Here is a 576,716-nt window from a genome sequence, read left to right on the forward strand (position 1 = left end):
GATACCTAAGCTTGATTTGTTCTTATATGATTATTCACTCCTTAATGCTGTGCTGTCTATAATAGATCTAATCATTTCAATTTGACCTAGATAACAGATTATTGGAATTCAGAGGAGTTTTGACACTTGTGATTTTGACAAGGTAAGATTTCTCAAAGAAATGTATCAAAATCTCCTGGAAGCCATCTTAAAAACAAATATTCCTGATAAGTTACTTAGTAATAAATTTAACCAAGGAGATGAAAGGCCTATATATTGGTAACTACAAAACATAATGAAAGAAATTGAGGAAGACACAAATGAATGAAAAGATATTCCACATCATGAACTGAAGGCCTTAATATTGTCAAAATGGTCATACCACAGAAAACAATATACACATTCAATGCAACCCTTACCAAAATTCCAATGGCATTTTTCACAGAAATAGAACAAGTTGTTCTAAAATTTGTATGGAAACATAAACAATCCCAAATGGTCAAAGAAATATTGAGAAAGAAGAACAAAGTTGCAGATATCATGTGCCCCAATTTCAAACTATATTACAAAGCTATAATAATTAAAACAGCATGGTATTGGCATAACAGACATACCAATCAAAAGAACAGAATAGAAAGTCTAGAAATAAACTAATGCATATAAAATCCATTTCACAAAAGAAACAAGAATACACAATGTGGAAAAGAAAGTCTCTTCAATAAGTGGTGCTGGGGAAATTGGACAGCCACATGCAAAAGAAGGAAACTGGATGACTATGTTATACCACACCCCAAAATTAACTCAAAATGGATTAAAGACTTGAAAATAAGACTGGAAAGCATAAAACTACTAGAAGAAAATCCAAACAGTAACCTCCTTGATGTGGATCTTGGTGATGATTTTTTTTGAATCTGACACCAAAAGCAAAAATAAGCAAATGGGGTTGCATCAAACTACAAGCTTCTTCTGTAGTTTGCATCAAACTACAGCAAAAGAAACTATTAACAAAATCCGAAGTAGACTAGGAGAAAATATTTGCAAATCATGCATTTGATAAGAGGCTAATATCCAAAATATATAAAGAACTTATACAGCCCAATAGCAAAAAAAGAATCTGATTTTAAAAATGGGCAGAAGATATGAACAGACATTTTCCTGAAGAAGACATACAGATGGATAACATGAACATAAAAAGATGCTATACATTATTAATCATCAAGGGAATACAAATTAAAGCTATAATAAAATGTTATCTCACACCTGTTAGAATGGCTATCATCAAAAAGGCAAGAGATGACAAGTGTTGATGAACATGTGGAGGAAAAGAAACCCTGGTACACTGTTGGTGGGAACATACACTAGTACAGTCACTATGGAAAACAATATGGAAATTCCTCAAAAAATTAAAAGTAGAACTACCATATAATTCAGCAGTTCTACCTCTGGGTATTTATCTGAAGAAAACAAAAACACTAATTTGAAAAGATATATGCATACCCACATTCACTTCAGTATTACTTACCACGACCAAGATATAGAAACAACCTAAGGATCCATTGATGGATGAATGAATAAAGAAAATGTAATTTTTATCTCTATGTATTTATCTATCTATATCTAATTTAGCCATAAAAAAGAATGAAATCTTACCATTTTCAAGAACATGGATGGGCCCCAAGGGTATTATATAAGGGATGTAAATATATATAAATAGGAGGAGGAAATGGCAGCCCACTCCAGTATTCTTGCCTGGAGAATCCCATGAATGGAGGAGCCTGGTAGGCTACAGTCCATAGGGTCGCAAAGAGTCGGACATGACTAAGTGACTTCACATCACTTCACTTCGTATATAAATAACCAAGCTCCTGGGTACAGAGAACCAATTGGTAGGTGCCAGAGGTGGAGGATTGCAGGGATGGGAGAAATGGATGAATTTTTTAGTTTAAATACATTGATTTTTTTTTTTAATGTGTATTCCTGAAAACCTTATTAAACATGCCTATTCCTGAGTCCCGATCAAGACTGACCTAATCAATCAGAAGTTTTGAGGGCAGGTGGCCCATGAATATGCATTTAACAAAAGCACAGTCATTCTTATGTTTAAAATACTTTGAGAATCTCTGAGCTGAACAGTCTCTGAAGGTCCATGATGAGCACAATTTCAAGATTGCTAAAGCTGGAATTTATGTTTCAAATTGAGTGTGAGATGAAGTTGGGGATTGAGTCATTCAAGGTGAGTCTGGTTCAAGATGTAGCCTTTATAACTGAGGTTTTGTCCTCTCTTTATCCTCATGTAACAGTAACTCACAGGTGGTGCTAGTGGTAAAGAATCTGCCTGCCAATGCAGGAGACAGAACAGATGTGGGTTTGATCCCTGGGTTGGGAAGATCCCCTGGAGTAGAGCATGGCGCCCCACTCCAGTATTCTTGCCTTGAAAAATCCCACGGACAGAGGAGCCTGGAAGGCTACAGAGACCTGCAAAGAGTGGGACACAACCAATCACACACACAACAGTAACTCCAATGAAGTAATAGTAGAAATGCAGGACTGAACTATTTCTCAGTGACAGTGGCTCATGGGCCAGACTCGGTAGGGATGGGGTATTAGTACAATGAACATGACTGGGAAGAGAGGAATGTCTAAAGGCCAGGGCACAGAGGTGAAGTTTAGTCTCCTCTCTCCATCTGGAGCCTCTGTCCGGAGATAATTTTGAGAGCTTTTGGTTATTTGTTTTCACAGAACATAGAAAAGATAGCAAAAGTTTCTTCAATCCCTCTCAAACCTCTTCTAGAACCCATAAACCAGTACCAGAAACCAGGATCCAGGAATACTTTTCTTTTCCCTGGTTCTGCTGTGTGTGCTGTGCAGTGACTTGAATGGATTCATTTCTGCCTCCTTTGATTTGACTCTTGAACTAGCCCACATTTTTGTCCCCTGTTGAGGTACCTGAAAAAAATGCTCTGTTTATAGACAACGCCTCTTTTGGGGCCATCATAATCTATTTCTAACTATGTTGTCTGTTTTAGCCCACATATTGACAAAGACTCTCCTTGAACAAAGTTTAGTCAGGCTCCTGGGACCCTTCTTCTCCATTAGGCCTTGTCCTTGGTTCCATCATTGCTAGACTTGCATAGCCAAGATGTGGTAAGGATCCTGCTAAGTCACTTTAGACCCAAGGCCCCGCCCTCCATACCTGAGCAACTTCCTTACTCCTAGGATCTGGTCACCCTTGTCTGCCTTCAGCAAGAAGCCTACTAAGTCTCTTCAACAAGAATCTCCTCTATCCTTGATGTCTTCTCTTGTAATTTTCCTTCTTCTTGTAATTTTCCTTTCCTTTCCATCCCCATCATTCTGCTTGTTGGCTATGAATCCCCAGTTACCTCTGTTATATTTGGAGTGGAACTGAGCTCATGTCTCTCCCTTGTGATAGTTGTGACACCTATTTTAACAGCCCTAGATAAAGTCATCCTTACCATTTTTGCTTCCAGTTTTATACTGAGATATAACTTAGTGAATATCCATCATCTCACATAGATGTCATATTAAAGAAGTAGGAAAAACTATTTTTTCCTTGTGATGAGCACTCTTAGGATTTACTGTATTAACAACTTTTATATGTAACATACAACAGTGTTAATTATATTGATCATATTATGCATTATATCTCTAGTAATTATTTATCTTATAACTGGAAGTTTGTATCTTTTGATTGCCTTTATCCCATTCTATCTTATCCCATCCTCTAACTCTGGTTACTACAAATCTGATCTCGTTTTCTATGATCTTGTTTGTTTTTGAAATACAATTGATCTATAACGCTATGCTAGTTCCTGTTATACAACGTAGTGTTTCATATTTCTATACATTTCAAAATGATCACCATGATAAATCTAGTTACCATTCTCTTACTTACCATTTTTACAAAGTCTCAGAATATTTTTTTTCTTTAATAATAGATACATTCTTATAAAATAAGTTAGGAAACATTTAACCTAATACTGTTGTTTTACAAACAATAAAAATGAGACTCAAAAAAGCTAAGTGAATTATCTAAAGTCCTCTTCTTGCAATGTAAGCCAATTTCTTTTTGTACTATAGTGAATCAAATCAGAAAAGCTGCTAACTTTCACAGATCCATGTCCTGTACTTTAAACCCATGAATGTTCTGGTCATTCTGTCCTCTCTAGCAGGTTAGAGGGGAAAAAAAAAATGGCCATTTTTCAAACTTATGAACCTCAAGCTATATAGTTAGAGAGAATTTCCAAAGAAGGTTTATATACCTTTAATATATAAAATAGTATCCTGAAGCTAGATTTTTTCCATTAAAAAAATTCTTTCAATTTCTTCCATTTGATTGTTTCGTTCTTTAGTATAAGTTACCCAGCAAAAGGCCTGAAGAATAAACACATGGCAAGCAATTGTGATCACTCTTCCTTGCCCTGGACAAAAGCTTATTAGATTATATTGATTTACCAGCTCTTTCCTTGCAGAAATAGCCTAATTAAATGTTTAGTACCACCTTTGAAGGTGAGGTCAACTCAATAGTTACTTTGGATTCTAATTTTAGAAGCTCTCCCTTCTCTGATTATATTTTTGGTAATGAGAACTAAATGTTGATGCCTTAAATTGGCACCCTTTCCATTCTTTTACATATTATTTCTTGGAACAAAAATGTTGTTGGGAGTCTGAGTTTGAATTGGGCCCAATCACAGAGAATTTTTACCTTTAGTGGAAAGATTATTCTCTTCTTTACTGGGAGGGATGGTGATATGGCAACCCTAGTGTTCTTTCTTTTTTCCAAAGTTATTTGGGGAAAATTTCAAATTTCTTTTAAGCTTTGCAGTGGGTATTTCCTGCATTCAGGATGCTATCTCTTTCTGTGGGGAGTGGAGTCATAGGGTTCTTTCTTTAAGGGACATTTTTGCTTTTATAAAAAGAAAAAACAATTTAAAGACTTTGTTTTGTCATAAAGCACCGTGATCTATAACTTTGACAGTGTAGAAAGTGTAGAAAGTAATGACTGGTCATTAGGGAGGAGTGGGATATACCTATTTGGAGTAGCTATGGCTTTTTGTCTTTTTTCCCTTCTTTTCAGGAACAACTGGTCTTGTTCCTGTGGTAAGATAGGGTTAGCAAATCTAAATGGTGCAATCTATCTTCAATCTAAGATGGTCTAAAACTTCATTTTCTTACAGATAGATTATCCCAGAGTACTTAATGTGAATACTGTTTAAAAAACAGACTAAACATCCTAAATATCTAACTTCTTATGGTTGACAAAAGTCTTTATGAGCCTTTGGTTCATTATGGCTGTTTGTTTAGAATTGCCTATTTGAGAATTTTTTTTTTGTGGGGTGGCAGGTATTCTTTCTATACTTACTTCCTTTCCCCATGAACAGCAGATTTGACAAAAATCATCTACTAGGAGAAGATTGTGAGAAACGTAACTATGTTTGTACAACTGGGAAACGAAAAAGAAATCTTATTTGATCCCTGTTTTTGGTCACTGAAATTAAGGGCATCATCAACACTCTGGGGCATTTGAAAACAAATTTCCTTTTTGGAGGCTTTGATGGCTTTCAGACAGGCTGTGGATTTACCATGCTTCATGGAGCCGAAGGACACGGGTGTCTGATGGTCCTGCTAGACATTTACACACAGTGTGATACTCCTCCACTTTCAGTTCAAAGCAAGCATTGTCTCTTGGGTTTTCACTTAGCTTCTTTTGCTGTTTCTCATTTATTTTGAGATAACAGTTCACTTCAAACTAGATAATCTTCTGATCAAAAAAAAAAAAAAAAAAAGCAAGTTGGTTCCTTTCCTTCATAAAACAACCTTTTCTTTGAAGACACAGTTCAGTAAATCCAATAAATTTTGAGGTAGCATGATTTTTCATTGGTTGGGTACTATAATATAATATGAAAACCAGAATCTTTTTAAAGATGCTTTGGTACAAGACTTTCTTTTGCTAAGTTTAGAAAACCTATTCAGCACATACTATAATTTGATACTATTAGCCTCGAAGTATTATGTGCAGTTGTCTCAGTATAATTTCAGCTTTTGAACTTTGTATGTGAACTAGCATGAGAGTGAGCCAAACAGCAAATGAATGCAGTTGATTTGTTATTGAAAGGCTAAAGGGAATTCCAACACGAATTCAAAATGCTATTTAATAAGCAGAAGATACAGAGAAATTCATTTTAGAAGTTTAAAAAATAGGTTGACTTTAAAAGTGCAACTTGAAGCCATGTTTTAGAAGATACTTCAGCTAGTGATCCATCTCTGTGTGGGTGGTTGGGGATCTCATTCAGAGTTAACTGGTGATTTCTTTCTTCTCAGGTTAGCAAATCAAGTCAGTTAAAAACAAGCTTGGGTCTGACTGAGGAAAAACAAAACCAAAATAAAAAACAACTTTTTACTTTTTCCACTGGAAGTCTGAAAATGAAATTAATTTAAAAAGTTGTTTTGAGAGTCACAACTTTGGGATTCTTCTGAAAGTCTCCTGCAAATGTGAATGTCTAAGTGTATATTTGTAATGTGTATGCAAAATTCTGGGCAACATATTTTGAGATCCATTGTAAATGCCCAAACAGGTCTGATCTGTGCTATGCTGTGCTAAGTCACTTCAGTCATGTCCGGCTGTTTGCGATCCTATGGACTGTAGCCTGCCAGGCTCCTCTGTCCATGGAATTCTCTAGGCAAGCATACTGGAGTGGGTTGCCCTGCTCTCCTCCAGGGGATCTTCCCAACCCAGGGATAAACTCACATCTTTTACATCTCCTGCATTGGCAGGTGGGTTCTTTATCACTCGCACTTCCTGGGAAGCTCAACACACAATTAGAAATATAATTAAAATTAAAATTCATACGAATGCTTCATAGACTCCTGGATGATAAAAATAAAAATGTCAGTGACTGCTGAATTGGAGTGTTAATTTGTAGAAGGGTTCTTCATTCATCACATGACATAATACTTAGAAGAATCCTACGAAATAGGGCAGGTTACATAATCTTTATTGTAAAAAGAGGGTAAAAATAACAGACTTATTGAAGATCAGCTATAAGCCACACATTGTTTAAACATTTTGCACATATTAACTCATTTATTCCTCTTTAATGCCTTATGAAATAGATACTCCTGTGTCATTTTGCAGGTAAAGAAATGAATACCTAAGAGAGCAGCATCTTTCCTGAGATTGTATAGCTAGCAGTGGTGGAGCTAGGATTCAAGTTGAGGAATGATAACTACCCTATTTTACAGATGAGAAATTTGAGTTTTAGAAAGGCTAAAAAAAGTTCCCCAAACTAAAACACCTGGTAAATGATGTGCAGAAGTTCAAACAAGGTCTGTTTGGCTTTCGAGTCTTAGCTTTTAACCACTTTTTTACAATATTTACTTTAAACTCTGGTTTCTCACTTTTTAGTTTGATACCAGAACATTTAAGCTAATGAGTTCCTTAGTCCTGGCCACTATTTACAAAAGATGTATTGGCTTCTTTCTCCAAATACATGATTTAAGGTCCATTTTATTTTATTTATTTTTTAAAGTTTGTTTTTAATTGGAAGATAATTGCTTTAAAATGTTGTATTGGCTTCTGCCATAGAAAAATGGAATCAGCCATATGTATACATATATTCCCTCCTTCTCGACCCTCCCTCCATCCCCCAATGTCCTTTTTTATTTTGCAGCCTTAATATGTACAGATAAATGGTTTTTAATTAAGATATCTTGCATGGTTCCAAATTGGGAAAGGAGTATGTCAAGGCTGTATATTGTCACCCTGCTTATTTAACTTATATGCAGAGTACATCATACAAAATGCCAGCTGAATGAAGCACAAGTCAGAATCAAGATTGTTGGGAAAAATATCAATAGCCTCAGATATGACATCACCCTTATGGCAGGAAGTGAAGAGGAACTAAAGAACCTCTTGATGAAAGTGAAAGAAGAGAGTGAAAAAACTGGCTTAAAACTCAAGATTCAAAAAATGAAGATCATGGCATCTGGTCCCATCACTTTATGGCAAATAGATGGGGAAACAATGGAAACAGTGACAGACTTTATTTTCTTGGGCTCCAAAATCACTACAGATGGTGACTGCAGCCATGAAAATAAAAGACGCTTGCTCCTTGGAAGAAAAGCTATGACAAACCTAGACAGCATATTAAAAAGCAGAGACATTACTTTGCCAACAAAGGTCCTATGATTTTTCCAGTAGTCATGTATGGATGTGAGAGTTGAACCATAAAGAAGGCTGAGCACTGAGTAATTGATGCTTTGAACTGTCATGTTGGAGAAGGCTCTTGAGAGTCCCTTGGACTGCAAGGAGATCAAATCAGTCAATCCTAAAGGAAGTCAATCCTAAATATTCATTGGAAAGAATGATGCTGAAGCTGAGGTTCCAATACTTTGGCCACCTGATGTGAAGAACTGACTCATTAGAAAAGACCCTGATGATGGGAAAGATTAAAGGCAGGAGGAGAAAGGAACCACAGAGGATGAGATGGTTGGATGGCTTCACCGACTCAATGGACATGAGTTTGAGCAAGCTCTGGGAGATGGTGAAGGACAGGGAGGCCTGACGAGCTGCAATCCATGGGATTGCAGAGTTGTACATGCCTGAGTGATTGAACCGGAGAAGGCAATGGCAAGCCACTCCAGTACTCTTGCCTGGAAAATCCCATGGATGGAGGAGCCTGGTAGGCTGCAGTCCATGGGGTCGCCAAGAATTGGACACAACTGAGCGACTTCACTTTCACTTTTCACTTTCATGCATTGGAGAAGGAAATGGCAACCCACTCCAGTGTTCTTGCCTGGAGAATCCCAGGGATGGGGGAGCCTGGTGGGCTGCCGTCTCTGGGGTTGCACAGAGTTGGACACGACTGAAGCGACTAAGCAGCAGCAGCAGCAACAGAGTGATTGAACAACATTTTGCATGGATGGAGGAGTATAAGATGCAAGGTGTGTAGAATTGTATTAGAATCACTGGAGAAACATTTTCAAAATGCCATATCAGCTGAAGGCTCTGAATACATCTACTATATCAGAGTGGGATGGGGTGGTGTTTTTCAGTAGGAGGAAGCCTTGGCCCATGTAATTATAGAAAGGTTCCATAACACATCATGATATCATCTCTCATTTGGTTGAATACTTCAAGAGGTTCACTCTCCATGCCTACACAAGCTGTGTCATGTCTTTCTTTAAAAATTTTTCATATTTTAGATATAAGCTGATGATTGCAAGGGACAATGATGGAACTGTTTTCCTCTATCTGGATAAATGACCTTACGTTTAATTTGTGGACAGTATTATCGTGCTATATGTGGTCTGTAGGATTTTTTTTCTTGCTGTGGCTAAGATAAGATAGGTCTTTTCCTTTCTACTTCTCTATTAAATGTATCTCTTTTGAGTTCATTATTTCTGTGTTGAGTGCTTTTTAATACAGACTTGGTAATCAATATACTAACTATTCTTCCATTTGTGTCATATGTAAATTTGAAAGGTAGGTCTTAATAAGCTGGTGATTAAAAAAATTGAACAATGTAGGACAAATGTGAAAATTTGAAAATTTGTGAACAAGAGCCCTCTCTCTGGGAGAATACTGTCTAGTAACATCTAGAATATGGATGTGGTTGTTCAATAAACTACTAAAATTTCTGACATTCTATTACCTAATAATGTTTAAGCACACAGGGTTTGAATCAGACAGACACAGGTTCAAATCCTGGTCCATTGTTTTGGCTATGGACAAGTTATACAATATTTTTAAAACTTTGCCTTCTGCACTGAAAAGTGAGGTTAATAATATTAATATCAGAAGATATTAAAACATACATAAAAATCTCTCCCCTAGAAGAGTACCTGACATATAGTAGTTATTCAACAAAAGATAGTTATTATTATTGATATTATCATGAGAATTTAGAGAATTTGATCAATATATATGTCGTTCTATACCAGACAAAGATCTCATAAAAAAAATAATGAGGTTTATTTGGCTTAGTTTACTTGGTGAATTTTGATGACCTATTAACATTTATATCTCCATGTTTCTCAGTTTGTAAATCGTTTGAGTTTCTAATGTTTCCATATACAATGAAATCAAATGAAAGCTTGCTTTTCTTAATGCTAGTGTTAGGTACACCCAAAAAACTGCTTTCTCTTGCTGAGCACCCAGAACTAAATAAATAGTTGAGGAGATGAATTTTCATTCATGCCTTTATGTATGAAACGTCAACTGTCTTTAGTTATCTTTAGCCACCACTTTCTAAAACTTCTCCAAGTTTGTTTTTCCATTGAGTTAAATAAAATGACCTGGAAAATTTTAATGGCACCCCACTCTAGTACTCTTTGCCTGGAAAATCCCATGGATGGAGGAGCCTGGAAGGCTGCAGTCCACAGGGTCGCTAAGAGTCGGACACGACTGAGCGACTTCACTTTCACTTTTCACTTTCCTGCATTGGAGAAGGAAATGGCAACCCACTCCGGTGTTCTTGCCTGGAGAATCCCAGGGACGGGGGAGCCTGGTGGGCTGCCGTCTATGGGGTCGCACAGAGTCGGACACGACTGAAGCGACTTAGCAGCACAAAGTCAAAAGGAATAAACTGAAAGATTTTGTGGTAGGTAAGAAAGTTACTTATCAGCTATGATTTGATACTTTTATCCAATAACTAATTTTACACAGTTATGTTTCATTGTGGATGACAGGATAGAGTGATTTTAAAGATTTATTTTATATTAAGTAAGATTTTGATGCTTTTGACTAAAAAGTAGATATGTAAAGGATGTTCATGAGATCCCCAGAGGAAGCTGAATGGGTTTCTGAGAGCACCAAGAGAGAACTTTCCAAAGTAAGTTTACTGGTAAGTCAGTCGAGGAATCCTTGACCAACATTTTAATTTCTTTTTTGTAGTTTTGAAATAACCTTATCTCTAAGATATCTAGTAACCTCAAGAAAATATATCCCAGCTTGTTCTGTGTACTCTAGGTCTCATTTTAGACATTTCAGATTTCAGGAATAAGGTTCAGTAATTTTAAAACTTAATGCCCTGACATAGAAAACCACTGGCATTATTAACTTTCAAATCAATGAAGAGAGTAGAAGAATGTTATAACAAAAGAGCTAACGGCTGTTTTCTTTAACCTGTGGTTGGGTTAATTGAACAATATGGCCTTTTCTTGGGACACTATAAGTAAAATGGAGAGTCTGCCTTTTTATATCTGAATTCTGTAAAGTATCTGTTTGGCAAATGGGTAATACATGTCGATCTTACTCTTTTCTTAAATAGTCTTTCTTCATGGCAGGAATGATATGACTCTTATTATTTAACATTTGTGTAGCTCTGGCAATAGACTTGTCTTTGCATTGAATATCACAGAGTAGGAATCATCCCATTCTGGTGGGCATAGTATAAAAAGAAGGTAAACTCAATAATAGGTAATATTGACAAGAGTAAAGGTGGACTACTAAACAAGTGCTCTGCTTTTTCTTAACAAACAGAAATGGGTAGGAGACTGCACACGCCTGGTGCTGTCGTCTAGAATGCTGGTAACCTACTCCCTCTCCCCCAGCAAAGCTTAGTTAAAAAGCACAGCTGAATTAAACACAAAGAGAAACCCGTGGACTTGTGGATGTAACTGTGCTTTCAGTAAAGCTTTATCTCAGTCACATGATGATTTAAAGCAGATGTGATTTTCCTAACATTGCTATGGTTTTGACCACCTAGTGCTTTTACATCCTTTGTGATTTTGAATGAATTATTGATAAGGAATACTTCAAAGGTGCACAAAAAAATCTTTTACACTTAACATTTATAAAACAATGATGTTGATGGAGGGAGAAAGAAAACCCCTGTCAATATTTTTCTGAGACTAAACAATACCAAAGTGCCTTCAGGATTCATTTTAATGAGAAAAACTAGGGTGGCTCCGTGGAAGTCTCAAGACAGGCAGTGCACACTAGGAAATTAATTATTCCTTGGCAGTCAGGCAAATGTATGCAGTTTATGGTGGCATTGCTGAAAATAAATATTCTTTTAATCAGCAATGCTGGCTTATTTCCTCAAAGGTAACATCAAACTTTAAACGCATGAAGTCACATATTTTTAAGATAGGATTCCGAAACAAAGGGTTTGCTTGGCTTTTCAGAATACTGTTTTCAGGTTACTGTTTGCACAGGGTTTCCTCCAAGTAAGTGCAGCTGATCCCTGAGTCTTGTCCACACTCAGAGAACAGGGTTATCATTATGGACAGCATTTTCTCTAAGCCTGACTGTGATCTGTGCTGGAGGAGACATTGACTTTCATGATGGTTTTATGGATCGATGATTCAGGTGGTTCTCCAGATAGCTCTGCTGGGTTCCTGGGCCATGTTTGCAAGTCAAAGCTGCGTCTCCTCCCCTAGGTGGAATTTCTCAGCTCAGGGATTCACTTCTTAGCTGCCTCTTAGCTGCCTCCAGCTCAGGCAGTTGGCAGCTGACAGGGCAGCACTACTAATGCAACCGAGTCTTCAAAGCGGCGGGTGATAAGAGACGTTGGGATTTTAACAGGGTAATGAATTAATTCACAAACTCACTGAGCACAAATGATAACTTCGGTACAATTTCTAGTTACAATTAGGAGGGGATTGCATTGTTTTACGGGATAAAGGTATTAGTTTTGATTCTTGTAATGTAATGTGTAGCATACTGGTATCTTTGAGGAAAAGCCAGGTTCTGGATGTGTGAATTTGCCCGTGACCAACTCCTGAAATGGATGCAAATGAAAATGAGTGATTTCTGTGATAGCAAAGTGTGCTGTAGCGTAGCTTCTATACCCAGATCCCTAAGAGGGACTGGCAGAGGCTCAGAATTTCATTTTGCCTGAACTTTTATCCAAAAGCAGTGTAACCAACCCTTCTCCAAATGTATCCCAAACTTTTATTATATTTTGAGGGAATTCAGGCTGAACATGCAATCTTTATGTTGTACTTCAACCTTGTAATTATTTCAGTGACTCCCTTCAAAATCAACAGATTCAAGACAATATCTAATTCCTGAATTCATTATGACAAGGGAATCATTCATATTTTCCCTATTGTTTCTGATGTTTCCCCCAAAATATTTCTATTAGAAAAAAGACAATTTTAAATTTCAGAGACAATCCTCAGAAAAACAAATTCTCCTTTTTTTCAGGGTTTGATTGGCATTATTAATAGTATTTTCAAAAGGGAATTGTGAGTTTGCATGTTAACACATAAGTATGTATGCTAATGTCTATTTTAGAATTATTTTCTATCATTTTCATCTTTCAGATGGTTAAACTGCTAAAGGTAATCAATAAAATCTATTGTTTGTACCTTAGAATGCTCAGATAAGTACTAGGTATACATGCTAATTAAAAAATATCAGTTAATGATAATAGAGGTGTTAGATATAATGGTAAAATACTCTTTCTTTCAGATGACTGACTTACATGGAAATGATACATTCATTCAATACAATGAATATTCAATGTGATTTAATAAATATTCATTGGACACCTGTGCTGGGCCCTAGAGATATTAAGATGAGAAAGCTTCAGTTTTGGTTACTTACCACGGTAGATTGCATTGTTGTTCTTAAATATTCACTCCCCTTCCTGTAAAAGGATTAGACCTCCCTAGGTGGGGATGTATGTACCTTGCAGTGTGTCCTGTGAGAGGGGGATATACTTCTCTATCTCCCTGGCTGTGTGACTGACTTTAGACAATGGTGTGTGAGTGGACACCATGCACACTACACCTGAGAAGATGATCTAAGCAGCATTATATGATTCTATCGTCACCTTCTTTTTGCTGGAAGAATGGCAAGTCTCAACAAAGAGATTTTCCTAACTTGAAACATAACCCTAACCGTAATCTGAATCCTGGAATAAGAAGATTGATAAAAGCTCACACCAACTGACCTGCAGCTGCCAGCATGTACCATGTTCATTGTTGTAAATCACTGGGATTTCGGAAGTTGTTGACTCACAGTGAAGCTAGCTGAAACACTTTGCCTGGAATTAAACTACAGTACATTAGTTCTAAGACATTAAAATTTCTCACTGTCTGTTTAGTGACCTAGGACCAAAAAAAGGAGACTAATTCTCATCTAAGAATCCTGCAAACTATAGCTGTTTGTAACAGCCTTGGATGGGCTATGAGCAGACTCCATCTGGGTTACTCTGGCCAAGTATGCCTACTGTTAAATATTAGCACATTAGCTGTTCAGCTTCCCTCATTGAGTGTAGGTCACCGAAAGAGCTAACTCAGTCATTGTTTATTTGTCCTAGATGTAGTCACCTGGGCCAAGTCAATCGGTAGTTTAAGGTCAAAGCTTTCATATTTTACTTATCTAGCGTGTGTGTGTTAGTCACTCAGTCATGTCCAACTGTTTGCAACCTCATGGACTGTAGCCCACCAGACCCTTCTGTCCATGGAATTCTCCAGGCAAGAATACTAGAGTGGGTTGCCATATCCTTCTCCAGGGGATCTTCCCAAACCAGGGATTGAACCTGGGTCTCCTGCATTGCAAGTGGATGCTTTACCATCTGAGCTACTAGGGAAGCTACTTATCTAATAGGGTGAGAATAAAGACCTGTTCAGGGCAGTTAACATGTCAAGGTTATCCATCGCTGATATGCTATTGCCTTTCAGTATGTGTTAGAGATCAACAAACACTTGTATTAATAATTATTTTTCTCCTCCTAGGGTCAAGGTTAACGTGAATGGAGAGAATTCTTGTCTAATCTACAGTAAGAGAAGGGTGTGTTTGCATGAGAGCAAGAATGCAAGGATGAGCAAGAGAGAGAGAGAGAAAAAGAGCGAGAGAGAGAAAGAGTGAGAGAAAACTAAAGGTTTAACTAAAGGTTTCACCTATGTACCTGCATGTACCACATATTAAGTGAAAATCCCATTATATTAAGAAGGCAAAGAAAAAAAAATCAAAACCCAAGATCATTGAATGTTTTTTGTGGTAGATTCATTTCAGGATACTCTTTTCTACAAGTCCTTTGCTAACTGCCTTTCTTGGACTTTTGTGCCAGGACACATGAAGTGGAGGACATCAACATGCTGCCCTGTTCTCCTCCCTTCCTGTGGCTCCTGCTCATTCCATTTCCACCCCTTTGCAGTTGGGTGGCTCATGTGATTGGTTCTAGCCCCTGGACCTGAAGAGAAGTGATGTTTGTCACTCAACAGGCTGAGGCTTGGCTCCCCGTCTCTTTTCTCTGCCATGGTCATCCTGGGAGACACATGCTGAGAGGCCAGTGCTACCAGATGGCATCTGAATAGATCCTGACTCACTCACTGCTTGGACCTGAAAGGGAATTTTGTGGGCAAGAAATAAGGTTATGCATTTTATTTGTCATTATAGCTTACTGTGGGCCAACATATGGCTTCTGAACACTTCTCATTTTTTGCCTTGGAGCAATTTTTTTTTTCAATCTTCTGATCTTCCTCCCCTCTTTCCTCTCTACTTTTCTTTCTTTTCTTCATTCTAAAACTATTTATGGACCATGAACTATTTGCCAAGAATTGTGATGATAAACAGTTGAGGCATAGATTCTGCCCTGTGGAATTAGAGGGGAGTGAGAATGACTAACAATTTTTTTATTCCTTTTACCTGTACCAGGCACTCTACCAAACTATCTCATTTAATTCTCACATCCACACCAAAAGCAGGTTCTATTACTACCCCTAATTTATGGATAAAGAAATGGAGCTTCAGAGAGGTCAATGATAGGGGCCAAATCAGACAGTGAAGGCCCGAGCGGGGCTTCAACCTTGAGCTGCTCATTGCCAAAGCCTTGGTGATGAAACACTGGATAACTTTTGCTTCTCTGGAGAGGCTACATATTATTATTATATAATAATATATATCATTTTTATTATTATATTGTATTATTAATATAATATATAATGTTATGTTCTTATATTAATATATTGTTATATTATAATAATATATGTCATTATTGTTATTAATACATAGATCTGTTAGAAGTAGAGATTTCTCCCCTCTTTGGATACGAGTTTGTTCTTTGATGTTTTGATCATAATGAAAAGAGTGTCAAGAGACTGAAGCAGTCAGAATTCCACTCCCCTCACTGGCTGTCTGAAAAATGCCTGGGCAGGTTCTGATGTTGCCCTCCGTGCTCTTATTCCTCTGCTAAAGGCAAGAGTCCTCATCTGAGTGGACAGCCTCAGAACCCTCTGCTGGTGCAGCTGGTGCTGGGACGTGTGTGGATACAAAGGGTGCTGCTCACAGTCCAGCCAGGCCCCTGTGAGGCCAACTGGGCAATACTGCCAACGAAGGAAGGGGGAGTCCAAATCCCCTCTCCTGGGGAACATCTGTGGACTCATGGCGGCAACTAACCACAACTTTAAAAATATATTATTTGGGATGAAAGGGAGAGCTCTCCTCCAATTTATTTATGGTTTTGGCTTCCCAAAGGAGCTAGCAGGATTTTGAAACACACCAAGTTTAAGTATGGATTTGTGAGGTCACTGCTTCTGCCTCACTGCTGACAGAGAGCTTATCTTGTTGGAATAGGCAAGGGAACTTTGGCTTCTTGCTTAAGAACACTTGATCCTGAGACCTGTTTATCTCATTTGGTTCCCCTGAGGAGCAACATCAGGGGTGGTCAGGCCTCCCTCTGGTATCCAGGACACCCGAGAAGCTGAGAACTGATTTCTCAAAGTGTGGGTCATTGATCACATGCATTAGAAACACCTCAAGTCATTATTACTGAGGTGGTTTGTGAATCCCACTGCTGACTCACTGAATTCAAAGCTTGGAGGTGGAATGGAGCTCTGAGCACTTCAACAAGCATCCAATGGATTGTCACATGCCCACCAAGGCTGGACAACAGTGGGCTGGAGGCCACAGCTTCCTCTCAACTGGCCCTGAGTGCAGGTCTTGCTGACATTTAGGCTTTTATTCCTGTCTCATTTCTCCCCCTGACCCAACACACACATCATTTTTAATAGCCTTATGGAACTCCCAGCAATAACTTCTCTATTATAGATGACCCACTCAGGATGAAATTACTGCTTTCTTTATAGGGCAGATTACAAAAATACAACTTTCGAGAAACCACAGCTTCCTCTATTGTTCTGCATTGCTGTTGTTTAGTCGCTGAGTCGTGTTTGACTCTTCTGTGACCTCATGGACTGTAGCCCGCCAGGCTCCTCTGTCCATGGGATTTCCCAGGCAAGAATACTGGAGTGGGTTGCCATTTCCTTCTCCAATTGTTATGTATTATGCATTTTCAAATGAAATTTCACTCCTTGAAAGAAATTTCATGTTCACACTAAAAAAGTTCCCTTTAAAAATTTAAAAGATGAGATTCATTGCCTTATGCCTCCACATTACCTCCTGCAGGCATCTGTGCAGACACCTCAAAAAGCCACCAGAGGAAAGTGAAACTGGGGTCCATTTTACCCTCCCTTCATGCTCTCTCATTACTATGCTTCCCTTTTGAAAATGGAAAACGTTGCCTTTCCCAGCACCATTTTCTTCTTTGGTTCAATCACCTTCTCACACTCTCTTTCTATATTTATTGTAAGCAAATATTTAGGTTTAGGAGCTGAAAATCTCCCCAGACAATTTACAGTGAAGCCCATGACCCAGAAGGATTAGTAAGGGGGAGGAGGAGAGGACAGCAAGGCTCTCCCTGGTGAGTTTGAGAAAGACCGGGTTTGCTAGATGAAATGTAATGATCAGAATTCACGTATCTGTGGGAGGCTTGGCAAAAACAAACAAACAAAAACAAAAAAACAACCAAAACATCATTTCAAGCAAAGTTACAGGAAGAAAAAACGCCTCAAACCCAACTCCCTCTTTCTTAGCAGCAAGCTATGTAGGCTATGAATTATTTTACTGAACAGTGTTAAGTGCTTTCCTGTTGAAAAATGAGGAACTTATTAATTATTTTAAGTTTGAAGTAATTAAGCCAAGCGCTGTCAGGCTGACATGGTTTTCTCAGCAGGCGGTTGGATTCTTGTAGCAGAGTGAAGGATTTTTCTAGTCCCATATGCTGAGCTACAGGTGAGCCAGTTGGTAAATATGTGACACCTTTTAATTATACCTTGTTGTAAGCTGTAGCTTATCTTGTGAATTATTTGATCATTTGTTGCTCTCTCATGAAAGAGAAGCAATAGGTGAGTCTCCCTAGGAAAGGGGTGGGGGTAAGAACAGAGGAGTGACTGGGTGTATGGAATGGAGGAAAAGCAATGCTGTACTAGGGGCTTTAAGAGATTATTTTAGGGCCTGCAGATGACCTTCTAGCATAAACTCTGTAAAGTTTGTTGTCTCGGTTGGCAGAGCACACCATTATGTATAAAATAAATAACCAATAAAGACCCATTGTATGGCACAGGGAACTCTACTCAACACTCTGTAATGGACTATGTGGGAAAAGAATCTGAAAAAGAGTCGGTATGTGTGCACATATAGCTGATTCACTTTACCTGAAACTAACACAACCTGTAAAGTCAATTATATGTGTGGGCTCCGTTGTGTCCAGTTCATTGTGGTCCCATGAGCTATAGCCCACCAGGCTCCTCTGTATTTCCCAGGCAAGAATACTGGAGCAGGTTGCCATTTCCTACTCCAGGAGATCTTCTCACCCCAGGGATTGAACTCGAGTCTCTTGAGTCTCCTGCAAAGGCAAGCACATTCTTTACCACCGAGCCACTGGGGTCAATAAAACAAATATACCCCAATAAAAATTAAAGAAAAGAAAAAGAACGCTGATAGTAGCTGAGGAAACAGGTTTTTTGTAGCTGGTCCAGTCAGGCCTGGGAGGTAGGAAAGACTGAAAAGCCTTTTCTCTTCACCTTCTTTCTGGGCTACTATCTGTCCAGTTATGGGGGTTCAGTGGTAAAGAATTCACTTGCCAGTGCAAATGATGCAGGAGACGTGGGTTTGATCCCTGGGTCAGGAAGATCCCCTGGAGAAGGACATGGCAACTACTGTAGAATCTAGTATTCTTGCCACTCTAGTATTCTTGCCTGGGAAATCCCATGGACAAAGGAGCCTGGCGGGCTATAGTTCATGGTGTTGCAAAAGAATCAGACATGACTCAGTGACTAAATGACAGTAACACAACAAGCTACCCAGCTGGATTACAGGTGCATGATGGAGAGCTAATTTTTCCTCACTTAAAAAAAAAAAAAATTGAAATACAATCGCTTTACAATGTTGTGTTAGTTTCTCTATAACAGCGTGAATCAGCTATATGTATACAAATGCCCCCTGCCTCGCGAACCTCCCTCCCACTGCCCCCCCACACCTCACCTCTGTATCTCATCACAGAGCACCGACCTGAGCTCTCTGTGCTGTACAGCAGCTTCCCACGAGCTCTCTATTTTACACATGGTAATGTAAATATGTTAATGCTACTCTGTCAGTTTGTCCCCCTCTCCCTCCCTCCTGTGTCCGCAAGTCTGTTCTCTACATCTGGGTCCCTACTCCTGCCCTGAAAAAAGGTTCATGAGTACCATTTTAGAGTCCATACACATCTGTTAATATGAGATATTTGTTTTTCTCTTTCTGACTTATTTCACTCTGTATGACAGCCTCTATGTTTGATGGACAGCTTTTGAGCTCGCATTTTTTCAGAAGAAGACCAGGAAAATGGAAGATGGAAAGAAGGGGCTGAGAGAGCACTGTTGGCAGTGGTAGAGTTAGACTGTTGCATATCTGCAAAAGTTTCCAAGTTCTTTTTTTGAAGGCTAAAATTCAAAGGTCTCCTTTTGTAGCACTATGTTTCCAAACTTCCCTTGCATGGCTTTGATAAGAGTCAGAACAAATTTGTCTTTGGCAATCCTACCCAGTGCCTACCACTGCTGCCATCTCTGTATTCAACGCCAAGGGCAAACCCGTGCCTGCCTGCCCATCAGCCCTCTGTGTAATGGAGCACATTTGTAGCCTAGGGTTGTGATATGTTGTCCATTTATTTCCTGTCCTCCAAGGCTCATGAAATTTTCATTTCTGGCCTAAAAGCTTATTTGTTCTTACTCTGAGCCTTCTGCTGGATAACTGGCTAATTTAACAATGACATTTGTGCTAATGTGTTGATCCAGTCACTCATTTATTTAATCACCATTAATTGACTGCCTACTTTATAACATTGTGGAAAACGCATGAGGCAAACATGGTCCTTCCCTCCTGGTACTTATCTACTTAGACGAGAGAAATCCTTCCTGGCTTCCATATACAGTCAGCTTGAAACTCCGTCTTCAAATGGCAAAGGAGTATTATATTAATTGTTTTTGTATTTTAATGCTCCTTTCTTTTTATTATTGAAGTATAGCTAATGCATAATATTATATACATGACAGGTGTACAATGAAGTGATTCACAGAAGTTATATTCCATTTGGAGTTATTATTAAATATTTGCTATGTTCTCTCTGTTGTACAATATATATCATAGCTTATTTTATACATCATAGTTTATACTTCTTAATCCTCCACCCCTATATTTCTCCTCCTTACTTCTCTCTCTCCACTAGTAACTAGTTTGTTCTCTATATCTGTGAGTCTGTTTCTTTTTTATTGTATTCACTAGTTAGTTGTATTTTTTTAGGTTCTACATATAAGTGATCTCACACAGTGTTTGCCTTTCTATTCTGACTTACTTTTCTCAGCATAACGCCCTCCAAGGCCATCCATGTTGCTGCAAATGGCAAAATTTCATTCTTTTTTTTATGGCTGAATAGTAAGTTTTTTAAAAATCCATTTAATTTCAAATTCAAGCCTCTATGTTGCTGGCCTAGTGGAAAATTTAATCTAAGTGAATTTTTTAATGGTCTATACAGTTTATACACAGACAGGAGCCTAGGCTGGGCCCCCACAATCCCTGGGATGCAGAGCTTTCTCTGTAGAACTGAGCCCCCATAGCAGCTAGTGCAGGGGAGGACGGGGAGGGCGCAATCATGGAAGTGCGTGAGTCAAGCTCCTGCCACCATTTGGTTGGCAACAAGTTACCAGGATAAGAAAGAGGGCAAGAAGGCAACCTCAGCAGTGAGTGGTCGAGGGGTACATTGAAAGGCTATAAGGGTGTGACTAGGTTGAGCGTGCAATGTTGGGGGCACCAATATAGGACCTCTGAGGTCAGTATTTGTGAAGATTGGAGTGCACTAGTCCTTGAGTCTTATAAATAGGTGAAGGGCAAAGGAGTGGGGGCAGGGACATCCTGAGAACACTTTCTGAGGAGTCCAGCTCCGAGGCAGGGCAAGAGTAGGGTGCAGGAGGAGGGCATCCAGGAGACAGAAGTGGGCGAGAGCCCCTGGGAGCCCTGTTCTCTCACTGACTGGGTCCTCTGAGACTCAGAGACCACAGGGCAGGCTGAGGGAGGGAAGCAGCTGGCTGGCTGTGGGGCAGAGGGTAGGGGAGGTAACTGCTGGAGAACAGTACTTCACAACCAGTGTTCCAAAACCTCAGACTCAGAAAGGTGCACACTCACACACACACACACACACACAGTCTCTTGGAACTCCCATGCCCATCTTTTTCCTCAGTGGTGACATGTAGCAAACAGCCTTACCTAGTCCCCAGGAAAACAGCCCTAGCTCTGGCCTGGTCATGCATGGGATTTAAGCACATGCTGAGTTTCCTGTCCTCTGCACTGGCCCAGCATAAAGGCCACTGTCCAGGTAGTTCACTGGCTGCCTTGCTTGCCTTCCTTCATCCCAGATTCCTTGAGGCCTGTTCATGGTCCATCTGGGCTGCCCAACTTTTCCCCCCTAGAGAAAGCAGGAGTTGTAGGGAGTGGCAAAACCTCAGAGAAGGGATTGCACATGGTCGGTAGCAGGGCACTTGACTGGGGGTCGGGGAAGCAGGGCTGCAGTGGGAAGAATAGCTGTGCAGCCGCTGGGGAGCTCCCACCCTCCTAGGGCAGCTCGGTCCGACCCTGACCCAGCCTCTTCACTCAGGGCCCAGCAGGGCCTGCTGCCTTTTCATGCCAACAATGAGATAGAGACATGGTGGTACCAGTGCAAAGGAGAGGAAGGGGCACCAGGTAAAGGCAGGGAGCTGAGACAGACGTACAAGTTTGTGACACAGAGCGGGTCAGAATGCCTGAAAGAGCAGCAAGGGGCTGGTGACAAGGAGATGGAGATCATGAAACTGAGCCACAAAAGGATGATAGTTCAATGACAATCTAAGAACTCACATAAATTGCCAAGACTCTGGAGTGTCCAATTTATTTTTATCCGTGACTCCTACATCATTTTCATTTTTGCTTATGTACAGAAAAAAGAACACTCACTACCACTGAAGTAGAAAATCCTGCATTGTTCAGTGCAGCAAGTTTTTGTATATAAAATAAATGTAGCCATCATGTTTATAGTCAAATTTGTGACATCACACCTCTGGTGTCATACCTCTGTGTTAACTGAAGAAAATCACCCTTATAATTTGAAAGGCAATACTAGCCAACAATATTTTTCAAACAGTGGCAAAAGTTAACTACCTTTTCTTGGTTACTTTTTATAAGGTGTTTAATCAAAATGTTTTATTAAGATAATTTATAGAATAATTTGCTTAAGCTAAATGCATATAAAATGTTACGTTCTGTTCAGTCACTCAGTCATGTCTGACTCTTTGAAACCCCATGGACTGCGGTATGCCAGGCCTCCCTGTCCATCACTAACTCCCGGAGCTTGCTCAAACTCACGTCCATTTAGTCAGTGATGCCATCCAACCATCTCATCCTCTATCGTCCCTTTCTCCTCCCACCATCAATCTTTCCCAGCATCAGGGTCTTTTCAAATGAGTCAGCTCTTTGCATCAGTATTGGAGTTTCAGCTTGAGCACCAGTCCTTCCAATGAATATTCAAGACTGATTTCCTTTACGATGGACTGATTGGATCTCCTTGCAGTCCAAGGGACTCTCAGGAGTCTTCTCCAACACCACAGTTCAAAAGCATCAATTCTCCAGCGCTCCGCTCTCTTTATAGTTCAACTCTCACATCCATACATGACCACTGGAAAAAACAAAGCCTTGACTAGATGGACCTTTGTTGGCAAAGTAATGTCTCTGCTTTTGAATATGCTATCTAGGTTGGGCATAACTTTCCTTCCAAGGAGTAAGCATCTTTTAATTTCATGGCTGCAGTCACCATCTGCAGTGATTTTGGAGCCAGGAAAAATAAAGTCTGCTACTGTTTCCCCATCTATTTGCCATGAAGTGATAGGACCAGATGTCATGATCTTAGTTTTCTGAATGTTGAGCTTTAAGCCAACTCTTTCACTCTCCACTTTCACTTTCATCAAGAGGCTCTTTAGTTCTTCTTCACTTTCTGCCATAAGGGTGGTGTCATCTGCATATCTGAGGTGATTGATATTTCTCCTGGCAATCTTGATTCCACTGTGTGCTTCATCCAGCTCAGCATTTCTCATGATGTACTCTGGATATAAGTTAAATAAGCAGGGTGACAATATATAGCCTTGACATGCTCCTTTTAACATGCCTTTTGTTCTACCTAAAATACAGATATAACTGCCTATATATATATATATATATATATATATATATATATATATACACATACATATATATATATGTATGTATGTATGTTACTTGCTCAGTCAAGTCCAACTCTGCACTCCAAGGACTGTAGCCAGCTGGGACACTCTGTCCATGGAATTCTCCAGGCAAGAATACTGAAGTGGGTTGCTATTCCCTTCTCCTGGAGATCTTCCTAACTCAGGGATAGAACTCGTGTCTCTTGCATTGCAGGTAGATGCTTTACCATCTGAGCCATTAGGGAAAACTCTCTCTCTCTCTCTTGAGATATATATATATATATATACATACATACATACATATATATTATTAATAATATTTACATGCTATATTAATAAATCATTTCAGTTCAATTCAGTCACTCAGTCATGTCCGACTCTTTGCGACCCCATGAATTGCAATATGCCAGGCCTCCCTGTCCATCACCAACTCCCGGAGTTCACTCAAATTCATTTCCATTGAGTCAGTGATGCCATCCAGCCATCTCATCCTCTGTCGTCCCCTTTTCTTCCTGCCCCTAATCCCTCCGTACATCAGAGTATTTTCCAATGAGTCAGCTCTTCACATGAGGTGGCCAAAGTACTGGAGTTTCAGCTTTAGCATCATTCCTTCCAAGGAAAACCTAGGGCTTATCTCCTTTAGAATGGACTGGTTGGATTTCCTTGCAGTCCAAGGGACTCTCAAGAGTCTTCTCCAACACCACAGTTCAAAAGCATCAATTCTTCAGTGCTCAGATTTCTTCACAGTCCAACTCTCACATCCATACATGACCACTGGAAAAACCATAGCCTTGCCAAGATGGACCTTTGTTGGCAAAGTAATGTCTCTGCTTTTGAATATGCTATCTAGGTTGGTCATAACTTTCCTTCCAAGGAGTAAGCGTCTTTTAATTTCATGGCTGCAGTCACCATCTGCATATTAATATATACTTTATTATAATATAATATATTATATACATTTATAATATATATTATATATTTAATAATATATATAGCATCACTACGAACAAAGCTAGTGGAGGTGACGGAATTCCAGTTGAGCTATTTCAAATCCTGAAAGATGATGCTGTGAAAGTGATGCACTCAATATGCCAGCAAATTGGGAAAACTCAGCAGTGGCCACAGGACTGGAAAAGGTCAATTTTCATTTCAATTTCAAAGAAAGGCAATGCTAAAGAATGCTCAAACTACCACACAATTGCACTCATCTCACACACTAGTAAAGTAATGCTCAAAATTCTCCAAGCCAGGCTTTAGAAATACGTGGACTTCCAGATGTTCAAGCTGGTTTTAGAAAAAGCAGGGGAACCAGAGATCAAACTGCCAACATCCGCTGGATCATCGAAAAAGCAAGAGAGTTTCAGAAAAACATCTGTTTCTGCTTTATTGACTATGCCAAAGCCTTTCACTGTGTGGATCCCAATAATCTGTGGGAAATTCTGAAAGAGATGGGAATACCAGACCACCTGACCAGCTTCTTGAGAAACTATATGCAGGTCGGGAAGCAACAGTTAGAACTGGACATGGAACAACAGACTGGTTCCAAATAGGAAAAGGAGTATGTCAAGGCTGTATATTGTCACCCTGCTTATTTAACTTATATGCAGAAATGGCAACCCACTCCAGTGTTCTTGCCTGGAGAATCCCAGGGATGACGGAGCCTGATGGGCTGCCGTCTATGGGGCTGCACAGAGTCGGACGACTGAAGCAACTTAGCAGCAGCAGCAGCATCAGCAGAGTACACCATGAGAAACGCTGGGCTGGAAGAAGCCCAAGCTGGAATCAAGATTGCCAGATGAAATATCAATAACCCCAGATATGCAGATGATATCACCCTTATGGCTGAAAGTGAAGAGGAAGTAAAAAAGTCTCTTGATGAGGGTGAAAGAGGAGAGCAAAAAAGTTGGTTTAAAACTCAACATTCAGAAAACTAAGATCATGACATCTGGTCCCATCACTTCATGGCAAATAGATGGGGAAACAGTGGAAACAGTGTCAGACTTTATTTTTTTGAGCTCCAAAATCACTGCAGATGGTGACTGCAGCCCTGAAATTAAAAGACGCTTACTTTTTGAAAGGAAAGTTATGACCAACCTAGATAGCATATTCAAAAGCAGAGACATTACTTTGCCAACAAAGGTCCATCTAGTCAAGGCTATGGTTTTTCCAGTGGTCATGTATGGATGTGAGAGTTGGACTGTGAAGAAAGCTGAGCACCAAAGAATTAATGCTTTTGAACTGTGGTGTTGGAGAAGACTCTTGAGAGTCCCTTGGACTGCAAGGAAATCCAACCAGTCCAACCTGAAGGAGATCAGTCCTGGGAGTTCATTGGAAGGACTGAGGCTGAAGCTGAAACTCCAGTATTTTGGCTACCTCATGCGAAGAGTTGACTCATTGGAAAACACCATGATGTTGGGAGGGTTTGGGGGCAGGAGGAGAAGGGGAAGACAGAAGATGAGATGGCTTGATGGCATCACTGACTGGATGGACATGAGCTTGGGTAAACTTCGGGAGTTGGTGATGGACAGGGAGGCCTGGCGTGCTGGGTTCATGAAGTCGTAAAGAGTCAGACACGACTGAGCAACTGAACTGAACTGGTAATATAAAATTATATATATATATAATTTTATATTACCAGTTCAGTTATATATATATGTGTGTGTATATATATATATATGTAAAATTTCTAAGCTGGAGGAGGGCATGGCAACACACTTCAGTATTCTTGCTTGGAGAATCCCATGAACAAAGGAGACTGTGGGCTACAGTCTGTGAGGTCACAAAGAGTTGGACATGACTGAAGGGACTAGGCATGCAGGCACAATATTTATTTATTTATTTTTGGCTTTGCTGGTTCTTCATTGCTGCCTGGGCTATTCTCTAGTTGTGATGCATAGGCTTGTCACTGTGGGGGCTTCTCTTGTTGCAGAGATCCGGCTCCAGAGCCTGCGGGCTTCAGTAGTTGCAGTGCTTGGGCTGAGTAGTTGTGGCTTCTGAGCTGTAGAGCACAGGCTCAGTAGTTTTGGCACTCAGACTTAGTTGCTCCACGACATGTGGGATCATCCCAGACTAGGGATTGAAACTGTGTCTCCTGCGTTGGCAGGCAGGATCTTTACCACTGAGCCCCCGGGGAAGCCCCCAATATATATTTTTAACGGAACCCTATTTTATAATGTTAGCAAACTGAACGTGTTTTATATATGTGATCACAATATATCATTTAGGTAAAGATGTCATCCCCAAACCACCAAACCTTTTGGTCAAAAATTTAATGCTCATCTTTGTCAGGTTTTGGTATTAGGGTGATGGTGGCCTCATAGAAAGCAGAAAAAGAAATAAAAGGAATCCAAATTGGAAAAGAAGAAGTAAAACTCTCACTATTTGCAGATGACATGATCCTCTACATAGAAAACCCTAAAGATTCCACCAGAAAATTACTAGAAATAATCAATGACTATAGTAAAGTTGCAGGATATAAAATCAACACACAGAAATCCCTTGCATTCCTATACACTAATAATGAGAAAACAGAGAGAGAAATTAAGGAAACAATTCCATTCACCATTGCAAAGGAAAGAATAAAATACTTAGGAATATATCTACCTAAAGAAACTAAAGACCTATATATAAAAAACTATAAAACACTGGTGAAAGAAATCAAAGAGGACACTAATAGATGGAGAAATATACCATGTTCATGGATTGGAAGAATCAATATAGTGAAAATGAGTATACTACCCAAAGCAATTTATAGATTCAACGCAATCCCTATCAAGTTACCAACAGTATTCTTCACAGAGCTGGAACAAATAATTTCACAATTTGTATGGAAAAACAAAAAACCTCGAATAGCCAAAGCGATCTTGAGAAAGAAGAATGGAACTGGAGGAATCAACCTACCTGACTTCAGGCTCTACTACAAAGCCACAGTTATCAAGACAGTATGGTACTGGCATAAAGACAGATATATAGATCAATGGAATAAAATAGAAAGCCCAGAGATAAATCCACGCACATATGGACACCTTATCTTTGACAAAGGAGGCAAGAATATACAATGGATTAAAGACAATCTCTTTAACAAGTGGTGCTGGGAAATCTGGTCAACCACGTGTAAAAGAATGAAACTAGACCACTTTCTAACACCATACACAAAAATAAACTCAAAATGGATTAAAGATCTAAATGTAAGACCAGAAACTATAAAACTCCTAGAGGAGAACATAGGCAAAACACTCTCTGACATACATCACAGCAGGATCCTCTATGACCCACCTCCCAGAATATTGGAAATAAAAGCAAAAATAAACAAATGGGACCTAATTAACCTTAAAAGCTTCTGCACATCAAAGGAAACTATTAGCAAGGTGAAAAGACAGCCTTCAGAATGGGAGAAAATAATAGCAAATGAAGCAACTGACAAACAACTAATCTCAAAAATATACAAGCAACTCCTACAGCTCAACTCCAGAAAAATAAATGACCCAATTAAAAAATGGGCCAAAGAACTAAATAGACATTTCTCCAAAGAAGACATACAGATGGCTAACAAACACATGAAAAGATGCTCAACATCACTCATTATCAGAGAAATGCAAATCAAAACTACTATGAGATACCATTTCACACCAGTCAGAATGGCTGCGATCCAAAAGTCTACAAATAATAAGTGCTGGAGAGGGTGTGGAGAAAAGGGAACCCTCTTACACTGTTGGTGGGAATGCAAACTAGTACAGCCACTATGGAGAACAGTGTGGAGATTCCTTAAAAAACTGGAAATAGAACTGCCTTATGATCCAGCAATCCCACTGCTGGGCATACACACTGAGGAAACCAGAAGGGAAAGAGACACGTGTACCCCAATGTTCATCGCAGCACTGTTTATAATAGCCAGGACATGGAAGCAACCTAGATGTCCATCAGCAGATGAATGGATAAGAAAGCTGTGGTACATATACACAATGGAGTATTACTCAGCCATTAAAAAGAATACATTTGAATTAGTTCTAATGAGGTGGATGAAACTGGAGCCTATTATACAGAGTGAAGTAAGCCAGAAGGAAAAACAGAAATACATTATACTAACGCATATATATGGAATTTAGAAAGATGGTAACAATAACCTGGTGTACGAGACAGCAAAAGAGACACTGATGTATAGAACAGTCTTATGGACTCTGTGGGAGAGGGAGAGGGTGGGAAGATTTGGGAGAGTGACATTGAAACATGTAGAATATCATGCAAGAAACGAGTTGCCAGTCCAGGTTCGATGCGGGATACTGGATGCTTGGGGCTGGAGCACTGGGACGACCCAGAGGGATGGTGTGGGGAGGGAGGAGGGAGGAGGGTTCAGGATGGGGAACACATGTATGCCTGTGGCGGATTCATTTTGATATTTGGCAAAACTAATACAATTATGTAAAGTTTAAAAATAAAATAAAATTAAAAAAAAAAAAAATTTAATGCTCATAACCAAACCAGCAGTGTTTAAAGTTTGGCTATACACATAACATTTTTATGGTTAAGCTTCCTAAGAGACTGTAAAAGTTTTAATAGAAAGCCAAATATTGTGCAGCTTTATGAAGGTTTAAAGCCTACTTGGAAGCACTGTTGCCTGTGGGAAGAATTTGTATGTACAGTTGGTTAGAGACAGTTTATGTCTCATTATAGTAAACCTTTGCTTTACAGAGTTTTATAAGCAAGTTCAAGAAGTCATGATTGGTTACAAACATCAAGTAAAATGAAATTAAATTGTTGTTTTCCATTTGATATATTTTAAGGTAAATCCTCAGTTTGTAGCAGTGCCTATAAAATAAACACCTCTTGCAATGTTAAAATTCTTAAATATTTAGTACAACATGTTCCTTTGGATTTGCTTACTTGAACCTGTGGAGATGCCTACAGCTCTTAGTCATCCTTGGTGGATTTGGTCTTGATTAGGCTCTCCCAAAGATTAGTGAACTAAAAGATGAGACAGCCTCTTTCCCTACATTCTTGCCTTTCCATTAGGGCATTCTCAGTTCAGTTCAGTTGCTCAGTTGTGTCCAACTCTTTAAATTTTTTTGAAGTCTATTTTAAAAACTGCTTATTACCATGAAACAAAGATGCAATGTATGTACAGCATTAAAAGGACTCTACACTAAAAAGACATTTAGAATAATGACTTTTTTTGATATACACATATATTTTGGAAAATGTGAAGATGCCAAACACAGAACTTTATGAAGAATATCAGTCACCAATGACAAGTTTATTTTAATGAAGAATTTTTGGAATTAGTTTGATACACTGTATATGTATAGTAATATGTATAATTGAACAACTGGTATAGGGGATCCTAGTTCTAACTAAGGAAACTTTAAAAGATGAAATATTAACTAGTACCTTCTCAAAGAAAATTAGCTTCTCTCAAAACATTTTTTAGTGTGTGTGTAAATGTTTGTATTCAATAAAGAGCAGAAATGGAGAGAGAATAAGTTGGCAGAGGAGTAGGTGGACATGGAGTACATCTCTCTCCATGGATACAACAAGAATACCTTCAAACACAGAAGTGCATGCAGAACACCAGCTGAGAGCTGTCAGGAGTACCTGACCAGTGGAAAAGAATATATAAAAAAAAAAAACCCATGCAAACTTGGTAGGAAAACCACTTGTGGAATCTTTTTCTTGACCAGGGATCAAGCCTTGAACCTTTGGAGTGGGAGCACTGACTCTAAGACCCTAGACTACCAGAGAACTAACCCTAAGGGGTTTCAAATGGTGAGAACTCACACAAAGGAAACCATTGGAATACAAGACCCAGCATCACCCAACCACCAGTAGCACCCTGTGAAGGATGCCTCATCTAAACAACAAACAAAACAAAAATATAAACCCAATCATCAGCAGACAGGATAGGCACCTCACTCACCCTTGCCCATCAGAGGACAAACAAACAAACAAGCAAAAACTCAGCACAAATCTCACCCTTTATGAAGCTTACACAAACCACCGGACCAACCTTAGGAGGGCAGAAACAAAAAGGAAAAAAGAATTTAACCTTGAAGCCTGGGGAAAGAAGACCTCAAACACAATAAGTAAAAAAAAATATTGAAAAGGCAGAGAAATAATACACAAATGAAGGAACAAACTAGAAACACAGAAGTCCAAATAAATGAAGAGGAAATAGGCAGACTACCTGAAAAAGAATTCAGAATAATGATAGTAAAGATGATAAAAAACCTTGAAAACAAAATGGAGAAAATGCAAGAATCAATTAACAAAGACCTAGAAGAATTAAAGAATAAACATAGACAAAGAACACAATTACTGAAATTAAAACTACTCTAGAAAGAATCAATAACAGAATATTTGAAGCAGAAGAATGAATCAATGAGCTGGAATATAAAATGGTGGAAATAACTTCTGAAGAGCAGAATAAAGTAAAAAGAATGAAAAGAACTGAGGATAGCCTCAGATACCTCTGGGACAATATCAAATGCACCAACATTTGAATTATAGGGGTCCCAGAAGAAGAGAAAAAGAAAAGGAATGAGAAAATTTTTGAAGAGATTATAAAATTTCCCCAACATGGAAAAGGAAATAGTCAATGAAGTCCAAGAGGCACAAAGAGTCCCATACAGTATAAACCTAATGAGAAACCCACCAAGACACATACTAATGAAACTAACAAAGACTAAACACAAAGAAAGAATATTAAAAGCAGCAAGGGAGAAGCAACTAGTAACATACAAGGGAAACCCCATATCCTTAACAGCTGATCTTTCAGCAGAAACTCTGCTGGCCAGAAGGGAATGGGAGGATATATTTAAAGTACTGAAAGGGAAAAATCTACAACCAAGATTACTGTACCTGGCAAAGATCTCATTCAAAATTGATGGAGAAATAAAAAGCTTTTCAGACAAGCCAAAGTTAAGAGAATTCAGTACCACCAAATCAGCTTTACAAAAAATGTTAAATGGACTTATATAGTAAAGAAATACATAGAAGAAAAATATCTACAAAATAAACTCCAAACAATTAAGAAAATGGCAACAGGAACATATATATCAATAATTATTTTAAATATAAATGGATTAAATGCTCCAACCAAAAGACACAGGCTGGCTGAATGGATACAAAAATAAGACCCATATATATGCTGTCTATAAGAAACCCACTTCAGACCTAAAGACACACATAGATTGAAAGCGAGAGTATAGACAAATTTATTCCATGTAAATGGGAAGCAAAATAAAGCTGAAGTAGCAATCCTCATATCAGACAACATAGACCTTAAAATAAAGATTACAAGAGATAAGGAAGGACACTACATAATGACCAAGGGGTCAATCCAAGATGAAGACCTAACAATTGTAAATACATATACATCCAACATAGGAGCATCTCAATACATAAGACAAACACTAACAGACATAAAAGGAGAAACTGACAATAACACAATTGTAGGAGGCTTTAGCACCCCTGGTGGCTCAGAAGGTAAAGCATCTGACTGCAATGTGGGAGACCCAGGTTCTATCTCTGGGTCAGGAAGATCCCCTGGAGAAGGAAATGGCAACCCACTCCTGTAATTTTGACTGGAAAATTCCATGGACTGAGGAGCCTGGTAAGGTACAGTCCATGGGGTCGCAAAGAGTTGGACACGACTGAGTGACTTCACTTTCACTTCCACTTTAACACCCCACTCACACCAATGGACAGATTATCAAAACAGAAAATTAATAAGGAAACACATGTCTTAAATGATACATTAGATGAGATGGATCTCATTGATATCTTCAGGACATTCCATCCAAATGCAGAATAAACCTTCTTCTCAAGTGCACATGGAACATTCTCCAGGATAGATCACATCTTGGGTCACAAATCAAACCTGAGTAAATTTAAGAAAATTGAAATTATATCAAGCATCTTTTCCAACCACAACCTTAAGAGACTAGATATCAATTACAAGAAAAAGAAAACTGAAAGAAACACAAACACATGGAGATTAAACAACACATTTCTAAATAATCAACAGGTTACTGAAGAAATAAAAAGGGAAATCAAAAAATTTCTAGAAACAAATGACAATAAAAACATGACAACTCAAAACCTACAGGATGCAGCAAAAGCAGTTCTAAGAGGGAAATGTATAGCAATATAATCCTAACTCAAGAAACAAGAAAGACATCGAATAGACAACATAACTTTACACCTAAAACAACTGGAAAAAGAACCCCAAAATTAGTAGAAGGAAAGAAATCATAAAGATCTGAGTATAAATAAATGAAAAAGAAATGAAAGAAACAGTAGTAAAGATTAATAAAACTAAAAGCTGGTTCTTTGAGAAGATAAAAAAAATTGACAAACCTTTGGCAAGATTCATCAAAAAAAAAAAAAAAGAGAGAAGAATCAAATCAACAAAATTAGAAATGAAAAAGGAGAGGTTACAGCAGACAATGCAGAAATACAAAGGATTATGAAACTATTATTAACAACTATATGGCAATAAAATGGATAACTTGGAAGAAATAGACAGATTCTTAGGAAAGTTCAATCTTCCAAGACTGAACCAAGAAGAAATAGAAATTATGAACAGTCCAACTACTAGCACTGACATTGAAATTGTGATTTCAAAACCCCTAAAAACAAAAGCCCAAGACCAGATGGCTTCACAGAAGAATTCTATCAAATTTAGAGAAGAGCTAATGCCTAGCCTTCTAAAACTCTTTCAAAAAATTGCAGAGGAAGGAACACTTCCAAACTCATTCTAAGAGGCCACCATCACCCTGATACCAAAACCAGACAAAGACAACACAAAAAAAGAAAACTACAACCAATATCACTGATGAACATAGATGCAAAAGTCCTCAAGAAAATTTTGCAAACAGAATTCAGCAATACATCAAAAAGCTCATACACCATGGTCAAGTTGGGTTTATTTCAAGAATGCAAGGATCCTTCAATAAATGCAAATCAATCGATGTGATACACCACATTAACAAATTGAAAGATAAAAACCATATGATAACCTCAATAGAAGCAGAAAAAGCCTTCGACAAAATTCAGCACCCATTTATGATTAAAGTTCTTCCAAAAAAAAAAAAAAAATAGGCACAGAAGGAATCTACCTCAGCATAGAAAAGACCATATATGATAAGCCTACAGCAAACATTATTCTCAAAGGTGAAAAACTGAAAGCATTCCTCTTAAGATCAGGAACAAGGGTATCCACTTTTGCCACTATTATTCAACATAGTTCTGGAAGTCCTAGCTCCAGCAATCAGAGAAGAAAAAGAAATAAAAGGAATCCAGATCAGAAAAAAAAAGAAGTAAAGCTCTGACTGCAGATAACATGATACCCTAAAGAAGACATAGAAAACCCTAAAGATAGTATCAGAAAATTACTAGAGCTAATCAGTGAATTTAGCAAAGTTGCAGGATACAAAATCAACACACAGAAATCACTTGCATTTCTATATACTAACAATGAAAAATAAGAAAGAGAAATTAAGGAATCAATCCCATTCACCACTGCAACAAAAAGAATTAAATATCTAGAAATAAACTTACCTAAGGAGGCAAAAGCACTGTACACAGAATATTATAAGACACTGATGAAAAAAATCAAAGACAACATAAATAGATGGAGAAATATTCCATGTTCCTGGGTAGGAAGAATCAATACTGTGAAAATGACTATACTACCAAATGCAATCTACCGATTCAGTGCAACCCCTATAAAATTACCAATGGTATTTTTCACAAAACTAGAACAAAAAATTTCACAATTCATATGGAAACACAAAAGACCCTGAAGAGCCAAAGCAGTCTTAACAAAGAAGAATGGAGCTGGAGGAATCAACCTTCCTGACTTCAGATTATACTACAAAGCTCCAGTCATCAAGACAGTATAGTACTGGCATAAAAAACAAAAATATAGATAAATGGAATGATAGTAAGCCCAGATATAAACCCATGCACCTATGGGTACCTTATTTTTGACAAAGGAGGCGAGAATATACAATGGGGCAAAGACAGCCTCTTCAATAAATGGTGCTGGGAAAACTGGACAGCTACATGTAAAAGAATGAAATTAGAACACTTCATAACACCATACACAAAAAGAAACTCAAAATGGATTAAGGACCTAAATGTAAGACCAAAAACTATAAAACTCTTAGAGGAAAACATAGGCAGAACATTCAATGACATAAAGCAAAATCGTTTATGACCCACCTCCTAGAGTAACAGAAATAAAAACAAAAGTAAAAAGTGGGACCTGATTAAACTTAAAAGCTTTTGCACAGCAGAGGAAACTATAAGCAAGGTGAAAAGAAAACCTTCAGAATAGGAGAAAATAATAGCAAATGAAACAACTGACAAAGGATTAATTTCCAAAATATACAAGGAGCTCATACAACTCAAAGCCAGAAAAACAAACAACCCAATTAAAAAGTGGGAAAAGACCTAAACAGACATTTCTCCAAACAAGACATACAGATGGCTAACAAACACTTGGGAAAATGCTTAACATCACTCATCATTAGAGAAATGCAAATCATAACTGCAATGAGATATCACCTCACACCCATCAGAATGGCCATCACCAAAATGTCTACAAACAATAAATGCTGGAGAGGGTGTGGAGAAAAGGGAATGCTCTTAAACTGTTGGTGGGGATTCAAACTCATATGGCCACTCTGGAAGATGGTATGGAGATTCCTAAAAAAATAGGAATAGAACCACCATATGGCCCAGCAATTCCACTCCTAGGCATATACCCTGAGGAAACCAAATTTGAAAAAGACACATGTATCCCATTGTTCATTACAGCACTATTTACAATAGCTAGAACATGGAAGCAACCTAGATGTCCATTGACAGATGAATGGATAAAGAAGTTGTGGTACATATACACAATGGAATATTACCCAGCCATAAAAAGGAATGCATTTGAGTCAGTTCTAATGAGGTGGATGAACCTAGAACCTATTATACAGAGTGAAGTGAGTCAGAAAGAGAAAGATAAATATCATATTCTAATGCACATATATGGAATCTAGAAAACTGGTACTGAAGAATTTATTTACAGGGCAGCAACAGAGAAACAGATATAGAGAATAGACTTACGGACATGGGGAGAGGGGAGGAGAGATTGAGATGTATGGAAAGAGTAACATGGAAACTTACATTATCATATGTAAAATAGATAGCCAAAGGGAATTTGCTATATGGCTCAGGAAACTCAAACAGGGGTTCTGGATCAACCTAAAGGGGTGGGCTGGGGAGGGAGATGGGAGGGAGGTTCAAAAGGGAGGGGATTATATGTATACCTATGGCTGATTCATGTTGAGGTTTGACAGAAAACAACAAAATTCTGTAAAGCAATTATCCTTCAATAAAACAATAAATTAAAAAAAAGAGCAGAAATAGAACTAGATCAAAAAAATGGTCTTAAATGTTGAATTTTACACAATCCAAATGTTGATATTTTGCCTTTTTACTAGGTCAAAAACAGATTCTTTACAGAAACCTCTTTCACAAACATACTGAACATCTGTGAAGTCACCGAGTCGTGTTCAACTCTTTGAGACCTCATGGACCGTAGACTGCCAGGCTCCTCCGTCCATGGGATTTTCCAGACAAGAATAGTGGAGTGGGTTGCCATTTCCTTCTCCAGAGGATCTTCTCAACCCAGGGATCGAACCTGGGTCTCCTGCATTGCAGGCACACTTCACCGTCTGAGCCACCAGGGAAGCCACAAGTCAATGATATTTGAGGATCTATCTGGTAAAAATGGAAGTTTAAACATAGTATATGAAAACATATAAGATGTTGCTTCTTATAAGATGCATCCATTTTTTCCCCTGGAAAGAGGGAATATTTTTTTTTTTTTAAGTTATAAATATCATAGTTGTGAAATAAATGTATTTTGTCAACTTGCTTAGGAAGTGTTCTCAGGAGCCAGAAGGAAAATAATTTTGTAAGGTTCTAATTTCCAGGGAGTTGCTCACTGGGCAGCAGTCTGAAATGTACCACGAAGACAGTTCTCATCTCATCCGCGTAATCTCTTCTTCAATCACATAGTTTATTGTGCATCTACTACATGCCAGCCCGGTGAAGCGCCTAAGTCATAGGGTGGAAGTTTGCTGAGATAAGTGTTGATGAGTGGCTCAGCCACTCAGATTGATATAAGTGGAAGGTGAATATGAAAATGATGCTCTGGGGCTGTAGGAGGAATAAAATTAGGAAGATGTGACGAAGCCTCTTAGGGACATTCTAGAATGCCTAAAATGTTCAGACTTCCTCTGCCCTTTCTTCCAAAATCCATGCAATGAAGGAACCACTGGCAAGCATGAGTAATAGACATGCAGGGTGAGAGCTGTGTTGAGAAAGACAGTTCTTTTGGAAGGAATCGAGATAAGAATCCCCGAGAGAGAATACAATAAGCCCCAAGGAGGAGGAACTCAAGTCTGTTCTTAAAGCCTTAAGGGGGAAGTACTTGTGTTTTTCCCAAATCAGAGTCCATAAGCTGATGTCCATTTTGCTTCTGCCCTAAACTAGTCTGTGCTTAAGGAATGTACACACCTTATAAAATATATCTGCATCCATGGCAGGAAGACGCAGCTTTCTCTTAAAAAACAACAACAAAAAAATCGTTTTGTAGAAGTCCAAGATGCTAAAAATAAGGCATAGTTAAACTCTATGGAAAATCCTATATGCCTTTCAAAAATACTTGTCTACTGTGTTATCTTTGTAAAACATGGTTCTGGTTATTTTTCTTTGTTGTTTACTTGGTGCCTCAGTGGTAAAAGAATCTGCTGCCAATGCAGGAGTCGCAGAAGAAGCCAATTCAATCCCTGGGTTTTTGGGAAGATCCCCTGGAGGCTAAAATGACAACCCAGTCCAGTACTCTTGCCTGGAGAATCCCATGGACAGAGGAGTCTGGTGGGCTACAGTCCATTGGGTCACAAAGAGTCGGACACAACCGAGCATGCACGCATGTGTCATCTTTGTAAAATGTTGTACTGGGTATTTTTCTTTGTTGTTTGTTTGGAGTAAGCATTTCCTTTTTACAAACTAAATTACTTGAACATAAGCAGTGTAGAAGGGGTCAAAAAAGTCAATTTGTAGGAAAAATCATTTTCTCTTAAATCTGAATTTTGTGCACTACAGGACATTGGTAACTATTATCTACATCTCTTTCAACAAGTTAAGTCCCAATATCTCTGGAAACTATTAATAGTGATGGATGTGAGAGTTGGACTGTGAAGAAAGCTGAACGCAGAAGAATTGATGCTTTTGAACTGTTGTGTTGGAGAAGACTCTTGAGAGTCCCTTGGACTGCAAGGAGATCCAACCAGTCCATTCTAAATGAGATCAGTCCTGGGTATTCTTTGGAAGGAAGGATGCTAAAGTTGAAACTCCAATACTTTGGCCACCTCATGCGAAGAGTTGACTTATTGGAAAAGACCCTGATGCTGGGAGGGTTGGGGGCAGGAGGAGAAGGGGACGACAGAGGATGAGATGGCTGGATGGCATCACCGACTCGTTGGACGTGAGTTTGAGTGAACTCCGGGAGTTGGTGATGGACAGGGAGGCCTGGCGTGCTGCAATTCATGGGGTCGCAAAGAGTCGGACACAACTGAGCGACTGAACTGAACTGATTGAACCTTCAAGATAGAACCACCTCAATCTCAAAAATGCCCTTAAATCCAGGCATATATTCATCATCCCACTCAGGCAACACCTAAAACCTTTACACACTTTCCACTAACAAGGTAGTATCTTGGCATATTATATGTTCAAAACCATTAGAAATAAAATTGTTGGTTGGCATTATTTTTTTGAGAACTGACCTAGGCACCAATCAAATTCAGTACATCTTCCTTTGCTCAAAAAGTGGACAGGGTAGCCATGAATATTGTGAGGATAACTTTGGTTTACATTTGAAAGTCTTTTGAAGGAGCTGTTGTCTGAACAGTGACATCTCTTTCCGTGTTTGTCTCGGGGAGGCTGTCACTGAGTATACTACCTGCCTTTCTGTGGGTGGAGGCATTCATGTCTTTCATAAAGACTGCACATTCGTATTGCTGAACTGCATGTTTCTGTCTCAGCTAGAGAGCTCAAGGACAGCTTTGAATTGAATGTATCATGAAATGGACTAAAAATCAAGAACAGCAACAACAAAAAGACTTTTGTAATTTCAACTCAGAAAAAACAGGCATTTGCAACTAAATTAAATGTTTGGTTTAGCTTGGCCCCTAGTGGATAGTAATGCTCATTTTCGCGTTGAATTGGTAGATTTTGCTTAAATGAGGGGCAGAACCAAATGACCCTGGAGACTGAATTACCTCTTAGCTTTGGAAATGGATTTTATCTCAAGCCATAATTGAGATGAATTTGTGGTGAGTTGACAGAAAGCCTGGAAACATTTGCTCACTTGATACCAGAAGTACAGATAATCAGAGGAGCCAAGTTCAGATGAACTACCTCCAATTTCTAGTAAATTCTGAAAAAATATCATTATTTAATTAGCATGAGGTAAATGCAAAGTTTCTTTGTTGCATAAAATTAAAGAATAATTTGCTTTTCTAAGCAAGTATTCTTGGGGTTCCCTGGTGGCTCAGCTGATAAAGAATCTGCCTGCAATGTGGGAGACCTGGGTTCAATTCCTGGGTTGGTAAGATCCCCTGGAGGAGGGCATGACAACCCACTCCAGTATTCTTGCCTGGAGAATCCCCATGGACGGAGGAGCCTGGCGTGCTATAGTCCATGGGGTCGCAAAGAGTCAGACACAACTGAGCCACTAAGCACAATGTTAAACATACAAATGAACAGACAGGTGTGTTCAACTAGGAACATGCAGGCAGGCCAAGGAGAAAGGACATCGTTTGGCCCTGTGTGCAGCAGTGCTGTTTAAACTCTGTGATGCCTGTCTTGCTTAACTCCAATGGAAAAGGTGCCATTTGTTTGCGATTATAGACACCTATTGATTTCCAATTTTCACCAGTCATGTTCAGGCCTCTTGGGCTCTGGGTGCCTGTAGATTTTTATCAGTCTTGCAGGGAGGAAACAACGTGGTAATGTAATTGGCACTGTGTAGCTATATAAGATTCCTATTCTAATTTCAATTTAGTCTTTTATTGCAGTATCTTGACAAATATTGCCACATATACTTAGAATTATATATGTATATAAAATCCTCTTGGTTCTGATTCTCTGCAGAACCCAGTATGCACACACACACATATTTAGTGCCAATAGGTATGGTATGTATGTATGAGGTATGTATGTGCTCAGTCGTATTGGACTTTTTGCAGCCCCATGAACTGTAGGCTGCCAGGCTCCTCTGCCCATGGGATTTCTCAGGCAAGAATACTGGAGTGAGGTGCCGTTTCTTACTCCAGGGGATCTTGCCGACCCAGGGGATCAAACCTGCAGCCCTTGCATCTCATGTATTGGCAGGTGGATGCTTTACCACTAGTGCCCCCTAGGAAGCCCATTTAGTACAAATGGGTGCATTGAATTTTCAAAGAGCAGACCACATTTCGATAGAAGCCTGTGTTTAACTATGGTATCCCCCCCAAATCAACACAATTTTCTCAGTAGATTCGGTTGTGTCCTCTTACTCTTTGGGCTTGCTTTGACTTCCATGTCTAGAGTAATAATGGGTGCACAATTACACCGCAGCTGCTGTCTCAAGAGCTACTTATGGCCGGGAGGGGGATGGGGTCTGGAAATCTGCATTCAGCAAGTGTTTATTTTATGCAGTGGAGTGCCACACAAACTGTTCTGAGCGCTTACCAAAAAGTCATCCAGAAAGTACACTTCACAAACTCTAGTGTGTAACACGCAATTACTTTCTTTTTATCATAAAATATCCAAGCAATACTTTGATTTGATCTAGGAAAAAGACTTTCTACCAATTCTAATTTTTCCTGCAGGATGTGTGTTCGTGTTCTAAATCTTAACTTACCAGTACAGATTGTGAGTCTTGATGTGTGTTAAACTGTAGAGCCATAATAAAAGTCAAAGTGATTTGTCAAAAATTCGGAGGAGCTGTAAATGGCTACATTTCAATTTGTGTCTGCAAAGAGTAGGTAGTAGTAATTGCTTTAGCGAGATGACCAGGATGAAAGACAGTTAAAAAAAAAAATCTTAATTTCTTCTTTATGGGATTGTTACAGAGTCACCGCTTAGAGTGGCGCCTCCCGGAATGCTCCTTGGTGTATTGTGCAGGAAGCTCCATTAGAGAGAGAGCAGTGCTTTCACCCAGTCTCTGCAGGGTACGCGTTCTGTTACGTGAAGAGCATGACAAATCTGCATAGTTTCCAATCTCTCCTTCTATTTTCATTTCCACAATCTTAGAGGAAAAGAAACTCTGATAAAAATAAATGTAGCTGTATTGTAATCTTCCTGTAGTCTTGTGATTAAAGAAAGAAAAATAAATATTTAAAAAAAGCCAGTTACAGTTGGGAACACAAATGAAATGATTTATTTGCTTCTGCATATACCCTTTATTTTTACTTTCTGATCATTCTACTGAGACTGGATTGCACTAGAGTCCCCAAGGTAATGGGGCCTGGTGACTAATCCACTGAGCCATACAAACTCCATCTGCTTACTCACTTTGACATTTTAATAATATTCCACTTGGACCTTTGTTCAATTTTGCTTTGTGTGCTACATCTTTGTTTTAACATTAAATCTGAAATAATTTACTATTATCAAATCTCCCTAATTAAAACACACAGAGTTTTTTTGTGGGGATATGTCAACTATGTATACTTTCCATAGGAAAGTACCCACTAAAATTTGTCAGTGGACCATCAAATTGCCCTAGTTATTGCTTAGTGTTTATTTTACTTGGAATAAAGAAAAAATATGTCATTAAAAAAGCAACTTCCTATTTATATCATCTTACTCTGAAATTTCTATATAAAATGTTTTTATCTGTAACTACCATAATTGATTATTCTAATGATATAGTAAAACAAGATGGCTTCAGATAATATTGCTGATGACAGAAGTAATGTTAAATGCTGACTTATTTTGTTTTATAAATATGTGATTTCTTCAAATGAAGATTGATTGCGATCTAGTATTTACATACATAAATCATACATATTGTGACAGACTTGTAACATGCTGTATGTGTTGCCCTATGGGATTTGATTGTATTTAGCATATGTCACAGTCAAAAGCTTATTAATTATTATTGATTAATTCATACGCTCCCTTTCTGTCATACCAAAATATTGAGGAATATTATAGAAGGAAGAAGGAAGACTTAAACACACATTAGAAGATCCCCAAATATTTATTCAAACCTTCATAGGACACTAAATACACAAAAATCCTATAATGTAACCTAGATTTTATAGAAGCACAGATGGTAAAGCAAGTGATAAATCATCTGCAGGATGTTAAGCTGCAAACAGAAAGTTAAGCAAGATCCAGACTGTAAAGCAACGTAGGAGTCCAAGTGTGAAAAGATTTAAATAATAGAACAGTAGCATGCAACACATTTTCTCTCTTTTCCAAGTAATCTCAGTATCATTAGAATTTACCAGTGACTGCCACTCTTAAAGGACTTCCCTGGTGGCTCATTGGTAAAGAATCCACCTGCCAATGCAGAAGACGTGGATTTTTGATACCTGGGCTGGGAAGATCCCCTGGAGAAGGAAATGGCAACCCACCCCAGTATTCTTGCCTGGAGAACCCCATGGACAGAGGAGCTTGGTGGACTACAGTGCATGGAATCTCAGAAGAGTCAGACACACAACAGATGGCTGGCTGCTCTAATAAAATTATTATCATACTTTAAATTTATAGAGTGCTCGTTAGAAGGTAATAGACTTTTATACACATTGCGTGCATGCTAAATTGCTTCAGTCATGTCTGACTCTGTGTGACGCTATGGACTGTAGCCCATCAGGCTCTTCTGTCCATGTGATTCTCCAGGCATGAATACTGGAGTAGGTTGCCATGACCTCCTCCTGGGGATCTTTGTGATCCAGGGATCAAACTGATGTCTCTTATGTCTCTTGCATTGGCAAGCGGGTTCCTTACCACTAGTGCCACCTGGGAAGCTCCTTTGTACATATATATCTCATTTAACCTACTAGACAACACTATGAGATCAGCATCCCCATTCTGTTTAATAGATGTGAAAAAAACTCAGAGAGGTTGAGTGAATCGTGCAATATTACACATCCAGTAAGTAGTGGAGCAGAGTCTCAATTCAAGCTTGTGACCCCAAACCTTGTGCTCTAACTTTCATCAAGGAATGCTGGGAAACACCATATGTGGTGTCTTCATTCCAGAGCTAATTCATTCTGAAATATTTCAGCCACCTTTTATAGTGTATATTAACAGCCATGGTGTTAATGGCCATCCAGTGATCTATATCAGTCACTTAGAGAGTAAATAAATGGATTTACTGTGCCAGGTTCATTGGTTCTGCCACACATTAATAATCTAGACAGGAAAAATGAGGTAGAGAGTTAAGATAATAATCAGACATCACAGTCACTGAAGAGATGGCTCACGTGTACAATGGAGAGTAATGCTGTAGAGAAAACGACATAGGATTTGGAGTTGTAAAAATCTGGGTTCATATCATGAATTTTCCATATATAAGCACAATTTGAGCAAATTAATTGACTTCTATAAGCTTTAGCTTTCTTATCTGTAAAATAGTTTTGTAAAAGTATTAAAAATATGTAGGGTTACTGTCATATAATGGGCACTCAGTAGGAGTTATTATTACCATGAACATAATTTAGACAGAGTATCTAAACAACACATTGACTTCAACTAGAAATGTCCAGGGGACATCATTTTAAGTATTAAATAATGAATATAACCATTGGTATCAATTTGCTAAATATTTAAAATACTTGAAAACTGAATATAAATCACATTGTTTTCTAACTAGTGTAGGTAAATATTTATGATCCATATCTAAAATTACACTTAAAAGAGAAGGAAAATTAGTAAGAATTTAAAGATCAGGAGTAAAATGTGGTTAGTCTCACAGAATTATAACATTTCATAATGTTTGAGTACAGAAGATATGATGGCTTTTATCTCTGGAAAAGTGGGGAGATCAATTTATATTTGACATTATCAGCATATCAGTGATAAACAAAAATTAAAAAATTAACAAATATCAGTAGGTACCCAAATATCTAAAAGGTGCCAACTCATAATATTGAAAAATCCTAACATAAGAACATGGAACAGGAGAAATCAAATAAGCAAAGAACAAAAAAACTATTAGAACAATAAAAGATGCTTTATTTGTATATATTTAATTCTTAAATTTAAGGATGGCCAATTAATAGCAAAACATCCTACTACAATGAAAGCTTTAGTTCCATCAAGAGAAGACACCAGATGGCAACTAATGATAAATCATTAAATTTTGTGACTCTATTTTCGCCAGATGTTTTAAGCGTGTAACTTCTGAATGAGTTGTACTCTATCTGGGTTAAATTGTGTCCACCAAATTGTAAATCTGTAAGCAGAGAAAAACTGGGATCCAAAGTTTGAATCTAATATGTAAAGATTAACTGGGCCAATAAGAGATCTTCCCTAGCTAGATTCTTCATTAATTTTTTTTCATATAATAGAGGTAACCAATTGATAATTTAAATTACATGAAAAAAAAATCCAAGTTATCAGGGGATATGAGATATTGTTTGCTATCAGATAAGATAAAAAAGAGAAGGGAGTCTATGAAGAAAACCCAAAGGGAAAAGGTCAGAAAGATAAGGAGTCTGTTTGACCTTAATGATAAGAACAAAGACAGTATCCTCTGAGAGCAAATGAAAGAGATGAAAAGACAAGGGACCAGAAATAACTAGAATAAAATAACTAGAATAAAAAAAAAAATAGGAGAAATTATCAGTTTATCTTTTCCAGTGTAGAAAACTCACCAAGCAAGTGGACTGATAGAGATAAAAAAAAAAAACAAACAAACTAAATTCTAGAGACAATTCAAGTTTAACAAAATTTTGAAAAAAGTGTTGTTGAGTACAGCTGAAAGCTTCAATAAAAGTACCAACAGAATGTTTCTCCTTTGCAAAAACAGTTATAAACTAAAAAGAGATTTGAAGAGTATTCAAGTCAACACAAGTCTAGACTGTCAATAATCCCCAGATCCCAAAAGACAATTTCCAGTCTGGCATATAAGAAGACTGGAGGTTTCCATCTCATTCCAACAACAAGTAAAAGCTGAACATATTGAAAAATCAACTCTTCCTAGATCCACAAGAGAAGTGAAGTCACAGGGTAAACTGCTGCCCCCCAAATTGGAGAGACTGACAGGCAAGCGCAGAGAGTCATAACTTACCAAGTTCATACAGAAACTCATGAGCAGTAGCCTCATGGAAACTGGTACCACCAGAGAGGGAAAACCTAAAATGGAATTGATGAATTGCTGAAGGCTCAGTGTGGACAACTTCTGAGAATTAAAAATTCCAGGAGCACCCACTCATAAGGGGGTCCCCACACTTTTGTGAGTTTTATTAGTAGCTTGACCTGGTTCTCACAGTGAATAGTGGAGAAAACTTTCCTTGTGCTTCTGGCAAGGGGAGGGGAAACGGAATCATACTGAGATGTGTCAGAGCATTCTGAGCATTCTGTTTTCAACAAGATCTGTCCTTAAGAAAAATTATCTAGCTAGAGCCTAACTTTACAGGGTTTTATGATTGCCTAACTGACATGGAAGATGGAAAATACCAACTCCAGACTACTTTAGCCATCCTGTTTCACTGAAGAAGTGGAAAGAGAAGGAGAAATGAAAAACATGGAAGCAGAGAGATAGAAAGTTTAAGAAAAAAATAAAAATGAATGCAACAGATAAAAAATAATGTAACAGAAGTGAAGAATGCTTTTGATAGGTTTCTTAGTAGACCAAACATTGCTGAAGAAGCACTCTTTGAGCCTGAAGCTATCTCAGGAAAAACTTCCAAAGCTGAAAAGCAAAAACAACTATGAAAAAAATCAGAAAGAATGTCCCCAAACTCTGGGACAACTACAAAAGGTGTAACATATGCGTAATGGGAATTCCAAAACAAGAAGAAACACTTGGAACAATAATAAGTGGGAATTTCCCTAGATTAATGACAGATACCAAACTACAGATCCAGGAAGCTCATAGCATACCATGCAGGAAAATTACCGGAAATACTACACTTAGGCTTGTCATTTTCAAATGACAGAAAAATCAAAGGTAAAGTCCTTAAAGAAGACAGATGAGGGGTGGAGAATCTTACCTGTAGAGGAGAAAAGATAAGAATTACATTTAACTTACCTACAGAAACCATGCAAGCAAAGAGTGTGGTGTGAAATATTTAAAGTGTTGAGAAGAGAAGCCAGCAACCTAGGATTCTGTACTCTGTAAAATAATCTTACAGAAGTGAAGGAGCAATAAAGTTTTTCTCAATCTTCAGATGCCTAGGTTAAACACAGAAAACGCCAAATAGTTGAAACATGTGTAGGGAAATAATGTCCTAAAAGAATCTGAGAAGATGAAAGGTGGATAATCTTAGCCCAGTTTCTCAAAAAGTTAGATTCATTTGCAATATATCAAAGTACAGTAGAATCTTACAATAGGTTTGATTAACAAGTCACTGATCAACTTTTAAAAGAAGGAAATAACTTTCAAGCAAATGAGCTCCTATAGGAGCTATATATATATTATATAATTATATATAGGTTTTGATTTCAGTATGCATTTGGACCATACATCAGATTGTTCTACTTTATCTTGCCAGATAAAGTAGAGTATCAAGTTCCAATGTTCATCTCTTAGCTGACTGCTTGAAATTCAGAGTACAGTTTTTAAATAGCATCAGTATGAAAAGATGATAGTTTGTATAACAAGCCCACAAAAGACCAGGTTAAACTTGACATGCTATACATTTATAGTAAAAATGAAATTATAGATTTGTAATACCAATAGTTAAAATATATATTAAGTAAAGGCAATATTCATCATCTATGAGTTGCCATATTAACACATTTACCCCCTTTGAGGGTTTCCACCAATGTCCAAAGTCCTTCTAACATCCTAGAAGTCAATGGCTCTTTAAAAGTTTAATCATGTTTACTATGGCAAAATACTAGTTTCAGATCAAATTTATGAGATAGCAGGATTGCATATTTCATAAGATGTGAATTTTCTTTATAGTACAATGGTCTATTCAATAATCAAATATACAGTCTATTTGCACTGTTTTAGTATTTTAAAAATTGGCAGCTTTATAGAAAGATTATTGGTGATATTCATAATTTATTTAATGACAAATGCTTCATTAAGAATATGGCATCCAAATCATAATATTATTCCTAAGCTTCTTTGTGACTCAATTTCCAGAAATGCATTGTGGCAAATAAAATAAAAATAAAAGGAAGTTCCATGCAGTTAATTTGGAGTTTAAAGAGATAGTTGACCAGGAAGCTGTCAATATAGTTAGAGAGATTTTAAAAATTGAAGTCCTGTTTAGAGTTCTTGATATGTCACTGTACATATGGATCTATAAAAGGAGGCTATCAGTTCAGTTCAGTTCAGTTCAGTTGCTCAGTTGTGTCCGACTCTTTGTGACCCCATGAATTGCAGCATGCCAAAGGAGGCTATAATGCTCATCATTTCCAAGACTAACTCCAGAACATGCCCTGACTTTATTTTTCATGAAAACACTTTGGAAAATTATTATTTTTAAACAGAAGGAAAAAATGTAGATATTAAAAAAGACTATGGAAGAAGAAAAGATTAGTAAGGGAGGATTGTGAAAAACTAGTCAGTTTTAGGGAATAGAAAAGGGTCAGTTGAGGCAGGATGGCTTTAGAGTTAGACCTGAGTTGAAACTTTGTTCTATCCCTTTCTGGGCTTCCCTGGTGGCTCAGATAGTTAAGAATCTGTCTGCAAGGTGGGAGACAGAGTTTGTTCCCTGGATTGGGAAGATCCCCTGAAGAAGGGAATGGCAAACCTCTCCAGTATTCTGGCCTGAAGAATCCCAAGGACAGAGGAGTCTGGTGGGCTATAGTCCATGGGGCCACAAAGAGTCAGACACGACTGAGCGACAAACACACTCTAGTTCTTTCTAGGTGTGTAAAACTTGTGTTTATGTAATAAACCTTATGTTTATGTAATAAATAAATTATATAACCTCATGTTATATAATCTTGATTAGTCTCAGTTTCTTCATCTACAAAATAGAGAAATAACACTAATAACAACCTGAGAGGGTATTTTTGAAGACTAAAGGGAAGTTATTGGAAACCAAAAAAGGAGAGTCTTTATCTAGATTTAAATTATTTGGAATATTTATTTTTGAGGAACTAGGAAAAGCAAAAGAAAACTAGCATATATCTTAGGTACACACAGTCAGTTTTAAGTGAAAGCAAGGTCTGTAGTACCAGAGGGGAAGGAGTGAAAACAATTCCATTTGCTAGATAGACCAATCCTCCTGAGAAATGTGAGAAAAATATGGGACTATATAAGCATATTGCTATGTGCTGCTAAATATTCAACAGTAGGCTTTCTAGAAAAAAGCACACCAATTTATTGTATTTGTCAAATTTCGTGGTATGAACACTCCCACCACAGCTGATTTTAAAGTGCCAACATTATATCACAATGCATACTTAGGAAGAGATGTTAAGAGCTCAGTGTTGAGAACCAGTAGAAGTCAGCTCCAGCACACTGCTCTCTCTGTGTGTGTATCATACATGTGTGACCTTAAAGACATGAAAGTACTGATAAAATGGTATAAATGATCAGATTAAAGTCTAAATAAAACTAAGCATTGATGCTGTTTTGAGATCATTTATTGAAGATGGTGACTTTGAGCTTTGGACTATGTGGTCTCCTAAGCTTAAGCAATAGCAGAATAAGTCTCAGGCTCACAAAAGATGGGTGGTCTAATCGAAGAGAGTATCTCTATAAAGGGACTCTAAGAATGAGATCTTCAGGGTTGTTGTTGTTCAGTCGCTCAATTGTGTCCAACTGTTTGCTTACCCCATGGACTGCAGCAGCCAGTCTTCCCTGTCCTTCACCATCTCCCAGAGCTTGCTCAAACTCATATCCGTTGAGTTGGTGATGCCATCTAACCATCTCATCCTTTGTCGTCTCCTTCTCTTCCTGCTTTCAATTTTTCCCAGCATCAGGGTCTTTTCTAATGAGGCAGTTCTTCTCATTAGGTGGCAGAAATTTTGGAATTTCAGTTTCAGCATCAGTCCTTCCAATGAATATTGAGGACTGATTTCCTTTAGGATGGACTGATTGGATCTCCTTGCAGTCTAAAGGACTCTCAAGAGTCTTCTCCAACACCACAGTTTAAAAGCATCAATTCTTTGGCCTTCAGCTTTCTTTATGGTCCAACTCTCACATCCATACATGACCACTGGAAAAACCATAGCTTTGACTATATAGACCTTTGTCAGCAAAGTAATGTTTCTGCTTTTTAATATGCCGTCTAGGTTTGTCATAGCTTTTCTTCCAAGGAGCAAACGTCTTTTAGTTTCATGGCTGCAGTTAACCATCTGCAGTGATTTTGGAGCCCAAGAAAATAAAGTCTGTCACTGTTTCCATTGTTTCCCCATCTGTTTGCCATGAAGTGATGGGAACAGATGTCATGATTTTAGTTTTTTGAAGGTTGAGTTTTAAGCCAACTTTTTCATTCTCCTCTTTCACTTTTATCAAGATGTTCTTTAATTGCTCTTCACTTTCTGCCATATGGGTGGTGTCAATTATGTATCTGAGGTTATTGATATTTCTCCTGGCAATCTTGATTCCAGCTTGTGCTTCATCCAGCCCAGCATTTGGCATGATGTACTCTGCATATGAGAAATGCTGGACTGGATGAAGCACAACCTGCCGAAGTACAAGCTGGAATCAAGATTTCCAGGAGAAATATCAATAACCTCAGATATGCAGATGACACCACCCTTATGGCAGAAAGTGAAGAAGAACTAAAGCGCCTCTTGATGAAAGTGAAAGAGGAGAATGAAAAAGTAGACTTAAAACTCAACATTCAGAAAACTAAGATCATGGCATCTGGTCCCATCACTTCATGGCAAATAGATGGGGAAACAGTGACAAACTTTATTTTTTGGGGGGCTCCAGAATCACTGCAGATGGTGACTGCAGCCATGAAATTAAAAGATGCTTACTTCCTGGAAGAAAAGTTATGACCAACCTAGACAGCATATTAAAAAGCAGAGACATTACTTTGCCAACAAAAGTCCATCTAGTCAAAGTTATGGTTTTTCCAGTAGTCATGTATGGATGTAAGAGTTGGACTATAAAGAAAGCTGAGCACCAAAGAATAGATGCTTTTGAAGTGTGGTTTTGGATAAGACTCTTGAGAGCCCCTTGGACAGCAAGGAGATCCAATCAGTCTATCCTAAATGAAATAAGTTCTGAATATTCATTGGAAGGACTGATGTTGAAGCTGAAACTCCAATATTTTGGCCACCTGATGTGAAGAACTGACTCATTAGAAAAGACCCTGATGCTAGGAAAGATTGAAGGCAGGAGAAGAAAGGGACAACAGAGAATGAGTTGGATAGCATCACCGACTCAATGGACATGAGTTTGAGTAAACTCCGGGACTTGGGGATGGGCAGGGAGGCCTGGCGTGCTGTAGTTCATGGGGTCACAAAGAGTTGGACACAACTGAGCGACTGAACTGAACTCTGCTGCTGCTACTGCTAAGTCGCTTCAGTCGTGTCCGACTCTGTGCAACCTCATAGATGGCAGCCCACCAGGCTCCCCCGTCCCTGGGATTCTCCAGGCAAGAACACTGGAGTGGGTTGCCATTTCCTTCTCCAATGCAGGAAAGTGAAAAGTGAAAGTGAAGTCACTCAGTCGTGTCCTACTCTTAGTGACCCCATGGACTGCAGCCTACCAGGCTCCTCCGTCCATGGGATTTTCCAGGCAAGAGTACTGGAGTGGGGTGCCATTGCCTTCTCTGGAACTGAACTCTGCAAAAAAGTTAAATAAGCAGGGTGACAATATACAGTCTTGATGTACTTCTTTCCCAATTTGGAACCATTCCATTGTTCCATGTCCTGTTCTAACTGTTGCATCTTGACCTGCATACAGGTTTCTCAGGAGGCAGGTAAGGTGGTTTGGTATTCTCATCTCTTAAAAAATCTTCAGTGTAATCCACTGTAGTTCTACCTTCTCCTGTAGCTTCTGGGGACTGAATGGAAATTTGTCATCCAACTAATCAGATCAGGAGAAAAAAAATTACTCTGAGAGGTTTTAACCACTAGCTACTTCTCAAATGTATTGGCAGCCTACATAAGTGGTTCTGTAAATCTAAGCACTCTATAATCTAGAGTACCCTTACAAACATGGCACAAAAATGCAAGTTGTCTCTGGGGACATGCACCTTCATCCCAGGCCTCAAAGTAATTGTGAAAGAAAATGAGCATTTTACAAACAATAAAAAAAACAACAACCCCCAAAACATTAAGTTTAGAAGGAAACATGATACTGTGCATGAGACCAGAGCAAACAACATAAAGCAGAAATAAGTCCCCAAATAATTAGAATATTAAAAGAGAAAACAAATATGGTTATTATGTTTAAGACATAGAAGACAAACTTCAAAAAATGTTCCAGGAAACAGAAAACATGGAATTACCAACCATATTTTAAAAACAATTAAATAGAATTTATAAAATTTAAAAAGTATAATATTGTGAATGACTGCTTATTATAACTTAACATGCGTAAAAATTTGATGGTTAGGCTTTGTCAAAGCAGTTTCTTGGACCCTACTTTCGTAGTTTCTGACTTAGTTGGTCTAAAGTCAGGCCCAAGAAATGTCATTTCTAACAAGCTCCCAGGTGATACCAGTACCATTTCTCTGAAAGATACACTTTGAGTAGCACTGTAATGAACACCCAGGGGATAATTTGATGACAGTTTAAATGAGCTGAAGAGAGAATTAATAAGTTGGAGGGTATATCAGAAGAAATATGCAGACTGCATGCAGGAAATATAAACAGATGGATAATATAAAAGAAAGATAAAGAAATATGGAAAATAGAATAAGATAAATGTAGCAGAGGCTATATTTGAAGAGAATAATGACTGAAGGTTTTTCAGAAGTGATGAAAGCTATAATTGACAACATCAAGGAGTCAAATAAAATAAATTTAAAAATAAGTAAATAAAAAGGAAAGGGAGCAAGGTTTGCTCCTCAGCCAGCAAAGTGACTTGTTGGCCTCTTGTTTGTGAAGGCTGTAACCAAGAAGAGACAAAGTGCAGCAGTAGGGGAACCTTCTTAGGAACTGGTCCAGGATTCCTTTAGTTGCAGCTTTGTGTCAGGAGACAGTTCAGGGATCTCAGAGAGCTGGAGTCTTGCTTTTCCTCTGATGTTGGCCAGAAACAGGGAAAGGAATTGAGTGTTCCTTCAATTTGTTCTTCAAAATCTGGGGTCTTCTTTATGAAAAGTGTTGTGAGAGAATATTCATTTGTCTCTGGAATAGTCCTTGAACCTGGTAGCAGGGGCCGACTCATTTCCCGAAAGCACCCATGTTGCATACAACCAGAATTTGGTGAAGTCATAATTTAGAGGAGTGCCCTGGATATTTTTTTCCTTCTGTGAGTGTGTTCCAGGTCTGGACTGAACAGTGTGGATTGGTATCCAGAGGCATTGAAGGAAGATCTGTCTCAAATTTACTGTATGTTATAAAGGCTCTGTCATCTAAAGGAATGTGATTTGCTTTATTCCATAGACATTCTCAGTAAATAAGAAACAAAACAAGGATATTCTGTTAACCCTCATTGGGTGTAAAAATTATATTAACAGAAAATTACATTCTCTGAAGCACTCCTGTTAACCTAGATTTTCACTTTAATTTGCCTAAGTATTTATCTATCACCATAGGACTAGAAAATTGTATTCATTATAAATAAAGGGAAGCAAATGAAAACTCCCAGAGAAAATTCTCTCCTTTCCCTATTAATTTTAGTAAATTAATTTACATCAGAATAAAATCTTTTTGGTGATATCACAAAATAATAAAAATATTACTTATCTAGATTAGTATAACTCATTGAAAGTATCATTTTGTCAGTCTTTTGTTAAGTAAAGATTTATTGCTTGTTAGTGATTATTTCCTAGTCTCCAGCAGTTGGCCATTGAAAAACAGGAGTTTGATCTATGTGAGTCCACTTACAGGAGGATTATTTTCAAAGTACACAGTACTAACCCCATGTATTTCAAGGATCAAATATAGGGATATTTGATCCTTGGGGATATAGAAATGAAGATCAGTAAGAGAGTAGATTTCTGCATCTGACTATACTGTTACAACTGATACCAGACAGCTTCTTCTGCCATCAGTTCAGTTCAGTTCAGTCACTCAGTTGTATCTGACTCTTTGCGACCCCATGAATCGCAGCACACCAGGCCTCCCTGTCCATCACCAACTCACGGAGTTCACTCAGACTCACGTCCATTGAGTCAGTGATGCCATCCAGCCATCTCATCCTCTGTCGTCCCCTTCTCCTCCTGCCCCCAATCCCTCCCAGCATCAGAGTCTTTTCCAATGAGTCAACTCTTCGCATGAGGTGGCCAAAGTACTGGAGTTTCAGCTTTAGCATCAGTCCTTCCAATGAACACCCGGGACTGATCTCCTTTAGGATGGACCATTGGATCTCCTTGCAGTCCAAGGGATTCTCAAGAGTCTTCTCCAATACCACAGTTCAAAAGCATCAATTCTTTGGAGCTCAGCTTTCTTCATAGTCCAACTCTTGCATCCATACATGACTACTGGAAAAACCATAGCCTTGACTAGACGGACCTTTGTTGGCAAAGTAATGTCTCTGCTTTTGAATATGCTATCTAGGTTGGTCATAACTTTTCTTCCAAGGAGTAAGCTTCTTTTAATTTCATGGCTGCATTCACCATCTGCAGTGATTTTTGAGCCCAAAAATATAAAGTTTGACACTGTTTCCCCTGTTTCCCCATCTATTTGCCATGAAGTGATGGGACCAGATGCCATGATCTTTGTTTTCTGAATGTTGAGCTTTAGGCCAACTTTTTCACTCTCCTCTTTCACTGTCATTTGCCATAATCAACTGTAAAACTGGACAGAACATACAAGGCAACTATTTTCCGGCACTGGACATCAACAGGCATAACACTGTAATTCTGGGGACAAGGTAAGTGAGACATGAGACTCGAGATTGCTCAACAGTGCCTGGGGATGATTTCTGATAATGGTGCAGGAAGCTGGTATCTGAGAATAGCATGGCAGCAGCCAGTGAGCTAAGGAGATTGAGATGCTAATTTCAGACAACTGAAATGACTGGATTTGGTAGGATGAGGTATCGAAGTCAGGGAACTAGGCAGAATGGAGGCTCCAGAAATCTATGTGTGGTGTCCCCTATGAATCTGTGACTGAGGATTAGGCTGTATGCATTCAGGGTGGAGCTAGTCAAAGCTCATTTAGACAGATTTGTACAGACGACAGGGTTTGGATATTGAAACACTTGGAATATGCATTAAACTGTGCATGGATCTTGATAACAAAACAGAAAACCAAGTCATTCCAGTACACAGGGCATGCATGCTGTTAATGTCCGAGTCTATAACCTTATGGACCATAGCTTGCCAGGCTCCTCTGTCCATGGAATTCTCCAGGCAAGAATACTGGAATGGGCAGCCATTCCTTCTCCAGGGGATCTTCCTGACCCAGGGACTGAACCTGCATCTCTTATGTCTCCTGCATTGGCAGGTGGATTCTTTATCACTAGTGCTACTTGGGAAACCCTCCAGTACACAGGGACCAGCCAGCAATTGAACTGTCGATATAAGAATCAGTACTTTTCAGAAGAATATGACAGAATAGAGTCTCTGCAATGTAAAAGCAATGATGCCAATATCCAATAAAAAAAATCACAAGGAAATAGACAATTACAATTCATAGAAAGTAACCCTGAGATGAGCCAGTTATTGCCCAAATAAGACAAGGATTAAAGGTAAACAATCCCAGTTCCTGCTCTCAAAGTCACTATAATTTGATAAGAGAAGACGATATGTAAAAAACAAAACAAAACAAAACAAACATGAAGTGTGAGGTGAGCAATACTAAACTTTTGTGGTTGGTAGTATAGTTCCAGCACAAAACGGTAATGATCAAAGCTTTGGAGTGGATTCAAAAAGTTTACAAAGCATTCAAAATGGATCTTAAAGGTTAAGTAGAAGCTTGGAAGGCTATGGAGGTAGAGGAATAAAGGCAAGACTGATTGAAACACAGAATAAAACTGTGTAAAGGTACATTGGTTTGAGACAGTGACCCTGAAAGCATTGTAGTGGTTAAGAACATGGTTTCTCATCTGTAAAAGAGGAATAATACTCCTTTGGGTTGTTGTGAAGATGAAAGGATAAGCACTTGATAATGTTAGTTATTATCTCAGGAAATTGCTTGCTGAGTTTTGGAAGAAGCTATGTACATCAGTATGGCCGCAGTATACATATAGGAAGAGAAGACTTAAAGCCTGCTGTGAAGCTAAAGCTAAATGGAATAGAAGATGTGAAGGTTCCAGCAATGTTAGTGCTCTATTAGCTCAGGGCAAATCAGCTCTTATGGGTTCTCTCTGGAGAGGCAAAGCCAGAACAAAAAATGAGTCAAGTGTATCGTATGATGCCCACAGGAAAAACAACAGGCAGAGGGCAGTTATGCTTTCCCCAACGCAATAATGTCAATTCTTCTCTATGTGAAAGGCTAATAGACAAAATCAGGGTCACTATCCAAAGAGCTTAGCGTTGAAAGAGGTAGTTGCAAATAACAGCTACAGATGAGAAATAAGGTCAACACAGAGTAAAATTGCCAATTAGCTCGATATAAACCAGATGAAATGTACCCTTGAGGATATAAACTGGATGCTACATTAAGAAATATAAGTATGATCAAGAAAGTAATGACTAATAGAAATTGAAGTGTGTTAACAAATTCCCCTGGTGGGAGAAAGAGTAATGTATCCTCCTTTCTCCTGGAAAAAGTTTTTAGATAATTTCCTAAACTGACACTTTGGTGTTAAGATTTTTATTTTTATTTAGTTTCTTTTATGCCTAAGCCACAGAACTTGACTAACAGTAACACAGCATTCAATTACAAGTGTTCCTATTCCAAACATATACTCACCTCTCCCCATCCATCAAACCTTGATTGAATGCCAGGGCACTGCATCATGTCCTGAAACATTTGAAATTTGTCAAACAGGAGGGAAAATGAATCCCTGAGATATGGGCTTCCCTTAAAAAATGACTTGTTCAAATTTAGAGACCATCTGGAGAAGGACTAGCCTCTTTATCTACGCCCCCACTCGCTCATTCATCAGCAGCTCTTCCTGTGCTGTGAGGGATTAAAATAAGTAAATAAATGAAAGGAGTTCTAGCCTCTGTCCTTAAAGAACTTTTGGTCTTTAGTTAACATCCTGCCAGTACAAGGTAGAAAGGAACCGTTCGACTCATGGTTAATAGTTAGTATACTCCAAAATATGCCAACAGCTCAGATAAAAACAGCTGAATCTATTATGTTAGTCATGAAATAACAACCTCAAAACCAAAACTATTTCTTCATTTTGAACAATGGTCAACTTATTGCTGGTAATAACATATATATGTATGTCTGCTGCTGTTGCTGCTAAGTCGCTTCAGTCGTGTCTGACTCTGTGCGACCCCATGGACTGCAGCCCACCAGGCTCCCCCATCCCTGGGATTCTCCAGGCAAGAACACTGGAGTGGGGTGCCATTTCCTTCTCCAATGCAGGAAAGTGAAAAGTGAAAGTGAAGTCATTCAGTCGTGTCCGACTCTTTGCGACCCCATGGACTGCAGCCTACCAGGCTCCTCCACCCATGGAATTTTCCAGGCAAGAGTACTGGAGTGGGGTGCCATTGCCTTCTCTGATATGTATGTCTATATATATGTAAATATAGGAGGAAGGGCAAGGTTACAGCTTTATCAGCTCAATCCACATATGCTGCTGCTAAGTCACTTCAGTCATGTCCGACTCTGTGTGACCCCACAGATGGCAGCCCACCAGGCTCCCCCGCCCCTGAGATTCTCCAGACAAGAGTACTGGAGTGGAGTGTCATTGCCTTCTCCCCACATATGCTGCTGCTACTGCTGCTAAGTCACTTCAGTCGTGTCCGACTCTGTGCGACCCCATAGACGGCAGCCCACCAGGCTCCTCCATCCCTGGGATTCTCCAGGCAAGAACACTGGAGTGGGTTGCCATTTCCTTCTCCAATGCATGAAAGTGAAAAGTGAAAGTGAAGTCACTCAGTCATTCCAACTCCTAGTGACCCCATGGACTGCAGCCTACCAGGCTCCTCCATCCATAGGATTTTCCAGGCAAGAGTACTGGAGTGGGGTGCCATTGCCTTCTCCCCACATATGCTAGAAACAGTTAAATAGCAAAACCTTAGTCTCTGAAGGCAGGAAGTTCTTTGATATGGCTACACAGGAAGTATCACAGAATCAATGAGTTTGCACAGTGGGAAAACAATTTCAGGTAGAATTCAGCTTGGAAGTTTTTCTCTATCCATCAAAAAGCCAGGACTGGTTATAAAGCCCTTCCTGTTGCCACAATACTCTAAGAGAGACAGTAAGAAGTTTAACACAGAAAAAAAGCAAAAGACTGTAGCTCCAAAGTGCGAGGGTAGAATTCAAAGTCATGTCAGATTCACCCTGTGCTCATCCTCTTCCTCTGCACTTTCCTTTGGTGAAAAGACCATGGGCTGAGAAAGGTATGAGGTTGAATCCTGGGCTTTGAGCAAATTTCCTAATCTTTCTGCCTTTCATTTCCTTCATCTCTAAAATTTTCCTCTTTAGGGAAGTATCCGATACGTAGATGCTCTTAATAAATGTTTGTTGAATGAATGAATAAAATGAATAATAGTTAATTGTGAAGTTGTGATGGTTAAAGATATACTATTTCTGTCTTATCTACATAATGCTTTGCACATAGCAGGTGCCAAATAATTGCTCCTTTTCTTTCTCATTCCTTAAAAAAAGAAGCCACACCTTATACTTCTTTTGATTAATCATAATAGCTAGCATAATAGTAGACCAGAAAGTTCAGTTCAGTTCAGTCGCTCAGTCATGTCTGACTCTTTGAGATCCCATGAACCGCAGCACGCCAGGCCTCCCTGTCCATCACCAATCCCGGATTCCACCCAGACCCATGTCTATCGAGTCGGTGATGCCATCCAATCATCTCATCCTCTGTTGTCCCCTTCTCCTCCTGCCCTCAATCTTTCCCAGCACCAGGGTCTTTTCCAATAAGTCAGCTCTTTGCATGAGGTGGCCAAAGTATTGGAATTTCAGCTTCAACATTAGTCCTACAAATGAACACTCAGGACTTATCTCCTTTAGGATGGACTGGTTGGATCTCCTTGCAGTCCAGGAACTCTCAAGAGTCTTCTCCAACACCAACAGTTCAAAAGCATTAATTCTTTGGCCCTCAGCTTTCTTTATAGTCCAACTCTTACACCCATACATGACCACTGGAAAAACCATAGCCTTGACTAGACAGACCTTTATTAATGTCTCTGCTTTTTAATATCCTGTCTAGGTTAGTCATAACTTTTCCTCCAAGGAGTAAGTGTCTTTTAGTTTCATGGCTGCAATCACCATCTGCAGTGATTTTGGAGCCCAGAAAAACAAAGTCTGATACTGTTTCCACTGTTTCCCCATCTATTTGCCATGAAGTGATGGGACCAGATGCCATGATCTTCGTTTTCTGAATGTTGAGCTTTAAGCCAACTTTTTCACTTTCCTCTTCACTTTCATCAAGAGGCTCTTTAGTTCTTCACTTTCTGCCATAAGGGTGGTATCATCTGCATGTCTGAGGTTATTGATATTTCTCCCGGCAATCTTGATTCCAGCTGTGCTTCTTCCAGCCCAGCGTTTCTCATGATGTACTCTGCATATAAGTTAAATAAACAGGGTGACAATATACAGCCTTGACAGACTCCTTTTCCTATTTGGAACCAGTCTGTTCCATGTCTAGTTCTAATTGTTGCTTCCTGACCTGCATACAGGTTTCTCAAGAGGCAGGTCAGGTGGTCTGGTATTCCCATCTCTTTCAGAATTTTTCACAGTTTATTGTGATCCACACAGTCAAAGGCTTTGGCATAGTCAATAAAACAGAAACCAGTGTTTTTCTGGAACTCTCTTGCCTTTTCAGTGATCCAGAGGATGTTGGCAATTTGGTCTCTGGTTCCTCTGCCTTTTCTAAAACCAGCTTGAACATCTGGAAGTTCACAGTTCACGTATTGTTGAAGCCTGGCTTGGAGAATTTTGAGCATTACTTTACTAGTGTGTGAGATGAATGCAATTGTGTGGTAGTTTGAGCATTCTTTTGCATTGCTTTTCTTTGGGATTGGAATGAAAACTGACCTTTTCCAGTCTTTTTGGCCACTGCTGCGTTTTCCAAATTTGCTGGCATATTAAATGCATCACTTTCACAGCATCATCTTCCAGGATTTGGAATAGCTCAACTGGAATTCCATCACCTCCACTAGCTTTGTTCGTAGTGATGCTTCCTAAGGCCCAGTTGACTTCATATTCCAGGGTGTCTGGCTCTAGCTGAATGATCATACTATTGTGGTTATCTGGGTTGTGAAGGTCTTTTTTGTACAGTCCTTCTGTGTATTCTTGCCACGTCTTCTTACTATTTTCTTCTTCTGTTAGGTCCCTACCATTTCTGTCCTTTATTGAGCCCATCTTTGCATGAAATGTTCCCTTGGTGTGTCTAATTTTCTTGAAGAGATCTCTAGTCTTTTCCATTCTATTGTTTTCTTCTATTTCTTTGCATTGATATCTAAGGAAGGCTTTCTTATCTCTCCTTGCTATTCTTTGGAACTCTGCATTCAAATGGGTATATCTTTCCTTTTCTCCTTTGCTTTTCACTTCCCTTTTTTTCACAGCTATTTGTAAGGCCTCCTCAGACAGCCATTTTGCTTTTTTGCATTTCTTTTTCTTGGGGATGGTCTTGATTCCTGTCTCCTGTACAATGTCATGAACCTCCATCCATAGTTCATCAGGGACTCTGTCTGTCATATCTAGTCCCTTAAATCTATTTCTCACTTCCACTGTATAAGCATAAGGGATTTGACTTAGGTCATACCTGAATGGTCTAGTGATTTTCTCCACTTTCTTCAATTTCAGTCTGAATTTGGCAATAAGGAGTTCATGATCTGAGCCACAGTGAGCTCCCAGTCCTGTTTTTGCTGACTGTATAGATATTCTCCATCTTCGGCTGCAAAGAACATAATCAATCCAATTTTGGTTTTGACCATCTGCAAAATATATCTTTATTAGTTATTTAGTGGTATTTACCATTTTTGCACTTCCCTGGTGGCTCAGATAGTAAGAATCTGCCTGCAATGCAGGAGCCCCGGCTTTAATCCCTGGGTCAGAAAGATCCCCTGGAAAAGGGAATGGCTACCTACTCTAATATTCTTTCCTGGAGAATTCCATGGGCAGAGGAGCCTGGTGGACTACAGTCCATAGGGTCCCAAAAAGTCAGACAGGACAGAGCGACTAACACTTTCACTTCTTTTCCACCTCTTTCATAACAATAATTAGAATCTGAAGATTTGTGCCAAGCTAATGTATGCCAAGAAAATTATAGTAATCTAGGCAAGCAGTCAATAAACTGCAGGCTGTACCTTCAGGTATGTTTGACTTGGTCATGCACAGAAAAATGGTGCATATTTAAATGCCTTTAGAACACATTCTGGTTCTACTGTAGCCCCTCATAAATTCAGCCCCTCATAATTTCTTACTTTCTTATAGACTAAATTCATGAACAGTTTATTTCTCTCACCTTTCTGGCTGCCTTAGGCATTTAGATACTTATCTCTGGCTTAAGCTAAGCTAAGTCGCTTCAGTCGTGTCCGACTCTGTGTGACCCCATAGACGGCAGCCCACCAGGCTCCCCCGTCCCTGGGATTCTCCAGGCAAGAACGCTGGAGTGGGTTGCCATTTCCTTCTCCAATGCATGAAAGTGAAAAGTGAACGTGAAATCGCTCAGTCATGTCTGACTTAAGTCTAAAGTAAATGTATCAAAAATTTCACTAGAGAGATAGAGATATCTCCTTTAAATAAAGCATAGATGGAAAAAATCTTTCTTGATGGCAATTGTAAGGTGAGAACTCAAGGGTTGCTAAATATCTAGATGTATTTTTGACATCTTAACAATAATTTTTAGTCAAGGTATAAGTTGACTCAATATTGCTTGTAAAAATAAAATCAGTATGAAGACAGTCAGATAATATTAATTTAGAGAAGTGACAAAAACAATCCAATTTGACTAAAATATGAAATAATAATAATTATGAAAAAATATATTTTGTTCAGAGGTACCTCAGAAATTGACCTATCCCAATTCAATAGAGATACCAGTAATAACTGAGTCATTAAAACTGCTCAGCTAGAAATATGCATGTTAAATATAAAAGGAGTGAAAACAATCCAGATTTTAATTATAAAAACAAACTTCAATTTTTATGTTCAGTCAATTGAATGTAGTTCAGTATCTTCAGCTTTAAATTTTCGCCTCATTTTGAAATAAAACTTCTTTTCCTTTTTAGTAAATCCTTTGTATTTTACAAACATGGAGCAGGTTTGTTTGCTTCATTGAAGATCTGCATTTATTTTTAGAAGAAAATTTTGTGATTCAATGTGAAAAACAAATTTTGTATTTTAAACTAAATTAATCATCAGTTCCATGAAGTGAGGATGCAAAGAGAAATCTGCGTCCTGGAAGATCTGTATTTGACCATGTGGGTACTCTGATCTCAGACATCCAGCCTCCAGACTGTGAGGAAGTTCTGTTGTTTCTAAGCAACCCAGTCTATGGTATTTTGTTACAGCAGTCCATATGAACTAAGACATAAATTATGTACTTCTAATTAAATTTGGTAATAGACTGTGGGAGGATTTATTTGTCTGTAAGTTTAATGATTTTATTTGGAAAAGAGAATTTGGCCATCATGTAAAATTTGGGAGAGGAATTTCATTGGTGTATTAAATCACAAAGTCTCACTGTGTCAAAGAATGGAACATAAGGTCCTCTGTTATTGCACAGTATCATTTTTGACCTGTTTAATTCTTTGGACCATACTTGCTATTAACCTTTAAAGTTTTTGCTCATCTATAACCCCATGTGGTCTTAGAGTCAACTTTGTTGTTTGAAATGTTCTCTTGGATAAAACATCTTTTATTTCTACTGAAATTTTTTTCTCCCTTAGCCTATATGCTGTGTGGAAAAGAATGACCGCATGTCCGAGAGTTCCTGAGTTCTTCACAGTTTTCCGCATTTTGCAGATGCAGAGTGAATATCTGTTTATTGAATGATTTAAATGAATCAATGGGATGGAGTGAACAAAGTCAGGGATTATTGAGAAGATGGAGATTGCTTTGTTTGGTGTTTTTACAACCAATTTCTTTTTAAAAAACTGTTTTAATGCCCCCCAGCAATCCTACACAATTAGAAACGGCATTATCTCCACATTATGCTTGTTGAAACTGAGGCACTTAAACATAACCCAAGACTATGAATAGCTAAATAAATAATATGCAAATTGATAAACTTAAGACTGGAATCCAAGTTTTATTACTGCCTATCTAGTCAAACCTTGAGGCTTGGTATCCAGCTAACACTGATGGACTTGAAAGGAACTGCAGGGAACTGTGGTAGGGATGTCAGGAAAACATAATCACTGTTGGTTCAGTGAAAAAACAAGAGAACAAATGAATTTAGAGGCAGACGTTTGCAACAACTAAAATAAATACAAAAAGAGGTCTTTGGTTCTGGTGGGAAGGGAGTTCTGAAGAAGAGAAAATTATCATTGTCCAGCTACGAGAAGGACAGAAATGGCCTTAACTGTCTAGACCTATGGCTTGATTTGCAAAATTCTTAAAGAAAGTTTTTTCTGCATTTACCTTTATTTGCTAAAAGTTGCCTTGGTAATTAAAACCAGACCAACAGATGAACCCTGAGGAAAAGTTTTATACCTTAAAAATTATTTGGGAAATAAAATAAAAATTACATGTTTCAGATATTAGAAAAATATACAGAATATCTGAATAATCACATGTGTACTCACTACTCAGGTTCGGCATATGTTAGCATTTTACCACATTTTCTTCACTTCTCTTTTTAAAATAAAGAAGAAAATCCTAGTTTTCGTTAAAACTTCTTGAAATCCTAACCTAACCTCATTTCCCTTTCTCTCCTCAGATAATCAAATGTTTGTTATTTCTCTACCTACAATGAACACAGTGCATCAGTTTAGTGCAGTTTAATCACTTGATTGAGTCTGACTCTTTTCGACCCCATGGACTGCAGCATGCCAGGCCTCCCTGTCCATCATCAACTCCTGGAGTTCACTCAAACTCATGTCCACTGAGTCAATGATGCCATCCAACCATCTCATTCTCTGTTGTCCCCTTCTCCTCCTGCCTTCAATCTTTCCCAGCATCAGGGTCTTTTCAAATGAGTCAGTTTTTCAAATCAGTGGCCAAATATTGGAGTTGCAGCTTCAACATCAGTCCTACAAATGAACAGTCAGTACTGATTTCCTTTAGGATGGACTAGTTGGAACTCCTTGCAGTCCAAGGGACTCTCAAGAGTCTTCTCCAACACCACAGTTCAAAAGCATCAATTCTCTGGCACTCAGCTTTCTTTACAGTCCAACTCTCATATCCATACATGACTACTGGAAAAACCATAGCCTTGACTAGATGGACCTTTGTTGCATCTAGCAACAAAGCAAAAAGCAAAGTAATGTCTCTGCTTTTTAATATGCTGTCCAGGTTGTTCATAACTTTTCTTCCAAGGAGTAAATGTCTTTTAATTTTATGGCTGCAGTCACCATTTGCAGGGATTTTGGAGCCCCCCAAAATAAAGTCTGCCACTGTTTTCAGTTAGGACTTCCCTGGTGGCTCAGATGGTAAAGCGTCTGCCTATAATATGGGAAACCTGGGTTAAATCCCTGGGTTGGGAAGATCTGGAAAAGGATATGGCAACTCACTCCAGTATTCTTGTCTGGAAAATCCCATGGATGGAGGAGCCTGGTAGGCTACAGTCCATGTGGTTGCAAAGAGTCAGAGACAACTGAATGACTTCACTCACTGTTTACACTGTTTCCCCATCTATTTGCCATGAAGTGATGGGACCAGATGCCATGATCTTAGTTTTCTGGATGTTGAGCTTTAAGCCAACTTTTTCACTCTCCTCTTCACTTTCATCAAGAGGCTCTTTAGTTTTTCTTCACTTTCTGCCATAAGGGTAGTATCATCTGCATATCTGAGGCTATTGATATTTCTCCCAGGAATCTTGAATCCAGCTGTGCTTCCTCCAGCCCAGCGTTTCTCATGATGTACTTTGCATATAAGTTAAATAACCAGGGTGACGATATGCAGCTTTGACGTACTCCTTTTCCTATTTGGAGCCAGTCTGTTGTTCCATGTCTAGTTCTAACTGTTGCTTCCTGACCTGCATACAGATTTCTCAAGAGGCAAGCCAGGTGGTCTGGTATTCTTATCTCTTTCAGAATTTTCCTTGGTTTGTGGTGATCCACACAGTCAAAGGCTTTGGTAAAGTCAATAAAGCAGAAATAGATATTTTTCTGAAACTCTCTTGCTTTTTCCATGATCCAATGGATGTTGGCAATTTGATCTCTGGTTCCTTTGCTTTTCTAAAACCATCTTGAACATCTGGAAGTTCATGGTTCACATATTGTTGAAGCCTGGGTTGGTTTTGAGCATTACTTTACTAGCATGTGAGATGAGTGCAATTGTGCAGTAGTTTGAACATTCTTTGGCATTGCCTTTTTTTGGGATTGGAATGAAAACTGACATTTTCCAGTCCTTTTGGCCACTGCTGTGTTTTCCAAATTTGCTGGCATATTGCATGCAACACTTTAACAGCAGCATCTTTTAGGATTTGAAATAGCTTAATTGGAATTCTATCACCTTCACTAACTTTGTTCATAGTGATGCTTCCTAAGGCCCAGTTCACATTCAAGAATGTCTGGCTCTAGTTGAGTGATCACAACTTCATGATTATCTAGGTGATGAAGATCTTTTTTATACAGTTCTTTTGTGTATTCTTGCCACCTCTTCTTACTATCTTCTGTTTCTGTTGGGTCCATACACCATTTCTGTCCTTCATTGTGTCTATCTTTGCATGAAATGTCCCTGGGTATCTCTAATTTTCCTAAAGAGATCTCTATTGTTTTCCTCTATTTCTTTGCACTGATCACTGAGGAAGGCTTTCTTATACCTCCTTGCTATTCTTTGGAACTCTGCATTCAAATGGGTGTATCTTTCCTTTTCTCCTTTGCTTTTTGCTTATACAGTGCATAGAGTTGTGCATATTAAAAATATTTCTTCTGCAAATGCCTTTTAAAATTAAAATATTATTTTTGAGGTTAAAATGTATTGACACATGGATCGAGTCCATTTAATGAGTTGCTGTATAGTATTCCATTTTATGTGTATATCACAATTTATTCTCCTAATCCAGGGAATATTTTGGTTACTACAAAAAATGCTGCTACAAATATTTTAGCATATCTCTAAGTATATGTTTGAGAATTTTTTAGAAGTAGAATTGCTTGACCAGAAGATGGGTACAGCTTCAATCTTGATCAATACAGTTAAGTTGTTCTCTAATTAGGATTTACTCTAAAAGGGAGTCCCTGCTATTCTATATTCTTTCCAAAATTCAATGTTATGAGAATTTTTAAAATTCTGCCAGTATTTTCAATGTGAAATTACAGCTGGTTTTTGTTTTAATTTCCATTTCCCTGAACACTGATAAATTATCTCATGATAAGTTTATCAGCCATTTTCTATAAATTTGTCTTTTTATGTCTTTTACCCATTTTTTATTGTTGAGTTTACTTTCTCTTATTCATTTGGAGGAGATTTTATAATCTAGATCCTATTCTAAAATATTTTTATTTATTAATACTTGAAAGAATAAAGTTTACAAAAAAGTCAGTATACCAAAAATCCATACTGTTTGGAGTTTGTTTTTTTTTTTTAATCACATTTGACAATAAGACCACATGAGATCACTACTTTGATAATAGGATTTTTAAAATGGTATTTACTAAAGGATGTCTTTGGATACACAGAATAGGCTGTAAACTTTCAGATAATGTTAATGTTATATTTGTATGTTTAAATTTTGTACATTCTTTGGTATGGATTGCCCTCACCTAACAGAAAGAAAAACTTTGGTAAATAAAAAATGCCAGAGAGGAGGACTCATTACCAAGTCACCCACCGTGACTATGCAGGTGCTTTACTACTGAGAGAGTTCAGATTTTGCAGGTTACTAGTTGGACATAAACTTAAGTGCCTGTGATGGTTAATTTGAAGTGTCAAATTGACTAAGCCATGGTGCCAGATATTGGGTCAGATATTCTAGATGTAAGGGGTTTTTTTGGACAAGATTAACATTTAAGTCAGTGGGCTTTGAGTAAGGCAGATTCCCCTCCACAACATGGATTGTGCTCATCCAATCAGTTGAAACCCTTGATAGAACAAAGACTGACTTCCTCTGAGCCAGAAGAAATCCTGCCAGCAGGTGGCCTTCAGACTTGAAATGCAACACTGACTTTCCCCTAGGTCTCTAACATGCTAACCCACCCTGCTGACATCAGACTTGTCGGCTTCCATAATTACAGTAGTCAACTCCATAAATGTCTCTCTTTCTGTGTATACACATCCTATTTTCTCCATTTCTCTGAAAAACACGTATACAATGCCTTTTAATACATGGTAGATGGTGATGGCCATTAGGAGGACTGAACTGAGAAAATTTCAGTGAGGAAGAAGAGGCTGTGATCTAGTATTTATTTTAGAAGGCAGAGAAATACACATGCTCTGTATTTGTCATCTCTGGTGTGAGCTTAAATGTAAAAGAAATTCTTCTGGATCACATATTAGATAGCCTTATCTCTTCAGTGCCATAATTTATTACTCAATAATTACATTTACTGAATAATTGCATTACCATTACTATAACCCATCAATATATTTGTTTTAAAATAAAGTACTGGGATTCTTTTGAATTTCTATACTTGCAATCTAACCTATGATACTTAGTAATGCATTGCACTGGTTATTATTTAATAATATATTCATGAATTTATGTCTTTAGAAGGATTGTAGCTATTTGAGGTCTAAACTGAGCCTTTTGCTTCTTTTGTATCCTAAGAGTTCAATAAATAGTGGCTGAATTGAACTGCTTCTAAGGGACCATGGAGTCTCAGGTCTTGAAGACTCTGTATGTAGCTGCAGAGGAAAAAAGGCCAGAGTGTTCTTGGCATTACCAAGAAGTGTATTAGAATGAAAATAGAAAGTATAATATTACCCTTGAGGAAGAACATGTTCTGGTCACTACACTTCCAGAAAGCTATAACTGACTGGGAAAGGGGCCAGAGATTGGCAGCTTTGAGTTGATAAAAATGCTGGAATAGCTTCAATAAAACAAATTAAAATGATCAGTATCATGGCTCTTTAGAAGCCTTTGCTACCAAAGAAACATCTATAATAAGATATAAAGAAAGAAAATTCTGTTAAATGGAACATGAGAACTCCAAAGAGATGACCTCTGTTAAACTGGATTCCTGAGAGATCCTTGGGTCTGGTTGGCAAAGGATCCCTGGGTCTGGTTGTCTCATGTGGTTTTATCCACAGATAAAGTCATCAGTGACCCTGAATTAATGAGGAAATCACTTCGGCCTTTAGAGACTCAGTAGGAAGCTTGCGGTAACAGATTCTGGTTTCTTAAGATGGAAAAGACTTAAGTTGTCTCCAAATAATTGAATCTATTTTGCTTCCCATCTCTGTTAGAGACACAAGATGACTTTAAAGTTTTCCATTAAGATACTTTTATTCTACCCAGTCTGCTAAACCAGACTTAATTCTGAAATATACTTATGTCTAGACTCAATGTCTCCTCATCTGTTATTCCAGTTGAAAGTATTTCCTGGGTCAATCACACCCTTGTCAATGTTGAAGTCATGAAGTCATCCATGTCTTTCCTATGACACAGCCTTGGCCTTGATCTGCTTTGGTCCACTGATGTCTTTGATCACTGAATGTCTTTACATTTAAGACAGAAAAATGAATACTCTCTTCTTTGCAAAGAGAAACGAAAAGTAAATTATTGATTAGCCTATAAAATTGTGATCCATTAACCAAGTTTCTAAAGTTTAAGAACTAGGGTAGTGAAATTATCCCCCTTTCATAGCAGGCAGCAAGTCTAAGACATATTATTATCCCAGAGTTTATAGACCAGGAATATAGAGTCCCCCAAAGAGCTTGACTCAGTTAGGAAAAGATTGATCCATTGTCTCACTAGAAGAGTGTTTATAACACTGGAAAATGATATTGAGGGACAACCAGGCTTGTTCACTAGATGCAACTCTTGACATCAGGTTGAATGAGCAGTTGTTTTAAATGAGACATTTTTCATGTCATTTTTATGTTCATCACACTGTTGAAGTGGTGTGTTTTTTACATCTTTTTAATGTTTTCATCAGCCCATTCCAAAAGAAAAGTGATTAACTATACATCTTCTTGTGCTCGGCTCAGTTGCTCAGTCATATCTAACTTTGCAGGCCCACGGACTGTAGCCTACCAGGCTCCTTTGTCCATGTTATCTTCCCAACAAGAATACTGGAGTGGGTTGCCATTTCTTCCTCCAGGCTGCATCTTCGTAGCTTCACCAACAATAACGATTCATATTCATTGCGTATGTGTTGTGAGCTGAGTGCTTGGTGGAGATTTTCTCATTTCATCCTAATAATTCTATATGGTCAATAATATTGTTAGATGCATTGTGCAGATGTGGAAATTGAGGCATGCAGAGGCTAAGGAACCTGCAAAAGTTCCCAGAGCAAACAACAGCACTCCAGGATGTGAACTCTGCCTGCACATTTAGCCACTTCGTAATACTGTCTCTATGACCTGCAGGCCCACTTCCTGATGAATACTTGCTGTGAATGCTGGTATCTATCTACTCTTTAGGCCTTACTTCAGGCCTAGCAGTATCTAAACCCATGTCCTGATGGGATCATTCATACTGCAACTAGAAGCCCAGAAAGTAAAATTAATAAATCTACTCATGCTCAGGAACTTAGCAGATGAAATGTGAAAGAGACCATAGCAGATTAAAGTGATCGAAATGACAAAAGGTGAAATGTGAATGAAGTGAATGAATTATAAAACCATGTATGAATAGTATTACACAAGTGAAGCAAATTCAATATCAATTCAATTTCTGACCACGTGCAGAGGGAAAACAAGGGCAAAGGAGCAGAAGAGTTAAGGGTAATGAACAGCTTTCTTACTTTGTTTCATTGTGTGACTACATATGGGAATCTACTGCTATTTATTAACATGTAGAGGTTAAAGTTTGCCTAAAATGCCAATCATAACATCATGGAAGGCTAAGTGCCACCCTGCAGTGGAGAATGCAGTTGGATGTCAAATTAAAAAAAAAAAACAAAAAACACCCAGTTTCTTTTCAATATTGTCACATACTGAGTTTATTTTAGAAATTAAAAATAAAACCTTTTTAACAACCAGGCTGAGTCCTGCTGGGTGAGTCATGTACTCATGTCTGTAGACGAGTCTCTTCTGGATCATATAAGGAGAGACGGTGCTCGGATTCATACTAAGTCATCTCTTCCATACAAGTTGTAAAGTATTCATCTTTGAGCAATGTAGAGAGACTTAGTAGTCCAAGCAAATGTACACATTCTCCTGAAAGATAATGACATTTAAACTTGGACCAACTTGGGTTGGGCTTTGGCACCCCATTTTTAATGTGGGCCTGTAGGATGCTTTGTAGCTGCTTTGTAGTTTCCTGACTATGACATGGGGATAATTGCTGCTTTGGAGGATTATAAATAATGCAGTACCTGGGAATGGATTGGTACTGGACACAGTAGGCCCTCTGTGAATGACAGTAAATGTGATTATGTAAAGTTGCAGATTCTGTGCCAAGCACATAGAGGAGCTTACTACACGTTAGTTGAGTAAGTTCGATAGTGCTGATAGTGGGCGTTGCATCTGTGCCTTTGGTGCTAAGGGAATGGGGGTAATGCATCTTCAAGAGATTCTTGCTGAATAAGGCCAACTTTCGCTGGTTCTTAAGCCATAATATATAGGTAGTTATTTATTTGAACTATGTCTATAGCTAGACAGGGTGGCAAGTGCTCTATTAATCTTTCAGGCCAGGGGCTGAATCAAGAAAACTCTAAATGGGTAACACAGACAGTGTATAAAAAATACTAACAATTATGCATTCTACTTATTAAACATGCTAAGACTGTTCTTTTCTTACACATGCACCTATATATACACAGAGCCACAGCGATCTCTCCTGTATATTTCTTCAAATATATGGATTTCCCTTTCTTTTGTTCATTTTCTACTCTTGATAGCAGCAGGGATACAAGAAATTGTTCTTGACTACTGGAAAACCATCAGTGCCAAGGTAATATTGAATCTACCTTGGTGTCACAGGAAACACTGATTACTGTCAGGCACTGTCCTCTGGGGCAGCCCACCATTCCTGTTGATTATTACTATGTGGAAATTTGAGCCAATACTGAGAGCTTCTGATTTCTCAGAAAAACTGGAAATCAGGGTTTTGTGTGAGATTTAGCAAATTTTAAGATTGACACAAATATTACTAAGATGAATGAAAACAAGTCTGTTTTCCAGATGAGTGTGGCCCAGTCAGGGGTCCTCCACTTCTGGGATCTAATGCCTGATGATTTGAGGTAGAGCTGATGTAATGATAATAGAAATCAAGTGCACAGTAAATGTAATGTGGTCGAATCATCCTGAAACCATCCTTCTGGTCCGGTCCATGGAAAAATTGTCTTCCACAAAACTGAGCCCTGGTGCCAAAAAGGTTGGGGGTCACTGGCCCAGTGGTTTGTGTGATCTCTCCTCTAGTTCTGGCTTCTCTGAGGTGCCCCATTGCCTTCATCAGCTGAGATTGATTCTCCAAATCCCTAGGTTGGAATCTGAGTGATTCCATTGTCAGAATCTGTATTCTAAGTTCAGTGGGCAGTGGACATATTAAATATTGGGGTTGAGAACTAGAAAGTAGCAAAGTCTTGAGGGTTGGTGCAATCTGAGTAGTGAGGTTCAGTGCGGGGAGCAAAATTTCCAGACAGAGTCATTCAGGGCATGTTAGGAGTTTCCAACATATGGGAAAGAGTGAAGGAGCAGACAGTGGATGAAGAACCTTGGAGTGGAAGGAGGGAATAGATGTCTGTCCCCAAGGCCTGATCACACTTGCTTACTGTAAGGTTCTGGAGGGAAAAGGGGCTTGAGAGAATGAAGAGCGATGTGGACTAGAACTGCAAGGCGGAGACTTGTTTCAGATGAGGAATAGATGGATGCATGAGGCAGAGCCACTTGGATCACTGATTGAAGACTCTCTATTCACTCATCAATAAGAGCAGTATGAGCTCCAAGGCCTAAAAATGGAATGAACCTCAAAGTTCAGGAAGGCCCTAGAACTAGCTAGAACTCTGCCTAAAGTTCAGCTGTGAACAAGGAATCAGGAAGGCCAATATGTCAAGCATGGTGCAGGATGGTTCAAGAGGCCACTGATTTTTTTTTTTCCCCCAGAGAGAGAAGAGCATATTCACATTGAGAAGATCAGGAACTGTATCCACAGTCCACTATAGTGATTGTGAGAGTCCTAGGGAGATGCCTGAAGTAACCATCTCAGAGCTGACACTGAAGAAGAGTCCTTTCTGAAAATGACTTGAGAGACCTTGTGTCTTTGACAAGCAATAGACATCCCAGCCACTTTGCAGTGGATTCCCACCTAGCATTATTCTGGCACTTAGACCTACCTAGGGAACTGATGGCATGGACCTGCCAGGTATCTTTTTGTAAGAGGGACCAATGAACTTCTTGAGAAAGAATTCATTCTAGATGGACAGGAGCCAGACAAGACTAGGTCGACTCAGTAAGAGAATCTGAATGCCACCAGAAAGAGGAAGACACAATACAGTGATGATGAGTGGGAATTTATCTTAAGGATTATAGTACTGGCCCCGATCTCACTGGAATCAGGTAGGAGTCCCATAGAAAACTGAAATATTTTAGAAAAAAACCCTTAACAATTGTTTCACCAAATATTCTGGCCACATATAACACTGTTGTGTGTGCACCCAGCGATGAAGATGCTAACAAGGAAACTCGTTCTCATCTTGTGATAGACACTGGTGAAACTTTCCTACATCATAACCTTTAGGCAGCAGTGCCTGGTGTCTGCCACCAGGTACTTGCGGTGAAGGCAAGCAGAGCATCAGAAGACACTGTGGCAGTAAAGCTTTATGGAGTTTTCTTGAGTGCATGGTTGAAGCATGTTCTGTAGACACCTAGAAATATTCAGGGAATAAGAAGGACTCAGAGAAGAATCTGAGGTCCTGCTTGAGTAAAGAACATAAACTGTTTATATGAACATGACCCCTTTCCTGTGTGCTTACAATCTGCTAAGGCTTAGTACAAACTTGTGTTCCATTTCTAAGTCAGAACAGGAACTGCCTGTGCTTTTCCATTATCAGTTAAGCATAGTCAGTAAATCCTTTTAACATGTGAAAAGACCTGAGCAGTTCTGACAGCATTAGGTATCATCTCAAAATGTAGTGTCCTGAGGTTCTTTGACCGTAGAATACTATTTCCAAGAAGCCACTTTCACTTTGGTGAAACAAAGACTGGATTGTGACAGTCTTTATTACCTGGAAAATATATCTGCTTTATTGAAAGACACTGATGGATAGAGACATGTGGGTGCATGGACACAAGCCTGTGCACACACACACAGATACAGACAAACAGAGAAGTATGTAGAAAGAGAAGTAAGTATATAGAACTGCTGGTCATGAAATTCATGGTTTGAGACACCAGTTCACATCATCACATCCTGATGGTCTTTATTTGAAAAGGGACTCTGCAGGACCAGAAATGGAAAGGAAAAGATGTAGAAAGTGAGATAACTGTTTCTTGTTCCACTTTTAAGACTATGCCTGAAATTAAGTGGCTTGTTAAAAGGCTCATGTGAGGAAAATGTGCTGGCTTTATAAGAAAACACGAAAACACTGCATACAAACCATATTACTTTTTTCTTTAAATCTTTTATAAAATAGAATTTAGATCATGAAAACAGCCAAAAAAGGAATGATAGTGCATTCTTAGGTAATTATATCGTAAATCATTATGCCATATATAGGGTCTCTTTGGCAGACACTTGCCATCCGGTGTTTTTCATTGCAAGCAGCTTACATCGGTACTGACATCTTCCAGATGTTAGTAGCTTTGATTTTTTTCCCCTGTGTTGCAAATGAGTTGGCATGGAAACAACTCTTTGCTGGCAACATGACATGTGATTCAAGGCAAAATGCATTTTAACACAGATGAATAGTTCAGGAATCTGCCTTTAACAAAAGTCATTTTGAGAGCTGTTTTGAATTTGTTGGTGTTTTGTGGCAACTTTTTCAATGAAGATGGGAGAAATCAAAGCTTTCCATGTTATGCAAGGTAGCTATTGCTAAAATGTGATTTGGCTCTCTTGTTGAGTCAAAGCTTCAGGTTTAGAAATGGACTTTACATGTAAAGAACCTGAACAACAACAACAAAAAACCACCTCACTCATTGGAAATTACTCACTCATTTTAAAGAACAAACCCTCTGAAACAAACCAAACATGGGGCTGGTAACCTGCTTATCCAGACCAAGAATTAGAGCTGTGATTATTTCAGATGGTTTGGATTTTTTCCCTTAAGAAGATATGGAGAAGAAAAACAGATTCCCTTCACTTTCCCTTGCTAGCCAGCACTATGCACCCACCCTGCAATCTCTCCATCAGAAAGGCTAGAAGCACAGAATGTTCTTCCAGATACCGGGATGGAGCTCCTTCTGCTTGCCCAGATATTGCAAACTCTAAGTGCTTGTCCATTTCCTCTTCTTTCCCTGTTTGGAGCACAGGGAAGCACCACACCTCTTGCTCCCTTGCAGGAAAGTGGGCTGTGTTGACTGAGTTGGTGGCAGGGGCTGGGAGAGGAAAGGATGGATGATATCCTTATGCATCCTCTTGCTCTATTTTGGTGATGGGAGGCCACATGTTCCAGATGTTCCAGCTACAAATTACAAAGCTGCTATTAGCCTGGGTCCCAGAAACTTTGTTGAAAAAAGTCTTCAAAGATTACTCATGGAGGACATGTAGCTGAGTGTGAGAAGGAAACTTTTTTTATTTGTTATCACTAAGATTCTGAAGTTGGTCATTACCATAGTATAACTTGGAGACTATTCGAGTCTTGAAATATTTTAGAGATTTACTTTGTTATTTTCAGGCGCAGAAGTCATGTCAAGAGCATTTTTGCAGCCCCAGGGTCTTGATGAGGGCTCATTGGATTGTTGAGGGAAGGAATGACTAAAATGTAAACACAATGGTCACATTTATTTTTTTACTATTGCATAACTTGTGTCACTTTGCTGAGTCTTTTCTAAATGCAAAGTACTACTTTCTAGGCCAACAAAATACCTAAGACATTGCCTTTTCTTCCCCAAATTTACCATTTTATCTCATTTACATATATATTTTAAATAAAGATTTCTGGGGAACTTGTTTCTTTAATAACAATAAATTTCTATTGCATATACTGGGCCTCATTTACAAAGTCAGTTTGACCTAAACAATTAAAATAATGTGGCTACCATTAAGTGTGACATATCAGCATTTAATACTCTAAAATACAGCCATAATCTTAATAGGTCATGTTACATGTGACCATGTAGTTCATATGCTGTTTATAGTCTCTGATCCTTAAAAGAGCTATGTGAGATAAGGAAGCATAATTTAACTACAATCCCAAGATCTGGAGATAGAATACATGAGTTAGAACATCTGTTGTTGCACTTCTTAGCTATTATCTCCCTGGATAAATCATTTCAGCTTTCTGAAATTCACGTTTATCATTTGGAGCTAATAATACAATTGTTCTGAGGATTAAATGAGTTTGTATATTATAAAGGGTTTAGAAAAGCATTTCACTCATAGTAAGTGATCAATCCATTTTGACTACTACTACTATTTCACAAATGAAGAAATGAAGATCAGAAAAGTTAATTATCTTGCCAAAGATCACACAACCAGAGACAACCTCAGGTCCTCGTCCTTGTCACTACAGTGCCCCACTCTCTGTCTCTCGACAGACTGGCTCTAGACAGGTGGTTTATTCAAATGTAGCCTGGTTAGACACAAACTAATGGTGTGCACTTTTCCCTTCTGCTGCTTTATTTTCTCATATGCACAAATAATGTGACCCAAATGTTCATTAGACTATTATCAGCATTTAAACATTTTATGTAGTCAGGAATCAGTAAGCACAGAGGCAGTATATGTAGTAGAAAGACTTTGGTATCTGATGCTGAACCTCAGTTTCCTCGTCTGTAAGACGGTAGCAATACCCCAGGCAGGACTGTTGTGAGGATTAAGAAGCTTGCACACAGTAGGTGCTGTGTAAGCCACAGCCATCACTATCACTATTGCCAGCATTGCCAGTTAGTCTAGAGCAGTTACAGGGAAAAGTAGAGCTTTCCACATGCCCGAGGCCACAGCTCAGTGAGCTACTGCTTAGCCTGTTTATTTATGAAAGTTCTTTATCCCATTTAGTGGCTGAATTGTGGCCTTAGGGCAACTATAGTGCTGCTTCCAAGTGTTAATTTCATAGCAATGCAGCAAGCTGATGGAGCAGGCAGCTCAGGCCACCAGCTGTACAGAATGATTCCCTCTGCCATCTGACTGTGAGCTCAGCACCCAGAATTCACAGAAGGAGAGAGGGTCTGAGGGGGCTGGTCTTCTGCTCTGTGCTTGAGAGATGTGGTTCCTGCCACAGAAAGGGAAACTGTTGTGAGTGATTGGGGTCCACACTGCTAAGGCAAAACAGAAAATGATTTCTTATTAGTAGTAGTTGTCCCATTAATAATAACAATAGCCACACAGTAACAAAACAGTCTCTGTCTTTGAAATATAGGAGAGAAATAATTGGCCCAGAAAGACATTATCAGTTGGAATGTTCCATATATGCTTGATTTACCATCTTCAAGCAGTTCAAACAGCTTTACCCAATAAAATGTCCTGCTCGTGCACTGAAGCATCCTTTATATACTTGTTTCTGTAGCTTGGAACACTCTTGCTGCAGAAATAAGAAATCAGAATAGACCCAATTTATTTTACTGATATTTGAAGGTAATTTTTTCCCTTAATGAATGCATCTATTTGGATGATAAATTGTGCATTAGACAATGCTCAAGTGTTTTTATACTCTCTATTTTGATTATGGAGCTTTTAATGCAGTGTTGCATCCACTCTTTGAATTTTCTCTGCCATTCAGTCACCCACCAGAGAGAATAGGCTGGAGAAAATACCAGACTGACTTTTCTTCCTTAAATATTTAAATTTATTAAATAAATGACCTAATAGGTGGCATCAAGACAGTATTTCTCTGCTTTGTACTGAGAGTTAATCAGTTTCATGATGCTAATTAGGTGTTAGCATTAGTGTTCTATGCATGCATGGAAGTAATGGCTCCAGCACACAGCACACTCCACGTTCAAGACCGGACTCTCTTGTGCCCAAAGCCGTCATAGGAATTTTTGAATTTGTTCTACTCTTCAAAGTGGTGTTGTGTTGTGTGCTTCCTTCTAGACTCATGAAGGAGTATGTTCAGTGGAGTGTGAGCAGAGGACACACAGTGTGGGAAACTAGTTACACAGATGTTGTTTCTGTCATATTGTTAATGGGGATTATGCATCTAGATTTCCCTGTAGTAGGAGTTCATAGTGGGCACTAGGAAGATGTGAAAACGCATGAGAGAATTTAAATAATGAATAGGATGGTATTTTAGTTCAGTGGAATTTTAAACTACCTTTGGAAATGAGCACATCTTTATCTTACATAAACATTCTACATATTTAGGCTTCCTGTCAAAGTTGGTATATGTATATGTTTTATTTCAATGTGGACTTGGTTTCTGGTGCTAGGAAACTATTTGACAGCGATGCCCAGTGTTTTGGGATTTTCTTGGAGAAAACTATGTAAGATATTAAGTTGTTTTGACAAGTAGCTTTGCATTTACAGAATGTTTGTTCCACACTATCACTTAGCACTCTGACCTACTAGAGGAGTCATCTTCGTGACACTAACTTGCATAAATAAAGGCCAAAAGCAAACAAACAAAGAACTTTCCCTTACATCCTGATCTGTGCTGTGCTTACTAAAATTCAATATGCTTCTTGAACAGAAAAAATACAAACCATGTGTATATACTGTAGTTTTTCATTTTTAAATCATTGGTTTATATACCATATAAAGCTACAGGATCCTCTGTCCCTCTTTCCCTCAAGAAATCACTTCCTACTAAATTAAAAAAAAATTTTTTTAAAAGAAATAAAACATGAAATGGAGTTTCTCAAGTAGAAGTGGAAATGGAGAGACATAAGAATCACTTAGATAGGGTCCGTGGGGGGCACATTCATAGAATCTTAGGCTTTCAGGAGCAGAGTTCAAAAACCACAATTTAAAATGATCATATGTTGAAATAATGTTTTAACAATTTTTCCACAATAAAAGAGAGAACAACCAGTAAAACTGACCTTCTGGATACACTAATGATAACAATAAATAATTAATTCAATCCTTCCTTTACTGCCAACAGCACTCATTTCCCAATCAAGTTGTGTCACTGCTGCCATTGCCCATATGCACCCATTAGAAGAGTGTAACCCCAAGAGTAACTCACTAAACTTAGTTCAGAAAGGGCAGAGATCTCATCTTGATCTTCCTTGCAGCCTGGTACCAAACACAGTACCTTGTTGAATGAAGAAGAAAAAAAAAAGCATTTTCTGAGGTCTGATCTCTGGCTTATGAATTTTCCTATCCATGTTACTGAAATGTTTCCATTGGATTATGATTATTCCTCATTTTCTATTTTCTTTTACATGATCTTCATTGGTACTATGACAAGGATAGCTTTTAAATTTTCATTTAATGCTGAAATATGTTGAAATTCCAGGAGTCAGATTCAATAGGATCAGTTGGAAAAAAGTTTCCTTCATCTTTATTTTTAATGGTTCACAAAAAATTATTCGTTCAATTAGGGGGAAATCCTATTGATATATTACTGTTGCAGCAGGTGTTTTCAGACTGGTTCCTAGAAGGAAGTCCAGAATGAAAAATCTGCAAGAGAAGTAGCATTTTGCTTGTGTGGAAGCGCCTCGCTGCCTTTGTAACACAATGAGGTGTTAGTCAAGGTCCCTGTCCTCCAGGAGTTTACAATCTCTTTAGGCAGATAGAACGTGTGTAAGTTACTACTAACAGTACAGGTAACATGTAAGATATTACAAGTTAGTGATACAGAAAGTAAGCTGGAGGAATTCAAACATAATGATGTCATTTAACTTGGTACCTGAAGTCTCATGTTCACCAAGGAACTTGGGCAGCTGGGCCTGCTAAAGATGCTAAGCAAAGAGAAACTGAAGTCTACCTTGGAGTAGAGACCTCAGGGATAAATACACTTTTTTTGCCTTCTTCTGAATCTTTGGCACTTAGGATAGTGCTTGGTACCTAGTTGATGCTCCTTAAATACTGTTCAGTGAAAGAATAAATGAAGAAAATGCTATGGTACTGAAATCTGTTATCTGCCTTTGCAGCCCCCAGGTGGGAATTAGTGAATTTCAAATGATAGCTACTTTGATAGACAGCTAGGAAGTGTTAGGTCATATTCAATAATGATTAGTAACAATATTCAAAACATAAATAAGAAAGTATATTAAAGTCAAGTAATGGAAAGAGTTTATTTAGAAATAAAGTTACTACAAAAATTATAAACTGCACTCAGTATTTTGCTTTTGGATTTCAGATTCTGATGAAATCTGGTTTTGAGGTAGAGGAAAGGTCATGGCAGTTCATAAAGGCTCCTCCAATCTTAATTCAGTCTTTATAAAACTCTCTGGACTTGAAGAAACATTAAGAGGAAAATTATTCTCATGTATGTTTTAAGAGTAAATATATTTCATTTGGAAGGTGGCCTTAATGAGGAATAGAGTCAAGGAAGACAAAAGGAATGAAGGATGAGCGTTTGTGTGGGAACATGAAGCGAGTACCTGGCTAAGCTTTCTGACCTGCTGTTATATGTGGAAAATCCACTAAGGTGTATATTGTGTTAAGAACTGCTGTTTTCAGGCTCACAGTTTATTGACTGTCATTATGAGGAGCACTTACCATTCCAAAAGTAAATTCTAACCACAGTAGTTAGCCTTAAAGGCAAGTGAGTCAACAGATTCATTAGAATAGGCAAACACCTATAATTAGTATATAGCACATCATATATGTATTTAAGCATTTCTAGATAACGAGATCATCTGTGCCTTGAAGTCAGTAAATTTTGCATTTATTTATTCAACAAATATTTACTGAACTTCTACCATGGGACCGCTAAGCACTGGGGCGAAATGATGTGTAAGTCAATCCTGGCCCCCATTCTCATGGTGCATTCAGCCTGGAAGGAAGTCTAGCAAAGGAGCTGTTGCATAAAGTGGCTCACTGTGTTAAGTGGTGTACTATGGGAAGCATGGGTTACTTTAGCAACACACTGAAGGAGCATCTCATCTGTACTTGGAGTTGAGGAACCTACCAAGAAAAAAGCAGTGTATGTAAACTGAGGCTGGAAAGACGAGAAAGAGTTGGCCAGGCTGATAAGTCCTTTACAAATCCTTATAGCATCCAGAATGACATTATACATAGATTGGATGCCAAGTGATTTGACTTTATCTAAGTTTTTTATTTTTGAGAGCTTGCTACAGATCCAGCTTTGCACTAGGCACTGGAAGAGATTCAAGGGAGTGTAAGACTTTATCTCTGTAATCAAAGATTCTACAAATTAGTTGAGGAGGAAAAAAGTACACACATTGTTCTTGAATTGTTTTATACACAAGAGGATATAATTAATTACTGCATGTGTAGTAGAGACAGTGAGTACTAATGCCTTGTCAGGAAAATGAGAGATTGAAATAAGGGTGGAGTGAAAAAAGTGGATATAGGAGAAAACATGGGGGGAAAGAGACTTGAACTGAATTATGGAAGAGATTGAATTTGTGGTGTAGGGCTTGATGTTGGCAATGAATTTGGCCACCGAGAGGAATGGTCAAGGAGGCGACTGAAGGTTCAGTTTAGCAGAAGATATGAGTCGAACTCGTTTTGGACTGAGTTTTATAGACCATGGTGCCTGGTTATAAGTTTCTGAATGGGAGAATGCCAAAGATGTCTTTATCAGTGCCAACAAGGCAAATCATCCTTTCTCTTTAACCAACAATACTTTTTTCCTCTTGATGGGCATTTTGATTGACTGACATTTTGCACAACGGCAGACTTTTAGGGGGTCTCTGATACAAAAGTAAGCTGTTTTAATTACCTTCTAATAGAAAAGAAAGAGAGAGAGACCTTAAAAGATAAAGGCTAGCTGTGCTTCCCATGAAGGGGAGAAAGGGAGCTAGAAGCTCTGCCTTGTCATAATTACTCTAACATTCTCTCCCAGTACCCACATGCCCTGCCTCCACCATCTTTCTAATCCCTCTTGTTTTCCATAGCAGTAAGTTCAAGTCATATGTTCATACCCCAACAGATTGTCCTGTATCATTATCACTGTTACTAAAAAAGATATATCCATTTTTTAAGGAGTGAGGATGAGGCCAGAGGAGGGAACCCAAAGATGCTGGTTAATGAGTCCTGAGAATCCAAAGTCAGTGAGGGGGCAGCTGTTGTTTAGTTGCTCAGTTGTGCCTGATTCTTTCATTGCTGCTGCTACTGCTGCTAAGTCACTTCAGCCGTGTCCGACTCTGTGTGACCCCATAGATGGCAGCCCACCAGGCTCCCCCGTCCCTGGGATTCTCCAGGCAAGAACACTGGAGTGGGTTGCCGTTTCCTTCTCCAATGCATGAAAGTGAAAAGTGAAAGGGAAGTCGCTCAGTCGTGTCCAACTCTTAGCGACCCCACGGACTGCAGCCTACCAGGCTCCTCCGTCCATGGGATTTTCCAGGCAAGAGTACTGGAGTGGGGTGCCATTGCCTTAGGCAACTCTTTTAGTAGCCCACCAGGCTCCTCTGTCCATGGGATTTCCCAGGCAAGAATACTTGAGTGGATTGCCATTTCCTCCTCCAGAGGAGGACAGGATTTATAATAAGTCCCTATAATAAATTTCATTATTTATTTATAAAGATGGTATTCATTGAATTTGAATGATCTCAGTTGTCTAAGGAATACAGGTTACATCAATGTAACCTCTATAACCTGCCACGGGTTCTTACCACATGCAGTGCCCTCTGCCTAGAATGTTTCCACTCACCCACCTGTCTTTTGCCTGGCCTTCTCCTATTCAATTTTCACATCTCAACTAAAATATAACTTCCACAGAGAGATCTTTCATGAGTCCTTTAGATTCTTCTCATTGATCTCTTCTGTGCATCTGGTCTTTCAGATTGAAATGTATATTTTACATTCAGTGCCTCTGACTTCTGCTGGAGTGTAAACTCCTCACAGACAGAGAGCATTTTTTGTTTTGTCGACCAGTCTATAATTGGAGCCAATACCATGCCTGGTATGGAAGATGCCGCAACCCAGTGTTATTGAATGTGTACATCCATACAGCTGCTGCACATAGGGTGGGAAGTTTGTGGAGAGAAATGATAAGGCATTGCCAGAGATAGCCAGCTAGTGGGCTATCAATGGACAATGAATAAAAGAATTCTGTAGTTGTCAGAAAGGATGGGTTTGTAATAAAGCAGCATCCTGAATCCTGAGACCAGGGCTCAGGAAAGCTGGCTGGACCATATCTCAGTGTTGTTTTCTTCCCAGTATGAATCCCAAGATAGGATCCTTATTTCCTAGACTCTAATAGTTTTAGTATTCTACAAGTTCTTGTCCTTTTCTCTAGTAAATTGGAACATACAACCAGTTGGAAAATATACTGAATTACATATTCCAAATTTGGAAAATCCCCAAATTACCAACCAATCAGTAAATCAAAGAGGATTTTATTACCAATTAATGAGTCTTTACCTTTACAGTCTGTTTCAACAGAAGAGGAAAAGTGATCCTGACAAGGGGTTTCTGCCATAGATCAAGTCAGATATCAGAGCTATTAACTTGCTTGCGTGGAGCCCTAGGATTTGTGTTTAGAGGATTCCTCCTCACACTGTTGTCATGGCTTCTCATTTTCAGCAGACATTACACACCACTCATCACTCACTCTCTGTGTCAGAACCTTATCAGCATCCTGAGCTGTGGCTGCCTCTAGTGGATGGAGAGTTTCCCAGCCTACCTCAAAGAACATCAATCATTCTTCATTCTTAGTGTTCAAACTCGTTCATCAGTTAGAAACAACACTTCCTGCAGCCTCAAAAATTATTTCTGAATAAACACAGGACTGAGAACAGATGAAATGATTGACAGCTCATAACTCCTCCAGTGCTTTATGTTTCGAAACCAGTGTGTATGCAGATGTCTCTTCATCACCAAGGTTTGGATGCCACTTAGTGTAGCTGCTGGTGAGAGAAACTGCATGGGTTAGATTGTCAAGCATCCTAATGGGGCTTTTGTGCCTGTAGCAGACATTCTAGAGAGCTCTGAACCAGCCTTGAGATTTGAGTAGGAGAAGAGCTATCACATGCAGATCAGGGAGGGAGCTCACGCAATTGTGATATGGGGAAAATTTGTTTTCAGCAATTCTTTGTTTGCATTTTCTTTAAATATCCCCAGAACCAAAGTAAAACTCCCCGCTGAGATACGTATAAGCACTCTAAAATAAACAGATGTCCTTCTTCCACTAAGGATTAATCATGGCCACCAGACTCCGATCCCCAGTTTTGGGCTTGGAGCTCCTTGAGCAAAATTGAGGTGGGAATGGGTGGGGATGAAGGTAGGAAGTCAGGAGGAGAGAGGGTAGTGGGTTAATTAAATAAGCTAATTCCTGATAATGGGTAAAATCTGATCATGAAATTTCTTTCCAGGCATCTGATGACTTAATATGGACAAAGTGCTTTTCCTGGAGGGGCATCAAGAATTTTGTGGCTGGCAAGGGGGAAGGTAGGTGGGAGAAGGATAAATTGGGAGTTTGGGATTAGCAGATGCAGACTATTACATATAGGATGGATAAACAACGGGATCCTACTGTATAGCATAGGGAACTATATTTAATATCCTATGACAGGACTTCCTTGGTGGCATAGTGGATAAGAATCTGCCTGTCAGTGCCGGGGACATGCGCTTGGTGCCTGGTCTGGGAAGATTCCACATGCTGAGGATCAACTAAGCTAGTGTATTGCAACTACTGAGCCCATGCGCCTAGAGCCTGTGCTCCTCAGCAAGAGAAGCCACCATAATGAGAAGCCCGTGAACCACAGCTAGAGAAAGCATGCAGGCGACAATGAAGACCCAGAGTAACCAAACAAAGAATTGTTATTGTTGTTTAGTCGCTAAGCCACGTCCAGTTCTTTGAGACTCTATATACTGTAGCCTACCAGGCTCTTCTATCCATAGGGTTTTCTGGCAAGAATACTGGAGTGTGTTGCCATTTCCTTCTCCAGTGGCTCTTCCTGACCCAGGGGTCAAACTCGCATCTCCTGCTTGGCAGGCAGATTCTTTACCCCTGAGACACCTGGGGAAGAAAATATCCTGTGACAAACCATACCAGAGAAGAAGATGAAAAACAGTGTGTATATACATATAACTGAATCGCTTTGCTGTACGGCATAAATTAACACAACACTGTAAATCAATTATACCTGAAAAATAAATTTAAAAAGAATTTTGTGGCTGGTTTGAAGGGAATATATATTGAAATATCATTGCTGTACAACATTATGTAAGTGACAGGTGTACAATGGAGTGATTCACAATTTTTGAAAATTATACTCTATAGTTATTATAAAATATTTACGATATTCCCCATGCTGTACAATATAACCTTGTAGCTTATTTTACATCCGATAATTTGAAGTGGATATTTTTAGGAAAGGATGGGCTTTGAAACTCCTTCAGTCATTTGATGGAGGTGTCAGTCTTCTCTGCCAATGAAGGCCAACTGTCATATTTGCATAATTTGGAAAGACAATGATGGCTGCCAACTGCTTTTAACTGGTCCTGTGCTGGATTTCATCAGATTCTGCCACTCCTAAGGAGCATGTTCAGAATTCACTTGGGCAGTAGCAGTAAGCCTATTAGCATGGAATAATAATTTTAGAGCTCAACACTGCATAACAAAGTCAAGCTCATGGCTCAAGTTCTGGGAGATTTCATCTATTACCAGTTATCCTCAACACTAGGAGAAAGTTTGGGGTCTAATAACGACTTGTAGGGTATGATTTGCAGGGTAGTGGAATCAGTAAGGCTACGTGGGTTACATACAATAAAAGAGAAAGCTTTAGTCACTCAGTGGTGTCCAGAGTCTTTGTGACCTCATGGTCTGTAGCCCACCAGGCTCCACTGTCCATGGAATTCTCCAGGAAAGAATACTGGTGTGGGTCGCCACTCCCTTCTCCACAAACAACGGCCCCCACTAGATTTTTAAGTCTCGGAGAACAAGGATTGTGTTCTGTTTACCATTGCATTGCAAGAGAATAGCACAGTTTGGGTCTAGAGTAAATAAATGATAAACAGTGATTGAACGAACAGCAAGGCTTTCCTCGTTGATTCTTATCATCTTACCCTCCTCCTTTCTTTCATTTGCAACTTTTTACTCTACCCTACTCCCAGTGCATGCACTCACATTTAGTGTCAGCAAAAATTGAGTGCCACAAATTTTCAGGTTTAGCAGATACTCATGACTGAATGAAACCCAAAGATTCTCTTTACTGACAGCACAGTGAATTGAATAGTTGCTTTCTTATGGCTACTTGCAACAGAAGAAAGGATAACAACAAAATAGTGACAGCAAAGAATGGAGAACAGAGGGCTTATGAAATATGCAGTCATCACATATAGTGTCTTGCATTTTAAGTAATGAGATGCACCCAGAAGGCCAAAAGGCCGGGGATGTTAAAGTTTTAGTTTTTGCATCTGAGCAAGATGGTTCCACAGCTCTTACATCATAAAGGTGATTTGTTCATTTATTCAAAGTATTAAAATCTTTCTAAATGTTCAGTTCAGTTCTGTTGCTCAGTCATGTCTGACTCTTTGCGACCCCATGGACTGCAGCATGCCAGGCTTCCCTGTCCATCACCAACTCCTGGAGCTTGTTCAAGCTCAGGTCCATTGAGTCAGTGATGCCATCCAACCATCCTCTGTCATCCCCTTATCCTGCCTTTGATCTTTCCCAGCATCAGGGTTTTTTCCAGTGAGTCAGTTCTTTGAATCAGGTAGCCAAAGTACTAGAGTTTCAGCTTCAGCATCAGTCTTTCCAATGAATGCTTAGTACAGATTTCCTTTAGGATTGACTGGTTTGAACTCCTTGCAGTCCAATGGACTCTGAAAAGTCTTCTCCAACACCACAGTTCAAAAGCATCAATTCTTCTGTGCTCAGCTTTATTTACAGTTCAACTCTCACATCCATACATGACTACTGGAAAAACCATAGCTTTGACTAGATGGACCTTTGTTGGCAAAGTAATGTTTCTGCGTTTTAATATGCTGTCTAGGTTGGTCATAGCTTTTCTTCCAAGGAGCAAGTGTCTTTTAATTTCACGGCTGCTGTCACCATCTGCAGTGATTCTGGAGCCCCCCAAAATAAAGTCTCTCACTGTTTCCATTGTTTCCCCATCTATTTGCCATGAAGTGATGGGATCAGATGCCATGATCTTAGCTTCTTGAATGTTGAGTTTTAAGCCAGCTTTTTCACTATTCTCTTTCACTTTCATCAAGAGGCTCTTAAGTTCTTTGCCTTCTGCCATTAGGGTGGTGTCATCTGTGTATCTGAGGTTATTGGTATTTCTCCTCTCAAACTTGATTCCAGCTTATGCTTCATCCAGCTTGGCCCTTCACATGATACACTCTGCATGTAAGTTAAATAAGCAGGGTGACAATATACAGCCTTGATGTACTCCTTTCCCTATTTGGAACCAGTTTGTTGTTCCATGTCTGGTTCTAACTGTTGCTTCTTGACCTGCATACAGATTTCTCAAGAGGCAGGTCAGGTGGTCTGGTATTCCCATCTCTTTAAGAATTTTCTATAGTTTGCTGTGATCCATAGTCAAAGGCTTTGGCGTAGTCAATAAAATAGAAGTAGATGTTTTTCTGGAACTCTTTTGCTTTTTCTATGATCCAATGGATGCTGGCAATTTGATCTCTGGTTCTTAGGCATTAATGATGCATGCATGCATGCTAAGTTGCCTCAGTCATGTCTGACTCTTTGTGAACCTATGGACTGTAGCCTGCCAAGCTCCTCTGTCCATGGGACTTTCCAGGCAAGAGTACTGGAGTGGGTTGCTGTGCAGTCCTCTAGAGAATCTTCCTGACCCAAGGATCGAACGCTTGTCCCTTACATCTTCTGCACTGGCACCACTAACACCACCTGGAAAGCCCCAGGCATTAATGATATGAAATAAATAAAATAAGATTCCTGTGTATGTGTTTCTCATCATCTTGTGGAGCTATGTATGCAATGTATTCCCAAAACAGTGGTGTACAGAGAAAAGTCATTGCTATAGCATCCTTTGTTTTTTCACTTCAGTTCTCATGGGGCAAAAACTGAGCCAACACCAAGCCCACTTACTCAGTCAGACAATCAGTTTGGATGGAGTGGCTGTAGAATCTTCTAGTTTTATTGTCAAGATAATGAATATTCAAATACTGTATGTGAGTTGAGAGCATAGACCTGTCCTGTTAGTGAGTAGACAGCAATTGGAGCAAATCTGCTTTTCTAAAACATCCCCAAACTTATTTTGGGCCAGTTTGGGTGAGTTCATGCTGCTGCTGCTGCTAAGTCACTTCAGTTGTGTCCAAATCTGTGCGACCCCATGGACTGCATCCTACCAGGCTTCTCCATCCATGAGATTCTCCAGGCAAGAACACTGGAGTGGGTTGCCATTTCCTTCTCCAAGGGTGAGTTCATGAGATTAGATAAATCACAGAATGGATGACTCAGCAAGAGATTGTTGGGACAGGTAACAAAAGAAGACATCTACTAGGGACAAACACAACGAACATACAAAGTGAAATGAAAGGAAACCAATCCTTAGACGTAAAAAGTGAGCCTCACCACTGACACTTGACATATCTGACAGGACTGTATCAACAAGCTGTGATGTATTTTCTGTTGGCTGTTCCTGGTCTATTTTTCTCTCTAGACATCTTTCTTTAAAAAGAAAATCCAGATTTCTAGGGTTGGGCAGAGTGTTGGGAAGAAATGACAGGAGGCAGGCCCTGTCAAGGAAAGACATTCTCTCTGGAAGGAAGTGAGGGGCCAGAAGGGAAGGCTGGCTGCTGCAGGCAGGCTTCCTCGTCGCCCTCCATGTGTCTTTTCCCTCCCACTTCTGTGGGCACTTTCTCTCTTGGCTCAGGGAGGATTTAGGAAAGTCACGACAAAAATCCTGTCATGTGCGAGAAAAGGAGAAAAAGTTTTAGATCTCTGCCTTTTCACAAATGGAGAGTTTCTTGGAAACCGATGTGCAGTTTGAGATAGGAGCTTTGCCTTGTTAAAGTCACTCTAACGTTCTCTCCAAGTTCCCACAAGCCCTGCTTCAACTACCTTAACAAACCACTCCCTCCCCGGCCCTCCCCTCCCCCGCCACTGCCGCGGCCACCCACACGGAAATCTAAGTTAGTTGGCAGTCAGCACCATCTGTCCCAGGGCTACTACCTCTAAGGACTGTTGATTTATCATGAACTGATCTGAGACATTTCCCCTTTGATCTTCTACTGGCAATGTTTTTCTCCAATGTTTCCTCACTGCCTCCCTCAGCTCTCATTAATTAACTGCTCTTCACTCTTTGACTAGACATGAGTCCTTGTGTTTGACTGTAGTGAGTATTATGACATTTTGCAAACACACACACACACACACACACACACACACACACACACACACAATCCAGAGAGGCTATCTTAGGGAACACACAGGCGAAGGAGGTTAACTCAGAAAACCCATTTAAAAAAAAAACCTGTTGCAGCAAGTAACCTAAAAAGAAAAGAGAGGAAAACAGGCTGATGATTTGGTGACATTTACTTATTCCTGATATGATATTTGAAAAGGCAAATACAGAAACTGGCACTTGCTATTTAATTGAGGTTCAGGTATTTCAAAGCTCGCTTATCTCCCCAGCCCGTCTGGTGTTTCCATGGTGTTCCTTTTCCGCTTCTATTAGTCTGGAACGTGGGTAGCAAGTTGATGAACATTTTTAATGAGTAAATCCTTTTCTACACCAAATTTTATAGATAATTAAATCTGATTTATAGGGCAGGTTTCAGCGACAGCGGGAAAAAAATGAGAAAAGAAATGCAAAGAGGAGGGAGTCCAATTATTGGAGCTCTGAGTGAGACTCCGAGTAGGCTTGGCTTTGTTTGTATAACCTTCTCATCAGACACTTTGCAGGGCTTGCAGTGAGGTTTCTGGTGCAGAATGAGACTGCATGTTGGCTTTGCCATAGGTTTTTGGTTTAGTTTGTTTGGTTTTGGTTTTTAGGTAAAGAAGTTCTCTAGTCCAAGAAATAGAGCCTGGTCTTGATTCACTGTTCCTCCCTTTTACTCCGAGTTATGCTGAAAGAAAAGTCATTCATAAAAAGCCTTATAGTGCACAACTAAAGAATTTGCCTTTGAAACACGTATTTGTTAAGCATCTTCCATATAGCAAACAACATTTTCAATGCTCAAGATACAGCAATCAGCAAGGTAGGCAGTTCAGACTCATTGTGATGTGAAATAGACTCAGTGGAAGATAATGTAGACAAAAGGCAGTGTAATACTTACAAGGAAACTGAGACCAGAGAGGGAAGGGAAAGTGGATTGGTCATCATCACACAGCTGGCTTATCCCTGGTGGAGTTGGGTCTAGAGTTCAGGTCTCCTGGCTTTCAGGCCAGACTCTTAATGCACTGTTCCTCTTGATCATTTGTGGAATATGTTTAAAGCAATAAAACTGGCAATAGCTTATGAGGTGAAACAGCTTGCACAGTTCTAGGTAACTATATCAATTGATCTGGAAACTCTATGTCAAATAGTTGTTCAAGTTCAACCTCATTTTGAATGGGCGTATATGTTTCTAACATCTCCTCCATCCCTCTGTTTGTATTCATTAATGGATTGAAAAATTGGGGTTTGGTTTGAGTTATAGGTCCTGAAATATTTGGTACTGCTGAAGTTTAATCACCTGTAAGATTTTATCAATCATAGTTCTCTAGCTTAACTCCCCTCTAAGGGAATGTGTTCAAATAGGTTTTTTTTTTTTTTTTTTTTTTTATAGTTTTTAATGCCTTTTTAAAAAATTTTATTTTATTTTTAAACTTTACATAATTGTATTAGTTTTGCCAAATATCAAAATGAATCCACCACAGGTATACATGTGTTCCCCATCCTGAACCCTCCTCCCTCCTCCCTCCCCATACCATCCCTCTGGGTCTTCCCAGTGCACTAGCCCCAAGCATCCAGTATCGTGCATCGAACCTGGACTGGCATCTCGTTTCATACATGATATTTTACATGTTTCAATGCCATTCTCCCAAATCTTCCTACCCTCTCCCTCTCCCACAGAGTCCATAAGACTGTTCTATATGTTAGATACCTTATATAAAAATTTAAAAAATAATCAGTCCTCTGAAATGAGACAAATAGCATGCTGCCAAACTCTTCTCTAGTACTTAACTTAGACTAAGACGTCAAGAAGCATATACCTCTATGAGTAGCCACTATAGTAGTGAAGAGTAGTGTGTTCATGCTCAGTCACGTCTAACTCTTTATGACCCCATGGACTGTAACTCACCAGGTTCCTCTGTCCCTGAAATTTTTCAGGCAAGAATACTGGAATGGGTTGTTGTTTATTTCTCCAAAGGACCTTCCCAACCCATGGGTAGAACCAGCATCTCTGGTGTCTCTTGCCTTGGCAGGTGGCTTCTTTACCACTCTGCCACCTGGGAAGTTCAAGTGTATGGGTAGCCTTTTTGCACCTTTTTTTTCCTTTCAATTTTTTTTTCTGATTAGAATAGTAATATGAAGTTGTAATTAATTTGCATGTAACAGAAAATGTATCATATAGAAAATAAAGCTCCATCCTCATAGAGCTTCCCAGATGGCTCTAGTGGTAAAGAACCCACCTCCTGATGCAGGAGACTTAAGAGGCATGGGTTCAATCCCTGGGTCAGGAAGATTCCCTGGAAGAGGGCATGGCAACCCACTCCAGTATTCTTGCCTGGAGAATTCCATGGACAGAGGAACCTGGAGGGCTACAGTCCATAGGGTCACAAAGAGTTGGACACGACTGAAGCAACTGAACAGGCATCTCCAGAAAGAACTATTAACATGATGATACATACCGTTCTAAATTTCTTATGTATATACCAACATGGGAACACATGCATGTGTTGCAATATTTCAGTCACTTAATCTTGTAGTTTGGTTGTTTGTGCAAGTCCAGACATCCAAATTCATGTCTATATTTTCAACAGCTAAATAGTATTTGCTGTAAGATTGAACAGTGTTTTATTCATTACCAATTTATACTTAATTAATATTTGGGTTATTAACTACTACTCTCTATCAAAATGAGTGCTACAAAGTTCATTTTTGTATATATTTATTTGTGAACTATGCTTATTAACCTAGAATTCCTTGTTTTGCTTTTGGACATAAAAGTCAAAGCACACACACACATACATAATGTATTATATTAACATAATTCATATTATAGTATATAGAATTTAATAATAAATTAGTTATATAGTTATATTTTAAAATATTAAATATATTTATTGTTAATATATATTAATACATATTTTATGTATGTGTGCACAAATTTCTTCTCATAGTCAAAGAACTCTGTCCTGTAACTTTGAAGGTAGTTAGCAAACCCAAAGAAATTCCCAAATTATCTACTCTTCTTCCTCAACAAATCATGCAATTGTAAAATGAATAAATCCACATTCTATACCACTTGGCTGGGCTCTGTTGTTTAAAGCTGGGTAAGTGAGATGGTGGTTCTTAACAAAAGTGATTTAAAATGCAGTGTAGATTAAAAAAAAATTCTTCATAAATCAAGCTGCTACTACTCTAAGTCAGTTAAACCAATCTCCCTCAAGGAAAAACCTAAGGACCCAAATTCCTTTATTAGAAGGATTTATTAAAATGTCTCTGTGGTTTATTGATTTCCTTAGTTCTGTTCCTTTAAGAAAATGGGGATTGCAGAGCTGAGGCTGATACCAAATGCTTGGAAATCACCCTCATAATTGTATTTAGAGACAATAAAAGTAGTGTGTCAATATGAAGGAATTAGAAACGTTTCTTTGAGACCACTTCTCATTCTAACTAGATATGCCTGTTACTTCCACCTGCCATCCTAACATTAGCCCTCATTAAGGATTAATTTTTAAGTTTGTGAGGAAAGAAAGCTTGGGATAAAACTTTAGCAAATTGTTCCTTATATCCTTCTTACTGCTGGTATCCTGTCACTGTAATGCTAGCTTTTGCCTTGGGGCTTCTTTGCTTTGATCTCTTGGCCTGGAACAATGAGACTTTGAAGTTCTGTCTCTGCTGTTTGCTGTGCTGCAAATCTGAACTTCAGCACAGCCTTCTCTGTGCCCCAACTCTGAACTCTTTCCTAGTTCCACTTTGTCAAACACAGACTTCAAAGCATAAAACCATCTGCAGGAAACCTTAAAGATAGTTGATATAAGACCCTTATTTAAGAGATGAGGAAACAAAGCCAAGAGAGGTTAAATGAATTGTCTAGAGTCTTATGGCAAATAAGGATTAGAATTCATACCGCCTGATTGTCAGTGCTGTGTCATTTCCGTACATCTGTCGTCCTCTCAGGGTTTCATGCTCTCCTCAAGGATAGATTGGCCACTGTCAGCCTACATCCCTCATAGACTTGGCCCCCAATTTTGGCATTCACATCAAGAATTATTGCTGCTTGTATTATCTGACCCAGAATTAGTGATTACTCCTTACCGTGGATTGAAGTGGACATAAACAATGGGTTTTCAAGGTATCTATTTAAGTGTCAGCATTGGTCCTGTGAGTAAAACACTTCTGATCTTCTGACTGATGACCTCTATGTCTTTGGGGCTTTAAAGATCTCATGGAAAGATTAGCCCTGAACATTATTTTCTGTTTTAATATCTGTATGAATATCTTACACCCTTAATTCAGCTAACCAGAAAACATTGTACATTTTTATAGGAGTTAGTCTCACATTAACATCTTTAATGACATGCTTTTTTTAAATGCTCAAGCTGTGAATGCACAATACCATGTATGGGATGGCAATAGCGTGGCGTTTACCATTAGAGGAATACCGCTTTGACGCCAACTCTCACCATGTGCTAGCTGCATGACCTCGGGGTACTCAACATGAGTAAATGAAGCTCAGTTTTCTCAATAGTAGAATCAGGATTATGATACCTGTTCTGAAAGGCTGCTATGGGAATTAAGTGATACATGAGTTAATCCAGGGCCTAATATGGAGCATGGTTTCCCTGGTAGCTCAGTGGTAAAGAATCTGTCAGCCAATGCAGGAGATGCAGATTTGATCCTTGGGTCAGGAAGATTCCCCTGGAGAAGGAAATGGTATTCTTGCCATCCAGTATTCTTGCCTGGGACATCCCATCGACAGAAGAGCCTGGCTACAGCCCATGGGGTCACAGAAGAGTCGGGCATGACTTAGTGATTAAACAACAAAAAATATGGAGTATGGCCCCTTTGGCGTCCCCTATAAACTCTACTTTGCTTTCTTTCCCACCCTCCTCTCTCCACTTTTGCCAACCAGAGGCCCCTGCTCCAAGAGAAGGAGTGGGAAAGAGTTGTTAAAGACTAAAGATATCAATTTTAGTTTTTCTTCTTTTTTGAAATAGAGAATTTTTGCTGAAGGTGTTGCATTATAAATGGACTTCTCAAAAACCACTTGTATCAGTAGTCTGATCATTTTTTCCTTGATGAGAAATATTTTAGTCTATTAGCAAGAAGAAAGATTAACTGCACATTAATCAAAAACTTCATGATGAGTAGAGGAGTGCATACATCACAGGAACGGCCAGGGAAGTGTACCATCATGACTGGAAAAGTGAGTTTTGTGTCTTGACTGCAGTTTCAGACAACTGCAGAGGAAACTGAGTAGTCAGTTAACTGGGCAACCTAAAAGTGTTTTTCAAAATTCATATGTGGTTATTTTCTAAAAGAGAAGCTTGATTTTATGATTTTATTTTACTTACGCTCTTTCTTCTCCTAGGCAATTAATTTCTTCCTGGTCCTCTGCCTGGAAACAGTAGGAGAAAATGAATGTCTATTTAAATGTGTGTTTCTAAATTAGCAATCATCTCAGTGACATGCCATGCTTAGTGTAGTTTATGTTGTGGTTATTGTCTGTTTTCTAAAAATAGCTAGAGACAGCTATGTGTATCTAGGTAATTCCCTGGACGCTGAACCAGGACATGACAGAGGCCGTCACTTGGGAGCCATTTGGGGGGTTCCTGCCATTGTTTCTGGCACGAGGCAAGGAGTAGGTCTTATCAAAAGGAAGTGATTCTGACTCCAGTTGGAAATTCTCCTCTGGCTAACATAAGTATCTACTCAAAAACTTTGGTTACAAAGTCTAGTTAGATTTAGGATTATCACTACCAATAAACTCCCATCTTTGAAAGCTGTGAAGGGAAGACCCATTGAAAACTCAGTAGTCACAAAAATAAAGAAGGCTTCACAGGGTGTAAATTTACTGTCAGAGGTGGAGAGCTGTTATTTAGCTATATACTACTATGCCATTATATCAGCATATAAAGGGACAGAATGATTCAGGAAATGGTGACGCTGGGTTGGAGAGTCTGTGTGTGTTTGTATGTGTGTGTGTGGGTGTGTGTGCACGCATATGTGTTTAATAAGGTCCACTAAACTCTCAACCATCCATCAACAACATTCTCCTCCTTTATTTTTGCTTTTTTCCCCAAGGCTCCCTGCTACACTGAATGTATACAGAGTAACTTTAGAGATGCAGCAGTGTATCAGGGAACCAGGAAGCATAAGTTGTGAGTCTCCTAGGAGAGTTGTATTGGGTTTATAACCCATTTGGAAATGTAACCACAATTTCATTTCATCCTGGAGACCCCCGTGGAGCAGTAACAGGAGAGAGGAGGATGATTCACCTAATTTCTTTGATGTAAATTTAAAATTTCTCCTGACAGTTTATGCTGGAAGACTGGGGCTTGAATGTATCATCCTGGAGAATTTTTGCTGTTGCCCAGAAATGTGGGGCTAGAGCGAGCAGATGCTTGGAAATGCCGTTGACATTTCCAAGTTTTTATAGCCCTGGTACATAGCCCGCTAACTCCAGCATGCTTCACACATGGAGAAGGATCATCTGTCATTTTGATGCCAAAGTGATGCTCACAACTCTAAATGAAATGGATTGCTTCTTTCTACCTCCTGCTTGGATAAAGTAGAGGCATTTCAAGCATTTATTGGTCACCTTGGGTATGCCTGAATGGCAGAGAGGCACCAGTATTTGCTCTGTGGCAGTGGAAATGAGGGTCTCCAGGCTGCTCACGACGGCAAAAAGTGCAAGTTTCTGCCATGCTCAATTGGGCATGATTTATTTGGCAGAAATGACTTTACAGAGAAACATACAAATAAGAGTCATTAAAAGTTCATTTAATTCTGAAACAATTAACATTCAAATAGCTGGTGCACAGACACACCGTTCTTTGTATTTAAATAACAGTATTTACCTGGATAACTCAGCAACTTGCCAGCACTGAAAAGCTGGACAACTTCCCAGACAGTAGATATTTTGCATTTTGAGTTGTAGACATTACAGTCAGCAAACCTTTATGGCAGGTCTCCCTGCTTTCAGGGAATTATTCCTTTATATAATAATACTCAATGCTTGAATATTAATAAGGAATAGACTGAGGTCAAGATTACTTTATATTTCTATTGGATAAATGACAGTAGCCAGGGACCTGGTTAGAATCAAGCTTCTTCTTCTCTGGAAACCTAAAGATAATGACAAGATCAATCAATATTTACCAAGCATCCACTCTAACCACAAGGTATATTGGAAGTCTTGTTACTATCTATGAACTGTATGTCTGATGGGTTCCATAACTGTAACTTATCTGTCAAAGGCATGTAAGATGATCCTGCCAGGGCAAATTTTCTTTCCAGTGCCTATGTGTGCATGCGTGATAAGTTGGTTCAGTTGTGTCCGATTCTGTGAGAGCCAAAGGACTGTAGCCTGCCAGGCTCCTCTGTCCATGAGATTCTCTGGGCAAGAATACTGGATTGGGTTGCCATGCCCTCCTCCAGGGGATCTTCCTGACCCAGGGATTGAATCCGTGTCTCTTATATCTCCTGCATTGGGAGGTGGGTTCTTTGTCAAGAGTGCCACCTGGGAAGCTCTTCTAGTGCCAATCAGAAGTAGTTATCTTAAGCCTTGGATGTATGGATTTGTTGAGCAGGTGGCTCTGGGACACATCCTAAAGACAGGTAGGCGATCTCCACTGGAAGGCTGGAGTCTGGGCCAGAAAAACTCTTATAAGAGATTAGGATTTGGGGCAATCCAGCAGTCCCAGAAGCTGCCTGTGCTCCTAATATCACCCTCCTTGTAACCTGCCAGCCACTCGCTTCACTAGGTAACTGTCTGGTGGGCTCATTTGCCTTGAACTGGAGAGCTAAGCTACTTGGCTTCCACCTGGAAGTTGGATTCCATTTTCAATCTTTGGACAGGTGGAATTGAGAGGAAGGCAGTAATTCAGTGGTTTCATCCCTAGGTCAGGCTTGTTGACTTTCCATCCAACCATCACCTTCTTTGTGAAGAAAATTCTATTTTGAATCTCAATTCCAATAACTGGGATAAATCCTTGGTACCCCCATGTTTCTGCCTCTGCTTAGAATCCTATATCCTCCACTGCTATGATCCTGTCCTGCCACCTGAGTCATTTAATGAACTTTTTATGAACCTGAACTTTTAGTGTTTGTGGTTGGCTTCTCTTACCTGTTGCCAGATTTCCCCAATATTGACTGCCTGCTGCCAACCCGGCTCCTGATGCTGCATTTACCTTCCTTGCCAGCACACCTGTTGCTCACTCCTGATGTTCCCCTGATGCACATTCGCCATCTGCCTAGACTTTCTCCTGTCTATTTCCTGCTGCTGGGGTTGTGTCCTGCCCTGTCTGAAACTATGCTTAGAACATAGTTTGCTACCAATGAATATGCAAAACATTCAAAACCAAGATAGATATTTAATTTGTCTTTTTCTCTACCAAGCCCTGGCTATGGAATATATTGCTTATGAAACATTGCAACACTGAGAATATTTGTATAAAAAGCTCAAGCTTGTGAGATGATGGCCCTGAACAAATGAAATAGCATCTGTATCTAAAAAAGTGAGTGTGGATTAAAGTTCTGGAAATGGGGGGTAAACAATATTAAATATAAATAATTTTAATATTTCCAAGGATGTGTGCTGATGGCCTTTATACCAGAGCCAGGTGATAGCTGTCTTTCAACATGCCAAGGGATATTTATTAAGTGACAGGAAACCTTGAAATGGAGATGTGAATGCTCCTGCTCGGGGGAGAGGGGAGAGAATGGAATACCTGGTTGGTCAGGTGTCAGGGGGTTGCTGAAACAGAGGCAGAAGGGCAAGTGCACTTTCAGGGAACCTGTGTGTTGACAGAAGTGAGAAAGAAGCTTAAAAGAGCAGAGATGAATGGAGGTTAAGGGCCTGAAAAACAGCAATTTGAAAAGGATTAGGATGAAGGAAAGGAGAGATAAATAGAAAAGAAGTAAGATTAGGTGATGACAGGGAGGGCAGGAGGGTGGGGTGTAGGATGGGAAGAGAGACAACAATGGCAAGAAGAGCTGATTATATTGGAATTCAGTTTAAGGAGAGTGAGTAACACATGAAACTTCAGAGTTAAAAGAAACATTCAGTGGGCTGAACCAGGAAGGTCTCCAGTTAAGTACACGAAGCAACCATCCTCACCCAGGCTCTCCCAAAATCAAAAGGTCTGGGCCCAGACAGGAAAAGATGTCTCCATTCGTAGATCAAGGAGGGGCCTTGACAAGTGCCTGGCAGAGATACCAGGGAAGAGCTAAAAGAAACCCAAGACTAGGTCTTAGGAGGAGCAGTAAGAACACACACCAGGGACAGACTGTTGAATTCAAACTCATGCCAGAGGAGCCAAGAAAAGGAACCCCTTAAATGTAACTGATCCTTGATATCTACTGATTTGTGTCTCAGAAGTCCCTCCTGCAGGAGGTCCCTTCATCAGATAAATGTGTATTATATCAGATGGCAGCAGAGCTGAGCAGAGGGGTCACCAGTGGGCTTTAGGCTCAAGGCTTTGGTTTAAACTCTGGCTCTACCACTTATGGGCTATGTAAGCTTGAACAAGTTGTTTAATCTCTGCATACCTCAGTTTCTTCATCTGTGTAACAGCAACAATAATAGAATCTACTTCTCTAAGTTCCTATGAAGATTAAATGAGATAATGTTCTTATTGATATTAAAGGTCTCTGTTAACATAAGAAAGGAGAGTGTGTTTCCTTGCTTTCAGTCACCTCTGGATGTTCTGCACATAACTAAAGAGAGAGCAATAATAACCAATGGGGTTAATAACTAGGTATGGTGACAGATGGGAACCAGACTGACTGTGGTGATCATTTTGCAGTGTATACAAATATGATTAGGTAGTATACCTGAAACAAAATAATACTATATGTCAACTAAACATTAAAAAAAAAAAAAAAGCAAACAACAAACCACACTAATGAGGACTGTAACAGGAGGAGCCTTCTGTTTGCATTCTATCCTTAGCTTGGAGGGGGTATATGTGGCAGTCCATTTCATGGCAGGGTGCAAAAAAATCACTCCCTTCCCCATGAGGGAGCCAACAGCCCAGCTAATCCTTTGAGGTTGCATGATTTTGATTTTTTTTTTGGACTCCCAAGCAGCATAGTTGATCAAGGTCTACATATACTATTTTAGCACTTATTCAACTTGTTGAATACAACAAATTGTGAAAGAGTTTAAAGTATGAGTCATATTTAACACTACATCCAGCAAACACATTCCATTTGAAAATAAACTAGAATGTTCATGGGTTGAATTCTGCAAAGGTAATTTCGTGTCAATGAGAAGTGAAATAATAGATGATGCTGAAAGAAATGTGAGGCTGTCATACACTTGAGGTGCTAAGGCAATTGACTAATGGGAGCTAGGCCATTTGAAATATTCAGCCTTGGATATATTTTAGAGTTATGGATCTATTTATAAGATTGTCATATATCATTTAGTTTGTTCCCTTCTCAATGCTAAAGCCTTTTACAGAGAATGAAGCCAAAGAATTGTTGGGCAGCAACAATTCAGCATTTTGACCAGCTGCCGTACCTGTCCAAAATACTTAGGTCAACTTCTCTCAGATGAGAAAATTGCTTCCTTGGTGTGAATTAAGCACAATTGGGAAGGGGTGCTAATCTTTCAAAGTTTTGAATCTGTTAACTCATTTCTTTGCTTAATGTAGTCAAAAGTATCTATGTTCCTTTCAAGAGTCTATTTGTAATTGTTTCAAGAACCTCTTTTTGGACTACATACTTAAATATTAAAAAATATTTCCCTAGGACAAAAAAGAATCTTAGTGAATGATTTTAGGATGGGCCCATGGAGAGTATCTCAGTGTTGACAAATCCTTGCAGCCAGGCTGTTCTAGTGGTGGCAAAGGCTTTAGACGCAGCTTCTCGTGGTAGAGCTTAGCTCCTCAACAGAGAGGGTTCTAAAGCCTCTTTCAGAGTTGATGTAAGATTTCTCTCTCAAGGAGCTATGCAGCATATTCAGCCTGGAGCTTCTGGGAATACCATCTGTGTAATGATTACAATCTTGAGAAATGCATGGTGGCCTCCACATCCTGGCAAAAAGCCTCATGTTGATATCTTTACCTTCTGACACAGACGAGCTGGTATTGACTGCCATCTGGCCCTCTTGGGCCATTTTCTAATTCTGTGAAAAATGCTGCAGTATCCTCAAATATCTTCCCATGAACCCCCTGAAACTTCCCATGAATTCTCAGACTTTGTCATGACAGTGACGTAAATTCTCCAAAACCAAATGATGCGATTGCTATGCCCTTTAGTAAAATTTATTTTGAAGTTTTCTAAATATTCTTTTATGATAGTGCTACCTTTTATACTCTAAACATTAGTGATATTATGAATGTAAGTGTAGGTTCAAAAGCATGCATTCTGGTAATAGTAGGATTCATAGACTTTTGCAATATGGACAGAAATATATTTGCTTCTCTGTATTTTCAGTTTCAATAACAACTTGAGTACATGCATGAAACCTTCTTCTCTAATCGCTCTCACAATTCAACCTAAGAAGTTGAAATGATCAAAAAATAAAATACAATGAACAAAAAGCAGGGAAAATCTGTACCAAAACAGGAAATTCGGGAGCATTACCATTTTCCTGACTGCCATTTTGACTGAATTAACTATAAAACAGATGGAGTAAAATTGAAAGAAATCACTGCAGCTTGGTATACACTCTTTCCCTAACACAGTAGTAAAAACAGCAGGAAAAGAGCAAAGTAGCTGGTAGAACTCAACTGCTACTGCTACTGCTGTTAAGTCGCTTCAGTCGTGTCCGACTCTGTGCGACCCAATAGACGGCAGCCCATCAGGCTGCACCGTCCCTGGGATTTTCCAGACAAGAACCCAACTGACACCTACTAAATGCAATGGCTTAAGACTAAGTATTAAAAAAACCTAAGATCATGGCATCTGGCCCATTATTGCATGGCAACTAGAAGGGGAAAGGTGGAACTAGTGACAGCTTTCCTCTTCTTGGGCTCCAAAATCACTGCAGACAGGGACTGTAGCCATGAAGTCAGAAGATGATTGCTTCTTGGCAGGAAAGCGATGACAAATCTAGACAGTAGGTTGAAAAGCAGAGACATTACTCTGCCGACAAAGGTCTATGTAGTCAAGGCTATAAAGGAAATCAGTCCTGGGTGTTCATTGGAAGGACTGATGCTGAAGCTGAAACTCCAATACTTTGGCCACCTCATGTGAAGAGTTGACTCATTGGAAAAGACTCTGATGCTGGGAGGGATTGGGGGCAGGAGGAGAAGGGGACGACAGAGGATGAGATGGCTGGATGGCATCACTGACTCTATGGACATAAATTTGAGTGAACTCCAGGAATTGGTGATGGACAGGGAGGCCTGGCGTGCTGCGACTCATGGGGTTGCAAAGAGTCGAACATGACTGAGCGACTGAACTGAACTGAACTGAATGGTCTTCCCAGTGGTCATGTATGGCTGTGGGAGTTGTATCAAAGAATTGATTGCCTTCAAACTGTGGTGCTGGAGAAGACTCCTGAAAGTCCCTTGGACACCATGGAGATCGAACCAGTCAATCTTAAGGGAGATCAATCCTGAATATTCACTGGAAGGACTGATGCTGAAGCTGATCATCTGATGAGCACAAACGACTCATTGGAAAAGTCCCTGACGCTGGGAAAGATTGAGGGCAGAAGGAGAAGACAGCGTCAGAGGATGAGATGGCCGGATTGCATCACCGATGCAATGAACATGAACTTGGGCAAACTCCACGAGATGGTGAGGGACAGGGAGGCCTGGCGTGCTGCAGTCCATGGGGTCACAAAGAGTTGGACATGACTGGGTGACTGAGCAACAAATGCAATGGGCCATAGGACAGACAGAAGCATTCTCCTTAGAATTTCTTTTTCTTTGAAGACTGATACACTGAGTTGTGGCTTCACTGGGAGGTTGTGAAGTTTATGCAAACAGGCATACTATAGAAAATGCAGTAGTAAAATATTGTACTAGAATAGTAAATAGAATTCTAGCTGAATACAAGTGGTTATTTTCCCTGATGGGGGGGGGGTGGGGGGGGGCAGCACCAGAAAGGAGGCCTGGACAGGCAAACAAGGTAAATAGTGTGGAGAAGAGGACACTAGAAAGCTGGGGATAACCGTGGCCACTCCCTTCAACATCTGCTTGGAGACCATGACATGGCCTTCCCAGGGCTTGGGCTCTTTTGCCCCATCCCTCAAGTTCGTTGGGTCTTACAAGACCTTACAAGACCACAGTGCATCTATCTGCCCTTCTAAATGAGGTCTGGAAAATGGTTTCTCACCAGGAAGGTAAAATGGAGGTTGGGAGTAATGTACTCTTGTGCTTCTAAGCAAATGTGAGGCCAGGAGATCCAAATTTTCACTCAAAGATAAATAATAACACGGAGTGACAAAAAAGATTTTTCAACCTAAAGGAACAAGGAAAACAGGGTAATTTAGAGTAGAAAGACATCATTTAAAAACAAGCTTTTTGAAATGAAGCAGAAGTAAATTTACACTATCTACTTTGTGCACCCCATCAAATTTTAGAATACATGGACTTTAGGATGAGATGAAAGGTGAAATGAGAGACAAGAGAGAGAGAGATATGAACTGTAGTATATGCACAAACAGAAAGATGAGGAAATAATGTAATAGTTCTGTAATAGAAGAGGCAAAATACGTATTAGAAGCAGGCAAGATCAGAACCAAATAAAATCAGATATGTAAATAAAAACTGAATAAAGTCAGATACAGAAGGAAATTAAAGAGAGTTTACAAAATTAAGAAGAAAGGGAAAAATTTAGGACACTTGTGAAACTCAGTGAGGAAATCCAATACACAGACATTATATGTTTCTGAAAAAGAGAGAAACAAAGCAAAAAGAAGAATCAATCAAGTTATTTCTTGATTGCAGAATAGAAATACCTATTTGAGATCTCAGAAAGAAATTAGTGGATTCAAAGACCTTACCATGTGCCCAGCAAAACTAATAGGAGAGAAAAGCTAGACACATTATAGGGACATTTATGAATTTCACAGATTCACAATAATTTTCATAATCATCTTGACAGATACTTAAAAAAGAATAAAAGTCAAGGGGTCCCTGATAACAGACTTCCTGAGCATTTTAATGCATCAGGTATTATTCTATATGCTTTTACAAGATAGGTAATTAAAACCTCACAATTAGTTTAAGGCTTAAGTGTTTATAATCTCTTCATTTTGTAGAATAATATGTTTAATATGGGCTTCTTAGGTGGTACTAGTGTTAAAGAGCCAACCTGCCAATGTAGGAGATGTAAGTGATGTGGGTTTGATCCCTGGTTGGGAAGATCTCCTGGAGGGAGGGCATGACAACTCACTCTAGTATTCTTGGTTGGAGGATCCAATGGACAGAGGAGCCTGGCAGGCTATGGTCCATAGAATTGCAAAGAGTTAGACAAGACTGAAGTGACTTAGCACACAGCACATTTTTAATATGCCTAAAAAAATAGAAAATTTAAAAATAATAATAGAATACAAAATACAGTACCATGAATCATAAAAGGTACAAAATATAAGATGGTGGCTTAATTAAGACTAGCCAGATTAATTATGATAATAAATACAATTAAGTTAAATTCCCCTATTAAAAAATGACTCACATTGAGTAAACTAAATATAACCAAAAATTAAACACAATTCTATGCTGTCTATAAATTCTATGCTTCTATGCTTTCCTCCTGCCTCAAGTAACTTAGAACATTTGAAAGCAACAGGATATGCAAAGGTATTTAAAACAAATGAAAAGAAAATTTAAATAGAGAAACACTGTTAATAAAATAGATTTTAATGAAAAAGATTTTTAAATGAATAAAGAGGCTAATTTCAAATCAAAAAAGTTATCAGTGTCTTAAAGCTGAGCAATATACAATCACTGTGGGAAATAGAAATATCCCTCTATACTTCAAAGATTAATAGCAAGAAACAAATAAGGATCTAACAGATTTAGATGGTTTTAAAACAGATTTAACACATTTAACTAATATTCTTTTTCTTAAATCAGAGATAATATATTTTATTCAGGCATGTAATAAATATTTTTTAAAACCTCAAAATATATTACATTAAAAAAACTCTTTAAATGTATAAATGCAAAATACCAAAAAGTATGCAGGACTCATTGTTTGAACACAGTACAAAAAAATATATCTTAAAACTCTCTTACTCCAGCTGTTCAGGAATTAAACAATCACCACAATTTCCCTAAATAATTATTGGATTAAGGCAGGATTCAAAGATAAGAAAATAGGGAAACTGAGAACAGCACATACCAAAACATGAAGGATCCAGTCAAAACTGTAATCACAGGCAAAATCAATATACTTTAATGATTTATGTAAGAAATGTATTTTAATGTGTTACAGCATAGCTATAAAACTTAAGGGAAAATTTATGACTCATTCCCATTAAATACAGCAAAGATGTCTGATATTATTGCTATTATTCAACATTCTTGAAGAGTTTCTAGCCAATGCAACATTTAAAGAAAAAGAATTCAGATAAATAAATATTATAAGAGATTTATATGATGTGAATTTTCCATATGGGAAATCCCACAAAATCAACAAAAAATGAATAAAATATAATTCAATAAAAAGGTGAAATGCAAATAAAGTATAGAAAAATTAATAATACATCTGTATATTATCAATAATCAGAATGAAATATAAATGAAGCACTAGTCACTTTAGAAATACAAAATTTAAATAAGTTCTTGAATAAACTTAAAAAGAAAGAAACTCATTAAACTTGTTTTTAATTTTTTATGAAAGAATCATTATAAAGCTATAGTTATAAATTCTGTCACTAAAAAGTTAGACAAACAGAATAGTCTAGAGATCTCAAAAGCAGACTCATGTTTATGTGGAAAATGAACATACAATAGAGGGAGCTTGAGAAACCTATATGCAGGTCAGGAAGCAACAGTTAGAACTGGACATGGGACAACAGACTGGTTCCAAATAGGAAAAGGAGTACATCAAGGCTGTATATCGTCACCTTGCTTATTTAACTTATATGCAGAATACATCATGAGAAATGCTGGGCTGGAAGAAGCACAAGCTGGAATCAAGATTGCCAGGAGAAATATCAATAACTTCAGATACACAGATGATACCACCCTTATGGCAGAAAGTGAAGAGGAACTAAAAAGCCTCTTGATGAAAGTGAAAGAGGAGAGTGAAAAAGTTGGCTTAAAGCTCAACATTCAGAAAACGAAGATCATGGCATCTGGTCCCATCATTTCATGGGAAATAGATGGGGAAACAGTGGAAACAGTGGCTGACTATTTTTCTGGGCTCCCAAATCACTGCAGATGGTGATTGCAGCCATGAAATTAAAAGACGCTTACTCCTTGGAAGGAAAGTTATGACCAACCTAGATAGCATATTCAAAAGCAGAGACATTACTCTGCCAACAAAGGTTCGTCTAGTCAAGGCTATGGTTTTTCCAGTGGTCATGTATGGATGTGAGAGTTGGACTGTGAAGAAAGCTGAGCGCTGAAAAATTGATGCTTTTGAACTGTGGTATTGGAGAAGACTCTTGAGAGTCCCTTGGACTACAAGGAGATCCAACCAGTCCATTCTAAAGGAGATCAGTCCTGGGTGTTCTTTGGAAGGAATGATGTTAAAGCTGAAACTCCAGTACTTTGGCCACCTCATGTGAAGAGTTGACTCATTGGAAAAGACTCTGATGCTGGGAGGGATTGGGGGCAGGAGGAGAAGGGGACGACAGAGGATGAGATGGCTGGATGGCATCACCGACTCGATGGACATGAGTTTGAGTGAACTCTGGGAGTTGGTGATGGACAGGGAGGCCTGGTGTGCTGCAATTCACGGGGTCTCAAAGAGTCGGACACGACTGAGTGACTGAACTGAGCTGAAGGTATTAATAGAAAGGAGACAGATTGTTTAGTAGATGGTGTTGAGAAAAATGTCTTACTATATAAAAAAATAAGATATGAAGCATAGAGAAAGATTCCAGATGGATAAGGTATCTAAATTTGAAGGTAAAACCATAAAGCTAATAAAAAAATAACACAGAAGAATATCTTGGTACCCTAATTGTGGAAAAGTACAACATTTCAGGATCATGAAGTAGAAAATTGCTCAACTTGATTACACCATACTAAAGATTTTTATTCAATGTTGGACACCATTAGGACCAATATCTAGACTATACATGAGCCTTATATGAACAAATATGAACAAATATATGAAGCAGATATGAACCCCAATAGAAAAATGATCCCAGAGTATATGCAGAGGCAGTTCATCAAAGAGAACACCTAAGGGACTGATAACCTTACAAAGTGATACTCAAAATCATTAGTAATTAGATGAATGCAAATTAAAATAACAATGAATATCCCTGAAGATCTGTCAGATAGATAAAATATTAGCTGATACTGTTAAGTATTGGTAGGTGGAGGGAATGTAGGAATATCAGGTACTGCTGGTTGGAATATAGAATAAAATAGACAACCTGTAGCAAACTGGCACGGAGAAGGCAATGGCACCTCACTCCAGTACCCTTGCCTGGAAAATCCCATGGGTGGAGGAGCCTGGTAGGCTGCAGTCCATGGGGTCGCTAAGAGTCAGACACGACTGTGACTTCGCTTTCATTTTTCACTTTCATTCATTGGAGAAGGAAATGGCAACCGACTCCGGTGTTCTTGCCTGGGGAATCCCAGGGACGGGGGAGCCTGAAGGGGTGCCCTCTATGGGGTTGCACAGAGTCGGACACAACTGAAGCAACTTAGCAGCAGCAGCAAACTGGCAATACCTAACCAAATTAAATAAAGGTATGCCATATGACAAGTGATTCCTCTCCTTATAAACCATAAATGGAAGTGAATGAGAATGTTTCTTGAAGCATTGTTTGTGTTGGCAGAAAGTTGGAGGCAATCCAGCTATTCTTTGCTGGTGGAATGAATATATAAATATTGTGAATGCATGCTATGGAAATCCATACTGGTGAAGACTAATGAGGAACATTTAGATGTATACTTAGAGGAACATGGCTAAAATTTAAAAACCTTAGGTGGAAAAAGGCAAGAAACAATAAAATCTACAACACACATTAACATTTGCGTAAATTAGCAATTCATGTACACAAATACACATTTTACAGAAACACACAGAGGACTTGAAAAGATATAAAAACAACTGAAAATTGTTACATTTGAGGTAAGAATGGTTTTTTTTTTAAGGCAAGGTAAGAAATGGGAGTGGGGGGAATAGAGGTCAAAAGGAATAAATAAATAGATTCTTGCACAGCAGTGTAAAAAAATTAAAAAGAGGAAGGAAAGAAAGGAAGAAAAGGAGCTAGTAAGCTTAATATACAATAGGATGTTTTTTGAAGGACTAAAAGAAGGATGTTACTAAAAGAAAATGCATGCCATATTCTCAGATTTGAAAGTTCAGAATTATAGCTATGTCAATTTTCAGAAAATAGCCATAAATGTCATTCAATTCCAATAAGAATTTTTTGGATATTGCTTTTATGACTAAATGTGGCGATTAGGTGCTGGATGCCTTCATTTTTAACTCCCTTACTCTTTTCCTACTGCTCTGTATCCTGCAGGTATGACTTAAAAAGGCTGCAATACAGGCTTCTCTTACCTTCTGGTTTCAAGTTGAGTTCGTCTGGCAATAGATCAAGGGCAGGAGGTGGGTTATTGGTGGAGAGTAGTGTTTATTTTGACCCATGCCTCTTTGCTCCAGATCACTGTGAATCAGATGAGGATATGTCAAGGAGATCTTGACACAGCTCTCTCTGAACCCTCAGACCTAAGGGTGATAATGGTTTTTGACTGTAACTAACTCCAAAATGATGCACTACTTATAGTTGCATAAGAACAACCACAAAATTTTTGCAGAAGATTAACAAGGAGGAACTTGTACTATTAGATAAGCTTTGTTGTTCAGTCCAGTCATGTCTGACTCTTTGCAATCCCAGGAACTGCAGCAGTCTAGGCTTCCCTGTCCTTCACCATCTCTTGGAGTCTGTATCCAAAACCACAGTAATTAAAACAAAGTGACTATAGTACAAGGATATGCTAACTATGGGAAAGCCCTGGTATACAACCCTAGATATCTGTGCTCTTGTTTGTGCATGCATAAGTATGATTAAAGGTAATATATCAATAGTTTGGGGAAATTTAGCTATTTTGCAGCTAAAAAGTTAAATTCTTATGTCACAGCCCATGCTGCGATAAATTCAAGTTGGATAAAACAGAAATCTAAAGAGAAAGATATACTTAAGCATAAAAATAAAGATAGAAACTATAAAGACAGTGACTGATTTGATTATACAAAATGTATAAAAATAAACTGTTAATATGTTAGTTTATAGAAGTAAAGTTAAAAAGAAAATGTCAAATAAAAATACATTACAAGCACATGTACCATGTGATTCATAGTAAATGTGAATATTTCCCTCAGTAAATATGTCACCAATCAAGTTCCTTAAATTTCAGTGATGGGCCAAATGGTATCTTTGCCATAAAAGATGATGCTTTCATAAGGCTGATTATTTTATTGGAGATTTTAAGTATCTGAATGATAATAGTGAGAAAGTTCACATTTGAAACTTTCTAATTAGACTACAAAGGGGTTCAGAATGAGCTCCCCAAGATATGCCACTTTGGCATGTGGACTGTGTTGAGCTGATGACCCAGCAGGCTCAAGAAAAACTTTCACTTCTCCGTTAACTATCTAAAAGAATTTAGATAAGGGGTGTGGCCCAGAGAGAGCTCTATTACTAAGAGAGACTTTCTAGCTAAATGATCTACTGTTTGGCAGGACAAACATCTAATTACCAAACATCAGCTTTTCTTATTGTTCTATGAATCACCCTGCATCCCTTTGAAGCCCAGGGGCCCCACCCCATTCCTTAGCCCATGATGGCATTTAAAGCTCTATCACCCTGCTCTTCGTTAGGTCTCATTGTCTGTGCGGAGCCTCTGTTAGTACCCAATTAAATATTTTCTCCTGTTAATCTATTTTCAGTTTCGGTTCAGTCACTCAGTCATGTCCGAGTGAGACATGACTCAGTTTATAGTGAAGCATATAAAATATTTTAAGAAATTATTGGAGTATGAATTGATTCAGATCTGGTGGTGCTAAACCGGAAGTGCTAAGGAACACACCTGTCCTTGGAAACTAGAAGACCTAAAGAGGAAAAGTGCAGAAACAAATGCATGAAATCATTTATTTAATTATTTAATAGGTTCAGTTCAGTCACTCGGTCGTGTCTGACTCTTTTTCACTCCATGGACTGCAGCACAGCAGGCTTCTCTGTCCATCACCATCTCCTGGAGCTTGCTCAAACTCATATAGCATTGGGTTGGTGATGCCATCCAAACATTTCATCCTCTGTCATCCCCTTCTCCTGCCTTCAATCTTTCCCAGCATCAGGGTCTTTTCAAATGAGTCAGCTCTTCACATCATGGTCAAAGTATTGGAGCTTCAGCTTCAACATCAGTCCTTCGAATGAACACCCAGGACATGGCCGCAGCTCCTGACCTAGGACATGAGCTATCTGCTCTTGGCTGCTCCAGTGCTACACAGCCATTTAATAGGTTAAAGCCTAGTTACCTATCTGTGATCAGTTGTCTTTAGGTTTTGATTTGGTAACCTTGTAACCTGTTACAAATGATTTTGTAACAGGATTAGATTTTGGTCTGCTTAAGTAGGTCATCCTAGCATTACAGCCAACTCAGTCTCATGGTTTCTTTGTTTAATTAAACACCAGTAACCCATATAGACTTCCCTGGTGGCTCAGACAGTAAAGAATCTGCCTGCAATGCAGGAGACCTGTGTTTGATCCCTGGGTCAGGAAGATCTCTTGGAGAAGAAAATGGCAACCCACTCCAGTATTCTTGCCTGGAGAATTTCATGGACAGAGGAGCCTGGTGGGCTTCAGTGCATGGGGTCCCAAATAATGGGACATGACTGAGTGACTAACACTTTCACATTTTCAATGCCCTGGAGAAGGAAATGGCTAACCACCCAAGTATTCTTGTCTGGGAAATCCCAAGGACAGAGGAGCTTAGAGAGCTATAGTCCATAGGATCGCAAGAGTCTGACATGACTTATTGACTAAACAGCAACAATGAGGTTACTATTATTCCTATTGTTTAGGTCACAAAACATTCAGCTTTCCATTTTTTGAGGGGCCAGATCATTAATTGAAGTTGATAACAATATAAGAAGTGGGCATTTGAATCTTACCACTTATTGTGGAAGTTCCTGACATTGTATAGGAGGCAGTGATCAAAACCATCCCCAAGAGAAAGAAATGCAAAAAAGCAAAATGGTTGTCTGAGGAGGCCTTACAAATAGCTGAGAAAAGAAGAGAAGCTAAAGGAAAAGGAGAAAAGGAAATATATACCCATTTGAATGTAGAGTTCCAAAGAACAGCAAGGAGAGATAAGAAGCCTTTTCTCAGTGATTAATGCAAAGAAACAGAGGAAAACAACAGAATGGGAAAGGGTAGAGATCTCTTCAAGAAAATCTGAAATACCAAGGGAACATTAATGTTAGGTAGTTAGAATAGGAAAAAGGAGTCGAAAATGGCAGCGGTTAAAAGACAAAGAAGGGAAAAGTCCTTGAAAATAGAACAAAGGAGGGCTCGAGGACAAGAGTAAGGACCTCAGGTAAAACATACAGCTCTCCTGGCTAGCCCAATTTACATAGGGCAGGCCCATGGGGAGGAGAAATAACATATAAAAAGAGGAGCGAAAATTGGGCCGGGGACCACTCTTCTCTTTGGGTCTTTTGGTTCGGCATGCCGTCATACCTCTAAGATGTATTTTCCTTTACTTTCTAAGTAAAACTTAGCTGTAACGTGGAGCTGTAACACTGGTCCGTCTGAGGGCTGTAACGCTGATCAGTCCCTTGCTTCAAATTTTTGTTGCTACAAGACAGAACTGAGGAAATTACATACTCCCCTTACATCTATCGTGCTGTTTCTTGGATTTAACCTGGCTGAAGCAACCTCAGCTTGGCTCCCTGCAAAGAGGAAGCCAAGCACAGCAGGAGCCCAAGTGGGCGAAAGCTCCTGCATTGGAAGCTGAACGCAAAGAAAACCCAGTGGAGAGGAAGTAACAAGAAGCCCAACGTGCTGGAAATGTGGACAGTGAAAAACGAATTCAGCAGAAAGCTCACGGGGCTCAGTCTCAGATTCCAGAAGACCTCTGATTAAGGTAGGAGATCCTCGCTCCTATGGTTGGAAGGACCTATGCCTAACAAAATCTTCATTCCTTTACAATCTATTGTTTCTTGTTTCCTTAAACCCCCGTGAACAGGCGAGCAGCAGTGGGTGCAATTGAGGGACTTTGGCAAGGGCTTCTCCTCAGTATGCCCCAAAGGCTCCATTATCTCCTGGGCCCCAGTAGCTGTTACCCAAGCCGTGGCAGTTCTTCTGTCCTTAATCTTCTTTGTACCAAGGAACAGGCCACTGAAAACAGTGAGCACAGGTCAGGTATTTAGCAGATTTTCTGGCAGGCTATGAAGGGGATTCCCCAGCATGTTTTTCTCACCACTTTTTCCTCCTGTTCTCAGCTCCTCTCTCCTGGAACTTGAGCCTGGCCAAAACCCATGGTGCCTGGCTTCAGAACCTAATGAAACTTAGTCTCTGATGTCTCACTGCAAAAATTCAGTTAGAGACATTGCCATAGGTAAGAGGTGGATTTTTTCAGATTCAGAGAGAACCACACTCCACAGGGTGTGGGCCGTCACAGAGGGCAAGTGCTTCGGCCATGGAATGTGGTGTGGGTGAATTCATATGCAAATGAGTAGGGGGATCATCCCAACCACTGGGAAACCACCCACTCCTCCTTCTTTAGATGGTGACTTGGAGCTGTCCTGCCTCCTTTGGATGTGTCATTTAGCTTGCAGATTGGGGATCAAGGTTTAGTTGAATTTAACTTGTCACCTTGGATCCATTTGGTTTTAATTGGTTTATGTTATGCCCTTGGGCTAGCTATGTCATTCTTTCAAAAGTTGTGCCCTGCTCTCTTCCTTCCTGTTTCTTTCTCTTCTCCTGAGCCCTGTCCAGGCCCACAATGTTGCCTCTATAATCTTCTGGAAGGACAACCAGAAAATAGCTGACCCTTGGGAGGGAAATACTGTTTAATATCCAATCCATCTAGATATTCAGGCCTTCATCTACCATTCTACCACATGTGCAACAGCAGCATCTCTCAGTGGACCCGCTAGTGCGGGTGACAGGCACACAATGTCTGCTAGAAGTCCATCTGTTGGCATCCCTTCAAAGGCAGTTGGGCTTCCAGGGATAATGTTTGCTACTTTGGGAGTTAGCCCTGCAGGCTGTTTGGGCCCAAACCCTTACCACCCTTCTCCTAAAAGTTACAAACTTACCCCTGGATCAAATTTCCACTCCACTTTTATGGAACATCTGGTCTGTTGCTTCTTATGAATTTGTTCTTAAGCCACTTACTAACTCCTACAACCAGGACCCTGCCCCCTTGTAGGCAACATTGTTCCACCCTGTTTATTATTAAGATACTTTAATGCTAATAGGGCCAGATAACCCACTCCTTTCTCATTACTTCTGTTATTACCTAATGGGGGTCTATGACAATGAAATGTTTACCATTGGAGACACCCTAACCTGCTCTTATGGAGGACTAGGGGAGGAAATCAGTGACTTACATTCTCTCAGAGCAATAAGAGGATAAGGCTTATGGCTGTTTCAACAGGTTCCCAGTCTCAGAGCATGGCTTGGATTGTTTTACATCATGATATCTATTTCCACTTGTGGTGAACAAATTGGCAATAAATTAAAATTACAACCCCTTAATCCTACCCAGCACTTGTCACTTTGGAGACTTTGGGGAAGCCCAACTCCAGCCCCAGGGTCCCAGGAGGTTGACTTGCCTTGACCTGCCTAGGGATCCGATCCCTGGGAGGTTGTCATGCCTCAGCCTGCTCAGGGATCCATCAGTCCAGGATGCCAGAAAGTCAACCTGCCTTGACCTGCCTAGGGTGCTGGTCACAGGGAGGTTTTCACACCTCAAACTGCTCAGGGATCTGCCAGTCCGGGGGATCCCAGGAGGTCGACATGCCTTGACATGCCCAGGGACCCAATTTTGGGGAGGCCAACCTGCCTTGACCTGCCCAGGGATTTGATCTCCAGGAGGCTGTCACACCTCAGCTTACCCGGGGATGCCTGGCTCTCAGGTTGCAACAGTACTGGGTAGGCTAAGCTTCAGAAAGTCTCACCCCTAACGAAGTCCACCTATGGAAATTAAAGGAAGCCTATTACTTGTGGGACTGTGCCCAGTCTCAGCAATAACTCAGGAGCCCAATGAGAACCTCATTGCCCTTCTGGAAAGGCTAAAAAAGGCCCTCTAAAAGTTTACCAATCTGGACTTAGACTATCACCAGAGACAGGTGATTTTAAAGGACAAATTCCTGTCCCAGTGTGCATCAGACATCAGGATAAAGTTACAACAGCTACAGCAGCAGGACCCTGCTGCCTCTTTAGATGAGATGGTCCAGACAGCCACCAATACCTTTTATAACAGAGAACAAGAAAGGGAGACCAAGGCCCAGGAAAAGGAGAATAGGAAAGAGACAAGATATACACAGATGCTGGCATCCTTCCAGAAAGGCAAACCCCGAGTCTTTAAAGGACAAGGCAGGAGCAAATGCCTAATCTGTAGACAGGCGAGGCATTGGGCCAAAGAGTGTCCAAACCATGACAAGTCTCCTAAAACAGCTTGCTACAAGTGTCATCAGTTGGGACATTGGGCCTCAAGGGCCTCGGGACCCAAGAGCCTCAAGGTCAAGTGCCAACCCTTCCCTCACAATGGTTCAACAGGACTGAAGCAGCCCGCTCCAGCCAACCCGCCTGTCACAGATAACCATCACGGGGCTGGAGCCAAGGGTGCAACTGGATGTGGTAGGTAGGTCCGAGAATTTCTTGGTTGACACAGGGGCTACCTACTCTGTCCTGACCTCCTACTCTGGAGCCTTCTCCTCCCAAACCTGTACCATTTTGGGTGCTGCAGGAAAAATAATTACTAAAGATTCACCTGAGCACTTCTTTGTTGCTGAGATGGACAAATATTTTCCCACCAGTTTCTGGTGGTCCCTGAGTGTCCTACTCCCTTATTGGGAAGAGATATACTCACTAAACTGTGGACCACCCTTGTGATGGGAAGCTTTTCAGCCCCTAGAGCCCTACAGTTTCTGGTTACTACTGAGATACCCATTATACCTTCTCCAATAGAGAGGGACCAAAAACCATGGGAGAACAAAATTAACCCCCTTAACTCAAGCAACTGCCTTCAGGTTGCGAGACCCAGAAAAAGTATTCCAACTTTATGTCCATGAAAAAGAAGGAAAAGCCTTGAGAATGTTAACTCAAAGGTTGGGATCTGAGCCCCAACCTGTAGCTTACTTATCCAAGAGGCTCGGCCCAACCACCTGAGGTTGGCCTGCCTGCCTTCGAAATCTTGCAGCTATTGGGATCCTGATAGAAGATGCTTTAAAACTCTCTTCTGGGAGCAAACTAACCATTTTTACCAGCCACCAAGTGAAACAACTCCTAAATGAGAGAAGCCATTTATGGATGTCTGATCAAAGAATCCTCAGATATCAAGTAGTGCTGATGGAAAATCCAGGCCTCAGTATATCCCCTTGTGAGGTTCTTAACCCAGCCACCCTCCTGCCTACCCCCAAGGGCTCTCTCCCCTTTCACTCTTGCCTAGAAACTTTGGACCACTGGACAAAACCCCAAGAGGGATTGTCAGAAGATCCTCTGACCAATCCTGAAGAAATCTGGTACACTGATGGAAGCAGCTTTGTCTTGGATGGAAAAAGAAGAGCTGGATATGCAGTAGTCTCCAATTTTGAGACCATAGAGGCTAAGCCTTTGCTCCCAGGTACTTCAGCCCAATTAGCTGAGCTCACAGCCCTGACTTGAGCTTTAGAGCTGGGAAAAGGAAAAGAGTAGCCATTTACACTGACTCCAAGTATGCCTTTCTGGTGCTACATGCACATATTGCTATTTAGAAAGAAAGAGGTCACTTGACCACCCGAGGGTCCCCAGTCAAATATGGTGATCAAATTCTTAGACTCTTGGAGGCAGTCCATCTGCCTGCCGAGGTTTCAGTCTCCCACCGTAAAGGACACCAAAAAGGGAGCACAGAAGTGGCACGAGGGAAACAAGCAGCCGATCAGGCAGCTAATAGAGCAGCATTATGGAACAATGACTTAATAGGGATTGCCACCTTAGTTCCACAGACTAATTTGCCAGAAACTCCTTCATATACCGGAGGTGAGACTCTTAAACCTAAGCGTGAGGGCTTTCAAGATCATATGGGGTGGTTCCATGGGAGGGACTCCTTTTTCTGCCTGGGAATTTCCAATGGAAGTTGGTTAACTCCTTACGTGCCTCCACTCATTTAGGGGGAAAGGGCCTCCAAAGATTACTAGAAAGATCCTTCAGAGGAACAGGCCTCCAAATGACTATAAGGCAAGTGGTCACCTCTTGCCCCACTTGCCAATTAAACAACCCCCAAGCAGCTCAAAAACCTGAGCTGGCCCAGCCTGTCCAATGATGTGGGACCTACCCAGGAGAGGACTGGAAGATGAACTTCATCCAGATGCCAGTTTCTCAAGGGTATAAATACCTATTAGTCATAATAGATACATTCACAGGATGGATTGAAGGTTTTCCCACCTGGACTAAGAAGGCTGAGGAAGTGGTAAACAAACAAACAAACAAACAAACAAACAACAACAAAACTGTTCCATGAAATCATTCCAAGATTTGGTCTGCCCAGGTCATTACAAAGTGACAATGGAACATCATTTACTTCTAAGGTCACCCAAGGGGTCTCTAAAGCATTGGTCATTACTTATTATCTCCATTGTGCCTGGAGGTCTTAGTCTTCAGGAAAAGTAGAAAGTGCCAACCAATTCTTAAAATCAACAATACAAAAGATAACCCAGGAGATCTCCCTGGGATGGAAGGAGACTTTACCAATATCTCTCTTCTGCACCCATATTGCCCCTAAGGAACAGGTTGGTCTTAGTCCTTATGAGATGCTATGGGAGACCTTTTTTTTTTTTTTTTTTTTAATGCTGATGACCTCTTCCTAGAGCCAGAGGCTCAGACCTTCCAGTCTTATACAATGGCCACTGGGCAATTCCAACAGGATATATGCTTGTGGGGTGTCAACCAGGATCCAAAAGATTCTAAAGTCATCACTATTTGCTCCAGGAACACAAGTCCTAATTAAAGTCTGGAAAGATGGGTCCCCAAAGGCTTAACTCCAGCCCACACAGAAGGGCCCCTACCCTGTAATACTTTCTACTCTCACAGGAGTCAAGATACCAGGACATGACTCCTGGATTCACTACTCATGAGTCAAGCCGTGGAAGAAAACAGAAAAGGACACTCAATACACCTGTGAGCCCCTGGGAGATCTCAGATACCTATTCAAGACTACAAATGGGTGCCATTCTAATGAACACCCCCAAAAATAAGTTTCTGGGGATAAGATTTTTCAGGACAGCTCTAAAGAGCCAACACAGCTTGGCAGGGTTTGTACTCCAAAACAGACAAGAGATAGATCTCCTGATCCCTGAACAAGGAGGGACTTGAGCCATCTTGAGTGAAACCTGTGGTTTCTGGGTAAATACCTCTAGCTAAGTTAAAGAAAGTCTCACAGTCCTCAAGAAAAACATTCAGACCCCACAGGCTCTCAAAGAACAAGCTAGAGAGTTCTTCGGGTGGCTACAATCTCTCTTTGGGAGATCCTCTTGGTGATGGGAAATTTGGAGTTGGCTAATGCCCCTACTAGTCCTTGTCATCACCATATTGATGCTGCTTGTGATTGCTCCATGTAGTATCAATTGTCTAATACATTTTGTCTCTGCCCAGGTCAACAAGCTACAGTTGAACAAGGATATATAAAACTATAGCCGACCACAGAAAAAATATCACTTACCCTTAGATGGACACTGCTACAAGGACTCTGAGGTTTGAGACTAGCAAGAGGAGGAGGCCCAAAGCCCCTTGCCATCCCAGTTCAGCAGGAAGAAGTCAGAGAGACCTCAGTGTCCCTATTCCCAAAGATTGGGCTTCCCATCTTTTGAGGGAGTAGGAAAAAGGAGTCCAAAATGGCAGTAGCTAAAAGAAAAAGAAGGGAAAAGTCCACAGAAATAGAACAAAGTAAGGTCTGAGGACCAGAGTGAGGACCTCAGGTAAAACAAACAGCGCTCCTGACCAACCCAATTTACAGAGGGCAGGCCCAGGGGGAGGAGGAAAAACATATAAAAAGAGGAGCCAAAATTGGGCTAGGGGCCTTTCTTCTCTGCGTCTTTTGAGATGGCATGCCACCATGCCTCGAGGATGTATTTTCCTTTACTTTCTAAATAAAATTGAGTTGAAACACGGAGCTGCGGCACTGGTCCATCCGAGAGCTATAACACTGGTCGTCCAAGGGCTGTAACGTTGGTTTATCCCTCGCTTCAAATTTTTGTTGTGATGAGACAGAACCGAGGAAATTACAAACTCCCCCGACAGTATTTCTAATTTTCTTGAAGAGATCTCTAGTCTTTCTAATTCTATTGTTTTCCTCTACTTCTTTGCATTTATTACTGAGAAAAGGCTTTCTTATCTCTCTTTGCTGTTCTTTGGAACTCTGCATTCAAATGGGTATATCTTTCCTTTTCTCCTTTTCCTTTAGCCTCTCTTCTTTTCTCAGCTATTTGTAAGGCCTCCTCAGACAACCATTTTGCTTCTTTGCATTTCTTTCTCTTGAGGATGGTCTTGATCACTGCCTCCTGTACAATGTCAGGAACTTCCATCCATAGTTCTTCAGGCACTCAGATGAGATCTAATCCCTTGAATCTGTTTGTCACTTCCACTGTATATTTGTAAGGGATTTGATTAGGTCATACCTGAATGGTTTAGTGGTTTTCCCTACTTTCTTCAATTTAAGCCTGAATTTGGCAATAAGGAGTTCATGATCTGAGCCACAGTCAGCTCCCAGTTTTGTTTTTGCTGACTTTCTAGAGCTTCTGAGAGAGTCAATTTCTAGGTAGGTTGATAAGAAGTCTGGGGTCCCCGAGGAGGAGACTGGGGTCTGGGGCTTTTCAAGAGTAGATAGGGGTCTGGAGTTCTCAAGGAGGAGAAAAGGACAAACTTTTTATTCTATATTTCTTAGTCTTAGTCAGATAATACATTTTTTTCTTTAAGCCCAGAGCTGATGATTACACAACAAAACAGCTCAGCTTAAACTCTGTACTAAGGATTCCCTGGCGACTCAGATGGTAAAACATCTACCTATAATGCTGGAGACCTGGGTTCAATCCCTTGGTTGGGAAGATCTCCTGAAGAAGGAAATGGCAACCCACTCTAGTATTCTTGCCTGGAAAATCCTATGGATGGAGGAGCCTGATTACAGTCTACAGATCCCAGTCCATGGGGTTGCAAAGAGTTGGACACGACTGAGCGACTTCACTTTCTTTCAAGGATTATATAACAACAATGTATCCTGCTGAGGACTATTTCTCCTTGAAAACATTCTGACGAATCCTGTTATCTTAAAATGTATATTATGAGAGTGGGTCTGGTAAGATCTTTCTATTGTTAGTTATAATCCTGTCATCTTAAAAAGTAAATTGTGGGAGTGGATCTAGTAAGATCTTTACAACCTTGAGACATTCTTTTGATTTATTGTAATAACCAATTTAAAAAGTATATAGCTCCTTTGCTAAAACTATCGAGGGGGGCACTCTCTGTCCCCCTTCTGATGTCTGTGTCAGAAGCTCTCTCTGTCCCTTTTCATACTTCAATAAAACTCTGATACACATAAGCTCTTGAGTGATCAAGCCTGGCCCCTGGTCCTAAAGCTAAATCTTCTGAGATCACAAATCTGACACTATTCACTGTAAGCTATCACTTCTCCATCTTTGGCTGCAAAGAATATAATCAGTCTGATTTTGGTATTGACCATCTGGTGATGCCCATGTGTAGGGTCTTCTCTTGTGTTGTTGAAAGAGGGTGTTTGCTATGACCAGTGTGCTCTCTTGGCAAAACTCTGTTAGCCTTTGCCCTGCTTCATTTTGCATTCCAAGGCCAAATTTGCCTGTTACTTCAGGTATCTCTTGACTTCCTGCTTTTGCATTCCAGTCCCGTGTGATGTAAAAGACATCTTTTTTGGGTGTTAGCCATCTTTTTTGGGTGAGCCCAATTAGCCAGATGGTGATTGCAGCCATGAAATTAAAAAACGCTTACTCCTTGGAAGGAAAGTTATGACCAACCTAGATAGCATATTCAAAAGCAGAGACATTACTTTGCCAACAAAGGTCCGTCTAGTCAAGTCTATGGTTTTTCCAGTAGTCATGTATGGATGTGAGAGTTGGACTGTGTGAAGAAAGCTGAGCGCCAAAGAATTGATGCTTTTGAACTGTGGTGTTGGAGAAGACTCTTGCGAGTCCCTTGGACTGCAAAGAGATCCGACCAGTCCATTCTAAAGGAGATCAGCCCTGGGTGTTCTTTGGAAGGACTGATGCTAAAGCTGAAAGTCCAGTACTTTGGCCACCTCATGTGAAGAGCTGACTCATTGGAAAAGACTCTGATGCTGGGAGGGATTGGGGGCAGGAGGAGAAGGGGACAACAGAGGATGAGATGGCTGGATGATATCACCAACTTGATGGACGTGAGTTTGAGTGAACTCCAGGAGTTGGTGATGGACAGGGAAGCCTGGCGTGGTGTGATTCATGGGGTCGCAGAGTCAGACACGACTGAGCAACTGAACTGAACTGAACTGAGTTAACCAGCATAGTCCAAAATATTGGCAAACTGACTTTTATGGATAAAGTTTGCTGATGCCAACTGTAGAGGAAAGGATTACCAAAGTAGAAATGAGCAGACTTTCTGAAAGACTTTTTAATTGCTTCAAGTCACCTTGATTTTTATTTTTTGAGGAAATAAAAATTTCAAAGACATTGGATCTCTCTGGCTTACATAACAGAAGTGTTATTTTTTGTTGTTGTTGTTTGATCATATCTTTAATTGGAGGACAATTGCTTTATAATATTGGTTTCTGCCATACATCACCATGAATCAGCCATAGGTATAACTACATCTCCTCTCTTTTGAATCTCCCTTTCCCACTCCAGTATTCTTGCCTTGCCTGGAGAATCCCAGGGATGGGGGAGCCTGGTGGGCTGCCATCTATGGGGTCGCACAGAGTCAGAGACGAGTGAAGTGACTTAGCAGCAGCAGCAGACCTCCCAACACATTCACACCCCTCTAGGTTGTCACAGAGCACTGGGTTTGAACTCCATGTCATATAGCAAATTCCCACTGGCTATCTATTTTATGGATGGTAGTGTATATATTCCAATGCTAAAAGCTATTTTCTTAAAAAGCAAAGACATAATCGTGAGCTATCTTCTATGGGGTGGTGCTGAGTAACCATGAATTGTTCATGTACCAGTGGACCTTAGAAGCTATTTAAGCAGGTAATACATGCCTAAACCCAGTGAAAACCATTGACAAGTCTAGAGCAGACAGATTTGGGACTTGGGTAGGTACGTAGGAATGATGAAAGCAGTGGTCAACAGACAGGAACTTGGTTCTGGAGAATCCGGGAATGAATTGCGAACTTCCAAACACTAAATGAATGGGGAAATAAAGATGTCTGCACCAGAAGCAGCTTAAGAAGCTCCTGAATGGGGCATTACACTTATCAAGTTTTTGTTACTTATAGGCTTATACCCCATCCTTCAACAATGTGAGATATGACTGTTGGAAAAAGTTGTGAAAGCCTTTTTTTTAGAATATCCTTGAGGAGTGCTATGCGCTAAGTTGCTTCAGTTGTGCCCACTCTTTGGGACCCTATGGACTGTAGCCTTCCAGGATCCTCTGTCCAGGGCACTCTCCAAGCAAGAATACTGGAGTGGGTTGCCATCCCCTTCTTCAGGGGATCTCCCTGACTCAGGGACTGAACTCATGTCTCTTAAATCTCCTGCATTGTCAGGTGGGTTCTTTAACATTAGCGCCACCTTGGAAGCCCCACCTGAGGAATGAGCAAATAGCATTTTGTCTCACTATAAGAGAAAACAGTAATATCTAAACAGGGACACAATATTATTCACATCTGTAAATACAATAACAACAGGCCAAAATGATGTCACTTACATTAAGCACAAGATCACCAGACTGAGACGTAACTACAGTTTCAGCTCTCCCCAAAATGGAACCTTAAAACAGTCAATCATCAATCTGGAATCATGTAATAAGCAATAGTTAGGTAATCTACTTGAGATCCTTGTCATCCCCTAAAGGAAAATGACCTTGTAATAACTCACTTTTTTTTTGGTCTAGAATAACTTCCTTGTTCCAGCTCCCTTCTGTCTATAAAAGTCTTTCATTTTGTACAGCTCCTCAGAACTCCTTTCTATTTGTTAAATTGGATGCTGCCCAATTCATGACTCTTTGAATAAAGCCAGAAATGCTTTTAAAATGTACTCAGTTGAATTTTGTTTTTTAACAACCTCAAATGCTCTGGATGGTTTCAAACCAGATATAAAGATTCTTCATGGAACATCTGAAAAACAGGATTAAAAACCATGGATAAGTATGTTCCAACACGAGAGGGGAGAAGAGTGGTGGAAATTTTCTTTAGAGAGGAGGGAACAGGTTCCCAAAAGGGAACTTTGGGGGATCCAGGTAAAGTGGGAGAATTGCTATAATGGCAAATTATACTGATATAAAGAACAAAGACAAAATTACAGTCCAGAGAGAAGAGAGAGTAGGAAAACAAGAAGGACTGGCAAGGCGAGAAAGGGGCAAAAATATGAAAGCTAGAGGATAAAGAGAATGGAATGAGGAGTGAAGAACAGATAAGATGGTGTTATCTCATATGAGAGAGCACTCCCTCCATTTTTAAAGACCTGATTTGCCAGGGTTACAAAGGGACATGATAAATTATAATAGACAGTGCTTTTCTTTCAAGGAACTGGCAATCTGGGATTGGGGGTGGTGGAAGAGAAAACATGTACACATAATATTAACTAATACTCCAAGGCGGTAAAAGGAATATAATCCACAGAATCACAGCAGGTGGTTTAGCCCACGCAGATGTGAACTGTAAAACATATTTCTTTTTCATTCCTGAATTCCTTTTTAAAAACCTGATTTCAGTTAAAAAAACTGATGACTGATTTCAGTTAAAAAAAAAAAAAGGTACCTAGGGCAGTAGTTTCCACTAAGGTTATTCTGAGGTTCAAATCCAAGTGGCATAGATAATAAAAAAGACCATGTATATATTTGCATTTAAAGTTGTATGATTTACATGTTTTTGCTTTTCCACACACATTATGCATATAATTATGTTGACTGTAAGATCTGCCCTTACACATGATATTAAACTTGTAGTAGGCTGGAGGGAATCAGTTCTTACTTTTTATTGCTCTCTTTCTTCTTATGCATCCTCTGTCATTGATCTAGCCATCTCGTGGGAGAAGACAGCTGAGGTGCATAGTGACTGAGTGGCTGAGGGCTAAGTGCTGATAGGGGTTTCAACCAGACCCTAGGTGGGAGAGCACTGGACCCAGGTGATGAGGGCACCATGTTCTCACAAAATCACAGGACACTATGTATTTGGCATCAGAGAAAGGCTCAATCAACACCTGTAAAAAAAATGTGTGAAATAACATTAGTAAAATTAATGATTATTCACATCTATTTTCTTTTTCTGACCTATCTGAAAGACATAATCCCTGAGCCACAAAGATGAATACAAATGGTTACCATTTATTGAAAGCTTGTTAGGTACCCGGTATTGTGTTACTTTAGTTTCATTCTATTTTTAAAAAATAATTATTTACTTTATTAAGTAGCTTCTGCTATTTGCACAGTTGAAAAAAAGGAGACTTAGAGAGGTAAATGACTTGCCCAAAGTCACACAACTAGTAAATGTCAGCACAGGGTTTCATTGATCGATTCAAATAATGCTTACTGAGGGCCTCATGTGTGCCAGACACTGGTGAGGCACTATCGGTTGTATTTCAGAGTCATGCTAAGTACTATGCATAATTAGGATAAATATTTTCTGCCTTAAAACTGCTTATTCTTTGGGTGTCTCTCAGTAGTAGGAAAACAGTAGTAGAACCATTCACCCATTCACTGAAGTCGTAAATCCAAAGATCCATCTTAGAGTATACCTACTGCACCAATTTTCATATTTTCTCATATTATCTTGCAGCTTTGTTCCTGGTCTCCATGCCTTTAGAGAACGAGAAGTAGCCAGACATGGTAAGAATGGCATTCAGTTCAGTTCAGTCACTCAGTCATGTCCAACTCTTTGTGACCCCATGGACTGCAGCACGCCAGGCCTCCCTGTCCATCACCAACTCCCGGAGTTCACTCAAACTCATGTCCATTGAGTTGGTGATGCCATCCAACCATCTCATACTCTGTCAGCCACTTCTCCTCCTGCCTTCAATCTTTCCCAGCATCAGGGTCTTTTCAGATGAATCTGTTTTTTGCATCAGGTGGCCAAAGGATGGCATCAGGCATCTTTGTTTCCCAGTGCTTAACACTGAGCTCAGAACAATAAGGATATAATGTTTGTTGAAGAAATCCTTGAATAAGGTTGTTACAAGTGAAATTTTGAAAACAAATCTGTCCATGAGATAAGAACTTATTTAAATATACATATACTCTGAGAAAGTTTTCCTGGGCATAGACCATACGTATTGACATAGCCACATATGGTATTTGTAGATCTGGACAATTTCAAATGAAGTGCCTTTAGTCAGAAATAGATCTGTACTGTAAAGAGCCAATAGATATAGCTTGCTTTATCATATAAGGTAATAATTCTGTATGGATGTGGGGGAGTAACTGTCTTGTTCAAAGTAATCCTAGAAATCAGGCTGAGAGAGTCTTCAGATTTGCTAAGAAATGCAGATCTTACATAGTCCAATAAACCAAATGTTGATTTTTTTTGCAATGAGTTCTTGTCATTTTTCAACCACTTCCTCCTCCAATTCCCAATGCAAAATGTACCAGCCACAGTGACTTCAATTCATTTTAATAAAGTTATTTTAGACTGTGTGTCATGGGTGCTCAGTTACTCAGTCCTGTCCGACTCTTCGCAAGCCTATGGACTACAGCCTGCCAGACTCCTCTGTCCATGGGATTCTCAAGCCAAGAATTCTGGAGTGGGTTGCCATTTCCTCCTCCAGGGGATCTTCCTGATCCAGGGATCGAACTTGCATCTCCTACGTCTTCTGCACCGGCAGGCGGATTCTTTATCTGAGCCACCGGGGAAGTCCACTAGACTGTGTGTCAGGAGTTTAAAAAAAATTAGTAATACAGAAACAGTGAGGATCAGAAATTACCGAGTAGTGCAGAAGTAGAATTTCTGCCTTCAAGGAAATAAATGAACACATCAGTCCTTTAAAGCTTATAATGTGATTTCGTATAAACTATCTCTTATGACCTCATTTTCATAAATATTGTGTCCATTTTACTGAGGAGAAAACTGAAACTCAATAGTAAATGAATTGCTCAGGATCATACGACTGATGAGGGTTAATACCTAGGACTTCTGATGCCAAATCTTTGCTCCCACATCATGCTGCCAAGTTGCTGTGGAAATTCATTAATTAAGTTTTCAGTAACTCATTAATTAAGAAAATATTTATTGAACACGTAGTCTGTTCTAAACATTTGGGATATGTCACTGAACACAATGAACAAAGATGTCTGCTCTCAAGGCGCTTATGCTCTCAGCTTTCCCTCCATGAGTGGAAAAATCTACCTTTGGATGGGGAGACTGTCTGCTGCACACTAGGCTTTCAGAGTCTTTCCCCTTAAGGACAGTAGCTTACTCCGTGGCTTCTCAGACTGCAAGCATTGGGTTAGCTAGTTTTCATTACATGCTATCAATTTGGCTGCTGCACGTATCAGTCACCACAAAGTTATTTAAGAACACAAGACTGTTTGCCTTTAATTAATTTAAATATAAACACACAATCTTAGGAAAATTAAGTAGACAAAAACATTTTCATGCATCGCTGGCATTTTGCAAACATATACAGTGTAACCTGTTAATTACATTTTCTTGCACAAACCGTTTATCTTTTCAACCTTGCCTAATAACTTGATGCTTCTCACTTACATTTTTAACTGCTTGTGATTCATTTTTCCAGGCTGTTTCTGGAGGGATTGCTATGTCCCAGATGAAAAGGAATATTAGAATAATGTGGTGCAAAAAGCATATAGTGTCTCATTTTAGCCCAAAGACCATGTGGGATTGTTATACTACGTAGGCATAGGACTTAGATAAAACGATGCAATGAATTCTTTCCTAATCGGTGCTCTTTCTTTAGTTTGAAGGACTTAAAAGATCTATAATAGAAATTTCTAAAATTTGATATATACCCTTCATATGTATCAAATGGAATCACCATTCATGCAACTACTGAGATGATAGAAAATACATACATTGCTCTTTGTCTCTAGCACCTAAAACTCTTGTAAATTCTTAAGTGATAAGAGAGCACTAGAAGCACTTTTTGTTCTAATGAAATGATTCTGGGTATACTCCTGGATGGGGGCTGTCACCACAAAGGCCATGCCGTGATTGGAAGCTTGGAATTTACAGCTTCTTCTACCCACCCCATACTCTAGAGAGGGGCTGGAAATGGGGTTAATAATTATGTGCACATGAAGAAATCAGCATAAAATCCCAATAATATAGGGCTTGGGGAGATTCCAGGTAGGTGAATACACACACGAACCAGGAAGGTGACTCATCCCAATTCACCAGGGACAGAAGTTCTTGTGTTCAATCCCCATCCCAGACCTTGCAATATTTGGCTGCTCACCTTTGTCCTTTATCATATCCTTTCAGTTCAGTTCAGTTCAGTTCAGTTGCTCAGTTGTGTCCGACTCTTTGCAACCCCATGAATCGCAGCATGCCAGGCCTCCCTGTCTATCCCCAACTCCCGGAGTTCACTCAAACTCATGTCCATCGAATCGGTGATGCCATCCAGCCATCTCATCCTCTGTTGTCCCCTTCTCCTCCTGCCCCCAATCCCTCCCACCATCAGAGTCTATTCCAATGAGTCAACTCTTCGCATGAGGTGGCCAAAGTACTGGAGTTTCAGCTTTAGCATCATTCCTTCCAAAGAAATCCCAGGGCTGATCTCCTTCAGAATGGACTGGTTGGATCTCCTTGCAGTCCAAGGGACTCTCAAGAGTCTTCTCCAACACCACAGTTCAAAAGCATCAATTCTTCGGCACTCAGCCTTCTTCACAGTCCAACTCTCACCTCCATACATGACCACTGGAAAAACCATAGCCTTGCCAAGACGGACCTTTGTTGGCAAAGTAATGTCTCTGCTTTTGAATATGCTATCTAGGTTGGTCATAACTTTCCTTCCAAGGACTAACCGTCTTTTAATTTCATGGCTGCAATCACTATCTGCAGTGATTTTGGAGCCCCCAAAATAAAGTCTGACCCTGTTTCCATTGTTTCCCCATCTATTTCCCATGAAGTGATGGGACCAGATGCCATGATCTTCATTTTCTGAATGTTGAGCTTTAAGCCAACTTTTTCACTCTCCTCTTTCACCTTCATCAAGAGGCTTTTGAGTTCCTCTTCACTTTCTGCCATAAGAGTGGTGTTGTCTGCATATCTGAGGTTATTGATATTTCTCCCAGCAATCTTGATTCCAGCTTGTGCTTCTTCCAGCCCAGCGTTTCTCATGATGTACTCTGCATAGAAGTTAAATAAGCAGGGTGACAATATACAGCCTTGATGTACTCCTTTTCCTATTTGGAACAAGTCTGTTGTTCCATGTCCAGTTCTAACTGTTGCTTCCTGACCTGTGTATAGGTTTCTCAAGAGGCAGGTCAGGTGGTCTGGTAGTCCCATCTCTTTCAGAATTTTCCACAGTTTATTGTGATCTGCACAGTCAAAGGCTTTGGCATAGTCAATAAAGCAGAAATAGATGTTTTTCTGGAACTCTCTTGCTTTTTCGATGATCCAGTGGGTGTTGGCAATTTGATCTCTGGTTCCTCTGCCTTTTCTAAAACCAGCTTGAACATCTGGAAGTTCATGGTTCACATATTGCTGAAGCCTGGCTTGGAGAATTTTGAGCATTACTTTACTAGCATGTGAGATGAGTGCAATTGTGCAGTAGTTTGAGCATTCTTTGGCATTTCCTTTCTTTGGGATTGGAATGAAAACTGACCTTTTCCAGTCCTGTGGCCACTGCTGAGTTTTCCAAATTTGCTGGCATATTGAGTGCATCACTTTCACAGCATCATCTTTCAAGATTTGAAATAGCTCAACTGGAATTGCATCACCTCCACTAGTATCTGCTGAACATAAGCAAGTGTTTTCTTGAGTTCTGTGAGCCACTCTAGCAAATAATTGAATCTAAGAGGAGGAGGTCATGGGAAACTCCAATTTGTAGCCAAGTTGGACAAAAGTTGTGTGTAACCCATGGGTCTAATACTTGTGATTGGCATCTGAAGTGGGGGACAGCCTTGTGAGACTTCACTTGTGGGATCTGATGCTATCTGCAGGTAGTTAGTGTCATAACTGAGTTAAATTGTAGGATATCCAGCCACATCAGAGAAAGGTTTGGTGGTGGAAAATCTCCCATGCATTTGGTAGAAATGTCAGAAGTGAAGTGTTCAAGAGGAGAAACCTAAGATTTTTCAATACACACCCCAAAACTGGATCCAGGACTCACTGTCACTGTGTCTTTTTCCCTTCCCCCAGTACCATCAGTGATGAACATTGGCTCAGTTCTGGTCATTAGTCATTTAAACGTACTGCCATCTCTCCATTCCATTCAAACTTTCATCTTCTGTTTCAATGATTACATTAGAGTCCACACTCTAAGATCCACCACAGAAAATAGGTGTGTAATAAGGAGTTCACCCAAATCTCCAGCCATATCAAGTTAGTTGCAGTTTACTACGGGTCCCATTTCTTCAGATCTACATGGCTTTGCTTATCCTGCTTTCTCTTTCCATAAAGCTCTTTCCTTTTAATGTTCTTAAAATTCCTTGTTTTTCACACTCTGATCAGACATCCTTTCTCTGCCAAATGAACGTTTGTCCTCCTTCTCACATTCTCCTTTGTGTCTTCACCTGGTTTAGGTAGAAATGGCTTCTCTCCTTTGTCCCCTCTGTACCCAGTGCAGCAACTAACGTCCTACTAGTCATCTTTCCCTGCGGGCCTGTCTCTCTCCTACACTGTTTGTGCTCTGATAGTAGGCCTGAGGCATGTATTTCTCGAGCCCCTAGTAGAGTGACAATCTATGAACTCAGGGAATCCTATTGGATGAATAAATAGACATCTTCAAATTTCATGCTCACCTGTAGTATATCCCTGAAGTAGTGCCCTTAAAAAAGTTTGTAGGGTTCTGTTCCTGGAAAGTGGTTAGATGGGCTAAATTTTTTGCTTATTCTTTTCCATTATATTGCTCTCCTTCCTCCCCAAATAGATATAACATTTCTATCCAAATAACATTTGTCATGCATGCGTGCTAAGTTGCTTCAGTCTTGTCTGACTCTTTGTGACCCCATGGACTGTAGCCCACCAGGATCCTCTGTCTTTGGGATTCTCTAGGCAAGAATACTGGAGTGGGTTGCCATGCCTTCCTCCAGGGGATATTCCCAACCCAGGGATGGAACCCACATCTCTTATATCTCCTGCTTTGGCAGACAGGTTCTTTGCTACTAGTGCCACCTGGGAAGCCCGACATTTGCTATATCTTAGCCAAATAAGTATTGTAGAACTTTCAGCAGTGGAAGTGGTTCTGCTACTCCTGGATGTTTTCTTGCAACTAGTTACACTGGTACCAGCTGGTGGTAAATGTCTTGGTCACAGTGTCAAAACCATAAGCCATATGCTATGCCTGCAAACCACATGGGGTTTCTTAATCATTTCTCTTGTATACTTTCAAGAATAAAGTTTCTTAAATGATTTTGTGTGTGTGCATTATTTATGCTGTCATGCATCCCATAAAAAGTCAGAGGACTTGAACTTGCTAGCATTACTGATATGTGCAATAAGTTCACCTTTGTTGTGTCATGTATGCTGGTCTAAGGCACATAGCAAAGTTTTGAAACACAAAATATAAATCTGATCAGAATGGGTGAATTTGATCATTCTTAACAGGCAAAGTACACTTGTTCACCCAGCAGAGCCCTTGAAAAATATATTTGGTAATAACATGGAAATTGATTTATATTAATTCTTTAATAGAAAAAATCTAGGGATAGTTTTGGGAGAAGGCAATGGCACCCCACTCCAGTACTCTTGCCTGGAAAATCCCATGGACGGAGGAGCCTGTGGGCTGCCGTCTATGGGGTCGCACAGAGTCGGACACGACTGACGTGACTTAGCAGCAGCAGCAGGGATAGTTTTACTATTCAAATTTATGACTCAAACCAGGCACAAACATCCGCTTTTAATGATTTCTTTAATATCTGCTAGATATTTCTAAGTAGCTGACAAAAGCAGTTACCAAAAAGTTGAAGAAAAAAATATAAGAAAAATCAAATTTATAATAGAGAGATTCTTTCATTTTTACCTAAGAGCTGTCTTCTTTGGGAGCATCCTTTGAGAACTATGAAAATTAACCACCCTTTTGGTGCAAACACTTAAATATCAAAAAATTTGATATACCATACTACATCCTGAGAAAAATTAAGATTAGGTTGTGTCTATCTTGGCTCTTCTGGTTTTCTCTGCCAGGCTGCTCTTTAGCACCAATCCCTCCCCATGAATGTTCTGACTGTTGTCTTTTCTTCATCACTTCATCCTATTCCTTTATAACCACAGTGGCTTTTACATTCTATTAGAGTTGTATTTTTATAAATGATTCCCCAGCTAGACTATGAGCTCACGGTGGACAGTACTCACATGAGTACATTTGCACCTAGCACAGGATCTGAGCTAGATCTGGTATTTTAGAAAAAATGGTACTGATGAACCTATTTGCAGGGCAGAAATACAGATGCAGACATAGAGAAAGGATTTTTGGACACAGTGAGGGGAAAAGAGGGTGGGATGAATTGAGATGATAGCATTGTCGTGTATTTATAAAGTATCATGTGTAAAATAGATGGCTAGTGGGAATTTGCTGTATAACACAGGGAGCCCAGCTTGACTGTTCTGTGATGACTTAGAGGGGTAGAATGGTGCGGGTGGTTGGGAGGGAGGCTCGAAAGGAAGGGGATATCTATCTATCTATATATATATATATATACACACACACATATATATATATATATATATTTATACACACACACTTATGGCTGATTTGCACTGCTGTATGGTAGAAACCAACACAACATTCTAAAGCAATTATCCTCCAGTTAAAAATTAAAATTAAAAAAAAGACTTCATCAATCAATAAATGAATCCTAATATCCTCGTTATTAGTTATAGAAAATCTGTGGTCTCTGTTTATGAACCTGATCAACGTTCACTCTTATAACAGTTTTTATCATAGAATTTAGCACATTGAGTTACTTCAATATTAGAGAACTGCCTTTTCTCCACAGTTGCTACCTTACCTGGGAAGGGAGCACGTTCACTCGTTGGCCTCTGAAATTTCTCTGCCCCTCAGTCTCTTGGACCACTGGCTTCGCTGTCTATGAGATGAGCACAAGCAGATGTGTAGCTTCATAGTTAGACATGCATATTGTGATGTCAGGTAGGGTTACATCGCAGCTCTGCCTCTTCCTAATTGAGTGATCTCAGTGATCTACCAGATCTTTGTGGTAGATCCTGCCATTGACCAGGAACTTAAAGATGTTAGTTTTGCCCTCATGTGTGCTTGTGTTTTCTCATCTTCAAAACAGTATGATTGGATTTTCCTTATAGGACTGTTGGAAACACTAAATAATAGGATGTGTAGGTTTCATAGAATAGGATCTGACTTATGGCAAGTGTTTCCTAAATGTTATTGTTGTGATTCCATATTTAAATGGTAGAAAGGGTTTTACAAGCCAGTTCTTGCTGATAGGAAGAACATCTTACAAATTAGGGAGTGAGATGAAAGCAGTTCTCCAATTAAATGAACATAAATTCTCTGGAACTTCCTATAATGCTGTTAAAGATACTTCTAGCTACTGCAGCTTAAGGTTTTTCTGTTTTATCATTTTATCATGTTATATAGACCCTTCCTATTTTAATTATGTTCCCTGGACTAGCAGTACTAATATCACTCAGGGGCTTGTTAGACACGTAGAATTTCAGGATCCACAGAAATCCTACTAAATTAGAATCTGAATTTTAATAAAAACCCTATATGATTTTTATGCATAATAAAGCTTGAGAAGCACTGACATAGACTATACTGCAGTCTCCTCATTTAAAAAAAAAATGAGAATAATCAAAGTACCTATCTCATAGGTTTGTTGTGAGAGTAAATGTGCTAATCTATGTACAGCATGTTGAACAGTGTCTAACACAGAGCAAATGCTAAATACGTCTTCATATATATGGAGTGTTGAGAAAAATGGTATGGCATTTACTTCTGTCTTTTAAATGGTCACAGAAAACACATGCCAAATATTGTGTTCAGTTTTGAAGTGAAATGAAATGAAGTTGCTCAGTTGTGTCTGACTTTGTGGCTCCATGGACTATACCTGCCAAGCTCCTCCGTCCACGGGATTTTCCAGGCAAGAATACTGGAGTGGGTTTCCATTTCCTTCCCCAAGGTATCATAATTTATATAAACATTGGAAAACCATAATATATTAAAAAAGAGTGATCAGAGTGTTGAGGAGAACAGAACTCCATTACTAGAAGAATGGTTAGAGAAACTAGGAATAGTCAGGCTAGAGAAGAACACACCTGTGGGAGATAACTGCCTTTAACTGCCATTAGAAGATTCAGATTTATCTTTGTGACTCCAGATGGTAAAATAAGAACATATGCATAGAAGTGATAGAGATCTGATTCAAAATAAGGAACAGATCTAATTTCCTTAGAGTCAGATCTGCTCAAAGTGGAATGGAATTTCTTGCCAGAGAGTGGGTTCTCCACACTGTGATGACTGATGTTCATTTTTCTGGGACAGCAAAAGAGATTCATACAAGCGATGGTTTCTGAGGTGACTTCCAAATCTAACATACCTGGTTTTATGAACACTATCACTGAAGAGGCAGTTAGTCTTCATCAGAATTTTAGAAACTCCCAACACTTTTGGTGTTTAGGAAAGTTACAGCAATTGACTTTGACAATCTGTTATGTAGCTAAATTCCTGTACATTCTTTCTTTCTTTCTAAATAGTTCCTTGTCCTTCTTTCCCACATTTTGAAAGCAAGAAGAAAAGGACAGTAAATTTAGGTCTTTCTATAACCAGTGTACAAACTGTCTTCCACTAAGTTGAACCTCTTGAACTCTTAAAGGAAAATAAAACTACAGCATCTCCCTTTAGTCTTCTAGGTATTTTCTTCTTGAAATTACGGTACACTGAATAGGACTTCCTTTGCCAAAGGCATAGGAAATTTGTATGCAAGGATTACATATTTCTACAGTAAGAATTTAGAAGGAGTATTCTAAGAAGATCCTGGACCTACTTGAAACAATCTATTTTAAAACCAATGTAAACAAATGTTATAACTGGAAGTTTCCTGATCAACTAAGTAAGAGGTTCAAAACCCATCAAGGCTCATTGCATCACCATATTATTGTATCACTGCTTCCACCAAAAGGGGTAAACACAAGAAAAATTCCAGGCACCAAGGCAAAACCATAGAGATAATACAAGTTGGACTAGCTCAAATGATAAAATCAAATTCCTTAATCTAACCTATACTAGGGTGAAGAACTATAACAGAATGATTGACTAGTCTTTCACAAGCAACAATTCGTCTTGAGAAGCCGGTAGAGGAAAGGGCAAAATGGGATGTTAAATGAAAACTTACTGGCAATCCACCATATGCCAGATATTCATGCACACTTTTTCACAAGTCTCTCACTTACACTAGGAGGAAGGCTGAGGTATTCTCATTTTCTAGATGAGGCTAGGAGAGGTTGAGCTACTTACTCAGTCACACAACTAATTAATGGCTGAACTGATATTTTATATTCTATGTTTTGATTTCCAATGTAGCTTCTTGCTAATTATACCTGTAATGATGGAATTTACTTTATTTCTGAGATTCATCAGCAAACAGAAAGGTAGAATCTCTTCTAAGAAAGTTCTCACTGTCAATTACTTCAATAACTTGACAGACAGTGCTCCAGGTGGATAATGACAAACATGAAATTTTTGAGTGGGAAGAAGGCAGCTTTTTAAATGCATATGTGTCTCAGAGCATTTTCAGTGCTTCCAGTCAGACTTACCCTTACAGATTTACCTTTACTCTTTGAAGACTACATTTTGCTGAGGAAACCAGCTAACCAACATCTGTGTACTCTTTATGCAGGGCAAAGTATGTGGGACGGGGGTTCAAGATTCAGAGATTGCGGTGTTGGAATGATTACCATTTCTTGTCAGCAGAAGGCAAAGAATTGAGGTTGGCTCTGATAGAAGTGTCAATAGTTAAAGCTATAATCACAACCTCAGGAGAGATCAATGCCTACTGTACAAGAGGATTTAAAAATCCAATAAATAAAGCTAAATAGAGCTGCTGTATGGAACGGTGGCATAAAGCCATGGTTTACTGGCAACATGGAACATCATTGCATAATATGCTGTATCAGGCATTGTGAAGCCCAGCCTGTGATAGCCAGAGAGAGGTTGTGAAGTGATTGACCAAGTTATATGATTTGCAGGTGTTTTTGTGTACCCTTTCACTGGTTGGTAATTTATTCAGGAGGTGGCAAAGGCTTAAACCCAGATTGGCAATTATGTTACTGATTTTGAGTTTGGAAAGAAGCAAGGAAGGGTGTCAAAGCATGGTCTGGAATCCATAGGTGGCTTCCAATTTGTCTATAAGAAGGGAATTGAAAGGAAAGCTCAGAAGACATCTTAAATCACATTTGTGTAATCATATTTAATGGACAGGTGGCTCATTGTAGAATTTATTTAAAGCGAGGCTCTATGTGTGCATATGTGTGTGTAATTCCTCAAAAACACACAGGCATTATTGAAAATGATGGCATGTAGTCATTCTGGGCTCTAGCTGGCATGCAAGAAATAACAACGTGTTGCCTTCTTCGTTGCCTCAAAAGAGGAAGAAATGAGTTTCTGTTGTTAAAGCCACTCCTGTTGTCACAATTTGTTTCTTTCTCTTCCTTTCTCTTTCTTTTTTTCTTGCTGCCCTTTATATAAAGCTACGTTTTAATTTTAAAAAAGCAAAATAAAATAGAGAGTTATTTTAGGACAAAATATTAAATATGAGAGTGATTTGGAGCTCTGAGTTTGTTTTTAAAATTAAATAGAGAGTCAGCATGTGGTTATTGTAAATAGGCAAAGCTTTAGCTCTCCCTACAGGCTTTTGTTACAGTAGCTGTCTAAAAGCAAGTGAAGATCAGAGCTGAAAATCATCCCGAAGTATTCATCAAAGAGAGTGATTTCCTTTGTGCAAGACGAAGTCACCAGCTGTTACCTGGGTCGGCAGTGAGATCGTGCAAATTCCTGCTGCCAATGACACTTCATCACATCAGTGAGGCTACTGAATTTTTCTTTCTTTCTATTTTTTTTTTTTTTAGCAGTTCTCAGCTCTTCACTGGAAAAAAGAGTTGGAGATTAATAATAAAAATAACAACCATAACAACAACAGAACAATCACAGAAAAGGCAGGCAGAAAAGCCGATCGGGCCTTTCAGGGTGTCACATTCTCTCTGGAGCATGGCTTTGGAGACCAAGGTTTGCACTAGAGCTGCTGGTTCTGGATTTGCACTCAATATCAACTCCAGATGGGAACAATTATCTATTAGCATAAGCCCTGGTTAAAAAACAAACAGGCAGCAAAATTTCTTAATACCAAAAAATAAAAACCAGTTTATAAATATACTTTAGGTCACACCCCCAAACCCAAAGGGGAAATAATCTAGATGTTCTTCAGTGTTGCACCGAATCAGTTACCACCATCATCATTAATAATCAATAATTATTATTGTAGTAGACTCTCCTTTATTCATTAACTGCTGTTAGCTATACATTCTGCTGAATTATATTATTTAGTCCTCACAATGCTGCAAACACGGAGATACGCTTATTCTTTTTCATGGAGAAACAAACTGATTCAGAAGGTAGACTTGGCCAAGGTCACCCAACTAACCCACTGCAGTTCAGTTCAATTAAGTTGCTCAGTTGTGTCTGACTCTTTGAGACCCCATGGACTGCAACACAACAGGCTTCCCTGTCCATCACGAACTCCCAGTGCTTGCTCAAACTCATGTTCATCGAGCTGGTGATGCCATCCACCCATTTCATCCTCGGCCATCCTCTTCTCCTCTTGCCTTCAAATTTTCTCAGCATCAGGGTCTTTTCCAATGAGTCAATTCTTTGCATCCAAAGACAAAGTCATTGGCCAAAGTATTGGAGCTTCAGCTTCTGCATCAGTCCTTCCAGTGAATATTCAGGAATGGATTCCTTTAGGATTGACTGGTTTGATCTCCTTGCAGTCCAGGCAGGGCTCAAACCCAGGACTGTCTGACTACAGAACCAAGACAACTCTGCTCTACTGGGCTGCCTTTGTTAACCACAATGTTATACTGCACTGGTTTTGTTTTTAAAGGCAATACTCCTAGATATGGCCTAACAGCAACAATCCATTCAAACATTATTACTTTTTAACAAGCACACTTAGCATTTATGACATGCTAGAAATGGGCAGTGGAGAAGGCAATGGCAACCCACTCCAGTGTTCTTGCCTGGAGAATTCCAGGGACGGGGGAGCCTGGTGGGCTGCCGTCCATGGGGTCCCACAGAGTCAGACATGACTGAAGTGACTTAGCAGCAGCAGCAGAAACAGGCAAAGTATTTAACAGATACATAAAAATTGCTAAGAGGAATCTGGCAAGGAGACGTCAGAATATGGGCAAATCAGATAAAGAAAGAAGTCTAAAGAAGGTGAAGTAAAGTAAGTTATTGAATCACACAGACTGTCCTGGCTAACAAACCCACTGAGTAAGCCAAGAAAAATAAAAGATATCATTATACAGGAGTGGATATGGGGTTAGATTGAAATGATGAATAACAGGAAAGAGACAAGGATGGATTTTTTTCAGCATTTTAAGAGTTAGAAATTAGGGAGAGGACCCAACATTCCAGCATTCACTTGTCTCATAAACATTACTTGAGTGCCAGGGATAAAATTAGTAAATGTTTCATGCCTCCTGGTGCTAAAGATTGAGGAAGGAAAACAGACCTATAAGCAATAAAATGTCATGAGCATTCTGATAGAAGTTGTGTAAGACACAGTGTAGCCAAGAGGAAAGAATAGTTAAAATTCTAGAGAAGAGAATGTGAATTGAAGTTTCATAAAAGAGGAAACAATTTAATAGAATCTTGAAAGATAAAGAAAATTTTGCCAAGTAAACTGGGATAGTGAGAGGGGGGAGAGAAAAATATTTAGGTGAAGAAACAAGACATGTGAGATCGTAAAGACATGAGTCCTTGGGGGAATCTGTGGGTAGTTTTTTGAATGGTTGGAAGAAGTTTTAGGATTCAAGGGGCCCGTGCAGAAATGTAAGCCTACAGAAGTAAGCAAGGTCATAGGGGTTTCACATGGGGAGGTAAGAAGTTTGGACTCTATTCTCCTGGTACTGAGTAGTCACAAAGAATACTACAGCAGTGCTAAGTGCTCAGTCATGTCCAACTCTTTGCGACCCCATGGACTGTAGCCCACCAGGATCCTCTGCCCATGGGATTTTCCAGGCAAGAATACTGAAGTGGGTTGCCATTTCCTACTCTAGGGGATCTTCCCGACCCAGGAATCAAAAGAATGAAAGATATTAATTTTTTAGAAATCACTCTTGTAGCTGTATGGTAGGTAAATAGGGGGTTAAAGCTGGAAGCAGGGAGACAAGGCAATGGATGGATAATGAATGGTTGCAACAGGGAGAGAAACAAGTGGATTCATGCAAGAGACAGAGCAAATAGGATCTATGCCTGATGAGATGCTGGAAGTGACTACACTGCATTCTGAAATGAAAAAATGGATTTTGGAATTGTGCATGAAAGAATGACCCTGCTACTGCCCTGCGGAAAAATAACTGCATAATTTCAAACACATGCTATTTTTCAACTTTTGCACTTTCAGTGGTTAATACAGCTCTTGACTTAAAATATTCCTATTTCTTCAAATCTATCATGTCATAAAATCAGAACTTTAATGCTTAAACAGACTTCAGCAGTTCTGTAGTTCTAAGCAGTCCCTTTCTCCTCACTGTCCCATCAGGTAGGTAAATAACTAAAAGACAAAATAGTGAGTTTGAAGCAGGGCTGTGACTAGAACCAGACAACACCTAGGCCATTGCATTCAATGCTCCTTAATCAAGGACAATTTTGGGTTCAATTCCAGGAAAGATTATGTCTGTTCAGATAATTTTTATCTTTCCACTTTACCTATGCTGCCAGAAACTGTACATCCAAACTGAAGTATTCAAGTATTATAATTTGCTCAACTCAAATGATTTAAAGCCCCTCTTCTTCCTTCTTCTCATAGAGCTTTCTCACAGAAGGAGGAAGGAGGAGGAGGAGGGCTGTTTTATCCCTGAATACCTTATCTTGTATTACTTTTAAACTGCCCTCATGTCTGCCTTTATGTCCTTTTGGCTACTGGTGAGAATGTATACATATAAACAGATTTATCAACAATTAGTTTCCTTCTAAGCAGGGATACAACTCTGTAATTCCTATCAATGATCAATGTTGGAATCATTATGAGATTTTTTGTAAACTTGGAATATAAAAATTTCAGGGGCCTTTTCCACGAGCAGCAGAAAATGCCTTTTTAGGATAAAGAATTGGAAACATCCTTGGAACTTTGGACGGAAAAGCTCTCTCAGCGCTGTGTTTGCCTTTGTTTGAAACGCCACCAGGCAAGCCTCTTCATACTAATGGCACTTGCTACATATTTTGTTATCCCAGCTTCTGTAGTCTCCCGCAGAGCCTTTACTTAAAGATTACCTTGATAATTCAGTCATGCTTCCTTCTCTTCACCTCCAGTTCAAATATTTTTACTTGGATTCAATTAAAAAATCAGAGGAAAGTGTGTGAAAGCATATAAATCTAGTCTTTAAATTATACAAACTTTAAAAGATCTAACAATACAAGTATAGGAAAAGCATAGGGATTCTAGCTAGAACGAAGGCAAAAGGAAATCTATCTTACCACGATGGGATAAATGTGTGTCTTATCTGCTGGAGGCACATGGGAACTTTCTTGTAATATATTAGTCATATGGCTGAATTCTGCAGTTAAGATGCGACATGTCTGTGTGCCAAGTCGCTTCAGTCATGTCTCTTTTCCACGCCATGGCCTGTAGCCCTCCAGGCGCCTCTGTCCTTGGGATTCTCCAGGCAAGGATACTGGAGTGGGCTGCCATGTCCTCCTGCAGGGGATCGTCCCAACCCAGGGATAGAACGCGTGTCTCCTACGTCTGCTGCATTGGCTCTGGGTTCTTTATCACTAGTGCTACCTGGGATGCCCTAAGATTGGTAAGTTGTCTCTTTGTTGGTAGATGGGATGGGTGGGTGGGAAGCGAGCTCCATTGCAGGTTTAACAAGGTATACGTTAGAAGGGATGGGCTATTTTCAGTGAATGTCATCAAAAAGGTGTGTGAAGAAACAGGCCTATGACACCCACAGAAAATATATAATGAATGAACAGCTTTATAAATGATATCATAAGGTGAGAGTTTTTAATATACCAACAGTCAGGACCTGGGGTCTAACATGCCTGGGTGTATTTATGGTGGCAATGGAAAGGGATGTTTGAAATTATAACTAATTCTGGGACAGAAGATGATTGTAACCATAGTAAATATTAGTAGATTTTTGAAGTACAATGACTAACTGGAAATTGAATTCACTGTCTGGCATGCTTACTGTTTGAGTGGTAGTATGGGTGAGTCACTCAGTCATGACCGACTCTGCGACCCCATGGACTGTGAACTTTAAATTAAGTGGAAAGTTTAACTTCATACCTTTAGTACATTTTCAACTTTTTCTGATTGTGAACAATAGCACTAAATACTTTTAATTTTAACCACTCACTAAACACACACACACATATACATGTAAAAAGTGAAACAAAATTTCAGGAAAAAACTACTCTTATAAAATGTAATATATTTGGATTCTTTTTTATTCTATGCTTTTTTATCTATCATTCTATCATTTTTGTTAGGATCCTGGTGTGAGTCTCTAAACAGATTCCAAGACCCACTAACAGGCTGCCACTAGCAGTTTGAAAATCACTGCTTAAGATGACTACTGTAAAATCAGTAAACTCGACTTAAATCAGAGAATCCATCGATCTAGAAGGTAGAAAACTAAACAGAAGTAGGATGACTTCACTGGATTGTATGAAAGCAGAAGCAAAGAAGTGTTTGATGTTGAGAAATTTCACAGGATAAATTCTTAGTGGGAGATTTATTAGCTTTATGGTCCAAGAACCATCACTCTTAGAGTCAGTATTCTACTTGGTGGTAGAAAACCCAGAGAGAGGAGAAATACAATGTTATTTTTCTAATAAGATATTGAATGTCTATTAATATGATTTTCTCTTGCAATTATAATCTGTTGTAAGCCAGCACTGCAGGGACAGAGTAAAATTCTCTCTTGTGCAATGCCTGGCATCCTGTTGGCAGCCAGCATATGTTTATTATCGGTAATAACAATAATAACACTAATAATGATAACAATGATTAGAATTTTTTGCAGTCACATCCAAGGCTAGGATTATAAGTACTCTTTTTCTTTAGCTTCTGTTTTTACTCCCCATGGTTTATACTTCTTCCAATCTTGAAAATACACTCCCTACTCCCCTTCTAATTGAGTCTATTTGGCAAACGTTAATGTTTCTGTGTGGTTTTTTTTCCCTCATGGACCCCCAAACTAAATGCCTTGGCATTTATCTGCTTGTTCATCTTATCAGAATCACCGATGAGGTCAACATAGCTGGGGCGGGGAGGTTCAATTGTTAACTATTGCTTCAGAAGCCATGGAGAGAGCACAGACTCATGTAGACTATCACTTTATAGACATATTTGTGTACATATGTATGTTTCCATAACAACAGCACACTTCACCTTAATTTTCCCAAATTCTCAGTGACAAGTTTAATTTTAAAATTAAAAAATAGAAGCAAACTCCAAAAGTTTTTTTTTTTTTAAATCAGTGTGTGCTTTCTTACCAGACTCTATCAAATTTTGTAATTTCAAATTGAGGCTCTAACTCTACAGTGATGTAAATATAAGTGAGGCTGAGAGAAGTAACTACCTACCAGCTGGAGGGCAGGGGTGCCCAAAGATGAATGTGAGAGCAGGAGAGGGAGGAGAAACCATGGTGATAAAGTGAGAGAGAGTCACGGGAAGCAGAAGACAGAAGGAGGCAGATTCCAAAGTAGCCACAGTAATAGGGAGATGATTCAAGTCTAACCCAGGGAGAAGGTAGAGAATAGAAGTGGACAAGAATGGGCTCTGGTAATGTGAAGGGGAATTACATGTAGGGAGGAAAGAAAAGAGAAAGAGGAGCAAGGAGGCTTTCTAGCCTTGCCAGTCTAGAGAGGAATTTTAAGCTGACATCATCTTTCATAACTGGAGCATTGAATTAGCAAATATTTACTTGTTTTAATTCAATTTTTTCCTCTTGCATTAATCATATATATAAAATAATTTCTATTTCCTTACCTAAGTAAATATGTTGTGCTTTAAGAAATTTCTCACAGTCTAGCATTAGGCTCAATGCTGCCATGCGCTGCCAAGTAGTATTGTAAAATAAAACTTATTCTTAATTATTTATATTAGCTATGGCTTCACCTCTTAGTTGGTATCACATTCAATTGAGTCAGTTATTGAGTGGAAGGAACACACTTCTTATTTACACTTGTATAACCTGGGAGTTATGATTCAAGCCACTACATGAGTTACAGGCAGTTAGGACAGCATGGTTCCCACATTGCCTTGATCACTGGTTAGTTATAGTACTTTCAACAGTTCCCTCGTTTGAACAATGAAAGTAATAATACCTGCCTTATAGGGTTACTTTGGGGATTAAAATGCAATAGTGAATGAAAAGCACTTAATACAACTTAGCACCTTTTAAATGGCTAGCAAACTGCTATTGTTATTATATATTCCTTAGAAGACTGTGTTGTTGTTCAGTCACCAAATCCTGTCTGACTCTTCAAGACCCCAGTGGATTGCAGCATTCCAGGCTTCTCTGTCCCTCACCATCTCCCAGAGTTTGGCCAAGTTCACGTCCATTGCATCAGTGATGCCATCCAACCGTCTCATCCTCTGTTGTTCTCTTCTCCTTCTGCCTTCAATCTTTCCCAGCATCAGGATCTTTTCCAATGAGTCTGATCTTCACATCAGGCAGCCAAAGTATTGGAACTTGAGCTTCAGCATCAGTCCTTCCAATGAATATTCAGGATTGATTTCCTGGGTTTCATGTTTATATAGAAAAATGCAGGTAGGAGATTAGGATTCATTTTACTTTTTGTGTCAAGTAGCATCATATACATTTGCATGTCATGGACCTGTCTCAGGTACCCAATAAAGAGGGTTGAAGGGGATACAGGAAGACAGCAGTCACTGATCACAGGCAACATCTACATCTTCTGTTTTCTTAGACCTGTGGATATGAAAAGCAGTGTTAAACACTGTGACATCTATGGCTCTTTATGTTAAATAAACCAAGGCCTCCCATAAATTAAAATGAATTTCTCATGCAGCATGACACAGGGTTATCCAGTTTGCCAGAGAGGTGCAACTGAGACTGTTTTATAAGGGGAAAGTGCAGGTAGGCTATGTTTAAAGCAGCAAGTACCACGTCAAGAAAATAAAAGCCCCTCTCAATTTAGTCAATGCATTTGCTTAGGCCCTAACAAACTAAGAATGGAGAAAGGTTAATTGACAAAATGATACTTGTCTAATGCTGTCCTGGGTGTTGCGCTCAGGCAGATGTGTGAGAAAGGGATCCTGCTGTGCTGACAAGGATGATTACTGTAACTGACTTGTCGCCCTCAAGGGTGCATAGCTTCTAGAAGGTTTTCACCCTGGAATCTCGCTGTTGTGTTAAAGCCTATCCAAGGAGTGTTGTAAAACCAGAAAGCCAAAGGACAGCATAGTTTACACTTAATTTAAGTGTGTTGAGGCAACGCCACAGATTGACACTGGCCCATTAAATGCTGTGGTGGAAATTCTGCTTTTTATTTGCAACTTATACTTATTGAGCGCTTAGCCATGTGCAAGGCAGCGTGTTAAGAACTCCGTAGACTTTGTATCTCATTCTATTCCCACAGTGATTCATTGAGGTGGATATCAACCTCCTACAGATACAAACAGAGAAACTGAGGCATCCTAGCAATGTCATTACCTTGCACTTTCAGTTTTCCAAAGCACTTAATATCAATATATTAATTCAACATCTCTTTGCCATGGAAGGTTGAGTCATCTACTGACAAAACAATGGTCATAGACTGTGACACAGCTCAGAAAGCAGAAAATGATTTCTTAAACTTGTTTTGATTATGTGTGTGTGTGTGTGTAGGATGTCCCTGGTGGCTCAGATGGTAGAGAATCTACCTGCAATGCAGGAGACCTAGGTTCAACCCCTGGTTTGGGAAAATTCCCTGGAAAAGGGAATGGCAACCTGCTTCAGTATTCTTGCCTGGAGAATTCTATGGACAAAGGTGCCTGGAGAGTACAGTCCATGGGGACTAACAGGGACTAACACTTCCACTTCACACACACACATTACACTTTGGGACTACAGGGGACGGCAACTGTGTGGGCTTTCAAGTTGAAGATGATGGGGAATTCCAAACTTTTGTTTTCTGAACTCTTGAGAGTACAATCAACATTCACGGGAAATATCAACAGACTTGATAAGGAGCTTGGATGGAGGAGATGGTAGGCTTGCTGTCTGAATTCTGATAGTTTGAATGAGAAGAGCAAACCAAATAGCAAAGTTACACATGAGCATGTACACTGAAGTGACACACATTACCTTTCATAAATATATCTTCCCATTTGCAGATCAACCCTTAAACATCCTTATTCGGAAAAGCTTGGGTCCTACTGGAAAACAGGGAATGATTGTGATTGTTTCAAAGCCAGTAGGACTGTGAGCTATGCCTTAAGCCAAATCCAATAACAAAAACTCTAAGTGGGAACTAGTTCTGTTTTCCTGGTCATCAGAGCAAGACTCTTAAAACCAAAATGTCTCATAAGTGCCTTCTAATGGGTTTATTGCTTTATTTATTCTGCTTAGAGGAAGTTGGGGGCAATTTGAATTTGCATCATTAAAATAGTTTTGAAAGTGTGCTGGCATTTCAATTGCTAGTTTTGAAGCTCTCTCCATGTGGGCAGTGATCATCCATCCATATGCTAGACACACAAGCCATCGTGCACATTCCAACAGGTTGTCGCATGTACAAATACATCTGCCTCTATTAATATGCCTGTTTCCTCCAAAGTTCACTTGTTGTGGTTATTTTGATCTCTTTCACCCAGTCATATCTAGATTCTATTTTCAGTCACATAAAATATAACTAAACCTTCTAATCAGTATATGGATATTTATTCTTAAATATTCCTCTGTTAAGTCAACATCTTTTTTTTTCTCCTCTCATTTGTCCAACACACCAACCATGAACTCCAAGGTTTCCTTGTACAACTGGTTATGTCTTCCCCAGTGTTCACCCTCCTCAGGTACCCTTCTAAGAATCATTTTCTGAGTTCTCTTTAGACAAACTAACAGGTTCCTCCATACAAAGGATTATTAGGGACACAGGAAAAAAGCAAATGCATACAAATGTGCATTAAACAGTAACTGGTGAAAAGAGGATTGAGAATGGTGATGGCAGTTTCACTGTCTCTCAATTTAAATATGAGTCTTATGCTGTATATATTGTTCATATTTTGCTGTATATATTGTTCATATTTTAATATAAAATCCTTGGAGTATATATTAAGAGTTACACTCTTTTACACTAAGTCTTCATCACTGAATAGTAGAGACAGTAATCAGGCTACTTTATCCCCAGGTCTTGGGAACAACCAAACCAAGGAGAAAATAATATATAATGGAAAATCTACCACCAAATCCCTAAGAAGTTTAACGGTCAAGGAAGACTTTTTGTTCAGGGCTGCAGCGGTAAGAGAAAGAGACCAGAATGTAATCTGAACTCAGCTCTGCTGAAACAAAAAGGTGGGAGAGATTTATGAGTTAGGGTGAGGGTCATAATAGGCCTTCTGTTTGCTTATTGGCTTTATCAAATGAAATAATAAACTTTCTTGTATCTTTATGACAGGAGGTAATTTCACAACCTGGAGAAAGACACCCCCAAAAGTTAGGCTCCTTCCCTACCATAGAAACTGGGAAAGAAGGGAGCTGTTTTCCTTGATACTTTTCAAAGAGATGGCTCCCAGGTCCTTAAGAAACACATTCTTGTTTTGTAAGATTGGGAAGAGTATTTTTAAAAGATTTATGTCTCCAAGGGGTAGAGAAAGAATTTCCAAGGACAAATTTCCTAGAGCAAATGTTCTAAAGAAAGAGACATCAAGGCCTAGAATCTAGAAGCCTGTCTAAAGTTTAGTCGCCCTGAGGGACACTGTGTCCCTGGGATCAGGTGTGTTTTTAAGAGCGGGAGGAGGAAGCTGTGGACAACAGAGGCTCTCTTCCTTTCTGAGGTTTGATTTCAGTAAGTCCCTGTGTGTTGGGAGAGAGTGTGACCAAAAGCAGAAGTGATGTGTCCCTTAGTGCAAAGTGTGGCAAAGCCCAGTCCCTGGGGGCAGACTCCATGGTGCCCTCCCCCGGTCTGCCTAAGTTATTCCCACCTCTCCACCCCATACCCAATACTGCATGGGACTTAGAAAGGAGGAAGGCTGGAAGCGCTGAGGCAAAATGGCACCTAGCTGCTTTGAGTTCAGTATTAGCATCTCCTGAGAAAATCGTTGGGGCTTCCCAGCTGGCTGTGACACCTAGCATTAGGAGAGAAAAACAAAGAAATCAGTGGTATGTCCATACCCAAGGTGGCATGAGCCAAGAGTTATTAACTTGAGAAACAAGCCATCTTCCTCAGGTTAAGAATTTTGAACCATTTTGAAAACTTCAGCATCCTTGTCAAAGATAACCGACAATTTTCCCTTTCTGGTCCCCGAGGCCCCTCGTTAGACCTTTCTCCACACCCTGCCACCTTGACACCCAGAATTCTTAGACGTTTGCTGCCCTCAGACTCTGCGGAGGCCCTTGCTTTCCACATTAGTCTTTGCTCATTAGGGACACGGCCTGGTCTTGACATCTGGACTCTGCATACACTATTTGTTATTCAGATCCAGCCACTGCATCTAGCAGCCTGAAGTTTCCAAAGAGCATAAATGTATGACAGAATTAGGAAGAACTGGATGCGTTTATTGCGATGCTATGGAGGTTGGTAGACACATCCTGGGACGCGAGAAATGCTAATTGCAGCTATGCTGTGAAAGACGAGGCTCGGCTTTAGCCCAGAGATATTTGCAATGAAGAGCAAGTCACTGAGCAGACAGCGCTAGCTCCCTCCGCTCGCTGCACCCCGTAGCTCAGCCCTCCTTTTTATTTCTATTTTCTCCCTTCACTAAATTCACCTTCCCTGGTGCCCAGCTCCTGCTCAAGGCCAACACCCTGACAGACAAGCAATCTCACAGTACCTGGGGGGAAAAAAGCTGTTTTAACTAAAATAGATCAGCCGGGATATTTTCTTTGACAATGCTCTCTTCATGCAGTTTATACTTCTCCTACACACTGCCCAAGGGGATGAAAATGGAAGCCAGCAGGGAATTCACGTCTGAGTCATCTCTCACCTGCTTCACTCCCAGGGATCAACGGGGCTGTATCTAAATGCAAAAGCATCTCTCCGTTTTCCTTGAATTCATTTTCAGGAGAGCCTGGCCATGGGACTCAGAAGGCAGGTAGTCACTCCCCTCCCTTTGACAAGTCCATCCCTTTTGGTTTTGACCTTTAATTTACTCTTTCCCTACCTCAGTTTCTTTATCTGTTAAAGGAGACCTTGGCTGGAAACCAGTGGTTCTTAGCCATGGCTGCCTGTGAGAATAATCTGGGAATCTTAAAAAAAAAAAAAAAAAAATGCAACAAACAATGAATGCTGGGATTCCACCCCCAGAAATAAATCAAAATCTGTGCCCAGGGTTCTAGCACTGGGATGCATTTTTTTATTTTTTAATTTAAACAAAAATTTTATTCACATATTCTAGTCACTTTAAACATATCATTATTTCTGCTTGACATATAAATATAAAAAATACATGTAAATAAATGACTAGACATTACATTTTCTGGGTAACTAACAATCTCCATATGTTAGTCTCTGTAGACCTAGGATAATAGGGTTTTTTTTATTTTTATTTTTAATTGAAGGATAATTGCTTTACAATATTGTGTTGGTTTCTGCCATCAACATGAATCAGCCAGGGGTATACATATATCCCCTCCATCACTTTTTTTTTTAATTAAAAAATTGTTTTGCAATGTTGTTTGTACTGGGTTTTGTCATTATACACACACACACACACACACACAGGAATAGTACTCAGCCATAAAAAAGAACAAATTTGAGTCACTTCTAGTGAGGTGGATGAACCTAGAGCCATTATACATTGTGAAGTAAGTCAGAAAAAGAGAAACAAAAATAATATACTAATGCATGTATATAATCTCTAGAAAAATGATACTGGGATGCATTTTTTTTAATTTTATTTTATTTTTAAACTTTACATAATTGTATTAGTTTTGCCAAATATCAAAATGAATCCACCACAGGTATACATGTGTTCCCCATCCTGAACCCTCCTCCCTCCTCCCTCCCTATACCATCCCTCTGGGTCATCCCAGTGCACTAGCCCCAAGCATCCAGTATCGTGCATCGAACCTGGACTGGCATCTTGTTTCATACATGATATTTTACATGTTTCAATGCCATTCTCCCAAATCTTCCCACCCTCTCCCTCTACCACAGAGTCCATAAGACTGTTCTATCCATGGGATGCATTGTTAAATCTTTCAAGACGCTTTGTAACATGCAGGTAGATTTAGAACCACTCAATTTGGATCCTCACTAAAGATGTGCCTGAGGACCAGCTGTGTTGACATCACCTGGGAACTTGAATTGAAATGCAAAATCTAGGGCCTCATACACATAGCTGAACCTGCATTTTAGCAGCATTTCCAAGTGATCTGTATAGGAATTTGATGACTAAAAGAAAAGCATTTTCTTGTCCACAAATTCAAGCCTGAAAGAGAGGTCTCCACACTCCCTTTCAGCTCTGCCCCATAATATATGGATTGTGATTTCATTTAAATCATATGTATAGGTTTTGCTGGCACTTTGTTTAATAATTATTTTGTGAGTATCTACTTTGTGGCAGGAACCATGTGAGAGGCTGAGAATGGAAAGCAAGCAGGAAAGAGATGGTGTCTACTATCACAGAACTTCAATCACTGGGGGACGCCAGAGCCTAAGTAAGTTATGATGCAAAGTGTTGTATGTGAGAATAGAGAAAATATTGGAAATTATGAAAACACCCAGTAGTGAGCAATGAGATTGGTTAGGCCAAGAAGACCTTCCTGAAAAATTAAGTTTAAGCTTTATAACCACAGTGCCTCTTGTGAAAATATTGGACTGTTTTCATATTTATAAATACTGATGATTTATGGAAGAGAACAGGCTGATTGAGCCCTCTCTGCATTTATATTTTCAGACAACTTTGAGACTTAATCCACGTGCAATTTAGCAATTACCCTCTGAAACTGTTCTCACCAAGTCTACCAATGACCTCCTTATTGCAAAGGAGGTCTACTGTCTTTCTAAGTCACAATTTACTTGTTGATCTGTAGTGTTTAATAGTTAAGGCTATTCCCATCCTGACGTTCTAATTTCTTTTGGATTCTGTCTTAGCTTGAAGTTTCCTCAGATGGAGAGCTTGAAATATCAGCATGCTTGTGGGGTGTGGTCAGTTTTGGAAGTGTGGTAGACTGAGTAAAATGTCCTCCTACCTTCTCACCAAAGGTCCTAATCCCCAGAATCTGTTATCTTATATGACAAAAGAACATTGCAGGTATGAATCAATTAAAAATCTTGAGATGGGTAGATTATCCTACATTATTTGGGTGGGCCTTGAACACCATCACAAAATCACAGGGTTATTTATGAGGGAGGCAAGAAGGTCAAAGGAAGAAGTAGGAGATATGATAGTGGAAGCAAGAAATTGAAGTGATGTAAGGAAGAGTCATGAGTCAAGGAACGCAGGTGGCCTCCAGAAGCTAGAAAATACATTTGCCCTTAGTGTCTCCTGGACTTTGCTGGTGGCTCAGATGATAAAGAATCCACGTGTAAGGCAGGAGATCTGGGTTCAATCCCTGGGTTGGGAAGATCCCCTGAAAGGAATGGATACTCACTCTAGTATTCTTGCCTGGAGAATTCCATGGACAGAGGACCTGGCAGGCTATAGTCCATGGAGTTGCAAAGAGTTGGACATGACTGAGCATGCACACATACACACACACACACAAACACACATGGAGATGTGATAGCAGAAGCAAGAATTTGGAGTCATGTGAAGAAGGGTCATGAGTCAAGGAATGCAGGTGGTCTCCAGAAACTGGAAAATACATTCTCCCTTTAGTGTCTCCTGAAGAAACCAAGCCTGCTGACACCTTGGCTCTAGTTCAGTGAAATGGATTTACAATTTCTGATCTCTAGAGTGATAAGAAAATAAATTAGTGTTGTTTTAAACTGTTAAATTTGTGGCAGCTTGTTACAGCAGCAATCAAAAAAGGAATGGAAAAGGAACTGGTGATTGGGAAGAATAAAACAAGAAAGAAAAGTAAGGCATATTATTAAACTGGTTACCACTGTGGGCATGTGGGACTCAGACCCAGTTGGGACCCTCTGAGGAGTCACCCACAATGCTAAGTCTGCCCAAGACATAGAATAAAAAGCAATTATCCACCAGCTTCCAACCTCACTGGTTAAGCCTTGAAGGCAGTATTAACTTCCTTGTAGTTTCTACTGACTTGGGTTCTTGGACTGTTAATCAATAGGAATTGATAAGAAGCCAGATAAGAAATTCAGGTAGGGTTTTATGGGGACTGGTGCCATAGCATGAGAGAGTGAAAACAAGGTAGTCATCCCCTTGCTTTCTTCCTGGGGTGGGCTACGCTGGTCCCTTAAATGGGATGAGGGTAGGAGCAGATTCATGACTTGGGCCCGAGGGGTGTATTAGGTGGTCTACCTACACCCTTCATGGTGCTCTGTGCAGATATCATGTGCAGACCCTACTTTTGCTGCCAGTACCTCAGAAGTGTCAGTTGCATTTCAGTCTTTTTCTATCTCGTTTGTAGTTTGTTCCAGTTGTGCATGCCTGCAGTTACTTTCAGTCCCTTACTACTTCCTTGTCTTCTGTTGCTTGAGAAGACATTTGTCCAGGTGCAAGCAGTAAAGGGTCCCAGATCCCATTCTGTCTCACTTTCAAGAGAAGGATTTAAAAAAATACATTTGTAGACTCCGCTGGGGGACAGAATTTAGTGGGAGACATAGTCAAGAAATTCCATAATTAAAATCTAGGGTGGTAAGTGGTAATGCTAGAGATAAGCTTGTAATGTAAAGAAAATATAAGAAAGTTTGCATAAGGACATGGGGAAAGCTTCATGGAGAAATTGGTTATTGAATTGATGAGCATGAGTCTCTTAAGAGACTGGGGAAAAAAAAAGTCATTCCAAGAATAAAGACAAACATATACTCAGACAAGAAAGTAGAATGGCTTATTGGATAGAGCTAGACATTTTGTACAAGTGAGTATTATGCTTTTATGGTCCATGAAGACATGGTGAAAGGGTGAGACTGAAATGCAGATGCAGAAAGGCTTTTGTGCTGTTGCTATTTGCTTAGTACCTTAGCACAGGAGGGAACAGCTACCCACTCCAGTATTCTGGCCTGGAGAATTCCATGGACAGTCCATGGGGTCACAAAGAGTCGGACACAACTGAGTGATTTCACACACACTTTTAACACAGGAGAACCAGGCCTTGGGTCATCCAGCAGTAAGCTCCTGACAAAAAGTCTCTTAAAGAAAGCTTACTTGGTTCCAAGCACGGGTATGGGAAGAAAACACCAATTATAGCAATATGATTCTTTAAACCTCCCTTCAGTGAATTTATAATTATAAAAATGTCTTCAGTTATCAGCATCCACTTTGGTTTCCCTCAACATTGTTTCAAGAAGTTCCACAAAATAGAGGGAAAAAGTTAATTAGAACATAAAGCAGGAAAAGTTTAATTCCTTTTTTCAAAAAGAAGCTGGCTTCAGTTTATACAGGCTTAACGATAATTCTATTTTGTGACTAACGATAATTATTCATGAACAATTACAGAATATAAATGTGAAAAATGTCTAATTAGAAAATAAACAAATCCCCCAAATTAGGTATTTATTATTGCAATTAGGTATTATTAGAACCAATAATGGCATGATGGCAACACAAGATATTAATGAATACATGATCAGCCATTGAATGTATTTTGTTACATCAGGAATAAATTTGACATTTTGATGAGGATGTTTAGTTGAAACTTATTGCAAACATAAACAACCTAGAGCAATAATTCCGCATTTAACTACTATATTACTCTTGTAGCCAATTAAAAGCAGAATTTCTTGCTGTGATGAACCTAGATCTGTCTTGGTTAATTGAAAGGTGAAATTGTGATGATGTGTGGGGTCACCTTTCTATGTCTTGAATTTACAAGAAAAGTGTCCTGAATATTTTATTAGCACAGAGAAACAAAGGAGGCTACTAGTTTTCTTTGACAAAAGGCTTAATTAAGAAGAGAGATTTAATAAGCCTTTAAGAAAGGCATTTTAAAACTTTGTGGTTGCCATGATGGTATGGAATTATGTCATGCATAACTCTCAGATAGTCCTTGTTTAAGGGTAGTGTGTGATATTTAGATTACATTTTTGGGAAGCTAAAAATCCAGGAGGGAGGCTTGCACTGTTGACTGCCTTGCAGACTTTGTGAAGTTTCCTTAGTACATTTTTGAATTTCAGTGATACGGCGCAGATCAGCCCTCCACTGAAATACACACTCAGTGCTTGGTGAGACCTGCCTTGTGCAGTGAAGGCAAGGCATACTGAACATCCACCAGGACTCCTTTCAAGACTGAGACTAGGTTGGAATTCCTGGTGAGTTTTGAGACCCTGTTGGTTCCTGCTTGAACTTCCACATTGGCTCATACTCTCCTGGACTTTTGAAATCATTTCTGTGCTGACTAGGGCCATAATGACCTGAAATGCATGGCATTGACTGATCTATAATAAAACTAGCCTTTCAGACAGCTAGGAAATCTTGCTGAGGTGATAAGGGTTCAGGATTTATGGGTTTTGTTCAGCATGAGGTTTATTTCTACATTGGAAAAACTGAAATCAGCTAAAATGGAACAGGTACATTGAGAAAAATACCATTGGGATTTATATCTCCTGGTGAGGTATTTTTTACACGAATATCTTACTGTTAAGAATCACATAAGTGAGGCCCTTTGGCTGGGCACATGATACCACTTGACAGTGAAAGTCTACATTTTGAACCTGGTTCTGAATCCTATAGGAATCCTAACACCATGTTTGGAGACTAATATTGGATTGAAAAAAATGAATTTGAGACCTGTGGCTATTTGAAAGTTTGTGGGCACGACTGTGAAGAGTGCAAAGTAGTCCTGTGCTTAGACCCAGGTCAGCTTCTATTAACAGCAAAGTGAGAAAGAGAAGTCACTCTTGCTCATACCATTATGTGCCAGCCACTAGGATGATCTCATTTACTTTTCACAGATCTAAAAATTACATACTATCTTTGTTTTAGAGATTAAGAATTTAAGGGGCTTCCCTGGTGGATCAGACAGTAAAGAATCGGCCTGCAATGAAGGAGACCTGGGTATGATCCTTGGGTTGGGATGATCCCCTGGAGAAGGGAATGGCTACCCACTCCAGTATTCTTGCTTGGAGAATTCCATGGACAGAGAAGCCTGGTGGACTATTGTCCATGGGGTCACAAAGAGTTGGACTTGACTGAAGTGACTAACACTTTCACATTTTTACTTCTTAGGAAGTGGCCTACTATGGAAGAAAGCATAGATTTACTGACTCAGATAAAAATGCATCTCCTGTGCTTGGACCTAGGTCAGCTTCTAGGAGAGTGATAAAAGAGAAGTAACAATTGCTGCGTACCATTATGTTCAGTCACTGAGATGATCTCATTTACTTCTCACAGTTCCACAAATTAGGTATTGTCTTTGTTTTAGATAAAGAATTTAAAGAAACTAAGACACCTGTTGAAAACCATACAATTAGTAATCACCAAAGTTGATACATAGAGCAGTTTTTATCTGAGTCAGTAAATCTGCTCTTTCATCCTTAGCAGACCACTAGGAAGTAGATTTACTGGGATCCACCTGAATTTCTTAACACCTAGAAAGGCCTCAGACCTATTATATATATTTAATAGTCACAGTATGATGGAAACAGTTTAGGCTCAGACTATTCATTTGTAGCAACCCAGTGAGGAACTGGTATTTATTTTATCAATGTTAGATATGTTTTAGACTTCAAATCTGCTGGTTCTTGCTTAGGCCTTGTTTGTTAGTATTCTGAGAAAAGAGTTAAGAACCTGGGTTCTGGAATCAGATAAACCTTGATTAGTATCTATTCTCTACTCACAGAGCTCTGTTACCCTGAGGAAGTTATTTAATCTCTCTGAGTCTCAGTTTCATAAGCTGTAAAATGGAAATAAAATAAAATAATGAATGCAAAGTATACATGGCAAGTGCTCAACAAATGCTTAGAAATGAAAAATAGGAGAAAATGCCTTTACAACATTGTTTGTCCAAACAAAAAAGACAAAATATGAGCCTTTTAAAAATCACAATTAGATTTTTTGACCAGTGTTTTATTAGCCTAGAAACAACTTTAGCAGATTACCTGCAGTAATTTGGGAGCCACAAAAGGACAGCAGAGTAATTCAAATCAATTCACCAGCAAAACAGAGCAAATTGCTGCATATGGATATCACCTCATTTATCATTTCCTTAATCCAAACTGGTTCAAATTCAACAACATTTCACATTTTCCATTCCATTTCCAGTTGCATTTTGAGGTGCATAGTTAGTTAAAATTGCCTTTTAACTGGTAAAAAAAAAAAGATTGTGAGTTTTCATTTTGTGTCTTAACGCCTTATAAACAAATATCACTACTACTCATATACTACTGTATGGTCAAACTTGACCTGTCAACCTACGTGTGACTCCTCAGTGCACAGGGAAGAGAGTGAAAACATATTTGTTTTGTTAACCCATCTAAAGAGATGGGTACACTTGTTCTCCATTCAGACCTCTGTTTCCAACCATGACAGTCACCCCACATAAAGGACCCTTTACTTCCCTCAGAGTTGACTACTCAGTCTACCCTAGGAAACTCTTGGGAAGTCAAAGGCAAGAGAAGCATGAGAAAGCACCTATGGGAGCTCCTCTTTAGTGACTGGCTCACCTAGCTTTGTTGGAGTGAATTGCTTGTGTTGTTGAAGGTGAAAGTGTTAGTGGCTTAGCTGTGTCCAACTGTTTATGGCCCCATGAACTGTAGACCAGCCAGGCTCCTCTCTCCAGGGAATTCTCCAGGCAAGAATACTGAAATGGGTTGCTATTCCCATCTCCAAGGGATCTTCCAGATCCAGGGATTGAACCCAGATCTCCTGCATTTCAGGCAGATTCTTTACTGTCTGAGCCACCCGGGAAGCCCCTAGTATACTTTGCTGCTAAGTTGCTTCAGTTGTGTCCGGCTCTGTGCAACCCCATAGACAGCAGCCCACCAGGCTGCCCTGTCCCTGGGATTCTTCAGTCAAGAACACTGGAGTGGGTTGCCATTTCCTTCTCCAACGCATGAAAATGAAAAGTGAAAGTGAAGTCGCTCAGTTGTGTCCGACTCCTAGCGACCCCATGGACTGCAGCCTACCAGGCTCCTCCATCCATGGGATTTTCCAGGCAAAAGTACTAGAGAGGGGTGCCATTGCCTTCTCCGCTAGTATACTTTACCATACAATAAATGACCTTTCATTTTTCTCCACAGAGACATGGCTTAGGAGGCCCACATTTCTCACTCTGGCCTTTTGGCCTAAAGAAAAAGCTACTTTTCTGGGTAAATGATTCTGAGACTTGGATGAACACTCAACCATAGTTAAAGAGCCAATGTGTGCGTCTGTGTGTGTGTATGCACGTGAATACAGGAGGGCAGGTATTGAAAGTGAAGGAAAGTTACATGGCTCAATATAGCCTGGAGTTAAAACTCCCCTCCAGATCCTCCCCATCATTCTATGCAAAACAAAGAACTCTCTCACCCTAAGGAAAAAAAAAATGGACATTAAAAACAAAATGGACATTAAGGTTGATTACGCCCAGCTCCCAGCTGGTCCAGCCTCTGGCCGATCTCCAGAATTCCTTGCCCCAGCCTTTTAAGAGATTACCCTGAACAACCTTGGAGAAGAACAGGCCCTCTTAAGACAGTAGCTTTCGACATATATGCCTATATACACTTATTCTTCTTGGGTTAGTGCCGCCACTCACTAATCTGACTGCTGCTCCTTCTCGCCTCATTAAAGGTTATCTGTTCCTGTAAAATGCCAGTCTCATTCTTTCGGAACCTTGTCTTCTCTAACCCCCTTGCCCAACAGAAAGGTGAAGAGATCTCTTTCAATTCCACATTAGAATATTCTCTGGGTTATGAAAAAGAGAAAAAAATCCAGTGTCTTCTTCCAGAAAAATCTATTAGTTATTCTTTTCCACTCTCTTTAGCTTTGAAACAAGTCACTGTAGAAAGAAGACCTGCAACTAGGGGTGTTGTGTAATCTGTCCACTGAGCAGAATGCGGGAAATAGGCCACGAGGGAACTGGAGCTTAAGTGTAGTGAACTCCAGAGAGTAGTAGCAAAGAACCGCAGTGCCCACAAGTAAGCTACACAGAGAACCAAAAACAGGTCATTGGCTTCTGCCCTGCAATTCACAGTAACTGCCAGCAATATTTCTACATAGGGGAACGCGCTTTGCACGACAGCTCTCCTTGCAGGAAATCTCCATCCTGGGGAGTTGAAATTGCATTAGGATTACTTCTCTGCAAGCGCACTGACACCAATATGCAATATGTGGTATGAGAAACCAAAAAACCATTAATCTAAGGCAGGAATTTAAACAACTGTGTCTAACTCTGGAAGAATTCCATTAAATTAAAATGCCTTTCTGAACTGAAACTGTTTTGACTAAATTCAACATTACAAATAAAGATTTAGTTTAGTAAAACACTCAGAGTTAAATGTAAACGACCCACTCCTCCGCTTTTATTCCAAATTTTTAATTGGAGTCTTTGGAATTGAATAAATTCATTAATTCATTCATCCATCCACTCAGTCAAATGTTTATTGAGCACCTAGTCAGGGCCAGGCATTGTGCTAGGGATTAGGGTAATAGATATAAATAATGATCCCTGACTTCAAGGAGCATACAGGCTAGTGTTCCGGAGAGATGAAGAATCAGATAATGATGACAGTTGGGTAAGGCTTGGACGAAGACTTTGAGAGTAAAAAGACACTAGTTCACTTGGGTTCTCAGTTAATTAAATTTGGTTTCTGTATAGCAATTGTCTCTCGGAGAAGGCACTGGCATCCCACTCCAGTACTCTTGCCTGGAAAATCCCATGGACGGAGGAGCCTGGTAGGCTGCAGTCCACGGGGTTGCGAAGAGTTGGACAGGACTAAGCGACTTCACTTTCACTTTTCACTTTCATGCATTGGAGAAGGAAATGGCAACCCACTCCAGTGTTCTTGCCTGGAGAATCCCAGGGACGGGGGAGCCTGGTGGGCTGCCGTCTATGGGGTCGCACAGAGTCGGTCACAACTGAAGCAACTTAGCAGCAGTAGCAACAGCAATTGTCTCTAAGTGAGGGTGCCTGCCTCAGTTGATCCACAGTCTAGATTCAAAAAGAACAGGAGAGTGTCAATCAATATTGTACCACCTTTCCTGGAAGAAAATACACTTTCAGGAACATTTCAACAGGACTTGACCTAGAATTCCTAGTTATATTAATAACCAGCTCTGGAGTAGATGTCACATTTCAGCCCCTGCCCACCTTCTATGAGAAAGCGACTTGCTCGTGACTTTACATTCATAAATATGCTCACAATGCCAAGGGATGTTTTTTTTTCTTCCATCAATTCATTAGATCTGCTCACATGAATTATTTATATGCAGTGCTAAAAATGATTCTGAAACATTACAAGAATTCAATATCAGTTTTCACAGTGGGATTTCATCATTTTAGCATTGCAGCATGGTAGCCTAATGCAATACTAATAGGATATGGTGCTAATAGGGTACAACGAGAATTCTCTCTAATATGCAAACATTTCCATGTTGTCTTATTATTTCTTTTAAGTTAATATGCTATGGTGATAATATGATGAAATGAATTAGCTTCATATCATTGTCTGCATGAGTTGTGCATATTAATGGCATCTTTCTTCCCCCACCCCTTTGAATTCACTTGGAATGAGCTTGAAAACTTACCCTGTAGTTATGCTTATGTTAATGAGGCTGTTTAGTAGGAAACATCCCTGCCTTTGCTTAGCCAGCTGGAGAAACAATAGATGCGTATCCTCTCTCTTTGGAATGAAATGTTTTCTGGCCTCCTTTCAAAGGGTCTATCTCCAACAGGCTGCTTTAGTATTCTCTACTTGTTCACAATCTCAATCCACCCATGTGTTAGACATTTTACCAGCAACATTTAACCAGATTGTATATTTCTATTAGATATGAAGTAAATCTTTTCCAAGAGAAACTAGATGCATGGCCAACTGGCCCAATGTTTTGGAATATTTAAACACACACACACACTCACACACACACACACGCAAGCCTACATGCATATATACATGAAATGCATAGAAATATACACATATTTGTGTGTGTGGGTTATGTATAGACATGTTTACATATGTATACAGACATCTACATATGTGCTTCTTTGTTTTTGTGTGTAAATTGATTTAAAAGTTGGTGGAATCCTTGCCATAACCAGCATTTCTTTTCTGGCTGTTAAATCCTGGGTGGATTAGGTCCAGTGAGTATGAATCCTCCAGATTTCAGTGTTTATTCATTTTCAGATGTATAACCAAAAGCCAGATGCTTATCCAAATCTTAGCTGACATTTACAAATCATGAATTTCTCACCCAAACCTGTGTGACCTTTCCTCTTGAGTTGCTATTAGGTTCAACTAATTCAGTTTCAGAAATCCCAGATGTCAGCACTCTCAGGAGATTTCTGAAGCCCCCTCTTACCCTTTCCATCAAATAACTCCAAAAGGTGCCTTAATTATGATCAGGGCCACCGCCCAACTGTATAGTGAAAAGTGAAAAGTGTTAGTCACTCTGTCATGTCTGACTCTTTGCAACTCCATGGACTGGAATCCGCAAGGCTTCTCTGTCCATGGAATTCTCCAGGCAAGAATACTGGAGTGAGTAGCTCTTCCCTTCTCCAGGGGATCTTCCCAACTCAGGGATGATCAAACCCAGGTCTCTTGCACTGGAGGCAGACTCTTTACTATCTGAGCCACTAGGGAAGCCCAACTGTATGGTACTTTTTGGTGCAAGTTAGCAAAAGTGCCTGTTTGGAACAATACAACCTCTCAGGAAATGGTATGGCAAGTGATACTGGGTTGGATTTCTTTCTCTTGCTCATGTAGTGGTTCTTCCGGATTGCAATTCCAATGATGTTTTCACCTTCTCTTTTGAGAACACTTCTGAATGGGAAAGTTTTTATTTAAATGGTGATCTGAAGTTATACAATAAGCAATCCAAGTTCTGACACTAACTGTGTGTCTTAACATGTCTGTGGCTCAGGTTCTTCTTTTGCAAAATGAAAGAATAGATGATCTCTGATGATCTTCAACTCCAACTATAGTCTGTGACTGAATAATGAGAAATCTTACCATTTTCATGCATTTGATTGGCAAGAGAGGATAGTATAAGAGAAAAAAAAAGACATAATCCCAGAAGGAAAGTAATGTGGGTGATTTAAATATTAGGGTTTAGATTCTAGGCTTTTAATTGGATTATGTGTATATTATGTTTCCTTAACAAAGGAAGTTACAAAGAAAAATGTAGATGTATTATACACATTACACATAGATCGATTATTAAGCTGAAGTCAAATATGCAACATTTGAAAGACCTAGGCAAAATGTATATTTCAAGAACATTTAATATAGTCCCCGGTTATTGGAATTAAATACCATGATTAGACTGGTAAGAGGACAAAGAGGGATCCTTTTAGTCGAATACTTAGAAAGTATTCCCAAGTCCTCTGATAAAGGGAAAATGATGACAAAATCTCCCTTACCCTGAATCAGATGTGAACATATATTTTGGTCACTTTACATTCACCCAAGGAAGAATCAGATTTGTCTTATGAAAGACTTCCTATTTGTACGTCATTTGAAAATGGAGACTAAAATAATAAAATTTGAAGAATGTCAATCAAGTCACATTTGAACTAGCTCAGTTTCTTTAGCAGACCATTATTTTCTTGAAAGTTCGAGTTACTCCTTTATAATTTTGTACTTACCTTCCTTTCCCTACTGAGACCTGATCAAAGCAGATGGCCTTTTTGCAGTTCTGTAGGTTCTAGTAGTGAAAGGCTTCACTTGTCTGGTGTGATTGTGCATCTTTGGCTTTCTTCACAGTTTCTCCTTAAGGTAGCTAGCTTTAATTGGAGTTAGAAATGTACTCAGTGTGTAAAACACTATTTGAAAAATGAAATTTGACTGTAGCATTGATAAAAACTTTCTAAGCTTAAAAATGTCATCAACAAAGAGTCTGGTACTTCTTTAATTATCCGATTTCCAAAGCTGTATAGTACATAATTCCTTGTATAATCAGAGCTTAAATACTGAAGAAACTCATATGGGTGACATTTCCTCTCAATTTCAAATGGGGATTATTTTAAGAGGATACAGAACTTAGAAATATTTCAATGGAGCTGATATTTAAAGCATATTTAGTGGCATTTATGTTTTAATCTGCTTATTGACTAGGCATTAAAGAGAGCACTCAGTATTTTAGCAGTGATTAAAAGGACCATACATTGTTTGATATAATGAGCTAGTCAGTATTTCCAGAATGTGGGCTAATAATTTTTCTTTAACTTAGAAAATGATGTAGCCTCTTCCTAGTGAAACATTGCTAACTGAAGGACTTTTTTAATTTGTATTTTCCTCTGCCACTGGGACAAGGAACTCCATTTAGAGACAGATTCTCCCAAATTACATAAATATATAGAGATTTGATGAATTCCATTGTTGTGCTACTTTCCTATTTTACAATGATTAATAGTAATAAAAAGCAATATGAGAGCAATAACATTAAATCTTTGTGCACATGCTAACTAAGTCACTTCGGTCATGTCCGACTCTTTGTGACCCTATGGACTGTAGTACGCTAGGCTCCTTTGTCCATGGGATTCTCCAGACAAAAATACTGGAGTGGGTTGCCATTTCCTCCTCCAGGGGATCTTCCCAACAGAGAGACTGGACGAGCGTCTCTTATCTCCTGTATTGGCAGGCAGGTTCTTTACAAGCTCCACCTAGGAAGCCCATGGTAAATCTTTAACCATTGCCAGGATAATGTTATGAACAGAATACCAGGAATATCAAGGTGGAAAAAACAGTTTCTTCTCTCAAGGAACTTTCATACCAAATTGCCACAAGGCCTGGTATACCTAGGCACTTAATATTTGTTGAATAAATAAATGGTGAATGATTTGGCCCTAGTCATCAGGATAGTTTGTTTAAAAAACTAGTCTAGATCCCATAAGAATACCTTATTAAATGATGAAGAAGTTGACAATCAGCTATTACAATCTACCTATGTGGGTTATGTTTGCCTAATGACAAAACATCCATCAGATCAGTCACATTAGAGAAACACTCAAACTATTTTTTGTAATATAATAGATTATTTAATAAGCTGCTCTATTTCAATTTTTTGTTGCAACATTAAATGAATATATCAAAGAATAAACAGCAGTTACCAAAAACAAAAAACAGAGATTTAACATGAAAAGCAATGGGTTCTCATGAGCTGTGATATGTGGATAGTGGTCAGTGCCTACAAATATATGTAGGGCTCCTTCTTTTAATTTTCTATCAATTCTGCTGACTCCAAACAATAATGTGAGTTTCTGAAAGTAATATCTATTTAAGTTTGGCATGTTTTTCAACTGCAAGTCATTTGATTCAGTTTTACCTCAAATCCTTAGTGGCACCGAAGTAGATTTCATTTAATTTTCTTAGCTATTTTTTTCAAATGTTGCATATTCGTGGGGAAAATTTATTCCTTTGTATGTGAATCAATTTCTTTTAAATACAGAAAGCATCCCCTGACTATTTCTTTTCTACAGAACATCAGTAAAATCTAAAATGAACACTTATAAGTAATTTGGATATGAATCTAAAGGAACAATAGCTGTAATAGTCTTTCTGTGAATATCATTGTAAAGTAAAATTAAGTAAATTGATGCAAGAAGTGAATGAGATAACACAGAATAAATCAAATGAGCATTTTACCTCTACATCTCCTCCAGGATACTTCCTCTTTCATCTCACCCAATCTTTGTTCTAAATATAGTGAGGTTATACCACCTATGGGCTCATGAAACTGGCATTTCTTGGACATGGGACTCTGTTTAGATATCAATAGATGTGGACACAAAGTAGAGTTATAACCTTGTGAAATGATGAGATGCTAATGTCACATAGAGGCAGGTTGGTTTAAGCCTGAAAGCTCTTACTTTGTTCTTTCATTCTGTCTCTTTTTGCCTCCATGAAAAATTGTCAACAAATAATTAGAACTCACATGAGCTTTCAAAACCATGGAAGGGAATAAAGATGAAAAACAGCTGAAACATATCTGCATTTCTTTTTCATAAATTGTGAGCACTATCAAGAAAATCTTTTTTTTCATCTGGTCTTGGGTTACTCATAGATGTTGTCTAGTAAGCTGTACTTTAATGTTGTTTTCTGGATATTCAAATTTTTGTTAGTTACTTGTGTTTTGGAAGAGGATCCTTGAGCTTGGTCTTGACTCCTTATATAGAATTAATTTATACATGGTTAGTCTGAGGAAAGAAATATTTATTAACATTTCAAGTATCTCTCATGAATAGCTTCCATGTATTTCATATTACGTTTTGGATACTTTGCTAAAAGCTTTTTACACCTAATATTGTGAATTTCTCATAACAACTTTTAAAGTAGTTGTTATTCCCATTTAGCATATAAAACATTGAGTCTTTGAGATACTGAGTAGTTTGCACAAAAGTAAAAAGTGAAAGTGAAAGTTGCTGAGTTGGTGCGACTCTTTGTGACCCCATAGGTATGTCTGTGGAATTATCTAGGCCAGAATACTGGACTGGGTAGTCTACTCCTTCTCCAGCGGATCTTCCTGTCTAAGGAATTGATGGCTGCAATCACCATCTGCAGTGATTTTGGAGTCCCCCAAAATAAAGTCTGACACTGTTACCAATTACTATAGGTTCTCCTTTTTTTAAGCTAATTTTATCTACATGGTGATCGGTCAATTCATGCATCTATTTAATAAATGGTTTTACAGAAGTATTACACACATACAGTAAAGTGAGTGAATCTTGAGTTCACAGATTAATGGCTTTTTATAAAGTGAACAAATTCATAAAACTATCAATATCAGGAAATAATCCATGACTACTCACAAAGGTGATTGCAGGCATGAAATTAAAAGACGCTTACTCCTTGGAAGGAAAGTTATGACCAACCTAGACAGCATGTTAAAAAGCAGAGACATTGGGGAGAGGAGCCAAGATGGCGGAGGAGTAGGACGGGGAGAACACTTTCTCCCCCACAAATTCATCAAAAGAGCATTTAAATTGTCGAGTAAATTCCACAAAACAACTTCTGAATGCCGGCAGAGGACATCAGGCACCCAGAAAAGCGACCCAACTCTTCGAAAGGAGGTAGGAAAAAATATAAAAGACAAAAAAAAAAGACAAAAGAGGGAGGGACGGAGTTCCGTCCCAGGAAGGGAGTCTTAAAAAGAGAGAAGTTTCCAAACACCAGGAAACCTTCTCACTGCCGAATCTGTGCCGAGCTTTGGAAGCACAGAGGGCAACATAACAGGGAGAAAAAATAAATAAACAATTAAAACTCGCAGGTTGCAAGCCCTACGGTAACTCCCCCAGTGGAGAAGCAGCGCAGACGCTTGCACACGCCATTAGCAAGCGGGGGCTGGGCAGGGAGGCGCGGCGCCGGCTGCATCACTTAGAGTAAGAATCTGGCCTGAATACCCTGAGTGCTATCTGAGCAAAATAATTTGGGCTAGCAAACCAGACTGTGGGATATCTACCACGCAAAAAGCCAGCCCTAACCTAAGACACCGCCAGCCCACGCACGGAACAAAGGACTAAACAGAGATAGCCGGCTGCAGACTATCCCCCTCCAGTGACAGGCAGCCAGAGCCGGAAGGGGGCAATCGCAGCCCCAGAGAGATATTATCTATAAAACTGTAAGCAGGCTTCTTTGCTAACTAAAACTTCTTAGGGGTCTGGACGGTCAACATCTGCCTGAGAAGGTGTGCTGGTTTTACACCCAGATAACCGAGTGGCGGGGAGGCGATAAGTCGCAGCATTGGCGTTCGCCAAACACCTCATCACCTGAGCTGCTCGGACCTGGGAAGAGCACAAAATGTAGGCCCAACTGAGTCTGAGCCTCTGAGGACTACCCGAGTGCCTGAACCTGAGCGGCTTGGACCTGGGAGGTACATGCAGCCCAGGGCCGGCCTCGGATTGTTCTCGGCGGAACCACCTAGAGCCCGAGCATTGTGAGCAGGGAGGCTACACGTGCCGTGAGTGGGGGCAGACCCAGTGTGGCTGAGGCAGTGCGAGCGCACGCCAGTGTTATTTGTTTGCAGCATCCTTCCCTCCCTCCCCACAGCGCGACTGAACAAGTGAGCCTAAAAAAAAAAAAAAAAAAAAGTTTCCCCCACCGTCCCCTTTGTGTCAGGGCGGAAGCCAGACACTGAAGAGACCAGCAAACAGAAGAAGTTATAACAGAGGGAAACGCCTTGGAAGCTACGGGCAATAGATTAAAACCCCGTGGTTACTACGGACTACATAGGAAGGGGCCTATAGATCTTGAGAAATATAAGTCGGACCAAGGAACTAGCCAAAAATGAACTGAACCCACAATACAACAAAACCAGAGAAAGTCCTACATATATTTTTACTATTTTTACGATCATTCTTTCTTTCTTTTTTTTTTTTAAATAAAAAAAAAATTTTTTTAAGTCCTCTATTGTTTCTTTAATTTTCACTTTTATAACCTATTACTTTGCAAAAAAAAAAAAGACCCTATTTTTTTCTTCTTCAGCAAACTTCATATATATATATTTTATAATTTTTTTGACCTTGTTCTTTTTTTTTTTTCTTCTTTTCTTTAACATTGTATTTTTGAAATTCCAAACTCTACTCTAGTTTTTTAATTTTAGCTTTTTGGTATATGCTATCAATTTTGTACCTACAGTTTTTTTTTTAATAATTTCTGTGACTTTTTTTTTCTGTTTCGTTCTCTTCTTCTTTTATATAACACTGTATATCTGAAATTCCAAACTCTACTCTAGATTTTTAATTTATGCTTTTTTGTATTTGATATCAAATTTATACCTGTATTTTCTTTATAATTTTTGCGACATTGTTTTTGTTTGTTTGTTTTCTCTCTTTATGTTTCTTCTTCTTTTTTTTTTTTAACATTGTATTTTTGAAATTCCAAACTCTACTCTAGATTTTTAATTTTTGCTTTTTGGTATTATCAATTTTGTACCTGTATTTTCTTTATAATTTTCACGACCTTGTTTGTTTTTCTTTGTTTGTTTTTTCTCTCTTTCTTTTCCTTCTTCTTTTCTTTAACATCGTATTTTTGAAATTCCAAACTCTACTCTAGATTTTTAATTTTTGCTTTTATGTATTTGTTACCAATTTTGTACCTTTAAGAACCCAATCTTCAGGACCCATTTTTCACTAGGGAGCAAGATTACTGGCTTGACTGCTCTCTCTACCTTTGGACTCTCCTTTTTCTCCACCAGGTCGCCTGTGTCTCCTCCCTAACCCCTCTCTACTCTACCCAACTCTGTGAGTTTATGTGTGTTCCAGATGGTGGAGAACACTTAGGGAACTGATTACTGGCTGGATCTGTCTCCCTCCTTTTCATTCCCCCCTTTTATCCCTCTGGCCACCTCTGTCTCCTTCCTCCGTCTTCTCTTCTCTGTATAACTCCGTGAACATCTCTGAGTGGTCCAGTTGTGGAGTGCACATAAGGAAGTGACTACTGGCTACCCCACTCTCTCCACTATTGATTCCACCTCATCTCATTTGGGTCACCTCTAACTCCCTCCTCCCTCTTCTCTTCTCCATGTAACGCTGTGAACCTCTCTGAGTGACCCTCACAGTAGAGACACTTTTCATCTTTAACATAGATGTTTTATCAGTGGTGCTGTATAGAAGGAGAAGTTTTGAAACTACTGTAAAAATAAGACCGATAACTGGAAGCAGGAGGCTTAAGTCCAAACCCTGACTCCAGGGAACTCCTGACTCCAAGGAACATTAATTGACAGGAGCTCATCAAACACCTCCATACCGACACTGAAACCAAGCACCACACAAGGGCCAACGAGTTCCAGGGCAAGACATACCAAGCAAATTCTCCAGCAACAAAGGAGCACAGCCCTGAGCTTCAAGATACAAGCTGCCCAAAGTTACCCCAAAACCATAGATATCTCATAACTCATTACTGACATTTCATTGCACTCCAGAGAGAAGAAATACAGCTCCACCCACCAGAACACCGACATAAGCTTCCCTAACCAGGAAACCTTGACAAGCCACCTGTACAAACCCACACACAGCGAGGAAAAGCCACAATAAAGAGAACTCCACAAACTGCCAGAATATAGAAAGGACACCCCAAAATCAGCAATTTAAACAAGATGAAGAGACAGAGGAATACCCAGCAGATAAAGGAACAGGATAAATGCCCACCAAACCAAACAAAAGAGGAAGAGATAGGGAATCTACCTGATAAAGAATTCCGAATAATCATAGTGAAATTGATCCAAAATCTTGAAATTAAAATGGAATCACAGATAAATAGCCTGGAGACAAGGAGTGAGAAGATGCAAGAAAGGTTTAACAAGGACCTAGAAGAAATAAAAAAGAATCAATATATAATGAATAATGCAATAAATGAAATTAAAAACACCCTGGAGGCAACAAATAGTAGAATAACAGAGGCAGAAGATGGGATTAGTGAATTAAAAGATAGAATGGTAGAAATAAATGAATCAGAGAGGATAAAAGAAAAACGAATTAAAAGAAATGAGGACAATCTCAGAGACCTCCAGGACAATACTAAACACTACAACATTCGAATCATAGGGGTTCCAGAAGAAGAAGACAAAAAGAAAGACCATGAGAAAATACTTGAGGAGATAATAGTTGAAAACTTCCCTAAAATGGGGAAGGAAATAATCACCCAAGTCCAAGAAACCCAGAGAGTCCCAAACAGGATAAACCCAAGGCAAAACACCCCAAGACACATATTAATCAAATTAACAAAGATCAAACACAAAGAACAAATATTAGAAGCAGCAAGGGGAAAACAACAAATAACACACAAGGGAATTCCCATAAGGATAACAGCTGATCCTTCAATAGAAACTCTTCAAGCCAGGAGGGAATGGCAAGACATACTTAAAATGATGAAAGAAAATAACCTACAGCCCAGATTATTGTACCCAGCAAGGATCTCATTCAAGTATGAAGGAGAAATCAAAAGCTTTTCAGACAAGCAAAAGCTGAGAGAATTCTGCACCACCAAACCAGCTCTCCAACAAATACTAAAGGATATTCTCTAGACAGGAAACACAAAAACGGTGTATAAGTTCGAACCCAAAACAATAAAGTAAATGGCAACGGGATCATACTTATTAGTAATTACCTTAAACATAAATGGGTTGAATGCCCCAACCAAAAGACAAAGACTGGCTGAATGGATACAAAAACAAGACCCCTACATATGTTGTCTACAAGAGACCCACCTCAAAACAGGGGACACATACAGACTGAAAGTGAAGGGCTGGAAAAAGATTTTCCATGCAAATAGGGACCAAAAGAAAGCAGGAGTAGCAATACTCATATCAGATAAAATAGACTTTAAAACAAAGGTTGTGAAAAGAGACAAAGAAGGTCACTACATAATGATCAAAGGATCAATCCAAGAAGAAGATATAACAATTATAAATATATATGCACCCAACACGGGAGCACCGCAGTATGTAAGACAAATGCTAACAAGCATGAAAGGAGAAATTAACAATAACACAATAATAGTGGGAGACTTTAATACCCCACTCACACCTGTGGATAGATCAACTAAACAGAAAATTAACAAGGAAACACAAACTTTAAATGATACAATAGACCAGTTAGACCTAATTGATATCTATAGGACATTTCATCCCAAAACAATGAATTTCACCTTTTTCTCAAGCACACATGGAACCTTCTCCAGGATAGATCACATCCTGGGCCATAAAGCTAGCCTTGGTAAATTAAAAAAAATAGAAATCATTCCAAGCATCTTTTCTGACCACAATGCAGTAAGATTAGATCTCAATTACAGGAGAAAAACGATTAAAAATTCCAACATATGGAGGCTGAACAACACGCTGCTGAATAACCAACAAATCACAGAAGAAATCAAAAAGGAAATCAAAATTTGCATAGAAACGAATGAAAATGAAAACACAACAACTCAAAACCTGTGGGACACGGTAAAAGCAGTCCTAAGGGGAAAGTTCATAGCGATACAGGCACACCTCAAGAAACAAGAAAAAAGTCAAATAAATAACCTAACTCTACACCTAAAGCAACTAGAAAAGGAAGAAATGAAGAACCCCAGGGTGAGTAGAAGGAAAGAAATCTTAAAAATTAGAGCAGAAATAAATGCAAAAGAAACAAAAGAGACCATAGCAAAAATCAACAAAACCAAAAGCTGGTTCTTTGAAAGGATAAATAAAATTGACAAACCATTAGCCAGACTCATCAAGAAACAAAGGGAGAAAAATCAAATCAATAAAATTAGAAATGAAAATGGAGAGATCACAACAGACAACACAGAAATACAAAGGATCATAAGAGACTACTATCAACAATTATATGCCAATAAAATGGACAATGTGGAAGAAATGGACAAATTCTTAGAAAAGTACAACTTTCCAAAACTCGACCAGGAAGAAATAGAAAATCTTAACAGACCCATCACAAGCATGGAAATTGAAACTGTAATCAAAAATCTTCCAGCAAACAAAAGCCCAGGTCCAGATGGCTTCACAGCTGAATTCTACCAAAAATTTAGAGAAGAGCTAACACCTATCCTGCTCAAACTCTTCCAGAAAATTGCAGAGGAAGGTAAACTTCCAAACTCATTCTATGAGGCCACCATCACCCTAATACCAAAACCTGACAAAGATGCCACAAAAAAAGAAAACTACAGGCCAATATCACTGATGAACATAGATGCAAAAATCCTTAACAAAATTCTAGCAATCAGAATCCAACAACACATTAAAAAGATCATACACGAGGACCAAGTGGGCTTTATCCCAGGGATGCAAGGATTCTTCAATATCTGCAAATCAATCAATGTAATACACCACATTAACAAATTGAAAAATAAAAACCATATGATTATCTCAATAGATGCAGAGAAAGCCTTTGACAAAATTCAACACCCATTTATGATAAAAACTCTCCAGAAAGCAGGAATAGAAAGAACATACCTCAACATAATAAAAGCTATATATGACAAACCCACAGCAAACATTATCCTAAATGGTGAAAAATTGAAAGCATTTCCTCTAAAGTCAGGAACAAGACAAGGGTGCCCACTTTCACCATTACTATTCAACATAGTTTTGGAAGTTTTGGCCACAGCAATCAGAGCAGAAAAAGAAATAAAAGGAATCCAAATTGGAAAAGAAGAAGTAAAACTCTCACTATTTGCAGATGACATGATCCTCTACACAGAAAACCCTAAAGACTCCACCAGAAAATTACTAGAACTAATCAATGACAATAGTAAAGTTGCAGGATATAAAATCAACACACAGAAATCCCTTGCATTCCTATACACTAATAATGAGAAAACAGAAAGAGAAATTAAGGAAACAATTCCATTCACCATTGCAATGGAAAGAATAAAATACTTAGGAATACATCTACCTAAAGAAACTAAAGACCTATATATAGAAAACTATAAAACACTGGTGAAAGAAATCAAAGAGGACACTAATAGATGGAGAAATATACCATGTTCATGGATCAGAAGAATCAATATAGTGAAAATGAGTGTACTACCCAAAGCAATTTATAGATTCAATGCAATCCCTATCAAGCTACCAACAGTATGCTTCACAGAGCTAGAACAAATAATTTCACAATTTGTATGGAAATACAAAAAACCTCGAATAGCCAAAGCGATCTTGAGAAAGAAGAATGGAACTGGAGGAATCAACCTACCTGACTTCAGGCTCTACTACAAAGCCACAGTTATCAAGACAGTATGGTACTGGCACAAAGACAGAAATATAGATCAATGGAACAAAATAGAAAGCCCAGAGATAAATCCACGCACATATGGACACCTTATCTTTGACAAAGGAGGCAAGAATATACAATGGATTAAAGACAATCTCTTTAACAAGTGGTGCTGGGAAAACTGGTCAACCACTTGTAAAAGAATGAAACTAGAACCCTTTCTAACACCATACACAAAAATAAACTCAAAATGGATTAAAGATCTAAACATAAGACCAGAAACTATAAAACTCCTAGAGGAGAACATAGGAAAAACACTCTCTGACATACATCACAGCAGGATCCTCTATGACCCACCTCCCAGAATATTGGAAATAAAAGCAAAAATAAACAAATGGGACCTAATTAACCTTAAAAGCTTCTGCACATCAAAGGAAACTATCAGCAAGGTGAAAAGACAGCCTTCAGAATGGGAGAAAATAATAGCAAATGAAGCAACTGACAAACAACTAATCTCAAAAATATACAAGCAACTCCTACAGCTCAACTCCAGAAAAATAAATGACCCAATCAAAAAATGGGCCAAAGAACTAAATAGACATTTCTCAAAAGAAGACATACAGATGGCTAACAAACACAGGAAAAGATGCTCAACATCACTCATTATCAGAGAAATGCAAATCAAGACCACTATGAGGTACCATTTCACACCAGTCAGAATGGCTGCGATCCAAAAGTCTACAAATAATAAATGTTGGAGAGGGTGTGGAGAAAAGGGAACCCTCTTACACTGTTGGTGGGAATGCAAACTAGTACAGCCACTATGGAGAACAGTGTGGAGATTCCTTTAAAAACTGGAAATAGAACTGCCTTATGATCCAGCAATCCCACTGCTGGGCATACACACTGAGGAAACCAGAAGGGAAAGAGACACATGTACCCCAATGTTCATCGCAGCACTGTTTATAATAGCCAGGACATGGAAGCAACCTAGATGCCCATCAGCAGATGAATGGATAAGAAAGCAGTGGTACATATACACAATGGAGTATTACTCAGCCATTAAAAAGAATTCATTTGAATCAGTTCTAATGAGGTGGATGAAACTGGAGCCTATTATACAGAGTGAAGTAAGCCAGAAAGAAAAACACCAATACAGTATACTAATGCATATATATGGAATTTAGAAAGATGGTAACAATAACCCTGTGTACGAGACAGCAAAAGAGACAGTGATGTATAGAACAGTCTTATGGACTCTGTGGGAGAGGGAGAGGGTGGGAAGATTTGGGAGAATGGCATTGAAACATGTAAAATATCATGTATGAAACGAGATGCCAGTCCAGGTTTGATGCACGATACTGGATGCTTGGGGCTAGTGCACTGGGACGACCCAGAGGGATGGTGTGGGGAGGGAGGAGGGAGGAGGGTTCAGGATGGGGAGCACATGTATACCTGTGATGGATTCATTTTGATATTTGGCAAAACTAATAAAATTATGTAAAGTTTAAAAATAAAATAAAATTAAAAAAAAAAACAAAACAAAACAAAAAACAAAAAGCAGAGACATTACTTTGCCAACAAAGGTCCATCTAGTCAGGGCTATGGTTTTTCCAGTGGTCATGGATGGATGTGAGATTTGGACTATAAAGAAAGCTGAGTGCAGAAGAATTGATGCTTTTGAACTGTGGTGTTGGAGAAGACTCTTGAGAGTCCCTTGGACTGCAAGGAGATCCAACGAGACCATCCTAAAGGAAATCAGTCTTGGGTGTTCATTGCAAGGACTGATGCTGAAGCTGAAACTCCAATATTTGGCCACCTGATGCAAAGAGCTGACCATTTGAAAAGACCCTGATGCTGGGAAAGATTGAGGGCAGGAGGAGAAGGGGACAACAGAGGATGAGGTGGTTGGATGGCATCACCGACTCAATGGACATGAGTTTGGGTGAATTCTGGGAGTTGGTGATGGACAGGGAGGCCTGGCATGCTGTGGTTCATGAGGTCGCAAAGAGTTGGACACGACTGAGCAACTGAACTGAACTGAACTCAGAAACGAAGGACTCCTTGCATCCTTTTCTAAATACTGCTCCAAAAGGAACTACTATCCTGACTTTTATCACTTATAGATTAGCTTTGCCTATTGTTTGAACTTTGTATCAGATGACCATTATATCTACTACTGGGGGCAGGAATCCCTCAGAAGAAATGGTGTGGCCAGAATGGTCAACAAAAGAGTCTGAAATGCAGTACTTGGATGCAATCTCAAAAAAGACAGAATGATCTCTGTTCGTTTCCAAGGCAAACCATTCAATATCACAGTAATCCAAGTCTATGCCGCAACCAGTAATGCTGAAGAAGCTGAAGTTGAAGGGTTCTATGAAGACCTACAAGACCTTTTAGAACTAACACCCCCAAAAGATGTCCTTTTCATTATAGGGGACTGGAATGCAAAAGTAGGAAGTCAAGAAACACCTAGAGTAACAGGCAAATTTGGTCTTGGAATACGGAATGAAGCAGGGCAAAGACTAATAGAGTTTTGCCAAGAAAATGCACTGGTCATAACAAACACCCTCTCCCAAGAACACAAGAGAAGACTCTATACATGGACATCACCAGATGGTCAACACCGAAATCAGATTGATTATATTCTTTGCAGCCAAAGATGGAGAAGCTCTATACAGTCAGCAAAAACAAGACCAGGAGCTGACTGTGGCTCAGACCATGAACTCCTTATTGCCAAATTCAGACTTAAATTGAAGAAAGTAGGGAAAACCACTGTACCATTCAGGTATGACCTAAATCAAATCCCTTATGATTATACAGTGGAAGTGAGAAATAGATTTAAGGGACTAGATCTGATAGATAGAGTCCCTGATGAACTATGGAATGAGGTTCGTGACATTGTACGGGAGACAGAGATCAAGACCATTATCATAGAAAAGAAATGCAAAAAAGCAAAATGGCTGTCTGAGGAGGCCTTACAAATAGCTGTGAAAAGAAGAGAAGCGAAAAGCAAAGGAGAAGAGGAAAGATATAAACATCTGAATGCAGAGTTCCAAAGAATAGCAAGAAGAGATAAGAAAGCCTTCTTCAGTGATCAATGGAAAGAAATAGAGGAAAACAACAGAATGGGAAAGACTAGAGATCTCTTCATGAAAATCAGAGATACCAAAGGAACATTTCATGCAAAGATGGACTCAATAAAGGACAGAAATGGTATGGACCTAACAGAAGCAGAAGATAGTAAGAAGAGATGGCAAGAATACACAGAAGAACTGTACAAAAAAGATCTTCATGACCCAGATAATCACAAGGGTGTGATCACTGACCTAGAGCCAGACATCCTGGAATGTGAAGTCAAGTGGGCCTTAGAAAGCATCACTATGAACAAAGCTAGTGGAGGTGATGGAATTCCAGTTGAGCTATTCCAAATCTTGAAAGATGATGCTGTGAAAGTGCTGCACTCAATATGCCAGCAAATTTGGAAAACTCAGCATTGGCCACAGGACTGGAAAAGGTCAGTTTTCATTCCAATCCCAAAGAAAGGCAATGCCAAAGAATGCTCAAACTACCGCACAATTGCACTCATCTCACACGCTAGTAAAGTAATGCTCAAAATTATCCAAGCCAGGCTTCAGCAATATGTGAACCGTGAACTTCCAGATGTTCAAGCTGGTTTTAGAAAAGGCAGAGGAACCAGAGATCAAATTGCCAACATCCGCTGGATCATGGAAAAAGCAAGAGAGTTCCAGAAAAACATCTATTTCTGCTTTATTGACTATGCCAAAGCCTTTGACTGTGTGGATCACAATCAACTGTGGAAAATTCTGAAAGAGATGGGACTACCAGACCACCTGATCTGCCTCTTGAGATATCTGTATGCAGGTCAGGAAGCAACAGTTAGAACTGGACATGGAACAACAGACTGGTTCCAAAAGGGAAAAGGAGCTTGTCAAGGCTGTATATTGTCACCCTGTTTATTTAACTTCTATGCAGAGTACATCATGAGAAATGCTGGACTGGAAGAAACGCAAACTGGAATCAAGATTGCCGGGAGAAATACCAATAACCTCAGATATGCAGATGACACCACCCTTATGGCAGAAAGTGAAGAGGAACTCAAAAGCCTCTTGATGAAGGTGAAAGTGGAGAGTGAAAAATTTGACTTAAAGCTCAACATTCAGAAAACGAAGATCATGGCATCCGGTCCCACCACTTCATGGGAAATAGATGGGGAAACAGTGGAAACAGTGTCAGACTTTATTTTTGGGGGCTCCAAAATCACTGCAGATGGTGACTGCAGCCATGAAATTAAAAGACGCTTACTCCTTGGAAGGAAAGTTATGACCAACCTAGAAAGCATATTCAAAAGCAGAGACATTACTTTGCCAACAAAGGTTCGTCTAGTCAAGGCTATGGTTTTTCCTGTGGTCATGTATGGATGTGAGAGTTGGACTGTGAAGAAGGCTGAGTGCCGAAGAATTGATGCTTTTGATCTGTGGTGTTGGAGAAGAGTCTTGAAAGTCCCTTGGACTGCAAGGAGATCCAACCAGTCCATTCTGAAGGAGATCAGCCCTGGGATTTCTTTGGAGGGAATGATGGTGAAGCTGAAACTCCAGTACTTTGGCCACCTCATGCGAAGAGTTGACTCATTGGAAAAGACTCTGATGCTGGGAGGGATTGGGGGCAGGAGGAGAAGGGGACGACAGAGGATGAGATGGCTGGATGGCATCACTGACTCGATGGATGTGAGTCTCAGTGAACTCCAGGAGTTGGTGATGGACAGGGAGGCCTGGCGTGCTGCAATTCATGGGGTCACAAAGAGTCGGACACCACTGAGCGACTGATCTGATCTGATCTGATAGTGGAATAATGCAATGTTCTCTTTGCTGTCTAGCTTTTTCGATCAGTTTTATGTCTGTGAAATTTTTGGTAGATGAGGGAATATTTCATTTATTTTCATTGCTTTCTACTGTTCCATTGTAAGAATATGTCACAATTTATTTATCCACCTGTAAACAAAGAAGAACAAAGAGGATTGCTCACCCATTTCTATAAGGATTCAATCATAAGCCACTACAGTCACTGCCTGACAGTGTACTCTGAAAGGAAATTAGATAATTACAGAATGAAGCTCTCGGTGCTTTGGACAAACAGGCCCCCTTAGATAGTTAGATGTTTATCTCAGGAAGAATTTGAATGAAAACAAATTCTTGCATCTTCCAATACATTGAAAAGCAATAAAATCATTAACTTGTGATATATATTCTTTGTGACTAGAAGTAATCTTTCAGAAGAAGTACACTTGGCGGCAGCTATTCCCCAGTCAAAAATCATATATGTAATATATGAAATTTGAATTATCTTTTCATTAATTTACTCTCTGGAAATATTCACCAGTAAAAGCTATCTTGACTTGAAGATTTCCCTGTGGGAAAATCTTCAAATATGAAATCAATTTCTTAGAATGAGGCTATTGAAATTTTCTATTTCTTCTTGTAGCATTTTTGTAAATTGTGTTTATCAAGTACTTTGTTTCCTTCATACAAATCATCAAATTTATTGGATAAAGATTTTAATAATATCTTTTTTGATCTTTTTAATATCTACGGAGAAATTTTAGGTTTGTCTCCTTTTTCATTGCTGAAATTGATAATTTGTTTTATTGTTTAATCTCTTTTTTCTATTGGTTCATTTTCCAGATGCTTACCAACTTATTTAGTCCTTTCAAATAACTTACTTAGGACTTCCTTGGTGGCACAGTGGGTAGGAATCTGCCTGCCAGTCTGCCTGACTGTCAGCCAAACGTGCTGTGAAGCAACTAAGCCTGTGTGCTACAACTCCTGAACCCGAGCTCTAGAGCCTGCTTGCCACACTACTGAGCCCACGTGTTGCAACTACTCAAGCCCCTTCATCTAAAACCTGTGCTCCAGACAAGAGAAGCCACCACAGTGAGAAGCCTGTGCACCGCATGAAGGGTAGCCCCGCTCACTGCAATTAGAGAAAGCCCACATGCAGCGAGCAAGACCTCGCACAGCCAGGGGAAAACAAACAAACACACACAACTTACTTTGATTTTGATTTGGTATAGGCTAGAAGACTTTAATTAGATTTCCAATTGTTTCCTTGGTTCTCATATACTCCTCCCTGAAATTATATTTCTTAAAAACAGATTTAGTCACAAGATTTTAACTCTTAGCAGAAGATTTTAACTCTTCTGTTAAAAATAACCTCATAGGCTCATCATTATCTATAGAATAAACTCCAAATCCATTTGAAGGCTTTCTTAAGCTGTGAGGGTTTGGTAGGAACTTTATTGTTTCATCATCTCTGAGCTTTCTGGTCTCATTCCTAGATATTTTCCCTCTTGAACCTTGCTGCTGCTGCTGCTTAGCTGCTAAGTTGTGTCTGACTCTTTGTGACCCCGTGGACTGTAGCCTGCCAGGCTTCTCTGTCCATGGAATTCTCCAGACAAGAATACTGGAGTGCGTTGCTTTTCCCTTCTCTGGGGGATCTTCCCAATCCGGGATCAAACCTGTCTCCCACACTGCAGGCAGATTCTGCACCACTGAGCCACCAGGGAAGCCCTTCTTGGACCTTATGCACTATTAAATTTTCACTGCTGAAACTCCTATCATTTTTGTGTAACACACTACTCACAATTCTTGTACATTTCAATTATTTTATTATGCCTCATTGCCTTTGGCCCTGCTCTTTTTCTGTCTATAATTTCCATTCTTCTACCTGGTGGGATCCCTCTAGATTTCCCTTAATTGTTTCCCTTTCTGTGAGGCTATTTAAAACAACTTTTACTACTTAATCTTTTTTTTTTTCTCTCTCTCTCTTTTATACCCTATAGCAATCTGTCTGTCTTATTGGGCTGCAAGATACCTGAAGGAAGAAACTGAGGTACCTAATACATTGCCCCATACCCCATAGAGATAAAAAAAAAAAAATGATATATTTTAAAGAGCTTCTATTATACATCTTTTTCCTTTACCTCTCTTTCTAAGAAAGTGTACCTTAAACATCAAGCAGAAGGAATGTGATAAGAATTTATAGAATTTTTAGGTGGGTATGCTACCACACTAACCACAATTAACAAGGTTTATAGGAGAAATAAAAATAATTCCTACTTTGTCAGTATCTAAATTCCTATTGTTATTCAGCAGGACCTGGACAGTCTTATTTGGCCAAGGGCGTCTGAGTCCACCCAGCCACATTCTAGTACCTCGAATACTGTTGATTAATTACTCATTTGGGGAATTTCCACATTCCTTACAACTAAGAATTCTATTATTGCTGTAGTCTTCTAGAAGGTAAGGGATGTGCATGAGTGGGGATACATGGTCTTGTAAATCCAAGCTGTGTCCATTTTACTAGCCAAAAACAGAGGAGTAGGGAGTAGTAGTCGCTCAGTTATATTCCACTGTTTGGGACCCCATGGACTGGAGCCCACCAGACTCCACTGTCCATGGAATTCTCCAGGCAAGAACACCGGAGTAGATTGCCATGCCCTCTTCCATGGGATCTTCCTGACCCAGGGATTGAACCCAAGTGTCTCGCATTGGATGCAGATTTAGGGGGGTTTGATTGGGACTATTAACAAAGTTTTGTTAGGGTGTAGGGTAACCACAGTAGATAATACAGTTTTTAAAGAATGTGAAAATGAAGTCGCTCAGTCATGTCCGACTCTTTGTGACCCCTTGGACTATAGCCTGCCAGGCTCCTCTGTCCATGAGGTTTTCCAGGCAAGAATACTGGAGTGGGCTGCCATTTCCTTCTCCAGGGGATCTTCCCAACCCAGGGATCGAACCGGGGTCTCCTGCATTGTAGGCAGATGCTTTTACCATCTGAGCCACCAGGGCAAGTATAACAGTGTTCTACTTTTATAACTGTTTCCAAAGTTGGAGATAAGTATTAAGAGGAAAGAGTGATTACAGGTGTCCACAGACAGATGGCTATTTGAAGACTATTTATAGGTCTGTTCATAGACTTTTGACTTAGAGATAGGATACAGTCTGCCTGAGATAACTGCAGGGAAGGAGCCAGGGGAATAAGTATTGAGACATCATTCTTCTCCTGCTCTCCTATCCACCTATCCTTCCCTCCTGCATCCCTCCCATCCTTTCTCCTTCTACATGTCTCCTAGGGTTTCCTGTTGGCCAAACCTAATGGAAAGTCAAAGGATGTTGATGTCATCCAACAGGGCACAGAGCTGGGTCCAGAAGATGAGAGTGGATCTGGAGGCGAAAAACTAGCACACGGACCTCAAAGAGAAAAGACTTCACTCCATTTTCCAAAAGTAAAGGAATAATTTCTTTTACTTGACAGGATGATAAAGAAACCCATAGGTCAGCATCTAGACTTTAGACTGGGGCAGAGGTTAGGGAGATTGTGTTCATCCTGAGGCAAAACAGAAGGTCAAAAGGAATCCCAGTGTTTCATGTCCTTTGGTTTTACTTTGCTAGGTCTGGCGTGTTTCTTCTGCCTGTCCTTCAGTTACTCTCACATGAAAATCAAAGGTTAGTGTTACTATTAGCATTGCCCCAGTTACAAGCAGAAAGCAGTCCTAACCACAAGGAAATAATTATAAACAAAGCCCAGTTAATTATACAAGACATTCTTGGCTGCTCTAATTAAGGCACAGTTCAATACTACTAGCTGGGTAATTTTTTTTTTTTTTTAATTGTGAATAGATTTAGGGGGAGCTTGTCTAGTGAACAAATAATGAAATCAGGTTCTCAGAAAGAATCTGATTTTAAAAAAGTTGTTCACCAATCATTTGTTTTCTGCTATTTTATAGGACTCCGTCCCACTACAACACAGAAAAGTATGTGAATTTACTCTCCAAGGAGTCTGAAGCCCAAATTACAGGAAACTAGGGGATGTTTATTTCATCAAGTGGGAAGGGCATGAGGAATGGAGGATGATCCCACCAGGACTTGTGTATTACTGGTGCTCATGGTGGTTTTTGTGACTGGTTTCTTCCTCAGGGAGGTTTCTGTGTTTCACAGACTCAGTTCCCATGTGGATACAAACAGTGTGACAATGTGAGAAGTTCTTACCCACAATCTATATTTTGTTGTTGTGGTTCACATACGCACTAAAGAGGTACAGAATAGTCAAATACATAGTTGTAGACTCTTCATTGTTTGGATATCTAGGATATTGTCATATAAAATAAAGCTAGTGACCTTTATGTCAGATGAAAATACATTCAAATCCTGGCAAATACCTTTTCAGGCAGGTAGCTTAACTTCACTGAGACCTTTTTCTGTAAAATAGAAATTATATGTTGCTCATGGAACATGAAAAGTGAAAGTGTTAGTGACTCAGTCGTGTTTGACTCTTTGTGACCCTTTGGATTGCAGTCCGCCAGGCACCTCTGTCCATGGGATTCTCCAGGCAAGAATACGGGGTGGGTTACCATGTACTTCTTCAGGAGATCTTCCTGACCTGGGGATCCAACCTGGGTCTCTTGCATTGCGGGCAGATTCTTTATCATCTGAGCCACCAGGGAAGCTACATATATAAGTCATGGGGTTTATTTCAATTAATTAATTATTTTTTGTTTTGTTTTGTTTTACTTTGAGAACTGAGATGACATATGTGAAGAACATCCTTGTTGTTTGGCACTTAGTAGATATATAGTGATTCTTGGTTTTATAAGAGGACCTCACTTATTTCCACTCTTGTCTTCCAAATCCTGTCATTGTCTGTTCAGAATACGTTGGGGATGAGATTTTTTAAAAAGGAGAGAAAAGTATTACTGGAAAGAGATGTGTGAAAAGAATAGTAATGAGAATTAAAATATACTATTCTTAGAGCTTTCCTTGTATTTTGTTTTCTCAGATAGAACTTTTGGTTAATTTGAATTTCCTGTTTTCTAGCTCTCATGCATGTTCTGTAAGTAAACAAATGAGTTGGCCATTATTCGTGAGTATGGTTGATGCTAAACTTGGATAATCACTAATTTAGTTGTTGAGTTTTTAAAATGCAGATTCAATCTGGAAAAAAAAAAAGGAAACAGAGGATCTTAAATTTACATTTAATTTACTCACAAAAGCAAATTTATCCAATTTATATAATTTGTAATAGACATTTCTAGTAAGATGTCTATCAATTATCCTAATCAGTTTCCAATTCCTACCAGTTCTATCTCTGAATATTTCTCATTCCTGATCTTTTCCTTTCCATCTACAACACCGGAGTCAAAGATGACAGAATTTCTATGTTAGAGAAGTTACTTCATTAAGGACAGCAAATTCATGGAGGTGAGTATGGAAGCAGAGTATTCAACCACAACAGCTAACATTATGGTGCCCTACTCCATGCCAGGCTGTTTTAAGGTCCCTCTGTACTTAATTTCCTTCATTGATTATGGCAGCCCCATTTGGAAAGTACTATTAGTATCTCTTACTTCACAGATGGGAAGAAATGGGTTTAAATCAATAGTTAATTTCCCCAGATCAGACAGCTGAGAAATAGTTGCAGAGTTGAGACTTTAGCAAAGATCTGCCTGATTCCAAATTCCATGTGCTTGGCCACTGTGTTCTGGCATGGCCTACATGAAAAATAATGGGACCTTGAGCCAGGACAGTGTTATTTAGGGTGGGTATGACAGGATGGATTCCTTAAGTACTTAGTTGGTAAAATTTGCGGGACTTCGTAAAGTGCCAAATATGGAAAATGAGGAGAAAAGAAGAGTCTGGGATAATTTGCAGTGCTCTTTTCTGAGATAAGGCTGGTGCCATTTACTGAGATAGAAAATGTAGTAGGGGAGGTGCTCTAGGGATAGGAGAAGGAAGGGAGGAAGATGTTGATCCCAGTTTCAGACAAATTAAGTTTGACATGTCAGTGGAACACCCAGGAAGAGAAGTTTCATAGGTATTTGACCATACCAGGCTAAAAGTTAGGCTAGAGGTAAAATTTAGAAATCAACAACATGCCCTAAAGGTATAATAACATTGCCTGGGGCAGGGGTGGGGCAAATGCAAGCAGTGGGCTTAGAAGGCCAACTTTAAAAGGTACAGATAGAGAAAAAGGATTCAGGATTGTTGGATGATCCAGGAGAGGATGGAATTACTACAGTAGCAAATATCAAGAGATACACCATCGTCCATGTAAAATGTGGTTGATTTAATAAGTTAGGGTAACATATAGTGCCATAACAAATAAATACTCAAACTTTAATAACCTAACACAATAAGTTAATACCTATTCATTCATATTGGATAATCCTAGTTATCAGGCAACTTTCTTCCACTTGGTGATTCAGAAATGCAAACTTGATCCTTTATATGGCATGGCCATTCCCTAGCATCTTGAAGTCCTTGGTATCTATCTAACATGTAGCCAAAAGAAGATGATATACACTTGTTTCTTAACTACATTTGCCCAGATACATCATGCATCATTTCCGCTCAAATTGCACAGACAAGAGCTAATCGTATGGGTTCACTTAGATACAAGGGAGGCTGATCTCTGTAGTTCTTGACTTCTCCCAAAGCACTCTAAACTCTGGAAGAGAGGGAACACACTTTTCAATGGACAGTCATCTTTACTAGAGTAAGATTCAAACTTACTTGCAGTGTCTATTCAAATGGGAAATGTGAAGGTTATTGGTGGTCCCAAACTAGTGATGAGAATGGGAACTTCTTCTATAGGTAGATCTATTTTTAAAATAATCCCTAACTGGCCTTTGCTTCAGTCTGCCATATGTGGGCCCAGTTTGTTGTCCCAGCTAAGCTACATGCTTCACATAATATAGGTTCCCAAATTAGATTCAGTAACCCAAACCCCACGTCCAAGGTCAGGGGCAGAAGCCGGGAGGACCCGATGCCCAAAGGGCGGCAGCCAAGAGGAGTTACCCCACGTCCGAGGTCAGGGGCAGCGGCTGAGAGTGCCAGGCTGCAATGGTGCAGGAACGGCGGAGAAGAGGTACCCAAGTCCGAGGTCAGGGGCGGCGGCCGGGAAGACCAACCCCACATCCAAGGAGAGGTGCGGGCACCTCTGTGCGGGCACAAGAGGGCCTGGAGAAGCTATCCCACATTGAAGGTCAGAAAGGGCGGCGGTGAGGAGATACCCCTCATCGAAGGTAAGGAACAGCGGCTGTGCTTTGCTGGAGCAGCCCTGAAGAGATACCCCACGACCAAGGTAAGAGAAACCCAAGTAAGATGGTAGGTGTTGCAAGAGGGCGTCAGAGGGCAGACACACTGAAACCATACACACAGAAAACTAGTCAATCTAATCACACTAGGACCACAGCCTTGTCTAACTCAGTGAAACTAAGCCATGCCCATGGGGCAACCCAAGACCGGCGGGTCATGGTGGAGAGATCTGACAGAATGTGGTCCACTGTAGAAGGGAATGGCAAACCACTTCGGTATTCTTGCCTTGAGAACACCATGAACAGTATGAAAAGGCAAAATGATAGGATACTGAAAGAGGAACTCCCCAGGTCAGTAGGTGCCCAATATGCTACTGGAGATCAGTGGAGAAATAACTTCAGAAAGAATGAAGGGATGGAGCCAAAGCAAAAACAATACCCAGCTGTGGATGTGACTGGTGATAGAAGCAAGGTCCGATGCTGTAAAGAGCAATATTGCATAGGAACCTGGAAGGTCAGGTCCATGAATCATGGTAAATTGGAAGTGGTCAAACAAGAGATGGCAAGAGTGAATGTTGACATTCTAGTAATCAGTGAACTGAAATGGACTGGAATGGGTGAATTTAACTCAGATGACCATTATATCTACTACTGCGGGCAGGAATCCCTCAGAAGAAATAGAGTAGCCATCATGGTCAACAAAAGAGTCTGAAATGCAGTACTTGGATGCAATCTCAAAAAAGACAGAATGATCTCTGTTCGTTTCCAAGGCAAACCATTCAATATCACAGTAATCCAAGTCTATGCCGCAACCAGTAATGCTGAAGAAGCTGAAGTTGAAGGGTTCTATGAAGACCTACAAGACCTTTTAGAACTAACACCCCCAAAAGATGTCCTTTTCATTATAGGGGACTGGAATGCAAAAGTAGGAAGTCAAGAAACACCTGGAGTAACAGGCAAATTTGGCCTTGGAATACGGAATGAAGCAGGGCAAAGACTAATAGAGTTTTGCCAAGAAAATGCACTGGTCATAGCAAACACCCTCTTCCAACAACAGAAGAGAAGACTCTACACATGGACATCACCAGATGGTCAACACCGAAATCAGACTGATTATATTCTTTGCAGCCAAAGATGGAGAAGCTCTATACAGTCAGCAAAAACAAGACCAGGAGCTGACTGTGGCTCAGACCATGAACTCCTTATTGCCAAATTCAGACTTAAATTGAAGAAAGTAGGGAAAACCACTGTACCATTCAGGTATGACCTAAATCAAATCCCTTATGATTATACAGTGGAAGTGAGAAATAGATTTAAGAGCATAGATCTGATAGATAGAGTGCCTGATAAAGTATGGAACGAGATTCGTGACATTGTACAGGAGACAGGGATCAAGACCATCCCCATGGAAAAGAAATGCAAAAAAGCAAAATGGCTGTCTGAGGAGGCCTTACAAATAGCTGTAAAAAGAAGAGAAGTGAAAAGCAAAGGAGAAAAGGAAAGATATAAGCATCTGAATGCAGAGTTCCAAAGAAGAGATAAGAAAGACTTCTTCAGCGATCAATGCAAACAAATAGAGGAAAACAACAGAATGGGAAAGACTAGAGATCTCTTCAAGAAAATTAGAGATATCAAGGGAACATTTCATGCAAAGATGGACTCAATAAAGGACAGAAATGGTATGGACCTAACAGAAGCAGAGGATATTAAGAAGAGATGGCAAGAATACACAGAAGAACTGTACAAAAAAGATCTTCATGACCCAGATAATCACGATGGTGTGATCACTGACTTAGAGCCAGACATCCTGGAATGTGAAGTCAAGTGGGCCTTAGAAAGCATCACTATGAACAAAGCTAGTGGAGGTGATGGAATTCCAGTTGAGCTATTCCAAATCCTGAAAGATGATGCTGTGAAAGTGCTGCACTCAATATGCCAGCAAATTTGGAAAACTCAGCATTGGCCACAGGACTGGAAAAGGTCAGTTTTCATTTCAATCCCAAAGAAAGGCAATGCCAAAGAATGCTCAAACTACCTCACAATTGCACTCATCTCACATGCTAGTAAAGTAATGCTCAAAATTATCCAAGCCAGGCTTCAGCAATACGTGAACCATGAACTTTCTGATGTTCAAGCTGGTTTAGAAAAGGCAGAAGAACCAGAGACCAAATTGCCAACATCCGCTGGATCATGGAAAAAGCAAGAGAGTTCCAAAAAAACATCTATTTCTGCTTTATTGACTATGCCAAAGCCTTTGACTGTGTGGATCACAATCAACTGTGGAAAATTCTGAAAGAGATGGGAAGACCAGACCACCTGACCTGCCTCTTGAGAAATCTGTATGCAGGTCAGGAAGCAACAGTTAGAACTGGACATGGAACAACAGACTGGTTCCAAATAGGAAAAGGAGTTCGTCAAGGCTGTATATTGTCACCCTGCTTATTTAACTTCTATGCAGAGTACATCATGAGAAATGCTGGACTGGAAGAAACACAAACTGGAATCAAGATTGCCGGGAGAGATATCAATCACCTCAGATATGCAGATGACACCACCCTTATGGCAGAAAGTGAAGAGGAACTCAAAAGCCTCTTGATGAAGGTGAAAGTGGAGAGTGAAAAAGTTGGCTTAAAGCTCAACATTCAGAAAACGAAGATCATGGCATCCGGTCCCACCACTTCATGGGAAATAGATGGGGAAACAGTGGAAACAGTGTCAGACTTTACTTTTTTGGGCTCCAAAATCACTGCAGATGGTGACTGCAGCCATGAAATTAAAAGACGCTTACTCCTTGGTAGGAAAGTTATGACCAACCTAGAAAGCATATTCAAAAGCAGAGACATTGCTTTGCCAACAAAGGTTCGTCTAGTCAAGGCTATGGTTTTTCCTGTGGTCATGTATGGAAGTGAGAGTTTTCTGTGAAGAAGGCTGAGTGCCAAAGAATTGATGCTTTTGAACTGTGGTGTTGGAGAAGACTCTTGAGAGTCCCTTGGACTGCAAGGAGATCCAACAAGTCCATTCTGAAGGAGATCAGCCCTGCGATTTCTTTGGAGGGAATGATGGTGAAGCTGAAACTCCAGTACTTTGGGCACCTCATGCGAAGAGTTGACTCATTGGAAAAGACTCTGATGCTGGGAGGGATTGCGGGCAAGAGGAGAAGGGGACGACAAAGGATGAGATGGATGGATGGCATCACTGACTCGATGGACGTGAGTCTGAGTGAACTCTGGGAGTTGGTGATGGACAGGGAGGCCTGGCGTGCTGCAATTCATGGGGTCGCAAAGAGTTGGACACAACTAAGCAACTGAACTGAACTGAACCCAAATTGCAGAGCCTGGTTTCAGTATTCCTGTTCAATATCAGAATGCCGAAGTAAATGTATCAGCAATATAAGATGAGTGATGCAAAACTAATTTTTGTGGTTGATTTTTTATTTAAATGAAGTAGTTGGAGGTGGTCATTGGTGCCACATATACACACTCATCTTTTTAGGTACTTCTGTTAACCTATCCAGAAAAATTGAATACTGTAGCCTTTTTAGCGAAGAGCAAAGTAAAAAGTCTATTGAAAAGGTGATAATTGTGCTGCTGGTATTGAATGTCCTATAGGCTATTATTGCTGCTCAAAGTACTTGATGTGTTTTATTGCAAATATATTATTGGTGCCTTAATTTAGTGATGCTCAATTGTCTGTAACATATATAACATATACAGTTGTAGATATAAATCTTCAACTTATAATTAGACAAAGCTATGCCATATATTTTAAAACTTAATCTTGTTTATAAATGCATGTATAAACTCATACTCAAAAAAACAGTAGGAGAAGGGGAGTACAGGATGACAAAAAAAAAAAAATTCAATTCAATAAGTATTTACCAGTACATTGTACTTGATATTGTTGTGGGGGTAGGTGGTAGACAGAGCAGAAAAAGGAGAAGATGGATTTCCTGACCTCAAAGAAATTAACATATTTTCAGAAAGAGAAGATATACAGTCATGTAAAATGAAGGGCTATTGCTATCAGGCAGTGCCTGATGCTGTGCCCAGACGTGATGTGCAAATAAGACATTCTACTAAGCACAAAGAAGGGAAAGACCCTGTGATGTGGAGGGGCAGAAAGGCTTTTTGGAGAAGATGAAAATAATAGGAAGTGTCTACTTTATGCCATAAATTTTTAAGCTTTTGTTTGTTAGAGGTAAATATTATATCCAGTTTAGAAAACTACAGGAAACTAGATTAAAGAGTCTTTACTCATTAAATGCCAGAGCCAGGATTCAGAGGCAAGTCTCCTGGCACCCAGTCCAGTGACATTTTGGTCACACCATGTGGCATTCTGTAGACATCCTAGAGCTTACTATATTCTTGGGGCAATTTAACCTACCCATTTGCTCAAGCTTCTTACATCCAAAGTGGTTCAGACAGTAAAGAACCTGCTTGCAATGTGGGAGACCTAGGTTTGATCCTTGGATTGAGAAGTTGCCTTTAAGAAGGGCATGGCATCCCACTCCAGTATTCTTGCCTGGAGAATTCCCATGGACAGAGAAGCCTGGCGGGCTATAGTCCATGGGGTTGCAAAGAGTTGGACATGACTGAGTGACTAAGCACAGCCCTACAGAACATAGTCTATCTGATACCTTTATTAGAGGATGGTAGGAATTGGCAAAGCTCAGAATCACACTTTGCATTCCACTTTTGGGGAAAAAGAAGTGTTTATTATAAAGAGTTTCAAGTTGAATATTAGGTTCCTTCACTCTTCCATTTCTTTCCAAATTTCTCTGTGTTGAGCACCTTAAGTTGGGAAATCTGAGTAGGCAGGGTATGGATTTTCTTACTCTCAATAGTTGTTTCTTTCCTGGCAGTTGGAAGTCTGGACAGATGGACAGTTATAAGAATTAATTACTGAGTTTCTCATACTTGCCTGGTTGTTAAGTAGGTGATAACTTGCACTTTGGTAAACAGCAGCATGATGAAGAATATAGATACATTGGAGCCATTGAAATATGCTCACTAGCTTTCTGATACAGGAAAATGAATCATACAGCAATGGTTGTAAACATCAAATTGGAAGAAACAATCTACTCACCATTGAGAACTAGTGACTTTATCATATACTCTACCACAATCCACAGGAAGGTTGCCCTGGGAATTAATTAGGTTGATTAGCATAAATTGTGACAATATTTCACAGTCATAAAACAGTTGAGTTTGAAATCTTCAAGTGACAGAATAGATTGAAAGTAATTAAGACAAGAGAGAGAGAGAAACTAATTATACTCAAAACTGAACTGAGACTGTCCTATCTGAGATTTCCTTTGAAACTCCCCAACAGTGACCAAGAGAAAATCTAAGATGTATATTTTTGAATGAGCTCTAGTATTTGTAGATATTTCTAAAGGTAGTTTTTTGAGACTGTGGTTTTTAACAGCTGTCTGGAAGACCTTACTGTATAAACAGACTTAAGGCTGCCTAGAAATGTACACAAACACACACAATTTGGCAAATGTAGCTAAATGATTTGAGGTTGGACTGGTTCTTGACTTGGTTCTTTTGAGGTAATGAATGATAAGTAATTCACTTTCAGATTGTTATTTTGTCAGAGTGTAGAAATAGCATTAGACCAAATGAAACCTAGTTATGAATGCTGAGGTCACTTCCTTACATTCAAGAAATTATTTTTTAAGCCCTCAAACCAACCAAGAGAATTTATTCCCCCAATGAACAGAACTATTAAATCCAGGTAGGAGTGAAGTGCTTATACCTGTGAATGGTTAATCTAACCACTAATTCAAAGAGTCCTAGGCTGCTACCAAACAGTGTTAAATTTTTGATTATTTTATGGCTTGTCCAAATGCCCAATCCCCCAAGCAATTGCTGTAATTTACACACAAAAAGAAAAAAGCAAAGGGAAAAGAATATCCATCTTTTAACATTATCCACAAGGGTCTGGTTCTGACTGCACACATAAAACAAAATAAAAGTACCTAGCCTAAGCAATTAAAATGTTCTTGTTTTCTATTAAAATAAAACATGTTCATTTGTGAATGACTCCAAAAGGAAGGCCTAGGGTCATGGTTTGCTTTGATAACAACTGTAGATTTAGTAATGATATTCAAATGACTTTAAATAAGAAATCTTCTACAATTTTCTTTCTTCCAGTACATTAACAATCAAATATTCAGAAAATGTAACTAGCAGAGTAGAACAATACCAGCAGGTAAATTTTGCTTTTTACTTTGTTGACAGATGAAATTGGTAAAATAGAACCACAGAAACTAGCAGAAATAGTAGAACCGGGAAGGGTCATGGAAACCCTTATGAGAACTCTGTGGCCCAAAGATGTTAAGTGCTGTGGATTAGGGTACACTGCTAATTACAAACAGATCCAAAAGTCAGCATCCATGACTTCTGACTTTCTGTCTGCTGCTCTTTGTCCTGTACTGAGCTGCATTAGCTCAAATAGACTGATGGTCAGATCTTGTTAGTTTTGAATTTAGGAAGCAACTGGAAGGTTCTACAGGGAAAGAGGGAAATAACTATGATATAAAAGTGGCTGTCTCAATAAATAAATGCTGTACCTTGGTTAAACATCCATATTCTGAATATTCCATGACTAGTTTCTCAAAAAATTTGAAGTCTCAGAGTCACCCCTTAAACTCACATGTTTCCTCTCAATAAATAAGCCAGCACAAAAGTTCACCAGGCCACTAAACTCCACCAGCAACCCTAATGAAAACCTGCACTGCATGCCTGCCCCACCCATGCTGTTCCCTCAGAAATCCCTGACTTTTTGCCCTGTCTCCTCGCCTGTCTAGTGTTATCTGCTCTTTGGCTTCCCTCTTGAGCATCCCAGCATGAGACTTTTCACAGTCCTTTCTACCTCAATAGAGTCCTGTTCAGCAAGTCATTCATCTCCTGATGCATCAACAAATTCTGCCGCTGGCCCATATGCACCGTCGTGTTCTCATAATGAACAACAGCGACCTTCTCAGCGTGAAGGCACATCTGCCATAGAAGTAGCATCGGAAAGGTCAAGAGTTAATCTTGAGAGATCGATTCCTTTTACTTTTTAGCTTTCATTTATTTTTTAAAAAATAGTTGACTCTAGTTGTTTTGAAGCAAGTGTGAGCTTCCTATAGACAGGATTCACAGTTAGTGGTATTTTGAGATTCTATTGCCAAACACTGAATGCGATAGCTAATATCATGCAAAATTATTTATTAACAAATATTAAGGAGATGTGAGTAATGAAATGATGCAATTGTACAGAATCCTGGATGATGAGGCATCTTTGGGAATTTCGAGCATAAATTTCACTTTCTCTTTCCCATCAGATTTTTGGCACCCTATTGCAAGAGCCTTTGTGGTAAGTCTGAACATCTGTAGCAGAGCCTGACCAGCAACAGGAATTTCTTACTGGAGCGGAAACCTATACCTGTTTCAACCTACTGTTTGCTATTTAAAATTTCAAAATTTGTTTCTTTTTGTTTAGGTAGCAATAAGTCTCTCTGGGGCCATCACTTCATGGCAAATAGAAGGGGGAAAATGTGGAATCAGTGACAGATTTTAATTATTTGGGCTCCAAAATCACTGCAGACCATGACTGCAGCCGTAAAATTGAGATGCTTGTTCCTTGGAAGGAAACCTATGACAAACCTTGTTGTTGCTGTTCAGTTGCTCAGACATATCTGACTCTGCAACACCATGGACTGCAGCATGCCAGGCAACGCTGTCCTCCACCATCTCCCGGAGCTTGATCAAATTCATGTCCATTGGTTGGTGATGCCCTCCAACCATCTCGGTCTCTGCTGTTCCCTTCTTCTCCGGCCTTCAATCTTTCCCAGCATCAGGGTTTTTTCCAATGAATCAGCTCTACACATCAGGTGGCCAAAGTATTAGAGCTTCAGCTTCAGCATCAATCCTTCCAATGATATTCAGGATTGATTTCCTTTAGGATTAACTGGTTTGATCCCCTTGCAATCCAATGGACTCTTAAGAGTCTTTTCCAACACCACAGTGTAAAAGCATCAATTCTTTGGTGCTCAGTTTTCTTTATGGTCCAGCTCTCACATCCATACATGACTACTGGAAAAACCATAGCTTTGACTATGTGGACCTTTGTCAGCAAAGTAATGTCTCTGTTTTTTAAAACATTGTCTAGGTCTGACATAGATATTCTTCCAAGGAGCAAGTATCTTTAAATTTCATGGCTGTGGTCACCATCCACATTGATTTTGGAGCCCAAGAAAATTAAATTTGACACTTTCCACATTTTCCCCATCTACTTCCCATGAAGTGATAGGACCAGATGCCATGATCTTAGTTTTTTGAATGTTGAATTTTAAGTCAGCTTTTTCACTCTCCCCTTTCACTTTCATCAAGAGACTCTTTAGTTCCTCTTCACTTTTTGCCATTAAAGTGGTATCATCTGTATATCTGAGGCTGTTGATATTTCTTTCAGCAATCTTGATTCCAGATAGTAATTCATCTAGCCTGACATTTTACCTGATGTACTCTGCATGTACGTTAAATAAGCAGGGTAACAATATACAGCCTTGATGTATACTTTCCCAATTTTGAACCAGTCCATTGTTCCATGCCAGCTCTAACTGTTGCTTCTTTTCCTGCATACAACTTTCTCAGGAGGTAGGTAAGGTTATCTGGTATTCCCATCTCTTTAAGCATTTCCCACAGTTCATTGGGATCCATGCAATCAAAGGCCTTAGCATACTCAATGAAGAAGTAGATATTTTTCTGGAATTTTCTTGCTTTTTCTATGATCCAATGGGATGTTGGCAATTTGATCTCATATTGATCTTTGCAATGCAGGAGACCCCAGTTTGATTCCTGGGTCAAGAAGATCCACTGGAGAAGGGACAAGTTACCCACTCCAGTATTCTTGGGCTTCCCCTGTGGCTCAGCCGGTAAAAAATCCATCTGCAATGTGGGAGACCTGGGTTTGATCCATGGTTGTGAAGATCCCCTGGAGAAGGGAAAGGCTACCCACTCCAGTATTCTGGCATGGGGAATTCCATGGACTATATAGTGCATGGGGTTGCAAAGAGTCAGACAGGACTTTCACTTTCACTTCACTTTCACTTTCCTTTGCCTTTCCTAAATCCAGCTTGAACATCTGGAAGTTCTCCATTCACATACTGTTGAAGCCTGGCTTGGAGAATTTTGAGCATTACTTTGCTAGCGTGTGAAATGAATGCAACTGTGCAGTAGTGTGCACATTCTTTGGCACTGCCTTTCTTTGGAATTAGAGTGAAAACTGACCTTTTCCAGTCCTGTGGCCACTGCTGAGATTTCCAAATTTGCTGGCATACTGAGTTCAGCACTCTCACAGCATCACCTTTTAGGATTTGAAATAGCTCAGCTGGAATTCCATCACTTCCACTAGCTTTGTTTCTAAAGCCCTCTTGACTTCACACTCCAGAATGTCTGGCTCTAGGTGAATGATCACACCATCATAGTTATGCAGGTCATTAAGATTTTTTTGTATAGTTCTGTGTATTCTTGCCACCTCTTCTTAATACCTTCTGCTTCTGTTAGGTCCATACTGATTCTGTCCTTTATTGTGCCCATCTTTGCATGAAATGTTCCCTTGGTGTCTCTAATTTTTTTGAAGAGATCTCTAGTCTTTCCCATTCTATTGTTTTCCTCTATTTCTTCTCATTGTTCACTTACAAAGGCTTTCTTATTTCTCCTTGCTATTCTTTGGAACTCTGCATTCAAACAGGTGTATCTTTCCTTTTCTCCTTTGCCTTTCACTTCTCTTCTTTTCTCAGATATTTGTAGGGCCTCCTCAGACAGTCATTTTGCCTTTTTGCATTTTTTTTTCTTGGGGATGATTTTGATCACTGCCTCCTATAAATGTTATGAACCTCCGTCCATAGTTTATCAGGCACTCTATCTATCAGATCTAGGCCCTTAAATCTATTTCTCACTTCCACTGTATAATCATAAGGGATTTGATTTAGGTCACACATGAATGATCTAGGGTTTTTCCCTACTTTCTTCAATTTAAGTCTGAATTTTACAATAAGGAGTTCATGATCTGAGCCACAGTCAGCTCCCGGTCTTGTTTTTGCTGGCTGTATAAAGCTTCTCCATCTTTGGCGGCAAAGAATATAATCAGTCTGATTTTGGTGTTGACCATCTGGTGATGTCCATGTGTAGAGTCATCTCTTGTGTTGTTGGAAGAGGATATTTGCTATGATCAGTGCATTCTCTTGGCAAAACTCTGTTAGCCTTTGCCCTGCTTCATTTTGTAGTACAAGGCCAAACTTACTTGTTACACCAGGTATTTCTTGACTTCCTATTTTTGCATCCCAGTCCCCTTTGATAAAAAGGACATCTTCTTCTGGTGTTAGTTCTAGAAGGTCTTGTAGGTCTTCATAGAACTGTTCAATTTCAGCTTCTTTGGCTGAAGAAGTAGTTGGGACATAGACTTGGATTACTGTGATATTGAATGGTTTGCCTTGGAAACGAACAGAGATCATTCTGTCATTTTTGAGACTGCATCCAAGTACTTACTACATTTTGGACTCTTTTGTTAACTATGAGGACTACTCCATCTCCTCTGAGGGATTCTTGCCTACATTAGTGATAATAATGGTCATCTGAATTATTAAATTCACCTATTCCATTCCATTTTAGTTCACTGATTCTTAAAATGTCAATGCTCACTCTTGCCATCTCCGGTTTGATCACTTCCAATTTACCTTGATTCATGGACCTAACATTCCAGGTTGCTATGCGGTATCATTCTTACAGCATTGGACTTTACTTTCACAGCCAGACACGTCCACAAATGGGCCTTGTTTCTGCTTTGGCTCAGCCTCTTTATTCCTTCTAGAACGATTTCTCCACTCTTCTACCAACCTGGGGAGTTCATCTTTCAGTGTCAAATCTTTTCCTTTTCATACTGCTCGTGGGGTTCTCAAGGCAAGAAGGCTGAAGTAGTTTGCTGTTCCTTTCTCCAGTGGACCACGTTTTATCAGAACTCTCCACCATGACCATCTTGGGTGGACCTGTACTACATGGCTCATAGTTTCATTGAGCTGACAAACCCAAACAGTGTATTAAAAAGCAGAGACATCACTTTTCTGACAAAGGTTCATATAGTCAAAACTATGGTTTTTCCGGTAGTCATGTATGGATGTGCGAGTTGTATCATAAAGAAGGCTGAGTGCTGAATAATTAATGCTTTTGAACTGTGGTGTTGGAGAAGATTCTTGAGAGTCCCTTGGACTGCAAGAAGATCCAACCAGTCAATCCTAAAGGAAATCAGCTCAGAATGTTCATTGGAAGGACTGATGCTAAAGCCGAAGCTCCGATACTTTGGCTACCTGATGCAAAGAGCCAACTCATTGGGAAAAATTCTGATGCTGGGAAAGATTGAAGGCAAAAGGAGAAGGGGACTGTAGAGGATAAGATGACTAGATACCATCGCTGACCTAATGGAGATGAATTTGAACAAACTCTGGGAGACAGTGCAGAACAGAGGAGCCTGCCATGCTATAGTCCATGGGGTTGCAAATAGTCAGGACTTAGTGACTGAACAACAAAAACAAGAGAAACACAATCGTAAATTTTTTGAATAAATCTTATCATGAATGTCACACCTGCCTCTGACTTGGAAATGTATCAAATGGTTTATAAAAGGTTTTTTTTTTTTAAATTATACAACATATTATAATAAGATACATGATGAACTACAGAAGCTGAGATCAGCCTGGAGTACAATTTTTAAATGTAAAGTTGGAGTAATATTCAAAATGAAAGTACTCCTTATGATTATTTGAATAAATCATGTAGAATTATCAATTTCCAATTTCTTGATCTGAAATACTAAGGTATTTCTAATATGAAGACAGAAAAAAAATAACACTTCTTTATGATATATCTATCTGCACGCAATTATGACCCTAACAAACACTGTCTAAGGATTTGCTTCATAGCGTTCAGTTCAGTTCAGTTCAGTTTCTCAGTCATGTCCGACTCTTTGTGACCCCATAATTCGCAGCACGCCAGGCCTCCCTGTCCATCACCAACTCCCGGAGTTCACTAAAACTCATGTCCATAAAGTCAGTGATGCCATCCAGCCATCTCATCCTCTTTCGTCCCCTTCTTCTCCTGCCCTCAATCCCTCCCAGCATCAGAGTCTTTTCCAATGAGTCAACTCTTCGCATGAGGTGGCCAAAGTACTGGAGTTTCAGCTTTACCATCAGTCCTTCCAATGAACACCCAGGACTGATCTCTTTTAGAATGGACTGGTTGGATCTCCTTGCAGTCCAAGGGTCTCTCAAGAGTCTTCTCCAACACCACAGTTCAAAGGCATCAATTCTTCGGCGCTCAGCTTTCTTCACAGTCCAACTCTCACATCCATACGTGACCACCGGAAAAACCATAGCCTTGACTAGATGGACATTTGTTGGCAAAGTAATGTCTCTGCTTTTGAGTATGCTATCTAGGTTGGTCATAACTTTCCTTTCAAGGAGTAAGCGTCTTTTAATTTCATGGCTGCAGTCACCATCTGTAGTGATTTTGGAGCCCAAAAAAGGAAAGTCTGACACTGTTTCCCCATCTATTTCCCATGAAGTGATGGGACCAGATGCCATGATCTTCGTTTTCTGAATGTTGAGCTTTAAGCCAGCTCTTTCACTCTCCTCTTTCACGTTCATCAAGAGGTTTTTTAGTTCCTCTTCACTTTCTGCCATAAGGGTGGTGTCATCTGCATATCTGAGGTTATTGATATTTCTCCCGGCAATCTTGATTCCAACTTGTGCTTCTTCCAGTCCAGCGTTTCTCATGATGTACTCTGCATAGAAGTTAAATAAGCAGGGTGACAATATATAGCCTTGACGTACTCCTTTTCCTGTTTGGAACCAGTCTATTGTTCCATGTCCACTTCTAACTGTTACTTCCTTACCTGCATACAGGTTTCTCAAGAGGCAGGTCAGGTGGTCTGGTATTCCCATCTCTTTCAGAATTTTCCACAGTTTATTGTGATCTCAGTGGTTGACTTCTGTGGCTGTGCAGGAGCCAAAGTTAATGAGAATAAAGGATGGAAGAGAGCTATTTTGATATTAACAGCAATACATTTAACATATTTAGTTGGGGAAAGGCTGTGACATTTGGTCTTTGGATAATGTGGTGTGGAGGTAGGCAGAGCCCTTTCTAAGTGATTCTGAGAGAGGAATGGTACTTTCTTATATCTAGAGGAACAAATGGGACCTTGGTCAGTGGCTTGAGGTCAGCAGAGATGATGGCAAGAGAAGACAATAAAAGGACTGGGAGTGGCCCAGTCAGATCCCATTTTTGCACACTGCTGAGTTTCAGCAATGTTATCAGACACTGATGATCCATCACTGGCATGGAGGAAGCAGTACTTGAGAAAATGGCCACTGACTGGGAGCTTTCAGAACTGTGATTCTTGTATTAAAACAAATTAGGCTATTACTTTGTAGTGATTCTATGGAACCAGATACGTCCCTGCACAGTTCTTCAGTCCTGTGCTCCAGGAAATACAATTAGAAGAGGAACCTCCATCAGTTTGAGTCCCCAAGAGACTATGGAGAACAGAGACCCCTACTGACCTGAGCAGTGCTATGAGCATATAATATACATATAGCATAAATAAGAAACAAATCGTTGTATTAAATCAATGAGATTTTAGGTTAATTTGTTATTGTGGCATAACTTAACCTATACTGACAGGTAGTTTTAAAACCAAATACACTCTGATTTACTTCTGTGCATTTTCCAAAATACTGTGAACATTGTCCTATCTCATGAAACATTGATATAAATTATTCTGAGATTCAGACAGCCACAGAATATGTAACAATATGTGCCATAATATGTTGAATTACGGCACGTATTTTTACTCATGTTTTTTGTTTTGTGCTGTATTCAAATCTTTGTCAACTGTGAGTTAGATGAATCTAGTTCAAGAACATCAGCTTATAAAAGTTTGAATTTTACAGTGTGTGAGAACTTAAAAGGTGATGAATCTTAATTTATCTTGCAGAGATTTTCCAATAGTACATAAAGTTGAAAAAATACATAGATTTTAACTCAACTAGTCTGAATTGCACATAAATGGTCAGGGGGAAAAGTTTAAAGATGTCCAATTTTTGTTTTGTTCTAGTCAAAATATTGGAGAATACTTAAATGTCTTTTGTTAGAGGAATGTTTTAGTTACATTTGTACATCTGTTTAGCAGCCAATAAGAGCATGATTGGAGAAGGCAATGGCACCCCACTCCAGTACTCTTGCCTGGAAAATCCCATGGATGGAGGAGCCTGTTAGGCTGCAATCCATGGGGTCGCTAAGAGTCGGACACGACTGAGCGACTTCACTTTCACTTTTCACTTTCACGCATTGGAGAAGGAAATGGCAACCCACTCCAGTGTTCTTGCCTGGAGAATCCCAGGGATGGGGGAGCCTGGTGGGCTGCCATCTATGGGGTCGCACAGAGTCGGACACGACCGAAGTGACTTAGCATAGCATAGCAAGAACATGATTTAGATGAATGTACTGAAATGGAAGGTTGCTCATGGTATATGTAATGGTCATTTTTGTGTCAACTTGAGTGGGACACGGAATGGTCAGATTAACATTGTTTTGGGGTGTGTCTTGAGGCTGTTTCCAGACGAGGTTCTCATTTGAATTGGTGGACTCAGTAAACCATCTTGCCTGTTCCGGTTGGGTGGGCATTTGATTTGCTGGGGGCATGAATAGAACAAAAGGGTGGAGGAAGGTTGAATTCCTTCTCTCTGCCTACTGCTGAGTGGAAATATCAGTCTTTTCCTGTCCTTAAACTAGGACTTACAACGTTGATATTCCTGGTTCATAGACCTTTGAACTTGGGCTTGAATTTATATCACTGATTTTCCTGAGTTTCCAACTTGTGCAGATTGTGGGGACTTCTCAACTTCCATAATTGCATGAGCCAATTTCTTATAATAAATCTCATTATAAATATATTATTTTCTTCTGGAGAATCCTAATTAACACAATGTTTTATGAATAAAGCAAACAAGTTGTAGGACAACATATATAGTATAATCTTGTTTTTCTGTTAAAATTATAGTGTTTTGGCATGCATGAATAAAAATGGTTTAAAACATACACATCAACCTTAAAAGTGGTTATACTTGGCAAGAGGAAATGAAGACTTGATAAGGAGACTGATTTTTTCTCTTTTTTTTCACTTCAAATAATTCTGTTGTCTCATTTCTATTTTACAATGAACATATATATTCTTTGCCTGAGACAGCAAATAACAGCTAAAACAATTATAATAGAGACTGAAATAAATACTTGATGGATAACTACAGTGAAATACTCTTTGACATACATACCCAATCTAAATATAAAAGACATTATTCTAAGGAGAAGACTAGACTATTCTTTAAAAAAGAAAACAGTATGAGATAAGGTCATTAAGAATTCGAGAGAGGTCACAGAAGTTGGAGTTTTGTCTCCAAAGGGTCACCAGGGTGTGTCAGTGAAGGCAAAGTTCACATGCTCTGAGAGTAGCTAGTGTTCTCTGCCTAAAGTTCTTCTAAGAATTTTCTCTTTCTAAGATTTGAGGCCAACAGAACAAGTGGAAGATAAAAATTGAGGATTCTTAGAACAGATTTGCCAGTTTTTCCTTCTCTAAACTTAACCAAGTATACAAATGACAGTCTTTTTTGTTAAAGCATTGATTTAGAAAACACATAAAGGGGAGTCTTGGGTAAAATAAATTTGGAACTATAGCTCTAAATGAAATAATATAAGAAGCAGTTCTCTGAGTCTGGCTTGTTACATGGTGATGTGAAATAGAATTCTTAAAATAACTAAAATCTCTGATACCATTAAATAACCAATACATTCTGCCAACCTGGGTTTCCTAAGATCCTCTTGGGGCCCAGAATCATCTAAGTGTGTATAGTCACATAGCTATCCAGCTCTGTTCTAGAAGTGCCAAAGCTTCATTTTCTTTTGTGCTGTTTACACATGGCCACTGAATAGTGCTACCTTTTGCAAAATTAAGATTTTCATGGGCATCTTGTTCTTTATAATTTCAAAGAACAAATAAATATTCTATAGGAGCTTTATTCAAAATATTGCACAGAAGGAAAAAGATTTGGTCACAAGAAGTGATGCTATTTTAAAATTTCATTTTGAATTTTTCTGGTTGCAGTGTTGTAGAAAGGTGTGGTTAAGTACCCAGAATGGAGCACTTGCTTAAACCAAGGGGGATTTCCTAATCAGAAGAAAAAGCCTCCTGATATCAGCTGCAGGCTTGAGATACGGCAGGCCTGCCCTGAGTGTGTCTGTTAAATTCAAAGTCATTTCTCCATTCTTGTCAAGTGAATTGAACCTTCTGATTGTCTCTGCCTGGGACAGTGATCCATTTCTAATGTCTGAGGCTAGAGTTTTTGAACTCATAAACTGTAAACTGTATTAAATAAACTGCCTTCTGATTGATGAGTGCTGCTCTCATAGGCTAATTTCTCATCTAAACAGTGATATGAAAATTCTTGCTAAAGGGTTGGTGACAGGACTAAACGGGGGTAATAGCAGACTTAATCAAGAAAGACAAATGGGATTCATTAACAACTGGCACTCAGCAGACAATCTTCAGAGACTTCTTGGTACAATCTCATTGGTCCAATCGAAAATAATTGTGTGCTGCTTTTATCACCGAATGCAGAACAAGCCCAGTGAAAAATTGTATTGGTGATATTAAGTAGAATTCACTTTTGGATTGAATTTTGTGCTTAGGCAGCCCATCTTTGGATGAGAGGAAGGAAGGAAAAAGAAATACTGAGTTTCATGCGGGAGTTTGTTCTCTGATTGGTTTTTTCACATTGTTCATTCTACCCTGGTACTTATTTTATCAACTGGGTCATACCCTTATTGGCAGGGATATTTATACCAGAGGCATCTGGTTTCTGGCGGGTTTCAGGACTGGCACATGGTTCATTTTGCCCAAGTTCATTGAATTCCACTTTCAGTGATGCTTTATCTTATCGAGCTGTTTCAGTTTGGCTTATCTGGCAAGGTTGACTAACTCTCTAAGAAGAGTCATGCTCCCCTTCTATAAGGTAGACAACTTGCTAGGAAATTCTCTTTAAATCAGGAATTATTTTTTTCCCAGTTCCCCTGCTGGGGAGGGGGAAATGTGACCAAGTTCTTGACAATTGTTTCTGAGCCAAATCAATGCAGGTCATTCTCAGGCTTATCCCATAATACTCTCCCACTCAGTCTTCCACTCTCTGTTTTCTTGATCTGTGAGCAAGAGTCAGAGGATGCAGCAGATCAAAGGTCATTATAAAGGGTGGAGCCACAGAAAGGAGCAAAAAGAGTCATGCTTGAAAAGAACAGTGGATTTTACATTTTACAAGGAGAAATGGTTCTCATTTGTTTGAAGCCACTGGGAATTGGGGGTTTGCTGGGGACAGCATCTAGCTTCACTTTGATGGAGGCAGATAGTTTTATGGCTGCCATTTGGCCTATTAGTTTTAGTGACCTTACTTCTTAACTGATCTCCTTAGCTTTTGATTTTGTGTATAATTGGGCTTTAAAGAAACTACCCTTCCACCTTGAACTTGCAAGCACTAAACCCCAGGCCTAGATGGATAAATACGTGTCACTGGCTTTCTCTTGTACCTTTCCCTATCCTCACTGGCCAACCAGGTCTAACATGCAACTGACCTTCCAGCTAGCTTTCCAGAGAAGAAATGAGATCAGACACACATAAAGCCAACTGACATGTTATTTTCAACTTTTCCCATCTTCAGCATAAAGTTGGTCCAGAGGCTAGGAGAACTAGACCCCACATGCCGCAACTAGGAGTTCACATGCTGCAACTGAAGATCCAGCATACTGCAACTAAAAAAAAAATCGTGCATGCTTCAACAAAGATTGAAAATCCCGCATGCTGCAGCTAAGAACTGGCACAGCCAAATAAATAAATATTTTTAAAAAGATTTTATATAGGAATTTTCAGAAGATAACTTGTCCCAAGCTACCTGTCTGGCCAGACTGAGGGGAAGCAGAGATTGTGGCCCAGAAGTTTAAGTGCTGTTTAAGCTTCTGTCCTCTGGGCTCCGCTTCTGGAGACACTGGGATGACAATAGTTGGACCACTCTGAGACCCCAACTATGGTGGAGGTTTTGGTGGCCCCATCCACTCTCCTTCAGCTCTCACCATTCCTGGTACTGGTCAGTGGTGTCTAGTCTAAGCTTCTGTTGCTCTCCTTGCGAGACTTTCATCTTAGCAGGTCTGAAGTGCCTTCAGGGGCAGACTTCAGACTGTGAGAGATGGTACTCAAGGCATAAATAACCCAGCATCTTGCCTCCCACCCTCAACAAGGTGACAACTCTGTGGTATTCCCTACATTATCTCCTACATTTCCTTGCTGGGACCATATTCCAGTTGCCACTCAGCTATAATGCACACTTCATGGTTTTCTGTCTCTTTACATCCCCATCCTCTTAAAATGGTTTCCTAGGATTAACACTCAAATTAACCATTTGCATTCAACTCGTTTCTAGACAATACCATGCATCATTTTGCAGATGCTTATGTCAGCTGTTTTTGAGAATCAGTAAATCAATAATGTGGTGTCTCTGTGGTGCAATCAGTTAGAACTTTCAGCTTTAATCCCTGATGCTGGGAAAGATTGAAAGGCAGGAGGAGAAGGGGGCAACAGAGGTTAAGATGGTTGGATGGCATCACCAACTCAATGGACATGAGTTTGAGCAAGCTCCAGGAGTTGGTGAAGGACAGGGAAGCCTGGCTTGCTACACTCCATGGAGTCACAAAGAGTTAGACACGACTGAGCGACTGAACTGAACTGAAATCAGTAGTAGTGGCTGACCCCTGATGTAGTGAATTATACTTTGCTAAGTAGCAGATGTCAAATAACATTTTTTCCTCAAACAACTTTTAATTGCATTAAAGCCAGCTAAATTTGCCAATCATAAAATAATTTTTTTGGAGTATTAGAACACTGCAAAACTGTAATCACTGATGCATTTTATCCAGTTGAAGCAAACTTCCAGAAAATATGGTGAGTCCATCTCTCTCCTCTATTCTCATTCTTTTTTAAGGGTTCAATTGCAGTCTTTCCGATATGCTACTAATACCAGAAGGACATTATGGCACTCTGTAGTTGGGGTTGAAAATTTCCATTCAAAATTACCTGCACCCGGTTCAAGTTACCTGCACCTGGCAGGTGCAATGACCGGGCAGCTGCCCCACAAATGGCACCACACTTCCACCTCTGCTCTAATATGTTCCTGCTTATTTATGCAAACTTTACTGCCCAGTGGATATGCCAGTGTGACTGAGCAGAAGTTTGGTCCTTCCTAAAAACTCTAGCAACTGCCTTATCACCCCTAAACAAGCATGGGATCTTAGTAATCTTAGTAACAACTGTGAGCTTGCTAGGATAACACATCTTCAAGTCATTTGACATAAGCACAAAATAAAGATTAAATAAAAACATCAGCCTTACTCTACACTGCAGTGTCAGCCCAAGTTCTCCTCTCCATCCACTTTCTATCAAATTGCTGCCACCACAGCCTTCCTAATTAGAGATTTTGGAGCTGCTTCAGCTCTAGGAACAAACAGAGTGAGTGGCATGAGTATGTCTTACCTTGACTTCATGCCCTTTTCAAGATCTCTGTGCTTTCAACTGCCTCTTCCCCTTCACTTGACTGCCTCACTCTGTGGCTTTACCGCAGCCACATTTCCCATGCCTTTCCTTGTAACTAGACAATTGTCAGAGTGAAAAACCAGCCCCATAGGATTCAGGCCAGGAGAAGATAATGTAATCCTTTACATTTTCAGCAGAAGCAGGTGATAGCATATCTTTGTCCTTCAGATACATAAGGCAGTATAGCCCTCACCTCTCAGCTCACCTTCTCCAGGACCCATGATAATGAGTAAGTTGAGTGGAGATCACAATTTTGAGGGTAAACTGCCAAACATCCGTCAACACCTACTGATGTCTGTGTTATTGCCCTGAAGTATTTCTTCAGGTTTTGAAGAGTGATGTGAGAGGGCCCTCCTGCATTGACTCTGGCCACTGAGCTGTTGGAAGGGACACTTCTCAATATGCCAAAGTATTTCATTCCCTGCAGCTAAGGCTTAGCAGATCTCTTCTGATGAAAACCACTAAGCAAAGGCTTGAAAATTCACCCAAAGCTATCGAAACAAAGGGCAGGTGCTAATTGAAGCAGGAGAAACTGTCTAGCAAAATTCTTAAGTTAAAAAAAAATCCTCAGAATGTGATTACAGAAATTTTACTAGCTGCTACTGAAAAAATTATGTATGTAGCACACATTAAATGTATCTATATTCTTTTATTTAAGTAAATGGTTGCCCACTATACAGGGATTACCCCATGTTTTGAAAGTTCACTTTACACCACTTTACTTTTAAGAAAGACCTAATTAGTATAACTGTTCCTTGGTATTGGAAGAGGATTGATTCCGGGACCCCTAAGGATATCGAAACCTATGGATGCTCAAGACCCTTAAGTAAAGTGGTGTATTATTAGCTTATATTCTATGCACAACTTCATACATTCTTTAAGTCATCTCTAGATAACTTCTAATACCTAATGAAAAATAAATGCTACATAAATAGTTGTAAATACAATGTAAATGCTATGTACATAGCTGCTGGTATGCATCAAATTCACATTTTGCTTTTGAAATTTTCTGGATTATTTTTAAAAAAATATTTTTGATCATAGTTGGCTATGTAGATGTGGTCTTGCAGATACGAAGGGCAGACTGTACCTATTTTTGCTAATGAAAAGAATCCAGAGAGGATTTTTCACTTTTATGGAAAAAACAAAAGACACAGTAGCCTTGAGCACTAGTGTTGCAGCCAGCCACTTCAGAGGCAGAGCTCACCTGGAGCAGCAAGAGTGCCATCGCCAGGCTCCTTTCCCGGGAACTGCACTCAGCATCTTAGCATCAAGACCCATGGCTCTGAACTGTGTCTGTAAGCATCTATCAGTGCTTTATCTCCATTTATTTTCTGTACAGTTAGCAAGATGTGCCCTTGGGTAATTGCTTCTTCAGTTTACAAAAGGTTTCATAGAAATGCTGTCTCTTTGGATAGCAAGGGAAACCTGTACACAGTTACCTACACCACTGAATCACTTAATGTTAAGTCTTAGGGTTGTTCCATATCTCCCTTTATAAAAAAAATCCTTGGTTTACATAATGTATTTATAAACATTATCATTACTATTATATAAAAAGTTACATCATGTACTAGATTTGATCTCTGCAAGAAAATTATTATTCTTGCAGTTAAGTGGAGTGCATCTTCAAGTCAGCCTGATAATGTTCAAGAAGACATGTTTTCTAAAACACCAAAACATTCAAATATGAGAATTTTAGTGGTTAAACTATAATGTAAAGACTAATGAATTACAGTGACTCTTGCAAAGAGATGTTCAGGACTCAAATTGCCATGACCGTGAATAACATGGTTTACAAAACATTTAGAATTGGTCATTAGCAAGAAATCACAAGTGAGATAACATAATTAAATAGATTGCTCTGTAGTTTATTAATAAAGTCTTTGTGTTTGCTTAATGTGATCAAGGAGTTTGCATTAGAGATGGGTATTATTTACTTGAGAAGACAAATATAAACAACCATGTTGAACTTGGATAGCTTCTCCTCCTTGAGAATTTTTTCTATTCACAGTCTATCTTGATGTAGGAAAATAAGAATTATTAAAAGTGGAGACTGTGTCACTTGCACACTTTTACCATAATTATCTCATAGGTAAATTGATATCTTATTGTGGAGCAACCTGCCAAAGATAACTTCTAATCATATATGTGAATATACATTTTTCCTAATATAGCCTCAGCTGCTACGAGCCAAAGCAGTGTGTGTTCTTGTCCTCTGTGGATTTGGCCCAGCATCAAACACTGGATCTTGCATCTCACAGACACAGAGAAAAAACAGAGGCTCAGTTGAACCATGCTAAATTAGACACTAAAAATCATTTTTTATTTATGTCTTACCGCATGCTTCCAGGTAACAACAACAAAAGAAATATTGGAAGAAGTTTTTCATGCTTTGAGGTCACAATCCATGATACTGCTGGGAACTGAGTGAGACATGGTGTAAAAATAGAAAACTGTCTAATAGCGATTGCCAAATAGAAGTGCCACTTTTTACATGATTTCGAGGTCTGATTCATTGCTTTTGGAAAGCTGGCAACCTTATTTAAAAGTCTGATTTTTCCAGTTCCACAGAAACTTCTTGGGAAACAGGCAACTACAGTTTCTGAGATAAGTTTGGTAGTAGTAGTAGGAATAGGCGAACTTACTGGAGTCAGGGACCAGGAATGCAAGCCCCAGGGATGGTGGCTGAGGCTTCAAAGGGGCAAAGACTGTGTGGAAAGCATCTTTTTGTCTCCTAGACAGAAAAGGATACTTTGTGGGAAGTATAACCGAGACTATAAGAACAGATAACAACTTATGTTTGGTCCTGATTCCCTCACTTTCTTGCTGTCCGATCTTGGGGAAATTATTTAGCTGTTTGTTTCTTTAAGTATGAGTGAGGGATAATGATAATATCTACTTAGTAATATAATTGTGAGGATTAAATGGGATAATCCATGTAAACCATCCAGCCAATCTAGTGTATAGTAGGTGTTCATTAATCTTATATACTGTTATTAACAATTCTATAAATTGCATCCTATAAAGGGGAGCAGGGGAATTGTTCTTTTGAGTATATTCTCGGCTAGACTATAACAGGATCTTTTTCTAACCAGCATTCCAACTGTAGATAGAGAATATAGTTGCTCAAACACAAGCCTTAGGGCAGAAAAAGATGAATGATGGCCTTTCTGAAGAGAAATTGGATCCTCCCCCTGCTGATACCACTGAAGCCCAATAAATAATGCCAAGAGGGTCTCCAATGCCACCAATGAAAACAAGACGTATATAATGATAGGTTTGAGGTGAGTAATTTTAAAGCATGACAAAAAAGAGTCATTAGGACCTCTAAAATGAATCTGGAGGCTTCCCAGGGCACTATGCTGACCTTCTCTGGGAGATCTAGTTCTTAAGAGCAAACACCAACATCTGTTCTACCCTTGTAGAATGACAGTAAGCAATCACATAAAAGTGATAAAGAACAGCTGAAGCTACAACGAGTTAAAGCATTTCCTCCTCTATTCATGTTAATATGTTTTTGCAGACTGAAATGCCTGCTGATATGTGGATAGGAAGGAACGTGCTTTAGGGAAGGGATTGGCTTGAGTCCTCTGGATCTCAAGAGGGGCTTGTACCCTCTGGGTCGTGTGATGCCCAGAAGAGAGACCTATGAGAGTGCTTCATGAAAATAGAGGTTTCAAGGCACCCAAATTAGGGGTCATTTATTACTGATAGAACCTGTGAATTAGAGCTGGGTGATGATAAGCATAAGCTGAGATGTGCAAGTAGGAGGAGTGTTAACAACAGAGACCTCTGGCAATGAGAACAGGTAAGAGCTGAGGCCATGCATACTGATACTCTCAAAGCTACTTGGGGAAAGGCAGATCCTCAAAGAAATGTGCCAAATTGGGCAGAGACAGACTGTCCAAGGCCCGCCCCCCACCCCCAAGTCTGGTTACTATGCGGGAGGATTAGAGCATAGATGGACATTCCTTCTCCCTGGAGACTCTGCTAGAATTTGCCCCTGGTACTGAGCACTTATTCATTCAGGCATTTCCCACTTGGTGAATGAATGACAAGCATTACACCCTCTCAGCTTTGCCTGGGCTGATATCTGGCATGTATCATTTCCCTCTTTCCTCAATTTTCCATTGTCAAATCATCCATTAAATTGGATTGAACCCGCCTAAGCCAGCCTGTCATGGAGCGCTCAGGGGAGATTACTCTGAAAGGAACAAGACCTTGGCTGTCAGGCAGGTTAGCACAAGCTCTCACCACTCAGCTTCTCACCTCACAGAAGCCCTGTGACATCCTGGGGGGCTCAGGCTACCTAGCATGCTCCCCCTTCTCAGCACCCTCTTTTCCTGGTGTGGAAACTGTAATTACCCTGTTCTAGCCTCAAGACATTTTTTTATTTTTCAAGGAGAGGACAGAAGGACAGAGGATGAGGTAGAAAACTGGACATGTGAGCTGTCCTATGATATTTTATATTCAAGTCTCACCATGTAACCTTCTGAGATAATTTCCCCAACAAGTGTTAGATAATTTGGGGAAGAATCTTAACTGTGAAACCTTAACTGATGTTTCCGTCAAAAACCATTTGTTTAAACATTAGACAAGGGAAGTGCCATGAAAGCAAGTGGAATTAGCTCCTTGTTCTTTAGAGAGAACTGAAACACATTTTTCTTGTACTGATCACTTTCCAGGGAAAGGTGTCTCCTCACCCAAGGCGTAATGGCAGCGCTATTGTCAGGAAGGATGAAAAGCATGCTGACTTCAGGTGAAATGGGCAGCTGGCAGCTTTCAGGCTGTCCTGGGTGACACTTCATGTGGGTGACAGAGCTGCTGCACTTCAAACAGGAGCCCGTAATCATCAGAAACTGACTATTGGAGAGGGCTGGAAGGAAAGCTTAGGGGAGAGAGTCTCAAACTAAATATATGTACCCAGTGTCCTATGCCTGATCCAAGTCTTGAAAAACCTTATTTGTGAATTCATCTACAGTCAATTCTTTTATTTATTTATTTTTATATAAACATATTGTCATTGTAGTTCCACAAGCCTTAAGAGGTGATGGTTAGCTTCTCTTGTTTCAAGTCTAAATTCAAGACTAATACTTACATTTGCTTTACTTTTCTAAAAGGAGTTTCTGTAATTTCCTCTGCAAATGAAACCTCAATATTGTTGTTGTTATTCAGTCGCTAAGTCATTGTTCAGTCGCTAATGCCATCTTTCTCCGACTCTTTGCAACCCCATGGACTGCAGCACGCCAGGCCTCCCTGTCCCTCACTACCTCCCAGAGTTGGCCCACGTTCACGTCTGTGGAATCAGTGACACCATTCAAATGTGTGTTAGATTATATTTGCTTTAGTCTGTTTTCTTTTATCCTCTCCTTATTGCCTTGGTTAAGAATGTTACTAATTTTTACTGGGTTTTTGACAGACCTCTTAACTAGTTTCTCTACCCATAGTCTTGCCCCTTCAAACCACCTTTTATAATGTTGAAAATGCCATCCAAAACAAAGCTGATTATGTCATTTTTCTTTTTAAAATCCTTCAGTATCTCCCCACTGCTTATTGTTCACTATATACTGTCCTTTTAAATGAAATCCCATATGCCAGTCAAGCTAGCTCAGGGATTCCATGAAAAGTCACTCTGAGTTGTTCTATTCTACCTTGTGAATCCTTGTTCAGTATCTCCTTGCACCTGCCTTTTTGGATTTTCTGAAAACTCAGCTCCTTGCTTGACCCTCACACTGACTTGATACTTGGGTTGACAGCTCACTTTTAGATAGATTAATCTGGCTTCATTGTTGGCCTTTTCTTGGACATAATTTCCTGTATTCCAACTGGCTTCATATACTACAAAGTTATGTTAACTTGCAGTGCAAAGTTGCATTCATTCATCCATCCATTTATTCACTTAAAAATGGTGCCATGCACTATAGTAATTATTGAGAACAGGATGGCGAATGAGTTACCTTGCTTAAAATTGAACCACTTACAGTATAGTACAGAATAGCAACAGTTAGAACCAGACATGGAACAATGGGCTGGTTACAAATTGGGGAAGTAGTACATCAAGGCTGTATATTGTCACCCTGATTATTTAACTTATATTCAGAGCAAATCATGTGAAATGCCAGGCTGGATGAAGCACAAGCTGGAATCAAGATTGCCAGGAGAAATACCAATAACCTCAGATATGCAGATGACACCACCCTTATGGCAGAAAGTGAAGAGGAACTAAAGAGTCTCTTGATGAAAGTAAAACAAGTGAGTGAAAACACTGGCTTAAAATTCAACATTCAAGAAATGAAGATCATGGCATCTGGTCCTATCACTTCAAGGCAAATAGATGGGGAAACAATGGAAACAGTGACGGACTTTATTTTCTTGGGCTCCAAAATCTTTGCAGATGGTAAATGCAGACAGGAAATTAAAAGACTCTTGTTCCTTGGAAGAATCAGTCAGTTCAGTTGCTCAGTCGTGTCCTACTCTTTGTAACCCCATGGACTGCAGCACACCAGGCTTCCCTGTCCATCACCAACTCCCGGAGCTTGCTCAAACTCATACCCATCAAGTTGATGATGTCATCCAACCATCTCATCCTCTGTTATCCCCTTCTCCTCCTGCCTTCAATCTTTCCCAGCATCAGGGTCTTTTCCAGTGAATCAGTTCTTCGCATGTGATGGCCAAAGTACTGGAATTTCAACTTCAGCATCAGTCCTTCCAATGAATGTTCAGGACTGATTTCCTTTAGGATTGACTGGTTGGATCTCCTTGCAGTCCAAGGGACTCTCAAGAGTCTTCTCCAACACCACAGTTCAAAAGTATCAATTTTTTGGCACTCAGCTTTTTTTATTGTCCAACTCTCACATCCATACATGACTCCTGGAAAAACCATAGCTTTGACTAGCTGAACCTTTGTTGGCAAAGTAATGTCTCTGCTTTTTAATATGCTGTCTAGGTTGGTCATAGCTTTTCTTCCAAAGAGCAAGCGTCTTTTAATTTCATGGCTGCAAGCATCATCTGCAGTGATTTTGGAGCCCAAGAAAATAAAGTCTGTCACTATTTCCATTGTTTCCCTATCTATTTGCTATGAAGTGATGGGACCTTGGAAGAAAAGCTATGACAAAACTAGACAGCATATTAAAAAGCAGAGACATTATTTTGTCGACAATGGTCCATCGAATCAAAGCTATGGTTTTTCCAGGAGTCATGTATGGATGTGAGAGTTGGATTATAAAGAAAGCATAGTGCAAAAGAATTGATGCTTTTGAATTGTGGTGTTGGAAAAGACTCTTGAGAGTACCTGGGAATGCAAGGAGATCCAACCAGTCAATCCTAAAGGAAATCAGTCCTGAATATTCATTGGAAGGATCGATGCTGAAGCTGAAACTCCAATACTTTGGCCACCTGTTGCAAAGAACTGATTCACTGGAAAAGACCCTGATTCTGGGAAAGATTGAAGGCAGGAGGAGAAGGGGATAACAGAGGATGAGATGGTTGGATGACATTACCAACTTGATGGACATGAGTTTGAGCAAGCTCTGGGAGGTAGCGAGGGACAGGAAAGCCTGGTGTGCTGCAGTCCACGGGGTTGCAAAGAGTCAGACATGACTGAGAGACATAACTGAACTGAAAGAATACAGATAAATCTTATAGAATCAACAGATAGTCTCACAGGAAGAAATGTCCAAACTGACAACTGGAGGATAAGCAGAAGGTAGAGTGAAAAAAGAGGGAAGAATATATTATATCAGTGCCCAACAAGAGAAATTTCCAAAGGCAGAAACGAGATCAGGGAAAGTAAATGACAAGAGATGAAGCTGGACAGCTAAGCATCAGTGACATCATGATGGGCTTTATATACCAGGAAGGCATAAGATTTCATCCTGAGGCCAGTAAGAGAACTCATTGAGGCTCTTAAGGAAGGGAGATGTTAACTGATTCAAACTGTAGTATAATGATTTTAGTTTTGTATATAGATGAATTTGAAGTGGGTAAGTCTGGAGCCAAGGATAGCAGATAAGTATAACTGTTGTGAAAAGTGCTGACAGTAACATGGGTCAGTATGGCTGAGTAATACTCCATTGTGTATATAAATTACAACTTGCCTATCCATTCATCTGTCAATGGACATTTAGGTTGCTTCCATATTTGCCTATTGTGAATAGTGCTGCTATGAACTTTGGGGTTCATTTTCAAATTATAGTTTTTTTCTGGATATATATTCAAAAGTGGAGGTGGATCATATGATAACTTTATTTTTCATTCTTAAAGGAAACTTCATACTATTCTCTATAGTGGCTATAGCAATTTAATCTGCAAAATTTTCCTTTTATCTTTCTTTTCATTGGACAGCTTCTACTTAGCCTTCAAAATTTCATTCATGCTTGACTTTCTTAGGAAAACTTTCTTGCTGGTCTTCCTTTGAGAACAACACCCCTACAGGTCACCCTCACCACATCCCACATGATGTTAAGTCTAGAAAGTTTTAGCAAAGATATTCCCACATGAATATTAAGTGGACTTCTTCATCTTATTATGCTGGTTAGAGCTTCAAATAACTAAAATAAAAATTTTCCTATTGAAGGCACGACCACATGTATTACTGATAGAGGTGTATGTTAAAGTTTGATGTGCCCTCAGTGTTACCTAGTTCACCTCTCTTAGTTTATAAGTGGGGAAACTCAGGGAGGGTCAGTGACACTTTTAAGAACATACAAAGCACAGTGTCAGAACTGGAACTATTTTTGCTCTCCCAGTTCACTGTCCTTTCTACTACAACAGAGCTATCCCAAGTGCCCTTTTACCTGTGAACTCTTGACTTACCTCCCCTCCAACCACCAGTCTTTGTCAGTGATCTTATAGCTTTTCCTTTTATTATGGGTTCTGGCATTGGGCCTCAGAATGGGAAGGTTAGTGCTCTTTTTGTTACTTCTCTAAGAGATTGTGAGCTCTTGACAGCTGGCACCATATGCTCAGTTACCTGTGGTTCCCTAGCATGGTAACAAGTATAGAGCAGGCTTCTGTAAAGGTTGGCTGAATAGAACAAAGGGTGTTAACAATTGAAAGTACATGCTAGTGTTCAATTCATAGGTAATATGTATGTGTGTGACCAGTGTGAGTTCAATGATCTCTATTTAGAACTCAAGTGCTATGTTACCTTGATGGGCCTCACGGTTACTTATCAAAACACAAAGAGTGAAAAGATAGAACTGCTTTTTGTTATTATCATGCTAATAATCCTTACCATTAGAGCCTTTTGACATTTATTGTCTGCTCTTTATAACGTATTTTAGCATAATGCTTATCATTGTTTCAACCAAGTAAAGAGAGATTCAGGTTGAGAAAAATCTGTTAGTGGTCACTCCAGAGTCTTTCCTTCTCCTGACCGCTGACAATCCCTAATCTTATTCGTATGGATTTTCCAATTCTTTCCATTTCATGTAAATGGAATCATATAATACACCATCTTTTGTGACTTGCTTCATTCACTTAGCATAATGTTTTTAAGGTGTTTCATTGTTTTGATATGTACTGGTACTTCATTTCTTTTTATAGTCAAGTAATAGAACTGATTTTTAAAAAATACTTTTAAGAATTAATTGGTCCATATTTTTAAGGATTTTCATTGGTAAAAGAGCATTGGCAATTCTAGGTAAATATTTAGTCCCTATTGTGCTGGTTGGACTTCCCCAGTGGCTCAACAGTAAAGAATCCACTTACAGGGCAGGAGACGCAGATTCAATCCCTGGGTAGAGAAGATCCCTTGGAGAAGTAAATGGCATAAATGGCAACCCATTCTAATATTCTTGCCTAGGAAATGCTATGGACAGAGGACATTGGCAGGCTACAGTCCGTAGGGTCGTGAAAGACTCTGACATGACTTAGTAACTAAACAACAAAAATGCTTCCAGAATGTGCTGGTTAAGTATTTAAAATTGGATTTTTAAATGTTAGAATGCAACAGGGCATTTGAAAGAGTAACTTGGAGTTTCTCAGGAAAAAATACACTTTTGGTAATTTTCTCTATCTCTTACAAGTCTTTGTTGATGTATTCTCCCCTTTTTTAACAGGAAAAGTAGGTAAGAGAACACATCTAATGACTAACTAATCCCAGTTCTATGCCCCTTCAGGGCCCTATGTATGTAATAGACCATCTTGTCACGGTAAAGTGGCTCCTTCAGAACATACTGCAAAAGCATTAAGCCCTTTTATTGGATTACACAGATCCAGACTGTGTGAAAAGCTCAGCTTGAAAGTAGTTCTTCTCTGCTCGTATTCCACCTTCCTCTCTTGGTAGCAGAAATTGTGTTCATGACATTGGTTAAAACATCTGAAATTCTATGGGAAATTTCCCTCTTATTGGTAGTTTATAATAATCAAGATTGTCTCTGATGATTGTCACTACATTTTTCTGTTCCAGCCTTAGGGCAATGGGAAGTTCTGTCCCTATCTGACAAATGTCAGGAATGTTCCAGGTGTGTGTACTGACCCTGTGTTGTCTTCTGTCACCAAGACAGCGCCCCTCTCAGCTGGCCTCAGGAGAAAGGGGTGTCACAATAGAGCCAAGGACCCCATGCCATGATTTGTGATTACTTTCTCATTGTATCATCAGGCCGCTCAAGATGGTTGCTCTCTGTACATCCCCTGCCTGACAAGTGCCTGCTTCACCCACACTCTACACACATGATTGACCTTCCTACATATTTGTTCAGGCCCCAGTTAGTGATTGTTCTTATCATAAAGCATGGTGAGGGATGTACCCCTCTGCTGATTTCCCTAGTAATTCCTCCTATAAACTGGCAATCTCCCCACCTCAAGAGTGAAGACTGCTATTACATTCTGCCCATCACTGCTGCACACGATAGGGTTTTGTCCCTCCAGAACCTGTTTCAGATGTATAAGCCCCCACATTCATTAAACCATTGATGTCTTTGTTGCTGACTCTGGGCTCTTTCTTGAGTCCTAAAACTGGGCAAGTATAGGCCTTGTAATCCTGCAGAGTTTCAGTCTAACACTCATCCATTTTTTTCTCAGTGACTTTATCAGCACCCAGAGCTTCATAAATTCAACTAATCTGAAATAGTAATAGCTAATATTTATTATTGACTGACAACTGATCATGTTTGACCTCTATGAAATATTTTTAAACCTTTATGGAGAAATAATTTACATATCACAAAATTTACCCTTTAAAGTACAGAAGGCAGTGGATTTTTACTTAGTATATTTACAGAGTTATAGAGCCATCACTACCATGTAATTTCTGAATATTTTCACTACCCCCAAAAGAAACCTTGCATCTATTAGTAGTCACTCCATAGTCTCTCCTTCTCCTGACCCCTGGCAATTCCTAATCTTATTCCTATGGATTTTCCAATTCTTTCCATTTCCATGTAAATGGAATCATATAATACACCATCTTTTATGACTTGCTTCATTCACTTAGCATAATGTTTTAAAGATGTATCATTGTTTTGATATGTACTGGTACTTCCTTCCTTTTTATGGTCAAGTAATAATGCTTATTTAACTTATGTGCAGAGTACATCATGAGAAACGCTGGACTGGAAGAAACACAAGCTGGAATCAAGATTGCCGAGAGAAATATCAATAACCTCAGATATGCAGATGACACCACCCTTATGGCAGAAAGTGAAGAGGAACTCAAAAGCCTCTTGATGAAGGTGAAAGAGGAGAGTGAAAAAGTTGGCTTAAAGCTCAACATTCAGAAAACTAAGATCATGGCATCTGGTCCCATCGCTTCATGGGAAATAGATGGGGAAACAGTGGAAAAAATGTCAGACTTTCTTTTTGTGGGTTCCAAAATCACTGCAGATGGTGACTGTAGCCATGAAATTAAAAGACGCTTACTCCTTGGAAGGAAAGTTATGACCAACCTAGAAAGCATATTCAAAAGCAGAGACATTACCTTGCTAACAAAGGTCTATCTAGTCAAGGCTATGATTTTTCCAGTGGTCATGTATGGATGTGAGAGTTGGACTGTGAAGAAAGCTGAGTGCTGAAGAATTGATGCTTTTGAACTGTGGTGTTGGAGAAGACTCTTGAGAGTCCCTTGGACTGCAAGGAGATCCAACCAGTCCATTCTGAAGATCAGCTCTGGGATTTCTTTGGAAGGAATGATGCTAAAGCTGAAACTCTAATACTTTGGCCACCTCATGCGAAGAGTTGACTCATTGGAAAAGGCTCTGATGCTGGGAGGGATTGAGGGCAGGAGGAGAAGGGGACGACAGAGGATGAGATTGCTGGATGGCATTACCGATTCCATGGACTTGAGTTTGAGTGAACTCTGGGAGTTGGTGATGGACAGGGAGGCGTGGCGTGCTGTGATTCATGGGGTCGCAAAGAGACATTCACGACTGAGCGACTGAACTGAACTGAATAATCCATTGTATGGTTTACCATATTTTGTTTATCTATTCATTAATTGGTGAACTTGTGAGTTGTTTCTCCTTTTTGACTGTTATGAATAATGCCTCTATAAACATTCATATACAGGTTTTTGTATGTGGAGATAGATTTCTTATTTACTTGGATATATCTACATATCTATATCTATCTATATGGACTTCAAAACACTCTTATATAGTATCTTAAGTTGAGGAAACAGACTTGTCAAAGTAAAATAACTAACTCCGGGTCAAATGGCAAACCAGTGCTTTTGGATAATCATCCTCACAGTCAGGAAACTTCAGTCATCTTTGACTTCTCCCTTTCTTTGGCACTCTATAACAAGTAAGCCTTCACATGCTATGAGTCTTCCTTTGGCTAACTGCTTTCCATTCTAAAGGCTTTATATAATGTGTTGGATAGTACTAATTGATTACCAAGTATGCATTTTCTCCTTCTTCCCTTGACTTGATTATTGGTTTCAAGGTGCATAGCTGAAAATTTCATTCCTTAGTTTCATTTCCATAAATGGGTGGCCATATGTCACATTCCTGATTAATTAGAAATAAATCTAATGTTGTTAGGTGGATCTTTGAGTAAAAATGAGGTTTTTAAAATGTGAACATTTTGGTTGAGATGAGCCATTTTGTCATGCTCTCACTTTCCTGTAATATGATTAATAGCTACAGCTAGATGTTCAAGCTGGTTTTAGAAAAGGCAGAGGAACCAGAGATCAAATTGCCAACATCCACTGGATCACAGAAAAAGCAAGAGAGTTCCAGAAAAACATCTATTTCTGCTTTATTGACTATGCCAAATCCTTTGACTGTGTGGATCACAATAAACTGTGGAAAATTCTGAAAGAGATGGGAATACCAGACCACCTGATCTGCCTCTTGAGAAACCTGTATGCAGGTCAGGAAGCAACAGTTAGAACTGGACATGGAACAATAGACTGGTTCCAAATAGGAAAAGGAGTCCGTCAAGGCTGTATATTGTCACCCTGCTTATTTAACTTATATGCAGAGTACATCATGAGAAATGCTGGGCTGGAGGAAGCACAAGCTGGAATCAAGATTGCCGGAAGAAATATCAATAACCTCAGATATGCAGATGACACCACCCTTATGGCAGAAAGTGATGAAGAACTAAAGAGCCTCTTGATGAAAGTGAAAGAGGAGAGTGAAAAAGTTGGCTTAAAGCTCAACATTCAGAAAATGAAGATCATGGCATCTGGTCCCATCACTTCATGGGAAATAGATGGGGAAACTGTGGAAACAGTGGCTGACTTTATTTTTCTGGGCTCCAAAATCACTGCAGATGGTGATTGTAGCCGTAAAATTAAAAGACACTTACTCCTTGGTAGGAAAGTTATGACCAACCTAGACAGCATATTATAAAGCAGAGACATTACTTTGCCAACAAAGGTCCATTTAGTCAAGGCTATGGTTTTCCCTGTGGTCATGTATGGATGTGAGAGTTGGACTGTGAAGAAGGCTGAGTGTTGAACAATTAATGCTTTTGAACTGTGGTGTTGGAGAAGACTCTTGAGAGTCCCTTGGACTGCAAGGAGATCCAACCAGTCCATCCTAAAGGAGATCAGTCCTGGGTGTTCATTGGAAGGACTCATGTTGAAACTGAAACTCTAATACTTTGGCCACCTGATGTGAAGAGCTGACTTGTTTGAAAAGACCCTGATGCTGGGACAGATTGAGGGCAGGAGGAGAAGGGGATGACAGAGGATGAGATGGTTGGATAGCATCACCGACTCAATGGACATGGGTTTGGGTGGACTCTGGGAGTTGGTGATGGACAGGGAGGCCTGGTGTGCTGCAGTTCACGGGATCGCAAAGAGTCGGACATGACTGAGCCACTGAACTGAACTGAACTGATAGGTACCATCTTTTCACTCTGAAGAAAAGGCCAGAAGAATTACAGATATCATGACCCTTCATTCTTGAACTACTCAAACAATTCCAGAAACTGTCTACTTGCAAACATCTTTACCACATACAAAGGCCCATGCTTCAAAGGCACCAAAAGAAACTTGAGCCTTATTAGATGCCATGTGCATGTGGTTAGTTGCTCAGAAATGTCCGAGTCTTTGCGATGTTTTGGACTGTAGCCCTGTAGGCTCTTTTGTCCATGGGATTTTCCAGGCAAGAATAATGGATTGGGTTGCCATTTGTTTCTCTGGGGTATCTTCCTGATGCAGGGATCAAACTTGCATTTCCTGTGTCTCCTACATTGCAGGTTGATTCTTTACCTGCTGAGCCATCGGGGAAGCAAAGTTAATGAGAGTTATATATTGCTTTGTAGTTAAGAGATGCCATTTTGCTTTTCTTATGTCGCTGAATACAAATTTCTAATTTTAATGAGCCTTCAGGTCGATGGAATTAACCTTACATTTCCATTGTCAAAAATCATATTCAGACTGTAAGGTCCAACTTAGGTGACCTTTCTAAAGAGAATTTCCCCAAAATCTTATGGAAAGTGACCTCTTTCTGTATTCTCTCTAGTACTCAATTTGTATCTCTCACTTGGAATTTGTAACATATTTGCCATATGGATATTTGTGCAGATCTCCTTTTCCAATTTTAGCCTTAGAGAATCTGGAGGAAAATTTAAGGTATTGACATTTTATCTGGGTGGTGCAAGCCTAAAGCAATAAAGGAGAAAAAGCAAATCTATTATAGTTGTCCAGGGCTTCCCTTGTGGCTCAGCTGGTAAAGAATCTGCCTGCAACGCAGGAAACTTGGGTTCGATCTCTAGGTTCAGAAGATCCCATGGGGAAGGGAATGGCTACCCACTCCAGTACTCAGGCCTAGAGAATTCCTTGGACTGTATAGTTCATGGGGTTGCAAAGAGTTGGACATGAGAGTGACTTTCACTTTACTTTGCTTTACATTTGTATCCAAGCTTTCACATCTGTATAGTCAACCAATCTTGAATCAAAAATATTTTTAAAAACTCCAGAAAATTCCAAAAATACCTTGAATTTACCTCACACCAGCAACTATTTGCATAGTATTTACACTGTATTTGTAGCTGTTTGCGTTATATTTACATTATACTAGATATAAATAATCTGCAGATAATTTAAATTGTAAGGGAGAATCTGTGTAGGTTACATGCAAATATGACAGCATTTTATGTAAGGGACTTGAAAGAAAGAAAAGAAATTGTAGTCGCTCAGTCATGTCTGACTCTTTGCTACCCCAGGACTGTAGCCTGCCAGGCACCTCTGTCCATGGATTTCTCCAGGCAAGAATACTGGAGTTGGTTGCCATTCCCTTCTCCAGGGGATTTCCAGACCCAGGGATCGAATTGGGGTCACCTGCATTGAAGGCAGGTTTGTTTGTTTGTTTGTTTTACCATCTGAGCCACTGGGGAAGCCCCTGGCATCTCCATTTGTGGTGGGGTCCTGGAACCAATGCCCTTGGGACACTGATATTTCTCAGCTCACATGTGTACTCAGTGCATGAGACTTCACTAGATTACAAAGAAGATTCACATCTCAGTAATATATGAGTGAGAGAGAGAAGGGAAAATTAACCTGTCTGACTTTCTCTCATCTCCTGTTTCTTAGTGGGCAAAGTCTACCTTATGGGAAATTAATTTTTCATCTGGCTCCACAGGAGCTTCTGAGGAAGCCAAATCCCACACTCCCATGCATGGTGCTGCATCGCAGTATAAGAGTAGAGGGGTATTTGAAGAAGGCAGGTAGTCAACTGAGAGAGAAAGGAGTCAGTCAATGGAATCTGAGAAAGCAAGCAAGGACTGTGTCTAAGCATTCAGATCAGATCAGATCAGATCAGTCACTCAGTCGTGTCCGACTCTTTGCGACCCCATGAACTGCAGCACACCAGGCCTCCCTGTCCATCACCAACTCCCAGAGTCCACCCAAACCCATGTCCATTGAGTCGGTGATGCCATCCAGCCATCTCATTCTCTGTCGTCCCCTTCTCCTCTGCCCCCAGTCCTTCCCAGCATCAGAGTCTTTTCCAATGAGTCAACTCTTCGCATGAGGTGGCCAAAGTACTGGAGTTTCAGCTTTAGCATCATTCCTTCCAAAGAAATCCCAGGGCTGATCTCCTTCAGAGTGGACTGGTTGGATCTCCTTGCAGTCCAAGGGACTCTCAAGAGTCTTCTCCAACATCACAGTTCAAAAGCATCAATTCTTCTGCTCTCAGCCTTCTTCACAGTCCAACTCTCACATCCATACATGACCACAGGAAAAACCATAGCCTTGACTAGACGAACCTTTGTTGGCAAAGTAATGTCTCTGCTTTTGAATATGCTATCTAGGTTGGTCATAACTTTCCTACCAAGGAGTTAGCGTCTTTTAATTTCATGGCTGCAGTCACCATCTGTAGTGATTTTGGAGCCCAGAAAAATAAAGTCTGACACTGTTTCCACTGTTTCCCCATCTATTTCCCATGAAGAGGTGGGACCGGATGCCATGATCTTCGTTTTCTGAATGTTGAGCTTTAAGCCAACGTTTTCACTCTCCACTTTCACTTTCATCAAGAGGCTTTTGAGTTCCTCTTCACTTTCTGCCATAAGGGTGGTGTCATCTGCATATCTGAGGTTATTGATATTTCTCCTGGCAATAATTAAAAGTTAATTTTTAATAGAAGAAATGCCACATGCTCAGCATTTAAAAATCTAAGTAATAGAAAGAAATAAAAAGAAGAAAATTCCCTCTAATCTTATTTTTCTATGAAAACAAGTCTAACTCTTTTGCTTGTATTTACTATTTGTGTATATAGCTTTTTACAATATATACACATGACTTATTTACAATGGCATCCTGCTGAACCCAATTTTTTAATTTTATCTTTCACTAATTATATCATAAAATTCTTGATATTATTCAGTATTATTTTATTGTTTAAGTCTTACTAGCAACATCATTTTATAAAAATGTGCCATATTTTTGACAAATCTTCCATTTCATGGTACATTGGTTGTTAAAATTTATTTTGAGCTATTAAAACTACTAAAAACTGTGTGATGAACATTCTCATTGCTCCATTTATGAGAACGTCAATCATTTATTTTCTCAGTTGAAATTCTTGGATGTGGATTTGTACCATACTATGTGAATAATTTTAATTCTTTTGATACATGCTGTGAGATTATATTCCAGAAAGATTTTCTAATTTATGTTCAACAATAATTAATTGGCTTCCTTGATGACTCAGTGGTAAAGACTCCACCTGCCAATGCAAGAGATATAGGTTTAATCTCCAGATTAAAGAAAATGGTAACCCACTCTAGTATTTTTTTCTGGAATATCCCATGGATAGAGGGGCTCCATGGGGTCACATAAGAGTCAGACACAACTTAGAGACTAAGCAACATCAACAATAATTAATTAGAGGTCCTAATTTTATGTGTCAGTCATGTATTATTCTTAGACATTCTTTTCTAAGTTGTTGATGAAAAACAATATCATTTTGCTATTTCAAAGTTGCACTGCTTGGTTACCATTGAAGATGAATATTTTATGTATGTTTCTAGACAATTAGCTTTTCTCCTCTTTGTGAACTGCCTATTTGTGCCCTTCATCATGATTTTAATTCATGAAGATTATAAGATTTTTTGAGGGCAAAGACTACCTCTTATTCCTGCTGGAGTCTATCTCTGTCAGTGAATGCCCAGGCTGGGACTTCTATCTGTTTGCAGAATGAAAGAAAGACAATTCTCTATTATGTTTTTACTTAGTTACAATAAAAGAATTAAATTAATTTTGCACGTTTGCATTTAGAGAGCAACAAATGACATTTTTTATCCACAAAAGTTTTTTTTTTTTTTTTTCCTGAAGAAAATTTCTTAACTTCTTTTCAACAATAACACCATTTTTAGCCTGAATGGATAAGTACAAGATTGGACAGATTCAGCTATTTTCACTTTTTTTTTTTCCTTTTTCCTCAGCAACTGTCAGATTTTTCTATTCTTACAAGCTATTTTGGGATATTCAGACACAAATAGAGATTTATTATCTCATTTCATTATAGAAAATGAAAGCACTAAAATAAAACATCTCAGAACCTCATCTTGGAGAACATTCTACAAACTTGTGCTTTTTCTGGATTATATTACACAACTAAGCCCACCAGGAAGATAGTACTCAAACTTTTTTTGAGCCTAATTGTTCCTAAGCTGACCTGCTTCTTCTTTTTCAGACCATTTTATTTTCAGCAGAACTCCTGTTTTCATTAAATCTGGGAATGTGCAAATAGCATAGATGTAAAGATTAAAAAAAATTCTAATACAATAGATATTGCCCTTGAAAATGTATGCATAGGTGTACATATATAGAGACATACATACATTCCTTCTGCATGCATGCTAAGTTGCTTCAGTTGTGTCTGACTCTTTGCGACCCTATGGACTGTAGCCCACCAGGCTCCACTGGCCATGGGATTCTCCAGGCAAGAATACTGGAGTGGATTGCCATGCCCTTCTCCAGGGGATCTTCCCAAGCCAGGGACTGAACCTGCATCTCTTACCTCTCCTGTGTTGGCAGGCGGGTTCTTTACTACTAGTGCCATCTGGGAACCCCACATTCCTTTCTCAAGGATTCCATGTTATGCAGAGGAAGTGGAAGCCACCATTTTTTAAGGAAGCTATGAGGTCTCATGAATACAAATAGGTACACAGTTCTGTATAAGACTGAAATTCTGGAGTCACAATAATTATAGCACTTTGTTTTCTAAACAAATTTATAAATGATTAAGGAGTGGCTGCCACAGACAAACGCTCAAGTAAACCCTTGTATCCCTGTATCCCTAATAAACCTGTAAGAATCCAAGTGTTTCTGGGATTGTTTATAGTCCCACTTCTCTCCAAAATGGCATCTCAGCAGAACATTGCACTGTCCCCTCCAACTCAGGCCCATCCACATGGAATCTTTGTATTAATAGTTAGTCCCACAAAGATCATGGCACTGGTTTTGGACATCATCTTTCCAGGAATCCTGTAACCCACTCCTGATCCCAGCTGGTGGGCAGTTTTTTGTTTTTGTTTTTTTCCCCTCCTCCAGAAATGCTCTTGACCATGGCTCTTTAACACTTAAAGCAGGATGCTGACTTATTGTATATATTGTATTCTAGTTCTATCATTTTGGGGAAGGGGTTCCACTTGTATTTCTTTCTTTCCTTCTTTTTTTTTTTTATTGGAGTACAGTTGCTTTGCAATGTTGTATTAGTTTCTGCTGAATAACAAAGTGAACCAGCTATTTGTATACATATATCCCCTCTGGAACCTTCCCCCTGCCACCCCTCCAGGTCACCACAGAGCACTGAGCAGAGCTCCCTGTGCTGTAGAGTAGTTTCCCACTAGCTACCTGTTTTATACACCTGTTGCAGTGTATATATGCCAATCCTAATCTCCCAATTTGTCCCACCCTTTCCTTTCCAACCCCCTCTGTGTCCACATGTCCTCTACATCTGTGTCTCTATTCTGCCCTGCCAATAGGTTAATCAGTACCATTTTTATAGATTCCACATATATGCAGTAATATACAATTTTTCTCTTTCTGACTTACTTCAAACGACCACTGATTTTTTTATAGAATTTCATCATTTGGTTTCTCTCTCTCTCTCTCTCTATCTATATATATATATATATATATTTCACAAGAAGACTATAATAACAGTCAAAAATAATATATATTGACATTGTTTTAAATTTAAAAATGATATATTCTCACTATGTAAAATGTGTTAGCAACCAAACATCATATGCTATTTACAATTATTTAATATTTAGGTTTTAAAACTTTTGCCATTATTATAAACAATAGATTTAAGGGGACAGATTATTCTGTCCATAGATATTTAACCTTATTTATTTCCTACAAATTGTCAGGTGTATTGTATTGGATTTGTCATTTATCCATTAACTTGAAATACCACCTTTATCATGTACTAAATTCCTATTTGTGTCTAGGATTTTTATCATATTACTGTTGTTGTAAATTCATAGTCACTGACTTCAGTCAGGTTCTCATTACTCATTTTTATATCTTCCATCTTCATGCTTGGCTACCATTTCCATTCCCTTAGGGGATTAGTTTTGAACTTCACTACAGCTCAACACTCCCTTCTAAACCATCCTGCTACTTCCTGAACCCCCTCTTCATCTATAAGATAAGGCTACCAGGGTGGTTTTCCACAACATCCCTCCATTAGGTTTTTAAGGCTGCCGTAACAAAGTACCAGAAACTTAGTGGCTTATGACAACAAAAATTTATTATCTCAGTCCTGGAAACTAGAAGTGTGAAATCAGAACAGAAGCAGGACTATGTTCCCTGTGAAATCTGTAGAAGAGCATTCTTCTTTGCCCCTTCCTAGCTTCTGGGAGTTTGCAGCAATCCTTGGTATTCCGTGACTTGTAGATGGGTCACTCAAGTTTTTGTTTTGATTGTCATATGGTTATCATTCCTCATGTGTCTTAACGTTGTCTTCCTTCTCTGAGTGTCTGTCTCTAAATGTCGCAGTTTTTATAGGACTTCATCTCTACTGGATTAGGGGTCTATTCTACTCCAGTGTGATCTCTTGTTAGCTGATTACATCTGCATTGGTTCTATTTCTAAATAAGGTCACACTCTTAAGTAGTGGGGTAAGGACTTCTACATATATTTTTGTGACACAAGTCAATTCATATCAATCCCTTCTACATCCACCTGCATATTATTCCCCTCCTTTTGAATCGGAGGATAAGGCTTTATTTCTGTTCAGTTTAATATGATGTACTTTATTCCAACTCCTCCTTTCTCTTTTGAGACTTTGCTCCATCAACTAACTCTTCTTTTCAACACATTCATCTTCTGCATTTCCACTGAAAACTCCCCTGCTGTCTGCAAACATGCTGATGCCTTTCATCCTGTTGAAGATGTCTGTCTTCTTAACCTGAAGCCTCTTTCCCTTTAGTTGTAATTAAATATTTCCCCTCTTCTTTCCACATCAGATCTGTTCATTCTATCAGCAGTGTTGACTGTTAATTTACAGTTTTCACAAAGAATTGATATCTGTGTTCTTTGACATATGTCACTGTGTGTACAAGGATAATGAAAGAAAGTCAAAGTTGAGATGCCAATGCTAGCTGGTTAACTTAGCTCTCTTTCTTGTTAAGGAACCCAGTTTTTCCTAAGAGCCTGATGGTGTGGAGGTCAATATTCTTGATTCAGGAAAATTATGACTGTCCTGAATGTTTGGAATTGTCCTTAAATTGTCATAATGGAATGTTAGATATATTACATTATAATGAATTGTTTTGTCACACTTAGTTTAAGATAACTGAGACTTGAACACATGATTAAATTATCTTTGTATCCATTTAAGATAACTGAGACTTGCACACATGATTAAATTATCTTTGTATCCCCAGAATTTGGCAGAGAGCTTGTGTTGATTGGGTGGCAAATAGATATTTTTAGGATCAATGGACTCATGGGTAAATCCATAATGTCTTTTCTAAGATAGCTTATCTTATAAGGTGAAATCAAGATGTTCATATGAAGACCAGTTTTCATGCCTTGATCTCATTAATTCAGTACTTTAGCCAGCAAAACAGACTGGCAATTATACAAGTTTTTTATAACAGGAAATAAAACTTCATTACCCAAACAGATATCCAATGGAACATTGTTTTGTGGAATTTTATATCAAATGAAGTAAAAAATAAATAGTTTAGAAATGCTTGGGTACAAATAAGTTTAAGAAAGATAGATTTCTTTACACAGAGATTCTTAGAACCCACATATTATTTAGATTTGCATTTGGCTGCATGTGACAGAAACCTGATTGTGTAGATATAAACAAGAGGGGTTTATGTTTCTCATGTAGGTAAAGCAAATGCTGAAATAAACAGCCCTGTTACTGAACCAAAGTTGGGTCTGCTAGCCCTCACACAGTAAAGCGAATCTACTGACATCAGGCTGTGGTGACTGAGAGTGCAGCACTTACTGTAAGGCGTCAGACAAGGAATCTGGGACAGCTGGCACTCAAAAAGTCTGGACTCAACGACGAGTTTTAGGAAAGTATTTTTTAAAATATTTCTTTTTTTAATATAGATTTTTTTTTTCAATTGCAACATTTTATTGCAGCATCAGCAAAGGTCAGATTTCCGAAACTGGTGAACACTGGGCAATTTTTAAGTTGTAACCTTTCATGTGGAAATATATAGATTTTTAAAAGAACTATCTGTTTTTTTGGTTGTGTTGAGTCTTCATTGCTTTGTGAGGGCTTTCTCTAGTTGCGGCAAGCAGGGGCTACTCTTTGCTGCAGTGCACGGCCTCCTCATTGTGATGTCTTCTCTTGTGGAGCACGGGCTCCAGGTGCTCTGTCTTCAGTAGTTGTGGCATGAAGACTTAGTTGCTCCACAGCATTTGGGACCTTCCAAGACTAGGTATCTGACCTGTGTTCCCTGCACTGGCAGGCAGACTCTGATCCACTATATCACCAGGGAAGTCCTAGCAAAGCATTTTCTAAAGGCAAGTTGAGGGGCTTCCCTGGTGGTCCAGTGGTTAAGGCACTGCCTTTCAATGCAAGAGGTACAGGTTGGATCTCTGGTCAGGGAGCTAAGATTCCATATACCTCACAGCCAAAAACACAAAACATAAAACAGAAGTAATACTGTAACAAATTCAATAAAGACTTAAAAAAATAAAAAAAAAAGACAAGGCAAGGGAGGGGCGTCTGAGGGTATGTGATCAAGTCATGCACAGTTCTCTGGTTAGTTGATGATGAAGTAACAGGGTGGTGTCACAGGGGTTAACATTATCGATCCTTAGGAGCAGATAGGTCTGGGGGCTACTGCACATGGTCATCAAGAAGTTAATTTCTTTCATTTGTTGATGGGGTTAGCATCTGTAAGACAACTCAGGAAATGTGCATCAGATACTATTATCTAGATACTTCAGAGAAGAACCGCTGCAGAGAATAAGTGGAGGGGTCTGTCCCAAAAGACCCCATATATTTTACCTAGTTACTCACTTTTTTACTGCCCAAATTTTGTTTTATATTCCAACTTAAGAACATTACTCATTTTATTTATACATTTCCTATTTTGCACTTTTGAATGGAAGGTAAAATGTTCTCATGTTATCAGCTATGCTGGGATGTGCATCCTTACACTTGCCTCCTTGGGTACCTGTGTTTAGATATTCTGGGTCCTAATGTATGGCAGAAAGTGAAGAGGAACTCAAAAGCCTCTTGATGACAGTGAAAGTGGAGAGTGAAAAACTTGGCTTAAAGCTCAACATTCAGAAAACGAAGATCATGGCATCCGGTCCCATCACTTCATGGGAAATAGATGGGGAAACAGTGGCTGACTTTATTTTGGGGGGCTCCAAAATCACTGCAGATGGTGACTGCAGCCATGAAATTAAAAGACGCTTACTCCTTGGAAGGAAAGTTATGACCAACCTAAATAGCATATTCAAAAGCAGAGACATTACTTTGCCAACAAAAGTCCATCTAGTCAAGGCCATGGTTTTTCCAGTGGTCATGTATGGATGTGAGAGTTGGACTGTGAAGAAAGCTGTGTGCCGAAGAATTGATGCTTTTGAACTGTGGTGTTGGAGAAGACTCTTGAGAGTCCCTTGGACTGCAAGGAGATCCAACCAGTCCATTCTGAAGGAGATCAGCCCTGGGATTTCTTTGGAAGGAATGATGCTAAAGCTGAAACTCCAGTACTTTGGCCACCTCATGCGAAGAGTTGACTCATTGGAAAAGACTCTGATGCTGGGAGGGATTGGAGGCAGGAAGAGAAGGGGATGACAGAGGATGAGATGGCTGGATGGCATCACCGACTCGATGGATGTGAGTCTGAGTGAACTCTGGGAGTTGGTGATGTACAGGGAGGCCTGGCATGCTGCGATTCATGGGGTCGCAAAGAGTCGGACACGACTGAGCGACTGAACTGAACCAAATGCTGTACACCAAATTTTAAGATGACTCCTAAATTCTTTGTTCCCTAATGTAGGCAGCATAAATAAGTCTATCCTTTTGAGTATAGACAAGGTCATGAATATGATGAATTTTATTCCCACAATTAGGATACATTACATGACAAAGATGAGATGGTTTTCAATATCCAAAATCAGTTGAAATTGAATGAATCAGAAGAGGTTATCCTGGGTGGATTTAATTCAATCAGGTGAATCCTTCAAAGGGGCTGGGCCCCTTCTGCAAAAAAGATATTTGAAGCATGAGAAAGATTCTCTTACTAGTCTTAAAGAAGCAAATTCTCCATTGTGAAGTGCTCATGGAGGAAGTCATGTAGGAAGAAATTGGGAACAACCCCTAAAAAGTGATGGCAGTTTCTGACCAATAATCATTGAGAATATGGGTCTTCAGACACACAGCACAAGATATTCAGTGCTGCCAATAACAGTGATCTTGAAGATCTTGAACCTCAGATCAAGACTGTAGCCCTAGTGATGTCTTGATCTTAGCTTGGTGAGACCTTGAGCAGAATACCCAGCTAATCCATACCTAGATTTCTGATCCATAGAAAGTAAGACATGATACATTTTTGTTATTTAAAGGTGGTAAATTTGTGTTAATACATTACACAGCAATAGAAAACTAATACACAGGTTATATACATTTTAAATTTTATAAGATGACTTTTGGGGCTTTCCAGGTGGCACTAGTGGTAAAGAACCTGCCTGCCAACACAGGAGATGTGGTTTCAATCCCTGGGTTGGGAAGATCCCCTGGAGGAGGGCATGACAATGCACTCCATTATTCTTGCCTGGAGAATCCATGGACAGACAAGCCTGGCAGGCTATAGTCCATAGGATCGCAGAGTCAGACATGACTGAAGCAACTTTAGCATACAGGCACACACACTCAAGATGACTTTTAAAAAATAATGAAAGTAATTATAAGTGTGTATTCCAACCAGAAGAAAATGAGAGAAATGAGAATTCTAGTGTTCTCACATTATTACTGCTGTTTTCTGGCTTTTTATTTTTTTAAAAATTTCCCTAACAGGTAATGTTTAAATTAAAATTGTTCTAGTTACTCTTTAGAAATAATACTTTCATGTTATTAATTCCTAAAGGATATAATTGTTATACTTTTAAGCTAAGAAACTTTCTTATCATAGCTTCATTCATGAATATGTATACATATTCACATATGTATGCATATATTTCTCTCTCTGTGTGTGTATGGGTATTCTTTCATCCAGAGATTTGAATACAAAGAATATTATCCATGGAGATGGTTATCCATACCTCAGTTCCCCACAAGGGAACTCAGTGAGGCCCATATCAATTTTTAAGTAGTCTTCTTAAGATACAAATGGCATACAATAATTTGCATGTGATGTATATAATTTGATATACTTTGATGTATATATTTGACATAAGCCTATGAAACTTTGGCCACAGTAAAGACAATGAACATTATAATACATCTACCACAAGGACTGCTTGAGTCTCCTTTTAATCCCTTTCTTCCTCCCATTTTTGCCTTTCCCCTTTCTCAGGAGACCACTAATCTACTTTCTGTCAAATTGAATCAGATTTTATTTTCTAGGATTCACACAAATAGAATCTTAGGACTATAGTTCTTCTGTCTGCTTTTTGTCACTCAGCGTAAATAGTTGTGACTCATTCATGTTGCATGTGTTAATAGTTCATTCCTTTTGTTGTGGAGTAGTGTTTCAGTTCCTCAATGTCCTAAATATTTTCATCAGTCTTTTAAACTATAATTGTTCTAACAGATTTGTAGTGGTATCTCTGATCTGCATTTTCTTAATGATTAATGAGTTTGAGCATCTTTTCATGTGCTTATTTGTTATCCATACATGTTTGCTGGTGAACTATCTATATTAAATTCTTTACCCATTAACATTTTTTATTATGGGCTTCCCTGGTAACTCAGCTGGTAAAGAATCTACCTGCAATGCAGCAGACCCCAGTTCAGTTCCTGGGTTGGGATGATCCACTGGAGAAGGAATAGGCTACCCACTCCAGTATTCTTGGGCTTCCCCGGTGGCTCAGCTTATAAAGAATTTACCTCTAATGCAGGAGACCTGGGTTGGGAAGATCCTGTGGAGAAAGGGATGGCTACCCACTCCAGTATTCTGGCCTGGAGGATTCCATGGAGTATATAGTCCATGGGGTTGCAGAGTCGGACATGACTGAGTGAGTTTCGCTTCCACTTTTTATTATAGAGTTTTAGGAGCTATTCGTAAAATGTGGATACAGGTTCTTTATCAGATAAGTGATTTGCAAATACCATTTTATTTGTGATTTACAAGTATAATTTTTCAGTCAGTGGCTTGTGTTTTCACTCTGAAGAGTTCTTAATTTTGGAAAACTCCACTGTACCAATTTTTACTGTTTTTGGATTGTGGTTTTGCTATTAAATCTAAAAATTCTTATCCTAAAGCAAGATCACAAAAAATTTCCTCTGTCTTTTCTTCTATAAATTGTAAAGCTTTTAGCTTAACATTTGGTTGTATTACCCATTTTTATTTGCTTTTTGAATTTGGTAAAGAAAAGCCCTTTTTTTCTTTATGTGGATATCCAATTGTTCAAGCATTGAACAGACTATTTATTCAGCAATGAATTCATTTCACCTTTGTTGAAAATTAATTTCTCACATATAATGTTTTTTATTTCTTGACTCTTCATTCTTTTCCATTGATCTATTAATCTATCCATTTTTGTGTCATTATCATCTTGTCTTAATTATTTTTATAGTAAACATTCAGCTTAGATATTCTAAGTTCCCTTTGTACTTTGGCATTCTCTTTGGAATTCTCTTATTTGGGTGTTGCTTGCTTTCATTCAACACCCTGGTCCAAAGATGAGATGGGTACAACCCATAATATTTTGAAGGTTCTGATATCAGAGTGACAGACCAGAAGATCAATAGTCATTATATAGTAGTTTTTCACTGAATGTGGCCTGTGAACCACCCACATTAGAATCAGCTTTGAAGCATGTGTATTTGCATGTGTGTGTGTGCACTTGTGCTATTAATGCTTACATTTCTGTGCTTGTGCCTGATCTACTGACTCAGAATCTCTAGGTGCAAAGGCCCAAAATCTGAATATTTAGTATGTTTTCTGTGATTCTTATTGACACTAAAGTTTGATAATCACTGAGACAACAATCCCTGAAAAAAAAAAAAACCCTTTCCAGTCTATTTTTTCACACATGATTGAAACTGATTTAATTATTTAGGTAGAAAGGAAGAAAACACTTTAACTTACCTGGTTATTCATTTATTCACTCGCTTTCTCATTCACTCATTCATTTACTATAAATAGGCTGCTGCTGCTAAGTCGCTTCAGTCGTGTCCGACTCTGTGCGACCCCATAGACAGCAGCCCACCAGGCTTCCTGTCCCTGGGATTCTCCAGGCAAGAACACTGGAGTGGGTTGCCATTTCCGTCTCCAATACAAGAAAGTGAAAAGTGAAAGGGAAGTCTCTCAGTCGTGTCTGACTCTAGCGACCCCATGGACTGCAGCCTACCAGGCTCTTCTGTCCATGGGATTTTCTAGGCAAAAGTACTGGAGTGGGGTGCCATTGCCTTCTCCCTATAAATAGGCAGTGAAGACTAAAACATAATGACACAACTTGAAGAATCTGTGAAATCTATTTTTACAGACAGAATATGTTCTCCAGGTATTTGTGGCTTTCAGGTGATAAATTGGCTGCGGATGCTCCCAGCAGTTGGCAAACAGAGCAACGCTGTGATGGAAGGGAAGCCTACAGGCATCTCCAACCCCAGGCTTTTTGCAGATGTCTTTAAACAATCCAAAACTAAAAGAAAGCTAACTTAGTTTTAAGCCTGTTCAGGAAAGGGGATTTTGCATAAAGCCTCCTTCATGCATTAGTTCTAGTGTTCAGCACCACTTTTTTCCACTACAGGCTCCTGAGTGTCAACAATAGACACGAATTCTTATCACAGGAAAAGCAGGGATGGCCTGGGGCCATGGTACCCACTGGAGAAATATTAAGAAACTAATGATGATAGTTCCCATTGTGTTTACTCTGATGTCTTTCGTTTGTATCTTCACATCAGTATCGTAATGTTTGCTTTTTGGGTTTTTGTTTTTGTTTCCACTTCTGTCTAACTCAAAGCCTGTGCCAAGGAAATGGTCTTATATAAACTCATTCATATTGATGCCAAATCATTGATAAATGCATGGTGCCTTACACTGCAGAAATAAAATGGGGAACTCCAGATAATTAGAGCTAAGATAGATATTTTGGTGGAACCTCTCTTGTGTTGAAATTATTGCATTGAGGCAGTTTATTAATTTGTCTTCTCATCAGGCAGTTTTGGAAATTGTATAATTAAAACTTTCAAAGAGAAGGGTTAATATTGTGAGTAGTCATAGAAAATAACTCTTAGTGTTACAGAATAACATCATATCAATTTGACTTTCAAGACAGAGTACCTAGACATCAAGAGTAACTTTATGCCATAGAATAGAGCATATTAAAGTTGGAACGGATTCATTTTGATATTTGGCAAAACTAATACAATTATGTAAAGTTTAAAAATAAAATAAAATTAGGAAAAAAAAATTAAAAAAAAAAAATAAAGTTGGAAGGGGCTTTGATATACTGGCCTCATTTTATAGGCAGAGGCTGGAGTCCAGGGAGGTGAACTGACATATCGTAAGTCACACAGATGACAATTGACTATAATGTGACAGGGTGTTCCCAGGTGACACAGAGGTAAAGAATCTGCCGGCCAATGCTGAAGACACAAGAGATACTAGTTTGAACTGTGGGTCAGGAAGATCCCCTGAAGGAGGAAATGGAAACCCACTTCAGTATTCTTGCCTGGAAAATGCCATGGACAGAGGAGCCTCGTGGGCTACCATCCATGGCGTCATGAAGAATCAGACATGACTGAGTGTGCATGCCCACAAACATACCACATAATGTGGCAATCAGATATAGCAGCCTCTGCATACTGCTGAAATAATTATCATGGGTTGACTAATAACCCAGAGTAAGTAAGGGAGATGCCAAGTCCCTACTTGTCTCATAAACATGGCAAAAGCTCTGTAGTAAAAATGCAAGACAAGGTCCTGAGTCCAATCCTTTGTGTAAATAAATAAACAAGTAATCTCCAATTTTATCTCCTAATAATGAAGAGTTTTTATTTATTTTTAATGAGTACATCCCTAGGGATATAGATGTATATTACCTTATGTTATATACTGACTAGAAAATGATTCACAGTCCCTCAGAAGACCCATTCCCTTGATTAGTGGTAAGTTAGGTTAGTTAATTAAGGTTACTTTAACAGTAATTAGTCAAGGCTTTAATTATGCTTTCAGGGTAGGAACATAGGAATACTTTGGTTCATAGTGACCCAGTTAACCAAAATGATGAGATTTCTCATTTTCCATCTAACAGTGATTAGTAATAAGGAATAGTGGGAGAAAAGCTGATCCAAAGGGATTATAGGAATATTCTTAAACCAGAGTCAATCCAAGAGCAACAGTGGGCTTAAGATAAAAAAGCACCCTCTGTAGCTTCTGGACTAGCCCTGCAGGGAGAAAGGCCAAGGGGCTGAGGCCTGGCTGACTTTGTCATGGAGAGCTCCACGGATATTGGTCCATCTAACCAGGAAGCAAATGAATCAGAGTATAAGAAATAAGCAAGGGCCTCAAGTTATAGAGGGAGTCATGACAAATAAGCTGAAGTGGGAAAGTCCTTCCCCAGCCATGGGAGTATAATTTACTTACTGAATGTTCTCTGTATGCTGAGCTTTTAGTGTAAGTGGACAGGAAGTAGTAGTCTGGTAGGGCAGACAGATTTGCAGACAGATAAAATATGCAGCAGCTCACTAACTGTGCTAGCTGCAAATCTGTCTCTCTTATCAGACTGCTTGCAGATTAGAAAGCATTCTGTTATTCACCAAATTTACAACTTCCCCGGTGGCACAGTGGTAAAGAATCTGCCTGCCAATGCAGGAGCCCCAAGAAACATGGGTTTGATCCCTGGGTCAGAAAGATACCCTGGAGTATGGTATGGTAACCCACTCTAAGAGATATTCTTACCTGGAAAAATCCCAAGGACAGAGGAGTCTGGTGGGCTACAGTCCATTGGGTCTCAAAGGGTCAGACATGACTGAGAGACTGAGCATGGAGCAAGTTCAAGAATATGCAAATTCAATATTTGGTCCTGAATCAGACACATATTCTCAGCAGCTTCATTTCTGTGTCTTATGGTTCTTGAAAACTTACTATATAAAGCTCCTCTCCATCATTACTGGAAAAATCTCCTTTATTGTCTGAATATCTGACCACAAAGACTCTTAAACCAGGACTAGATAACGTGGAGTCATTTCATACATCCTTTGAACATTTATGAGTTTAATTCTACCTCTGCTATTTTGGGGTACACTGTATAGCTTCATCTGGTATAACCATATCAGTCTGTTAGTGTTAGGGAAAAAGTATTCCACTTTGGACTTTATGGGAATCCGTACAGTGTTGGTATCTAAAACCATCTATTTTGTTTCATATGGGCAATTTAGGAGATTTTCAAGAATAATTTTTGGTTATTGAAATTTTGCCTTTTGGGCTTTAGAAATTAATACTTTAACAAGAAATTTTATTGTTCTATATGTATCCTTCTTGAATCACAAGTGTTGCTCATTAAATAACTGCTGAATTTTTTCCAATTCTGCCTAGATAGTGTTACTGTAATCACAAAAGGAGATACCATAGAAGTTCAAAGACTAAACAAAATGTTGCATCCTCAAGGAAAAGCAAGTGGAATATTTGGGAGCTATAAAGTCACAAGTTAGGAAAGCAAAAAGAAACAGATTTGATAACATATTCTGGCTTTGGTCCTCTGTTCTTTGTGGCTTGGTGCCACATACATCTCCTTCTATTCTTATGAGCATTCCCTGTTAAGTCTCTGGGAAACATTGGGGCTTCTCTTGTGGCTCACCTGGTAAAGAAGCTGCCTGCAATGTGGAAGACCTGGGTTTGATCCCTGGGTTGGGAAGATCCCCTGGATAAGGGAAAGGCTACCCATTCTAGTATTCTGGCCTAGAGAATTCCATGGACTACAGTTCATGGGGTGGCAAAGAGAAGGACACAACTGAGCGACTTTGACTTCAAGAACCATTAATGTTATCTGACAAATAACCCTCATATGTGGTTGTGGAACCTGTTTGCTTCCCCAATTCTCCCTTACTTAGTTCTGGAACTATTCTCACTAAATACCCATGATCGTCTGATGGCTCCTAAACTTTGTACCCATGAAAGTTTATCCTGTTTCTTCAGAATTTTTTTTTTTAAATCCAATTACCTGAAAAGTCTAACAGGTCACAAAATTAGCAGCCCAATTTTCCTCCTCTTCCACTGTTGTTCCCAGTTCTTTCCTTTCTAACAGTCATTTCTCTCAGAGTTGCTCTAGCCATAAACCATGCTATGTTTTATTATTCTGCAACCTTTCCACCCTGACATCCAGTGTACCTGCCAATCCTGTCTATTATATGTGCAAAATATGTTTCAAGTCCACCATGTTTTTCTCCCTTTCCCACTGCTGTCTCTGTCTGAACACACACCATTGTTTGCCTGAAATACTGCAGTAGCCTCTACACTAGTCTCTCTGCTTCCCCTTCTGCGACCTCTTTCCTCCACATTCCATTCTCCGCTGAAATGTTATAGTGAATCTTTAAAACAAAATTCAGATCATATCCATTCCCAGCTAAAACCTCCAGTAGCTTCCCATTATACCCAGGATGAAGTCCAAGGTCCTGAACATGCTCTGGAAGTTCCTACATGACTCAACATCTGTTTATCTCCATGAATCATCCCATACCACTCTCACTTGACCACTAGTTTCTACAATGACCTTCTTTCTAGTCTATGAAATGTCAAGCTTATTATTATCTTAAGGTCTTTGAACTTACTGTTCTCTATACTTGGAATGTTCTTCTCCCAAGTTAGTCACATGGTTGATTTTTTAAATTTTTTCAGGTTTGAGCTCAAATGATCTCTCCTCAACAAGACGCATTCTGTTCCTGTCCTCTATTACAGCAGCCCCTTTGTTTTTTCATTGCACCCACTGACACCAGAAATGGACTTTTTCTGTCCTTGTGGAGTTATTACCTGTCTTCACCTTTTGTTCTCTGCCATGTCCTTGGCATCTGGAATGGTGAATGCCCAGGGCAGACACATGAACAAGTGTTAAAGTAAGGGATGAAATTGCCTAAGGTGTATCTTATTTAGGTTTCTCGATAGTCTTTTGGAACTATCCTCTGGCAGTCCTCACTTTTTTCTTGCTTCAGTACCCTTCAGGGGTAATTTCAGCTGAAACCTCTTCTTGTCCTACAGCCCCATGGGATGGGTTTTCGAGGCCTATCTTTCTCTTCCTCTGCTCCCCATCGCTACCAGAGAGACAGGAAATGGACACTTAGCACTGCAACTTCTAAAGCTGCTTCTAGCTTCTAGAGTCAAATCAGTGAACCATACAGCTGCTTCCATACAATTCTAAGGAAAATGACTTTGCTTTTGGTGGTTAAGATCAAACCATCTGTGAGTCATGATTTTGGTGGCCCACAGAACTGTCAATGAGATAACTTTGTATTTTTCTATGCAACCTTAATTCCCAAAGATTTAGATAGCAGTTTAAGGTAGTGATGAACCAGGGGGAGCCTGAGAAACACAACAATGCTGTGTTCACATCACTGCCCACCCACAACCCTCAAATTGGATCTGGTCAGAGTCTGGGTTTGACACTTGTAAGGCACCTGGCCTTACATGCAAACAGCTTCCATAGATTTTCCTCTCCAGGCTGCCAGGCTTGCCAAGATATAGCTGGATCCCACCATAAACATGGGTTAAGTTCCAGCTGTTACCCCTAGTTGCATGCCAAAGTACTGCTATAATCCTGACACAGGACTGACTAACATGCTTACAGAGTCAGAAAATTTCACCAGGGAGATGATACTGCAACTTGTTTCAAAGAAAATTTTGGAGAATTTAGGCAGAGAAAAAAGTGAAGGCAGAGTGAATGGCATGTGCAAAAGCACAGAATTATGCAATCAGGGACTTAAGGGTAGTTATTACTATGAGAATATAAGCAGACGACAGAGGATGGGAAGAGATAGGGCTGGTAAGGGAAGTTGGCATCAGATTGTGAAGGGCTTGTGGGATATTCCCAGGAACCTAGGTTTTAACAAATAGGTGAATATCACTGAACACATTTTTAAGCAAGGAAGTTGATATCATCAAAATTTTCTTTTATGAAAGTAACTCTGTTAGGAGCATATATAATAAATTAGAGTGGGACTTAGGTAAAGAGAACAAGTAGAGTCAGCCAAGGTCAAGCGAGAGAAGATCTAATATTGGATTGTGCATGCATGCTAAGTAGCTTTAGTCATGTCAGACTCTGCGATGCTATGAACAGTAGCCTACCAGGCTCCTCGGTCCATAGGATTCTCCAGGCAAGAATACTGGAGTGGGTTGCCATGCCCTCCTCCAGGGGATCTTCCCAATCCAGAGACTGAACCCACATCTCCTTCAGCTCCTGCATTGGGCAGGCAGGTTCTTTATCATTAGTGCCACCTATAATAATGATGGTGGGAAAAGGATAGAAGGGTCTGATTTAATAGTCATTTCAAAAATAGACTAGAGCTGACAATGGCTCTGAGGGGTCATGGAAAATAAGTTTCAAGGGTGACTACTCAAATTTTGTTCTTGGGAAACTGAGGGATTGACAATGGTATCAGTCCAGATGAGTAATCCAAGAAGAGGCAGACCAGAGAAGGTGAAAAGAGAAGGGTCTTCAGGCTGTAATAATATAGCCCAGAAGAAAAGTCTTATGTTATAGATGTAGCATTTAAGGTGGAAATTATGGTTCTAGTAGGAACTAGAAATCTTGCCATTCCTTCACTTTGTTGATGGAATTGAAGGGTGTTATGACAGACATGGCATAATAGAAGTTTGTACTAAGGATTTGGATCCATATTGAAAAAGTAAGTGATCCTCAAAGTCACTGATCCTTGTCTGACATTTGCCCATTCTCTAGAGTCCATTAGGAATGTGTTGGCATTCCCACACTGATACATACAGAGCTCTTTGCCTTTTCAGTCTCATTACACAAACACTGAATCACTGTCTGTGCTCTAGAAAGAAGAAACCAATGTTTTGGTTAGTGATTTTTAAAATTATTGTGTGTAAAGCAAAGAGTGGTTGGAATACCGAACTAGGAGTTGAAGAGTTTTTTGGCTCTTGTCTTGGTTCCTTAAGTTAGGTAACTTTTCTTTTTACCTTCCTTCTTTCTGTCTTTCTTTAAAATTTGGTTTTCTTGTCTAGAAAATGGTAATGGGGAGTGGTGGTGGCAGTAACATTTTGGCTATGTTGCAGAAATCAAATACAAGTATCAGCTGGGTTGATCCTGGGATGGCGGCTATAAACTGTTATGTTGCTATTTATTTAAAGCACAGTAGCAGCAAATACCATCCAATGGAATTATGAGGTGTGTTATGCAGAGTGCTCTGTGTTGCCTGGAGAAGAACCCACACCCCTATCCAAGTCAATTCTGAGTAAAATAAGAAAGTGATTGAGAGCAGAGACCCTGGAGCACATTGTCCCAAGTACAAGTCCCATGATCATAGCCAAATTGTGGGAACTCTTTAAACATACTTTCATTATTGATAAAAAGAGAGATAGCAATTCTTCCTTCACAAAGTTGATATGATAAAGCAAATGATCTAAGTATTGAGGATATTGATTTACTCCCTCACACTTGGGTATAAGAAATGTCATATTATTTTTCTAAATAAAAATTAATCTCAGTCTACTAACAGTCATCCTCTAGAATACTGAGGCAGTCATTTTCCTTCATATTTGTTCTTCTCTGCCTCTGGTCATAGATAACTGTTCCCCAAGAGTCTGAGTCTAATTTCATGGCTGGAAAGAAGAAAAACCTTAACTCCCAAACACACTGTAGTGTTATTTAGATGCTCAATGTTTAAGTCCACATGATCCATTCAAACATGAGCAGCTCTGCTATTTCTGTGTCAAGCTTGGGTGTAGGGGTCTTTGCCATGGCTGGGAGCTTAAGCATTAGCAACCCAAGATACAGCATGCAACGTTCCCCTCCTCCATCCTGAGACAGAGCTAATAAATGTGTAATACATTTCCTGACAGAGTTAAAACTGGGTTGGGTGTGGATTTTTATAATTTACAAAAACAAATGAAACCACACCCCTTCACAGGTGTGGGGAATCTCCCCTTTCCTCGAATTCACGGTATTTGACCACTATCATTCCATGCTTCCTCCACTCAATCTTGGGGATTTCCCATATCAGTTTACCTCACAGCATATTTACAAACAGTGCTGCTATCTCTTTCTGGGCGTGTAATGGAAAATATGTTCATTCCATTGTTGCCATACTGAGTCCCTGTTTGATTCATGCCAATTGCTTATCATACTGCTTGGAACAGGATAGGTGCTCAGTTAACAAGAGTTGTGAAATTCAGCACTGTGTTGTTCAGCCTCCATATGTTTGAATTTTTAATAGTTTTTCTCCTGTAATTGACATCAAATCTTACTGCATCATGGTCAGAAAAGATGCTTGGAATGATTTCAACTTTTTTGAATTTACCAAGGCTAGATTTATGGCCCAGGATGTGATCTATCCTGGAGAAGGTTCCATGTGCACTTGAGAAAAAGGTGACATTCATTATTTTGGGGTGAAATGATCTATAGATATCAATTAGGTCTAACTGGTCTATTGTATCATTTAAAGTTTGTGTCTCCTTGTTAATTTTTTGTTTAGTTTATCTATCTATAAGTGTGAGTGGGGTATTAAAGTCTCCCACTATTATTGTGTTATTGTTAATTTCCCCTTTCATACTTGTTAGCATTTGCCTTACATATTGTGGTGCTCCCATGTTGGGTGCATATATATTAATAATTGTTATATCTTCTTCTTGGGTTGAAAACACAACAACCCAAAACCTATGGGACACTGTAAAAGCAGTGCTAAGGGGAAGGTTCATAGCAATACAGGCTTACCTCAAGAAACAAGAAAAAAGTCAAATAAATAACCTAACTCTACACCTAAAGCAACTAGAAAAGAAAGAAATGAAGAACCCCAGGGTTAGTAGAAGGAAAGAAATCTTAAAAATCAGGGCAGAAATAAACACAAAAGAAACAAAAGAGACCATAGCAAAAATCAACAAAGCCAAAAGCTGGTTCTTTAAGAAGTTAAATAAAATTGACAAACCATTAGCCAGACTCATCAAGAAACAAAGGGAGAAGAATCAAATCAGCAAAATTAGAAATGAAAATGGAGAAATCACAACAGAAATACAAAGGATTATAAGACACTACTAACAGCAACTATATGCCAATAAAATGGACAACTTGGAAGAAATGGACAAATTCTTAGAAAAGTACAACTTTCCAAAACTTAACCAGGAAGAGATAGAAAATCTTAACAGACCCATCACAAACACAGAAATTGAAACTGTGAACAGAAATCTCCCAGCAAACAAAAGCCCAGGACCAGATGGCTTCACAGCAGAATTCTACCAAAAATTTAGAGAAGAGCTAACACCTATCCTACTCAAACTCTTCCACAAAATTGCAGAGGAAGGTAAATTTCCAAACTCATTCTATGAGGCCACCATCACCCTAACACCAAAACCATACAGAGATGTCACAAAAAAAGAAAACTACAGGCCAATATCACTGATGAACATAGATGCAAAAATCCTTAACAAAATTCTAGCAAACAGAATCAAACAATATATTAAAAAGATCATACATCATGATCAAGTGGGCTTTATCCTAGGGATGTAAGGATTCTTCAATATCCATAAATCAATCAACATAATATACTACATTAACAAATTGAAAGATAAAAACCATGTGATTATTTCAATAGATACAGAGAAAGCCTTTGACAAAATTCAACATCCATTTATGATAAAAACCCTCCAGAAATCAGGAATAGAAGGAACATACCTCAACATAATAAAAGCTATATATGACAAACCCACAGCAAACATTATCCTCAATGGTGAAAAATTGAAAGCATTTCCTCTAAAGTCAGGAACAAGACAAGGGTACCCACCCTCACCACTACTATTCAACATAGTTTTGGAAGTTTTGGCTATATCAATCAGAGCAGAAAAAATAAAATAAAAGGAATCCAGATTGGAAAAGAAGAAGTAAAACTCTCACTGTTTGCAGATGACATGATTCTCTACATAGAAAACCCTAAAGACTCCACCAGAAAATTACTAGAGCTAATCAATGAATATAGTAAAGTTACAGGATATAAAATTAACATAAAGAAATCCCTTGCATTCCTATACACTAACAATGAGAAAACAGAAAGAGAAATTAAGGAAACAATCCAATTCACCATTGCAATGAAAAGAATAAAATACTTAGGAATATATCTACCTAAAGAAACAAAAGACCTGTATACAGAAAACTATAAAACACTGATGAAAGAAATCAAAGAGGACACAAATAGATGGAGAAATATACCATGTTCATGGATCAGAAGAATCAATATAGTGAAAATGAGTATACTACCCAAAGCAATCTATAGATTCAATGCAATCCCTATCAAGCTATCAACGGTATTTTTCACGTAACTAGAACCAATAACTTCACAATTTGTATGGAAATACAAAAAACCTCGAATAGCCAAAGCAATCTTGAGGAAGAAGAATGGAACTGGAGGAATCAACCTGCCTGACTTCAGGCTCTACTACAAAGCTACAGTCATCAAGACAGTATGGTACTGGCACAAAGACAGAAATATAGATCAATGGAACAAAATAGAAAGCCCAGAGATAAATCCACGCACATATGGACACCTTATCTTTGACAAAGGAGGCAAGAATATACAATGGATTAAAGACAATCTCTTTAACAAGTGGTGCTGGGAAAACTGGTCAACCACTTGTAAAAGAATGAAACTAGAACACTTTTTTAACACCATACACAAAAATAAACTCAAAATAGGTTAAAGATCTAAATGTAAGACCAGAAACTATAAAACTCCTAGAGGAGAACATAGGCAAGACACTCTGACATAAATCACAGCAGGATCCTCTATGACCCACCTCCCAGAGTATTGGAAATAAAAGCAAAAATAAACAAATGGGACCTAATTAAACTTAAAAGCTTCTGTACAACAAAGGAAACTATAAGCAAGATGAAAAGACAGCCTTCAGAATGGGAGAAAATAATAGCAAATGAAGCAACAGACAAACAACTAATCTCAAAAATATACAAGTAACTCCTGCAGCTCAATTCCAGAAAAATAAGTGACCCAATCAAAAAATGGGCCAAAGAACTAAACAGACATTTCTCCAAAGAAGACATACGGATGGTTAACAAACACATGAAAAGATGCTCAACATCACTCATTATCAGAGAAATGCAAATCAAAACCACAATGAGGTACCATTTTATGCCAGTCAGAAAGGCTGCGATCCAAAAGTCTATAAGCAATAAATGCTGGAGAGGGTGTGGAGAAAAGTGAACCCTCTTACACTGTTGGTGAGAATGCAAACTAGTACAGCCACTATGGAGAACAGTGTGGAGATTCCGTTAAAAACTGGAAATAGAACTGCCATATGACCCAGCAATCCCACTGCTGGGAAACCAGAATTGAAAGAGACACATGTACCCCAGTGTTCATTGCAACACTGTTTATAATAGCCAGGACATGAAAGCAACCTAGATGTCCATCAGTAGCCGAATGCATAAGAAAACCGTGGTACATATACACAATGGAATATTACTCAGCCATTAAAAAGAATACATTTGAATCAGTTCTAATGAGGTGGATGAAACTGGAGCCTATTACATAGAGTTAAGTAAGCCAGAAAGAAAAACAGCAATACAGTATACTAACACATATATATGGAATTTAGAAAGATGGTAACAATAACCCTATATGTGAGACAGCAAAAGAGACACAGATGTATAGAACATTCTTTTGGACTCTGTGTGAGAGGGTGAGGGAGGGATGATTTGGGAGAATGGCATTGAAACATGTATATTATCATATTTGAAACAGATTGCCAATCCAGATTCGATGTATGAGACAGGGTGCTCGTGTCTGGTGCCCTGGGATGACCCAGAGGGATGGGATGAGGAGGGAGGTGGGAAGGGGGTTCAGGATGGGGAACACATGTACACACATGGCGGATTCATGTCAATGTAAGGCAAAACCATTACAATATTGTAAAGTAATTAGCCTCCAATTAAAATAAATAAATTAATATTTAAAAAAAAAAGTTTTGATAGATGACTTCTGTCTTCCTCAAACTCTACACTCCTACTCTGTGTCTCTGGAGGCAGATGCATTGAATGAGTTATTGTGTTCCATGCTCTGTCTCCTGGGTGGTCTGTCAATAAAGGAGACTAGAGAGAAGAAGGGGAGTTAGGCTGAGGGATTTATTTCCCTGGCTCCTCCCCACAGAATTGTAGTGGACTGGCTGCCTTGCTGTATGAAAGGGAACTGCTCCTAACAGGTAGCCCAGGCTACAGAGCCTTTACTCTCTGCCCTCGACTGTTCACGGTAGGCATGGTAACAGCTTCCACTCTTCCAAGCCTTACTGCCCCTATCTTTTTATGCATTTCCTCAATCAGATCCACACTGTTGGTAAATAGCTCCCACCTTCATTCTTCCTGATAGAATCCTGATTTTTTTGATCCTTAGGTTCTCAAGTGCTTCATGGCTTGTTTTCTAAACTTAGAGGAATGTTGAAGTCAATTGTGATAATTTCATCCCCATGTTAGCAAAAGACATGAATATGTGATAATACTCCAGTCAATGAAATAGAAGATGAAGTCTTCTGAGATCACCTTGGAAAGTTTTTCTTGACCTTCCAAAGGGATGCCTGATAAAAATTCAGCATTTTTATCTTTTAATATTGTTGTGTAAGGCTATGCTATTAATACTTGGTTCCATTGCAGCCATATAGTGACCATGAGCAAAATCCAAGAGAACTGCAGAAAAAACTGACATCATTGAGTTTCTGAATTAAGTCCAGAACAGCCTATTGCCAAACACTTGATCTCTGATGCAACTTATTTTTTATAATTTAAGTAACTTCAGTTGGAGTCTTATGTTACTAATAGCCCAAAAAGTCTTGATTTATTAGTCCCTATCAGTGTGCACACTTGTTTACCATTAGTGAAAAAAATCTTGTTGATAGAAAAATAATTATCCCAAGTGTTCAGTAGCTGCTATTTTTTGCATTTCATTTACTGTAAAGTTAAGACCAAATAATAAAAGAAAACAAATCGGTATAAGATAAATATGTCTAGCAATATAAAGTTCTGTATCATCTGGGAATGGCACACTTTTGAAATGAAAGGGGTAGGAAGTGGGAAAATTTAAATTTTAACATATATTGAGAACAAACAGTAAAGTAGCATCTGTAAGATTAAAGGAAAAAATGCCATTATGCTTTCATAAATTTTCAATTTTACTGTGCAAATTCTATAGCCTGAAAAGGAAAAGCTATTTCTTTATAAGTTAAATAAAGAATGGACAATTTTGAAAACTCAGGTAACCTGTAATAAAAGTCATTCTACCAATGACTAACTTGTAATTTTCCAAGTGCTTGAGAAAATTCCAGGCTCATTATTATCATGGTATAAATATTTGTTTAATATATTTTCTACATGAAAAGAGAGGTAAAAGCTACAAGTGATAAATTTTCATTCTCAGATACAGGCAGACATAATAAAGTCATACGGTTGGGTTTTCCAGGAAAGATCCTATTTCTAACATGGGTTGATTCATTCAGTTCTATGTCAGTGACTCAAGTATTACAGAGTATAAAAACCATAAGTCATATGACTCATCCTTTCCATGGTTTATTTCCAGAAACTCTATCAGTTGCCCAGAAAGAACTACAGCTTTAAATCTCTTACTCTCCCCAAAGTTCTTTATGATTGATTTCCTTCTTTTCCTTCAGTGCATTTTCCCTGAAGAGAGAAAGCTTGAAACAGATACTGAGAGATAGGGAAGTTCTGCTATCGAAAACATTTATGTTTTTGCTGCCTTCTGTTTCCCTCCTTTTCACCCCTTATTTTCACTTTTAGGTGTCAACTCAGGTTCTGTCCTCCCACAAACCTAGACCAGGGAGGAGAGCAAAGTACGTTGACTCTAAGAAATAGCCACCTTTTCTACTATGACTCTGGTATAAGATTGTTACTGATACTAAAGCAAAAACAAAGGATTACACATATTATCCAATGTTCCTGTGTAAATCCAAAAAGACATCATTATTGACTGGGTTCTATATCAAGTCAGGCAAGTTATCCACAAATGGACTGAAGATAATAAACTTTTGAGGGCATCAGTATACCATACAACAATCTCACCATTCCCTAGAGCCACAGAGAAATTCATTTACTTCACATAGGTGAACCTTTCTCTTCCCTAGAGACCGTTTTGTTCATCTTAGCTCAATACAAGATCAGATCCATTGTCAGCAGTAACAATTTGTACTATGTTCTTTTCCATTGGGCTCAAACTTAAAGCATCCCTGAGTGGAAAATAAATGGCAATAGCTGTATCTCAGATTTTACATGGGCATGGAGGGAGAGGGGCGGAATGAACTTAGAGAAGAGTAAGACCTTTACCTGAAGTCATAAGTCCATCCAATCAATAAAAAGACAAGAAACTGAAGTCTGCCCTCAAAAACAAAACAAAACAAAACAAAAAAACCTAATCCACTTATTTCCTAACTATTGTTTTCTTATTATGTGGTAGGTAGATGATAATCCTTCCCTCCATATAACTCACACAAAGAGTTGAAGAGCCTTATTTTTGCTAAATTTTGAGATTGGCCTTGCCTGGCTCTCTATTCATGTTAGAGAAAAAGTCAAAAAACATTATTTTTCTATTAAAGCAAAGGTTTATATATTAACTCTGAACTTCAGGACACCACAAAGAGCTGAAGATAGAAGTTGGAGTGACAGTGACACAGAAATGAAATGAATTGAAATTGCCACTGACAATAAAGCAGGAAGCAGTGGTAGGCAGTAAAGTCTTGTCCCTGAAAATCTTACAGCATTGCTGATGCTGGAGGGAACAGTAATTTAAGACAGTTATGGGCCTAAAAAAAAAAGCAATAATGGTGAAGTCAGACCCAGTCTGTATGAGATGGATATTATTTGGTTTAAGACTGTGCAGAATGCATTTATGACTTTGGTTTAAAAAAAAAGAGTGAGAGAGAAAGAGAGAGAGGCTGACCCTGATGCAGTGAAAATTTGAAATGGGATTAGAGGTCCTTGTTCTTGGATTGTTGCTAAAGACAGGGGAGCAACAGTAAAAGAATGTCTTGGCACTAAATAGGCATATGTGTGTGCAGTTCCATCCACTCAAGGCTTAGAATCAGCAGACGCTCACATTTTAGGGCTATATTTGAAAAGCTCTAAAAAGAAATGGCACTCTGAGAGAATATATACATATGTTCCTGGTCTCACTGAGGGAGGTGACCTCTTCCATATGGGAAACCTTGCATTATACAGGAATCTGGTTGTAGAATAAAGAACCTGGATAGACCCAGAGGGTTTTATGCTAAGTGAAATAAATTAGAGAAAGACAAATAATGTATGTCTTTTGCATATAGAAAGACAAATATTTGCTTATGTATGGAATCTAAAAAAACAAAAAAAAATGAGCAAGCATAACAAAACAGAAGCAGTTATGGATACAGAGAATAAACAGCTGGTTGCCAGAAGGGAGGGGATGGGTGGAGGTGAGAAATAAATGAGTGAGATTAAGAGGTAACAACTTTCAGTTGCAAAATAAATGCTGCGGGTATGAAATGTACAATGTAGGGAGTACAGTCAGTAACTATGGTGACATATCTTATTAGACTTATTATGGTAATCATTTTGAAGTGTATGTGCTGTGCCGTGCTTAGTCGTTCAGTCATGTCTGACTTTTTGTGACCCTGTGGTTGTAGCCCGCCAGGCTCCTCTGTCCATGGGGATTCTCCAGGCAAAAATATTGGAGTGGGATGCCATGCCCTCCTCCAGGGGATCTTCCCAACCCAGGGATCGAACCCACGTCTCCTGCATTGCAGACGTATTCTTTACCGTCTGAGCCACCAGGGAAGCCCTTGAAGTGTATAAATATATTGAATCATTATATTGTGTAGCAGGAACTAACATAGTTTTGTAGGTCAGTTATACTTCAGAAACAATTTCACAGGAAGAGATCAGATTTGTAGTTAGAGGAGGGGGAGTATGGGTGGGAGGGAGAGTTGGATGAAGGAGTCAAAAGGTACAAACTTCCAGTTATAAGATAAATAAGTACTAGGGATGTAATGTACATGATAAAATCAACCCTGCTGCATGTTACATATGAAAGTTGTTAAGAGAGTAAACCTGAGTGTTATCACAAGGGATATTTTTCTGTTTCTTTAATTTGGTATCTGTATGAAATGATAATCTTATTCTGATAGTCATTTCATGATGTATGTGAGTCAAATCATTATGCTGCACACCTTTAACCTGCAAAATTATTGTGTGCTAAGTCACCTCAGTCATGTCTGACTCTGTTGGGACCCTTTGGACTGTAGCCCACCAGGCTCTTCTGTCCATGGGATTCTCCAGATAAGAATACTGGAACGGGTAGCCATGCCCTTCTCCAGGGGATCTTCCTGACCCAGAGATTGAACCCAGATCTCCCACATTGCAGGCAGATTCTTTACCATCTGAGCCACAAGGAAAGCCTTGCAGCTCAGACGGTACAATGGTATATGTCAATTATATCTCAATAAACCTGGAAGAAAAAAAATTAAGATATCAAGACATCATGTGTGCATCCAGGTCTTGCCTCTTCCCCTTACTGTCTGTGTTATTCTGGGCATGTTATTCTGGTTATTCTGGCTTTTAATTTGCCATTTATGATATGGAATTATAATTATATTTAGTTTATAAGATTAGGGGGGTTGAATGAATGTTTTGTCAATATCAAGCACTATATAAATGCCCCAAATTGCACCTACAATGTTGAAGTTATTAAAAGGAACAGTTTCCCCCTTCAAAATATACATGGATAGTCTCACAGGCATTTCATATCAGTTGCTATCAGGGTCAGAGAAGGCAATGGCAACACACTCCAGTACTCTTGCCTGGAAAATCCCATGGATGGAGGAGCCTGGTAGGCTGCAGTCCATGGGGTTGCTGAGAGTCGGACACGACTGAGTGACTTCACTTTCACTTTTCACTTTCATGCATTGGAGAAGGAAATGGCAACCCACTCCAGTGTTCTTGCCTGGAGAATCCCAGGGATGGGGGAGCCTGGTGGGCTGCCGTCTATGGGGTCACACAGAGTCGGACACGACTGAAGCGACTTAGCAGCAGCAGCAGCAGCAGCTATCAGGGTCTTGGACAAAATTGCAAAGAAGGCAAAATTTGCATCTTCCTAGTTTCTATATGAAAACCTTATCCACTTGATTCTTCTTTCCTCTGTCATCCAGAGAACCAGGTCAGAACAGAGGTGAAATGGGAGGATGGTGAAATGAATGGGGCAAAGATTATGGCATGTAGGCTCAGGGTTTTGGGTGTATAGAAATGCAAGAACTATTGTATAGTTTGAGACATGAAAAAATAATTTTGGTTCTAACTTCAGCTCAGCCCAGCTTACCTGGAGTTACTATATCACACATTTATTGTGAAGTGAGCATATTTTAACATGTTTGTATTATGTCCATTATATGCCTAGAATCTTAGAAGATCTTAAAAGGGTCTGGTGAGGATGGTAAAGAAAGACTTATTCGGTACAGCTAAACCAGCATTTGGGAGCTAAGTTAGCAAAGAAAATGGACACGAATATTCAGCTAGGAAAAGATATGTGTATGAGTGTGTGTGTGTGTGTGTGTGTGATGAGGGATGAAGTTAGCAAGCATGACTCAGCAGTAGCTGGAGGACATTTTCAAAATTCATGTATTTCTGTCTTTTTTGCGGAACATACAGTGAAATGTGGGGCTTAACATTCCAGGCTATGACAGTTTCTGCTTCTCGGAGTATTCCCAGCTTCAGCAAAGGTCCTAGCTAGGTTTCTTTGTCCATGAAATTCTCCAGGCAATAATACTGGAGTGGGTTGCTATTTCCTTCTACAGCAGATCTTCCTGACCCAGGGATCAAATCTGGATCTCCTGCATTGCAGGCAGATTCTTTACCATCTGAGCCACCAAGGAAGCCCCAGCATATATTAGGTGCTCAATAAATATAGAGCAAATAAATGAAAGAGCTATCTAAGTCAGGGAGTACCCACTGATCCCAGATGAAGGCAAGGGGAGGATAGTGTTGGAGTGTCTTGAATCAGGCATTAGACAATGACTGGACTGAAAGTTACCCTGACTTAGGTGATGTAGCAGAAGAAATCAAATTTCTGCAAGGGATGCTAAATAATAATAATATAATCAGTAATGAAATGAGTTTACTGTGTTCCAGGTGTTATAGAACATGGACGTTCATTATCACATTAGCGTTCCACTGTAGCCACTATAACTATTGCTCTTTTATGGACAGAGACAGACAAATTACTTTTTTTTTTTACCTAATCCCAGTATTTGGCCAGACTGAGACTGAAACTCAAGGTGTTCAAGCTTCAGAACCTAGAACTCTTAATGACTACACTGTAGGAATCCTCAAGGGACCTAGCAAGAGGAAAACAGCCCCAATATGAAGGATCTCAGGTGGAATCCTGGTTATTAAGGCAGGAAATTGATCTGAAGGGATGATAACAGATACCAGTTTCCTTGAATAAGAGGCTAAGGTGGAGGTTAAGATATGGGAGCAAGAAAGGAGCCTGGTTTCTTGACCTGGGACATAGGACCTAGGTTGGGCTAGAGCAGGACTGGGGTGGTTCCAAAGTTCAGACTGAAGGTCCTAGGTTGGAGAATAGAGTCACCAGCTAGAGAGAGAAAAGAGCACTGGATCCCACAGTCCAAGGAATGTAGCCTGCCAGGCTTCTCTGTCAATGGAATTTTCCAGGCAAGAATACTAGAGTGGGTTGCCATATCCTCCTCCAGGAGATCTTCCCCACCAAAGGATTGAACTCACGCCTTTTATGTCTCCTGCATTGGCAGGTGGGTTCTTTACCAGTAGCACCAGTTACAGGTAGTCAGAGAGAGGAAAAAACTAGAGTAGATTTCTGAAGAGCCAAAAAGGACAGAAGTATACTGTTTTTGAAATGCTTGGAGAACTTGCTGGTGGCCTAAAATTGAATTATCAGCTGAACTATTATTAAAAAAAAAATCAGGATGTTTTCAGATGAACAAAAATGAGTTTATCACCAACAGAGTTGGTGTACTTCACCAAAGACATTTCTAAAAGACTCCAAGAAGATGGAAATAGACCCCAGAATGAAGGTTTTTTAAACCAAAGATTAAGAATTAAGGGCTGCCATCTAAATACAGCCTGTAACCTGATTTTATAAGTTCTGAGAGCTAAGAATTTTTTTTTTTGAAAACAGTTTAAAAAATAATTTTATTTATTTATTCATCTATTTTTCGCTGGGCTGCATCTCTGTTAACGTTCAGGCTTTTTTCCAGCTGTGGTGAGTAGGGACTACTCTCTAGTTGCAGTTCTTGGCCTTTCACTGCAGTGGCTTCTCTTATGGAGCACTGGCTCTAGGGTGCTCGGGCTTCAGTAGTCACGGCACATGGGATCAGTTGTTTCTGCTCCTGGGCCCTAGAGCATGGGCTCAGTATCGTGGTGAGCATGAGCACAGGCCTAGTTGCTACATGGCATGTGGGATCTTCCTGAATCAGGGATTGGACCCATGTCTTCTGCATTGGCAGATGGATTCTTTACCACTGAGAAGTCAGGCAAGCCCCATTTTTTTTTTTCTTTCTTAAAATAGATTTATATTTATAACCATTTTAGGTTTACAGAAACATTGAGCAGAGAGTACACAGGTCCCATGTACACTACTCTTCTCCTCTTTCATTCCAGTTTCCTTTACTACTAACATCTTGCAATAGTATGTTACATATGTCAAAATTGATAAATAAATATCAATGCATTATGTATACATACATACATATGTACACACACATATTAGAAGGTGCACACCTTCGCAATACACACACGCCCACGTTACTGATTGTTATGTCTTCTTTGAAAATAGATCCCTGTTTATTCCTGGTATGGTAGTTTCCCTTGAGGACCGGGTTTTGTTATGCAGAACAGAAGGCTCTGAGTGTATTTCAACATCGCTGCTTTTCTTTCCTCCTTTCCAGAACAAGAGGGAATTTTTCCTCCGATATGAGCTCTTGGAACTGGAACTCGTGAAAGTACAGGGGCCTCCCTATGATGGGCCCTTTAGGAGTTTTAAGCCTCAAGCTAGTCCACACTCAGCCTTCAGCAACTGATCGATTGTTCCTACCAATTACTGGCTCCAGCTCCTGGTAAGTTTTGCATGCATGCATGTTAATTCACTTTAGTCATGCCTGAATCTTTGCGACCCTGTGGACTGTAACCCTCCATGCTCCTTTGTCCATGGGATTCTCCAGGCAAGAATAATGGAGTGGGTTGCCATGTGCTCTTCCAAGGAATCTTCCCCATGCCGGGATTGAATCTGCATCTCTTTATTTCCTGCAAGGCAGGCAGATTCTTCCACTAGCACCACCTGGGAAGCCCATAAGCAGTGTAGTATAAAGCCACTAATATTATACATGAGGACTAGTTAGGAAAGACAGTTTTATCTTACCTAAATGCTTACAACTTTCTCACCATTGGTGGAGGAAAAGAGTATGTAAAAATTCCTGATGGATTCAAAACCAAACAGGAAAGTAAAAAATAAAATGAAGCAAAGAAAAAGCAGAATAAATACGAAGTAGAAGAACTAATTCAAAATATACTAGTGATCACAATAAATGTCAGTAGAGTAAACATGCCAGTCAGAATAAGAATGTTTTCAAATTAGGATAAATAATAAAATCTCTCTATATATATACTTCTTTCAAAACACAACCTTAAGCATTTTAGACATATAATAATGAAAAGTTAAAGGATAAATATTAGGCAAATACTGAACAAAGTAATCTGGCGTAGATATGTAAATATATCCACCTCTCTCTCTCTTTATTAGACAAAATTGACTTCAAAGTAAAAATATGTTTGGGAGATAAAGAATATAAATGTTTAATAATAGGTAAGATTCTTATAGAAAGAAAAATCTAAATTTATAAGCACCCAATTCTATAATCTTTATATATATTTTAATGCATATATAGCAAAACTGACAGAATTTTAAAGAGAAATTCATACATGGACATTCATAATAGGAAGTTTTAAACTCATTCATAATGCTTGATAGAGACAGCAGACAGAACCATTGAGGATTTGAACAACATAATTAGCAAGTCTGACATAATGAGAATATCTACAACTCTGTAATAGGGAGGGACAAATCTGACTCCATATTAAATTTGTTTCTTTTACCTTAACTTTTGTATTCTATTGCTTTGCTACAAATTAATCACTAAAGGGATGTTGCTTATAACAAAGTATACATACAAGCCCATCTCTAGGAACCCTGCCTCCCATGCCTGAACTAAAATACCTCTGTTCAGATCACAGGAAACATCCTGACCAGGCCCGTCTATGAATGGCTGTAGGAAAGAAGCAATTACATATCTCTTCCAGTGTCTGGGCAAAACCAGGAAATGTTTGCAATAACTTATTGCCTTTTTTACTTTACATCCTCATCTCCCTACTCTTTGTTCTATGAAAGAAACTAGCATACAAACTTCAGCAAGATAGTTCTTTGGGACACCAGTCTACCATCTTCTTGGTTTCCTGGGTTTCTGATTAAGGTTGTTATTTCTTCACTCGACAACTCCTCTCTCCATTTATTGACCTGTTGTTTGGCGAGCAGTACAAACTTGGACTGAGTATCCAACAATTAGAGAGTGTACATTCTTCACAAATATGCACGGAACATATATAAGAAATTTCTGCATTCTACATAATTAAGTAGGTTCTTGCAAAAAAAACCCCACAAAGAATTGTTGTCAGACAGGTGATCTTTTCTGTATAAAATATATTTACTTTAGAAATCATTAAAATGCTAATTTGATAAGAGGTTCATGACATTGTATAGGAGACAGGAATCAAGACCATCCCCAAGAAAAAGAAATGAGAAAAAGCAAAATGGCGGTCTGAGGAGGCATTACAAACAGCTGTGACAAGAAGGGAAGTGAAAAGCAAAGGAGAAAAGGAAAGATATATCCATTTGAATGCAGAGTTCCAAAGAATAGCAAGGAGAGATAAGAAAGCTTTCCTCAGCGATCAGTGCAAAGAAATAGAGGAAAACAATAGAATGGGAAAGACTAGGGTTCTCTTCAAGAAAATTAGAGATACCAAGGGAACATTTCATGCAAAGGTAGGCTCAATAAAGGACAGAAATAGTAAGGACCTAACAGAAGCTGAAGATATTAAGAAGAGGTGGCAAGAATACACAGAAGAACTGTACAAAAAAGAGCTTCATGACCTTTTTATCTTTACAAAAAAGACAATCACGATGGTGTGATCACTCACCTAGAGCTAGACATCCTGGAATGTGAAGTCAAGTGGGCCTTAGAAAGCATCACTACGAACAAAGCTATAAGAGGTGATGGAATTCCAGTTGAGCTATTTCAAATCCTGAAAGATGCTGTGAAAGTGCTGCACTCAATATGCCAGCAAATCTGGAAAACTCAGCAGTGGCCACAAGACTGGAAAAGGTCAGTTTTCATTCCAATCCCAAAGAAAGGCAATGCCAAAGAATGCTCAAACTACCACACAAATGCACTTATCTCACACGCTTGTAAAATAATGCTTAAAATTCTCCAAGCCAGGCTTCAGCAATATGTGAACTGTGAACTTCCAGGTGTTCAAGCTGGTTTTAGAAAAGGCAGAGGAACCAGAGACCAAATTGCCAACATCCGCTGGATCATGGAAAAAGCAAGAGAGTTCCAGAAAAACATCTATTTCTGCTTTATTGACTATGCCAAAGCCTTTGACTGTATGGATCACAATAAGCTGTGGAAAATTCTGAAAGAGATGGGAATACCAGACCACCTGACCTGCCTCTTGAGAAACCTGTATGCAGGTCAGGAAGCAACAGTTAGAACTGGACATGGAACAACAGACTGGTTGCAAATAGGAAAAGGAGTACGTCAAGGCTGTATATTGTCACCCTGCTTATTTAACTTCTATGCAGAGTACATCATGAGAAACACTGGGCTGGAGGAAGCACAAGCTGGAATCAAGATTGCCGGGAGAAATATCAATAACCTCAGATATGCAGATGATACCACCATTATGGCAGAAAGGAAGAAAAACTAAAGAGCCTCTTGATGAAAGTGAAAGAGGAGAGCGAAAAAGTTGGCTTAAAGCTCAACATTCAGAAAACTAAGATCAAGGCATCTGGTCCCATCACTTCATGGGAAATAGATGGGGAAACAGTGGAAACAGTGGCTGACTTTATTTTTCTGGGCTCCAAAATCACTGCAGATGGTGACTGAAGCCATGAAATTAAAAGATGTTTACTCCTTGGAAGGAAAGTTATGACCAACCTAGATAGCATATTAAAAAGCAGAGACATTACTTTGTTAACAAAGGTCTGTCTTGTCAAGGCTATAATTTTTCCAGTGGTCATGTATGGATGTGAGAGTTGGAGTATAAAGAAAGCTGAGTGCCGAAAAATTGATGCTTTTGAACTGTGGTGTTGGAGAAGACTCTTGAGAGTCCCTTGGACTGCAAGGAGGTCCAACCAGTCCATCCTAAAGGAGACCAGTCCTGGGTGTTCATTGGTAGGACTGATGCTGAAGCTGAAACTCCAATACTTTGGCCGCCTGATGTGAAGCGCTGACTCGTTTGAAAAGACCCTGATATTGGAAAAGATTGAGGGCAGGAGGAGAAGGGGATGACAGAGGATGAGATGGTTGGATGGCATCACCAACTCAATGGACATGGATTTGGGTGGACTCCAGGAATTGGCGATGGACAGGGAGGGCTAGCATGCTGTGGTTCATGGAGACCCAAAGAGTCAGACACGACTGAGTGACTGAACAGAACTGAACTTGGAAATTATAATAAAAGACGCTTTCAAATAATTTTTGGTTCTAAACAGGAATAATGATGAACATTAGGAAATATTTAGGATTGAAAATTGATGAAATATCTAAAAGTAAGGAGATGTAGGAAAAGCATTACTTAAAATAATTTTAACATTATTTGTTGTTGTTCAGTTGTAAGTTGTGTCCAACTCTTTGTGACCCCATGAACTGAAGCACACCAGGCTTCCCTGTCCTTCACCACCTCCTGGAATTTGCTCAGACTCATGTCCATTGAATCAGTAATGCCATTCAATCATCTCATCCTCTGCTGCTCCTTTCTCCTCCTGCCTTCAACACTTGTTACTTATAAAGTTTGAAAATTGATGACCTAATTATTCAACTCAAAGCAGTTAGAAAAAGAACAGCAGAATAAAATGAAAGGAAGTTGAAAGAATTAAATAATAAGAGGAGAAATTAATTGAATAGAAAAAAGATAAAATAGAGAGGATCCACAGAGCCAAACACTCATTTTTGAAAAATCTAATAAAATAGACACCTTCTGGCAAGATTGAGCAAGCAAGAAAGAGAAAATCCATCAAATAAGCACATGAACAGAGAAAAAGTCCTAACCATGTAAACAGAAAGAGAAGATATTTTTTAAAAGATCTTATGTCATTACGTTTGAAAACTTAAGACAAAATGTTCAATTTTCTAGAGAAATGTAACTAGCCAATAGTGATTCAGAAGAACTAAAATCCTGACTAATCCTCAGTGATCAAAAGAAATGAATCAATAATTAATATCTAAGCCTCACCATCTCCACTGATACCAAAACTGGATATCTGAGCCAGTGAAATTAAAAATTCCAATCAAAATCTTTTTTTTTTTTTAATCTACATGGAACTTGACAAGATGATTATAAAACATGTATATGGAAATCCCAAAGATGAAATATCCACAATAATTTTGAAGAAGTACAATACAAGGAGATCTCCTTACATATAAAAATACTTAATGTAAGCTATAAACCTATAAACAATAATGGCAGCATGCATTGTTCTGGGAAAGATAAATACACCAATGGAATTGAACAGAGACTTGAAATAGATCAGTGTTTGAATGGAAAGCTTATATATGACAGAGGAACCAATGCCTACCAGTGGAGGATAAGCTATTGATTAAATAGTATTCAGAGATTTTATTATTAATATAGCAAAAAGAAAAGCTCTCTAATGAAAGACCATAATTAATTTTGTGTGGATTAAAGATCTAAATACGATGATAGCAACAGTTTAAAATATATGGAGGAACTGTAAGACACTACCTTTACAATTTCACAGGAGGAAGTTGGGAGGGCTATAGTAAACAAAGAGTCTTTGGTTTTTTTAGTGGCTGAGTCCTTTCCAAGAAGTAGGAGAAGTCTACTTTTTGTACCTGGCTAAGATCTAAAGTCAAGAGATCACTTTTCTGGTCTCCCAACTCTATTTAATTGAAGTTTCTCTTTATTAGTTTTTTATATATGATTTTTGACCTTGTTTAAATTATGCTAAGCTAAGCTAAGAACACACAGAAGAACTGAACAAAAAAGATCTTCATGACCAAGATAATCATGATGGTGTGGTCACTCATCTGGAGCCAGACATCCTGGAATGTGAGGTCAAGTGGGCCTCAGAAAGCGTCACTACGAACAAAGCTAGAGGAGGCGATGGAATTCCAGTTGAGCTATTTCAAATCCTGAAAGATGATGCTGTGAAAGTGCTGCACTCAATATGCCAGCAAATTTGGAAAACTCAGCAGTGGCCACAGGACTGGAAAAGGTCAGTTTTCATTCCAATCCCAAAGAAAGGCAATGCCAAAGAATGCTCAAACTACTGCACAATTGCACTCATCTCACAAGCTTGTGAAGTAATGCTCAAAATTCTCCAAGCCAGGCTTCAGCAGTACATGAACTGTGAACTTCCAGATGTTCAAGCTGGTTTTAGAAAAGGCAGAGGAACCAGAGATCAAATTGCCAACATCTGCTGGATCATCGAAAAAGCAAGTGAGTTCCAGAAAAACAGCTATTTCTGCTTAATTGACTATGCCAAAGCCTTTGACTGTATGGATCACAATAAACTGTGGAAAATTCTGAAAGACATGGGAATACCAGACCACCTGACCTGCCTCTTGAGAAACCTATATGCTGGTCAGGAAGCAACAGTTAGAACTGGACATGGAACAACAGACTGGTTCCAAATAGGAAAAGGAGTACGTCAAGGCTGTATGTTGTCACCTTGCTTATTTAACTTATATGCAAAGTACATCATGGGAAACACTGGGCTGGAAGAAGCACAAGCTAGTATCAAGATTGCTGGGAGAAATATCAATAACCTCAGATATACAGATGACATCACCCTTATGGCAGAAAGTGAAGAGGAACTAAAAAGCCTTTTGATGAAGGTGAAATAGGAGAGTGAAAAAGTTGGCTTAAAGCTCAACATTCAGAAAACGAAGATCATGGCATCTGGTCCCATCACTTCATGGGAGATAGATGGGGAAACAGTGGAAACAGTGTCAGACTTCATTTTTCTGGGCTCCAAAATCACTGCAGATGGTGATTGCAGCCATGAAATTAAAAGACACTTACTCCTTGGAAGGAAAGTTATGACCAACCTAGACAGCATATTAAAAATCACAGACATTACTTTGCCAACAAATGTCATCTAGTCAAGGCTATGGTTTTTACAGTGGCCATGTATGGATGTGAGAGTTGGATTATGAAGAAAGCTGAGCGTTGAAGAATTGATGCTTTTGAACTGAGGTGTTGGAGAAGACTCTTGAGAGTCCCTTGGACTGCAAAGAGATCCAACCTGTCCATTCTAGAGGAGATCAACAATGGGTGTTCATTGGAAGGACTAATGCTAAAGCTGAAACTCCAATACTTTGGCCACCTCATGCAAAGAGTTGACTTAATGGAAAAGTCTCTGATGCTGGGACGGATTGGGAACAGGAGGAGAAGGGGACAACAGAGGATGAGATGGCTGGATGGCATCACCGACTCAATGGACATGAGTTTGAGTGAACTCCGGGAGTTGGTGATGAATAGGGAGGCATGGCGTGCTGCAATTCATCAGGTTGCAAAGAGTTGGACACGACTGAGAAACTGCACTGAACTGAACTGAAGCTAAGATGAATTTTCTTATAGTAGGTGTATTAAATGCATTTCAACTTTGATATTGTCAATGTATGATGCATGAGATGTAATCCCATTACAAAATAAGGAATATTTGTTAATCTTGTCACAATGATTGGAGTAGTTGTTCTTTAGTAAGTTGTGTTTAACTCTTTTGTGACCCCAATCACTAAAGCCTGCTAATTAACCAGGCAAGAATACTGGAGTTGGTTGCTATTTCCTTCTCCAGAAGATCTTTCTGACCTAGGGATTGAACCCACATCTCCAACATTGTCAGGCAGGTTTTTTGTTCATGCCAGTGAAAGGAAACTGATGTACAACACCTACTATAAGAGGATTCTTGCTTCCCTGAGGATGAAGAACTGTTCCAAACATTCTGCTGAAACTATCAGAAGAACCTCGAACTCCCAGAGGGCTACCAGGGCAGAACGGGGATACAGCCATCAGAGGACCAGAGTAGAGAGGATATGAGAAAGAAGATCCTTGGAGAGTTCATTTAAGGTGTGAGATCGAGACTTATTCTGACTTTTCAGTTACTTAAGTCAGTAATCCTCTTTGTTGTTTAAATAATTTTGAGTTTAGAGGCTTTTATTTTTTTTTTTTCACCTGTTACTGAAACATTTCTACCTCAAATACTGCATAGATATTTTGATCTGAGAGACTGAAGAGGGAAAAATATCTTGACTATTATTCAAAGATTCTTTGATTTCAAGGAACAGAAAGATACAATTGCAGAATGAGAATTATCAGACAGATCTGTAGAAATGGAACCAAAGTACTAGGAAAAAAACAAAACCTTTTCACCTTACTCAATAGGACCTCCAGTTTCTGTGAGTCTCTGTTTCTTGCTTGCACATAAACTCTGGACAGGTCTATTTCATATTTAATACTTAAATTCAATAGATTTAGTTGTATACTGTGACCCATCTTTCTCCAAACCCTCCTCTACAAACAGCTTCTTCTCCAGTGTTCTCTTTCTTGTTGTTGGATCAACTATACGTCTTGTTTACTAATCAGAAAACATAAAGTCATTTTTCTCACCTTTCCCTTATCTTTAAGTAACTGACATTCAATACATTATGAAGCCCTATGATTCCTGCCTCCAAAATAATTGTCAAATTAATTTGTTTCTATGTCATTACTACACATACTTCAGTCCAACTCTTATCATCTTGAGTCTTATCTGTTGCAATTGCTTCCTTTCCACTCTAATTTCCTCTCTTTGTACTCTCCAATCCATTTTCCACATTGTTGTTGTTCTTCAGTCAGTCAGTCATATCCAACTCTGCAATTCCATGGACTGCAACATGCCAGGCTTCCCTGTCCTTTACTATCTCCTGAAGTTTGCTCAAACTCATGTCCATTGAGGTTATGATGCCATCCAAACATCTCATCCTCTGTTGTCCCCTTCTCCTGCCCTCAGTCTTTCCCAACATCAGGGTCTTTTCCAGTGAGTCAGCTCTTCTCATCAGGTTGCCAAAGTATAGGAGCTTCAACTTCAGCATCAGTCCTTCCAATGAACATTCAGGATTAACTTCATTTAGGATTGATTGGTCTGATCTCTTTGCAGTACAAGGGACTCTCAAGCGTCTTCTCCAGCACCACAGCTCAAAATCATCTGTTCTTCAGTCTTCAGCCTTCTTTATGGTCCAACTCTTACATCCGTACATGGCTACTGGAAAAACCATGGCTTTGACTATACAGACCTTTGTTGGCAAAATGATGTCTCTGTTTTTTAATATGCTGTCTAGGTTTGTCATAGCCTTTCTTCCAAGGAGCAAGCATCTTTTAATTTTGTGTCTGTAGTCCAGTGATTTTGGAGCCCAAGAAAACAAAGGGTGCCCCTATTTCCATTTTCTCCCATCTATTTGCCATAAATAGATGGATCAAGATACTATGATCTTAGTTTAAATTTTAAGCCAGCTTTCTTATTTTCCTTTCTCCTTCATATAGAGGCTCTTTGGTTCCTCTTCACTTTCTGCCATTAGGGTGGTGGCATCTGCATCTGTATATCTGAAGTTATTGATACTTCTCCTATCAATCTTGATTCCAGCTCGAGCTTCATCCAGCTCAGCATTTTTCATGATGTACCCTGCATAGAAGTTAAATAAGCAGGGTGACAATATATAGCCTTGCTGTACTCCTTGCCCAGTTTTGACCCATTCTGTTGTTCAAATTTCCAGTTTGTTGTGATCCACATAAAGTCTTTAGTGTAGTCAATGAAGCAGAAGTAGATGTTTTTCAGGAATTCCCTTGCTTTTTCCATGATCCAGAGAAAGCTGGCAATTTGATCTTTGGTTCCGTTGCCTTTTTAAATCCAACTTGTCATTTGGAAGTTTTCAGTTCATGTATTGTTGAAGCCTAGCTTGAAGGATTTTGAGTATTGCTTTGCTAGCTTGCGAAATGAGTGCAACTGTGCAGCAGTTTGAACATTCTTTGGCATTGTTGCCCTTCTTTAGGATTGGGGTGAAAACTGACCTTTTCCAGTCCTGTGGCCACTGCTGAGTTTTCCAAATTTGCTGGCATATTGAGTGCAGCACTTTCACAGCATCATCGTTTAGAATTTGAAATAGCTCAGCTGGAATTCCATCACCTCCCCTAGTAGTTTTGTTTGAGTAATGCTTCCTAAAGCCCACTTAGCTTCACACTCCAGCATGTCTGGCTCTAGGTGAGTGACCATACTATCATGGTTATCTGGGTCATTAAGACCTTTTCTGTAGAGTTCTTCTGTGTATTCTTGCCACCTTTTCTCACACTCTTTTGCTTGTTAGGTCCTTGCTATTTCTGTCCATTATTGTGCCCATCTTTGCATGAAACTATTTCCTTGGTATCTCTAATTTTCTTGAAGAGATCTCTAGTCTTTCCCATTCTATTTTCTTCTATTTCTTTGCACTGTTCACTTAGGAAGGCTTTCTTATCTCTCCTTGCCATTCTTTGGAACTTTGCATTCAATTGGGTTTACCTTTCCCTTTCTCCTTTGCCTTTAGCTTCTCTTCTTTTCTCAGCTCTTTGTAAGGCCTCCTCAGACAACCATTCTGCCTTCTTGCATTTCTTTTTCTTGCTACAATTGTTACAGTGAGTTGGCTGTTAAAGACCCTTCCCTGTTTTCTGGATGAGATATGCCAGCAGTCTCACTCAACATTATAAACATTGAATCTTGAAACCATCAGTGTTCTGCAATGCTCAGTTCAGTTCAGTTCAGTTCAGTCACTCAGTCGTGTCCAACTCTTTGCGACCCCATGAATCGCAGCACACCAGGCCTCCCTGTCCATCACCGACTCCCAGAGTTCACTCAAACTCACATCCATCGAGTCGGTGATGCCATCCAGCCATCTCATCCTCTGCCATCCCCTTTTCCTCCTGCCCCTAATCCCTCCCAGCATCAGAGTCTTTTCCAATGAGTCAACTCTTCACATGAGGTGGCCAAAGTACTGGACTTTCAGCTTTAGCATCATTCCTTCCAAAGAACACCCAGGACTGATCTCCTTTAGGATGGACAGGTTGGATCTCCTTGCAGTCCAAGGGACTCTCAAGAGTCTTCTCCAACACCACAGTTCAAAAGCATCAATTCTTCAGTGCTCAGCTTTCTTCATAATCCAGCTCTCACATGCATACATGGCCACTGGAAAAACCATAGCCTTGACTAGACGGATCTTTGTTGGCAAAGTAATATCTCTGCTTTTGAATATGCTATCTAGGTTGGTCATAACTTTCCTTCCAAGGAGTAAGTGTCTTTTAATTTCATGTCTTTTAATTTCAAATCACCATCTGTAGTGATTTTGGAGCCCCCCAAAATAATATCTGACACTGTTTCCACTGTTTCCCCATCTATTGGCCATGAAGTTATGGGCCCAGATACCATGATCTTCGTTTTCTGAATGTTGAGCTTTAAGCCAACTTTTTCACTCTCCTCTTTCACTTTCATCAAGAAACTTTTTAGTTCCTCTTCACTTTCTGCTATAAGGGTGGAGTCATCTGCATATCTGAGGTTATTGATATTTCTCCCGGCAATCTTGATTCCAGATTGCAGAATAGAATCTGCAATGCTATTGGACCACATTTGGTCCAGCATGCTTGATAGAAGATGGTCACCACTGCTGTTTCAGAATTCATGATTTCTTCCTCCAGTAGTTCAGCTTGCTGCTTCATGTGCCACATCAAAAGAACATTACTATCTTTTGTCCAGCCACCAACAGGGTGAAGGAGAAAGACAGGGAACCTGTAGTCCCTCTCTAGAAGTTGCTTTTGAGTATCCCGCATTAAAAGAGCATGTCCATTTTACACTAGGTTTTGTAATTAAATACAAAGACAGCATCAGCATTCATGTCCTTAAACATCTGCTTTAGCTCAGTAAGAGTGGAATACTGATCAAGATCATTCATTCCAATAAATTTGGTCAAAGACTTGAAGGTCTCCTTCTATCAGCCAGTCTCCTTTCTCTAAAACAATCTTGATGTAGGGGTGGTCCTGAATGCTGTTCCTTCCTGTCTAACACAGTGCTCTTTCTTCCTGTGTTAAAAAAAAAGCTCAGTATTGTAAAGAAGAGCCACACAGTGACCCTTCTACACCAGAGAAAATGCTGTCCAGATGTCCAGCATTTATCTTCTTGAGTAGCTGTCAGAACTACAGGCACTGACAAATTAAAATAACACCCCCACACAGAAGACAATCAAAATGAAGGTATTGCAAGTTCTGCCTCTCTCTCATAAAACCATTCAATGGGCTGGGCTAACCTTCTGCCAAAACCTGTAGTCACTGCATATCCACTTTATTAATTTTTAATGCTGTAATTTTTCTCCATCTGTTTTTGCCAAATGAAGTTTATTTTCTGGCACACAGAGGATGTCACAGGTACAACACCCTGTTCCCAGAGAAGTTCCATAACTCTTACTGCACACGATCATTTCTATCACAAGTCTATTTTCAGCATCATATCAGGGGCCTTTGGTTTTTTATATTCAGAACTGATTCAAATGAAATCTTTAATTCTCTAGCCTGTGCATTTTGTTAGAGTCCTTTAATAGCTCTGTTCACAAACATACAGGGAAGCATCAACAAGTACTTCAAAAAAAAAAAAAGGCAAGCACACCCTTAGGAATTTGCCATGCAATATGGTGATCTTGAAAAAGAACACCTTCCCTGGTAGTTCAGATGGTAAAGCATCTGCCTACAATGTGGGAGACCCGGGTTCGATCCCTGTGTCGGGAAGATCCCCTGGAGAAGGAAATGGCAACCCACTCCAGTACTCTTGCCTGAAAAATTCCATGGACAGAGGAGCCTGGTAGGGTACAGTCCATAGGGTTGCAAACAGTTGGACACGACTGAGCAACTGCACTTTCTTTCTTTCTAGCCAGGGCATGGCCCACCTGTTTCTTGTTGCTGGAAATGGTGGCAGCTGCCTCTGGCTAGTCTGTGGTGGCCCAGATTGACTGGTTAGAAGGGAACCCAAGCAGCCAGCACCAAGCAGCCTTAGGAGTCCAGGAGCCCTGCAGCTGAAAGGGTCCTCACTTCTCTGGTGATTTTCCCAGGGCAGGACCCAGGACAAGATGCTCCCTCCAGCCAAGAATCCACCTTTGGATTCTGACTTTGACAGCTCAAGCCAACACAGAACGTCCCTACCGAGGTTGACTTCTCTGGTGGCTCAGGCAATAAAGCATCTGCCTACAATGCTGGAGACCAGGGTTCAGTCCCTGGGTTGGGAAGATCTCCTGGAGAAGGAAATGGCAGCCCACTCCAGTGTTCTTGCCTGGAGAGCCTGGTAGACTACAGTCCATGGGGTGGCAAAGAGTCGGACACGACTGAGCGACTTCACTTATGGTGATCTTGAGTATTGTTGCTGTTGTTCAGTTACTAAGTTGTGTCTGACTCTTTGCTATCTCATGGACTGTAGCTCACCAGGTTCCCCTGTCCCACTATCTCCTGAAGTCTGCCCAAATCCATGGCCATTGAGTTGGTAATGCTATATAACCATCTAATCTGCTGCCACCCCCTTCTCCTTTTGCCTACAATCTTTCCCAGGATCAGGGTCTTTTCCAGTAAGTCAGCTCTTGGCATCAGGTGGTCCAAGTATTGAAGCTTCAGCTTCAGCATCAGACCTTCCAGTGAATGTTCAGGGTTGATTTCCTTTAGGACTGGCTTACTTGATATTCTTCTTGTCCAAGGGACTCTAGCATCTTCTCTAGCACTACGGTTGGAAAGCATCAGTTCTTCAGCTCTCAGCCTTCTGTATGGTCCAACTGTCACATTGGTACATGGCTACTGGAAAAACCATAGCTTTGACAATACAGATTTTTGTTGGCAAAGTGATATCTCTACTTTTTAATATACTGTCTAGGTTTGTCATAGCTTTCCTTCCAAGGAGCAAGTGTCTTTTAATTTCGTCACTGTAGTCACCATCTGCAGTGATTTTGGAGCCCAGGATCTCGAGGATATAGTAATATAAAACATGTGATGCACACTAAGCCAGTACCTGTAAACAGCTTAGTAACTTCTGCAACTCATCAAACATTCTCATCTCTGTTCAAGACTAAAGCCAAGGTTTTTATTGAGACCTTGATGAATGTTGTCACCATCCAAAGTGTAGCATGATATTCTGGCAAGCCAAGTACTCTTCCAAAACCATGCTCACTGTGGTCTTTCCTGCTCCAGATAAGCCTGTCAGTGAAACTCTGCAACCACAAAAGCCTCCTCTGGTTTCTACCACCTGGCCCTTGTTTCTGTCAACATAGTGAGCTTGATAGGTGCCTTTATTTGCCCTCTGCCTCTCCCAGTTCTGCATGTTATTGCTCAATATGGCTTTCTTATACAGGTTCCCAAGGTAGTAGAGGTTCTCCATGGCTGTAGAGAGTACACAAGGTGCCAGGGTTCTCAGCCCCTAGACTGTAGAAGGATGAGGGGAGGTCTTTGGGGTCAGGGCAGAGCCAGAAAGTATGCTCTGACTTATGCACTTTGTGCTCTAGATTCTGGTTGTGTGACCTGTTGGCTGCACTTCTGATGTGGATCAGGGAAGTATATGGGACAGGGGACTTTTCTTTTCTTTTGATATCTTTGACTGATTTTGGTATCTGGGTAACACTGACCCAGTAGAATGAGTTCCTTCTCCCTTTATTTTTTGGAAAAGTTTGTGAAGGGTTGCTATTAATTCCTATTTAAATGTTTGATAAAATTCTAATTTTATCAAGTTATCTAATTCTGAGCTTTGCTTTGTGGGAAGTCTTTAAATTACTATTTCATTCTTTTTGTTATAGGTCTACTCAAATTTTCTATTTTTTTCTTGAGTCAGTTTTGGTAACTTGTATTTCTAGTAATTTGGTCATTTCCTCTAAATTCTCTAATTTGTTGGCATACAATTGTTTACAGTAATTCCATGTGATACTTTTATTTTTGCAAGTTTGGTAGCAGTACTACCTTTTAATTACTATCCTGAAAAGGTAATCATTATCATGCCTTGTATGGTAAACATTTCCTTAAGCTTGTATTCTTAAACACTATAGTTTGAAGTGTCTTCTGAATTTCACACGAATGAAATCATACAGAATATGTTCTTGGTTTCTGTTACTCAATTTTATGTTCGTAAACTTATACATGTACTTACAATTTGTTCATCTCATTGCTGTGTATTATTCCATTGAATGAATATAGACACACCTTGTTTCACTGTATTACAGCTTTTAGATATTAATGGTCTGTGAAACCCTGTGTCTAGCAAGTCTATGGGTGTTGTTTTTCCAAAAGCATTTGCTCGCTTCATGTCTCTGTCACATTTTGGTAATTCTCACAATATTTCAAATCCTCTGGCAAAAATATTTTCAACTTGCTGAAGGCTCATGATGGTTTTCATGTTTTAGCAATGAGTCATTTTTAAATTAAGGTTTATATATATATATATATATTTTTTTTTTTTTTTAGACAGATGCTATCATATGCTTAATAGACTATGCATGTGTACATGCCAGGTTGCTTCAGTCATGTCTGACTCTTTGCAACCCTATGGACTGTAACCCACCAGGCTCCTCTCTCCATGGGATTTCCCAGGCGAGAACACTGGAGGAGGTTGCCATTCCCTTCTCCAGGGGATCTTCTCAACCCAGGGATTGACCCACATCTCTTACATCTCCTGCATTGACAAGTGGGTTCTTTACCACTATCGCCACCTAGGAAGCCCCATGCTTACACTATCCTATAGTCTATTAGGGCTTCCCAGGTGGTGCTATTGATGAAGAACCCCATATGCCAATGCAAGAAACATAAGAGACATGGGTTCAATCCCTGGAGAAGAGAATGGCAACCCCCTCCAGTATTCTTGCCTGGGAAATCTCATGGGCACAAGAGCCTGGCAGGCTACAGTCTATGGGATCTCAAAGAATCAGACACGACTGAGTACATACATACCTTACACATAATATACTGTACATATCACGTGATTTTGAGTCACTTAATAAGCAATTGCACTATGTATTAATCCCTTTAGTATTTCTTTCTCTTTCTCTTTTCACTACAATAGAAACAGTATTCCATTATTACCTGTCATATAGGTTCAATGCTGTTACCTCTAGGAGGTCAAAGTGTGACATAGGAGATATTGATCTAGTAAAAATAGATAAGAGGCATATAGTTATTTACTAACAACTCACCCAAGAGCTATGAATGATACACAAAGCTAAGATACACACGCCATTAATATACAGATATGTACTATGTAGAAAACTCACTAGCTCTACTTTCTGTTCAGGAAATGTATAATTTTCCTTACTATAACCTCAGTACATGAATTAGAGTATATGAAGGGAATTACCACACCTTCGATATTTCTATTTATCTCCATGATACATGTATGTGGTAATGTCCTTTGGCATTTTTATCAGGTGTTTGGATGAAGCTGGGTTCAAATGAACAAATAAAAAAATCCAAATAAGTTATTTTAAATATCACTGTTGTAAATATATATGTGTATACATATATTATACTATGTACATATATAGTTTCATACATATAATGCTACTCATACATTTAAAAAATTGGTTGCTAAAAATTTTATGAAGTAGTATAAAATATCAACAAGTAAAATATTAGTAAAATAAATGCAGACAATATCAAAATAAAATAATATTAGATGTAAACAAATCTTAATTCCAAAAGCCATCTTCATATTGTCTCAAGATTCAGCTGCTTAATTTTAGTAGTTCTATATTTTATGAGCTCTAATTGTTAGTACTTAGACATGACAATAAAAATAGTGATTTCATTCATAGATATAAACTGGATCATTCGTCTATCCGTTTTGAAATTATTCAGGCCTCATATATGCATAGCAACAATATATTAGGTATTTAATCAGGGAAGACAAGAGTTGGATTTACAAAAAAGATACAAATAAAAGTCTCACTCTGAGAAATTATAACAAATTCAACATTGATTAAACATTACGGACAAATATAAGGTACTATGAGAAGTAATAAAACACACACACACAAATCCATTAACAACAGTAATCATTGAATAAGGACTTACTTTATCTCAGGAACTCTAGATGTTTCATCTGTATCATCTCTAATCCTCAGAGACACTGTAAGGTAAGCGTTCTTTCAATTTCAGTTACAAGGAAATTAAGTCACAAGGAAGTGAAGTAACTAGCCCGGTGTTACACTGGATTAGTGATTCTGGATTTAATCTCTAATCATCCAAGCTTCAAAGTCTGCAGAGGTCCTCCCTGGGTGATGCTGCCTACCTAGTGCAAGGCAACAAACACATCAGAAAAAGTGACACTTCTAAGACTTGGGAATGGATCACTTTCCAGATGTCAATTTAGGATTAAGCTGTTCTTTGTTTCTAAGATGAGAGTTGCCTTTCTGGAAGAGGTAATATTTGAACTGCATTTTAAAGACAGTTTTGAATGTGGAATGGAGTTGATGAAGGAAGACATTCCCAGAGCAGGTCATAAAGACACTAAGCAATGTGAGAAATGGGAAGTTAAAGGCCAGGACCTGTCTTAGTGTCAGTACCCAGATGGTTGGATCAAAAATGGAGAGGAACTTGAAGCAAGTAAGGATAGAGTGGTGGAAGAACTTCTAGAGTATATGTCCTGGAAATGAGGGAGTCTGGGGGTGGAGTGGGGAGGGGAGGGGATCATGGCTATAGAGCAAGTATGTGAGGCCTAGAGTCAGAAAGCAAGAATCAGTAATGGAGGACTATCCTGGCCAAAATCAGGGACATTAATGCAAGTCACTGAGTTTTCACAGGAAATCAAGAATTAAGTATAAACAGGAATCATAAAGGGAAGAAAAGAATAGAACTAAAAGTTATTCAATATCATCAATCTTAAACATTATATTAAGAGATACTAAAGCATTATTGCACAATTGTCACATTATTTACTCCTTGCAACAAACCTTCAACCTATATATTATTATTCAGAAATGAAGGAAACCAACATCAGAATGCTTAAGGAACTTGCAAATATAGATATGTCTAGTGCTGACTGTGGTCAGGGTAGGCACTCAAGTTTGTATGCTTATAATGCCCATATTTCCCCCAAATACCAAATGTGTCTTTAGCATGGAATACTGGCAAGGGGCTTTCTGAGCAGGGAATACAAAAATATGTCAGTTCCTGCCCTTAGAGGATATGCACACCAATCATACAACTCAACAAAAAGATGCCAAAAGCTTACTTTTGTATTTCTCTATCAAGTACTGAGTCACAACCTTTGTCCTTGAGTAAGAGACTGCTGACAAATATTAACTTGATCCAATCATTCCAATATTCCTACGTAAAAGATTTCCTTTTACACACATATTCTTTAAAATGTAGTTTCATCCATTTTGGTAGATGGTTGTAAACTTCAGTGTAATCTCATTTGGAAAGGTGATCAGTTTCTGCTCTGTGGCGTTGTTCCAGAGGCCTCATCCTACATCCCACTGCCCAACTGTCTCCCAGCATTTAGTAATAGGCCTGGGTGGGGAAGATCACTTGGACTAGGAAATGGTAACCTACTCCAGTATTCTTGCCTGGAGAATATGACGGAGAGAGGAGTCTGGCAGGCTACAGTCCATGGAGTCATAGAGATTTGGACACGACTGAGTGACTAACACACATACTCAACTCCCATATTATTTTCCTTACTCTGTCTTTGGGTGTTATGGTTTTCACTGAAGTCCATTGAGTGAGCAACATAACTGGATCCCTGTTAAAATGTTCAGTTGAAGAAACAGCTCAAAATCAACAGCAAATCTAGTGTCACCACATTTGGAGTAAGATTGTTGTTCACAGAACTGAAAGAAAGTAGAATGATTCTAATACATCATAAAATAAATGAAGTAACTCATCATCAGTGTAACTCTATGTTGAGTTATATTTCCACTAAGGCATGTGTCATATAGATATACTTCTAAAATAAAAAGGGAAAAGTGTAAAGTAAATTGCTTACATGTGATACTTTGATACTATAAAAGTAAGGACGCTTGAACCTTCACGTCTCTTTGTGCTATGGTGAATGATCTGTAAAACTTCACAATTTTCTTTCAAACACAAATTCCTTTTGCTTTCATGTCCATGAATTCATTTTAGAAAATGTCATTAATTCTCAATTCAGAAATTTTGAGTGTTTTTCATATTATATAAAATTATTTAATTTTAAAACCATCTCCAATAACATGAAGAAAATGAACTTGAAACCATTGTAGTATGATAGCAATGTTTTGCTAAAATTTGTTGGATCCTAAACTATTGGGAATTAAATTAAAACAAAAACTTATATTTTCTCCTGTATGCAATTAACTTTAAAATAAAATATAAGCTTCCTTCTTTTTACTTGGTAACATTTGTCACATCTTGAGAATCTTTCTACTCAGTATTGACTTGTAGGTTCACTTTACTACTCAAGGGGGTTAAGTTTCATAAGCTCACTGTGCAAAGTCTTCAAAATGTTTACACTTCTAATTTACATTCATGCCTGAACGGATACACATATAATATACTCATTCAGAAGTAGTTCAGTTGAAAAGAAGTGGTCAGAGAAAATTGTTACTGAGCCACAAATCCATTACCTTCATTTTCCATTATTTTGTTTAACCCCTACCATTATCTTTTCCTATCTATAATCCCCTTTCTTTCCCTTTAGCACCAAACTTCTTGAAGTGATGTTCATACTTGCTATGCTCACATATTTAGTCTAGTTAACTGATGTGCCTTAGGACCCAGATCACCTTTAATTTTCTCAAGCCATGTGACAACTTTTTCCTCAAACCTTTGGGTTTATTTAACACTTTTAAGTAACATTCCCTAGTGAAACTCCACACTCTAATTTTCTAAGTTAGCACTTTCTCAGAGCTTACTTTTGCCTCTGGCTTCTTAGTCTTCTTTCAATCTCCATTTTTACTATGTGTCCTGTAAAATGTTGACATTCTCAAGACCTGTAATGGCCTTCTGCTATCTTCTGCATGTGATTCCTGCATGAGCTCACTCTTACTCCCATATTCAGTCACAGGTGTTCAGTCACAATTTACATGTCAAAGACCCCAAATGAATATCCCTATGCCAGGACCACTCTGCTGAGACATAGAGCCACATGACACAATTGACATTACTTCTCTACTTAGGCACTCCATAACAATTTCGAAGTCACCATGGCCAAAACTCACTCCAGTAATTGCTTTTCATAGAGTCTCCATCATTGCTAATGTACCATGCCTTAGCTTAGATGACCTTGGGAAAATCATTTTTCATCTCTAAGTTTCCCTATATTAAAATGAAAATAATAGTAACTTCTATGGATTTTTATAAGGATTTAAAATCAGTTATTATGCAATCCACAATAATGAATGCTAACCACCCAGAAATCACAGTAGAATGAAGCAAACACTAACGCTGTCCTCATTTTATAGCAGAGGAACACAAAATACAATAAGGTTAAGTAAATTGCCCAAAGTTATCTAGCCAATTTGCGCTCAAGCAGGATTTGAATGAAATCTGGATCCAGCGCCTGACCTCTTAATTGCTCCACTACCCTGTATGATCTTATATATAAAGAATATAAGGTACAATCCTTAGCACTTACTGGATGTATCAAAATCACAGTGATGCGGAGGAGGACTTTAAATGTTCTGGAAATCTGCATTTTAAAGAGCTCTCTCGTGAATCTAATATTCAAATGGGGTTAAGAACCAACATAGTAGACTCTCAAGAATGTTTGTTCCTTTTATCCAAATGAAAATAATTGAATCAATTTGACCCTCTGAACACTTTCAGAAATGCTGTAGCCATTAAGCCTAAAGTACCTTTTAGAAGGGCTGTCTTAGAAATTCATTTTTTGAAATGACAATAGAAGAGCAATAATAAAGACACACACATACATTAAAAAAGCCCTCAGTATTCATATAACCAGAGGCATTTAATCCACACATTGTGTTTTCGTTTGTACTGCATGATTTTATCCTTTGGAACAAGGGCTTTAAAAATATTAGACTTGTGTATAACCCAGAAAAATCACTTTCTTAAGATCATTAGGCTGCTGGGTAGATACTCCATCTGGCCTAAAAATGTTTCATTTTACCTTTCCCCATCTACCAAATCATGTGCTTTCTCTCCAGCTATCGCTTCCTCCCATTGTTTCTCAAGTAATTAGAGTAGGATATTTCACCTTTCAGCATATACATGCAAAAAAAAAAAAAAAAAAAACCAAGTATACACAAAAGAGAAAACAATATAGTAAAATTCTGATCTCTTTTTCATGAGTCCTATTAGTGTGTATGTGTGTACATTTATACATCTTATACTTACCCTGGTACACAATTTACTATCCAGATATGGCCAGATTTTTGTTGTTGTTTGCAAGTAGCAAGATATGATGCTTCCTAAAAAAAAAAAAAAAAAAGATATGATGTTTCCTAAAACAAACCAAAAGAGAATTCATTGGAATAATTTGGGCTGTATCAATGAAATAAACAAATGTGTATATAGATGTATATTTCAAATAGAATGGGAGCTGAGGATGTTATGTGTTTGACAGTTCATCAGAAAGGCACAGGCTGAACCACTGCAACTTGGTGTCATTTTGATTTGGTTTCAATGTATCCAAAGAGATCCTTATTGGTTTACCTTAATTCTCAAGACCCTCAGTTGAGCAGAGTATCTGTTGATATTTCCACCAAGACTGTACCAGAGGAGGAGAGGTGAATCTTCCGAAGAAAATTGGGCACAGAGCTAACCAAACAAAAAGAAGTTGGGTAAGGGACACTCCAAACTACAAATGTTCCCTCTCATTCTTATTGCTAGTTAGAAATGTCACAAGTAGTGCTAATATAAAAATGTATTATGTTGATTTTGTCATCTAATGTCTTCTAATTAAGTTTCTTAAGCCTTCACTGAATATTTCCAAGTAACTTTAAATGGTATGCTTATTTGTTCTACTTATTGTGTCAGAAGTACCTCTAAGGCTTTCTCCTTTACAGATAATTCCATTAGTTTTCTATGTCACTGAATGATCTCAAAACATTCTGATCGCTATAGGGAAAGAGTTGTTTGCTTCTCAATATCTGTTCTCTTGAACACATGATTTTCATGTCTCTTAGAAGAGTGCATTTCTTAACCCTACAGCCTACTGTAATTTGAGACTAAGTTCTAGCTAAGGTGATGTGCTGCTTCTGGTATTTCTTTTTGATGAAACAGATATGATCCTTCCTCTGTCCTCTGTGAGCTGAAGCCATATCTCAGACCATGAGGTTGAGGGACTCGTCCTGGGGATAAAAAAAAAGGCAGAAGGACAGATACTGCCTGGACCCCAGAAGACCATGGAGCTGCCATACAAGCCATGAATTAACTACATCAGGACTTTTAAGTGACAAATACTTAACTTGTTTAAACCATCATTATTTGGGGGTGTTTACTATATCTTTATATCTAACCTATTTTTATATCTAGATCTATATCACACTTCCCATGTGGCTCAGTGGTAAAGAATCTGCCTGCCAATGCAAGAGACACAGGAGATGCTGATTCACTCTCTGGGTCAGGAAGATCCCCTGGAATATGAAATGACAACCCACTCCAGTATTCTTGCCTGGAGAATCCCAGGCAATGGACAGAGGAGCCTGGCAGGTTACAGTCCATGGGGTCACAAAGAGTTGGATATAACTTACCAACGGAACAACAACAACCCGTATATACACATATTAGGTAGAACACTAAGCAAGTGATACTGATTCCAAGAACCATAATACAAAATTCAATCTACTTTCTTCATTGTTACATGTGTTGATCTCTCTGTCAGTGTGTTTTCCAGATCTGTGTGTGTGTGTTTGTGTATGACCATTTCTATTCTCTAAGCCTTGGCAAAACTATTTTGGAATCCTTGAGGACAGATTCTAGAGGTTAGGTATTAACAATTTAAAAGAGCAGTACTTTTATTCTTTAAGAATTGTATTTTAAAACACATTGTTCCTTTTATATGAAAGATCATCCGGTTGGATTTTTGTATCTGAGAAGGAAATAAAAATCTTAGGTTTTGTTCAAGAAATTTTAAATCATTGAGAGAAAAATTATTCTGTGTAGCAATATTGAAGGGGTCTTCAGATTGGGTTGAGTTACAACCATTATGTTTCATAGCAAAAGTGGTTCCTAAATAAAATGTATGTGTTCCCTAGTTTAATCAGTTACCCTCTGGAGACTGAAGCAGAAATTGAATGATGGGAAGAGAATCATGAAGCTCAATATTCCTATTATGGTGACAGGGAAACTCTAAAGAGGATGAGAGTGAGTTTTAAACTCAACATATTTTGATAAAGACATGCCCTTAGACTAAGGGCTGGCAAACGATGGTTTGCTGGCCAAATCCAGCCCAAGGCCTGTTTTTGCACAGTCCATAAGCTAAAAAAAGATTTTTACATCTTTAAACGGTTTAAGAGGAGAAGGAAGAGGCAGGAACAGAGAAAGAGGAGAAGAAGAAGAAAAAAGCAACAGCAGCATCTCCAGGAGAGTGTTCTGCGATCTGCAATGTCTAAGATACTTAGTTATTTTTTTCTTTTTCTTTCTTTTTTTAATTGGAGGATAATTGCTTTACAATGTTATGTTGGTTTCTGTCGTATAATAACATGAATCAGCCATATTTATCTATATATCCACTCCCTCTTGAGCCTCCCTCCCATGCCCCATCCCACCCCTCTGGGTATCATACAGCATTACGCAGGGCTCCCTGTGTTGTATAGCAGCTTCCGATTAATTGTTTTACACATGGTAGTATACACATGTCAGTGCTATTCTCTCGATTCCTCCCACCCTCTCCTTCCTCCATCATGTCCACAAGACCATGCTTTACGTCAGGGTCTCTATTCCTGTAAATAGGTTCATCAGTACCATTTTTCTAGAATCCACATATATGCATCAACATATGATATTTGTTTTCCTTTTTCTGACTTATTTCATTCTGTGTAACTGGCTCTGCTTCATCCACCTCATCTCAACTGATTCAAATTCATTCCTTTTTACAGTTGTAAGATATTTATTTCCTGGTCTTTTATAGATAAAAGTACTGATCCCTGTCTTAGACCCCAAAATCTCAACAATATGGAATATGCTGAATTGGGGTATGGATAGTTTGTTCTTGCATACAATAGAATCAGAATGTTTGTTGAATAAAAGAATCACTGAATGAATACATGTTTTCAGTGACAATAAGGACAATGGATTGCACGTTATTTATTTACCAGTGGACTCTACAATATGGAGTACAGTGTAGTAAAAGCAGTTGGAGTGAGAAATAATTTGGAGTGGAGTTGTTTTATTTACCTTTAAAGCTATAATATAGGGTTTATATAATCTCACCAAATAGCATTGTTTTACAATCTATACACTGAGAATAGAAAACTTGGATCAAACTGTCATCATGTATAAATTCAAATCGGCATCAAGTATAAATTCACTTGCCATTTTGCAGTGTCTGGTAATAGCGTTTTTAATTAACGTGGTCAAATAGATAAATGAATACTTAACACTGTTATTGTAAACACTTACTCCAAGACTGCTGGTTCTCTTGTCTAGTAAAATAGTAACTTTGGCAGTGAGTCATTTTATGGCAAATATTTCCTTTCTCTCTTCATCTAAGAAATGTCTTTCTCATGTATTTTCCTCATTTCAAAAATCTGTGAGAAAGAAAACATAAAAGGACTTATAATTGACAAGAAACAAAATTTTTTAGTTGCTGTGTGAGCTGCCAAAGATGATGTGACTTAAAGGAAAAATGTCAAAAGGTGGTCAAGAGCTTAAAGAAAGACCATTGGTACTGGCGTTTCTCAGAGTGATAATGAGGCATATACTGAATTTTTGTTCTCTGGTGTGATTGTATGGTGAGTACTCCTTTTTGCAGATTTGCTTTTAAGAAGTAATGTGACACAATCCTCAGCCTCATGGGCAGGCTTTGTTCACAAACTTCTCATTTATGATAAACTTTAAATACTCATGATCCTCTTTCCCTTCCCAATGGTACTTTCCAATTTAATCTATACAGTAAAGGGAGGCTGTACCTTGAATGGAACTTAAATTTTTTTTTTTTTTTCCTATGACCTAAGCACATCCTAAGAGAGACTTCAATCATTTTCAAGAGTTTGAGCCTAAAGGAGTGCTTTCTTCTGGGTAAGGTCAAGGCAAAGAAAAAAGAAGTAGCACAGCTCTGTGGTTCTCTGTTGTCCAGATCAAATCTTTGAACATTTTCTTCTTGTCATCAAAGGACCTCTCTGAAGGGCAACATATAGAAAATAAGATCCATGAGACTTTGGGTAATGTTATGGGAAAAAAAAAAAAAGATAAGGATCAAAAATTTAAAAGGGAAATCTTGGCTTGAAAAATATAGAAAATTTTTCTTTGTCTTCTGTAGCATGTGAGAAGATGTTTAAGTTATTTGGTCTATGGACATCTGGGCCACACTTGTGTGATAAGAGTTTAGCATAATAGAAGCATAACTGCCTGATGCAAATTATTTAAAAGAAGCTTTTAGAATAGTCAGTGGAATACAGCTCACTAAAGGAGAAATAAAACTGACTCTTCAAAGAAAACTTGCAGCTTTTTTTAATTTGGGAGAAGATTTGATAAGTTGAAATCTAGATAAATAAGAACTTTCAATAAAACCACTTTAGATCATCAGTACGTAGTAATAAATAAGACAGAATGAGTGTTGCTTCAGTCACTCAGCAAACACTAGTTGAGCATCTATCATTAACCAAGAACTGAGCTAAGTGCTGAAATAAAGACATCACAAAAACCCAATTTCTTCTTTTAAGGAGCTAAATTGTGTTAAAATGGATATGGGAAATCTACAGATCCAGTTCTCATTTGCAAAAAATAAACTTCTTTCACTCTCCATGGGTCTTTCAACACAAATTGCCATTTCATTTCATTAAGTTAACCAATCTTAGTATATACAGTTAATTTTATATTCATTTATTAATGCAATGAATAGACATGTGTGGCAGCACTCAAGACTTGGAAATAAAGATGAAGAAGACATTTCCTCTCAGAGAATGTACAATTGTCAGGTCTAAATTAATATATGCTCAAATAAGAAAATATTTAATGAAAGGTGCTATCATATTACTAATAATATTACTAAGAATATCTAACACTTACATAATGCTTACTATGTGTTTTACATATATCATCTTATTTAATCTTTCTAACAGCACTGTGACATAAGTGCACATTTTATCTCCATCTTATTAAAGAGAAAACTGAGGAAAAAGAAAATTAGATAACTTGTCCAAAGTTGTGGCTGAGTCAAATGGCTCCAGATTCTATCCTATCAATCTCTATATTCACATGAATTTAGTGGAGGAAGAAATTATTTCTGATAAGATGATAAGAAAAAAGTTTCATGGAGGAGTTATCATTAACATAGATTTATAAAAATATCTAAAATTTCATACTCCAGCTAGGAAGAACTGGTTTGTAGCAGACCACCCTCCCACTGAGAGCAAAAATAAAGCTGGATTTGATTTAAAAATTGTTGGAACACACCAGAAAGCAATCAAGGCAACAAAAACTTGGAGACCCTGGATTCCAGAGAGGAGGAAAACTAGTTAAGTGTGTTATTCTTGGCAGCTTTTCTCTTTGAGTCATTTGTTAGTGCATATGCAGTGTGGGTGGAAAGGCTCAGAAGCTAAAAGCAGACAGTTGAAAAGAGGCAGAGAATTACAGTGCTGTTTGGAGATTAAAAACTGAGTTCAAAGTCTAGCAAGATTTGACTACATCAAATCTTCTAGGTATTTAGTTAAGCCTTCTGGAGAAGTATACACTGGGAATAATAGCGAATTAGAAGACCAAGCCTAAAACCAGTTACAAGTAGCTTAATCCCTGACTGCATTAAGGAGATCAGCTTCCTTGCTAACAGGCTATCATAGAGTTACAAGAAAGATTAGTGAATAAGATAGATAAATTAGTAAAAAATATTCAAAAAGATTAAGAGTACAGAAAAGAGCATAACAGGTGTCTAATACATAAAGAATTTATATATGTGATGCATAGACTTTTAAGACACTAAGAAAGACCTGAATAAAGGCCCCAAATTATCCAAAATTGATGAAAGATATTAAGCTACAGATTCAAGAAACACTAGAAGACTAAACAGGATGGAGACAAAGAAAATGACACCTAGGCACATTATAGTAAAATTAATATAAAGTAATGACAAAGGGAAAAATCTTGGAGAAAAAAAAAGACAAAATTAAAGTAACAGTTCTACAATTCTTAATTATTTCTTACACAAAAAAGTGGAAGCCAGAAGAGACCTATATGAAGACCATAAATGGTTTAAAAAAAAAAAAAAGATGGTTATCTTAAAATTCTCCTTTTATTGGAAATATCTATCAAAAATGAAGACAAAAGAAATTTCCTCATAAACAAAAGCAAGACAGGAAATATTGATGCCAACAAAAACTCCTAAAAGGAAATATTTGTTTAAACAGAAGGAACATCACCTCATAGGGAAGAATGAAAGCAGAGAGGGGAAGACTAACAATGTAAATGGTGAAGTTGTGAATCAGTTCAGTTCAGTTTAGTTTAGTCGCTCAGTAGTGTCCTACTCTTTGCGACCCCATGAATTACAGTACGCCAGGCCTCCCTGTCCATCACCAACTCCCGGAGTTCACTCAGACTCACGTCCATCGAGTCAGTGATGCCATCCAGCCATCTCATCCTCTGTCATCCCCTTCTCCCCCTGCCCCCAATCCCTCCCAGCATCAGAGTCTTTTCCAATGAGTCAACTCTTTGCATGAGGTGGCCAAAGTACTGGAGTTTCAGCTTCAGTATCATTCCCTCCAAAGAAATCCCAGGGCTGATCTCCTTCAGAATGGACTGGTTGGATCTCCTTGCAGTCCAAGGGACTCTCAAGAGTCTTCTCCAACACCACAGTTCAAAAGCATCAATTCTTCAGCGCTCAGCCTTCTTCACAGTCCAACTCTCACATCCATACATGACAACAGGAAAAACCATAGCCTTGATCAGATGGACCTTTGTTGGCAAAGTAATGTCTCTGCTTTTGAATATGCTATCTGGGTTGGTCATAACTTTCCTTCCAAGGAGTAAGCGTCTTTTAATTTCATGGCTGCAGTCACCATCTGCAGTGATTTTGGAACCCAGACAAATAAAGACTGGCACTGTTTCCCCATCTATTTCCCATGAAGTGATGGGACCGGGTGCCATGATCTTCATTTTCTGAATGTTGAGCTTTAAGCCAACTTTTTCACTCTCCACTTTCACTTTCATCAAGAGGCTTTTTAGTTCCTCTTCCCTTTCTGCCATAAGGGTGGTGTCATCTGCATATCTGAGGTTATTGAGATTTCTCCCGGCAATCTTGATTCCAGCTTGTGTTTCTTCCAGTCCAGCGTTTCTCATGATGTACTCTAAGCAGGGTGATAATATACAGCCTTGACATACTCCTTTTCCTATTTGGAGCCAGTCTGTTGTTTCATATCCAGTTCTAACTGTTGCTTCCTGACCTGCATACAGATTTCTCAAGAGGCAGGTCAGGTGGTCTGGTATTCCCATCTTTTGAAGAATTTTCCACAGTTTATTGTGATCCACACAGTCAAAGGCTTTGGCATAGTCAATAAAGCAGAAATAGATGTTTTTCTGGAACTCTCTTGCTTTTTCCATGATCCAGCGGATGTTGGCAATTTGATCTCTGGTTCCTCTGCCTTTTCTAAAACCAGCTTGAACATCAGGAAGTTCACAGTTCACATATTGCTGAAACCTGGCTTGGAGAATTTTGAGCATTACTTTACTAGCATGTGAGATGAGTGCAATTGTGCAGTAGTTTGAGCATTCTTTGGCATTGCTTTTCTTTGGGATTGGAATGAAAACTGACCTTTTCCAGTCTTGTGGCCACTGCGGAGTTTTCCAAATTTGCTGGCATATTGAGTGCAGCATGATCATAACTTTCCTTCCAAAGAGTAAGTGTCTTTTAATTTCATGGCTGCAGTCACCATCTGAAGTGGTGAATATGTTCAAATAAATAGTGACTATAAAGATCAATAATAATGCATAGTGGTATTTTATCAAAACACATGACAAGAATGGCACAAAAATGCAAAGGGGTAATTGAAGTTAAAGTATTTTAATATCCTTGCACCATCTAGGAATGCTAATATATATAAATACACACACACACACATATATATAAGATTGAGGAATTGAAGGATTCTTAGAAGAACCACCCAAAACACAAGTATAATAAAATAAAATTAAAAATGTTAGTGAATGTATAACGTAAAAGGTAACAGAGGACAAAAATACAATGAAAAATACTTGATAAACCCAAAAGAAGTTAGGGAGAGAAAAGGAAAGCTAAAAGAAGTGAGGCAAATAGAATAAAATATTAAGATAGTAGTAAATCCAAATGTATCAATACTTGATTAAATTCATAATAAGATTATTAAACTCTATAATTAATAGTCAAAGATTACCAGACAAGACACTTATATGCTGCAGCAAGAGATAAAATCTTAAATCTTAAATATAAGGACCTACATAAAAGTGGAAAGTTAAGTAAAAGAAAAAAAGATGTAACATTCAAACAGCAACTAGCATAAATTTTATGTAACTATACCCATATTAGATATAATAGATTTTAAGACAGAAAGCATTACTGGTGGTAAAGAGAGGCATTTAATAATGATAAAAGGGTCAATTCATCAGGAATATATAATAATTTTAAATTTGTATGTACCTAATTACATAGTTTATAGAATAAACACTGAAAGAATTAATAAATATATAAATCCATGATCATAGGGAAAGATTTTTAATACAAAATTTCCAGAAAGCTATGGATAAAGCAGAAAAATATCAGTAAAAGTACAGAATAATTGAAAAGAAAGATTAATCAACTTAACCGTAATTGACAATATAGAGCACTGCATCCAAGTAATCAATATACAGGAGTGTACTTGGAATATTTCCCCAAATTTTCATATGGTGGACTACACATACAAAAAGCTAGTCTCAGAATACTTCATATAACTGAAATAATACAGAGTATGTTCTGACTATAATAGATTTGAGTTTGAAATCAGTAAATAAGAAAGTAAGTAAAAAATCTCCTAAAGTTTGAAAATGAAATAACCCATACATAAAAGAAGAATTATTAATAAAATATTGTTGATAGAAAATGTTTTGAGTTTAAGTATAATGAAAAGATAATATATAACATTTATGGTATGGGACTGAATACATCTTCAGAAAAAAAAAAATATAGCCCTCAAAGTATATATGTGAAGAAAAAGCCTGAAAATAAATGATGTATATGTATCAGTCTGAAGAAGTTAGCAAAAGAGCAGCAGTTTAAACCTAAATAAGGTACAGTGAGGGGAAATAATAAAGAACAGAATTTAATGAAAACACACAATAGGTAAAATGAGTAAAATCAAAACTAGTTTTTTATTTATTTATTTTTTTGATTGTCATATTGGATTTATTTATTTTGGAGGGACTGGTTATTTCAAAAAGACATTTATCAATTTTCAGTATCAAAACAGTTACACTATTGGTTTTTTTTTCTCCCAATTGGTCCCCAAAGAGACCACACCAAAGGAGAGGACATTTTAAGCCAATTAAGCTGCAGGATGCACCCCTAACAGACCTCACTGAAACCTCATCAAAAAAGGGGGATTGGGTAGGGAAAGAAACTTTAAAAGATCAGCACACTGCTAGCCCACAGACTGTAAAGAGCTCTCACAGGCAGAGGGGTGACCAGTTTGCCTCAACCCCAAAGAAGCAAAGTTCCAAAATATAAAAATTTACAAGTTTTGTACATACGCTTTTCAAGATTTCTCCAGCACTAACCGATACAAAGCACAGTGAGATGGCACTTTTAGAGACAGCAGCTTCAGACCCAGAAAAGGGTGATGAGATGAGTTTCATATGGCTAAATCAGTGGCAAAACATAATTTTCTTTCCTTTCTTTCAAGGAGGCAGGAGAGCAAATAAGTGGTCACTTCAATATAAGGGGCACATGATCCATTCTGTGAGCAGTTGGGAACAGGGTAGAGCTGGAACAAGGATTTGGTCTCAGAGGTTTTACCATCTTAATTGTTTGGTCACTTCTGATGAAAAAAGAAAAAAAAAAAGTTGTCCAAAGATACCCTAAAGCTGAAAACCTGAACAGCATTTTTTTTTTTTTTTTTTGGCTAACTCCTTCTGGAATCATCTTTCTGCTTTGGCAGGTACTTTTTACAGGGCAATGAGGTTTCCCCAAATGGAGCCTTTCTCTGGGCTGCTAGGCTCTCAGTAAGGCAGGCCCAAACCTTTTCCCTTTCTCTCTGGAGAAGGCAATATGTATTAAGCTGAAATGTTACTTTCCAAAAGTGAGAAAGGGATTAGACTGCTGCTTCAGTTCTACGGAATTATCTGGAATGTTTTTTTACAAATGGGTGTAACATCAAGAACAAAAAAGGTAATTACAAAATGTGTACATCACAACATGCTTTTAAAGACACTTTGCATTGTGCTCACATTCCCTTAAACGTTGTTCCCAAAGGTGCTCAGCCTCTAGCCCAACTGGAATCTCTGGGGAGAGGCAGAGACTGTTTGGCGAAAAGGACACAGGAGTAGGGGGGTGGGAGAGGTGGCGAAAGGAGAAAGCAGCCTTCCAGTTAAAGATCAGCCCTCCGTTTAAAGGTCAGCTTCGGGCAGGCTGGCCCCAGTGGAGTCGGAGTCGGGGTGAGAGGGAGGAGCAGCGGCAGGGCGGGGCTGGGGTGCTCTACATTTTATTCAGGTCAAGCAGAGTCTGGTTCAGCATCCTTTGTGTACAGAGGTCCTCCTCTTTGGTGCATTTCAGTTTATCTTCCAAATCATCAATTGTCTTTTCCAGCTTGGCTACTGATTTCTCAGCAAACTCAGCACGAGTCTCTGCCTCCTTGAGTTTATCGGTAAGAATCTTTATCTCTTCCTCATATTTGTCTTCCTTTTGAGAGTACTTTTCTTCAGCAGCACTCAGACACTTCAGGTGCTGGTCCATCAGTCTGATTTGCTCACCCATCTTTCGGCAACGGGACTCTGCCAGCTCCGCTCGCTCCTCTGTGCGCTCCAAGTCTCCCTCAATAATCACCAACTTGCGAGCCACCTCTTCATACTTCCTGTGTGCCTCTTCTGCAATGTGCTTAGCTTCTTTGAGTTGGATTTCCTGGAGTTCCATTTTTTCTTCATCTTTTAAGGCTTGGTTTTCAATAACCTTCATAACTCTCTCGCTCTCATCAGCAGCTTTCTCAGCTTCCTCCAGCTTTTGCAGCGCAGTGGCCAGGCGCTCTTGAGCTCGGTTCAGCTCCTCTTCAACCAGCTGGATCCTACGGTTTAAGGAGACCACTTCAGCCTCAGCCTGTTCTCGGGCCCATCTTTCTCCATCCACTTTCTGCTGGAGGCGCTTGGCCCTCTCCTCTGCATCATCGGCCTGCTGCTGCAGAACCTGGATCTTGCACTTCATTGCCTCGGTGGTCCCGGCCATGGTCCCCACCCAGCTCCTGCTTGCCTTCGGGTTCCTGCCTCCTCCGCTCGGCGCTCGGCGTTGCAGCCGCTTGGTTCCTGCAGGGTTGAACTTGTGGCCCACACTAGGCGAAGAGCATGCGCAGTCGAGGCTGACAGTAGGAAGCTTGGGATACTTAGGAATGGTGGGCTGCAGTTTATGGGGTCGCACAGAGTCCGACACGACTCCAAAACTAGTTTTTTAAAAGATGAAAACTAGTAAGTAGTAAGACTAACCAAAATGAAATGCAATAGAAACAAATCACCAGTATTAGGAATGACAGGTAATGACTATAATTCCTTGTGCTATACAGTTATAGTTTTGTTTCATTTACTCTTTGACCCAGCAATCCCACCTGCAGGAAGTTAGTCAAGATTATTCATTGTGGCGTTAGCAAAAAACTGAAAAACAACTTAAATATCATGTAGAAAATTTAATATGCTCAGGTACATTCACACTCTGAAGTATTATTGCTAAAAAGCAAATAAATACAAATAACAATAGAGATATCTTTAAGGTAACATGGAGCAATTTTCTAGTATATGCTACTGTATGGAAAAAGCTCAGTGCAAATGTATACATTTAATATGCTGTCTTTCCTCTAAGAAATAACAAGAATTTATACTATATATAGAACAGTCTGTGGCGGAGGGATGATTTGGGAGAATGGCATTAAAACATGTATAATATCATATAAGAAGTGAATCGCCAGTCCAGGTTCGATGCAGGATACAGGAAGCTTGGGGATGTTGCACTGGGATGACCCAGAGGGATGGTATGGGGAGGGATGTGGGAGGGGGTTCAGGATGGGGAACACGTGTACACCTGTGGCGGATGCATGTTGATGTATGGCAAAACCAATACAATATTGTAAAGTAAAATAATAATAATAATAATAAAAAATAAAAATAAAAAAAGAATTTATACTATATAGATATTTGCTTAATTTTGCTAAAACAAATGAACCTTTACTAGAGAAAGTAGTGAAGTTGATTATCATGTGAATTAGGTGGGAATACAGATGTGACTATGATTTTTCTGAGTATTTAGTTAGAAGTTTTGATTTTGAGCCATGTGTTTTACTAAAAAAAAAAAAAATTAAATAAATCAACAAAGATGGAGACAAAAAGGAACCTCATACTGAAGAAAAGCAAAACCAAAGAAATTTAATGTCATACCTCAATGAAAGAATATCTCATTGAAATTAATCCATGCAACTTTGAAATGCTATATTCTGTATCCTCAGAGAGATGCATTCTAAACTGCATCTCTAAACTGAAAAATATTATGAACTTTTCTTATAAAGTTTGTTTTGGTAGTGATATGGATAAAGCAAATCCAAAATTATTTTTTATGTATTATGGGACTGAGGAAATGAGTAAATATGTTAATGTTGGACACACAAAAAAATGACAGTCAAAAATGTAGAGATGGAATACAAAGTCATGAGGTATTAATGCATAAGATTTCCCAGTGTGTAGTGAGAGGAAAAGATGATTTTAAGAGAGGTGAAACCTTTTCCCCATTTCAGCAGTTTATAACATATAAGAAACACAAAATGTGCTCTTTTTGTTTCTTTTTCTCTTGTCAAGGTTGAATAAATTGTATTACATTTTGCATTACATTGTATTACATTCAAATTGTAAATTAATTGTATTACATTCAAATTGTAAATTGAATATTGTATTACATACAATAAAATGACTTTTTAAAAAATGTTAAAGAAACACTTTAACAATGATCAAGTGATCTTTTGAAAAATAGGAGAAAAAAGAAAATGGTAGTTCAAGGTTTTAGTATAAATATTTTTTGTTTATATTGTGTTGTTTGTTCAGGCAAAGTTTTTATTTTTAAGTATAGATTTCTGAGAACCCAACTTTGAAAAATAAACCAACTTAAAAATATGAATAAAGAATATTAATGATTTCTTCAAGGGTAAAAGTTCACATTAGCCTTTAAGTGAATATGTCTGTTGGCTTAATTGCAAATACAGAGAGCACATTTGCTTGTGCTGAAGTGCCCTGAGCTGAGTGCAGTTATACATTTTGTGGGGTTATCAGACTATTTCATGGAAATAAGTCACCATCAGCAGGGACAAATAGATTTTGATGAATAAGAGTGGACTGGGTTTTACATGGTCAGTGAATAACCATTTTCTCTTTTCTGTCCTAATTTTGTTACAAAAAAGAAAAAAAAGAGAGAGAGAAAGAGAGAGATACTCTAAAAGTAGATAAATATTGCACCTTAATTATTGGTAAACATTTGATTGAAAGTAATGACCTAATTGTAGGTAAATGGGCTCGCTGGCACATTCACCTACTTCCAGTCTAGACAATTGTCTAAAAATAACCTCAGATATGCAGATGACACCACCCTTATAGCAGAAAGTGAAGAAGAAGGAAAGAGCCTCTTGATGAAACTGAAAGAGGAGAGTGAAAAAGTTGGCTTAAAGCTCAACATTCAGAAAACAAAGATCATGGCATCCGGTCCCATCACTTCATGGCAAATAGATGGGGAAACAGTGGCAGACTATTTTTTTTGGCTCCAACATCACTGCAGATGGTGATTGCAGCCATGAAATTAAAAGACGCTTACTTCTTGGAAAGAAAGTTATGACCAACCTAGACAGCATATTAAAAAGCAGAGACATTACTTTGTCAACAAAGGTCCGTCTAGTCAAGGCTATGGTTTTTCCAGTAGTCATGTATGAATGTGAGAGTTGGAGTACAAAGAAAGCTGAGCGCTGAAGAATTGATGCTTTTGAACTGTGGTGTTGGAGAAGACTCTTGAGAGTCCCTTGGACTGAAAGGAGATCCAACCAGTCCACTCTAAAGGAGATCAGTCCTGGGTGTTCATTGGAAGGACTGATGTTGAAGCTGAAACTCTAATACTTTGATCACCTGATGCGAAGAGCTGACTCATTTGAAAAGACTCTGATGCTGGGAAAGATTGAGGGCAGGAGGATACTCAATGGACATGAGTTTGGATAAACTCCTGGAGTTGGTGATGGACAGGGAGGCCTGGCATGCTGTGGTTCATGGGGTCGCAGAGAGTTGGACATGACTGAGTGACTGAACTGAACTGAACTGAAGTTTGGATTGGAAGAGCTGACACATTTATTTTCATTGCTGAGTTACACTGGTCAGGGTTGGAGATGGAAGAAAAGAAAATGATTCCTTAGTCATTTTTAATAGATTGTCTCCACTCATTCATTAAATGTGGACACCTCAATCAGTTATTTCACTTTCTCTCCATGAGAAAGAATGAGTAAGAAGATGAGGGAAGATATCAGGAATGTTAATCTAGAAGTAGTCCCTTATCCTGGAAACAGTAGTAAGGACCAGAATCATTTTAAATTCTTGTGGTTGACCTGAGCTGCAAATCTAAACAAACAAAAAGAATTAGCAGGTAAATGTTCAATCAATATGACAGTTTTAAATGAAAATGATAAGGTTAAAAATAAAAATGCCTAATAAAAAGTGTGAAATAATATTTTATAAATGCATATGTATTTAGAAATATCCTGAGATTTGGGGCCATGTAATTAAGCTTTGGGAACTTTTTACATCTTATGTAACTTTGAAAAATATTTTTTCCCATAAACTGTAAACACTGAATTAGATGCAAGGCAGAGTCATAATTGAGATGTCCCAGGATAAAATACATTTTGTAGATCTTAAGAATGTTCAAGTAATCATATAGATGACATCCTCTAATAATAGCCTTATGATAATATAAATTTGGGTATATGGTAGCATAATTGGAGATTAACTCCTGTTCTTTTCAGTAGGCTTACCTAGACTATTTCATTAGCTCATAATAACAAGACTTCATTTTATGTAATTAGTATTTTTTCTCATTACATTATGGTAGAACGTTACTATACATGTTTGTACATATACTGTACATTAATGTTATTTATTCACTAGCATTAGGTCTATAACTCTATATCTTTTATGGCTCAAAATATTTAGTATTGAATAGATTGAACACGCAATATTAATTTGTGCCCTGAAGTCCACATGTAATATTTTCTGCTTAAGTGAATCATTACTGAAAATATTTGGATGTTCCTAATAAAATTGATAGTTGATGATGACAGGGATTGAGTGTGGTATCTGCCTGTCTCATTACTCTTCATGTTAACAGAAACTAAGTCTACTTAAAGGAAAACATCTTAGTTTGATTTCTTTAGAAGCAGAGCCTCAGGGAATTTATTGAAGGAGAGAAGATAAGGGAAGGGAAGAAGGTAAACAAAGTGTGGCTCTAGGAAGAGTCTACAGGCAATCTGATCTTACTGGAAGTATTGGGGAGTTAGATCCAACTGGAGGCAACCGTGTGCGCTTTTGTTGTTGGCTAGTTGTTGTTGGCTCAGAGAAGGGATTGGAACACCACTCCAGTACTCTTGCCTGGAAAATCCCATGGATGGAAAATGACTGAGCAACTTCACTTTCACTTAAACTTTTCACTTTCATGCATTGGAGAAGGAAATGGCAACCCATCCCAGTGTTCTTGCCTGGAGAATCCCAGGGATGGGGGAGCCTGATGGGCTGCCATCTATGGGGTCACTGGATCATGGAAAAAGCAAGAGAGTTCCAGAAAAACATCTATTTCTGCTTTATTGACTATGCCAAAGCCTTTGACTGTGTGGATCACAATAAACTGTGGAAAATTCTGAAAGAGATGGGAATACCAGACCACCTGACCTGCCTCTTGAGAAATCTGTATGCAGGTCAGGAAGCAACACTTAGAACTGGACATGGAACAACAGACTGGTTCCAAATAGGAAAAGGAGTATGTCAAGGCTGTATATTATCACCCTGCTTATTTAACTTATATGCAGAGTACATCATGAGAAACACTGGACTGGAAGAAACACAAGCTGGAATCAAGATTGCCGGGAGAAATATCAACCTCAGATATGCAGATGACACCACCCTTATGGCAGAAAGTGAAAAGGAACTAAAAAGCCTCTTGATGAAAGTGAAAGTGGAGAGTGAAAAAGTTGGCTTAAAGCTCAACATTCAGAAAACGAAGATCATGGCATCTGGTCCCATCACTTCATGGGAAATAGATGGGGAAACAGTGGAAACAGTGTCAGACTTTCTTTTTTGGGGCCCCAAAATCACTGCAGATGGTGACTGCAGCCATGAAATTAAAAGACGCTTACTCTTTGGAAGGAAAGTTATGTCCAACCTAGATAGCATATTCAAAAGCAGAGACATCACTTTGCCAACAAAGTTCCATCTAGTCAAGGCTATGGTTTTCCTGTGGTCATGTATGGATGTGAGAGTTGGACTGTGAAGAAGGCTGAGCGCCAAAGAATTGATGCTTTTGAACTGTGGTGTTGGAGAAGACTCTTGAGAGTCCCTTGGACTGCAAGGAGATCCAACCAGTCCATTCTAAAGGAGATCAGCCCTGGGATTTCTTTGGAGGGAATGATGCTAAAGCTGAAACTGCAGTACTTTGGCCACCTCATGCAAAGAGTTGACTCATTGGAAAGGACTCTGATGCTGGGAGGGATTGGGGGCAGGAGGAGAAGGGGACGACAGAGGATGAGATGGCTGGATGGCATCACTGACTCGATGGACGTGAGTCTGAGTGAACTCCGGGAGTTGGTGATGGACAGGGAGGCCTGGCGTGCTGTGATTCATGGGGTTGCGAAGAGTCGGACACCACTGAGCGACTGAACTGAACTGAAGCGACTTAGCAGCAGCAGCAGAAGTTGTTGGCTATGGATTAGGGTAAAATGTAGGCATATCCAAGCAAGGCAGCTGCTGTCAACTACAGGTTATCCCCTGGAAATGGTGCAGATATGAGCTTCGGCTTCCAATGCCTGCAACACTTAGGGTATGAACTTCTTGCTGCTAAGTCGCTTCAGTCGTGTCCGACTCTGTGCGACCCCATAGACGGCAGCCCACCAGGCTCCCCCATCCCTGGGATTCTCGAAGCAAGAACACTGGAGTGGGTTGCCATTTCCTTCTCCAATGCATGAAAGTGAAAAGTGAAAGTGAAATTGCTCAGTCGTGTCTGACTCTTAGCGACCCGGTGGACTGCAGCCTACCAGGGTCCTCCATCCATGGGATTTTCCAGGCAAGAGTACTGGAGTGGGGTGCCATTGCTTTCTCCGATGAACTTCTTAGGGCCCTAAAAAGAAAATTGATGAGCACTAACAGCAGTAGCTATACAAAAAGTGTGGGGAGAATTTTAATTATCCATTCTATTGACTACATTATGCCATATAGTTAGAATATAGCTCACCTCTCCCATCATGTCAGTTGCATTTCTGAGTTTTACTCCTGCTCAAAACTTGTCTAGAAACATCTAGACTTCCTTTTCAGGCACAAAGTAGGAATTGTTTCACTCACGAATAAGGAAGTGCACAGCAATTGTACTTTAAATATAGAGACTCACTTTGATACAATGTGAAAATAACATTGGAAGATAAACGTGAAGAGTTTTGAATCCATTTGAATCATTCCTCCACTTACAGGACACTTGTGTCTCTGTTTACTATTACTCTGGAAGTCTGGGAGCTTTGTGGCTGACAAATAGAATATTTACAGAAATGAAAATATCACTGTTTATTCAGGCTTGCCACCTCCTTATCTGTGAATAAAATGTTAGGATTATTTTCATACATTTTTAAGTGGCATCCATTCTGGATGGGGAAAATAAATTGAAATTAAACTACAATGCATGGAGCATATGGCTACTTATTTTCCAATATCAATTCTTCTCCTTTTCTATTTTAATAGAGCTCCTGAATTTTAGCTGGGTAGAAAGCCACCTAGAATAAATATTATATTTTCAATTCTTTCTTGGAATTATGTAGGCCCACATGAAACTTTGATCAAGGGGACTTCATTAGAAATGATGAATTTCCATCTCTGATTCATGACCTTCAAAAGAAGATGAATGTCTCTGGTCTCCTTCTTCCTCCTTCCCCCTTTTTCCGACTGGAAGGTGAATATGGTGGTGATTACTTTTGGATCACATGGATGAAATCAAGATGTTAGGATGGCAGAGAAACAAGATAGAAAAAGTCTGGTCCTTGACACTGTTGAGCCTTCCTATCAGCCCTGGGATTCTTCAATATAGTTTGTTACACGAGACAGAAATAAAGTTCTGTCATATTTAAATAACTTTTACCTTTCATTTAGTCCAGCAACTGACTCTATAATTTAGTTGGTTCATCAAATCTTTTTCAGTGATATCATTTTGTATTCTTATATTCTTAAAACAGTATCAACAAGGTAAGGATGGATCCCTTCTTCTATTGGAAAAAATTGTTTTAATAATTTTAAGCAACATGTTTGACCTTTTGACTTTATTTAAATGATTATTTATTATTATGAACCTGAGGATAAGGTCATTATCAACAAAAATATTATTTTTTCAACAGAGAATCAAGTAATTTGAATGAGAACAAACTGTTGTTATATTGTGTCATAAGGGGTATAGATTAGTTCATGTTTATGAAAAACTCTGAAATGTCACAGAGATAAAAGAACAATGTATCTTAATGCATTTACTTTGTGACAAAGGTTGTAAAACTGAAGATGACTATAGCAATTATGCAGGAAAAGTCATTTAGAAACAAAGAAAAAGCATATATATATCTTAAAGGAAATAGAAGTGAATGGCAAACTATTGTTTCTGCAAATTATTCCATCTATATCAAAGTCCCATAGTATTGTTTGGAAGTATTATGGTCTCAAACTTCATAAAATAAGGTATTTGATACAGAACATCTTATTAAACATCAATTTGAAATAGCAACAAGGTCTTTGGAAAAATTATGTTTATTGCCTTAGTTCTGGGACAGGTACCAATTTAGAGGGAGAGGGAAAAAAAGATTAGCTTTCTTAGTAGAAACTATAAATTTTCCAAAGTACAATATATCGAAAGCTTCTGTCAAGACTAGAGGTTACACTGTTAATAGGTTGAATTTAAGAGATTTCTTCTTACATAACAACACAATTTCATCTTCAATATACCTGATTCTAGTGAAGAAAACAAAGTTCTTTGAAGAACCAAGTCATCATAATGAAACATAAAGATAAGTAGGAGGCAAGGGTAATTTGAAAACTGAGCTGAGTCATTGACTTTAAACTATTTTTTAACACTATATAATATGAAATAGATTTTTGTTATGTCAATAATTCAGCCAGAGAAATTCAATAGAGGAAAGAAAATAATAGTGATAGTAATTTTTTTACATTCGAATGTGAACTAAAATGGAGTTATTAAGCTTAAAAAGAAAAGTAACTTTAGTAATGTGCATTCTTATTTTGTGAAAAGTGCTTCTTTGGTATTAGAAGCAATTTTTTTCTTATTTCTATGGACCAGGTTTTCTGACTGAAGTTTATAAATGTATTGAGCTAGGACTATATGACAGGTGCTGAGCAAATTATAAGAGAAGAATGAGACAAGATGCTTCCTTCAAATCTTTTAGATGTGTACTGATACACATTGTGGAAGTGTTGACTGGTACAAGCATTCCAAAGAACAGTTTGTCATAGTTAGTGCGTGGGAAATATAAATACAATGGCGCACAGCAACTTCCTCCTAGGTGTAAGTTTCAGGAAAATACTCACATGTCCATTAAAGAACATTAGAGTATTGTTGGGCTGCAACCTCAGGCTTACAAGACCTGTGCTTACTCAGCCACAAGATCATAGAAAGGGTCCAGTGTCAGGGACAGAGACAGCAATAGCTTAATGGATGGGAGAGCTTACAGGTCTGAAGCAAGGTCCTGGAGTGACACTCTATTGTGTGTGGCAGACAGCAGGCAGTAGTCTTTGCTATCAAAGCCAGAATGAGATTACCAGTTATAGAGGGAGTTGACAGGGGTTGGCTCATTGGTTACCAGGGAAACCAACAGAACAGCACACTCCTCACTTCTCTTTTGATAAACTATCATTGTAGAGATAGTTCTCATCTAAGGATTGGAACAATCACTAGCTGGGGCCAGGGGCAAATATATAGGCATTTACTGACTAGGCTTTATGATTAAGAACAAAGGTCAGTCATACCAACTGGGTGTAGGTGAAGCAGGGTCTGGATGTGTAGGTTACATAGAGACAGCAAGGGAGCAACCATCTTGGGTGGCCTGACCATACAAGTATTTACTACAGTATTACTTGTGGTAACAGGAAGTTGGAAACAATCTAGGTTAACTGCTCTTAATAGTGGATGTGCCTTATAAAAAATATTCAGCAATTGGAGACAAACGGACATATAGAAGTATGTCAACATGATAGACCATAAAAACAGCTCCAGTTAACAGAGTGAAAAATCAAGTCAGTGTTGAATATAATAACATTAATGTCATTTAAAAAGATATGTGTATAAAATAATATTGCATGTTATACAAGGGCACCTAAAGATGAAAAAAAAAATACTTTAACATTTTAGAAAGAATGACCATTAGGAGAGAAAAAAATTGAAGTGCAGAATGAGAATGAAAGGAGATAAATAAACAAACAAATAAAAAAAGAATAAATAAATAAGGAAATCAAAAGAGGGTCTTTTGCTGGAAAATCATGGTATTGGATCATTGCTATGGACTGAATGCTTGTGTCCCCTCCCCAGATTTATATGTTGGACTTCTAATCTCCACTGTAATGGTATTTGGAAGTAAAAATTTGTAATATAATAACATTTTGAGGTTGGAATCCTTATGAGTGGGGTTAGTGCCCTTAGAAGAAGAGACATGATCTCTCCACCATATGAAGCCATAGCCAGGAAGAAGGTCCTCATCAAGAAACTAACCATACTGGCACCCTAATCTCAAATGCCCAGCCTCCAAAACCATGAGAAATAAACTATTTATTGTTTAAGCCCTCTAGTCTGTGGTAATTTGTTATTGCATCCTGAACTGATCAAGACAATCGTGAACTAATTGAACAGAGTAAATTCTCTATACCTACTATGAATATAACTGCAATTAAAACAATTATGTCATGCTTCTTATAAAACAGTGGTCTAGATATTTTAAAAATGTTTTACTCCCAAATAGCTAAAAATGCTGGGCTTCCCTGGTGGCTCAGCAATAAAGAATCAGCCTGCAGTGTAGGATATACAGGAGACATGGGGTTCAGTTCCTGGGCCAGGAAGATCCCCTGGAGGAGGGCATGGTGACCCACTCCAACATTCTTGCCTGGAGAAGCCCAAGGACAGAGAAGCCTGGTGGGCTCCATAGGGTTGCAAAGAGTTGGACATGACTGAAGCGACTGGGCAACTAAAAATGCTAGATTGAAAAGTCAAATATTCTAGATGAGTTTGCCAGAAAAGGAAAGCAGGCAAATTCTGAAGAAGGAAATGACTACCAGTGTGATGAGTATAACCTGATTGTAGGCCTACTTTGACAAGCATTTTGAGGTTTAAAAAAATATAATGGCCGTTTAAGAAGGAGACAAGGTCTTGGACCCACTTAGATATGTTGTTGGAACTCTTGAAATCAAAACTTTTGGATGCCAACAACTTTGGTGAGAGTGAAGATTACCAATTTTTATTTACCAGCAAATGGAGAATTTATACCTATAGTCTTATCCTTATGCAGGCATGACATTTGAATTTACCCTGCTTGGGTGATATAAGAAATCTTAAGTGGAAAAATAATTTAAGGTGGTCTTAGATTTCCCTGGTGGCTCAGACAGTAAAGCATCTGTCTACAATGCGGGAGACCCAGGTTCAATCCCTGGGTTGGGAAGATCACCTGGAGAAGGAAATGGCAATCCACTCCAGTACTATTGCCTGGAAAATCCCATGGACCCATGGGGTCACAAAGAGTCGGACACGACTGAGCGACTTCACTTTCACTTAGGTTTGTCATGACTAGAGTGCCTGGCAGAAATAAACACATATCCTCTCTGACTGTACCTCTGATTGTACCTCTCTGGTTTGTACCTCAATTCACATTCCTCTGGATAGTCATATCAATAGGTTATTTATACAAACCAATTTTAAAATCACATGGAGTAACCAGGTAAGAAAAAAGAGTTCAAGAAAAATCATGTAAAAGAGAATTAACCCCTACCTCAAAGTTCAGATTTTGGAATAATTAAAGAATATAAAGTGATTATATTAAAGATTAGTAATGAGATAAAATGTGGGCCCCAGAATTGGTAAAGATTAAAAATACCATAAAAATGACTAGACAGTACTTACAGGAAAAGTACCAAATGGAACTCTTAGAAATACTACACACACACACACACATATATATTTATAATAGAAACTGAACATGACATTGGTGCTTTTGACAGCAATTAGAAATAGTTGAAAAACAAATTATTTAAATGTAGACTGATCTATAAAAATGTCAAGTACAGAAATAGAGGTGCAAAATATGAAAAGGATGTAAGAGTTATGGAGATAAGAATAATTATTTTGAGATGCATCTATTCAGACTTCTAAAAGAAAAGAATAGAGAAAAAAGTGGCAAGATAATTAATAATCAAAGATATAGGGGCTCATTCCAGACTGATTAAATATAAGAATGATCAGCTACAAGAAACAAAAATGAAATCTAGAGATTCACATTTAAATACATTAGAATAAAACTATAGAAGATCAAAGACAATTAGAAAATCTTAAAATTAGCCATTGGAAAAAATAGAAATAATCCAACAAGGAATAAAAATTAGTGCTAAGAGCTGACTTTCCAACAGTTATCATAAAAGCCATAAGAAAGGGGAATAACATTTAAGAGACAATTACTATTAATGCAAAATTCTGAACCCTGCAAATTTTTATTCCAGAATGTGGTTGACATGAAGATATTCAAATATTAATTAAAAGAAATTCTCAAGGTGGTAGTTGATTAAAAAAAATCCAGGAAACATGATGTAAAATGTGAGAAATAATGGTAAGTAAATTAAAAACAGACAAACAGGTTATTCTAAAAAATTATGGCTATATAAAGAGCAATGTTAGCCTCTACTTTGTGGGATAATGATTAACAATGAAAAAAAAGATGGAATTGGAATTACTGGAGTTAAAGAATTCTGAAATAGCTGTATCATTCAGAAGTATAGTATTTTTAGGGCTTCCCAGGTGGCTCAGCTATAAAGAATCTGCCTGCAATGCTGGCAACACAGAAGATGCGGGTTCAATCCTTGGGTCAGGAAGATCCCCTGGAGGAGGGCATGGCAACTCACTCCAGTATTTTTGCCTGGAGAATCCCTTGGACAGAGAAGCCTGGTGGGCTACAGTCCATGGGGTCACAAAGAGCCAGACACAAAGGAAGCTACTGAGCATGCATGAGCATGAACATAGCAATTTCGACTTTAGATTTTAGTGCAGCATATGTAGTAAAAGTTTACCATTTGAGAGGAAATCGATGCACAAATAATTCAGTGTGCATTTTCTAAAAACAAGGACATTGTCATATAACTATAGTACAGCTATCATAAACAAGAAGTTAACAATAGTATGTACAGTGTTATTATTCAAATATTGCAAGCACATTTTATAGAAAAAGAAAAACATTTTTCTGATCCAGAGTCCATTGCATGTATTATTTTTTGTTCTGTTTTTCAAAAGTCTGGAATAGTGCTCAGTTTTTCTTTGTCTTTCATAATCTTATGTTTTTGAAGAGAACAGACAGACCCTTGAAAAAAAAATTGGTAGAATATTGCTTAATTTGAAATTGTCTGGTATTTTCTACTGATTAGATTCAAGGAACTTTTGGCAGGAATATTGCAAAGTTAATTCTGAGTTCTTCTTAGCAATACTTCAAGTTCATTAATTCTTTTATCTACAGTGTCTGAACTTCTGTCGACCCCATCCAGTGAATTTTCAATTCTAACACTTGTATTTCCTTTTTTTTGACTTTATATTTCTCTCCTGAATGACTTCATCTTTTTATCCATTCTATCAATCCTTTCTTGCAAAGCATTTAATATGTTTAATTTGGTTAAAATTATTGTCTAACAATTCCCATGACTTGGATATGTCTGAGTTTGTTTCTGTAGCACTCTGTGTACTCTTGACTACGAACTTTTCACTTATTTTCATTTTATTTTCATCATAATTTTGCATTCATTCATTGTGTATAAAAGTGGATTCCAAATAAAATTATTGCCTTTGTGTTATTCTTCATTTCCCAGATATGCAAGCACTTTCAGAGTTTTAGGGTTAGAATGAGGGGTTGATCATTCAGATTCATTATAGGGTTGAATTGGTTTGTGTCTCAGCTGTTTTAATTAAATTGAGTTCTCATACTAATAGTTAAACTCCTAAATTTCTAAACCTTTTTAAAAAATTATATCAGTATTTGAACTGGGGAGTTGGGCTGCTGTTTCAAATATTTTTGATTCACTTTTGCATTCAACCCCATTAGAACCTTGGAATAGAATCATCATATAAATGTGCAGGACTACATTTGTAGCCCTTTATCCACTGATATTTTCTCTGTAAAAATTTGTGAATGGGGTATGATGGCAGGCAAATTTTTGGTCAAAAAGTGTTTTTGCATTTCAGTCAGTTCAGTTCATTGGCTCAGTTGTGTCTGACTCTGCAACCCCATGGACTGTAGCATGCCAGGCCTCCCTGTACATCACCAACTCCTGGAGTTTACTCAGACTCATGTCCATTGAGTCGGTGATGCCATCCAACCGTCTCATCATCTGTCATGCCCTTGTCCTCCTGCCTTCAATCTTTCCCAGCATCAGGGTCTTTTCCAATGAGTCAGTTCTTCGCATTCAGTGGCCAAAGTATTGGAGTTTCAGCTTCAACATTTAGGGGCTTTTCAAAATTCTGATAGTCATCTTTCATATAGCCACAATATTGTATAAAATTTAACTAATATCTCCTTGTGCCATTTTTAATATTAATTAGTACATTTATTGAGAATTTATCATGTATCAGTATTTTAGACACTTTACATACATTAGGCTATTTTATTCATAGTATTAAATAATTATTAATTTTGTTAAAAGAACTCAAGTATACCTGGGGTATGCACTTTAAATCCAATGTTTTGTCTTCCTAGGATAAAGTGGATTTAAACTCAGTCAATCTTGGGGCCTTTCCCCCTCAGGTTAATGAAAAGATCCAGGATACTCTGAAGGTACTGTCACTGTGGCTCAAGACTCCTCCAGATCCATTCCACAGGTGTGATGACTCAATGGTCTCTTCTCTTTGAGGACCAGCTTTCTTCCCATGGTGTGCCAGGAGGAGGTTCCTGTCTTTACTCCTCCTGGAGCCTGCAGTCTTCTCTCCTTCTAACTTCTGCTACTGTTTTTATTCACATAGACTTTCCCTCCTTCTTTTCCCAGAGACATGTCCTTTCCTCTTCCCTGTGAGAATACCTAGCATAATTTCCTCAATTACTTTTGGCATTTGGAAACAAAACCTAGGAAGAGAACAGCATGTTAGCTTAGTTCTAGCTTTTTGTTCCTATCATTAATTGCTCTGAACACTGATAAGCAAAAAAGGGGACTAAAAAAAAAAAGAACTAAACTAAACTAATAACTTAAAATGTCCTACAAGGTATGGACTACCTACAAGGTGTTACCTTGGGCTAATTCATTTATTGCCTAACTTCCTCAATAGGCTGGGAGTATCATGAAGGGAGGGACCATATCTGTTTTGGTCATCATTTGTTCATCTTTAGCATTTGGCACATGGAATGTGTTATAAATAAACAATTGGTGTTTGTTTATTTCTTTGGCCGCACAGGGTGGCATTCGGGATCTTAATTCCCTGAACAGGGAATCTGAGCCCCTTCTCCCCTACTGATCTCGACATGAGGGTCGATTCCCCTGCTTTGTCTGGAAAGGGATCCCGAACTTCCTGTGGCACCTCAGGAGGAGGCTGGTCTCACATTGAAACTCGAGAGAAAGCCTCATGGGTGGTTTCACGTGCCCTCTACAGTGAACGTTAAGAGTCTTAACCGCTGGATCACCAGAAATGTCCAAGTAAACATTTGTCAAATGCGTAAACTAACATGGTAGACAGTCTACTATACCTACTTTGTCAATGGACTGCTAAATTCATGGCAATATTTTGGACATGGCTAGGAAGAATTCACCAAATTTAAGCCACTCGGAATCTTATCAGATATGGTCATTCTTTTAAATTATGAAAGATTTAATTGTCTTTTATTAGAATGAAAATATTTACAGGAGAATACAACTTGAATCTTTTACTAATGTTTTAGCAGACTTAGAATATGTAGCTCTGTGCAGTACCTTATGGAAAAGTAGCACAGGTTAAATACCTTGAGAAAACAGGGCCCTGCAGAGAGGAGAGAAACCTGTTAAAAACTAATTCTTTCCAGGAATGCACTCGTCCTATGCTTGTAGCCATGGACAATCATTTGTTGAGCACACACACACACACACACACAGAGCAATCAAAGTAAGAGACCTTATAAATATACCTTAATGTTTCAGCCCGTTTTAATATCAATATGAGGTAATCAGGAAGTATATATAATAGCATAATTAAATGGATTCATAGCTGATTATAAAGCCATTCCTGAACAATATTAATAGTTGACTGATTTCTGTTTTATTTTTATTATTAACAAGTAGTCTACCTGGACAGTATCCTAGAATATATAAGATGTTGATTATCAAATTTTAATATCATATAAAGTGAAAGTATATTTTATTGAGCACTCCCTATGTTCTAGGTAATATGCTTGCAATTTTAGACGTGTTCGGTTGAATCCTTTCTACAACCCAGGTCAAAATTTTATTGTCTTTATTTTATATTTTATATTCTCACACAAAGCATAAAATGATTGCTAATGTTCTGTTGTACTTTGTGAAGGTTAACAAAGGGAAAGAAATGTAATTAGGTTAAGATTTAAATTTGGCACATTTGTTCAAAATGAATGATTGTGTAAGACTGGAGTAGTAGAGATATGGATTAGAGTATTTCACTCACAAATAACCAAGGGGTTATTTTTATTTATATTTATTACAGTTAACTGTAAACACAATATGGGGCTTCCCTGATGGCTCAGCAGTAAAGAATCACCCTGCAATGAAGGAACCACAGGAGACACAGGTTTGATCCCTGGGTAAGGAAGATCCCCTGGAGGAGGGCATGGCAACTCACTCCAGTATTCTTGCCTGGATAATTCCATGGACAGATAATTTTATAGCCAGGTGGGCTATAGCCCGTGGGGTCACAAAGAGTCGGACATGACTGAAGCAACTTCGCACACATGCATGCAAACTCAACATAAATCAAAAGTGTTATGGAGCTGCCAGGAAAAAACTAACACAAATATTGTTGCTCTAATGGAAGAGCAACTGGTGTCTCACTGGGAATGTCTCACTATGGAATGGTGATTCCTCATTTGTTACAATGTGTACTGTTTTGGACACCAGTACCGAGGGACTTTGACAATCTGGACTGCATCAGCAAGATAGCAATCAGGATGTTGGAGAAAACTTTAAATGATTAACAGGTGAAAGAATCAGGAGAGAGAGAGAAGGGAATGTAATAGGAATATATAAACAATAATAACAACAATGTCATAATAGCTCTTTTTAGCTGCGTTACATTTCATTGCTTCATTTCAGTATAACCCTGTGAGATTGAGGCTATAATGGTTTTGCTGAAATATTTGTTAAAAGAAACAGAAAGAAAGTGAAGTCTCTCAGTCGTGTCCGACTCTTTGCAATCCCATGGACACCAGGCTCCTCCATCCATGGGATTTTCTAGGCAAGAGTACTAGAGTGGGTTGCCATTTCCTTCTCCAGGGAATCTTCCCAACCCAGTGACTGAACCCAGGTCTCCCACATTGTAGCACGCTTTACCGTCTGAGCCACCAGGGAAGTCCGAACAAACCAAAAATCTGAGTCTCAGAAAACATAGGTAACTTCCCTCAGATCTCAGATATCAAATATTTTGATATTTAAAATAGTTGATGATTTTTTTGTGTGAAATTATGTTTACTTTACTATTTATGGCTGTCAAAGCAAGTTCTCACTCCCAGATTGGGCGAGAAGAGCTAGATTAATACAGATAAACATTTTGGTTTGATATTTGGATCAAAGAAAAGCTTTCTAAAAACTATAAGCATTTGAGAATGGAATTATTTTCTCCATGAGACAGTGAATTCTCCTCCCTGGAAGTCACTTGTCAAGTGTGCTGAAAAATTGAACTCTGTTTGGGAAGTGCTGTGCTGTTCTTAGTCTCTCAGTCATGTCTGACTCTTTGCGACCCCATGAACTGCAGCCCACCAAGCTCTTCTGTCCATGGGATTCTCCAAGCAAGAGTGGAGTGCGTTGCCATGCCCTCCTCCAGGGGATCTTCTCAACCCAGGGGTCAAACCCAGGTCTCCTGTTTGAGAAGGACAGCTGTCAAATAAATGTCTTCTCCGGTTTCTATGAGTCTGGAACAGAGGGAGGTGAAAACACAAATATTAAATCTGAGTTGTAAATTCATTCTGGGGAGATCTATACTGAGTGGATTATCTCTTGTAAAAGACATCCCAGAGTATATTTCTTCTTGCAACCTTCTGATCTACCTTTTCTCTTCCTAACTCAGTTGCTTGCTCATTTACCATTCATTATGCTGCTCTTTGGGATCCCTAGGAATTTTGACTGGTTCCTGGCCTCAAGTAACTCATACTTATATCTGCATGAGGTGCTGTGAGTCCTGAGACAAGGGTATGGACCAACCTCTCAAAGAATATAGAGTATAAATGATTTATATCTCCAGTGAATTCAACCAGAGGGAGGAAAAATATTTACAGTGGAGAAGCTGGTTATTATGGATGAAAGAGTAAAATTTGGCCAAGTAGAAAAAGGGAGTGGGGAATTTCAGTCATGCTCTAGCTCACAGAAATGAAAGCTACAGAGGTAAAAGGAATGGCAAATAATTTGGTATGATTGGAGGACAAAGACTTGTGGAAGCACCTGAGAAAGGGCACACTAGGGATTTTAGACTTGACCTTATAGGTGATTGGAAGAATTAAAGCGATTTTAAGAGGGAGATAATACAACATTGTGAAAGTACATATTCTGGAGAAACATCATAGAAGGCTTTACTATGGTTTACATTATTTGGCACTTTCTCCTCTGTGTTAGCGCATATAGTCAAGAATCAACTTGAGGATATTTTTGGCTTCAATATAATCAGCCTTCTGAAAAACATCCATAATAAGAGTTATTTCAGAAAATCTGTCATTAACTTATTTTGTTTTGATGCTAGTTATAAATGCCTAGTTATAGTAAAGAAAGAAAGAGCCAAAGTGTGTTTAACCAGATTAAAATTTCAACCTCTCCAAATGTTAGAAGCTTGACTTCTTCAAAGTAAAAAAACAAAAACAAAAATAGGCAACCTTTTGAAGTTTTGATGTACACCTTTTCCATAAGGCTTTGTCCTTCTTAGTAGCATTCAGTCTGCCCACCCGGGAGCTTTTCCCAACCAATCAATCCAACAGGTATCTGTTTTGCTTGTGTTCTCGGTCCTGTTCCTAGGACACTGCTCAACCCATTGGCCAGAGTGGCCCCTGAATCTTCTCTGCTGCCCTCCTGGTGAACTTCCCCATGACTTGCTGGGCTGAGTTGCATTAAGCATGGAGAGGCTCCAGTTTTCCATGTAAAACTCAGAGCAACCTTCACTTTCTCCCAGACCAATAATGACAGTGGTAAAAAGAGTACAGGCCTCTAAAAGAAATTACTACAAATAAACCTTATAATTAAAAATAGAAAACTTTGTCATCTAATGCCACTTCCTCTCCCTGCTCCCATTCTCTGTTAGAAATATTGGAGAAATTGCCCCTGATTCTTTCCTTATTCCTGATTAATGTCCACATGTTGTGCTATCAGCCTCCTTAGACCAGCCTCTCTATTTACAAAACAAAATTCTGCCATCTGCACTGTCCACATTCTCTTGATTAAAATCTTTCTGTTGCACTCATGAATAGCCTGGACACAATGTAGGTTTATTTCACGTTGTGTCTTAAATTTGTGATGCAATTTACATAAATCTGATGGTAAAAAATTTGATGGGACTCTATGTTCATTGTCTTACTTAAATGCTTACTTGGTAAACCTAATTGTACATGCTCACATTTGCTTTAGGGTGAGTGTGTGCTCACTCACGTCTGACTTTTTGTGGCCCCATGGACTTTAGCCTACCAGGCTCCTCTGTCCATGGAATTTTCCAGGCAAGGATACCAGAGTGGGTTGCCATTTTCTTCTCCAGTGTATCTTCCTGACTCCGGGATCAAACCCACATCTCGTGTGTATCCTGCATTGGCAGATGGGTTCTTTATCACTGCACTGCTTAGGAAACCCTTGCTTTAGAACAACCTCCTATTTACTTTGCTTTCCCTCAAACCTCAGAACTATTATTTAAGGGCTGCTGCTACTGCTGCTAAGTCGCTTCAGTCGTGTCCAACTCTGTGCGACCCCATAGACGGCAGCCCACCAGGCTCCCCCGTCCCTGGGATTCTCCAGGCAAGAACACTGGAGTGGGTTGCCATTTCCTTCTCCAATGCATGAAAGTGAAAAGTGAAAACTGAAAGTGAAGTCGTTTAGTCATGTCTGACTCTTAGTGACCCCATGGACTGCAGCCTACCAGGCTCCTCCGTCCATGGGATTTTCCAGGCAAGAGTACTAAGAACAATTAAAGAGAAGCTTTCACGTGCCTTCAAATAAACAGTTCTCAGATTTCATCTTAAAAATGTGTGTGACACATCTCCGGAGTCAGCAGTAGTGAAACCAGTCTTAGAGATGAACTTGTCAGGCCCCTGGCTGAGTGGAAGAAGGGAGCTACTCTGGTTGTGTATTTGCACTCAACATGGAGAGCAGTCATGAATGCCAACCAACATCATCTCTAATTACTGCTATGATTAGCATCAAAGAATTGGGTCCCGGGAGGCTTGCTTTCCTGAAGAAAATCCAGTGCCATATGTTGCAATATTTTTTTACAGTTCTCGTGTGTCGTTGAAGTTCCCCTTTGACCCAGAAATTGTCCTATCAAGTGTCTCTATTTGAAATTTATTTCTAAAATAGCAAGTTTTGCTGGTTGCTCAGCATTGACCTTTTTGGAAAATAAACTGCCATTTCACTTTTTAGGAAAATATCCTATTCTTATTCTAGAGGTGTAAGCATAAGATGTAATTCATTTAAAGACAAAACAGAAGAAAAAAGAGGGTTTGATTGAAGCCTCAAGGCCTTTTCTCAGCATGGAGTCTGCTTGTCAAAGAGTGCATCAGTAATTAATACAGTTTAATCCTGCTGAACAAATTTTTTTCTATTGAATAAAATATTTTCCTTCATTTTTTCCCATTTAGATGTGAAAGACCGAGGTTTCTGAAACACGAGGCTATGTGAATTAGTGAGAAGCGTTACAGTGTTGGGAACTAGATCTTCTGACAACTATCTCACAGAATTGTTGTATCCTTTAAATGAGACCATATATAATGGACATGATACAATGCCCAGTAAGTATAAGGATTTATTTTCTTATTTCTTCTAGAACACTGTTTTGAAAAATATTACCCTGTATAAACTTCTACAGTCTATTCAAATATGTAAAGAGGTTAGAAGTAGTCACTCCCATTCTTAAAAGAAGAGGTTGAACAAACTAAAAATTGATTACTTTTATTGATACATCAAAGATATGAGGTCGCAGGGAAAATTACAACCTTGAAACCTGATAAGATATGTAAAATTAGAGAATTAGAGCTGAGATTTCTCTCCTGGGAGCAGAAGCCACTGGAACAATATTTTGACAAACTGTTGGAGGTGAAGTGTGGACAAGTATGAGAATAATAAATTCCTGGGGATCACAGTCTTTGGGAAGCCCCACATTTTTTCTATGGGTTTTACTTCCTGAGACCCTATCAAGTTCTAACGCTGAAGATCTGAAGATCTCTTTGTGACTCAACAGGTTTGAATAACACTTGTATAATATATACAAAGTGTTCTCCATGACAAAGAGTTATTCTTCAAGGAAAAGACTTTATCAGAGCCTCATCCCACTGGAAGGAAGGGGATTTTTTTTTTTTTTCATTCCAGCCCCCTGTAGCCCTCTTGTCTAATTTAGGAAGGGAAAAATGTCTAAGAAACAACTGTATCACAACCCAAGGACATAGGCCAACTGAGATTTTATTACAAAATTACAAAATGCTTCCCTTCTCTTATACCTTCCCACCACTTAAAATAAGGCTGCAGTGTAACAGTGGCTTAGAGATGATAGAGCTATAAGACACAGACTCTCTCTGAGAAGAAGTTCTTGGTGAATTCCAAGGTCAACAAAGGAGAGAAAAACAAGGATCTTAGAGGAATTCAAAGACTCTGGAACCAACAGCTAGTCAGATAAACATCAGCCTCTTCATAGCTTCAGCTTTTCTCTAGTTGCCACCAGCGGAGGCTACTCCCTAGTTGAGGTGCACAGGCTTCTCATTGTGGAGGCTTCTCTTGTTATGGAGCACAGGTTCTCAGGCACATGGGCTCAGTCATTGTGGTGCATGGGTTTAATTGCCCTGAGTCATGTGGGGTCTTAGTTTCTGGACCAGGAATCGAACTCATGTCACCTGTATTAGAAAGCAGATTCTTAACCACTGGACCACCAGGGAAGTCCCTCCACTCTTTTTTAGATTCTTTTCCTACACAGGTCATTATAGGGTATTGAGTAAAGCCCCCTGTGCTATATAGTAGGTCCTTTTTAATTATCTATTTTATTTATAGTAGTGTGTATACATCAATCCCAGTCTCCCAATTTATCCCTCCCCGTTCCTTACCCCCCAGCTATCCTATTCCAGGGTAGTCATGCAAGAGAAAAGAAGGTATACGTCATTACAATGACTTGTACATGAATAAAGAAGTCTAATATCCATCAAAAAATGGATGAACAAACAAATCATGGTATAACCTTGCAATCACGGTATAATCTTGCAGTACTACTCAGTAATAGACCGAGTGAATGAAATTTGACTGAAGAGGAGTACTTTCTACATGAAGCCCTTATTTATTTATTTAGTGTGGATAACCAGTAATGACAGCACCATTTGTGGAAAACAGGATCCCCTTTCCACTGAATTTCTGTTGTATTAAATATTTTTGTCAGAAACAAGCTGTTCATCTCTGTGTGGGTCTATTCTGTGTTCTCAATTGTGTTTCATATATTTGTTTCTTGTGCCACTGATATACCATACTGTTTTTGTTACTGTAACACTTTATAAGTCTTGAAATCAGATAGTGTTAACTCTCTAATGTAGTTCTTTTTCAAAGATGTTTTACCTATCATAACTCATTTACATTTTAATATGATGTATAGAATCAGTTTCTCAAGTTCTAAAAGAAAAAAAATCCTTCTATAGTGCAAAGGATGCTTTGAATTTTGAGATCATTTTGGAGGGACTTGATATCATTCTAGGGCTTCCCAGGTGGCGTTAGTGGTAAAGAACCTGCCTGACAAACAGGAGACATAAAAGATGTGGGGCTCAATCCCTGGGTTGGGAAGATCCCCTAGAGGAGGGCATAGCAACCCACTCCAGTATTCTTGCCAAGAGAATCTCATGGACAGAGGAACCTGATGGGCTACAGTCCATAGGGTTGCACAGAGTCGAACATGACTGAAGTGACTGAGCACACAGGCACAGTGTCATGCTAATACTGAACCTTCTGATCCATAAACATTTATTTAGATTTTTAATTTATTTTGGCAAAGTTTTGTAGTTCCCACTGTCAAATGTTGCATATTTTGTTCTCAGATGTATCCCTTAGTATGTTTAGAATGTTATATTAATAAATAGCATTTTATTTTTAGTTATAAATGATATTTTATTTTGATCTTATAGACTCCAAAATCATCAAACTCACTTATTAGTTCTAGCAGCTTAGATGTAAATCTTATAGTATTTTCCAACTAGTATTGGAACATAGTATTTCCAACATAGTATTTTCTGGTGTCATCTATAAACAAGGACAGCTTTTATCCTCCTTTCTGATCTTTTCAATCTTATTTTCTTACCTTATTCCACTACGTAGGACTTCCAAACTCCTTGTTGAATAGAAGTATTGAGAGTGGATAACCTTGTCTGATTTCTGATTTTAGAGAGAAATCATTTTATCTTTCAGCATTAAGTATGAAGTTAACTATGCTTTTGTTCTTTAAAAAAGTTTTAAAAAGTATTACTCGATTCTTAGTTTGCTGATACCATTTATTAGGTATGTTTCCTGGGTGTAGTTAAATGATTTTTCCTCATCTAGAGTGATCATATTGTTTTACTTTTTGAAAAATATTTATTTATTTGGCTTTGCCGGGTCTTGGTTGCAGCATGCGAACTCTTAGTTGCAGCATGTGGGATCTAGTTCTCTGACCGGAGATTGAACTTGAGCTGCCTGATTTGGAAGCTCGGAGTCTTAGCCCCTGGACCACCAGGGAAGGCCCTGATTTTACCTTTTAAATTTATTAATGTGGAAAATTACATTGATTATTGAATGTTAAATAAAACTTGCTTTCCTGACATTAACCTCATAATTCCTTTTTATGCATTTTAGAATTTGATTTACTAAAACTTTATTCAGAAGAAAGGCATACGTACTTGCTCAGTCACTAAGTCATATCCAATTCTTTGTGACCCTATGGACTGTAGCCCGCAAGGCTACTCTGTCCATGGGCTTTCCCATGCAAGAATACTAAAGTGGTGGATTGCCATTTCCCTCTCGAGGGGATCTTCTCAATCCAGGGCTCCAACCTGCATCTCCTGCATTGGCAGGTGGATTCTGTATCACTTAGCCACCTGAAAAGCCCCTCAAAAGAAATATTGCTTTGTAATTTTTTCTAATGTTTTTGTCTGAGTTTGGTATCAGAATAATGCTGTCCTCATTGAATGAGTTGGGAAGTACTCCCTTCTCTTCATTTTTCCCCCCTAATTTGACAATGTCTGCCTTTTAACTTGACTATTGTAATGCGGTTATTGATATGGTTAGGTTTAAATTTATTGTGTACTATTTGATTTTTATTTGTTACCTTTGTTATTTATTTTTTCATTTTCAGCTTTCTTTTAGAAATGAATATCTTTATTTTATCTCCTATGTTGGCTTATAGTCATAACTCTGTATCACATATCTTTAATATACCTACAAGTGAGATATACCACTTCATGCCTAAGAATTTATAACAGCATACTTCTATTTACCCTGTGCTACTGTTCCCCTCTGCTGTTGCATGCTACCACTAATTAGTTATATTAATAAAGTAGTTTATTAATACTTGTTATAAACTTTCAAAGCAATGTTATTATTTTTGCTTTCATATTTATCTTTAAAAGAAATTTAAATATTAAGAAACAAACTTGTACATTTATCCATGTAGTTATTATTACTGGTGTTCTTCATTCTTTTGTATAAATCAACATTTTGAACTGATGTTATTATTTTTCTTCCTAAAATACTTTCTTTAAGATTTTTTTGGTATTACCTTAATAGTGATAAATCTTTTGGATGGCTAAAAAGACCTCTATTTCATGTTTGTTTTTGACAGTTATTTCTTCCTAAGTAAAGAATTCTTGGTTGACAGGTTTCTTTTTTCTATGAATATTTTAATGATGTTATACTCTCCTCTTTTTTGCATTATTTCTGTTGAGAAAACTGCCATTATCCTTTTCTTTCTCAGTACGTAATGTATGTTTTTTCACTAGTTACTATTAAGATATTTTTCTTTATCAAGTTTCTTGTATAATTTTATTATGAATAACTTTATTATGATAGCTCAGTTGGTAAAGAATCTGCCTGCAATTCAGGAGACTCCAGTTTGATTCTTGGGTCGGGAAGATACGCTGGAGAAAGGATAGGCTACCCGCTCCAATATTCTTGGGCTTCCCTAATGGCTCAGCTGGTAAAAGAATCCGCCTGCAATTCAGGAGACCTGGGTTCTATCCCTGGGTTGGGAAGATCCCCTGGAGAAGGGAACAGCTACCCACTCCCTTATTCTGGCCTGGAGATTTCCGTGGACTGTATGGTCCATGGGGTCTCAAAGAGTCAGACACAACTAAATGACTTTCACTGTGCTATTGTGCTATTGCTATGAATAACTTTTAAATGGTTTTCTTCAAATGTCTTATTATTGGGATGCATAGATAGATTTCTTGAATCTAAAGGTTTATAGGCTTTTTAAAAAATTACTTTGAAAAAATTCTAACAATTATTTCTTCAAATATTTTATTATTCTGGGAGGCCCAATAACATTCTAGAAATTGTTGCACCAATCACTGGTACTGTAATATTTTTCTTGGTTTCTATTGCTATATCTTCAAGTTCATGAATATTTTCTTCTGCAATATCTAGTCTGAAATTAATTTCATCCAGAGTATTGTTCAGATCAAATGTTATAGTTTTTATCTTTAGAAGTCAAATTTGTATATTTATAAACATCTGGAATGTAGTTTTAATTACTGTTTTAATATCATTACTTACTAATCCTATTATCTATTGACTTTAGATTGGTTTTGATTGATTTTTGTCCTCAGTACGGATTTTATTGTTCTTCCTCTTGTCTTGTCTAATAATCTTTGATTGGATGCAAGACGATGTGACTATTATTTTGTTTACTGCTGAATATTTTTGTATTCCTAGAAGTATTCATAAATGAGCTTTATTCTTAAATAAGTTTGGCTAGTAAAAGATAGTTTGATCCATTAGGTTTTATTTTTAAGATTTTTAAAAAAGAGTTATAGCCCACTGGATGTAGGGATAGAGCAGTTTTTAGTCTAGGGCTAATTATTTCCTACTGCTGAGGCAAGACCCTTCTGAGAAGTCTGCCAGCATGCTATGAATTGTGAGGTTTTCTTCTCTTAAGTTATGGCAATATGCGCTATTCCTATTCCAGTATGAACACTGAGCATGAGTCCCTCTATTCCTCTGAGACGGTTCTATCCAGCTTTGGGGGTTTTTCTCTTACACGTGGTCAGTAAGTACTCTGCCCAATATCTGAGAAGGACCCTCTGAAGTCTCTGAAATTTTCTCTCCATGTAGCTCTCTCTTCTCCAGGATTCTGTCTGGCAAAATCTAACCATGTTGTTCTCCCCAAATTTTCAGCTTTACCTACCCAACTTGGAGAGTTGAGGGCTTTTCCTGAGATTTCTTTCTGTGTGCTGTAAACTTTCAGTGCTTCAGACAGTAAGCTGGGGAAATCAAAATACCTTCCTTGTTTCCTATCTCAGGATTTACTTCCCTTTCTTGGCTGGTATCAAGAGTCCTGAAAATTGTTTTATCATTTATTTTGCCTGTTTATTTTTGGTTGTTTCAGGTAGAAGCAGAATGCATATGTTCCTTAGTGTAACTTCTTTAATAACAAAACATGTATCTCCTTTGAAACATGCAAAGCAATAACCTTATGCCACTCTATATACATCAATACACTAAATATGGCAAGTCAAACCTGGGTTTTATGATCTGTACACTTTGGGTAAATTCTGTATAGAGCTGGAGCTCCCTGCAGGCTTTCCTATTACTGGTAGAGTGTCTCTATCATATACAAAAAAGGCTAGTCCCTACATGCTTGAGGACAGGAACTCCTATTTCAATACATATCAAGTGTTCACAATGGGAACTTAATGAAAGTTTAAAAAATATGTTGGATTGCAGTATGCTTTCCAATTGTATGATGGAAAAATTGAAATTACTTCCATTAATTTTCTGTGGAAAAAATTCTATCAGGTAAATCAGGCCACAAGATTTAAAGGAAAAAAAAAAAAAAAAAACAGGAATGAAAAATTAGGTCATGACACAGTAGCTACAAATTGTAGAAGAAAAACATCCTGATTGCTCAGTCCAAGTTTGAGCTTTAAATCTTTTACTAGCTTCTTAGCTTGCCTGTCATGTGCTGAGTCCTGGCAGGTGGCTCACTGCAGGGACTAATCTGGGAACATTGAGTTGCACAGAGAGCTACTAATCCCTGGAGGTTAATGGTGCAGGCTGAACTGATTGTCTGGCATTACTCACAGCCCTAGGGAACAATGGTTGGGATTCAGGACCAACTCAACAGAATGGAGATGGGGTTGGAGGTATTTTCACCAGCCTCCAGCCTCAGAAACTATCCAAAAAGAACTAATGGGCCTTGCCAAAATTTAGAATGGGTTTCTGCACTTGTTCTTAAATCATGGAAAACAGCTTTACTTGGCATCATCTTTCTACTCTTCCAATTATCAGATTATGTAAAAAGCAGGATACAGAGGTATGGGAGAAATAAAGACTCTTCTAGAGAAATGGTACTGTAAACATTTCTCCCAAAGTAGCTCTAAGGACAGTAAACATGATCTAAGCCATCTAAGTAGCTTCCTTGTTCCTTCTGCTCTTTGGGGAAATAGATTACACCATCAACCATGGATGAAATTTATTTGAAGCCTCAAATTTTTCATGAAATTTTGGGAGCATTTTGCACTATAATTTTTCTATATGTGCTTTAATATAAAGTTTTCAATTACTTACTATTTAATTACTCATCTTACTCTCCCTCCAAAGTATCAGATAAAATTGTTACTTCAGGAAGATATGCTGCATAGAAATGGCATCATGCACCCAACACACAACCAGGTACCCTTAGGTATACACATAATCCAGTCAGAGAAGATCTCTAGGTGAATAAAGTATATCAGTCTCAGGAAATATGCTTCTTTATGCTCTGTAAGGGTAGTCTTATGCCTAATCATTAATGAAGGTGCACAAGAAATATTTTTCAATTTTCTTACTGATTAAATTTTGCTTCTTGATTTTTAAACTGTAAAGTACTACTCACAGATCTCAATGTTTTGTTTAAAAAGAAACAAATGAAACCCTAGAAAATAACTGCAGTTATAGTACAGAGGTATTTGCTTTATTTTTTCTAAATGCTTTTGTCATTAAATGACCACTCAACTTGGAAGCTGCCTGTAAACTCAGAAGTGACTGGAATATTTTCTGGAAGTCATTAAAATTGCTTTTGTTAGGCAGATATCTCTTTTTTTTTGGTGAGAACATTTATGTTCTACTCTCAGCAAATTTTAATTATATAATATGCTATTTTCAACTATAGTCACCATGGTATACATTAGATCCTTAGAACTTATTCATCATATAACTGAAAGTTTGTACCCGTTAATCAACCTCTCCTCACTTCTCCCCCACTTCCATGTCGCAGCCCCTGGCAACTACTTTTCTATTCTCTGTTTCTATGAGTTTGACTGTTTTTCGTTTTTTCTTTTTCTTTTTTACATTACACAGTAAGTGAAACCATGCAGTATTATCTTTCTTTATCTGACTTATTTCACTTAGCATAATGTCCTCCGGGTTCCTTCATATTGTCACATGACAAGATTTCCTTCTTTTAAGGTGACTAGTATTCCATTGTGTGGGCTTGAAGTTTTGCTATATGTGTCACATTTTCTTTTCCCATTTGTCGGCCGATGGACACTTAGATTGTTTCTATATTTTGGCTATTGCAAGTAACGTTGCAGTGATAATGGAACTACAGCTATTTCTTTGAGATAATGGTTTTGTTTCCTTTGGAAATACACCCAAATGTAGGGTTGCTGGATCATATGACAGTACTATTTTTAAGTTCTTGAAGAACTATATTATTTAACCTCATTATTTTTATAATGGTTGTACCAGTAGTGTACAAGAGCTCTCTTTCCTCCTCATCCTTGACAGCATGTGTCATCTTTTGTCTTTTCATAATAGACTTCCTAGCAGGTATGAGGTGGTGTCTCGTTGTTACTTTAATTTGTGCTTCCTTGACGATTAGTAATGTTGAACACCTTTGCATGTATTTGTTGGCCATTTATTACATCTTCTTTAGAAAAATGTCTCTCTTGGTCCTTTACCCATTTTGAAATGGGTTGTGTTATTAATTTGCATGAGTTTTTTGTATATTTTTAATGTTAACACTTTATTGAATACATGGTTTGCAAATTTTTTACTCTATTGGGTCGGTTGCCTTTTCATTTTGTTGATGGCTTCCTTTGCTCAGCTGAAACTTTTCAGTTTGATGTAGTCCCATTTGTTTATTTTGCTTTTGTTTAGGCTGCTGTTTTTTAAATCTACACAACACTTTTTTTTCTGGTCTTCAGAGAGCTTGAATACACACACACATACACACACACACACACACAGTGTTATATATATATATATATATAGATATATATATATATATATATATATAGGACATTTTATTGTTGAATAAAGTAAACTGTATAAAGCCAAAGGTAGATTTAAATTTAATAATTCCTTAGTAGGTATTTTGGGGGAAAGTCACTTAACAGAAGATTTGATTCTTGTATTTTCCAACATTGATTTAATATAAAAAATTTAGTTGAAGTCCAACTTGAAGAAAGTTGGCAAGGGTCTAGTCCTCTAGTTGTTTAAATTACTTAAATGCTAATTTCTCTTCTAATGTATGAATTGGCTGCTCAATTATGTTGATGTGTAGATTTCTCAGGGAGGCTTGTAGGAAGATATTCTATAGGTCTTTATACTTTCTCAATACAAAATTCTAGACATGGCATAAATTCAGGCTGCTATGCCTCAGCACAGAGGAAGAATACTAGTGCGAGCACTTAGAAATATTGAAATGATCTCTTTCCCCTCTTCATCGTATATGCTTTTGTTAGCACTGTCTCTTAGAAATCAAGTCGTTAAAAGGAAACTATCTAGACAGTATTAAAAAGAAAAGGAGAAGAAAGAAAGGCTAAAGAAAATACATGTCCAAAGAATGATGAGAAAAAGAAGCAGGTCACCTGAGAAAATTAGTGAGAAGAGTGATGGGAAAGGAAGAGAGAAACACAAAGGATTTCGTGGGGGCTGGGAGTTAAGGTAGGCATAGTGAAATTAAACGGGTAGAAGACTGTGTAGAAGACTGTGCCAAATCAATATAGAAATTAATTTTCTTTTGAAGAATATTCACTGCCATTTTTTGGGAAGAGAGCATCACTCAGCATTTTTCGGGCTCAATAAAATTTCCAAGCTAATGCAGCTATCAAAACCACAAGGCAGGACTAAGGGAGAGTCTAGATTAGAATTTGTTTTTGTTTCAGCTGTTTCTATGAGATGTGAGATGAGAGCCTCTCTTCTTTTGGACACCATGCACATTAGCAATATGTATTATTATCTTAACTTATATAGAAGCAATTTCAAAATCCATGAAACTAAAAGACTGAAAAATGTTAAGGCATACAATAAATATTTGGGAGAGATATTTTGAACTTGATAAAGTCCTAACATTATCTATTTTTTCCCTTGATGGCTCATTTATCTGTGAAGCTCGTGAAAGACAAACTATTCACAGAGAATTCCATCCATTTGGACCATTCAGGCTCTGTAGAGAGACAGCATAAACATTAAAACAAAAACACAACAAAAACTAATAATCAAATCTAAAATTTCATTGACCTTCCATCCTAGGTTTCATCTAGAAACTTTTCTTCTATTTCTGTTGTTTGCTAAAGGTCTGGAAGTTCTCAGATGTTTTGACTCATATTGATACTTGGAGTTTTTAATTCCTTTGTCGAAACTGAAATTTTCTCCTATTTCTTATTTACAGAATAAAAGAGATGGTTTTTATGACTTGAACTTGTCTTCATATATTAGTCAGGACCTTTTGGATGTCAATAACAGAAAGTAGCCTTAGCCATCTTAAACTAAAAAGGAAAATTTACTGTGTGAGGATACAGCGGTGACTCATATAACCAAAAAGAGAAATGCATGTGGATCTCAATAGATAATGAGAACCAGGAGGAGAAAAAGTATAAGAAACCTCTCTTTGTCTATTTTTTTCTATTTTTTTGTGCATTTTTTATTCTCTTTATTTAAAAATGTACTTTCTATTTGTACACCAAGTTCATAGCAGCATTATTCACAATAGCCAGAAGAAACCTGTGTTTATTGACAGATAAAAGGATAAACAAAATGTGGTATAATATCAGTATATACAAACAATGGAATATTATTCAGCCTTAAAATGGAAGGGGATTCTGATATGGTACAACATGGATGAACCTTAACAACATTATGCTAAGTGAAATAAGCCAGTCAAAAATAAAGACTGAATGCTCCCACTTATATAGGTTACCTAGAACAGTCAAATTCATAGAGGCAGAAAGTAAAATGGTAGTGCCAGGGTTGGTGGACGGGGAGGATAGGGAGTTGCTGTTTAATGGGTATGAAGTTTCCATTTTGCAACATGAAAAGAGTTCTGGAGGTTGGCTCCATAACAATGTGAATGTACTTAACACTGCTGAATTGTACACTTATTTTTGTATTCTGTGAATTTTGTCACAATTAAAAAAAGGAAATAAATGATTGTAGATAATTAAATTTGTCTGGTAACAAATCTGTGCATGGATTTATTAAACCAGAAAATGTTGCTAAGTTATGGGCACATATCACATAAATTGGATGAAAATTGGCCTATGGTGGGTAACAATAAATGTCAAACTGTTCACCATTGATTTTTGGTGAAAGAATACAGCTTAATAAGGAATTTAATATCTTTCTGTGGTAAAAAAAATAAAAAATAAAAACCCTGGCTTTCTCTGGTTTACTGGTTGACAAAATGGAAAATGCCTTCTTCTCCTTAGCATCTGACTTTATAGTAGATATTTTAGCCATTTAAAAAGACTACAATAGTCTTTAAAATTCTAGAAATCTGATTCAGTTTTTTCAAGAGCTCACTCATGGCCCAAAAGGTATGATCATGAAGGATGCTTCATCTAATATAGGTATGTCTGCTAGTTGGCTCACCCTGTGGGGAAAGTGTAAGAATGTCAGACCCACAGGAAGCTGGGAACATAGCTTGGAGTCAAACACACTTGCTTCTTGGAAGAAAAGCTGTGACCAACCAAGATGGCATATTAAAAAGCAGAGAAGTTACTTTGCCAACAAAGGTCCTTGTAGTCAAAGCTATGGTTTTTCCAGTAGTCATGTATGGACGCAAGAGTTGGGCTATACAGAAAGATGAGTGCGGCAGAATTGATGCTTTTGAACAGTGGTGTTGGAGAACTCTTGAGAGTCCCTTGGACTGCACGGAGATCAAACCAATCAATTCTAAAGGAAATAAGCCCTGAATATTCATTGGAAGGACTGATGTTAAAGTTGAAACTCCAATACTTGGGCTACCTGATGTGAAGAACTGACTCATTGGAAAAGACACTGATGTTGGGAAAGATGGAAGCAGGAGGAGATGGGCACGATGGAGGATGAGATGGTTGGATGACACCACTGACTCAATGGACATGAGTTTGAGCAAGCTCCGGGAGTTGGTGGTTGTCAGGGAAGCCTGGCGTGCTGCAGTCCAGTTCAGTTCAGTTCAGTTCAGTCACTCAGTCGTGTCCGACTCTTTGAGACCCCATGAATCGCAGCACACCAGGCCTCCCTGTCCATCACCAACTCCCAGAGTTCACTCAGACTCACGCCCATCGAGTCAGTGATGCCATCCAGCCATCTCATCCTCTGTCATCCCCTTCTCCTCCTGCCCCCAATCCCTCCCAGCATCAGACTCTTTTCCAATGAGTCAACTCTTCACATGAGGTGGCCAAAGTACTGGAGTTTCAGCTTTAGCATCATTCCTTCCAAAGAAATCCCAGGGCTGATCTCCTTCAGAATGGACTGGTTGGATCTCCTTGCAGTCCAAGGGACTCTCAAGAGTCTTCTCCAACACCACAGTTCAAAAGCATCAATTCTTCGGCGCTCAGCCTTCTTCACAGTCCAACTCTCACATCCATACATGACCACTGGAAAAACCATAGCCTTGACTAGATGGACCTTGGTTGGCAAAGGAATGTCTCTGCTTTTGAATATGCTATCTAGGTTGGTCAAAAAAAAGTAAGGATCTTTTAATTCCATGGCTTCAGTCACCATCTGCAGTAATTTTGGAGCCCAGACAAATAAAGTCTGATACTGTTTCCACTGTTTCCCCATCTATTTCCCATGAAGTGATGGGACCAGATGCCATGATCTTTGTTTTCTGAATGTTGAGCTTTAAGCCAACTTTTTCACTCTCCACTTTCACTTTCATCAAGAGGCTTTTGAGTTCCTCTTCCCTTTCTGCCATAAGGGTGGTGTCATCTGCATATCTGAGGTTATTGATATTTCTCCCGGCAATCTTGCTTCCAGCTTGTGTTTCTTCCAGTCCAGTGTTTCTCATGATGTACTCTGCATATAAGTTAAATAATCAGGGTGACAATATACAGCTTTGACATACTCCTTTTCCTATTTGGAACCAGTCTGTTGTTCCATGTCCAGTTCTAACTGTTGCTTCCTGACCTGCATACAGATTTCTCAAGAGGCAGGTCAGGTGGTCTGGTATTCCCATCTCTTTCAGAATTTTCCACAGTTTATTGTGATCCACACAGTCAAAGGCTTTGGCATAGTCAATTAAGCAGAAACAGATGTTTTTCTGGAACTCTCTTGCTTTTTCCATGATCCAGTGGATGTTGGCAATTTGATCTCTGGTTCCTCTGCCTTTTCTAAAACCAGCTTGAACATCAGGAAGTTCACGGTTCACATATTGCTGAAGCCTGGCTTGGAGAATTTTCAGCATTACTTTACTAGCGTGTGAGATGAGTGCAATTGTGCGGTAGTTTGAGCATTGTTTGGCATTGCCTTTCTTTGGGATTGGAATGAAAACTGACCTTTTCCAGTCCTGTGGCCACTGCTGAGTTTTCCAGATTTGCTGGCATATTGAGTGCAGCACTTTCACAGCATCAACTTTCAGGATTTGAAATAACTCAACTGGAATTCCATCACCTCCACTAGCTTTGTTCGTAGTGATACTTTCTAAGGCCCACTTGACTTCACATTCCAGGATGTCTGGCTCTAGGTCAGTGATCACACCCTTGTGATTATCTGGGTCATGAAGATCTTTTTTGTACAGTTCTTCTGTGTATTCTTGCCACCTCTTCTTAATATCTTCTGCTTCTGTTAGGTCCACACCATTTTTGTCCTTTATCGAGCCCATCTTTGCATGAAATATTCCCTTGGTATCTCTAATTTTCTTAAAGAGATCTCTAGTCTTTCCCATTCTGTTGTTTTCCTCTATTTGTTTCCATTGATCACTGAGGAAGGCTTTCTTATCTCTTCTTGCTCTTCTTTAGAACTCTGCATTCAGATGTTTATATCTTTCCTTTTCTCCTTTGCTTTTGCTTCTCTTCATTTCTCAGCTATTTGTAAGGCCTCCCCATACAGCCATTTTGCTTTTTTGCATCTCTTTTCCATGGGGATGGTCTTGATCCCTGTCTCCTGTACAATGTCATGAAACTCATTCCATAGTTCATCAGGCACTCTATCTATCAGATCTAGGCCCTTAAATCTATTTCTCACTTCCACTGTATAATCATAAAGGATTTGCTTTAGGTCATACCTGAATGGTCTAGTGGTTTTCCCTACTTTCTTAAATTTCAGTCTCAATTTGGTAATAAGGAGTTCATGATCTGAGCCACAGTCAGCTCCTGGTCTTGTTTTTGTTGACTATATAGAGCTTCTCTATCTTTGGCTGCAAAGAATATAATCAATCTGATTTTGGTATTGACCATCTGGTGATGTCCATGTGTAGAGTCTTCTCTTGTGTTGTTGGAAGAGGGTGTTTGTTATGACCGGTGCATTTTCTTGGCAAAACTCTATTAGTCTTTGCCCCGCTTCATTCCGTATTCCAAGGCCAAATTTTCCTGTTACTCCAGATGTTTCTTGACTTCCTACTTTTGCATTCCAGTCCCCTATAATGAAAAGGACATCTTTTTTGGGTGTTAGTTCTACAAGGTCTTGTAGGTCTTCATAGAACCGTTCAACTTCAACTTCTTCAGCATTACTGGTTGGGGCATAGACTTGGATTACTGTGATATTGAATGGTTTGCCTTGGGAATGAACAGAGATCATTCTGTCATTTTTGAGATTGCATCCAAGTACTGCATTTCAGACTCTTTTGTTGACCATGATGGCTACTCCATTTCTTCTGAGGGATTCCTGCCCGCAGTAGTAGATATAATCGTTATCTGAGTTAAATTCACCCATTCCAGTCCATTTTAGTTCACTAATTCCTAGAATGTCAACATTCACACTTGCCATCTCTTGTTTGACCACTTCCAATTTGCCTTGATTCATGGACCTGACCTTCCAGATTCCTATGCAATATTGCTCTTTACAGCACCTTGCTTCTATCACCAGTCACATCCACAGCTGGGTATTCTTTTTGCTTTGGCTCCATCCCTTCATTCTTTCTGGAGTTATTTCTCCACTGATCTGCAGTAGCATATTGGGCACCTACTGACCTGGGGAGTTCCTCCATGGGGTCTCAAAGAGTCAGACATGACTGAGTGACTGAGCTGAACTGAACCCTAGATCCTTGTTTGATTACAGGAGTCAGAGGGAACTAAGGGAACCCCTGAGACAACAGTCTCACGTACAGAGAGGATGACTACTAGCAATAACCAGGAGAAGAAGTCTTGCTGAGCATCTTAACCCATTTTAGTTCCTCAAAAAGGAAAAGGAATTAGGATACAAAAGGATGAAAGCAGAAAGCTGAGAACTAGCTCTCAGTAGATGTAAATTAAGGCAGAAGTGAGGGATCAGAATCCCAAGATCAGAAAGATGCAGGGAAATCAGAACAGGAAAGAAAAGCTATGAATCAGAGGAGAAGAATTTGTGGCATTGGGGAGAGACTGTGTCAGAAAGTCCAGATCGAATTCTGTCTTGTTGAAAGTAGCACCTATGCTGGCCCTAGCCGCACTTAAAGTGTCTTGCTGTATATCACTACTTCTATTTGCTTGCAGTCTATTTGGTTGAAAACAATTTGCCTAAAACAAAACTGGTAAAAATAATTAATATGACTCTTCTTTTGTAATTTTTTGTTTATGTGTTATTAATGTTGAAGCATTGGAGAAGGTGTTTAGAATAACAATGCTTTATTTTTTCATTTTTCACAATTTTAGTGGTTTTTCTCCAGTTCTTTGAACTTTTATTTTCAATTTATGATAGACTTTCATCCCGTCACACTTGCTTGTCTTATTTAGCAATACTTTTATGGTTTTGTACAAACTCACCAGAAACAAGCTAACATTTGTTTTAATTAGTCTTATTAGTGTATATTCTAAGGAATCTGCAGAGTTAAAGACATGATGTGATAAAAGGTGGTTGTGAAGAATGAAGTCATTGGAAATTGTTGAAGTTTGTTAATCACTACGATTACTTAGAACATTCTGCATTTTTCATTTCTATCTTCAAGTCTTTCCATTATCAAAATAATGTAAGGATTCGCTGAGTCAGAAAATCTGGCATAAAGTTTTCACCTTCCCTTTCTTTAGTGAAAATATCAGTGGTTCATTCATCTGCTCTCAGGAATTTTTCCATACATTGTTAGGTTGACAAATTTAAACCTAAGCTTAATGTGAGAAGCCACATTATGACCGTATGTTTTTCGTTATAGCTTCAATTCTGACAGTAACACTGAATAGTAAAAACACGTCTCTGTAAAATTCGCTGAAACGTACAAGAAATATTCAACCGAAATAGAACACAAAATAGGGTTAAGTAAATGAAGTTAACATCACTGGTTAAAAATGAATCTAACCATTTTAATGAGCAAAATTACACAGCTAGTAAAATTTTTATTAAAAGTATGACTAAAAGTTGTGAAAATTACACCAAGATTCAAAAAATTACAAAATAATGTTAACTGATGATTGAAAACATTGATTTTAGAATAATTACCTTTTGGACAAATAGCAGAACAGATGTAATTGCCTGTATATAAATTAAGAATGAGAAAAAAAAGAAAAACTTTGTCCGTCTCCAAAAAAATTCTGAAAAAAATGACAAAAAAGCTTAATGGCTCATGAAATCTCACAAATCTTCTTCAATTGCATTGAAATTACTAAGATGAAAAATCTATATCAGATGATATTTTTGACCAATTTATCCTTTCCAACAATTTGACTTCAAGAAAATTGTTTTAGGTCAATTTATTTTTGACAATACACTTTAAATTCTTGGTTTTTCTCAGCAATCCATTTCCCTCTGGCATTCTTTCTTGTTAAAAGCCATTGATTCAATAAGAAGACTTTCCCATTAGTTGCTGGAATAAAATAGGGGAGAAAATTCTTACAAGAATTCATCAACAGTTAACAGTTGGGAGACACTTAAAATCATTCAGTCCAAGCCCCTCCCTTTTCAGCTGAGAAAAGAGAAGTCTGGACATTTGTGATTTCCTGACAAAAGTCACTGTAAACCAAATAAAAAAGTGGAACTGGAGATTTTTATTTATTTATTTATTTTTAATTTTATTTTATTTTTAAACTTTACATAATTGTATTAGTTTTGCCAAATATCAAAATGAATCCGCCACAGGTATACATGTGTTCCCCATCCTGAACCCTCCTCCCTCCTCCCTCCCCAATTTGTTAATTTCTACTATACAGTAAAGTGATTCAGTTTTTTATATATATATATATATATATACACACATTTTTTCATACTCTTCTTTTTTCCAAACTTTAACCTTTTTATTTTGTATGATGTATAGTTATTAACAATGATGTGGTAGTTTCAGGTGAACAGCAAAGGGACTCAGCCATACATATACATGTATCCATTATCTCCAAAACCTCCCTCCCATCTAGGCTGGCAAATAACATTGAGTACAATTCCATGTACTGTACAATAGATTCTTGTTGGCTACTCATTTTGAATATAACAATGTATACATGACCTTCTCAAATTTATCACAGAATATTGAATATAGTTCCCTGTGATATACAGTAGGACTTTATCCTTTCAATATATAATAGCTTGCATTTGCAAATCCCAAACTCCCATTCTGTCCCTCTTCCATGCCCCTTGCCCTTGGTAACCATGAATTTGTTCTCTATGTCTACGAGTATTTCTTAGATAAGTACATTTTTTAGATTACATGTATGAATGATACCATGATATTTGTCTTTCTCTTTCTGACTTACTTCTTTCAGTACGACAATTCTAGGTCTAATCATGTTGCTGCAAATGACATTATTTCATTCTTTTTATGGCCAAGTAGTATTCCATTGTATATATGTTTCACATTTTCTTTATCCATGCGTGTGTCGATGGGCATTTGGGTTGTTTCCGTGTCTTGGCTATTGTGAATAATGCTGTTGTGAATATAGGGTTGCATATATCTTTTTAAATTATAATTTTGTCTAGATATATGCTCAGGAGTGGAATTGCTGGATCATATAACAACTCTAGTTTTAGTTTCTTGAGGAACCTCTGTACTGTTGGTCTTCAGTGAAGCTGCACCAGTTTACATTCCCATCAACAGTGTAGGACGGTTCCTGTTTCTCCACACCCTCTCAACCCTCTTTGCTAGTTGTAGACTTTTAAATGATGGCTATTTTGACCAGTATGATAGAAAAATATATTTCATGCAAATGGAAATAACAAGAAAGTGGGGATCCCAATACTCATATTAGACAAAATATGGCCTTTAAAACAAAGGCCGTAAGGAAAAAACTGGAGATTAGACCTCATCTTCTCCTCTAATTTTAAATACTGAATGAGAATCACTCCATTCTTTGGCTTAAGTTTTAAAATCTGATTTAAAAAAACATGATTTTAACATTGTTGCTCCATGCTAAGAAGGTGGATAATGTGCTATTCTATTTGGTTTCTTTTGGGCATTAAGATAGTAATAAAATTGAAAACTTATGCAGCTCTGACAACCAGCCCAGCACTGTGTTGAACTCATTTAATCCTCACAGTGTAGGAGACACTGCCATCCCCAAAGTGAGAGTAAATACCCTCCCACTAGATAGTCCTTCCCTGTAACCATACCCCTTGTAACACGACATTGCAGATTCTTCCATTAAGAGTGAGGTCTTTTTTGAGCTGAGCTTGTGATTTGTTTTGGCTAATAGGATGCAATGAGAGTGATGTCACGGCAGTTCTGAGTCCAGGACACAAAGGCTTGCACTTTTTTGTGCTTTTGTGCTTAGAAACCTGTCACCACTATATGCCTGAGCCTGAGAGCCTGCTTGAGGGGAGAGTGTGTGCATGTCTGCTCAGTCGTGTCTGACTCTTTGTGACCCCATGGACTGTAGCCCACCAACATCTTCTGTCCATGGAATTTTCCAGGCAAGAATACTGGAGTGGGTTGCCATTTCCTACTCCAGGGGATCTTCCTGATCCAGGGATCAAACCCACATCTCTTGAGTCTCCTGCATTGGCAGATGGATTCTTTACTACTGTGCCACCTGGGAAGCCCTTTAGGGGAGAGACCACATCTAAAATATGTGAGAGAATCAAAACAGGATTGCGGGCTGTATAGTTTATGGTTGTGAAGCTACATAGGACACTGGTTCAAGAGCATGAATGCCAGAGTCACAAACAAGGCCACTTGAAATCAAAAGAAATACTGGATTTGAGACCATAAAAGCCCATCCAATTGAATCATATTGATCTCAGGTGGCCTCAGCCTACACAGTTTGAAGTGGGGCTTCAGTTTCCAGCGAGAGGCTGAGGTTGCATCATGGCGGTAACAGCACTGAATCCTAGCCACTAGACCCCTGGTCAGTGATAAGGTCCTGGCTCTTCAGCTTTGCAGATAAAGAATTCTCCCAAATACAGAAAGTAGTGAAATAAGTAAAGTGTTTATTAGGAGGAGAAAGAGTACAACACACGTGGATAGGCACGTGGGTGGGCTCAGAGACAGAGTCGCATCCTTGTGGCAGTTTAAATCGCTTACATGGGGCATTTCTTCTGGGTTTCTTTTGGCCAAGCATTTTGATTTGTCTGGTTCAAAGTCCGTAATTGTTATATCTCAGGATCCTCCTGTATGTGCACCCACACCTCCTGGTCAAGATGGATTCTACTGAAGAAGCCTATGGGAACTTAGCATCACTTCTCTTTTGACCTCCAAGGAGTCTTCCTGTGAATGTGTAGTCGGGGAGGCCTCCTGACTTTGAGAATGAGAAATATGTGGTCTCTTCAATCTGGGCAGGACCCAGGTTCTTTCCTCCGTTGTCCTGCTATTTTTGTCTTGGGGTATCCATCCTGTGGCAGGGGAAAGGGAGCATCTACCCCCTGCCTCAATATAACTGAAGCAAGAATAAATGCTCTTTGTTTTAAACTGAAGAGTTTGAGGTTTGTTATATGACATAATGATAACTAAATTAAGTTATACATTCACTTTTATAAATAAGGGACTGAGGTATTGAGTGGTGTAATAACTGGCTCACAGTTCCAAAAATATATGTAGCAGATATGGGATTTGAACCTAGGCACTGTGACTTTACCATCTGAGCCACCAGGGAAGCCCCAGGTGGCACTAGTGGTAAAGAAGCTGCCTGCCAATGCAGGAGACATAAGAGACGCAGATTTGATCCCTGGGCCAGAAAGATCCCCTGGAGAAGGGCGTGGTAACCCACTCCAGTATTTTTGCCTGGAGAATCCCCATGGACAGAGGAGCCTGGTGGGCTACAGTTCACAGGTTCGCAAAGAGTTGACACGACTGAAGTGACTTAGCATTCACACTGCAACTATATCCTCCATGCTCTTATGCCATTATTCCATTAAAAATTGCCAAGTGTGAAGCACATGACTTCATAAAGATGAACAGCCAACAATTTGCCATCCTCCATCCATCCCAATAGTCTTGAATGGTTTATAGTAACAAAATGAAATAAAAAGTTCCCATCTCTTCCCACTTTCAGATTTAAGTCTGTGATCCATCTTTTCATTTATTGCCTCACCTCATCTCCATTCCACTTAACTGAATACTTTTCTCAACCATGGTTCAGAGTTTGTCTAAAATCCTTTGCCTCTACCCATTTTAGGTTCTCTGACTGGGGTCTTCTGAATTAGATTGACAATAAAACAGGTCAACAGGAGAAAAAGAAACAGATGTTTATTAACATGTACATTGCTCATACATGTGACAGCACATAGAGTATCTCAAAGAAGTGATTAGAAAACTTTACAAAATTATGTCCTGCTTTTAGGCAAGTAGGAGGAGGGCAAAGAGCTTTTCTTGCCCCCTTTGAAATTACCTTCAGCTCAAACTAATCCTTAGTCCAAAACTGTGTATTTGGGGATGGCATATTCTGCTACCCTTCACCATTTATGTTGTTGGCTGCCGTGGTAAGTGTCTATTCCATCTGTGTCTCAAGCAAGAGGAGACCCTCTATGAGCACAACAACAAATAATCTACTACTGATAGTTTAGAATCACATTTTCTAATGATTCTACCTGCTCAGAAAAGCTTTCATCATGTGATAGGTGAGGTAGAAAAAGATGCTTATTTTGTGTTTGGACCATAACTTTTTAAGCCATGTCACTCCTTCAGTATTTCACCATTTGTCCCATTTCTCTAAATCACTTTGGTTATCAGCTGATTTTCTTTTCTCAATATTGTATCCTCACTTCACCAATAATCTCCACTAAGATCTTGGGTCAAATTATTTTTATTTGACTGAAATCCACCAGCTTGGCTTAAGCAGAAAGAGGGAATTCACAATACTTATGGAGTATCTCGTGGTGTCCAAGTCAGGGACACAGCTGGGACTCCAGCGGTTCTGAGTCTCTTTCTAGTCTGTATTTTCTATCTATAGACAGACTTTTACTAAGACATAGAGCTGAGTGTTCCTAGTTATATAATAAAGGCCTGTCACTTTGACTGACTTTCTTTTTCTCACTCAGTTTGGTTCAAGGGCCAATCATCTCTGAGGAAATCAAGTAGAGTCAAAAGATGAAATAGAGAAAAAGGTCACTGATTGTCCCAAATACCATCCTGTGCCATTTCTGGCCTGGTCAATCTTGGCTGCAAGGAGAGGGTTACTGGGGTAAAATGGCCAAAGGAGAAAACTGATGTTACCATGTAGATGTGAGAGCCCTTTGGGCTACTCAGAGAGATCATGAGAATCCAGGCGGGACAGCTTAGTAGCTGTATACTATTCTGTCTTTCCTGCATACAATCTTAGTCATTTCCCTGACTATGTCAGGAAAAGCTGAGTAATGTAGAGAAAAACGAACAAAACAAAACAGTTTTAGGGCTTTGATGGTCTCTGCTTGAATTTCAGCTTGTTCATCTGTGTAATAACTGACAAACTCGCTAACATCCTTGAAACCAAGCTATATCTATAAAACGAGATTCATAAACTCTGGATAAGGCATACCCAGGCTTACCTTGTTGTTGTTCAGTTGAACAGTCATGTCCGACTCTTCACAACTTCATGGACTGCAGCACTCCAGGCCTCCCTGTCCCCCACCATCTCTCAGAGTTTGCCCAAGTTCATGCCCATTGCATTGATGATGCCATCAGCCATCTCACCCTCAAATGCCCCCTTTTTCTCTTGCCCTCAATCTTTCCCAGCATCAGTGACTTTCCCAATGAGTCAGCTGTATGCATCAAGTGACCAAAATACTGGATCTTCAGCTTCAGCATCAATCCTTCCAAAGGTACATCCAACTGAACTGCTGCTGCTGCTGCTAAGTCACTTCAGTCATGTTCAACTCTGTGCGACCCCATAGACGGCAGCCACCAGGCTCCCCCATCCCTGGGATTCTCCAGGCAAGAACACTGGAGTGGGTTGCCATTTCCTTCTCCAATGCATGAAAGTGAAAATTGAAAGTGAAGTTGTTCAGTCGTGTCCAACTCCTAGCAACCCCATGGACTGCAGCCCACCAGGCTCCTCCGTCCATGGGATTTTCCAGGCAAGAGTACTGGAGCGGGGTGCCATTGCCTTCCCCATCCAGCTGAACACAGAGTTCCAAAGAATAGCAAGGAGAGACAAAAAAAGCCTTCTTCAATGAACAGTGCATAAAAATTGAGGAAAACAACAAACAAGTCTTTTCCCCTTCCCAGAAGGGGAAAGACTAGCGATCTCTTCAGGAAAACTGGAAGTATCAAGGGAATATTTCATCCAAAAATGGGCACACTAAAGGACAGAAACAGTAGAGATCTAGTAGACACTGAAGAGATCTAGAAGAGATGGAAATAATGCATGGAAGAACTTTACCAAAAAGTTAATTAGCCAGATAACTACAACGGTGTGGTCAGTCACCCAGAGCCAGACCTTCTGGAGTGTGACATCAACTGGGCCTTAGGAAGCAATGCTTGTTAATAAGGCTTACCTGACATATCTAAATTCCCTTTCTCTATCCCTCCTAGATCTATGTACTCTCTGTGGGAAACAGGAGAAAACCTTGGATGAGAATGGAGAGTCCATATTTTGCTCTGTAGCATGAGTGGCTTGCTGTTGTTGTTCAGTCCCTAAATCGTGTCTGACTCTTTGTAACCCCATGAACTGCAGAATGCCAGGCCTCTCCTGGAGTTTGCTCAGACTCATGTCCGTTGAGCTGATGATGTCATCCAGCCATCTTAGCCTCTGTTGCCCTCTTCTCCTTTCCCAGCATTGGGGTCTTTTCCAATGAGTTGGCTCTTGTATGTATGGCTTGTAGTTTAATTTTCTTTTTTTTTTTAATAAACTGAAGTTTCTCTGCCCATGCTGATAATCTCTCATTTACAGTTTTGTATTTGCTCTTGTGGATCTTCCCACATTAACTATACCAACATTACTTTGGACCAACTTACTCTGCTCTCTTTTGAGATTCCATATGTATTCCATGGGCTTCCCAGATGGTTCAGTGGTAAAGAATCTGCCTGCCAATGCAGGGGACTCAGGTTCAATCCTTGGGTCAGGAAGATCCCCTGGAGAAGGAAATGGCAACCCATTCCTGTATTCTTGCCTGGAGAATTCCATGGGCAGAGGAGCCTTGTGAAATACAGTCCATGGGGTCACAAGAGATGAGATATGACTTGGTGACTAAACAACAGCAATATCCTGTGTTACCCATACTGTCTCAAATGTATCAGATGCCTGCATTTTATCTTTCCACACTTTCAGAGGGAAGGGATACTTTTTCTTTGGTTCTCATGTTCCCTACAATGCTTGACCTGAGCTAGCACATAGTAGGCATTCATTAAACATTTGCTGTAACACAATAACTTTGAGCAGCAACTGTCATGTGTGAATGGGATTCTCAATTTGGTTCACAAAGAAGTCACTTGTGGCAAGTCACAGAAGTAGGATTATTTTTTCATCAGAGCATAATGTTGGTTCTTTGATCAGTGGAGACTTTTTTTCCCCTGACAAAGATTTAAGCACACTGGGTGCTTTCTTTCAATTAATGCTAATGGCAGGGTTTCCAAAGAATACAGCAAATAAGAAGGATAAGAGACAAAGACAACATCCAAAGCTACTTTTATTAAAAAGTAATCTGCTGCTTATCTTAGTTCTTTTGACATCAAATATCCAAAGATGCTATCTGAATATCTCCCCCACCAGTAACTCTAAGGTTTTGAAGCCAGGGGCTCACTGAGCTTCACCCTCATCTCTGGCCCAGGACAATGTGCAGCACACACGACACACATCCCCTCTCCTTCCTCCCTCTATTCCCTCTTCTGCTGCTTTTTGCCGCTCCTCCATATTTATGAGAGGGGAAGGGTGAGCGGTGGCTATCACGGCCTTATTATCTGTTTCTACAGAGTATGCTCCTTTGTCTTTTACAATTTCTCTCTATTCCTTTCTTTATCTGCAGCCCAAATCCTATTTTTGTGTCGTTCTAAGCTAAATCTGCCAAACTATGGGGCTGACTACCCTAAACTGGAAAACAGATTGCTGGCACGTGTCGATTCAGCATGTGTAACTGTAAATATCTAACTTTCTGTACCTGAAACCGATAGCGAGGTGACATTTGCTGAATATGGAAGTAGCTTATTGGATGTGTGAACTTGGTCAAGTTGCTTAATCTCTTTCAGTATCAATTTTCTTGTCTATGAAATGAGAATAACAGTACATACCACATAGATTGGCTTCCAGGTGGTGCTGGTAGAAAAGAACCCGCCTGCCGATGCAGGAGAGTTAAGAGATGCAGGTTCAATGCCTGAGTCAGGAAGATCCCCTGGAGGAGAGCATGACAACCCACTTCAATATTATTGCCTGGAGAATCCCATGGACAGAGGAGCCGGGAGGGGTACAATGCATGGGGTCACACAGAGTCGGACACCACTGAAATGATTTAACATCCACACACACACCACATAGATACAATATGAAAATTAAATTGATAATTGTATAAGCATCTTATTACTGTTTCTGTTACATTGCCAATGCCAAAGAAGTTTGTTTTAATAGAAATGAATAACTTTTACTTAGTTATTATTGTTGTTATTATTAATAAATATATCATTACTTAACATAATCCTGCTCCGTGAATGCTCACTGAGTTCAAGTGTAAAATCCCATGCTAAGTCCTATAGAAAATATTAAGATGTATAAGATAAGGTATGAAGCTTAAAGGAGAGTAGAATCTGATGGGAATGAGATACTTATGCCAACTAACCATATTATTAGGCAGAAGGTGGTAAATGCTAGACATGAAGTACAATCCAAAATTAATTACTCATGAGCAGTTAATCATGAATGGTTGAATGTGGTAAGGCTTTACTGAAAAAGTGCTATTTGAACTCAACTGTGAAGAATAAGACAGGACAAATGAGACTGTAAGGAAGGAAGAGTACTGCAGTTTGAGTAAATAGTAGAAGACATAAAAATAAATAGCTTATGAAAGCAATATTGGATGATTATTTCCCATTCATTTAATATTTTATTGTATATTTATCTATGTATTTACTTTGATAGTTAGCCAATAACTTGTTTTGGCAATAACTTACATGCAGAGAAAGGAAAGGATTGCAGTACACTGTCCTGGATCAGCATTTTCCAGAATATGTTACTGATAGGGATTCCTGGTATTAGTAGTCCTATAGGTATTGATATTGCAAAGCATTGTTTTATCCTTTCAGATTGTGCTGCTGCTGCTGCTGCTAAGTTGCCTTAGTCATGGTCGACTCTGTGCGACCCCAGAGATGGCAGGCCACCGGGCTTCCCCGTCCCTGGGATTCTCCAGGCAAGAACACTGGAGTGGGTTGCCATTTCCTTCTCCAGTGCATGAAAGTGAAAAGTGAAAGTGAAGTCGCTCAGTCATGCCCGACTCTTCGCGACCCCATGGACTGCAGCCTACCAGGCTCCTCTGTCCATGGATTTTCCAGGCAAGAGTACTAGAGTGGGGTGCCATCGCCTTCTCCATTTCAGATTCTACTAATATTCTAATAGTTTTCTTAATATTTGCAATCTAACTACTAACACATGTCATATACTGCAGAATTTTCTTACAGTATGGCTTCCTGCCCACCTCCCCCACCCCCCAAAAAATCTTGTATGACACAAGCTAGGCCAAGTTATGCTGCAGCAACAACCACAAAATCTGGCTTAGAACAACGAAAAATTGATTTCTCAGTCATGTGAACCATGTCCAGAACTCTGGTGAAGGGGAGACGGTGCTCTCTGTTGTTACTCTGCAACAGACAGATGGAAGTTCTGTCTAAGTCACGCTTCTGCTGTGGCCAAGGAGGGAAGGATGACTTTCATGGTTCCCCCAAGAAAGGCTGCGTGGCACTTCATTCACACTTTTTTGTCCAGAGCAAGTCATAGGACCACATCTAATTTCAAATATGAGGAAAGAAAACTTACTATGTGCCTGGGGATGGGGAGGAAAACTTGGATATTTGTAAACAAGCCTAATGACTACCATACTTAGATTACACAATTAAAATGAGACTGCAGAATTTCTCATTCTTTAACATATTGATGTAAAATACAAATTTCTCAGAAGATGTTATAGTATGCAGACTGTCATTCTTTTCTGAATCTGGGACCATTTTTTTTTCCTTCAAAAAAAAAAATTATCATTATCATTTCGTGGAATCCAAATCAGGAATTTTTTATATACCCTAAAGGCTATTTTTAATTGACTATGTTTATGAATAGGAACTGAGAAAGGATTGGTGTTCACGGACTTGAGTAGCTGGTAATGCAGTCTGAACTTTTTCAGTATAATAGATAAAATAGATAATCTACAATTTTTGTCATTTGTGATCACCTACTAAATGCCAAATCTTGTATCATCTATTTTCATATATATTTTCCCAACTAGTGCTCAAAAGAGCAACCCCAGAAAGACAAGCAACATGACTTCCATTTTGTAGACTCTCATTTTGTAATTTTTGAGGAAATCAGAAATCAAGGAAATTGAATAACTTACATACAACCTTGTTAGTGAGTGGCATGGCTTGGGTTTATATCTGAGCTGTGTGGCCCCTGAACTCATGTCCTTTCTTCTAGTATAAGACTAGGATGTTGGCCAGAACCTCTCTGGGATGACTGTTAAGGTTCTCCAGTGAAACAGAATCAATAGGATATATATTTATGTATCTATCTAGCTGTAATGAGGACTGGCAACTCTGAAGTTTATAGGCCAGGCCTGAAGACTGTCAGGCAGGATTTCTACATTACTAAGGCAGAATTTCTTCTTTTTTTGAAAATCTTAGTTTTCTTTCTTTCTTTCTTTCTTTTTTTTTTTTTTTTTTGTGTGCTTCTCTTGAGGGCTTTAACTAACTGGATGAGACCCACCTATATTATGGACATTGTTCTGCTTTATTTAAAGTCAGCTGGTTGTGAATGTTAATCCCATCTACAGAATACCTTTACAGTAACATCCAGACTAGCATACGACCAAATGACAGGGCATAATAGCCTAGCCGAGGTGCAACATAAAATTAACCATGACAACAAAATAAATGCTCTTAAGAAAAGTTGAAAATAAAAATAGATAAAATAGCAATCTAAATTCTTAGCTTGGTACATCTAGGATGAAAAATTCCATTTGAGAGAAAGTTATTTTTGTGTTTTTGGTCTTTGTTTCTATTCCTGCTCCTTATCATTCAAATTAATTCTATCCTCAGGACCAGTAAAGTTGTCAGGACGTTCTAACCTGGCTTCCACATCCCATCTTCATCTACTTCTCAGGAACGATGCTCCTAGGACCCTGTTAATCAGGCTTTCTGTTTTGACTTTGTTTCATTCTCCCTTCATCTTCATTTTTCTGTTTTCCCAGCACTAACTCTTCCTATAACATCAGTTTAACATTTTTCTGTTTGTAAGTAGTAGCCTTCCCTGGCGGCTCACTGGTAAAGAATCTGCCTGCAATGCAGGTGATGAGGATTCAATCCCTGGAGAAGATTCCCTGGAAAAGAAAATGGTAACCCACTCCAGTATGCTTGCCTGGGAAATCCCATGGACAGAGGATCCTGGCAGGATACAGTCCATGGGGCTGCAAAGAGTTAAACATGACTTAGCAACTAAACAACAAGACTCTTTCAAATAGAATCTTGCTCTGAAGTTTGATATGTAAAACGGATGTTCAGCTCTGCTCTAAAGTTGGATAGAGATACTGGAATGTCACTCTTCCCCATCCTGAGTACTCCTCCCTCACCCAATTTTACACTCCCATCTCCTCTTTGAGCTGCCATTCCGTCAGGGCAAGGTAGAATGAATGTTATGTCACAAAGACACCATGTCAACAGTTCCCCAGGCTGAAATGGGGGCCCCATAACTCCTACGGGAGATCCCCTTAGTCCAGCTTCAGGTTAGTCCCAAGCTGTCCCTGTGGATAGGGCTCCTACTTCTACTGCAGCCCAAAATAATATTCTTTCCTTTGCTCTGTGAATTTTCCAGGTTATTACCAGTGACTGCTTCAGAGCTTGTCATAAACTACCCAATATGATTCGGTTATAGAAGAATTTACAATAGATTCCCCCAAAATACTGTGCTTTGGATCAATGACTTTTCAAGTGGCTTAAGTGCTTTAACAGCTCCATAACCATGTGTCAAACAGACGCAACTGAAAGAAGTAGTTATTGTTTGTTTACAAGAGTCATAATTTTCTTGTACTAATAACACATTTACTTCAAAAGCATCTCACAGAAAGATGATGTCAAAGGGCTTGAGGTCTGGAGTATAAAACCTAACAGTTGGAACATTTTTATCTTAGAAAACAAAGGCCCCTTCTCCCTTGAATGAGTACAAAATTTAGCAGTTCCAAAACAACAAAACTGACTTAATTGCTATATCATTAAGACATTTAATTTATGTTAAAGTTCTAAGTGAGGTCTTCCCCCATAAAAGTTCTACCTGTAGCTTAGAAATCTTTGTTTTGCTAAATAAACATATGTATTTGTCACCAATTGCCTTCTGAGGTTAAATTGGTAAAACGGGACTTGTATCTAGTGGCCACGTATGGCATGAATACTCTTTATTCCTCTTCTGACAGGGATTCAAGTTCCCCTGAACTTGATGCAAACCTGTCTCGCTGATCACCATTCCTATGTTAATATTTGTTTTACTTAGACTGAAAGATCCCTGGTCAGACACTTTGCCTATGTTATGTACTCTCTCAAATGCAAAGTATTTGCATTTTTTCTATTGCCACAATTGAAGCAAATAATGATGCTCTTTTAATAAAAAGGCACCTTGAAACCCTGTGGCTTGTCAGAGCTTGATTGTGCCAACTGGTTCCCTGCCCGGGTCTCCTCTGCACACTAATGACAGGCAGGGGTGCCATGGGGCCTTTGACCAATTAGTACACTGGTCATTCTGAGTCGACTGGAGCTGGCTGATACCTTGGGACCCTGCAGAATGGTCATGACCTGGGAAATAACATGATGGTATGAGGGCCCAAATCTCTAAACAAGGCAAAACACCTGTTTTAAAAGTATAACCAGTCCCAATCTCAGTGGAAGGAGCCCTGGGCTAGGCAGGGAGCTCAGGCTACTGGGGGAACTTGTACAAGGGGGAACTTGGTCCCATTGCTTAGGACTTCTCTGCTTCTTTCAAGGTCTTTCTCCATATTCCTTCCAGGAACAAGTTTTCATCATAATTTTTTACCATCAAGTCAATATGTTAATTTACAAAGTTTTTAAAATAAATATTGCTTCACTTTGTACTGTGCTTAGTCCCTCAGTTGTGTCCAACTCCTTGCGACCCCACGAGGCTATAACCCACCAGGCTCCTCTGTCCGTGGGGATTCTCCAGGAAGAACACTGGACTGGGTTGCCAAGTTCTCCTCCAGAAGATCTTCCCAACCCAGGGACTGAACACAGGTCTCCTGCATTGCAGGAGGATTCTTTACCATCTGAGCCCTTGCTTCACCTTACTCCACCCATAAGTACCAATTCTGACATCTGTGTAGAATAAACTAGACGCAGTTGAGATGAGGGTACAACGAGAGGACATGATGATGACGATGACAATGAAGAGGATGATGACAGCAAACATTTTTAGAAGGCTCGTCTGACTTGTGCCAACTCTGGTTTAAGTGTTTTCCGTGTAAAACCTAGACATACACTTGTGCAGGGTGTTCCCTGAGCAAGGCTGACCAGGTAAGGGCTGGTGGCGAATGGGCTGAAATCTAGGGGGTAGCTTTGCTTGCCATGCTGTGTACCCTACAGAGGGGATGTGTGTCCACCCTGAACAGGCCCCTTTGTCTAATTTCCACAATGTGCTACAAACCATTAGCAGCTATGCTTATATGAACTCTTCTATTTCATCCCCACAACAGTTCTTTGGAGTATTGTTTTCAAATACTTTCAAATATGAGGCAGTTAATGCCCAGAGAATTTAATGAAATCCCCAAGAATATAAGTGACTGTGCCAGGATTTGAACACTGAAGTCAGAGCAAAACCCACACCCCAGTGAACAGTAGCAGCAAGATTTGTGCCATGACTGCATCTAGAAGCTACCCCTTTTTCCTCCTGAGATGGCACTTAAAATATTTTGTATAACATTTACATCCTTGTTCATACCACCCCCCCATACCTAAGGTACACTGAACTTCGCAAAAGTTTTATGATACACTATAAAATATATTCTATATGTTTTCTATTCTTAATCTTTATATTTTTTTAAGAGATGCCATATCATGACTAAGTCCAGAAGGAAAAGGGTCATCAAATGTGGGGAGAACGCAGGTTCCCACAAGAAGCTGAGTAAACAAAATATAACTTTGTGCTTTCTTATTCAGCAGCTGTAACCTTTCCTCTTTAAGCACTATCCAGTACATGCAAATGAATGTCTGGATGCACTGAAATGCTTTGTAAATCTTAGTGATAAGTAGTTTTTATCTAAATGTAAAAATGATACCTTTGTCCTCAAATAGTTGACATTAAAAGGTTTCTATGGGGAGATGGAGCAGTAAGGACATCAATGTGATTACGCCACCTCGTGGCAGATGATTGATTTTCAGCCTCTTTGGATCTCTGTTTATGGAGAATTTCAAGGGCTTCTTGGGCGTTGATAATATCAAGCTCTTTTCTGTGGCAAAGATGCTGATGTGAACTTAGCCCTGAGAATCAGCCTGTGTGTGTGTGTGTGTGTGTGTGTGTGTGTGTGTGTGTGTGTGTGTGTCTAGGGATGTTTTCCATTCACAAATTGCATGACCTGTCCAGCATGTCACTCCTCATGGCCAGGCTTACCCCATTCTTCAACTCTGCTCTCCCGAACTTAGTGGCCACCAACACAATGGAAAGTGTTGAAGCAGAAGGAATGCTGTACAAACTTCAGCTCAACACAGTCTAGAACCCATTTTAGGATGCTGCACAGTTGTCGCATACTCAAATATTACTTGCTAAGAAAATGTGTTACTAATAGAAAGTGGGTCTTGCTTGCTGAAGTCGCAATTCAGCATTTCTAACAAGACTTCCCACCTGTTCCCTAGGCAACACGCTGAACACAGTACCTTGTAGTTACTACAGACATGTCAAAGCATGGTTGTAACTCTCAGAAAGAATGAGAAAAGATAGTAGTAACTTCTGTAATTATAAATCCCTAACAGCCTCCAAAGGAATAAGACTGAAGGATAAAAAATGCATGTAAATATAGGCAGACTTTTTCCAAGCAGGTCTCTGGCAAACACAATCATCTCAAGAAAAGAAAGGGGATTAGGGCTTAAATACGTAAGAAAAAAGAACTGAAAAGTAATAAAACTTCAAAAGATGCAATACATTGTGTTAATGCCACAAATGTTTCTAAGGTATTTGAGAGTAACTAGAATGAATACTTTGAGTAATTTATTGGAGTCAAAGAGATAAGAGCCTTGAACACTCTTGTTCTCAGTAGAAACAGGCTGTGGAAGGTGTTGATGGTTCTGATCAGGGAGAAATATATTTAAAATGAATAGAGTACATTTATGAAGCCTCACAGATTTACAGTTGTGAAGCTATTAATATAATTTGGGGATGTACCTCTAAATTTACTGAGAGATGAGCTCCAAGAAAAGAAATACTGAGGAAAGAAGTCTGAAAAGGAAAGCGTGTTATCTGAGGTGGTTGTCACATGTCATCAAGACCAAGAAGAGAATAAACCTGACTAACATCTGAAGACATATGTAAACGCTTTCAAACCTTGCGGACAGAAGGACGGAGACCTGGATGTTTGACAATCCAAGCCAGGCCTCAGGAGCGGGAAATCTGAGGAGATCAGCACTTTCTATGCCTGAGTGATAACATGTCACTACAAGGAACTTTCAGAACTTAACATTCCTAAGGCATCTCCTGCTCAATTGGCAAGCATAGGTAGTGGTTTAAATTGTTAAGTCACATTCGACTCTTAAAACCCCATGGACCGTAGTGCGCCAGACTCCTCTGTTCATGGGATTCTCCAGGCAAGAATACTGGAGTGGGTAGCCATTTCCTCCTCCAGGAGATCCTCTTGACCCAGGAATTGAACCCAGATCTCCTGCATTGCAGGCAAATTCTTTACCAGCTGAGCTACCAGGGAAGACCTGGCAGCATAGGAGGTGTTTCCAAAGGAGGCAAACCACTTTTTAAGGAGGAGAGAAAACTGCAGGGGAGGGGAAGGAGAATTGAAAGTGTCACATGAGATGAATTGAATTTTAGACTCACAGCCAGACACTGCAGACCAGGGCTGGGGGGTGGGTGGGAAGCCCTAAGGATGTGGAAACCTATTACTGTATAATAAAAGGCTTCTGGCCAGTGAGTCTTAGAATAGATAAAAATGAAGCAATAATTAGCAGCATTTTAAATATCCCTCTAAAATAGACTACCAGGATTTTCCTCCCTCAGGAGGTCTATAACTAAAGATGGATATAAAATTGGGAGGGAAATTCTGAGTTTCTAGTGTCTGAATGGCAGTCTGAGAAATTTACCAGGTCTCTGGGAAGAAAAAGAGTAACTGTCCAAATTTTCAGTCAATATTTACCTCTTAGGTTAATAAATCTTGCTCCTGATCTCAGCAGAAGTCAATACCTCCTGATTACTATATGCATGTGCCTCTTCGGCCTTTCTGTTTACCCAAACAAGACATGGAATGAGTCACCCTTTTCCCAAGAGCCCTTCTCTTAGGTCATGGGTGTAGACTGAATAATTGCTCACATATCAAATGTGTAGGCAAGTTGCCAATAATTAGAGCAATGGCTCAATGTTTATTTGAATCACCAATTCTAATGTGTTGGCTTTTCCATTTTAGGCTTTGAGGGTGGTATTCAGAGGTGAAGTGGGGCTGAGGTATTCCTATGAAGCATTCAAAGCCTGTAAATGAGACAGTAGCATGGGAGGCAGATGCAAAGAAGAAAAAAATATATAGCATTTAAAGAGTGAAACAGATACAACTTTGAGCCCTGTTTATGCCACTTAATGGCTACAAGTTAATCATTCAATTTCTTTGCACTTGAGCTGTTGGCTCTGTTAAATAGGACTGATAACTGGCTTTAAAAGGTTGTTGTGAGAGTTAAATAGATTCCAAATATGGAAATGATTTATCTTTTAAAGCAAATAACACATTGCCATTTGAAGCCTAAGAAAGACATGAGTTTGAATCAGTCCCAGCAGTGAACCCATTAAAAAGAAAAAAACAAAGCAAATTTATTTCTTTTTAAAGGTGTATTTATCTGTTAGGAATATGATACTTCGAGAATATTTTTAAAATGAGGTTAGCATGTGTACATTTCTTCATACTCATCACTTTCCCCTCACTTTAAAGGCTGCTGCTGTGACTCAAACATCTTAGCTTGGGAGAGATGATCAAGATTGGTGATTTTTCCCCCCTGCCTTCTTCAAAACAAATTTTTCTTTTAAGAAGAGCAGGGCTACTTATATCTTTATAGTTCAACTTGGTACATTATGTTGACTTGACAACTCTAATTTTGTCAAGGCAGAGAGAAAATGGAGACATGAGACAATTAAATTCCATTGTGTATATTTACTAGGTAAAAGCTGCAGTTTGCCATGGAAGTTAAGTAGAATTCCAGTTCATCAGCCTGGGGTCAAAGGGATGGCCTTTGGGTTTTGTATACATGGTCCACCATGGTGACCAAAAAATGACCAAAGAGGTTTGGTGTTTGTTTTATGCAGATACGTTTAAGTGTACAAATAATTCTTTCAGTTCTACCAATTTGTGTTGATGGGAGTAAGATGTCAATGACCTGGCACAGAGGTGAGAGATGTGCCCTAACCCTACTTTACTGTTGGATAACCCTGGGTGGTCCTCTTTACTTTTCTTTGACTGCATTTCCCAGGGATAGGACTTGACTGTCATCTTTCCCATCAAAACATAAAGAATGCTTTAAATACTAATCATTTCATACACTAAAAAATGTCCTGCTCTATTCTGATGTAAAGAATCTGGACAAGTTTCACATTTTAAATAGCAGTCTCAGAAAATTTTACAATCAGGTTGGTGAGTGAAGCTCCACTGAGAACAATGGTTCTTTGTTTACATTCTGAAGGGTCTTTTATAGTTTACTTTTCAATTTTTAAAATTTATTAAAAACATTTTAAATCTAAGTTTATCTAATTTATTTATAGTCATTGAAAAAATGAGACATGAAAGGAAAAAGTAAATTTTTAAAAAGTTAAAAATCCTGAAATCCAGATAAAGCTACTGATCTTTCTCACTTTATTCAATAAATATTTTTAAATTATAAAAAAATAATACCTCTTCTTCATATGATATAAATAGTTACAAGGTATATTAAAAAACGCTTATAATTTTCCCAAATTACTGAGGTAACCAAAATTAGCAGTTTGGGCTTCCCTCATAGCTCAGTCCATAAAGAATCTACCTGCAATGTAAAGGAGACGCAGGTTTGATTCCTGGGTCAGGAAGATCCCTTGGAGAAGGAAATGGCAACCGACTCCAGTGTTCTTGCCTAGAGAATCCCATGTACAGAGGAGCCTGGTGGGCTACAGTACATGGGGCTGCAAAAGAGTTGGACACAATTTAGCGACTAAACAACAACAGTAAATCATTTAGCACTTTCCTTACTCTCAAAAAATATATATAAACATACAGACAATTTTACATTTTTAGGCAAAAGTTGAATCATATTATATACATTATTCTGTAATCATAGTTTTGATACTGTTACTGTTAAATTTAGTATGTATGTATTTACATAATACTTTTTCAGTTAGAAGTATAATGTTTGCTTGTATGAGTGTGCACCGTTTTTGCGGTGACTCAAAACAGTGAGCATTTATTATCCCATGACTTCTGTGTCAGGAATCTGGGAGAAGCTTAGTTTGGTTGTTCTGGCTTTGGGTTTCTCTTGAGGCTGCAGTCAAGGTGTTGGCTAGGTTTGCAGTCACCTGAAAATTTCACTGGGATGGGAAGACCTGCTCCCAAAGCAGCTTACTCACATGACTGTTGGCTGGAGTTCTCAGTTCCTTGCCAGTTGTTGGAAGACCACATCTATTTTTATACATGTAGACCTCTACATAGGGCTGCTTGAGTGTCTGGTTTTCCCCTGGGTAATTAATCCAACAGAGAATGAGGTGAATGAATCTGTGTTTTTTTATGACCTATCCCTGGAAGTTTCATAACATCATTTCCATGGTACAGTTAAGAAGCATCTAAGTTGTTCTCCTCTTTGCTAACACACAAAGGTGATAAAAATTACCTATGTGTGTGCTGACACTTTTATTTATGTCAATTGCCAAAAGTAGTATTTCTCATACAACATTTCAATAGAAAACCGTTACATTATTTTTCAGGCTGGTGTAGCAATTCCTTTATTAGCAAATGAATGTTGGGGAGATCTTTCTTTGCAACCTTATACATATGGATGTTAAATTTTTTGCCAACAATACACGTGCTGCTGCTACTGCTGCTAAGTTGCTTCAGTCGTGTCTGACTCTATGCGACCCCATAGACGGCAGCCCACCAGACTCTGCCGTCCCTGGAATTCTCCAGGCAAGAACACTGGAGTGGATTGCCATTGCCTTCTCCATTGTGTGAAAGTGAAAAGTGAAAGTGAACTCGCTCAGTCGCATCCAACTCGTAGCGACCCCATGGACTGCAGCCTACCAGGCTCCTCCATCCATGGGATTTTCTAGGCAAGAGTACTGGAGTGACTTAACATTGCCTTCTCTGAACAATACAAGTAACCATATATAATTATCTAGATTATTCCTATGTACTTATATACCCTATAGATACAGCTGGTATACATAGGCAAAATGGGATATGTTCTCCCATTTTTTAAACAAAAAATAGCCTCTTTTATTTATAACCTTTGCAACTTGGTTTTAAAATCTATTCATCAGCATATTACACACACATATTGTAAATTAATTTTTCTGATAACATATATAAATTTCTATAATAATTCATCCTAGTGGCTGAATAGCATACTCATTTATAAATGTATCATTGTTTATTTAATAGATCAGTTATTGTTATTAATGTAAGTTGGGTTCCATTTTGTTCTATTATTGTAAAGATAGAGCACTAAGTATTTTAAAATGTATAGTTTTGAGGACTGATATGATGTTTCTTTTCTCACTTCATTTTATAGTAATACACTTGGGCAGGAACTAAGCTAAATAAGTCATGAACTTGTTGAGTGCACTTATGAAACTATAATTTCTTTGAGAATGGATACGTAAGAGTTTTTACTACAAGACATATAAGAGTTGATATTGTTGATAAACAATATCCTTTTTTTAATCTTTGATTATTGTGGGTTCTCGTCACCGGAAAACAAAGCTGTTCTTTTCTCTCTCCACCCACTACCAAGTTCAAAACTTTCTAGACAGCATTTCATTGAATTTGCAATAATTATGTAGTGTTTCTAGGCATCTGTTTGAAAACAAGGTGAGAGTAGTTCCTGTAGGAGATATCTCCTCTTCCTACTACTGCTGCTGCTGCTTCTAAGTCACTTCAGTCGTATCCAACTCTGTGAGACCCCATAGACGGCAGCCCACCAGGCTCCCCCATCCCTGGGATTCTCCAGGCAAGAACACTGGAGTGGGTTGCCATTTCCTTCTCCAATGCATGAAAGTGAAAAGTGAAAGGGAAGTCGCTCAGTCGTGTCCAACCCTCAGCAACCCCATGGACTCCAGCCTTCCTGGCTCCTCCATCCATGGGATTTTCCAGGCAAGAGTACTGGAGTGGGGTGCCATTGCCTTCTCCAAAGTTAACATTTATTTAGCCTTTACTTTGATGCCAGGTACTGCACTGAGTACTTTGTAAGCATCATCTCATTCAAGTCTCTCTATACTTTATGAACTATTGATATTTCCAGTTTTCAAGTATGGAAAATGCATCTTAGAAAGTTTAGTCCTCATCCAGAATCCTACAGCTATATATGGAGCACAAACCACATGGGTTTGACTCCAAAGCCTCAGTTTGTGACCACTACATTCTCTACTGTCAGTACTAATGCTATGAAACTTGCTTGAAGTTAAGAGTATTTGAAGACATTTGTGGTATGCAATATTCTTGGAAGGTCTTTACTATCACAGTAATTTAATGCCTCTTATCTTGCTACATGCCAGCTTTGTCAATGTCAATTTTTTTCTTCTTTTGGCCTGTTTTGCTTTGTCAATGTCAATATTTTCAAGGGCAGATTTGTACACAGGAAAGATTATTCAGAAGTTGAGTTTAGTTAAAAGTATATTTGAGTCATTAAATGCAAAAATTTGAAAACTTAGCTCTTCTATAATCTTATATTTATAAGTCTGGCAAATTTAGCAATCACTTTTACGAGGTCTTTGATTAATGTTTAGTCCAATTTACAAACTAAGTTAATTAAACTCCTTTGAACATTTTAAACTAAATTTATAAGTTAAATATATTTGACTTCTTATTTAGACACTTCAAATGGGTGATTTAAAAACAAATTTTCTAGAATACTTAAAATACCTCTAATGACTCTGATAAATTAAACCTAGAAATAATATGGACCTTAAGTTTTCTAAAATGTTTTAATATTTTATACACTTACTGTAATTACTACTTAAGCTAAATAAAATTTCTGCTTAACTGCACAGGCTTAAACCAACTGCTAATTATACATTTTAAGTTGGATCATAAGTTTTACCTATTCTTTAATAAACTAAAATATTTTAAACATTATAAATACTCAAAAGTGAAGCATATTTCCTGAGTTCTTAAATATTAACACTATGTATTTGATTATCTTAAATATATCTGTAATTATTTCTAAAGTTTCAGTTCAATAAAATGCTACCAATGAAATATTTTATCCTAAGCAGTTGTTGGGGATAATTTCTTGCAGATGAGTATATATCAGGAGATAAGGGCTAACATGATGAATAAATTATTTCTAGTGACCTGATGGGATATATAGAGCCCTATACATAGTGTGACTCTGTGACTATTCATAGTCATTATGTCACAGGCATGAAAACATTAAAAAACAAAAGAAAAGGTTGATCTCATAATCTAAGTATCCTTGACTTTCATCTACTCAAGGAAACCTGTTACCCCACTTGGGCTCCCACCTCATTTAATGTATGTGCACTCATGGTTACATTCCTCAAAGCAGAGGTATTTAATTTAACTGGCCAGTTAAATTAACTGTGATGGTGGCCAGGGAAAAAGAGTGGAGGTTGCCTATAAGGAGAAGAAAAGTAACTGTAACATTACCACCTAGAGATTCCCAAGGAAGGAAAAGTATGAAGCTAAACACTCTATATTGCTCAAGAAGCTCCTTTTCACTAAGAGGAGTCTAATAGCACTGACATTTTGTAACAATCCACAGTCAAGTGGTCAGAATCTAGGATTCCAGTTCTAGGAGAATGGAAGGGAGATGAGAACAAGGGAAGATGAGAAAGGTATACATGGAAGACCTACCACTGTAGATTGGCTGGGTCTACGGAGAGGTGAGTGAGATGTCCAAGTCACAAAATGCAAGCTCAATCTTCTAATTAGGAAAAGTGATAAGATCAAGAAGGTATTTATAATGTTTATAATTGTACTTATAATTATGTCTTATATAGCAAATAAGTAGATGGTAACAATAACCCTGTATACGAGACAGCAAAAGAGACACTGATGTATAGAACAGTCTTTTGGACTCTGTGGGAGAGGGAGAGGGTGGGATGATTTGGGAGAATGGCATTGAAATATGTATAATATCATATATGAAATGAGTCGCCAGTCCAGGTTCGAAGCACGATACTGGATGCTTGGGGCTGGTGCACTGGGATGACCCAGAGGGATGGTATGGGGAGGGAAGAGGGAGGAGGGTTCAGGATGGGGAACACATGTATACCTGTGGCAGATTCATTTTGATATATGGCAAAACCAATACAATATTGTAAAGTTAATAAAATAAAATTAAAAAAAAAGAAAAAGTTTCTTAAACTTAAAAAAAAAAAGAAGTTTCAGTATTGGTTAATTTAAAAGATGCAAAAATATAGCTCAGGTGATTTCCAACTCTTTTCTCATTCATGGTTGGCCTTTAAATTCAGACTTTTGCCTTGACTTAGCATGGATTTTGAGTCAGAAAGGGTCTCAAGGAAAACAGATGAACTTTAAATTAGCATAACTCAAGATTATTTGCAAAAATGCATGAAGATTGTAGGCAACCACAAGGGATGGTACTGTTAGCCAAGGGGCTGGCTGGTACTAGCAGGAGAACAGCCACCATCCCTAAGCATGAAGGGGCAGGGGGACAGAGCAGCTACTAGAGCCAGGAAGGAGATGTGTAGAGAAGCCAGCCTGAAAAGAGCTGTGACTTTCAGCATGAAGACACAACCACCAGGACACCATGTAAAGAGGGAAATAGAGGAATTATTGAGTTCCTGACTGTCCTCTCTTCCTCCAATCCTGTCAGAGGTGCTCTTTGGTTAAACCCAGTAGGAAATCAGAGAGCAAGGGAATAATTTAACTTGTTCTGATAGGCCAGTCTCCCAGAAAGCAGAATGGGGAAGGAAAGAGAATTTTTCTAGAAGTGTAAACAGATGATAAGCAGCACAGCTGTTGTGCTTTAAGCATCATATATCCTCACATAACCACTTCTAGCATGAGAATGAGTGCCTCTCTTCATTTTTCTCTATTATTATTATTTTAGAGAGAAAGAAACCTTTCTCAGAAGCTTCTCGGATTTTCTCATAGATTTGTTTTTCTAGCATGTTCCAATTACAAGGGTGAATGGGAAAGTTAGTATCCTAAGTGGAGGGACATGCAGGACATCACCCTTGGGTGGGCAGTCAACAGTGTGCAAGTTATAAGAAAACTGCATTTCTTTGGAAATTTTGAAATGATCCAGTAAATGACTAATAGTAAAAGGCTAATATGAAAAAGTGTCACAAGAGTGTGGGACAGCTAGAATTCTCATATATTGCTGGTTGGAGTGTAAAATGGTATAGCCACTCTAGAAAATAATATGATAGTTTCTCAGAACACCAATTATACTCCTACCCTACAGTCTAGTCATTCCATTTGTAGATGTTACACACCAGAATGAAAGCACGCTAGTACAAATTTATACAAGATACTCATAGCAACCTTATTTGTAGTGGCCTTGAACTGGTAACAGCCCAAATGCCACTCAACAGGTGACTGGATAAACAGATTATGGTGTATACATACAATGAAATACAACTCAACATTAAAAAGAATGGCACAAAATGGATGAATCTCAGTTATGCTGAATGAAAGAATCCTGACAAAAAGGAACACTATGTGAATCTAATATAAAACTCTAGAAAATAGGTGCAAACTATAGTGACAGAAAGCAGGTTTCAGTCATTCCAGTTCAGTTGCTCAGTTGTGTCCACTCTTTACCACCCCAGGGACTGTAGCACCCCAGGCTTCCCTGTCCATCACCAACTCCCGGAGCTTACTCAAACTTATGTCCATAGTCGGTGATGCCATCCAATCATATCCACCTCTGTCATCCCCTTCTCCTCCTGCCTTCAATCTTCCCCAGCATCAAGGCCTTTTCAAATGAGTCAGTTCTTTGCATTAGGTGGCCAAAGTATTGGAGTTTCAGCTTCAGTATCAGTCCTTCCAATGAATACTCAGAACTTATTTCCTTTAGGATGGACTGGTTTGATCTCTTTGCCGTCCAATGGACTCTTAAGAGTCTTCTCCAAAACCACAGTTCAAAAGCATCAATTTTTTGGCACTTAGCTTTCTTTATAGTCCAACTCTCACATCCATACATGACTACTGGAAAAACCATAGCTTTGACTAGATGGATCTTTGTTGGCAAAGTAACGTCTCTGCTTTTTAATATGCTGTCCAGGTTGGTCCTGACTTTTCTTTCAAGGAGCTGCTGCTGCTGCTGCTAAGTCGATTCAGTCGTATCCGACTTTATGCGACCCCATAGACGGCAGCCCACCAGGCTCCCCCGTCCCTGGGATTCTCCAGGCAAGAACACTGGAGTGGGTTGCCATTTCCTTCTCCAATGCAGGAAAGTGAAAAGTGAAAGTGAAGTCGCTCAGTCGTGTCCGACTCTTATCGACCCCATGGACTGCAGCCCTCCAGGCTCCTCCGTCCATGGGATTTTCCAGGCAAAAGTACTGCAGTGGGGTGCCACTGCCTTCTCCGTCTTTTAATTTCATGGCTGCAGTCACCATCTGCAGTGATTTTGGAGCCCAAGTAAAGAAAGTCCGTCACAGTTCCCACTGTTTCCCCATCTATTTGCCATAAAGTGATGGGATCAGATGCCAAGATTTTCATTTTTCTTTTTTTTTTTTAATTTTTTAAAATTTTATTTTATTTTTAAACTTTACAATATTGTATTGGTTTTGCCAAATATCGAAATGAATCCGCCACAGGTATACATGTGTTCCCCATCCTGAACCCTCCTCCCTCCTCCCTCCCCATACCATCCCTCTGGGTCATCCCAGTGCACCAGCCCCAAGCATCCAGTATCGTGCTGGATGAACCTGGACTGGCGACTCGTTTCATATATGATATTATACGTATTTCAATGCCATTCTCCCAAATCATCCCACCCTCTCCCTCTCCCACAGAGTCCAAAAGACTGTTCTATACATCAGTGTCTCTTTTGCTGTCTCGTATACAGGGTTATTGTTACCATCTTTCTAAATTCCATATATATGCGTTAGTATACTGTATTGGTGTTTTTCTTTCTGGCTTACTTCACTCTGTATAATAGGCTCCAGTTTCATCCACCTCATTAGAACTGATTCAAATGTATTCTTTCGAATGTTGAGTTTTAAGCCATCTTTTTCACTCTCCTCTTCACTTTCATCAAGAGGTTTTTTTAGTTCCTCTTCGCTTTCTGCCATAAGTGTGGTGTCATCTGCACATCTGAGGTTACTGGTATTTCTCCCAGGAATCTTGATTCCAGCTTGTGCTTCCTCCAGCCCAGTGTTTCTCATGATGTACTCTGCATATAAGTTAAATAAGCAGGGTGACAATATACAGCCTTGATGTACTCCTTTTCCTATTTGGAAACGGTCTGTTATTCCATATCTAACTGTGGCTTCTTGACCTGCATACAGATTTCTCAGGAGGCAGGTCAGGTGGTCTGGCATTCCCATCTCTTTAAGAATTTTCCAGTTTGTTGTGATCTACACAGTCAAAGGCTTTGGTACAATCAATAAAGCAGAAGTAGATGTTTTTCTGGAGCTCTCTTGCTTTTTTGATGATCCAGCAGATGTTGGCTATTTGATCTCTGGTTCCTCTGCCTTTTCTAAATCCAGTTTGAACATCTGGAAGTTCGTGGTTCATGTACTGTTAAAGCCTGGCTGGGAGAATTTGAGCATTACTTTGCTAGCATGTGAGATGAGTACATTTTTGCGGTAGTTTGAACATTCTTTGGCATTGCCTTTCTTTGGGATTGGAATGAAAACTGACCTTTTCCAGTCCCGTAGCCACTGCTGAGGTTTCTAAGTTTGCTGGCATATTGAGTGCAGCACTTTAACAATATCATCTTTTAGGATTTTAATTACCTCAACTGGAATTTCATCAGGTTTAGGGGAAAGGAATAAGGAAAGGATAAGTGGAGGATTACAAAGGGCAAAAGGAAACTTTGAGAATGATTGAATGTGCTCATTATCTTATTGCAGTTGTTTCATTGGTCCATATACATGTCAAAATTGATCAAATGGTACACTTTACATTAATGTGCATACAGTAAGACTATATGCAGTGGCAATTGGAATATTTCTTCTCTTCAAGTTCTTCTAACTTTCCAATGTCTATTTCCTCTAAATAGTTTCCAACTTTCTTTAGAATACACATTTTCCTACAATCTTCCATTGTCGTAATCTTTAATGACTCACCTTTAAGAATGGCTGTTACAAACAGACTGATTAAGATTTCATGTTTTTTTCTGCTGTCTTCTCTCCAAGCCACGCCATACTTGATTTTATGCCTAATAAATGCCTTTTCTGGCAATTAGATAGTTTCAGAAGGGTAGGAAATCATCTCTGCAATTAGTCAAAAATGTTTTGAAGCAATGCCTTTTTCACATCTGTGGGCATCATTCTGTCCATCTTCTGTGAGCTTCCAGTGGTGAAAGCACTACCCTCAGACGTCCGTGACAGACTTAGCCCAACTAGACAGTAGATTGAATGAGAAAGTTTGTGCTGCTCCTATAAGCCTATCACCATTAGAAAACAAAGGACTTAGACTGTGTCCTTTTCTCATCTTTGCATACAGAATATACATGAGGTAAGACTATATATTTGCAATAACCACAAATATTCAAGTAGAAATTTCTTAACTTTTTGTGGAAAATTCATACACATATATGGAGATAAATAGAAATTTCATTACAGGGTGAGTTATATTAAAAACATACATTTTTGGAGAAGGAAATGGCAACCCACTCCAGTATTCAAAGTTGGAAGTGACTGAAGTGACTTAGCACACACAATGCTATGAACACTGAGGTTCATGTATGTTAACATGAATGGATAAAGAAGATGTGGTATATATACACAATAGAATACTACTCAGTCATAAAGAAGGATGAAATAATGACATTTGCAGCACCATGGATGGATTTGGAGCGCATTATGTTAAGTGAGATAAGTCAGATAAAGACAAATACTTGATGATATCACTTATATATGGAATCTAAAAAATGCAACAAACTAGTGAATACAACAAAAAAGAAGACAACTTACAGATAGAGAAAGCAAACTAGTGATTATCAGTGGGGAGAGAAGAGGGGAAGGGCCACATAGAGGTAGGTGATTAAAAGGTACAAACTCTTATGCATTAACTAAGGCACAAGGGTATATTGTATAATAAAGTAATATGGCCAATATTTTATAGTAAATATAGATGGAATGTGTGCTTCCCTGGTGTCACAGACTGTAAAGAACCTGCCTACAACACGGGAGACCTGGGTTCAATCCTTGGGTTTGGAAGATCCCCTGGAGGACGGCATGGCAATCCACTCTAGTATTTCTTGCTGGAGAATCCCCATGGACAGAGGAGCCTAGTGGGCTACAGTCCATGGGGTTGCACAGAGTCAGACGTGACTGAGTGACTACACATACACACATAGATGGAGTGTAACCTTTAAAAATTATGAATTAGGATGGCCCTGATGGTCCAGTGGTTAAGAATCTTCTCTGCAGTGCAGGGGATGGAGACTCAATCCCTGGTTGGGGAACTAAGATCCCACTTGCTGCTGAGCAACTAAACCCATGTGTCTCAACTAGAGAGCCTCCACCAGTAAGGAGAGATCCCATGTGATGCCTTGAAGATCCTGAGTGCTGCAACTAAGACCCAACACAGCCAAATAAATAAATAAATATTTTTTAAAAGTTATGAATCACTATGTTGTATGGTTGCACCTTATACTAGCCATCAACTGTACTTCAATTTAAAAAAGAAGAGTTTAGCTATTATTAAAAAAACAACCAAAGAATTCGCCCTATCTGTGCCTCCCCACTCCACACACACAAAAACAAAAACACCACCACCAACAGATAGCCAGGATAATCTGCCATTTAGTATACCAAGAGTTATCTCTGGAGCTTCCTAAGAGTTAAGAGCCATTGTATGAATTTATATAGAGAGACCAAATGAGGCTGTTTATGAGAAACTTGTTCTCAAATTTAGTAAAGATTTTAGGCAGGAACTTGGCTGCTGATGGCAAATGGACAAGTAGATGTAAATGTAATTCAACCATTAAAATCTAAACCCATAGAAGCGAGGAAATTCACAGTTAAAGGAGGAAATGGGTTGTGCAGTGCTTTCTCTAGCAGTGAAGCACAATGGGGTGTATTGAGGAATTGGAGATACCCCATAGTCTGAGGCATTGAAGGCATTGTTCATGTTTCATCTCTTACTTGCAGATTTCAGAGCATTTATGGATTTGAATATTCCTTGTAAAGTACCATCTTTGGGGATATGGTTAGGAAGAAAAGAAAAGAAAAACAGTGTTTTTCCTTCCTTATTGCAACAAGGCTGGGGATGAAGGTATGAGGGTGATTCATATCACATGAAAGAATTTGGGGTGAGTAATCTGAAATATTGGAGAAGGCAATGGCAAGCCACTCCAGTACTCTTGCCTAGAAAATCCCATGGATGGAGGAACCTGGTGGGCTGCATTCCATGGGGTCGCTACGAGTCGATCGCAACTGAGCAACTTCACTTTCACTTTCACGCAATGGAGAAGGAAATGGCAACCCACTCCAGTGTTCTTGCCTGGAGAGTCCCAGGGACGGGGGAGCCTGGTGGGCTGCCGTCTATGGGGTCGCACAGAGTTGGACACGACTGAAGCGACTTAGCAGTAGCAGCAGTAGCAATCTGAAATATCCACGTTCTGGCTGAGTATTCCTCCAGGATTTCATGCATTCCTGATCCATGTGTACAGACCTCAGTTTGGGCAAAGCTACTGGACAAACAGAGACTTAGTGTAACCCAGTAAGTTCTGTTCAGCTTGGATGTACAGAGTTTGATTTCTTATCAACATGAGAGCTATTTGGGACAATGGAAAATCATTTTCCATTTCCACTTCTCTCAGTTATGGTATAATAAAATCTGTTTGGCTTGTGCACAATTGGGTGGTTGGTGGTGAAGAGAAAAACTCTGAAGTGACCTAGTAACATCCAGCTTGCATGTATTTTATGGTTTGGGAAAAACAATTTTAAATATACATTTTAAAAGTGTCTTAATCTTGATATGCTTTTAAGACTATACAGTAAATATGATAACTCAAGTGAAGAGCAGAGTCATAGCAGTTGGAAACCTGAAAGAAAGTCTCTCTTTTGCCCCAAAATGAAAGAATGTTGATCCGGCACACAGAATATAGGCATTGTATACATGAAAATACATACGCATGTGCACACACACACACACACACACACAACTAGAGCAGCATTCAGAGGTCTGTAAAGAGATCTGAAGCACACTCTAGGGAAATAAATTGTATCTTTTCTACCTTTTTCCTTTCAAATAAAGTTTCATTATGCAAGTTTGGGTATTCCACATTTCAGTGAAAAGTTAATCAGAATAAGAGACCCAAAGTATAGGGAGAAGGATAGTTGCCATCAGAAACAATGATCTAGGAGTGTTATTATTGATGTCATGTGAATAAACACACTTTTAGTAAGTCAAGGAACCTATATGGCCACCACCATGATATAAAGAGCATGTGGCTATATATACTTAAAGTCTTAAAAATGACTCCACCCCTATCATCTACACTAAAAGAAAAATGTTTATAATAATACATATATTGACTTCTGCTTTCTAGTCAATAACAAGATTTATTGTCCCACTCTTCAGTCAATTTTATCCTCTTTGGGTCAACAAATCTTGATATTGATCTCAACAGAAGTCAATACCTGCTTATTACTTACCTCCACATTTAGATGCCTACCAACAATTCTTATGGGCATCCCTTGACAGGCAAAAGTGAATACTCACTATCTCCTTTCTATACAAAATACATTTTTATGGTGTTCGTGTATAATGTCACTTTTACAAGCCTAAGTTCAGATCTAGTTATAAAACTAAATGAAGAAAAAAGATAGATGGGTTTCAGTAATCTGTAAATATAAGCTAGACAGAGGTTTAATATTCATTTATAATTTCCCCAAAAATAAAATCATGCTCTTTTGTATTAATTAGTCTCTAGTCATTTCCTACATCAGAGATGATTAAACAAGATCACAAAAACAAAATTTTTGAGAGTAAAAATCTGACAGTAAATAAAGTTTAAAATTCTAGGCTATTTTAAATGCTTGAAAAGCAGACAAGTCATACATTCCAGCAATTATCCAAATGTCTGCCAAGCTCCAACATCTAAATGTTGAGATATTTGAGATATATAACTTTCATCGTAGTCAAAGATATTCTAGGTTAGATAACTAAGCAGCTTTCAGGAAGGGATTTTTGTTTGTTTGCTTGGCAACTGAAAAGAAATGAAGATCAAGGAAGCAGCCTTGCCTGGGCTTTTTAATGAATGTGAGACAAGTTCTACCAAAGGCAATTATTAAACCATCCCCCAAAGTTGTTTGTTCCGCTTACGAATGCAGTCCTGGTTCCATAAGACCTCTAGGTGTAAAACAGCATCATCAGCTGTCTTGCTAACCTCACCTGTTGAAATATTAAAAAGGAAAAAAAAAAAATACCAATATGTACAAACCCAGAGGCAGACAAAACAAAATACACTCAGGGCTGTAAGGAATTAATTTTTCAAATTCAATAAATAAACCTCCATTGCATATGTATGCTAAAATGCTTCAAATTAAAATTCAAGAATACTTATCTTTTGTGCTGCCCTTGAAATACTCTGCTGTCTCTAGATTGACTCACAAACATCATAAGGTCCACATTTAAAACCTCTGTCTTGCCACAGGCAAAATGCCAATAAATAATAACAAAAAGGGAAGAAAGAAAAAGACAAATGGAGCAGGTAACACAGATCATTTTATCACTAGCTGAAGTTTGCTGCTGCCAGTTCCTTCTCTTTCAGATTATATAATAGTGAATCAAAAGTGAAAATAAACTGAAAATGGAACATAGGAGAAAAAAACCACTTAAATACTTAGACATGTGTTAATTCAGAATGCATATAAGCTTTCATAATAATTTAAAGCGGTTTTCTAAAAGATGTGAAAGCATGCATGTTCTTTGAATAGCCGCTACTAGCTTGTTAATCAATTTTTATAAGCTTTGTCTAAGAGAGTTAATTTTTTAAAACTGTGCCACTAATTTCACATTGTGTTTCCTGAATAAATTCATTAACTTCCCCTACAAGTCTTAGTTGCTGTTTTCCAAAATAACCAGCTCAAAAGTGAAAAATGTGGTAGGGAGAAAGAAGCCTGCTGTTTTATCAACTTCAAACTCCTTTTGAAAATGTAATATAAGCACTTAGTTTGTAAGTTTAGACACATCTGTAAATTCATCTTCAGGTTCATTTCCCAATTTTCCCTCTTTGCTTCCAAGAATTAGGAAAAACAGGGTCATGTACCTTGTCATTCAATTTTCCCAGGCAGGTCTTAAAAGGGACTGTGAACAGGACATCTGTGACTTGGCTGTATTGTGTGATGTTTTCAAGGCTAATTTGTAATGGACTTAGGAAATATGAAATAAGAGAGATGATTTCTCAAGTTCAGCACTACTAATAGTTGGAAGGATAATTCTTTGTTGGAGGGGGAGGGGTACCCCTGTGAATTAGAGGCTATTTAGCAGATTCCCTGGCCTCTGCCCCTCAAGATGCTAGTAGTACCCCATACCCAGTTGTGACAAGAAAAATACCTTCAGAGACTGCCAAACGTCTTATGAGGAACAGAATTGTCATACCAAGATACAGCATTGTTCGTAAAACATCAAGAAATATTGCAAAATCATCTATCACTATACTCATGACAGACTGACCAAATCAATGGCCATTTTGGATTACTGTACGCAAAAAGAAGATTATTAAGCCACAGCCGCCAAAGATGTTCACTCTGCTTATTAACTGAGCCTTAGTTCTGACATCCTCAGATTTCTACTAAGTGAAAACACAAAACAGAATCCCTTAAAAGCTAAGTCTCCAAGTCTTGAGAGTAGAACCTTAGAATTTTAGAGCTAGAAGGAAACTTGGAGTGCATCTCTAAAAGCATTCTCTTTATAGCTGCGCAATGAACCTAGCAAGGATATAAGACTTGCCCAACATCACACAGCTATTTAGTAACAGAAACAAGAAACCATATCTTTGAACTCTGACTCTAGATTCTTCTCTGTATACTAAAATGTGAATCTATTGACTATGGTAGATTGCAGGTTACTCATGGAACTTTTTCCAGCCCCATTCTTATACGAAAATTTAAAAGATGGTGATAGTATAAATAAAATTTGCTTCAAATTTTTAAGCACAAGACCTTATAACTTTATCATCTCAGATGATAGTTCGCCTAGACTTGATCTTAAATTTAGTACTAAGCATATTCAAGTTGAAATCTACTTTAAAGTACTTTATTGTATTCTTCTGGAAGATGCCTTGGCATAAGTAATCAAATATTACTAGATATTTTCACTTAAATATTTCTTCATCTCCTGAAACTTATCTCTTCTTCAAATCTACCTCCAGATTTTCATAACTCTGTGAGTCTTCTAGTTGAAAAACTAACATTGCCTTTTCTTATCTTTTTATTTCTTATTGTTTGTTTTCTAAACAATTTCAATATCCTATTTACTACTTTTCTTCATAATATTTTTGAAAAACAATTCTTTCTTTTCATATTCATTGTTAGCACACCATAATGGTCCCTATCAATATGTATATAGACTAACAAGTGATGCCAAATTTATTTTGCCATATTTACTCCTTTTTACATCTACTACCAAACCCACCTTGCCGAGGACCACCTGAGGATTCCTCTGCAGAGTTTTATATAATGAATTTATCAATAAATATTCACGGAACAATTCCTGAATTAAGGAAATGGTGTAGGCATAATTGCTAGGTGGAAGTACTGAGGTATGTCATGGAGAGGGAAGGATTTGTGGCTAAAGAAGTTTTAGATCAGGACCTTACTTTCAGAATTTATGTTTCAGTTGAAATGTACAGTGAAGTTCAGTTCAGTTCAGTTCAGTCGCTCAGTCGTGTCTGACTCTTTGTGACCCCATGAATAGCAGCACGCCAGGCCTCCCTATCCATCACCAACTCCTGGAGTTCATTCACACTTACATCCATCGAATCAGTGATGCCATCCAGCCATCTCATCCTCTGTCGTCCCCTTTTCCTCCTGCCCCCAATCCCTCCCAGCGACTTAACTAAAGTCTTAGTGCAAGAGCACACATACATGCAAATAGGTAAGTACAGAAACTTGTCATTTCTGTTTCAAATTCCCGAGATGATTAATCTTTGAAAAATTTTGGTTTAAAGATAAATCTTAATGATAGTTTGTGAAGATGCTAAAATCCCATTTGTGATCATCTCCACACTGTTCTTCTCCATATGTGCTGGTTATAAAACCAGTTTTGCAGTGCTATCAACCAACGTGCAATAGCAGCTGAAATCACCATTCAATTCAGTTCAGTTCAGTCACTCAATTGTGTCCAACTCCTTGAGACCCCATGGTCTGCAGCACACCAGGCCTCCCTGTCCATTACCAACTCCCAGAGTTTACCCAAACCCATGTCCATTGAGTTGGTGATACCATCCAACCATCTCATCCTCTGTCATCCCCTTCTCCTCCTACCTTCAATCTTTCCCACTATCAGGGTCTTTTCAAATGAGTCAGCTCTTTTGCATCAGGTGGCCAAAGTATTGGAGTTTCAGCTTCAGCATCAGTCCTTCCAATGAATATTCAGGACTGATTTCCTTTAGGATTGACTGGTTTGATCTCCCTGCAGTCCAAGGGACTCTCAAGAGTCTTCTCCAACACCACAGTTCAAAAGCATCAATTTTTTGGCACTCAGCTTTCGTTATAGTCCAACTCTCACATCCATACATGACCACTGGAAAAGCCATAGCCTTGACTAGATGGACCTTTGTTGGCAAAGTAATGTCTCTGCTTTTTAATATGCTGTCTAGGTTGGTCATAACTTTCCTTCCAAGGAGTAAGCGTCTTATAATTTCATGGCTGCAATCACCATCTGCAGTGATTTTGGAGCCCCCAAAAATAAAGTCTGCCACCGTTTCCACTGTTTCCCCATCTATTTGCCATAAAGTGATGGGACCGGATGCCATGATCTTAGTTTTTTGAATGTTGAGTTTTAAGCCAACATTTTCACTCTCCTCTTTCACTTTCATCAAGAGGCTCTTTAGGTCTTCTTTACTTTCTTCCATAAGGGTAGTGTCATTTGCACATTGAGCTTATTGATATTTCTCCCGGCAATCTTGATTCCAGCTTGTGCTTCTTCCAGCCCAGCATTTCTCATGATGTACTCTGCATATAAGTTAAATAAACAGGGTGACAATATACAGCCTTGACATACTCCTTTTCCTATTTGGAACCAGTCTGTTGTTCCGTGTCCAGTTCTAATTGTTGCTTCCTGACCTGCATACAGATTTCTCAAGAGACAGGCCAGGTGGTCTGACGTTCCCATCTCTTTTAGAATTTTCCACAGTTTATTGTGATCCACACAGTCAAAAGCTTTGGCATAGTCAATAAAGCAGAAATAGATCTTTTTCTGGAACTCTCTTGCTTTTTCGATGATCCAGCAGATGTTGGCAATTTGATCTCCGGTTCCACTGCCTTTTATAAAACCATCTTGAACATCTGGAAGTTCATGGTTCACATATTGTTGAAGCCTGGCTTGGAGAATTTTGAGCATTGCTTTACTAGTGTGTAAGATGAGTGCAGTAGTTTGAGCATTCTTTGGCACTGCCTTTCTTAGGGACTGGAATGAAAACTGACCTTTTCCAGTTCTGTGGCCACTGCTGAGTTTTCCAAATTTGTTGGCATATTGAGTGCAGCACTTTCACAGTTACCACTGGCTCTCTGCAAGCCTGAAAGGCAATTATATCACATACTCAAACTGGCCAGTGAACACTAGGCTAGGGCCAGTTCAAAGGGACCCTTCTAGTTTTTCAGAAACAATTGGTTCAGACTAATATATACTCAAGGTTATTCATTCATACTTGGAGAAGGAAATGGCAGCTCACTCCAGTATTCTTGCTTAGGAAATCCCATGGACAAAATCTGAACCTGGTGGGATATAGTCCATAGGGTCACAAAGAGTCGGACATGACTTACCAACTGAATACATATTTTCATAAGACATTGCTCCACCAGTGTCTGTGTTCTCAGTTTACATTTTTGTCCTCATGTTAGAAATGAAACTCAGACCATTAAATGTACAGTAGCAAGACCGAAAGATGGGTGACTATGAATCTTTTTATCAGAACTGCCTCAGTTGGATCTAAGATTTGAATAGTGATTTAGCATTCATGTGTAACAGATATCCTTTCAGTTAAAGTTATATGTAAAATACAGTTGGCCTAGAGTAGTGGAAATTAAAACGAAAATAAGCAAATGGGACCTAATTAATTTTAAAAGCTTTTGCACAAAGACGGAAACAATAAACAAGAACAAAAGATGACCTTCAGAATGGAAGAAAATAATGGTAAAGCGAAACAACTAACAAATCATTCATCTCCAGAATACATAAGCAGCTCCTACAGCTCAATAGTAGGGAAAAAAAAAAAAACCAGCCCAATCAAAAAATGGGCAAAAGAGCTAATAGTCATTTCTCCAAAGAAGACATACAGATTGCCAACAGACACATGAAAAGATGCTGAACATCACTAATTGTTAGATAAATGCAAATCAAAACAATGAGGTATCATCTCACACTAGTCAGAATGGCCGTCATCAAAAAAATCTATGAACAATAAATGCTGGAGAGGATGCAGAAAAAAGGAAACACTTCTACGTTGTTGGTGGGAATGTAAACTGATACTGCCATTATGAAGAATAGTAAAGAGATTCCTTAAAGAACTAGGAATGAATCTACCATATGACCCAGCAACCCCACTATCGGGCATATACCCTGAGAAAACCACAATTCTAAAAGACACATGTATTCCAATGTTCATTGCAGCACTATTTACAATAGTCAAGTCATGGAAGCAACCTAGATGTTCACTGACAATTGAACAGATAAAGAAGATGTGGTACACACACATATATATAATGGAATACTACTCAGCCATAAAAAGAACAAATTTGAGTCAGTTCTAGTGAGGTGGATGAACCTAGAGCCTGTTATAAAGAGTGAAGTAAATCAGAAAGAGAAAAACAAGTATCATATATTAATGTATATATGGGGAAACAGTGGAAACAGTGTCAGACTTTATTTTGGGGGGCTCCAAAATCACTGCAGATGGTAACTGCAGCCATGAAATTAAAAGACGCTTACTCCTTGGAAGAAAAACTATGACCAACCTAGATAGCATATTCAAAAGCAGAGACATTACTTTGCCAATAAAGGTCTGTCTAGTCAAGGCTATGGTTTTTCCAGTGGTCATGTATGGATGTGAGAGTTGGACTGTCAAGAAAGCTGAGCACCAAAGAATTGATGCTTTTGAACTGTGGTGTTGGAGAAGACTCTTGAGAGTCCCTTGGCCTGCAGGGAGATCCAACCAGTCCATTCCGAAGGAGATCAGCCCTGGGATTTCTTTGGAAGGACTGATGCTGAAGCTGAAACTCCAGTATTTTGGCCACCTCATGCGAAGAGTTGACTCATTGGAAAAGACTCTGATGCTGGGAGGGATTGGGGGTAGGAGGAGAAGGGGATGACAGAGGATGAGATGGCTGGATGGTATTACTGACTCGATGGACTTGAGTCTGAGTGAACTCTGGGAGTTGGTGATGGACAGGAAGGCCTGGCATGCTGCGATTCATGGGGTCTCAAAGAGTCGGACACGACTGAGCAACTGAACTGAACTGAACTGATGAACTCTAGAAAAATGGTATTGCTGAACCTATTTTCAGGAAAGGAATGGAGACACAGATGTAGAGAATGGACTTGTGGGCACAGGGGAGGATGGAGAGAGTGGGATGAACGGAAATAGTAGTATCAACATATATATACACTATTATGTGTAAGATGGATAGCTGGTAAGAAGTTGTTATGTAACACAGGGAGCCAAGTCTGCTGCTCTGTGATGACCTGGAGGGATGAGATGGGGGGAGTAGAAGGAGGGTACAGAGGGACAGGGTTTTACATTTAACTTTGGCTGGTTCACATTGTTGTATGGCAGAAAACAACACAAAACTGTAAAAAACTTCAGTCAGTTCAGCTCAGTCCCTTAGTCATGTCCGACTCTTTGTGACCCCATGGACTGCATCACGCTAGGCTTCCCTGTCCATCACCAACACCTGGAGCTTACTCAAAGTCACTTTCATTGAGTTGGTGATGCCATCCAACTGTCATCCCCTTCCCCTCCTGCCTTCAATCTTTCCCAGCATCAGGGTCTTTTCCAATGAGTCAGTTCTTTGCATCAGGTGGCCAGAGTATTGGAGTTTCAACTTCAGCATCAGTCCTTCCAATGAATATTCAGGATTGATTTCCTTTAGGATTGACTGGTTGGATCTCCTTGGAGTCCAAGAGACTCTCAAGAGTCTTCTCCAACACCAGAGTCCAAAAGCATCAATATATATGGTTAGAAAGGTCACTCTGTATATAAGACACATATTTTGTGTGTGTCCTATCCCTAACTTTTCTAGGGACATCCACTCTTCATATCCACATTGTTATCATGCCAACACCTATTTTATACACTATAAAATTTCCCCTAGATTGCAGTTGATTGACTCAGTAGTGACAATCTGATCCAAACTAGGCCTCCGAATTCCTTTCTTGAGATTTTGAACTTCAGAGCGGGAGTTTTGGCAATCTCTGGTGGCTCAAACGGTAAAGTGTCTGCCTGCAATGCAGGAGACTTGGGTTCGATCCTTGGGTCAGGAAGATCCCCTGGAGAAGGAAATGGCAACCCACTCCAGTACTCTTGCCTGGAAAATTCCATGGATGAAGGAGCCTGGTAGGCTACAGTCCATGGGATTGCAAAGAGTCGGACACAACTGAGCAACTTCACTCACTTGCTCACTTGTAACCAAAGATGTCAAATGTCAATTAACCTGGGAGCTCTTCATCAGTCAGTTTTAAGCCATGAAATGGAACCAATTGGTTTACACAAAAAGAAAAATGGAACAGATGAATAAATAGTTACCTTGAGTAGAGACAAAGTGAATCCTGACACTCTTATATTCCCTGGTATTCCTGATAGTTCCTGAGCCCAACTGCATCCCTGACCAGCTACTATTTTTTTTTTATTGAAGTACAGTTGATTTGCATTGTTGTGTTAATTTCTGCTGCGCATCAGAGTCATTCCGTTATTCACACACACACACACACACACACACACACACATTCTTTTTTAATATTCTTTTCCATTATAGTTTATCATAGGATTTTCAATATAGTTCTCTGTGCTATATAGTAGGACCTTGTTGTTAATCCATTTTATATATATTACCTTACATCTTGCTAACCCCAGTTACTATTTATGACATGTATAGTTAATCCACTATTTCAGAGGTGTTGGTTTTAATTCCTCCTAGGGGAATATATAAAAGCTCTTTGAGGGTAAAGACCATGCCTTTTACTTATTTTTACTATACCCTCCTCCTGTCCTGAGTCCACTGAGAGTGAGCATTTGGTAGTGTTTTATTTGAATTAACACATACGAGAGTAAAATATGGTATATTCCCTAAGGGAACCAATTATAAATTTTGTATAAAGGGGTGTTAAAAGTTAAATGAAAAAGCTCATATTGGCAGAAGATAAAAAAGTTTAACTAACAGCTGCTACAGATACAGGGACATTTGAGGATGAATGATAGATATAAATCTTAAAGGAAACAAGCATATGAATAAATTAGAAGGCATGATGGCTAAAGAAAAGGGAAAAATAACCAAGCCCTATTTAATTATTTTTTTCTAAATCTAGGGATATCCATGTACCCTTCTCATCTTCTAGACTATAAACTCTACCAAGCCATTTATCACACCTGCTTTGTTCATCATGGTACAGCCACCTCAATCTAGTGGGATTCAATGAACATTTCTGTAATGAGTGAACTGCATAATCAGAATGCATTTTTTATTAAGTATTTCTGTAGAGGTCACATGTACTTTCTAGAATTTCCAGAATATGGACCCAAATTCTGCAATGGCAATCAGGGACTAACTGACAAAAGCAAAGTATTAGAAATATCATTGATGAAATGTATATGGTCAGGGGAGTAAAACCTCTGTGCCATAGACACTAAATTCACATTAGTTACCAGCAGGAAGACTGACAGCTGCCACTAACAAAGGACTTTGGTAAAAAGGAGTGATCAAACCAGCACAGACAGTGTGAGATTGGACCAATGCAGAGAGTAGAGTATGTAGAAGCCGATGTGACAAGCAGCTGAGAAAGGACTCAACTAAAACCAGAAGGATGTTCCCCAGCTTCTCCTAGTTAAAGGCGTCATGAGCATCTCAGGGAGAAACTGATGCTGATTTTATCAGTCACCTTCCTCTAGGTGTCACTTAGAGATGAACTCCAAATCTAAGTGGCTTGAGACCATAAAGCTTGATTACATTTCAAGTTGGCTGCAAGTCCACTGAGGTCTTATCCATATGCCTTTCTTTTCTGGAACACAGATTAAAGGAGCAACTATTATATGGGATCCTGCAAAACTAGCATTACCAAACATAGCCAATAAAAATATAAAACTTCCCATTAGATTTAAATATCAGATAAATAACAAATTATTATTATTATTCAGTGTAACTATATCCTATGCAATATTTGGGACATAATTACACCAAAAATTTATTTGCAATTTATCTGGTTCAGATTTCAATGCATGTCCTGTTTGTTTTCTGGTAACTCTTTGCTAGACTCATGAATAAAGAAAAAGATAAATGATGTGACTTCATGAAGGCTTTTAAATCTTCTGCTTACAAGCAGCATTTGACATTTCTACTCTTCATACATTGACTAAAAAGACACATTACTAATTCTGCCATTGGTGGGATAAGAGATGGAACCCTCTCTTAGAGACAGATCTAACAAGGAAGGAGCAGCAGGATTATGATGGTAATGCTATCTACTACAGGATTGAGTAAGAAATGGAAAGTTCATCTAATAGTGTGTGTTTGTGGGGAGGTGGGGGCAGCACTTTTCAATGATCTTGTTTTCACCTCTGAAAAGGAGCTAAAACAATCCCTTCAATTGTGTTAAGGGGAAATATCTGGAGCAAGAAGTTGTCTCTGACATTCTCAGTCTCTCCTTCTCTGAGCTTCCAGAACAGTTCTTGCTGCTCTGCTCCTAGTTGAAGGAACTGCTTGAGTTGACAATGAGGAGCCATTACTATTAGAATGGCTTCTTAGGCTTCTTTGTTTTAGGGTGAGGCTCCTGATACTAGTTAATTGGCTTCCCAGGTGCTCAGAGGGTAAAGAATCTGCCTGCAATGCAGGAGAAGCAGGCAGACGTGAGTTCATTCCCTCGGTTGGGAAGATCCCTGGAGGAGGGCTTGGTGACCCACTCCAGTATTCTGGCCTGAAGAATCCCACAGACAGAGGAGCCTTATGGACTACAGTCCATGGGGTTGCAAAGCGTCTGACACGACAGAAGCAACTGGACAGCATGCACCTGGTACGAGTGAGTGAGCCGTGAACTGAGAATGGAACCTGAGAGGGAGAAGGGAATGGTTTTGCTAGCAGAGAACAATACACTTCTAAAGTGTTGTTTGGTTTTTTTGTTTATTTGTTGTTGTTGTTTTTTTCTTCAAGCCATGCCATGCAGCTTGTAGGATATATCAACCAGGGATAGAACTGGGGCCCAAGGCAGTGAAAGCATGAGTCTTAACCACTCTACTGCCAGGAAAGTCTCATCTCTGCAGTGCTGGTGTTTGCCTGTGGCCCATGGCCTCTTCCACATCTCTTCCTTTGAGATGGCCTTCCTTCTGTACTCATTCCTCTTTCTTCCCTATTAAAGGCACTCTTGGTTCATATTTTACACATTTCAAGGGATATTTTGCTAGGGAAGAGGACAACAGTGGATGGAGACATGAGCTGGTGATACACAGGATTTCCTGGTCCCTTAGGCCCTTCTGGTTTGGCTTAAGGTTTTACATATATTCAAACTCCTTGTTGAAAAATCAATTTCTAACTTTTGTTACTGTTGTTTATGTCCCAGAAGTAATTGTTTCCTTACTACAGTGTGTGAAAATTGCTCCTAGTTGATTTTCAAGGTCAGTCATAATAGGAACTAGATCCCTGAAATAGCCCAGAATACGATGAATACATATCATCTGTGTTGACTTCTGTTTTCCTGGGTTTTTCTTTCCAGTTCAAAGATGTTTCTAAATATTATTTGCCCAGCACATTATAATGTGCTTCATATTCAGAGTGTGCCTAAACAGGACATTTGGCTAATGAAGTGAGATAATGGGGAATTAAATGGTTTTCAGTGTGAAGGGAACAGCATTATTTACAGGGTATATTGCCGATTAAGGAAAAGAAACACTTGTTTTTTTCTTTTAAAAAGAGACAAGATGATAATTAAGTTCCTTAAACACACAGCATTCCCAACTTGTGATATGGTGCAATCTCTTTGGATTTGCTAATTTAATACCAACCACACAATGATTGTCTTTCATATCGAATATGCTGGTATAAAATGAAACTTACGTACTGCCTGTCACAATTCCTGACAATTATATTGAACTTGTAGGTGAAAAGTACAGTTCATCTGAAAACACATAAGACTATCTGAAATCCTCAAAATATGTTTGTTTGTTTTTTTTCAGATGGAATTACTTCATCATCATTACTTCACCATCAGCACTAAGAAAGAAAAATGAACTATATGATTTTTTTCAACTGTAATCACTGGGGATTGACAAATGGGTAAAATAATGGGGCAGAAATCTGCAGATATTAAATATATATATATAATGTATTAATAATTTTCAGCTTTTTTAAAGAATATAAAGTAATTGATAATTTTCACTTTTATACCTGTGTATGTTTAGTTTTTTGTTTGTTTGTTTTAAATAACAAAAGTAAATTATTCTGTAGTTGAGGATGAAGATTCCAGAACTAGGAGGAGCATTTTGAGATCACCTAGTTCTAGGCTGGTAAAGTCTGGTTCAGATCCTTTCAATCCCTAACTTTTTACCTCCGGCAGATGTTGCTGAACAGTGAAAGTCTTTTCTGAAGAGCCAGGGTTGCGAGTGATAGCTCTTAACACAGCAGTTCAGATAATCATTGGCAACTGGTCTGAGTTGACAGAGAAGATGGAACCATCGAATTGTTGTTGAATGTCCAACCTCTTTATCATAAGGAAGGGAATACTGAGTCCTAGTAAGGCATAGGACTTGTCAAGGTAAAGCAGAATCAGGCGTGGGTCTGCTCTGACTTACGAATCCAATGCTCATCTATTCTTTTTTTAAAATTTTTTAAAAATTTTATTTGGAAGCTAATTACTTTACAATATTTTGGTGGTTTTTGCCATACATTGACATGAATCAGCCATGGGTGTACATGTGTTCCCCATCCGGACTCTCCCTCCCACCTCCCTCCCCATCCCATTCCTCAGGGTCATCCCAGTGCACCAGCCCTGAGCACCCTGCTTCATGCATCAAACCTGGACTGGTGATCTTATTTCACATATGATAATAAACATGTTTCAACACTATTCTCTCAAATCATCCCACCCTCTCCTTCTCCCACAGAGTCCAACAGTCTGTTCTTTACATCTGTGTCTCTTTTGCTGTCTCGCATATAGGGTCATCGTTACCATCTTTCTAAATCCCATATATATGCATTAATATACTATATTGGTGTTCTTCTTTCTGACTTACCTTGCTCTGTATAATAGGCTCCAGTTTCATCCACCTCATTAGAACTGATTCAAATGCATTCTTTTTAATAGCTAAGTAATACTCCATTGTGTATATGTACCATTACTTTCTTATCCATTCATCTGCTGATGGACATCTAGGTTGCTTCCATGTCCTGGCTGTTGTAAACAGTGCTGTGATGAACATTGGGGTACATGTGTCTCTTTCAATTCTGGTTTCCTAGGTGTGTATGTCCAGCAGTGGGATTGCTGGGATGTATGGCAGTTCTATTTCCAGTTTTTTAAGGAATCTCCACACTCTTCTTCATAGTGGCTGTACTAGTTTTCAATGTTCATCTATTCTCTTGTTTAGGCAATTTAATTAAATGCAGATCCTTTAAAATGCCATTTTATTTTTGCATGGTGTTATTGATATATAATATAATATAATCATTATCTATCCCAATAATGTCAGAAGAGAAACCAGGGATAAAAATAGGGATAAAAAAAACAGGGATAAAAATTCTATTTATCAAACAGAATTAATTAAAAAAGAGTTGCAAAAAAGCAGATACAGCATAGGAAATACTATTTTCTAAATAATCAAATTAATTTCATCATTGTTCTAGCACTTCATAATCTCAGTTGTTTAAAATGGTTGGGGAGGGGTGAGGGAGAATGAGACCTACAGCCTGTGAAATAGCAGATTCTGTCTCTAGAGCTCTCAGTGTGTATATTCCCAAGTCTAAGACTGGTTTAATCAGTAATCTGTCTGTCATCTGATGATGAATAGATCTACTGTAGAAAACTTGTTGTTGTTCAGTCGCTAAGTCATGTCTGACTCTTTGTGACCCCATGGACCGCAACACACTAGGCTTCCTTATCCTTCACTATCGCCCAGAGTTTGCTCAAATTCATGTTCATTGAATCGGTGATGCTATCTAACCATCTCATCCTCTGCTGCCCGCTTCTCTTTATACCTTCAATCTTTCCCAGCATCAGGGTCTTTTCTAATGAGTTGGCTCTTCACATCAGATGGCCAAAGTATTGGAGCTTCAGTTTCAGCATCAGTCCTTCCAATGAATATTCAGGGTTGATTTCCTTTAGGATTGACTGGTTTGATCTCCTTGTAGTTCCAAGAGACTCTTAAGAGGAAATAGGAGAAGGCTGAGAACTAGGGGACAGAGGGCATACACATTCCTACTAAACATCACAAGACGGTAAATCAGTGCTTTCTCTGTGTACCTCTGGGCATGTTGTCCAACACCAGGGAAACAGTCCTTCATGCTGTTTTCAGTTTTGAGTCAATGGGGAGTATACACAAAGGATGGTTTGTTTTAGCAATACCTGTTTCTTGTTTTCGAAATACATGTTTCATAGTTTCGGCTTCAGGTAGGGATTGTCCTGATATCACTGGTAAGCAAAGAGTGAGCTTCCAGCATCATCAGCTTTCTATTTTTTTCATTTCCTCCCCATCCTCTGCTTCTCCATCTCCCTCTCCCCTTCCCTTTACCTCACTCTCCAAGTTTGCTGCCACTGCTGCTGCTGTTAAGTTGCTTCAGTCGTGTCTGACTCGGTGCGACCCCATAGACTGAAGCCCACTAGGCTCCCCCGTCCCTGGGATTCTCCAGGCAAGAACACTGGAGTGGGTTGCCATTTCCTTCTCCAATGCATGAAAGTGAAAAGTGAAAGTGAAGTCGCTCAGTCGTGTCCGACTCTTCGCGACCCCATGGACTGCAGCCTACCAGGCTCCTCTGTCCATGGGATTTTCCAGGCAATAGTACTGGAGTGGGGTGCCATTGCCTTCTCCACTCTCCAAGTTTGGGGACAGACAAACTCTTCATTTCTCTGAGAAGGAAGAGGAATCGCCTCTGCCATGGGCCTCTGGGACCTCATGTATTAAAATTTGTCATCAGGTAAAGACCCAATAATACCATTAATGTTAAAATAGAAGTGACTTATATATGTTACCTTCCACTGGGATATTTGCATTTTAATAAGCACAAAGCCATAAACCTCGGGAATCAGGAGTTTGGGGGTTGTATTGGTGACATAGATGTTTTAGTCTTCACTAAACTTCTCTCTGAACTTCTATCATACTCAGGGATCCAATCTTCCTAGAGGGGAAGATAGTAAAGTATAAACTTAAAGGTTGTCATCATGTAAATCAAACAACTTTAATGGATTTGGGGAGGAAATGGTTATGAGAGATTCCATCATAAATGTAGAAGCAAACTTCATCACTTGAAAAATAATTTTGGTTATTTATCTTGATAGGAAAAACTCTTTAACTTTGCTTTCTGCTTGAAAGATTCCTATCCCCTCATTGACCCCATGCTGAGGGGTAGGGTCTCTTTTTTCGAGATCCTGTCCTTCCAATAACTTGATGCTCAACTCCCCACACAGACATTTCATCCTCTATTTTCAGGCTGAATCTCAGAGCATTGAGTTATCAGAAAGATCACTCTTAAATGCTGTTTTAATAATTATTCCCTTTTTCTACCCTTTCTTCCCAAACAGGCTCTATTTATCATGTTCCCAAACGTAATTTGCAAACTACAAAATATTAAATAAAAGTGAATGCACATTATCTCCAAGATCATATTGTCATTTCAAATTTTTCTGGCTCCAGGAGAAACTAACCTTAGGTAAACAGATTATGGTAGAGTGAATTATAAAAAGTGAGTCAAATTGTTACTGTTTGCAGAGGATATATGCTTAAACACACATTTTGGTGATCACTGTCATAAAATGTTTAAATTTCTAATTAGGGATTTCAAATGACCCTAAGAATAAGACAAGGAAAAAAAAATAGCAAAAGGAATATGATGATTTAAATTTTGATTATTGCATGACTAAGAATTCAAACAGGATAAACTCCAGTGTATAACGAAAGCTGAGTGCAGAAGAATTGATGTTTTTGAACTGTGGTGTTGGAAAAGACTCTTGAGAGTCCCTTGGACTGTAAGGAGATCCAACCAGTCCATCCTAAAGGAGATCAGTCCTGGGTGTTCATTGGAAGGACTGATGTTGAAGCTGAAACTTCAATACTTTGGCCACCTGATGTGAAAAAACGCTAACTCATTTGAAAAGACTCTGATGCTGGGAAAGATTGAGGGCAGGAGGAGAAGGGTACGACAGAGGATGAGATGGTTGGATGGCATCACTGACTCAATGGACGTGAGTTTGGGTAAACTCCAGGAGTTGGTGATGGACAGGGAGGCCTGGCGTGCTGTGGTTCATGCAGTCGCAAAGAGGTGGACATGACTCAGTGACTGAACTGAACTGAAACTCCAGTAGTATTGTAGACTATGGTAGACTAACAAAATAAAAAGGACACACCAACTTACATACTTTGCATTTGGCAGAAAGATTGCCAAAATTAAGAAAAAGTACAGTGGCATTGAGTAGGTGTGATAGAAGTAATATAAGGCAGAATTTTCTGTATTTCTGCAATTTGAAAGAGAGGGCAACTATCTCCTGTGCTTTGAGTGAGCGCTGCCTGCTGGAAGAATGTGAAAAACAGAGTGCCCTCTGCTTTTGTTGAGCTCTCCAATTTTTCTCATAACAGGTGTATCCAGTATTAGTAATGCTGATAAAATGACCTTCCATGAAGAGGGGGTAGTTGAGGGGTTTATGAAATAAAAGAGACTTAATACATTCTGTGTATATACTTGCATGCATGCTAAGGCGCTTCAGGCGTGTCCAGCTCTTTGCAACCCCATGGACTGCTGTCCACCAGGATCCTCTGTCCATGGGATTCTCCAGGCAAGAATAATGGAGTGGGTTGCCATGCCCTCCTCCAGGGGATCTTCCCAATCCAAGGATTGACCCCCTGTTCTTACGTCTCCTGTATTGGCAGGCAGACTCTTTACCACTAGCGCCACCTAGGAAGTCCAGTGTATATACTTATTCCTCCTTCAAAAGCAACGTTTGAAAGAAAGAGTAAAATATATAGAAACACAAATTTAAAAATTAATGTAATAAGGAAGCAGATCACTAAAGCTGCAGGAAAAGACTTCTGTGAATGAGGAATGAGATGCTGCAATGTAGATGCTGCAATATAGTTTTCCTCTAGACAGCCGTCTGAGAATTTTTTTTTTTTTTTTTTTTCCTCTAAGTCTAAGCCTTCATGGAACTGACTGTACAGGTGCTGGAAGCATTATGCCTTGAGATATTTTGCCAAGGCAGTGGTGTTTCATTTTATACTAAAGAAAGCCACATTCTTCCTCATACTCACACACAAAAAAATCACACCTCTATTCAGAGCCCAAGTTGTCATCGGAAAGGAAAAGGTTGGAGTTCATTTATCATGTGCATTTCTATGGCTACAGAGATAATTGGGTTGATTCCATCTAGCCTTCTGCTTCTCTCGCATTTTAATTGAAAAGCCTCCCGAGTGTTAGAAGCACAGAGCTGGCCTGAGACATGAGGATATTTCACTTAGGCAGCAATGGACCAAAATGACAACCAGAAGACAGCCTAAGCAGTGTGTGGGACCAGGAGCCTGTTATGTGGCTGCTAGAAACTGACCAGCAAGGGGGCAGGGGTGGCACATTCTGTACCTGGTTTTTTTTTTTTTGCTTGAGAATACTCACAGATTTCATTTCTGGCTACTTTTAATTTAACATTTTTATCACAGCTTTTCCATCAGGTGTGAGTACCCGAAGACAGGACTGCTCTCAGCCTGAACAATTTAAACTGAGTCTGGTTGATTAAAAGAAAAGGCTCAAGCCCAAATGGCATTGGAGGCAGCAGAGAATAAACCAGCCTGTAACTTTTGGGTGGTGTTAAAATGGTCATACGTTTAGTATTATTTAAATATTTTGTTATCAAGCTCAGCCCTATTAAAACTTTGCAGGTTTGGTTGGTCATTTTCTGTGTGAATGGGCTCTCTGAGCATGCTCAATGTATGCTTAGGAGATTAATTTATAAGCTTTTCTAACTCTGAATCTCCAAGGTTTGTTCTGTCTCTGTGTTGTTTGCATAATGCACTTTTGTACAGCTAAAGCGCTACCTATAAAGGGATTATTTTCATATGCAGCACATTAAAAATCTAGCTCAATTCACAGATCCCATTCTGTGTTTATGCCTGAGATAACAGGTGAAAAGTATCTCATTACAAGTGTCTAGGAAGCAAACAGAAGAACGAGAATGTTTGGGGAGAGAATGTACCCCTACTGAAATTAATTCCCCGATGGTTTTATTAAAGTCTGCAAATTGCATTATTTTCCCATCATATTTGAAATATTGCCCTCCCTTAATGCCTGCTCTAACCCATGCCATGCCATCTTCCCTGGAGTGTCTAGACACGGTGTCTTAGATTTATGTGTATGATCTCAGTGTGTTACAACATCATTCCTGACTAATGCATTATTACAATACTTACAGATATTCCCAAGTGCCACTGTATTGATTAGAAAATCACCAATCTGCATATGCACACCATCTGTGCTGCAGAGAAGCAAAAAAATGCAGGATGACATTTGCCTTATTCGAAGGAAGATTCAGAAACCTACTAATAAAACGAAGAGGGAATTCTCTTTTGCAAGGAAGGGAGTTGGCTTTTTAGAATTAAAAAAAAAAATGCACCATATGAATTTTTATAGAACTATCCAGTGTAAACCCAAAGTGTTTAAAACTCCTTGTCCCTCTCTCCTTTCTGGTAGATTGGAAAGCCCGAGTCAGCACGCAAACAGCATGCTTAACCATTTAGATCCTGAAAATGATACCATATCAGGACCACTGGTGCCATGAAATTGATAAATCTCGGCTCCACTGCAGCAGCCCTTTGGTGGAAAACTGCCTGTAGTGAGCAGTCAGTTGTGTCTCAGTGGAAAGGCCGAAAGCCTGCCTGCAAAAGATGAATGAGGCATTCACCTACTGGGCTGAAATGCTTTTAAAGGACAGGAATCTGTTTATCTTTGATTGATTGTTCAGTCTGATACTTTCCTTTATAAAGTTTATTGACTACAAGAACATAAATCAAAGAAAAACAAATCACAGGTTCAATTTTGGGGGCATTGACATCCTGCCATCTCTGCAGCTACTGCTCACACAAGTCAAAGGGCAGGAAGAAGGATGCAAGGGTGCAAGGGATGGGGGCGGGAGTGGGGACGGGAAATCACATGATGGAAATGGGCACTAGGAAAGCCCTGCTCTTATTATTCTCCTAAAGTCTCATTAGATGGGGATATATCTAATATGTCTGGATACATACAGCAATTCCAGGCATTTAGGCAGCTGTTGGAACATGAATGATCAAAAGCAAAAAATAGAAAAAGGATTTTTTTTAAAGAACTAATTGCAAGCAAGTGACACTCGGATTCAACATTTTTTAATGTCTTCTATTATTGATCATTCTGTTTACCTCCAGTCTTATTCATTCAAGTGTAATATTTATTTCATTCCCTCCAATTCTTATGGAAAAAAATAAAGAAAATGCTAAAACAAGCACTCTAATGACCTTTGAGTGAACTGAGGGGACAGCAGCAGGAGCATCTAACCACATCCCTTTCAACCCTGGCCCCATCCCAGTGGAGGGGGTATTGCCTTGGCTGCCTGGCCTTTACAGAACTCTTGTCTGTGCGGATTGTGAGGTAAACTCTAACTATGATATAACCCAGATGGGTTTGTGCCAGTGGCCCTAATGAAGCATCACACTGTGTCTCTCTTTAAGCTAAATGTGCAGGGACTAAAGCACCTACAGAAAGTCCTCTGCTAGTTGGGCATGAACATCTTTCCTCAATTTTCTTAGACCAACAAACGTTTTCCCTTGTGAAGAGTTAATGGCAATATTTTCAGAACCTGCCTTTTTGAAATATGCCTGACTTAAAAAATAGCACACTTGCATTCTTCATTCTCTATGCATTTTTCGAGATTGTTGTTCTCTATTTTTCATGTTTTAGTCAGCTAAAAATCACGTAGGGGATACTTCAGAGTTCAGGATGGTGTTGTCTCTGGGCTCCAGAAGCCTGTCTCTGAACACATTTTCTGTATTTCATGGGAAAATCTGTGGGGGAGGGGAAGGAGGAGACATAAACCAGTCTTCTCGTAAACTAGCGCGTGTCTGTAAGAATTTCTATCTGCCACCCTAGGCCCCGTAGTCAAGGTGTTATAGCTGAGACCCGGAGAGTAACACAGCCAAGCTGACAGAGGCAGTGGAAGATGGAGGGAAGGAGTTTGCTGCTGGGGCGGGTGTAAAGCGTGAACTTTTTCCTTCTCTGCAGGAACTGGGAGCATCTCACAAAGCCTTCCCAAGAGCAAATATCATTTTGCAGTGGTCACCACTGGCAGAGCCACTAATGAGGCCTAATTGGGGCGACAGGGTCTGCCTGTGCACATTAGCATCTCTAAGTCATCCCAATTAAGGAACAAGAGACAGCAGGGTGGGCATTGTTTGGATAGCAGTGCCCCGCTTGGGTGTGCTGTGAGGAACAAGGCCAAAGGCTGAGTGGCTTCAACTACCCAACGTGTGACCTAATTGCTAATTGATGCACAACCTCGGGTGGCCTGCAGCATCTTAATGGTGTTTCAGACTGTTTGGGGTCCTAAAACAACAAGCTTGTTTTGGAACAAAGCCAACAACTTATCTTCACTTATTCGTGTTTTACCCTTTCAGGAAAAATTTTTTTAAAAAACACATTGCAGGATGGAAACGAGAAATACTAGGCACTAATGACTCTAGGCACTAAACTGTGAGTCAAAGAGGCCCATTGTGGTTGATAGGGTGGAAAGTCTAGGAGACCTCAATGTGTTAAGCAGTGATAGAGAAGGTATTCTTGGAGCATCAAGAGCTGAAGGGAAAATAGAGGAATGTGTAGCACATTATAGTTTAAAAATGAGATCACAGCAAGAAACTTAAAATTTATAGAATTTATTTCAGAACTCACTGCCCATGAGAATAGCTTCATTATCCCACTTGCCACAGTCCACTTCTGGTCTTCACACTTTCAGGGAACAGTGGAACGAGCAGAAAAGTTTTAGATGAGTTACAAAGAATGAGGAAGGAGGGCTATTTTTGAAGACATGGAAATGGAGATGGGCTGGAATTTGTTTATTTTTAATTGGAGGATAATTGCTTCACAATATTGTGTTGGCTTCTGCTATATAGCAACAGGAATCAGCCGTAAGTATACATACGTCCCATCCCTCTTGAACTTCTATCCCGCCCCTCTAGGTTGTCACAGGGCAGTGAGTTGAGCTCCCTGTGATATACAGCAACTTCCTATTAGTTATCATGTCAGAAAGAAACAAACAAATTTTGTATATGAATGCATATATTAATACATAGAATCTAGAAAAATGGTACGGATGAATTCATTTGCAGGGTATAGAGATGCAGACATTAGTTGTGGAAGGAGAAGGTGGTATGAATTGAGAGACTAGCATTGAAGCATATACATTACTGTATGTTTGTTAAATAAATGAATAAAGTAATGAAAATTTTTATTCATTACTTCATTCATTTAACAAACATAGTCTAACTGCCTTCTATGCTCCAGACACTAAGCTAGGTACTAGGGCTTGTAGAGTATGCAAAATAATATAGTCTCTGACTTCAGAGAATTTACACATTAGCAGAAAAAAGTCACTACATGCAAAGAAGATAACAATGAAACTAATAACTGAATTTTGTTTCATAGTATATGCTATGTAAGGAGAGGATATTAGCTCTATCTAGACATTAAGGAGTTTCCTGAAGAAGTTGTGCTGACTCTGATATTGAGAAGGCCATTCCTTTGGCTCTTGGAATACAACTAATTTATAGTTTCCCTTAAAATCAGATAAAATATTTGGGCTGCTCTTAAATCCAGAAGTAACATAAACTATATTTTAAAAATACAGCATCTTTTAAAAATATCCACTTGGTTTCTACATAATGACTGGTCTAAATGGGGAAAGGAGTATATTGTTAAAAGAGATTAAGTAGAAAGAGACAGTAGAGAAACAGAAAAGAAAGCAAGAGAGACAGAAAGGTAGTGGGGGAAACAGTGGGGGAAGAAACATACCCAGAATAATGGGAATACTCATCAAGAAACATAAGAAAAAGAAGAAAGTAATTGGTAGATAGGAAAGAAGAATAAATAGAAGGGGGGAAACTGGACATGGAAAAAGGGAGTAGAACAGTGAAAAATGTATTGTAGTTCTTAGGGGAATTTCTAGCCTGAAATAACTGATCTGGTCAAATCTTCCTCATCCCTTACTTTGTACTTTCAGGTAGTAGTTACAATGCTTTATTAACTTATTTGTGAATTTGAAAGAGCTGGTCAATCCCTGTTTATAATTATCCAATTGGGATAGCCCAATAATGCTCTTATGAAAGTATTTCCAAGAAAGTAAATAACAACTTGAGAATTATGAGATGTGTTTTTGATGACCAAAATTAATTACTAGCATGTTCATTGGTCAGTTTACTTATTTAGCAAATATTTGGTGAGTGTATACTAGTTAAAAATATTGTGTAAGGATGATCAATAAGCTCCATTAATATTTTTAATAAAATTATCCAGAATATAATATTAAAGACAGCTACTATTTTTGCTCTTTCTCCTCCTCTCCTCACCACTCTATTTTAAACTGTATCTTTTAATATTTTCCCTTCTGTCTTTGGCTGATCCAACTTCCTCCCATCTTTTTATGCGCTATTTACAATTCCTGCTTTCCGGGAAATATTTCCACTAGAATTTTTTATTTTTGTTTAGAACTTGTGATCAGAATTTCTGAAACCAGGGTGTCATTTTGAATGAAGTCATGGTACAACTATCACTGCTGATCTTTGGTATTTTCAATTATCACAGAATCACTAAAGTGTCAAAGCCATCAAGTATGGTATTTTCTGTAGGGTTTTTGGTTAATAGTACATATTAAATTCAGAGAGGACCATTCTACATCTAATTTTTAACTTTTTTAAACTATAAATAGATTTCAACTCTGTAAAGTACGTTTTCTACATCTATTAAGATGTTCACAAATGATCTTTTTTCTCTTAACAAGGTGAGTTATATATATATGAATTTTTAATATTAAATCTTCCCCACATTCTTGTTGGGGTAAATGACCCTTTCTACATATTGCTAGATCCACTTAGCTGATAATTTATTTAAGAATCTTTCGAAGTATGTTACTAGAGAGATTGGCCCAAATTTTTCTCTCTTGTAATGTCACTGTTAGTTTTCATTGTCAATGTTATCTGGTTTCATAAAATAATCTGTGAAGAATTTTCTGTTTTCTGCAAGAGTTTGTTTAAAACTGTGCTTTTTATTTAAAAAAACTGATTCTGTTGACCTGAGGCATGTACACACACACACACACACACAGTCAATCTGGTATGATTATGAACTTCAGTGTTGTTATTGTTGACATGTTACTTCCATCTCCTCAATCTCATCCCAAGTTTGTTACTCTAACTTAGTGTAAATCAAGGTATTCAAATAAATCTCAAGGCATAAGTAAGAGTTTGTGGACATAGTTTGCATACTAGACAATGTCAACACATATAACTTCACTCTTTGGATTCCTTGGTATTAAAATTAATACCAAATAATTAGACTGCATGTTTTCACCCTGCTTATTTAACTTATATGCAGAATACCTCATGCAAAATGCTGGGCTGGATGAATCACAAGCTGGAATCAAGATTGCCAGGAGAAATACCAACAACCTCAGATATGCAGATGATACCACTCTAATGGTAGAAAGTGAAGAGGAACTAAAGAGCCTCTTGATGAGGGTGAAAGAGGAGAGTGAAAAGGCTGGCTTGACACTCAACATTAACTAAGATCATGGCATCCGGTCCCATCACTTCATGGCAAGTAGATGGGGAAAAAGTGGAAACAGTGACAGACTTTATTTTCTTGGGCTTCAAAATTGCCGTCTAGTCAAGGCTATGGTTTTTCCAGTGGTCATGTATGTATGTGAAAGTTGAAGTGTGAAGAAAGCTGAGTGCTGAAGAATTGATGCTTTTGAACTGTGGTGTTGGAGAAGACTCTTGAGAGTCCCTTGGACTGCAAGGAGATCCAACCAGTCAATTCTAAAGGAGATCAGTCCTGGGTGTTCTTTGGAAGGAACGATGCTAAAGCTGAAACTCCAATACTTTGGCCACCTCATGTGAAGAGTTGACTCATTGGAAAAGACCCTGATGCTGGGAGGGATTGAGGGCAGGAAGAAAAGGGGACGACAGAGGATGAGATGGCTGGATGGCATCACCGACTCGATGGACATGAGTTTGGGTGAACTCTGGGAGTTGGTGATGGACAGGGAGGCCTGGCGTGCTGCAATTCATGGGGTCACAAAGAGTCAGACACGACTGAGCGACTGAACTGAACTGAACTGAACTGAAAATTGCAGTGGACAGTGGCTGCGGCTGTGAAATTAAAAGATGCTTGCTCCTTGGAAGACAAGCTAGGATGAACTTAGTCTGTTACAAAGCAGAGACATTGTAAATAGTGCTGCAATAAACAATGGCATACACATTTCTTTTTCAATTTTTGTTTCCCTGGTATATATGCCTAAGAGTGGAATTGCTGGGTCATTTTATTTTATTTATTTATTTATTTTTTTAATTTTTTGCTGGGTCATTTTATTCCTAGTTTTTGAAGGAAAAAAAAACCATACTGTCTTCCATAGTGGCTGTATCAATTTACATTCCCACTAAAAGTACAAGAACGTTTCCTTTTCTCTATAACATCTCCAGAATTTATTCTTTGTAGCCTTCTTTATGATGGCCATTCTGACCCGTGAGAGGTGATAACTCATTGTAGATTTGATTTGCATTGCTCTAATAATGAGCACTGTTGAGCAACCATTTGTGTGTTTGTTAGCCATCTGTACGTCTTCTTTGGAGAAACCTAGATGTCCACAGACAGATGAATGGATAAAGAAGTTGTGGTACATATACACAATGGAATATTCAGTTCAGTACAGTTCAGTCACTTAGTCATGTCTGACTCTTTGAGACCCCATCAATCGCAGCACGCCAGGCCTCCCTGTCCATCACCAACTCCCAAAGTACAGCCAAACTCATGTCCGTTGAGTTGGTGATGCCATCCAGCCATCTCATCCTCTGTTGTCCCCTTCTCCTCCTGCCCCCAGTCCCTCCCAGCATCAGGGTCTTTTCCAATGAGTCAACGCTTCGCATGAAGTGGCCTAAGTATTTGAGTTTCCACCTCAGCATCGGTCCTTCCAATGAATACCCAGGACTGGTCTCCTTTAGGATGGACTGGTTGGATCTCCTTGCAGTCCAAGAGACTCACAAGAGTCTTCCCCCGCACCACAGTTCAAAAGCATCAATTCTTCGGCGCTCAGTTTTCTTGACAGTCCAACTCTCACATCTATACATGACCACTGGAAAAACCATAGCCTTGACTACATGGACCTTTGTTGGCTAAGTAATAGCTTTCCTTTGAATATGCTATCTAGGTTGGTCATAACTTTCCTTCCAAGGAGTAAGTGTCTTTTAATGTCATAGCTGCAATGACCATCTGCAGTGATTTTGAAGCTCAGAAAAATAAAGTCAGCCACTGTTTCCACTGTTTCCCCATCTATTTCCCATGAAGTGATGGGACCGAATGCCATGATCTTAGTTGTCTGAATGTTGAGCTTTAAGCCAACGTTTTCACTCTCCTCTTTCACTTTCATCAAGAGGCGTTTTAGTTCCTCTTCACTTTCTGCCATAAGGGTGGTGTCATCTGCATATCTGAGGTTATTGATATTTCTCCTGGCAATCTTGATTCCAGCTTGTGCCTCTTCCAGCCCAGCGTTTCTCATGATATACTCTGCATATGAGTTAAATAAGCAGGGTGACAATATACAGCCTTAACATACTCCTTTTCCTATTTGGAACCAGTTTGTTGTTCCATGTCCAGTTCTAACTGTTGCTTCCTGACCTGCATATTGAGAGTCCTCAAAGGGACTCTCAAGAGTCTTCTCCAACACCACAGTTCAAAAGCATCAATTCTTTGGCACTCAGCTTTCTTCACAGAAAAGAAGAGAAGCGAAAAGCAAAGGAAAAAAGGAAAGATATAAGCATCTGAATGCAGAGTTCCAAAGAATAGCAAGAAGAGATAAGAAAGCCTTCCTCAGAGATCAATGCAAAGAAATAGAGGAAAACAACAGAATGGGAAAGACTAGAGATCTCTTCAAGAAAATTAGAGATACCAAGGGAACATTTCATGCAAAGATGGGCTGATAAAGAATAGAAATGGTATAGACCTAACAGAAGCAGAAGATATTAAGAAGAGGTGGCAAGAATACACAGGAGAACTGTACAAAAAAGATCTTCACAACCAAGATAATCATGATGGTGTGATCACTCACCTAGAACCAGATATCCTGGAATGTGAAGTCAAGTGGGCCTTAGAAAGCATCACTACGAACAAAGCTAGTGGAGGTGATGGAATTCCAGTTGAGCTATTTCAAGTCCTGAAAGTTGATGCTGTGAAAGTGCTACACTCAATATGCCAGCAAATTTGGAAAACTCAGCAGTGGCCACAGGACTGGAAAAGGTCAGTTTTCATTCCAATCCCAAAGAAAGGCAATGCCAAAGAATGCTCAAACTACCGCATGATTGCACTCATCTCACACACTAGTAAAGTAATGCTCAAAATTCTCCAAGCCAGGCTTCAGCAATATGTGAACTGTGAACTTCCTGATGTTCAAGCTGGTTTTAGAAAAGGCAGAGGAACCAGAGATCAAATTGCCAACATCTGCTGGATTGTCGAAAAAGCAAGAGAATTCCAGAAAAACATCTATTTCTGCTTTATTGACTATGCCAAAGCCTTTGACTGTGTGGATCACAATAAACTGTGGAAAATTCTGAAAGAGATGGGAATACCAGACCACCTGACCTGCCTTTTGAGAAATTTGTTTGCAGGTCAGGAAGCAACAGTTAGAACTTGACATGGAACAACAGACTGGTTCCAAATAGGAAAAGGAGTATGTCAAGGCTGTATGTTGTTACCCTGCTTATTTAACTTATATGCAGAGTTCATCATGAGAAATGCTGGGCTGGAAGAAGCACAAGCTGGAATCAAGATTGCTGGGAGGAATATCAATAACCTCAGATATGCAGATGACACCACCTTTATGGCGGAAAGTAAAGAGGAATTAAAAAGCTTCTTGATGAAGGTGAAAGAGGAGAGTGAAAAAGTTGGCCTAACTCAACATTCAGAAAACGAAGATCATGGCATCTGGTCCCATCACTTCATGGCGGATATATGGGGAAACAGTGGAAACAGTGTCAGACTTCATTTTTCTGGGCTCCAAAATCACTACAGATGGTGACTGCAGCCATGAAATTAAAAGACGCCTAACCTTTGGAAGAAAAGTTATGACCAACCTAGATAGCATATTGAAAAGCAGAGACATTACTTTGCCAACAAAGGTCCGTCTAGTCAAGGCTATGGTTTTTCCAGTGGTCATGTATGGATGTGAGAGTTGGACTATGAAGAAACTTACATTACCATATGTAAAATAGATAGCCAATGGGAATTTGCTGTATGGCTCAAGAAAGTCAAACAGGGGCTCTGTATCAACCTAGAGAAGTGGGATGGGGAGGGAGGTGGGAGGGAGGTTCAAAAGGGAGGAGATATATGTATACCTATGGCTGATTCATGTTGAGGTTTGACTGAAAACAACAAAATTCTGTAAAGCGATGATCCTATATTAAAAAATAAATAATTTTTTAAAAAAGCATAGACTTTACTTGATTGACAAAGGTCCATATAGTCAAGGCTATGGTTTTTCTAGTAGTCATGCATGGATGTGAGAGTTGGACCATAAAGAAGGCTGTGTGGCAAAGAAATGATGCTTTCATACTGTGGTGCTAGAGAAGACTCTTCAGAGTCCCTTGGACTCTAAGGCAATCAAACCAGTCAATCTTAAAGGAAATCAGTCCTGAATATTGAGTGGAAGGACTAATGCTAAAACTGAAGTTACAATACTTTGGCTACCTGATGTGAAGAGCTGACTCACTGGAAAAGACTCTGGTGCTGGGAAACATCAAAGGCAGGAGAAGGGGGTGACAGAGGGTGAGATGATTGGATGACATCATTGGCTCAGCAGCATGAATTTGAGCAAACTTCAGGAAATAGTGGAGGTCAGAGGAGCTTGGAGTGCTGTAGTTCATGGGGTTGCAAAGTGTTGGACAGGACTTAGTAACTGAACAACAACAAAATCCAGTACATTCTCAGTCTCAAGTATCTTTACTTTCTAATGTATGCCAGTCTTTTTCATGAGTGAATTGAAAGTTTCTTGAAGGCAGAAACAATATTATAACTTTCTTTTTAAATTCTGCCCATGTTTTTTTGAAACATCCATTTATTTAGGCCATGTCATGCAGCATGTAGTGTCTTAGTTCCCCCACCAGTAATTGAACCTATGCTCCCTGCATTGCAAGTGTGGAGTCTTAACCACTGGACCATCAGGGAAGTTCCCTCAACATTACATCTTTTGTTTAAATTAAAATATGTATACAGTTGAAGCCACCTATCTGTCTACTCATTGATTACTACAATTATGAATTTGGTCATCTTTTACATGCTTATTTTCATACGTTAAATTATATTCACAAATATGTGTGCTGTGCTGTGCTTAATCGCTTAGCCATGTCCAACTCTTTGTGACTCTGTGGACTGTAGCCCACCAGGTTCTTCTGTCCATGGAATTCTCCAGGGAAGAATACAAGAGTGGGTTGCCATGCCCTTCTCCAGGGGATCTTCCCAACCAGGGATCAAACCCAGGTCTCCCACATTGAAGGTGGCTTCTTTACCATCTAAGCCACCAGGGAAGCCCAAGAATACTGGAGTGGGTGGCCTATCCATTCTCCAGGGGATCTTCCCAACTCAAGAATCAAACTGGGGTCTCCTGCATAGCAGGTGGATTCTTTACACTGAGCCATCTGGGAAGCCTGCTGCTACACCTATAGCTTTTTGTTGTTTAATTTAGAAGCTTTCTAATTTCAGGCATTTATAGTTGAAATGTTTGGGGGCTCCAAAATTACTGAAGATGGTGACTGCAGCCATGAAAGTAAAAGACTCTTGCTCCTTGGAAGAAAAGCTATGACCAAACTAGACAGCATATTAAAAAGCAGAGACATCACTTTGCCAACAAATGTCCATCCAATCAAGGCTATAGTTTTTCCAGTAGTCATGTATGGATGTGAGAGTTGGACTATAAAGAGAGCTGAACTCTGAAGAACTGATGCTTTTGAACTGTGGTGTTGGAGAAGACTCTTGAGAGTCCCTTGGACAGCAAGGAGACCCAACCAGTCCATTCTAAAGGAAATCAGTCCTGAATATTCATTGGAAGGTCTGATGCTGAAGCTGAAACTCCAGATCTTTGGCCACCTGATGGGAAGAACTGACTCATTGGAAAACACCCTGATGTTGGGGAAGATTGAAGCCAGGAGGAGAAGGGGACAACAGAGGATGAGATGGTTGGAAGGCATCACCGACTCAATGGACATGAGTTTGAGTAAGCTCCAGGAGTTGGTGATGGACAAGGAAGTCTGGCATGCTGCAGTCCATGGGATCACAGAGTCAGACACAACTGAGTGACTGAACTGAACTGAACTGATTTACTCCCCTTGTGCCTCAACCCATTCTGTCTATGCCAGTACTCTCTATCCTACTTCTCAGCCTTCCCATCTCTTGATAGTTCTAGAATCATGTGTACTTGTTGACATGTTTTTTTGCTTATTAATTGGTTGTTTGTCTTCCTCCTCAAAGAAAATTCGAGTCTTATTAAGAGTAGAAATTTTTGTTCTCTTGATACTCTATCCCTAGCACTTGAAAGGATGCCTGTAATATAACAGCTTCTCAATAAATACTAATTGACAGGATATTCAAAGAATGTATTTTGTAGCTTTATTTATTTTTCCAAGTCACAGTTTTGATGTAGCTGAAGATAGTTGTAAATCTATTCATTCATTTTAACTTTTTATTATACATTGTGTGAATATGCCAGAATTCATTGATCTGGTTTTCTTTTGATAGACACTTAGTTTGTTTGAAAACTATATATCACTCAGCACATTTTTAAGTGAACATCTATGTTTTTTTTAATCCAAAGTTAAGAGTTACAGAGGATATATAAATTTCATCATAGTCTAAGTTGTATTTGTGCTTTAAATACATTTTGGTCAAAACCTTGGAGCAGATTTGGCTAATGTGATTTGTAGGAATTGTCTATTATTTAACTAAAAAGGCAAATGGGTCTTTGTTGTCAAAACAAACAGTTATCAGACTTATGTTCTGTCAGAAATATATGACTTTATTTTTCAATTCAAATAAACATGCTTTATACTCATCTCCATGACAACCAGTTCACTTTGGAATTCTATTTCTAAGATAGGTGAAAAGAAAAAAGAATAGATGAAAATATAAAGGCAAAGGGCTTTGCCTTGTTTGGTTACTGGGATAAAAAAGCCATTGCTCCCTTCAAAGTTTTTTAACCAAGGTTACTGCTTGCAGTCCCAGGACTTTTGCTTATGAGCCTTGCATTCTTGAAATGTCTCTTTGGGCAGTCCACCACTGCAAGGTTCAAAAAAGAGAGAGGTATTCTTTCTTATTGAAAAGGATAAGTGTGTAGGAACCTAGGAGTATTTAAAGAGAATAGGCAGACCTCTCTTCTGAGGACACCTATTTCTAAAAAGGGTACCATGGATATTGAAGATCTTAATGTTGGCTCCCATAAAACTGTCTATGCCTACATATTCCTCATGATGTCATTATATAACCCTAGCTGTATGAATACTTCAGTGGGAAGAAAACTGCTCCACTATATGTACTTTAAGGTGAATACTTGGGTTGCAAAGTATGATGTATCTTCAGCATTGTTAAATATTATTAAGTAGATTTCCAGAATATGTGACCCAATTTTCACTCTATAGTTAGAACATGAGACTCACCATCCTTCCGTCTCCTTTTCTGCATTGTCAGATTTTTAAATTTTAAATCATTGGTGCATGTACAATTTTATCACATTGTAATTTAAATTTGTATTTCCCTTTTGAATTATGAGGTTGAGGTTTTTTTAAGTACATGGCCATTAGGGTTGCCTATTCTGTGAATTGACAGTTTATAATTTTTTCCAAGTTTTCTCTTGGATTTTATGCTTTTTATTTATTGATTTATCACGTTTTACATAGCCTCAATATTAATTTTTATCTATTTTACATGTTGAAAAAATTTTCTCCTGGAGTATGGCTATCTTATTTCTTTAGGAAAATTTTTATATAAGAACAGTTTCAGGCTCACAAAAAAGTTATAAATATTGTATAGAAAATTCCTTTATATCCCACAACCAGTTTCTCTTATTATTATATTAGTATGGTACACTTGTCAAAATTAATGAACTAATACTGCATGTTATCATTAAGCAAATTCAAATTTCTCACTAATGTCCTTTTTCAGTTCCAGGATCCCATCCAGGGTGTTAATTTAGTCACTGCATCTTTTAGGATTGTCTTGGCTATGATGATTTCCCAGGGCTTTTTGTTGGTAGTGGTGGTTGTTTGTTTTTGATGACCATAATAGTTTTGAGTACTGATCAAGCATTTGTCAGTTGGAATTTACACGATGTTTTGCAAATGGTTATACTAGGCAGGAAAATCACAAAAAGTACCATTTTCATCACATCACATGCAAAAGTTGCATACTATCAACATAACTTATAATTGTTAATGTCAGCACCAGTCACCTGACTAAGGCAGTGTGTGTCAGGTTCTCCATTGTCAAGTAATTCATTTTTTTCCATTTCCATGCTCTCTCCTGTTTGGAAGGAAGTCACTATAGTCAGTCAACACTTAAGAAGCGGGAGGTTAGATTCCATCTCTGAAAGGACAGAATTTATACATAAATAATGTGAAATTCTTTTGCACTGGATATTTGTCTGTTCTCCCCCATGCATTTATTTATTTAATTTATTTTTAATATCAGATGGACTTAAGAATATTAATGTTATAATTTAGATTATAATTCAATGTTACTTTATTTTATAGCTCAAATGGTTCCAACTTTGGTTAGGACTCTTTTTTAATTTACTTGAGGATTTTTATTTTAAACATTTGAAACTTCATGGGAAATAGATGGGGAAACAGTGGAAACAGTGTCAGACTTTATTTTTGGGGTCTCCAATCACTGCGGATGGTGACTGCAGCCATGAAATTAAAAGACGCTTACTCCTTGGAAGAAAAGTTATGACCAACCTAGATAGCATATTGAAAAGCAGAGACATTACTTTGCCGCCTAAGGTCTGTCTAGTCAAGGCTATGGCTTTTCCAGTGGTCATGTATGGATGTGAGAGTTGGACTGTCAAGAAAGCTGAATGCCAAAGAATTGATGCTTTTGAACTGTAGTGTTGGAGAAGACTCTTGAGAGTCCCTTGGACTGCAAGGAGATCCAACCAGTCCATTCTGAAGGAGATCAGCCCTGGGATTTCTTTGGAAGGAATGATGCTAAAGCTGAAATTCCAGTACTTTGGCCACCTCATGTAAAGAGTTGACTCATTGGAAAAGACTCTGATGCTGGGAGGGATTGAGGGCAGGAGAAGGGGACGACAGAGGATGAGATGGCTGGATGGCATCACTGACTCAATGGACGTGAGTCTGAGTGAACTCTGGGAGTTGGTGATGGACAGGGAGGCCTGGCATGCTGCGATTCATGGGGTTGCAAAGAGTTGGACACGACTGAGTGACTGAACTGAACTGAATATGATCACATTTGTTAATACTTATTTTCATGGTTTGTATTATCTTACATCATGTTTAAGAAATTCTGTCCAGTCTTATCTTGTTCTAAATATGTAATATTTTGCAAATCAAATACAAATTCAGTTCAGTTCAGTCTCTCAGTCATGTCCGACTCTTTGCGACCCCATGGGCTGCAGAATGCCAGGCTTCCCTGTTCATCACCAACTCCTGGAGCTTACTCAAACTCATGTCCATTGAGTCGGTGATGCCATCCAACCATCTCATCCTCTGTCGTCCCCTTTTCCTCTAGCCTTCAATCTTTCCCAGCATCAGGGTCTTTTCTAATGAGTCAACTCTTCTCGTCAGGTGGCAAAAGTATTGGAGTTTTGGCTTCATCTGTCCTTCCAATGAATATTCAGGACTGATTTTCATTAGGATGGACTGGTTGGGTCTCCATGCTGTCCAAGGACTCTCAAGAGTCTTCTCCAACACCACAGTTCAAAAGCATCAATTCTTCAGCACTCAGTTTTCTTTAAGTACAACTGTCACATCCATACATGCAAAAATAAACTCAAAATGGATTAAAGATCTAAACATAAGACCAGAAACTATAAAACTCCTAGAGGAGAACATAGGCAAAACACTCTCTGACATACATCACAGCAGGATCCTCTATGACCCACCTCCCAGAATATCGGAAATAAAAGCAAAAATAAACAAATGGGACCTAATTAACCTTAAAAGCTTCTGCACATCAAAGGAAACTATCAGCAAGGTGAAAAGACAGCCTTCAGAATGGGAGAAAATAATAGCAAATGAAGCAACTGACAAACAACTAATCTCAAAAATATACAAGCAACTCCTACAGCTCAATTCCAGAAAAATAAATGACCCAATCAAAAAATGGGCCAAAGAACTAAATAGACATTTCTCCAAAGAAGACATACAGATGGCTAACAAACACATGAAAAGATGCTCAACATCACTCATTATCAGAGAAATGCAAATCAAGACCACTATGAGGTACCATTTCACACCAGTCAGAATGGCTGCGATCCAAAAGTCTACAAATAATAAATGTTGGAGAGGGTGTGGAGGAAAGGGAACCCTCTTACACTGTTGGTGGGAATGCAAACTAGTACAGCCACTATGGAGAACAGTGTGGAGATTCCTTAAAAAACTGGAAATAGAACTGCCTTATGATCCAGCAATCCCACTGCTGGGCATACACACTGAGGAAAGCAGAAGGGAAAGAGACACGTGTACCCCAATGTTCATCGCAGCACTGTTTATAATAGCCAGGACATGGAAGCAACCTAGATGCCCATCAGCAGATGAATGGATAAGAAAGCAGTGGTACATATACACAATGGAGTATTACTCAGCCATTAAAAAGAATACATTTGAATCAGTTCTAATGAGATGGATGAAACTGGAGCCTATTATACAGAGTGAAGTAAGCCAGAAGGAAAAACACCAATACAGTATACTAATGCATATATATGGAATTTAGAAAGATGATAACAATAACCCTGTGTACGAGACAGCAAAAGTGACGCTGATGTATGGAACAGTCTTATGGAATCTGTGGGAGAGGGAGAGGGTGGGAAGATTTGGGAGAATGGCATTGAAACATGTAAAATATCATGTATGAAATGAGATGCCAGTCCAGGTTCAATGCACGATACTGGATGCTTGGGGCTAGTGCACTGGGACGACCCAGAGGGATGGTATGGGGAGGGAGGAGGGAGGAGGGTTCAGGATGGGGAGCACATGTATACCTGTGATGGATTCATTTTGATATTTGGCAAAACTAATACAATTATGTAAAGTTTAAAAATAAAATAAAATTAAAAAAAAAAAAAGAAAAATCCATAGCTTTGACTAGACGGACCTTTGTTGGCAGAGTAATGTCTCTGCTTTTTAATATACTATCTAGATTGGTCATAACTTTTCTTCCAAAGAGCAGGAGTCTTTTAATTTCCTGACTGCAATCACCATCTGCAGTGATTTTGGAGCCCAAATAATAAAGTCTGTCACTATTTCCACTGTTTCCTCATCTATTTGCCATGAAGTGATGGGACCAGATGCCATGATCTTAGTTTTCTGAATGTTGAGTTTTAAGCCAACCCTTTCACTCTCCTCTTTCACTTTCATCAAGAGGCTCTTTAGTTCTTCTTCGCTTTCTGCCATAAGGGTGGTGTCATCTGCATATCTGAGGTTATTGATATTTCTCCTGGCAATGTTGATTCCAGCTTGTGATTCATCCAGCCCAGCATTTCTCATGATGTACTTTGCATATAAATTAAATAAGCAGGATGACAGCATATAGCCTTGACATACTTCTTTCCCTATTTGGAACCAGTCTGTTGTTCCATGTCCAGTTCTAACTGTTGATTCCTGACCTGCATACAGATTTATCAAGAGGCAGGTCAAGTGGTCTGGTATTCCCATCTCTTTAAGAATTTTCCACAGTTTATTGTGATCCCCACAGTCAAAGGCTTTGGTATAGTCAATAAAGCAGAAGTAGATGTTTTTGTGGAGTTCTCTCTTCTGCTGTGCCACTCTGCTCCCAAATACAAATTAGGAAATTATTAATTTCAGATTGAATTTCTGTGTGTAATGTGAGTCAGTGATGCAATTATAGTTTGCATATTGTATGATATATATATAACAGGCAATCCTTTTGTTAGTTATTTGCAATGTCATCACAGATATATATTAATTTTTGCATATACATAGGTCTGTTTCTGGACTTTCTTTTCTATTCAGTTTGTCTATTTATCATTGTCTCAATATTATATTTTCTGAATTATTATTGAAATATAATAGGTTTGTTTATAGTGACCAAGTAACTATAGCTTGTTCTTCAGATTGTTTTAGCTATTCTTGGTCCTTTTCTCACACAAATGAATTTTAGCATCAGCTTGTAAATTCTATGATTTCTTACTAGGAAGTTAACTTGAAAAATTTTGATTTCCTGGTTTTTTTTTTTTAATGAAACTCTTAATTTTTATTAAATATTGTAATTGTTCATGACTGCATAGAAATGCTTTTGAATTTTGTATGTTAACATTATAAACAGGAATCTTGATGAATTATTATATTAGTCTAATGATTAATTTATCTAAAGTTATCTGTTTGCAATCATATAGTTTATAAATAATGACAATTTGGTTTTGTCTAGTGCACATGTAATATTTAATTATTTATATTTTGTTGCATTAACTAGGATTTCAGGTACAATATTCAAGTGTGGTATTTAATTTTCTATTATTTTGGGGTTTTAGAGATAACTTTCTGATATTAATTTGTAAATAATTGCATCATGGTAAGGGAACATAATCTGTATTATTCCACTACTTTAATAATTGAGACTGGTTTTATAGCCTAGCATAGTTCTATTTTGGGGAATATTCCATGTCCTCTTGAAAAAAAATCTATACTTACTTATCAGCTGTTGGTGAAGTGTTCTATGAATGACAGTTAACTAAGTTGGTTGACAATGTTTTTAAATCATTTATATTTCTATTGATTTTCTATTTGTTTTATCAATTACTGAGTAAGAATGTTGAAATGTCTATAATTGTGGATTTATTTATTCCTTTCTTCAGTTTTGTCATGTTTTTCTACAGATATTTGAAGCACAGTGTTCAAATGTACATTTAAGATTGTTAATGTCTCATTATTATAAAATATCTTTCTCTGTAGTATTATTTCTTATCCTGAAGTATACATTGAATGTTTTAATATAGCCACTCTAGTTTTCTTATGATGAGTGTTTACATAGTATATCTCTTTGCAGTTGTGTCTATATCTGTTTCTATGTATATCTGTATCTATACTTCAAGTCATGCTGTATAGACTGCATATAGATGGGCTGTGCTTACTTTTTAGCCTAACAACCACTTTCTTTCAATTGCAGTGTTTTTTTCCTTTTACATTTAGTGAAAATATGATTGACATGGCTATGTTTAAATCTGCAACCTTGTTACTTCTTTTGTTTGTTCTACTTATATATATATTTTTCTTTTTCTGTCTTTTGTTTTAGTTTGAACATTTTTATGAATATCTTATTTCCACTATTGGTTCATCAGATGTATCTCTTTGTTTTATACTTTTAGTCGTTCCTCTAGGATTTAAAAGGTGTATATTTAATTTGTTACAGTCTACCTTCAAATATTATACCTCATTATGTGGAATATAGAAATCTTACAATAGTTTAATATCATCTCTTCTTTGTATGCTTTTATGCTATTTTTCTCATATTTTTAAAAATATGTCACAAATTCCACAAAAGCATTGGTATTATTTTTGGCTTTAATCAATCAGTTACCTTTTGGAGAAATTTTTTAAATAAGGAAATAAGAGTCTTCTGTGTTTGCCCACATGTTTACTATTTCTGTCTCTCTTTATTCCACTTTGTAGCTCCAGTTTTCCATCTGGTAATACTTGCTTTCAGTTTCAAGAAACTTCTGTAGTATTTTTTGAAGAGAAGATCGGTTGACAAATTGTCTCAGCTTTTGTTTATCATCTGAAAAATTCTTTATTTCATCTTTACTTTCAAATATTTTAAAAGTTTTATTCAATACTGTATCCATACATTAGCCTTTATTATTTAGCAATTTAAAAATACAATTTCATTTTTTTCTGGATTGCTGAGATTCTAAGAAATATTTTTTCCTCTGTGTATAATATATCTTTTGTATTGGTCGTTTTAAGAGTTTCCCCTTATTAATGGTTTTCAGGAATTTGATTATGTGTCACTTAGTTTGTTTTTCTTTGTGTTCATTCTTCTTAGAGTTCAATATGCCTCTTGGATCTTAAATTTTTTTTTATTGAGGTATAGTTGATATACAATACTATATGTTTCAAGTAGACAACATAGTGATTCATAATCTTAAAAGGCTATATTCCACTTATAGTTATTATAAAATATTATTTGTATTTCATAGTGTACAATATATCCTTGTAGTTTATTTATTTTATATATAATAGTTTGCACCTCTTAATCCCTACCCCTTTCTTATCCTTCCTTCTTCCCTCTCCCCACTGATAACCACTAGTTTATTCTCTATATCTGTGAGTCTGCTTCGTTCTTGTTATATTCACTAGTTTGTTTTATTTTTAGATGCTACTATAAGTGATATCATACAGTATTTGTCTTTCTCTGACTTACTTCATTTAGCATAATACCCTCCAAGTCCAATAAATTTCTAAGTTTATCTTGTCATAAAACTTGAAAAAATTTTAGCCACTACTTCAAATTTTTTTTGTTTTTCTGACCTCACATTCTCCTTTCCTTTGACTAGTTATATTTATGTTAGAGCATATTGTCTCATAGGTTCTTGAAGTTTTGGGTTTGTTGTCATTGTCATTGTTCAAAGTTTTTAAATTTTGATACTCATTTGAAAAGTTTCTATTGCTACTTTTTTTTAAGTTCACTGATATTTTTCTTTTCTTTTTTTTTAGTTTCTTTTTTTTCTTTTATTTAATTTTTTAAAATTTTTTCTTTAATAGAAAATTATTTAATTAGTATACATGTGTTCCCCATCCTGAACCCTCCTCCCTCCTCCCTCCCCACACCATCCCTCTGGGTCGTCCCAGTGCACCAGCCCCAAGCATCCAGCATCGTGCATTGAACCTGGACTGGCATCTCGTTTCATACATGACGTTTCACGTGTTTCAATGCCATTCTCCCAAATCTTCCCACCCTCTCCCTCTCCCACAGAGTCCATAAGACTGTTCTATACATCAGTGTCTCTTTTGCTGTCTCGTATACAGGGTTATTGTTACCATCTTTCTAAATTCCATATATATGCGTTAGTATACTGTATTGGTGTTTTTCCTTCTGGCTTACTCTTCTGAAGTATCTGTTGTGTTCTACATAATAGAGAAATTTTAATTCAGATTTTATATTCCATCTCTAGTAGCTCCATTTGGGTCTTTGTAAAATCTATTTTTCTCCACATTATGTTTTTCTTTAATTCTTTGAGCATATTGATCAATATCTTTCGTGCTACTTCAATTATCTCTTTTCATTTCTGATTATACTGTCATCAGTTGATGTCTTTCCTGGTTATGAGTCAATTTTTTTCTGTTACTCCTTATGTCTAGTAATGTTTGGTTGAAAGTCAAACCATTGTGCTGGATATTGTATTTCTTTTAAGAACAAGCAATTTACCTGATATTAGTTTGATTTTTTTGAGTCTTGTTTTTATTTTAGTGTAGGTCCAGAATAGGGTTTATTTCTGGCCAAGTTTAGCCCTGCTAATAAATTGTCACTCTCTGAGTTCTCAAGTGAATGTCCCATATAGTCAGTGAGGTCTCCCCAGACTGGCTCGTGGAGATTTGAGTGGTTTCTTGCTTTGTGTAAGCTCTAGCAATTATTTGTTTTGTATCTGCTCTCTAATTATTTTTATAAAAATTGTTTTTTGCTTGACTTCATATAGTTTATACATGTGAAAATTGCTTGTGTGCTCAGTTGCTCAGTCATGTCAGACACTTTGCTACTCTATGGACTGTAGCCCCCAGGCTCCTCTGTCCATGGTGTTCTCCAGGCAAGAATACTGGAGTGGGTTGCCATTTTCTCCTTCAAGGAATCTTCCCCTCGCAGAGACTGAACCTGAGTGTCCTGTGTTTCCTGCATTGGCAGGCAGATTCTTTACCACTGAGCCACCTGGGAAGTCCATGTGAAAACTGGCATTCATTAAATACTTAGGTGAAAGCCGTTCAGTCATGTCCAACTCTGTGACTCCATGGACTATACAGTCTACAGAATTCTCCAGGCCAGAATACTAGAGTGTGTAGCCATCCTCTTCTCCAGGGATTCTTCCCAACCCAGGGATTGAATCCAGGTCTCCCATATTGGAGGGAAATTCTTTACCAGCTGAACCACCAGGGGAGCCCAACAATACTGGAGTGAGTAGCCTATACCTTCTCCAGCAGATCTTCCCAACCCAGGAATCAAACTGGGGTCTCCTGCATTGCAGGTGGATTCTTTACCAACTGAGCTACCAGGGAAGCCTTAAATACTCGAAAAGACTGCAGATTCCTGAAACTATTACTCTGTATATCCCTCCTTTTTTAATACTATGCCTTGAAAGTTCTTGTTTCTTTGGACTCCCTAAATGCTGCTACCCATCTTCCCCTTTTTGTGCGAATGCTGGTGTCTCCTGAGTTCTCTCTCCCCTGCACAATGATCTGGAAACTTTCCAGGTAGAGACCTGAGGTCATCATACATCTCATTTCATTTTCTTATTCTCAGGAATAATAGTCCTGTGTTGCTCAGTGTTCAGTTTCTAAAATCTATTGTTTTATGCATTTTGTCAGTTTTCTAGGTACTGAGTTTGGACCCACCTCCTCTCTCAAGGTCAGAAGTGAAATACTACTTACAATTTAAACTATTTTTTGCTATTTTTATCGACATTGCTCTCATGGACAGTTTAGATATGATTTTTCTCATCTCAGCTATATGTTGTGTTTGATAACTCAATAAAAATGTTCAGTTCAGTTCAGTCGCTCAGTCGTGTCTGACTCTGTGACCCCATGAATCGCAGCAAACCAGGCCTTCCTGTCCAACACCAGCTCCTGGAATTCACCCAAACTCATGTTCATAGAGTCAGTAATGCCATCCAGCCATCTCATCCTCAGTCGTCCCCTTCTCCTCCTGGCTTCAATCTTTCCTAGCATCAGGGTCTTTTCCAATGAGTCAACTCTTCGCATGAAGTGGCCAAAGTATTGGAGTTTCAGCCTCAGCATCAGTCCTTCCAATGAACACCCAGGACTGGTCTCCTTTAGGATGGACTGGTTGGATCTCCTTGCAGTCCAAAGGACTCGGAAGGTCTTCTCCAGCTCCACAGTTCAAAAGCATGAATTCTTTGGCACTCAGCTTTCTTCACAGTCCAACTCACATCCATACATGACTACTGGAAAAACCATAGCCTTAACTAGACAAACATTTGTTGGCAAAGTAATATCTCTAATTTTTAATATGCTATCTAGGTTGGTCATAACTTTCCTTCCAAGGAGTAAGAGTCTTTTAATTTCATGGCTGCAATCACCATCAGCAGTGATTTTGGAGCCCCCAAAAATAAATTCAGCCACTGTTTACACTGTTTCCCCATCTATTTGCCCTGGAGTGCATGCCATGATCTTCATTTTCTGAATGTTGAGTTTTAAGCCAACTTTTTCACTTTCCTCTTTCACTTTCATCAAGAGGCTTTTTAGTTCCTCTTCACTTTCTGCCATAAGGGTGGTGTCATCTGCATATCTGAGGTTATTGATATTTCTCCCGGCAATCTTGATTCCAGTCTGTGCTTCTTCCAGCCCAGGGTTTCTCATGATGTACTCTGCATATAAGTTAAATAAGCAGGATGACAATATACAGCCTTGATGTAGTCCTTTTCCTATTTGGAACTAGTCTGTTGTTCCATGTCCAGTTCTAACTGTTGCTTCTTGACCTGCATACAGGTTTCTCAAGAGGCAGGTCAGGTGGTCTGATATTCCCATCTCTTTCAGAATTTTCCACAGTTTATTGTGATCTACACAGTCAAAGGCTTTAGTAGGGTCAATAAAGCAGAAATAGATCTTTTTCTGGAACTCTCTTTCTTTTTTGATGATCAAGCAGATGTTGGCAATTTGATCTCTGGTTCCTCTGCCTTTTCTAAAACCAGCTTGAACAACTGGAATTTCATGGTTCACATATTGCTGAAGCCTGGCTTGGAGAATTTTGAACATTATTTTACTAGTGTGTGAGATGAGTGAAATTGTGCAGTAGTTTGAGCATTCTTTGGCAATGCTTTTCTTTGGGATTGGAATGAAAACTGACCTTTTTAGTCCTGTGGCCACTGCTGAGTTTTCCCAATTTGCTGGCATATTGAATGCAGCACTTTCACAGCATCATCTTTCAGGATTTGAAAGAGCTCAACTGGAATTCCATCACCTCCACTAGCTTTGTTCATAGTGATGTTTTCTAAAGCCCACTTGACTTCACATTCCAGGATGTCTGGCTCTAGGTCAGTGATCACACCATTGTGATTATCTGGGTCATGAAGATCTTTTTTATATAGTTCTTCTGTGTATTCTTGCCACCTCTTCTTGATATCTTCTGCTTCTGTTAGGTCCATACCATTTCGGTCCTTTATCAAGCCCATCTTTGCATGAAATGTTCCCTTGGTATCTCTAATTTTCTTGAAGAGATCTCTAGTCTTTCTCATTCTGTTGTTTCCCTCTATTTCTTTGCATTGATCGCTGAGGAAGGCTTTCTTATCTCCTCTTGCTATTCTTTGGAACTCTGCTTTCAGATGCTTATATCTTTCCTTTTCTCCTTTGCTTTTGCTTCTCTTCTTTTCACAGCTATTTGTAAGGCCTCCCCAGACAGCCATTTTGCTTTTTTGCATTTCTTTTCCATGGGGATGGTCTTGATTCCTGTCTCCTGTACAATGTCACGAACCTCCGTCCATAGTTCATCAGGTACTCTGTCTATCAGATAGAGTCCCTTAAATCTATTTCTCACTTCCACTGTATAATCATAAGGGATTTGATTTAGGTCATACCTGAATGGTCTAGTGGTTTTCCCTACTTTCTTCAATTTAAGTCTGAATTTGGCAATAAGGCATTCATGATCTGAACCACAGTCAGCTCCTGGTCTTGTTTTTGCTGACTGTATAGAGCTTTCCCATCTTTGGCTGAAAAGAATATAATCAATCTGATTTTGGTATTGACCATCTAGTGATGTCCATGTGTAGAGTCTTCTCTTGTGTTGTTGGAAGAGGGTGTTTGCTATGACCATTGTGTTCACTTGGCAAAACTCTATTAGCCTTTGCCCTGCTTTATTACGCATTCCAAGGCCAAATTTGCCTGTTACTCCAGGTGTTTCTTGACTTCCTACTTTTGCATTCCAGTCCCCTATAATGAAAAGGACATCTTTTTTGGGTGTTAGTTCTAAAAGGTCTTGTAGGTCTTCATAGAACTGTTCAACTTCAGCTTCTTCAGCGTTATTGGTTGAGGCATAGGCTTGGATCATTGTGATATTGAATGGTTTGCCTTGGAAATGAACAGAGATCATTCTGTCATTTTTGAGATTGCATCCAAGTACTGCATTTTGGACTCTTTTGTTGACCATGATGGCTACTCCATTTCTTCTAAGGGATTCCTGCCCACAGTATTAGATATAATGGTCATCTGAGGTAAATTCACCCATTCCAGTCCATTTTAGTTTGCTGAATGTCGACATTCACTCTTGCCATCTCCTGTTTGACCACTTCCAGTTTGCCTTGATTCTTGGACCTGACATTCCAGGTTCCTATGCAATATTGCTCTTTACAGCTTTGGACTTTGCTTCTATCACCAGTCACATTCACAACTGGATATTGTTTTTGCTTTGGCTCCTTCCCTTCATTCTTTCTGGAGTTATTTCTCCACTAATCTCCAGTAGCATATTGGGCACCTACTGACCTGGGGAGTTCCTCTTTCAGTATCCTATCATTTTGCCTTTTCATACTGTTCATGGGGTTCTCAAGGCAAAAATATTGAAGTGGTTTGCCATTCCCTTCTCCAGTGGACCACATTCTGTCAGACCTCTCCACCATGGTTAGTTTTAGCTAAAAATTCTGAAGTATTTTGTGAGACATTTTCCCCTCTATTGTGGATTTGTGGTTAATCCTAACAAGACTTTTATCTAGGGAAAGTAAATAATATCTCTTTTGGTGTGTACCTTAACTGATTTTCAAGCTTCTTTCTTAATTGAATGTCTGTATATGGTCATATATGTAGTTTTTTACTCTAATTCTAACTCCCAGAATGAGAAAATCAAGAATTAACTGAGCGATACTCTTTTACATCTGGCCTTTATTGCCAGAGATTTAAAAGCAAATGCAGTTTTAACTCCATAGTTGGTACTGGGATTTAAGCACCAAACGGTGCCTCAGTGTCTGAGAAGATGTCGCTTATGCTATTTCTATAAACATATAAATTTTCTTTTGCCTTGCAGAATGTTGAGTTAAAAAAATAATGCTGGAGTTTCAATGTTTCCCTAGTAGAAACTCTAGCTTAGTGTAACCATTTCAAATAAACATCTCAAGATAGTAAAAACTATTTTAAATAGACAATAATATCTTGTGGCATAATCTCATGTTAGTACAGTTAAATGAAAACTGTCTTTCATAGACAAAAATCTATGAAAAACGCTACCTGTAAAACTGAGGGAGAATTGTAAACACAAGATCATTCTGTTATTTTCCTTACCATTTAAAAAGCATTGTTTTAGATATATACTTTCTTTAGGCCCTGAAATAATTTTAGAAAATATACATAGCTTTGCTTTCAAAGGTCATGAGCAAGTATAATTGTACCCGTTTTAGTATAAGAAAACGTTTCAGTCATGCTTAGTGACAATCTTCCCCATATGACATGATCCTCCTTTAAGAAGAATACTAAAGTACATCTAAGAAGTTCAAGGAGCTGCTCATTTCCTGAAGTAGAGCAAAATAGACAGTATTCAAGTTAGGTTGTTGCTGCTGCTGCTGCTAAGTCACTTCAGTCGTGTCCGACTCTGCATGACCCCATAGACTGCAGCCCACCAGGTTCCCCCGTCCTTGGGATTCTCCAGGCAAGAACACTGGTGTGGGTTGCCATTTCCTTCTCCAGTGCATGAAAGTGAAAAGTGAAAGTGAAATCGCTCAGTCGTGTCCTACTCAGCGAACCCACGGACTGCAGCCTACCAGGCTCCTCTGTCCATGGGATTTTCCAGGCAATAGTACTGGAGTGGGTCACCATTGCCTTCTCCCAAGTTAGGTTAATTGTGTTCGAAAATGAAGAGGTGAAACCTTAGTTGTGTTGAAGGATGATGGGAGCACATGCTATTGTATGATTTTGGACTTGGTAGCAAAAGACCATTTTTTCATTAAGAGGGATCATTTTAATCTAGTCTCTCAATTCCCTTCAGTAACAAAAGCCACAGTCCAGCAAGAAATTAAGAAGAAAAAGAAGAAGGCAAAGAGGAAAGGGAAGGGAATATGGAGGAGAAAGGAAAGAAGAAGGAACAGTAACCCCACAAATACAAAAAAAAAAAAAAACAACTAACAGAAAATTCACTAAGTAAGCAGCTGAGACAGCTGAAATAATTTTCTACATTAAATTGTAAATTGTAAATAGTAGTTTTTTTAGTTTCATAATAATGTTGATTACTAATGAGTTTTCAGCTGGGTCTGTGATTTTTGGGTAATGCTAGAAGGGAAAGGTGTGCTCAGAAGCAGCATACGTTTATATATGTGAATACAAAAAAGTGCATTGTGATGGATAGCCCTAAGAGTAGCACACAGAATTTGAAGATTACTTCAAATAGCATTCAAAACTAGGTATTCAAAATCCGTGATAAGAAAGTATGTACTTTATGAAGGGACAAAGTTTTCAGGTAAGGTTTCTACCCTTGAGATTTTCACTGAGAAGTATTTTGAAATATGATGGCAGAAAATGTGCAAACTAGAGATATGTTCATTCTCTCACTCATCTATATTTAGAGACTAAAGGTAGTATGAGCTGCTTTCATATTTGGTTGAAATGCCTTGAGAAAGCAAACATTTTTAAGAGAGCTGCTTATCTGCTGCTTATTTCAACTAGCTTGACCCTTCTATAATAGTTTGGCTTTTAATTTCTTCCAACAGATACTCCATTCCCATACCCTTAACCATCCATACTAATCCTCCCAGTCGCAGACCACTAGACAGCTCCAAAAAATAACTCTTGTGTGAGCCTCTCTCACTGTGTAATTAAAATGATTGCTTCTGTGATTGTATTACACTCACTGGAGGATCAGGATGGGTTAGCACATGCTTTACAGCTTACCTTAGAGTTCTAAGATTGTAACACAGAGATTCAGCCTAAAGGTGAGGTTAACTGTTTTCAGAACTGCATTATTTCACCTGAGATAGATAATATATAATTACTGGAAAAAAATGCAGAGAATATGGAAATTCAGAGTTAACTGTTTCCAGTCTAGCTTCAGTTCAGTTCAGTGCAGTTGCTCAGTCGTGTCCGATTCATTGCGACTCCATGAATTGCAGCACGCCAGGCCTCCCTGTCCATCACCAACTCCGGGAGTTCACTCAAACCCATGTCCATCGAGTCGGTGATGCCATCCAGCCATCTCATCCTCTGTCGTCCCTTTTTCCTCCTGCTCCCAATCCCTCCCAGCATCAGAGTCTTTTCCAATGAGTCAACTCTTCGCATGGCCAAAGTACTGGAGTTTCAGCTTTAGCATCATTCCTTCCAAAGAAATCCCAGGGCTGATCTCCTTCAGAATGGACTGGTTGGATTTCCTTTCAGTCCAAGGGACTCTCAAGAGTCTTCTCCAACACCACAGTTCAAAAGCATCAATTTTTTGGTGCTCAGCTTTCTTGACAGTCCAACTCTCACATCCATACATGACCACTGGAAAAACCATAGCCTTGACTAGACGGACCTTAGGTGGCAAAGTAATGTCTCTGCTTTTGAATATGCTATCTAGGTTGGTCATAATTTTCCTTCCAAGGAGTAAGTGTCTTTTAATTTCATGGCAGCAGTCACCATCTGCAGTGATTTTGGAGCCCAAAAAAATAAAGTCTGACACTGTTTCCACTGTTTCCCCATCTATTTCCCATGAAGTGATGGGACCAGATGCCATGATCTTCATTTTCTGAATGTTGAGCTTTAAGCCAACTTTTTTACTCTCCTCTTTCACTTTCATCAAGAGGCTTTTGAGTTCCTCTTCACTTTCTGCCATAAGGGTGGTGTCATCTGCATATCTGAGATTATTGATATTTCTCCCAGCAATCTTGATTCCAGCTTGTGCCTCTTCCAGCCTAGCATTTCTCATGATGTACTCTGCATATAAGTTAAATAAGCAGTCTAGCTTAACTTTCTCCAATTAAGATATGATGGCATACAGACTCACCAGTTATCTTCACAATACAGTCTTTTAGGCTTTAGGGAACCTCTACATGTAGTATTGGCCACCTGATGCAAAGAACTGACTCATTTGAAAAGACCTTGATGCTCGGAAAGATTGAAGGCAGGAGGAAAAGGGGAACACAGAGGATGAGGTAGTTGAATGGTATCACTGACTCAATGGACATGATTTTGAGTAAACTCCAGGAGTTGGTGACGGATAGAGAGGCCTGGCATGCTGCAGTCCATGGGGGTCACAAAGAGTTGGACACAACTGAGCAACTGAACTGTACTGAACATGTACTATTATGTAGCAGAAGTGACAAACACGGTCACTTCACAGAGGGTGAATCTGGAGCCTTACCAACATTCCCCAATAAAAACCAGAGCTGAAACCCTGCAAACAGTTTCTAGAGCCCTAAATACACATTGAGAGAAAATCATATTTCTCCGGATTAGATGAGGGTAAACAAGCTATAGAATATACATTTTATAAGATTCCCTGGTTAAAATTCTCTAAGCTATTTTGAACTCTCATTACTACCATTGATTTTTAATCAGTAGTCAGTTTGAATAACACATTCATTGGCAAAGAAAAAAAACAACCACTCTATTTAAGCCTATGATTGAAAATTGCTATAGAGTGTTGTGGGCAGCTTTCCTCCTCTTTATATTAACAACTATGGACTTCAATAGCAGAGGGATTTATTTAATAAATTAGAAGGAAAACTTTTGTGACTGAAGAGTAAATTGAGCTTTTTAAGAGTATGGTAGAAGCTTCTAATAAGATGATTTCTAAAACAGTTAAGACTTTATATACTAGTAAATATTTTGAAAATATGGAGACTAACGTAGAGTTTCCAGTTCTTTGTTGTTGTTGTTGTTTCTAAATAAGTATGTTAAATAAAAGGAAAACCAAGTTATTCAAAAAATACTTATTGAAACTCTATTCATGATAAAGCACTAAGTTAAAATCTGGGGATAGAATGGTAAGTCTTCTTCCTCAGGATTTTATAATTTGGTTGGGGTAAGGCACTGTTCTGAGCATGTATGTGTATGACATCTATGAGGTAATTTTATATCCTTATTCTAAGGATGTGAACATTGAGATACAGACAGATTACTTAACTTGCCCTAATTTTATAGCTTGTCAGTGATACAACCCGACTGAAGAACAGTTTTCATAATTCTTATAAATTCAGCTTTATGTAAATCTTACTACATTGCCTCTAACTTTATCCTTTTAGGTAGCAGAATGGTAAAAACCCAAGGCCAGGACTACTTGTGAACCTGTAAAGGAAAGCCACCTTCAAAGATGGCTTTTTGAATGAAGATGCACTGAATGAAATGGTTTAACACGATTTTATGCCCCAAAAAGAAAAGACTAGACTGAATTTAAAGGACAATTCCATGTTTCTAATACCGTAGTTTTAAATGCATTTTCAATAATAATCAGTTCAGTTCAGTTCAGTCGCTCAGTTGTGTCCGACTCTTTGTGATCCAATGAACGGCAGCATACCAGGCCTCCTGGTCCATCACCAACTGCCAGAGTCCACCCAAACCCATGTCCATTGAGTCGGTGATGCCATCCAACCATCTCATCCTCTGTCGTTCCCTTCTCATTCTGCCTTCAATCTTTCCCAGCATCAGGGTCTTTTCAAATGAGTCAGCTCTCTGCATCAGGTGGCCAAAGTATTGGAGTTTCAGCTTCGACATTAGTCCTTCCAATGAACACCCAGGACTGATCTCCTTTAGGATGGACTGCTTGGATCTCCTTGCAGTCCAAGGGATAAAGTCTATCACTATTTCCACTGTTTCCCCATCTATTTGCCATTAAGTGATGGGAGCAGATGCCATGATCTGAGTTTTCTGAATGTTGAGTTTTAAGCCAAATTTTTCACTCTCTTTCACTTTCATCAAGAGGCTCTTTAGTTCTTCTTCACTTTCTGCCATAAGGGTGGTGTCATCTGCATATATTGATATTTCTCCTGGCAATCTTGATTAATCAATAATAATATGTGGACTTTAATCTGACTTTTAAGGGATTACATTTTACAACTTGCTGTAAACTAAAAAGTAAAATGCCCCAAAGCAAAAGATAACAGGATAAGATAAGTAGAGCTTCTATTCCAAAGGTAATTTGGAATTTCCTTTCTTTAAGAAAGTATTTGCTCATTTACTTGAATTGTTTGTTAAAGGGCAGCTAAGTATGAATAATAAAAGGAACATGTTCCATATCACTTGAAGTTTTTATCCACTTTGAGTATGGTTATAGAGATGAGAGGATGCTAAAGAGAAGAAAAGCATCAACACTTTCCAATAAACATTTAATTTTACTTTAATGGAAAATATTGATGTGAAGTAAATGAAGATTGATTACCAAATTCCCAAGGATGAAGAACAATCTGAGAAAAAGACATTCCTTTTCTATGGATCTGGGATGAAAAATCCCGGACAGAACTTTCCTTTGATAGCCTTCAATTTATCTAACCATGTCTTGGGCCCAGCTCACTTGTCAGCTCCAGTAAGGAAGACAGCAATGCAATATACAAGCAACTGGGTTGTCTCACCACAGCAGGAAGTCACTTTTAAAGTCTCATCAATAAACACTCACCAAGCCTTGTTTCTGCAAGACCTTACATAAATGACTGCTTTTCCCAACTGAGATTGGCTGTGATGATAGTTGGTTGTAAAAACATGGTAAAGATGTGGACCAGGGACTCAAGATCTGACCTTAGAAAAGGTAACAACACAGCGTGTTGCCTTTGCTTCTCCCCCATGCAGTGAAAGTGCAAGTTCATCAGGCAAAGCCCTAGAAGGTAGGCTGGCAGGTCTGATGTATCCTATTGTTATGGTTTCTTTCTGTATTTGTATTTGTTGTGGACTATAAACCATGATGTTGCAATAAAGGGCTGGGGCCATGAATTCCAATTGGCTGTGCATTGCTATTTCATGGAGGGGCAAGTCCAACTGTAATGAATTCAGACGACAAAATGATTTCAGTTTCACTGCATTGCTCTGCTCCCTGGGAACCTGCAGAAGATAAGTGAGGGGGCACCTATCATAAATCCAGACATACATGCAACATGAAAATAGTCAGTGAAGGTTTAAATCAATGCAGATGTTAGACTAGTGAAAATATTGGTCACACTATTTGGTGAAACATATTAATTAACTAGGGAAAATTGATAAAATGCATTTCTAGAAAAGAAACTGCTCAAATATCTTTCTTTGTGCTTATTTGTATCTGTGTGAATATAAAATGCCATTGGTTCTTCATCTTTAACACCTACGGGATTTATAAGCATATTGCTTCAATAAAACTTGGTTCATCTGTACAGAACATGGATCAGATATGCATATTTAATTACTCTGAAAGTAATTTACTCATACAGATGGTGGTATTAGAGGGTCTTACTTCAATTTAAATTACTTTCATTGGGAAAAAAAAGTGTTCCTTGGCTATGATTTCCAAGAAAAAAATTAACTTTTATAACATATGGAATATACCTGCCAGTAGTCATTATATAGGAATAATCCCACCCATACAAAATAAATATTATTGTAAAAATTTGAAGCAGCTCACAGGGACTAGTATCATAACAAGATAATTCAAGACTCTTTCAGATGCGAAGCTTAGGATGCAGTAAATTCTAAACTTGCAGCCAAAGGATATAAATGAGCTTAGAAAAAAGCATGGGGATCTAATTTGTACCTTAAAGTAATGAACAGCCTCCTCAGCAGAGCACTGCAGCCTAGCTCATTCGTTCATTAAAACCCCTCATGCCCCTCCTTCCTGCGTGAAACTTGAAGGAAATTAGGAAACAATACCTGAGCCAGTCTTAGAGAATCACACAAACATGTGTATCCCCCAGCAGAGACTTCAGTCACTTTGTACTCCCTCTCTGGGAAAAAAAAAAAAAGGCTACCTTCCCACTGCAGCGTGTGCTTTCTGAAATGCAACATTCATCCTGTTGAAACAAGCACTCAAATAAAAATCATCACATTAAAGGCAAGCCAGTCACAAAGAAAGACAAATGGCTTATAGCAGATTGTATTGATTATCCCACAGTAGCTGGGTATTAAAAATCGGGAAAATATAAATGCCTTTGCAAAAGATATTGTTTTCTATTATGAGATTATAAAAATGTGCCCATGTGTTTGTTCATTCTTCACTGCAAGTATTTCTTTATTAAAGCACTGAATCTTGGAGGCAGCACATGTACCATCCTCTATTCTGGTTGCTATGGTAAGTAGTTATGTTTTATTGAAAAGTAAATGGCCACCACCCACATGAATGGCTCCCAGGTGACCTTAGCACAAGCTCCCTCCCCCAGTTTTTATTTATTTATTTATTTATTTTTTTGCGCAGTCCTGATTTTTTTTTTAGCTACATGTGAATTTTCTACTTATTCAGAGTATGACAAAATCTTTCTGCTGTCTTTTCTCAGATCTATCTTGAAAAATTATCCTACTCATTATTGGCCATGAAGACCAGAAAAAAAGAGTTCAATTTGGTACACAGAAAATAAGGGAAGAAAACATCACAAGTGTATGTTCTGTTTCAAACAAAAAGTATGTTATCAATATTTCATATTCTATATACATTGTAGCTTATAGTGCTCTTTCACATACTTGATTTTCTTTAATGATCCTTGCTTTGTTAGTCACGTCAGCCTTGAAAGTCTTTGTTATTATACATCCATATCTATTTCTCTTACCTATCTATTGAGAAAGTATCTGTCATGTGTTGTAATCTGACTAATTGCTAATTTAGAGACTTTGAAGCAAAGCGAGGTTTAAATGAGGTCTATTTTCACTTCACATGAAGTCATGACTGTTCAATGTGGGTATTACCAAAAAAAAAAAAAGCTCTACCAGAAATGCTTTACAAAAAGTAATTGGTTTATGAAGACAAAATCTCCAATGTTGATGAAAAAAAAATCTTGGAATAAAAGGACTTCAATTAATAGCATCCAGTTTCTTTAACAAAGTCAGCTCTTTCTTTAACAATTTCTTACTTCTGCCATTTTTCTAGTTTTGTTTTATCTGCCTCAAATTTGGCCTGAAAATGACTAGGCTAGATTGCTCACTTGGGCCACATACCTATGACTCAGTGTACAAGTTTTCCTATCATTTGGGGTTAGCTGAATTGTTATTTTCTCACCAAGACTGAAAAACTACTGCCATTTCATAAAGAAGAAAAATGCAGGGCAAGGTGAGAAGAAAAGATAACGGGGAGCAGAGAGATGAGAAGAGTGTTTCTTAATTGTGTGGTGGAATCTCTGGCGGGTCCTTTCCTCGCCCTGCACTGTGCAAAATTAACTGGTACACGGTGACTGCACAGATGACTCAGCAGTGGCACGTGAGTGACTCAGTGTGGCTCTGAGACTCCTGGAATCGATTGCTTTTATGTTTAAGAAGAAAAGTTATTTAAAGTTTATTTTAAAGAAGAAAAGAGTTTGACCAAATATATTCAAGATTTTTTTTAAAAATTTCCCTTCACTCCTGTTTATTGCATAGGTTCAGTTGTAGGGGATTTCCCCCTATACAATTTCTTTTATTGATTTTTATATTAAAGCAATTGAAAGCAATGCAATATCATTTTCTGGTATAATAGAGCCATAGAAGCATGACAGCTGACACCTCACTGGGGAAAATAACATGTAAATGCTATACAAATTAGCCTCTTCTAATACAGTTAATAAAAAGAAAATAAACACTTGCAGATGAAGTAGAATTAAACAATACATTAGCACTCAGTGTAGAAGTTTACTGTAGTCTTGGCTTTTTAAATAAATGACCATCACTAAAATGATCCTAAATACCCCATTAAGGAAAACTTACTTGTAATATGTGGAGACTAATGAAGCAATAGAAAGTATAATTGGAGAAATTGCTGCCTCAACTGCAGAAAATTATACCAGTATGCATAACCAAGTATCAGTGTCTGTTCAAAAAATTTTAAACAGTGAATCCTTCAAACTGAAAAGAAGAATGAATACTTCATTTATTCACTTATTTGTTCATTCATTCAAATTTGATTTATTACATCTTATGTGTGTTAAATGCTTGAGAGAGAAAAAATAGGAACGACTAATGAAGTTAGAGCAGCATCAGAAGTAGGATTCTTTACTTGTCATTTAGAACAGACTACTTCATTAAGACTGACAAAAGAATAAGAGGCCCTGGACATCAGAAAGAGAACTAAAAATGGTAATGGGAGTCCATCTATGATAATGAATCTGCATAGAATAAGTGAACACCACCATTACTTCCCATGTGTGCCTTTTTATTAGCTTCCTCCCACTGTGACCTCATGTTTCCCCTTGGACTTTGATTTTCACACATGCCCTATATGGATTTAATGTGTCTTGTTCCATTAGCCACATCTTCAACTCTGCTTCCATGAAAGGAACATGAGTGTAGCTTTGCATTTTGATAATAACTCTTCAGTATCCAATTCCTGACCCTCCCTGATTTTCAGCTTCATTACCCTCACATTTTGCTGACAGGTGGTAGCGGTTTGCCCTGAAATGCCATCAAGATAAAATAAATGAAAACAAATGTAATTCAAGATACAACATGATAAGTGCCATTAGAGATAGATAAACAGAATGCGATGGGGTTTGGGACTGGAAAATGCCACTCTCAGGGATATCTAGGAAGACTTGATTCAAGATATATAATGACATATGAATTTAAATCTGTGAATCCACAATATGTTAGCCAAAAGCTGCCGTTAGTTATTTAGGGGAGAATCTTTCATAAACCTACAGAAAATTCTGACCCACAGAGCTCTTTGATAGCTTAAGAATGGTTTATGCATGCGTGTGTGTGCGTGCTCAGTCGCTTCGGTCATGTCCAACTCTTTGCGACCCTATGGACCATAGCCCACCAGGCTCCTGTGTCCATGGGATTCTCCAGGCAATAATACTGGAGTGGGTTGCCATGCCCTCCTCCAGGGGATCTTCCTGACCCAGGGACCAAATAAATCCATGTCTCATGTCTCCTGCATTGGCAGGCAGGTTCTTTACCACTAGTGCCACCTGGGAAACCCAAGAATGGTTTATACACATGACTGTAACCCATCACCCAAGATACACAAACAGAAAATTCTCACATTTTGTTCAAGAGTAATTCATATATGTGGAGGTGGGCTTTACAAAATAAGTCAATTATTTCACCTTGAGTGCCTTCTTACATGCAAGTTGAAATCATTAAGTTGAAATTAACCCTACTAGTACTAGATCTGAAGGAATATCAGGTATTTTATATCCAACTCAGTCAGGCCAAAGCATAGTTTACATAAAAAATGCTGGTTCTCAGGCATGTAGGTATCATCTTTATTTTTAACAGTTACATGTTTATTGGGAAGCGGGGGATGGAAGTCTTCATTTTTAAATCACTGCAGGTGATTCTAAATCAGGAGATCTCTCAATAAGAAACAGTGCTTCACAGTGTCCATCTCTGCCTCTGGGACTAAGGCTGGCCAAACAGGGCAGCAGATAAGGTAAGGCAATCTCAGACTTACCTAGCTTGTGTAGATGTATCTGAGGAAGAATTCCATCAGAAGGAGAGAATTTATACTAAAAATTCAAAAGTTAGGGCTTAGTGCCCAGAGTAGTAAATGTTGGTGCCTATTTCAATAAGAAAGGAAGAAGGAAATAAAGAGAGAGGCTGAAGAGACTGGTAGAAACCAATACCTCCTATGGGAAGAGGGTGTCGGGTAGCCTGGATTTGCCCAATCACCATCCTATCAGTTGACGGAAGGATTCAAACTACAGAAATGTCTGTCATTTATTTAGTTTCATACAGGAGACCTAGAGAGAATCAAGATTGTGAATAAAAACTGAAAGATCCAAGTTCACTAGAAACTTTGTCATAAATTAAGAAAAAAACAATGTTGGTGCCTATTTCAATAAGAAAGGAAGAAGGAAATAAAGAGAGAGAAAGATCAGTTTTAATTCAAAAAAATTTTAATGAAAAATATATCTATTTGGTCATTTAGATGACAAAAATATATTTCTCATATAGATTTAGTTTTCCTCCATGATTTCTGGTGCTTATCTTCTAAAATTCTTGGATTTTCCTGAGTGAAAATAGCAATGGGAAAATCTTTTGTTGTAATATATGGTCTCCTGTCCTCAGTTTCTGAAGTCCTTTCAGAGCCATAAAGGTGAAATGGGTATCTTATTGTTCATAACAAATCCATTTGCCACAACTGGGTTTATGGTAGTGAGGTGACTTTTGGAAAGAATCTAAGGATAGGAGCTGGTTACCACAGGAACCAACCCTGATTCAGTTCAGACTTCAGTTCAGTCACTCAGTTGTGTCCAACTCTTTTCAACCCCATGAATCCCAGCACACCAGGCCTCCCTGTCCATCACCAACTCCCAGAGTTCACTCAGACTCATGTCCACCGAGTCAGTGATGCCATCCAGCCATCTCATCCTCTGTTGTCCCCTTCTCCTCCTGCCCCTAATTCCTCCCAGCATCAGGGTCTTTTCCAATGAGTCAACTCTTCACATGAGGTGGCCAAAGTACTGGAGTTTCAGCTCTAGCATCAGTCCCTCCAATGAACACCCAGGACTGATCTCCTTTAGGATGGACTGGTCAGATCTCCTTGCAGTCCAAGGGACTCGCAAGAGTCTTCTCCAATACCACAGTTCAAAAGCATTAATTCTTCGGCACTCAGCCTTCTTCACAGTCCAACTCTCACATCCATACATGACCACTGGAAAAACCATAGCCTTGACGAGACAGACCTTTGTTGGCAAAGTAATGTCTCTGTTTTTTAATATGCTATCTAGATTGGTCATAAATTTTCTTCCAAGGAGTAAGCATCTTTTAATTTCATGGCTTCAGTCACCATCTGCAGTGATTTTGGAGTCCCCCCACCCCAAAATAAACTCTTACTGTTTCCATTATTTCCCCATCTGTTTGCCATGAACAGATGGGACCAGATGCCATGATCTTTGTTTTCTGAATGTTGAGCTTTAAGCCAGTTTTTTCACTCTCCTCTTTCACTTCCATCAAGGGGCTCTTTAGATCTTCTTCACTTTCTACCATAAGGGTGGTGTCATCTGCATATCTGAGGTTATTGATATTTCTCCTGGCAATCTTGATTCCAGCTTGTGCTTCATCCAGCTCACCATTTCTCATAATGTACTCTGCATATAAGTTAAATAAGCAGGGTGACAATATATAATCTTCATGTACCCCTTTTTCTATTTGGACCCACGTCCAGGGTCAGAAAAATCCCAGTAAGATGGTAGGCACTGGAGTGGCTGTGAGGAGCTACCCCACATCCAAGGGCAAAGGAGAAGCCCCAGCAAGATGGAAGGAGGGGTGAATTCGTGTTTAGAATCAAACCGCATTCCCGCCAGAGATGCTCAGAGGGCTCAAAAAACCTTGTGTGTACCAGGACCCAGGGACCCCACAGAGACAGACAGAACTGTGTTTGAGCATTTCTTGTGGAGGTACAGGTCAGCAGTGGTCTGCCGCAGGGACAGGGGCTCTGGGTGTGGTATGTCATAAGTCCTCTTGGAGGAGGTCACTATTAACCCCACTATAGAGCTGTCAGAACTTACATAGGACTGGGAAATAGACTCTTGGAGGGCACAACAGAACCTTGTGCACCAAGACCCAGGAGAAGGGAAGAGTGATCCCACAGGAGACTTGTCTGTGGGTGTTCGGGAGTCTCTGGTGAAGGCATGTGTCCATGGTGGCCTGCTGCAAGGTTGGGGACATGGACTGCAGCAGTGCCTGCCTGGGATGTTTTGAGAGAGGTCACCATTACCTTCATTATCTCCACCATAGTTTGGCCCCATGTCAATAGCAGGGAGGGAATACAGCTCCATCCATCAAGAGAAAATTGGATTAAAGATTTACTGAGCATGGCCCCATCCATCACAACAAGACCCAGTATCCCTCTCAATCAGTCTATCCCATCAGGAAGCTTTCATAAGCCTCTTATCCTTCTCCATGGGGGGCAGACAGACTGAAAACCACCATCACAGAAAACTAACCAATCTAATCACATGGACCACAGCCTTGTCTAACTCAATAAAACTATGAGCCATGACCTGTAGGGCCACCCAAGATGGACAGGTCATGGTGGAGGGTTCTGACAAAATGTGGTCCACTGGAAAAGGGAATTGCAAACCACTTCAGTATTCCTGCCTTGAGAACTCCACGAACAGGATGAAAAGACAAAAAGATAGGACACTGAAAGAGGAACTCCCCAGGTCGGTAGGTGCCCAATATGCTACTGGAGATCAGGGGAGAATTAACTCCAGAAAGAATGAAGAGATGCAGCCAAAGCAAAAACAACACCCAGTTGTAGATGTGACTAGTGATGGAAGCAAAGTCCAGTACTGTAAAGAGCAATACTGCATAGGAACCTGGAATGTGAGGTCCATGAATCAAGGCAAATTGGAAGTGATCAAACAGGAGATGGCAAGAGTGAACATTGACATTTTAGGAATCAGCAAACTAAAATGGACTGGAATGGGTGAATTTAACTCAGATGATCATTATATCTACTAATGTGGGCAAGAATCCCTTAGAAGAAATGGAGTAGCCATCATAGTCAACAAAAGAGTCTGAAATGCAGTACTTGGATGCAGTCTCAAAAGTGACAGAATCATCTGTTTGTTTCCAAGGCAAACCATTCAATATTATGGTAATCCAAGTTATGCCCCGACCAGTAATGTTGAAGAAGCTGAAGTTGAACAGTTTTTTGAAGACCTACAAGACCTTCTAGAATTAACACCCAAAAAAGATGTCCTTTTCATTATAAGGGACTGGGATGCAAAAGTAGGAAGTCAAGAAACACCTGGAGTAACAGGCAAATTTGGCCTCGGAGTACAGAATGAAGCAGGGCAAAGGCTAATAGAGTTCTGCCAAGAGAATGCATTGGTCATAGCAAACACCCTCTTCCAACAACACAAGAAAAGACTCTACACATGGACATAACCAGATGGTCAACACTGAAATCAGATTGATTATATTCTTTGCAGCCAAAGATGGAGAAGCTCTATACAGTCAGCAAAAACAAGACCAGGAGCTGACTGTGGCCCAGATCATGAACTCCTTATTGCCATTTTCAGACTTAAATTGATGAAAATAGGGAAAACCATTAGACCATTCAGGTATGGCCTAAATCAAATACCTTACAATTATACAATAGAAGTGAGTTAGATTTAAGGGACTACATCTGATAGACAGAGTGCCTGATGAACTATGGATGGAGGTTTGTGGCATGGTACAGGAGACAGGGAGTGAGACCATCCCCAAAGAAATGCAAAAAAGCAAAATGGCTGTCTGAGGAGGCCTTACAAATAGCTATGAAAAGAAGAGAAGTGAAAGGCAAAAGAGAAAAGGAAAGATATACCCATTTGAATGCAGAGTTCCAAAGAATAGTAAGGAGAAACAAGAAAGCCTTTCAGTGATCAGTGCAAAACCCTGATTAGAGGGTTGGAATTGTCAGTCCCACTCATTGATTTCCAGGAGGGTGATGAGGGCTAGAAGTTGAATCAGCACTAATGGCCAATGAATTAACCAATCACGCTTGTATAAGGAAACCTCCAAAGAATCCCAGGATTGGGAGGGCTTCTGGGTTAGTGAACATGTAAAAGTGATGGGAGAGTGGCCACTTGATGAGGACTCAGACGTTCTATGTTCTTTCCCTACACTTTGCCCTCTGCGTCTCATCCACTTGGTTATTCCTCTGTTATTTTATAATAAACCAGTGATCTAGTTTAAAAAAAAAAGAAAGAGAGAGGAAAAGATGGAAGGAAGGGAAGAAGTACTCCTCTCTATTTTGCCACAAGACTCATTGGTGCTTCAGCAGCATAAACTTTCTGAGGTATGAGACCCTGAAAAAGAGGTGGCAACAGTTTTGGAGGATGAAGCGGGAAAGCCTGGTTAGCATCCATGCTGAACTGGCTTAAACAGTACAGGCTGGGACAGTATTCCTGAAACAGGGGCTCAGGGAATGTGAGCCGTGCCTGTCAGGGGCCACGTTGTACTTGATGATCTTATTTCTGAACACATGTGAGAAAACCTTGGGGAGTTTCAGAAATTAAGTGGTGGGGAAAATGTTTATGATGCTTGAGAGCTCTCTAATAGCAGGTGGGAACTGGATCAAACAAGCTAAATATGGGTTATTAATGCCAAAATGACCCATTTATTATCAGTCAGCCCACTGGTCTCAAGACTGACTGGGAGATAAAGGTTGTACCACACACATAATCAGTCTCTAAATCAATGAAATGTGAATATTATGGCTCTATTGAGTAGTGTGGAAAAACTATTGTGTAAATGTTTTCAACCTAATTCAGCAGAGAGCTCTAGAAGCTCATAATATATCAAGACCTTTAGCACTGAAAATGTTCAGTGGTGCCATATTTACTTAATATAAAGGAAGAGTAAAAGCCTGAGGACTAAAAACCATACTAGGCAGCAGACACTAGAGTAAATTAAAAAAATAATTCTGGAATCAAACAAATATCTACATAAAATTTTTGTAACAGCTAATGTCAAAGAGTCACGTGGCTAGCAGAAATCAAAGACAGACCTAACTAGAGAAAGCCTGTGCAAAGCAATGAAGACCCAATGCAGCCAAAAATTAATTAATTAAAAAATAAAGTTTTATATATACAAGGATTCCCACTGTCATCACTTTCCTTCAACATAGTATTGGAAGTCATATATATATATATATATGAGAGAACATATCTCAACATAAAATAAGACCATCAACAAGAAACCTATGGCTAACAAATTTAATGATGCGTGTGTGTGTTAGTGGATCAGTCAGGCCCAACTCTTTGAGACCCCATAGACTGTTGCCTGCCAGGCTCCTCTGTCCATGGAACTCTCCAGGCAAGAATACAAGACTACGTAGCCATTCCCTTCTCCAGGGGATCTTCCTGACACAACGACTGAACCTGGGTCTCCTGCATTGCAGGCAGACTCTTCACCATCTGAGCCTCCAAGGTAGCCCTCAATGGCACAAAGCTGAAAGTTTTCTCTCTAAAAATAGGAAGAAGACAAGGATGCAAGAAGACTGTCATCACTTTTATTCAACATAGTACTGGAAGTCCTAGCCACAGCAAATAGTCAAGAAAAAGAAACAAAACCATCCATATTGAAAAGAAAGAGTAAAACTGTGTCTATTTGCAGACTACATGGTATTATACACAGGAAACCCCGAAGGCTCCACCAAAACACTGTTAGAACTAATAAACATATTCAAACTTGCAGGATACAAATTCAATCCATAAAAATTAGTGGCATTTTTATACACTACTATGAATTATCAGAGAACTTAAGAAAACAATATCATTTATAATTGCATCAAAAGAATAAAATATCTAGTCATAAATTTAACCAAGGAAGTGAATGACCTGTACACTAAAACTATTAGACATTGATTAAAGAAATTGAGGGGCTTCCCAGGTGGTGCTAGTGGTAAAGAACCCACCAGCCAATGCAAGAGACTTAAGAGATGCAGTCTCAATTCCTGCATTGAAAGATCCTCTGGAGAAGGAAATGGAAACCCACTCCAGTATTCCTGTCTGGAAAACCCCATGGACAGAGGAGCCTGGTGGGCTACAGCCCATGGTATTGCAAAGAGTTGGACCTGACTGAAGAAACTTAGCAATAGCAATTAGCAAAGAAATTGAAAAGAACATAAATAAATAGAATATTCTTTGCTCACGAAAGTAAGAATTAATACTGTCAAAATGTCCATACTACCCAGAGTAATATACAGATTCAATGCAATCCCTATTTAAATCCAGTGTCATTTTTCACAGGTATACAACAAAATAATCCTAAAATTTGTTGAAACAATAAAAGACCTTGAAAAGCCAATCTTGAGACATGCTTGAGAAAGAAGAATAAATCTGAACACATCACACACATCCTGATTTCAAGCTACATTACAAAGCTAATGGCAATCAAAATAATATGATACTGGTATAAGAACACACATAGATCAATGAAACAGATTAGAGAACTTAGAAATAAACCCACACATACACAGTCAGTTAATTAACTGCAAAGGAGATGAGAATAATGTAATGGGAAAAGGATAATCTCTTCAATAATGGTGCTGGGAAAACTGGACATATGCTTTCAGTTCAGTTCAGTCCCTCAGTTGTGTCCTACTCTTTGTGACCCCATGAATCGCAGCACGCCAGGCCTCCCTCTCCATCACCAACTCCCAGAGTTCACTCAGACTCACGTCCATCGAGTCAGTGATGCCATTCAGCCATCTCATCCTCTGTCATCCCCTTCTCCTCCTGCCCCCAGTCCCTCCCAGCATCAGTCTTTTCCAATGAGTCAACTCCTTGCATGAGGTGGCCAAAGTACTGGAGTTTCAGCGTTAGCATCATTCCTTCCAAAGAACACCCAGGGCTGATCTCCTGTAGAATGGACTGGTTGGATCTCCTTGCAGTCCAAGGGACTCTCAAGAGTCTTCTCCAACACCACAGTGCAAAAGCATCAATTCTTCGGCACTCAGCTTTCTTCACAGTCCAACTCTCTCATCCATACATGACTACTGGAAAAACCAAAGCCTTGACTAGACGGACCTTTGTTGGCAAAGTAATGTCTCTGCTTTTGAATGTGCTATCTAGGTTGGTCATAACTTTGCTTCCAAGGAGTAAGCTTTAGCTATGTGCTAAAGAATAAAATGGACTATCATCTTCACCATGCACAAAAATCAACTCAAAATGGATTAAAGACATGAAAGAAGACCTGAAACCATAAAACTAGAAGTGAGCTCCTTGATATTGGTCCTTGCAATGATATTTTTGGATTTGACACCAAGAGCAAAGGCAATGAAGCAAAAATAGGTAAGTGTAACTTCATCAAACTAAAAAGATTCTATACAGCAAAAGAAAACATCAGAAAAAAAAAAAAAAAAAGGAAAGACAGCCCTGGAATGGGAGAAAATATTTGCAAATCACACATCTGATAAGGTGTTAATATCCAAAATACACAAGGAACTCAATCAACTCAATAGCACAAAAAAACAACAACTCAGTTTAAAGATGGGAATGTGTGTGTGTTCACTCAATCATGTCTGACTCTTTTGTGACCCCATGGATTGTAGGCTGCTAGGCTCCCCTGTCCATAGAATTTTCCAGGCAAGAATTCAGTTCAGTTCAGTCACTCAGTCGTGTCCAACTCTTTGCAACCCCATGGACTGCAGCACGCTAGGCCTCCTTGTCCATCACCAACTCCTGGAGTTCACCCAAACTCTTTACTAGGGCCTAAATAAACATTTTTCCAAAGAGAGACATCATATAAATGGCTTACAGATATGTAAAAAAGTGTTCAACATCAGTAATCCTCAGAGAAATGCAAATTGAAAGCACAATGGGATGTCACCTCACACCTTTTAGGGTAGCTATTATCAAAAGACAAGAGGTAACATATACTGGTGAGAATTTGCAGAAAAGGGAACCCTTGTGCACTGTTGGTAGGGATGTAAGCTAGTGTAGCCACTATGGAAAACATTATGGAGGTTTTTCGAGAAATTAAACATAGAACTATCATATGATCCAGCAATCACACTTACGGAGTATATATCCAAAGAAAACAAAATCATTATCTCAAAGAGGTATTGATACTCCCATGTTCATGCAGCATTATTCATAATAACCAAGGTTTGTAAACCAATGTGTTCATCAGCAAATTAATCAATATCATATGTATATATATATATATATATATAACTACATTATTGATCCCTTTATGTATATATGTATATATATATATATATATACATGCTCTCTATCCATCTCACATATACATGGATATTATTCAGCCTTAGAAAGAAATTCCTGTTATTGCAACAACATGATTGAAATTGGAGAGCATAATGTCAAGTGAAATAAGCCAGAGAAGGAAAATACTGTATAGTTTCATTTCACTTATATGTAGAAACTAAAAATAAAGTCAATCTCATAGAAACAGAGAGTAAGAAAAAAATATAGTTACTAGGATGGGGTAGTGAGGGGAATAAGGAGAATCTGGTAAAAGGGTACAAATTTTCAGCTATAAGGTGAATAAGATTGAAGAATCTAATATATAACAAGGTTGACCATAGTTAACCTGTATTGTATAACTGCAATTTGCTAAGAGAGTGAAACTAGAATGTGTTCACACGTGCACACACAAAGGTAAATATGTGAGGTGATGGATGTGTTCACTAACTCAATGAGGGGTATCCTTTCACAATGCAGACATATATCAAATCAACATGTGCACTTTAAACATCTTACAATTTTGTCAATGATAGGCCAACAAAGCTGGGGAAAAATATAAGCATAGGCATCCATTTAAATAACATGGAGAATAAGACTACAAATAAAACTGAAGGTTAAAAGGAGTTACTCTGGATAGTAAGATTGTGAAGATCTGGAACATAGGATACTAGTTTCTCAAAGTTAGCTCTTCTCTGTCATAGAATTTCCTATGGATCAACGATAAAGAATCTGCCTGCCAAAGCAGGAGATGCAGGTTCGATCCCTCACTGAGAAGATCCCCTGGAGAAGGAAAGAGCAACCCACTCCAGTATTCTTGCCTGAAAAATCCCATGGACAGAGAAGCCTCTCAGGCTACCCTCCATGGGATCAAGAACGAGTCAGACAAGACTTAGCAGCTAAACAACAACAACTAATTTGATTGAAAATAAGAATTTTAAAAGGTAAATGTATTTAAGAAACTGTAATTTTAAAGAATCAAAGAGGTCTAAATCGGTCTTAACAAGAAGGATTTTGGCAAACACAGATTCCAATGACCATATATTTGTAAATACTTATTTTGATCTGCACAGCCCTTTTATCCCTTTTAAAAAATCATTCAGCCACGTCGCATGATTTCTTTCTCTTGCCTGCCTGGACTTCAGTGACTCTGCTTTCAGTTCAGTATCTGAACCCTAGTTCTTAGTTTTGCCCTTTCATAGTTTCAGCTTTAGCTCTCCACTGATCTCTTCACTGTGGTCTTGCCTAGAGGATGAAGCAAAGTCTTCAGCAACTGTGCTAAAGGCTTGTTCTGCCTCATTCTTCTCAGTGTGCACCATCCTTACCATCTGAGACTTATGATTAGTTACTCATTAGGTAGGCTATTATAATTCATAAACTAATATGGAATCATGAAGAAAATGGTTTAGCCTTTACTGACCATTTCTAACTTCTCATGTTAAAATAATTTCTGACCTCGTCAACACAGAAGGGAGCTAAACAGAAGCATTACCTCAAGATCGTTCCATTGTTCAAACAGAGAAACCATAACCAATTACAATTCCTACAGCTTGCCTTACACTTCCCATTCTCAGGTAACATGTATTAAACCAACAATTGTTTTAGTTATGATGGAAAGGGTCAGTAACACAATCTTCTTAAATTCTACTCTTAATCAGGCCAAAATAAAGGGCACAGGCTTCTGTCTGACGCCAATTTAATTACATGAATCTGAACATGCCAACTTTTAATAGTTAGCAAAGTAAATCTTCCATGTCCTTTAAGACTGTAAATGATACTGTGAAGTTATATTGAAGGGTATAACACACAGCACAAATATTTACAGCAGGCTAAACTGTTTGTTACAATACTCATTTCTAAATGAATTATCTTGTGGGTAGTAGTAAAGCTGAAAACTAAGAAATAAGGGTCAGATTCCTCCTGTGAGATCTCACTTGTATAATTATCCCAAATGTAATAATACGACATTATTGACTTAAGCACACTTTCCAATGACATGCCATAGCTGACCTGTAATTTTTATCCTACACGATGCCAGCCCTAATAAAATGACACTTGTGAATGTAAATTAAGCTCACAAAGGGGACAGATTGCATGATTCTGGTTTCTTTCAGATGCCTGTAGGCTATCACAGGTTCCATATGTGAAGTAATTATGTTCACTGAAGGAAAGAATAAATGCTGTCAAATTGTGTACTGAGAGAGAAAGCAGTTATTATATTTCAGTAGTCGCTAGAGCATTGCCCCCAGACAGTAGCAAGATGTATAAGAAAATAAAAACTGTGCCAGCCATATATTACACATCTGCCTTTATATTTGTAGCTCCCTTTAAATGTATATTATACAAAGTCAATAACTTACCAATGAACGTTTGGCTGTCTCCTTCAGTATATTTTCTGTGGAGCCATTTTGGAATATGTGGCATGATGGTTATAGAAGGGGTAATGAATATAGATGTTTCTTAGTTCTGCTTTCCCTTATGTTGAGCTGCAAAACAACAATCCTGTTGGATCCCTGATGTTTGGACTTTGCTTTTTTCCTTTAACAACATCTCAAATTCAACTTCAGACCTGCCCACTGCTATTTTCTTTATAGCTGATGGGAATGGCTATGAAACATTCTACCTTCTAAAGCATCCTTATCTATTGAGAGCATTTTAAAAAATAAATTTAGATAGAATAACAGATAGCAATGACTTGGTACTCATTAGGCATTGAGTAATTTATTAGAGAATCCTCATACTTTATCTTACTCAGCATTTGAAGTAAAGAAGTGAATGATAATGACCTTTTTTAAAAGTATGGTTTCCAGCATAGAAACCATCTAAACCATCCTTCCTTGCCTAGGGGAAATAGCACTGAGACCCGGGTGACACAGCAACATTCATTCAGTTCAGTCGCTCATCGTATCTGACTATTTGCAACCCATGGACTGTAGCACACCAGGCTTCCCTGTCCATCACCAACTCCTGGGGCTTGCTCAAACTCATGTCCATCAAGTCAGTAATGTCATGCAACCATCCTCTGTCATCCCCTTCTCCTCATGCCTTCAGTCTTTCTCAGCATCAAGGTCTTTTCCAATGAGTCCGTTATTCGCATCAGGTAGCCAAAGTATATTGGAACTTCAGCTTCAGCATCAGTCCCTCCAATGAATATTCAGGACTGATTTCCTTTAGGATTGACTGGTTTGATCTCCTTGCAGTCCAAGGGACTCTCAATTAAACATTCATTAATGCTGGGTAATCACTAGAAGAGTAAAGTCCCATCATTTTGTGGATCTTGTCCCTTTCTCTGAGAAAGGGAGGTAACTTTTGAGAATGATAACATCCCACTTCATTAGAGACTGCTTCACTTATGCTGGTTGCTAACTAACAAACAGTCTCTCTGTCAGGCTTCTAAACGTAATTTAAAGTACTCCATTTTCCAATCATCCTCTCCATCCTTGGAAAACAAAACAAACTCTAACATAACTCTTCAGAAGAGTTTATTTCAATTGAATATGACAACGAACAAAACAACAACCTAACATGTACTATGGTGTTGATGAGTGGGAGGTCATTGTCATTATGTATTTGCATATTGTAAAGGAATGTTTTGGAGAAGGCAATGGCACCCCACTCCAGCACTCTTGCCTGGAAAATCCCATGGATGGAGGAGCCTGGTGGGCTGTAGTCCATGGGGTCCCTAAGAGTTGGACACAACTGAGTGACTTCACTTTCACTTTTTCACTTTCATGCATTGGAGAAGGAAATGGCAACCCACTCCAGTGTTCTTGCCTATAGAATCCCAGGGGCAGGAGAGCCTGGTGGGCTGACGTCTATGGGGTCAGACAGAGTTGGACACGACTGAAGTGACTTAGCAGTAGCAGCAGCAAAGAAATATTTACTAAACTCAACAAGTGTTTACAAACTGGGTGATAAAATGAACTATGGAATCTTATGTGGGATAGATTTTCTAAAAAAAAATTTTATTGGAGTATAGTCGATTTACAATATTGTGTTAGTTTCAGGGGTTCAGTTACTCAGTAATGTCTGACTCTTTGTAGCCCCATGGACTGCACCATGCCAGGCTTCCCTGTCCATCACCAGTTCCTGGAGTTTGCTCAAACTCATGTGCATCAAGTTGATGACGCCATCCAACCATCTCAACCTCTGTCATCCCCTTCTTCACCTGCCTTCAATCTTTCCCAGCATCAGGGTTTTTGCTAAAGAGTCAGTTCTTCACATCAGGTGGCCACGGTATTGGAGCTTCAGCTTTAACATCAGTCCTTCCAATGAATATTCAGGACTGATTTCCTTCAGGATTGACTGGTTTGATCTCCTTGCAGTCCAAGGGATTCTCAACAGTCTTCTTCAACACCACAGTTCAAAAGCATCAATTCTTTGGTCCTCAGCTCTCTTTATGGTCCAACTCTCACATCCATACATGACTACTGGAAAAACTATAGCTTGACTAGACAGACCTTTGTCGGCAAAGTAATATCTCTGCTTTTCAAAATGCTGTCTAGGTTTGTCATAGCTTTTCTTCCAAGGAACAAATGTCTTTTAATTTCATGGCTGCAGTCACCATCTGCAGTGATTTTGGAGCCCCCCAAAATAAAGGTTGTCACTGTTTTCATTGTTTCCCCATTTATTTGCCATGAAGAGATGGTACCAGATGCCATGACCTTCATTTTTTGAATGTTAAGTTTTAAGCAAGCTTTTTCACTCTCCTCTTTCACTTTAATCAAGAGGATTTTAGTTCCTCTTCACTTTCTGCCATAAGGGTGGTGTCATCTGCATCTGAGATTATTTCTCCCAGCAATCTTGATTCCAGCTTGTGCTTCATCTGGCATTCCAGTCCAGCATTTCTCATGATGTACTCTGCATATAAGTTAAATAAGCAGGGTGACAATATACAACTTTTCCCAATTTGGAACCAATCCATTGCTCCATGTCCAGTTCTAACTGCTGCTTTTTGACCTGCATACAGATTTCTCAGGAGGCAGGTAAGGTGGTCTGGTATTCCCATCTCTTTAAGAATTTTCCACACTTTGTTGTCATCTACACAGTCAAAGGCTTTAGTGTAGTCAGTGAAGCAGATGTAAATGATTTCCTGGAACTGCCTTGCTTTTTCAGTGATCCAATGGATGTTAGCAATTTGATCTCTGGTTCCTCTGCCTTTTATAAATCCAGCTTGAACATCTGTAAGTTCTTGGTTCACATGTTGTTGAAGCCTAGCTTTGAGAATTTTGAGCAGTACTTTGCTAGCATGTGAGATGAGTGTAATTGTGTAGTAGTTTGAACATTCTTTGCCATTGCCATTCTTTGGCATTGGAATGAAAACTGACCTTTTCCAGTCCTGTGGCCACTGCTGAGTTTTCCAAATTTGCTGCCATATTGAGTGCAGCACTGTAACAGCATCCCCTTTTAGGATTTGAAATAGCTCAACTGGAATTCCATCACCTCCACTAGCTTTGTTCATAGTGATGCTTCCTAAGGCCCACTTGACTTCACATTCCAGGATGTCTGGCTCTAGGTGAGTGATCACACCATCATGGTTATCTGGGTCATGAAGATCTTTTTTGTACAGTTCTTCTGTGTATTCTTGCCACCTCTTCTTAATATTTTCTGTTTCTTTAAGGTTCATAATGTTTCTGTCTTTTATTGTGCCCATCTTTGCATGAAATGTTCCTTTGGTATCTCTAATTTAAGAGATTTCTAGTCTTTCCCATTCTATTCTTTTCCTCTATTTCTTTTCATTGATCACTGAGAAAGGCTTTCTTATCTCTCCTTGCTATTCTTTGGATCTCTACATTCAGATGGGTCTATCTTTCCTTTTCTCCTTTGCCTTTCACTTCTCTTCTTTTCATAGCTATTTGTAAGGCCTCCTCAGACAAACACTTTTCCTTTTTGTGTTTGTTTTTCTTGGGGATGGTTTTGATCACCACCTCCTGTACAATGTCATGAACCACCCTCTATAGTTCTTCAGGCACTCTGTCTATCAGATCTAATCCCTGGAACCTATTTGTCACTTCTGTTGTGTAATTGTAAGGGATTTGACGTGGAGGAGCAACCCCACGTCCAAAAAGCTGTGGCTATGAGGGCGCAGGAGGGCTGAGAGGAGCCACTCTATGTTAAGGTCAGGAGGGGTGGAGGTGAGGAGATACCCCTCATCCAAGGTAAGGAGCAGCGGCTGCGCTTTGCTAGGGAAGCCATGAAGAGATACCCCACATCCAAGGTAAGAGAAACCCAAGTAAGACAGTAAGTGTTGTGAGAGGGCATCAGAGGGCAGACACACTGAAACCATAATCACAGAAAACTAGTCAATCTAATCACACTAAGACCACAGCCTGGTCTAACTCAATGAAACTAAGCCATACCCTGTGGGGCCACCCAAGATGGGCGGGTCATGGTGGAGAGGTCTGACAGAATGTGGTCCACTGGAGAAGGGAATGGCAAACCACTTGAGTATTCTTGCCTTGAAAACCCCATGAACAGTATGAAAAGGCAAAATGATAGGATACTGAAAGAGGAACTCCCCAGGTTGGTAGGTGCCCAATATGCTACTGGAGATCAGTGGAGAAATAACTCCAGAAAGAATGAAGGGAAGGAGCCAAAGCAAAAGCAATACCCAGTTGTGGGTGTGACTGGTGGTAGAAGCAAGGTCCAATGCTGTAAAAAGCAATATTGCATACGAACCTGGAATGTTAGGTCCATGAATCAAGGCAGATTGGAAGTGGTCAAACAGGAGATGGCAAGAGTGAATGTCGACATTCTAGGAATCAGCAAACTCAAATGGACTGGAATGGGTGAATTTAACTCAGATGACCATTATATCTACTACTGTGGGCAGGAATCCCTTAGAAGAAATGGAGTAGCCATCAGGGTCAACAAAAGAGTCCAAAATGCAGTACTTGGATGCAATCTCAAAAACGACAGAATGATCTCTTTCGTTTCTAAGGCAAACCACTCAATATAACAATAATCCAAGTCTATGCCTCAACCAGTAACACTAAAGAAGCTGAAGTTGAACAGTTCAATGAAGACCTACAAGACCTTTTAGAACTAACACCCAAAAAAGATGTCCTTTTCACTGTAGGGGACTGGAATGCAAAAGTAGGAAGTCAAGATACACCTGGAGTAATAGGCAAATTTGGCCTTGGAATACAGAATGAAGCAGGGCAAAGGCTAATAGAGTTTTGCCAAGAGAATGCAATGGTTATAGCAAACACCCTCTTCCAACAACACAAGAGAAGACTCTACACATGAACATCACCAGATGGGCGACACCAAAGTCAGATTGATTATATTCTTTGCAGCCAAAGATGGAGAAGCTCTATACAGTCAGCAAAAACAAGACCAGAAGCTGACTGTGGCTCAGATCATGAACTCCTTATTGCCGAATTCAGACTGAAATTGAAGAAAGCAGGGAAAACCACTAGACCAATCAGGTATGACCTAAATCAAATCCCTTATGATTATACAGTGGAAGTGAGAAATAGATTTAAGCGACCAGATCTGATAGACAGAGTGCCTGATAAACTATGGATGGAGGTTTGTGACACTGTACAGGAGAAAGGGATGAAGACCATCCCAATGAAAAAGAAATGCAAAAAACCAAAATAGCTGTCTGGGGAGGCCTTATAAATAGCTGTGAAAAGTAGAGAAGTGAAAAGCAAAGGAGAAAAGGAAATATATAAGCATCTGAAAGCAGAGTTCCAAAGAAGAGCAAGAAGAGATAAGAAATCCTTCCTCAGCGATCAATGCAAAGAAATAGAGGAAAACAACAGAATGGGAAAGACTAGAGATCTCTTCAAGAAAGTTAGAGAAACTAAGCGAACATTTCATGCAAAGATGGGCTTGATAAAGGACAGAAATGGTATAGACCTAACAGAAGCAGAAGATATTAAGAAGAGGTGGTAAGAATACACAGAAGAACTGTACAAAAAGATCTTTATGACCCAAATAATCACGATGGTGTGATCACTCACCTAGAGCCAGACATCCTGGAATGTGAAGTCAAGTGGACCTTAGAAAGCATCACTATGAACAAAGCGAGTGGAGGTGATGGAATTCCAGTTGAGCTATTTCAAATCCTGAAAGATGATGCTGTGAAAGTACTGCACTCAATATGCCAGCAAATTTGGAAAACTCAGCAGTGGCCACAGGACTGGAAAAGGTGTTTTCATTCCAATCCCAAAGAAAAGCAATGCCAAAGAATGCTCAAACTACCATACAATTGCACTCATCTCACACACTAGTTTACTACACTAGCATTACTTTAGTAATGCTCAGAATTCTCCAAGCCAGGATTCAGCAATATGTGAACAGTGAACTTCCTGATGTTCAAGCTGGTTTTCGAAAAGGCAGAGGAACCAGAGATCAAATTGCCAACATCTGCTGGATCATCGAAAAAGCAAGAGAGTTCCAGAAAAACATCTATTTCTGCTTTATTGACTATGCCAACGCCTTTGACTGTGTGGATCACAGTAAATTGTGGAAAATTCTGAAAGAGATGGAAATACCAGACCACCTGACCTGCCTCTTGAGAAATTTGTATGCAGGTCAGGAAGCAACAGTTAGAACTGGACATGGAACAACAGACTGGTTCCAAATAGGAAAAGGAGTACGTCAAGGCTGTATATTGTCACCCTGCTTATTTAACTTATATGCAAAGTACATCATGAGAAATGCTGGGCTGGAAGAAGCACAAGCTGGAATCAAGATTGCTGGGAGAAATATCAATAACCTCAGATATGCAGATGACACCACCCTTATGGCAGAAAGTGAAGAGGAACTCAAAAGCCTCTTGATGAAAGTGAAAGAGGAGAGTGAAAAAGTTGGCTTAAAGCTCAACATTCAGAAAACTAAGATCATGGCATCTGGTCCCATCACTTCATGGCAAATAGATGGGAAAACAGTGGAAACAGTGTCAGACTTTATTTTTTGGGGCTTCAAAATCACTGCAGATTGTGATTGCTGCCATGAAATTAAAAGATGCTTACTCCTTGAAAGGAAAGTTATGACCAACCTAGATAGCATATTGAAAAGCAGAGACATTACTTTGCCAACAAAGGTCCATTTAGTCAAGGCTATGGTTTTTCCAGTAGTCATGTATGGATGTGAGAGTTGGACTGTGAAGAAAGCTGAAAGCTGAAGGTTTGATACTTTTGAACTGTGGTGTTGGAGAAGACTCGAGAATCTCTTGGACTACAAGGAGATCCAACCAGTCCATTCTAATGGAGATCAGTCCTGGGTGTTCTTGGAAGGAATGATGCTAAAGCTGAAACTCCAGTACTTTGGCCACCTCATGCAAAGAGTTGACTCATTGGAAAAGACTCTGATGCTGGGAGGGATTGGGGACAGGAGGAGAAGGGGATGACAGAGGATGAGATGGCTGGATGGCATATCCGATTCGATGGAGGTAAGTTTGAGTGAACTCCTGGACTTGGTGATGGACAAGGAGGCCTGGCGTGCTGCAATTCATGGGGTCACAAAGAGTCGGACACGACTGAGCGACTGAACTGAACTGAACTGAAGGGATTTTACTTAGGTCATACCTGAATGGTCTAGTGGTTTTCCCTACTTTCTTCAATTTAAGTCTGAATTTGGCAATATGGAGTTCATGATCTGAGCCACAGTCAGCTTCCAGTCTTGTTTTTGCTGACTGTGTATAGCTTCTTCATCTTTGGTTGCAAAGAACATAGTTAATTTGATTTCAGTATTGACCATCTGGTGATGTCCATGTGTAGAGTTGCCTCTTGTGTTGTTGGAAGAGGGTGTTATGACCAGTGTATTCTCTTGGCAAAACTCTGTTAGCTTTTGCCCTGCTTCATTTTGTACTCCAAGGCCAAACTTGCCTGTTATTCTAGGTATCTCTTAACTTTCTACTTTTGCATTCCAGTCCAGTATGATGAAAAAAAGTGAAAAAATGAAGTCGCTCAGTCATGTCCAGCTCTTTGCAACCCCCTGGACTGTAGCCCACCAGGCTCCTCAGTCCGTGGGATTCTCTAGGCAAGAATACTCGAGTGGGTTGCCATTCCCTTCTCCAGAGGATCTTTCTGACCGAGGGATCAAACCCAGGTATCCTGCATTGCAGGCAGACGCTTTAACCTCTGAGCCACCAGGGAAGCCCATGATGAAAAAGGACTTCTTTTTGATATTAGTTATAGAAGGTCTTGTACGTGATTATAGAACCATTTAACTTCAGGTCCTTCAGCATTAGTGGTTGGGGCATAGACTTGGATTACTGTGATATTGAATGTTTTTCCTTGGAAACGAACAGAGATCATTCTGTCATTTTTGAGACTGAGTCCAAGTACTGTATTTCAGATTCTTTGGTTGACTGTGAGGGTTACTCCATTTCTCCCAGTGTTCTTGCACTGTTACAAAAGTTCTAGGGCCCACAATAGACTTCCGAACCCGGGGATCCAGCAATGGCACTGAGAACCCACAGGGAATTTGACTTTGGGGGCCAGTGGTATTTGATTACAGAACTTTCACAGGACTGGGAAAAGAGATTTTCACAGGGCACAAACAAAACTTTGTGTGAACCTGGACCAAGGAGAAAGGAGCAGTGACCCCACAAGAGACTGAGCCAGACTTGTCTGTGAGTGTCCAGGAGTTTCCAGCAGAGGCGTGGGGCAACAGTGGCCTGCTTCGGGGTCAGGGGCACTGAATACAACAGTGCTTCCATAAACCCTTTTGGAGGAGGTGGGCCTACCATAGTTTGACCTCAGGCCAAACAACAGGGAGAGAACACAGCCCCACCCATCAACTGAAAATTGGATTAAAGATTTACTGAGCATGGCCCCAGTCCATCAGAACAAGACCTAGATTCCCCCACAGCCAGTCCCTCCCATCAGGAAGCTTCCACAAGCCTCTTATCCTTATCCATCAGAGAGCCAACAGAATAAAAACCACAATCACAGAAAATTAACCAAACTGATCCCATGGATCATGGCCTTGTCTAACTCAATGAGGCTGTGAGCTATGCCTTGTAGGGCCACCCAAAATGGACGGATCATGATGGAGAGTTCTGACAGAAAGCATTCCACTGGAGAAGCGAATGGCAAACCACTTCAATATTCTTGCTTTGAGAATTCCATGAACAGTATGAAAAGGCAAACAAAAAAATATGACACTGAAAGATGAACTTCCCAGTTTGGTAATTTCAGGTGTACAGCAAATTTGTTTTACACACACACACACACACACACATACATATATGCTCACATGCTCAGTCACTCAGTCATGTCTAAGTCTTTGCAACCCCATGGACTGTAGCCTGCCAGACTCCTCTGTCATTGGAATTTTCCAGGCAAGAATACTTGAGTGGGTTGCCATTTCCTACTCCAGTGGACCTTCCAGACCCAGGAATTGAACTCACGTCTCCTGTCTTCTGCATTGGCAGGCAGATTCTTTACCATATGTAAAACATATATTTTAAGATTCTTTTCCCATATAGGCCATAACAGTATATTGAGTAGAGTTCCACGTGCTATACAGTGGGTTCTTTTAAGTTATCTGTTTTATATATAGTAGCATGTATATGTCAATCCCAGTCTCCCAATTATCCCTCTCCCTACCGCCTGCCCTCCCCACCCACCCCCCCACTTATCCCCTGGTAACCATAGGTTTGTTTCCTATATCCATGACTCTATTAATACTTCTGTTTTTTAGTAAATTCATTTGTATCCTTTTTTTTTGATTATACATATGATCTACATATGATTCTACATCATGATATCATATGATGTTTGTCTTTCTGTGTCTGACTTCACTCAGTATGATAATCTCTAAGTCCAACTACGTTGCTGAAAATAGCATTATTTTGTTTGGGCTGAGCAACACTCCATTGTATATATACATACCACAGTTTCTTTATCCATTTCTCTTTTGATGGACTTTAGGTTGCTTCAGGTGGGATAGATTTTAATGTCTTTCTACATCATTTAAGAAATAAAGTTTATCAGTTTCCCTGTGAACAATTCTAGTGCTTGGGAATGTGATACCTTCAAACAGGTTATCTTCCATCCACTAAATACTAAAAGAGTTCTTTATAACAAGGTAAAACAAACAAACAAACAAAATGGAATTGATAACATTTGCCTTTTGATGCCAGTTGTTCTTTTAAGAGCTGCAAGGAAAACTTGTCTTCCTGTCTGCTGTTGCTGTTGCTAAGTCGCTTCAGTCATGTCCGACTCTGTGCGACCCCATAGATGGCAGCCCCCCAGGCTCCCCCATCCCTGAGATTTTCCAGGCAAGAACACTGGAGTGGGTTGCCATTTCCTTCTCCAATGCATGAAAGTGAAAAGTGAAAGTGAAGTCGCTCAGTCATGTCTGACTCTTAGCGACCCCATGGACTGCAGCCCACCAGGCTCTTCCGTCCATGGGATTTCCCAGACAAGAGTACTGGAGTGGGGTGCCATTGCCTTCTCCGCCTTCCTGTCTAGCACCTTGCAAAATTTGAGGCACTGGCCACATTCCCACTCCCCAGTTGAGAGGTTTCATCTTGAAAACATTCAAGAAATATAAAGGTGAAAGTGTTTAGAGAACTTTGTATTTTTTAAGTCATACAACTTATCCCTTCTCCCCATCACTATGGTTGTCATTGTTCAGTCACTAAGTCATGCCCAACTCTTTGTAACCCCATGGATATCACCACTATGGTAATACTAGCATTTTTGTACTCTTATCTGGTTTTTATTGTTTTCAATGAATGCTGAATTTTGTGAGTGATATGAAGAATTCTAAACTATTTAAACTTCTGATCAGTTGCTGCCTGTTTTCTTTGAGTATCTAGAACTAGACTACTCCCTGTGTTGAGATGTGTATAAAGAAACCATGACATGGGATGCCCAGGAAAATATCTACTCAAAGTCACATGAGATCACCTCAGAAAATACATTCTGCCCTTTGAACAAGGCAGAGGCTAGAATCTCTCTTTTAAAGCAAAGTATGTTTTCTAATTAATAAAAAAGTACCCTTCACCTTTCTGAAACTAAAACAAACAAGCAAAAAGAATCAAAGGTTCAAGGCAAGTGGTCAAGAAAGTCCTTCTATGAGCCTCCAGCCTTTGGTTTTAGGTGAGTTTCTTGATGTGATTTCCAATCAGCCCAAGTCAGATGAATCAAAAGAGGAGTGTGAAGAGACCTGTTGAAATGATGTAAAATTTACCTAGTGATGGTTTTTCATTTACTTTTTAGCAGGAAAATTCAACTTTATTATAACAGAGGAATCATTGACTAAAACTATAGTGAAAGTTAAAATCACTCAGTTGTGTCCAACTCTTTGCAACCCCATGGACTATACAGTCCATTGGATTCTCCAGGCCAGAATATGGGAGTTGGTAGCCATTCCCTTCTCCAGGGGATCTTCCCAACCAGGGATCAAACCCAGGTCTCTCACACTGCAGGTGGATTCTGTATTAAGGAAGTCTGTATTAGGGAAGACAATTCTTTGTAAAATCTTTTCCTGGGAGCTCAACGACAGAGGAGGAAATGGAGGCTGGGAAAGAATGTCTCTTAATCGCTCTGATATGCACTTTTTAAAACACAGCTTTATTGAGATACAATTCACATGCCATGCAATTCCCCTATTTAAAGTTCATAATTCATTGGTGCTTAGTATATTCACAGAGTTGTACCACCAATATCAGAAATCAGTTTTAGAGTATTTTCAACTCCCCCAAAGAAACTTTGTACCCATTAACAGTGTATATACCCCATTCTTTCCTCACTTCTGTCCCAGGAAACCACTAACCTAATTCCTGTCTCTATAGCTTTAGGTTTACTTATTCTGGACACTTCCATAAGTAGCATCATATGTGACTCCATATATTGAAATCATACAATGTGGTCTCTTTTGCCTAGTTTTTTTTCACTTAGCATACTGTTTTCAAGATACATGCTGTTACATGTATCAGTACTTCATTCCTTTGTGTTACCAAGTAATGTTCCATTTTATGGATATATTACATTTGCTTATGCAGTCATCAGTTGATGTACATTTTGGTTATTTCTACTTTTTGGCTATCTGAATAATACTGCTATGAAAACACAAGATTTTTAAGAATACATATTTTTATTTCTCTTCTTGAGAATTACTGGGTCACATGTTAACTTCAAAATTTTTGAAGAACTGCCTAACTATTTCCAATATGGCTGCAATATTTTACATTTCCACTAGCAATGTATGAGAGTTCCAAATTCTCTACATTAATGCTAACATTTATTTTGCCTTTTTGATTACAATATCTTACTGAGTATAAAGTGGCATCTCATTATGGTTTGATTTATATTTTCCTATGACTAATGACACTGATCATCTTCTCATGTGATTACTAGCCATTCATATATCTTCTTCATGGAAATGACTGTTCAAATCATTTTCTAATTGGGTTATTTACATTTTTATTTTTGAGTTGTAAGAGTTATTTATACATTCTAGTTCCTAGACTCTTATTAAATTTATAATTTGCAATCCCCCCCCCCATTTTGTAGGTTGTCTTTTTACTTTCTTGATAGTTTCCTTTGAAGCACAAATGGTTTTAATTTGAATAAAGACTAATTTATCTATTCTTTTGTCACTTTAATTTTTGATGTCAAATTTAAGAAGCATTTGTCTAATTTAAGGTCACAAAGATTTACTCCTATGTCTTCATCCAAGAGGTTTTGGCTCTTAATTTAGGTCTGTGACCCATTTTGAGTTAACTTATGTGTGTGGTATAAGGACAATGTCCAACTTTATTCTTTTGAATGTGGATATTCAATTATTCCAGTACTATTTGTTGAAAAGACTATTCTTTCTCCACTGAAAATTCTAGGCAACTTTGTTGAAAACCAATTGACCATAAATGTATGATATGTACTTTTGACCTCACATTGAGAGAGACTAAAAAGAATGAGAAAAATATTTTCTATGTTAGCCAGAACACTGAAAAGCAATAGCTCTACCAAAAGGCCAGGATTAGGGTGAGGCAAGTGAGTCACTTGCTTCAGGCACAGAATTTAAGGAGGTATCAAATGCAATATTTAAAAAAAATCAAAAGTGACAGGAAAGAAATATGTGATGAACAAAGTTTTAAATACAGACAGGATCATCATTACTGATTATTCCTTTTGCCTCAGGCTTCAAAATGGCTTGGCACAGCACTGTTACTAATGCTATCTCTATTAATCATTTCAGTACATTGTTTATCATAATTTTTTGAAATTTTTAACAAATAATGCACTGAAGTACATTTATTTTGATTATTGTATCCCTCCATCCTTAAATTTTGCTCTGAGGCAAGTGCCTCATTCATCTCACTCACCTGGCCCTAGGCCCAGACTGGCTGACAACTACAAATAATGATTTCATACCCTAAACTTACTACACAAGTTGTTTGCAAGCTTGACCAGCTAACCATAAACAAATATCCATTCAACTAGTTAAACAGACAGATTCCTTTTTCCCTACTTAATTAGAGATTTTTTAATGTTGCATAACACATACCTATTAGTTAAAGTGATGTTTGATGTTATAACACCTGATACAGTTTGACTGCTGAATAAAAGAGTATAGGGAGCAGATAAAGAACAGAGAGCCTAATTTCAGGTACCAGCCCTTGATTAACTGTCTTCTGTAGGGCTTTAGTAGTTCTGTCCTTTCATTACTAATTATCGGTACTGGCTGGTTATCTACTGGTTTACTGACAAGGCCACAGAGATGACATAAACGCTCATGACAAGAGTGTGATGCTCCTGAGCAGCTGTAATACTTATTAAGTATATGGGACTAGGTAATTACAGAAGAATTCTAATGTGCTAGACATATGAGATGTGGCTGATGAAATGGTTAGAGAGGGAGGAGAAAAAGGCCTGTAAGTATCAAGAAAGGACAGGTGAAAGAGAAATAAAAGGAGATTCTGAGGCTACTAGGATATTTTCTTCCTTCATTTTCATAGTGATATTTAAGTTTTTCCATTAAAGATAATTTGGTTTTATATTTGAACCTCATCCATAATTCTTTTTGTTACTGCTTTGGGGTTGCACAGCCACGACTGGAGTTAACAAAGCAATGGTGTTTTTTAAATAGCTATTAACAAATACATTTGATTATTTTTCAAACAAGAATATGATTGGCTTAGAGCCAAGTGTTCATAAGAGGTCAGTTAAGACAGGGAGAGGCTCAAGAAATTTGAGAGAAAAGACCTATCAAGGAAGAAGTGGCTGTGAGACTAGGAAGAGTGGAGGAGACAGTGTAACACAGCAATACAGGGTGCCTGTGGCAGAGCCATTGTGGAGAAACCCAGAGGCCACTGAAGGTCAGAAATCTAATTTTCTGCTCAGGGATGAGCTTGCTAATTCAGGGTCAAAATAAAACAATATTGATACAAGAAGCAATTTCCTCATCCCCACTAGTCTGGTTCTTTTTTGTAATCAGATTATCCAGTTTTGCTCTGAGGTGAATTTTTTAAAAAGATGAAGAAATAGTTACACAATCAAATAATCACCACTTTATGGAGGAGCTTTGAATGGCAACGTCATGAAAGCCATTCCTATCTGAAATAACTTCTATTTCCTACTGTCAGCTTCTACTCGAGCCATTCTCCACTTGAGACACCACTTCTCTGAAAATCTCATTCCTCTCAAGGGGAATAATGGTGATTCTCACTCATGTCATTGCAGTTCCCAGTTAGCACAGCCTCTGCTCACCAGGACTCCCCATCATAACGCTTTCTAGTGTGTTGTTCTGAACTCTATTATACATTTTGATGGTCAATTAAAAAAAAAAAAAAAGGAGGCTATCTTTTACTACTGTAGGCTATTTGAGAAAGTTTGGGTTTGGGGATCTCAAGAGTGGGCTTCTAGTGATGGTCCTGAGAGACAGTGGTGGTGGTGAGTGGGATCTGTATAATATCTTTTAAAAGATTTGACCACAGAATCTTCATGATCATTTTGATGAGAATAGAGGTAAGGTGGAAGAAGTTGTAAGACAGCATAGTGTTCCTTCAGCCCTGTTTGGGGAAATGTGGTCTATTGTGTCCTGTTTCTTCAATTTTTTTTTTAAAATATAAATTTATTTATTTTAATTGGAGGTTAATTACTTTACAATATTGTATTGGTTTTGCCATACATCAACATGAATCTGCCATGGGTATACACATGTTCCCCATCCTGAACCCCCCTCCCACCTCCCTCCCCATACCATCCCTCTGGTTCATCCCAGTGCACCAGCCCCAAGCATCCTATATCCTGTATTGAACCTGGACTGGCGATTCGTTTCTTATATTACATTATACATATTTCAATGCCATTCTCCCGAATCATCCCATCCTCTCCCTCTCCCACAGAGTCCAAAAGACTGTCCTATACATCTGCGTCTCTTTTGCTGTCTTGCATACAAGGTTATCGTTACCATCTTTCTAAATTTCATATATGTGCTTTAGTATACTGTATTGGTGTTTTTCTTTCTGGCTTACTTCACTCTGTATAATAGGCTCCAGTTTCATCCACCTCATTAGAACTGATTCAAATGTATTCTTTTTAATGGCTGAGTAATACTCCATTGTGTATATGTACCATGGCTTTCTTATCCATTCATCTGCTGACAGACATCTAGGTTGCTTCCATGTCCTGGTTATTATAAACAGTGCTGCGGTGAACATTGGAGTACATGTGTTTCTTCAATTTTTAAGGGAGGTTTAAGGTTCAAAACTTTGAGAAAGAACTAAAAATTCCCAAATTCATTTCTATCCCCAGCCTCATTTATAATACAAATGGCCCTCCTACATTTAGTCCATATGAAAATCTGTTCTTCAGCTGTATCAGTTTTCTCTTGCTATATAACAAATTGCCAAAAAACTTGTGGTTATTCAGTTGCTAAGTCATGTCTGACTCTTTGCAACTCCGTGGACTACAGCATGCCAGACTTCCCTGTCCTTCACTATCTCCTTGACTTTGATCAAACTTATGTCCATTGAGATGGTGATGCCAGCCAAATATCTCATCCAGTTTTCCCCTTCTTCTCCTGCCCTCTAATCTTTCCCAGGATCAGGGTCTTTTCCAGTGAGTCAGCTCTTCACATTGGGTGGCCAAAGTATTGGAGCTTCAGCTTTAGCATCAGTCCTTCCAATGAATATTCCGGGTTTATTTCCTTTAGGAATGACATATTTGATATCCTTGATGTCCAAGGGACTCTCAAAAATCTTCTCCAGCACCACAATTCAAAAGCATCAATTGCTCAGCATTCAGCCTTTTTTTATGGTCCAACTCACACATTTGTACATTACTACTGAAGGTGATGGCACCCCACTCCAGTACTGTTGCCTAGAAAATCCCATGGATGGAGGAGCCTGGTAGGCTGCAGTCCATGGGGTCACAAAGAGTAGGACACAACTGAACGACTTCACTTTCACTTGTCACTTTCATACATTGGAGAAAGAAATGGCAACCCACTCCAGTGTTTTGCCTGGAGAATCCCAGGGACAGGGGAGCCTGGTGGGCTGCCGTCTATGGGGTCTCACAGAGTCGGACACAACTGAAGTGAATTAGCAACGGCAACTGGGAAAACCATAGCTTTGACTATATAGACTTTTGTCAGCAAAGTGATGTCTCTGCTTTTTAACACACTGTCTAGGTTTGTCATAGCTTTTCCTCCAAGGGCAAGCATCTTTTAATTTCATGGGTGCAGTCACTGTTTATGGTCATTTTGGAGCCCAAGAAATTAAAATTGCCACTCTTTCCACGTTTCCCCCATTTGTTTGCCACGAAGTGATGGGACCAGATGCCATAATCCTAGTTTTTTGAATGTTGAGGTTTTTTTTTAATTTATTTATTTTTAATTGAATAATTGCTTTACAATATTGTGTTGGTTTCTGCCATACAAAAACATGAATCAGCCATAGGTATATGTATGTATCCTCCTTCTTCAACCTCCCTCCCACCTCCCACCCTATCTTACCCCTCTAGGTTGCTACAGGGTCCTGGTTTGAGTTCCCTAAATGTTGAGTTTTAAGCCAGCTTTTCACTTTCCTCTTTGACCTTCATCAAGAGGCTCTTTAGTTCCTTTTCACTTTCTGCCATTAGAGTGGTATCATCTACATATCTGACATTGTCGATATTTCTCCTGGCAATCTTGATTCCAGCTTGTGCTTCATCCAGAGCTGCATTTTGCATAATGTACTCTGCACAGACGTTACATAAGCAGGGAGACACTATACAGCCTTGATGTACTAATTTCTCAATTTGGAACCAGTCTGTTGTACCATGGCCGGTTTGCTTCTTCACCTGCATACAGATTTCTCAGGAGGCAGGTAAGGTTTCCACAGTTTGTGTGATCCACACAGTCAAAACCTTTTAAGTAGTCAATGAAGCAGAAGTAGATGCTTTTCTTTTTTTTTGAAGTAGATGCTTTTCTAGAATTCCCTTTTTTTTTTTTTTTTTTCTTTTAATGATCCAGTGGGTATTGGCAATTTGATCTTTGGTTCCTCTGCCTTTTCTAAATCCAATTTGCACTTCTAGGAAGTTCTCGGTTGACAAACTGCTGAAGCCTAGCTTGAAGGACTTTGAGCATTACCTTGCTAGCATGTGAAATGAGTGCAGTTGTATGGTAGTTTGAATATTCTTTGGCATTGCCTTTCTTTGGGATTGGAATGAAAGTGAACCTTTCTAGTTTCCACAAATATAGTGGGAAAAAAATTATCTAAGTTTCCACAAACTTAGTGGTTTAAAATAAAGCACATGTATTATCTCACAATCTCTGTGGGTCACATACCCAGGCATTATTAAGTTCTTTTCATCAGTATCTTATTAGTCTGCAGTCCAGAAGTCAACCGGGGCTGTGTTCTCACCTGAAGCCTGCAGTCTTCTTCCAATTTCTTGTGATTACTAGCAGAATTTATTTCCCTGTAGCTGTATAACTTGTGATGACTTGTTTCTCCAAAGCAGGAGAGAGATTCTAAAATTATGGAGACTCAGTCCCTTTTTTAAAAATCTTTCACATGATAAAGTCAGGATCACACAGGACAATCTCCCTTTTGATTAGCTTACAATCAATACATTTGAGACCTAACTACATCTGGAAAATCCCTTCATATTTGCTACATTCTATTAGCCAGAAGCAAGTCCTGGGTTCTTCCTGAACTTGAAGGGATTTTACAAAGATATGTTTATCTCATCAACCCAAAGCCAGTTTTCCTTTTCACTGTAATTTGTATTTGTTCCTTGAAAAAAAAAAAAAAAAGTTTTTACTGTTTAGTTTACTATGAATAAACTTCAATTATAGAAACCTAAATATCATTGAAATAAAGCCTTATATCAATTTCTATTAATACTTATTTAAGAAACTGTACTATAACTTGAATTGGATTACTCAAAAGCTGTAAATTTAAAACATTTTCTTATACTTGAGTGTCAATCCTGAAAGAATAGTTGTGGAGGAGAATATCACAATGAAGTATATATAATTATGATAACTGTTGTTATTTTAAATGTCTCTTTGATTTCAAATGTTTATTAAAAACACATGTGACCTTTAGTCTTCTGGTTCTTTTTGGTTGGTTAGTACATGTGAATTGGGATATTCAAAGCTGAAATGATGTATCATTAACTTAAATATTTAAACACATAAATGTTACACTAAATAAATTCTAGAGCAAATGATCACTGCACTTGAATGTTTCACTTTACTAATAACTCTCTCATGATGGTGGTAGCTGCTAATCTTGTAGAGAGCTTTACATAAGGGAAGAGAACCTAAATAAATTCTTAGTAACTATAACTTTTAGTAGTAAAAAAAAGTTACATTAAATTAAAAAAATTTTTAATTTTGTTTTAAATATAGAATAGCTAAAAATTTTTTTTTCCTGAGATCAATTCTATATGAGGTGTTCTGTAAACAATTCAGTCTAATGACTAGTCAAAGTTATGTGTATGTTATGAATTAAGGGTAGGGTGGGGAGAAAAGACAAATTACATTTTACTCCAGTGGTATTTTGTTTTGTAAGCAAACTGGTTTGTCCCATTTAAATGGTCATTACAGTGCCTCTACAAAGGTAAAGTCTTAAGAAACATAGTCTATGGAATGGTGGTATGTGTCTGAATTGTGGAATTTTCCATTTTTCAAGAAGGCTTAGTTTTCTGATTCTATAAGAATTCTTTTCTTTATGAAAAAAGAAAAGAATTCCATTCTTTTGAATTACAGAAAGAGCTGCCATTGAAATATACTGGTTTTAGGCTTTACTGTACAAAAAAAAAGATAATTGGAGTATTGTCACTAGATTGTGAGATACACTAAACAAAAGGGTTTGAGCTAAGAAAGAAACACTAGGAGATCAACACGGTAGGACAAATGGGAACAAAGGAGGTAAGCAGTCAAGCTACTGTGCATCATTTTAGTTAAAATAGTGGGCATACTAGTTTAAAGACAATATAGTGAGATTTGAACACTAAGAACTACATCTACCTCACTATATTAACTGACCTTTAAATGTGATTATCCCTTTCATTTGCCCAAAGGACATTTACCTCATAAAAGAAGCTATTCGTTCACTCTAGAAAACCTATAACATGGGAAAATATGCTAAATTGACATTTAGAATTATCTCAAAATACCTTTATGATAACTTATGTTATTATTTCCATATAATTTGGATTTGAGATTTTAAAATGTGTTTTAAACCCATTTAAAATAATAGCCAGATATCAGATAGCTATTAGGGTTATCTGATAATGATATTAGGATTTTTCTTAACAGCTAAGTAATTGCTTCTTTGCCATGCTGAAGACAAGTTAAACTCTATGCCCTCTTTAAGATTTACACCTGTATTGTATGAGGTAATGGGGCAGCAGACTGATATTTTAGGTATGGCAGCATTGTTTTGTAATAAGGAGAAATGCTTTTCTACATTGTCTTGATGATTTGGGAAACAGTGGTAGCAAAGCAGCAAGAGAGTTATCGAGGTTGCAGACACTGGCTGACCTGTGATCCAGAGCTGCAGTCTGCCAGCTAGATTTTCTCTTCAGGACATCTTTTCACTGCACAGAAACACATCCTGCCTCCCCAGTTGGCACCAAACTGCTTTCCAGAATCTTACAAATCATAAGGAACGCATTAAACAAAACCATTTCAGCAAGCTTCAGTACCTTGGATAGCTGCCTTAGTTTGACATAAATAAAAAGACTTTGGATACCTCATGGCTATAATTACATCAAAGAGAAGATAGGCAATTTCACTTTCTAGTCTCATGCAAGTTGAAAAGTATAGGCCTCAGTTATAAAGCAGAATTCAATTGAAGATGTATTCCTGAATCCTTATCCCTTGGAGAAATATTTTCCTACATGATTTTAACATACTTGACACTAGTAACTGAATGGGTTTTCCCACACAAACAATTGCAGAAATAGGAAACAAACAAACAGATATACTTAGGATTAAAAGTATATGAAAAAAGATCAGATATCCAGTCCCTAGAATCTAAAAGGTTTAGCGTATACCAATCACTGCTCTATTTTACTGCTAAGTATGAAATCTGGGCTAACAAGTATAGCCAAGCAGGCCTAGTGAGCACTTTCAATGCACTTTGTTAACCTAACAAAGCCTGGGGGGCTGTTATAAATATATACCTGTGCTACAGGAAGAACTCCTGTTGCTTCTTATGAAAAGAATGCCTAATTTTAAACACCTAATGAGCTTGGTGGGGTGATCCAAGCTTCTAAAGATTTCCATAGACTTAGAGCTAATGAGAGCCAAGTTGTGGGCTGCTTTGTATCAGTGGGAAACTCTGCTTTTTGCTTGTCTAAAGGATGGAAGAGAAGTGTATAATGGCTTTTGCCTAGAGGCAATTCTCAGGCTAGCTTTTCACTTAAGTAAAGTCTTCTCTTTGCCTCCAGGGCTTCCTACAGAACAACTATATATGGAGGCCTTCTTAAAGGTAAGATTATTTTTAGATACACAACTGCTTGAAAAGAGATACTTCAGTCAAATCTATTTTTTTGAAGACAAATACTCAGATATTTGTTCAATTTTATTTCCATCCCCTCATCTCCACTTTTTTTTTTTAAACTGAATTTAGTCAAACTAGTTGAATTCAAGGACAAGATTTTTTTTTTCATAAACATTAAGCATATGCAACTGTTTTTGGCTTTCATCATAACATATTATCCAATTTATGATATATAAATTACTTCTTGCCTTTTGTTATGAGTTATTTTTGTGTTATTTAATATCCAATTGATACAAATTGGAATCATGGAGTTTTCATGAAGAATAACTATTGCCTCTCTGTGGGTATTGATATTAAATTCAGCAATATTAACAACATAATAACAACAGGCACAATAAGAATTACTTTTAGTAGCGCATTATCCAACAGGACACTGTGGGATTAAGCTTAGTGGCATTAAATACCTGTCATTTCATTTCCATCACTTTGCAGTGGGTGGTTGATTGGGATTAGTGGGCAGATTAGTCTTTTTATGGAAATGTTCTATGCATTCAAGAAGCACACCATAAATGATTGGCTGAGTCCAACATGGATTTGTCTTTCATAGTAATGTAGTCCATGGTGCCTACTATTTAACGGGGAATATACTGTAAGGATGGGGAGACGCCTGGGGTTAGGATGCACTTCAGAAATATCTTGATTCAAAAAATGCATTTTTCACATGTTTTTCAACTCTAGCCTGTCTCTCCCTTCTCAAATCCCCAAATAAGATGGAGATTCTCAGGGCAAAAACAAATTCTGAGAGAAAAAAAGAAGCTGGAAGAATTAAAACAGAAAAGAGAACTGGCCCATAGAGGGACTTACTTGCCTTGTACACCCCGAATAGCTTATGACTAAGAAATATCAGATGTGAAGGGAAGTCAAACAGAAAGCAGAGGTGTTAATTAAAGCTGTCTACAGAGCATTTGAACTCCTTCACCAGCACCACACACAGGCATTGCATAAAATGTTTGGTAGAAGTTTTTCCCAGGCAGGGATTGGAGGCTTTTTCTCAAAGGAAATAAAATGAGCTGTTTGAAGAGAACTAATGTGACTTTAGAACACCAGAGAAAATCCTGGAGTTTGGGGTTCCCAGTGTTAACAAGGGGCCCAGACAAAGTTATCAAATACTGTCTCTCCCTCTCTCTCTCTCTGTCTCTCTCTCTCTCTCTATATTATATATATATATTTATTTATAGTACTCAGAGCTTTGTTTTTAATCATCATTGTTCAGAAAAAAGTAAAGATCATTGTTTTAGGAAAGCCAATTACATGGAAGTAAAAGACACAAACACACACCCAGAAAAAAAATTACCCCTTAAAAAATATAATAAAGCCTCCACAAAATAACCCTTCTAATTAGAACTCAAAGACATTTGAAAAGAAATTGCAAAGGAAAATAAAACAAAACAAACAAAAGGTTTCTACTAAGCAAAGAAATAATCAGAGAATGAGAGATCTCTTGGAAAATAAATATATGACACTGAAATACAAAATTCAATGTTAGGATTTAAATACACATTACTGCTGCAGAACATAGAATGAGAAAAAGAAGCATAAAATACATGAAAAAACATAAGAGACATAGAAGATCAATCTCATATGGCTAATGATCTGATTAATAGAAGTTACAGAAAGACAATAGAGTTAATTGGTAGAGTGAAAATTATCAAAATGATGTTCTTGGGTTTAGGTCTTTATTACTTGTGCTGAGTACTCAGTGTCTCCTTTTAGTCTGAAGACATGAACACTTTTTCTCAAGGAAATTCTTTTTCTTTTTTTTATAATTTTCTCTCTACCAATTAATTCTGTTCTTTCTTTCTGTGTTTGCTAAATCCTGTTAGACTCTGTGCAACTCCACAGACTGTGGCCCTCCAGGTTCTTTACCACTAGCCTGCCTGGAAAGCCCTTCTCCTTCTGTAACCTCTATTAATCAGATATTTCACACATGCAAGGACACAGAAAACTTGATGTCGCACATTCTTGGGAAATTACTTGAGGATGGAAACACAAAAACTAGAAATTACAAAACAAAACAAAACAAATCTGCTTAGTCAAATATTACTTTATTATATGTCTCACCTGACTACTCTATTTAATATAAATTTTTAATAGCGATTATTATTATTCTCTTGACCCAGTATTTTTCTTGACAATACTCATTACTACTTAACATGTTGATAAACTTATTGTGTATTTATTTATCGTCCTCTTTGTCCCCTGCTCCCCATATAAGCTCCTTGAAAGCAAGGACTTTATTTTATTAACAGTTGAGCCTCCATACAGCAGACGCTTGCTAAATATTTATTGTATGAGCAAATGAATGGCTAAGTAGGTATCTGGGAAATGCAGGAAAAGAAGAATCCATTCAGATTTGACTCCAGTAAAATTCACTTTGAGTGTCAAATGATTTGTGTCATTAAATTTGTGGAGGAGGAAATGTAATTGCTGTAAACTCTTTGACTATGAAATGAACAATATTTACATAGCCATAATGTTATAAATGATGATGAATAGTTTTCATTAGGATTAATTCACACACAAATAACAAAAGGCTTTCTTGCGGGTTAAAATGGAATGTAAATGAAATTCACCGAGACAACGAAAAGGTAAAGACAGACTAGAAGAGATGTTTAGAAATGAATCAAGAAGTGGAGGAAAGTGTGGGAAGGTTAATGTCATTGTTGTAAAAGTTTAGAATGAAGAGTTACTGCTATGGGTTAAGAAAAGGAGGTTAAAAATATGGTTTGAAATTACAAGGATGACCAGTAGAGGAACTGAGAATAAAATTTTAAATGTTTTGCAAGATTGAGGATAGAGAAAGGGGAAAATGTTATAAATTAATTAAATTCTCATCCATCATAGTCTAAGGTAAGAGAGGATATTTAAAGTAGGTAAGTAGAAAATGTCAGTATAAGTGCTCTATTTAAAGGGGTGGGAGATAGGTATAAACACCAGGAGAACAAAACAAGATATGGTTTTATATGGAGACTCCATATACAAGAAGTAGTGAGTGTGAAGAGGGGTGAAGACAAGGGAAATGGTGTTTTCCATTACTTGCCTTGACTGTGTTTTAAACACTGTGCTTGTATTAACTTAATAAACAGAAAAACAAAGTGTTATTTTAAAGAATAAGCAGAAAGATGTAATAGAGAACATACAAGTTGACCACCCAGGATCATAGTATTTAAATGAACCTGCTGCTGGCTTTGGAGGAGACTAGAGGTGAGTTCAATATCACAGTAATCCAAGTCTATGCCCCAACCAGTAATGGTGAAGAAGCTGAAGTTGAACGGTCCTATGAAGAATTAACTACAAGACCTTTTAGAACTAACACCCAAAAAAGATATCATTTTCATTATAGGGGACTGGAATGCAAAAGCAGGAAGTCAAGAAACATCTGGAGCAACAAGCAAATTTGGCCTTGGAATATGGAATGAAGCAGGGCAAAGACTAATAGAGTTTTGCCAAGAAAATGCACTGGTCATAGCAAACACCCTCTTCCAACAACACAAGTAGTCAGACACTACTGAGCAACTGAACTGAACTGACTGAACTGAGATGTGTGTTATTTAACAATATGAACTGTTTCTTCAATTGAGAGAGACTCAAAACTATTTCCACCTCTATGATTTCCTGCAATTCTGATTCTATGATTTTTTTTTTTTCTTCCTTTACTTTGGGAAGCTACATAGCACATGAGCAAGATTTGGAAAAACACCAAATTGAAAATGCAGCCCTTTGTTAATTGTAAAGAAAAACATGCTTATCCTTTCAGTTCAGTTCAATCACTAAGTTGTGTCTGACTCTTTGTGACCTCATGAATTGCAGCACACCAGGCCTCCCTGTCCTTCACCACCTCTCGAAGTTCACTCAAACTCACGACCATCGAGTCGGTGATGCCATCCAGCCATCGCATCCTCTGTCGTCCCCTTCTCCTCCTGCCCCCAATCCCTCCCAGCATCAGAATCTTTTCCAATGAGTCAACTCTTCGCATGAGGTGGCCAAAGTACTGGAGTTTCAGTTTTAGAATCATTCCTTCCAAAGAACACCCAAGACTGATCTCTAGAATGGACTGGTTGGACCTCCTTGCAGTCCAAGGGACTCTCAAGAGTCTTTTCCAACACCACAGTTTAAAAGCATCAAACCTTCAGCTCTCAGCTTTCTTCACAGTCCAACTCTCACATCCATACATGAGCACTGGTAAAACCATAGCCTTGACTACATGGACCTTTGTTGGCAAAGTAATATCTCTGCTTTTGAATAAGCTATCTGGGTTGGTCATAACTTTCCTTCCAAGGAGTAAGTGTCTTTTAATTTCATGGCAGCAGTCACCATCTGCAGTGATTTTGGAGCCCAAAGAAATAAAGTATGACACTGTTTCCCCATCTATTTTCCATGAAGTGATGGGACCAGATGCCATGATCTTCGTTTTCTGAATGTTGAGCTTTAAGCCAACTTTTTCACTCTCCACTTTCACTTTCATCAAGAGGCTTTTGAGTTCCTCTTCATTTTCTGCCATAAGGGTGGTGTCATCTGCATATCTGAGCTTATTGATGTTTCTCCCGGCAATCTTGATTCCAGCTTGTGCTTCTTCCAGTCCAGCGTGTCTCATGATATATTCTGCATAGAAGTTAAATAAGCAGGGTGACAATGTACAGCCTTGACGTACTCCTTTTCCTATTTGGAACCAGTCTGTTGTTCCATGTCCAGTTCTAACTGTTGCTTCCTGACCTGCATACAGATTTCTCAAGAGGCAGATCTTGAGAAATGGGTCTGGTATTCCCATCTTTTTCAGAATTTTCCACAGTTTATTGTGATCCACACAGTCAAAGGCGTTGGCATAGTCAATAAAGCAGAAATAGATGTTTTTTTGGAACTCTGTTGCTTTTTCAATGATCCAGCAGATGTTGGCAATTTTACCTCTGGTTCTGAAAAAGGAATTCATAGGGTCTGGACTCCATCTTAGGCCTGTTCATGCTGATCATGCTCGGCCACCTTTCCAATGGACTCTGAACTCTGTGTTTAGTGCCTATGAAAACAACAACAGAAGGATAAGACCCCCTCCAGATAGGGGAACCTTGAAGATGGTATCTGGGTTACTCATCACCTAAGAGAAAACATACACTAATCACCCTTTCCTCCAGACAGGCCATAAATTTTTCTGTATCTATCGGAGTGTAACCTCAGGTTTATTGATTATTGGCTAACTGTTTGAGCACATGAGCACATAGCATGTGAATGATGGGGTTATTGGGATTGTATTTTCCTTGGTTTATGTAAGTCTCAAGGAATTTGGAATGGTGGGTTCAGACACGTACACATGGGGTATAAAAGATTTTCACAGATGCTGGTCGGGGTCCTTGGCTAAGAGGAGACTCTGCCTTGGGCCCGCCGGTGTAATAAACCGCACTCCACTATCTGCATTGTCCTTCTGAGTGAGTTTGTTTCCCGGAACATGTGGCTACAACATTTGGTGCTTGGGCCGGGAACCTCCTCACTTTGAGGAGACAGGTCTCCTTTGAGGCCACCCCGAGGCTTTGTGGCTTGAATCTCCTAGAGGGGGGAAGGCGCCTCACCCGTCTGGATGAATTCAGCCTTTCAACGTCCGGTTTCTTCGCTTTGGCAGGTAGTGAATGGCAGTAAGGGAACTGAGTGCTCAGGTGAGGAGGAACCCACCTGGCAGGGTGGAAGAGGGGGCCTGATCACCCCCCTGGGAGGGACTAGAAGGGGCACGGACCCACAGGGGCCTGGAATAGGCAGGCAGCAGCGATTGCTTGGTACACAGGTCGACAAGTGTGCTACGGTTTAGGAAGGAAATTTGTGAAGGTCATTTAGGAGGTGTGTCCACACCGTCTCAGGGAAAATTACTACCAGTGATCACCAGGGGATTTTTAGGATAGAAAACTGGTCCTTGTATGCTCGTATTCTGCCCTCCCCCAGCAGGTGTCCCATTTGCTGTGAAATTCTTGACCCCCTCGGAATTGTTAGGCTAGAAGGAAGGGGATACGTAAGTGAGTATGAATTGGCTTTCCCGGAGATGGCCTGGGACATGGGATATTTAACCCATCTGTGTTTTCGTCCACACCTGATAAGCCCACCAAGGCAGAACGGACTTTAAGGGAGAAACAGTCTTGGACCACGTGGTGTTCTAGTTCAGCTGTGCTAACTGGCAGGTGAAGGCACGCCAATCCCCCTTCTCCCTCTGGGATCTAGCAGGTAAGGCTCTTCTCACCCCAATTAGGGAGGAGGCAGAATGGCAATTTAAGTGTCATTGAGTGGAAATATCAGAAGTACATAGGGTACTGAGAACTTCGTAGACAGAATGAAAATGAAAAGTAGAAGAAGGTCTGAGAAGGTAAGGAAGATGGGAGGAAGTGAATCTAAGGCAACTGTATTGGAATGCATGATTAAAAATTTTAAGAAGGGATTTGGAGGAGACTATGGGGTGAAGATGAAGCCTAACCACCTCCACATACTCTGTGAGGTCGAATGGCCCCCTATGGGAGTAGGATGGCCACCAGAGGACACCATGAACTTAATAATAGTGGAAGCAGTCTATACAGTAGTCACAGGAGAGCCAGGATACCTGGATCAACATCCATATATTGCCTCATGGCTAGGATTAGCTCAAGATCCTCCTACTTGGACAAGGTTCTGTATCCAGAAGGGAAAGGGAAAAATATTAATGGCACAAAAATTGACTGATGATAAAAAAGGAAATTCTACAGGATGTGGACGGGTAGACCTGACCCCTCCTCCATACTGGATAATGACGCTCCTGCCTCAGTGCTCCACCAGGATTGGAGGCTGCCTTAATGCCCAATCCAGGGCCAGGTGAAGTCCTGCAGTAGCCGCTGCTCCTCTGCCAGCTCTTCCCGAGGTCGTAGAGCTGCCACCTCGGCAGGCTCCGATCCCAGTGACAGAAGCCTCTGGCCAGCACTTCCAGGATCCGGCTCCAGCCAAACCGCCCAAGCTATACCCATCTCTCCTGGTGAGTACTGACAAGAAGGGGAGGGAGATGTTGGAATTAAGCAGAGACTGCACTCTGCCAGAGAGCTGGAGGGAACGAAAGAGAACAGACAAGAGATTTGCAATGTTAGCTGCTGCTCTGGGAAAGTCCATCTCCCGCCCTCCGGAAAACCTCCTCTGCCCCAGGGACAGGACAGTCCTTCAACCGGTCCCAGTGAAGGCCCTGGGCCCTGTTACAGCCAAACCACTGTGCCTGGTGCCAAGCTTTTGGCCACTGGAAGAATGAATGCCCTAAGGCAAGGAAGGAAGAGGAAGCTCCTGCAGTTGTGGGGCTTGCTGACTTGGAAATTAAATAGGGCTGCTGGGGCTCAGAGATATCAGGTCCCAGAGAGCCCATGGTAACTTTAAAAGTGGGGGACCAAAACATTGACTTCACGGTGGATACAGGAGCAGAACTGTCGGTAGTAAAACCTGTGGCACCACTGTCCAAAAAGACTACCGCTGTAACTGGGGTATCAGGAGAAGAGATGATTAAATCATTTTGCCAGCCCAGAAAATGTCAGATGGGGGGCACCAAGTGATTCATGAATTCCTCTACATTCTGAGTGCCCAGTACCCCTGTTGGGAAGAGACTTGCTCTCCAAACTAGGAGCACAAGTGACTTTCTCCCCTGAGGAGAGGCCCACCTTCTGGATGGGCACTATGACTTATTTGCTCTCTCTCTCAATACCACCCCAAAATGAGTGGAGGTTGCATGAGCCTCTGAAGGAAGACCCGAGTGGGCCAGAAGAGCATGAGAGCGACCTAACTCAATTATTCCCTGAGGTCTGGACAAAAGACAAACCCCCCTCCCCCCCAACCCCCTTCCCCCCAGGCTGGCTAGACATCAAGCCCGTGATAATAGAACTCAAACCAGGTACCATCCCGGTTAGAAAGCGCCAGTACCCGCTACTGATAGAGGCCTGGGCCTGCATACTGCGCCACATCAATAGATTGAAACAAGCGGGCATTCTAGTAGAGCCAGTCAGCTTGGAATACACCGATCCTGCCAGTCAAAAAGGAAGGAGGGCAGGACTATAGTCCTGTACGGGATCTTAGGCTAGTCAACCAGGCTACTGTGACTTTACACCCCACTGTTCCAAACCCCTATATCTTACTTAGCCTCATCCCGCTGAGGACTAAAGTTTATACTAGCCTAGATCTCAAGGATGCCTTCTGCGTATGCCTCGCCCCAGCGTCACAGCCCATCTTTGCCTTTGAATGGGAAGATCCAGTCACGGGCACCAAGCAACAGCTCATCTGGACTCCCCCACAAGGGTTTAAGAACTCCCCAGCCATCTTTGGGGAAGCCTTGGCTTCTGACCTGAACTCATTCCATCCAGAAGAGTATGGATGTTGGCTCCTACAATATGTGGATGACCTGCTGCTGGCTGCCGAGACCAAGGAAAAATGCTGGAAAGGGATAAAAGCACTCCTCCAGCTGCTGATGGAAGCAGGTTACCGGGTGTTGAAGAAGAAGGCCCAGATCTGCAAGGAGGAGGTAAGGTATCTGGGGTTTGTTTTAAAGGACACAAGGTTCCAGACCCTAATTGGGTCCTATATACTGATGGCACTAGCCTGATAAGGACAATGGTTGTCAGGTTAGCCAAAGCGGAAAGGGCCATCAAGACTGAAAAGGGATGGTGGGAATTGCCAAGTGGCAAATTATTGGTACCGGAGGAGCTGGCACACAATCTGGTAAGCCAAACACAACAAGTGACCCACCTAGGCCATGCTGCCTCCTGACAGGTTAATGCTGCCTCTCGATATTCAGACAAAAACCTCCAGGTATTTAGCTGAAAGGCACACTGCACTTTGAACACCTGGAAGTGGACTTCACTGAAATGAAACCTCATCGACACTGCGGTTACCTGCTGGTCATGGTATATATGTTCTCGGGATGGGTAGAAGCTCTTCCTACCTGGACTGAAAGAGCATCAGAAGTAGCCCGGTGCCTGCTTAGGCAAATAGTTTCCAGATTTGGACTTCTTATCAGCATTGGTTCAGACAATGACCTGGCTTTTGTAGCTGATTTAGTACAAGTAAGCAAAACTTTAAACATCAAATGGAAACTGCACACTGCATATAAGCCCAGAGTTCCTGAGATGGTGGAATGAACCAACGGACATTAAAGAGACTCTCCAAGTGGATCATAGAGACTGACTGCTCCTGGGTGGACTTGCTTCTGACGGTTCTGCTCAGACTCAGGATGACCCCACAGTCCGAAGGCTATTCTCCATATGAAATTGTGAATGGGAGGCCCCCCTCCCATAATAAAACAGGTGTCAACAAGTTTGCCTCAGGTAAGGGGGGATAGGATTTCACAGCAGATGGAACTGGGTAAGGTAATAAATCGGGTAACTAAGTTTGTACAAGAAAGGGTGCCGTTCCCCCTTGGGGAACAGATTCATGAGTTTACGCCTGGTGACCAAGTATGGGTCAAAGATCGGAAACATGGTTTGCTAGCCCCTTGGTGAAAGGGCCGTTATGTTATTCTAACTACCCCTACTGCAATTAAAGTTGCAGGTATTGTCCCTCGGATCCATCATACGAGGGTGAAGAGAACATACCACGCAGACCCAAAAAACGCTGAGTGGACTACACAGAGGGACCCCGCTGACTCTCGAGAGACTAAGACCATCCTTAAGAAGAAGGAAAAGAAGATCCTGGACAAGCCGCTTCAGGATGAAGCCACACAATCAACTCCTGCTGCTTGGCCTCATCAACGTGATTTTGAATTTAACTTCCATTTCAACTCAGGACAATGTTTTCATCTCATGGGCACATTTCTATGCAGACTTCCACAACACTTCCAACTGCTGGGTATGTAGGGCTATGCCTCTGTCAGTGATGGATGGACTTCCTTGGTGGGTGTCACCGCTCTGCCAAGGAAATTTTAAACCACTCTGCTCTTTTCTGGGATGACAAAAAGAGACTTTCCTCTCTCTTGCCAATCATAACCTCTCCTTGCTCTCTTGCTGTAAGACCTACAGTCAGTAGACTCGGGTCATGGGGTTACATTTGATATAAATGCCAGTGTAACAAAAGCCTAACCTACTTGTTGTAAATCTACCCTGGTAGCCCCGGTAAATCTACCTTATTTACATGCTAGGTGGACAAGATCCATGTTTCGATGGTATGAGTATATTGCTGCCTTATTCGTACCCTCTATAGGGACAACAGATATCATGATTAAAACAGAGGCCTTGACTAATTTCACAAAACAGGCCCTCCTAGATAGAACAAAAGCCATCCAAGCCTAAAATGAAGGGCAAATCCAAATGAGAAAAGCGGTAATTCATAATAGAATGGCTTTGGACATACTCACAGCTGCTCAAGGAGGGACTTGTGTTATAATTAAGGTTGAATGTTGTGTATACAGCCCTGACTTATCTGGCAATATATCAACTGCTTTAGATGATATGAAAAACCAGGTAAAAGCGATGTCAAATGAAAACATTCCTTTCTGGACTTTGGTCCTATCTTGGGCAAAGGGTGATTGGTGGAAAACTAAATTTACCACTGCTATAGTTGTCTTGATAGTTCTGCTTTGTGGACCCTGAATTTTACAATGTATTATGAACTCTGTAACCTGAAGTTTCGGAGAAGGCAATGGCACCCCACTCCAGTACTCTTGCCTGGAAAATCCCATGGACGGAGGAGCCTGTTAGGCTGCAGTCCATGGGGTCGCTAAGAGTCAGACACGACTGAGCGACTTCACTTTCACTTTTCACTTTCATGCATTGGAGAAGGAAATGGCAATCCACTCCAGTATTCTTGCCTGGAGAATCCCAGGGACTGGGGAGCCTGGTGGGCTGCCATCTATGGGGTCGCACAGAGTCGGACACGACTGAAGCGACTTAGCAGCAACCTGAAGGTTGATGTCATTCTCCCAAATTGGTGGTAGGAGAGCCAGGGTGCAATATATCCCTATGAATGATGCTCATAATATGAGTTAAGAGCATCAAGAGGGGGGAATGAAGAATGAATTCATAGGGCCTGGACTAAAAGGCCTGTTCATGCTGATCATGTTCGGCCAGCTTTCCAATGGACTCTGAACTCTGTGTTTAATGCCTATGAAAACAACAACAGAAGGATAAGACCCCCTCCAGATAGGGGAACCTTGAACATCATATCTAGGTTACTCATCACTTAAGAGAAAACATACACTAATCACCCTTTCCTCCAGACAGGCCATAAATTTTTCTGTATCTATCGGAGTGTAACCTCATGTTTATTGATTATTGGCTAACTGTTTGTTTGAGCACATGAGCACATAGCATGTGAATGATGGGGTTATTGGGATTGTATTTTCCTTGGTTTATGTAAGTCTCAAGGAATTTGGAATGGTAGGTTCAGACACGTACACATGGGGTATAAAAGATTTTCACAGATGCTGGTCGGGGTCCTTGGCTAAGAGGAGACTCTACCTTGGGCCTGCCAGTGTAATAAACTGCACTCCACTATCTGCATTGTCCTTCTCAGTGAGTTTGTTTCCCGGAATGCGTGGCTACAACAGTTCCTCTGCCTTTTCTAAAACCAGTTTGAACATCTGGAAGTTCACGGTTCACATATTGCTGAAGCCTGGCTTGGAGAATTTTGAGCATTACTTTACTAGCATGTGAGATGAGTGCAATTGTGTGGTAGTTTGAGCATTCTTTGGCATTGCCTTTCTTTGGGATTGGAATGAAAACTGACCTTTTCCAGTCCTGTGGCCACTGCTGAGTTTTCCAAATTTGCTGGCATATTGAGTGCAGCACTTTCACAGCATCAACTTTCAGGACTTGAAGTAGCTCAACTGGAATTCCATCACCTCCACTAGCTTTGTTCGTAGTGATGCTTTTAAGGCCCACTTGACTTCACATTCCAGGATGTCTAGCTCTAGGTCAGTGATCACACCATCATGATTATCTTGGTCGTGAAGATCTTTTTGGTACAGTTCTTCTGTGTATTCTTGCCACCTCTTCTTAATATCTTCTGCTTCTGTTAGGTCCATACCATTTCTGTCCTTTATCGAGCCCATCTTTGCATGAAATGTTCCCTTGGTATCTCTAATTTTCTTGAAGAGATCTCTAGTCTTTCCTCTTCTATTGTTTTCTGCTTATTCTTTAACACTCCATTTATAACTGCAAAAAATATCTGAGGAAACAAGTTTGGCAAAAATGTTTTAAAAATAAAAATCAACCAAGTTCTTTCACTATTTTTTACCTTTCAGATATGATATTCTTCATTATTTGGAAATGAAAATATGAACCCAATATTTCAGGCTAATTTAAGGCTAAAATTCGGATAAGCGTATTTACTTATTTTATAAAGGACAAAATGTCTTGGTTTTATACTTTGGTATAAAACAAAATGTCGTTGGTTTTTATAGTATAAAACCATACACATAATATTATGCATTATGGCCCTCAAAGAAAGAGACAAGCCAGTTTTACCAGGGAACATAACCCAGAAAGGCAACACTTAACCTATGCACACCTGATAATTGAGTTGAATTTAAATTTGTGTTATATTAGAGGATCAGAATTTAGCATATACCTAAATATTTCTACTTGTTTGCAGGCTTCCCTATTTAAATGTTTGCTTTTCAGTGAGTCCCTAAACTAAGTTGGACATAAACATTCTTCCTTGTAAAATATTTTTTAGAAAGGAGGCTTTCAAATGGCTCTGCAGTTGAGACCCTTTTTACACCTGACAGCAGATATCACACCAGTCTAGAGCTCTTCTCAGTGTGTGGGAAATTTAAAATCACACAAAAATGCATTCTTTCCATTAACACTCTTTCATATCAGCTCTGAAAATGAATGCAGGTATTGAAATGTTAGGTACACAAAATCTGTTTTGGCTAAACAGTGTGCTTTTCAATGTCATTTAAAAATAAATTACTTGAAATAATCAAGCTAAATATGTAATTTAATTGGTACCCCAAAATACTCAGGTCTACCTAGGTGGTGCTTGGAGCTTCCCTGGTGGCTCAATCGTAGAGAATCCACCTGCCAATGCAGGAGATGCAGGTTTGATCTCTGGGTCACGTATATCCCCTGGAGAAGAAAATGGCAACCCATTCCAGTATTCTTGCCAGGGAAATCCTATGGACAGAGGAGCCTGGTGTGCTATAGTCCATGGGGTCCCAAAGAGTCCAACATGACTTAGCAACTAAACAACAAGAACAGGTGGTCCTCAAATGCCAGCAGATCACCTTTTGACCTGACTCTACAACTCATAAGCTAATTAGAGAACAACTACCTCAGATATGCAGATGACACCACCCTTATGGCAGAAAGTGAAGAACTAAAAAGCCTCTTGATGAAAGTGAAAGTGGAGAGTGAAAAAGTTGGCTTAAAGCTCAACATTCAGAAAACGAAGATCATGGCATCTGGTCCCATCACTTCATGGGAAATAGATGGGGAAACAGTGGAAACAGTGTCAGACTTTATTTTGGGGGGCTCCAAAATCACTGCAGATGGTGATTCTAGCCATGAAATTAAGACGCTTACTCCTCGGAAGGAAAGTTATGACCAACCTAGATAGCATATTGAAAAGCAGAGATATTACTTTGCCAACAAAGGTCCATCTAGTCAAGGCTATGGTTTTTCCAGTGGTCATGTATGGATGTGAAAGTTGGACTGTGAAGAAAGCTGAGCGCCGAAGAATTTATGCTTTTGAACTATGGTGTTGGAGAAGACTCCTTGGACTGCAAGGAGATCCAACCAGTCCATTCTAGAGGAGATCAGTCCTGGGTGTTCATTGGAAGGACTGATACTAAAGCTGAAACCCCAATACTTTGGCCACCTCATGCAAAGTGTTGACTCATTGGAAAAGACCCTGATGCTGGGAGGGATTAGGGGCAGGAGGAGAAGGGGACAACAGAGGATGAGATGGCTGGATGGCATCACTGACTCAATGGACGTGAGTCTGAGTGAACTCCGGGAGTTGGTGATGGACGGGGAGACCTGGCGTGCTGTGATTCATGGGGTCGCAAAGAGTTGGACATGACTAAGTGACTGAACTGAACTGAACTGATCCGATTACTTTCAAAGAATATCTGCTCCTATACCTACCACCTGAATGGCTTGAATTGATTCCATAATCCTGAGACCAGGAGCCACCTTCAGAAATGTATCACAGGTGAAAAAACTAAGGCACAAATTTTGGTAATTATTTTTGATAACTCAAGAATGATCATTTGTAACCTCTCAGAAGAAAAGTAGATGAATCTGTCCTACAGGTTATCAGAATTACTAGTTCTTCATTATCAGTTTGTCAGGCAATGATCATATTTGAAATTTGATTAGCAAATGAGCAATCTTGAATTTATGAGGATATTTCCAGATCATTGTACATTCCAAAGGGCTGTGTTTGGGGTATTTATTACTTGACTGCTAGTTTAACAGCTCCTTTTCGGTAGTATAAAGCATCATGTGGGTAGCAGTACATTGAACATGTAAATACTTTGTAAATGAAAAAAGCACTATTATTATTATATTACTACAGTATTAGGAATTGTGTTCACAAGAACAAATAAAATACTCGCAAATACAATCCAGTGATGGGTATCACTTACAAAAGTAATGATAAGCCTGGTGGCAAATTTTCCATTCCCCAAATAAAGAGTTGGTAATTTAAAAATTAATTGAGTACACTTGTGCTGAGCTATTGATTGAATGGCCATGTAGGCTTTTCACAGAGAGACACTCTAAGGTGGACCTTTCGTTTTCTTGCTGCTTTGAGAAGAACTTGCCATGCTCTTGAGTTTTGTTTCTTACACTGCGTACACTGAACATTGGTTGTGGCAGGGAGAGTTTTAAGAATCTGACAAACTTCATATCCAAAGGAGTAGATGTGTTAAATGGTTGAAAAGTGAACAGATATTGCCTGGCAATATTTTTGAGTGCCCAAATAGAGCACTGGTGTTATGACTTTGCCCCTTATTTTCAATTCCATTTGCTTATCTCTTTTCAGCAAAATAGTATAGTTATTAAGGGTGACATAATAATGGAAACTTACATTAGCCTTTAAAACTGTTCTTTTCTTTTTTAAAATGGGGCTATAAACAATGACACTATAATCAGGCGATGGTCCTGTCTTCTCTCTGTTCTACTGAGATACTACGTGTCCTGTCAGTGGGCTAGGTGGCAGCAGCAGTCAAGCCTCAAGGCTGTGAGAAACCTAAGGGAAACAGTGAGGCTGAGAAATGGTAGGATCTGCTTGTGGAAAAGAGCAGAAGCAGTCTCTGTAGACAGTGGTGGTGGGCTCAGTGGTCACTTGATGTCGCCCGTCTAAGTTTTCTTCCACCCAATAAAGATAAGGATCTTCCCACGGGGCTTAAAATGTGAAATATTGTTTTATTAAATTTCATTATTTCTGGAATATGATATCTCTTTATATTAATAGATCAAACTTTTCTTGTTTTTTTTGGGGGGGAGGACAGAGGGGATGTGACATGGAGTCAGAAGAGGTCTAAGTTTTCCTTGTTGCGTATCACAGATATGTGAACTTATTGCTCCTTATTTATTTGTAAAGTCCACTATTAAATTTGGGTGGAAATCTAAAACTATCTTAATTCCTTTATAGATTCTCAGAAAACAGAAAACAAAATATCAAGAACACCTTCAGGACAAGTATAAAAAAATAATTTGCATTGCATTTAGTGACTACAGAAATTTATTTTAGTGTTACTTTCCTTAGTCAAAACTAACATTGGTGAAAACTATACATATACAGATAAAATATACTTTCTTGAAAAATCTAAAGATTGAGTATTCATTAGATTAAATTTCTATCAATTTTTATAATAAAGAGACAGTATTTGTTGCCATGAAGCTAGTATAACAATGTGAATGGAATTAACCTTCTGAACTGTATATTTAAAAACAGTTAAGATGATAACTTTGTTACATGTATTATACCACATATTTTTAAAGTTAAGGAAATAACTCCCATAAGGGAGGGTCTGAGTCTTACTTTCTAAAATTATCTATCTTTCAAGTATTAAACAGAAAATATATGTGAAAGTTTGTTATAAAATATAGCATATCTGTTACATTATTCAGTTCAATAAAATAAAAAAAAATATTTTTTTGAGCCCCCAAAAATAAAGTCAGCCACTGTTTCCACTGTTTCCCCATCTATTTCCCATGGAGTGATGGGACCAGATACCATGATCTTAGTTTTCTGAATGTTGAGCTCTAAGCCAACTTTTTCACTCTACTCTTCCACTTTCAGCAAGAGGCTCTTTAGTTCTTCTTCACTTTCTGCCATAAGGGTGGTGTCATCTGCATATCTGAGGTTATTGATATTTCTCCCAGCAATCTTGATTCCAGCTTGTGCTTCTTCCAGCCCAGCATTTCTCATGATGTACTTTGCATATAAGTTAAATAAGCAGGGTGACAATATACAGCCTTGACATACTCCTTTTCCTATTTGGAACCAGTCTGTTGTTCCATGTCCAGTTCTAACTATTGCTTCCTGACCTGCATACAGGTTTCTCAAGAGGCAGGTCAGGTGGTCTGGTATTCCCATCTCTCAGAATTTTTCACAGTTTGTTGTGATCCACACACTCAAAGGCTTTGGCATAATCAATAAAGCAGACATAATTGTTTTTCTGGAATTCTCTTGCTTTTTCAATGATCCAGCGGATGTTGGCAATTTGATCTCTGGTTCCTTTGCCTTTTCTAAAACCAGCTTGAACATCTGGAAGTTCATGGTTCACATTTGCTGAAGCCTGGCTTGGAGAATTTTGAGCATTACTTTACTAATGTGTGAGATGAGTGCAATTGTGCAGTAGTTTGAGCATTTTTGGGCTTTGCCTTTCTTCCAGTGATCCTAAGAAAACAATTGCTTTTACTTTTGTTTTGCCTATCAGAAAAAAATTCAGCTTGCTGTCGCACAAGGTCTGGCTTTGGTTGATCGTGATAGAAACAGGGCAATTGAGAGTAGGTTGGGGAGAGGGGGTTAGAGTTAGGAGTTAAAAGTCAGGGTTAAGCTTGCAGAAATGAGTCATCGAGATGGACTCAGTAAACTGGAAGAAAGTGTCCTGATTCATCCTTTCTCTCTGTGACCTTCCCTGTTGTCTCAGACGCCTGCAATGCAGGAGACCTAGAAGAAATTGTCCTGATTCATCTTTTTTCTTTACCCCTCCCCATATGATTCCTCTGCAAGAAAGAGAGAAGACATTCAGGCCTAATTTCATCCAAAAATGAAGCCTAAACAAACAAGCAGCAAACAAAAATCCCCTATATGGTGACAAATATTTATTTATGAGACTGCTACATCAATAACACTAATTATACTGTAATTGCCAAGAACTGAAATTAATATGATTTTGTGGAAATCCACAATCAATCTCAGGCCTAATTTCTGTGAATGAATGCACTCTGAACAAAATTTCAGTTTAGAGAGCATATTTCATTCTTAGAGCACTTGGCAAAATGACACTGGGGAGGGGAATTGCAAGATATAATAGTAGACTTCAGTCTTAACCTAGAGAGGCAATGCAGTCATTCCATTCAATACTGCCTGATCATATGGCAGCTCCTTTATGGCCATGCAGTGAAACTGGTGCTGTGAATTACCAGACCTTACCTCTAGCCAGAGACCATTGTCAAGGTAGCAGACTGAAAAGTTCAGTGATCTGAGCATCATAATATTTTCCCAGCCATACATGGAGATACAGTAAAACTAAATTATTTTCTGTTTAGGTTGTAAATGTGAGAGACAAAGGACCTTTTCCTGATTTGCTTCAGCATATGGAAACGAAATGCATTTTGCACAGTAGCTAACATGAATGTTATGTTCTCTAGTTTGTGGCTAAATTTGAGCAACAGTGTGATCTTGCTTAAGGTTTTAAAACTCCATCATCTCTATTTGATTTTATGAATGCTTCTTATCTAGAGTATCATTCTGATATTATGGAACTGGAATGAAGCTAGACCCCTTGTTTGCATTTCAGAGACTAAACAAGAGCTGCTGAAAATAAGGGACCATATTCTAAACATTCAATTTTAGCATGGAAAATACTGTTTACACAGTCCACAGTAATGGCAGCTGTTTCAGCTATTTAAATAGTATAATTACACATTTCATTCCAGAGTATAACAGTAACAGTTAGTTTACTAGTAAATCTCGAATTGAATGTACCCGTTCCTATATAAACATGTACAGGTAACCTATCAATAGTTACTGCCAATTATATCTGAACTATAATTTGGTCTTTATTGGAGCTGCAGAGCTTCAAAAGAACACTTTCCTTGGGAATGTTGAACCTTCCTCCACAACCCCCCTCCCCCCAAATGATGAAAAAAAAATACAGTTGTCAGCATAATGTCTTGACATTCATGATGCCAGCCTGTCTTTACTGGTGTCAGATGTGAAAATAAATAGATATTAAACTGTCAGTCAATGAAATTGCAAAGTCAAGAACAGCTCTAGCTGTGATCCTGTGTGTTCTACTTGATGGACACAGGTGTTTTAAGTGTTATGAATTCAACAGGGCTGGGGAACAAGAGAAACATTTTCCAGCAGTTTTATATTTGCTAAAACATTCAAGATGAACTTTCCTACATCTCTGGACTTCAGTAGATTCTCAGAGACTTGAGAAAGTGCCAAGAGTTCCCCCACTGTTTTCAGTGCTAAAATGTGAAAAGTCAGCCCCAGTTCCTGCAGGTACAACCTTTTATCCTCTGTGCATGCAAGGTCTTCAACATCAAATCAAGGGAAGCCTTGAACATACACTTGTGGCAGACACCAGATACTCACCTGATTTATTTATTATTCATAAGACACTTAGAGCCAATTATCTGTCACTAATAAACATTGACACTATTAAAGATTAATGGTCATCTTATAGCATGCCGAGACCAATTTTTCCTTCTGCTTGATGACTTTTGGAGCAAAACACACCATATTTACTTGTAACATGTACAACTGTTTGTCACTTGCTGTTTTTATTAATCACTAGCAATATGGTGCTAGCCTTTGTGAGAGAGTGCAACCTCTTGCTGATACAAAATTCTCATTTTTCAATGTGTCATTAAATTTGTATCTCAACAAGTATCATTAAATTCTTCTACCAGAAAATGGTGCTTTATGAGGACACCATAAACAAAGAAGCCCTGTGCTTGAATACTGACTAGTGATATGTAGAAAGAAATGGATTCTTATTGCACGGGGACTCTAATCCTGCATCCCTGGCCAGTTTGTCAAATAGTGCTCCCAAAACCAAGACTTATAGCAGATGATCTTTGTGCCAATGGCTAGTTTAAATGCCTATAGTGATCAAATTGAAATGTTGATGGGACACTATTTATATCCCTGTGATCATTTACTAAAGTATATGTAGAAAATCCTAAGTTTAGTGTTCCCCCAATAATTTACTTGCACTTACAATCCTTTAGTGATGTCTGTTTCTCTAAGGACCTAAACCAACAAAGTCAAAAAGGCAGATCAGAAAAATTACTCCAGTGACAAATTGGAAAATGGCATTTGGCGGAAATAAGTCTTACCAGGTCAAATAAGATGCCTCATTCTGATCTATTTCTTCAAATCAGTATTCATATTCAGTCATTTCCAAACTTGGGAAGAGATAGTGTCTGTGGTGACTTGCAGCTAAAAGCAAGGTGGATGAGAATGATGAGCGCAAGTGCCAAAAGAAGCTAGAGACAAAAATCTTAAAGATTTAGAACTTAAAAACTTAATTTCCTGATTATAGAATAAAAGCCCTGCCAAAGGCTTCCTTTTCCTTCAAGGTTCTGCACTACTTCCTCATCATCACTTAATTGACAAGGAGAGGCAATATTTGTTTGACTTCCTCACATCCTTCTCTGTAGTAGCTTGTGAAACTGGCCACAGCTCTACATCTAGCTCTGTATCCTTTTGCAGTAGTTTTGTCGTTCTTCCCATCAAGAGGTCAGATCCATTTCCTCTCTTCTGAAATCTGGTTGCCCTTGAGATTGGCCAGTAAAGCAGGACAATGATGATAGCGTGCTGTCCACACCTGGATCTCAAGTCCTTTCATGCATCTGCTCACTGTCTTGGGTCCTTTCAGAGCTGCAGCGAATCTAGGCTGGCCTGCTGGGTGTTGAGAAATGCATGGCCTGCCGCCATCATCATCCCAGCTGATAGCCACCAGAAGCTGATGAGAAGCTGACTAAAACCAGCATGGGTCCAACTGAGCCCTGAAAAATCTCCCCTCTGAGTCTGATCTAAATGACCGTCCCACAGAACTGTGAGCCGAAAACAGATATTGTTTTAAAGCACAACAAAAACGGACACACCCTTTTAAACTCATTATAGTGTATTTTTGGTCTTCATCAATGAACTCATCTCATTATGGTCACTAATTAGTGAATACTGTTGCCAGGTTTAATGACATAATTGTAATTCTTGCCCTAAATCCCTCCGCTGTGGCACCATTACTGTTGGCTTCCCTTTTCCTGTATGTCAGCAGGACAGTCTTCTTTCTACCTTTCTATTGACAGCTATAGTAGTGTCTTATGTTTGCCTCTTGCATGTTGGTCTTCTTTAGGGATCTGACCTTAATCCTGTTCTCTTTCTCTAAAAGTTTTCCTTGTGATTTTACTCATTTGGATATCCTCAACCTGTACACATACTTGTTGTTGTTCAGTCGCTAAGTTGTGTCTGAATCTTTGTGACCCCATGGACTGTAGCAGGCCAGGCTTCTCTGTCCATCACTATCTCCCTGAGTTTGCTCAAACTCGTGTCCATTGAGTCAGTGATGCCATCCAACAGTCTCATCCTCTGTTGCCCTCTTTTCCTCTTGCCCTCAGTCTTTCCCAGCACCAGGATCTTTTTCAATGTGTCAGCTCTTCGCATCAGGTGGCCAAAGTATTGGAGCTTCAGCTTCAGCATCCATCCTTCCAATGAATATTCAGGATTTATTTCCTTTAGGATTGACTGATTTGATCTCCTTGCTTTTCAAGGGACTCTCAAGAGTCTTCTCTAGCACCACAGTTCGGAAGTGTTAATTCTTCGGTGCTCAACCTTCTCTATGATCCAGCTCTCATATCCATACATGACTACTGGAAAAACCATAGCTTTGACTAGATGGACCTTTGTTGGCAAAGTAATGTCTCTGTGTTTTAATATGTTGTCTAGTTTGGTCACAGCGTTTCTTCCAAGGAGCAAGTGTCTTTTAATTTCACGGCTGCTGTCACCATCCACATTGATTTTGGAGCCCAAGAAAATTAAATCTGACACTGTTTCCACATTTTCCCCATCTATTTCCCATTCAGTGATAGGACCAGATGCCATGATCTTAGTTTTTTGAATGTTGAGTTTTAAGCCAGCTTTTTCACTCTCCTCTTTCACTTTTATCAAGAGGCTCTTTTGTTCCTCTTCACTTTCTGCCATTAAAGTGGTATCATCTGTACATCTGAGGCTGTTGATACTTCTCTTGGCAATCTTGATTCCAGCTAGTAATTCATCTATCCTGGCATTTCACATGATGTACTCTGCATGTAAGTTAAATAAGCAGGGTGACAATATATAGCTTTGATGTACTCCTTCGCCAATTTGAACCAGTTCATTGTTCCATGTCCGGTTCTAGCTGTTGTTTCTTTTCTTGCATACAGCTTTCTCAGGTGGTAGGTAAGGTGGTCTGGTATTCCCATCTGTTTAAGAATTTTCCAGTTTGTTGTGATCCACACAGTCCACAGTCCATGAAGCAGAAATAGATATTTTTTTGGAATTCCCTTGCTTTTATACACTGATGATATCTGAATGTACATCCATTAGGCCCTGACATATTTGAGCTAGCTCAACTGAAATAAAATGTTTGAATTTTAAGTCATAATTCACCTTCAATCCAAATGTTTTGTGACTCTAATCATCATAATTAAGAATTTAGAAACCTTGGAGTCATCGTTGTTATTTCCCTAAATCTTTTTTTTTCATGTCTAAACTTATATCCTTTCTTAGTTTAAGGCCACAAAAGAGCAGCTCAGGCCAATAGAAAAACCACCAGTCTTTTTATTCCCAGTCTTTTCCAGTACTACAAAACTTATGTTAACACAAAGAGAAATAACACCTTGCCACATCCCTTTTTACAGTCTCTACATAGGTAAAGTCTAAACATTTTAATATGTATTTTAGTATCAGAAAGACCTAAAGTTTTAGTCTCCCAAATTAATAAATCTCTGACCTTGGGAAACTGGGTATATTCTTTGTATTTCTATATATTTCTATCTTTGTAGTTTCTCAATTTCTCTATGTAATACTATACTTTGAAGTTGCTCTGATCATTGAAAGACATACTTTGGCAGGGGGGTGGAGGCAGAGTTAAAATAACACAAATTTCTTCCCTTACAGTTCAGGAGACATATTTTATATAAGGCTCTTATCAGAAGGCATGGTACATAGTGAATATTTAATGCTCACCTCTAGTTACTTCCCTTGGGCTTCCCTTGTGGCTTAGCTGGTAAAGAATCCACCTGCAGTGCAGAAGACCTGGGTTCAGTCCCTGAGTTGGGAAGATCCCCTGGAAAAGGGAAAGGCTACCCACTCCAGTATTCTAGCCTAGAGAATTCCATAGACTGTACAGTCCATGGGGTGGCAAAGAGTCAGACATGACTGAGCGACTTTCACTTTCACTTTCTAGTTTCTTCAGGATTTCCCTGGTGGCTCAGATGGTAAAGAATCTGCCTACAATGCAGAAGATCCACATTTGATCCCAGGGTCAGGAATATCCCCTGGAGAAGGGAATGGCAACCAATTCCAGTATTCTTGCCAGAAGAATCCCGAATCCTGTGGATAGAGAAGCTTGGTGGACAACAATCCGTGGGGTCACACAGTCGGACCCAACTGAGACTAACACTTTCACTTTCTTTCAAGTTACTTTTCTGATACTGTTTCTTGCCATTTCTATCATTTATATTTTTTCTTTACTCCTGGCCTTGAAATTTTTAACACATTGACCACACTTAGTTTAGGACCATATCCTAAATAGTCTATCACATTTTACTGATTCTAAGATACTGTTAATGTCTCTAACTTTAGGATGTGTCATACAATTAATGGCATGTTATAGCATATTTAACTGGTATCTTTGTTTCATTTTGGTGGCACTTATACCATGTATGTGATGTCTTCCCAGCTGGTGCTACTGGTAAAGAAGCGCTTGCCAATGCAGGAGACTTAAGAGATGCAGTTTCAATCCTTGGGTCGGGAACATCCTTGGAGGAGTGCATGGCAATCTACTCCAGTATTCTTGCCTGGAGAATCCCATGGATAGAGGAGCCTGGTGGGCTACAGTCCATAGGGTCTCAAAGAGCTGGACTCAGCTGAAGCCCCTTAGCCCAAACGCACACATACAATATATTTGGGGTTACAAAGAGTCAGACACAACTGAGCAACTTTCACTTATATTAAAAAATATTTAAGTATTAAACATGGAACTTCCTTTGTCCCCTCCTCATGGAGTGTTAATTTCTTGGCATCAGTGTGAGATAGTATGCATGGACTATTGCCAACCAAGGAAGCTCTCCCAAGACTAGGGTCCAGAGTTGTAACTGGGGCTCCATCATGTAGGCATGATTGACTGACTGCCAAAATGATGTCTCTCAGTTTCCAGGTGAGTGATTAACCCAAGTACCTAGCTGAATGAGATTGTTGATCTATGCAGCATGACCACAAGCAAACAAAACAACCCTATCAGACTCGGCATTCCAAAGACTGAGAGGTTACCTCCCAGAAGCCAAATAGAAAAGCCAGACCTATTTTTACACAAAGTTACATTTTTTTTTATTACACACTATTATATGCTAATTACTGTTTTTTTTTAAATATGTCCTTTCTCTGTAGGCTATATGTTCCCAGAGGTTTAAGAGCACATGTTTTAATTCAAATAAACCTGTACCCAAATCCTGGGTCCATTGCTTACCAACAGTGTGACCTTGGGTAAGTCACAGTGTAGTTCTCTTGTCTAAAAAACTGGTGCAATTAATACTAATAATATAGGAGAATTCTGTGATTGAATTAGACAACATACATGGGACATTTATAACAATGTCTGTCCAGGGTAATCACTTAATAGATTGTAGCATATGAATGATTATTATTTTTTAAATATCCACATGGATTATAATTATAATCCTTTATTAGGAAAAAATGAGCAAAAATAACAAAAGCAAAAAATGTTTAGCTCAGAGACTGAATCAATTTTCACTAAATACATTATGATCATTTCCAATTTATAGTCAATCCATGAGCTACTAACTTTGTTTTAGATCATTATTTCTAAAATAAAGGATCTATTGTTATTAGTGTATCAACAACATTATAAGAGGAAAATCATAGATAATAGGTAATTCTTCATTAAAGAAAATTATTTTAATCACTTTAATTTTATTTATTTAAATTTGTTTAATTAATACATTTAATTTATCTTTTAATTTAATTTTTTGTTTTTAATTTACCTCGTGGTTCAGATGGTGAAGAATCTGCATGCAATGTAGGAGACCTGGGTTTGATTTCTGAGTCAGGAAGATCCCCTGGAGGAGAGAATGGGTTACTCACTTCAGTATTCTTGTCTGGAGAATTCCATGGACAGAGGAGCCTGACAGGCTACAGTCCATGGGGTCTCAAAGAGTTGGACATGACTGAGCAACTAACACTTTAATTTCATTGTTAATGTAATAAACACATTACCAGAGTAGAATTAAATAAAACAATATATTAAGTAGTAAATAAATAAATCCACGGTAGATACAGTTAGAGTAAAACTGTAATACCCTAAATAAAAAGCACTAATAATATTCAGAAGATGTCAGAATAATAACTCTAAAATTTAGAGAGAAAGCTAGCTGGCACTATAAACTTTACATGGTTAAGTTCTCATCCAAGAGTCAGTATAACATAAACCACTGTTTGACAAAGATTGTTAGGCATTATTTCATTCAGAAATCCTCACAAAAAGAGACCCTAAAAAAAAAAAAAGTATTTTTATGAAGAAGAAACTGAAATGGAAGGAGTGAGATGTGAGAAACAGGAAGAAGAAAATTTAGAAATATTAAAGGAGTGAAATATTAGAAACAGTATGAGGCAGATAACTTAGTTAAATACAGGCACATTCAAACAATTATTGATGGCATGAGGTAATTAAAGTAATTGCTTTTGTGAAAATAAAATATCAAGCAACACATGTAAAACTGAATGAGTTTTGAGTTAATGCATTAAGATCTGTGCAAGTTTCTGAGTAGATAGGGAATATGATTAAATTTAAAAGTTACTTGTTATATTAAAATTTGAAGGCTAACTACTAAAAGCATAGAAATAAAACGTGTCACTTCTAACTCAGTAGCAAGTGAAAGTGTTGTTGCTCAGTTGTGTCCAGCTCTTTGTGACCCCATGTACTATCGCCCACCAGTCTCCTCTGTCCATGGAATTCTCCTGTCAAGAATTCTGGAGTGAGTAGCCATTCCTTTCTCCAGGAGAGCTTCCTGACTCAGGGATTGAACCCAGATCTCTTGCATTACAGGCAGATTCTTTACCATCTGAACCACCAGAGAAGTCCATCAAAGCATAAATCTACAGCAGCTAGAATCCATAACTACAGATAGAATTATTTTTAAAAAAAACTATAGTATAATACTATGAAAACTTTGACTTTGAAATGCTTATAAGTCTACTTATAAATTTATAAATTTGAAGCCTTGCAAAAACAATTTACCAAAAGAAGATAACATGCCTTCTCACTTGATAACGTGCCTGACTCACTGGATTAGACTTAAAACTCTTTATATTTAATCACTATTTAAAAGTATATTCTGTCCACATATCCTCAAATGACAGACTTTGGCAGTTAAACATAATTCTCTTAATGTTTTAAATACAGATAATATCAATTTTATGTAAAATATTCCAAAAATAGAAAAGAGAAAAATTTCTCAAGTATTTTTAAAAGGCTACTAGAGGGAAAAAATTATACATTGCCATCAAGTTGGGTGTACCCAAGTTTTGATACTGGACAATATACATTAATGTAATTTCTTGTGGGCTTCCCAGTTGGTGCTAGTGGTAAAGAACCTGCCTGCCAGTACAGGAGACATTAGAAACATGGGTTTGATCCTTGGGTAAGGAAGATCCCTTGGAGAAGGAAATGGCAACCCACTCCAGTATTTTTGCCTGGAGAATTCCATGGACAGAGGAGCCTGCAGTCTACAGTCCATAGGGTCGCAAAGAGTTGGACACAACTGAGCGACTTTGCATGCAATCTCTGATGATAAATTAAAGATGAAAGAAACATAACCACATCAATAGACACAGAAAAATCCAGCATACTACATTAATAACAAAATAAAACTATAATCAAAATAGGAATAGAAGGACAATTTCTTAGCCTAACAAAGTTGTATTCACTAAAACTACAATAATATTATTCTTAAGGGTGAACCATAGAAGCTTTTTATTTCCTAAGTCAGGATCAAGACAAGAGTGCTTACTATCACTGCTTTTAATTCATTGCTTGGAGGGTGTAGCTAATACAAATAAATTATAAAAGGAAATAAAATCTATTTGGATAGAAAAAAAGAAATTTAAAAAATCTCATTTTCAGGGACAATACGATTGTCTGCATAGGAAACCCAAGAAAATTTACAAACTAGTAAGCAAGTATTCTGGACACAAATTCAATATACAAAAATAGAAAGTGTAATGAAAAAATCTTCATTTAAAAGGGACACAAAGACTGGAATCAACACAGTCAGAAATTTCACAAGGACATTCAAATTTCATATGGAAAATATTAAAACTATATTGGGAGACATAATGAACACCACACAAATGAAGCAATGTAATATGTTCACAGGTGGAAAGACTCAACAATATTTAAACAGTTTTTCTATACAGAGTGAAGTAAGCCAGAAAGAAAAACACCAATACAGTATACTAACGCATATATATGGAATTTAGAAAGATGGTAACAATAACCCTGTATACGAGACAGCAAAAGAGACACTGATGTATAGAACAGTCTTTTGGACTCTGTGGGAGAGGGAAAGAGTGGGATGATTTGGGAGAATGGCATTGAAATACGTATAATATCATATATGGAACGAGTCGCCAGTCCAGGTTCGATGCATGATACTGGATGCTTGGGGCTGGTGCACTGAGATGACCCAGAGGGATGGTATGGGGAGGGGGGAGGGAGGAGGGTTCAGGATGGGGAACACATGTATACCTGTGGTGGATTCATTTCGATATTTGGCAAAACCAATATAATATTGTAAAGTTTAAAAATCAAATTAAAAAAAAAAAAAAAAGGACAGAAATGGTATGGACCTAACAGAAGCAGAAGACATTAAGAAGAGGTGGAAAAAAAAACAAAACAGATTTTTCATAAACTTTGACTTCATGAACTTTCATGAACTAAAATTCTTATGGAAATATGAAGGTCAATTGGCCAAATATATTGGCCAAAAATATTTTCAGGAAGTAGAATTTAGGAAGATTTGCCATATCAAGAGTCCATAAATATTACTACAAAACTATAATTACAAATACTGTTGTATTAGTGTAAAAAAAATTCTAAAATAGAATAGATTGCTTAAAAACAGGCCCCTACAACTTATTATAATAATAACTTAGTAATGGCCAATTACTATATTCCAGTGGTGATACTGTACCACAGAAAGGAGTTAACAAATAGGACAAATGATTTTGCATCAGCTATATCCCTACCTCACATAAACTGTACAAATCAATTTCAAGTGACTTTAAGATCTAAATGTCAAAAGCATCATTTTAAAAAGAAGAAAATAATATAAGATCATAATTAACCTCAGGGAAGGCATAAACATATAAGCCATGAAGGGAGAAAAACACACATTTGATTACACATAAATTTAAAATATTTATGTATCAAATGATATTCACAACATAATGAAAAAAAATGTGTTTAGCTTTCACTATCTACCTGAGAATTTCTGAATCTTTACTTCTTACACTATTTTACTATCAAGCCAGTAACACAAAACAGCTAATACACAATATAATGTCATTTAAAATTCCATTTTATTTTTTGAACATATTCTATGCCAGAGGCTTTGTGGCACATAGACTGCAGTGCCCTAACAAATCTTATTTATGCAGCCTCCCACCCAGCCTATTGTCATTAGTGGTTAAAGTTATCCTCAAGGATGTAGAGTATTTCTGAAGCTTTAAAGTCTTATTTTAAAGGCTTCAGCAAGGGAGTTTTGACTTCAGATCCTTGAGTTCGGGAGCTCAATTTGTGTCTTGAGAATGTGATGAGGTGCTGTCTAATTTTTATTTGATGGAAGCATTATTTTATTTAGAATGCCTATAATAGCACCTGCTCACCAAACCCACAACAGATCAGCTTTATCAAAAATTCAAAACACCTCCAAGGTAATTTGCTATAAGTCTATCCTTTGCTTATTTAGCTCATTCTCTTCTTCGGTAATCTTCCTAATTGAGTGTTTTCTTCATTGGGCAAATTCCCAGCTTGAGTCACATTTGTTATTCTGAAAGAAACTGATTATTTCCATCCATGTTTGTACATGTCTGGTTAGCTTAAAAAGCCCAGGGAGCATGCATGGGAGAGAATGTAAACATGTTTATGTATATGTTTATATGACTGTTCTCACTTACCATACATATACATAAACAGCTTTGAACAAAAACCAATAGATTCTGTGCCTGGTCCCTTCACGAGGTAAACTTTCCAGTATAATCTTGTTTCCCCCTATAGACATGGTCCTAATTTGTCTTTTCTTTATCTCAAAATTCCTGGGCTGTCAAGCCAAGTTAGTCTTAAAAGGACTCTGGGAATTGCAGTCAAGAGAAAGATATATTAAAGTATCATTATTCAAACATAAAAATTTAATAAAAATGTTAACAAGGTTTCCCCAAGGTGGGGGTGTTTATTGCTTGCATTTTTTTTTTTAACAACACAATTACATTTCTATAGATAGAGGTCAGGTATAACTTATAGCACTTGCTATTAAAGAAAATGTTGGGGGAAAAGAACATACTCCTCCAAATGTTATATATGCCACTTTCTTTTCTATGTAATTTTAAAAACTCTTTTAATTTTCCCCCAGTTTCAAAGGAAAGTTCAAACATGAATGATGGCCATGGCTTTTTCTTTAATTTCTGACATCTAATCTTTACTTTGGGCTGCGCCAGTCACATCTCACTATGTCTCACTGCGTGTGCCCTGACACAATACATCATGGCCAAGGTGATCCAATATCGTGTGACATTTTTTTTTTTTAAAGGATATTAAATGGTGGCAGAAGATACGCCTGAAACACGTCAATGTGGGCCCAGGGGCATTGTTCTTCACTAACAGTTTGCTCCCTCCTAGTCTGGCTAGAGGAATTATTATTGTCCTTTATATATAAACATCCTTATCCAAATAGTCTCCTCTTATGCCTAATATATGCATTCCTGTCATAAGAAAGCCTCTTGCTTAAGCTGCTTTTCTGTCTATTTGTAGTCTGTTCAGGCACACAGTCCCCAGCAGGAGTCCAGCTCCATGATTCATTGCCTCAGATTTCCTATGGAGCTTACATGATGCTCGCTCAGCCCCATACGGTTTTGTATCCATTATAACCAGGGACAAGTAAGCAGGGCTCAGGAGTCTGAGCATCTATCTAAGAATAGCTCCCTGACGCCTTGCTTTACTCACAATAAATGAACAATGAACTCTTTACATGCTAACCCCGTATGGTGAAGAGAAATTATAGGAGCTTAAATAAGGGAAGAAGCATTTAGAGTGAAGCTCCTTAAATGAGCAGGTCAATAACTAGTTTACAGAGACCAGGGCACCTGGCTAATGGGAGAATAAAGAATTATGCTTGTCACAGAAGAAGAAAGATGCTGTCCTGGTTTAGTGCTAAATAATTACATTCATTATACTGAGAATAGCTCTGCAAGTGGTCGGCTGCACTAGTTAATTCATTAGCAAAACTAATCGGCAAACCACAAACAACAATTGGGGGTAAATTTAACCAATTCTAATAGAAATATTGGAAAAACAGATTGTCTTTATACTAGAAAGGAAAATTTTGCTGGAAAACTGCACACACAATTGTATTATCATCTTACTTTGTCTTGAGTTTCAACATGAAAGAAGAGAATCATAACTAAGGTAGAGAGAGGGCATGTGAACAAATGATAAATGCACCGGATTATTTCAGATGACCTGAAATATCTCAGAGTTTGAATGTTAATCCTGACAATGAACAGAAAACAGATTCCAATAACAAGGGATTTTCCGCTGCTTTATGAGACCTGTAATTATATAAATAAATACAATATATATGTTATATGTAACATATAGTAACTATAGTTTAATTATTAAATTAAAAAAACCTTATAGTTTAATTTTTAAGAGTTAATAATATAACTTTGACTACAGTAACCAAGAGAACCTTGGAATAGTTTTACCTATTGACCAAACCACTTGAGGATTAAACGGCTGATACAAAACTCCAGTATAATTAGAATGTTTTTCATTCTTACTTTTATGCAATTAATTTGCTCATTTGTCTATTCAATATGCATCACAATTTTAGACAAAAATCCTGCAAGAGAAACAGGACTTTGCTGTAGTGGAAGTGGGGAAAGTCACTAGATTTTATGAGGTAGACTCTTCTTCTCAAAATGAACTTTTTTCCTGTATTTCTGGAAAGAAGGCTTTTTTCTTCTTTTAGAATGGAAGAAAGAATTCAAATATACAATGCTAGGAAAGAAGGTAAGATTAAGGATAAATCCCAATGGGTCTACTGAGCCTGGTGGGTTTATTCTGTGTCACTGCAGAGCAGAGCTATTTGTTTGGAATTCCAAAAGAACCTGTTCTACTAATGTGTTTAATTCAGGATAAAATCACTGATTTGATCCATTACAGATATAGTCATCATGGATTCTTTTCCAAAAAAATGATGGTCTATGGGCTTCCCTGGTGGTTTAGATGGTAAAACGTCTGCCTGCAATGTGGGAGACCCAGGTTCAATTCCTGGGTTGGGAAGATCCCCTGGAGAAGGAAATGGCAACCCACTCCAGTACTCTTGCCTGGAAAATTCCATGGACAGAGGAACCTGGTAAGCTACAGTCTATGGGGTTGCAGAGCTACTTCACTTTCTCTCTTTCTTTCTTATGGTAGGATCTATGTATAATACAAAAATTCCTTGATAGACCCTAGAATCAACATAATGAGATAATTATATTCATCAATGACTTACCTCTTCACTCAAGAACATCATTGCCAGCCAAATGCTGAGAGCAACAATGATATTATAAAAGTTTTTTCTTTCCTTTGTTTCAGGCTCTCTATTCCTAAAAATAGGGAATATGTAGGAGGATCATGGCTTCTTCTATTCTCTAGCCCAGGATTTCTCAACCTTGGCACTACTGATCTTGTAGCCTAAACAGTTTTTTTTTTTTGTTATAGGGATAGTCATGTGCATTACAAGATGTTTAGCAGCATTCCTGGCTTCTACCCACTAGAGGCCAGTAGCAAGCCTCTCAAGTTGTAGCAATCAAAAAACATCTCCAGACATTGCAGAAAGTCCCTTGGGTAGAAAAAATCTCTCACCTTTCTCCGCATCCCTCTATCCTCCATTAAGAACCATGGCTGTGGTCCCATCACCCACTGCTTTCCTAGGCACAGCTCATACTTCAGGGCCCCTAGTCTGGAATCTCCCAGATCTCTCCACTTTGCATACCTTGCTCCATCTAACTGCCATTCCTCTCACTCCCAGCCCACCTATTCATCCTTCACACTTGGGTTTCTGTCAGCTCTATACTGAGCTGGTGCTTAGTCACTGAATTCTCATACAAATATCTTTATGGAAGCACTTGGTCTCTTTTTAATTACTGACTGACTGACTTGTTTGTGTGGGGCTTCCCTGGTGGCTCAGTGGTAAAGAATCTGCCTGCCAGTGCAGGAGATGTGGGTTTGATCCCTGGGTTGGGAAGATCCTCTGGAGAAGGAAATGGCAACCCACTCCATATTCTTGCCTGATAAGTATGGACAAAGTAGCCTGACTGGCTACAGTCTATGGGGTTGCAAAAGAGTCAGACATGACTTAGCAAGTAAACAGTAACAACAGCAAACCTGTTTGTGCTACCAGACTGTAAACTCCTTATGGGAATGAAACATATTTTATATATCCCTAGCTCTCAGCATACTTCCTGGTGTATTGGAGTCAAATTCAAAGGAAAGAGGAAAGCAAAACAATAAGGATGAAAGGAGAAACTCAGAATAAAAAGTAGCTTATTAAATAATACTGTTAATGAATACATTTATGGGAGGGCATTTACAGCTATTATTAATCTACAACATTCAGGGCAGGTTAATAAGAAGTATATTTTTGGTTGTTCCATGCAGTCTCAAAATCAATTTAGTACAAATAAATTGTTTATGTAAGTTTGTTATCTTTGCTGTGAGTTGTATACGTGGGTTTATCCTTCCCTTCCATACCTCAGCTAATCTCTGACACTGCTGGGGAATCTATCTACATCTTGGTTTGAAATTGTGCCAGGTATTATCTGCTGATATTCAAAATTACTTTAATTTTGAGGAATGATCCTAAACTTTTGTGGAGGTTTATAGTTTTTTGCCTTTGTCACTATCTTCATTTTCAATTAAATTTTGCAATATGTTTGGTTTGGGATTTCTTAAGCTTCATAGAGTGGTTACATATATAACCCATTCTCATTTTGAATATTGCATTGAGAATTCTGCTTAGGGTCTAAGGCAGGCAATATTATAGTTACTGCATCTTCAAAAAGTTACAGCCCTTGGATGGAATGTCTTTTAACAACAAGAAAGAAAAGGAGAGAGAGCATTCGGGAATGTGTAGTTGGAAGAATTCAAATTTACTTCTAATTGTGATCTCTTTTAGAACAATTATTCTCACCTAGGTACCCACAAACTGCAGATTAGAATCTATTATTACTTCATTTTGCACTATCATTTTTTAAGAGAACATAAATATGCTGTTGAGATTTTTCTTTGCTTTCAGATGACTTTCTCATATGTGTTATAGGAAGGCAAATGAGGAGAACATAAGTGTGGTAGACTGTATAACTGTTTCAGATGTCCATTGCCCATCCTGGTGAGATGATCATACATCCCCAACCCACTGATATCCTATCTGGCCAAATTAATTGCCTTGGCCAAGGGAATGTTTATAGAAGGGATCTGTGCTGCCAGCTGAAGATGTAACAACTGTCCTGAGTTCCCTCATCAATTTTTATTTCCTCAAAATAGCCAAGATTATGGCTATTTTGTCAGCTGAGTCTCAGAATGCAAAGGTCATGGAGCAAGGATGCCTCTAATCCTTGAAAGATGTGTTAAACGAGTGAAGAACATTTTTGTTGTTGTAAGTCACTGTAATGTTTCCCCATTCACTTAACAACTATTTTTTTAAGATGTGCTATGTGCCAGGGACTATTCTAGACACTGGGGCTGCATAAGTGAACACAGCAGACAAAAATTTTGCCCTCATGGGACTTATTTATACTCTATTGGAGAGAGACAGACAATTTAAAAAAGTAAATATTATAGTATGTTAGAAAGAAATAATATGATGGAGAAAAAATTAATCAGAAAAGAAGAATGGGTAGAGATGGTAGTTAGGGTTTCAGTTTTAAAAAGGATGATCAGAGTAGGTCTTACTGAAAGATGACTTTATTCTTAAATTGTCTTTATTGCACAATGCAATTAAATATTTTGAGAGATCAAATTTTCACATGTTTTCATGCATACCTATTGAGTACGAACCTAAGAAAGTAGGCAAGAACACATCATTAGGTAATAGGATGTATTGAAAGAAAGTTGTTTGAAGCCATGCCATTTTGGTGAGAATGAAAGAAGCAACCAAACGAGCAAGAAAGCTAAACAATGAGAAGAGATCTCATTGACCTTGCAACTTCCTCTTTCAAATTCCTTTCAAATGACAAAATGAATACAATGGACCAACATTACCCCAGATCATATACTTGAGTTTATATTCTGAAGGAAATGCAGAAAACAGGAGACATTTTCCCTAGACTCTAACACTTCCCCAAACTATGACTTAGTCTCATTAAAGAGAACAAACAATATCAAGTTATTCAAGCTTGTGTTGAGTTATATATGCCTAAAAGTTCTAAGGACAAGCAATAAAAAGATTGAGTGCTCAGTAATATTGCCCAGAGAAGTAAAAACTTTTAATGAGGGTTATTATTGGAGCATAATTTTGTGCAATCAATATACCAATCACTAATATCTTCTAATAACAATATCTGGAAAAACTTAAGAAGGACACATACTGGTAACAAATATGACAACAGATTAATACTTAATGTACATAAACATATTCAATTCAATACAAATAATCTTAGAGGTAAATGCAAGAAATGCAATTAGCTAAAAAATAATAATCTATGTTTCAATAACAAAGAAATGCCTGTTAAAACAGCGAGGTAGGGTTTTTCTCCCTCATATAAAAAGGAATAAAAAGTTTTGAGTTCCAAATTTATTTCCAGCAAGAGAAAGGTATTCTGTAGGTAAATGAAACATGGCTATAGTGCTTTGGGGAGATAATTTAAAAAAATAACAACACTTTTCAAATATTTTCAATAAGTATATTTCTAGAAATATATCTGAAGGAGATAATCTAAAAAGTTAACTACAAATTATTACATGTTGCTTTGTTTCTAGTAATAAAAAATTGGCAGTGAGCCACATACCACAGGAGAGTGGTTAATCAAGGTTTGTGAAAAAATTTTAAGACAATTTACTATCAACATGCCCTCTATTAAGATAAATAAAGCACAGAATTATGCAGAGATGACTAGATGTTTCTTGAAATCCTCTTTCCTGCCTTTGCAGAGTAGCAGAATTCAAGCCAACCACATGGATGCCCAGCCACACACATTTCTGTTTCCCTTAGTTTCAAAGTTCTCTCAAACAGGATATACAGGAAAGTGACTGGTGTCTAAAGACTTTCCTACCAGCTGACACCTGGATGTAATGGTGACCCAGCTTGACAACAGCAGTGCCCGAGGAGATGGTAGAGCAGATATCTAGAAGGAGCTCTAATCCCTTCACGTGCACAGGGTTGAGTTGCTCGTCAACCAGGCACCTTGGACTACTGTGAGAGATCTAATTTAAAGTTTTTGATATAGGAAGGTGGGAGGTTATTGTGGGGTCTTACTGAAGTTGTTACATACAGAAGCATGGTATCATTATCTTATTCATTTATTTAGCTATCTGTGTCCACACTAGAACAAATACTATTGACAACAGGGACTTGATGTACTTCATTATTGCATCTCAGTGTCTGGATTTCTACCTAGAAGACAGTGAGTGGTCTATAAATGAAGGAATTATATCTATTTTTATAATATAGCAGACAGATTTTATTTTAGTTCTCATAGGAGAAGATGAGCGCATGTCCTTCTAATCCTCCATCTTCCTCCACCACCAAAATTACAACTCGCTACTGAACAACCATCGACAGGAGAATTTTGGATCCCACCAAAAAAAGATACCCCACATCCAACGGAAAAGGAGAAGCCTCAGCAAGATGGTAGGAGGGGCAAAATTACATTTAGAATCAAACCCTATTCCTGCCAGAGACACTTGGAGGGCTCAAACAAATCTTGTGTGCACCAGGACTCAGAGACCCCACAGAGACTGAGCCAAAACTGTTTGAGTATCTCCTGTGGAGGTATGGGTCTGCAGTGGCCTGCCACAGGGGTAGGGGCTCTGGGTGCGGCAGACCTGGGTATGGCATAAGCCCTCTTGGAGGAGGTCACCATTAATCCCACCAGATTAATCCCACCAATAGAGCCATGAGAACTTACATAGGACTGGGGAAACAGACACTTGGAGGGTACAAACAAAACCTTGTACACACCAGGACCCAGGAGAAAGGAACAGTGACCACAAAAGTGACTGACCCAGACTTGCCCACGAGTGTCCAGGAGTCTCTGGCAGAGGTGTGGGTCAGCAGTGGCATGCTGCAGGGTTGGGGGCATTCAGTGCAGGGGTGCATGCATGGGACCTTGTCTTCATTACCTCCACCATAGTTTGGCCTCAGGTCAAACAACAGGAAGGGAACACAGCCCCTCTCATCAACAGAAAATTGGACTAAAGATTTACTAAGCATGACCCGTAGAACTGGACATGGAACAACGGACTGGTTCCAAATAGGAAAAGGAATATGACAAGGCTGCATATTGTCACCCTGCTTATTTAACTTCTATGCAGAGTACATCATGAGAAATGCTGGACTGGATGAAGCACAAGCTGGAATCAAGATTATGGGGAGAAATATCAATAACCTCAGATATGCAGATGACACCACCCTTATGGCAGAAAGTGAAGAGAAACTAAAAAGCCTCTTGATGAAAGTGAAAGAGGAGAGTGAAAAAGTTGGCTTAAAGCTCAACATTCAGAAAACGAAGATCATGGCATCTGGTCCCATCACTCCATGAGAAATAGATGGGGAAACAGTGGAAACATTATCAGAGTTTATATTTGGGGGCTCCAAAATCACTGCAGATGGTGATTGCAACCATGAAACTGAAAGATGCTTATTCCTTGGAAGGAAAGTTATGACCAACCTAGATAGCATATTAAAAAGCAGAGGCATTACTTTGCCAACAAAGGTCCATCTAGTCAAGGCTATGGTTTTTCCAGTAGTCATGTATGGATGTGAGAGTTGGACTATAAAGAAAGCTGAGTGCCAAAGTATTGATGCTTTTGAACTGTGGTGTTGGAGAAGACTCTTGAGAGTCCCTTGGACTGCAAGGAGGTCCAACCAGTCCATCCTAAAGGAGATCAGTCCTGGGTGTTCATTGGAAGGGCTGATGCTAAAGCTGAAACTCCAATACTTTGGCCACCTCATGTGAAGAGTTGACTCATTGGAAAAGACTCTGATGCTGGGAGGGATTGGGGCAGGAGGAGAAGGGGATGACAGAGGATGAGATGGCTGGATGGCATCACTGACTCGATGGACATGAGTTTGAGTGAACTCCGGGTGTTGGTGATGGACAGGGATGCCTGGCATGCTGCAATTCATGGGGTCACAAACAGTAGGACACAACTGAGAAACTGAACTGAACTGAACTGAACTGAAGCATGACCCTGCCCATCAAAACAAGACTTAGTTTCAGGAAGCTTCAATAAGTTTTTTATCCTTATCCATCAGAGGGCCAAGAGAATGAAAATCACAATCACAGAAAACTAGTCAAACTAATCACTTAGACTGCACACTGTTGTCTAACTCAATGAAACCATGAGCCATGCCATGTAGGGCCACCCAAGATGGACGGGTCATGGTGGAGAGTTCTGACAAAACGTGGTCCACTGGAGAAGGGAATGGCAAACCACTTCAGTACTCTTGCCTTGAGAACCCCATGAACAGTATGAAAAGGCAAAAGTATAGGACACTGAAAGATGAACTCCCCAAGTCAGTAAGTACCCATTATGCTACTGGAGATCAGTGGAGAAATAACTCCAGAAAGAATGAGAAGATGAAGCCAAAGGAAAAACAACACACAGTAGTGCCTGTGACTAGTGATGGAAGTAAAGTCCGATGCTGTAAAAAACAGCATTGCATAGGAACCTGGAATCTTAGGTCCATGAAATCCAGGCAAATTGGAAGTGGTCAAACAGGAAATGGCAAGAGTGAACATCGACATTTTAGGAATCAGGGAACTAAAATAGACTGGAATGGGTGAACTTAACTCAGATGACCATTATATCTACTACTGTGGGCAAGAATCCCTTAGAAGAAATGGAGTAGCCATCATAGTCAACAAAAGAGTCCAAAATGCAGTACTTGGATGCAATTTCAAAAATGACAGAATGATTTCTGTTTGTTTCCAAGGCAAACCATTCAATATTGCAGTAATCCAAGTTTATGTCCTGGCCAGTAATGCTGAAAAAGCTGAAGCTGAACGGTTCTATGAAGACCTACAAGACCTTCTTGATCTAATACCCCCAAAAGATATCCTTTTCATTATAGGGGACTGGAATGCAAAAGTAGGAAGTCAAGAGATACCTGGAGTTACAGGCAAATTCGGCCTTAGAGTACCAAACGAAGCAGGTCAAAGGCTAAGAGTTTTGCCAAGAGAACGCACTGGTCATAGCAAACACCCTCTTTCAACAGCACAAGAGAAGACTCTACACAGGGACATCACCAGATGGTCAATACTGAAATCAGATGGATTATATTCTTTGCAGTCAAAGATGGAGAAGCAAAACAACAAAGTCAGCAAAAATAATACCGAGAGCTGACTATGACTCAGATCATGAATTTCTTATTGCAAAATTCACAGTTAAATTGAAGAAAGTCGGGAAACCCACTATACCATTCAGGTATGACCTAAATCAAATACCTTATGATTATACAGTGGAAGTGACAAATAGATTCCAGGGATTAGATCTGATAGGCAGAGTGCCTGAAGAACTATGGATGGAGGTTCGTGACATTGTACAGGAGACAGTGATCAAGACCATCCCCAAGAAAAATAAATCCAAAAAGGCAAAATGGTTGTCTGATAAGGCCTTACAAATAGTTGAGAAAATAAAAAGTGAAAGTGAGGTTGCTCAGTCATGTGACCCTTTGCGACCGACCCTATGGACTATAGCCCACCAGGCTCCTCCATCTATCAAATTTTCCAGGCAAGAGTACTGCAATGAGTTGCCATTTACTTCTCCAGGGGATCTTTCTGACCCAGGGATTGAACATGTGTCTCCCGCATTGCAGGCAGATGCTTTACTGTCTGAGCCACTGGGGAAGCACCAAGAAAAGAAGAGAAGCTAAAGGCAAAGGAGTAATAGAAAGATATACTCATTTGAATGCAGAGTTCCAAAGAATAGCACAGAGAGATAAGAAACTTTCCTCCGTGATCAATGCAAAGAAATAGAGGAAAACAATAGAATGGGAAAGAAGAGATCTCTTCAAGAAAATTAGAGATACCAAAGGAATATTTTATACAAAGATGGGCACAATTAAGGACAGAAATGGTATGGACCTAAAAGAAGCAAAAGATACTAAGAAGAGGTGGCAAGAATACACAGAAGAACTATACAAAAAAGATCTTCGTGATCCAGAAACCACGATGGTGGGATCATCTAGAGCCAGACATCCCGGAATGACAAGTCAAGTGGGCCTTAGGAAGCATCACTACGAACAAAGCTAGTGAAGGTGATGGAATGCCAGCTGAGCTATTTCAAATCCTGAAAGATGATGCTGTTCCATTGCTGCACTCAAAGTGCCAGCAATTGGAAAACTCAGGAGTGGCCACAGGACTAGAAAAGGTCAGTTTTCATTCCAATCCCAAAGAAAGGCAATCCCAAAGAATGTTCAAACTACCACACAATTGTACTCATCTCACATGCTAGCAAAGTAATGCTCAAAATTTTCCAAGCCAGGCTTCAACAGTATGTGAACCATGAACTTCCAGATGGTCAAGCTGGTTTTCGAAAAGGCAGAGGAACCAGAGATCAAATTGCCAACATCTGCTGGATCATCAAAAAAGCAAGAGAATTCCAGAAAAACATCTATTTCTGCTTTATTAACTATGCCAAAGCCTTTGACTGTGTGGATCACAATAAACTGTGGAAAATTCTGAAAGAGATGGGAATACCAGACCACCTTACCTGCCTCCTGAAAAATCTGTATGCAGGTCAAGAAGCAACAATTAAAATTGGACATGGAACAACAGACTGGTACCAAATCTGGAAAGGAGTACGTCAAGGCTGTATATTGTCACCCTGCTTATTTAACTTATATGCAGAATACATCATGAGAAATGCTGGGCTGGATGAAGCACAAGCTGGAATCAAGATTGCCGGGAGAAATATCAACAACCTCAGTTATGCAAATGATACCACCCTTATGGCAGAAAGTGAAGAACTAAAGAGCCTCTTGATGAAAGTGAAAGAGGAGAGTGAAAAAGTTGGCTTAAAGCTCAACATTCAGAAAAATAAGATCATGGCATCTGGTCCCATCAGTTCATGGCAAATAGATGGGGAAATAATGGAAACAGTAAGGGTTTATTTTGGGGGGGGGGGGCTCCAAAATCACTGCAGATGGTGACTGCAGCCATGAAATTAAAAAATGCTTACTCCTGGGAACAAAAGTTATGACCAATCTAGACAGCATATTAAAAAGCAGAGACATCACTTTGCTAACAAAGGCCCATCTAGTCAAAGCCATGGTTTTTTCAGTAGTCATGTATGGATGAGAGACTTGGACTATAAAGAAAGCTGAGTGCTGAAGAACTGATGCTTTTGAACTGTGATGCTGAAGAAGACTATTGAGATGCCCTTGGACTGCATGGAGATCCAACCAGTCCATCCTAAAGGAAATCAGCCCTGAATATTCATTGGAAGGACTGATGCTGACGCTGAAACTCCAATACTTTGGCCACCTGATGTGAAGAACGGACTCATTTGAAAAAATCCTGATACTAGGAAAGATTGAAGGCATGACGACAGAGGATGAGATGGTTGGATGGCATCACTGACTCGATGGAGATGAGTTTGAGTAGGCTCTGGGAGTTGGTGATGGACAGGGAAGCCTGGCATACTGCAGTCTATGGGGTCACAAAGAGTCAGACACAACTGACGAACTGAACTGAACTGAACTGACACAGATATTTTAAGATAGAACCATCCTGAACGAGATATAAACAATGACTATCTAGAGGGTGATGGTTACTTAATAAAACATTATTTTAAAACTTAAAAAGGAACCATGATCCCTCACTTATAAGACCTTAGAACTTACATTACGTTTATAATGTTTTGTATCTTTGTATATCTCAGTGATTTTGGTGGTGGTTTAATCGCTAAGTTGTTTCTCCAGCTGTTGTGACCCCATGGACTTTAGTGTGTCATACTTGCCTGTCCATGGGATTTCCCAGGCAAGAATACTGGCGTCGATTATCATTTCCTATCCCAGGGGATCTTCCTGACCCAGGGATAGAACTCAAGTCTCCTGCTTTGCAGGCAAATTCTTTACCACAGAGCCACCTGGGAAGCCTAATATTCTGAAGATAGAATGGTTCTAGTAAGCATTATCTGATAAATTTATTTATACTGTAGAAGAGTGAGAAAAAAAATAATTAAATGCCTCAAGTATACAGAACCAAATTAGCCCTTTATACATTAAAATGCACACTCTGAGCTATGCCCATCATCATCAACCCTCATCTTGCAACCCTAACTCGATGTTTCTTCATTTGCAGTGTCCAGGCCCCTACACCTGGGTGTCATTTGATGGCTGTGGGGCAGTGCTGCTGCTGCTGCTGCTTAGTCGCTTCAGTCGTGTCTGACTCTGTGCGACCCCATAGACGGCAGCCCACCAGGCTCCCCCGTCCCTGGGATTCTCCAGGCAAGAACACTGGAGTGGGTTGCCATTTCCTTCTCCAATGCATGAAAGTGAAAAGTGAAAGTGAAGTCACTCAGTCGTGTCCGACTCTTAGCGACCCCATGGACTGCAGCCTACCAGGCTCCTCTGTCCATGAAATTTTCCAGGCAAAAGTACTGGAGTGGGTTGCCATTGCCTTCTCCATAATGTCCATGAATGTAGGCTATTTTCTTGAGCAGAAATTCAAAGTTCTGACATCTCCTAGTGCCCAGACTGTGCCAATGGAGGCCTAACCTTCCATGACTTACATAATTGAAATGTAGAGGGTGGTGGCCAGTCTGTGTCCCAAGAATCCCAGATAAGTGGAAGATATCTCATCACATTTTTATGAGTCCCTGAAAATCTTGGTGTGGTGGAATACATATTTGGGCTTTGCTGTTGACTGACTTTTATCCTAATCTTATACCCATTTCTTATGAGGTATATGACTCTAAGCAGTTACATTACCTCCTCTTCAATTTTTTTTTTCATCCATTAAATGGGACAATGACACTTACCTTAAAATACTGCTGCAAAAGTTAATAAAATTTCATGTATTTGGTTGGTGCAAAAGTAACTGCAGTTTTTGCATTGTTAAAATTTCATATTTGATATTGTATTACATTCTTAAATACAAATGGTTATGTTATACATCATTTTAACATGCATTTCTCACCTTATGTTTTTTTGCTAACAACTTAATACACGCTATTTATTTTGTATTTATTTTAGACTATGGAAATGATGTTAAGCAAAAAGTAAACTCCAGCTATTTTCTTATTTAAGTTCAGAATGGGTCATAAAGCAACAAGGACAACTCACAACATCAACAACACATTTGGCCCAGGAACTGCTAACAAACATATAGTGCAAAGATGGTTCAAGAAATTTTGCAAAGAAGATGTGAATCTTGAAGATAAGAAGTGTAGTGGCTGGCCATTAGAAGTTGACAACAACTGAGAGCAATTATCAAAGCCGATCCTCTTACAACTACATGAGAAGTTGTTGAAGAACTCAACAACAACCATTCTACAGTTCTTTGGCATTTGAAAGCAAATTGAAAAGGTGAAAAAGTTCAATAAGTGAGTGCCTCATGAGCTGATCAAAAATCAGAAAACTCTGTGTTTTGAAGTGTCATCTTCTCTTATTCTGTGAAAAATGAACTGGTGTTCATAGATTGTGATGTGTGATGAAAAGTGGATTATATACAACTGGCAATGATCAGCTCAATGGTTAGACTGAGAAGAAGCTCCAAAGCACTTCCAAAAGCTAAACTTGCACCAAAAAAATGGTCATGGTCACTCTTTGGTGGTCTGCTCCCTGTCTGATCCACTACAGCTTTTTGAATCCCAACGAAGCCCTTACATCTGAGAATTATGCTCAGCAAATCAATGAGATGCACCAAAAACTGCAGGGCCTGCAACCAGCATTGGTCTTCTCCATGACAATGCCTGACTGCATATCACACCACCAATGCTTCAAAAGTTGAATGAATGGTACCATGAAGTTTTGCATCACCTGCCATATTCACCTGACTTCTCACTGACAGACTATCGCTTCTTCAAGCATCTCAACAACTTTTTGCGGGGAAAATGCTTCCACAACCAGCAGGATCCAGAAAATGCTTTCCAAGAGTTCATCAAATCCCAAAGCACAGACTTTTATGCTACAGGAATAAACAAACTTATTTCTCATTGGCAAAAATGTGTTGATTGTAATGGCTCCTATTTTGATTAAGAAAGATGTGTTTGAGCCTGTTATAATGATTTAAAATTCACAGTCCAAAACTGCAATTACATTTGCATCAATCTAACAGACATCCTACAGGAGCATGGATCCAAGAGGTTCTAGGTACATCCATAGTAAGCCTCTTTTCCATAGACATCTTTTCAGCAAACATTTTCACCAAATTTACAGTAACTCAGTTTTGCCATAAAAGATAAAATAATAATAAGTATGAGGGACATTGAAAAGGACATAATGAAACATGAGAAATGAGTAGCAAAATTAAATGTATAAAAATGGGGGTAATGTGTCAATGGAGAAATGAATCTCAACTGTCAACCAGTTGTTTTAACTTTAATAATAAAATTGTCTTACAGCCAATCAGTTATGTAGCAAAAATGCTTGTGACAAAGATGTCTGTGGCAAAGATGCTTACAGTGAAAATACTGGACATGGATTCAGGGTGCCCCGGGACACTAACCTTTCAGGGATAAATGGCTAGTACACCCTCTAAACTTATTTGCACACACTTATTCTCTCAGAGCCTCTGTTGCTCCGTAGTGTGGTCTTCCTGTGTTTTTCTGCATGACCTAGACCATACCAGTAACATACCTTGGAAGTAAACCTTGTCTTACTTCTCATTTTTACCCCCACTGCTTAGAAAAATGGGAAACATAGGAAGGATTTTAAATGTTTGTCTAGTTAATATATCCTTTGGGTACCAAAACTGTGGATTCCCCACTCTACTATCCTTCAGACTCATTTATTTCTCCTGGTTTAATCCCTTCAGTGTCTCCTCAGTACTTTCTAAATGAAGACAAATCTCCTAGAATAACTTACAGAAAAGCTCTCATTATGACTATGAACACAGACTGTGAGGGGTACATCTTTTTTTTCCCCAGGACTAATGAAATGATCTTCAGAAATACTAAATAAGCCCATCTATAATAGGGACAGAAAAGAGTTTTATTTAAGTCAAGCAGAGGACTATAGCCCAGGAGATACAGATTCAAGAACCACTTGAATTGTGTTAAGTCAGTCTACAAAATGGGGGAGACTTATAAAGGAAAAATTGGCAAAGTTACATAAATTGTTTTTCAAGAATTAGGATTGGACCTTGCTGGATGTGAGAGTCTGAAATTGTTGCAGAATTACAAGGAGAAACCTTGAGATCATAAGGCTCCAATGGACAGCCATTAGCAGATACTGTTTTGGAAAAGGCTAGTAGTATCCTTAAGCCTGTACGAGTTTAGAAAATTCAGGTTCTCAGTAGTGCAGGAATGTGTCTGAAGCCACATCCAAAATGGCTACCTGACTCCATTTTGGATGCCTGAACCACAGTTACTCCATTCTGATTTTTAAATGTGTTTTTTTCTTTAATGGTTAAAGCAGATATTTAATAGGCCACAAACAAGCTGTTTTATTTAGCCTAAAGTTTAAGTTAAATCATATATAAGCCAGAATAACTTCCTTCTACCTCATTATATGAAAAATCCTCCTATCAAGGTATAATTGACAAAGTTGCACGATATTTAAAGTGTACATGATGATAATTTGATATACATATATACATTGTCAAAGGATTCTAGGGGCCATATCTTGTCATCTCTGTACCCTCACTGTCAGATTGTTAATCACTCAGTAAAAATGTATAGAAATGTTTTGCATAAACTGGAGAACTCCTTCATGTGATAATAAGCCTATGAGTACATGTGGTCAGATAGTTGTGCTCATGAGGCTGTTGGCCTGGGCTTGACTGCCAGGAAGGCTTTCTAGCCTGTCATATTGAAAACCAGGTGGCACAGTGGTAAATAATCTGCCTTCCAAGGCAGGAGAAGCAAGAAATGCAGGTTCGATCCCTGGGTTGCAAAGATCCCCTGGAGTAAGAAATGGTAACCCATTCCAGTATTCTTGCCTGGAAAATTCCATGGACAGAGGAACCTGGGGGGCTACCATCTATGCGGTTTGCAGAGACATGACTGAGCATGCAGGTACACACAATTCATAAACAGATGGTGCTCCAACCCCTGTGCCACTACCTAAAAAAGTGGAAAACTAGGAAAAACTATCCATGAGGACTAAAGCAAGAATAAATCTTTGTGGAAGGAGATGACATTCTACATTGAAATATTTCAATTTCCACTCAAACTCAACAACAGCGACAAATGATATCTAAAAACCTGTCAGAGAATGAAATTCCAAGTCCAGGAGGGAAAAAAAAAAACCAACTTGTGACAAAATGTATTTTTGTCTCTAAGCATCTGTGAACCAAGCAGCAAACAAATGTCTGGGACAGGAATGGACTGAAACACAGAGGGGCTTAAAACAGAATTTTCACGAAGAACCTGATTCCATCGGGTTTTCATTTTGGCTTCCAAATGGTGATTTACTTAAACAAAGTTGTCTTTTGACTGGCTGAAAGCGTGATAGAATTTCTCAGAGTTGCCTGCTCAGATCACAACTTCCACAAAGCTTGGGTAGACTGGGTAAGCTTTCTCACCCAGCACGTGGTGTCTCTCACATTCAAATGAAATTAGCATCTTTTGATGACAATAGAAGTTTTCGAAGAAAAGCCCATTGATGGTCTATAGATGCATCAGATTTCATTTTGCTTAACATTTAAAAGCTTCTTCCTGCCAGAAAATCCACAGAGAAGGGGAAAGAAAAAACAAAAACAAAACACCAAGGCCAAAAATAATTGTCAGAATGGATAATAAGGAAGATATTACATTTTATATATTTAAATTTCTTCCCTGGGCAAAGCTTTCAAGTTAATTACAGTTCCAAACAGACCTCTTCTTGTACAAAAGTGTAAAAGAGATGGTTAGTTTTCGTGTGATCTGCTTTTCTTTTAGTGTGTATTTCTATTTTTCCACTTTTTTTGAGATAAATTTTAAACCCAGGTATCTGTATTAGGTCCTTGTTTGTTTGGCTTTTGTTCTTGGCCAACTGGTTAATTAAAACTTAAAGTATTAACATATGCTTTAAATTTTACTAAAAATTTTGATAGTAGAGATAGACAAATAGGTAAATAGATGGATAAACACAAATATACACGAATATATATGTTTATATATATGCACAGGCTGGCCAAGAAAGAAAGATTGTCACATAATCTTTCTCTTCCGGGTCTTCACCCCTACAAACAAACCTAGAAGATGAATTTCTAAGAATATGAAGCTTAATATAGCAGTTCAGAAAGGAATCAACGGCCTGTTTACTGCACTTATCGACAATTTGTGAAAGAAAAGACGAGAAATCAGTCTAATTACCAGAATGCCAGTTGTGCTTGTTAACACCAGCTTTGTGACCAAATGTTATTCCACAGTTGTCACATCACACGAGGGTTTCATTACTAACATAATAGTGAACAAGATCACATGAAAAGCTATTGATTGATCTGCCACACAAAGGAAGGACACACTTGTCTCTATTATAACATGTTACATCTTAGACTCTAAGCAGCAGATGTAACCCCGCCATTCCTTTTCTTAGGAAAGTGTCATTAGATACTGTCCTGCTTCTTTCAGCGTTTGCCAATTAGGCTCCCCTTTTTATTTGCATATGTCATCAATGGGCTGAAGAGACAGGAAATTATCCTGTTCTAGTTCTTCCTGATCTTTAAGCCAGACTTAATCGATTCTCTTGAATTGAGTCCAGGAGACGCTTGGGATGTGCACAGTGTCTACTTTATCAATTGCCATTTCTGGCAATAAAAACAAATGGCTGCTTTGTGTTAGGTTGTTTTCACGTGTTCTGCAGAAGATTCGGCTATAATTAGACAAACCAGAAAAGGAAGAGGAGAGGAAGCCAACCCCATCTTGCAGTCTCTCTTCCCTGAATGGTCAGAGTTAGATGGCAGAAGGGTGCCTGCAACCCCAAGTCAACTGAAGTCACCGTCACCATAGTTTTTCAGGTCCTGCATTTTTCATTGTCTGACTCAAAGAAACTCAACAAACCCTTTTGCACTGTCCACATATTTTGAAGGAGTAGCCACTTTTATTTTTGAACGAGCTCAATGAATATTTGGATTTGTTTACCACAGAGCAAGCACCTAAACAAGTCCACTGTATCATCTTACCTGAGAATGAGTAATTTATCAGGCAGAACGTGAGTCTATTCCTCACTGGCTCCATTTTCCTGTTGATGCTTGTTGAACAGATACAATTTAATGAAAAATATAAAGTACTTAAAATCCATCTACCATTAATAGTTTAATTAAACTGACACATACTTCAAAAACAGAGCGACAGAAAACATTAATTTTGGTTATAAAGGGCATGGCATTATTAAAGTGCAATTAAAAACAACATTCACTTACAGCTAACAGCTAAAACAATTTAATTATTTAACACCGGATTGTCACTTGTGACTAACTTCCCCTCTTTGATGTGGAGATGTTCTGTGTCCCTGTTGATTGTTATGGTTCCTTCTCTAGAATTCCAAATGGGGTGGCATTCTCAGAGCAGCTTTCTTCATTCAGTCATGCCTGGTTAGCACACATTGTGAAGGATGAAAATTTAACCGAATGTTTTGTAGTGGTAACAGCTACTCTACAATAAATGGTGATTACACAGCATATGTGAAAAGTTTCACCTAGTCTGAAAGCATTAGCCAAGGTTATGCTTTCTCTTCAGGCACCTTAAACAGTAAGTGTTCAATGTAGTATAACCATTAAAAAACATGGATTTATTCTGGCCTGTGCTGCCTGGTTTCCGATTGAAGATCCCTAACTTTTCCCTAGGTAACTCAGGTCATGTTTTCAAGTCTTACGTGCCTCTGTGTCCTGGTCTGAGGATGGAGATAATAATAGTACTTGTATTAACAGGATTAAATGAATAACTAGATTTAAAGGCAAAGATTGCTGCTTGATACATAATAAGTGCTCAAAAATGTCAACTTAGATCGATCTTATTATCATTAAGTAATAAGAATGAAAATGAAGGCCTGTTAAGCATAACCTCAAATGGTCAAGGATTAAGTAGGCAAAAATGAAGGTTCTGTAACGAGGAGTAATCTAGCCATCAGGAGACCACAGACAGTATGAGAAAAATTCCCTACTCAGTTTCAAAACTACAAAGACAACACATGCCTGTGTATGTGTTCCATTCACACTTTGATTTGTTCTTACAAATCTGTATATTCATACACAATTGACAACACTTAAAATTTTGGATTCCCTCCAGAAAAGAAAGCACAAAGTCCAAAACATGGAACCTAGTCAATAGAGATTGACTCGCCTCTGTTTCAGGTGAGAGGACTGAAGACCAAAGGAATTAAAGAAGCAACACATTCAAGACCAAAGCTAGAGACAGAGGCAGAATTAAACTGAGGTCCCTTCTCTTAGCAACCACACTAATATTCTTTCCATTATTTACCTGTACCACTAATCTCTATGGATAAGAAACGGAGGTAAAAATGAGTTCTAGAACTTGTCTTTACATCAGAGTCAGATATCTTAGAATCGAGCATTGACTGAAAGTTCTCCAGTGCAAGCAATATGTGTGGGATATTTGAAGTATTTCTGTACAGATACCAGGAAGAACAACCATGAATATTTGAAAGGAACGCACATACGGGCCAGTAAGAACCATAGCTCATAAAAGTAATTAAAAGATTATCATGACCTTAAGGGCTTCCTAGATGGCACTAGGGGTAAAGAATTTTCCTGCCAGTGCAAGAGACACAAGAGACCGGTTCTATCCCTGGGTCAGGAAGATCCCCTGGAGTAGGAAATGGCAACCTATTCCAGTATTCTTGCCTGGAAAATTCCATAGACAGAAGATCCTGGTAGGCTACAGTTCATGGTGCTGTAGAATGTCGGACACAACTGAGCAACCAAGCACGTGCATACACACACACGACCTTAAACGTGTTACGATTACAAGAATACACTTGTAGTCCTCAAAAAAGATAGCAAGGAGATGAGAAAAGAAATTTAGCAATTAAAAAATTGGGGATAATCTACTAAAAGAATATGCATATAAAAATTTTATTCCTGTGACTTGAAGATAGTAGGTCAGTGGTCCTTAGTATACAAGTTTGAACACTTAGCAAGTCGGGAAAAAACCTTTAGCTTGGTAGATTTCAGGGAATTATATGCTGCTGCTGCTGCTGCCACCAAGTTGCTTCAGTCATGTCTGACTCTGTGCGACCCCATAGACAGCAGCCCACCAGGCTCCCCCGTCCCTGGGATTCTCCAGGCAAGAGTACTGGAGTGGGTTGCCATTTCCTTCTCCAATGCGTGAAAGTGAAGTTTCAGTTGTGCCCAACTCTTAGCAACCCCATGGACCACAGCCTACCAGGTTCATCTGTCCATGGGATTTTCCAGGCAAGAGTACTGGCGTGGGGTGCCATTGCCTTCTCCAATTATATGCTAGTAGATTTTAACTTGAATGTTATCTACTTGTCATAGCCTGAGCTAGCATCCAGGGGCAGAGGAACTTCATTAGTGCCCTTTTAAATGGACTTAAATTGAAGGCTTGTCAGATGGCTCAGTAGTAAAGAATCTGCCTACTAATGCAGAAGATGCATGTTCAATCCCTGGATCAGCAAGACCCCTGGAAAAGCAAATGGCAACCTGTTCCAGTATTCTTACCTGGGAAATCCCATGGACAGAGGAGCCTGGTGGTCTACAGTTCACAGGGTCACAAAAGAATCAGACACAACTGAGTGTGAGCATGTATATATCATGTATATTTACTAAGCACTCTTTGGTGATCTGTCAGAAACTGGTAGGCTCCCATTTCCTCATTTCTCTCTGCCCTGCAGATGTTCCCACCAGGTTCCAAACAGCTGTAAAGATCTGCTCATACCCTGAGATCAATATAGATGCTGACCCTTGTATATTTGTAAGTACTGAAAGGGTCTAGACACCTCTCAGTACTTATTGATTTTTAAAAACTGTATTTTATTGAAGTACAGCTAATTTACAATATGTTCATTTCTGCTGTACAGCAAAATGATTTGATTATATATATATATACATTCTTTTTCATATTCTTTTAAATATAGTTTGTCACAGGATACTGAATAGTTTCCTATGCTATACAGTAAGACGCTGTTGTTTATCCATTCTATTGACTATATGTAATTGTTTACATATGCTGATTCCAAACTTTCAACCCATCTCTCCTACAACCCTGCTTCCCCTTGGCAACCACACGTCTGTTTTCTATGTCTGTGAGTCTCTTTCTGTTTTGTGGCTAAGTTCATTTGCGTCATATGTTAGATTTCACATATAAGTGATATCATATTGTATTTATCTTTCTCTTTCTAACTTACATCATTTAGTATGATAATCAATAAGTTCCTCCATGATGCTGCAAATGGCATTGAAAAGTGAAAGTGGCTCAGTCATGTCGACTCTTTTCGACCCCATGGAATAGTCGATGGAATTCTCTAGGCCAGAATACTGGAGTGGGTAGCTGTTTCCTTCTCCAGGGGATCTTCCCAACCCAAGGATCAAACCCAGATCTCCTGCACTGCAGGCAGATTCTTTACCAACTGAGCCAGCAGGGAAGCCCAGCGTTATTTCATTCTTTTTACAGCTTAGTAATATTCTGCTGTATGTATAGTACTGATCCATTTTTGATGCTGGAACATTTTGCATGTGACCCTATTCAGATTCTCACTTTCTTCATGTTGTATTTTTAGGCTGGTTCCTTGACCCCTTCTCCCTTTCCTCATTGAACCTCTTCCCTTTCCCTCTTGAACTTACTTGCTGTTTTCTGAGATTTCAAGCCATGCCTCACTTCTCCATGTGCCTGAGTGATAAGATCTGTTCCTATAGAAAGTGGGTGGAAGGTGACAACAAAACATAAAAAAAATAAGTCCTATTGACATAAGGCATATATGACAAGCTGACATGAAATAATTAGATAATAGGCAGGCTTTATAGCTGTTCAGTTGCATAAGATGACATCTAAGCAATAGAACAGTTACGGGAGGGAGTGCTAGATACAGGGTACCCACATCAGGATGTGCTTTCCAGAGGCTACAGGACCTGTGCTGTTCTAAGTCACTAGAAAGACAGAAAAACTGAGGTGTTCTGCCTTCAGTTCAGTTGCTCAATCATGTCCGACTATTTGCGACCCCATGAATTGCAGCACATCAGGCCTCCTTGTCCATCACCAACTCCCGGAGTTCACACAGACTCAACGTCCATCGAGTCAGTGATGCCATCCAGGCATCTCATCCTCTGTTGTCCCCTTCTCGTCCTGCCCCCAATCCCTCCCACCATCAGAATCTCTTCCAATGAGTCAACTCTTCACATGAGGTGGCCAAAGTACTGGAGTTTCAGCTTTAGTATCATTCCTTCCAAAGAACACCCAGGGCTTATCTCCTCTAGAATGGACTGGTTGAATCTCCTTGCAGTCCAAGGGACTCTCAAGAGTCTTCTCCAATACCACAGTTCACAAGCATCAATTCTTCAGCACTCGGCTTTCTTCACAGTCCAACTCTCACATCCATACATGACCACTGGAAAAACCATAGCCTTGACTAGACAGACCTTTGTTGGCAAAGTAATGTCTCTGCTTTTCAATATGCTATCTAGGTTGGTCATAACTTTCCTTCCAAGGAATAAGTGTCTTTTTATTTCATGGCTGCAATCACCATCTGCAGTGATTTTGGAGCCCCAAAATATAAAGTCTGACACTGTTCCCACTGTTTCCCCATCTATTGCCCATGAAATGATGGGACCAGATGCCATGATCTTCGTTTTCTGAATGTTGAGCTTTAAGCCAACTTTTTCACTCTCCTCTTTCACTTTCATCAAGAGGCTTTTTGGTTCCTCTTCACTTTCTGCCATAATGGTGGTGTCATCTGCATATCTGAGGTTATTGATATTTCTCCCGGCAATCTTGGTTCCAGCTTGTGCTTCTTCCAGCCCAGCATTTCTCATGATGTACTCTGCATATAAGTTAAATAAGCAGGGTGACAATGTACAGCCTTGACATACTCCTTTTCCTATTTGGAACCATTCTGTTGTTCCATGTCCAGTTCTAACTGTTGCTTCCTGACCTGCATACTGGTTTCTCAAGAGGCAGGTCAGGTGGTCTGGTATTCCCATCTCTTGAAGAATTTTCCACAGTTTATTGTGATCCACACAGTCAAAGGATTTGGCATAGTCAATAAAGCAGAAATAGATGTTTTTCTGGAACTCTCTTGCTTTTTTCATGATCCAGTGGATGTTGGCAATTTGATCTCTGGTTCCTCTGTCGTTTTTAAAACCAGCTTGAACATGTGGAAGTTCACGGTTCACGTACTGCTGAAGCCTGGTGTGGAGAATTTTGAGCATTACTTTACTAGCGTGTGAGATGACTGCAATTGTGCAGTAGTTTGAGCATTCTTTGGCATTGCCTTTCTTTGTTCTGCCTTAGTTGAATGAAATACAAGTGAAAGAAACAATGTGAATTAAGACAGAAAGACATAGGGAAGACAGTGAGCATAGGGAAGGGGTGATGAAAAGAAAGAGGGACAGGAAGGACAGAGCTGAGACTGAGCCAAAAACTGAGCCTGAAAAATACAGCTTAAAGTTGGACAGGGTGTATGGCGCAGTTTAATGACCGATCTTTCTATTTAGTTATTCCATATCATAATCTAAGAAGAAAATAAAAGAAATAAGAACTCATGACAATTGAGCCACAGTTAGGCTTTGGGAATAACCCAAGACTATCAACATGGAGCAGGGTGATGTTTTCTCCTGCAAAGTCCTCTGACTAACCAGTACAGCCAAAGCATGGAAATGGATTAAAATAGGAGGCAGGTGAGAGAGCTTCCTGGCTGGGCTGTCCTTTCTCTCTTCACTTTATTGAGTGCATGGAGCTATTACAATTGCATAACCCAATTTCCAGCAAAAAACGGCTAGGTCAACTGATTTAATTTTACCAAGACAATCTTGCCAGCTCACTCTGTGAATCAAACAATAATCCTTTAGTTAGTGGATCAATAAGAAATTAAGAAGCAATTAAAGAGAAATGGAAAAAACTTAAAAATTTACATTGATCTGGCAGTCAGATTTTTTTCCTCCTAGAAAAATCAAGATTTAAAAACAATTGAACCCATTGTACTCTTCTTGCATTTTATCTGTTGGTTTGGAAAATCTTTTAAATATCAAATTAGTGGGGAAAAAAACAGTAAAAAAGATAGAGAACTTTAAGTTTTAGAACTCAAACAACAAATAACATAATATTGAAACTAAAATGTCTTCTCTTTGCAATGACTTAAGCCAATAGCTAAATGGACACAAACATGTTTTATGGAAATAGCTGTGACTATGAAGAGATGCTGTAGAATAAGAATCAGTTTCCCAAATAATCATTTCATCTGTAGCACAGAGGCAACATTTCAAAATTAAAACTGTCACTTTCATCTAAGTTCATTTCAGTGCCAACTCCTCTCCAAATAACCAAGCACTATTCATTTCATCCACCAAAACAAAAAGGTTTTTTTTGTTTTTTTATAAAGAAGCCTTAATATGGTGTCCAGCTTTGATCTTTCCCAGCCCTAGTAATCGTAGTTGCAAAAGCTGGGAAATAGGAATACCTGCTTTGGTATATTTTTCTCCAGCTGAAATGTTGGCTAACCTTTGATACATTGTTTTACCCCATTGTGTCTTTGGATTGTTGCTTACCTACTAACGTGTTAAAGATGAGTGAGCCCAAGTAAGTCTATTAAGGGCTAAGAATAGAGACATAATATAATGATGAAATGGTGTAATTTTTAAAGCAAATCTTTAATTCAAGGATCTGACCTACTCGTCATGATTATCTAGAAAAATTTCTTTGAGGAAAAAAAGATGATCCTTTCCTTAAATGGATCATGCACAACAACAAACACAAATGTGAAATAAAAACGCAAGAAAGATAAATGGGAAAAACAATGCAGGTGTCTTCTAGCAAAGGCCTAGAAAGAAGTGGGACTTAAGTTTTATTCTCAAGCAGGCAGGCATACTCGTGCACTGCTGTTCTAATTTCCCTGCTATGGAATAAAACAGCAGACAATTGCTAAGCATTGCCTCTTTTATGGGCACTGACTGCTGTGGGGGCATGGACTTCAGAAGGTGCTGATGTTGGATGAAGTCTTGTATACCATAAATGACTGTATTTCCTTTTCTGATTTAAAGGTGTTTTATTAGACAATATATGCCATCTTTATGTTTCACACTTAATCCTTCAAATAGAGAAGTATTATGCGAGAAGCTGCGTGGGGTGCTTAAAGACATGCACACCAAGAGTAATGCAATTAAAACTGGCATTTATAAAAGTATATTTTGATTCCTAATCCTGTTTTTACAAGTGCAAAATCACATTAGAAAACAATGTGATGCTAATTAAAGCTTTGTCACCCATAAGACCTTAGTGAATTGCATTTGTAATAGGCTCTGATGCAGAAGCAATTTCTGCCGGGGAAACTTAAACAGAATAAGTGACTACACATCTTGTTACTCTATTAAAATCAATTCTACAGTTGTATATATTACTGTCATGTTTTTATCTCTAAACAGCTTGAAATGTCATGTCGTCTAAAGTTAAATGCAAAAACTGAAAAAAAAATTGCATTATATTGCATATGTAAAAGTCAATCAAAAGACCAGAGATACTATTGGTTTTTACTATATCAACAAATACTTCAGATAATATATGAATCCCACTTTGCCAAACTAAAAATGGCTACTGGAGAAAAAATACTAACTGGACCTTGTTCTTATGTTTATATAAGAGTTACCTATAAGATTATGAAGTCTGAATGAAATCAACATTTTGTTCATACATAGTTTTAAGGATATGAATTTTTTGGATTCTCAGATCAGCCTAAACCCACTGAGCCTACGGTAATTAGTAAAATCCTAGATATAATGGACACTTAAACATACAGTCAAGCTCAGTTCTCTTGATTCCAAGAGGCAGCACTAGGGCTCTGATTATTAACAGAGAAGGAAATCATGCAGATTGGAATCTGAAAACCAACCAGAGCTTACCTTGATCTTTACACATGGCCACTAACATTACTTAACAGCTATATAAATGTGGATGTCTGTGTATATGTGTGTATGCAATTTAAATAGTCCTTGGACTCTGCCATTTTTATTCTGAAAATCTCTCAATAGTATTAATAACAAGTAAAAAAAACCCATAGCATTTTTAATGACTTACCCAAACAGCACAGTTTCAACTATCAAGAAAAAACTAATGTGCCTGGAGGAAGCAAAATGGACATGGATAATTAATATCCATGACAGCAATTATAGGAAAGTTTTAAACTCCTAGAACATCTCAGAGAGCTAGAGCATGTAAAAATTATTCTAAACTATTCAGATATGAATCCTTGAGGTTGGTTTCATCATGTAGTTATACTGATAAACATCAATCCAGTGTGCCTTCCTCCTTACCACCCCCCCCCCCCCGCCTAAAAATCTATATACTTGTAGCTCTTGATATTGATGAGTCAGAGAAATGAATAAATGGAGATACAAAAATCTGAAAGAGATAAAATGATGAAATTTTGACAAATGCTCACAACAGATAGGACAGCAAATAAGCAACCGCCAAACAGATCAGAATAAGGAGGAATCAGTGAATATGGACAGTGGTGCATTAGGGACATTGAATCAGAAAGTTGAGCACAAGGCAAATAAAAATAGCCTGAGATTTAATGGCAGTGTGTGCACAATAGGTGAAAATGAAAGAACACATCAAATGAATCCATATATTTGGAAGAAAGAAATGCTTGATGGTAAGATGAAGGATAGTGCAAAGGGAAGCAGGCATGAGACCAAAGGAAAAAAACTGCATATTTCATCTTGCGAGGGAGTGGCGCCCACTGAAAACACAACCCATAATTATAGTAAACCCAATAAACAAAGTAAACATAAAGAGAAGGAGAACTGGAAATAGAAAAAGGAAATTATATGGTTATTTTCTTCCCTCTAAAGCTACATTACTCTTCCTTTTGTATTCTGCTTTTCTCATCCTTTTATTTCTCTTCAAGAGGAAGAAACAAGCAAAAATAATTTACAACCATAGATTATCAGTATCCACAGTCCATCTGTTTAGCTTAACCACAGCAGAATGTGTAAGAGTATTTGTATTTGAGGAGAGACGAGCAGGCACTATTATGTACCAATGAAACAATCTAATGTATAAAACCCGGATTCTGTTCAGTAATAAATTCTACTGTCTATGCTATAATCCTGCTTGAAAATGCTCATAGGAATTCAACTTAAAGAATTCCTCTTCTTCTTTTTTTTAAAGAAGTCAATTGTTCCTGCCATGAATATTCACAATACATGTCCCCACAAAGGACAGCTAACGCATCCAAAAGAGAAACCAGTAAACAGCCACTGGCAACAGAAATTTATGGAATTAGAAAAACCGGACTGGTTAAAATACACGACTGCATTCATTGTTGCAAAATGATTGGATTCATGTCTCATCAAATTTACATTGTGAAGACTGAATATAGTATGATTAGGCATTATTTTAACAACTACATTAAAATACAATTTAAAATAAAATGGCCCTTCATATCATACTAATATCTGTGTTTTAAATAACAAAGGGGATTTTTTTAAAGGAAAGGATTAGCATTTTGTTTCAATCAGTACAAGCAATGAGATTCCAGTTGGGGTCTCAAAGATTCAGGATTTTATTAATATTCCAGAGATGCATTTGTGTTGCCTCTGGGTACACTGAAAAGCCACTTAAACCGCACTTAAAACAGCACTACAGGATCAAATTGATGTGCATCAACCATTTACAATAAAACTTGATTATTATAAAGGCATACATATTTGCATAATTACATGTTTGATTTTTTGATAATGCAGCATACAGGACAAAATGTGGTTTCATGTAGAAACACATCATCAAAAAGCACCATCTGCTGTAGTATTTAATGCACTGCACACTGATCAAAAATGTTGAAGATAGATTTTCGAGTATCAGAAAGAAGAAAGCCTGAGTTGTATTTACACAGGCAGTATGGCTGGCTGGATCATGTAGAAAGGAGAAATAAAATTCAGGCAAAGCATGGTATAAAAAGATAAGAGCCACACATCTTCAAACACAGAAATGAGCACTTTCATGAATGTGGGATAAGAGGTTTGGATATCTGTTTATATGATGTCATCCTTGCATTTAGTAAATTCTCAGATTCTAGATTCTATATTTAGAAATGAAACACTTTAGAATAATTGCTCATGAATAGGGTTATCCTTGGAGAGGCTTCCATTGTATCTAGCAGTGGATTTGGAAAAGAGGAAAGAAAAGGAAAAAAAAAAAACACTCCATTTTTCATTGTGCACTGAAATGAAGGTAGTAACAATGATTGCCTTGGATAGTGGAATTATACATGTTTTTTTCTTTTCTTTTCTTCTTTATGTTTTTTCCCCAGAAATAATCTTCCTAATTTTTATGTAATCTACCTTTATAAATGATATAAAATAAAAAGTTAAAAAATATAAATATAAAAGTTAGAGATCTACTTAAAAAAAAAACTGGTCTTAGAGGAAAACAGAATGAAGAGAACACACAAAATATACTAACATGAAAAACAAACTTCTAATGCGCTTTGCAGAGCACTTAGGAGGGTAGAAGACACACCTGTGGGATGAATATAAACTCTAGTCATGAAGGTGATGATGCTGTTTTGCTATTGGTGAAATTAAGCTCCAGATCATAAAGTTTTTAGTGTCAGAAATGGAAGTGCACTTCTCAAAAGGGAGAAATGACCTCTTCATTAAAATTCCAGTAATTCAGGGCCTATAAGAATTATTTAAATATCCAAATGTTCTCATACAGTTCTTTTGCTATGTGAGTCCCCAAAGAGGACTGATTTAAGAAAAGAAATTCTCTAGATGAAGAATATGTGGTGAATGAGGGACTTCGGGAAACAGAGAACTCGAAATAAATGAAATTGGTTCTTACTGCTAGTTCCAAGCAAAAAAAAAAAAAAATTGAAATATTATTTTAATCACAGATTTAGTATTATAAACAGAAGAAATCAAGTCTTATGTATACATTCTGTAACAAGTATTTGGAACTAAAAAAATAAAGGTTCAATAATACTACCAGTTTTGTCCAATTAGAAGTTCCCCTGGTGAGAGGGGAACTGTTCTGAGGAAAAGTTCTAAAAGCTTTACAAAGTAAGAAATGTGTGTACCAAAATGAGCAAGAACATAAATCAAACACTAGAATATCCCACACTTTGAAACTGGTTCTGGGAAATTCTAGACCTAATGCTCCTTTGACATTGGCAGCTCCACTCACAGGTTCCTATCTGAAACCCACTGTAGGAAGTTCTACTCATGCAAACTGAAATGGCCACATAGGCACTCTTGCAGGTGAAAGAGGGCTTCTGGCAGGAGCTGGCTGTTCTCTGTGGATGCTGTATGCCACCCATGGACTTGAACATCAGAGATGACAGTGCACAAGGACGATAGCTACAGACACCACCCAAGGACATCTTGTATCTTAGCATGCCTGTGTGCTAAGTCGCTTCAGTCATGTGTGACTCTTCAAGACCCTTTGGACCATAGCCCACTAGGCTCCTCCTCCACGGGATTCTCCAGGCAAGAATACTTGAGTGGATTGCCATGCCCTCCTCCAGGTGATCTTCCCCACCCAGAGGTCGAACCTGCATCTTTCATGTCCCCTACATTGGCAGGTCGGTTTTTTACCAATAGCACCACCTGGGAAGCCCCTTGCATCTTAGACCTGTGTCCAAAGATCCAATCAGCTGTAATTTTTGACTGACACTCCTTTCCTAAGACCTGCAATGTATGCATGCATGAATATGTGTGTGTGTGTCTGTGTGTGTGTGTGTGTGTGTGTAAAAGCACTTGGAAATATGCCATGGCTCACTAGAAAAAGATGAAAATCCTTTTTTTTTAACCTAAATATTAGCATTATACTCCCTTTTAGTGAGTTCACCATTTATGTTTGTAGTCTTTTTTCATTTTTAATGTTTCTTTTCTAATTGTGAAAATAGTGCCTATGTGGAGTGGAAAATTCATAGCCTATAGGAAAAGACAAAGAAGAAAATTAAAATAATCAGAATTCCTACTATTCACTTATTTAGATTTTAAATTTCCCATGAAAAAATCTACAAGATATTTTTAAATGAAAAAAAATAACCTTTTGATTCATTTAGAACCCTTATTTATTTTTTTTAATTTTAATTTTATTTTTTAATTTTACAATATTGTATTGGTTTTGCCATATATCAAAATGAATCTGCCACAGGTATACATGTGTTCCCCATCCTGAACCCTCCTCCCTCCTCCCTCCCCATACCATCCCTCTGGGTCGTCCCAGTGCACCAGCCCCAAGCATCCAGTATCGTGCATCGAACCTGGACTGGCGACTCGTTTCATATATGATATTATACATATTTCAATGCCATTCTCCCAAATCACCCCACCCTCTCCCTCTCCCACAGAGTCCAAAAGACTGTTCTATACATCAGTGTCTCTTTTGCTGTCTCGTGTACAGGGTTATTGTTACCATCTTTCTAAATTCCATATATATGCGTTAGTATACTGTATTGGTGTTTTTCTTTCTGGCTTACTTCACTCTGTATAATAGGTTCCAGTTTTATCCATCTCATTAGAACTGATTCAAATGTATTCTTTTTAATGGCTAAGTAATACTCCATTGTGTATATGTACCACTGCTTTCTTATCCATTCATCTGCTGATGGATATCTAGGTTGCTTCCATGTCCTGGCTATTATAAACAGTGCTGCGATGAACATTGGGGTACACGTGTCTCTTTCAATTCTGGTTTCCTCAGTGTGTATGCCCAGCAGTGGGATTGCTGGGTCATAAGGCTGTTCTATTTCCAGTTTTTTAAGGAATCTCCACACTGTTCTCCATAGTGGCTGTACTAGTTTGCATTCCCACCAACAGTGTAAGAGGGTACCCTTTTCTCCACACCCTCTCCAGCATTTATTGCTTGTAGACTTTTGGATGGCAGCCATTCTGACTGACATGAAATGGTACCTCATAGTGGTTTTGATTTGCATTTCTCTGATAATGAGTGATGTTGAGCATCTTTTCATGTGTTTGTTAGCCCTCTGTATGTCTTCTTTGGAGAAATGTCTATTTAGTTCTTTGGCCCATTTTTTGATTGGGTCATTTATTTTTCTGGAATTGAGCTGCAGGAGTTGCTTGTATATTTTTGAGATTAGTTGTTTGTCAGTTGCTTCATTTGCTATTATTTTCTCCCATTCTGAAGGCTGTCTTTTCACCTTGCTTATAATTTCCTTTGATGTGCAGAAGCTTTTAAGTTTAATTAGGTCCCATTTGTTTATTTATGCTTTTATTTCCAATATTCTGGGAGGTGGGTCATAGAGGATCCTGGTGTGATGTACATTGGAGAGTGTTTTGCCTATGTTCTCCTCTAGGAGTTTTATAGTTTCTGGTCTTACATTTAGATCTTTAATCCATTTTGAGTTTATTTTTGTGTATGGTGTTAGAACATGTTCTAGTTTCATTCTTTTACAAGTGGTTGACCAGTTTTCCCAGCACCACTTGTTAAAGAGATTGCCTTTAATCCATTGTATATTCTTGCCTCCTTTGTCAAAGATAAGGTGTCCATATGTGCGTGGATTTATCTCTGGGCTTTCTATTTTGTTCCATTGACCAATATTTGTCTTTGTGTCAGTACCATACTGTCTTGATAACTGTGGCTTTGTAGTAGAGCCTGAAGTCAGGCAGGTTGATTCCTCCAGTTCTATTCTTCTTTCTCAAGATTGCTTTGGCTATTCGAGGTTTTTTGTATTTCCATACAAATTGTGAAATTATTTGTTCTATCTCTGTGAAGAATACCACTGATAGCTTGATAGGGATTACATTGCATCTATAAATTGCTTTGGATAGTATACTCATTTTCACTATATTGATTCTTCCAATCCTTAACATGGTATATTTCTCCATTTATTAGTGTCCTCTTTGATTTCTTTCACCAGTGTTTTATAGTTTTCTATATATAGGTCTTTAGTTTCTTTAGGTAGATATATTCCTAAGTATTTTATTCTTTTCATTGCAATGGTGAATGGAATTCCAGACAGCTTCAGAGCTGAATTCTACCAAAAATTTATAGAAGAGCTAACACCTATCCTACTCAAACTCTTCCAGAAAATTGCAGAGGAAGGTAAACTTCCAAACTCATTCTATGAGGCAACCATCACCCTAATACCAAAACCTGACAAAGATGCCACAAAAAAAGAAAACTACAGGCCAATATCACTGATGAACATAGATGCAAAAATCCTTAACAAAATTCTAGCAATCAGAATCCAACAACACATTAAAAAGATCAAACACCATGACCAAGTGGGCTTTATCCCAGGGATGCAAGGATTCTTTAATATCTGCAAATCAATCAATGTAAAACACCACATTAACAAATTGAAAAATAAAAACCATATGATTATCTCAATAGATGCAGAGAAAGCCGTTGACAAAATTCAACATCCATTTATGATAAGAACTCTCCAGAAGGCAGGAATAGAAGGAACATACCTCAACATAATAAAAGCTATATATGACAAACCCACAGCAAACATTATCCTCAATGGTGAAAAATTGAAAGCATTTCCTCCAAAGTCAGGAACAAGACAAGGGTGCCCACTTTCACCATTACTATTCAACATAGTTTTGGAAGTTTTGGCCACAGCAATCAAAGCAGAAAAGGAAATAAAAGAAATCCAAATTGGAAAAGAAGAAGTAAAGCTCTCACTGTTTGCAGATGACATGATCATCTACATAGAAAACCCTAAAAACTCCACCAGACAATTACTAGAACTAATCAATGAACATAGAACTCTTCTTTTAAAAATTTAACTTTATATGATAAAGTAAACAAATGTTAATGGTAACAATTCAACAAGCACTGGTGAAATATATGGTGCCCACACTTCTAACAATCCTCCTCTGGGCTCATTTGGCCAATATTTCTGTGGCTCAGCTGGTAAAGAATCCACATGCAATGTGGGAGACCTGGGTTTGATCCCTGGGTTGGGAAGATACTCTGGAGAATAAAAAGGCTACCCACTTCAGTATTCTGGCCTGGAGAATTCCATGGACGTATAGTCCATGGGGTTGCAAAGAGTTGAACACAACTGAGCGAATTTCACTTTCACTTTCTTCTCCTCTGAGTAAGGATTTCACAGGATTAAGGGAGAGTGCCTCCAGACAACTCATGCAATATGCTCTGGGGAGCCAGGGGCACAGATTCTCTGCCCCAGAGGTTCATCTCCAAGGCCTTCACCTTTTCCCTGGTTATTCCAAGGGTGAGCTATACTGCAGTTGGGTACACCTTTGTATCTACAGTATATCCCAGGGGCAGCTGAGTATAGATGACATAAAGATGCAGTTTAAGGTTAAGTGAATTGGGTGGGCAGCATGATGGGGACTAGAGCAGAACTCAGCAGAGTCTGAAAAAGATATATTTGAATCTGACCTTATAGGTAATTAAGAAGATATTATCAAAGAAGGAGACTAGAACATGTCTCAATAGCTGTGTTAGCCTGATTTAAAATCCTCAAAGATTTCATATATGGCATATTGGCCTACATGTGTAATTGTGCTCCTAGAGCTGTAAATGTTGGGGACAGCCCTGATGGCAATAAAGTACCTGTTTAGTAGAGTTTCCTGCAAGAAAGCAGTGGTAGTTTAGTTCTCAGGACTTCCATGTTTCTCCATGGAAAATAAGAGCAACAAGAGACAGTACAAAAATAGCAACAAACTCTATTTTTCACTGAAACTAGAGAACAGAAAAACATTTGTAATCTTCAAAGGGGCAGGTTGCTCTAGAGAACACTGAGACCAAATGGTGAGAAGGTGTGGGCAGGCTGAGGGGCTGAGCGGATACAGTTCTTAGAAACATGCAGAATGCATACACTGCTAAAAGGGAAGAGCGCCAACCTGAGCAGGAGCTGTTGGGAGCTGGACTGAGGTCTTACGGGAACCAAATGGTGGGAGAGACAAAATGAGAAGTCAAGAAAATGCCTGGTGGGACCCAAAGGTAGATCTTGGAATCTACCAAAAAAAAAAAAATAGTATGTAAATAAGTGAACCAATAAAAGTACCCTGAAGGTGTGGAGAAGTGCAGCAGCTGGTGAAGGAAAACAGGCAAATGTAAGCTGAATAAATCCTTCTGAATTAAATTAGGTTCTAGAAGAAAGATAGCACATTTTAAGGAAAATACAGTATTTATTTCTGTAGTAACAAAAGTGCTGTTGGCCTATACTGTTTTGAAAGATACATTGCCCCTACTCACTCTTCCAAGTAACTATGGCTTTTATTAATAACAAGTCCAAAAAAATTCAACTCATTGATTATGAGTATCAAGAAAAGAGTAAGTGCAGCATACATAAAGACACCACAAGAAAAAATACTACTAAACATAAGCAAAACTATTCTACAAATGAAGAAATTTCAGTGGAAAAATATCTGCAAGGCAGATAAAAATTATAACCTAATATTCAAACAATCCTGAAGCAATTACTCTTGTAAAAGAAAACCACAAAACAGAAATGTAAGAAATTATGAAAGTGTTGCTTAGGCCAAAGCTGTCAAAAATAGGAGAAAGTAAACCAGTTACTAGCAGAACTCAGACAGAAAATGGATAAAATCAAAGTATTTCAGAAATGAAGATTAATTATTAGCACTTAGGAGAACAGACACTACAGAGAGTAAAAGACAGGATAGAAGCTCGAAAAGCAAATGAAGTGAAACAAAAATTAAGAAAGAATTTTTTTTTAAATCATAGAGAAAAAAGAGAACTATAGAAGACAAAGAAGATTCAATTTGTGCGTTGGTATATTTCCCTCCAAAGAAAACTATACAATAAAACAAAAAAATTAAATATAATTTAAGAAACCTTTCCTGAAATGGAAGAAGACTTGTGTCGACATGATAAAAGAGCATCAGGAAAACTGACTCCAAATGATCAAAAAATTACACTTATTCTTGTTAAGTAGGGTATATAATCTTAGTATCCAAGGTGATTTCTGGCTAATAAGCATAACAGAAAAAGAACGAAATTTATAATGTTAAAGAGGACAATGAAATTTTGATGCCATATGCTTAAAAATGGCAGCACCTATAACAAAGTAGAGGCTTCCCTGGTGGCTCAGTGGTAAAGAATCCACCTTCAATGCAGGAGATACTGGTTCAATCCTTGGTTGGGGAAGATCCCCTGGAGAAGGAAATGCAACCCACTCCAGTATTCCTGCCTGGGAAATCCCATGGACAGAGGAGCCTGGCAGGTTACAGTCCAAGGGGTTGCAGAAGAGTCAGACACGACTTAGCGACTAAAACAGCAAAGCAAATAACAAAGGAGACGTTGCAGAAATTCATGGAGAAACAGAAAGATACAAGTTGTCAGAAGCTTCAGTTTACCCCTTTTGGTCCAAAACAGATCTAGTGAACTAAAAATAAGTAAGGAGAGAGGGGACCCAAACAACATAATAAACAAGGCAGAAAATTTTTGTTTAAGTAATTGAGAATTTTATGTTATTACCAGGGCATAATCATTCTATGGGGCTTTCCTGCTGGCTCAGGGTAAAGAATCCACCTGCAATGCAGTAGTCACAGGAGATGCGGGTTCAATCCCTAGGTCAGGAAGATCCCCTGAAAAGGAAAGGGCAACCTACTCCAATATTCTTGCCTGGAGAATCCTATGGATAGAGGAGCCTGGCAGGCTACGGTCCATAGGGTCAAAAAGAGTCTGACATGACCGAAGCAACTGAGCATGCATGCACGCAATCATTCTACCCTTGCTAAAACTCTTCTCTGACATCATTACATACTCCCATCATTGTTAACGAGGGGACCATAGAACCACTTCCATCAAAGTCAAGAACGTGATATGCCTCTCAACCACTCCAACACCCCTACTACTTAATATATGAGAAGTTTTCAATAGTGAAATTTAAAAATTAGTTATTGAATTTAGTTATAAACATATATATATATATACAACCACAGGGTGGAAAATATCTTAAAACACTAAACCTTCATTAATAATAGGAAAGATACAAAATAACTATGAAAAATTTAGCTAGAAAATGTAGACAATCTACATGAGGAAAACTGTAAAACTCACTTGATAAACACACAATGTAAACTTTTAAGTTTAAACCTCATGAATCCATTGCCAACTTACCATGTATTTATAGTGGTTAATTTTGTGTTTCAATTGACTGGACCACAGGGTCCACACATTATTCTGGGTGTGTCTATGAGAGTGTTTCTGGGTGAGATTAACATCTGAATATTAATAGGTATACTTTCCTTTTCTCCTTTGTCTTTCACTTCTTTTCTTTTCTTAGCCATTTGTAAGAATAGGAAAAGAAGTACGTCAAGGCTGTATATTGTCACCCTGCTTATTTAACTTATATGCAGAGTACATCATGAGAAACGCTGGGCTGGAAGAAGCACAAGTTGGAATCAAGGTTGCTGGGAGGGAGAAATATCCATAACCTCAGATATGCAGATGACACCACCCTTAAGGCAGAAAGTGAAGAAGTACTAAAAAGCCTCTTGATGAAAGTGAAAGTGGAGAGTAAAAAAGTTGGCTTAAAGCTCAACATTCAGAAAACTAAGATCATGGCATCTGGTCCCATCAATCCATGAGAAATAGATGGGGAAACAGTGGAAACAGTGTCAGACTTTATTTTTGGGGGCTCCAAAATCACTGCAGATGGTGATTGCAGCCATGAAATTAAAAGACGCTTACTCCTTGGAAGGAAAGGTATGACCAACCTAGATAGCATATTCAAAAGCAGAGACATTACTTTGCCAACAAAGGTCCATCTAGTCAAGGCTATGTTTTTTCCAGTAGTCATGTATGGATGTGAGAGTTGGACTGTGAAGAAAGCTGAGTGCCGAAGAACTGATGCTTTTGAACTGTGGTGTTGGAGAAGACTCTTGAGAGTCTTGGACTGCAGTCCTTTGGACTGCAAGGAGATACAACCAGTCCATCCTAAAGGAGATCACTCCTGGGGGTTCATTGGAAGGACTGATGCTGAAGCTGAAGCTCCAATACTTTGGCCACCTGATGCAAAGAACTGACGCATTGGAAAAGTCCCTGATGCTGGGAAAGATTGAGCGAGGGAGCAGAAGGAGATGACAGAGGATGAGATGGTTGGATGGCAACACCAACTCAATGGACACGAATTTGAGCAAGCTCCAGGAGTTGGTGATGGACAGGGAAGTCTGGCATGCTGCACTCCACTGAGTCACAAAGAGTTGGACATGACTGAGAAACTGCCTTTGTACTCAAACTGAAACATTGCTCCTCTTGGTCTCAAGCCTACCATCTTTTGAACTGGAACTTACACCATCAGCTTTCCTGGTTATCAGGCCTTGGGACTTGGACTAAAACTACACATCAGCACTTTTGGGTCTCCAGTTCACCAACTGTTGATTTTGGGACTTCTTATCCTCTATAATCACATGAGCCAATTTCTTATAATAAATTTCTTCACATATATATTTCTTCATATATATATTTGTCATTGGATGCATAGTGTATGTCTGCTCAGTCGTGCCCAACTCTTTGCAACCCCATGGACTGTAGCCCACCAGGCTCCTCTGTCCATAGAATTTTTCAGGCAAGAACACTGGAGTGGGTTGCCATATCCTTCACTAGGGGATCTTTCTGACCCAGGGATCAAACCCACATCTTCTGTAGCTCCTGCTTTGGCATGCAGGTTCTTTACTACTAAGCCACTGGGGAAAATCTTCATATATATCCTGTTAATTCTGTTTCTTTGAAAAACACTAATAAAATAGTCAAAATAAAATAAAGTGCTAAAAATAACCTTTTAGTACAATCAAAGTTTATCAGGGTATTTTTTCTTCTGAGGGTGTATTTGTAAATGTCAAACTCTAGGTATTCATGGTTTCAAAAACTTTCTATTTTACTATTATGCAGTAATAGTCATAAGTAGAGTCAGTAAGTAGAGACATTAATGTGCCCAAGTAGACTAGAGTGGATAACAGCTTCTTAGTTCCAGGAATGCTACTAACTGTTTCTTGAAGAGTTGCTGAATTTGAAGTGAAAATTTATTCCAAAATGGTACTATTTTCTACTCTTCATTCCTTGATCCTACATGTCAACTTATGAAATCTATTTTCAATCAATTAAAAAAGCACACATATGACTGCAAATATCACTAAGTGATTCACCAAATAATTACTTAGTGTTACTAGATAACAAGCACTCTGATAGGGACTAGATATATTTTGGCCAATTATGCATAGTCTTCTATAGAATCTATGGAGGAAATAGAAAGAAACAAAGATCAACAAAATAAATAAATAAACATATAATTACAGATTAGGGAAACAAGGCAGATCCACAGATAAAGAATGGATGGAAGACTGATAAAGATACAACCACCAAGATGTCTCTGAAAATATGATATTAAGCCAAAAGCTAAAGATACATTAGAACATTAAAACATCAGAGTAAGTGTAGTTTTAGAGTAAAAAAAAATAATAATAATAAAAATTTAAATAAATAAAAGACAAAAAAAAAAAGTAGAAGAAACACCACGTGATGGGTTTTGAAATAAGAAAGGAACTGACTTGCTTGAGAAAATGTCAGGAATTAGTGAATCTAGACTACCGAGGTTGAGGGAATACTATGTAAAATAAGCTTGGGGATCTGAGTAAGAGGTTGACTGGCAAAGAAGCCACATTCATGTGCCTGGACTTAAGAAAAGGTGCAAAGAGAGATTTTAAATTGTCAGAGAGTGTCATGCTAGAATTATGTTTCACAAAATACTATTTCTGTGCCTGTGTACAGAATCACTTAGGAATGGGAATGGCTGTGTGTCATGTGTATGGAGGTATTGTAGTAATTGGGTTTAAAATCTTGATAACTTGGACTAGAGTGTGGCAGTGACAATAGAGAGAAGTCGATCACCTTGATATACATTTAGGAGAAACAGATGATTGGACTTAATGATTAGCTAGATGAAGAGGAAGAGAGACAGAGAGGAATTATGAGTATCTTCCAGGTTTCATAAGAAACTGGGTAGATGATGGTACCAAAGGAAAGGAAGTTGGAAGAAGGTTTTTAGAGGAAAATAAAAACTGCCTCTTGGATCTATTTGTGTGAAATGATCCTGAAATATCTATGACAGAGTGGAAAACAAAGGTATATAAGTTAGAAGGCTAGAAGGAAGGTTAGGACTAGAAGTACATATGTAGGAATTGTTGACCTGAAAATGGTATTTTAAGCCACAATGATGGAGAAGGTCATTTTATGGAAACATGAGACTTGGGGTTTAGATTAGAATATTGAGGAAATTTAATACTTAGAAATATGATATTCAAAGGAGATGCAAAGGAGATTTGGGAGAAACATGTAGAGAAGCAGGGGGAAACTGAGAAAATATGAAACCGTATAAGCCAAAAACAGAATTTTGGGAGAAAAACGGTCAATTATTAACTATTCTAATGTTGATTTTGCAATACAGAAGTTGTTAGTGACCAACTAGGTTGTGAGAGTGAATGTCAGTTTCAAGTAATTTACAAAGTGAACATGAAGTATAAAGATGAGGGTGCTATAATATATACACACATTTATTTTATGGAGTTTCATAGAGAAATAGAATAATGATATGGTAGCTAGAAGGAGATGTGGATTGATACAGAGCTGTTTAATTTTAGTTTTTAGGATAATAATACTTGATTAGGTGCATATACTGGTGGGAATAATTCAGTAGAGGAATGACAAAAGCATTGAAATTCCTGTGAAGATGAGAAGAAAGACAGGCCTTTGATTAAAAGGGGACACACTCAATTAAAAGAGGGACAGAGACAATAGGAATCATGGACAGAGGAATTCAGATTTTGTGGTAGAAAGCTCCTATTAATCTCAATAAAATGCTAGATGAGCAGAAAGAGAGTAGGAGGTAGTACCCTCAAACACTAGATGCTGGTTGAAAAGAGTCTTCAAAGAGATGTAGGTGGGCACACGGGAGGAAAAATGGGTAGAGTGAAGAGGGCAGACAGAAGGGTGTTCCCAATGAAGAACAGTCTGTTGACCAAATGACCAAGTCACAGAACAAGGTAACAGCCTGGTACATTCTATTGAATATATTCAATAGATTAATGTACCTGGAGCAAAGGATGAAAGGGCTAAGGTGGAGGGCCTTGGATGAAATGAAATGCTTATGAGTTTGAACAGTGTTCAATAGGTAACATGGAACCACTGAAAGCTATAAACAGTCAAAAGAAGAATGTTACTCAGACCACAATGCCGATAATGCATTTGAGAGATGTGAAACCAATGACAAAGAGATTACTGCAGTGGCCCAGGTAAGGGAGGTTGATATCCTGAGCTAAGGCATTAACAGCAGGAATAGAGGGGAAATCACAGATTAGAAAGGTATTAGACAGTTTTATTTGGCAGGGCCTCATTATCAAATAGTGATGATTATATAGGGAGACAGTGGGAGGAGGTGAAAATTAAGGGCATAATCCTGGTGAGCAGTTACAGTTAAAGTACAGTAGAAAAGAAACAGCTAGGGATGTGGGAGAAGACACAGTAGAAATAGAGTTGTCACAGAGTCAAAGTAAGTGAGAATTTTAAGGAAGAATGATTATATCAAAGACACACACACACACACACACACATACACAAACATAGGACCATAGGACATGAAACAGAAAACTATCCATTGGAACCATCACTTGTAAAATGAAAACAAATGACGAGAAGTTTTTAAATACTGTTCAAAGAGAGAAACTCTGCAGTTGGTAATAAGGAATTCTAAAGAGTAAATAAAAATCAGTTTTAAGGGATTCATCATTACAAATTTATTTATCAAATAAAGTGAATATAAATGGCATCTGTAATAGTTTATGTTAGGAAATAGACAATTATGATAACTTTCTTCAATTCATTCACTAACTTCCCAAACTCTATTTTCTTCTCAAGGTCATAAATTCCTCAAACATAATTTCTCCATACCACAGGGATTTTCAGGACCATAACCTTCAAGATTAAGAGGGAAATACTGTATCTGAGAACAGGTTTTGCCATCAGTTAGCCACCAAATTCTCCCTAGGCTTTTGTTTCCTCATCTGTAAAATGAAGTGTTTGTATTCAGTGTCCTACAGGGTCTCTTCTCTGGTGAGATATCTATGCATTTGTGAATGTGGCCATTATCTCTGAAATATTCCTCCAACTTGTGATGCCTCGACAAGAAGACTCAACCTGATAGGTCTGCAAACCACAGCCTGTCTGCCCACTGATTGTTTACTTAAAATAAGTTTCCTCTCCCTTTGTGCCCCAGTTTCCATTTTGTGAAAACAGGCACGTTTGCAGAATCAAAGCCCAGAACTACAGAAACTGAACAGGCAAGGTGCTGTGTAGAAACTTAGCATTCAGTATTTCTTGTATAGATGAATATATAGAGATACATATTCAGAAGTTATTAGCTCTAATATACCAGAGGCTACTAGAATCCCTTTTATAATACCTGTGACCATCTACCTCTTTTTAAAGATCTCCAGACATGAGAAACTCCTGGTCTTGCAGGGTGCCAATGAGTCCTTATGGCTGACACAGAGTGATGATAGTATTTCTGGCAATGAAAACAAGTTCCATTTAGCCAGGGCAATGCCAGACAGCAGTGTCAAAGGTACAAACGGCAGGAAGTACCAGCCTATGAAGCTGAAGTTCAGTAGGGCTGAGGTGCTTCGAGGGACACAAACAGAAGAAAGAGTATTCAAACTGATGTTGCCATAATGTAAAGCTTCAGTGGGGACTATCTTGGGAATTTTGTAGGAAAAAAAGAAATCCTTCTTCTTAATACAACATTAACTCTGCTTCCATCGTGGTTTGCTATTCCTGAAGACCTTAGCTCCTTAGCCATATAGGAGAAACTGTTCATTTATTTATACAACTCTTTAGGGTTTTCCAAAGAATGGCCTAAAAATCACCTTTATAATAATAGCTTTGGGCATAGGTCGTGGGATACTGCCCACCATTAACATGCCAGACCTTTAATAATCTGAAGATATCAGTTACATAATATTTCAGGCACCAAAATATGCTTTTGAGTTATATAAACCCTTACATACTCTCTACTCAGCTTAAGAAACAAACATTACAGATTAAAATAACAAATTTTGTACCCCTGTGCTGTCATTTTTTTCTCCCCAATATAATGAATGGGCTTCCCTAGTGACTCAGTGGTAAAGAAGCTGCATGCCCATGGGTTAGATCCCTGAATCAGGAGGATCCCCTGGAGAAGGAAATGGCAGCCCACTCTAGTATTTCTTGCCTGGAGAATCCTATGGACAGAGGAAGCTGGCGGGCTACAATCCATGGGGTCGCAAGAGTCAAACATGACTTACTGACCAAACAACAACAACAATGACATAATAAATCTGAAACTTGCCTGTATTATTCTCAAGTATATTTTATATTTTTACTACACACAGATGATTCTATAAAAGGTATGTTTCACATTTTTAGGAGTTGGGATTAAAATGCACACACTATTAAATGTAAAATAGGTAACCAACAAAGTGTATAGAACAGAATTATACTCAATATCTCATAATAACCTATAATAGAGAGTGTAAAATCAGAATATATTTATATATAAGTATATATATGTATAACATAATCACTTTGTTGTACACTTGAAACTAAAACATTGTAAATCAATTATATTTCAATAAAAGTTTTAAAAAATTAAAATAAAAATTCTGATACTTCAGAAAAACATTTTTGTTTTAAATTTTATATACATGATATTATACCATACCTCTAATTCTGCAACTTTACTTTTAACACTTTTCTTTTGACACTCATCCATGTAACTCAAGTGTTTTCTTTGTGTAACTGGGGTAGCCCAATGTATAAATGTACGACAATGTATTCATTATTTCCCTAGATACTTAGATTGATGAACTGCTGTCCTTGAAAGTGGAAACCTTCAATTGCCTGAATATTCCTGAACCCCAGTGGAGGTTTTTGCCATTAGTAATAGATCTCATCTGCTGCCTCTAAGAAATGTAAAGATTGTTTAGTGAACAGCCTAGTAAGAGGAAGAGGCATTTTGATTTTTCCTTACTTTCCCAGGTGGAAGAATTCAGGGGACGTGGTGAAATGTAATTACAACTCCCTTTAATCTTATTTAAGGGAGCAATGTTTCTCTCTAATTTACACACATAAATTAGAGCAAAGAAGCAAGTACTTCAAAGAAGGAGGGGAAATTTAACTAAGCATTTGGCAGAAATTGTTCTACCTCAGGGCTGCTGTGGAAAGGTCAGCTATTGGGACCATTAAGAGCAATAGGCCCAATTCTTTCATCACATTGTCACATGGCATTTCTCATAGATGCCCTATAACAGCCACCCAACTTTGTGCTTTGTAAAACTAACTGTGTAAACATATAGTTTTATACATGTATACACTTGTTTATGTATGCTTGCACATATGTGATTGGAAAAATAGGTATCAAAAAGTAGACAGAAAAAACTCTAAATGCTGGGAAAGATTGAGGGCAGGAGGAGAAGGGATAAGATGGTTGGATGGCATTATTGGCACAATGGGCATGAGTCTGGGCAAACTCCAGGAGATAGTGAAGGACAGGGAAAGCTGGTGTGCTGCAGTCCATGGGGTCTCAAAGTGTGGGATACAACTTAGCAACTGAGCAACAATTAGCTCTTGGTATTGAAATTATGGGTGGTCTCCTGAGTGGGATAGTTCACTGCATTCAACATCCTCTCTGCTAGCATTAAACTGGACTCTGGAGACACCCTGGCAGCTAAACACTCATGGACTTGCCCTACACCAGAACTTTCTAAATGCTGTACTCTAACTTGAATTAATTTTGAAATAAGACAAGTTAACATTTTTTAAGAATCTATCAGATGTGCTATTGGAATTAAGCTATGAATGGAAAGAGATAATTTGTTTTAATTATAGCTATTTCACTGACAAGATAAAATTGCATTATTTAAGATGCTACTAATATGGTTAAGTAAATTCTTTTCCTGAGATCATGGTAGCCATTTAAAAAGAGAAAATGGAGTGTAGGAAGTGCCAAATAGATTTATGTCTGCATCTTCTATTTGGGAATGGGAGTAGGTTGGAGATGGAGGTAAACTGAGCAGAGCTCATGAAATCAGCCAGTCGGACCCAGGTCACCATAGCCTATCCTGCTTGTACTCTCCATATAGGTGGTCACACTATCCAAACTCATATCTGTCAGGTCTTTTTCACTCTTACCATCATTCTCCTTGCTCTGTTTCCTCTGCCCTCCAAGTTCCATTACAACCACCTTGAACAGTGAAACAGGCATAATTATAATATTATCTGTTGTTTTTACTAAAACTCATTTACATGGAAGTTTCAGTCCCTTGCCTTACAGATGTATATTTTCGAGGTTGATTAATTTCCATGATCAGGACTTCTTGAATCCTGAAACCATCTATGGAAATGTCATAGGTACCCAGCCAGCTGAGTCCCCCAGCAGGCAGGCCTGGAGTAACCTGTGACTATGCCCACCAGCCACCCATTTCTTCAGGTGGACAGCCTCCTTCTCATGCTTGCCTTCTCTTTGTTGCCCACTTCCAACTAAAAAGTAAGCTGTTGGAAAACAGGCCCAGGTTTAGATTTATCCTCCATTTATCTGCAGTGGAGGGCAGAGTTCTGACACAGTTCAGTTTAGTTCAGTCGCTAAGTTGTGTCTGACTCTTTGTGACCCCACGGACTGCAGCATGCCAGGCCTCCCTGTCCATCACCAACTCCTGGAGTTTACTCAAACTCATGTCCATTGAGTCGGTGATGCCATCCAACCATTTCATCATCGTCATCCCCTTCTCCTCCTGGCTTCAATCTTTCCCAGCATCAGGGTCTTTTCCAATGAGTCAGTTCTTGGCATCAGATGGCCAAGTATTGGAGTTTCAGCTTTAGCATCTGTCCTTCCAGTGAATATTCAGGACTGATTTCTTTTAGGATGGACTGGTTGGATCACCTTGCTGTCCAAGGGAATTTTATCCAACACCACAGTTCAAAAGCATCAATTCTTCAGTGCTCAGCTTTCTTTATAGAAAGCTCCAACTCTCACATCCATACATGACCACTGGAAAAACCGTAGCTTTGACTAGACAGACCTTTGTTGGCAAAGTAATGTCTCTGCTTTTTAATATGCTGTCTATGTTGGTCATAACTTCTCTCCCAAGGAACAAGCGTCTTTTAATTTTGTGGCTGTAGTTACCACCTGCCGTGATTATAGCCGCTTAATGTTACATAGTAAGTCATGGTCTACACAGACATTTGAGTAGAAATTCAAGAAATGCTAAAAAGGAAATTTAAACACCATATTAAGATAGAATTCAATATGTTTGGTTCATTTGTCTCCAGGTTAGAAAGTGCATGTATTCTTGACTGGTCACTGAAATTAAGCCATGGGCTCAGTGCTGGACTAAAATCTCATCTCCAGCCAAGTGGTGTCACCACTCTAGTGAATGGCATGGCCTTGTGTTACTATGGAGGTTCCTTCAGCTGCCGAAAGAAGCATGTCACCCTTCAGCAGGGACTTGGACTGGAAAACTCCATGCATAAACGCACCTTTGTCATTTTAAAGCTCGCAAAGCAGGCAGTTCAGAGCTGGTTCAAATAGAGTAAACATTGATATCCAAAAGTGTCTTTTCTCTCTCTTCCTCGAGCTTAAGTCTCTTGCAGGATTCAGAAAGAAGCTAAGGCTTTAAAGATTTCTATTATGCTCTCCTGCAGAAATCTCAAACTTAAAATATTCAAAATTGAATTTATAATCTTGCCCTCCCCCTCCAGTGGAGATTCCTCCCAACCTTATTTACAGCTTCCTTCAAATTATCTAATTGAACAACTGTGAGATTATCTTGAATTTTTCCTGATTCTTCACTCCCTGTTTTAGTTCACCAGGGCTACCATAACAAAATCACACAGACTGGGTGGCTTCAACTAGAAATTTATTGTCTCACATTTCTGGAGGCTAGAAGTCACACATTCAGGTGTTTGCAAAACTGGCTTCTTTTGAAGCCTCTCTCTCCTTGGTTTGTTGATGGTCATCTTCTCCCTGTGTCTTCATACCATCTTCCCTCTGCATGGATCTGAATCCAAATTTCCTATTCTTATAAGGATACCATCATATTGGGGTAGGGCTCCTCCTCCCATAACCTCATTTTAATTTAATGATCACTTCAAAGACATATCTCTAAATATAGTCACATTCAGAGGTCCTGGGGGTTAGAACTCCAACTTCAGTGTGACCTAGTGAGGACTGGCATCTAGCTCTACTGTTTGTATTGTGTGATCAGAAAGCTGTTATTACTTAACATTCTGTCAGTTGGGTTTTTTATTGTTGAGCAACAAAACTTAATGCTAGCTAATTCAATCAAAAAACAAATTTATTAAAGCTATCAGTGTCTAACAGAAACTCCAAGAAGGCCAAAGAACCAGCTTGGAGATGACTAGATATACCCTATATTACAAATCAAGACACAGCACTGAACACTCACAGCTCTCTTTCCTGTTACCAGTGCTCTGGTTGCTTTACACACATCCCTAACCTCACAGTCACTGAGATCCTGGCATGTCTACAGGAACCACCATGATTCCTGCCTCTGGAAATTGGGCAGCATTCTGCCGCTGTTCCCATCAGGATGGCATCTCACACAAATCCTCTTAGTGGATTTAGAGTCTGGGTCAGAATCTGACACAGGCACCTCTATGGGTGGAGAGCCTTCTGACATCAATGTTACAGTTCTCAGGGAAAATGGGAAAAATGAGTATTTTGTATTTTCAACTTCTATATTGAAGTTGGTGTCTTCCTCCCAGCAAAACACACTCATGAGGCTGGGCATTCCATAAATATAGAAAAATGCTTTAGATGCCAGCCAGCTAAAAAATATGGGAATATACAATATGCCCTCTAATTCTAAGTCACTATATATATATATATAAACAAACATATTTATTATATGTTGTTGTTCAGACACTAAGTTGTGTCCAACTCTTTGTGACCTCTTGGACTGCAGCACTCCAGGTCTCTCTGTCCCTCATCATCTCCTAAAGTTTGCCTGAGTTTATGTCCGTAGTATCGGTGATGCCACCTAGCCATCTCATCCTCTGACACCCTCTTCTCCTTCTGCCCTCAATCTTTCCCAGTATCAGGGACTTTTCCAATGAGGAGGAAGGGATGGCAAACCACCCTAGTATACTTGCCATGAGAACCTCATGAACTGTAGAAAAGGACAAAAAATTATTATATATAATCAATAATATTTCATGTTATAATTTATTATGTATATTACATATAATATGTATGTTAAATAAAATAATTATAATACTAGTACCTACTTCTATGGTTACTGTTAACATGACATGTGACTGTATTTGTGGAATCAGTGCATTGAATATGGTAGGGCACAAACGTGAAATGCTTTTGTCTCCAACTGTTTATTGTGCTGGATTTGTCAAGTCTTGACATATTGGGTGGATCCCCTAGCTTTCTAGTCATATTCTGTTATTACAAACAAAAATCTCAGTGAAGTTCAATTCCTTACAGTATCAGTTCAGTTGAATTCAGTCATTCAGTCATGTCTGACTCTTTGTGACCCCATGGACTGCAGTACACCAGGCCTCCCTGTCCATCACCAACTCCTGGAGTTTACTCAGACTCATGTGACATCATCCAACCATCTCACTCTCTGTCGTCCCCTTCTCCTCCTGCCCTTAATCTTTTCCAGCATCAGGGTCTTTTCAAATGAGTCAGCTCTTCACATCAGGTGGCCACATATTGAAGTTTCAGCTTCAGCATCAGTCCTTCCAGTGAATATTCAGGACTGATTTCTTTTAGGATGGACTGGTTGGATCTCATCCTCTCTCGTCATGCCTTCAATCTTTCCCAACATCAGGGTATTTTCAAATGAGTCAGTTTTTCGCATCAGGTGGCCAAAGTATAACATAGCCCAATTTAAAACTTGGATCTCATGCTTATTTTAGTATGGTTTGGAATGACAGAGTGTCACTTGGTTCATGTATAAACTCAGAGACAAAAGTTTTAGCAGATGCATGGGTCCCCATTTTTTTCAGCATCTTGTTGGGGAAAAAAAGCATGTTTAATGCAGAGCATTGCTAGATTTACCTGAGGATCTTCTCCGAAAAGAGAGGGATCCTCTGTGAAAGGATAGTTGTACAAGGAGCTTTGGAGGCATACATAAACATTTGGGGCTCAGGCACCAAGTATTCTTAGCTTTGGTGCCAGGTATTTAGGGAAGTGCTGGAAAATGTCAACTGCCCTGTACCTGGAGACCTCAGGAGCCCTGGGCTCAAGAGAAGCTGAGCTGGAGGGCAATTTTTCCTTGGGAGGTGGTGAGGGGAAATTTGATACCTGTTGACTGTTTATCAGGTGACTCTCAGACTATTTTCAGGATGATTTAAGTGACTGGGCACCCCTGCATATCTTCCCAAACGCTCTTGTCCTCCGGTTCTGGATCTGGTTCTTGGCTCAAGGGTCTGCAATGGGGAGAAACTGCACAGGCTATTCTTATGCACCTGCTGATTTTTGATTCTTTTGACCTGATATCTTTAGGTGAGAGGAAGCTTAGGTTGGGAAAGAGAATTGGGTTTAAGAGCTTTTTCTTAACTGATGCTGCTCTAAGGCCTCCATGGGCTGATGACACCTGGTACACGGCAAGCATTTAACACTGGCTTCTTGTTGAGGCATAAGATGTTCTCCAAGGTGACTGCTTTTCAACACCCTTTTTAGTTCCTGACACTCCACGCACCCACCTCAGCCTCTGCCCCAACAGTAGCCTTCTGGGGCATGGTACCAGCAAAATAATGCCAGCCTTGCCATTACTCCTCAGGAAATTCATTCAGTCTCATTATGTCAAACACAGAGAAGTTGTTTGCACGCAATCTTCTCTTGCTAGTGGTCTGTTCTTTCCAACTTTGTTTCCTTTGCTCAAATAGACATAGAAGGGCAATGAGAAAATCCATTCCATAGGCAGATGCTCAGCTGGGAGCGGATTTCACTCTGTCTTCAGGCTGCTTGCTGTAGTGCAGTCCCTGGGACTGTGTCTCTTGGAAGCCATCTCTTCTCCTGGAGTAAGGGATTCTCCTCCACCTCTTCCTGCCCAGAGATGGGAAGAGAAAGGCCACAGCCTTTTCACTCACCTGCTTTCTCTATATTGTTTTAGCTAGGAGCTCAAATTTCACTTGAGGCTGTTTTTATTGGTCTCTTAACTGGGCAGTCTGCAATCTGCTCTGCGCTTGCAGGGCCCAGGGTTCAGTCAGTGAGTTTGGAGGGTTTGTACAGAGAACCAGAACCTGCCCTACTCCAGAGGTCTCCTTGGAAGAATTCACCCTCAACTGCAAGCAGCTGAAGTTCTGTACTTTTCTGGTCAGAAAGCTGAGCAGCCTCTATTGGAACTGCAGCTTCACCACCCATACCAGCTCAAGACTATGGACTACACTCTGGGGGAAATTGCAGAAGTGAGGAATGCATCCTTGTGATTTCTTTTTTAGGTTTTGCTCCCTCTCCCAAATTTGCCACTTTTGTTCACATTCTAGAACCTTCATGAAGTTGCTTTTTGTAATTTTTATCCACAGAGTATAGTTGTTATCTATGATAGACTGATCATCTGGGAGCTGATTTTACCTCACCAAAACAGAACTGCCCTTACGTGTCTTATACCCCTTGAACCATGACCACGATGCTTTGCGCAAACTAGGGACTCAGTTAGATGGAAGAAGGGATTAACAATTAGCAATTAGCATTTCTTTTCTTCCCTCCATTTTACATCATTTTTATTACACCTTTTTTTCCTCCAGATATATAATCCACCAATTATAGCTCAGAATTTCTATTAACTGAAACTCTTCAATAGCAGCCAGAAGAGATTGAGAAAGATAAAGATTCTTCTGCCTTTTAGGAGCTTGATCTAGGGAGGACTTTTGTAGATCCAGAAGAAGAGCTAAGGGAACAGGGAGCCAGAGCCCAGCCCTGGTGGTGGAGACAGAGGGAAGGAGGGGTCAGAGCCTGGGGAGTCGACAGTTTTGTGTTTTACACAGTGTGTTAGTGTTACACATGATGAGGGAGCACACGAGGAAAGCTTGGAAGACTGAGGTGGGCCAAGTCTATCTCTGGTCATATTTATACCCCTCTAACTTCTCTCCCTTTCACATTTCCACTGTCCTATGTTTTCCTGCTTCGTATTCAATTACACGGGCTTCGCAGGTGGCACCAGTGGTAAAGAGCCTGCCTGCCAGTTCAGGAGATGTAAGAGACACGACACAGGTTCGATCCTGGGATCGGCAAGATCCTCTGGAGAAGGGAATAGCAATCCACTCCAGAATTCCTGCCTGAAGAATCCCATGGACAGAGGAGCATGGCTGGCTATAGTCTACAGGGTCACAAAGAGACAGATATGACTGAAGCGACTTAGCATGCGTTTAATTTCATACCCCAAAGCTCCCACCAAATTCTGAGTGGCACTTTCTCCAATAACATTCCTTTGAAAATCCTGATCTTCTCAGAACTCTTTTTGTTTTGTGGAGTTTTCATTTGTTCCTCTTTGAGCCACAGAAGAAAAATGTTTTATTGCTGTTGTTATCATATGTGTGTTTCTTGTTCCAGATAATAATAGTAATTTACACCTTTTAAAGGAAAATATGAAAATATTGTCACATGCAAGGGAAAGAATAAAAAATGATCCATACCTTAGAACTCAGCCAATCACCACTATCATTTTAATGTTTAATTTCAGTCCTTTTTCCATTAAAATAATTTTTACAATATTACATTTTTCATTTGATATTTTACATTTAATTCCACACTGTGGACATGTTTTAGCGCTTTGTATGGTCTTCAAAACCAAGATTTATAAATCAGCTTAGTCTTCTATCTTATTCTTATACTAGAAGGAATGCAAATATACATTAGATATCTTCCCTGAATTACCTTTTTGATTGGATCATTATGAAATGAAAAAAAAGACATTCATGATTTCGGTCTGTTTAAGCTGAACTTGGGTTTAGGAAAATTTCTAACTTATTCCTGAATTGGGTAATTTTATATTGAAAAAAACACATAACTATTATGTATAATAATTATTTAGGGATAGTATTTACTGAACATTATCAAGACTTTAACACCAAAACAAGCTACATTGTTTTAACCACAGAGTACAAGGTCAGAGATAGAGATTTCAAATACCTAAGCCAGGCTTCAGCAATATGTGAACCGTGAACTTCCAGATGTTCAAGATGGTTTTAGAAAAGACAGAGGAACCAGAGATCAAATTGCCAACATCCGCTGGATCATGGAAAAAGCAAGAGAGTTCCAGAAAAACATCTATTTCTGCTTTATTGACTATGCCAACGCCTTTGACTGTGTGGATCACAATAAACTGTGGAAAATTCTGAAAGAGGTGGGAATACCAGACCACCTGACCTGCCTCTTGAGAAATCTGTATGCAGGACAGGAAGCAACAGTTAGAACTGGACATGGAACAACAGACTGGTTCCAAATAGGAAAAGGAATTCGTCAAGGCTGTATATTGTCACCCTGCTTATTTAACTTCTATGCAGAGTACATCATGAGAAACGGACTGGAAGAAACATAAGCTGGAATCAAGACTGCCGGGAAAAATATCAATAACCTCAGATATGCAGATGACATCACTCTTATGGCAGAAAGTGAAGAAGAACTGAAAAGCCTCTTGATGAAAGTGAAAGTGGAGAGTGAAAAAGTTGGCTTAAAGCTCAACATTCAGAAAATGAAGATCATGGCATCCGGTCCCATCACTTCATGGGAAATAGATGGGGAAACAGTGGAAACAGTGTCAGACTTTATTTTTCTGGGCTCCAAAATCACTACAGATGGTGAGTGCAGCCATGAAATTAAAAGACGCTTACTCCTTGGAAGAAAAGTTATGACCAACCTAGATAGCATATTCAAAAGCAGAGACATTACTTTGCCAACAAAGGTCCGTCTCATCAAGTCTATGGTTTTTCCAGTGGTCATGTATGGATGTGAGAGTTGGACTGTGAAGAAGGCCGAGCGCCGAAGAATTGATGCTTTTGAACTGTGGTGTCGGAGAAGACTCTTGAGAATCCCTTGGACTGCAAGGAGATCCAACCAGTCCATTCTGAAGGAGATCAGCCCTGGGATTTCTTTGGAAGGAATGATTCTAAAACTGAAACTCCAGTACTTTGGCTACCTCATGCGAAGAGTTGACTCATTGGAAAAGACTCTGGTGTTGGGATGGATTGGGGGCAAGAGGAGAAGGGGATGACAGAGGATGAGATGGCTGGATGGCACCACTGACTCGATGGATGTGAGTTTGAGTGAACTCTGGGAGTTGGTTATGGACAGGGAGGCCTGGCGTGCTGCGATTCATGGGGTCGCAAAGAGTCGGACATGACCAAGCAACTGATCTGATCTGATCTAAATTTGGGAGAATTTAGTCCTGCTGAGGTAGCACAGAGGTAAAGAATCCTCCTGCCAATGCAGGAGACACAAAAGACATGTGTTTGATCTCTGAGTCGGGAACATCCCCTGAAGTAGGAAATGGCAACCTGCTCCAGTGTTCTTGTCTGGAAAATTCCATGGATAGAGGAGCCTGGTGAGCTATGTCCATGGAGTTTCAAAGAGTCAGTCATGACTGAACAACTAAATACACACACACACACACACACACACAGTCCCACTGAAATTAGTAAACTTGACTAAGGAATACAGGCCTACAGAAGATTCATATTTAAGGTAATTAGTTTTGAAAAGAAAGATTTCCATTATTAGTAAAAAGATATTCTGAATTCATGTCTAAGCCTCAGGTGTCTCATCAGGGGTAATGATTAATATTTAATAAACAGATCTGTAGTAGTACATGCAGCTACTGTATTCCAGAAAGCATAGAGGAATACATCCCAAGGTAAAAGCAATACTGCCCCATAAATAACTTCATCACTCACATTCACACTTTGGATATCACCCCAGGTGATGACAATGATAAGGATAATTTGTCACTCATTCAGTAAGTCATATCCAACTCTTTGTGACCCCATGAAATACAGCATGCTAGGCTTCCCTGTTCACCATCTCCTGCAGTTTGCTCAAACCCATGTCCATTGAATTGGTGATGCCATCCAAACATCTCATCCTCTGTCATCCTCTTCTCCTCTTGTCCTCAATCTTTCCCAGCATCAAAGTCTTTTCCAGTGAGTTGTCTCTTTGTATCAGGTAGCCAAAGTATTGGAGCTTCATCTTCAACTTCAGTCCTTCCAATGAATATTCAGGATTGGTTTCCTTTAGGATTGACTGGTTTGATCTCCTTGTTGTCCAAGGGACTCTCAAGAGTCTTCTCCAGCACCATAGTTCAAAAGCATCAATTCTTTGGCCCTCAGCCTTCTTTATGGTCTAACTCTCATATCTGTACATGACTCCTGGAAAAACCATAGCTTTGACTATCCAGACATTTGTTGGCAAAGTGATATCTCTGCTTTTTAATAACTGTCTAGGTTTGTCATAGCTTTTCTTCCAAGGAGCAAGAGAATAGCTAACTTTTAATGAATATTTGGGCTTCTCTGATGACTCAGACCGTAAAGAATCTGCCTGTAATGCTGGAGACCTGGATTCAATCCCTAGGTTGGGAAGATTCCTTGGAGAAGGAAATGGCAACCCACTCCAGTATTCTTGCCTGGAGAATCCCATGAACAGAGAAGCCTGGAAGGCTATGGTCCATGGGGTGGCAAAGAGTCATACATGACTGAACAAATAACACTATCACTTTTTCAATGAACACTTATTCTATGCCATAAAATACCCTAAGTCCTCAAGATACATTAACTATTAAGTCCTCTGCACTGTCTCTGAGACAGACACTTTAATTAACATCACTTTACAGCCAGAAGACTGACACCAGGGAGGTTAAGAAAATTGCCCAATGTTAGCAGCTGAAGTAGAGGAGCCAGAATTTGACCCAGGGAGTCTGGCTCCAGAGGCAATGCTCTTAACCTAAATTATGATTATACTATCCTTAGCATAGTAACCAGTATTGTGATTATCCTAAATTTGAGGAATGCCCTGTTTTTTCTCAAATAAACATCTACAGTGCCTGTTACTTATAAGACAGTGTATAGCATTTAAAATACTTTGCACACATTTCTTCATTCAATGTGCACCAATACTTCTTCCATTTAACAGAAGAGGAATATGGACTTAAGGTGAGTCAAGAACCTGGTCATTTATTCTTCTAATCAAAAAGACAGACTCAAGAAAAAAAGCAAGTGACTATCGAGAGGACTTCTAACTTGGACTTCACTGCCCTGGTCAAACAGAGAGGCATGTAATGGTCATCACGCTAATGACTCAAATAGGAGCTCAAAGACAGATTTTTTTGGCATTGAAATCTCATTACAAACCTAGGAAGCATTCAGTGCAACCAACATCAATAAAAATTACGACATGTTTGGAAATCTGTGCTGCAGGTGAAACTTAGTTCTCTCTGCTGCTTTTACTGCCTTAGAAAACATTGTGCGTATCTTCTTGATGTAAAGAATGTGCATGCTTAGTCCCTCAGTTGTGTCTGATCTTTGGGACCCCATGGGCTATATAGCCTGCCAGGCTCCTCTGTCCATGGGATTTTCCAGGCAACAATACTGGAGTGGGTTTCCATTTCCTACTCCAGGGGATCCTCCTGACCCAGGGATTGAACCCACGTCTCCTGTGTCTCTTGCATTGCAGGCACATTCTTTACCCACTAAGCCATCAGGGAAGTCTGAGATAGGATCAATCCTAATCTGAGAGGTCAGATAAGCCAGAGTGGGTTGTTTCTCCCCATGTTCACTTCCTAGATCATTTTGGTGACAAATTTTGGAAGTGGCCAGAGGTGAGCACGGACCATGAAACTCTCATTATGAAGGCATTCACTATGGATGGCAGCCACTACTCTGAAGAAGGGATAACTTTCTTAAAAGGGAACATAGATCCATTTACATACTACCCTTGGGTAAGCTAAAAGCTTCTGGCTAGCCTCTTTCTTGGTAGACCTCAGAAATTTCAGATAATAAAGGAAAAAAAATATTCTTGTGCAGCATGGTAGTTCATTTCTATAGATAACATTTCATGATATTCAGTTATGACAGACAAGAAGAAAGACCACACTCTATAGGAAGTGAAAACATCTCCACATGCATACTCTTAAGACTGCTGTTGTTTAGTCATTAAGTTGTGTCTGACTCTTTTGCAACTGCATGCACTATAGCCCTGCCAGGCTCCTCTACCCATGGGATTTTCCAGGCAAGTATACGGTAATGGATTGTCATTTCCTTCTCTTGAGGATCTTTCCAACCCATGGATCAAACCAGCGTTTCCTGCCTTGGCAGGTGGGTTCTTTACCACTGAGCCACTAGGGAAGCCCATCATTGAGACTGTTTTACAACAAATGTTGTTATAAATGTCACAAATGGCATCCATGGGCTTACAGGCTGATTTACACAGCTGAATGAAAGTTCCAACAAAATCATCTATTTTTGCCTAAGTACCTTCGTGGTACCCTTTGGGGTTTTGTTCTTACTGAATCCAAAAGGAGACTAGCACATGTGCTGATGAGTCATTTTACATAAATATGTCTCCAAGCTTATTGACAGAAGAGGATGAGGCTTGACATAGAGGATCTGACATCCTTGGGAGAGAGTTTCCTGATTTTTTGTTGTTGGTATTGATAATCAGTTGTGCCTCATTGGCTGCCTCCAGAGGTGACTCACAATTCAAAGGAAATAAGCCAAATGCCAAGAACTGAGAAACAGGGATAGAAACTCCTTTACTCGAATCTTGAGGGGCAGCTTTTGCAATTGAGTCTCCTACAGCAGCCATACGTAGTATGATGGTTTCCACCAAGCACTACTTTTTCCTCGTGCTTGGAGCATGAGGTGGGCAGGATTCTTTATTTCACACATCATGTTTGGCTGCCTCTGTGATTCTGCAAAGACAGATGTCTTTGGAAAATTAATGAACGAGGAATGTGCTGGTGGGCTGTTTCCTGTAGGGGAAGGTGGTGGAGTTATTGAAAGTTCGACTCCTGTGTCTGAGGCTGGTTACACTGAGCGGCTTCACACATGGTTCCCGCCACTGGTTTCCTTTTCATTGCGTGGTACTGACAGGTTATGATAGCAGAGCCATTTATCTTAAGTTAATAAATCAGAAGGAGCTTTTTTTTTTTTTTCCCCTTAAAGGCTGTCTGTGATGCCTCATGTAGCAGTTTTGGGAAGCTCAAATCAAATCCTGATTTGAGCTTATGAGGAAAATTATTTATTCAAGTTGCTAATTAAGAAAGAAAAGGAATACCCTTAGTTTGACTGTTCTGTTGCAACCAGGGACATCTCCTAATAACAAGCTACCTGGGCTGTTCCATCTGCAGCAATTCAGCCTACAAGCCCAGCACTGTCTAACACTTTTCACCTTTGCTTGTAAATTCCACTACAGCAATATCTCATCTGAACGGGAAGTGCTTTGTGCTAATTGTCTGCCACTGAGGTTGGTCAGAAAACCGACAAATATAGCCAAAGAAAGAGATAAAGCCAGGGCTTTCTTTCATTCTTTAAAAAATATATCCTTCTTATTCTCGCTACTCTTAGTTTTGAAAGATTACTACAATTTCTAGTTTAGTGAACTGGTATGAAGAGAAATGGACTTCCCAGGTGGTGCTAGTGGTAGAGAACCTGCCTGCCAATGCTTAGGAACCGTGGGTTCGATCCCTGGGTCAGGAAGATTCCCTGGAGGATAGTATGGCAACCCACTCCAGTATTGTTGCCTGGAGAATCCCGTGGACAGAGGATCCTGGCAGGCCATGGTCCATAGGGTCACAAAGAGGCAGACACAACTGAAACTACTTACCACGCACACGTGCATGAAGAGAAACACTTGACAGAAGGAGTGCACTCTTCCTCCACAAGTTCTGATTCTTCTAAGAGGAATTTCTGTGCATGCAGATCACACCTTTCACTTTCGTTACTTGAAGCTCATTCCACAATTATTTTTAACTAAGCACAATGCTGAGATTGTGCACACTTCCAGGAAAGAGGGGCTGCAGAAATCACTGCCATGATAAAAATGAAGTACTGTAGCAAGTTCCCACAGTGAGGCTGCTATCCTGTGATGCAAATGTCTCTGGCAGAGCTTGGGAAAGACTAAGGACTGGATTGGAGGCAAGAAGTGAAAGAAAATGCTTTAGCCATTGAGAGATATTCCTAAAACTGGCTTCCTTTAGCAAGAGAGCAGATCACAGCTGGGCTGTCTACCACTTCTATTTCAGCAACTAACTTCATTGTAATGAGAATAATAGTCTAATTAAAGGGACACAGAGAGTTAGGCCCTTTTCATGGTCCCAGAGGCCTGTGAGACACTGTTTCAGGGTGTCAGAAAATAGGGCAGGGCAGTTGTACTAAAGGTTATATGTTTTGCAGCTTCTTTCAGTCTAGATTGTCTTTTCCTTTCAGTGAAACTTCGTATTTATAAAGAACTCTGGGCTTGCTTCTGGCAGACACTTGCTGTCAGAGTTTTCCAAAGTAGGTGAGAAGTGATCAAAATGGAAGAGGATCTATTTTGACTGCGGTCCATGTAGACTTCCAAGAGCCCCCAAAACTGGTAATTAAGATAATTACAATGTGATGAAATGTCAGGAAAACTTATTACCTAAGCAAAAGTTGGACAAGATTTGTTGTCTCTTGCTCTTCCTTATCCTTTGCCTCCCCCTCTCCCTCCCCCTTTTTTGAATGGTTTTTAATATTAAATTCAAATGACTTTGATTAAGATACTACAAGAAAGGTCTTTATGAATCCTATTTTCAAGTAATTATTACCAAGAAAAGATAAATGATTGTATTGATAATCTTTATAGCTCTTTTGCATTTTAGACTTCTGCTTTTGCGAGCTCTCAACAGAAAAGAATAAAGGCAATGATGAAGGGCCTCCACTAGGTGCTAGTTGCTTTCACAGGTGGTCCTCATGGAACTCATGAGGCGGGTGTTATTATGTTTGATTTTATTAAAAGAGAAAGACGCTCTGGAGACTAGTTATCTAGCTCAAATTCAAAGACATAGAGCCATAATTTGAACCCAGATCTAAATCCTGAATTCCCACTCCTTCTAAAACATGTCTTACTCCATAAGTGTGTGTAAATACTTTTTTCACTAATATTTAAGAAATTACAGTGATGTGAGTAAAAGGTTATGAAGCCCATTTTACTGGTTGGGGACCACAGCACAGAGACTCAAACTAAAACAGGTTAGGGCAGGCCTCTGAAGGCAGAGGAGCTTGAGGGACTTCTGGGCCTCCCTCACTGCAGTCAGTTCCTATGTCAGTAATTACCTTCCCTCCCTCATGCCAGATCTACAAAAACATGTCCTTCAAGAGCCAAGTGGCTGCTCTTCTCGGAAAAAAGTGTTGACCTTTATAAGGTAGAATCTGATGCCCCTCATCTAGACTCTTGAGACTTTGCATGGGGCTTCCCAGGTGGCACTAATGATGAGCCCATCTGCCAATGTAGGAGGCATAAGAGACATGGGTTAGATCCCTGGGTTGGGAGAATCATGGGAGAGGTCATGGCAACCCACTCCAGTACTCTTGCCTGGGAAATCCATGGACAGAGGAGCCTGGCAGGCTACAATCCGTAGGGTCACAAAGAGTTGGACATGACTAAAGTGGGACATAACTGAAGTAGGACGTGACTGAAGTGACTTAGTACACACACGGGGCACTATTACCCACGTGTAATTATTAGTTTTCTTATTTGAACTCTCTGTGAGTTTGCCCTATGAGGACAGTCATTTGCCATGTCTTGTTTCTTTTGTTTCAAGTCATAGGATTCACACATTGGAAGTCTCTCTCAGATGTGTAATGACAGTTGACATTTACTGATCTCTTACCATGTTCCAGACAATATTTTTGTACTTTGGATGATCCAACTTTTTAAACCTCATGTTAATGAGCAGAGCTTCTATTAAGCCCAGTTTTTAGGTCAGGGTTTGGGCTTCCCTGGTGGCTCAGATGGTAAAAAATCTGTCTGCAATATAGGAGACCAGGGTTCCATCCTTGGATTGGGATGGAGGAGGGCATGGCAACCCATTCCATGGAGAATCCCTATGAACAGAGGGGCCTAGCAGGCTCCAGTGCATGGAATTGCAAAGAGTTGTACATGACTGAGTGACTAAGCACAGCACTGAAGTATCATAAGTATATTGATTGCTGAAGTTCACATATTGAGAAGAGTGGAGGTTTAAACCCATGCATTCTGACACCAGAGCACATGATCTTAACTGATCTAGATTAGGATGTTTTTCACAGCGGTTCAAGGAAGTTTGCGAAATGAATAAGAGAAAGGAAACTTAGAATAAACCTTTCAAAAAATTTAGGCCCTAACAAAGTCAAATGAGAACACTGAGGATAAGATATATAAGAACCTTCACTTCATGAGCCTAAATAATAACAAATAAACTCTCACAGCTAATAAGTGTCCCAGTGCAGACCAGAAGCCTCGCCTGCCCACGCCCTCACAGCAAATTATGAAGAACACATCAAAGGGGGCTTACATTGTACATAACTCTTCATTATCTTTTCCTGATTATAGTAAGCCTTCAGTTTTATGCTTCTAACTGGCTATAGATATTTTTGAAAGACAGATCTGGGAGCTTTCATTGGACATTTCCCTGATCCCAGAAGAGGCTCACTTATTATTCATTCAGTGACTCAGACTTCACTGATTCCTTTTCTGTCTGGGGATGCTGAAGTTTCATTATTGTCTGTGCTCTCCCAGATGTCAGAACCCAGTTCTTCATAGGCCCAGATGTCTTTGCTGCATGATTCATTCTGCTCACCAGAGCCACCAACAATGAGGTTACAGGCAGAAGAGGAGGTAAATGTTGGCATGGATTCTTGAAGTGGCCAAATTTAATTCTTTTCTATGTATACAGCATGACAATATACCAGACACCAAAGGATGCAAAAAAAAAGTAAAATAGCACTTCCTTTGATCTCAGTTCCAGTTTTTCAGTTTCAGTTCAGTCGCTCAGTTGTGTCTGACTCCCTGCGACCCCATAAACTGCAGCATGCCAGGCCTCCCCGTCCATCAACAACTCCTGGAGTCCACCCAAACCCATGTCCATTGAGTCAGTGATGCCATCCAACCATCTCATCTTCTGTCGTCCCCTTCTCCTCCTGCCCTTAATCTTTTCCAGCATCAAGGTCTTTTCAAATGAGTCAGATCTTCGCATCAAGTGGCCGAAGTATTAGAGTTTCAGCTTCAACATCAGTCCTTCCAATGAACACCCAGGGTTGATCTCCTTTAGGATGGACTGGTTGGATCTCCTTGCTGTCCAAGGGACTCTCAAGAGTCTTCTCCAACACCACAGTTCAAAAGTATCAATTCTTCGGCACTCAGCTTTCTTCACAGTCCAACTCTCACATCCACACATGACCACTGGAAAAACCATAGCCTTGACTAGACAGACATTTCTTGAGAAAATAATGTCTCTGCTTTTTAATATGCTGTCTATGTTGGTCATAACTTTCCTTCCAAGGAGTAAGCATCTCTTAATTTCATGGCTGCAGTCACCATCTGCAGTGATTTTGGAGCCCAGAAAAATAAAGTCTGACACTGTTTCCCCATCTATTTGCCATGAAGTGATGGGACTACATGCCATGATCTTAGTTTTCTGAATGTTAAGCTTTAAGCCAACTTCTTCACTCTCCTCTTTCACTTTCATCAAGAGGCTCTTTAGTTCTTCTTCACTTTCTGCCATAAGGGTGGTGTCATCTGCATATCTAAGGTTATTGATATTTCTCCCAGCAATCTTGATTCCAGCTTGTGCTTCATCCAGCCAGCGTTTCTCATGATGTATTCTGCATAGCAGTTAAATAAACAGGGTGACAATATACAGCCTTGATGTACTCCTTTTCCTATTTGTAACCATTCTGTTGTTTCATGTCCAGTTCTAACTGTTGCTTCCTGATCCGCACACAGGTTTCTCAAGAGGCAGATCAGGTGGTCTGGTATTCCCATCTCTTTCAGAATTTTTCACAGTTTATTGTGATCCACACAGTCAAAGGCTTTGGCATAGTCAATAAAGCAGAAATAGATGTTTTTCTGGAACTCTTGCTTTTTCAATGATCCAGCGGATGTTGGCAATTTGATCTCGGGTTCCTCTGCCTTTTCTAAAACCAGCTTGAACATCTGGAAGTTCACAGTTCACGTATTGCTGAAGCCTGGCTTGGAGAATTTTAAGCATAACTTTACTAGCGTGTGGGATGAGTGCAATAACTTATAATTTAAGGGAGAGGGAAATAGTTGGCTATGATATTCTGCTATTTTACAAGGCTATATCATACTGCTGCTGCTGCTGCTGCTAAGTCACTTCAGTTCTCTCTGACTCTGTGTGACCCCATAGACGGCAGCCCACCAGGCTCCCCCGTCCCTGGGATTCTCCAGGCAAGAACACTGGAGTGGGTTGCTATTTCCTTCTCCAATGCATGAAAGTGAAAAGGGAAAGTGAAGTCGCTCAGTCATGTCCGACTCAATGATCCCATGAACTGCAGCCTACCAGGCTCCTCCGTCCATGGGATTTTCCAGGCAAGAGTACTGGAATGGATTGCCATTGCCTTCTCCGATATCATACACTTTCTCATAAATAATATAAACAAAGTTATTTTGAGGGGAGGTGGATTGGGTGTGTATTACTTTAAGATAATAAAATAGAAGGCAGTTGGAGTAAGAATAAAAGCAATCTTAAATATTAAACACCATTATTAATGTTTGGGCTTTCCTGGTGGCACAGATGATAAAGAATCTTCCTGCAGTACAGGAGATCTGGGTTCTATCTCTGGGTAAGGAAAATCCCCTGGAGAAGGAAATAGCAACCCACTCCAGTATTCTTGCCTGGAAAATCCCATGGATGGAGGAGCCTGGCAGGCTACAGTCCATGGGGTCGCAAAGAGTCGGACACGACTGAGTGACTTCATTTCACTTACTAATGTACATGGAATAAAAATGAATGGCATGTGTCACAGAGGCCTGGAGAACTTCATGTAAAAATCTTTCAATCTGTACATTTTAGAGTTACCTTAACCCTCCATTTTACATTTTGAAGAACTTTAGTAACTAATTACTATGATGGAGTACATTTTAATTGTTTGATTTGATTTATATATCAAGCACTCAGTTCACTGCAATTGAGTATATTAATACATTCACATATACATCCATTCATTTTACAATATTAAGTGCTGAGTTTGAACCAGGTGCTGTTCTACACATTAGGGATTAAATACCATATCTTTGCCTCATGAGGTTGACAGTCAAGTAGGAAACAGATACAACTCATTAAGCAAATGAATAAATAAATTGATTTTAAATTGCAAAATGTGCTATGAAGGAAACAAGGAGGCATGATAGAGAAACAAAGGCAACTACATAAATGAATAAAAAAAACAAAAGGACATCTTCCTGATTAGATTTCAAGGGAACTATCAATATATCTTCACGCTACTAGTGAACCAAATATACCTTTTGGTCTAACAGAGGTTGGTTGGTTGTTAAAAGTAATAGTCAACAAACAGTGAAGGTCACCATAATAAAGATAACTCATGGAAGAAAAGAATACATTTAAAATTATATCAAAATTTTAATTAGGACTATAATTTTATTACTAAAACTTTGATAGTCAAATTTTTCAGAATTTGAAATTATCATGCAAGAACAGTCATTTTTAAGAACTATCAGCTGCTAAATTATGTGCACCATCACTACACTGCCCATATGTGACACGAAAATGTGCTTGTTTTCAATTACTAATGCCAGTAGACTTTTTGTGTCCAGTAGAAAGAAATTCAGAAGCATGTTTTTCAGTCATCTCTCTCCTAGAAGAAATTTTGTGCCTTAGATTTTATAGCTTGGGGAACTTTCAAAAATTCTTCTTTTTCAACTACTGAAAATGGTTAGCAGTCTAGAGCAGTGGTTCTTATACTCTGGAACACTCTTGGATCATTAGAGGGCTCCTAATAATACCCTCTGTGGGCCCTGGACCCACAGCTGATCCTGACCTGCTGGTTCAGGGACCACACTTTGAGAACCACTAGACCAGAACACTCTATTTGACAAAATTCAAATCTCATATTTAACCTCCATAGACTCCAAAATTACAAGTAATTTTCTTAAATTTGTCTGGCAATGTCAGTTGGTCTGAAGCTTGGTTAGCAAAAATAAAATGTGTGGAATACTTTCTTATTTCCTTCATGTCATTTTCTTTATTTTGTTTGTATCAAATACTTATACTAGGTACTATTGAAATGATGGGAAATTTTCCTCCTCATGAACATTTTGAGGTAGAAAAATTGACATACTCAAAATCATGAAAAATTCAAAATAGGAATTTTTTTGAAAGAAATCCTGGCATAAATAGAATTATATAGCTAAATACTAAATATGGTACTCAAGTACAATTTTGTCTAATGCTTTCAATACTACTATGTCAAACAACTTTATAAGGATTAAAATTATGGTTTATTCAAATATTAATTATTCTGTCTTTTGTTATTTATATTTTGTAAACATGAGTTATCTCAAAAAAAGGATATGTTCCAAAGTTATCTATCCAATACTTTATTAGTACTCATGTGCATGCGTGCATGCTAAGTCATTTCAGTTGTGTCCAACTCTTTGCAACCCTTTGGACCATAGCCCGCTAGGCTCCTCTGCCCATGGGATTCTCTAGGCAAGAATACTGGAGTGGGTTGCCATGCCCTCCTCCAGGGGATCTTCCTGACCAAGGGAAGGAACCCAAGTCGCTTGCTTCTCCTGCATTGACAGGAGGGCTCTTTACCACTAGTGCCACCTGAAAAGCCCATTAGTATTCATAAGAACCATCAACTTCTCTGATTATTTGAAAACACCAAATAATTATTTTTTAATAAAATCAGTTACTTTCACAATAATAATTACTCATAGCAGCACATTGCTTTGGCAAAAATTAATATATTTTACTTGATTCTTAAGAGTGTCATACATGTTATATTAAGAAAACTAAAAGCCTTTGGCACATAACTTTCATCAGTGTATGTCATGGATATTATATGACTATTAAGATTTGGGTGAAAGTTTATTCCATGACTGGAATTTTGAATAGATCAGGACCTTGGATTTGCTTAATTTAAGCCAATTAAGTTGCTTAGAAGAAACAATAGACATTAACAAACCAAGGAAAGAGAATTATATCAAGGAGGCAAAATAGACCATATGAAGATAAAACACAGGTAGAAATACAAATCGAGAAGAAATGAAAGTATAGAACACAATTGCTGTTTCCTGAATCTGAATATTCCTCCCTATAGGTCTTTCGAAAGAAGTGGACCAGGACAAACACACCAGGAAAAATTATGTTTCTGAAGAAGTAAGCTTTCAGCACTTAAAATTTACTTCCCCTTGTGCCTTCCTGAAGATCTGTGGGCTCCTGGCAATCATCTATTCTAAGTATCAGACATTAAAGTGAAGATACTTTGCAGAAAACCTCAGTTATCAAAAAATTAAGCCTGCTTGAGCAGTGAGTGATTTTTTTTCCCCTTCAGTGAAGATTTCCTGGCTCCTTGAGTATACAAGTAGCTTTTAGTTAACAGCCAGGAGAGGGTTAACCAATAATTATACCAACCCATATGGACCAGCAATTTGGCCACCCTCCCTGCACTGATTTCCTGCCTCCTCCAATTATCCAGCCTCCCACACCACACCTGGTAGTCAAGGTCCTGTCTCCGCAGTGCAGGACGCTGGTATGGATGCCCTAAAATACACCTGTTGCCAGCAGATTCCTGCAGGTTAATTTCCACTGCCAGAGAAATTGCTCTAAATTGCATTGACTTTCAATGGGCTCCCACTGGCAAGCACCTGGAGGCAATCGCCTGCAGATGACTGCCCAGAGACCCAGGTGTGTTTTGGAGGCTGCCTTGCCCCAGTTCATCCTGAGGAGATGTCTTGGTGCTCAGAGTGCAAAACAACTACCCCAGGTTAATGAGTCGCAAAGATATTAACATCCAAAAAGGCTCACAAACAAAATGAAGCCTAAAGACAACAACCTCTGTCAGCCAGAGCAGGGAAAACTTGCTCAAGAGAGAAGCAATAAGTGGGAGGTTTCATTCTAACAACCATCCCTGAGCCTCTTAGCAGCCCCTCCCCTTGATGGAAGCAAGATTTCCAACACCAGCATTCCATATGGTAACTGTCTTTTCTGAATATTACTTGCTAATGAGTTGAGTATCTACTTGTACATGCTTAAAGTTATTTTTCTTTCTTCTTTTTTCCCCATCTGCATACAGTTTCTGAATCATCTGATTTTATGAAGACAGATTCTAACAAAATGTAGATGAAAGATAAAATCCCTAAATGCATTTGAATACCACTAAACTTTTTAAGAACATATTTATTATTATTAAATTAAAACATGCAATTCTTGTATTTATAATACAGTCCATGGAATTCTCCAGGCCAGAATACTGGAGTGGGTAGCTTTTCCCTTCTCCAGGGGAAATCTTCCTGACCCAGGGATTGAACCCAGGTCTCCCACATTGCAGGCAGAGTCTTTACCAGTTGAGCCACAAGGAAAGCCCAAGGATATTGGAGTGGGTAGCCTATCCCTTCTCCTCGGGATCTTCCCGACCCAGGAATCAAACTGGTACCTCCTGCATTGCAGGTGGATTCTTTAACAACTGAGCTAGGAGGGAAGCCCCTTCTCTAAATTGGGCACAGAGAATTAGACTGTCTGCTGGAAATGACAACACAAATGAAATTTAGATTCAACTCATTTTAAAGGTTGTCGTACACTGGCTATCATATTTTGTGTCCAGTGATGGTCACAATTGGTATTAGGATTTCAGCCAAAAATTGCTTCCTCTGAGTATGTAAGGGAAAAGCTGTCTAAAATTAATAATAGGCCTAATGATAATAACTTGGAGAAGGAAATGGCAACCCACTCCAGTATTCTTGCCTGGAGAATCCCATGGATGGAGGAGCTTGGTGGGCTACAGTCCACTGGTCGCAAAGAGTCGGACATGACTGAGCAACTTCACTTTCACCTTCAATGATAATAACTATCTTTCACTGAGTGACATGCACCATTATAAAGCTTTTGCAGATAATCACATTCAGGTAGGAAGTACTATCTCCAGTGTCAGGGCAAATTTGATGGCAATATAAATTTGGGAAGGAGAAGGGTAAGGAGCTTTTGAACTACAAGATTGTTAAGCCACTCTGATATTTGCTTTCTGGAAATAAGCTGGAAAGACCCTACCTGCTGCCTCTTGACAGAGCTGTTTCAACAAAGTCTTCAGCATCCATAAGCTTTGATTTCCATCTAGTTTCAGGTGCTTCTCTGCCAATTTTCTGTTTTAACTGCTTTGATGTGGTTGGGCTTTCTTAAACCACTGTCTTTTGCCTTGGTCGTGATATTGTAGCAAAAAGTTCCAAGATGCCGAGTGGAGATGAATCGCTTACTTCAAATTCAATTGTTTGCCTAGTTGATGACAGGCAGCTGTGTAACATCAGGGAATGACTGGAGAAATTCAAGGCCACCAGCCCAAACCAGGAACTGTTATCAGTAGCGTGGTCTCATCTGCCAGTCAGTGTCCTAGCTTGGCCTCTGCTTTATGGGGAGTATGTTATCTCAGCTCTTTTTCACTTCTATTTTCATGTTATAGACCTTTAACTTCACTCTGTCTCTGGGAGCCAAGGGTAGGACAGAGAGAGAAATCAAAAGGCAAAATATAGATCATAACTAGGTGGAACCAATTTACGATAGTCTTTACACAGTTTAACTTTTCAGAGGAGCTAAATTTATTGGAACCACTGTTATTGTGATATTAGTTAACACAGAGTTTATTCATCTCTAGTCCATTTCCCTATGGAACACAATGTTGTGTCTAATAGTTGGGCACATTTTGGTTGTATTTGGAAAAGGGAAAAAAATCCGTAACTTTGAAGAGACACTGGTCCTATCTTTGACCTTTCTTTAGGTATGTTAAACATCTGATCTAAGCCTGGAGATTGAATTGACTGCATCAAGCCAGGTAACAGACGCTATGGAAGCACAAGTACCATTGTTGCTGCATGAGCATTCAAGTATGAACAGTACAAAGCGCACTCTATATTCATATCACATCCATTATCATATGCCTGTTGTCTGTTGCCAGGACAAAGAAACACGAACTGAACACCTTCTCAAGGACTGAGCACGAGTGAGAATGGTTACTAAGCTTTGTTATTGAAAAATAAAACCAGTGATTATTTATCCTTTTAATAAAGATTTAATGACTATTTATAATGGCCAGGGTCTGTGCTAGGGGCTTGGGAGTCTATTGTAAACAGGACAGAACTAGTTCCTAACTTCAGGGAGTTTACCGTGAAAGACACGAATAAAGGGAATGGTTTCCTGTGACTACTAAGTACACCAATGTGGCTGATAAATCAAGTTGCAATTTTTGTTATTTCTGTAATTCAATTATGAAAACAAACCACCTTTATAAAACTGTTTTTAAATTTTTAAAACTTTTATTTAAAAAAGAAACCTATTTCTATTGCTTGTTAAGGATTTAATAACAAGGGGAATAGATGAAGTTCACTTTGACAAGCTGAATAATTGAAGACTTCTGGGGTACTACAAATGGGTCATATAAGAATCAAGGAATCATAGGAAGCTATAGTTATTCATGTGGATCCTCACGCAGGAGCCCCAAAGTCAGAGGCCAGAGACAAATTTGAGTGTATATTGAGCTTGGAAAAAACTTGAATAATGATATATGAAGATCATTATTACAGGCTAAGTGTAGGATGTAAGCTTTGGAAAGCTTGAGAGAGAAACTAAGTTTCAAGAGGGAAATAGGTACTTTATCTTCTGTTCTACTGTCCCGAAGGTATCTATTTTACTCAGTAATAATTGATACTATGTTTAAAAAAATCTTAAAATATATTTACATATTTTAATATATATTATAATTTTTTTTTACTATATCTTGTTTAATAGTTTAAGTTAGGGTAAAAGGTTAAGCTGCTACCACAAGACCTAAAAAAGAAAGTGACTTAAGAACAAGTCTTAAGTTGCTTGTTGTCTCTCCCCAGTAGGCTGCAGTGAGTGCTCCGTATTGGAGGGTAGCTGTGTAGTCCTTCATGAACTCTGGCTGACAGCATCTTTGCCATTAAAAAAGTGAGTGGCTGCCGTGTTTGTTCTTGTCATCACTGTTCCAGCTGGCAGGAAGGGCAAAGGGTCGAAGTTCAGGGCCAGAGAGAGAAATGAGGCAAGAAGCATTTTCACATCAGCTGTGCTCACGTCCTGTTGGCAGTTCAGTCCCCTGGCCACCCACATAGGAAAAGAGGTACTGGGAAATGTAATCCCTCTTCAGGCACCCAAGTGCCCGGGTATAATCTGTTTTCTATAGAAGACACAAGGCATAAAATATGGTAGAAAACTAAGAACGTCCGCAGTTACAGGGAATCAAATTATGAAGAAGTATTTAATTTCAAGCTTAACTTTATAAAATTTTCCAGCCAAATATAGCAACTATAAGTGAAAAATACAAATTTGGACTCTCACATTTTAGGATGATCAAAGCTTCTACTTTCTCTCTTTTCCCAGATCTTTTAGACTTAGCTTAGAAAGTGGTAAAGAGAAATAAAGGTGGATAGAAAGACAACTGGGGGAAACCAAGCTATTTCACTACCCAGTGTTTTGTCAGAGGTTAGGCTGGAAATCCAAGGAGAGAGCCTTGGTTTTTTGCTTCAAGGTCTATTGTTGCTTCCTATATTGTCAGCCTTACCAAACAAGCATGTGTGGTCCATTTTGTTTCACTCTTCTTTGATCTAAATTCTGATGCCTGTAATAAAAGTCATCTTTCATTGACTTGCATATAATTAATGGCTAAGAATCAAAACTAGACTTATGGCAAGAACTAATAAGTAAGAAATTTAAGAATAACAATTATACTTACACTTCCATAGTGCCAATCAGTAACTTGGGTTTACTTGATTTATTGAACAAGAATATATAAGTCTAGAAAATGTATTTTGCTATGATATAATACATTGCCTCCTTTTCTACTTTAAAGAAAGTTTTCGTGTTTAATCATCTGGGGGAAGTACTGTGGAAAATATTTGCTAAGTAGTCTGTCTTTGCAGAGAAGGCAATGGCACCCCACTCCAGTACTCTTGCCTGGAAAATCCCATGGACAGAGGGCCTGTGGGCTGTAGTCCATGGGGTCGCTAAGAGTCAGACACGACTGAGCGACTTCCCTTTCACTTTTCACTTTCATGCATTGGAGAAGGAAATGGCAACCCACTCCAGTGTTCTTGCCTGGAGAATCCCAGGGACGGGGGAGCCTGGTGGGCTATCGTCTATGGGGTCGCACAGAGTCAGACATGACTGAAGCGACTTAGCAGCAGCAGCAGCAGAAAATGTATTTTAATTCCTCAAATCTTTTGTGTCCTGGCAGGAATCCAGGGTTAGGCCATACTTTTTTTTCTATGCTTTATCACTAACTGAACCTGCCTTTCTGTCAATCCCTTGTTTATTTCCAGAGAAGTAAGATGTGATTGGACTTAGAGACAAAGTGCCCTCCTGCTGAAAATTCAGCTTTCTCCTTCTTTCAGATCCTGTTAACTTTCATCCCTACTCAACAAAGAATTTACTTTTGGGTTTCACATAGCTTTGATTTAAAGTGAGAGTAGCATGTTTTCCACTTAATGTTTTAAATGAAAATTAAGAGGTAAGGTGATAAGGGCAATGTGAGTATGTTCAACACTTGATAACAATTACTGTGAATGATGAACAGTCAAAACCTGTGAAAAAAATAGGATAAAAATGTGCATGTTTAATGTGCATGTGGGCTCGATTGCTCAGTTGCGTCCAGTTCTTTGGGGCCATGTGGACTGTGGCCTGCTGGGCTCCTCTGTCCATGGGATTCTCCAGGCAGGAATGCTGGAGTGGGTTGATAATGCTGGGGGATCTTCCTGACCCAGGGGTTGAAACCGTGTCTTTTGCATTGGCAGGCAGATTCTTTGCCACTGAACCACCTTTTACTTTTCACCTGGGAAAACCTGGTACACACTTAATATAGCCAATTGAAGCAAATATCTTTTTTTTTTTTTTTATCATTTTCTTCTTTTTTAAAATCTAAGTAGGCTGAAAAGAGCCAGAAGCCTATTTATTTAACCAAGAATTCTGGAACAATGTGCTTTTCAATTTTTTTTCCTTTCTAATGTTATTAAAACTATTATGCTATAAAAAATAGAGTAATAACTTTTTAAAATCAGAGTTATCTTGTATATTTAGCAACCTCTGATGATAACCTGGAAATGCACACATAATAAAACAAATGGAAAAGATCAAAGTTGCATATATCAAGTATTCACGCTGAGCAAGTAAGCATTCCAAATAAGAGTTTGTGGGAATTACAGAGATTCATTCCTTTCTGTGTCTTTTTGGTGTTCGACTTTATTTCCTTCTTATTCTGACATTTGACTCTCTGAGGCTACTCAGTAAGAATGACTCTGATAATGACTTTTCTGAGTGTCCCCACTGTCCACTTTATCTTGCATTATATGTTCATAAATGTTTGAAAAGTTTCCAGAGAGACCTGTTCCTTAAGAAGCAACCTGAATTTTAAAAGGACTTTTCAGTTAACCAAAACCAGCTGGACTGTTACTAATTCTCAGGAGAAGAAAAGTCAGTTTGAGGCTCAGCCAACAGTAGGGCACCAGGCTACAGTACACTCAAAAGCAGAAGATGTACAAATCCTAGAAATGTGATTAGCAATGTAGAATTGAATGAAAATACAGCATTGGGAACAGCGGGTTATTCTGCCTCCATGATAGCATTCAGATATCAGTAGAGGGAGAAGAGCCCTATCTGACTGTCCATCTCTGGAACACTCTGGTGAAAACAAGAAGGTGTTGTCTTAGTGGAATTTTCAGGTCTCTGAGCCCTGGAGAAGGAAATGGCAGCCCACTCCAGTATTCTTGCCTTGGGAATCCCATAGACAGAGGAGCCTGGTGGGCTACATCCCTTGGTGTTGCAACAAATCCGACACAACTGAGCAGGCAAGCACACATTAGGCCTTTGAGAGACAGAGCTGGAAATACTTTGGGAATATTGGTCTAGCAAAAGTAGTGATAGGAAGAAATTGAAAAACTAACTGCCCTAATTTTCTTTAATGGGGAAGAGATTGATGGTACCTGTTCTTTCCTACAGGGCACTGGCCTAGGGTGTCTCCCACTTTTCAATGATCAAGTCATAATGTCAATTTTATAAAAACTTTCCACTTTCCATTCCTCATGTTTTCAAGCTGCAGTTAATCATTCATTCTGTGTAGTCCAACTGCACTTTTTTCTTTTTTAAAAAATGCTTAACAGGTTGTTGTTTAGTTGTGTCTGACACTTTTGCTACCCCATGAATTGTATCCTGCCAGGCTCCTCTGTCCATGAGATTTCCCAGGCATGAATACTGGAGTGGGTTGCCATTTCCTTCTCCAGGATATCTTCCCAACACAGGGATAGAACCTGAGTCGCTGGCATTGGCAGGCAGATTCTGTACCACTGAGCCACCAGGGAAGCTCACTTAACATGTACTGCCTCTACTATAGTTAATTATGTATATATCTATTCCAGCAGTTAGCAAACTTTTCTGTAAAGGGCCAGATAATAAATATTTTAGGTCTTGCAGGTGTATGGTCTTTGTTATAATTACTCTACTCTACTTTGTAACACAAAAGCAGCCATGGAAAATACACAAGCAAGTAATTGAGGCTCTGACTCAATAAAAATTTATTTATGAAAACAGATAGTGAGTCAGATTTGGCCCATGAGCGATTGTTGATCACTGGCCTATGCCAATAGTCTGTAAACTCATTGAAGGCTTTATTATTCTTTGTAAAACATATCAGGTTTGATAACAATGATTAAAAACCTGGTATTTTAACAGTTGGGTTAAAATATCAGCTGTTTATCTCTGGGACCCTGGGCAAATCATTTTACTGCTCTGAGCCTCAGTTTCAAATTATGAAAAACTATGATAATAATGAAACCTGCTTCACAGACTTATTAGGGTCAAGTGAAATAATTCTTTTAACACACTGATACATGTTAAATGCTCAGTAAATGTTAGCCATTAATATCTTTTACAGCACCATGCTCAATAGACAGATATTTGTTAAATAAATTCACAGTGAGATATTAAATTCATGTTTCAAGTTTATCTGTAATGGATCAATGTTATTTGAAGATACTGAATGTTAAAAAATACTTATTAAAATATGTTAATAAAAGGCATACTTATAAATATAAATATCTATAGTAATTTAAATTGTCTATTATCATCTTGAATAGCAAAAGCTGTTTTTGAAAAGATGTAGAATACAGATATGAAGGGGGAGATAGGCGGCAGGAAAAGCCAGTGCTTAATTTCATGGGAGTAAACAAAATCAATTCTGGAAATTTATCATTTTTTAAAAAATTGAAATACCAATAAGTTAATCTAATCAGAAGTAATAAATATGATTTTTAAAGAACAAATCAATGCCAGAATTTTTGATTATTTAATAAAGTTAAAAGATTAGTAGATGAGTAGGTCTAACAAATCAATTTCTATATTTATTTTAATAAAAATGTTGATATTTAGTTATAATTGTTATTTATATTCAGCATTACATCTCACCAAATTAATAAAAATTGGTATACACAAAAGCTTGCTACATAAAAGGGAAACAAGATGAGAACATTCAAATCACCTTCAGTGAAGAAGATTTGGGATTTTTAAATGAGAATCGTTCCCATTTTCCATTACACACACACACACATTCATGTCTGTAAAGTAAGTTAGTAAAATATATATGGCATCCAACCTTAAGAAGTACTGGTGATGACTCATCTCCCTTTGTTTATCTCCCTATACACTCTCCACTCTCTCTGCTCTGCTGTATAACCAGGATGTCAGCCTCTTGTGGATGGCTTCCTCCGGGCTCCCATGCCGGCTGGCCTCTGGTTTATGGGACCGCTGAGAGTGGGGATGCCAGCAGGAAGTCAAAAAGTGCTTGGAAGAAAGAGAGGCTAGAGTATTTCCTTTTCAGTGCATCTCTGGTGGATCTTAGCCACCACCCCCACAGCTACTGGATCCTATGCTAGAGCCCCACAGCACCCCCTCCAGGCCTCTGCTCTTACTGGGCACCCATCATGCTCTCCCCTACCCCTTTACTGCAGACTTAAGGATGCCATCAGCTTTCTGCTGCTGCCAGTCCCTTGGTACCTCAACATTCCTTGCTTCTTCCCTTACACTGCCCACACCTCTGTAAGTAGTCCTTTTTTTTTTAACCAACATCTCCTAGCTCTGACCAATACAAAAAAGACCTCCTAAGGATACAGGACTTCCTGGTGTTTCAGATGGTAATGTCTGTCTACAGTGCGAGAGACCCGGGTTTGATCCCTGGGTTGGAAAGATCCCCTGGAGAAGGAAATGGCAATCCACTCCAGGATTATTGCCTGGAAAATCCCATGGACAGAGGAGCCTGGTAGGCTACAGTCCATAGGGTTGCAGAGAGTCAGAAATGACTGAGCGACTTCACTATAGTCTATAAGGATAACAGTATTTTAGCTAAAGCAAAATTTAGAGAAAGGTAAGAAGGTAATAAACATTAATAAATGCATTTCAAGTTAATATGTTGCAAAATGTTCACTTGGGGAAATAATTTAACTGAAAACAAAACAAAAACCCTAGAAAGTAATAGTAACAACTGTTTGAATGTATATCTGGTAAAAATGAGGTTGCAGGGTTTGCATAAGGAGAAAGAATCATTATTATGCATGAGCTGATAATACATAAAGGCAATTTCTATCCTTTGCCCTCAGGCATATCCTAATCAGCTTAGTTCAGTTCAGTCACTCAATCGTGTCCAACTCTGCGACCCCGTGAATCGCAGCACGCCAGGCCTCCCTGTCCATCACCAACTCCCGGAGTTCACCCAGACTCACATCCATTGAGTCAGTGATGCCATCCATCCATCTCATCCTCTGTCGTCCCCTTCTCCTCCTGCCCACAATCCCTCCCAGCATCAGAGTCTTTTCCAGTGAGTTAACTCTTTGCATGAGCTGGCCAAAGTACTGGAGTTTCAGCTTTAGCATCATTCCTTCCAAAGAAATCCCAGGGCTGATCTCCTTCAGAATGGACTGGTTGGATCTCCTTGCAGTCCAAGGGACTCTCTAGAGTCTTCTCCAACACCACAGTTCAAAAGCATCAATTCTTCGACACTCAGCCTTCTTCACAGTCCAACTCTCACATCCATACATGACCACTGGAAAAACCATAGCCTTGACTAGATGGACCTTTGTTGGCAAAGTAATGTCTCTCCTTTTGAATCAGCTCAAGTGAAAGTGAAAATCGTTCAGTCCTGTGACACTCTTTGCCACCCCATGGACAATACAGTCCATGGAATTCTTCAGGCCAGAATACTGGAGGGGTAGCCTTTCCCTTCTCCAAGGGATCTTTCCAACCCAGGGATTGAACCAAGGTCTCCCACATTGCTGGCGGATTCTTTACCAGCTGAGCCACTAGGGAAGCCCAAGAATACTGGAGTGGGTAGCCTATCCTGTTTCCAGCGGATCTTCCTGACCCAGGAATTGAACTGGGGTCTCCTGCATTGCAGGCGGATTCCTTACCAGCTGAGCTACCAGGGGAGCCCAAGGATCTTAATTAGCTCAAGGCTCTTAATAAATTTCTCTCTGCCCTTGGACAAGATCCCAACTTTCCACCAAAACCTGGCCCCTCCTGCTGACTAAACCATGTCTCCTGACTGTCACTATCTCTGGCTTTTATTTCCACCATGGGATTACACAACCTGTTTTATTTAGGGTGTCCCTAGTCTCAGACAGTAAAGCGTCTGTCTACAATGTGAGAGACCTGGGTTCGATCCCTGGGTTGGGAAGATTCCCTGGAGAAGGAAATGGCAACCCACTCCAGTACTCTTGCCTTGAAAATCCCATGGACGGAGGAGCTTGGTGCAGGCTATCCATGGGGTCGCAAAGAGTCAGGCACGACTGAGTGACTTCACTTTCACTTTCTAGTCTTACCCACACCATCTATTTTCCTCTGTGCTCTGAAGCTACTGGACTGTCCTGCCCACTGCGCAGCCCCCAGCTCCAGAACTCTAACCTTGCCAGCATGTATGATGTCCCCCATATATACACACAACTGACTCACCCAGAAAGGAATTTCAAATAACTCATTTTTAGACATGTATTCAAAAGTGTGAGCACAAATGTTCTTCTTGTTTCTCAGAGGGATAAGTCATAAATCAAAGGGTTTCAGGGAGCAAACCTAAAATAGAAACCATATCTTCTCGATGACTTACTTCCCTAGATTTCATCTGTTAGAGCTGAAGTCCTCAAATTCTTTGCCTTGTGTAGTTCTACAATAATTTTGAAAAAACTATGGACCCTCTTGCCCATTTTAAGCTGACATCTCAAATTTTTCATCATAAGTTTGAAATAAGTTCATTTCTTGTGAATAGTGAGAATTCACTATAACTGGAATAAATATTTCTTAATATAATTCAATAAAATATATATTAACTATCTCATTAAATAGAGCTCACCAAGTCTGACAGAAATCTCATAAAATTTTATCTGCTTTATTCAATGTATTGTCAAATAAAGACAAATCCAGACTTATGAAAGGACAGACCATTTGAAAAGACTATTGCAACAGCAAGAACTTTCAGAATGCAAGATGACAAGCATCTATAGAGTCAGGCAAAAGAGGGCTTTCTTCACAGGAAGGTGTAAACAAGGCTGAAAAGAACTTGAATTAGATAAGTGATCAGGGAATGCTTCTCTTTGTGGTCAGTTTTGGGAGTGGAGGGTCATTAAAAAGAAACCATTCCTTATTCTGATATTGGCTCAGGCTGAGGGTGGGTCAATGTTCAAAGTCAAGTGAGAAGGGGAAAAGTTGAACTACAAAGTTGGGACAGGTCAGGTGAACAAGAATTTTGTTCTGATTTTTCAGTGGAGATTAAAAGTTCAGCTAGTCATTTATGAGGCGAAGAATGGAAATTTGAAGGGTCTGTATCTGGCTCTTATTAGGAAAACAAGGAGATTATCCATATTACTTATCTCAGTCGTATTAGAAAGAGTGGTTCTTTGCAGTAAGCCCTTTCCCAGAATACAAAGGAAGGGGGAGGTTTCTTTAACTGTAGCTGATTTCCAGAATTACAGAGCTCAGGTAAAGTTCAATGTTTTCTATAAAACATTCCTATTATATTAATAAGAGTAAATGTCACTAACCTATACTGTTCCATATATTCTGAATTCAGAGTGCCCCCAAATGGGCCAATACATCCTGAGGGAAATCCAGGCAGTGCTATGTGCTTAAGGTTCTTTGAGTTGTATTGAAGGGGTGTAGCCAGGTTTTCCTATCCGGTGTTTCCATATGTCTCACTGGGGCTCTGGGTGGTTTCATTCTCCATGACAGTTCACCACAGTATGATTTAGAATGGACCCAGCCTCTGCCTTCCTTCTATGAAGTGGGAGAACTACGTAAAGCTATTCTTGCCCAGAGTAGCCCAGGAGAGTCTTTGCATAACTGTCTGTTAGTGTAATCAACATGATTCTAATCTACCAATGGTTTCTGCCAGGAAAATTTAGCTGATATTTTTGTTAGTATGCATTAAATGTCAAAAGTGTCAGTTAATGCAATAGACAATAATAAAAATCTTCCCTATTACTAGGTCTTCTTTCTTCTTATGGGTCACTGGAGCTGTATGTGCCCAATCGTTCAGTCATATCTAACTGAGATTCCTCTGTCCATGGAATTTTCCAGAGAGGAATTACTGTAGTGGGTTGCCATTTCCTTCTCCAGGAGATCTTCCCAACCCAGGGCTTGAACCTTCGTCCCCTGCATCTCCTTCACTGGCAGGCAGATTCTTTACCACTAGCACCACCTGGGAAATCCCAGTGTAAATGGATATTACAATGAAAAATCCTCTCTGTTAGCCTTAGCAAGACCTTAGAAGACAGCTATCAGTAGTCTTAGGAAATCTAAACCTATATATTCATTGTAGTAGGCAACGGACAAAGGCCCATCTAGTCAAAGCTATGGTTTTTCCAGTAGTCATGTACGGATGTGAGAGTTGAACTATAAAGAAAGCTGCATGCCAAAGAATTGATGCTTTTAAACTGTGGTGTTGAAAAAGACTCTTGAGAGTTCCTTGGACTGCAAGGAGATCCAACCAGTCCATCCTAAAGGAAATCAGTCCTGAATATTCATTGGAAGGACTGATGCTGAAGCTGAAACTCCAATACTTTGGCCACGTGAAGCAAGAATTGACTTATTGGAAAAGACCCTGATGATGGGAAAGATTGAAGACAGGAGGAGAAGGGGACAACAGAGGAGGAGATGGTTGTATGGCATCACCGACTTGATGGACATGAGTTTGAGTAAGCTCCGGGTGTTGGTGACGGACAGGGAAGCGTGGCATGCTGCAATCCATGGACTCACAAAGAGTCAGACACGACTGAGTGACTGAACTGAACTGAGACAATAGAAACAGGAGAGGAAGGGTTAGTTATATACATTTCTACCTAGCTAGTTAAATTTTTTATTGGTTATCTTATCTAACAGTCAACATTCTCCTTTGGAAGTACAGAATATTCTGTCCATTTTTGAATGAGAAAATTAAGGGTCAGGTCAATAAAATTATTATTATTTAATAATAAATAAGTTATTCAATTTGCTTATGGTGTAACCAAGCAGTTCCCTACAAGCTTTCACATAGTAGATCCCCACCCATGTCCTTTGTCTGCCTTTTGTCTGCAGAAAAACTTCAAAGAATAAACTTAATCAGAGAAGTGAGAAAAGGCCAAGAAGAAAAAAAGTCAAGCAAGACAAAATAATAATACTTTAGCCATTAAACAAAGGACGTTTGGTTCTTCCTTAAGGTCTATAGATAATATTGAGTTATGTTCTTTGAGCTGTTTTGCAGATACCAAAACCCCCACCAGGTGGAATAAGTTAACTATATGCTACCCACAAGCACATAGCCTGCAGACAGATTGGAACCAGAAAGTTGATGACGCTGACTCCCAATTACTTCACCACCTACAAATCAAAAGAATGTCCATGAGCCAGTCATAGCCTTGGACACTATACGACTCTCTACAGCCTCCTCCAGGGCGGGACACACGCTCTTGAAGACATTAGCCCATGGCAGATCCCTTTGCCTGGCAAAGCAATAAAGTTATTTCTTTCTACTTCACCCACAATTCTGTCTCTGAGACTTAATCCTGCACTGGTATACAGAAGCTGAACTTTGGCAACAATGGTTGCAAGAGTCAATGGAAGAACCAAGACTCCAATCTGGTCTCCGATCAGACCCCAAATTACCACAAATTCTGTCCCAATCTTTTACATCAGGCTTTCTCTTTTAAAAAATTGCTAAATTTAGAAGCAAAAGACCTCAATAGGATCTGGTTCTGCCATTGTCCTATGTATCATTCAGTACAAGTCCATGAGACTCTCTGATATTTGGCTTTCCTTGTCATAAGATGAAAAGAGTATTATACAACTTATATAGGATTGAGAAGGCAAAATGAGATAAAGTATATAAAAATACCTTGAAAACTCTACAAATGTTAGATATTGTAACAAATCATGGGTGTTGTCTAAGTTCAATGATGTTAACCACATCTGATTTCTGAAATATTTATGTAAGGAAGATTTCCATTTCTCTGATAATGAGTGATGTTGAGCATCTTTTCATGTGTTTGTCAGCCATCTGTATGTCTTCTTTGGAGAAATGTCTATTTAGTTCTTTGGCCCATTTTTTGATTGGGTCGTTTATTTTTCTGGAGTTGAGCTGTAGGAGTTGCTTGTATATTTTTGAGATTAGTTGTTTGTCGGTTGCTTCATTTGCTATTATTTTCTCCCATTCTGAAGGCTGTCTTTTCACCTTGCTAATAGTTTCCTTTGATGTGCAGAAGCTTTTAAGGTTAATTAGGTCCCATTTGTTTATTTTTGCTTTTATTTCCAATATTCTGGGAGGTGGGTCATAGAGGATCCTGCTGTGATGTATGTCGGAGAGTGTTTTGCCTATGTTCTCCTCTAGGAGTTAAAACCACTATGAGGTACCATTTCACACCAGTCAGAATGGCTGCGATCCAAAAGTCTACAAATAATAAATGCTGGAGAGGGTGTGGAGAAAAGGGAACCCTCTTACACTGTTGGTGGGAATGCAAACTAGTACAGCCACTATGGAGAACAGTGTGGAGATTCCTTAAAAAACTGGAAATAGAACTGCCTTATGATCCAGCAATCCCACTGCTGGGCATACACACTGAGGAAACCAGAAGGGAAAGAGACACGTGTACCCCAATGTTCATCTCAGCACTGTTTATAATAGCCAGGACATGGAAGCAACCTAGATGTCCATCAGCAGATGAATGGATAAGAAAGCAGTGGTACATATACACAATGGAGTATTACTCAGCCATTAAAAAGAATACATTTGAATCAGTTCTAATGAGGTGGATGAAACTGGAGCCTATTATACAGAGTGAAGTAAGCCAGAAGGAAAAACATCAATACAGTATACTAACGCATATATATGGAATTTAGAAAGATGGTAACAATAACCCAGTGTACGAGACAGCAAAAGAGACACTGATGTATAGAACAGTCTTATGGACTCTGTGGGAGAGGGAGAGGGTGGGAAGATTTGGGAGAATGGCATTGAAACATGTAAAATATCATGTAAGAAACGAGTTGCCAGTCCAGGTTCGATGCACGATACTGGATGCTTGGGGCTAGGGCACTGGGACGACCCAGAGGGATGGTGTGGGGAGGGAGGACGGAGGAGGGTTCAGGATGGGGAAAACATGTATACCTGTGGTGGATTCATTTTGATATTTGGCAAAACTAATACAATTATGTAAAGTTTAAAAAAAAAAAAAAAAAGATTTCCAAGTGTCTCCTCTATATATACACAAAACAAATTTTATTTGCCTTTGCTTAAAAAAAAAGCAGTCAAAAACAGCTGCATTTTAAAAACCATTTAATGTACAACCATCTGATTTATACAATTTACCAGGAAATCATCCAATTTATATAAAGTAAGTACATTATTGAAAGCAAAAATAATTGGTTTTCTCTATATCCAACCTAAGACACAGTGAAATAGTGTTTCATTCCATATGCCCTATTTTTGGAATAAATAGACAGATTGGAAAATGCTCAAAGAATGATGGTGGCCTGAGAGATTGATTCAAGAGGAGAGAATAACAGGGTTAAATGTGCACGGATGGGTTGGGCAAAGACTACCAGAAGGACAAGATAACTGCTTACTGATATCTGATGATGTAAACATCAAAACAGAAGAGAAATTATTAGGCAAGTTACAAGTTAATATGACTATGAGTAATAGGGTGAAATTTAAAAAAAAAAAAGGGAAATTCAAGATAAATTTCATAAAAAAAAAAAAAAATCCTGGCAGTGAAATCCATTAGCTTGTGGAAGTATCTCTTTTAACAAAATTTGAAGTGTAACCCCTTGAAATATTTAAAACAAGGAAGAAAATAAACCTAGAAACTTATTATAAGAAAAACAGACAAAACTGAGAAGGAAGACTTGATGACTTAAATCATTTTAAGTCCTATCCCTTATGGTCACGTTTGGTGCTTTTAATGGTCAAATCCAGAATTTTAAAAGTTTGTATTATATTAAGGAATGATTTTTTTATATATCAAGCTGCCTCCAACTGTCACTCTTACTTACAACACTTTGTTCCAATGGTTTTATTGATGTTGGACTAAAGAAATCCTTTATGAATCAAATGCTAACATAATTTCAAAGTGCAGGCATTCCAATGTCCAAGTTACTTTAAAAAGTGTATTCTAAAGAAGAAATATAAAATAGTGGTATTTAAATTTTAGTATATTTTAAACTATTTTTAGGCACAGTCTCTATTTTGCAACAGAAAGAACAAAATAATTTTAAGAACATACTGTTCTGTTACAGTGCAAGAATTTTTTATGTTTATTTGTTGTGTTCAAACTTTGTAACTAAAAAAAAACAAAAAAAAACAAAAAAAAACCTCTTACAGCTTAGCGAGCTAAATTTGCAGTCAACACAATTAAATTAAATCCAACTTTATCATCCCTCTCTGATATTTGACTTTTTTTTCTTTTATAAATAATGAGTTACATTTAGCTAGCCCTGAAGTAGCTGCAAATAAGAAAAATAATGTTGCCTCTGAGAATGACACTTTAAAACCAGCATACTCTAAGAGCAAAAACCCACATGGCATCTAAAGACTAGCTTATTTAATCCTGAATATTGGGCTTCCCTGGTGACTCAGTGGCAAAAAATCCACCTGCCAATGCAGGAGATACAAGTTCAGTCCCCAGGCTGAGAAGATTCCCTGGAGAAAGGAACAGCAGCACTCTGCAGTATTCTCGCCTGGGAAATCCAGTGGACAGAGGAACCTGTTGGGCTAGAGTCTATGGGGTCACAAAAGAGTCAGACACCAGTTAGCAACTAAACAACAACAACAATTCTGAGTATTTCTAGCTGTAGATATATAAAACTGATTATCAAATACTTAATTATGACAAATTCAGCAAAATAAGGATAGGCTGAAGGGGCTTTTGCATTTTTGCATTGTCACACCTAATTTGATCTTCATCCATAAGTGAGGAGAAAAATATCTTTCAGTGATCACTGGAGAAGTGCCCAGCATCAATCCCACCACTCACTGCCCTTATCTCTAAACCTTAAATTCCAGCATACAGAGGGCCTCTTGACCCTTTCCCTCCCCACTACATGGCTACATACTCACTTCAAATCTTCATCATTCCCATTCACTTTTCTCCTAGCCCTTGGAGCTGTTATCATCTCTTCCTCGTAAGCATCAAAATTTGATACATGCACAAGTATTTTCAAACTGATACAATGTTGAGGTATTTCTTTTCTTTCTAATATAGGTATGAATCTTGAAAATAATTCCACTTCAGATTCTCATGTTACATGAGACAGGAAAAGAGAGTAGAAAGAACATTTAAAATCAAGTTATGTAGAAATAAATAAATAAATCTCTTTTATTTCCAGTTGAAGAAGAAGAATAGTGAAGCCTGGAACATATGCACCATTGTTTGGAGGAAAACATTTTGAAGTTTTCAGATGTCCCACAGGATGCTGAGCTTCAGTTATGAGTAAGTATACCTGTGGCTGATTCATGTTGATGTATGCAAAAACCATCACAATATTGTAAAGTAATTACCCTCTAATTAAAATGAATAAGTTAATTTAAAAAATAAAAATTATAGAAGAAAAAGCTTGGCTTCTTGAGCAACCAGGGACAAGATGGATTGAGGAAAGACAGAGCAACATTGCCAAGAGCTGAAACTCAGATTGGCATAAATGACCACTGAGGGATTTCTTAAGGACAAGAAGACCCCATAATCAATCTAAAGTTGTGTGTGTTGCTGAAATGTAAGTCCTCTCTATTTCCCAAAATATTCATTATATTTTGCTCTACACAAAACGGCCTTAGAGTGCTTACTTTTGTTTGCATTTATTTTTATTTTTTCTGAGGGGTGGTAATTGTTTAATTATCTTTATCTTGTTAGACTGTAATTATGGATATTTTGTGGGTAAAAAGACAAAGGGGCTGAATTCTATGTCAGTTTCAATACAGAACACTGACAGCTCAGATGAGTGGTGGATAATTACAGACAACCAGTTAAGCAGGGTTTGAAGGACAATGCAAGCTACTCTATCCTCCCTGAAATCTTAATAAAGAATGACAGAAAAATAGGCTTAGAAGAGCCCTATCTTAGTCCATATGTGCTAAATAACACAAGACTGTTTAGCTTATTAACAGCAGAAATTTATTTCTCATAGTTCTGGATCTAGGGAAGTGCAAGACCAGGATGCAAGCATGGTCATGTGAGGGTCACACATTGTATCCCCATACAATGGAAGGGATTAGGTAGTTCTCCAGGGCACCTTTTGTAAGGGCACTAATCCCATCATAAGAGCTCCACCCTCATGCTCTAATCACCTCCCAAAGGCCCCAACTCCTGACACCATCACCTTGGGCATTAGGATTTCAACATACGAATTTGAGAGGGACATAAAGAGTGAGATCATAGTAAGCCCTATTTTACCATATGTCACCCAAACTGTTCAAGCGGCTTACCTAGGATTTCCTAGCACAGTTGAGGTTTGCTGATTCTCATGACTTTCCTCCATTTAAAAGAAGCTCATTTCAAACTGCAAATGAGTCCATTGCAGCCTCTGGAGTACAGCTACCTGCATATGGCTCTTGGGTATTTGAAATTTTAGCTTAAAGTGCTCTTGGGGACCCAGAACCAAGACAAAGCCCAAGAATCTTGGAAAACTTCCTTCCTTCCACCCCTGAGCCATGGCAACCACAGATCTACAAACTACAGACAATTTAAATTACCATGGCCTGAGGTGCCTGCTTTACTACCCTTGCTGCTTAACTTCACACTGTTCCCTTTAATGGCAAGCGTGTGGTAGGGATCTCTTAAGTGAGAAATGGACACCAAGAGAAGACCAACTCTTCCCTATGCCCTTGCTGCTCTGATCCCAGTCTTGCTTTTCCTTCTAACCCTTGGAAAACATGACCACTTCCATCAAACAACGTGGGTACTATGGCCTTGCACCAGACTCCTGGTGAGGCTTAGATTTAGTTGATGAATGCCAAATTGATTATTTTTTAAAATTAGGGGGATTTTTTTGTCTTGGACTTATTTCTCATTTAATGCATAGAGCTGCTCTGAGAAAATATTTATTGTGAAGAACTCGAGTGCTTACTATGTGATATTTTTGGCCTCTCCCAGGGCTAGGAAGGCAAGAGCAGGACTCCTGAAGCTGGAGGTCCATGGTAGGCGACAGTTTTGTCTCTGGGATCAATGAGTTCCAGAACTAAGGACGCGTTTGTTTCCCACATCAAGGGCAAGCGCTGCGGGTGCGCAGGACTAAAATCCTACAAAGGCTGTTACTCTCAGGCACTCCTGCTGCCTGCTCCTGTATATTGAGCCTTAAAGGAATACAGAAACAAGCTAAACACGTTTTATTGTGTAGAATTTCCACCAAGCTCCTGAGAATTGAGAACGAGAGTAAATAACATTTTCCTTCTTTATTATGTTGGCTGCCTCTTATGAACTACCTCGTAGAATGTGAGGCAAGTATACAATCAAGTTCCAAGTAAATAACATCATTAATTCAAATGGAATAAAATGTGAAACATGACCCAATCCAAACTATTATATATATATATATATATATTTAAAAATTAGAATGATCTCATGTGAAAGTGACAGGAATGTGCTGTAATTTAGAAATAGATGAATCATCCAGTGTTCCCAGGATAACATTTTTATGTACTGATGAAATCTATGTAATATATCATGTTAAGAAAAATAAACCTCTGTCCATGAAATACTTTTATTAGAGTTTACCGAGTTGAGCAGAAATGGCAGCTAATGTTTGGAGTGCCTATTAAAGTACAGGTTATTTGTCTGATAGTGATTATCGAGCATATTATTAAAAATGTGCTTTCACAAAATGTTAACAATTCTCACTGTATACAGATCCACACAGAAAATAAAACTTTTAACTTGAGATTAAATACCTGGTAAAATATTTATTGTTGCACAATGTATTCTTAACTGTGTTGACTACTCTTCAGTAAGGTGCTACATAAAATGAAAAATTAACCACTGTAGGATAGAAAATAGTTTAAAGTTCTGAAGCAAGTTCCTGTGCATACAAAACAGCTTTGTCCTGGGCAATGTAATGTGGATACATTTCAGTGAAGAAGACACCGTAGTCAGATACCTGACAGCAAAACAAAACCAAGACCAGCACTGGAATTGCTAAATTAAGGAGCTGCATGCAAACGCAGGCTGGTCTGAATGAACAGTGTTTGAAGGATGCATGCAGGGTTTGTGGAGATAATGAAATTTCACTGCTATTATAACTGTATCTCAGCAATCAGAGCACAAGTTGGCTGCTGTTGAGTTGTGAAATTCAAGAGAGATAATAAACTTCCAGATTAAAATTTCATTTCATATTTTGAGAATTAAAAAAAAAAAAAATGATTGCCTCCCTCACTCCATGCTTTAGAAACCCTCTGTTGAAATCACCCTAGGGTCTGAAATGTGAGTGTATGCTGGATTACATTTTTAGTGTTAATCAGAGCACTTCACTCAAACAGTAATCTCGGAATTCTTTCTCCTCATTGATTTTGCTTCTTTCTCCCTTTAAAACTCTGTGTTAGCAGACTTCCTTTTAGACTTTTGAGAAATGACAATTTTTCTCTTGTGTGTTCTGGAAATGACTTCCCCCCCAAAAAACAGCTACCTCACTTTGCTGTCTGCCTAAAGCACTTAAATAGGAGCCAAAAGTACCAAATTTTCATCCCTCTGCTACTGAAGTAGCCTAAGACATTGAAATGAGTTAGAACCCAAGCAGGAAGGAAATCTTCCTGTCCAGAAATTGCCTAGTTTGGCTGTGCTCTCCTGTGAGGGCTTAATTAAGTTGTTAAATCCATTTTCTGAGTTTCTGAAAGAGCACAGTACCTGCTGGCACTAACCCAGGTAATTTTTTTTCTTGACTTTTAAACCAAGTTTGAAACTAAGGTTTGCAAAAGGTCTTTGTGGTGAACCTCATTCTCATAGATGCCTCTCAGTATGTAAATCCCATCACATGTGAGCCTACTACTAATTAGACACTACTAGTTAGATACTACTACTGATGAATTGAGAACATTCCAAAACTGTAGACCGTCCAGTCTCTTAGAGTAACTGAAAAGATGACTACTGTGGATGAAAAATGTCACCTACCATATCAAGTTATTAGCCACTGCAACTTCCCCCAACTGTGCATTGTGAGGGGATTCAGGATGGAGAAAAACAGGATACTTGTCTGAGATATTTAATGTGCATAGCAAAGGAATGATTTCAATAAGCCCAGATTCTTCCATCTTCCCATATGTAGCAAAGTGATGATGCTAAATTCATTCAGTTGAGGTGTCTGGTTTTCTTTAATTAGCAGTAATCTTTTGATATTTCAATTACTTGATTATTATTTCAAAAACTCCTAAGCATCCTGACCCCTCCCATAGCTCTTCAGAGAAGTCCCTCAGAGCTATCTGAGAGGCTGCTTCCCAGGCTTAAGTCCTCGACAAATCTACCAAATAAAACGTAATTCTCAATTTTTTGGTTGTGCATTTTTTTTCAGTCAACACTACCCTATGTATCTGGAGAAGGAAATGGCAACCCACTCCAGTATTTTTTCCTGAAAAATCCCATAGACAGAGGAGCCTGGCAGGTTACAGTCCATGGGCTCACAAAGAGTTGGACATGACTAAGCAACTAAGAACATGCACGCACACACACACACACACACACACACACACAACCTATATTATCTTCTTAGTTCAAAAGACATCTTTTTTTTTACTGTAAAGATCATACACAGTCATGATAAAGACTTCTTTTAAAAAGCATTCTCTCAGTGCCTATTTCTTGGAGTCAATTACACATAGACTGGACTTTGAGCTGCTTGAGTGCAGGGAACATATTTTAATTTATTTATACTGAATATGCCTGGTAAATAATAAACACTCAATACATATTTGTTGAAAGAACAAAGAATGAATGGGTGAATGTACATTGCTACCTTCTTCTACATGCTCTAAATTAGTGTTGTGGTTGAGAATAGTATCTTGGGAGTGTGACATTGTAAGGCAGGGGGATTAGAATAAACAGGAGCTCATATCTCCTTTTGAAGAAAAACTTAAAGAATTTGCATTGTCCTGGAAATGAGATCAAGAGACTTTACCACTAATGCATCTGAACAAGTTTATTTTTGAAACATGAAAGAGCTTGTAAAAAGTATGATTCTAAGCGGTGGTCAAATTTGATGTCTTGCCAAATGTGTATCATCTTTAGCCATCAGTGTATTGCCTTCCAGTGGGGACTAATCCTCATCCTTATAAAGATGTCAGCCCAAATGACACGGTTCGACTTAAGCTTATTTGTCAACAAGCAAATTTCCTACAGACTGTATACACACATACACACATATATACACATATATGTATTTTCAGCCACATAACCAGTAACTTCTTTTCACTCAAAACTACAAAGAATAGAATTGAGGTCCTGGAGGGAACTTCCTACATTTTAGACTTTTCAGAATCCTAGAAAGAATATTCTGTTTCTCTTTAAAACAAAAGCAAACATAAAAGAGCCTAGCAGTGGGAAATTATTTCCTCAACTCACTGCTGCCATAGACATTCCTAAAATGCCAGTAAGGTGGTAGGCGCTGGAAGAGGGCATGAGAGGGCAGACGGACTGAAACCAAAATCACAGAAAACTAACCAGTCTAAACACATGGACCACATTTTTGTCTAACTCAATGAAACTAAGCCATGCCATGTAGGGCCACCCAAGAAGCACAGGTCATGGTAGAGAGTTCTGACAAAATACAGTCCACTGGAGAAGGGAATGGCAAACCACTTCAGTATTCCTGCCTTGAGAACCCCATGAAAAGTATGAAAAGGCAAAAAGATAGGACACTTAAAGATGAACTCCTCAGGTCAGTAGGTACCTATTATGCTACTGGAAATCAGTGGAGAAATAACTCCAGAAAGAACAAAGAGGTGGAGTCAAATAAAAACAGCACACAGTTGTGGATGTGGCTGGTGATAGTAGCAAGGTCCGATGCTGTAAAGAGCAATATTGCATAGGAACCTGGAATGTTAGGTCCATGAATCAAGGCAAATTGGAAGGTCAAACAGGAGATGATAAGAGTGAACATCAACATTTTCAGAATCAGCTAACTAAAATGGACTAGAATGGGTGAATTTAATTCAGATGACTATTATATATACTACTGTGGGCAGGAATCCCTTAGAAGAAATGGAGTAGCCATCATGGTCAACAAGAGTCCAAAATGCAGTACTTGGATGCGATCACAAACATGACAGAATGATCTCTCTCCCTTTCCAAAGCAAACCATTCAATATCACTGTAATCCAAGTCTATGCCCAAACCAGTAACACTGATGAAGCTGAAGTTGAATGGTTCAATGAAGACCTACAAGACCTTCTAGAATTAACACCCAAAAAAGATGTCCTTTTCATTATAGGGGACTGGAATGCAAAAGTAGGAAGTCAAGAAACACCTGGAGTAACAGGCAAAATTGGCCTTGGAGTACAGAATGAAGGAGGGCAAAGGCTAACAGAGTTTTGCCAAGATAATGCACTGGTCATAGCAAACACCCTCTTCCAACAAAACAAGAGAAGACTCTACACATGGATGTCACCATATGGCCAACACCAAAATCAGATTGATTATATTCTCTGCAGCCAAAGATGGAGAAGCTCTATAGAGTCAGCAAAAATAGGACTGGGAGCTGACTGTGGCTCAGATCATGAACTCCTTATTGCCAAATTCAGACTTAAATTGATGAAAATAGAGAAAACCACTAGACCATTCAGGTATGACCTAAATCAAATCCCTTATGATTATACAGTGGAAGTGAGTAATAGATTCAAGGGATTAGATCTGATAGAGTGACTGAAGAACTATGGACAGAGGTTCGTGACATTGTACAGGAGGTAGGGATCAAGATAATCTCCCAAGAAAATGAAATACAAAAAGGAAAAATGGTTGTCTGAGAAGGCCTTACAAATAGCTATGAAAAGAAGAGAAGCCAAAAACAAAGGATAAAAAGGAAAGATATGCCCATTTGAATGCAGAGTTCCAAAGAATGTCAAGAAGAGATAAGAAACCCTTCCTCAGTGATCAATGCAAAGAAACAGAGGAAAACAATAGAATGAGAAAGACTAGAGAGGTCTTCAAAAAAAAATTAAAGATACCAAGGGAACATTTCATGCAAAGATGGGCTCAACTATGGACAAAAATGGTATGGACCTAACATAAGCAGAAGAGATTAAGAGGTGGCAAGAATACACAGAAAACCCATACAAAAAAGACCTTCATGACCCAGATAATCACTATGGTGATCACTCACCTAGAGCCAATGTGAAGTCACATGGGTCTTCGGAAGCATCACTATGAACAAAACTAGTGGAGGTGATGGAATTCCAGTTGAGCTCTTCAAATTCTAAAAGATGGTGCAGTGAAAGTGCAGCACTCAATATTCCAGCAAATTTGGAAAACTCAGCATTGGCCACAGGACTGGAAAAGGTCAGTTTTCATTTAAAACCCTAAGAAAAGCAATGCCAAAGAATGTTCAAACTACCACACAATTGCACTCATATCACACACTAGTAAAGTAATGCTCAAAATTCTCCAAGCCAGGCTTCAGCAATACATGAACCATGAATTTCCAGATGTTCAAGCTGGTTTTAGAAAAGACAGAGGAATCAGAGATCAAATTGCCAACATCTGTTGAATCATCGTAAAAGCAAAAGAGTTCCAGAAAAACATCAATTTCTGCTTTATTGACTATGCCAAATCCTTTGACTGTGTGGATCACAATAAACTGTGAAAAATCCTGAAAGAGATGGGAATACCAGACCACCTGACCTGCCTCTTCAGAAATCTGTATGCAGGTCAGGAAGAAATAGTTAGAACTGGACATGGGACAACAGATTGGTTCCAAATAGGAAAAGGAGTATGTCAAGGCTGTATATTGTCACCCTGCTTATTTAACTTATATGCAAAGTACATCATGAGAAACACTGGGCTAGAAGAAGCACAAGCTGGAATCAAGATTGCCGGGAGAAATATCAATAACCTCAGATATGCAGATGACATCACCCTAATGGCAGAAAGTGAAGAAGAACTAAAGAGCCTCTTGATGAAAGTAAAAGAAGAGAGTGAAAAAGTTGGCTTAAAGCTCAACATTCAGAAAACTAAGATCATGGCATCCGGTACCATCACTTCATGGCAAATAGATGGTGAAACATTGGAAACAGTGGCTGACTTTATTTTTGGGTCTCCTAAATCAATGAAGATGATGGCTGCAGCCATGAAGTTAAAAGACATTTACTCTTTGGAAGGAAAGTTATGACCAACCTAGACAGCATATTAAAAAACAGGGACATTACTTTGCCAACAAAGGTCCATCTAGTCAAGGCTATGATTTTTCCAGTGATCATGTATGGATGTGAGAGTTGGACTCTAAAGAAATCTGAGCACCAAAGAATTGATGCTTTTGAACTGTTTTGTTGGAGAAGACTCTTGGGAGTTCCTTGGACTGCAAGGAGATCCAGCCAGTTCATCCTCAAGGAGTTCAGTCCTGAGTGTTCATTGGTAGGACTGATGCTGAAGCTGAAACTCCAATACTTTGGCCACCCGATGTGAAGAACTGACTCTTTGGAAAAGACCCTCATGCTGGGAAAGATTGAAGGTAGGAGGAAAAGGGGACAATAGAGGAGGAGATTGTTGGATGACATCACCGACTCAATGGATATGAGTTTGTGTAATCTCCAGGAGTTGGTGATGGATAGGGAGGCCTGGCGTGCTGTGGTCCATGGGGACACAAAGAGTTGGACATGACTGAGTGACTGAACTGAACTGAAGAAAATCTCAATAAATGAAGAAACCAAACTCAAATCTGGCCTCTTAATGAGTCTGTAAAATATGATGACAAGCTTTCTGATATAATACCTTACATCGAGATAGTGTTGCTATTATGTCCCATGAAGCATCTGCTAAATGCTATTATAAGCCACAGATATAGAAACTTAAGCATAAAGTAAAAAAAGAAAAAAATAAGATAAGGAGTTAGGTTACTATTTTGTTGTATGACCAATTAATGTTTTCTACTTATTGAAAAAGTTCACAGAAATTCACTGCTTTCGTTCAATTATAAAAATTTGTTTTATAAAGTCTATAGTACAAAGAAAAATATATTCACATTTTCCCTGTTGTAAAAAAAGAGGACTTGTGTGAGATTCACTTTTCATGTCTGATTATTGTCTGTGATCTTACAAATTCACTTAAAAATCGACAGTAGTCCCATTCCAAACAAATAAGTTACCTACGATACCAGTGTCTAGTCTTGTTCTCAGAGCAGTGTAAATGTGTAGTATATTTTTGTTGTTGTACTAAATCTACAACAAATTGTTCAAAAATAAAAAGATAAACTATAGTCCCAGCATTTTAGAATACACTATTGCTTTTAAGAAGAAAAGTAGTTAGAGACCAATGCACATCTTACACCATCAGATCGCCTTTTTTGCAAATATCATAGTGTAACAAGGAGGATGCAAAATAGCTTGTGGAACTGAGTTTGAAGCTTCTGCTTCTGCAATAGTCTTTAATCATGTAGAAAAATTATGTTAAAAATGTCCTTCTAATATTGAGTAACAGCTGTGATACACATTCTGCTAGTCCTAGCAATTCATAAATTAAAATAACTGGCAATTTTGCACTAAATTTATGTCAGCCAATGCGTGGTCAATGTAGGATAGGATGTTAAATCATAAACATTAGAGAAGTTTTCCTAAACAAAAGACCAGCCCCATTAGTTTTAGTGGTTTCAGTAAATGGTTAAATAAACCATCCAGTATATTCTAAGAGATTGTATTTTTTCTACTTAAAAAAGTCTGAACAGATTAGCCTTAATTCACAATTGAAATTCTCCTTACTGCTTGGTGATAGTCAGAGGGCAACCATATATCTCAAAATTAGACAAGCTCCTGCATATCCCAGATGCAATGCCACAGAGGGACTGCTTTTAAAAGGCTGCTATACATGAAGGCAGCCACTGATTTGTGTGTTTACTTCTAAATTTGTGGTGTTTCCTAAAAGTAATGTGCTCTATTGTGTTCAATCTGCACCTACTCTGCTAGCATATATTCCTACAGGAAGGGCCAGTGCCCTTCCCACTCTGTGTGTGTGCTTATTTAACCATTTATTTAAATCAATAAAATTAATGGGGCTGGTCTTTTGTTTAGGAAAGCTTTTCTGATGTTTATGATTTAACATCCTATCTTACATTGACCAGGCATTGGCTGACATACATTTAGTGCAAAATTAGATTAGAACTGTGAAAGAAGCTATTTCAAAGGTTTATACATACAGATGGTCCAATTTGGTGAAAGGAAAGAAATAAATAAATGAGTGTGTGGAGCATGAAGAGAAAACTGTGGTAGAATACAGAAGAAATGACCTGCTTTGCAAAGACAAATCCTTGACAAAGAACCATCTACTGAACAAATTCTGATTATCCAAAAATCAAATCCCACCCCCCCAAAAAAATAAGCAGTAAAGAAAGCAGTCTTTAGTGATTCTGGTTTAAATGACACATTAAATTCAAGCAGGAAAGAGTTAAGGCTGATTTCAGACTTCTTCAAAGCCACATGCACTGTCAGAAGAAAAGGAGCTATTTCTACAAGATTCTCAGGGATCATGTGGCTCAAAACATTCCACCCAGACAAGATACAAGTCAAGAGAAATGGCAACCCGAAATATTCTCAAACATGCTTCTGGATCTCTTCTACAAAGAAAAACAAAATCAGACTCCCATATTCTCTGTACAGATCTGATGAATACTTCATATGAAAACTACTCAAAACTCAAGAGTTAAATCCCTCAAAATGGAGAAGCTACTGCAAAATAACTGGAAAGGAAACCATCTGAATAAAACCAAGATTATTTCCTACAGTGACTGTGGTTAAAAACGTAACGTAAATGTAAGCTGAATAACAAAATCATAATACACAATTTTAATAGATATTTAATCTATATGGCTATTAAAAATTAAGAAGCCATTTAATTTTATACTTTCTATAAAATACAGCAAGTATAAAGTGCTAATATCTTCATCTCTCACAGCAGAGATTGTTACTGATGAAGGCTAAAACATGTTATTAAAATGGCAACTTATATGCAATGTTTTTCACAAGTTTTTAGGATTAGAGGGCTCTCTGTTATGAAATAGTATCTTTGGGGTAAAGAAATATTCTGTTGGAGTTCAAAAATCCTTTTATTTCTTAGAAAATTCTTCTTTGTTAAATGAAATAATTGTTTTATTTAAGAAAATTGTTGTTTAGTTGCTAACTTGTGTCTAACTCTTTGCAGCCCTATGGATTGTAGCGCTCCAGGCTTCTCTGCCCATGGTATTTCTGAGGCAAGAATGCTGGAGTGGGTAGTCATTTCCTTCTCCAACAGATCTTCTTGACCCAGGGACTGAACTCATGTCTCCTGCACTGGCAGATGGATTCTTTACCACTGAGTCCCCAGGGAAGCCTGTTTAAAATAGTAGTAATAATTAATGTTGCTTCAAAAAGTTTTTTTCTTTATTTATTTGCCTACCTGACCACTGAACCATCCAACCTTATAGCAATAGCTTATGGAGTTGTTGACTAAGGATAATGCCTGTCATAGAGAAAGATGGAATTAGAAATAGTTTATTCTCTATACTTTTCTAATAGATTGTTATAATAAATATATATATATCATTTTCATTCAGCAATATAATTATTCCCCTGGAAACAAAAGGAAGAAACAAGTAAAAAAAAAAAAAGAAGAAGAAGAAAGCCATTCAAAAGCCCCTAAGTATCAAAGTCCCTTTCTCTTTATAGCCCAAGATGACTTAACTGATCATTGTCTACTTAAGCTGCAGGACAGAGATCATCTTAATGTACTTTCTTCATTTGGGTATCATATTTTGAATTTAAGTAATTTGCTTTTAAATTTGTAAATTAATATTTTTAAAAGTTTTATTGTAGTAAGACATAAGAATTAAAGCCATGTAATTCTTTGTCTCACCTCACCTCAAGTTTTAGTCCCTAGAGCGATTCCTCTTAACTTTTATCATTGGTATTTCCCTTTTTATTCCATATCCCCCCATTCTTACTTTTCAGTTTTAGAAATGTCTGTTTGTTTACCTTAATAATAGATGAGAAATTAGTTCATAGAGACTACTCCCTAATTTTACTAATTTACCAACAACCCAAATAGTTTTTATCATCATTATTAGTTTCACAGCAACATAGAATTTATTTCTACTTCATTTCCCTGGAAGTTTAATCATACAATTAATTTTTAATTTAAGGTTTTATATTTTCTATTTCTAAAATGTCCATTTTACTTCCTTTTGTAAATTCAGCTTCTCTGTTCAAATTCTGCATCTCTGTCCCTTGTCATGTATTCTTCTATCATATTTGTGATACCTATTCAGTGTTCCTGTCTACTAATTCTAACGTCTGAGTCTATTTCTCTGACTACTTTTTCTATTGATTAGTACTTACTTTATCTTCTGTATCTCTTATTTATTATACTCTAGACATATATTTTAAAGAGGCTTATAAACTGAAGAAAATGTTTGCCAGATGGGAATTTAGTAACTTGGTAACTGGTGTAAGAAAATGATCATTTCAATCTGAAGGTAGCTGACCTAGTTTGGGACTAGATTGCAACTTTAGTTAATTTCAATATACCTCTTACTTCAAATATCTTCTGGGTGAGATTTTCCCTGGATATGTTGCAATCTCTTCCTTCTCGCAAGATCTAAGAACTGTGAGACTACAGAGAGCTCTTTTTGCTTTCTAGCCAGAACTCTTGTCTTCCATGCTGTCACTGCCAAACATTCAACAAAAGTCCTGCTGGGGGAGGGAATCAGCAAGCAGGGAGAATGAGTTTTGTATTTAGGAGCTCTGTAGATCTAAAATGTCAGCCAACAATGTTATTAAATCTCTTGCATCTCCTTATCCCAGAAAGGTGCTTTTGCCTTTGTCAGGCTTAATTTTCAACTTGCCTATACCTGGATTTTCAGACCATCCAGAGAGGAAAATCACCTGGTCCTTAGAAATGTCTTGCTATCAAGATATAGTTCCTTGAGACTTCTTTATGTCTTCTGTTCTCTAAAAGTGTTAAAAGGGAGACAACTTTTTATTTTATTTTAATTATTTCCATTTATTATTTTCTAGGTGATTTTCCTTGACCATATTTTCTTTTTTTCAAACTCGTGTGCTTTCTTGTTTGTTTGTTATTTCTTCCTTTTCCAGTAAGGCTGTTCTCATTTTATTACGGAAATATTTTCCAAATCTCTCTCAGAACACTAATTAGATTATCTTCTATCCTTCAAAATATGTCTTTTCCTATGGGAAGGATTTTTCTTGCTCCTTTTAAAAAAATATTTGAGCTTTTGTCTTTTGCAGTGAGAATTTTCCCTGATGTCTAGAGAGGCTTATTCTCCATTTAATTAAGGGACTACAGCAAATCTGACTGTGAACTCTGTAGAGGACTTGGCAGACTTTAATATGACTGGGTAAAAAGCTGACAGTTGAGTTTTCAGATCCCTAAATAACAGAATACGCATCATTTAACTCTGGGGTGTTATCTCTCCCACTGACTATCTTAGTTCCCCTCCCCCTCCACAAAGATGATTTAGCTTATTTGAAGAGAAGTACTTGATTGCTTTCTACCATTTCACCTTTCTCCATGTGGGCTAAATTCCTTTCTGCCAGGCAATCTGTGGGCAGACATAGGAGAACAGTAGAGAGGCCAACTATTCCTTCTACAGACATCCACTTCTACTTTTTGTAGACATATCTCCAACTTCCTTCTTCAACTGAGTTTCTCAAGATAAAATTTGTTTAATCCTTGGTTGTAAATTTTCTAAAGTATCCTTGACTTTATTCTTTTCATTTCTGCCTTGTTGGTTACCAGTCCCCAGTGTTTCCATGTTGTTGTTTGTGTATGTGTGTCTGTTTGTGCATGTATCTGTGTGTGTTTAAGTGATGTGTTTCCAGAAAGAAAAGTTCTATAGAGCAACTAGAAGGATACATACTTCCATCATCCCTACTTTGGGGGAATAAATGCCTTTATATGTCCATTTTGTTTTATTTGAAGTCATGCCAGCAGAGAGAAAGAAGAGAAACAGATATTCACTCTGCTGCCTTGAAAGAGATGTGTTTTTTTTTAATTCCTTTTTATTAAACAATAAAATTAGATTGCATTGGTATAGTTTCATCTTAGCTGTAATCAAATACTTCTCTTCTTAGAAGAGTGAGAAGAAAGGGTCATTCAGAGACTATTTAACTAAAGAAGAACCTACAGAATATAAAAACAATTTCATCCACTTCTTATAGCTTTGGGAAACAAAATCAGATTTGCTTGAATGGTGCCTTGTCTTTCCATTTCTTTTAAAATATTTTAATGCACTGGACATGAAAAACCTTAAATGTACTTTATGAAAAGTTTTCAAGAAACACTTAAATGGAGGTAGAATTGTTACCATAAGTTAAGTACATATACATTCCTACAACTAAAATTAAAACTATATCAAAAAGCTAGAGACCATCAGACAGAGGATGGTAAATTATCCAGTGACAAGCTGATTCTGCTGAGATGAAAGCATGGAAGAGAAAAACAAAAATTATTAGTAAATGGAACCTTCTAATTCCCATCCTGATTGTGCATTTTTACTATGTGATTACCACTCAATCTTTCCAGTTTTATGTGAGAATCTTTCTTACTGGCATTAAAAAACAAAGAATATGCATTATCTCAAAAAACAGGAAGTCCATGAGTAGGAAGTCTTCACACTTGTTGAATCCTCCAGGTCATTAATGGCTTTAAGAACCCAGATTGTTTCCAATCTTTCTTAGAGTATGAGTTTATCTATTCCTAAGGGGACAAGCTCCTGTCATCACATGCAGATAGGACAATGGCAAGTAGAAGGTGAGCTATTTCTTATGTAACACGTTTGGTCTTCTAATTGAGATTTTCAACATTCATGAAGAACTAAAGAGCCTCTTGATGTGGTGTTGGAGAAAACTCTTGAGAGTCCCTTGGACTGCAAGGATACTTAACCAGTCCATCCTAAAGGAAATTGGTCCTGAATATTCATTGGAAGGACAGACACTGAAGCTGAAACTCCAATATTTTGGTCACCTGATGCAAAAAGCTGACTCATGTGAAAAGATCCTGATACTGGGAAAGATTGAGGGCAGGAGAAGGGGATGACAGAGGACGAGATGGTTGGATGGCATCATCGACTCAGTGGACATGGGTTTGGGTGGACTCCGGGAGTTGGTGATGGACAGGGAGGCCTGGCATGCTGCGGTTCATGGGGTCGCAAAGAGTTGGACATGACCAAGCAACTGAGCTGAACTGAACTGAAGAGAAATGGAAAGGATAGTGTATGAGTGAGAAGATAAGACACAAACAACCCTGTTTTCATATGCATATGGGAATGTACCATCTGGTGGGCTGCTGTCCATGGGGTCGCACAGAGTCGGACACGACTGAAGCGATTTAGCATGCATGCATGCATTGGAGAAGGAAATGGCAACCCACTCCAGTATTCTTGCCTGGAGAATCCCAGGGACAGAGGATCCTGGTGGGCTGCCGTCTATGGGATTGCACAGAATCGGACACGACTGAAGTGACTTAGCAGCAGCAGCAGCATGTACCATCTGATGTGAAGAACTTACTCATTGGAAAAGACCCTGATGCTGGGAAAGATTGAAGGCAGGAGAAGGGGACTCTGTTGAGAGAATGAGATGGTTGGATGCATCACCAACTCCATGGACATGAGTTTGGGCAAGCTCCAGGTTGGTGATAGACAGGGGAGCCTGGTGTGCTGCAGTTCATGGTGTCGCAAAGAGTCGGACATGACTGAGTGGCTGAACTGAACTGAACTGAACTGAGCAAGAAGAAAGGAATATTCTTTTTTTCTTTAGGCATAAAATAGCCACTGGGGCATTGAGAACTGTAGAGAGGTCTCCACCACTTTGTCTCTTTCATTGCCTAAAACATCAGCAACGGCAGCTTCTAGGGGTAAGGGTAGGGTCAGCAGGGCCAGTGGGAAACACTACATAGCAAATAAAGCTAGTGTGTAAACACTTGAGCAAGAGTGAATAGTCTTCACATTATCACTGTAACAGAAGCATATTGAAGATGGACAACACTAGAGCCGTTGGGGAAGGGAGGCAAACGGCAGATGTCACAACAAAAGTTGCTGGCTCACTTTTGAGTAGATGTTAAGTCTTGTCTCAAGATTTATTTGTGGGAGCTGACGTGTGAATTAAAAATGAAATAGAGGTCACACCCATCTTTGAGATTAGGGTATCTCCTGTGTCTTCTGTCTCCTAGGTGAAGGCTTTTTTCTTCCCCCTTTTGTGAAGTTTTTTCCATAAACTTTTACATTGACTATGTATCATAATGAATGTTTAATCCAGTTTTCACTTGATTTGTTGTATTTGTTGTATTTGTATTTGTTGTACGTACTTTGTGGTTTTAGTTTTCAAGTAGGAAGTTTTAAGTAACGAGGGACTAGGTAGTCGGAGATGAGAACATAAACAATCCCAGTGAGAGTGTTAGTTGCTCTGTCGTGTCTATCTCTTTGCTACCCAACTTGCGGGTAAAACATAAAGCAGATAGAATTCAAAATGAGAGAGAATGAATTTCCAGATTAGGGTAATCTATCTTCTCTGGAAATGCCCTTCATGAGAAGGATAGGGCCTCAATAGCCATGTCTACGATACCTGGCCCTGTAGTCTTTGGTCTGTTGTGTTGGTGACTCAGTCATGTCTGGCCCTTTGTGATCCCGTGGACTGTAGCCCACCAGCCTCCTCTATACATGGAATTCTCCAGGCAAGGATACTGGAGTGGATTACAATTCCCTTTTCCAAGGCATCTTCCTGATCCAGTGGTCAAACCCAGGACTCCTGAATTGCAGGCAGATTCTTTACTGTTTGAGCCATCAGGGAGGTATTATAATTAACCAAAGATGAACTATTCAGATCCTCTCTGTGGCCTATTTGAAACATGAAGGTAGAGACAGAGAATCTGAAAGTCACTGGAGCTGAGTCATATTAATGGCAGTGCCTAGTGACAGACTGGGAGAACGCAATGGCACCCCACTCCAGTCCTCTTGCCTGGAAAATCCCATGGACAGAGGAGCCTGGTGGGCTGCAGTCCATGGGGTCTCTAGGAGTCGGACACGACTGAGTGACTTCACTTTCACTTTTCACTTTCATGCATTGGAGAAGGAAATGGCAACCCACTCCAGTGTTCTTGCCTGGAGAATCCCAGGGATGGGGGAGCCTGGTGGGCTGCCGTCTATGGGGTCGCACAGAGTCAGACATGACTGAAGTGACTTAGCAGCAGCAGCAGCAGCAGCTAGTGACAGACTAAGCATCTGCTTAGGGTACCAGCAAAGCAGAGGTAGTGAAAACCTGGGGGAAAATGTGATGTTTCACATCAAAGTCAATCAAAACATTAGACATTTAAAATCTTTATATTTTCAAAAATCAAGATAATAGCCAAAAAAACCCCGATAATTTTGCTGAGCTTCTTTAACTCTTGTATAGATAGAGCTCTATCTACTACCTATTTTTCAGAGTTTAAGTCCCTATGGTCACCTTGATCCCACCCTTTCCTGATATGATACAGTACCCTTTTTCCTTTGGTTCTCTGAGTTCAGCTATATCCTTCCTCAAACCCAGTTTCTTGAAGGTTCTAGAGTGCAGTTATTTAAGCTATAAGATTGAAAGTAAGGAAGCATGTCTTACACTGGTTCAGTGTCCTACAATTTACAAAATGCTTTCATCTCACTATTTTATTCTTTCAAGAATCCAAGGACATACAGATATTATTAATTTTGTTATACAGATAAATAAATGAATACTTAAAATAGCAATAATCATGTGCCCAACAAGCTTCAAAACCCATGATAGAAAACTAGTTCCACATTCCTTTTGTCAAGTCAAATCAGCTAGCTTGGAAAATTTATTGAAAGTAAAGAATATATATATCCTGGAGATCAATTCAGATGAAGCTAAAAATCTAGTATTTTAAATCAATTACTGAGTCCATTTCTGTTGTTTGCAACCAAAACAATTTAAGTAAAATTAAGTAAAATAATACCAAATAGATCTAATAACAGTAAACTTTCATCTAAAATTTATTACCATGTTAATAAAATTAATAAAATAATAAAATTAAGTAAAATAATACCAAATAGATCTAATAAGGGTAAACTTTCTTCTAAAATTTATTACCATGTTTATCAACTACAGATATTATATAAAATGATGCTAGTACAATACTTCAGTAATGCTAAATTTACATAAACTGTGGTATTGGAACCAATAAGCCCAGTTTGTGTTTGCTTCTGTCTCAGAAGGTTTTGATAGAGTGATGAAAAATACCCTGGAGAGGTATATGTTTATATTTCTGTAAATACTCTTCAGGGGTGTGTGTGTGTGTGGGTGTGGGGGTGTGGGGGTGTGTGTCTATATATATATATATATATATATATATATATATAATTGGTGATAAGGATGGGCCTTTGTACTCTCCAATTAATGTAATGCAAAGGTTATTGATCCAAACAGCAGACATAATGCATAGAATATTTGCTGATTTTTATTCATTTTATTTTGACAAATGCTCTACTGTTTTATTTTTGTCCATGTTTACATCACAAACTATTCAATGTTTCTCCATTCTCTCCCAGTATTGCACTATTACCACAAACTTATGAGCAAAAGTTGAGTATTTTAATTGGAGGATAAGAGTGAAGTAGGCAACTTTGGATGAAAATAGGAAGTATAGAGAATCAATAACACATTTGATCATATCTATTGTATACAAGGAACTATAAGCAGCCCTTCCAAAAGGTAAAAATAATATGTGTGTTGAGCTATTTGCCTTTCTCTGACTCTGGGATGCCTCATTTAATCTTCATAGCCCCATTTGCAAGAATTGAATATCACAGATTTTTTAATATCATTCAAACCACAATAAGGTGGAAACACACCACAAATAATCCTAAATAACTGTTGCCTTTCTCTTTCTTCTTATGAAACATCTTTCTGCTGTTAATAATGCAAACTGCTCCTGATTTATAGCTTCAGATGCTTTACGTAATACCAATAACTTCAGGGTCAGTAGTGCCTGCCAAGCATAGCCTTGTTAATCAGTCAAAATGATTTCATGTGTTTTCTTAGATGCATCAGAAAGGGCAAAGGATTTATAGGTGATATCATTTTATGTGCCACTGTGGTGTACAATATTGTCACCATGTGTTAAAACTAGCAATGGTCTTCATTGATTTTAATCAAAGTCATAACCATATCATTCTCCCTGCCCCCCCAACACATAAAGATAAAAGAAATCTGAAGGCATTTTATATGGTGACTTAAAATACTTTTAGTCATTATCAATTTCATAGCCAACCAAGATAAAATGCCACTTCTCACAGATCGTATGTCTTTCTCACTAAAATTCGAACCAGAAACACTGACTGCTATTGAAATGAGAACATTTTAAAGGTGGAGGGGTTCTTATAAATAACCACTGCTGAAGAGACTTATTTGCCTCATTTTTCCAGGAGTATTTTGTTTGTGTAATTTTATTCAACAAAGAGCTTACGTTTTACGTGGTGATTCATTCACATATCAGAAATGCAATAAAAATCTCATAGCCAAGAAGATAGACTTATAGCAAAGGAGCAAAGGAAAGATAAGCCGAAATTGAAACATGTCAGAGTAGATCAAAGGCCCCTCCATCACCCTTCCAGTGAATCAGAGTCGCTCCTCCAATAGGGTTGCTTTAGAAACCCATCTACAACTGTCTCAGTATGAAAAGAAGACATTCATTCATTTATTTAACCAATCAATCATGTGTTTTTTCACTCAACATTTAGCCAGCAAACATACACAGAATCACATCTACATGCCAGGCATGGTTCTATAGGAAGATGCCAGAGGCTTCTATTTTAAGGTTTTCACAGTCTACCAAGGAGGATAAATACAAATAATAGCAACAGTAGTACTATATGCAAACTAGTTACCTAGAAGAGAGGTAATGATCAGACCTGCTGCTGAGGAGTGAGTGGTGATCAGATCCAGTGTCACAGCAAAGTCTTCCCAGGGATATCTTCTTTGCTGCAGTATTCTCAGCACCTAGCCTAGTGATGAATTCATAACAGAGATTTGTCGTTGACACAAATGTGGAAGCTTTCTGTCTCACAGACGTTCTACTAGTAGCTATGTCATGCTTGGGTCCTACCTTGACCACCACCTTCTCCTTCATTAGCTGAATGATCCAAATGTATAAACACTTTACCCCTACTGGGTCAGACATAGTACATAGGTGGTCTATCCTATAGATAGACCATAGTACATAGTACATAGTACATAGTACATAGTACATAGTACATAGGTGGTCTATCCACCTCTTGGTTCAGGAAGAAGCATAAGACTCAAGCTGGAAAAACTAAGCTCCTTCTCTATTGTTGTTGTTTAGTGGTTAATTGTATCCGACTCTTGTGACCCCATGGACTATAGTATGACAAGTTCCTCTGTCCATGGGATTTCCCAGGCAAGAATACTGGAGTGGGGTGCCATTTCCTTCTCCAGGGGATCTTCCCAACCTAGGGATAGAAGCCAAGTCTCCTGCATTGCAGTAGGATTCTTTACCACTGAGCTACCTAGGAAGCCCCTCTGTTCCTATTACTCATTTATTTATTTATTTTTTTTTTTTTATCTTTAGTTGGGAGAAGGAAGCCTTTCCTTTCCAGTTCCTCACAGCCCATACCTGTACCTAACGTAGTGATAAACATTTAATGGGTCCTCAGTATATATTTATTGAAAGAAAGATTGCATGGTTGTGAAGTTGTCAGGGTATAATTCTGGAACTTCTAGGAATATGGTTCTACACATTGTGAAAAAGCACACTCTAGAAAAAAGATGTTAAGAGGCAGAGGGAAAGTATGAACAAGGAAAGAAGGTCTAAAGGCATCTCTAAGTCTGATTCTGCCATCCCTATGCCCACTCAACTTTTTGCCTTCTTGACTAACACGTTTCAATAAACTACTGCACATTATTGGCACCTGGGAGAGTCTAACACATTATTCAGTAAGTCCTCATTGAAAGATTTTCTGGCTGATGATTGAATAAATGAATTAATGAGTGAACAGATAACACACATTTCTACAGAGGGTACAATAAGCTGATGCACCACAACATGGCTTACTGGATATGGTATTTTAGCCCACAGCTCATTTTTATCTTCTTATATGCATTGCAAGAGTCAGAAAGTGATAAGCAACATTTCCCAAAGTTCCTTGAAGCTGGAAGATTGTTTACAACCTTGATATACTCCTTTCCCAATTTGGAAGCAGTCTGTTGTTCCATGTCCAGTTCTAACTATTGCTTCTTGACCTGCATACAGATTTCACAGGTCAGGTGGTCTGGTATTCCCACCTCTTGAAGAATTTTTCACAGTTTGTTGTGATCCACACAGTAAAAGGCTTTGGTGTAGTCAATAAAGCAGAAGTAGATGCTTTTCAGGAACTCTCTTGCTTTTTAAATGACCCAGTGGATGTTGGCAATTTGATCTCTGGTTCTGCTGCCTTTTCTAAATCCAGTTTGAACATCTGGAAGTTCATGGTTCATGTACTGTTGAAGCCTGGCAACCAGTCCATCCTAAAGGAAATCAGTCCTGAATATTCATTGGAAGGACTGATGCTAAAGCTGCAACTCCAGTACTTTGGCCACCTGATGTGAAGAACTGACATTTGAAAAGACCCTGATGCAGGGAAAGATTGAAGGCAGGAGGAGACGGGGATGAGAGAGGATGAGATAGTTGGATGGCATCACCAACTCAATGGACATGAGTTTAAGTAAGCTCCGGGAGTTGGTGATGGACAGGGAAGCCTGGCGTACTACAGTCCATGGGGTCACAAAGAGTCAGACACTACTGGGTGACTGAACTGAAATGAATGACATACAAGTATGTGAGGTTTGAAAGGATAATGTGTGATTGGGCATATTGTTGCTTCTACTGGTCTTGGTAATTAAGGTGTAAAGAAATATATGCTCTGAATCCTGAGTCTGTTCAGAATTTTCCTGGGTATGAGAGGCAGCTGTGGCAATGCAGGGCTAGTAGCACCTTCCTTGTTTGACAGTACAGCCTTAAAATTCTACAGCCTAATTCTACACCCTTAAAATCCCCCAGATTTCTCTCCTTGTGTTCTTCCTAGTGTTGCAAACACTGAGTACTTAAAAAAAAACACACACCTAAAAAGTACACTGAATTCTGACTTATGAGCGTGATATTTACAGGGACTTAAGGTTAAATGGGATTGCAATGTACTGGTTCTCCAAGTTGCAGGGATGGGTAGGGAACTTTGTTCCTCGCCTCTGCCCACACCACCCCATGCAGGGAACATCCTCCTATGTCTATAGACCATTTTTTTGGTCATAATTCAGGAAGATGATGCTACTAGCATCTGGCATCTAATGGGTAGAGGCCAAGGATACTGCTGGATATCCTATGATGCACAAGACATGAGACCACAGAACAAAATGACCTAGCACTAAATATCAGTAAAATAATGCAGAGAAATCCTGGACTAAAGTCAGTTTCAACTGTTATAGCTAGAGAATTAGGCTCTTCATTGTTGAGCAAGACCAGATCGTATAGAGTCACATATAGTGTTAAAAGTGTGAACAGATCTCTCCCTCTCTGACACCTCCCTATTTGCCTTCTACCAAGTTTTTGAAAGTTTAAGTCTCTAAATTCTGGATTTTAATGTGTAGAACTTTAACAGATTATACTACTGTAAATTTTCTCTATAGAGACTAGCTTCTAAGAATTTCCTGACCTTAAGACAAGCAATAGCCACTGACTTTAGTAAAATTTCCCTTGTAAATTTAAAAATTTAGTAAAAATTCCCTGGGCCTCCCTTTTAGCTCAGCTGGTAAGGAATTTCACCTGCAGTGTGGGAAACCTGGGTTCAATCCCTGGGCTGGGAAGACTCCCTGGAGAAGGGAAAGACGACCCACTCTAGTATTCTGGCCTGGAGAATTACACAGACTGTATAGTCCATGCGGTCACAAAGAGCCAGACACTACTGAGTGACTTTCACTTTTACTTTAGTAAAAATTGCTTATAGGAATACTGTAATCATTCTGTTGTCTACAAATGCCTCCAGTCTGGAATACCTTGAGAGATTTCATGCATGATATCATTTTGAGAGTTGTTTGGAGTTTTTATTAAACACTCTATGAAGGGATATTAATTTTAACTCATCACTTGGCTACAAGGATCTGAAAACTTAAATGGTTTAAAGTACACAAAAACAAGAAGAGGACAGCCTAAAAATACTTCTTATATGTTTATTTCAGCCCCAATATTTTTTAATGACTACAAATGAACAAGTCTTGAAGGTCTTGAAAGAATTAGAGACTGTCACGATTGTTTACCATAAAAATCATTCCAGGGTTAAAAGATGGCTCTTCTTTGATAATCTACAATCTCTGATCCTACAAAGCAAAATACAGAATGATGCTAGCGCAATGAGAGACAGGACAGCTGGGATCAAGAGATTTAAGAAGCCACAAAGAAAAACTAAAACAAAAAGCATGTCAAAAGTGAATTTCTAAATATTCATTTTGGACAACTGAGTTTGAAGCGCTTTCTGGGCACTGCAGATGGCTCAGGGATTCAGGGCAAACAAAGCAACAATTTCTGCATAGTCACAGCTACTCAGCCATGATAGCCAGAGGCCAAAACTCCAGGGATTTGAGATGATTCAACTAAGTCCCTTTACCTGCCAAATTCTATGAGATCTTATGGAGAAAAATGAGGGTGAAAGGATTGTAGGAAATGTGTTGTCTTTACTTCAACATCCACATGGTGTTTATCACTGGGGAATGACCTTTTAAATTCCAATTATAGATTCATTTATGATAAAAAAAAATGTTTTTGAAGGAAAAGAAGGACATACAAAATTTCTGAGATAGCTTGATCCAAAAATTTAAATTAACAAAATTAAGCAAATGGAAAATCGTGCGCATTGTAATCAAGTGGAAATTGTTAACTGATTACAGGGAATGGTCTGAGATGTTTAACTCTAAGAAGCAACCTGTTTCTTTGTTCGAGTCAGGAGTATGACCTCATCATACAGAGCTTATTCTCTGCATAATAGCTTGGAGGAAAGAAAGAGCCAAACTGCATCACTTACTGCCTGTCTTACTGTCAAGGGAGAGCTAATACTGATACAGGATAATAAAAAACAGTATTAAACTGCATCTTTGAACAATCAAAAATAACACACAAAATGGAATCCAAATAAAAGGCTAACAGCTCTTTCTGTAACAGGAGATAATTTTGCCATTTACAATGTATCAGAATGATAGACCAGACTTTTCATTCCACAGATATTTTATTGAGCGCCTACCATATGCCATGCACTGTTTAGGTGCTCTGGATACATGCACAAGTCAATAAGAGAATGCTTTTGTTCTGAGTTTAGTAGCTAAGATAAAATAAAAAACAATATAATAAAAGTCTGTATATGGCACATATAAAAGAGTTAGAGACTATATCAGCATGAGTTGGAAGATGTCAGGGAGGATTTGATGGAGAGGGTAATAATGAAAAGAATCTTGAAGAACTGGAAACATTTGAACTGACAGAAACAGAAAGAACCTCTTGTAAAAATAAGTCAGTCATAACAAGGGAATAAAAACCAAGACACAGTTGGACATATGCACAGATCAGTATGTAGTCTAGTTTAGCTGGAACTAATGAAACATGTATGAAACTCACAAAATAATATATATGGAAGGGTTAAATCTGAGACACATGGACTTCTAGGTCTATGATAGATTTTAGGGACCCTGAAGTTTAACTGGGTTTCCCTTGTGGCTCAGCTGGGAATGAGTTTAACTAATTTTCCCTACAGTTGAGATAACAAAGGCCCAGAAAGATGAAATTTACTTATGCCAGGTGATGATGCAAAGTGATAATCCTAGTAGCCATGGATAAATGTCCGTGTTTTTGCTATGGCATCTTGAAGAGTAATTTCTGGGTGTTCTTAAACACCAAGACAAAAAGGCTGTACTAATTACTTTAATTTGGTAATAAATCCTAATGGAACACTAAAGATCTTTGAGAACAAAAATGATACCATTGAAAATGAATCTTGGGAAACAGAGGAAGGAGAGCAGAAGTGTTTTGGAGAGATGTGAAGGACAGATTTTAACAGTAAACAAAACAGAAGATTAACCTCCCCAAGGTCTACTTAGATTACACATAGACATAAAAATCATCCTTCGTATATTCTTTAACATAGCTTTGGCCAATCTTTATCATAGCTTTGAGAATGTGCACTGGCAAACCTGTTGCAGAAATCAAAGATGTCTAGACAAAAGCATAGCCCGATTGGTTATGAATTTTTTTTTTAAATGCTGTTTGGTTCTAGTAATTTCTGATTCAGTCATAAGCATATGAAAACCTTGGGTAAACAAATCACTCAAAAGAATTAGGGGAGAATTCTAGCATTTATTAAAGCAGTCATATTTCATAAACTGTAGGTTTGGGGAATAGAAAACAATATTTTTATTGTAGTTTAAAATAATCTTCACTAAGAATTCTTAATATTCTCCAAAGTTTGATAGCACACGTGGCACATATGTACAGATATATAAAATATGTGCTGTTTGTCTCTAATTAGAAAGCAGTGAAAGAAATATATTACCTAATGTAAAACTGGAATAGTCAAAATAATTTCAGTATAGTCAAAATCATGGTCAAATATAATTTAATATCTATTTTGATTTTAATCTCAAAAAGTATTACTTAATGTCTCTGATCTCACACAAAAGCAGATGAATCAATGTTTCATGTGATGACTTTCCAGTTAGAAACCCCTGAAAAAGCTCTCTTCACTCACATACCAGATTCAGTCACTTATATTCATGTCTTGCTTCCCTTTTGAAGATTCAATATCTAAGGAAATATACTAATAAGCTCTTATTTTAGGTAAAACTGAAAGGAACATTAAAAGTCTTGAGAAACTTTTAGACTATGATTTCATTAAGGAATCTTGAGATTAGAATAAAAGTAGTCATCATTTGGGGGCTTCCGGGGTGGCTCAGATGGTGAAGAATCTGCCTGCAGTGCCAGAGATCTGGGTTCGATCCCTGGGTCGGGAAGATCCTCTGGAGAAGGAAATGGACTACCCACTCCAGTATTCTTGCCTGGAAAATTCCATGGACAGAGAAACCTGGTGGGCTACAGTCAATGGGGTCACAAAGAGTTGGACACGACTGAATGATTAACATCCTTATTTATCGTTTCAATAACAGATGCCGTTTATTAAGCACTTACTGTTTTGCTTGCATTCTCAAGTATTCCTTAAAACAATCATGTGAAGTAAATATAGTTATTACCTCCTTAAAAATACTAAGTTGCCCAAAGTAACCCATATTGTAACCCCATTTTTTCATCTGGCTTCAAGCTCATTCACTATTCAACCCATAGTCACAGTGCCTCCCATCATCAGGGATTATTCAGATGCAAGGAGAAGTACCACACTCAAGACAGCTTGAGTAGAAGGGATTTAACAGGAAGAGATGGGGAGACTTTGTGGAAAACCTGCTGATGAGAGATATCATGGAATGTTCAAAGAATGAAAGAGGCATAGTATGGCTGAAAAGGAGGGGGAGCAAACGTGGGTGAAGCCTGGAGAGTGGACAGCAGCCACATCAAGGAGAGCTTTTTCAGTCATGCATTCAGAACATGTGTTTGGTGGTGAGTTAGGCACTAGCATAGCAATTATGATCATAGACTCTGCCAACAGCCAGATCTCAATTTGAAACCCAGCATCCCTCTAAACTGGCTGTGCAATCTTGGAAAGTTACCCTATTGTATAAGCAATACCTCCTTCTATAAAATGGACACAGAGCATCTTTATAAAATGGGTTTAAGGATTTATCACAAGGTATACATAACCCTCAATGGACTTGAATACTCATGACTCAGTGGACATGAATCTGAGCAAACTCCAGGAGACAGTAGAGGAAAGAGGAGCCGGGAGTGCTGCAGTCCATGAGGTCACTAAGAGTGGGACAGGAAGTAGTGACTGAACAACTACACGTTATAACATGTTACTGATTATTGCTTAGTCTTTCATTACACTTGATCTGATGTCAAACTTCCATGATACATTCAAAAACATCTTTCACAAATGTATCTCTCAGTATAGAAACTTTCACTAAAAGGAAACTTGTATCACCACCATCAAACATTTCTTCTACTGTAACTCTCCTATGTCATTACTTATTCTAGTTTCCATTTTCTTTCAACAATAATTTACTAACCATGCACTGTTTCAGATACTATGCTAGGCATTATGGCTGTACAGATAATTAAAATATGTCTTCTAACCTGGAGGAGCTTTCATGACAGAGGGGTAGAAGAAATGAAATGGTTGCTATGTCTTGTTATTTTGTATCAGGAAAAGGAAAAGCGAAATTTTTATTGGGTAGTTATCATATTCCAAGCAAGGTGCTGCAAGCTTCTGTGCAAGGACCAAGCTTCTGGTCCTTATTACAACTTTGTAAGTAGATTTTTTTTCCTCTAATAATTGAGAAGGGAAACTAGCTCAAGTAACTTGCTCAAGTTTGTGCATTTACTAGGATAGCAATTCACCACTTAAACTCTCACTCTAAACCCAAGCTCTTTCCACCTACAGTGGTTTTTTCCTATTAAATCTCCAAACTGTACTAGTTTCACTATTAAAATAAGGAGCAGAAAGTTATCTTTGGTTTAACAACAAGGAATTTCTTGGTGATCTTGATGAGAATAGTTTAGTAAGATGAAAGAAGATACTAGTGAAGGAGAGAATGGATACAATATTTGGAAAAGGTATAAAGTTGGGGAAAATATTGTTTTAGTCTCTATTTTATTGGCTTTCTCTATCACAATGGACACTCATCTCTTCTTCCTCTTTACACGCATTTGTTTTTCTTTGAACGTTATATTCCAGACTCCGAGGGCTCCTCTTTTGCTGCTTATCCTTTAAATGTTAGGGCTTTAGGATACCTTTGAATTTTTGATCCAGTAAAATGACTTAACCTCAGTCCTATATGAGATCTTATTTAATCTTCCCCAAAATGTTTGGAAACAGTTGTCATTGTCCCCATTTTACAGATGGAGAAAAAAAAGGCCCTGGAGCTCAGAAGAAGTAATTTACCTACCCAAAGTCATACAGGCAAGTAATGGGTATAGGATTAGGACAAAGATCAGTCTGACAGCAAAGATCATAACATACTTTCTACTCAACTATATTTTCAGTTCTTAAGGCATGAGATTAGACATGGATCAGCTACTTGAGATTTTTAGGGTTTAGGCTGGTCCCTGCTGCTGCTGCTGCTGCTGCTGCTAAGTAGCTTCAGTCATGTCCAACTCTGTGCAACCCCATAGACAGCAGCCCACCAGGCTCCCCCGTCCCTGGGATTCTCCAGGCAAGAACACTGGAGTGGGTTGCCATTTCCTTCTCCAGTGCATGAAAGTGAAAAGTGAAAGTGAAGTCGCTTCAGTTGTGTTCAACTCTGTGCGACCCCATAGACGGCAGCCCACCAGGCTTCCCCATCCATGGGATTTTCCAGGGAAGAGCACTGGACTCTACATTTTACCTCTTCAAATCAGAGAAGGTTAGACCTCAGTTGGCACATTCTATATATATATATACGAGGGGGTGGAGGAGTCAGAACTTTTTTTGAATTTCTTCTCAAGCTAGCCCTGGAAATAGCTAAAGTTAACAGAGATTGAATTAAGAGCCGAATTTAAATAGCCAGCAGTTTATTCCCACATAAGAGCTTAGACCTGGCTTCCAGACAACCACGTATCTTTAACTCTTGAAAGGAGAATAAAACAAAAGACATTGATATGCTCGTGCTTGACTGTTGAATCTAAAACTCACATATAGGGACTTCCTTGGTAGTCCAATGGCTAAGACTTCACATTCCCAATGCAGGGGGCCAGGGTTCAATATCTGGCCAAGGAACTAGATCCTGTGAGTTGCAACTAAGATTGAGTGCAGCCAGATAAACAAATAAAATAAATAAATATCTTTAAAAAGAAAGAAGATGTGTTGAAAAAAACTCAGTTATAAATCTGCCACATGTTGTAAATCTTACCATAAACTGTTCAATGTTACTTTTGAGGAGGAAAAAAATTACCAGTTAATCAAAATATTTCATCAGCCTTGCCCAATCTCCTCAATGATAATAAATGAACTAAAATCCAAGCTGTTACCTCTTTGGGTCATCATGTGCACCCAGGGTGTTGACAATAATACCTCCTCTATCTCCTGCATTCTTCCCACATATATTAGTTAGATATTACTTAAAAATTTTTTAAAGTAATATATTTTATTTAACCCAATGTATCTAAATGCACATACTACTTTTGATTTGCAAAGGTATGCGGTGTTAAATAAAATAGTACATGGAGTATAAGTGGGTTTCTACAATAGGTTATTTTGGAAGCTCTAATTTTTCTTGCATTTCTTGGTTTCTGCTGTAATGATTAGAATAAAACAGGGACATTTTTAGTGATAGAATTAAGATCTCTCTTCAGAGTAAATCCTTCTTTACTTTGCCTCCTTTCAAGTACATGAGAAGAGCTGCTAGACAAGTTTATTTAATCACTTGGAATACGTCATGTTAACTCAAGGAAAAAAGCAAAGTGCTTGAAAAGCCAGGATAAACTGTGCATAAGTTTTTTTCTTCTCTTCACAAAATCTGGTTCCAATAAAAACCATCTTTACTGCCTGAGGCTAATGTGTAAGTTAGTGAGAGATTATGGTCTGGTTTTTATAGCATTTTATGTAGTATTTGCCAATCCATAGGGACCTTGCCTGTTAGTCCTTTACAAATATAAAATGTAATTTTAAATTTCACTTCATCATGGTAATAGGCTATATAAGCTTCCTTTCTAAAGCCTGCAGACCATCCTGTCACCTTAGGGAGCCTCCAACAACCTGACTTAATCATATCTTGGTGACTCATTGCAACCTTCCCACTCTTGTGAAAATATATAAATCCTAATTATTTTTAAAGCTCTTTTCTTGGAAATGAGGTTGATTTCTTGTACACACACAGGCTGAGCATACACAGAAAAAATAAGTAGGAAGAGATTCTTTGTCTCTGAAGGATTGGATTCTTTTATACCTCCTCTCCTGTGCCCCTCCTCTCCTTTTGCAGTAAATCCTCTGATACAGAGAAACTTGCTGCAGGAAGGCAGCCAATCAGCCATATTCCTAATGGAGAAAATAAATAGTGACAATTGCTTATAGCGTGATGCTCATGTATGTACAGGATTCCCTGGTGGCTCAGTGGTAAATAATTTCACCTGCCAATGCAGGAGAAGTGGGTTTGATCCCTGGGTCAGGAAGATGCCCTGGAGAAGGAAATGGCAACCCAATCCAAAATTTTTGCCAGGGAAATCCCACTGACAGAGGAGCCTGGCAGACTATAGTCCATGGGGTCACAAAGAATCGGACACAACTTAGTGTCTAAACAGCAATAATGTATGTCCAGTGTGTCCACCAGGGCACACAACCCTCCCAAATAGTAAGTAATTTGGTTAGTCAGTTGCTAGATAGATTTTTGTTAACATTTTGTAAACAAGGTCAGCAAAACTGACTTATTACTCAAGATCTCAAGGCTGATTCTTGGTAAGAATTGACATTGGGTCTTCTGTTATTTAGTTAAGATCTCCCCAATATACTTCACTGCTGTTTAAACTGTTAAATAATTTTCTTATCTCGCACACAGGTCATATCTTTCCCCTATTGGAGTTACTTCTCATTTAATCCAATCATGCAGTTAACCAGAACTTGGTCATTGCTACTGAACACTTCATACTAAGGTGTTTGTTACTTCTTCCTGGGTGATACTCTATGCCAAATACTGTCATCTTCCTTCCAACACAGGAACTTAACTCCCAAAAGAGACATGCCCTTTGCAACTCACCTTGTTCCCAGACAATGGTCCTGAATCATGATGGTCTTATGTTAGATTCCTCCCAGGAGTCGATGGATTCCACAGCCCCAGCCTAGAGCTCAGACAAGCCTTTTGAGAAATGGGTCACCTCGTGCAATCTGAAACTAAGGTTTACCGGTCCAGCATGTGCTCCATCACAATATCACAATTTCCTGGACCTTCTACACTAGTTACCATTTTATCAACTTACAGATTACAAAATTAGAATCTCACCCCATCTAGCCAACCTAACTTTCTAAACGTCAATACTTCAGAATCCATCTTGAGGTATATTCCAAAGTTTCTATAACAGAATTCTTATGTATACCTAAGAGGCTGATGAAAGGAACTCTCTATTTTTTCTAATTTGCTTTTTAAAATGTGAATGCATTTGTAACTTGCAGCTGAATACTTCCGTAAAGATAATTACATATGACAAGACAGAAAAACTTTTTGAAAAAAAAAAATTCCCTTGAATATGTGCCTGAATTCATTTACAACTGTTGCTGCTTTAAACACTTCAGGCAGAATAAGTGGATGGCACTAAACAGCTTAGCTGCAATTATTATGGAATGTCTGAGGTATAATTTCCCCTGCGGTTTTGTTAGGCGTACAAAATTCATAATTCTGATTTGTGGCAGGTACTTATTACTCATCACAGGTGGGGATATGCAAATATTATTCTAGTAGGGGTGAACAGCCTTTATTTCAGTATTCAGCTATTAACGAGATTTGTGAGTCTGGTACTCTGGGGCCATTTAATTAATTAGATGGTACAGATAAAATATAAATTGTTTTGTAGGCTACACAATTCCTGTCCTAGGAGGTGTAAAACTGAGGCTAAATGAAATTGGTGCAGATTGATTTGTTGTTTTTTATATAGCTCCCAGTAAATGTAAATTCTGCTCATTATTTTACTGTATTAATTCCACTCATAATCCTCATATTCTCTGAGTTTCATTAAAATAGTGTATTTGACTGTTTTGTTAAGGGATTTTATCACTTAATCTTCATGTCCTTGGCAGTAAGCATATAGAAAGAATATCTACAGTTAACTTTTTGAAAAATTTTCATTTTCTAGAGTAATACTTTTTTATTAACTTATACTATTGTGTGGAATTAAAAGACACTTACTCCTTGGAAGAAAAGTTATGACCAACCTAGATAGCATATTGAAAAGCAGAGACATTACTTTGGCAACAAAGGTTCATCTAGTCAAGGCTATGGTTTTTCCTGTGGTAATGTATGGATGTGAGAGTTGGACTGTGAAGAAGGCTGAATGTTGAAGAATTGATGCTTTTGAACTGTGGTGTTGGAGAAGACTCTAGAGAGTCCCTTGGACTGCAAGTAGATCCAACCAGTCCATTCTGAAGGAGGTCAGCCCTGGGATTTCTTTGGAAGGAATGATGCTAAAGCTGAAACTCCAGTACTTTGGCCACCTCATGCGAAGAGTTGACTCACTGGAAAAGACTCTGATGCTGGGAGGGATTGGGGGCAGGAAGAGAAGGGGACAACAGAGTATGAGATGGCTGGATGGCATCACTGACTCGATGGACGTGAGTCTGAGTGAACTTTGGGAGTTGGTGATGGACAGGGAGGCCTGGCGTGCTGCGATTCACGGGGTCACAAAGAGTTGGACATGACTAAGTGACTGAACTGAACTGAATATGTGGAAATAACATCTACTAAAATAAATCCTGGGAAATGGCATGACATTTAATGAGTTTTATTGGAATCAATCAAAAAGTAATTACACAACTACCTGCATATAAGGAGAATGATTTCCCAGGCATTTGATACCTCAAGGAGGTGAAAAGTTTACATTTATATGGAGAACAACACATGAGTTTAATTGCTACGTTGCCTTTCTATATTTGGCATTGTCTATGGTAAGAATGTGTAAACTTTCCTTGACATAGTGGGAAAATCACTGTGATTGTGCTGTCTGTCTGGGTGTAGTGGTGCTGTTTGTGCTGTATATTGGCCAATTTTGGTTTATATCTTTGGTGATAAGTCAATTAAAAATTCTTAATCGTATTGTTGATTACCTTTAATTTGGCAAATGGCTTCTCTAGTGGCTCAGTAGTAAAGTTTCCACCTGCAGTGCAGGAGACATGGGTTTGATTCCTGGATTGGGAGGATCCCCTGGAGAAGGGCATGGCCACCCATTCCAGTATTTTTATCTGGAGAATCTCATGGACAGAGGAGCATGGTGGGCTACAGTCCATGGGGTTGCAAAGAGTTGGAGATGACTGAATGACTGAGTAGGAGTGCAAGCATGAGCACTTCAATCTTACTTTGAATCTAGAAATTAGAAATTAATTCTGCAGATAAATGACCGAATATTTTTCCTCAGTTAAAGTTGAACTTATCTTAAATTTTACTTTGGGGCTAAACAGTAATTTATTTCTTCTAACCTTCAAGACTTCATCGAAAGTTGAAACTTGGGCTAACCATCATAGTTTCTCTCTTTTATGAGCACTATTTTCTTTCTTTTGCCAGCCTCTCTGCACTGCTCAACTCTTTTCATTTTTTAATGAACAGCAAGCATATTTCTCAAAAGAGATGTTCTTTAATACCTTGAATAAATAAATAAATAAAAGAAGGGTACGTAAGAAAATGCAAGAACTGGAGAACAATTTCCCAAAGGGAATTAATAACCATATTTGAAATAATTGCAAAAGCAGAAGCCCACACATCATGTTGACAACCTTGAATGCAAAGCAAAATACTTAAACATGCAGATCTGAGAGCTCTGTGTTCTAGGTCACCTTTCAGAAAATATATTTTCAAGCATCTTCTGTTAATCTCCATAAAAAGCCAGGAAAAGATAATTTTTATTAATTTGAAAAGAGATTTACAATCATATATTTTATATCTCCAAGGGAAAATTTAATAAACAGTAATGAATATGTTAGAGAAGGCAAGACAAAATTAGATGATCAGAAACATTATTAGCAGAAAAATAACAAAGGAATTATGTACTGAAAAGATTGGTCAAGACAATACTACTGAAATATTTTAGTTGTTTGCACAGATAATAATGAGAGGCACTATTAATGGTGTATTTTCCGTGAAATTAAATTCTTTTGAATCTGCAAACTTCAATTTAAATTGTCTGTAATAGTAGAACCTAGATTATCATTGTATTAATAAAAACAATTTGAGATCTATTAATAATATTAATTTGATACATATACTTTATAGATATTATAAATAATAAAAATTATATCTACTACTGTGGGCAAGAATCTCTTAGAAGA

The 576,716-nt window shown here is 38.8% G+C and overlaps 1 protein-coding gene and 2 pseudogenes across 2 annotated transcripts; 1 reads left to right on the forward strand and 2 right to left on the reverse strand.

The window, feature by feature from the left end:
- Positions 1-258,082: 258,082 nt before the first annotated feature.
- On the reverse strand, positions 258,083-260,960 carry LOC109556802 (bifunctional 3'-phosphoadenosine 5'-phosphosulfate synthase 1 pseudogene; annotated as a pseudogene).
- Positions 260,961-277,378: 16,418 nt separating this feature from the next.
- Positions 277,379-279,119, reverse strand: LOC109560446 (tropomyosin alpha-3 chain-like). Of its 2 annotated transcripts, XM_070786057.1 has the most exons (2): positions 278,979-279,046; positions 277,379-278,844 (listed from the first exon to the last, which is right to left on the reverse strand). In XM_070786057.1, the coding sequence occupies exons 1-2, from the start codon at positions 279,044-279,046 to the stop codon at positions 278,364-278,366; spliced, it is 549 nt and encodes a 182-aa protein (XP_070642158.1). In that variant the 3' UTR covers positions 277,379-278,363. The 2 variants fall into 2 exon arrangements, with proteins under 2 accessions (XP_070642158.1, XP_070642157.1); XM_070786056.1 differs by having other exon boundaries at positions 277,379-279,119.
- Positions 279,120-440,625: 161,506 nt separating this feature from the next.
- Positions 440,626-442,375, forward strand: LOC139180223 (endogenous retrovirus group PABLB member 1 Env polyprotein-like; annotated as a pseudogene).
- The last annotated feature ends 134,341 nt before the right edge of the window (positions 442,376-576,716 follow it).

The sequence above is a fragment of the Bos indicus genome, chromosome 3, assembly GCF_029378745.1.
Source record: "Bos indicus isolate NIAB-ARS_2022 breed Sahiwal x Tharparkar chromosome 3, NIAB-ARS_B.indTharparkar_mat_pri_1.0, whole genome shotgun sequence".
NCBI classification, from domain to species: domain Eukaryota; kingdom Metazoa; phylum Chordata; class Mammalia; order Artiodactyla; family Bovidae; genus Bos; species Bos indicus.

Coding starts and splice junctions, on each gene's coding strand:
- LOC109560446 (XM_070786056.1), bottom strand. CDS start 279,104: ATGGCCGGGACCACCGAGGCAATGAAGTGCAAGATCCAGGTTCTGCAG.